Source organism: Pelodiscus sinensis, unplaced genomic scaffold (genome assembly GCF_049634645.1).
Source record: "Pelodiscus sinensis isolate JC-2024 unplaced genomic scaffold, ASM4963464v1 ctg46, whole genome shotgun sequence".
NCBI classification, from domain to species: domain Eukaryota; kingdom Metazoa; phylum Chordata; order Testudines; family Trionychidae; genus Pelodiscus; species Pelodiscus sinensis.
In genome coordinates this window covers 194,231-681,817 of record NW_027466036.1, presented here as the reverse complement: position 1 = coordinate 681,817, position 487,587 = coordinate 194,231, and the positions used below count along the sequence as shown (strand labels likewise).

At 53.2% G+C, this 487,587-nt stretch overlaps 5 protein-coding genes, 2 long non-coding RNA genes and 80 other non-coding genes across 93 annotated transcripts; 36 read left to right on the top strand and 51 right to left on the bottom strand.

The window, feature by feature from the left end:
• Window positions 1-4,912: 4,912 nt before the first annotated feature.
• TRNAM-CAU (transfer RNA methionine (anticodon CAU)) lies at window positions 4,913-4,986 on the bottom strand. Its single transcript has one exon. It is a non-coding gene; the product is annotated as a tRNA-Met (tRNA).
• Window positions 4,987-10,883: 5,897 nt separating this feature from the next.
• TRNAQ-UUG (transfer RNA glutamine (anticodon UUG)) lies at window positions 10,884-10,955 on the top strand. Its single transcript has one exon. It is a non-coding gene; the product is annotated as a tRNA-Gln (tRNA).
• A 1,508-nt stretch (window positions 10,956-12,463) lies between these two features.
• Window positions 12,464-12,537, bottom strand: TRNAT-AGU (transfer RNA threonine (anticodon AGU)). Its single transcript has one exon. It is a non-coding gene; the product is annotated as a tRNA-Thr (tRNA).
• An 11,989-nt stretch (window positions 12,538-24,526) lies between these two features.
• On the top strand, window positions 24,527-24,598 carry TRNAE-CUC (transfer RNA glutamic acid (anticodon CUC)). The gene has a single exon. It is a non-coding gene; the product is annotated as a tRNA-Glu (tRNA).
• Window positions 24,599-25,863: 1,265 nt separating this feature from the next.
• On the bottom strand, window positions 25,864-25,937 carry TRNAI-AAU (transfer RNA isoleucine (anticodon AAU)). The gene has a single exon. It is a non-coding gene; the product is annotated as a tRNA-Ile (tRNA).
• Window positions 25,938-29,033: 3,096 nt separating this feature from the next.
• TRNAS-AGA (transfer RNA serine (anticodon AGA)) lies at window positions 29,034-29,115 on the top strand. Its single transcript has one exon. It is a non-coding gene; the product is annotated as a tRNA-Ser (tRNA).
• Window positions 29,116-30,577: 1,462 nt separating this feature from the next.
• Window positions 30,578-30,650, bottom strand: TRNAR-CCG (transfer RNA arginine (anticodon CCG)). The gene has a single exon. It is a non-coding gene; the product is annotated as a tRNA-Arg (tRNA).
• A 1,616-nt stretch (window positions 30,651-32,266) lies between these two features.
• LOC142826109 (small nucleolar RNA U3) lies at window positions 32,267-32,482 on the top strand. The gene has a single exon (XR_012900377.1). It is a non-coding gene; the product is annotated as a small nucleolar RNA U3 (small nucleolar RNA).
• A 1,337-nt stretch (window positions 32,483-33,819) lies between these two features.
• TRNAE-CUC (transfer RNA glutamic acid (anticodon CUC)) lies at window positions 33,820-33,891 on the bottom strand. The gene has a single exon. It is a non-coding gene; the product is annotated as a tRNA-Glu (tRNA).
• Window positions 33,892-36,021: 2,130 nt separating this feature from the next.
• On the bottom strand, window positions 36,022-36,094 carry TRNAV-AAC (transfer RNA valine (anticodon AAC)). Its single transcript has one exon. It is a non-coding gene; the product is annotated as a tRNA-Val (tRNA).
• A 433-nt stretch (window positions 36,095-36,527) lies between these two features.
• On the bottom strand, window positions 36,528-36,600 carry TRNAK-CUU (transfer RNA lysine (anticodon CUU)). Its single transcript has one exon. It is a non-coding gene; the product is annotated as a tRNA-Lys (tRNA).
• An 844-nt stretch (window positions 36,601-37,444) lies between these two features.
• Window positions 37,445-37,516, bottom strand: TRNAQ-CUG (transfer RNA glutamine (anticodon CUG)). The gene has a single exon. It is a non-coding gene; the product is annotated as a tRNA-Gln (tRNA).
• Window positions 37,517-40,604: 3,088 nt separating this feature from the next.
• On the bottom strand, window positions 40,605-40,676 carry TRNAQ-UUG (transfer RNA glutamine (anticodon UUG)). Its single transcript has one exon. It is a non-coding gene; the product is annotated as a tRNA-Gln (tRNA).
• A 4,223-nt stretch (window positions 40,677-44,899) lies between these two features.
• Window positions 44,900-44,971, bottom strand: TRNAC-GCA (transfer RNA cysteine (anticodon GCA)). The gene has a single exon. It is a non-coding gene; the product is annotated as a tRNA-Cys (tRNA).
• Window positions 44,972-47,215: 2,244 nt separating this feature from the next.
• On the bottom strand, window positions 47,216-47,288 carry TRNAA-CGC (transfer RNA alanine (anticodon CGC)). Its single transcript has one exon. It is a non-coding gene; the product is annotated as a tRNA-Ala (tRNA).
• Window positions 47,289-48,590: 1,302 nt separating this feature from the next.
• On the top strand, window positions 48,591-48,673 carry TRNAS-GCU (transfer RNA serine (anticodon GCU)). Its single transcript has one exon. It is a non-coding gene; the product is annotated as a tRNA-Ser (tRNA).
• Window positions 48,674-49,904: 1,231 nt separating this feature from the next.
• On the top strand, window positions 49,905-49,976 carry TRNAE-UUC (transfer RNA glutamic acid (anticodon UUC)). The gene has a single exon. It is a non-coding gene; the product is annotated as a tRNA-Glu (tRNA).
• Window positions 49,977-50,985: 1,009 nt separating this feature from the next.
• Window positions 50,986-51,059, bottom strand: TRNAI-AAU (transfer RNA isoleucine (anticodon AAU)). The gene has a single exon. It is a non-coding gene; the product is annotated as a tRNA-Ile (tRNA).
• A 3,582-nt stretch (window positions 51,060-54,641) lies between these two features.
• TRNAR-CCG (transfer RNA arginine (anticodon CCG)) lies at window positions 54,642-54,714 on the bottom strand. Its single transcript has one exon. It is a non-coding gene; the product is annotated as a tRNA-Arg (tRNA).
• A 2,120-nt stretch (window positions 54,715-56,834) lies between these two features.
• Window positions 56,835-56,908, bottom strand: TRNAT-AGU (transfer RNA threonine (anticodon AGU)). The gene has a single exon. It is a non-coding gene; the product is annotated as a tRNA-Thr (tRNA).
• Window positions 56,909-60,699: 3,791 nt separating this feature from the next.
• On the top strand, window positions 60,700-60,804 carry TRNAR-UCU (transfer RNA arginine (anticodon UCU)). The gene is made up of 2 exons: window positions 60,700-60,736; window positions 60,769-60,804. It is a non-coding gene; the product is annotated as a tRNA-Arg (tRNA).
• Window positions 60,805-61,569: 765 nt separating this feature from the next.
• TRNAT-CGU (transfer RNA threonine (anticodon CGU)) lies at window positions 61,570-61,643 on the bottom strand. The gene has a single exon. It is a non-coding gene; the product is annotated as a tRNA-Thr (tRNA).
• Window positions 61,644-64,075: 2,432 nt separating this feature from the next.
• TRNAL-UAA (transfer RNA leucine (anticodon UAA)) lies at window positions 64,076-64,158 on the top strand. Its single transcript has one exon. It is a non-coding gene; the product is annotated as a tRNA-Leu (tRNA).
• Window positions 64,159-65,472: 1,314 nt separating this feature from the next.
• Window positions 65,473-65,545, bottom strand: TRNAR-CCG (transfer RNA arginine (anticodon CCG)). The gene has a single exon. It is a non-coding gene; the product is annotated as a tRNA-Arg (tRNA).
• A 762-nt stretch (window positions 65,546-66,307) lies between these two features.
• LOC142826108 (small nucleolar RNA U3) lies at window positions 66,308-66,523 on the top strand. Its single transcript, XR_012900376.1, has one exon. It is a non-coding gene; the product is annotated as a small nucleolar RNA U3 (small nucleolar RNA).
• A 1,330-nt stretch (window positions 66,524-67,853) lies between these two features.
• On the bottom strand, window positions 67,854-67,925 carry TRNAE-CUC (transfer RNA glutamic acid (anticodon CUC)). Its single transcript has one exon. It is a non-coding gene; the product is annotated as a tRNA-Glu (tRNA).
• A 2,180-nt stretch (window positions 67,926-70,105) lies between these two features.
• On the bottom strand, window positions 70,106-70,179 carry TRNAI-AAU (transfer RNA isoleucine (anticodon AAU)). Its single transcript has one exon. It is a non-coding gene; the product is annotated as a tRNA-Ile (tRNA).
• A 2,799-nt stretch (window positions 70,180-72,978) lies between these two features.
• Window positions 72,979-73,051, top strand: TRNAF-GAA (transfer RNA phenylalanine (anticodon GAA)). The gene has a single exon. It is a non-coding gene; the product is annotated as a tRNA-Phe (tRNA).
• A 1,003-nt stretch (window positions 73,052-74,054) lies between these two features.
• On the bottom strand, window positions 74,055-74,136 carry TRNAS-AGA (transfer RNA serine (anticodon AGA)). The gene has a single exon. It is a non-coding gene; the product is annotated as a tRNA-Ser (tRNA).
• A 2,248-nt stretch (window positions 74,137-76,384) lies between these two features.
• On the top strand, window positions 76,385-76,456 carry TRNAG-UCC (transfer RNA glycine (anticodon UCC)). Its single transcript has one exon. It is a non-coding gene; the product is annotated as a tRNA-Gly (tRNA).
• A 3,799-nt stretch (window positions 76,457-80,255) lies between these two features.
• TRNAR-UCU (transfer RNA arginine (anticodon UCU)) lies at window positions 80,256-80,360 on the top strand. The gene is made up of 2 exons: window positions 80,256-80,292; window positions 80,325-80,360. It is a non-coding gene; the product is annotated as a tRNA-Arg (tRNA).
• Window positions 80,361-81,402: 1,042 nt separating this feature from the next.
• Window positions 81,403-81,475, bottom strand: TRNAK-CUU (transfer RNA lysine (anticodon CUU)). The gene has a single exon. It is a non-coding gene; the product is annotated as a tRNA-Lys (tRNA).
• Window positions 81,476-82,346: 871 nt separating this feature from the next.
• On the top strand, window positions 82,347-82,420 carry TRNAI-AAU (transfer RNA isoleucine (anticodon AAU)). The gene has a single exon. It is a non-coding gene; the product is annotated as a tRNA-Ile (tRNA).
• Window positions 82,421-83,982: 1,562 nt separating this feature from the next.
• TRNAC-GCA (transfer RNA cysteine (anticodon GCA)) lies at window positions 83,983-84,054 on the bottom strand. The gene has a single exon. It is a non-coding gene; the product is annotated as a tRNA-Cys (tRNA).
• A 2,152-nt stretch (window positions 84,055-86,206) lies between these two features.
• Window positions 86,207-86,279, top strand: TRNAK-CUU (transfer RNA lysine (anticodon CUU)). The gene has a single exon. It is a non-coding gene; the product is annotated as a tRNA-Lys (tRNA).
• A 4,559-nt stretch (window positions 86,280-90,838) lies between these two features.
• TRNAS-GCU (transfer RNA serine (anticodon GCU)) lies at window positions 90,839-90,920 on the top strand. Its single transcript has one exon. It is a non-coding gene; the product is annotated as a tRNA-Ser (tRNA).
• Window positions 90,921-95,293: 4,373 nt separating this feature from the next.
• On the bottom strand, window positions 95,294-95,387 carry TRNAI-UAU (transfer RNA isoleucine (anticodon UAU)). Its single transcript has 2 exons — window positions 95,350-95,387; window positions 95,294-95,329 (listed from the first exon to the last, which is right to left on the bottom strand). It is a non-coding gene; the product is annotated as a tRNA-Ile (tRNA).
• Window positions 95,388-95,709: 322 nt separating this feature from the next.
• Window positions 95,710-95,782, bottom strand: TRNAL-GAG (transfer RNA leucine (anticodon GAG)). The gene has a single exon. It is a non-coding gene; the product is annotated as a tRNA-Leu (tRNA).
• Window positions 95,783-96,366: 584 nt separating this feature from the next.
• On the bottom strand, window positions 96,367-96,438 carry TRNAE-UUC (transfer RNA glutamic acid (anticodon UUC)). Its single transcript has one exon. It is a non-coding gene; the product is annotated as a tRNA-Glu (tRNA).
• Window positions 96,439-97,467: 1,029 nt separating this feature from the next.
• On the bottom strand, window positions 97,468-97,541 carry TRNAT-AGU (transfer RNA threonine (anticodon AGU)). Its single transcript has one exon. It is a non-coding gene; the product is annotated as a tRNA-Thr (tRNA).
• A 1,749-nt stretch (window positions 97,542-99,290) lies between these two features.
• Window positions 99,291-99,384, bottom strand: TRNAI-UAU (transfer RNA isoleucine (anticodon UAU)). Its single transcript has 2 exons — window positions 99,347-99,384; window positions 99,291-99,326 (listed from the first exon to the last, which is right to left on the bottom strand). It is a non-coding gene; the product is annotated as a tRNA-Ile (tRNA).
• A 7,512-nt stretch (window positions 99,385-106,896) lies between these two features.
• TRNAY-GUA (transfer RNA tyrosine (anticodon GUA)) lies at window positions 106,897-106,986 on the bottom strand. Its single transcript is given in 2 exon segments — window positions 106,897-106,932; window positions 106,950-106,986. It is a non-coding gene; the product is annotated as a tRNA-Tyr (tRNA).
• A 3,761-nt stretch (window positions 106,987-110,747) lies between these two features.
• On the bottom strand, window positions 110,748-110,829 carry TRNAS-GCU (transfer RNA serine (anticodon GCU)). Its single transcript has one exon. It is a non-coding gene; the product is annotated as a tRNA-Ser (tRNA).
• A 2,989-nt stretch (window positions 110,830-113,818) lies between these two features.
• Window positions 113,819-113,891, bottom strand: TRNAV-AAC (transfer RNA valine (anticodon AAC)). Its single transcript has one exon. It is a non-coding gene; the product is annotated as a tRNA-Val (tRNA).
• Window positions 113,892-114,324: 433 nt separating this feature from the next.
• TRNAK-CUU (transfer RNA lysine (anticodon CUU)) lies at window positions 114,325-114,397 on the bottom strand. Its single transcript has one exon. It is a non-coding gene; the product is annotated as a tRNA-Lys (tRNA).
• An 807-nt stretch (window positions 114,398-115,204) lies between these two features.
• TRNAM-CAU (transfer RNA methionine (anticodon CAU)) lies at window positions 115,205-115,278 on the top strand. The gene has a single exon. It is a non-coding gene; the product is annotated as a tRNA-Met (tRNA).
• Window positions 115,279-116,307: 1,029 nt separating this feature from the next.
• Window positions 116,308-116,379, top strand: TRNAE-UUC (transfer RNA glutamic acid (anticodon UUC)). Its single transcript has one exon. It is a non-coding gene; the product is annotated as a tRNA-Glu (tRNA).
• Window positions 116,380-116,978: 599 nt separating this feature from the next.
• TRNAF-GAA (transfer RNA phenylalanine (anticodon GAA)) lies at window positions 116,979-117,051 on the top strand. The gene has a single exon. It is a non-coding gene; the product is annotated as a tRNA-Phe (tRNA).
• A 1,046-nt stretch (window positions 117,052-118,097) lies between these two features.
• TRNAL-CAA (transfer RNA leucine (anticodon CAA)) lies at window positions 118,098-118,179 on the bottom strand. Its single transcript has one exon. It is a non-coding gene; the product is annotated as a tRNA-Leu (tRNA).
• A 3,846-nt stretch (window positions 118,180-122,025) lies between these two features.
• On the top strand, window positions 122,026-122,107 carry TRNAS-AGA (transfer RNA serine (anticodon AGA)). Its single transcript has one exon. It is a non-coding gene; the product is annotated as a tRNA-Ser (tRNA).
• A 1,685-nt stretch (window positions 122,108-123,792) lies between these two features.
• On the top strand, window positions 123,793-123,865 carry TRNAK-CUU (transfer RNA lysine (anticodon CUU)). The gene has a single exon. It is a non-coding gene; the product is annotated as a tRNA-Lys (tRNA).
• Window positions 123,866-127,495: 3,630 nt separating this feature from the next.
• On the top strand, window positions 127,496-127,577 carry TRNAS-GCU (transfer RNA serine (anticodon GCU)). Its single transcript has one exon. It is a non-coding gene; the product is annotated as a tRNA-Ser (tRNA).
• Window positions 127,578-131,983: 4,406 nt separating this feature from the next.
• On the bottom strand, window positions 131,984-132,057 carry TRNAI-AAU (transfer RNA isoleucine (anticodon AAU)). Its single transcript has one exon. It is a non-coding gene; the product is annotated as a tRNA-Ile (tRNA).
• Window positions 132,058-135,128: 3,071 nt separating this feature from the next.
• On the top strand, window positions 135,129-135,210 carry TRNAS-UGA (transfer RNA serine (anticodon UGA)). The gene has a single exon. It is a non-coding gene; the product is annotated as a tRNA-Ser (tRNA).
• Window positions 135,211-142,219: 7,009 nt separating this feature from the next.
• Window positions 142,220-142,291, bottom strand: TRNAE-UUC (transfer RNA glutamic acid (anticodon UUC)). The gene has a single exon. It is a non-coding gene; the product is annotated as a tRNA-Glu (tRNA).
• Window positions 142,292-145,956: 3,665 nt separating this feature from the next.
• On the top strand, window positions 145,957-146,029 carry TRNAK-CUU (transfer RNA lysine (anticodon CUU)). The gene has a single exon. It is a non-coding gene; the product is annotated as a tRNA-Lys (tRNA).
• A 7,670-nt stretch (window positions 146,030-153,699) lies between these two features.
• Window positions 153,700-153,773, top strand: TRNAI-AAU (transfer RNA isoleucine (anticodon AAU)). Its single transcript has one exon. It is a non-coding gene; the product is annotated as a tRNA-Ile (tRNA).
• An 11,156-nt stretch (window positions 153,774-164,929) lies between these two features.
• TRNAT-AGU (transfer RNA threonine (anticodon AGU)) lies at window positions 164,930-165,003 on the top strand. Its single transcript has one exon. It is a non-coding gene; the product is annotated as a tRNA-Thr (tRNA).
• A 2,181-nt stretch (window positions 165,004-167,184) lies between these two features.
• Window positions 167,185-167,274, bottom strand: TRNAY-GUA (transfer RNA tyrosine (anticodon GUA)). Its single transcript is given in 2 exon segments — window positions 167,185-167,220; window positions 167,238-167,274. It is a non-coding gene; the product is annotated as a tRNA-Tyr (tRNA).
• Window positions 167,275-170,655: 3,381 nt separating this feature from the next.
• Window positions 170,656-170,739, bottom strand: TRNAS-GCU (transfer RNA serine (anticodon GCU)). Its single transcript has one exon. It is a non-coding gene; the product is annotated as a tRNA-Ser (tRNA).
• A 3,223-nt stretch (window positions 170,740-173,962) lies between these two features.
• TRNAK-CUU (transfer RNA lysine (anticodon CUU)) lies at window positions 173,963-174,035 on the bottom strand. Its single transcript has one exon. It is a non-coding gene; the product is annotated as a tRNA-Lys (tRNA).
• Window positions 174,036-179,755: 5,720 nt separating this feature from the next.
• LOC142826105 (E3 ubiquitin-protein ligase TRIM15-like) lies at window positions 179,756-187,853 on the bottom strand. The gene is made up of 6 exons (XM_075918545.1): window positions 187,418-187,853; window positions 183,918-184,148; window positions 183,585-183,607; window positions 182,453-182,867; window positions 181,186-181,233; window positions 179,756-180,514 (listed from the first exon to the last, which is right to left on the bottom strand). Exons 1-4 carry the CDS (start codon window positions 187,487-187,489, stop codon window positions 182,714-182,716), a joined length of 480 nt encoding a protein of 159 aa, XP_075774660.1. The 5' UTR covers window positions 187,490-187,853; the 3' UTR covers window positions 179,756-180,514; window positions 181,186-181,233; window positions 182,453-182,713.
• Window positions 187,854-189,102: 1,249 nt separating this feature from the next.
• Window positions 189,103-209,039, top strand: LOC142826103 (zinc finger protein RFP-like). Of its 6 annotated transcripts, none has more exons than XM_075918540.1 (10): window positions 189,103-189,238; window positions 189,626-190,085; window positions 191,448-191,543; window positions 192,133-192,363; window positions 192,568-192,590; window positions 193,284-193,399; window positions 193,974-194,033; window positions 195,942-196,142; window positions 198,236-198,349; window positions 199,192-203,469. In XM_075918540.1, the coding sequence occupies exons 2-10, from the start codon at window positions 189,714-189,716 to the stop codon at window positions 199,698-199,700; spliced, it is 1,722 nt and encodes a 573-aa protein (XP_075774655.1). In that variant the 5' UTR covers window positions 189,103-189,238; window positions 189,626-189,713; the 3' UTR covers window positions 199,701-203,469. The 6 variants fall into 6 exon arrangements, with proteins under 6 accessions (XP_075774655.1, XP_075774652.1, XP_075774651.1 ...); XM_075918537.1 differs by having other exon boundaries at window positions 198,633-203,461; XM_075918536.1 differs by having other exon boundaries at window positions 198,630-203,460.
• On the top strand, window positions 204,684-204,755 carry TRNAC-GCA (transfer RNA cysteine (anticodon GCA)). The gene has a single exon. It is a non-coding gene; the product is annotated as a tRNA-Cys (tRNA).
• On the top strand, window positions 205,215-205,286 carry TRNAE-UUC (transfer RNA glutamic acid (anticodon UUC)). Its single transcript has one exon. It is a non-coding gene; the product is annotated as a tRNA-Glu (tRNA).
• Window positions 209,040-210,493: 1,454 nt separating the features above from the next.
• TRNAV-AAC (transfer RNA valine (anticodon AAC)) lies at window positions 210,494-210,566 on the bottom strand. Its single transcript has one exon. It is a non-coding gene; the product is annotated as a tRNA-Val (tRNA).
• Window positions 210,567-216,298: 5,732 nt separating this feature from the next.
• TRNAR-UCU (transfer RNA arginine (anticodon UCU)) lies at window positions 216,299-216,403 on the top strand. Its single transcript has 2 exons — window positions 216,299-216,335; window positions 216,368-216,403. It is a non-coding gene; the product is annotated as a tRNA-Arg (tRNA).
• A 766-nt stretch (window positions 216,404-217,169) lies between these two features.
• TRNAT-CGU (transfer RNA threonine (anticodon CGU)) lies at window positions 217,170-217,243 on the bottom strand. The gene has a single exon. It is a non-coding gene; the product is annotated as a tRNA-Thr (tRNA).
• A 3,109-nt stretch (window positions 217,244-220,352) lies between these two features.
• On the top strand, window positions 220,353-220,435 carry TRNAL-UAA (transfer RNA leucine (anticodon UAA)). The gene has a single exon. It is a non-coding gene; the product is annotated as a tRNA-Leu (tRNA).
• Window positions 220,436-221,452: 1,017 nt separating this feature from the next.
• On the bottom strand, window positions 221,453-221,525 carry TRNAQ-CUG (transfer RNA glutamine (anticodon CUG)). Its single transcript has one exon. It is a non-coding gene; the product is annotated as a tRNA-Gln (tRNA).
• Window positions 221,526-222,833: 1,308 nt separating this feature from the next.
• Window positions 222,834-223,049, top strand: LOC142826110 (small nucleolar RNA U3). Its single transcript, XR_012900378.1, has one exon. It is a non-coding gene; the product is annotated as a small nucleolar RNA U3 (small nucleolar RNA).
• Window positions 223,050-223,970: 921 nt separating this feature from the next.
• Window positions 223,971-224,042, bottom strand: TRNAE-CUC (transfer RNA glutamic acid (anticodon CUC)). Its single transcript has one exon. It is a non-coding gene; the product is annotated as a tRNA-Glu (tRNA).
• Window positions 224,043-225,501: 1,459 nt separating this feature from the next.
• Window positions 225,502-225,574, bottom strand: TRNAV-AAC (transfer RNA valine (anticodon AAC)). The gene has a single exon. It is a non-coding gene; the product is annotated as a tRNA-Val (tRNA).
• Window positions 225,575-226,015: 441 nt separating this feature from the next.
• TRNAK-CUU (transfer RNA lysine (anticodon CUU)) lies at window positions 226,016-226,088 on the bottom strand. Its single transcript has one exon. It is a non-coding gene; the product is annotated as a tRNA-Lys (tRNA).
• A 5,998-nt stretch (window positions 226,089-232,086) lies between these two features.
• Window positions 232,087-244,919, bottom strand: LOC102457051 (uncharacterized). Its single transcript, XM_075918535.1, has 9 exons — window positions 244,456-244,919; window positions 241,004-241,099; window positions 240,205-240,417; window positions 239,874-239,896; window positions 239,101-239,216; window positions 238,491-238,550; window positions 236,761-236,961; window positions 234,059-234,172; window positions 232,087-233,761 (listed from the first exon to the last, which is right to left on the bottom strand). Exons 1-9 carry the CDS (start codon window positions 244,825-244,827, stop codon window positions 232,644-232,646), a joined length of 2,313 nt encoding a protein of 770 aa, XP_075774650.1. The 5' UTR covers window positions 244,828-244,919; the 3' UTR covers window positions 232,087-232,643.
• A 17,413-nt stretch (window positions 244,920-262,332) lies between these two features.
• On the top strand, window positions 262,333-277,265 carry LOC142826104 (uncharacterized). 2 transcript variants are annotated; one of them, XM_075918542.1, is made up of 9 exons: window positions 262,338-263,216; window positions 265,455-265,550; window positions 266,129-266,359; window positions 266,667-266,689; window positions 267,389-267,504; window positions 269,088-269,147; window positions 270,885-271,085; window positions 274,219-274,332; window positions 274,639-277,263. In XM_075918542.1, exons 1-9 carry the CDS (start codon window positions 263,178-263,180, stop codon window positions 275,979-275,981), a joined length of 2,223 nt encoding a protein of 740 aa, XP_075774657.1. In that variant the 5' UTR covers window positions 262,338-263,177; the 3' UTR covers window positions 275,982-277,263. The 2 variants fall into 2 exon arrangements, with proteins under 2 accessions (XP_075774658.1, XP_075774657.1); XM_075918543.1 differs by lacking the exon at window positions 266,129-266,359 and having other exon boundaries at window positions 262,333-263,216; window positions 274,639-277,265.
• A 2,590-nt stretch (window positions 277,266-279,855) lies between these two features.
• TRNAR-UCU (transfer RNA arginine (anticodon UCU)) lies at window positions 279,856-279,960 on the bottom strand. The gene is made up of 2 exons: window positions 279,924-279,960; window positions 279,856-279,891 (listed from the first exon to the last, which is right to left on the bottom strand). It is a non-coding gene; the product is annotated as a tRNA-Arg (tRNA).
• Window positions 279,961-282,342: 2,382 nt separating this feature from the next.
• On the top strand, window positions 282,343-282,415 carry TRNAA-CGC (transfer RNA alanine (anticodon CGC)). Its single transcript has one exon. It is a non-coding gene; the product is annotated as a tRNA-Ala (tRNA).
• Window positions 282,416-287,306: 4,891 nt separating this feature from the next.
• TRNAV-AAC (transfer RNA valine (anticodon AAC)) lies at window positions 287,307-287,379 on the top strand. The gene has a single exon. It is a non-coding gene; the product is annotated as a tRNA-Val (tRNA).
• Window positions 287,380-288,955: 1,576 nt separating this feature from the next.
• On the bottom strand, window positions 288,956-289,064 carry TRNAL-CAA (transfer RNA leucine (anticodon CAA)). Its single transcript has 2 exons — window positions 289,027-289,064; window positions 288,956-289,001 (listed from the first exon to the last, which is right to left on the bottom strand). It is a non-coding gene; the product is annotated as a tRNA-Leu (tRNA).
• A 7,534-nt stretch (window positions 289,065-296,598) lies between these two features.
• On the bottom strand, window positions 296,599-296,680 carry TRNAS-AGA (transfer RNA serine (anticodon AGA)). Its single transcript has one exon. It is a non-coding gene; the product is annotated as a tRNA-Ser (tRNA).
• Window positions 296,681-299,512: 2,832 nt separating this feature from the next.
• Window positions 299,513-299,586, top strand: TRNAI-AAU (transfer RNA isoleucine (anticodon AAU)). Its single transcript has one exon. It is a non-coding gene; the product is annotated as a tRNA-Ile (tRNA).
• A 900-nt stretch (window positions 299,587-300,486) lies between these two features.
• TRNAE-CUC (transfer RNA glutamic acid (anticodon CUC)) lies at window positions 300,487-300,558 on the bottom strand. Its single transcript has one exon. It is a non-coding gene; the product is annotated as a tRNA-Glu (tRNA).
• Window positions 300,559-304,266: 3,708 nt separating this feature from the next.
• TRNAK-CUU (transfer RNA lysine (anticodon CUU)) lies at window positions 304,267-304,339 on the top strand. The gene has a single exon. It is a non-coding gene; the product is annotated as a tRNA-Lys (tRNA).
• Window positions 304,340-324,220: 19,881 nt separating this feature from the next.
• LOC142826102 (uncharacterized) lies at window positions 324,221-328,423 on the bottom strand. The gene is made up of 4 exons (XR_012900373.1): window positions 328,288-328,423; window positions 325,981-326,120; window positions 325,536-325,648; window positions 324,221-325,024 (listed from the first exon to the last, which is right to left on the bottom strand). It is a non-coding gene; the product is annotated as an uncharacterized LOC142826102 (long non-coding RNA).
• Window positions 328,424-362,493: 34,070 nt separating this feature from the next.
• Window positions 362,494-367,299, bottom strand: LOC102451700 (maestro heat-like repeat family member 5). The gene is made up of 4 exons (XM_075918534.1): window positions 367,213-367,299; window positions 364,018-364,205; window positions 363,149-363,286; window positions 362,494-362,993 (listed from the first exon to the last, which is right to left on the bottom strand). Exons 2-4 carry the CDS (start codon window positions 364,200-364,202, stop codon window positions 362,768-362,770), a joined length of 549 nt encoding a protein of 182 aa, XP_075774649.1. The 5' UTR covers window positions 364,203-364,205; window positions 367,213-367,299; the 3' UTR covers window positions 362,494-362,767.
• A 73,989-nt stretch (window positions 367,300-441,288) lies between these two features.
• On the bottom strand, window positions 441,289-447,935 carry LOC142826106 (uncharacterized). The gene is made up of 4 exons (XR_012900374.1): window positions 447,811-447,935; window positions 447,552-447,602; window positions 443,696-443,761; window positions 441,289-441,600 (listed from the first exon to the last, which is right to left on the bottom strand). It is a non-coding gene; the product is annotated as an uncharacterized LOC142826106 (long non-coding RNA).
• Window positions 447,936-487,587: the final 39,652 nt, after the last annotated feature.

Sequence of the window (487,587 nt, the reverse complement as noted above, 5' to 3'; positions counted from 1 at the left end):
CAAGTATCATATCTGGGGTACCTAATATCCAAAGGGTACAAGCGTTTAACTGTTGACCGCACTGAGGCTATTAATGCATGCCCACGACCAACTACGGTCAGGGAAGTTAGGAAAGTGTTGGGGCTATTCAATTTCTGCCGAACTCAAATCCCCAATTATTCAAGGATTGTCCAGCCTCTTAATAATCTCCTGAAGGGTGCTGGTGGACCACATGAGGCAATTGAATGGACACTTGACTGTGAACAGGCATTTACCACATTGAAACAAAGGCTAAGTACTGCCCCAGGGTTGGGACTTCCTAATCCATTAATGCCTTTTACATTGTACACGCATGTCAGTGAGGGACATATGGCAGCAGTGTTAACGCAAAAACATGAGGATAAACAGCGCCCAGTAGCATACTACTCTTCTAAACTAGATGCTGTCGCTCAAGCAATGCCACCATGCCTTCAGGCAGTGGAAGGAGCTTCTATGGCCCTAAATCAGGCCACACCACTTATTGGTTCACAGGATGTAAATATTGTTGTACCTCACGCTGTCCTTGCTATTTTATCAGGGAAGAAATCCTCAGCAGTCCATGTGGCAAGATGGACTCGATGGGAAATGAGCTTGCTAATGCCTTCGGTACATCTGCAAAGAGCGTCATCGTTAAACCCTGCTACCCTCATGCCTACCCCAGATGAGGGACACCCACATCATTGTTGCCTTGAGGAAGAGCCCATGGACGTTCCATTGGTAAAAGAAACTGAAATACCTGGTGCCCCTTGCCTATATGTGGATGGCAAGCGACACACAGGATGGGCCGTTTGTACTCAAGATGGACAGCTGGTGGCACATGGCAGTTTGCCTGGGGCATCTGCACAAGTAGCAGAACTGCAGGCATTAGCTGCAGCATGTGAAGCTGTGAAAGGTCATGCTGTAAACATATATACTGATTCTAGATATGCGTTTGGGGTTGTACATGATTATGTTAACTTGTGGGTAAATCGGGGATTCCTGACGAGTACAGGATCCCCAATACAAAATGGGGGAATAGTGGAGAAACTTCATGAAGCCATGCAGAAACCTACTGAATTAGCAGTGATAAAAGTGAGGGCCCACACAAAAGGGACAGACCCTCATAGTAAGGGGAACCGAAGGGCAGACGAACTAGCTAAACGAGCAGCAGTGGAAGGTAAAGAGATGCAATTGATTGCTGCAACACAGCCTCTCATAAAAACCCCAAACTTTTTTGAATTACAGGACATCCAACACTCTGCACCAAGGGCAGAAAAGTGGTTATGGATGGATAATGGGGGAAAACTGTGTGATGATAACACTTGGAGAGGCCCAGGAAACACATTAGTGTTACCAAATGTGCTGATGGGAACTATGATACAAATATATCACATGTTGGGACATGATGGAGCACGGAGGGTGATCCACCGGATGTCAGACACCTGGTGGCATCCTAAGCTTAATGCAAATGTGCATGATTATGTGAGGAGGTGTGTAACACGTGCTCAATGTAATTCTGCTCCCACAGTAAAAATGAAAATGCAACATCAGCCAAGACCAACACAGCCCTTCACACAGTTACAAGTAGATTTCATTGGACCCCTGCCAAGGTGCAGAGGGAAAGAATATGTTCTCATGATCGTGGATCACTTTACTAAGTGGGTAGAAGCTTTCCCAGTGGCCAAGGCCACTGCGTCTGATGTAGCTAAAATATTGATGACTGAAATAATTCCCCAATGGGGATTTCCATGCTTCATTGATAGTGACCATTGATACAAGGGTGACACTTTACAGGGAAGGTGATGAAAACAGTATGCATGTCACTGGGGATCAAACAGAAATTCCACTGTCCCTACCATCCCCAGAGTTCGGGATTAGTAGAAAGAGCTAACCGAACCATTAAAAACAAACTAACCAAACAGATGTTTTCTGCTACAGGGAAAGACTGGGTCACCAATTTACCAGTGGTTCTCATGTCTATGAGATCCAGTCCTACTAATCCACATTCCTTATCTCCTTTTGAAATGCTGACAGGGCGGGCGATGAGGATGCCAGGAAATCTGTGCATTGGAGCGGGGGAATTGTATGTCATGGGTGACCAGCTTGCTGAATATTGCAAATTGTTATCTCAGTGTGTCTCAAAGGACCCCCGAACTGAACCAGACCCAAAGGCTAGCGAAGAAGACACATGTGAGGTGCAGCCCGGTGATCAGGTACTGGTGAAAGCCTATAGAAAACGAACCTTTGAACCAGCCTGGACTGGACCTCACATGGTTCTCCTGGTAACTCCTTCAGTGGCCCAGGTCACTGGAATTCCAGTTTGGGTGCACCTGTCACGAGTACAAGTATACAAGGGTGACACTCAACATAGGACACAATAATCTCTGTTTACCCTATGGACGCCTTGAGGGCCATTCTCAGTATTGTTAAGTGTTTTATTGATGTAGTCACCTGGGGAGGAGCCACTGGATCAGTTGTAAATGCCATTACTCAAGCTATCAAATCTCATAATAGGGACTGGGTTGAAAATTTGTTAGTAGCAGGGATGACAGTTTATTTTGGTGAGAATAGGGCTCATGTCTAATTAATTAGATATCATCTTAACTCAGCAACATAGTTGGTTAGGTCCTCACTGTTGTACTCAGCCATCTATTAAAAACTACTAAAATGTCTGAGCAAGCATTGGTCTGGAATGGTGTTATCATACTGGCATGGTGTTAACATGAAAGTTGTAGCCCTGATAGGAGACTTGCTCATGTCACAGGTGCCCTGTTGGGTGAGAGCCGCAGTTCTCAAAGACTGAATGTCTTCACCTTGGATGATGGCAGGGGAGTGGTCTCTATTGATAATGGGCATTTTGGAATGATTATTCCATCTTTGGAGAGGTGTTAATTCCTGTGGGTTGGTCTCCTGGATTGGAGGCTCAGCCCTTCCACCCACTCCCATTCTCATGTCATAGACACCTGTGTAGCTGAGTATGTAATAATAGCTGGAGATAACTATATAGCTTTCCCATGGGACCAGTGTTCCATCCTGTGAGGATGGGTTTTGTATATAAGAAAATGGAGTCAGGACAAGCCCTATCTCAAATGTTGGGACCTGACTTAATGGTGCATGTAATGTTTAATTTAATGGATGATATAACAGTGAAGAAAGACTCCACTACCTGGTGTGGATTTGGGTATTTAGCTTTGGAAAGTAAGCCTGGCTTGAACATCTCGTACTTCCTATTGTGGAAGATATTATGAAAGAAGTGGTAAGGCAATTACAGTGATTCCGTGGATAGAAGAGTTTGCTATTGTGGGAACAGAGATTCCCTGGGGATGGATTTCAGTTGTGTTTTCGCAACGGATATGGGGACTTACTTTTAGTGTACATACCATTATGTATTAAAGGTTGAATGTATTGTTTAATTCTGTTACCAAAACTGCAATTAATTAAGTGTTGATAAGGTCAATTATAGCTCCTAATAAATACAAGGAAGTGGTGTTAGTGGGGTCTAAGAATTGTTCTTAGCCCCAAAACCAAATGGGGGAGCTGAAGGGTATGCATGGAGAGGCATGCTGTGGCTCACCACCCTAGCAACAGCCTGGGGGAGGCTAAGGGGAGGGGGGTGAGCTCGGCATGTGGACTGGAGAGGTGCGGGCATGTGACAAACAAAGCCATATATGGAAAGGTTGAATCTGATTGGTTTAGAAGTTTGTGTTATGTAACCTGTAACCATGTGCTATAAAACAGCAAGGGGAGGGGCTCCTTGCTCGAGGGGCTCTGGCTGATTTTAGTACCAGGGGCTCTCCCTTTGTGCACATTGAATAAAGTATTGAATTGAATTGAATTGAATCGAATTGAATTGAATTGAATTGAAGACCCTTGATTCTGCCCAGCACCTGAGTCTCTGGGAACCGCAAAATCCCAACAACTGCAATAACAATGGGAGCGTCTACACAGCAATTCCATTATTCCGACGTCTGTAACGCTCCATCCAGACCAGTGGTCTGAGGAGCCAGGAGGTTTCCAGGCTGCAGACGGACAAGCCCACAGGCAAAGACAAAGCAAAGTGCCAGCCACTTCCTCGGAGCGGGAGACTCCAACCTAAACCCTGAGACCAAGGGGTTTACAAGCCAGATACTCAAAGTTTGCTCCATTTCTCCCTCCCACAACCCTGCAGAACCTCAAAGGCAACTCCACAGTCCCAGCATGAGGTAAGGAGAGTGCCATGGCTTAGCTGGCTAAAGCCCTTGCTTAGTAAACAGGAGATCCTGTCTTCAACTCCCAGTGGTGCCTTGTTGCAGCCTTTGCTCACATTTTCCCAGGTCGTTCTGGGACACAGAAGAGGCCTCCCCTGGCCACCTATGGAACTGCTGGTTCAGGAAAAGGCTGATTGGGGAGGGGCCTTGGGAAAGAGGAAACCACAAGCCTGGAGCAGGTGCCATTGGTGGTCAGGACAGGCCTCTTCTGTGTCCCAGAAGGAGCATAAGTAAATGGGAGCAAAGGCTGCAACAAGGCACCAGCAGTTACTGACCCCAGGAGCTGCCTTTTATTAGGCAAGTGCTTTAACCAGCTAAGCCACTGTGCCCTCCTCAGACCCACCTCTAAACTGTTCTACTGCGCTTCTCACCTGCGGGGCTTGCAGCTTCCTTCTGCCCAACTCTCAGGCTCTCTAGGCCCTGACCCCCTGAGGGAATCACAAGGGTGTGTGGTGTTTGCTCTCCTGTCCCAGCAATTGCAGCAAGAGGCCTGCCTTGCCAGTGCCAGTCACAGCAGCCTCTCTACCCGCTCCAGGCTTGTTGTTTCCTTCTTCCCAATGCTCCTCCCCAATCAGCCTTTTCCTGAACCAGCAGTTCCATGGGTGGCCAGGGGAGGCCTCTTCTGTGTCCCAGAAGGACATAAGTAAATGTGAGCAAAGGTTAAAACAAGGCACCACTGGGACTTGAACCCAGGCTCTCCTGTTTATGAGGCAGGTGCTTTAGCCAGCTAAGCCATGGTGCCCTCCTCTGAAAAGCTTTTTAAAATGGCTCCTTATGTTTCCACGCAACACTTTTGACTCCCAAAGTGCAGCCGTTCCCCACTTCCCTCCAGCCATCGAGCCCAGGCTGTGTCATGCCCCCTGGTCCCAGAAAGCTACAGCTCAGTGGGCAGGGGCCTTTGGCTTCCTTGCCCATGGGATGCTGTTGCAGGAAGGGCTGCTCAGCAGGGACGGGGTTCACCTGTGGAGGAAGGGAAGAGTATTTGGGTGCAGACTGGCTAACCTAGTGAGGAGGCTTTAAACTAGGTTTGATGGGGGCAGGTGCCCAAAGCCCACAGGTGAGTGAATAACATGGACACCTGGGGGATGGGCCAGAAATGGGAGCGAGCAGGGGCTGTAACTGCAGAGATAAAGGAGGGACGCGGGACCACTGGGAAGCAAAATCTAATCTGTGTCTTAGATGCTGGTACAGACACACAGGACTATGGGTAATAAGCAGGAAGAAGTTGGTATCACAGGGATTTGGTGGGATAATACACTTTATTGGAATATTGGCACAGAAGGGTTCAGCTTGCTCGGGAAGGACTGGCAGGAAAAAGGGAGGAGGAGTTTCCTTCGATATGAAACATGTGAACACTTGGCCTGAGGCGGAGATGGACACAGGAGCAGACTTTTCAGGAGTCTCTGGGTTATGTTAAAGAGGTAAAACCCCAGGGTGATGTCTCTAGGCCTCTATTACAGTCACCTCCCCAGGCAGAAGAGGTGCGTGAGGCTTTTTAAACAATTAACAAAATCATCCAAAGCGCAGCTGGTTTCACACACACTCAGCCTCACCCACAGCTGGGAGGCAGTTTGCAGGGAGCTGAAAAGAAACTGCCTGGTAGAACCAACGCTCAGGATACTTCTGTGTCCAGATGTGCAAACAGCTGGCAGCCAAGTGCTAGTCTGTTCCTGCCCTCCCCAGGCAGGTGAATCCCCTCCTCTGGGTGTTACAGGCAGGACTTTGCCTGTCTGGCTTTTAGCCAGGGAACTTTTCTATGCCCGGCAAACGTGACACCCACTGCACTGCAGAAACCGGTCCCCTGCCTTTTGCAAAGAGGCCGCTAGAAGCACTTAGCCCCCTTGTTGTCTCTGCCTGTAAAACAAAGGAAAAAGACAACTTCTTTTACTGGAGAATGTGGGCATCACGTGCAAAGCGAGCGCTTTACCACTTGAGCTAATTCCCCTGTCTGTGACCAGGTTCCCTGTCCCACCCACCTTGTTCCAGAGCCCACAACATCCCTTCTGCTAAACCCTCATATAAAACTCAGCAAATCTCCAGAGAAGTTGCGGTTCCCTTTACAAGACTCTGCACAGCTCAGTTCCAATCAGCCGGTCTTCCCTAGAGCCCAGAACATCGACTGCAGCAGCATCGCTCTTACGCCCAGTGTAGACACGGCCTGAGAGTGTCACAAACCAGCCCCGGACACATTCCTGGCTAGGACCAGTCACAGTCTGGGCTCAGTGAGGGTCCGTCCTACCTGAGACGTGTGTGACACAAAAGCCTCCTGTTCCCTGCCCAGTTCCCAACACTGGCTGCAGACCCAGCAATATTTGGTGCCTTGGCTGCTGTCCCTGCTGGCAGGGAGCTGTCCTGCACTCGCAGTTCATCCGCCTCCCGGAGAGACGGCAGCTCTGCGAGTGGGAGAAGCGCTGGGTGTATGTGGGGGGGATGTTCAAGGGGGGCATTTCCCTGCATGTGTAAAAACCATCACTGCCGGCTCAGGCTGGGCCAGTGTTTGGAGCATCCCACCAGGGAAAAACTGAAACTGCATCAGGAGATAAGGGGTCAGGGTCCCTCCTGGCAGGAGCTATAGGGCTTGGGGTTCCTCCACTCCTCTCGAACAGGAAATATAGGACCAGGGGTCCCTCCACTTCTCCCCAGCAGGAGCTATGGGGCCAGGGGACCCTTCATCCCCTAACAGGAATTGGCAGGTGCCATGGGGGCTCACACACACACAGGTGCCCTCAATATTGGTGCCCAGGACAAAACTTGCTCCGCTCCTGGAACAGGAACAGTGACTAGCAGTGAGGCCCCTCCCTGGCAGCACCGTGTCAGATGGTTTCTTCTTGGCCTGGTGCCTCCTGAATGCCGGGAGCAGCTGCCTGGCCTGAGGGGCTGCAGTTCCCTGGAGAGAGGGGCTGGGACCTGTGGCTGCAGGAAAACCCTTGTGCTGTGTCTGTGGCTGAGCGGCACAAAGGAAGATACAAGATCCCTGGGGGGGTCTTTGCCGGATGAACGTGCCTGAGGAAAGACGCTGGAAGCGCAACAGACACACAAAAGGGGACGAGGGACAGTTTGAGTCACACACATGGCAGGTGGCGCAGCTCAGCCAGGGACCTTATCCACTCACAGAGCTTCCCAGCTTCTCTATGCCCCAAACCCCACCAGGCAAACTGCCCCATGGGCCTCGCCCGCACCATGCTCAGGGCCTGGGGATTTTCTGTCCCTTTGCCAGACCAAATAACTAGCCCCACCCCCCGGAGTCTCTTCCTCTCATGGGCCTTCTCATCCTCAGGCTCCGCTTTGTCTCCAGCCACCTCCCTCTGTCTGTCACTCCTCCGCCTTCTAGATGTAAGGGGACTGTTACCCCTTACTAAAACTCTGTGGGAGTTTTTTGGTTTACCAGCTTCAGAAGGGGAAGGGTTCATGAGACTGACAGACCCCAGAGACAATGGAAAGCAGTCAACACTCCAGCTCAGCCTGACTGACAGGTTGTAAGTGGGGATTGTTCTGGCTCTGTCTCTGAACAAACAAGCTGTGTGCAGAAGAGGTCCTGCAAAGACAGAGAGCTGAAAGAGGAGTACAAGAAGAAGTCCTGCAGCGACAGAACCAGACACAGACTGGCCAAGCAGTGCAGACCCTGTGTTGAGCAGCAGACTGGCAGGGCTCAGAAAGCCAAAAGGAACAGAGAAGCAACACAAGGAGCTGGAACTGGCCAAGCAGCACAGCCTGCAGCTGGATGTGGTGAGCTACTGGGACCTGCAAAGTGTGGGGAAAGGCTCTGGACTGGGAGAGGGGTCTGGCCACTTAGAGACTGAGGCTGTGTGGTCACTGCCAGTGCAAGCGTGTCCAGCCTGCAGCCCCTTGCAGCACATCCAGGGCTTCTAAGGAAGAGACTGTGAACTGTCCTTACACTCTGCAGACTGCTGTGTTGATGTCCCTGTGCTACAGAGCAGGGCTGTGTGTTCCCATTTAACCATTCTCATTGTTTCTTATTCTATTCTCTTTAATCAGTTGATGTTTAATAAATTGTATTTGCTTTGAACCTTATGAAGTGATCACTGGGCCAAGAAGGCCTGCAGTGTAAAGAGAGCACCTCGGAGTGGGGACACCCTAACTCCAGCCCCTAGTGACTACAAGGTCGGGGATTAAGCCCCAGGAAACCTGGGCCCAGCCTTGTTGGGGTTTCAAGGGCTCCGCTACTCAGGAGAGTGGAGGGGGAGCCCTCAGGATCAGGGAGCCGTGGGGTAAAGGAAGTGGGAGCGGGGACTCAGATCCTTTCGCTGGTTCATTTCACCGGGGTGTATAGAAGCCAGGAAAGTTCCCCACAAGAGCGGGACCATTCCCCCGCTTACATAGAGCAAAAAGTGCCCCTTCTCTCTGACTTTGAATAACTGGGCTTTTAGCACCCAGATCTACCCTAACACCAGTGCTCACTAGGGAGGGGTCTGGACAGTTTCTGTAGAGAAAGAGACAGCCACTGTGGAGCATCCTTGCCAACTCTCTAAGAGCACACTATTTTTTGTCAGTTAGAGCCAACTGTCACCCCACACAGAACTTGAACCTATAATCCCTGGTTTAGCAGGCCAGTGCTTTGCCCATTAGGTTACTAGTGCACCAAGAAAACACTGCCAGAGACAGAAATTCACCTTTCTAAATGTCCCTTCTTCAACTTTTGCTCCTGATTAAGCCCCTCTGAAAATCAGCTTTCCATGGTTATCGGTAGCTGGATCCGAGTCATGGGCCTTGACATCTCGTCTTCCTCCTGAAACCAGGGAAGTGTCTCCCACTGCTGCAGCCTCATCAGGGAATGGGCTGGGCTGGGGAATGGCTGGTTGTTACTGAAGGGGAAGGATAAAATGCAGCCACATTTCTGAGGGTTGCAGGAGGCCCGCCTGGTGATTCCCTGGGGGAGCTCTGCAATGTGACCCTGACTCCCAAGGCAGCAAGTACAGAATCCCCCTTGATGAGCACAAGAGGTTCCAACTGGCCTGGTCTGAATCAGGCTGGACAGCCCCACTGCTGCAGTGTCATAGCCAGACATTAGAGTTACAGGCACATCTCTTGCACCTAGAGAGCTCCCGTCACTCCCATAATGGGACAGGCACAGGGGCAGGTCCAGCCTGTCCTATAAGAGCCTCACTGGAAATCAAAGAACAGCTGAAAGTGACTGTGGTGGGATTTGAACCCACAGCTTTCTAATGATTGGTCTGGCCCATATCAAGCACCACTACTTAGATGACCAGCATACTTGCCATTGGGCCACACAGACCTGATGAGCAGATAAAGCCTCATCTTCGCTCTCGACTTTGCAGCAGGGCAATTGCTGGGGTAGAAGAAAGGGAAAAGCTGAGCCAGAGGAACACACGCTCCCCATCCCACACTCAGACCCCTCCATACCCAGTCCCCTGCCCAGAGTCTCAGCTGTGCCTTAAACCTGGTTTCAGAGAGAAGAGGCCAATGCAAAGAGCCCCCTGGCAGAGAGGGAGTCAGCACGTCGGTGGGCTTTACAGTTAATTGCTGCTGCTCTTCAGTCTGGCTGCAGAAGAAGGCTTTAGTTTAGACCTACTGAATAGCTACAGGCCTTCCAATAGGGTTACAGAAAAACCACATTGTTACAGATGACCTTTCCAGGCCAAAGATAGAAGGAAACCCTCAGGGGTGTTTCTAGACCAAGGTTCATTCAAGTGGTTTGTTTTTTTGTGGACCTGACCCTTCCACACCCCTAGAGACTCTGGAACAAAGAACCCAACTTTCTTCCTTTTGCTGTGACATGGATGGATCTAGCTCAGGTTTCACTCAGGGGGTCTGTCTGCGTGTGAAGTACCTGTGACAGCCCCTGTGCTCCTCTGCCCCTCATCAGCAATGCCATCTACTTGGGGGAGCTCTTGCCCTGAGACTTGCAGAAAGGACAACCTGGACAAAGAAGTAGCACTCAGGCACCCTTTGATAGCTCAGCTGGCAGAGCGGAGGACTGTAGTGTGTGTGTGTGTGTGCGCGTGTGTGTGTGTGTGTGTGTGGCAAGTGATCCTTAGGTCGCTGATTCAACTCTGGCTCAAAGGAGCTGTTCTCTTCCCTCCAGCCTGGCCTTAGCAGAAGGCAACCAAGGTGGTTACCTTGGGTCCATGTCTTCAGAACCCTGCACTGCAATTGACAAAATAATGGTGGGGAGGAGCTGCCAATCACGTTTCTTGGGCTGTGCAGGTTCTGTCCACACACAAAAGTTCTTTTGGAACAATGGCCGTTATTCCACAACAACAATGCAAGAGTCTACACAGCAATTCCGTCATTTTGAAATAATTCTGAAGTATCAGACGGCTTATTCCGACTTCTGCAAACCTCATTCTACGCCTATTCCAAATTAGCTATTTCAAAATAAGGCCTGTGTAGATGCGCCACTGCTGCTAGTTTGAACTAGCCCCTTCTTGTGGACATACTAACTTATTCTTCTGAGACAGGTCGTCTACACTGGGGAGCCTGCCTCAGACTATTCTGAGGTTTCCCTGCAGTGTAGACGTGCTAGTTCGAAATAAACTATTTTGGAATCACTATGTGCAGTCGTAGCCAGAGGGATGAAGCAGCAGGAGGAAAGCCAGGAGTGCAGAGGCCAGCCAGAAAACTGAGTGTCCCCAATGCCCATGAAGAGGTCAGTGGCTAGGTCCCATGGTGTAAGGGGCAGCACTCAGGACTTTGAATCCTGCAATCTGAGTTCAAGTCTCAGTGGGACCTGCTGGTTTGAGCTTGTTATTGTGAGGCTTTTTCACATTGCACAGCTCTGTCTATACTGCAGGCTTTTTGTGCAAGAATGGCCATTCTTGTGCAAAAACTAGCAGAGTGTTTACCCTACATGTGCATTCTTGCGCGAGAAAATGTACAGTAAACCATTGGAAAAGAGGGCTTCTTGCACAAGAAGGCAGTGTGCACAGGCAAGAGGGATTTCTTGTACCTAAAACAGCCATTAGAGCTTTCTTGCACAAGAGAGTGTCCACAGATGCTTTTTATCAGGAGATAAACCATTTCATAGAGCTGAAAGGAACTTCAAGAGGTCATCTAGTCCAGTCCCCACGCTCATGGCAGGGCTAAGAGCCATCCCCTGACAGGTTTGTCTCAGATGTCTCTAAATGGCCCTTTCAAGGATTAAACTCATAACCCCAGGTTTAACAGGCCAAGGCTCAAACCACTGAACTATTTCACCTTCTTGGACCAAACTGTGTGGCAGCGTGGATGTGCTCTTGAGCAAGAACTCGTGCCAAGAACAGTGCTCCCTGTGCACTGGCCTTTTATCTGGGTGCTGGCAGGGGGGTGAGAGGTACCAATGGGTAACAGGTTCAAAGGCGCAGACAGAGAAGCCAGCAACTGCATCTCTGCAAGTGACCTCACTTTACACATCTCAGCTTTTCAGAAACACTCTCCTCCTGTCTGCACTGAACACCAGTTTTAGCTACTGAGGGGTCCTGTCTGGGGGGAAATGGCAGTTCCAGGGGACACTTGTCCAGTGTTCAAACATCTCACAGATAACATGGCAAGAAGGAAGCCAAAGAGACTTGCACCTACTAGGAAACATCACAACTACCACCTTCAATGGGACTTGAACCCATGATCCTTTCATTAGGACACCAATGCATTGTCCATTAGGCCACAGCAGTGGCACTAAAATGACAGAAATTCCCTCTTCCAAATACACATTCCTCGACTTTTAGATGGCAGATTCGAGCTGTTGGAAGGATCCAGAAACACAGGAAGGGCTGAAAATCAGCTCTCAGGAGGCACCTCCAGGTGCCCCCAGAGTGTGGGTCACCCCACACTAGCCATGGGTGAAACTCAACACCTTGACATCTCGTCTCCCACCCAAAGCCAGGGGCTTGTCTCCCACAGCCGCAGCCTCAGCAGGGAGCCGCACTGGTGCTCACGCTGCTCCTGGGGAAAGGAACGGGTCCCACAGGGGCTGGGGCTGGCAGGGAATGGGCAGTTGTCACTGAAGGGGAAGTATAAAATGCAGCCACATTGCTGAGGGCAGGGAGAGCGGCTGGTGCTGCGCTGGTGGCACCGTGGGATGGCCCTGGGGGAGCTCTGCAATGTGACCCTGGCTCCCAAAGCAGCAAGTGCAGAATCCCCCTCGATGAGCACGAGAGACTCTGACCGGTCTGGTCTGAATCCGACTGAAGGGCTCAAGTGCCCCAGTGCTGGAGTGTCAGAGGCCAGAAAGACATAGGAAAAAGTAAACAAAGTTCACCACAAGGCACCACTGGGAGTTGAACCCAGGACCTCCTGTTTACTAGACAGGTGCTCTAGCCAGCTAAGCCATGGTGCCCTCCTCAGGGAGCCTGGTGAAACTGTTCAACTCTATGGTCCCAGACAACACCTTTGCCTCCCAAAGTGCAGCCATTCCCCATTTCCCTCCAGCTCTGGCGGTGTCTGGCTCCCTAGGCACGGAAGGCTACAGCTCAGCGGGCAGAGGCTCTAACATGCACATCTCCCCCAGCTGCTTGGACTGGGGAGTTGGCCTTGAGATTTAGCATCGCTGAGGGGAGGGAGAAGTGCAGCAAACATTGATTGTCTGGATTGTAAACCCCTGGCTCTCAGGGTTTGGGTTGGAGACCCAGGTGTGGGCCTGGCCTCCTGCAGGTTGGTCCTTTCCTGAGGGCACAGAATTAAGAGAGAATTCCTTTGCCCTGCACAAACTGAGTTGGCCAAAGTGTAAGTAACAAAATTTTTGTTCACATACAAGTACAGGAGATCGGTCTCTCACAGTAGTGGTGGCCAAGTGGTTAAGGAGTTTGATTAGAAACCCCTAGCAACCTCACTCAGAGGCTCCCAACAAGTCTGTCTCCTGTGTCCCTCTCCATCTCAGTCCCAGTGTGGGCATCATTTCATATCTGAGGAAACTCCTTTTTCCCTGCCAATCCTTACCGAGCAAGCTGAACCCTTCTGTGCCAATATTCCAGTCGTGTATTATCCCACCAAGTCCCTGTGATACCAACTTCTTCCTGCTTATGATGATGGGGTGATACCCCATCATTCCTGTGTGTCTAAACCAGCATCTAAGCCACAGATTAGAGTTTTCTTCCCAGTGGTTCTGTGTTGCTCCTTTATCTCTGCAGTTACAGCCTGTGATCTCTCCCATTTCTGGCCCATCCCCCAGGTGTCCATGTTATTCACTCACCTGTGGGCTTTGGGCACCTGCCCCCATCAAACCTAGTTTAAAGCCTCCTCACTAGGTTAGCCAGTCTGCACCCAAATACTCTTCCCTTCTTCGACAGGTGAACCCCATCCCTGCTGAGCAGCCCTTCCTGCAATGGCATCCCATGGGCAAGGGTGCCAAAGCTCCCTGCCCACTGAGCTGTAGCTTTCTGTGCCCAGGGAGCCAGGGCGGGAAGGCTGGAGGGAAATGGCTGCATGTTGGGAGTCAAAGGTGTTCTCTGGAACCTTAAAGTAGAACAATTTTACACCTGTATGTGAGGGGGGCACCGTGGCTTAGCTGGCTCCGGGGTCTCAAGCAGAACACTGGGGGGGGGGCACATGTCTCCTTGAGGCAGGTTCCTCATTCCCACGTCCCAGACACGTACTGTGGCACAAAGAGGAAGGGTCCCTGCAGAAAGTGGCTACATCTTCACTGGCATGATTTTCCGAAAATGCTTTTAACGGAAAACTTTTCCATTAAAAGCATTTTCGGAAAAGCATGTCTAGATTGGCAGGATGCTTTTCCGCAAAACCACTTTTTGTGGAAAAGCGTCCATGGCCAATCTAGACGCGGTTTTCTGCAAAAAAGCCCCGATCGCCATTTTCGCGATCGGGGCTTTTTTGTGGAAAACAGAACTGTGCTGTCTACACTGGCCCTTTTGCGCAAAAGTCTTTCGGAAAAAGACTTTCGCCTGAACGGGAGCAGCATAGTATTTCCGGAAAAGCACTGACGATCTTACATGAGATCGTCAGTGCTTTTCCGGAAATTCAAACGGCCAGTGTAGACAGCTGGCAAGTTTTTCCGCAAAATCACATGATGGAGTAATCCAGTTGTGCACAATGCACCGCTTACTTTCGCACCTCCTCGGCGGAGTGGGGGGTCCGGGCCCGCCCTCACTCCGGACCCCGCCTTCCCGTCCGGGACCGCTCCTCCCGCGGCTCCTCTGCCCGTGGCCCGCCTCTCCTCCTCCTTGCTTCCCCCCTTGCCACTCTCGTCCCAGCCTCTTTCTGCTCCCCCGCACTTCCGGGTTCCCCCCTCCCCCTCCGTTGTCGCGCCCGCGATGTCACCCGCCGCGCTCTCGGGCGCGCCGTGATGACGCGTCACGGCCTCCCCGTCCCCGTTCCTCCCGTCCTCTGGCGCTGCAGCGTCTGTGCCTCTTTCTCCGGCGGCCCCAGCTACCGCTAGCGAGTGGCGGGGCAGTTCTGCCCCGTCACACACCTCCCCCCTTCCTACGGTCTGTCCGCCCCCCGGTTGCTCGTCACCCGGCAGCCGCGAGAGACAGTCTGCGTTCACATTATCTTTACCAGGTCTGTGTTTAATGTCAAAACGGAAAGGTTGCAAGCTCAGGTACCACCGCATTATCCGTGCGTTGTTATCCTTCATGGACTGCATCCATCTCAATGGCGCGTGGTCCGTTATCAGCGTGAAGGTATTGCCTGTAAGAAAGTAGTGTAAGGAGTCTATGGCCCATTTAATGGCCAACGCTTCCTTCTCTATCACGGCATAGTTTCTTTCCCTAGGGAACAGTTTCCGGCTTAGGTAGGCCACGGGGTACTCTGCGCCCTCCTCCTCCTGCGCGAGGACTGCCCCTAGCCCCACTTCGGAGGCGTCAGTCTGCAAGAGAAACGGCTTTTCGAAATCAGGGGGCCGTAGCACTGGATCTGACACCAGGCACTGGCGGAGTGTCTCAAACGCCCACACCCCTTGGGGCGTCCACACCATCCTCTGGGGTTTCTCTTTCTTTGTCAGGTCTGTTAAGGGGGCTGCCAGGGAGGCGAAGTGCTTTATAAACCGCCTATAGTACCCCGCGAGGCCCAGGAACTGGCGTACTTGTCGCTTGGTGTGGGGTCGGGGGTAATCCCTAATGGCCTGTACCTTGTCTAATAGCGGTTTTAGCCGACCCCTCCCCACCGTATACCCAAGGTAGGATACCTCCCTTTTTCCAAACTGGCACTTCTTGGGGTTGGCTGTGAGTCCGGCCCGCTGGAGCGCCCGCAGGACGGCTCCCAGCTGCTGTAAGTGCTCCTCCCATGTCCTGCTGAAGACGACGATGTCGTCTATGTATGCCGTGGCGTAATCCCGATGGTCTTCTAAGATCTCGTCCATCAGCCTCTGGAATGTGGCTGCAGCGCCGTGCAACCCGAACGGCATAGTGACGAATTGGAATAGTCCAAACGGGGTGGCGAACGCTGTCTTCTCTCTGGCTGTCGGCGCCAGGGGTATCTGCCAGTACCCCTTTGTAAGGTCGATCGTTGATAGGTACTCCGCCCGCCCCAGGTGCTCCAGCATCTCGTCCACCCTGGGCATCGGGTACGCATCGAACTTTGATATCGCGTTCAGCTTACGGAAATCAATGCAGAACCGTATGGCCCCGTCCTTCTTCGGGACCAATACGATGGGGCTTCGCCACTTGCTCCGTGATTTTTCTACCACTCCCCACCGTAACATGTCCTGCAGCTCCTTCTGGACCGTGTCCCACAGTTTTCAGGGGATGGGGCGTACCGGGTCCCTTATCCGTCTCCCCGGTTTCGTCGTAATCTCGTGGTGTGCCATGGTCGTCCTCCCTGGTCGGCTCGTCAAGCTGGCTGCCGCCTGTTGTAGCACCGCCCGGAGTTGTGCCTGTTGGACATGGTTTAGTTCCTTCCCCACGGGGCTAGCCGCCCACGTGACCTCTTCCTCGCCCCAGGGTCCGAACTCGATCTCCGTGCTAAGAGCTTCCACTGGGGGCTCCTCCCGGGGTACCCATCGTTTTAACAAATTGACATGGTACACTTGGCTCTGACGGTGCCTGCCCCCTACCTGGACTTCGTAGTCCACCTCCCCGATCCTCTTGGTCACCCGGTAGGGCCCCTGCCACTTGGCTAGTAGTTTGGATTCCCCTGCCGGCAACAGTACCAACACCGGGTCGCCCGGGCTGAAGGTCCTTAGCCGTGTCCCTGCGTTGTAGTGGCGGGCCTGGGTTTCTTGGGCCCTTTTTAGGTTTTCTTGCGCCCACCTGCCTATAGTCCGCATGCAGTCCCGTAACTTAATTACGTACTGGACCGCCCCCAGTGCAGTGGACGCCTGCTCTTCCCATCCCTCCCGCACCAGGTCTAGTATACCCCGTGGGCGTCGGCCATACAACAGTTCGAACGGAGAGAACCCGACTGAGGATTGCGGTACCTCACGTATTGCGAAAAGCAGGGGTGGCAGCAGTTTGTCCCAGTCTCGTGGGTCGTCCTGGACCAGCCTCCGCAACATTGCTTTCAGGGTTTTGTTGAACCATTCCACCAACCCATCCGTCTGGGGGTGGTAGGCTGCGGTGCGAATCTTCTTTATCTGCAGCCATCCGCACAACTCCTTCATTAGGCGCGATACCAGGTTCGTTCCTTGGTCAGTCAGGATCTCTTTCGGGAGCCCGACGCGGGCGAACATTTTCACCAGCTCGTCGGCTATCGTGGCCGCGTTGGTCTTGCGTAGAGGGATAGCTTCCGGGTAGTGGGTGGCGTAATCGACCACCACCAATATATACTGGTGTCCCCTCCGAGTCCGCTCCAAGGGCCCCACAAGGTCCAGGCCTATCCTCTCGAAGGGTTCTGATACTAGCGGCATGGGCATTAGGGCTGCTCGGGGAACCCGGGCCTCCACCGTCCGTTGGCACTGGGGACATGATCTACAAAAATTCTTGATGTCCTGGTATACCCCTGGCCAATAAAACCGTTGGAGCACCCGTTGCTGGGTCTTCTCGGTTCCCAAGTGCCCGGGCCAGGGGTTGTCGTGGGCCATCTCCATCACCCACCACCGGTACGCTTTCGGGACGATTAACTGGGCCTCCCTGCCTGCTGTCTCCGGGACCCGATACAGCCGGTCCCCTCGGATCTCGAAGTGGGGGCCCTGTTCGCCTCGCTGCTGGGTCCCCTCGCTCTCTCCCCGGGGTTCTAGCGCGTTCTCCCAGGCGTGCCGTAGTGACGGGTCCTCCCGCTAATGGGCTAGGAAGTCGCCGGTGTCGACCTCTAGGTTCGCCCACGCCTCCTCCCCGTCTAACCCCTGCGGGGTCGTCATCCCCTCCTCCTCTTGCTGGGTGGCCCACGCCTCTTGGGTGCCCCTCCGATCGGTAGGGCCCTGTTCGCTTAGCAGCCGCCGCAACCCAGGCCAATCCCTGCCCAGCAACACGGGGTAGGGTAGTCGGGGCGTCACCGCTACCCGCAGTTCCCTGCCCTGACTCCCGTCGTGTAACGTCACCCGGGGCGTCGGGTGCACGCACTTGATCCAAACCGGTGCCCCCATGTACCCCGCTCTCCCTAACGCGTTTCTCCGCACGAGAGTCTGTCCGCGCCCCGAGTCTAGCACGGCCTCCACTACCTCCCCGTTCAGGCGTACCTGCCTTATCATACGGGCTCGGCTTACCTCTTGCCGCGGGCCTTTCCGGGGTCTGGGCTGGCCGTAGGTGCAGTCCATCAAGGGGCAATCCCGGCGGATGTGGCCTTCCTGGCCGCATTGGTAGCACGTCGGTTTTGGCTGGGCCCTTGGCGCCTCCTCCACCTTCTTCCCTGTGTCGGCCCGGGGCTCTCCTTTTCCGTGGTCCTCGGTTCCGCGCCATACCGGGGCCAAACGTCGCTCTGGTCCTCGGGCTGGGGGGCTTCCAGCCCTCGGTCCCGCGCTGTCTCGCCCTTCCTTCCCTCTGGGGCTAGGGCCTCCTCGACCCACCGGGCTGGTCCCCATTCCTACCTTGCCGTGTCCTTCCGGCGTCTCGGCAGCCAAGAAGTGCTCCATGAGTGTCACTGCTTCTTCCAGGGTTCTGGGCAGGTGTCGACGTACCCATTGTTGGCCCTCCGCGGGGAGCACTTGCAAGTATTGCTCGAGCACCACCAAATCGGCCACCTGAGCTGCGGTCTTGGTGGACGGTTCCAGCCACCGCAATCCAGCCTCCCGGATCCGCTGGGCGACTGCCCGCGGCCGCTCCCCTGCCGCATATTTGGCCGCCCGGAACCTCTGCCTGTATGTTTCGGAAGAAATGCCCAGCTGGTCGAGGATCGCCTCCTTGACCTTGTAGTAACATAACGAATCCCGGTCGGACAGACTCCGATAGGCGAGCTGGGCTGGGCCGGACAGGTAGGGGGCGAGTATGGTAGCCCAGTGTTCTTGGGGCCAGTGGGCCGCCGTGGCCACCCGCTTGAAGGCCCAGCCTGATGGGGAGTCGCGCTGGGCCCGCCGCCTCCTCCTCTCCTTCACTGGTGGGTCCGATCAGCCCCGTCCCATCCTTCAGCTCCCTCACCAGCTGCTTCTGTTGCTCCCTAAACTCGGAGGTTAGCTGTCGCAATGCTTCCGTCTGTTGTCTCTGGAGCTGGCGCTGGCTATCCACCAGCCATTCTACGATTTTGTCAGCATCCATAGTGCAGTCGCCTGTTTAAGATGGCAGTAAAATAGAGTGGACACACACCCACCACCCTTGCACCCTAAGTCACAGGGGCATAGCTGCCCACATTCTCCACCACGTGTCGCGGGGCGCAGCACAGTCCGCCGCCCCCGGTCTATTAGTAATCCAGTTGTGCACAATGCACCGCTTACTTTCGCACCTCCTCGGCGGAGTGGGGGGTCCGGGCCCGCCCTCACTCCGGACCCCGACCCAGGGCCCTAACACCGAGAGCGTACCTCTCGGTGGTAGCAGGGGGGCTAGCACCCCAAACGCACCTGCTCCCGGGATACACGACCCGCCCTGGGTCCTACTCCACTCCGCCGGCTGCTGCTCCGCTTACCCGGTCGCTCCATCCTCCGCCTTCCCGTCCGGGACCGCTCCTCCTGCGGCTCCTCTGCCCGTGGCCCGCCTCTCCTCCTCCTTGCTTCCCCCCTTGTCACTCTCGCCCCGGCCCCTTTCTGCTCCCCCGCACTTCCGGGTTCCCCCCTCCCCCTCCGTTGTCGCGCCCGTGACGTCACCCGCCGCGCTCTCGGGCGCGCCGTGATGACGCGTCACGGCCTCCCCGTCCCCGTTCCTCCCGTCCTCCGGCGCTGCGGCGTCTGTGCCTCTTTCTCCGGCGGCCCCAGCTACCACTAGCGAGTGGCGGGGCGGTTCTGCCCCGTCACAAGGCCTTTTTGGAGCCTTCTCCTTTCCCACAACTAACTGACCTAGAGGTCAGACATCCCTGTGGAGAAGGGAAGAGCTTCCAAGAAGACTGGCTATAACGTGGAAGGGGAGTTAGCTCAAGTGGTAGAGTGCTTGCTTTGCATGCGAGAGGTAGAGGGATCGATGCCCACATTCTCCCGTGATGGGTGCAAGTCTCATTCTGCTTTTTACTGGCAGAGCCACCCAGGGGGCTAAGAGGGTCCAGACCCTCCCCTCCCTCCCCAAATTCCTACTTGCTCTCTCCCAAAACCAGCCACGCTGGGGCAGAGAGCTGCTGGATGCCAGCCCTCCTGGGCCAGGCAGTGGCAGGAGCACTGGAGGCAGGTTGCAGATGGGGCAGAATTAGCTCCACTGGAAAAGTGCTGCCTTTGCCCACGAGAGGTAGCAGGATTCACTCCCATCTTCTCCCACCTGCTTGCGGGGCCGGCCCCTTTCCTGCTGCCCCTGGCTGGGAGCCAGGACTCAGGACCCTTTCCCAAAATATACGAATTCCACCCCCCGCCTGCAATCCTCTGTTCTGCTCACACAGGAGCCACAATGATACTCACAGCACATGCCACAACTTAAGTGTGGTTGTATTATGCTTTAAAAAGGCACCCAGGATCTTTTTCAGGGGGATAAGGCAACATGCCACATTTATTGACCATACATAGATTAATCAATATTTATCATATGACACATCACACTCACGCACTCACACACACACACAAGCACACTCCGACTTGTTGTTACCAAAAGTTTCTCCCCCTTACTACACTGGCCAAGTGAGTTAGATGGGGCGGGGGGGGTGAGAGGGGTGGAACCGGGCTTCTGCCCAACCGGATCAATGCTCCCATATTGACAAGACGAAAACCCAGGGTCCCTCTGCAAGACTCCTCATAAGAACATAAGAACGGTCGTACTGGGTCAGACCAAAGGTCCTTCTAGCCCAGTATCCTGTCTGCCGACAGTGGCCAGCACTGGTGCCCCAGAGATGGTGGACCAAAGACAACGATCAAGCAATTTGTCTCCTGCCATCCCTCTCCAGCCTCTGACAAACAGAGGCCAGGGACACCATATCTATCCCCCGGCTAATAGCCTGTTATGGACCTAACCTCCATGAAATTATCTAGCTTCTCTTTAAACTCTATTATAGTCCTAGCCTTCACAGCCTCCTCTGGCAAGGAGTTCCACAGGTTTACTACACGCTGTGTAAAGAAGAACTTTCTTTTATTAGTTTTAAACCTGCTACCCATTAATTTCATTTGGTGTCCTCTAGTTCTTCTATTTAGGGAACTAATAAATAACTTTTCTTTAGCGGCCCTCTCCACACCACTCATGATTTTATAGACCTCTATCATATCCCCCTCACTCTCCTCTTTTCTAAATTGAAAAGTCCCAGTCGCTTTAACCTCTCCTCATATGGGACCCATTCCAAACCCCTCATCATTTTAGTTGCCCTTTTCTGAACCCTTTCCAAGGCCAAAATATCTTTTTTGAGGTGAGGAGACCACATCTGTACACAGTATTCAAGATGTGGGCGTACCATAGTTTTATACAGGGGCAGTAAGATATTCTGGGTCTTATTTTCTATCCCTTTCCTAATAATTCCCAGCATCCTATTTGCCTTTTTGACCGCCGCTGCACACTGTGTGGAAGTTTTCAGAGAACTGTCCACGATAACTCCAAGATCTCTTTCCTGATTTGTTGTAGCCAAATGAGCCCCCATCATACTGTACGTATAGTTGGGGTTATTTTTCCCGACGTGCATTACTTTACACTTATCCACTTGAAATTTCATTTGCCATTTTGTTGCCCAATCACTCAGTTTGGTGAGATCTTCTTGGAGTCCCTCACAGTCTGCTTCTGTCTTGACTATCCTAAACAGTTTTGTATCATCTGCAAACTTTACTACCTCACTGCTTACCCCTTTCTCCAGATCATTTATGAATAAGTTGAAAAGGATTGGTCCCAGGACTGACCCTTAGGGGACACCACTAGTTACCCCTCTCCAATCTGAAAATTTACCATTTATTCCTACCCTTTGTTTCCTGTCTTTTAACCAGTTCTCAGTCCATGAAAGGACCTTCCCTCTTATCCCTTCTATTTATCCCTCTCATGCAGCCAATTAGTCATTACCTCGCCTTTCCTAATGCTGCTTCAGAGAGAGTTCTTCCAAAGGCAGCACTTGCTGCTTGACTCCCAAGGAGTCTGTATGTCCAGTCTTCTTAATGAGCTCACTGCACAGGTATTGTCTTGGGTCTGGCTTCCAGACCTTCTCCACCCTGGCAACTGCTGCTGGAGGTGCCCCCCTTTCATTCTCCATTCACTCCTCATTCATTTCAACAGGGCAATAAAGGAAAGGAGAGAGCTCAAAAGACATTTTTTTCTTAAAAAGGAAAGTTTCTCTTAATACAAAGTTGTAGGAGAAATGTTACAGAGATTCTATAAGAACACGTAGAGATATATCTAAAAGGAGACGATCTTAATACAAAGTTACATGAGAGTGATAATATTACTGGGAATTATCCACAGTTGTCTGTATATGCAAATATATATGCAAATATCTTCTTTCACACTGATGGGCATGAATACAAAGATTAAGGCAAGACTACACAACACACAGACCCTATGTAAGTCAGTTCTGATAATGTTAATAAAATGCAATATTTTCTCCATTTCCAACCATATGACAGCAGTTTTAATGAGCAAGGGCAATCCAGGAATTTAACTATTAAAACACATCTCAGCAGAAATTGGCTTCACAATGTTAACAAATCAAACAAAACTGCCCATACGATATTTACTGAAATACAAGTAAACAACGTGGAGTTAAAGGGGGGAGAGGTGGCCTGGCTAGAAAAGAAACCCAGGAATCCTGCTTCCCAGAATCGCTTCCTTTCCCCGTCCGCCCCACCAAACACCAGCTCCCACAATCCTCACAGGGCAGAGACTGGAAGCCCCAAATCTGACCAATACACCCACGGCCCACCCACAAGGAAGGAAAGACGTCAGAAGTTTGAACACCCAGTTCCTGGCTCTAACCCTTCCCTGGAGCCAGGCACCCCCCCAGGCCCCTGCTCTAGCCTTTCCCTTCCACAGAAGGAGGGGAATAAATCTAGCAGGGTGGAGGGTAAAGTCCTGAATCTCACTGGAGCCGTGGGTGTGTCCCTCCAGGCGCTGGGGCCTGTGCGCAGAGCGGCTGTGAACAGTCCCAGCGCAGGGCTCCAAACGTTCCATTGAAGGCACCTGAACTCTTTAGACTCTTTACTCCTTAGAAACCTCATGTTTTGAGGAGTAAGGGTTATTTTGAGGGAAGGATTTTCCCTCGGAATATCCCCGTTTTTTTCTCTCGCAATAGCGCTATTTCGCAATAGCACCGGTCTGCGATTATGCAAATGAAACACGGGATATTTAAATCCCCACTTCATTTGCAACTTTGGATGTCTACATTTGCATTCCTCTCTCGAAGGCCTAATCAAGGCAGACAGACCCTCAGTAACAGAATATTTATCTACATTGAAGTACAGGAGAAGGTGCACTTACGGCTGTTTCTGTGGTGTCGTGGCTTTCACGTTTGCTTCATGGGCAGAAAGTCACTGACTCAAAGCCAGGCAGAAACAAAAAATCTTCTCCTATTGTGGCTCCCTTTGGTACCCACGAGGCAGTTCCAGGGCCTGCCCCCAGTGCAGGGTGGTATGTGTGTGCTGATTGTCAGGAGCACAGAGGAGACAGCTGGGCAGGTTAGGCTGAGATGGGAGGAGGCGCCGCTGGGGTTGAGGCTCCTCAGTGGTACTTGGCAGAGATGAGGGCATTGCAGCCACATAACCCAAGGCCAATGACAGCACCTCCAGCCTCTGGGACATCTGTAGCCTCTGTTGCAAGGGGACACAAAACCAGGTAAGGTTCCCCCCTGATGCTCAAATCCCCCAGCAGCCCCAGCTTGCTCCAACACCGTCCGTTCTCCCCACCCGCTCTCCTGGCCACACATGGCACTTCTTGGTGCGTCTCAAGCCAGGCCCTGCAAGGAGCCACCGGGGCAGGAACCGGCCCTTGGAGCTCGGCTTGCACCGGAACCGGCAGTTTCCCACCATGTCTCCCTTGAGAAGAGGCGACTTGTTCCCCTTCCTCTCACCACACGTCTCCCTTGTCTCCGTTCCCTTCAAAGGTCTCCTCCGCCTCAGGACCTGCCTCCTCAGGGCGCTGCCCCTCTGCCACTGGGCTGGGAGTGGGAGACTCCACAGTCTCTGCACTTGGGCTGAGAAGTCTCACGGGGACTCGTCTGTTGATGGGTTAGTCAGCCCGATGGCCAGCCGGGTCCATTCCGTAGCGCTGCCCGAGAGGGAGCTTTCCCAATCTCCATTGGTATTTCCTGGGGCTTTGTGTAGGGGGATTGGGTTTGGCATCTTCTCTTCTGGAAATGCCTCTTCCTTGGTAAGCAGCTCCCAGGAGTTCATGGAACTTCTTCTTCTCAGCTTGGGACAAGAACAAGCAAGGGGCAACGGGACAGGGGTTTATGTGATGATGACAGGGGTGAAGAAAGCAAATAAGAAATTATTTTTTCGCCTACTTAAGAACCAGGGTGACAGAATGAAACTGGTAAATAACCAAGTTAAAAAAGAAGCATTTTTGCACCCAGTGGAATTCCTTGCCAGAGGGTGTTGCGAAGGTGAAATCTACAAGAAGGTCCAAAAAAGAACTGGATAATTTAATGCAGGAAAGGTCAATCAATGGCACTTAACCAGGATGGACAGGGCAGGTGTCCCTAGCTGATGTATATCTGAAGCTGGGAATGGGCGACGGGAGGGATCACTTAATAACTGTCTGTCCTGAGGATTCCCTCGGGACAATGAAATTGGCTGCTGTTGTGAGACAGGATCCTGGGCTAGTTGGACAACTGGCATGGCCCAGTCTGGCTGCTTTGCTGTTCTATTTGGCTGTTCTTGTCCCCTCTGGGCAAGGGAGAATGGACCCCCCCTCATCCTGAAGTGGACAGAAAATGGCCTGCGAAAGGCTAGTGTAGGTGACTTGTTTCATGTGTCCCTGATGGTCTAGTGGTTTGGATCCAGCACTCTCACTGCTGTGGCCTGGGTTCGATTCCCAGTCAGGGAAACCAGCTGCAACTTTCCCAAAACATGTCCCTAGTCAATCTTCTTGCCTCATAGAATAATAGGACTGGAAGGGACCTCAAGAGGTCATCGAGTCCAGCCCCCTGCCCTCAAGGCAGGACCAAGCTCCACCTACACCATCCCTGACAGATGTCTATCTAACCTGTTCTTAAATATCTCCAGAGAGGGAGATTCCACCACCTCCCTTGGCAATTTATTCCAATATTTGACCACCCTGACAGTTAGGAATTTTTTCCTAATGTCCAATCTAAACCTCCCCTGCTGCACTTTAAGCCCATTACTCCTTGTCCTGTCCTCAGAAACCAAGAGGAACAAATTTTCTCCTTCCTCCTTGTGACACCCTTTTAGATATTTGAAAACCGCTATCATGTCCCCCCTTAATCTTCTTTTTTCCAAACTAAACAAGCCCAGTTCATGAAGCCTGGCTTCATGTTACAGCAGCTGAGACCTAGCATGGGGCTAACCCTAACCCCTCCTGCTTGCCTGGGCACTGCCTAGACTCAGGCCTCCCCAGTGCCAGCCTAAGGGCTCTGGAGAGGACAGGGCAGCTCCAGGGGCAGAGTCCTTTTTTCTGCAGTAGTTCAAACCCAGCCCCTTGGTTCCAACTAACTAACATTACTCCTCATTTTTTGCCCTCTGTGCCTCCCTCCCAACCTCAACATACCCCAACCCATCCCCTTCCCTCTTCCCCTCCCCTTGCTGGTAACACAAACAGGACTTTTTGGTTTTTATGTGGGGAATGTAGAACTGGGGAGGGGCTGGGAAAGAGCCTGGGAGGGGGAGGAGGCTGGGAGGAAGGGCTAAGGCTGGCACCTTCCTCTGATGGTCCCACTGCCTCATGTCAGGGGCCTCAGCAGCGCTGGGGGGTGGCTCCAGGGGGAGAAGCTGGTTCAGAGGAACTTGAGCTGCTGGGCCACTGAAGCAGGCCCCCAGCAGCAGCCTCTGTGCAGGGCACACAGGCTCCAGGCCTCCTAGTCATATTGTCTCCCCGTGTGGCTTGGGCTCCAGAGCCTGCCCCCTAGCTGCTGCCTTGAGCAGCAGCAGGAATTTAGGCATCAGGTCCCCTGCTTTTGGGGACAGGAAGCCATGCCCAGGACCTTTTAGCCACTGGAGCTGTACAGGCTGGAGCCTCCCCCTACAAGATCTCTGCCCTGCTTCCTGCAAAGCTCTCAGCCTTTTGCTTGTGTCTGTTTCCCTGTCCATAGCAGGCAACTAAAGGAAGGGAAGTTACTGAACGGAACATCCCTTTGGCCAGCATAGGGCTTGAACCCATCACCTTGGCGTTATTAGCACCATGCTCTAACCAGCTGAGCTAGCCAGCCTATGAAAGTGCAGCTCACCAGTGCCCTTTCAAGAAAGGCGCCTCAGGCAGCTGCAGGGACGTCTCTGAAGCTGCCAATGGCTCTTCTCTGACAAGGCCACTAGTGACTCTCTGTGATGTGGGCTGGCTAGTCCAGCTGGTTTGAGGGTTGGTCAAGGTGGCTGGCGGCCGGCAGACCCAGGGCAAAGAGAAGCCGGACTCTCTTGCTGCCAGCACCTTGCCTCCCAGCTTCTTCCCTGTCAGCAGCAGCAGAGTCCTGAGCGCTGCCCTTGACACCATGGGACCAACCTTCATCTCACTCAACTGGGCCAAGCTGGTGCCCAGTTCATGCCCACTGGGACCTGCTTTACTTGTTTTCCTTCCACCCAGAGCCCCCTTCTTCTCCTGGGCTGCGAGGAGCATCACTGGGATACTCTCTCATATCCCAGCACAGGGCCATCTCTCCAGTGACAGGAGACGGGGCTGGTTTCAAGATTTCTTTTAGCGCAGCAGCAAGCAAGAGGAGATGCAGGAAAATCAACCCCATTTGCAAGCTTTGTGTGACAGGAGGGGTGTGAGCCGGGGAACCTGCCCCCCCAGAAGGGCATTTGGGTGCACCCAGGGGCAGCAAGAATTCAGTCCCTCAGGCGAGTGCATTGGTGACAATGTGTGGGCCCTTCCATAAGCATTTTCTGCTCCCACTGGGGAAGGCAGCTGGGCAGGACCAGCCTGCAGCCCACGTCCCTTTCAGCCCCAGGTGCAGGAGGTAACAGAGAGGGGAGGAAAGTCCATGGCCAGAGCCTCCTCCCAGCAGTCTGGCCCTGCACAGAGTCTGTGCGTGATGGAGCCTGTCCCAGCAGGGCGATGGCCTGTTCTCTGCAAAGTGCTCAGCTGGTTCATTTTTTTGCAGGCCCATTGTATGTGTCCCTGGTGGCTTCATTTACAGTTTTCAGTCTTTACATTTGCATCCCTTTTTGGAAAGAGGGTGCAAGTGTAAACATACCCTACATAGCGAGAGTTGGCTTCCTTCAGTTGAGCCTGGCTGTGTCCCTACTTCAGGAACCCAAAGGGAGCAAAGAGCAGAAGTACTGGAAACTGGTGGGGTACCCTCTGAATTTGATTTCGTGAGTCTTAGTTGGACTTGCTAAATCAAACTCCGGAAGATTGAAAGATAGTGGCCATTCCTCCCCCACTGGGTGTGATTCTTGTTCTTCTGCACAGCATAGCCCAGGTAGACCAAGGACTTTCAGATCACACCCTTGCTGAACTGATGGGAATAGAAACCAGACACAGCAGATTTGAACTTGTTTCAGTTGAGATGGGTTTGCCTGTTTTATGCGCATTGACACAGAAACACATTAGGGCTACGTCTACACTGGCAGCCTTTTCCAGAAATGCTTAAAATGGAACAGTTTTCCGTTATAAGGATTTCCGGAAAAAGCGCGTCTACATAGGCAGGATGCTTTTCCAGAAAAGCACTTTTTCCGGAACAGCGTCCGTGGCCAATGTAGACGCGCTTTTCCGGAAAAAAGCCCCGATCGTCATTTTTGCGATCGGGGCTTTTTTGCGGAAAAGACTACTGGGCTGTCTACACTGGCCCTTTCCCGGAACAGTTTTTCTGGAAAACGACTTTTGCCCGTACAGGAGCAGCATAGTTTTTCTGGAAAAACACTGACAGTTTTACAGTAGATCGTCATTGCTTTTCTGGAAAAGCAAGCGGCCAATGTAGACAGCTGGCAAGTTATTCTGGAAAAGCGGCTGCTTTTCCAGAATAAGTGACCCAGCGTAGACACAGCCCAGGGGTTTGTAGTAATGTCTGAACATCAGAAATGCAGAGTGAGATGCAACTGGAGATGCAAAGGTTTCAAAGAAGTTGATCAACCTTTCAGGGGGCACTTGGAGTGGAAACAGGGACCCTTTCGCCTATAGTCAAACACTTTACCACTGAGCTACACCCCCATTACACTTGCTTCTTTGCATCCAGTGTTAGGAAATTAGCCGCTGGCAGCAGTGTCTGCAGGAGCAGGTGGTGCCTTGCACACATGGCAGGGGGAGGACGGCCCTCTATGGGGTCAGACATGTGTGGTGTCCCCCCACCTACAATCAGCATGACACGTCACAATAGCGCATCATTCCCTGTGCTCCCGCCTGCCCTGTGTGTGTTGGAACCTCACAACACTCACCTGATGTTCCCTCCCCGGTGCCCGAGGACATTTGGGAGGCCTCCTCCATCTGGGGGACCGGTTCCAGGGTGAGGGTCACGACGTTCCTGGAATCCTCCTTCTCCTCATCCTGGAGCTGCTGGTCATCTGGGTTGTCATCCTGAAGCTGCGGCCGCTGCTGCCCAGGTGTCTCCATCCCAGACTCCACAACTGTCCCTGGAGACAGGGTTCCCCAACCCCCAGGACTTAGTCCAGTTCCTCATAGTATGCACAGTGCTGCGATGCTTCCCCAGTGCGGGAACTGCGCTCACGGGTCCTCACATACCCCTGCCGCAATTCCTTGACCTTGGCTCTGACTTGGTCTGGGGTGGGGGGAGGTGGCCTTTCTTTGCAAGGCCGTCAACCATTCAGCCATAGATATCTGCATTCCTCCGCCTGGACTGCAGGGCCTGCAGAGACTCCTCCTTGGACCACAGCTTTATCTCTGGCCCCTACCATGAGAGGGCCCAGCACTTGCTGCCACTTGCTTGCTCCTGCGATGTGTCCCTGGAAGGGCCAGAGGGGTCTCTGGGGGCTTGTGCCTGTGACATGGCTCTCCAAGAGGCTGGAAGCGCTCGATCTTAGCCAACTGGATAGTGAAATTATACTAAAATAATTGGTTAAGGTAGAACTAAGCTGTACTTGAATTTCTCTTTATAAACTGGGATCCAAGAAGGAGACCAGCAAGAAGAAGGAAAAGGGGAGAAGAGAAGAGGAAGGAAAGGGGAAAGGAAGACCAAGAAGGAGGAGAGAAGACCTTGAAGCAGAACTCACCTCCAAGGCAGCCTAAGAGCAGAACGGCCAGGACTCCTCTGCACAGCTGTTGCAATGGTTTGCTGTGTGAACTCTGTGGCAGGTGACATTAGGGCTGTGCACTGGGATTATTTACCAGTTTCCCTGGATCCACTTTTCCCAGAGCTGTGATGGCCGAGTGGTTAAGGTGTTGGACTAGAAATCCAATAGGGTTTCCCTGTGCAGGTTCAAATCCTGCTCACAGCGTGGTCTGTGTTTTGCCCACACCTCTTCCTTGGGCAGCAAGGGCCTCTGAGAGTTACCAGCAGTGGGGCTGTTACTGTTGGCATCAGGACTGGGTTAAGGGTTGAGCTAGTGGGGCAGCTGCCATCAGGCACTGGCTCCTGGCAGACTACAGCAGTTCCCTGGGGCTGCATTAACCTCCACAGCACCTGTCAGCAGTGCCCTTCCCCATGCAGCTGTGGGGCTCTGCATGGCCTGCCCCAGGGGACCCAGGGTTGCACGCCAGCGGTGGTGGCAGGGCCAGGCTGTGCAGCACAAGAGCATCCTGCTACCACAAGCTCCACGCATGGAGCAGGAGGGGCTGTATATGCACTGTGCACCCAGGGTGGAGCCGCACATGCACCGTGAGCCCGGGGGCAGTGCCACATGCCCAGGGTACTAGAATGGCTCAGACTGGCTGTGGTCAGCATCTAACTAATTGCACCATTAGGCCATGTCTTCACTCAGGTGGAGATTTCTGCTGCAATCCATCTCCCAGAGTTTGATTTAGCAAGTCTAGATAAGACTCTCTAAATCAAACCCAGAGGGCACCTGCACCAATACACACTGCGCCTGCTCTTTGCTGCCATCCTCCTTCCACTGTTAGGACACCAGCAAACAGTAAAACCTACTCCATATATGTATTGGGATTTGGGATATGGTGGAAAGAAGAGACACATTGGCCTCACCACAATGGCCTCACCACAAGGCACCCCCGGGAGTTGAAACCAGGATCTTCTATTTACAAGGCAGGTGCTTTAGCCAGGTGCTTTAGCCAACTAAGCCATGGTGCCCTCCTTGAAAGCAGCCCTCAAACTGTTCTACTTTATGGTTCCAGAGAACATGTTCCCATTCCAAAGTGCAGCCGCTCACCGTTCCCCTCCAGCTCTTGCCATGACTCAAGGCCTGTGCAGCCCCAAGACACTTGATTGGCAGTTGGTACCCAAAACCATTTTGTCAATTGTAGCACCAGGCCCCAAAGGGACAGACCCAAGGCAGCCCCCTGGTCCTTTGAGCTGGAGTTGAATCAGCAACCTAAGGACACTTGCCGAGCACCTGCTACAGGCCTCTGCTCCGCCAGCAGAGCTATGGAAGGTGCCTGGGGCAGGCTGCTTTGCCTATGTTGGAAGAGCAGGGAGAACAGCCCCTTCCTAGCCCAGCCTCCTCCCCCCAGTGCCAGCCCCTTGCTCAAGGACTTTGGAAAGGGGCCTCGCCAAAGTAGCTCCCCCCTTGCTCCCACTGAGCCTCTGCCAGAACTGCCCCTCCTCAGGCTCTGCCTTGTCACCCAACAGACCCTGCTCTGTTCCAGCCCCCTCTCTCCATCTGAGTCACTTCTGGAGCCAGTGGGACTAGACAGTTGCTGTCCTATGGGATGTGCCACTTCTTGGGGAACCATCTCCCAGTTCCCATGGGCTTCCCAATCAACCCTCTGAAGGTCACAGTTCCATACTCCAGGTGGGACTTGAACCCACAACCCCTGGCTCCGGAGGCCAGTGCCTTGTCCATTAGGCCGCTGAGGCCAAACAAGAAATGAAGAGAAGGGACAAAAATTCTCTGTCCCAAAGGCGCACCCCTCACATTGGCTGGGCAGACACGTCCCTCCTCTCTATCCCAGCAGACTCATCTGCAGCCCCTGGCAGGGAGGCAGCTGGGCAGGTCGCTGCAGGGCTGAGCCCGGGCTGGCAGCAGTGCAGGCTGGTCGGCCACAGCCCTGGGGGAGCAGCTATGGGCTCGGCTGTGGGGTGACGGGCCCGTGTGCTCTGCTGCTCACTGACGAGCTGGCTGCCCAAGTGCCCACACAGACGCTTCTTCAATCCCCACCCCCCTCAGCCACCCACCCCCAGCCTCTTCCGGCACAGCCTGCCCCACCCCCCCACAGGGCTTCCACAGGGGCCTCTGTCCCAGGGAGAATGGGGAGCCCCTGCCCCCGGCATCCTCCCCCCTGCTGCTGCTCCCCCCAGAGCAGAGGATTCACCCGACACAAGTAAGTGCCTCTGTCCCCCCTGACCCCGGCTGCTGGGTTCCCTCCTGTTTAGCTGCCTGGCCCCAGGTAAGGTCACATGATACTGCTCATATCACCCCCTTAGCACAGAGCCCTGGGCAGCCGCCCTGCTCGCTCAGGTCTCAGGCTGGCAGAGCCTGCAGGGATACTGGGTTTGAATGACAAGGTGCTGGAGCAGCTATTAAAAGGCTTCTTCCTTGGCAGGGGCATTGTGCTTGTGGATTGGCTGTTTTTTGGATGCCTGGTGCTTGCACATGCAGCTGGGCTTTAGCAAAGCAGAACGATGCGAGTCGTGAGTAACCCAGCACCTCTGGAAATGGGAGTGGAGTAAAAAGTACAATATTGTCTAAAAAAAATAAAATAATTTGAATAAAAATCAAAGTGTGACAAAAATAAATTACTTGAGTAAAGTACAAATACCCCAAAAAAGTCTTGAGTAGTGTAATCAAGTATTTCTACTTTATTACTTTCCACCTCTGCCCAGCAGGCAGGGGTTCTTGGCCTCTTTCTGGTCTGCGGACTGGCAGTTTATTACTACTGACTTAGAGGAGCCCCAGGAACTGCAGTTTCAGGAAGAATCAGCAGGGCTGTGTCTACTCTGGCACCCTTTTCCGGAAAAGGGATGCAGATGAGCCAAGTCAGAATTGCAAATGCAGCGGGAATTTAAAATTTCCAGATTTTAAGAGGAATAAGGTATCTTCTGGAAAAGGCTTTATTTTCCGAAAGATCCCGTCTAGACTGGCGCTTTTTTCCGGCAAAGCCCCGAGCCAGAAAAAAGCAGCAGCCATGTTCATGCAAATGCAGCGGGGAAAATTTAAATCCCCGCTGCATTTGCAATTCTGACTTGGCTCATCTGCATCCCTTTTCCGGAAAAGGGTGCCAGTGTAGACGTAGCCCAGGAGATTTTGATTGGCTGCCAGGTGCTCCACATGCTAATCAGGAGGCGTGTTTCTGTAATCAGGGACATGGAGCATATTCTAATATGCAGATTTCTAAACCTGGTGGAGTGTGTTTGAATGGGATTTGCTGAGATTATTTCTGTTCTTTAGTTTTCTAAGTGTTGTGTAAAAACATTCCTCATGAGGAGAAAGTGAATGCACACAAGTGTGGGTGTGTAGGGAAGTGGGTGCTAATAAGACTGTACTTTCAGGGATCATTTCTATAGTTGGTAACTAGAGAAATGCAGCTGAAAGTGTTTGGTTTTGCTATCCATGAAGATGAGTGACAGTGTTCTCTTCTGAGCATGAAGCAAGGAGATGGTGTTGCTTTAATGTAATTGCTGTTTGTTGTTGATGATTGTTCTTTCTTTCCTGTTGGGAAGCTGGAGGAAGAGAGCACAGGCTGAGTGGTTAGCTACTGTCAAAAAGTTCAAAATTAGTTTTGCAGTAGAGAGGAAGGGGGATTTCACTTTATTGTTTTGTCTTGGTTTTTGTTTAATTCCTGGATTTACTTGTAGGCTACATCTACACTGGTATGCCTTTGTGCAAATACTTTTAACGCAAGAATTTTTGCATTAAACCATTTGTACAGGAGAGCACTAACACTGGCATGTGCTTTTGCGCAAAAGCATTTGTGCCAATGTAGATGCTTACTTGTTTAAGAAAGCTCCGATGGTTCGATGGCCAGTTTAGCCATTGGGCTTTGCTGTGCAAGAAATTAACGTTGCTGTCTACACTGGCCCTCTTGCGCAAGAATACTTTCACGAGAGGGCTTATCCGTGAGTGGACGCATCAGAGTATTTGTGCAAGAACCACTGATATTGTACATTACAAACTCAGTGTTTTTGTGCAAATACTCGCGGCCAGTGTAGACGGGCGGCAAGATTTTGCGCAAAATCTTGCCAATGTAGACATAGCCGAACTGCTCTGGTCCTGATCCTGATCCTGATGTTTTCATGCTTTTCTCTCACCTGCTGCTGGGTCTTTTTCCATGTGCTTCTCACACTGGACTTAGCCAGCCCCTTGGATCTGCCTTATGCCTTGTCTCCCATCTGTTCCCTAGTGGCCCTGTGGGAGGCAGAGACTAGCCGCAGCCCAGTGTTAATTATCCCTTGGGTTAGTGTCTTTCTCCCATAACGTGTAGCTAAGATATTTGTTAGTAACTGGCAGGCGCCGCGGGGGCTCACCCCCGAACAGAGACACACGACCTCAATATTGGTGCACAAGACAAAACTCACCTGCTCCTGGAACAGGAACACTGACTAGCGGTGAGGCCCCTCCCTGGCAGCACCGAGCAGTGAGAGCTGCGTGAAGGGGGAGGCAGGACCAGGGGGAGAAGGCTCCAGGACTGTGTCAGAGGGAGGCTCTGCCCTGGCCAGTGGGGAATCGTTGCCTCTCCGAGGGGCCCAGGCCTGGTGGGTCATTTCCCCAGGTTACTGAGTGGGGGCTGGAGCCAGTTCCGTGTTGTCTCCTTCAAAAACCAAACTGAACCAATGGATCTTGTGCCCACCTGCCTGTGCGCTGGGCTAGTGCTGTGTGTGCCACAGAGCTTCCTGCAGGGCTGTCCACATGGGAGAGGGGAGGGGCAGGTTGAGTCACCCAGCTCTGCCTCTTCTGAAAACGGGCAAGTGCTGTCTTAGCAGTGAGGGAGAGGGGGGAAGGAGCCTGATGTAACCTCTTGGGTCACAGCTGCTGTCACATAGGTGAGAAAAGAAACTAGGCAGCTGTCACGTGAAACTGCAGGCTGGTTTCCCTGACTGGGAATTGAACCCAGGCCACAGCAGTGAGAGTGCTGGATCCTAACCACTAGACCATCAGGGACACATGAAACTTGCCTTTTTGCTCACCTACACTAGCCTTTCGCAGGCCATTTTCTGTGCACTTCAGGATGGGCGGGGGGGTCCATTCTCCCTTGCCCAGAGGGGACAAGAACAGAAACCAAACAGAACATCAAAGCAGCCAGACTGAGTCATGTGAGTTGTCCAGCTAGCCCAGGATCCTGTCTCATGACAGCAGCCAATTTCATTGTCCCGAGGGAATCCTCAGAACAGACAATTGTCCATTTCCAGCTTCTGGAATACACCAGCTAGGGACACCTGCCCTGTCCATCCTGGTTAAATGCCATTGATTGACCTTTCCTGCATTCAATTATCCAGTTCTGTTTTGGACCTTCTTGTAGATTTCACCTTCACAACATCCTCTGGCAAGGAGTTCCACTGGGCGCAAAAATGTTTCCTTTTAGTTTATTTTTAACTTGGTTTCTGGGCTCCCTGAGGCCCTTTCACACACAAGGGCTTTCTCTGCAGCGTACTGGGGGGAGAAACCCCTGAGCCAGTGACACAGACTGACCTGGCGCAGGCCAACAAGGGGGGTTTCAGTGAAGGGAGTCTCCTTGAGAGTTGCCCTTGAGGCCTTTTCGGAGCCTTCTCCTTTCCCACGACTAACTGACCTAGATGCCAGACGTCACTGTGAAGAAGGGAAGAGGCTCCAAAAAGGCTTCTATAAATGCAGCAGGGGAATTAGCTCAAGTGGTAGAGCGCTTGCTTAGCATGTGAGAGGTAGTGGGATCGATGCCCATGTTCTCCAACTGCATCTCACCTCTTATCCCTTATTTTCACTGTCAGGGGCTCAGTGGCCCCCTCCCTCTTCCTACCTGCTCTCCCAAAAGAGACAGACCCGACTCCCCTTTCTTTGCCACCAGCAATTGCCATGCTGCAAAGCAGAGAGTGGAGATATCAGGCTCTCTGGTGCAATGGAAAGCATGTTGGACTTTTAAGCTGCAACAAAATACAGGACAATGTAGCATTTTAAAGACTAACAAGATGGTTTATTAGATGATGAGCTTTCGTGAGCCAGACCCACTTCCTCAGATCAAATAGTGGAAGAAAATTGTCACAACCATATATATCAACGGATACAATTAAAAAAACCGAACACATATGAAAAGGACAAATCAAATTTCAGAACAGAACGGGGATGCGGGGGGGAAGGTAAATGTCTGTGAGCTAATGATATTAGAGGTGATAATTGGGGAAGCTATCTTTGTAATGGGTAAGATAACTAGAGTCTTTGTTAGGACCCCACCGTAAAGTGTCGAATTTTAGCATGAATAACAGTTCAGAGGATTCCCTTGAAAGTGCAGTTTTAAAAGGCTTTTGAAGCAGGATGCAGGTAATTAAGTCATTGAGATAATGTCCTTTCTGAGTTAAAATGGCAAGAAACTGGTTTTTTTCAGTATTTTGTTTCAGCTACCCTAGACTAACATGGCTACTTTTCTATCACTATTTTAAGCTGCAGTGATTCATGTGAGCCCAGCTAGACATTCAAAGTTTGTGGGTTCAAGTCCCACGAGTGTCACTTTTGCTGCTTTCTCATTTCCAGGGCGCAGCTTTTACAGAACAGGCAATTCTTAGGGTGAGACTGAGGTGGGCTTGAGTCCAGACAGTTCCCAGCAGACCCCAGTGAGGATGGAGGGAAGGGCTGGTTCTTGCGGTTCGGGCTGGGAGTTGTTCTGAAAGGCTTCAGGTGCCATTAGATCGTTTTATCCCTCCCTGTCTCTTACCAGTGCTGAGCAACACTCAGGCTATGTCTGCCCTACACTGCTCTTCTGGGAAAAGCTACGCACATTTCAAAACCCAATTTGTGCAGCTTTTTCTTCTGCTTTTTTTTTTAGAAGAGGCTTTTCGGACATTTGGCCTGTTACACTGGGCAAGTCACACAAGGGAGGCAGCAGGCAGAGCCGGCCCAATGCACCAGCCTCCCAGGGCAGGGGAGGCCAAGGCACAAGCAGCTGCCTGGCCTGATTCATCTGGCTTCCCCAGGTTGGCACCCAGGGGCATTATCAGCTGACGTTACCCCCCCCCCCCCCCGGTCACATGAGCCTTGGGCTCATCAACAGGCTGGTCAGCAGCAGCTGCAGTTACCTGGGCACCGCAATAAGAGAAGACCCTATGTTTCTGCCTGGCTTTGAACTAGGGACCGGTTGCTTGTTAGGCAAACGTGATAACCACTACACCACAGAAACACATTTCCAGGGGTGGAACTTGTCTGACTGTTCTGTTCCTGGCTCTTTCTAACACCCTGCTCTGCAGGGGAGGGGGATGCTCCTTGTGAACACTCCACCTCTTGTTCTCAGGGAAGCGCCTCATTTCCTCACCAGCCCCTTGAGATTTGTAGCTCAAAGCTGGAGCTGCTGTGGAAGGAGGTGAAGCTACAGAAGCTGACGGGGGACAATCAGCGGGCGGAGGGTTATTTTTTCTCCCCCCTGGGCTGATGTGGCTAGAACTGAGGAGAAGAAAATCCTCTTCCCTTCTCCTCAGAAGATGGAAATTGCCGTTGGTTCTCTCTTTGGTTCTACTAAAGCTGGACCCCAGGACTAGACTTTTTCTTTCTAAAAGCCTGGTGAAAACTGAGAGCCAATTGCTCACAGGCTGAGAATGTGATCTAAGGAAGGGGACCACCCAGTATGGGGCTTGAACCCATGACTCTGAGATTAAGAGTCTCATGCTTTACCAACTGAGCTAGCCAGGCTGGGTGGGGAAAGTTTCCTAATATCCCATCTCAGGGTAACAGGAGCCAAGTGTTCTCCACTGCCTGACTCAAGGCTCTTTCTTGCCCCTAATGTGGGGTTCTGCTTCTGTGGAGAGGGTTTGAACTCGAACCCCACTCCCAACTCATCCACTTCTTTCCCCACAAGGAACGGACCCATTTCCATCTCTCCAGGGACAGGAGAAGGGCTCTGGCCTGTTCTCCGCAAAATGCTCAGCCTGTTTCATTTTCTGCAGGAACGAGTGGGATCCATGCGCCCTGTTCCCCAGTGAGAGGTATGTGTCCTCTTCCCCCTTTCCACAGACACAGCAGGCCAGGGGGCTATGAGCCTCCAGAGGCCCCTTCCTACTTGGCCTCCCACAAAGCTGGGGTGAAAAGCTACTAGACCCCAGCCCTCCGGGGCCAAGCCATGGCAGAGGTAGCAGGATTCACTCCCATCTTCTCCTGCCGTTCCCTGGTACTGAGGGGCCGTCCCCTTTCCTGCTGCCCCAACTCTTATTCCCACAATGCACTTTGTGCAGGGGCCATTGGTCTTTCTGCCAAGGTGCGTGGCTGGCAGCCAGGACTCAGGACCCTTCCCCCAATCCCCCCTCTGACCCGCTCACACTGTCTGGCTGCCTCCAGCACAGGCTGAGCTCAGGGGTCAGGTGGGTGACCTGCCCTGCAGCTGTGATGGCATCAGGCCCTTCCCGCCGGTCTGCTCCTTCTGGAGATGGAGCTCCAGTGGCCTCAGACACCCAGCAAGAGGAACAAAAATCTCTTTGTTGAATCTCAGGGAATAGAAGCCAAAGCACCTGAACTTTGTAACAACCCCCTGAGTCTTAGTAGGTCCCACTGAGATTTGAACTCAGATTGCAGGATTCAGAGTCCTGAGTGCTGCCCCTTACACCATGGGACCTGTGGTGTGACAGTGCAGTGGGCACCTCTGACTCTCAGCTCTCAGGCTGGCCTCTGCTCTCCTGGCTTCTCTCCAGCTGCTTCATCTCCCAGGACTCCCTGTAAGAAATGTGTCACTTTCACCCCTGGGAGCAGCTCAGCCAGGCAAAGGGGCTGCCTGGGGCAGGACATTAGCCCTGGAGGGTAGGGGTGGGTGTGGCAGTGACATCACAAGGGCCTTTTGCAGCCCCTCAGCTTATTGGCTAAAGGAGTTTGGGAGGTGATGACCTCACAGAGAGTCCATGACAGTGGCCAGGTGGGACAGGCTGCAGGGCAGGGGCCATCTCAGAGACACCCCCCCCCCATGGCTTTGCTGCAGGGAGTCTCCTTGAGAGTTGCCCTTGAGGCCTTTTCGGAGCCTTCTCCTTTCCCACGACTAACTGACCTAGATGACAGACGTCGCTGTGGAGAAGGGAAGAGCCTCCAAGAAGGGCTGTGTAATGGTAGCAGGAGATTAGCTCAAGTGGTAGAGCACTTGCTTAGCAAGGGAGAGGCAGTGGGATTGATACCCACATTCTCCAACTGCAGCTCAGCTCTTACCCCTAATTGTCACTGTCAGGGGCTCAGTGGCCCCCTACCTGCTCTCCCAAAAGAGACAGACCTGGCTCCCCTCTCTTTGCCACCAGCAATTGCCATGCTGCAAAGCAGAGAGTGGAGATATCAGGCTCTGTGGTGCACTGGAAAGCATGTTGGACTTTTAAACTACAACAAAATACAGGACTATGTAGTGTTACACTTTGGTTCTGTGATGTGATGTGAGCCTCAAGGGTTAAAGCCGACTACCCAGTGAAAACTACTGGATGATGGTGAAACAAATGATCTTTATTAAGTGGTCAAAACCAATAATTACCAAATAGGTGTTTAAACTAGCAATTGCTCAGTACTTTTACTGCATAGAAAAGCTTGGGCACAATTATACCCAACTGATTACAATTCTTTGATTACAATTCACTCATATCAAATCACTATCCCTAATTTGCCTAAGACAACGCAGCATACAAATAAAAAATACAAAAAACAAAGCCAAAGTAATGATAATAAAAGAACCGTCCTAAGCCAGACCCTCTATGGTTATTTTAGGACAGCTGGTGGAGTTAGTCATAAATCTACTTTTACAACTTAACAACTCCGGGGCTTCTATTTCTAACACTTATACTTAACCTAAATACCACACTACTATACAACACAAAATTATACAATTTACACAGTGTGGTTAACAGAACTTAGATACACTTTACAGAATTACACAGTGAAATTAACACAATTTAACTATTAATTAAACCAATAACCAATACATTTAAGCAATACTTACTAATCTGGAAACAATAACAACACAGAGACACGCTAGAACTCGGAGCATGCTCAGGACTCGTGCACCCCTATATTTGATTCAAAGGGTGGAGAGGCAGACTCAGGGTGATCAAACCTTTAGCCGGGCAAAAAAAAGACACGTGCCCTCAATACACGGAACCTCCGTCGAACAAAGGGGTAGAGGGTCTTTTATACAAAACTTCAGTGTCTGTGCCATGCTAGGGTCTGCATTTGGCAGGGCCTGATAGGCTAGTGATGAGGTAGTATGACAATACTGCCCTATAGGAATTTTCGTGATGTATGCGTGATCCCCTCGTGGACAGGACCAGATGGGGCATAGTTAGTGTAAGACAATTGTGTTTTATTACCCTATGTTTGCTTTTTCCCTAGCCCCTAAGACTGGTCAAGCTATGGTCAAATGAGGCTTATCTCTAAATTCAGCTAGGCGTTATCTAGTTATGCTCACCTCCCTATTTTCTTGGTGCCTTTGAGTTCCAGGATGCCTATAAGGTTAAATTCCATTCACTAAAACTGCATTGTGCTTCCCATGCTCCCCTGAGTATCTGGGTTTTGTGTGGCAGGATGGGCTATAGGCGAAGGCCGTGGACAGAAAAAGCCTGCTTTACAACATGTAGCACTTTAAAGACTAACAAGATGGTTTATTAGATGATGAGCTTTCGTGGGCCAGACCCACTTCCTCAGATCTAATAGTGGAAGAAAATTTCACAACCATATATACCAAACGATACACTTAAAAAAACCAAACACATATGAAAAGGACAAATCAAATTTCAGAACAGAACGGGGATGCGGGGGGGAAGGTAAATGTCTGTGAGCTAATGATATTAGAGGTGATAATTGGGGAAGCTATCTTTGTAATGGGTAAGATAACTAGAGTCTTTGTTAGGACCCCACCGTAAAGTGTCGAATTTTAGCATGAATAACAGTTCAGAAGATTCCCTTTAAAGTGCAGTTTTAAAAGGCTTTTGAAGCAGGATGCAGGTAATTAAGTCATTGAGATAATGTCCTTACTGAGTTAAAATGGCAAGAAACTGGGTTTTTTTGTATTTTGTTTCAGCTACCCTAGACTAACATGGCTACTTTTCTATCACTATTTTAAGCTGCAGTGATTCATGTGAGCCCAGCTAGACATTCAAAGTTTGTGGGTTCAAGTCCCTCGAGTGTCACTTTAGCTGCTTTCTCATTTCCAGGGCGCAGCTTTTACAGAACAGGCAATCCTTAGGGTGAGACTGAGGTGGGCTTGAGTCCAGACACTTCCCAGCAGACCCCAGTGAGGATGGAGGGAAGGGCTGGTTCTTGCGCTTGGGGCTGGGAGTTGTTCTGAAAGGCTGCAGGTGCCATTAGATCGTTTTATCCCTCCCTGTCTCCTACCAGTGCTGAGCAACACTCAGGCTCTGTCTGCCCTACTGAGGGGCTGGCCCCTTTCCTGCTGCCCATCTGCCCTGGAGCCAGGACCCTTCCCCAAATATAGAACCCCCCCACACACAAACCCTCTGTTCAGCTCACACTGTCTGGCTGCCTCCAGCATGGGCTGAGCAGATGACCTGACCAAAAGCTGGGAGAGCATCAGGCACCTGAGCAGAAGTCTCATCAGTCTGGGGACCAAGCTCCATTTTGCCTCAGACACCCAGCCCAGGAGTAAAACTGCCCCTGGGGAATCTCAGCACAAAAAATGTAAAACCCATGGAGCACAAGGAGCTCACAGCAACCAGCCCAGCAGGTCCCACTGAGACTTGAACTCAGATTGCAGGATTCAAAGTCCTGAGTGCTGCCCCTTACACCATGGGACCTACATATACAGGTTCTCCTGGGAACCTGGGACATTCAGGTCTCAGGCTGGCCTCTGCTCTCCTGGCTTCCCACCAAGGCTATGTCTACACTCGCGGCTTCTTGCGCGAGTAATATGCAAATGAGGCTAAGCATGGAATATCTCCAAGCCTCATTTGCATACCTAATGAGACACCATTTTTTTCAGAAGATGCTTTTGGGCAAGAAGGAGTTACATCTATTACTTTTCAGGAAGAACAGCATTGCGTAAGAGGGTTTTTCTTGTGCAAGAAGGGGCAGTGTAGACACTCCTTCTTGCGCAAGAGCCTCTTCTGAAAAAATGGTGGCTCATTAGGTATGCAAATGAGGGTCAGCTAGATTCCATGCTTAGCCTCATTTGCATATTACTCGCACAAGAAGCCGCGAGTGTAGACATAGCCCAACAGTTTCATCTCTCAGGACTCTCTGGCTACATCTCCACGGCACATTTATTTTGGAATAAGCTATTCTTGAACAGTGATTTAAAAATAGCACGTCTACACTGCGGGGAAACTTCAGAATGAGTCCGAGTCAGGCTCCGCTAATGTAGACGAGTTATCTCGATTTAGAGCCCTGGTAGAAATAACTTAGAATGGGCCTAGGGAGGGGCCATTTTGAAATAGCGGAAGTGGAGCATCTCCACACGCATTATTCTGAAATAGCTAATTGGGAACAGGTGTTATTCTTTGTAGAATGAGGTTTACAGAAGTTGGAATAAACCATCTTTTACTTCAGATTATTTCACATTAACGGAATTGCTGCACAGACTTTGGCATTGTTATTCTAAATGGCCATATTCCAAAATAACTTTTCTGTGTGGACAGAACCTGTGTCCTGCCCCAGCTCTGCTGCGTTCAGGACAAATTCCTCATTAGGGTCCATCTCAGTCTGGGGTCAGTGAGAGTCCATCCCACCTGAGATGTGTGTTACACAAAAGCCTCGTGTTCCCTGTGCAGAAGCTATTTTATGTTTAGCTAGAAGCCATCTTGTATATCAGAAACCATTTCAGCTTTTCTCTCAAGCACGTAGACCAGAGTGAACTTTCTGTCACCCCGTGATTAGAGGCCTACAGGATGGGCTATTGGTATGTGTTAATTGGGCTGGCTGGGACAGGAGATGCACTCCCTCATACCTGTCTGCCATCTTGTTGATAAGGCTTTGTTTTTTTCCAAATTTAATTGAGGATTTCTGTAATTGGATGCCCTGATGTCAGACTGTTTGGTTAAGGGTATAAAGATACTAGGATTGATTGTATTAGCAGCCTTACTGGGCCCGGCTCTACTGTGACCACGTTTGGCTCATGCTGTGCTTTATTAATTAATAAAGCTGTTTGTTAGCTGCCTAAACACAGAGGAGCGTGTTTTTGCTTCGACACCTGCCTAGTGCACAATACAGGGTGCAGGTATGTGTTTTGTGTGGGGGTGTAGCTCAGTGGCAGAGTGTTCAACTGCAGATCAAGTGGTTCTTGATTCAAATTCAAGTGCCCCCTTAGGAAATCTTCCTTGAATAGAAACATGTACCTCTCCAGTTCTATTGCCTCCTGGATTTCTGTTGTATGTGGACTCTTTAAATGAATACAAACCATTAATGTTTTCTGGCACCAATACACATAAACCAGGCAAACCCATCCCTCAGCTGGAACCAGCTCAAACCCACTGTGTGTCTGGTTTGTGTTTCCAGCAATTCAGCAAGGGTGTGATGTAGATGCCCATTGGCACGTCCTTGGTCTCTATGGGCTGGGCTGTGCAGAAGAACAAGAACCACACCCAGCTGGGGAGGACGGGCTGCGGTCAACCTTCTGGAGTTCGATTTAGTGAGTCCAACTAAGACCAGAGAGCACCTGACTAGGGGCCAGAAATCTGCTCTTGCTGCCGTTGGCTTCCTGCTGTGGGGACATGGCCAAGCTCAACTGAAGGAAGCTGCCTCCAGCTACATAAGGGGGGATGGTGGGAAGAGCAGATACATTGGGCAGGCACCACTGGGGGCTGCTTCCCTCACCTCCCCCGTACCTGGCAGGTGCCTGGGCCAGCTTAGTCATGGGGCCACTCTCTGGGACAGCGAACATGGACACAAGGCAGGATTCTCTCATTCTAGGACCATTTGTTGGTTTTTAAGCTTTCACAGCTACAGACTAGCAGGGCCCCACCGAAGGGAACGACTATGTGGCCCTCAGACCTTTTGTTTGCTGTTGCCGAAGCATTGCTGAGCTCACAGCTGTGATGGCCGAGTGGCGTTGGACTTGCAATCCAATAGGGTTTCCCTGCAAAGGTTCAAATCTTCCTCACAGCGAGGTCTGTGTTTTGGCCACACCTCCAACCAAAGCAAAAAACCCCTGAGACACTCCCCACACTCCCCATCCCCTGTCAATCCCCTTCTACTTCTTTCAGTGCCACATCCACACTGAAGAGGACACTCTTTCTACGAGGCAGAAGGGACGTGTCCAGAGAACAGGGTTTTCCAAAATTTGGTGCCATGTAGCAGCAGATGGCAGGAGCCAAAGAGGCTTGACAGCCTATTCCATCCCAGCGCGCCGCCCTCCCAGCCTGCTGCTGCTGCTGCTCCAGGAGGGGGTGTCAAGCCATGTGCATCGGGGCATTGTGATGTCACATGTGATACAACACACAAAGCCCTGCCCCCCACCCCAGGAGCTATTGGCAGATGGGCACAGACCCTCTGTCCTTACCTTCTGCAACCAGCTGTTTCCAAGAGGGTGAGTCTGGGCAGAAGGTGATTCCAGGATTCTGTTCCTGCCCTTGTGGACAGAGACACCTGGACAGAGAAGCAGCCCCAAAAGGCCCTTCCATAGCTCAGCTTATAGAGCAGAGGACTGGAGCAGCTGCCCCTAGGTGGCTGGTTTGACTCCACCTCTAAGGAGAGTTCTTTTCCCCTCCCCTGGATGAGGCAGAGCAGGCAAGGCCCTTTTAGGGGGGACAGACAGGTTCTCTACAGAGGACCCAACCAACAGCTCAGCCACAGAAACAAAGGTCTCCTGCCAGAGCCAGGAAATGAACCAGACACCTTTAAATCTTCAGTTTAACACTGTCCCCACCAAGCTAGTTCAGCAGCTGTCAGGGAAGCTTTTCCCCACAGCAGCACACCAGAGAGCAGCTGTTGCCAGTGGCCCTGTAGGGCAAGATGAGCTTGACCAAGCCTCAGACCAGTTGGACTAGCCAGCCCACATCACAGAGAGTCACTAGTGGCCCCATCAGAGAAAAGCCCTTGGCAGCTGCAGAGACGTCCCTGTAGCTGTCTGTAGTGTTTTTTCCAACAGCTCTCTTGTGGCGCTGCTGGCTTGGGTGTTTAATGCTTGATACTAGTAATGCCAAGGTTGTAGGTTCAAGCACCATGCTGGTGCCAAGGCTGTTTGGTTCGGTGCCCTGCCTTTGCGTAGCTACCTGCTATGAACAAGGCAAAAGAAACAAGCCCTGAGAGGGGAAACAGCAAAAAGGAAGCATGGAGCAGAGTGTCAGCCCCTCTTCCTCTTCCTGTAGTGCTGCCCATGCAGGAGAGAGAAGGGGCAGTTTGAGTCACCCAGCTCTTCCCAATGTGAAAATGGCAAGTGTTGCCTTGGGAGTGGGGAGAAGGAGCTTGAAGTAACCTCTTGCGTCACATCTGCTGTAACATGTGACAATGAGACAAAGAGGTGAGAAAAATGACTAGACAGTGGCCAAGTGAAACATCAGGCTGGTTTCCCTGAGTGGGAATCAAACCAAGACCAGACCAGCAAGAGTTTTGTATCCTAGCCACTAGACCACCAGAGACACCTGACACATGCCTCTTTGCTCACCTACACTAGCCTTTCGCAGGATGAGGGTGATGAGGGGCCATTCTCCCTTGCCCAAAGGGGACAAGAACAGAAACCAAACAGAACATCAAAGCAGCCAGACTGGGCCATGCCAGTTGCCCAACTAGCTCAGGATCCTGTCTCACAACAGCAGCCAATTTCATTGTCCCGAGGGAATCCTCAGGACAGACACTTGTTAAGTGATCCCTGCAGTCACCCATTCCCAGCTCCTGTAATACACTAACTAGGGACACCTGCCCTGTCCATCCTGGTGAAATGCCATTCATTGTGGCCACCAGGGCTTCCAAAGTTGAGTAGCTCTGCATTATGGGTTCTTATTAATGTCAAGAACCTCAAGCAATGTAAAGCCAGATTGTGATGGAACTGGAAAGGAAAATATTTCCACTAGAAGGAAATTTTTCAAGGGGGAACTTGGATTTGAACCAAGGACCATTTGATCTGCAGTCAAACACTCTACCACTAAGCTACACCCCCAGAGAAACTGGCATCTGTAGCCAATGTTGGGAACTGGACAAGGAACAAGAGACAAGAGGCTTTTGTGTAACTCACATCCCAGGTGCCACCCTTGGGCTTGGTCTCCACACTGAGCAGGTGGGTGGCAGGGGTCTGATGCTGTCACAGCTGCAAGGCAAGTCACCCACCTGGCCCCTGAGCTCCATGTGGGCAGCAGCCAGACAGTGTGAGTGGAAAAGAGGGTTGTGGGGGGCGGGGATTTGTATATCTTAGGAAGGGTCCTGAGTCCTGGCTCCCAGCCACGCACCTTGGCAGAAAGACCAATGGCCCCTGCACAAAGTGCATTGTGGGAATAAGAGTTAGGGCACAGGAAAGGGGCCAACCCCTGAGCACCAGCGAGCCGGTGGGAGAAGATGGGAGTGAATCCTGCTACCTCTCATGCGCAAAGGCAGCACTTTTCCAATGCAGCTAATTCTGCCCCATCTGCAACCTGTCTCCAGTGCTCCTGCCACTGTCAGGCCCAGGAGGGCTGGTGTCCAGCAGCTCTCTGGCCCAACGTGGCTGGCTTTTGGGGAGAGCAAGTAGGAAGTGGGGACCGGGGTGGGGGGGGGATACTGGAGCCACTTAGCCCCCGGGCTGGCAAAAACAAAAATTGGAAATTTCTCCCCTCATTAGAGAATGTGGGTATCGATCCCACTACCTCTCACAAGCAATCTCTCCACCACTTGAGCTAATTCCCCTGCTACCACTTGAAATAATTCTGCTGCTGCCTGTACAATGGTCTTCTTGGAATCTCTTCCCTTCTCCACAGAGACGTCGGCCTTCTAAGTCAGTTAATCGTGGGAAAGGAGAAGGCTCCGAAAAGGCCTCAAGGGCAACTCTCAAGGAGACTCCCTGCAGCAAAGCCATGGGGGGGGGGGGGGGGCTCTGAGATGGCCCCTGCCCTGCAGCCTGTCCCACCTGGCCACTGTCATGGACTCTCTGTGAGGTCATCACCTCCCAACCTCCATTAGCCAATAAGCTGAGGGGCTGCAAAAGGCCCTTGTGATGTCACTGCCACACCCACCCCTGCCCCAGGCAGCCCCTTTGCATGGCTGAGCTGCTCCCAGGGGTGAAAGTGACACATTTCTTACAGGGCCTGTTCTATTGGGCACCACCCCTTGGGCGGGGGGAGGCTCAAGGCAGGAAGTTGGGGGAGGGGTTGTGATAGGTTGTGATAGGACAGTACCTGTGAGAAATTAAAGTGTGGAGTGTGGGAGGCTCATGGCAGGGATTTGGGGAGTGTGTGAGAGTGGGGGGGGGGGGCTCAGGGCAGGGGTGAGGATGTGGGAGGGTAGAGAAGTCAGGGCACAGGACCTGGGATATGGGGGAGGCTTGGGGCTGGGACTGTGTGTGTCGAGGGGATCCCTCTGCTCTGTGCTCCCTGAGGCCCTTTAACACACATGGACTGACCTGGGCGCAGGCCAATGAGGGGGGTTTCAGTGAAGCTACATGTAAATGGATCCCTCTAGCAATCCCTGCCAGCCACACGCACAGGGGGAGGGACTTTAGCCAAGGAAGCAGAAGCAGCCACTCTGAGGGAGGTTTAGAAGCAAAGATGGGCTGCTGCCAGGATGGATGAGGGGATGTCACAGGGCACGAGCATGGCCAGGGGAGCAGAGAGGGCCCTGCTGCACCGAGAGACATGGCAAAGCCTGGGATTGAACCAGGGACCTTTAAATGTTTCATCTAAGGCTCCGCACACTGAGCTGCGAACAAACCCGTCTGGCTCATTATTAACTGTCCAGGGTGTTTGGCAGCCGTGTCACAGCCTGAGTGTTGCTCAGCACTAGTAGGAGACAGGGAGGGACAAAATGGTCCTTTCAGAACAACCCCCACCCCAGCCCAAGGACCAGCCCTTCCCTCCACCCTTAATGGGGTCTGCTGGGAATTGCCTGGATGCCAGCCCACCCCAGTGTCAGCCTAAGGATTGACTGGTCTGTAAAAGCTGCATCCTGGAAATGAGGAAGCAGCTAAAGTGACTCTGGTGGGACTTGAACCCACAATCTTTGAATGTCTTGCTGGACTCACATTAACCACTACAGCTTAGAAGTCCAACATGCTTTCCATTGCACCCCAGAGCCTGATGGGCTGGTGAGTTGGATATCTCCACTCTCTGCTTTGCAGCATGGCAAGTGCTGGGGGAGGGGAGGGGGGTCTGTCTCTTTTGGGAGAGAACGTAGGAAGAGGGAGGGGGCCACTGAAATTAAAGGAGAGAGCTGTAATTGGAGAATGTGGGCATCGATCCCACTGCCTCTCGCATGCGAAGCGAGCGCTCTACCACTTGAGCTAATTCCCCTGCCTGCAAAAGGCTTTACTGCCTCACCCACCTTGTTCCAGAGCCCACAACATCCCTGCGAGTGCTACTTGTGAGACTGACACCCGTGGGCCGGCTAGCTCGGAGGTTTAGGACGTGGTGCTCATATCACACAGACGCGTCTTAAGAGCAAGCCCCTTATTTCAAGCTATAACAGGCTCGCTATTCCGACATCCCTGCATGGGGATTTATTTCGAAGTGCTGTGTAGCCAGCCCCAAATTACAAAATAAGCTATTTCAAAATAGGCGCATTGATAATTTTGAGCTATGGGATGCACCCCTAGTGAGTTAGAGCTGAACTCTGCCCCCAGCTTCACCCACCCACGTACTGATTCCCTCACTGCCATGGGGCTGTTTGCATTGGCCTCTTCTCTCTGTAGCCAGGCTTCAGCCAGGACTGTGACCCGGCTCCCTGCACCTGGGCCCTGCATTTCTCATCCCTTCAGAGACACTTGCCAGTGGAGGAATAAATCACAGTCACGTGAGTGTAGATTATGAAACTTTGTAGCTGTTGTTGCCTTGGAAACTCCCCACAGACCTTCCCCTGGGGTCCCGGGCAGCCACTCACATTGCACAGCTCACTTCGAGGTGAGGGTGATGTGTAGACGTGCCCATCTTGTTGAGGGCCAGCCTGCTTGGGGGAGGATCTGGCCACTTCCTTTCCTTGTGTCTCTCAGACTGTGTCTACACTGCAGCGCTACGTCTACACTGCAGACTTTTTGTGCTAGAGCAACTGCTCTTGTGTAAAAACTTGCAGAGCATCTACACTGAAGGCACATTTTGGCGCAAGTAAATGTATAGTGCAGCATCAGACAACAGGGCTTCTTGCACAGAAGTTATTGCTCTCCCCATGAGGAATAAGCCCTCTTGTGCAAGAACTCATCCACAAGGAGGCAGTGTGGACCAGCAACAGGGGTTTCTTGCTCAAGAAAGCCGAATATCTCAAATGCCCATCAGAGTTTTCCTGCACAGGAGAGCATCCACACTGCCATGGCTGCTTTTAGAGAAAAGCACTTCTCTTGTGCAACAGCACATGGCAGTGTGGACACACTGTTGGGCAAGACCTTTTGCACAAAAGAGTTCTTGAGCAAGAAGTTTGCAGGGTAGATGTAGCCAGGGGGTGTTTGGGTTTGTTACCAGCACTGAGCTTTGTACAACAGCCCAGGGAACATTGTGAAAAGCCAAAATCTTCCTGCCCTGGGTGTCCTTGGCCAGCCAGCAAGTGGTAGAAAGGTTCCCTGAAGTGCTGACTTCAGGTGATTTGAAGCAAATCCTACCAGCTCAGATGAGGTGGCCGAATGGTTAAGGCGATGGACTGCTAATCCATTGTGCTCTGCACACGTTGGGTTCGAATTCCATCCTCATTGGGTGTCGGCAGCCTTTCCTCTTGCTTCTCTCAGAGGTTCAGTGCCAGCCCCTCCTGTATCCCTGCCTGCCCCAGCCCCTCCCACTGCAGCCTGGGAAAGGGGAAATCTCCACAGAGACACTCCCAGCTGGGACCCTCAATCCCTTCTGCCCTCAAGGGGAAACCTCCCAAAGGAGATTCCAGGCAGCCAGGCCAGGGGGGTCTCTGAGATGCCCCAGCCCTGCAGCCTGTCCCACCTGGCTGTTGTCATGGTCCCTCTGTGAGGTCACTGCCTCCCAGCCAATGAGCTGAGGTTCTGCAAAAGTTCCTTGTGATGTCACTGCTGCCTCCCAGGGCTCATGTCCTGCCCCTGGCCAGCCCCTTGGCATGTGTGAGCTGCTCCCCCTCTGCCCCCGTCACTCAGGGCTGGTTCTGGGGCTCACACAGGGAACATCAGAGGCTGCTCAGGGGGCCACATTGCTAGGCCAGGGGCCCTCCTGTGGGGCTGTGAGTGTTGCTGTCCCTGCTGTACAGACAGGGCCATAGAGTCTCAGGAGGCTGCAGAGGTGGGAGACACTTCCCTGGTTTCGGGAGGGAGACGAGATTTCAAGTCCCATGATTTGGAGCCAGCTACCGATACCCATGGAAAGCTGATTTTCAGAGGGGTGTGATCAGCCCTTCCTGTGTATCTGGCTTCTTCAAAGGGGCTATGTAAGGAGCTAAAAGTTGAAGAAGGGACAGTTAGAAGGTGAATTTCTGTCTCTGGCACTGTCCCACCTGACAAAGAATTTACATTCCTCTGCTTTCTGAGACAGTTGGCAAGGATGCTCCACAGTGGCTGTCTCTCTTTCACTCTCTCTGCAGAAGCTGTTCAGACCTCTCACTAGCCAATGCTGGTGTTAGGTGCAGATCTGAGTGCTAAAATCCCAGGTGTGCAAAGTCAGAATGAAGGGGATGCATTTTGCTCTAGAAGTGACAGCAGGAGGGAGGTGGCTGGAGCAGAGCAGGGTCTGTCTGGAGACAAAGCGGAGCCTGAGGATGAGAAGGCCCATGAGAGGCAGAGACTCCAGAGCAGGGGGGCTAGTTATTTGGTCTGGCAAACTGGCATGGCCCAGTCTGGCTGCTTTGATGTTCTGTTTGGCTGTTCTTGTCCCCTCTGGGCAAGGGAGAATGGACCACCCCTCATCCTGAAGTGGACATTAAATGGCCTGCGAAAGGCTAGTGTAGGTGAGCAAGGAAGCATGCTTTATGTGTCCCTGATGGTCTAGTGGTTAGGATCCAGCACTTTCACTGCTGTAGCCTGGGTTCAATTCCCAGTCAGGGAAGCACCTGGTAACTCTCACCAAACAACTCCATAGTCAACTTTCATGGCCTTAGTCAACTTTCTTGCCACATGTTACAGCAGCTGTGACCCAAGAGGTTAACTCAGGCTCCTTTCCCACCTCTCCCTCACTGCTAAAAAAAAAGGGGTCTAATGGTGCCAGCAGCCTATCAGAACATCCCCCAGCCCTTCCCTTCCCTCCCTTCCCTCCCCCTTTGCTGGGCACTGCCTGGGCTCAGGCCTCCCCAGTGCCAACCTAAGGGCTCTGGAGAGGACAAGGCAGCTCCAGGGGCAGAGTCCAGAGTCCTTTTTTCTGCAGTAGTTTAAACCCAGCCCCTTGGCTCCAACTAACTTTACTCCTCATTTTTTGCCCTCTGTGTCTCCCCTCCAACACACCACCTTTCCCACTACCCTGCCCACCCGCCAACACAATCAGGACTTTTCCCTTTTCCCTGTTGAAAGAACAAACTCTCTGGTTTTTATGTGGGGAATGTAGAACTGGGCAGGGGCTGGGGAAAGACCCTGGGAGGGGGAGGAGGCTGGGAGGAAGGGCTAAGGCTGGCACCTTCCTCTGATGGTCCCACTGCCTCATGTCAGGGGCCTCAGCAGCGCTGGGGGGGTGGCTCCAGGAGGAGAAGCTGGTTTAGGGGAACTTGAGCTGCTGGGCCACTGAAGCAGGCCCCCAGCAGCAGCCTCTGTGCAGGGCTCACACGCTCCAGGCCTCCAGGTCATATTGAGTCTCCCCGTGTGGCTTGGGCTCCAGAGCCTGCCCCCCAGCTGGTGCCTTGAGGTAGCCACTGCAGCAGCAGGAATTTGGGCATCAGGTCCCCTGCTTTTGGGGACAGGAAGCCAGGCCCAGGCCCTTTTAGCCACTGGGGCTGTGCAGGCTGGAGCCTCCCCCTACCAGATCTCTGCCCTGCTTCCTGCAAAGCTCTCAGCCTTTTGCTTGTTTCTGCTTCCTTGTCCCTAGCAGGCAGCCAAAGGAAGGGAAGTCACCAAACCAAACACCCCTGTGGCCAGCATGGGGCTTGAACCCATCACCGTGGCGTTATTAGCACCACACTCTAACCAGCTGAGCTAGCTGGCCTACAAAAAAGCAGCTCACCAGGGGCCCTTTCAAGAAAGGCTCCTCAGGCAGCAGCAGGGACGTCTCTGAAGCTGCCAATGGCTCTTCTCTGACAGGGCCACTAGCGACTTACTGTGACGTGGGCTGGCTAGTCCAGCTGATTTGAGGGTTGGTCAAGGTGGCTGGCGGCCGGCAGACCCAGGGCAAAGAGGCAGCCGGAATCTCTTGCTGCCAGCACCTTGCCTTCCAGCTTCTTCTCTGCCAGCAGCAGCAGAGTCCTGAGCGCTGCCCTTGACACGATGGGACCAATCTCCCCTCACTCAACTGGGCCAAGCTGGTGCCCAGCTCATGCCCTCTGGGACCTGCTTTACTTGGGACCTTCCACCCAGAGCCCCCTTCTTCTCCTGGGCTGCGAGGAGCATCACTGGGACACTCTCTCATATCCCAGCACAGGGCCATCTCTCCAGTGACAGGAGACGGGGCTGGTTTCAGGGTTTCTTTTAGTGCAGCAGCAAGCAAGGGGAGATGGAGGAAAATCAACCCCGTTGGCAAGCTTGTGAAAGGAGGGGTGTGAGCTGGGGAGCCCGCCCCTCCCCCCAGAAGTGGCATTTGGGTGAACCCAGGAGCAGCAAGAATTCAGGCCCCCAGGTGAATGCATTGGGACAATGTGTGGGCCCTTCCATAAGCATTTTCTGCTCCCACTGGGAAAGGCAGCTGGGCAGGACCAGCCTGCAGCCCACGTCCCTTTCAGTCCCAGATGCTGGAGGTAACACAGAGGGGAGGAAAGTCCATGGCCAGAGCCTTCTCCCAGCAGTCTGGCCCTGCACAGAGTCTGTGCATGATGGAGCCTCTCCCAGCAGGGCTATGGCCTGTTCTCTGCAAAGTTCTCAGCTGGTTCATTTTTTTGCAGGCCCATTGTATGTGTCCCTGGTGGCTTCATTTACAGTTTTCAGTCTTTACATTTGCATCCCTTCTTGGAAAGAGGGTGCAAGTGTAAACATACCCTACATAGCGAGAGTTGGCTTCCTTCAGTTGAGCCTGGCTGTGTCCCTACTGCAGAAACCCAAAGGGAGCAAAGAGCAGAATTACTGGAAGCTGGTGGGGTACCCTCTGAATTTGATTTCGTGAGTCTTAGTTGGACTTGCTAAATCAAACTCCAGAAGATTGATTGTGGCCATTCCTCCCCCACTGGGTGTGATTCTTGTTCTTCTGCACAGCACAGCCCAGGTAGACCAAGGACCTTCAGATCACACCCTTGCTGAACTGATGGGAATAGAAACCAGACACACAGCAGATTTGAACTTGTTTCAGTTGAGATGGGTTTGCCTGGTTTATGTGCATTGACACAGGAACACATTAAGGCTACGTCTACACTGGCAGCCTTTTCTGGAAATGCTTATAATGGAACAGTTTTCCATTATAAGTATTTCCGGAAAAAGCGCATCTACATTGGCAGGATGCTTTTCCGGAAAAGCACTTTTTCCGGAAAAGCGTCCGTGGCCAATTTAGACGCACTTTTCCGCAAAGAAGCCCCGATCGTGATTTTCGCGATCGGGGCTTTTTTGTGGAAAAGACTACTGTGCTGTCTACACTGGCCCTTTTCCGGAACAGTTTTTCCGGAAAAGGACTTTTGCCTGAATGGGAGCAGCATAGTTTTTCTGGAAAAACACTGACAATTTTACAGTAGATCGTCAGTGCTTTTCCAGAAATTCAAGGGGCCAGTGTAGACAGCTGGCAAGTTATTCCAGAAAAGTTGCTGCTTTTCTGGAATAAATGGCCCAGTGTAGACACAGCCTAGGGGTTTGCAGTAATTTAGGAATCTCTGCACAGCAGAAATTCAGAATGTGATACAATTGGAGATGCAAAGGTTTCAATGAAGTTAACCAACCTTTCAGCAGGCACTTGGAGTTGAACGAGGAACCACTTTGCCTGCAGTCAAACACTCTACCACTGAGCTACACCCCCATTACACTTGCTTGCTTGCCTCCAGTGTTAGGAAATTAGCTGTTAGCAGCACATTCTGCAGGAGCAGGTGGTGCCTTGCACACATGGTGGGGGGAGGACGGCCCTCTATGGGGTCACACATGTGTGGTGTCCCCCCACCTACAATCAGCATGACACGTCACAATAGCGCATCACCCCCTGTGCTCCCGCCTGCCCTGTGTGTGTTGCAACCTCACAGCACTCACCTGATGTTCCCTCCCGGGTGCCCGAAGACATTTGGGAGGCCTCCTGCATCTGGGGGACCAGTTCCAGGGGGAGGGTCACAACGTTCCTGGAATCCTCCTTCTCTTTATCCTGGAGCTGCTGGTCAGCAGGTTTGTTGTCCTGAAGCTGCGGCCGCTGCTGCCCAGGTGTCTCCATCCCAGACTCCACAACTGTCCCTGCCACCACAAGCTCCACACATGGAGCGGGAGGGGCTGTATATGCACTGTGCACCCAGGGTGGAGCCGCACATGCACTGTGAGCCCGGGGGCAGTGCCACATGCCCGGAGCACTAGAATGGCTCAGGGCGGCCGTTGTCAGCATCTAACTAATTGCACCATTAGGCCATGTCTTCACTCAGGTGGAGATTTCTGCTGCAATCCATCTCCCAGAGTTTGATTTAGCAAGTCTAGATACGACTCTCTAAATCAAACCAAGAGGGCACCTGCACCAATACACACTGCTCCTGCTCTTTGCTGCCATCCTACTCCCACTGTGAGGACACCAGCAAACTCAACAAAAGGTAAAACCAATTCCAGACATGTGTTGGGATATGGTGGAAAGAAGAGACACATTGGCCTCACCACAAGGCAACACTGGGAGTTGAACCCAGAATCTTCTCTTTACAAGGCAGGTGCTTTAGCCAACTAAGCCATGGTGCCCTCCCTAAAGGCAGTCCTCAAACTGTTCTACTTTATGGTTCCAGACACCCCCTTCCCATTCCAAAGTGCAGCCGCTCACCGTTCCCCTCCAGCTCTTGCCATGACTCAAGGCCTGCGCAGCCCAAGGCATTTGATTGGCAGCTGGAACCCAAAACCATTTTGTCAATTGTAGCATCGGGCTCTGAGGGCACAGACCCAAGGCAGCCGCTTGGTCCTAAGGCCGGGCCTGCAGCCAGGGGGAGGAAAAGAATTTCTCCTTTGAGCTGGAATTGAACCAGCAGCCAAAGGACACTTGCCAAGCACCCGCTTCAGGCTTCTGCTCTGCCAGCTGAGCTATGGAAGGTGCCTGGGGCAGGCTGCTTTGCCCAGGTTGGAAGAGCAGGGAGAATGGCGCCTTCCTAGACCAGCCTCTTCTCTGTCCCATCACTGAGGGAACTTTCCCCCAATGCCAGCCCCTTGCTCAAGGGCTTTGTAAAAGGGCCAGGCCAAAGTAGCTTCCCCCTTGCTCCTACTGAGCCTCTGCCAGAGCTGCCCCTCCTCAGGCTCTGCCCTGTCACCAGACAGACCCTGCTCTGCTGCAGCCCCCTCCCTCTGTCAGAGTCACTCCTGGAGCTGGTGGGACTAGACAGCAGCTGTTCTATGGGATGTGGCACTTCTTGGGAAAACCATCTCTCAGTTCCCATGGGGAAAAAACAAGCCAGGGCTTCCAATCAACCCTCAGAAGGTCACAGTTCTAAACCCCAGGTGGGACTGAAACCCACAACCCCTGGCTCCGGAGGCCAGTGCCTTGTCCATTAGGCCACTGGGGCCACGCAAAAAGCAAGGAGATGGGACAGAAATTCTCTGTCCCAAAGGCTCACCCCTCACATTGGCTGGGCAGACACGTCCCTCCTCTCTATCCCAGCAGACATGTCTGCAGCCCCTGGCAGGGAGGCGGCTGGGCAGGTCGCTGGCAGAGCTGAGCCCGGGCTGGCAGTAGTGCAGGCTGGTCGGCCACAGCCCTGGGAGAGCAGCTGGGGGGCTCGGCTGGGGGGCGACGGGCCCGTGTGCTCTGCTGCTCACTGACGAGCTGGCTGCCCAAGTGCCCACACAGACGCCTCTTCAATCCCCATCCCCCTCAGCCGCCCACCCCCAGCCTCTTCCAGTACAGCCTGCCCCACCTCCCCCCACAGGGCTTCCACAGGGGCCTCTGTCCCAGGGAGAATGGGGAGCCCCTGCCCCCGGCATCCTCCCCCCTGCTGCTGCTCCCCCCAGAGCAGAGGATTCACCCGACACAAGTAAGTGCCTCTGTCCCCCCTAACACCAGCTGCTGGGTCCCCTCCTGTTTAGCTGCCTGGCCCCAGGTAAGGTCATATGAGACTGCTCATATCACCCCTGGGCAGCCGCCCTGCTCGCTCCGGACTCAGGCTGGCAGAGCCTGCAGGGATACTGGGTTTGAATGACAAGGTGCTGGAGCAGTTTATTAAAAGGCTTCTTCCTTGGCAGGGGCATTGTGCTTGTGGATTGGCTGTTTCTTGGATGACTGGTGCTTGCACATGCAGCTGGGCTTTAGCAAAGCAGAACGATGCGAGTCGTGAGTAACCCAGCGCCTCTGGATATGGGAGTGGAGTAAAAAGTACAATATTGTCTAAAAAACCCAACTTGATTAAACGTCAAAATGTGACAAAAATAAATGACTTGAGTAAAGTACAAACACCCAAAAAAGGTCTTGAGCAGTGTGATCAAGTATTTCTACTTAGTTATTTTTCACCTCTGGCCGGCAGGCAGGGGTTCCTGGCCCCTTGCTGGTCTGTGGACTGGCAGTTTGTTACCACTGACTTAGAGGAGCCCCAGGAACTGCAGTTTCAGGAAGAAACAGCAGGACATGGCCGCCAGGCCTGGGTGCGGGCAGACTGGCAGTTGCTGCAGCAAGTCAGGGGCAGGAGGCCCCACTGATGGCGGGAGGCAGCCCCACCAGCAGACACAAGGCTGGGCCAGCATATGCGGGGAGCTGTTCGACTGTGTTTCCCTGCTGACATGGAGCTGGGTTGCCAGATGTTCAGTTTTGAACCAGACAGTCCAGGATTTGAGCTTTCTGTTCAGGAAACAAACTGAGAAAATAGAAATAGAAATGACCGGTAGTTTCTAAATAATAATAACAATAATGTCGATTGTGGTGTCATGTCAAGTGTGTCCGGTATTTTTGTAGAAACCATTTGGCAGCCCTACAGGGAGCCCAGGTGACAGGACACCTCCTAGTACTCAGTGCTGCTAGCAACACCCTCACACAGCTCTCCCCACCATGGGACAGGCAGGAGGGGGACAGAAGGAGGAAAAAAGGCAAAGGGCCTTGTCTGACCTCACACAGCCAGCCTGGGGCACCCCTGGGAACAGGACCCCTATGCCCTGACTCTGAGTTTCACACCCTGACAGATCAGAATAAAGTATCTCAAAGGAACTACAGCCCAGCCTAGGGATGGCTCAGAAGCACAAAAACAGAGAGACTCAGGAGCTTTGAAATAATTCTGAAGTATCAGACGGCTTATTCCGACTTCTGCAAACCTCATTCTACAAAGAATAACACCTGTTCCAAATTAGCTATTTCAAAATAAGGCCTGTGTAGATGCGCTACTGCTGCTAGTTTGAACTAGCCCCTCCTTGTGGACATACTAACTTATTCCTCTGAGACAGGTTTTCTACACTGGGGAGCCTGCCTCAGACTATTCTGAGGTTTCCCTGCAGTATAGACGTGCTAGTTCGAAATAAACATCCCTGGGGGAGCGCTGCAATGTGACCCTGGCTCCCAAAGCAGCAAGTGCAGAATCCCCCTCGATGAGCACGAGAGACTCTGACCGGTCTGGTCTGAATCCGACTGAAGGGCTCAAGTGCCCCAGTGCTGGAGTGTCAGAGGCCAGAAAGACATAGGAAAAAGTAAACAAAGTTCACCACAAGGCACCACTGGGAGTTGAACCCAGGATCTCCTGTTTACTAGACAGGTGCTCTAGCCAGCTAAGCCATGGTGCCCTCCTCAGGGAACCTGCTGAAACTGTTCTACTCCATGGTCCCAGACAACACCTTTGCCTCCCAAAGTGCAGCCATTCCCCATTTCCCTCCCGCCCTGGTGGTATCTGGCTCCCTGGGCACAGAAAGTTACAGCTCAGCGGGCAGAGGCTCTAACATGCACATCTCCCCCAGCCGCTGGGACTGTAGAGTTGGCCTTGAGCTTTAGCATCGCTGAGGGGAGGGAGAAATGCAGCAAACATTGATTGTCTGGATTGTAAACCCCTGGCTCCCAGGGTTTGGGTTGGAGACCCAGGTGTGGGCCTGGCCTCCTGCAGGTTGGTCCTTTCCTGAGGGCACAGAATTAAGAGAGAATTCCTTTGACCTGCACAAACTGAGTTGGCCAAAGTGTAAGTAACAAATTTTTTGTTCACATACAAGTAGAGGAGATCGGTCTCTCACAGTAGTGGTGGCCAAGTGGTTAAGGAGTTTGATTAGAAACCCCTTGCAACCTCACTCAGAGGCTCCTGACAAGCCTGTCTCCTGTGTCCCTCTCCACTTCAGTCCCAGTGTGGGCATCATTTCATAGCTGAGGAAACGCCAATATTCCAGTCATGTGTTATGATACAAAAATCAAAATTAAAAAAAAAAAAAAAAGCTTTACTCACCTACTGCCCACTCCAGCCAGTTGGGCCCCCTCAGCCAACTGCCCCAGCCAGAACCCTTCCCCCTGTGTCTGTGCCCCTCATGCCAGGGCCCCTCCTCATCCTGTGTTCAAATCCCTCACCAGTACACTCTGCAGTCCCCTCTCACAGCCCCTCTGTGCACCTCCGGCCTGCACCCAGCTCTCAGCCCCACCCCTCACCCCCACCCGCCAAAAGCCTGCCAGGGAGAGCATCAGGAAGCACCAACAGCCAGAGAGAAGGAGGCAAGGCCATTGCACAGCCAGAGCAGAGCCCCCAGACGGTGCACCGATACCCAAAGCCTGAACAACAAGAAGCACAGGATGGTGCATCACAACCGCACCTCCTCCCCCAGTTCAGCTGTGCCCAACTCCCACAAGCTGAGCTGCAGCCCCTCAGCCTTGCCATGCCCCCTCCCCCACAGCATGCGTGTGCCCCTTGGACAGACCCGCTCCCCACACACTGATGCCCTGCAAGTGCTAGATGGGTGGTGATGCCGTCCCCACACAAAACCCAACTCCCCCAACTCTCCTGCCCCACCAACCCACCCTGCTGCCGGGAGCCAGGCACAGCCACTCACCCAGCAGCTGCCACCCCACAACAAGGCTACCCCAGTACTGAGCCTGGTCCCACAGCTATGTGGTGGTGGAGCAGGAGTGAGAGCAAAGGCCCCAGTAACCATAAGGCCCAAAAGTCAAACCAGCACAGGTGCAGCATGGGGCTGTCCCAGCTGTTTGGAGCAGCAACTTCATGTGCAGCCTGGGAGGGGGGGAGACATGCTCCCCACAGCACTTTTACCTTTGAAGAGTAGTAACAGCCAATGAAGCTAAATGTAACATCCCTGCCCTACTCAACACACAAACCAGTGGAAAATTCTTCAGATCATAATGACAGTGACCCCGATGCCAGGTAATAATAACGCTGCCCGAGAACTTAGTTGTTCGGTTTAAGGCCAGAGACTTTGCATCTTTTGAGAGGTGATGCTGCCAATCTGGCAACAAAGCCTTAACGTTTGGAATCCCAGTGCCCGCTGCCATGCATTGTGGTCTGACTCGCTAGTGACCTATTCCCCCCTCTGTCCCTGCACCTGTGAAAACTCAGATTTGTAATAAGGGCACAGAAATGCTCATTTTCTTGCCATTGTGAAAGTTAACTGGAGTTACTGAAAAAATGTTTCAATCCAGCAGCGCTGCTACCCATACTTACATACATCAGTGAATCTTGCCCAGCCTGGCCACAGATAATGCCTCCTGACCTGGGTGGAGTGAGGAGGGAAGAACACACCCACAAAGGCACCCCACAGGCACATGGGCCCAACATCCGACAGGTTGGAATATTCCCGGGGGCTGCTCCCAGCTCCACGTGAAGCCCAGGCCAGGCCAGGCCAGGCCCGGAGAGGTTTGTGCTGCTGCTGCAGCCTAACCCCATGGCGTCATGCAGCTGCTGTTTGGCTGGGCTGGGGCTGCCCGGGTTGGGGTTGGGGTTTCTGGTGGATGCTGCCCTGGCTGGGGGGCAGGGCTGGAAGAGTGTGGGTTAGTTGCTGTCTGGGAGCATGGAGGAGACAGCCTAGGGAAAGGGGCTGGAGTTTAGGGGCCCAGTCTCCCCCATCTCAAGGGGGCCTGAGGCATCCTAGCCGAGCTCTGTGACCAGATTACATCTGTGCCGTGCTGTATCCTGGAGAGGCAATAAACTTCCTCTATTCCACCGGCTGGTGCAGTCTGTTTGTGCCATTTCGGGGTGCAGGAGACGTGGGACCCCCAACGCACCATCACACGCATGCGCGGGTTTGACTTTGGGCCTTATGGTCCGGGGACCTCGCTCTCACTCCCGCCCCCCCCCCCCCATAGCTGTGGGGCCAGGCTCGGTACCAGAGCAGCCTGGGGGGGTTTGTGTGGGGACGCCAGAGGGCTTATTCCTGGTGGGGAGAGGAATAACTCTTGTGCAAGAAGCCCTGTTTTCTGGTGCTGTACTATACATTTACATGTGCAAGAACGTGCCTGCACTGTAGACACTCTGCAAGGTTTTGTGCAAGAACATCTGCTCTTGCGCAAAAAGCCAGCAGTGTAGACACAGCCCTGGAATGCAGACATAGTCTGAGAGAGACAAGGAAAGGAAGTGGCCAGAACATCCCTCCGGCAGGCTGGTCCTCAACAGGGTGGGAACGTCTATACGTCACCCTCACCTCCAAGTAAGCTGTGCAATGTGAGCGGCTGCCCGGGACCCCAGGGGAAGGTCTGTGGGGAGTTTCCAAGGCAACAACAACTACAAAGTTTCATAATCTACACTCATGTGACTGTGATTTATTTCTCCACTAACAAGTGTCTCTGAAGGGATGAGAAATGCAGGGCCCAGGTGCAGGGAGCCGGGTCACATTCTCCTGCCTGAGTCTCAGCCCAGGCTGAAGCCTGGCGACAGAGAGAAGAGGCCAATGCAAACAGCCCCATGGCAGCGAGGGAGTCAGTATGTGGGTGCGTGGAGCAGGGATCTGGGGGCAGAGCTGGGCTCTAACTCACTAGGGGTGTGTCCCATAGCTCAGAATAAGCGATACAATTGTGTAGCTTATTTCGAGTCAATTTTGAAATAGTTTATTTTGTAATTCGGTGCTGACTGCGCAGCACTTAGTTCCAAATAAATCGCTATTCCGAAATGCCCCTCACTCCTCCTGCCATGAGGTTTTCAGGGATGTCGGAATAGCGAGCCCGTTATCGTTTGAAACAAGGGGCTTGCTCTTGAGACGCGTATGTGTGATATGAGCACCACGACCTAAACCTCCGAGCTAGCCGGCCCACGGGTGTCAGTCCCACAAGTGGCCCTTTCAGAAAGGAGCCTCAAGCCGCCACAGAGACCTTGTGGGGTCTAGAACATGGTGGGTGGGGCAGGTGAGGTGCTCATATGCAGGGAGTTAACTGAAATGGGAAACCCCTTGCTTTGTGTGCAAAAAGTAGTGGGATTGATGCCCATGTTCTTCAACTGCAGCTTTGTCCTGCTTCCTAGTTTTTACTGCTGGGGGCTCAGTGACCCTCTTCCTACGTGCTCTCCCAAAAGAGACAGACCTGGCTCCCCTTCCTTTTCCCGCAGCAATTGCCAAGCTGCAAAGCAGAGAGTGGAGATATCAACACCAGCAGTCCATCAGGCTCTGTGGTGCAATAGAAAGCACATTGGACTTCTAAGCTGTATTGGTTAATGTGAGCCCAGCTAGACATTCAAAGGTCGTGGGTTCAAGTCCCACCAGAGTCACTTTAGCTGCTTCCTCATTTCCAGGATGCAGCTTTTACAGACTAGTCAATCCTTAGGCTGACACTGGGGTGGGCTGGCATCCAGGCAATTCCCAGCAGACCCCAGTAAGGGTGGAGGGAAGGGTTGGTACTTGGGGGTTGTTCTGAGAGGCTGCAGGTGCCAATAGACTCTCCATGTCTCCTACCAGTGCTGTGCAACACGCAGGCTCAGAGCTTTGCTGGAAAAAAGCACCAATCTAGACGCGGCTCTTTCAGAAAATAAAACCTTTTCCAAAAGATCCCTTAATCCTTATTTTAAGGGTTTATTTTCTGAAAGATCCGGCAAAGCTCCGAGCCAGAAAAAAGCGGAAGCCATTTTTATGCAAATGAAGTGGGGGGGGATTTAAATCCCCGCATCATTAGCAATTGCGATGTGTCTAATTTGCATCCCTTTTACGGAAAAGGGATGCAGTCTAGACACAGCCTTAGTGTAGATGTAGCCTCTGTGAGTTACCAGCAGTGCGGCTGTTAGTGTCGGCATCTAACTAATTGCACCATTAGGCCATGTCTTCACTCAGGTGGAGATTGCTGCTGCAATCCATCTTCCAGAGCTTGATTTAGCAAGTCTAGCTAAGCCTCACTAAATCAAACCCCTAGGGCACCTCCTGCTCTTTGCTACTGTCCTACTCCCACTGTGAGGGCACCACCAAGCTCAGCTGAAGGTAAAACCAACTCCAGATACATGTTGAAAAATGGTGGGAAGAAAAGACCCATTGACTTGCCAACAAGGCACCACTGGGAGTTGAACCCAGGATCCCCTGCTTACGAGGCAAGTGCTTTAACCAACTAAGCCATGGTGCCCGCCTTGAAAGCACCTGTAAAATTGCACTCAAGGCCTGCGCAGCCCAAGACATTTGATTGGCAGCTGGTACCCAAAACCTGTTTGTCAATTGTAGCACCAGGCTCCAAAGGGACAGACCCAAGGCAGCCGCCTGGTCCTAAGGCCGGGCCTGCAGCCAGGGGGAGGGAGAAGAATCTCTCCTTTCAGCTGGAGTTGAATCAGCAACCTAAGGACACTTGCCAAGCACCCGCTACAGGCCTCTGCTCTGCCAGCTGAGCTATGGAAGGTGCCTGGGGCAGGCTGCTTTGCCCAGGTGGCCCTTGGATGAGTGTCAGGGCGAGAGCCCCCCCCGAAGGGGCCGGCCTCCCAGGGGCGGGGCAGAGGAACCCAGCAGCACAGGGGTGTCACAGGCGCTTCACCCGCAGAAGGACCCTTGAGTGATCCAGACAGAAACGCCGCGTCTCGCTCCCTGCAGCTCCCCTTGCTGCCCTGGCAGGCGCTGCCCCTTCTCCCACCGGCCTGGGCCTGGCCTCCCTCCCCCGCCCGGCACCACAGAAACCCCCTTGGCGTGAGCCTGGGCAAGCCAGAGGCCTCAGGCCTGTCCCCTCTGAGGGGCTTGTGCCTCGGCCTCCTCTGCCCTTGGTGCCGGCTCTCCCGGCTGCCCCTGAGCGCTGCGGCCAAAGGAGGCAGCAAGGCAGGAGAGGGGGGAGGAGCAAGTCCCGCTGAGGCCGACAGCTCGGGCTCAAGCCTCCAGCCCCAGCACAAAACCTTCAGCAGGGCCCATGTGGCTCCCTCCTGCCCCCGCACACGCTCACAGGGGGAAACGTGCCCCATGTTCCATCCCCGCGCCAGGCCTGGGCGACGGGCTCAGCCCTCGAGCAGCCCACAGGGCCTGTGAGGGACGGACTGAGAGCAGGGCCCCACCGACACCCCCCGTCCTGCCCCGCTGGTCTGCATGCGGTGCTGGCACGGGACAGGCAGGAACGGCAGCCGGGACAGAGCAGCTTGGACTGACGGGCGAGTCTCACTTGCTGACCAGACTCCCAGGCCCTGGCTATGGGGCCAGCCCCCCTGTGGGTCAGAGCCCCCCGGCCACAATGCTACTCCACGGGGCCTGGTTCCGGGGCCACCTAATCCCAGGGGCTGGGGGCTGGAGGCCTTTGCCCTGGAGTCTCAGAGCTCCCCAGTGTCGGCTGCCGCTGGCCTGAATGGTGCTGGATGCTCCTGCTCCCCTCCCAGCAGGCTGGCCCTGCGCAGGCTCTGTGCTCGCTGGAGCCTCCTCCTGCAGGTCCCCGGCCTGCTCCCTGCAAAGCCTCAGCCTGGCTCCTTTCCTGCCCTCTGCTTGCGGGCCTTTGGGGGCTGGCTCCGAGCAGATCCCCTGAGCCCCAGCATTGGGTGCAGCACTGCTGGGCCCCCAGAGCCCGGGCTGCAGCCAGGAGGGGGAATCTCCTGCAGGGCCGGTGGGATGTAGAAAGCTGCTCCCTGGGAACCTTTCCCACGGCAGAGCCCCCAGCCTGGCCAGTCCCTGCCCGGCCCAGCCCCCGCCCCAGGGTGGGCAGCGCTCGGGGGGGCAGGTAAGAGAGACCCCCCCTCCCCTTCCCAGAGAGCAGCCCCCCTCCGAGCTGCAGAGGGAGGATCTGGCCCAGGGCTGCTCTCAGCAGAGGGGGCTGTGATCCCAGCTGGGGCCAGGGAAGCTGCTACCAGCTCGTGCGGGGCAGGGGGAGCCACCCCAGAGAGGGTGGGGAGGGGGATCAAGAGGGGTGGGGCAGATAAGAGAGGTGAAGGGAATCAGGGACGTGTGAGATGGGGCAGGGGCAGGAAGGGGAGGCAGGAGGTGCTGAAGGGAGGTTGGGGGGATCATGCCAGTCAGGGGGTGGCTGGGAGTAGGGGTGCAATGGATGGAAACTTGGGGGTCACAGGAAGGGAAAGGGGGCAGGGGAGGTTGGGAGGAGACAGGGGGAGCAAGAGCAGCCTGGCTGGGGAAGGGGAGACACAGGGCAGGGCTTGCACAGAAGGAGATGGGGAAAGATACAACGGCAACTCCCCCACCCCCATGGACAGAGGTGATGGGTGGGAGCATTGGGGGGCACCAGATCCTCTGCCCTGACAACATTTCTGAAGTTTATAACCAGGGTGTCCCAAATGCCCCCTGCCTCTGTGGGTGCCTCTCCCTGCGCCCCTCCCTCTGCAGGCTCCAGTCCCCCTGGGGGAGGAGCTGCCCCCTCCAGCAGCCCGAGGGGAATTGTTTTTGTGATTTTTTGAAGAGTAGATACCTGCAAACACTGATCTGTAGGGACTGGCAACAGTTTATTTCCATATTTGCAGATTTGTTATTTGCATAATGATATGCAGATATGTAAATGTGATGTTACCGGTCTGGGAAAAGTTTGTGAATGGGTTTGGCTGTCAAAAGGCCTTTCACCCTCTTGGCCCCACCCATCCCCACAGCATCACCAGGATGGCCGAGTGGTTAAGGCGTTGGACTTAAGATCCAATAGATGTTTGTCTGCGTGGGTTCAAACCCCACTCCTGGTAGCTTCCTGTTTTGGAGAGACATCGATCTGAATGGTGCTTTGTTCTGCTACAAGGGTAAGCGACAGGACTTTGTCTCTGAAGGTCTCTTCCAGGTCTAGTCCTCTGTGATTAGAGTCTCAGTTCTGATTGGCTGAGCCGGGGCCAGTCACAGGGAGGAGACTCAGGACTTTGTTGTTCTCCTTAAGTCCCAGCAAATGAGCCAGAACGTATCGTCTGCTCGGGGAATTGTTCTGCTTCTTGCCAGTGGTTGTCTCTGAGCAGCTCCTGAGTCTCTCTGTGTCCCGGTGCTTCTACCCCACTGGCTGAGCCATCCCTAGGCTGGGCTGTGGGGCTGTATCTCACTGGAGGTCACGTTATTCTGATCAGTCAGGGTGTGAAACTCCAGACTGAGGGGGAGTTTCAGCATCTGGGTCCTGTGCCCAGCACTGCCCCAGACTGGCTGTGTGAGGTCAGACAAGGCCCTTTGCCTCTCAGCCTCTGTCCCTCCCTCTGTCAGTTGGGGGGAACAATCCCCTCCTGCCTGCCCCATGGTGGGGGGAGCTGTGAGGAGTGGTGTGAGGGTGTTGCTAGCAGCAGTGAGTACTGGGAGGTGTCCTGTCCCTCTGGACTCCATGTGGGGTTGCCAGATGGTTTCTACAAAAATACCGGACACACTTGACTTGATATGACATCACAATTGACATTATTGAGAAATTAATGGACATTTCTATTGTCTCAGTTTGTTTCCTGATCAGAAAGTTCAAATACTGGACTGTCTGGTTCGAAACTGGACACCTGGTAACCCAGCTCCACGTCAGCAGGGAAACGCAGTCGAACACCTCCCCCCATATGCTGGCCCAGCCTTCTGCCTGCTGGTGGGGCTGCCTCCCCCCACATCAGTGGGGCCTCCTGCCCGTGTTGGTGCAGCAACTGCCAGTCTGCCCGCACCCAGGCCTGGCGGGCATGTCGTCTGGGGGCAAGAGCAGGGAGAACGGCGCCTTCCTAGCCCAGCCTCCTCCCCATCCCATCACTGAGGGAACTTTCCCCCAATGCCAGCCCCATGCTCAAGGGCTTTGTAAAAGGGCCAGGCCAAAGTAGCTCCCCCCTTGCTCCTACTGAGCCTCTGCCAGAGCTGCCCCTCCTCAGGCTCTGCCCTGTCACCAGACAGACCCTGCTCTGCTCCAGCCCCCTCCCTCTGTCTGAGTCACTCCTGGAGCTGGTGGGACTAGACACCTGCTGTCCTATGGGATGTGGCACTTCTTGGGGAACCACCTCTCAGTTCCCATGCGGAAAAGCAAAGCAACGCTTCCCAACCAACCCCAGGTCACTGTTCTATACCCCAGGTGGTATTTGAACCCACAACCCCTGGCTCCGGAGGCCAGTGCCTTGTCCATTAGGCCACTGGGGCCAGACAAGAAACAATGAGATGGGACAGAAATTCTCTGTCCCAAAGGCTCACCCATCACATTGGCTGGGCAGACACGTCCCTCCTCTTTACCCCGGCAGACACGTCTGCAGCCCCTGGCAGGGAGGCGGCTGGGCAGGTCCCTGGCAGAGCTGAGCCCGGGCTGGCAGCAGTGCAGGCTGGTCGGCCACAGCCCTGGGAGAGCAGCTGGGGGGCTCGGCTGGGGGGCGACGGGCCCGTGTGCTCTGCTGCTCACTGACGAACTGGCTGCCCAACTGCCCTCACAGACGCCTCTTCAATCCCCACCCCCCTCAGCCGCCCACCCCCAGCCTCTTCCAGCACAGCCTGCCCCACCTCCCCCCACAGGGCTTCCACAGGGGCCTCTGTCCCAGGGGGAATGGGGACAGTTATTTTCCACCTCAGCCCAGCAGGCAGGGGTTCCTGGCCCCTTGCTGGTCTGTGGACTGGCAGTTTGTTACCACTGACTTAGAGGAGCCCCAGGAACTGCAGTTTCAGGAAGAAACAGCAGGAGATTTTGATTGGCTGCCAGGTGCTCCACATGCTAATCAGGAGGCGTGTTTCTGTAAACAGGGACATGCAGCATATTCTAATATGCAGATTTCTAAACCTGGTGGAGTGTGTTTGAATGGGACAAGCACTTTGCTGAGATTATTTCTGTTTCACACAAGTGTTGTGTGAAAACATTCCTCATGAGGAGAAAGTGAATGCACATGAGTGTGGGTGTGTAGGAAAGTGGGTGCTAATAAGACTGTACTTTCAGGGATCATTTCTATAGTTGGTAACTCGAGAAATGCAGCTGATAGTGGTTTGTCTTGCTAACCATGAGGATGAGTGACAGTGTTCTCTTCTGAGCATGAAGCAAGCAGACAGTGTTGCTTTAATGTCATTGCTGTTTGTTGTTGATGATTGTTTTTTCTTTCCAGTTGGGAAGCTGGAAGAAGAGAGCACAAGCTGAGTGGTTGGCTACTGTAAAACAGTTCAAAATTAGTTTTGCAGTAGAGAGGAATGGGGATTTCACTTTATTGTTTTGTCTTGGCTTTTGTTTAATTCCTGTATTTACTTGTCAACTACATCTACACTGGTATGATATAGTACTAATACTTTTAATGCAAGAATTTTTGCGTTAAAGCATTTGTACAGGAGAGCATCTACACTAGCATGTGCTTTTGCGCAAGAGATGTGCTTTTGCGTAAAAGCATTCGTGCCAGTGTAGATGCTCTCTTGTTTAAGAAAGATTCGATGGTTTGATGGCCATTTTAGCCATTGGGCTTTGTTGCGCAAGAAATTAACGTTGCTGTCTACACTGGCCCTCTTGCGCAAGAATACTTGACAAGAGGTCTTATCCGTGAGTGGGCGCGTCAGAGTATTTGCGCAAGAACCACTGATATTGTACGTTACAAACTCAGTGTTCTTGCACAAATACTCACAGCCAGAGTAGACGGGCGGCAAGATTTTGCGCAAAATTTTGCCAATGTAGACATAGCCGAACTGCTCTGGTCCTGATCCTGATGTTTTCATGCTGTTCTCTCACCTGCTGCTGGGTCTTTTTCATGTGCTTCTCACACTGGATTTAGCCAGCCCCTTGGATCTGCCTCATGCCTTGTCTCCCATCTGTTCCCTAGTGGCCCAGTGGGAGGCAGAGACTAGCCGCAGCCCAGTGTTAATTATCCCTTGGGTTAGTGTCTTTCTCCCATAACGTGTAGCTAAGATATTTGTTAGTAACTGGCAGGCGCCGCGGGGGCTCACCCCCGAACAGAGACACACGACCTCAATATTGGTGCACAAGACAAAACTCACCTGCTCCTGGAACAGGAACACTGACTAGCGGTGAGGCCCCTCCCTGGCAGCACCGAGCAGTGAGAGCTGAGTTGTGGGGGGAGAGGTAAAAACAGGGGGAGAAGGCTCCATGACTGTGAGAGGGAGGCTCTGCCCTGGCCAGTGGGGAATCGTTGCCTCTCCGAGGGGCCCAGGCCTGGTGGGTCATTTCCCCAGGTTACTGAGTGGGGGCTGGAGCCAGTTCTGGGTTGTCTCCTTCAACAACTAAAGCTGAACCGCTGGGCTAGTGCTGTGTGTGCCACAGAGCTTCCTCCAGTGCTGCCCACATGGGAGAGGGGAGGGGCAGGTTGAGTCACCCAGTTCTGCTCCTTCTGAAAATGGCAAGTGCTGTCTTAGCAGTGCCAGGGAGGTGGGAAGGAGTCTGAGGTAACCTCTTGGGTCACAGCTGCTGTCACATGTGACACTGAGGTGAGAAAAGTGACTAGGCAGCTGTCCTGTGACACTGCAGGCTGGTTTCCCTAACTGGGAATCGAACCCAGGCCACAGCAGTGAGAGTGCTGGATCCTAACCACTAAACCACCAGGGACACAGGAAACATAACTCTTTGCTCACCTACACTAGCCTTTCACAGGCCATTTTCTGTCCACTTCAGGATGGGGTGGCAGGTCCATTCTCCCTTGCCCAGAGGGGACAAGAACAGAAACCAAACAGAACATCAAAGCAGCCAGACTGGGCCATGCCAGTTGCCCAACTAGCCCAGGATCCTGTCTCACAACAGCAGCCAATTTCATTGTCCCGAGGGAATCCTCCGGACAGACAATTGTCAAGTGACCCCTCCTGTTGCCCATTCCCAGCTTCTGGTATACACCAGCTAGGGACACCTGCCCTGTCCATCCTGGTTAAATGCCATTGATTGACCTTTCCTGAATTAAATTGTCCAGTTCTGATTTGGACCTTCTTGTTGATTTCACCTTCACATCCTCTGGCAAGGAGTTCCACTGGGCGCAAAAATGCTTCCTTTTGGTTTATTTTTAACTTGGTTTCTGGGCTCCCTGAGGCCCTTTCACACACAAGGGCTTTCTCTGCAGCGCGCTGGGGGGAGAAACCCCTGAGCCAGTGACACAGACTGACCTGGCGCAGGCCAACAAGGGGGGTTTCAGTGAAGCTACATGTAAATGGATCCATCTAGTAACCCCTGCCAGCCACACGCACAAGGGAGGGGACTTTAGCCAAGAAAGCAAGGACTCTGAGGGAGGGGTGGAAGTGAAGGGGGTTAATCAGATGGACGGGAGTTTCCAGTGCTGGGCTGTGGCGAAGATGGATGAGGGGATGTCACAGGGCACTAGCACGGCAAGGGGAGCAGAGAGGGCCCTGCTGCACCGAGAGACATGGCAAAGCCTGAGATTGAACCAGGGACCTTTAAATGTTTCACCTTAGGCTCCCCACACTGAGCTCCCCATAAACTCCTCTAGCTGGTTATTAACTGTCCGGGATGTCTGGCAGCCGTGTCACTAACATGATGCCGTCGTGCCCGGCCCAGGAAGGCGCGACTGGTGTTTCCTGCCACCTGCAGTTTGACTGGCTCCTTCCCCCCATTCCTGCCTTAGCTCCCGGGCTGACCTGGCAGCTGAAGTGGTCGGGGGCCCAGCAGCCTGGGCAGGGAGTCGGGTGGCCAGACCCTGGTGGCAAGAGTCTTGGTGCTACTTGTTTCCCTGCCCCCTCTGGTGCCCTCACTCCCCACCCGCAGCCCCTGCTGCCTGCCTGGGTCCCTGTGCTGTGTCAGACGCTCAATGAACCCTCCTGTTTCACACGGGCTGGGAGTGGCTCTGGGCGAGGGCACAGGGCTGTGTCATTCCCTGTGGGAGCGGGAGGCCCCCGGAGCCCAGAGCGAGTGGACTCCCCAAGGGGCGCACGGTGAGAGACAGGGGGCTGGCGGCTCAGGGAGGGGCGGTCCCAGGAGGCAGAGGGCACCTGTGACTCTCGGCTGGCAGCTGACACTCTGCTCCTTGCTTCCCTCCCGCTGCTTCACCTCCCAGGGCTTCTTTCTCCTTCCCTGTCCATAGCAGGCAGCTACACAAAGGCCAGTCACCAAACCAGACACCCCTGTGGCCAGCATGGGGCTTGCACCCACGACCTGGGCGTTATTAGCATCAAGCTCTAAACAGCTGAGCCAGCAGCCCACGAGGGGCCCTTTGGGAAAGACCCCACAGGCAGTGCAGGGACGTCTCTGCCGCTGCCCAGAGCTCGTCTCTGATGGGGCCACGGGCGACTCACTGAGATGTGGGCTGGCTAGTGCAGACATCAGAGGAGCAGGAGCCTGGGTGGGTTCAGGGGGGCCTTGAGCAGGAGCAGGTTTTGGGGGAGGGGCTGCTGGGCTACTGAAGCAGGTGACCAGGTGGTTGGCAGCAGTGCTGTGGGCTGGGCACAGGGTCCCATCACCGGGACAGATGGAGCCTCCCTCTGCGGCTTGGGCTGGAGGAGCCATGGGCCAGCCACTGCAGCAGCAGGAATTTGGGATCAGGTCACCCCACTGGGGACAATGGAGAGAAGAGAAGAGTTTTCCCTGCCATTAGGGGAAATCTGGCCAGACCCTTTTAGCCACTGGGTCTGTGCAGACTGGATCCTCCTCCTACCAGTCCTCTGGCCTCAGTCCTGCAAAGCTCTCAGCCTTTTGCCTGTTTCTGCTTCCCTGTCCATAGCAGGCAGCTAAAGTGTGTGTGTGGGGGTGAAGAGGAGGGAGAGTAGTCACCACAGCAAACAATCATGTGGCCAACATGGGGCTTGAACCCATGACCTTGGCGTTATTAGCACCACACTCTAACCAACTGAGCTAGCCAGCCTTCAGGATCTGAGCTCACAAATGGCCCTTTCAGAAAGGCGCCTCGTCTCTGACAGGGCCACTAGCAACTCACTGTGATGTGGGCTCACTACTCCAGATGCTTTGAGGTTTGGTCAAGGTGGCTGGTGGCCGGCATGGCGCACTGAGACCCAGGGCAAAGAAGCAGCTGGAATCTCCTGCTGCCAGCACCTTGCCTCCCAGCTTCTTCCCTGTCGGCAGCAGCCGCAGCCCCTTTCAGCCACTGGGAAGAGAGGCAGGAATGGGGCCAAGTAGCGAGTCAGGCTGAGGGGAGCAGGCAAAGCTCATCTTGTCTTGCAGGGCCATTGGCAACAGCTTCTCTCTTGTGCGCTGCTGCTGAGGAGAAAAATGCTCTGAGAGGGACCAGAAAGACCAATGTAAAAGATTGTTTGGGGGGGGGGGGCACCTGCTAGCGCCAGGGGGCAAGAGTCAGAGGCTGGCAGCTCCTGGGGACCACAAAAGAGACCACAAGGGTAAGCAGCAAGCTCCAGGCAGGTTAAGTTTTAAGGCCCAGCCCATCTCAGCCAGGCAGACCATAGCATCAGACTGAGCTCCAGGGGGCATCAGACACCCAGCAGGAGGCACAGAACTCTCTCTCTGGGGAGCCTGCAGATAAGGAGCCCAAAGCTCATAAAGTTGGAGGGTTTTGCAGCAACCAGCCCAACCCCAGCAAGTCCCACAGAAATTTGAACTCGGATCACATGATTCAGAGCTCTGAGTGCTGCTTCTTACACCATGGCTACATCTAGACTGGCATGTATTGCTTTTAATGGAAGCCCTGGAGGGCAGGGGTGGGTGTGGCATTGACATCACAAGGGCCTTTTGCTGCCCCTCAGCTTATTGGCTAAAGGAGGTTGGGAGGTGGTGACCTCACAGAGAGTCCATGACAGTGGCCAGGTGGGACAGGCTGCAGGGCAGGGGCCATCTCAGAGCCCCCCCCCCCCCCCCCCCCATGGCTTTGCTGCAGGGAGTCTCCTTGAGAGTTGTCCTTGAGTCCTTTTCGGAGCCTTCTCCTTTCCCACGACTAACTGACCTAGATGACAGACGTCCCTGTGGAGAAGGGAAGAGCCTCCAAGAAGGCCTTTGTGAATGCAGCAGGGGAATTAGCTCAAGTGGTAGAGTGCTTGCTTTGCATGTGAGAGGCAGTGGGATCAACACCCACATTCTCCAGTGATTGATATTTGCTTTTTCCTTGTTTTACAGGCAGAGACAACAAGGGGGCTAAGTGCTTCTAGGGGCCTCTTTGCAAAAGGCAGGGGGCTGGTTTCTGCAGTGCAGTGGGTGTCACGTTTGCCCGGCATAGAAAAGTTCCCTGGCTAAAAGCCAGACAGGCAAAGTCCTGCCTGTAACACCCAGAGGAGGGGATTCACTTGCCTGGGGAGGGCAGGAACAAACCAGCACTTGGCTGCCAGCTGTTTGCACATCTGGACACAGAAGTATCCTGAGCCTTGGTTCTACCAGCCAGTTTCTTTTCAATTCACTGCAAACTGCGTCCCAGCTGTAGGTGACGCTGAATTCCCCTGCCTGGGGAGGGTGGGAAGAGACCAGCACTTGGGAGCTTGGCTGCCAGCTGCTTAGCACATCTGGACACAGAAGAATCCCAAGACTTGGTTCTGCCAGGCTCCAGTTTCCCCTCTTCTGTTTCTTTTCAGCTCCCTGCAAACTGCCTCCCAGCTGTGGGTGAGGCTGAGCGTTTGTGAAACCAGCTGCACTTTTCCCATTCCCCTCCAGCTCTTGCCTTGACTCAAGGCCTGCGCAGCCCAAGACATTTGATTCAAAACAGAACTGGATAATTGAATGCAGGAAAGGTCAATCAATGGCATTTAACCAGGATGGACAGGGCAGGTGTCCCTAGCTGGTGTATTCTAGAAGCTGGGAATGGGCAACAGGAGGGATCACTTAACAAGTGTCTGTCCGGAGGATTCCCACTGGGCAATGGAATTGGCTGCTGTCGTGAGACAGGACCCTGGGCTAGTTGGGCAACTGGCATGGCCCAGTCTGGCTGTTCTGATGTTCTGTTTGGTTTCTGTTCTTGTCCCCTCTGGCCAATGGAAAATAGACCCATGTCCTGAAGGGGACAGAAAGTGGCCTGTGAAAGGCTAGTGTAGGTGAGCAAAAACACATGCTTCATGTGTCCCTGATGGCCTAGTGGTTAGGATTCAGCCCTTTCACTGCTGAGGCCTGGGTTCGATTCCTGGTCAGGGAAGCCAGCCTCATCTGTATTAATGAAATCTGCCTGGTCTTTTCCATCACAGGGAGGGCCAGTGGCTGAGGGAAGGGAGGGGCTGGGGTGCCAGAGGCAGGCTCTGACTGGGAGACACTCCCAGCAGCCAAGCACATTTCTCAGGCAGCCCCTTCCCTGCGCAGGGGGTACAGGTCACACGCCTGGGTGAATAAGAGCTTGTGGGGACTGGCCAGGGCTTCAAGCAGGCAGCTCCCATTGGCCACAAACCAGCTGGGAGCAGGGACCAGGCATGAAGCCTTTTCCTCTGCAGCTGAGAGACACAAAGGGCCCAGCAGCCCCTTCTCTCAGCTGTGCGTGGGGGCAGGGCGAGCAGGGAATCTGCCTGAGGCTTCTTGCTGCCATGTTGGGTGGCTTCATGGGCTGGATCCAGCCCGCTGGCCTGTATTGCCCAGGCCTGGCGTAGAGGGACCCTTGGCTCCGGGCTGTGGGGGAGGGGCGCTGTGGAAAGGCCAGTCTGGCCTTCCTGGGCAGGGCATGACAACATGCGGCAAAACATCCTGGACAGAGAATTACAGGCCACACAGGACTCTTCGCACAGCCAAAGTAGCTCAGTGGGGAGAGTGTTAGACTGAAGATCTAAAGGTCCCTGTTTCAATTCCTGGCTTTGGCATGCTCCAATAGGGGCTAATTACTTCAAGTTGATGGTTTTGCTTAGAGCTGTGATCACAACCTGCACTGCAGGAGAAAAGGGGAGATGAGCTGCATCCTGGGGCTCTATCCTGCCACAGGGCAGGTACAAGGGCTACAGTTGGGGGCAATCAGGTGACACCACAAAAAACACTCCCTGTTGGTGGTGCTGGAACATGGCACCACATGAGCATGTTGTTAACACCCATGTCTCCCCCCCTCAGGGCCACTAGAGATGTCCAGCAGCTCTGTCCTTGCACCCTGGAGCTGTCTGTCTGGGCCATGCACTCACACACACTGGCCCCTCCCTTTCTAGGGCAGGGCTCCTGTTGTTCCTTGCTTTACTCAACCTGGGAGTTGGGCTTATCCCAAGCAGCAGGGGCTGTGTTTACCTGGGGAGCCACAAATAGGAGCAGAACCCCCTGTTCCCACTTTCTGCTTGGCTTTGAACCAGGAGCCTTTTGCACATTAAGCAAACACGATAACCACCACCCCACAGAAACATGCTTGTTAGTTTTTTTCTGTACATAAACTTGGACAAATATTCTGTTACTAATTCTTTGCCCAAGGCAGAGCAAGAGCAGGGAACAAGACACCCCCCCCCCCAATACTTCTCTAGACCCCAATACTTCTCTAGACCCTTTGCTCCCAACATGGGGGGGGGGAGCTGTGCACCTCAGGATGAGTGACAGACATCATATCCCCAGCATTTCTGCCCTTCATGGATGGACCTTTGGGGGCAGGCCCAGACGCTCCATCCTCTCACTCAACTCCTATCACACACTGGAGCAGGGCAGCCCCCAAGGGTAGGGCTGAGCCATGGGCAGATGCTGAGCGTTTCCCTAGAGCCCAGAGACCCATAACGAGGCACCATGCACCGTGTCTCTCTCGGAAGGCGCAGAAAGGGATTGACTGGGGACAGGGAGAGTGGCTCAGGGGTTGTGCAGCTTGTTGCCTGGTTAGGGGTGTGGCCAAAACACAGGCCACGCTGTGAGCAGGATTTGAACCTGCGCAGGGAAACCCTATTGGAATTCTAGCCCAACGCCTTAACCACTCGGCCACCACAGCTGTGAAGTCAGCAGTGTCCCAGGATCAGGGAAAGTGGTAAATAATCCCAGTGCCCAGGCCTGACCTCACCCACCCCACAGAATTCACACAGCAAACCTGGCTTCCAGCGCACAGGGCAAGCTTGGGGGCTCATTGCTGGGCCCTGGGGTGAAGCATTAAACCAGCCCCCTCCTGTAGGGCCTGTGAGTGTTGCTGTCTCTGCTGTACAGACAGGGCCATGGGGACAGGGAGAGGTTCACTGAATGGGCCGAGGTCACCCAGCTAGTTAGAGTCAAAATCTGCCCCCAGCTCCCTGCCCCAACCACCGATGTGCTGACTCCCTCGCTGCCAGGGGCTGTTTGCATTGGCCTCTTTTGTTTTCTTTTCTGCTGTGAGACATTGGGACAGTTGGCCAGAGCGTCCCGCAGTTGCTATCTCCCTCTGTGCAGGTGCTGTCCAGAGCCCCGACTAGCAAACGCTGACACTGCTGTTAGGTCCAGACCAGAGGAGAGTGTTTAAGGGTTATTTCGGAAGAAGGGTTTTCTCCCCAAATAACTGCATCTAAACGTTGTTTTTTATTTCATAATAAAGTATTTTGAAACAGCACCCGGACACGATGCAAATAGAGCGCAGGATATTTAAATCCCGGTTTCATTTACAATTTTGAACGTCTCCATTTGCATCCCTCTCCTGAAGGAGACTGCAAGTGTCAACATGTCCTGGGTGTTGGAACCTCCCAGTACCTACCTGATGTTCCCTCCCCGCTGCCTGAAGACGTTTGGGAGTCCTCCCGTCTCCTGGCGCCGCAGGTCATCAGCGTTGTCATCCTGAAGCTGCAGCCACTGCTGCCCAGGTATCTCCATCCCAGACTCCACAACTATCCCTGGAGACAGGGGCTCCCCACACCCCGGGATTCGGTCCAGTTCCTCACAGTATGCACAGTGCTGCGGTGCTTCCCCAGAGCGGGACCTGCCCTCACGGACCCTCACATACCCCTCCCGCAATTCGTTTACCTTGGGTCTGACTTGGGCTAGGATGCAGGAGGGGGGAGGTGGCCTCTCTCTGCAAGGCCATCAGCCATTGGGCCATATGTTAGATAATTTCATGGAGGTTAGGTCCATAAAAGGCTAGTAGCCAGGGGATAAAATGGTGCCCCTGGCCTCTGTTTGTCAGAGGCTGGAGACGGATGGCAGGAGACAAATCGCTTGATCGTTGTCTTCAGTCCACCCCCTCCGGGGCACCTGGCACTGGCCACTGTCGGCAGACAGGACACTGGGCTAGATGGACCTTTGGTCTGACCCACTATGGCCGTTCTGATGTTCATATGTTCACAAATGTCCACATTCCTCCACCTGGACTGCCGGGCCTGCAGAGACTCCCCCTCGGATCACAGCTCCAAGAGGGTCTTTATCTCTGGCCCAGACACTGACAGTGCCCAGTGTTTCTGCCCCTTGCTTGGTCCTGTGACCAGGGCCAGATTAAGGCCTGGGCTAGCCGGGCAGCCGCCCTTTATAGCTGCCATCAGGCGCCGCATGCCTGGCTCTTGGATTGCGGGCTGCAGTAGCTCCCAGCAGCCACCCTGCAGCGGCTGCCCGGGGGCAGGGGACATGCTAACCCCTGCAGCGCTGGCCAGCAGCGCCCTCCCCCCATGGCTGCGGAGCCCTGCATGGCCAAGCTCAGCCTGCCTCAGGTGCCCTAAGGCTGCCCACCAGCAGTGGTAGCTGGGCTGGGCCAGGCACGTGCATCCTGCCACCGCCAGCTACATGCATGCGCCCTCCTCCAACCCGGGGCGCAATTGAACTGTCAGCCCGGGGCACCGGAATGGCTCGGTCCGGCCCTGCCTGTGATGTGTCCCTGAAGGGGTCTCTGGGGGCTTGTGCCTGTGACATGGCTCTCCGGAAGGCAGAAGTGCTCGATCTTAGGCAAATGACGCAGAAACAACACTTTACAGCCACAAACACGAGAACAGCTCTTGGTCCGCATCCCCGGGCCACACAGAGTATCCAGAAGTCACTTCCCCACCTCTCCCTTGGCTGCTCTAGTGGTTAGCCCAAAGTCCGATAAACTCTACTCTCCCACCCAGCTCCTCACACCACGGAGAGCGCAGGGCAGCCACTACCCCAGAGTCACCACTTCTGGTCTCTGCCAAATGGCCAAGAAGTTCTGCTTTACCCCAACCACACAGGCACCCTCTCGCCTCTGGCCTGTGGCTAGCCTCATGGCAGACGTGGGCTTCCCTCACTAATTTTCCCAGGAGCTTTACAGGTAGGCATTGGTGGTATAGCGGTGAGCATAGCTGCCTTCCAAGCAGTTGACTTGAGTTCGATTCCCAGCCAATGCAATGTAAAGAGGGAGCATCAAAACTCCTTGCTGGGTTTTTACTTGAAGCCTGAAAAAACAGGCACAAATGGGTCCTGCAGCTGTGGGCTTCCTCTCACAGCTCTTTATCCTCTCCAAGAGCATGCACAGTAATGCGGTTCCTCCCTCACATACCTCTGCTGTGATTCCTTGACCTTGGCTCTAGGATGCTCAGGGAGGTGGCCTTTCTTTGCTAGACAATTGGCCATTCTGCCATAAATGTCCACATTCCTCCGCATGGACTGCAGAGACTCCTCCTCGGACCACAGCTCCAAGACAGTCTGTATCTGTGGCCCAGACCATGACAGTGCCTGGCGTTTGCTGCCCCTTGCTTGATTTGATCCCCAGCCAATGCAAGGTGGGAAGGGAACAGGCGACCTCCTGGGGGAGATCTTATTTAACCCTGAACCACAGGCACAAGTGGGTCCCACAGCCAAGGGCTCCCTTTCACCGCTTTTCGTGGGGAGCAGCTCAAACAAAACTAATTCAGCTGTTGTAGGGTCTGCATGGGGCTTGTACCCGTGACCTGGGCATTATTAGCATCAAGCTCTAAACAGCTGAGCCAGCAGGCCCATGAGTGGCCCCACAATAGAGGGAAGAGAAGAGTTTTCCCTGCTATTGGGGGAAGCTGGCCAGGTCAAAGGCCTTTCAGGCACTCAGTCTGGAGCCTCCTCCTACCAATTTTCTGGACTGTTTCCTGAAGAGCTCTCAGCCTTTTGCCTGTTTCTGCTTCCCTGTCCATAGCAGGCAGCTAAAGTAGAGGGGCAGGGGTAGAACAGTCACAACAGCAAATGTATCTGCAGCCAGCACAAGGATTGAACCCATGACCTTGCCATTACTAGCACCATGCACTAACCAACTGAGCTAGTCAGCCAAGCAAAACGCAGCTTCCAAATAGCCCTTTTAGAAAGGCGTGTCCGGCAGCTGAAGGGCTGTGTCTGCAGCTGCCAATGGCTCTTCTCTGACAGGGCCACTAGCGACTCACTGTGACGTGGGCTGGCTAGTCCAGCTGGTTTGAGGTTTGGTCGAGGTGGCTGCTGGCTGGCATGGCGCACTGAGACCCAGGGCAAAGAGGCAGCTGGACTCTCTTGCTGCCAGCACCTTGCCTCCCAGCTTCTTCCCTGTCAGCAGCAGCCGCAGCACCTTTCAGTCACTGGGTCAGCCCGGGAAGGGAGGCAGGAATGGGGCCAAGTAGGGAGTCAGGCTGAGAGGGGCAGGCAAAGCTCATCTTGCCTTCAAGGGCCAGTGACAACAGCTTCTCTCTTGTGCGCTGCTGAGGAGAAAAACACTCTGAGCAGGACCATAAAGACCAATTTAAAAGAGAATTTAGACGGGGGCACCAAGGGGACAAGAGTCAGAGCCTGGCAGCTTCTGGGACACAGGAGAGGCCTCCCCTGGCCACCCATGGAGCTGCTGGTTCAGGAAAAGGTTGATTGGGGAGGAGTGTTGGGAAGAAGGAAACCACAAGCCTGGAGCGGGTGCAGAGGCTGTTGTGACTGGCACTGGCAAGGCAGGGCTCTGACTGCAATTGCTGGGACAGGAGAGCCAGCACCACATGCCCTTGTGATTCCCTGGGGGTGTCTGTGCTCAGAGAGCCTGGGGGTGCAACCTCTACAGCTCCTGCAGCCATGGAGAGTGAGGGTCTGTGGGCATCAGGTGCTTCTCCCTTGTTGTTTCCTTCTTCCCAACACTCCTCCCCAATCAGCCTTTTCCTGAACCCGCAGTTCCATGGGTGGCCAGAGGAGGCCTCTTCTGTGCCCCAGAAGGACATAGGAAAATGCAAGCACTGGCTGCAATAAGACACCACCAGGCATAAAACCCAGGATCTTCTGTTTACAAAACAAGCACTTTAGCCAGCTGAGCCATGGTGCCCTTTTCAGGTTCCTGGGTGAAACTGCTTTATGGTCCCAGACAACACCTTTGACTCCCAAAGTGCAGCAATTTCCTTCCAGCCCTGGCAGTGTCTGCGGCTGAGTTGCACAAAGGAAGATACAAGATCCCTGGGGGGGGGGGGGGTCTTTGCCAGATGAACGTGCCTGTGGAAAGATGCTGGAAGCGCAACAGACACACAAAAGGGGACGAGGGACAGTTTGAGTCACACACACGGCAGGTGGCTCAGCTCAGCCATGGACCTTATCCACTCACAGAGCTTCACAGCTTCTCCACCCCCCAAACCCCACCAGGCAAACTGCCCCATGGGCCTCGCCCGCACCATGCTCAGGGCCTGGGGATTTTCTGTCAGTTTGCCAGACCAAATAACTAGCCCCCCACTGCTCTGGAGTCTCTGCCTCTCATGGGCCTTCTCATCCTCAGGCTCCTCTTTGTCTCCAGACAGACCCTGATACAGCCACCTCCATCTGGCTGTCACTCCTGGGCCTTCTAGAGCAAAATGTGCCCCTTCATTCGGACACCTGGGCTTTTAGCAACCAGATCTGCACCTAACACCAGCACTTGCTAGTGAGGGGTCTGAACAGTTTCTGTAGAGAAGGAGACAGCAACTGCCGATCATCCTTGCCAACTACTTCAGAGAGCAGAGAAACTCTTTGTCAGTAAAAGGAAACTGTCACCCCAGCTGGGACTTGAACCCACAATCCCTGACTCAGGAAGCCAGTGCCTTGCCCATTAGGCCCATGCAGCACACAGAAAAAGTTGCCAGGGAAAGAAATTCACCCTCCTAAATGGCCCTTCTTCAACTTTTAGCTCCTGATTAAGCCCCTTGAAGAAGCCAGATACACAGGAAGGGCTGATCACACCCCTCTGAAAATCAGCTTTCCATGGGTATCTGTAGCTGGCTCCAAGTCATGGGCCTTGACGTCTCGTCTCCCTCCCGAAACCAGGGAAGTGACTCCCACGGCTACAGCCTCCTGAGGCTCTATGGCCGTGTCTGTACAGCAGGACAGCAACACTCACAGGCCCCAATATGTCCCCCTGAGCAGCCTCTGATGTTCCCTGCTTGAGCCCCAGAACCAGCCCTGAGTGACGGGGGCAGAGGGGGAGCAGCTCACACATGCCAAGGGGCTGGCCAGGGGTAGGACATGAGCCTGCAAGGCAGCAGTGACATCACAAGGGCCTTGTGCAGCACCTCAGCTCATTGGCTGGGAGGCAGTGACCTCACAGAGCAACCTTGGCAACAGCCAGGTGGGACAGGCTGCAGGGCTGGGGCATCTCAGAGACCCCCATGGCCTGGCTGCCTGGAATCTCCTTTGTGAGGTTTCCCCTGAGCCTCACTCCTGGCTGAAGCCTGGCTACAGAGAGAGGAGGCCAATGCAAACAGCCCCATGGCAAAGCGGAGTCAGTACGTGGGTGGGTTGAGCTAGAGGCAGAGTTCAACTCTAACTCACTAGGGGTGCGTCCCATAGTTCAAAATAATCAATGCGCCTATTTTGAAATAGCTTATTTTGTAATTTGGGGCTGGCTACACAGCACTTCGAAATAAATCACAAGTGGCCCTTTCCGAAAGAAGCCTTGGGCATCTGCAGGGACCGTGTGGGCTCTGGAACAATGTGTGTGGGGCAGGAGAGCTTTCTTTTTGTCCCAGCAGGGGAATTATCTCAAGTGATAGAGTGCTTGCTTAGCATGTGAGAGGCAGTGGGATTGATGCCCACATTCTCCAACCACGGCTCAGTTCTTATCCCTTACTTTAAGGGTCAGGGGCTCAGTGGCCCCCTCTCTCTTCCTACCTGTTCTCCCAAAAGAGACAGACCTGGCTCCCCCTTTCTTCCCCCCAGCAATTGCCATGCTGCAAAGCAGAGAGTGGAGATTTCAAACTCAGCCAGCCAGCAGGCTCTGTGGTGCAATGGAAAGCATGTTGGACTTCTAAGCTGTAGTGGTTAATGTGAGCTCAGCAAGACATTCAAAGGTTGTGGGTTCAAGTCCCACCAGAGTCACTTCAGCTGCTTTCTCATTTCCAGGGCACCTTTTGCAGACCCCAGTGAGGGTGGAGGGAAGGGCTGATTCTTGGGGCTGGGCTGAGGGTGGTTCTGAAAGGCAGCAGGTGCCGTTAGACCATTTTGTCCCTCCCTGTCTCCTACTAGTGCTGAGCAACACTCAGGCTATGTCTACACTGCACTGCTCTTCTGGAAAAAGCTACGCACATTTCAAACCCCAATTTGTGCAGCTTTTTCTTCTGCTTTTTTTGGAAGAAGCTTTTCTGACATTTGGCCTGTGGACACTGGGCAAGTCACACAAGGGAGGCAGCAGGCAGAGCCAGCGCAATACACCAGCCTCCCAGGGCACGGGAGGCCAAGCCACAAGCCTCCAGTAGCTGCCTGGCCTGATTCATCTCCCTTCCCCAGGCTGGCAGCAAGGGGCATTCTCAGCTGATGTCACTCCCCTGTCACGTGGGTGTTGGGCTCAGGAACAGGCTAGTAAGAAGCAGCTGCACTTACCTGGGCACCCAGGGGAGCAGCAATAAGAGCAGAGCCTGTTTTTGAACCAGGGACCTTTTGCATGTTAGGCAACAGCGAAAATCACTACACCACAGAAACACACTTTGGCTTTGGTGGAACTTGTCTGACTGTTCTGTTACTCAGTCCTTCCAACACCCTGCTCTGCGGGGGAGGGGAATGCACCTTGTGAACACTCCACCTCTTGTTCTCAGGGACGCCACTAACCCAAGCTGCCAGCTCCTCATTTCCTCACCAGCCCCTTGAGATTTGTAGCTCAAAGCTGGAGCTGCTGTTGAAGGAGGTGAAGCTACAGAAGCTGACGGGGGAAAATCAGCGGGCGGAGGGTTATTTTTTCTCCTCCCTGGGCTGATGTGGAGAAGAAAATCCTCTTCCCTTCTCCTCAGAAGATGGAACTTGCAGCTTGTTTTCTCTCTGGTTCTACTAAAGCTGGACCCCAGGACTAGACTTTTTCTTTCTAAAACCTGGTGAAAGCTGAGAGTGAATTGCTTGTAGGCTGAGAATGTGAGTTAAAGAAGGGCATTGCCCAGCATGGGGCTTGAACCCATAACCTTGAAATTAAGAGTTGCATGCGCTACCAACTGAGCTATCCAGGCTATGTACAGCAGCTTTCCTAATATGCCATTGTAGAGTAGCAGGAACCGAGAGTTCTCAAGTGCCTGACTCAAGGCTCTTTCTTGCCCCTAATGGGGGGTTCTGGTCTGTGGGGAGGTTTGAGCACAAATCCCCCTCCTGACACACCCACTTCTTTCCCCACAAGGAACGGCCCCATTTCCATCTCTCCAGTGACAGGAGAAGGGGACGGTTTCAGGATTTCTTTTACCGCTGCAGCATGGGGAGATGGAGGGAATTCAAACTCCTTTGCAAGCTTTGTTCTTCTGGCACCAAGTGTGACGGGAGGGGTGACATGCCATGCTGACCGCCAGCCACCGTGACCAAACCTCTGAGAAGGAAAATGTATTTTGTTAAAAGGAACAATGTGAAGTGTGTATGCAACTGACTGAACGTGACCTTGCGTTGTGTGTGAGACATAGTGAACCTACTAAAACCAGCCTGATCTAGCTTTTCTGCTGCAAGGATGAGACTAACACCCATGTAACTAAGTTTATCTCTGCATATTGAGATAAAAGTAGCTTTAAGCATTAAGCCAATCGTAACGCTGTCACTAGCTTATGTGATGTCTATTCTATTTTGTGTGCAACCATGAATGTATATAAGGTTACCACGGACATTTGATTTTGGAAGTCTTTCTTTTGAAACTTCCCACAGCTCTTAATAAAAGTGTTTCTCTCCTTCCAACCCTGAGTCTGGATTTCCGTGACACCTCAAACCAGCTGGACTAGCCAGCCCACATCACAGTGAGTCGCTAGTGGCGCTGTCAGAGAAGAGCCATTGGCAGCTCCAGTCACCCTGGCAAATGCTGGAGGTGCCTTTCTGAAAGGGCCATTTGTGAGCTTAGCCTTGATAGGCTGGCTAGCTCAGTTGGTTAGCGCGTGGTGCTAATAATGCCAAGGTCATGGGTTCAAGCCCTATGCTGGCCACTGAGATATTTGCTGTGGTGATAGTTCTCACCCACCCTTTAGCTCCCTGCTATGGACAGGGAAGCAGAGACACACAAGAGGCTGAGACCTTTGCAGGAAGCAGAGCAGAGAGCTCATAGGAGGAGGCTCCAGCCTGCACAGCCCCAGTGGCTAAAAGGGCCTTGGCCTGGCCTGCTTTCCCTAATGGCAGGGAAAACCCTTCTCTTCCCTCCATTGCCCCAGTGGGGTGACGTGATTCCCAAATTCCTGCTGCTGCAGTGGCTGGCCCAAGGCTCCCTGCAGGGGACAGGTTCCTCCAGCCCAAGCCACAGAGGGAGGCTCCATATGTCCAGGAGGCCTGGAGCATGTGCTCGGCCTACGGCGCTGCTGCCAACCACCTGGTCACCTGCGTCAGCAGCCCTGTGTGGCCATGTTCTTGTGCAAGAAGCCGCCAGTGCAGACAGAGCCTTCGTGTGCAGAGCCGTTCCGCTGCTTATTGTCACAGGGGTTCCTTGTGCATGAAGGAGCAGTGTGATAGTCCACGCTTAGCCTCATTGGCATATTGCTTGCTCAAGAACCCGTCAGTGTAAACATGGCCCCTGTGCTTTCTGTCTAAGCTTCAAAAATGTTGTGCAAAGCAGGAAGATTCTAGAGCCTTCCTCTGCAAGTGAGTCTGAATCCTGCACCACGACCTCAGTGGGACCCGCTGGCGAAATACTGGTAATGCCAGTGTTTGGCTTCCTTAGCGATGTCTGCACCGCACATTGCTGTGCAATAAGATACGCAAATGAGGTGTGGGGATGAATATTGCCACACTTCATTTGCATACCTAATGAGCCATCATTTTTGCAGCAGAGACTTTTGTGCAAGAAGAAGCTGTCTATACTGCTCCTTCTTGCACAAAAAACCCTCTTGTGCAGAGCCGTTCCGCCGCTTATTGTCAGGAACCCTCGTGCCACTTGGCAGGAAAATCCAGTTCTAACCAGTCTCTGAGCAGCCAGTGCCTCAGGGGATCCAACATGGATCCCTAGGTTACAGGTCACAGGCACCATTTAGTGGCCCCAGTTACTGACCTAAACACCATCATAACACGACGGCTACGTCTACACTGCAGCCTTCTTGTGTAAGAACTGTTTTGCGTAAGCATTCTTGTGCAAAAGGTCTTCCACAAGAACACGTCCACACCGCCAAGTGCTTTGCACAAGAGATGTGCTTTTGTGCAAGAGCGTCCATGGCAGTGTGGTTGCTCTCTTGTGCAAGAAAACTCTGATGGGCATTTTAGCCATATGGGTATATTGCACAAGAAATTCATGTTGCCTGTCTACACTGCCCTCTGGTGGAAGAGCTCTTGTGCAAGAGGGCTTATTCCTCATGTGGAGAGGAATAACTCTTCTGGAAGAAGCACTGTTTTCCAACGCTGTAGTGCAAATTTACTTACGCAAGAACACTTGTGCTGTGCTCTGCATGATTTTGTGCAAGAACATTGAGCAAAAACCCTGCCATGTAGATGTAGCCTACAGGTTTGTATTCATTCAAAGAGTTCACATATGAAGGAAATGTCTCTATTAAATAAACACTCTTGCAGGGGGCACTTGGATTTGAACCAAGGACCATGTGATCTGCAGTCAAACACTCTGCCACTGAGCTACACCCCCATATGAAAAAAAGTGTCTGCAGCCAGTATTGAGAAGTGGGTGGGGAACAGGAGGCTTTTGTAGAACACACATCTCAGGTGGGACGGACCCTCACTGACCCCAGATTGTGACTGGTCCTAACATGGAGTTTGTCCAGAAAGCATCAGAACTGGGGCAGGACAGAGGTTCTGTCCACACGGAAAAGTTCTTTTGGAACAATGGCCGTTATTCCAAAATAACAATGCAAGAGTCTACACAGCAATTCCGTTAGTTTGAAGTAACTCTGAAATAACGGACGGCTAATTCCAACTTCTGTAGACCTCACTGTACGCAGAAAAATGCCTATTCTGAAACAGCTATTTCAAAATGAGGTGCGTGTACATGCTCCATTTCTGCTATTTTGAAATATCCCCTCCCCAGGGCCATTCTAAGTTATTCCCCCTGGGGCTCTAAATCAAGGTAGCACGTCTACATTAGGGAAGCCTCCTTGGACTCATTTTGAGGTTTCCCTGCAGTGTAGACGTGGTATTTTCAAATAAACTGTTCCAGAAGAGCTTATTCCAAAATAAACGTGCCATGTAGACGTAGCCAGAGAGTCCTGAGAGATGAAGCAGCCGGAGGGAAGCCAGGAGAGCAGAGGCCAGACTGAGAACTGAGTGTCCCAGGTGTCTACCCCAGGCCTTCTGTCTAGGTCCCAGGTGTAAGGGGCAGCACTAATGACTCTGAATCCTCCAATCTGAGTTTAAATCTCAGTGGGACTGGCTGGGGTGGTTGCTGGGAGGTCCTTGTGCTCCAGGCTTTTCAGCTTCCTTGCCCTGAGGTTCACTAAGGTGGTTTTGCTTGTCTGAGGCCCATTAGAGCTTTGTGAGCAGACTTGTGCTCAGGTGCCTGATGCCATCACAGCGTCCGGGCAGGTCGCCCATCTGACCCCTGAGCTCAGCCCATGCTGGAGGCAGCCAGAGAGCGTGAGCAGAACGGGGGGCGGGGGAGTTGTATACTTTGGGAAGGGTCCTGGCTCCAGCCACATGCCTTGACCATGACCATCGGTCCCTGCACAAAGTGCATTGTGGGAATGAGAGTTGGGGCAGCAGGAAAGGGGCCAACCCCTGAGCAACAGCGAGCAGGTGGGAGAAGATGGGAGTGAATCCTGCTACCTCTCACGTGCAAAGGGAGCACTAACCCACGTGCAACTCATCTCTAGTGCTCTGGCCTCCAGCAGCTTTGTGCCCCACTAGGGTGGGTTATTTCAGAGACCAGGGAGGAAGAGGGAGGGGTCTCTGGATGTGCGGAGTCCCCCGGCTCTGCCTGTGAAAAGAAAGAACAAGGGCACAGGCAGAAACTTCAATTCCACTTTGTGCGTCTTGACTTTTTCAATCTAAGGACTTTGAAGAAAGACTTCAAATATCTGCTCCAGTGGCGCAATGGGTCAGTGCACAGTACTTATAAGGCAGTACTTGTAGGAAACATGCTGAGGTTGTGAGTTCAAACCTCACCTGCAGCATTCCTTTTGAGTCCCTGCTGGGTTGTACCCTTGCAGTGGTTCCCAAACTATTCAGCATCACTCCCCCCCTTTTTGATTTTTGAAAAACCCTCATGTCCCCCCCCCCCCCAAATAGAAGCAAAACTTGTTTTAGCAAAAAAGAAAAAAAATTGATGGGGGGAGGGCTGGGTCACCTCTTCCCCCTCCCCTGGAATTTCTTCACACCCCCTCTCCCTCCCGCCCCGGGCTGGCCCCAGAGCTCAGGCCCTGGGAGTCTGATCAGCAAGTGAGACTCGCCCGTCAGTTCAAGCTGCTTTCGTCCCGGCCACGTAGGAAGGGGCCACTGCAGGTGCACATCCCCCTGGCCTGCTGTGTCTGTGGAAAGGGGGAAGAGGACACATACCTCTCACTGGCGACAGGGCGCATGGATCCCACTCGTTCCTGCAGAAAATGAAACAGGCTGAGCATTTTGCAGAGAACAGGCCAGAGCCCTTCCCCTGTCCCTGGAGAGATGGAAATGGGGCCGTTCCTTGTGGGGAAAGAAGTGGGTGTGTTGGGAGTGGGGTTAGAGTTCAAACCTCCTCACAGAGCAGAACCCCACATTGGGGGCAAGAAAGAGTCTTAAGTCAGGCAGTGGAGAACACTTGGCTCCTGTTATGCTGTGATGGGATATTAGGACACTTTTTGCACACAGCCTGGCTAACTCAGTTGGAAGAGCATGAGACTCTTAATCTCAGGATCATGGGTTCAAGCCCCATGCTGGGCGATGCCCTTCTCTAACTCACATTCTCAGTCTGCAAGCAATTGGCTCAGCTTTCATTAGGGCTTTGGAAAGAAAAAGTCTAGTCCTGGGGTCCAGATTTAGTAGAACCAAATGCAATTTCCATCTTCTGAGGCGAAGGGAAGAGGATTTTCTTCTCCTCAGTTCTAGCCACATCAGCCCAGGGAGGAGAAAAAATAACCCTCTGCCTGCTGATTGTACCCTGTCAGCTTCTGTAGCTTCACCTCTTTCCACAGCAGCTCCAGCTTTGAGCTACAAATCTCAAGGGGCTGGTGAGGAAATGAGGAGCTGGCATCTGGGGTTAGTGGCTTCCCTGAGAACAAGAGGTGGAGTGTTCACAAGGTGCATTCCCCTCCCCTGCAGAGCAGGGTGTTGGAAAGAGCCAGGAACAGAACAGTCAGACAAGTGCCATTCTCTGAAGAACAGTTGTGTGTTTTTGTGGTGTAGTGCCTTATCACATTTGCCTGACGTGTGAAAGGTTCCTGGTTCAAAACCAGGCACAAACACAGGGTCTTCTCTTATTGCTGCTCTCCTGGGTGCCCGGGTAAGTGCAGCTCCTCCTGCCTGGGATAAGCCCAACTCACATGCGACGGGGGGGAGCAACGGGGGGGAGGGGGGGTGACATCAGCTGAGAATGCCCCTTGGTGGCAGCCTGGGGAAGCCAGAAGGGTCAGGCCAGGCACCTGATGGACACTTCTGTCTCAGTCTCCCCTGCCCTCGGATGCTGGCGTATGGGGCCGGCTCCTCCTGCTGCTTCCCTTGTGTGACTTGCCCAAGGAGGAAGTGAGGCAGGAATGGGGCAGAGGAGGGAGGCCAAGCTGAGGGGGGCAGGACAAAAGCTCAATGTCTCAGTGGGACTCAGTAGGGTGAGCAGAGCCCCCCCCCCCCCCCTTGTTCTGCCAAAGCCTGTGTGTTGGGGCTGGCTGTGGGGAGGCAGAGCCCTGTGCCTGTCTCAGGGCATCCCAGCGAGGCTCCTTGCAGCCCAGGAGAAGAAGGGGGCTCTGGGTGGAAGGAAAACAAGCAAAGCTGGTCCCAGTAGGCTTGAGCCTAAGGGCTCCAGTTTGGCCCAGCTGAGTCACAGGTGTCTTGTGTAGGTCCCATGGTCTAAGAGGCAGCACTAAGGACTCTGAGTCAACCCTCTATCTATGCTGCACCTACACTTGAAATAAGATGTTACATCAGGGCTCAGTCTACACTACAGAGACAACGGTTTAGTCCAGAGAACACATCTGCCGAATTTTTTTCGGAAGAGCAGACGCGTTTTTGGTGCCTCTGTTAACCTTATTTTATGAAGAAGAAGAAATGTTACAAAAAAAAAGTTTTTTTCCCCACATTTGGCCCAGTGTAAACAGGCCAAATGTTGGAAAAGCTTCTTCCAGAAAAAGCTATGCAAACTAGGGTTCACGATTTGCCTAGCTTTTTCAGAAGAACAGTGTAGTGTAGACATAGCTTGAGTGATGCACAGCACTGGTAGGAGACATGGAGGGATAAAGGGTCTGTGGGAACCTGCAGCCTTTCAGAGCAGCCCTTGCCTCCCCCCTCGCTGGGGTCTCCTGGGAACTGTCTGGACTAAAGCCCATCCTGGTGTCAGCCTAAGGATTGCCTGTTCTGTAAAAGCTGCTCTGGAAATGAGGAAGCAGCTAAAGTGACTCTGGTAGGATTTGAACCCACAACCTTTGAATGGCCCACCTAGATCACAGTGAGCACCACAGCTTAGAAGTCCAACATGCTTTCCCTTGGGCCACAGAGCCTTGTGAATTGAGACCTTTGCTGTCTCTTGTAACCCTTCTGCCGGGTAGGCCTGGCAGTAACCAGGGCTGGGATCAATATCTTGGGGCCATCACACATAGAACCAGCTTGAGCCCCCACCCAGTAATCTGGGAAATTCATGCACCCCTGGGCGCCTCTGAGAGGCAATGCTTCCCCACTCGCAAGCACCGAGTCTGAGGTAGGAAAGAAACATTTAATGAAACAGAAAGGCTGTGTCTACACTGGGCCACTTATTCCAGAAAATCAGCCGCTTTTCCGGAATAAGCTGCGAGCTGTCTACACTGGCCCTTGAATTTCCAGAAAAGCAATTACGTTGAACTGTACAAAATCAGCCACTATTCCAGAAAAACTATTCTGCTCCCGCTCGGGCATAAGTCCTTATTCTGGAACACTGTTCCGGAAAAGGGCGAGTGTAGACAGCCCAGTAGTCTTTTCCGGAAAAAAGCCCCGATCGCGGAAATGACGATCGGGGCTCTTTTCCGGAAAAGCACGTCTACATTGGCCACGGACGCTTTTCCGGAAAAAGGGCTTTTCCGGAAAAGCATCCTGCCAATGTAGACGCTCTTTTTCCGGAAATACTTATAATGAAAACTATTGGCTACGTCTACACTGGCCCCTTTTCCGGAAGGGGCATGTAAATTTCAGCAGTCGTCATAGGGAAATCCGCGGGGGATTTAAATATCCCCCGCGGCATTTAAATAAAAATGTCCGCCGCTTTTTTCCGGCTTTTTTAGCGTCTAGACTGGCCCCGATCCTCCGGAAAAAGTGCCCTTTTCCAGAGGCTCTTATTCTTACTTCAAAGTAAGAATAAGAGCCTCCGGAAAAAGGCGCTTTTTCCGGAGGATCGGGGCCAGTCTAGACGCTCTTTTCCGGCTTTTTTAAAAGCCGGAAAAAAGCGGCGGACATTTTTATTTAAATGCCGCGGGGGATATTTAAATCCCCCGCGGATTTCCCTACGACGACTGCTGAAATTTACATGCCCCTTCCGGAAAAGGGGCCAGTGTAGACGTAGCCATTCTGTTTTAAGCATTTCCGGAAATTCATGAAAGTGTAGACTCAGCCAAAGAGAAGTCATACGGCATTAACATGAACCAAGCCCCCACCCCAGCCAAGAATCGCCCGAAGTCCAAAAAGTCTGACACCCCAAAGGTCTCTGTCCTTGGTCCGTGCCACCGAGAGTCCCAAAGTTCACCCACAGGGTTTCACTTCCCAACCTGGGTATAAATGGGGGTGGGAGGGGATAGATAGGGGGCACCTTATACGAAACTCCACCACACTCCACCAGCTGTCTCGTTCCACGCCTCTGGACGCTCCGCTGGGCACCAGCCACCGCTCCATGCCATGCAGCTGATGGCCACTCCTCATCTGCCGCCGCTCCTTGCTATGCCTCTGGTCGCTGCTCCTCACCTGCTGCCGCTCCACGCCATGCCGCTGGTGGCCGCTCTTTGCCTGCCGCCGCTCCACGCCACACCACTGGTTGCCACTACTTCACTGGTGCAACAGGTCTGGCACTCAGCCAAACCAGTGATTTCAACTCTTTAACCACCAGCTGGACTAGCAAACGAATCCAGCTTTCACTGGACTAGCAACAGAAACGACTCTTCAGGGAGTCTGGTTTAAGTCTATCTTTAAAACAAAGGGAAAAAGGCACAGATTGGGCCAGTCTTATAGCTCACAGCTGGCAGGTGTAAAACAAGCTGACTCAAATCTTTTAACCATTTCCCCCAGCTCTAGCCACTCAATTCTGGAAGGGGGGAGGCTTGTTCTTCCGAGACCTCTTACCATGATGGTGGTGTCTCTCCTGCAAGCACTGGTGGCATGTTTTACAGTTCCCACATTTAGGGGTAACATGATTAGTTACCCCCCACAACAGTCCCAAATTATTTACAATTCTCCACATTCCATTCCAACACTGACCCTCCATCAGCCCTGGCTGAATGGGATTTACATAGCCACACCTTGGATTCTCTCCTGAGCAGTATTTACATGTCAACAGTTAATTACCTTGCAGAGCTAAACAACTGTAGTGGGCACACCCACCCCTCCTTTCAGCTGGCTGACAGCAAGCAGCAGTTCAGCCCCTGCTTACACTCTGATATCTGCTTTGCAGCATGGCAGTTGCTGGGGGAAAAGAAAGGGGAGCCAGGTCTGTCTCTTTTGGGAGAGCAGGTAGGAAGAGGGAGGGGCCACTGAGCCCCTGACAGTGAAAACAATTGGGCTGTGTCTACGCTGGCAGGTTCTTGCACCAGAAATATGCAAATGAGGCTAAGCGTAGCGGCATTGCACAAGAGGGTTTTTCTTGCACAAGAAGGGGCTGTGTAGATGCTTCTTCTGGTGCAAGAGCCTCTTCCACAACAATGGTGGCTCATTAGAAATGCAAATGAGGCTCGCCCACTCCCCTGGCCACTTGCCACTGCTCCTACCGGCCTCCAGCCACTCCCTCTAGCCGCCCCATCCATGCTGCTGTGGGTGCCAGTGTCTCACCACACTGTGAAATCAGACCAGAGACGGACACTGTTTGGACATGCTCTTGCACAAGACATTTTGCACAAGAACTCTTGCACAAAACAGTTCTTGTGTAAGAAGCCTGCAGGGTAGATGTAGCCAAGGGGTGTTTGGGTTTGTTACCAGCACTGAGCTTTGTACAACAGCCCAGGGAACATTGTGAAAAGCCAAAACCTTCCAGCCCTGGATGTCCTTGGCCAGCCAGCGAGTGGCACAAAGGTTCCTGGCAGTGCTGGCTTTGGGTAGTTTGAAACAAACCTTGCAGCTCAGATGAGGTGGCTGTGTGGTTAAGGCGATGGACTGCTAATCCATTGTGCTCTGCAGGCATGGGTTCAAATCCCATCCTCATCGGGTGTTTGCAGCCCTTCCTCTTGCTTCTCCCAGATCTCTCTTCAGTTCAATTCCAGCCCCTCCCATTGCAGCCTGGGGAAAGGGGAAACCTCCACAGAGACACTCCCAGCTGGGACCCTCAATCCCTTCTGCCCTCAAGGGGAAACCTCCCAAAGGAGATTCCAGGCAGCCAGGCCATGGGGGTCTCTGAGATGCCCCAGCCCTGCAGCCTGTCCCACCTGGCTGTTGCCATGGCCCCTCTGTGAGGTCACTGCCTCCCGGCCAATGAGCTGAGGTGCTGCACAAGGCCCTTGTGATGTCACTGCTACCTCCCAGGGCTCATGTCCTGTCCCTGGGCAGCCCCTTGGCATGTGTGAGCTGCTCCCCCTCTGCCCCCCTCACTCAGGGCTGGTTCTGGGGCTCACAGGGAACATCAGAGGCTGATCAGGGTGCCACATGCCCCCAAGGTCACCTTTGAAATGTCAGGGCAAGCCAGGATCTATCCCGTCCCTTCCGCAAGACCCCACCTTCTCCACCCCTTTGCTGAGCCCCTGCCCTCCCCAAACCTTTCCATGGACTCTTGGTTACTAATGGACACTCGCCACTAATGACATAATCACACCCCAGCCATTTCGCTAGGGCTGCAGCTGGGGAGAAAAGTTTAATTTAAATCATTAAATGATTAAGCGTTTGAACTGTCTCATGTTAGTTGATCAAACTTTATTTTAAATAAAGGAAAACATTACGGCCAGCACAAAAGGTTTTGGTGCCGCACCCCTAGAGACTCTGGAACAAAGAAGACACATGAGAAGAACCCAACTTTCTTCCTTTTGCTGAGACATGGATGGATCTAGCTCAGGTTTCACTCAGGGCGTCTGTCTGCATGTGAAGTACCTGTGACAGCCCCTGTGCTCCTCTGCCCCTCATCAGCGATGCCATATACTTGGGGAAGCAGTTGCCCTGAGACTTTTAGAAGGGACAACCTGGACAAATTAATGCTGCTCAGGCTCCTTCGATAGTTCAGCTGGCAGAGCGGAGGACTGTAGTGTGTGCTTGGCAAATGATCCTTAGGTTGCTGGTTTAACTCTGGCTCGAAGGAGCCATTCTTTTCCCTCCAGCCTGGCCTTAGCAGAAAGCAAGCAAGGTGTTTACCTTGGGTCCATGTCTTCAGAACCCTGCACTTCAATTGACAAAAGGATTGTGGGGAGGAGCTGCCAATCACATTTCTTGGGCTGCGCAGGTTCTGTCCACACACAAAAGTTCTTTTGGAACAATGGCCGTTATTCCACAGTAACACTGGAAGAGTCTACACCGGAACCAGCAGTTTCCCACCATGTCTCGCTTGAGAAGAGGCGACTTGTTCCCCTTCCTCTCACCTCACGTCTCCCTTGTCTCTGTTCCCTTCAAAGGTCTCTGCTGCTCAGGACCCACCTCCTCAGGGCGCTGCCCCTCTGCCACTGGGCTGGGAGTGGGGGACTCCACAGTCTCTGCACTTGGGCTGAGAAGTCTCACGGGGACTCGTCTGTTGATGGGTTAGTCAGCCCGATGGCCAGCCGGGTCCATTCCGTAGCGCTGCCCGAGAGGGAACTTTCCCAAGCTCCATTGGTATTTCCTGGGGCTTTGTGTAGGGGATTGGGCTTGGCCATCTTCTATTTTGGAAATGCCTCTTCCTTGGAAAGCAGCTCCCAGGAGTTCATGGAACTTCTTCTCAGCGTGGGAAGGGACAAGCAAGGGGCGATGGGACAGGGGTTTATGTGATGATGACAGGGGTGCAGAAAACAAATAAGAAATTATTTTTTCGCCTACTTAAGAACCAGGGTGACAGAATGAAACTGGTAAGTAACTGAGTTAAAAAGGAAGCATTTTTGCGCCCAGTGGAACTCCTTGCCAGAGGATGTTGCAAAGGGAAAATCTACAAGGTGTAAGATCCACGCCCCCAAACCTCACCAGGCAAACTGCCCCATGGGCTTTGCCCGCACCATGCTCAGGGCCTGGGGATTTTCTGTCACTTTGCCAGACCAAATAACTAGCCCCCCGTGCTCTGGAGTCTCTGCCTGTCATGGGTCTTCTCATCTTCAGGCTCCGCTTTGTCTCCAGACAGACCCTGCTCTGCTACAGCCACCTCCCTCTGTCTGTCACTCCTGGGCCTTCTGGAGGAAAATGTGCCCCTTCACTCTTACTTTGGATACCTGGGCTTTTAGCACCCAGATCTGCACCTAACACCAGCATTGGCAAATGAGGGGTCTGAACAGCTTCTGTGGAGTAAGAGAGAGACCCACTTGGGAGCATCCTTGCCAACTGTCTCAGAAAGCAGAAGAAGGTAAGCTGGCCATGGCGCTCAGCCAGGGTGCACCACGCTCCACGTGGGCTGGCACAGAGGAGAAGCTGCCTGGCCTGCTGGCTGTGGCGTTCAGCGAACTGCGCTCCAGCTGTTTGGGCGGCTTCCCTTCTGCGCCTGCCCACGTGGAGCGTGGTGCACCCTGGCTGAGCGCCATGGCCAGCTGGCCGGGCAGCCGCTTTTCTTCACTCCAGCCCGGCTGCCCTGCGGTCAGTCCGGAGGGAGCGCCACCTTGTTTCCTCTCCTCTGCCCCAAACTTGTCCCCCGCCCTCCTGGCCCCCTGTTCCCTCTCCCTTGCCCCCCCGACACCGCTCCAGAAACCTTCCCCCCCTGCAGAAACCAGTTCCTTCTGGCACCCTGTCTCCTACTACAGAAACCTGTCCCCCTGCTCCCCTCTGCAGAAACCTGGCCCCCCCCCCTAGCACCCTGTCCCCTGCTGCAGAAACCTGTCCTGGCACCCTGCCCCCTCTCCCCTGCCCTCACTGGCACCCTGTTCCCTGCTCCAGAACCCACTAGCACCCCTCCCCAGTACTGTGTCCCCTGCTCCCAAATGACTTTTCTATGGGTCAGTGACACCTGACTCAAGGCAGGTTCCCTGCCATTCTCATAAATAAAGACAATACAGAAACCTTTTGTGTTTAACATAGTATTCTATTTAAAAATGAAGCCTGGCCAACAAACCCACAATTGGGGCCAAGTTCCCATCTGGCCACAACCACTCCTGCACTCCCCCTTCCCCAGACCCTAGATCTGAGCCTATCAAACACTGGAACCCCCTGCCCTCAGCCCCTCCCATACCCCAACCCAAATTCCTGCACCCTCACATCCGCAAGCCTGTGGCTTGCTTAGAATCCCAACACCGCCCAGCCTGGAGCCCCCTCCCCGAGCCAGTGTCCCCTTCTCCACCTCCTCCTCCATCCAGATTTCCTCCCAGAGCTTGCACCTCTCACCCCTTCCCACACCCAAATCCCTCATTCCCACCCCAGAGACTATACAGCCTGTCTCAACACAGGGGAGGGGAGGGGAAGGAGAAGATAGCCAAAAAGGGCACCATGGCTTAGCTTGCTAAAGTGCCTGCCTTGTAAGCAGGAGATCCTGGGTTCAAATCCCAGTGTAACCTTGTTGCCTTTGCTCATGTTTTCCTGTGTGCTTCTGAGACAGAGAAGAGGCCTCCCATGGAGCTGCTGGTTCAGGAAAAGGCTGATTGGGGAGGAGTGTTGGGAAGAAGGAAACCACAAGCCTGGAGCAGGTGCAGAGGCTGCTGTGACTGGCACTGGCAAGGCAGGGCTCTGACTGCAATTGCTGGGACAGGAAAGCCAGCACCACACGCCCTTGTCATTCCCTTGGGGTATCACTGCCCAGAGAACCTGTGAGGGATGCAAATGTAGACACTCAACATTGGAAATGAAGCTGGGATTTAAATATCCTGCACTTCATTTGCATATTCACAGACCGGTGCTATTTGAAAATACTTTATTTTGCAATACAAAACGCTGTTGAGATTCGCTTATTGCGGGAGAAAACCCTTCGTCAGCACTAACCCTTAAACCTCATTTCATAAGGAGTAAGGGTGATTTCGAAAGAAGGGTTTTCTTTCCAAAGAACTGTGTCTAGACAGCGCCTGGTAGTTCAAAATAGAATATTTCGAAATAGCGGCCAGACATGATTATGCAAATCCCCACTTCATTTGCAATGTCACTCAGCTGAATTTGCATTGCTCTCTGGAAAGAGGAATGACGTGTAGACAAACCCTCACATGGGGAGATGCAGAGATCAGAATTTCCCGCCTCCCTCAGCTTGTCTGGCTCCTTTGCCCCATTTCCTGCTCCCTGAGCTGACCCAATGGCCGAAAGGGACAGCATCTGCTGCTGGGTAAGGAGTGGGGGGGAGAAGACCTGCAACAAGACCCTGGAAGCAAGAAGGACCTTCCCGGCCACCCACCATTCAGTCTGACAAGTCTGAAGGGGGAATTTGACTGACAGTCTCCTCTGGGCTAGAATCCCAGCTCCCACAGTGATCACTGGAAAGGGGCAGCCCAGTAGGGACTGAAAACCACTGCTCCAGGTGAGGTTTGAACTCACACCCTCAGCATGTCTCCTATGCACACTGCTTTATAAATACTGCGCACTGACCCATTGCGCCACTGGAGCAGACATTTCAGAGTTTTCTCCAAAGTCCTTACATTGAGAAAGTGAAGAAGCACAAAGTAGAATTGAGCCAGAGGGGCAAGAAGATCAATTCTCAAGGATTTACACAAACCACCAATTCCCCAGCACATCCCCATCAGCCCACAGCCCTGTTCCATATCTAGGGCCAGCACTGGGTGGGCAGTAGTCAACGAGGCAGCGAGTAACAGGAAGAAGTCAGGGGCGGGGCTAATGAGATGATCTTGATTTGTCAATACCAAGCTGTGATCAAAAACAGCAAGGTAAGGATTGAACACCAGGGAAGTTGCTGCCACATGCCAGCACCTGCCAAAGCCTGGGAGTGAACCAGGGACCTTTAGATCCTCAGTCTAATGCTCTCCCCACTGAGCTACTTTGGCTGCTTGATACAGATCTCACTAGCCTGTAATTCTCTATCTGGGATGTTTGGCAGCCGGGCCGCATGTCGTCATGCCCTGCCCAGGAAGGCCAGACTGGCCTTTCCACAGCGCCCCTCCCCCACAGCCAGAGCCAAGGGTCCCTCTACGCCAGGCCTGGGCAATACAGGCCAGCGGGCTGGATCCAGCCCATGAAGCCACCCAACATGGCAGCAAGAAGCCTCAGGCAGATTCCCTGCTCGCCCTGCCCCCACGCACAGCTGAGAGAAGGGGCTGCTGGGCCCTTTGTGTCTCTCAGCTGCAGAGGAAAAGGCTTCATGCCTGGTCCCTGCTCCCAGCTGGTTTGTGGCCAATGGGAGCTGCCTGCTTGAAGCCCTGGCCAGTCCCCACAAGCTCTTATTCACCCAGGCGTGTGACCTGTACCCCCTGCGCAGGGAAGGGGCTGCCTGAGAAATGTGCTTGGCTGCTGGGAGTGTCTCCCAGTCAGAGCCTGCCTCTGGCACCCCAGCCCCTCCCTTCCCTCAGCCACTGGCCCTCCCTGTGATGGAAAAGACCAGGCAGATTTCATTAACACAGATGAGGCTGGTTTCCCTGACTGGGAATTGAACGCAGGCCGCAGCAGTGAAAGTGCTGAAACCTAACCACTAGACCATCAGGGAGATGCCTTTGGGCCCCTCAAAGGGAGGTTCCTCTGTCTCCTCCCCTGGCTGGACCTTGGCGAGTCGAACGTCCCCCAAGTGTCCCCCAGAATAGTTGTGAGCACAAGGCAGAGACGATCCTGCCAGGGTGGGGGCCAGAGGCTGAGCAGCTCCCAAGTGTCATTCAGCAGCAGCACACGGCTGCCATCCCCCAGCCCATCGCGGGGCTTGTGCATCTCCCCCCTCCCACCGCCCTGCTGGTAACACAAACAGGACTTTTCCCTGTGGAAAGAACAAACTCTCTGGTTTCTCTGTGGGGAATGTAGAACTGGGGAGGGGCTGAGGGAAGAGCCTGGGAGGGGGAGGAGGTGGGTGAAAAGGGGAGGGGGGCTCGGGGCTGGGACTGGCGCCTGCCTCGGATGATCCCACTGCCTCAGGCGCAGGGACCTTGGCAGCCGTGGGGTGTGTCAGGGAGAGAAGCTGGAGGAGCAGGAGCAAGTTTGGGTTCAGGGGGCGGCTGCTGGGCCTCTGAAGCAGGCGACGAGCAGTTGGCAGCAGCTCTCTGTGCCGGGCACGTGCTCCCGGCCTCCTGGAGATATTGAGCCTCCCTCTGTGGCTGGGCTGGGGAGCCAGGCCCCTGCAGGCAGTCTGGGGGCAGCGGGAATTTGGGCATCAGGTCACCCCATTAGGGTGAACAAACATTTTGTTACTAACTCTTTGGACAGCTCCGCTTGCTGCGGGGGAAGGAATTCTCTCTTCTTAACTCTGTGCCCTCAGGAAGGGACCAAACCAAGGGAGGCCGGGCCCCACCTGGGGACTCCAACCTCAATCCTGAGACCAAGGGGTTTACAAGCCAAATAATCAAAGTTTGCTGCACTTCTCCTTCCCACAACCCTGCAGAACCTCAAAGGCCACAGACCCAGCCACTGGGGGAGCTGTGCACTCCTCTCCCATCAGCCTTTTCCTGAACCAGCAGCTCCATGGGTGGCCAGGGGAGGCCTCTTCTGTGTCCCAGAAGAAGCTAGGAAAACGTGAGCAAAGGCTGAAACAAGACACCACTGGGAGTTGAACCCAGGATCTCCTGTTTACTAGACAGGTGCTTTAGCCAGCTAAGCCATGGCGCCCTCTGGAGACTACTTGGTAAAACTGTTCTATTTTATGGTCCCAGACAACACCTTTGCCTCCCAAAGTGCAGCCATTCCCCATTTCCCTCCCGCCCTGGCAATGGCTGGCTCTCTGGGCACAGAAGGCTACAGCTCAGTGGGCAGAGGCTCTAACGTGCACATCTCCCCCAGCCGCTGGGACTGTAGAGTTGGCCTTGAGGTTTGGTACAGTTGGGAGAGGGAGAAACGCAGCAAACATTGATCATCTGGGTTGGAGTTGTGGAAACCATTTCATATTTAGCTAGAAGCCATCTTGTATAACAGAAACCATTTCAGCTCCTTGCTTCTGCACATAGACCAGAGTGAACTTTCTGTCACCCGGTGTGAGAGGCCTACAGGATGGGCTACTGGAATGTGCTAATTGAGCTGGTTGAGAGAGACGCTTCACTCCCTCGCACTCTATCTTGCTGAGAACGGTTTCGCTTTTCTAAGTTTCATTGATGATTTCTGTAATTGGATGCCCTGACACCAGACTGTTTGGTTAAGGGTATTAAGATACTAGGGTTGATTGTATTAGCAGCCTTGCTGGGCCCGGCTCTGCTGGGAACACGTTTGGCACTTTGTGCCTTATTGAGCAATAAAGCTGTTTATTAGCCGCCAAACCAGAGAGGAGCTTTTGCTTCAACAGAGACCCCGGGGAGGCCGGCTTCCCTTGGTTTGGTCCCGTCCTGAGGGCACAGAATTAACAAGAGAGAATTCCTTAACCCCACAGCAATCAGAGTCGGCCAAAGGGTTAGTAACGGAATAGTTTCCCAAGTTTAAGCTCAGGCAAAAAAAACAAAAACAAAAAAAAACCCTCTGTGGTGTTGTGGTCATTGTGTTTTTTTAACATGCAGCAAGTCCTTAGTTCAAAGGCAGGTAGAGACACAGGCTCTGGAGGTGCCTTTTCTGATGGGCCAGGCATGTTCTACTCTGAGCCAGGGGGCTTGGGTAGCTTGTGTCTGTAGTTAGAGTCGTGCAGAGGAGTTCTGGTTGCAGGGGAGTTCTTCTTCCACTTCTCTTTCCCCTTTTCCTTCTTCTTGCTGGTCTCCTTCTTGGACCCCAGTTTATATAGTGAAAATTGAGTCCTGTGAGTTCAAAGCTCACCTGGAGCAGTGGTTGTTAGTCCCTGCTGTGTTGCACCCTTGCATTGGTTCCCAGAGTCTTTGGGATCATGCCCCCTCCTTTTTGACTTTTAAAAAACCCTCACGCCCTCCCTCCAAAATAGCACAAAAAAAAAAGAACGTGATGGGGGGAAGGGCTGAGTCACCTAATGCCCCCCCTGGAATTTCTTCAGGCCCCCCAGTTTGGGACCCCATGCCTTGCAGTGAACGCTGGGGGAGCTGGGATTCCACCCCAGAGGATGGGATCAGTGAAAATTCCCACTTCACAGATTATGGCTTCCTCACAGTGAATGCTGGGTGGCCAGGATCTGAGGCCAAGGGGCACAGAGAGGGTTGGACCCTTGACCTGCTTTCTGCCAGGGTCTTGTTGCCCATCTTCCCCATCTCCATCAGCAGCCGCAGCCCCTTTCAGCCACTGGGTCAGCCCAGGAAAAGAAGCGGGAAATGGGACAAAGTAGCTTGTCTCTGTTCATGAGCTTCTCCAGTGGCTGAAAGGGACGGTGGCTGCTGATGGGAGCGGGGGGAAGAAAATGGGCAACAGAGACCCTCCTCTGAGCTCCCCCAGCGTTCACTGGAAGGGGCCAGACCAGCGGGGACTAAAAGCCACTGCTCCAGGTGAGGTTTGAACTCACAACCTCAGCATGTCTCCCACAAGCACTGCCTTATAAGTACTGTGCACTGACCCATTGCGCCACTGGAGCAGCTCTCAAAAATGTTTCTTTAAAGTCTTTATATTGAAAAAGTCAAGAAGCACAAAGTGGAATTGAACAAGTGGGGCCAGAAGCTCAGTTCTGAAGTATTAGGCTATGTCTAGACTGCAGGCTTCTTTCGAAATTGAAAGCCACCCGGAACTGCTTCTGCCAGGGCATGGGGGCAGCATTTCCTTCCGGGTGCTGCCTGCCTGCCCTTTGCAGAGACGCGTGGTGAGAGGGACACTCCTGAACACCCGTTGCTCTGCTCCTGCAGCTGCCTTTGCTGTCCCTCGAGGAAGTAAGCAAGGCATTGCAGTGCTGCTTTGGAGTGCTCAGCTTCCTGGGACACCCCAGCAGCTTTTTTCTTTTGAGGTTTTTCGCTTTGAGACCCTTTTTTTTGGCATGGAGCCAGAGCTGCCCCTGGGCAGGCGATGGCCCCACACCACCATACTGCAGCTGTTGCTGCATCTGCATGACACTGTCATGAGGCTACTTCCCGAGCTGGACCCAGACCAGAGGTACGAGGGGCTCCTCCGTCAAGCAGCCGCACTGCCCTTGCCTCCAAACTTTTTCGTGGACAGGCGTGTTTGGAGGTTTGACACCAGCTCTGACTGGTGGGACTGGCTCGTGATGGAGATCTGGGATGACCAAGACTGGCTACGCAACTTCAGGATGCGAAAGACCACTTTCCAGGAGCTGTGTACCTGGCTCGCCCCTGCTCTGCAACGGCAAGACACCCACCTGCGGCCCGCCATCCCCCTGGAAAAGAGGATCGCCATTGCCCTCTGGAAGCTGGCAACCCCCGACAGCTACCGCTCCGTGGGACACCAATTTGGCGTGGGCAGGTCTACTGTAGGATCCATCCTGATGGAGGTAAGTCATTGTCTGGGGACAGTCACAGTTTGGGGTGGGGGGAAGGGAGACTGTCAGGAAGGGCCAAGTGGAGTGGGAGTGGGAGGGAGCTCCTCCACTCACCCTGAATTGTTGGGGGGGGGTTCTGAGGAGGGGATTCCCGGGGTGTTTGAGAGGGAAGGTGGGCGGTGGGTTCTCCTCCTAAGAGATAAGGCACCCCTTCTAACATTTTGTTGTCTGTCTCGTTCTGCAGGTGGTGAGGGCCATCAATTCGGAGCTGCTCAACAGGCTCATCTGTCTACCAGATCTGGACAGCGTCATGGCCGGCTTTGCTGCCCTCGGCTTCCCGAATTGCGGAGGAGCGCTCGATGGGACACACATTGCAATCCGTGCACCGCCCCATCGAGCAGCCCAATTCATCAACAGGAAGGGCTACTTTTCTATGGTGCTCCAGGCCCTGGTCGACCATCGTGGCCAGTTTTCGGACATTTGTGTTGGGTGGTCAGGGCGGGCACACGATGCCCGGATCTTCAGAAACTCGGACCTCTACCGGAGGCTTCAGGCAGGAACATTTTTCCCCCATCGCGAGTTTGCAGTTGGGGATGTGCACATGCCGGTGTGCATAGTGGCTGATGCCGCCTATCCCCTGATGCTGTGGCTGATGAAACCCTACACCGGCCACCTGGATGCGAGCAAGGAGCAGTTTAATGCTCACCTTAACCGGGCTCGCAACCAGGTGGAATGTGCGTTTGGATATTTAAAAGACAGATTCCGGTGCTTGCTCACACGCCTCGACATGGGGGAGAGCAACATCCCTGCGGTGGTGGCCGCGTGTTGCGTCCTCCATAACCTCATGGAGAGGAAAGGGGAGGCCTTCCTACCAGAGTGGGGTAGAGGTGCTGATGGCCAGGAGAGGCCCTTTGCCCAGCCCCGGACAGCTGCCATCCGCCAGGCTCACCGGTCTGCTGTTGGCATCCGGGAGGCCCTCCGGGAGCAATTCTCCAGTGGAGGCCACTGACTCTACTGAGGGGCTTCTGCCTGGGGACTGGGCCCTGGCCCAATAGAAGCTTCCCTCCACAACCCGTCTTCTGACCCTGTTTGGACACATCAGTAACACCAGGGTGTGTTGCAAAATAAAATGTTCTGTTTAATTTTTGTACATATTCTCAAACAATAGTATAAATGTAGCAAACATAACAATTTTTTTTTTCATTTTTGTTGTTGAAAACACTATTTACAATAAAGAAACATTTTGTTGAACCCTTTGTTTGTGCTTTAACTGGGGTGATGGGGGTTCTTGAAACCTGGAGGGGGGAAGGGGACTGGAAACCTGGAGGGGGGAAGGGGATCAGGTTGCACGGGGCTTGCCAGATTTCCCTCTCCTGCCTGGGCCTCGTGTTTGGGGTGCTCCACGGCTACGGGATCGGGTGGTGCACCTGTCGGTTGGCTGGCTGGGGTGCTCTTGGGACGTGGAAGCCTGGGGGAGAGGAGGACCAGGGGGAGAGAGGGGCTGGGGAACTGTGGGGGCTGGGGGAGAAGGAGGTTCAAGGGGGGAAAGGGATGCTGTTGTGGAAGGGGGGTTTGGTGGGGTGGGGTCATGGGGTGCTGGAGGAGCAGGACCAGGCACAGGAGCAGGCAAGCCGCAGACCTCCCTGAGAGTGGCACACAGGGACGTGCGCTGCAGGACCAGCTCGTCCATGAGCCAGTCACGTCAGCGATCCTCTGCCTCCGCCCTCTCTCGCATGATGGAGTTGAGCTCCTGCACGGCCTCCACGTGCTGCCTGAGGATGTCCGCATAGACACGCCTGTGTCTGTGGCTCCCATGTCCCCGAGATGGAGATGGAGGTGGGGCTGGGGTGCTGCGGCCCTCTTCCACGGCTGGTCCGGCTGTGGAGGAAAAGAAGAAGACACAATCAGTCCTAAAAACTGGACTCTGTAGCACTTAAAATACTAACAGGATGGTTTATTAGGGGATGAGCTTTCCTGGGCCAGACCCACTTCCTCAGATCAGAGTAACACGGCTACATTTCTATCCCAATCAGTCATGTGTGCAACAGCTGTCCAAAAGGGCATGCCTTCTCCCTTGAGACAGGGGAATCAGACATTCTGAAGGTTACACTGTGTGTGTGTGACCTGGGCATCAGCCTGAGCATGACAGGTTTCCCTTGTGCATCACCCACTGTGCACCCACCTACCTCCCCCCCCCCCCCCGGGTGTGACACAACCTCACTGCACTCACCTGCTGCTTCCTCTCCTGCGCCAGATGACGCCTGGGAGGCCTCTGGGGTCTGGGTGACTGGCTCCAGGGTGAGGGTCGCCGTCTCCTCACTGTCCTCCTCCTCTGGGACCATGTCCCCGTCTCCAGACTGCTCTGGGTCCTGCTCTGGAGCGTCCACCATGGGGTCTGCCAATCCAGACTGTACGAACCGCCGTGGTGTGCGTGCTTCTCCACTGCCACCCAGGATCTGGTTCAGCTCGGGGTAGTAGGGGCAGTAGTGGGGGGCTGCCCCAGAACGGGAGCTCTCCTCCCTGGCCTTGACGTAGCCCTGCCGCAGCTCTTTTACTTTGGAGCGCACCTGGTCCTGGGTGCGGGGGTAGTGGCCCTTCTGGGCCAGGGCTTCAGCCATGCGGCCATAAATATCAGCGTTTCGCCGCCGGCTTTTGAGGGCCTGTAAGGCCTCCTCCTCTCCCCAGAGCTCCAGCAGGCTCTTGATCTCTGGGCCAGACCAGGATGGTGCCCGGCGCTTGGAGCCCTTGGCTGGGTCCTCAGAAGGCTCTCTGGAAGGGCCAGGACGGTCTTGGGGCTGGGACATGCTGCAGCAAAGTTGCCGTGTGCTCTGGCTCCTTGTCTGCAACAAGTGTCTGTGAGGGTGCGCCTGTCCCTTTAAGGAATGGCTGCAGCCAGGAACCACAGACGTGCAACCCATGGCCCAGATTGTCCAACAGGGCTTCTTCCTGGAGGCCAATACTTTCGAAAAAAAGGGCTCCCCCCGTCCACACTCACTTACTTTCGACGGATCTCCCGCGAAAAAGGCGTTCTTCCTCGTAGAATTAGGTGTACCGCCGTCGAAAGAAAAGCCGCATTCTTTCGATTTACTTTCGAAAGAACACGGCTTGAGTCTGGACGCAGGGGAAGTTCTTTCGAAAAAAGGCTACTTTTTTCGAAAGAACCCCTGAGTCTGGACACAGCCTTAGAGAGGCAAAGGGAGAGTCAGAGAAGCGGCTGCTGGATGCTCTGCGTGGCCCAGGGATCCGGACAAAGAGCTGTGCTCATGTTTTCTGCCATAAAGCTTTGCTTCTGGGCAGTTTGGCTACGATTGAGGGCTTCCTGCCTCCAGGAGAGGATGGGAAGCAGTGTAAGGCAGCCTGCAGATGAAGCACTCACTCAGGCCCATTTTGGGACGGTTAAAGGGAAACCTCCCTGAGGAGCTCAGCTGCTTCCTCCTCAGAGTGCACTGGTTGGCAACTGAACGCAGGTCAACTGCTTGGAAGGGAGCAATGCTCACCACTATACCACCCATGCCTGCACCTTTGTGCTCTAGGTGAGAGGGGCCTGCGTGGTTTGGGGTAAAGCATAACTTCTTGGCCATTTGGACAAGATCAGGAGTGGTGATGGGGGGTAGTGGCTGCCTTGCACTCTCCATGACATGAAGAGCTGGGAGGGAGAGAAGTCCCAGAGGTTTCTGGGTGGGAGAGTGCAGCTTCTCGACTCTTGGGCTAAGTGCAAGAGCAGCGAAGGGAGAGGCAGGGAAGTGGCTACGGGCGCTCTGAGTGACCTGGGGATCCAGCCCAAGAGCAGTTCTTGTGTTTTTTGCCGTAAAGCGTTGCTCCTTGGCCATTTGCTTAAGATCGAGCACTTCCTGCCTCTCGGCGAGCCATGTCACAGGCACAAGCCCCCAGAGTCTACACAGCAATTCCGTTATTTTGAAATAATTCTGAAGTAACAGACGGCTTATTCCGACTTCTGCAAACCTCATTCTACGAAGAATAAAGCCTGTTCCAAATTAGCTATTTCAAAATAAGGCGTCTGTAGATGCTTCACTGCTGCTATTTTAAAATAGCCCCTCTCTAGGGCTATTGCAAGTTATTCCTCCTGCAGCTCTTACTTGAGATAACTCTTCTATATTAGAGGAGCCTTCCTCGGACTATTCTGAGGTTTCCCTGCAGTGCAGACGTGCTATTTCGAAAGACGCGATCTTGGAATAACTATTCCAGAATAGCCTATTCCGAAGTAAATGTGCCATGTAGAAGTAGCCAGAGAGATGAAGCAGCTGGATGGAAGCCAGGAGAGCAGAGGCCAGTCTGAGACCTGAGTGCCCAGGTACCCAACACAGGTTCCCTGTCTAGGTCCCATGGTGTGAGGGGCAGTGCTCAGGACTCTGAATCCTGCAATCTGAGATGAATTCTCAGTAGGACTTGCTGGGGCAGGCTGGATTGGTGTGAGGTCCTTGCACTCCATGATTATGTCTACACTTGTGGCTTCTTGTGTGAGTAATATGCAAATGAGGCTAAGCGTGGACTATTGCCAAGCCTTATTTGCATAGCTAATGAGCCATCATATTTGTGGAAGCGTCTCTTGTCTCAGAAGGAGCTGTCTACACTGCCCCTTTTTGCGCATCAAAAACCCTCTTGCGCAATGCTGTTCTTCCTGAAAATAATGGGTGTAACGGCATTGCACAAGAAGGGGCCGTGTAGACAGCTCCTTCTGGCGCAAGAGCCTCTTCTGCAAATATGGCGGCTCATTAGCTATGCAAATGAGGCTCAGAGATATTCCACGCTTAGCCTCATTTGCATATTACTCACACAAGAAGCCGCGAGTGTAGACATAGCCCAGGGGTTTTGGCTTCCTTGTCCTGAGGTTCACCAAGGGCAGTTTTGCTTGTCTGAGGCCCAATGGAGCTTGGGCTCCAGACTGATCAGACATGTGGTCAGGTGCCTGAATCCATCACAGCTGCAGGGCAGCTCAGCCCGTGCTGTAGGCAGCCAGACTGTGAGCAGCACAGAGGGTCAGGAGAGGGGATTTGTATATTTGGAGAAGGGTCCTGGCTCCCAGCCATGCACCTTGGCACAAAGACCAACGGCCCCTGCACAAAGTGCATTGTGGGAATGAGAGTTGGGGCAGCAGGAAAGGGGCCGGCCCCTCAGCACCAGCGAGCAGGTGGGAGGGAATCCTCCCCCATCTCGTGTGCGAAGGGAGCACTAACCCACTTGCAACTCATCTCTAGTGCTCTTGCCTCCCCCAGGCCTAGCGGCTTTGTGCTAGAGCCATTTGTGTGTGAGAGGGATGAAAAGGAACCCCCAGACATCGAACCCAGCCCTGGAAGAAGTTGGTATCACAGGGTATGTCTACACTACCCCGCTAGTTCGAACTAGCGGGGTAATGTATGCATACCGCACTTGCAAATGAAGCCCGGGATTTGAATTTCCTGGGCTTCATTAGCATAAAGCCGGCGCCGCCATTTTTAAAAGCCGGCTAGTGCGAACCCCGTGCCACGTGGCTACACGCGGCACGGGCTAGATAGTTCAAACTACGCAGTTATTCTGAACTATCTGTACGCCTCGAAGGAAACATTTAGAAACATCGGAGGCAAGTCTGTCAGGGATGGCTCTTGACCCTTCCATGAGCATGGGGAGTGGACTAGATGACCTCTCAATGTTCCCTCCAGCTCTATGAGATGGTTTATCTCCTTATAAAAAGCATCTGTGGACACTCTCTTGTGCAAGAAAGCTCTAATGGCTGTTTTAGGCACAAGAAATCCCTCTTGCCTGTGCACACTGCCTTCTTGTGCAAGAAGCCCTCTTTTCCAATGGTTTACTGTACATTTTCTTGCGCAAAAATGCACATGCAGCGTAAACACTCTGCTAGTTTTTGCATAAGAACAGCCGTTCTTATGCAAAAAGCCTGCAGCATAGACATAGCTGTGCAGTGTGAAAAAACCTCACAATAACAAGCTCAAACCAGCAGGTCCCACTGAGATTTGAATTCAGATTGCAGGATTCAAAGTCCTGAGTACTGCCCCTTACACCATGGGACCTACCCAGTGACCTGTACATGGGCATTGGGGACACAGTTTTCTGGCTGGCCTCTGCACTCCTGGCTTTCCTCCTGCTGCTTCATCCCTCTGGCTATGACTACATGGCACATTTCTTTTGGAATAAGCTGGTCTCGAATAGTGATTCCAAAATAGTTTATTTCGAACTAGCACGTCTACTCTGCAGGGAAACCTCAGAATAGTCTGAGGCAGGCTCCCCAGTGTAGACGAGCTGTCTCAGAAGAATAACTCAGAATGTCCCCAGGAAGGGGCTAGTTCAAACTAGCAGCAGTGGCCCATCTACACAGGCCTTATTTTGAAATAGCTAATTTGGAACAGGTGTTATTCTTCGTAGAATGAGGTTTGCAGAAGTCGGAATAAGCCATCTGTTACTTCAGAATTATTTCAAACTAACGGAATTGCTGTGTAGACTCTTGCATTGTTGTTGTGGAATAACGGCCATTGTTCCAAAAGAACTTTTGTGTGTGGACAGAACCTGCGCAGCCCAAGAAATGTGATTGGCAGCTCATCCCCACCATTATTTTGTCAATTGCAGTGCAGGGTTCTGAAGACATGGACCCAAGGTAACCACCTTGGTTGCCTTCTGCTAAGGCCAGGCTGGAGGGAAAAGAATCACTCCTTCGAGCCGGAGTTGAACCAGCAACCTAAGGATCACTTGCCAAGCACACACTACAGTCCTCCGCTCTGCCAGCTGAGCTATCGAAGGGTGCTTGATAAATGCTGGTTTGTCCAGGTTATTCCTACTGCAAGTCTCAGGGCAACTGCTCCCCCAAGTAGATGTCATTGCTGATGAGGGGCAGAGGAGCACAGGGGCTGTCACAGGTACTTCACATGCAGACAGACCCCCTGAGTGAAACCTGAGCTACATCCATCCATGTCACAGCAAAAGGAAGAAAGTTGGGTTCTTCTCATGTGTCTTCTTTGTTCTAGAGTCTCTAGGGGTGCGGAAGGGTCAGGTCCACAAAAAAACAAATCAATTGAATGAACCTTGGTCTAGAAGCACCCCTGAGGGTTTCCTTCTATCTTTGGCCTGGAAAGGTCATCTGTAACAATGTGGTTTCTCTGTAACCCTATTGGAAGGCCTGTAGCTATTCAGCAGGTCTAAACTAAAGCCTTCTTCTGCAGCCAGACTCAAGAGCAGCAGCAATTAGCTGTAAAGCCTGGAGTCACATACTCATATTCCAGCTAAATGACACTGAAATAGTGTCACACTAGGCTGTGAGAAGGGGATCCTGTCCTAATGGCACCCACTGGTACCAGATAAGAAACAGACCTCAAGATGGGTAGAGAAAACTTACTTAACTCTCACTTAGGACACCTGAGGTTTTAAGCAAACACCCCTCCCCCCCCCTTACCATCTGCACCTAACATCAGCCTCAGAATTTGCTAAGAAGGGGTCTGGAGAGCAGGAGATGATGACTGTGAAGCCTCTTTTTCTCACTCACAAACAGAACAGAAGCTGAGCCCTTACTGAAAGAGTCAGGAAACTCTCACCCCAGGTGGGACTCAAACCCACAATCTCTGGCTTAGAAGGCCAATGCCTGGTCCATTAGCCCACTGGGGAACACAGGGAAGGCTGCCAGAGACAGAAATTCACCCTTCTAAGGGTATGTCTAGACGCCAGGGTTTTGTCGACAGAAGTTTTGTCGACAGATACTGTCAACAAAGCTTCTGTCGACAAAGAACGTCTAGACTACATTCAGTTCTGTCGACAAAGCAAGCTGCTTTGTCAACAAAACCCTGTAGTCTAGACACAACCCTACAGGCAATAACACCTTCTGTCGACAGAATTCTGTCGACAAAAGGTGTTATGCCTCATAAAATAAGGTTTACCAGCGTCGACAAAACTGCTGAGTTCTGTCGACGTTATGTCGACAGAACTCAGCGGTAGTGTAGACGCAGGTATAGTTTTGTCGACAAAAGTCCACTTTTGTCGAAAAAACCCTGTAGTCTAGACACACCCTAAATGTCACTTCTTCAACTTTTAGGTGCCTGATTGAGCCCTTTGCAGAAGCCAGATGCACCGGAAGGGCTGATCGCATCCCCACTGAAAATGAGCTCTCGGTAGGTATCTGCAGCTGGCTCCCAGTCATGGGTGAAAATCGACACCTTCACATTTTGTCTCCCTTCAGAAGCCAGGGGCTTGTCTCCCACAGCCGCAGCCTCCGCAGGGAGCCGCACTGGCACTCACTGCTCCTGGGGAAGGGAGCAGGTCCCACGGTGGCTGGGGCTTGCAGGGAATGGCCAGTTGTTACTGAAGGGGGAGGATAAAACGCAGCCACATTGTGGAGGGTGCAGGAGAGCGGCTGGGGCTGCCGTGGGACAGCCCTGGGGGAGCTCTGCAATGTGACCCTGGCTCCCAAGGCAGCAAGTGCAGAATCTCCCCCTGGCGAGCGAGCGAGCGAGAGAGGCTCCGACCGGCCTGGTTTGAATCTGGCTGAAGGGCTGGACGCCCCCACTGCTGGAGTGTCAGAGCCCCTGTCAACCTGCCCTGTGTTTGTCCCCTCCCCCACCAGGAAGGAAGGGCAGGGCCCACACACCCACCAGGAGTCTCAGGCACATCTCTTGCACCCAGAGCACTGACATGGCACCCAGAGCACTGAGATGACCATGGAGCAGGTCTCGGTGGCCAGTGTGTGGTACCCAGGGCTCTCTCCTGTGAGCTGTGACCCCCCCCCCCATGGGAGTTTCACACAGAGGTCTTGGGACCACAAGCTTCCTGTCACTCCCATCATGCAACAGGGGCAGGTCCAGCCTGTTCTGTGAAAGCTGCTCTGGAAATCAGAGAGCAGCTAAAGGGACTCTGGTGGGATTTGAACCCACAACCTTTGTATGACTAGTCTGGCTCACCCTGATTTCTACAGCTTAAAAATCCAACACCCTTGCTATTGCACTGTAGCTCACAGCACCCCTCCTTGCTTTTCTCTGCTTTGCAGCAGGGCAATTGCTGGGGTAGAAAAAAAGGAAAGCTGAGCCAGAGGAACACACGCTCCCCCTCCCACACTCAGACCCCCCCCATACCCAGCCCCCTGCCCAGAGTCTCAGCTGTGGCTTAAACCTCGTTCCAGAGAAAAGAGGCCAATGCAAACAGCCCCCTGGCAGCGAGGGAGTCAGCACGTCGGTGGGTGGGGCAGGGATCTGGGGGCAGATCTTGGCTCTAACTCACTGAGTGACCTTGGCCTGTTCAGTGAATCTCTACCTGGCTCTATGGCCCTGTCTGTACAGCAAGGACAGCAACACTCACAGCCCCACAGAAGGATGCTAGTTTGATACTTCACCCCAGGGCCCAGCAATGAGCCCCCCCACCTTCCCCTGTACTCTGGGAGGCAGGTTTGCTGTGTGAATTCTGTGGGGCAGGTGCCATCAGGCCCAGGCACTGGGATTATTTACCAGTTTCCCTGGCCCTCTGACACTGCTAAGATCAGGGCTGAGTGGTTCAGGTTTTCGATTAGAAAGCCAATAGATTAAGCAGGTTCACAAAATCCACTAGTTCTGTAGCCCCAGAAGAGTAAATGTGAACCACAGTCCTGCCTGTCCCTTCCCCTCACGCCATGGGGGCTGGAACGCCAGAGGAGTGAGGTGTCTTAGTTGGGGGCCACATCACAGAGGGCTGGGGGCCTTTGGAGGAGTTTCTTTGTGTCTCACTTTTGTGGTCCCTGATTTTTCTGCGGGTCAGTGGCTCCCGACCCAGAAAAGGTTCCCCGCCCCTGCCATAAATAAAGCAACATTGAAACCTTGTGTGCTGGCTGTAATGTTTTCCTTTCTTTAAAATGAAGTTTGATCAGCTAACATGAGACAGTTCAAACGCTTAATCTATTTAATTATTTAAATTAAACTGTTCTCCCCAGCTGCAGCCCTAGCAAAATGGCTGGGGTGTGATTGTGTCATTAGTGGCGAGTGTCCATTAGTAACCAAGAGTCCATGGAAAGGTTTGGGGAGGGCAGGGGCTCAGCAAAGGGGTGGGGTCTTGCGGAAGGGACGGGATAGATCCTGGCTTGCCCTGACATTTCAAAGGTGACCCTGGGGCCATGTGGCCCCCTGAGCAGCCTCTGATGTTCCCTGTGTGAGCCCCAGAACCAGCCCTGAGTGACGGGGGCAGAGGGGGAGCAGCTCACACATGCCAAGGGGCTGCCCAGGGACAGGACATGAGCCCTGGGAGGCAGTAGTGACATCACAAGGGCCTTGTGCAGCACCTCAGCTCATTGGCCAGGAGGCAGTGACCTCACAGAGGGACCATGGCAACAGCCAGGTGGGACAGGCTGCAGGGCTGGGGCATCTCAGAGACCCCCCTGGCCTGGCTGTCTGGAATCTCCTTTGGGAGGTTTCCCCTTGAGGGCAGAAGGGATTGAGGGTCCCAGCTGGGAGTGTGTCTGTGGAGATTTCCCCTTTCCCCAGGCTGCAGTGGGAGAGGATGGCACTGAACTGGAGAGAGATCTGGGAGAAGCAAGAGGAAGGGCTGAAAACATCCGACGAGGATGGGATTTGAACCCATGCGTGCAGAGCACAATGGATTAGCAGTCCATCGCCTTAACCACACAGCCACCTCATCTGAGCTGTAAGGGTTTGTTACCAATTACCCAAAGCCAGCACTGCCAGGAACCTTTGTGCCACTCGCTGGCTGGCCAGGGACACCCAGGGTGGGAAAGTTTTGGCTTTTCACAATGTTCCCTGGGCTGTTGTACAAAGCTCAGTGCTCGTAACAAACCCAAACAACCCTTGACTACATCTACGCTGCAGGCTTCTTACACAAGAACTGTTTTGTGCAAGCGTTCCTGCGCAAAATGTCTTGTGCAAGAGCACGTCCACACTGCCATGTGCTTTTGCACAAGAATGTCCGTGGCAGTGTGCACGCTCTCTTGTGCTGGAAAGCTCTGATGGCCATTTTAGCCATAGGGATTTCTTGCACAAAAAACCCTGTTGCCCATTCATACTACCTTTTTGTGCAAGAGCTCTTGCACAAGAAGGTTTATTCCTCATGGGGAGAGGAATAACTCTTGCCCAAGAAGCCCTCTTTTCCTACGTTTCGCTGTAAATTTACTTGCACAAGAACGCGCGCGCAGTGTAGATGCTCCTCAAGTTTATGTGCAAGAACGGCCATTCTTGGGCAAGAAGCCTGCAGTGTCGACGTAGCCCCTGGGTGCCCAGAGAGGGGCTGTCTAGTCACAGTCTGGCTCGGCGCGCTCTGCAATAGGAAGATGTCCACGGAGCAGGCAGATGGCAGCGGCACACGGCTCTGGTGGGCCCAGCATCCAGAGGAGCGTTTCCGATATGAGTGTTTACTGACAGTGTCCGTCTCTGGTCTGATTTCACAGTGTGGTGAGACACTGGCACCCACAGCAGCATGGATGGGGCGGCTGGAGGGAGTGGCTGGCGGGCGGCCGGTAGGAGCAGTGGCAAGTGGCCAGGGCAGTGGGTGAGCCTCATTTGCATTTCTAATGAGCCACCATTGTTGTGGAAGAGGCTCTTGTGCCAGAAGGTGCAGGGGACAATCAGCGGGCGGAGGGTTATTTTTTCTCCTCCCTGGACTGATGTGGCTAGAACTGAGGAGAAGAAAATCCTCTTCCCTTCTCCTCAGAAGATGGAAATTGCAGTTTGCAGGATTCAGAGCCCTGAGTGCTGCCCCTTACACCATAGGACCTGTGGTGTGAAAGTGCAGTGGGCACCTCTGACTCTCAGCTCTCAGGCTGGCCTCTGCTCTCCTGGCTTCTCTCCAGCTGCTTCATCTCCCAGGACTCCCTGTAAGAAATGTGTCACTTTCACCCCTGGGAGCAGCTCAGCCATGCAAAGGGGCTGCCTGGGGCAGGGGTGGGTGTGGCAGTGACATCACAAGGGCCTTTTGCAGCCCCTCAGCTTATTGGCTAAAGGAGGTTGGGAGGTGGTGACCTCACAGAGAGTCCATGACAATGGCCAGGTGGGACAGGCTGCAGGGCAGGGGCCATCTCAGAGCCCCCCCCCCCCCCCATGGCTTTGCTGCAGGGAGTCTCCTTCAGAGTTGCCCTTGAGGCCTTTTCGGAGCCTTTTCCTTTCCCACGACTAACTGACCTAGATGACAGACGTCGCTGTGGAGAAGGGAAGAGCCTCCAAGAAGGCCTCTGTAAATGCAGCAGGGGAATTAGCTCAAGTGGTAGAGCGCTTGCTTAGCATGTGAGAGGCAGTGGGATCGATGCCCACATTCTCCAACTACAGCTCCGCTCTTATCCCTTATTTTCACTGTCAGGAGCTCAGTGGCTTCCTACCTGCTCTCCCAAAAGAGACAGACCTGGCTCCCCTTTCTTTGCCACCAGCAATTGCCATGCTGCAAAGCAGAGAGTGGAGATATCAGGCTCTCTGGTGCAATGGAAAGCATGTTGGACTTTTAAGCTGCAACAAAATACAGGACTATGTAGCACTTTAAAGACTAACAGGATGGTTTATTAGATGATGAGCTTTCGTGGGCCGGACCCACTTCCTCAGATCAAATAGTGGAAGAAAATTGTCACAACCATATATAGCAAAGGATACGATTAAAAAAACCGAACACATATGAAAAGGACAAATCAAATTTCAGAACAGAACGGGGATGCGGGGGGGAAGGTAAATGTCTGTGAGCTAATGATATTAGCGGTGATAATTGGGGAAGCTATCTTTGTAATGGGTAAGATAACTAGAGTCTTTGTTAGGACCCCGTCGTAAAGTGTCGAATTTTAGCATGAATAACAGTTCAGAGGATTCCCTTTAAAGTGCAGTTTTAAAAGGCTTTTGAAGCAGGATGCAGGTAATTAAGTCATTGAGATAATGTCCTTTCTGGTTGAAATGGCAAGAAACTGGTTTTTTTCTGTATTTTGTTTCACCTATCCTAGACTAACATGGCTACTTTTCTATCACTATTTTAAGCTGCAGTGATTCGTGTGAGCCCACCTAGACTTTCAAAGTTTGTGGGTTCAAGTCCCACGAGTGTCACTTTAGCTGCTTTCTCATTTCCAGGGCGCAGCTTTTACAGAACAGGCAATCCTTAGGGTGAAACTGGGGTGGGCTTGAGTCCAGACAGTTCCCAGCAGACCCCAGTGAGGATGGAGGGAAAGGCTGGTTCTCCCGGTTGGGGCTGGGAGTTGTTCTGAAAGGCTTCAGGTGCCATTAGATCATTTTATCCCTCCCTGTCTCCTACCAGTGCTGAGCAACACTCAGGCTATGTCTGCCCTACACTGCTCTTCTGGGAAAAGCTACGCAAATTTCAAAACCCAGTTTGTGCAGCTTTTTCTTCTGCTTTTTTTTTTTTTTTTTTTTTGGTAGAGGCTTTTCGGACATTTGGCCTGTTACACTGGGCAAGTCACACAAGGGAGGCAGCAGGCAGAGCCGGCCCAATGCACCAGCCTCCCAGGGCGGGGAGGCCAAGGCACAAGCAGCTGCCTGGCCTAATTTATCTGGCTTCCCCAGGTTGGCAACCAGGGGCATTATCAGCTGACGTTACCCCCCACCCTGTCACATGAGCGTTGGGCTCATCAACAGGATGGTCAGCAGCAGCTGCAGTTACCTGGGCACCGCAATAAGAGAAGACCCTGTGTTTCTGCCTGGCTTTGAACCAGGAACCTTTTGCATGTTAGGCAAACATGAGAACCACTACACCACAGAAACACATTTCAAGAGATGGAACTTGTCTGACTGTTCTGTTTCTAGCTCTTTCTAACACCCTGCTCTGCAGGGGAGGGGGATGCTCCTTGTGAACACTCCACCTCTTGTTCTCAGGGAAGCGCCTCATTTCCTCACCAGCCCCATGAGATTTGTAGCTCAAAGCTGGAGCTGCAGTGGAAGGAGGTGAAGCTACAGAAGCTGACGGGGAACAATCAGCGGGCGGAGGGTTATTTTTTCTCCCCCCTGGGCTGATGTGGCTAGAACTGAGGAGAAGAAAATCCTCTTCCCTTCTCCTCAGAAGATGGAAATTGCAGTTGGTTCTCTCTTTGGTTCTACTAAAGCTGGACCCCAGGACTAGACTTTTTCTTTCTAAAACCCTGGTGAAAAGTGAGAGCCAATTGCTCACAGATTGAGAATGTGAGTTACAGAAGGGCACCGCCCAGCATGGGGCTTGAACCCATGACCCTGAGATTAAGAGTCTCATGCTTTACCAACTGAGCTAGCCAGGCTGCCTGCAAAAAAGGTCCTAATATCCCATCTCAGTGTAACAGGAGCCAAGTGTTCTCCACTGCCTGACTCAAGGCTCTTTCTTGCCCCTAATGTGGGGTTCTGGTCTGTGGAGAGGTTTGAACTCGAACCCCACTCCCGACACACCCACTTCTTTCCCCACAAGGAACGGACCCATTTCCATCTCTCCAGGGACTGGTCCGTTCTCTGCAAAATGTTCAACCTGTTTCATTTTCTGCAGGAACGAGTGGAATCCATGCGCCCTGTTCCCCAGTGAGAGGTATGTGTCCTCTTCCCCCCTTTCCACAGACACAGCAGGCCAGGGGGCTATGAGCCTCCAGAGGCCCCTTCCTACTTGGCCTCCCACAAAGCTGGGGTGAAAAGCTGCTAGACCCCAGCCCTCCTGGGCCAAGCCATGGCAGAGGTAGCAGGATTCACTCCCATCTTCTCCTGCCTGTGCCCTGGTATCCCTCAGGTGTCCATGTTGTTCACTTACCTCTGGGCTTTGGGCACCTGCCCCATCAAACCTAGTTTAAAGCCTCCTCACTAGGTTAGCCAGTCTGCACCCAAATACTCTTTCCTTCCTCGACAGGTGAACCCCAGCGCTGCTGAGCAGCCCTTCATGCAACATCATCCTATGGGCAAGGAAGCCAAAGCCCCCTGCCCACTGAGCTGTAGCTTTCTGTGCCCAGGGGGCCAGACACCGCCTGGGCTTGATGGCTGGAGGGAAGTGGGGAACGGCTGCACTTTGGGAGTCAAAAGTGTTGTCTGGAAACGTAAAGAGCCATTTTAAAGACACTTCAGAGGAGGGCACCATGGCTTAGCTGGCTAAAGCACCTGCCTCATAAACAGGAGATCCTGGGTTCAAGTCCCAGTGGTGCCTTGTTGTAACCTTTGCTCACATTTACTTATGCCCTTCTGGGACACAGGAGAGACCTCTCCTGGCCACCCATAGAACTGCTAGTTCAGGAAAAGGCTGATTGGGGAGGGGTATTGGGAAGAAGGAAACCACAAGCCTGGAGCCCCAGCAGAGGCTGCTGGCACTGGCAAGGCAGGGCTCTGACTGCAATTGCTGGGACAAGAGAGCCCGCACCACACGCCCTTGTGATTCCCTCAGGGGGTCAGGTCAGGGCCTAGAGAGCCTGAGGGAGCAACCACTGCAGCTCCTGCAGCCATAGAGAGTCATGGTATGTGGGCATCAGGTGCTTGTCACTTGTTGTTTCCTTCTTCCAAACACCCCTCCCCAATCAGCCTTTTCCTGAACCAGCAGTTCCATGGGTGGCCAGGGGAGGTCTCTTCTGTGTCCCAGAAGGGCATAAGTAAATGTGAGCAAAGGTTACAACAAGGCACCACTGGGACTTGAACCCAAGATCCACTGTTCATAAGAGAGGTGCTTCAGCCAGCTAAGCCATGGTGCCCTCCATGACAAGGGCTTTGAAACTGTTCTACTTTATGGTCCCAGACACCCCCTTCCCATTCCAAAGTGCAGCCGTTCCCCATTCCCCTCCAGCTCTTGCCATGACTCAAGGCCTGCGCAGCCCAAGACATTTCATCCAAAACAGAACTGGATAATTTAATGCAGGGAAGGTCAATCAATGGCATTTAACCAGGATGGACAGGGCAGGTGTCCCTAGCTGGTGTATTCTAGAAGCTGGGAATGGGTGACAGGAGGGATCACTTAACAAGTGTCTGTTCTGAGGATTCCCACTGGGCAATGAAATTGGCTGCTGTCGTGAGACAGGATCCTGGGCTAGTTGGGCAACTGGCATGGCCCAGTCTGGCTGTTCTGATGTTCTGTTTGGTTTCTGTTCTTGTCCCCTCTGGCCAATGGAAAATAGACCCATGTCCTGAAGGGGACAGAAAGTGGCCTGTGAAAGGCTAGTGTAGGTAAGGAGAGACCCATGTTCGTGTGTCCCTGATGGTCTAGTGGCTAGGATTCAGCACTTTCACTGCTGAGGCCTGGGTTCAATTCCCAGTCAAGGAAACCAGCCTCATCTGTATTAATGAAACCTGCCAAGTCTTTGCCCTTTTCCATCACAAGGAGGGCCAGGGGGTTGGGTTGGGTTGGGTTGGGGGAAGGGAGGGGCTGGGGTGCCAGAGGCAGGCTCTGACTGGGAGACACTCCCAGCAGCCAAGCACATTTCTCAGGCAGCCCCTTCCCTGCACAGGGGGTACAGGTCACACGCCTGGGTGAATAAGAGCTTGTGGGGACTGGCCAGGGCTTCAAGCAGGCAGCTCCCATTGGCCACAAACAAGCTGGGAGCAGGGACCAGGCATGAAGCCTTTTCCTCTACAGCTGAGAGACACAAAGGGCCCAGCAGCCCCTTCTCTCAGCTGTGCGTGGGGGCAGGGCGAGCAGGGAATCTGCCTGAGGCTTCTTGCTGCCATGTTGGGTGGCTTCATGGGCTGGATCCAGCCCGCTGGCCTGTATTGCCCAGGCCTGGCGTAGAGGGAACCTTGGCTCTGGGCTGTGGGGGAGGGGCGCTGTGGAAAGGCCAGTCTGGCCTTCCTGGGCAGGGCATGACAACATGCGGCAAAACATCCTGGACAGAGAATTACAGGCCAGACAGGCCTCTTACCACAGCCAAAGTAGCTCAGTGGGGAGAGTGTTAGACTGAAGATCTAAAGGTCCCTGTTTCAATTCCTGGCTTTGGCATGCTCCAATAGGGGCTAATTACTTCAGGTTGATGGTTTTGCTTAGAGCTGTGATCACAACCTGCACTGCAGGAGAAAAAGGGAGATGAGCTGCATCCTGGGGCTCTTCCTGCTTTCTCTTGGCCCTGGGTCTCTATCCTGCCACAGGGCAGGTACAAGGGCTACAGTTGGGGGCAATCAGGTGACACCACAAAGAACACTCCCTGTTGGTGGTGCTGGAACATGGCACCACATGAGCATGTTGTTAACACCCATGTCTCCCCCGCTCAGGACCACTAGAGATGTCCAGCAGCTCTGTCCTTGCACCCTGGGGCTGTCTGTCTGGGCCATGCACTCACACACACTGGCCCCTCCCTTTCTAGGACATGGCTCCTGTTGTTCCTTCCTTTACTCAGCCTGGGAGTTGGGCTTATCCCCAAGCAACAGGGGCTGTGTTTACCTGGGGAGCCACAAATAGGAGCAGAACCCCCTGTTCCCACTTTCTGCTTGGCTTTGAACCAGGAGCCTTTTGCACATTAAGCAAACACAATAACCACCACCCCACAGAAACATGCTTGTCAGTTTTTTTCTGTACATAAACTTGGACAAATATTCTGTTACTAATTCTTTGCCCAAGGCAGAGCAAGAGCAGGGAACAAGACCCCCCCCCCCCCCCCCCAATACTTCTCTAGACCCTTTGCTCCCAACACGGGAGGAGTGGGGGGCTGTGTGCCTCGGGAGGAGTGACCCACATCATATCCCCAGCATTTCTGCCCTTCATGGATGGACCTTTGGGGGCAGGCCCAGACGCTCCATCCTCTCACTCAACTCCTATCACACACTGGAGCAGGGCAGCCCCCAGGGGTAGGGCTGAGCCATGGGGTGCTGGGCAAGGGGCAGAGGCTGCAGGAGCTGAGCGTTTCCCTAGAGGCCAGGGACCCATAAAGAGGCACCAGGCCCCTGTCTCTCTCGGAAAGGCGCAGAAAGGGATTGACTGGGGACAGGGAGAGTGGCTCAGGGGTTGTGCAGCTTGTTGCCGGGTGGGGGCTGTGGCCAAAACTCAGACGTCACTGTGAGCAGGATTTGAACCTGCGCTGGGAAACCCTATTGGATTTTGAGTCCAACATTTTAACCACTCGGCCACCACAACTGCAAGCACAGCAGTACCTTCGGGCCAGGGAAACTGGTAAATAATCCCAGTGCCCAGGCCTGACCTCACAGAATCCACACAGCAAACCTGGCTCCCCGAGCACAGGGGGAGTCTGGGGGCTCCTTGCTGGGCCCTGGGGTGAAGCATCAAACCAGCCCCCTCCTGTGCAGCTGTGAGTGTTGCTGTCCCTGCTGTACAGACAGGGCCATGGAGGCAGGGAGAGATTCACTGAATGGGCCAAGGTCACCCAGCTAGTTAGAGCCCAGCTCTGCCCCCAGCTCCCTGCCCCAACCACCGATGTGCTGACTCCCTCGCTGCCAGGGGGCTGTTTGCATTGGCCTCTTTTGTTTTCTTTTCTGCTGTGAGACATTGGGACAGTTGGCCAGAGCGTCCCGCAGTTGCCATCTCCCTCTGTGCAGGTGCTGTCCAGAGCCCCGAGTAGCAAACGCTGACACTGCTGTTAGGTCCAGACCAGAGGGGAGTGTTTAAGGGTTATTTCGGAAGAAGGGTTTTCTCCCCAAATAACTGCATCTAAATGGTGTTTTTTATTTCAAAATAAAGTATTTTGAAACAGCACCCGGACACGATTATGCAAATGTAGCGCCGGATATTTAAATCCCGGTTCCATTTACAATTTCAAATGTCTCCATTTGCATCCTTCTCTTGAAAGAGGGTGCAAGTGTCGACATGTCCTGGGTGTTGCAACCTCCCAGCACTCACCTGATGTTCCCTCCCCGCTGTCTGAAGATGTTTGGGAGTCCTCCTGCGTCTGGGGACTGGCTCCAGGGTGAAGGTCACAAAGCTTGTGGAATTCTCCTCCTCGTCCTGGCGCTGCAGGTCATCAGTGTTGTCATCCTGGAGCTGCAGCTGCTGCTTCCCAGGTGTCTCCATCCCAGACTCCACAACTATCCCTGGAGACAGGAGCTCCCCAAATTAAGGGATTCGGTCCAGTTCCTCACAGTATGCACAGTGCTGCGGTGCTTCCCCAGAGCGGGACCTGCCCTCACGGGCCCTCACATACCCCTCCCGCAATTCGTTGACCTTGGGTCTGACTTGATCTAGGATGCAGGAGGGGGGAGGTGGCCTCTCTCTGCAAGGCCATCAGCCATTGGGCCATATGTTAGATAATTTCATGGAGGTTAGGTCCATAAAAGCTATTAGCCAGGGGATAAAATGGTGCCCCTGGCCTCTGTTTGTCAGAGGCTGGAGACGGATGGCAGGAGACAAATGGCTTGATCATTGTATTCGGTCCACCCCCTCCGGGGCACCTAGTGCTGGCCACTGTCGGCAGACAGGACACTGGGCTAGACGGACATTTGGTCTGACTCAGTACGGCCATTTTTATGTTCACAAATGTCCACATTCCTCCACCTGGACTGCCGGGCCTGCAGAGACTCCCCCTCGGATCACAGCTCCAAGAGGGTCTTTATCTCTGGCCCAGACACTGACAGTGCCCAGTGTTTCTGCCCCTTGCTTGGTCCTGTGATTTGTCCCTGAAGAGGTCTCTGGGGGCTTGTGCCTGAGACATGGCTCTCCGAAAGGCAGACGTGCTCGATCTTAGGCAAAGGACCCAGAAACAACACTTTACAGCAACAAACACGAGAACAGCTCTTGATCCGCATCCCTGGGCCACACAGAGTATCCAGAAGTCACTTCCCCACCTCTCCCTTGTCTGCTCTAGAGCTTAGCCCAAAGTCTGATAAACTCTACTCTCCCACCCAACAACCTCTGGGACTCCTCTCCCACCCAGCTCCTCACACCACGGAGAGCGCAGGGCAGCCACTCCCCCAGCATCACCACTTCTGGTCTTTGCCTAATGGCCCCTTTCAGGCCCTGGGTCAGCCCAGCAATTCCATGGGTGGCCAGGGGAGGCCTCTTCTGTGTCCCAGAAGGACCTGGGAAAATGTGAGCAAAGGAAGCAACAAGGCACCACTGGGAGTTGAACCCAGGCTCTTCTGTTTAGAAGGAGCAAGCTAAGCCATGGTGCCCCCCTCAACCTGTTGGGTAAAACTGCTCTGTGGTCCCAGACAACACCTTTGACTCCCAAAGTGCAGCAATTTCCTTCCAGCCCTGGCTGTGTCTGCGGCTGAGCTGCACAAAGGAAGATACAAGATCCCCTGGGGGGGGGGGGGGGGGTTGCCGGATGAACATGCCTGAGGAAAGAAGCTGGAAGCGCAACAGACACACAAAAGGGGACGAGGGACAGTTTGAGTCACACACATGGCAGGTGGCTCAGCTCAGCCAGGGACCTTATCCACTCACAGAGCTTCACAGCTTCTCCACCCCCCAAACCCCACCAGGCAAACTGCCCCATGGGCCTCGCCCGCACCATGCTCAGGGCCTGGGGATTTTCTGTCAGTTTGCCAGACCAAATAACTAACCACCCCACTGCTCTGGAGTCTCTGCCTCTCATGGGCCTTCTCATGCCTCAGGCTCCTCTTTGTCTCCAGGCAGACCCTGCTCTGCCACAGGCTGTCACTCCTGGGCCTTCTAGAGTAAAATGTGCCTCTTCATTCTGACTTTGAATGCCTGGGGTTTTAGCAACCAGATCTGCACCTAACACCAGCTAGTGAGGAGTCTGGACAGCTTCTGCAGCAAGGGAGACAGTAACTGCAGGGCATCCTTGACAACTATTTCAGAGAGCAAAGGAATGCAAACTATTTGTCAGTGAACAACAAGGAAACTGTCACCCCAGGTGGGACTTGAATCCACAATCCCTGTCTTAGGAGGATAGTGCCTTGTCTATTAGACCACTGGGGCACACAGAAAAGCCTGCCAGGGAAAGAAATTCACCCTTCTAAATGTCCCTTCTTCAACTTTTAGCTCCTAATGAATCCCCTTTGAAGAAGCCAGATACACAGGAAGGGCTGATCTCACCCCTCTGAAAATCAGCTTTCCATGGGTATAGGCAGCTGGCTCCAAGTCATGGGTCTTGACATCTCGTCTCCCTCCTGAATCCAGGGAAGTGTCTCCCACCACTGCAGCCTCCTGATGCTCTATGGCCCTGTCTGTACAGCAGGGACAGCAACACTCACAGCCCCACAGGAGGGCCCCTGGCAGCCTCTGATGTTCCCTGTGTGAGCCCCAGAACCAGCCCTGAGTGACGGGGGCAGAGGGGGAGCATCTCACACATGCCACGGGGCTGGCCAGGGGCAGGACATGAGCCTGCCAAGCAGCAGTGACATCACAAGGAACTTTTACAGCGCCTCAGCTTATTGGCTGGGAGGCAGTGACCTCACAGAGCAACCATGGCAACAGCCAGGTGGGAAAGGCTCATTGGTTGGAGGCAGTGACCTCACAGAGCAACCTTGGCAACAGCCAGGTGGGAAAGGCTCATTGGTTGGAGGCAGTGACCTCACAGAGCAACCATGGCAACAGCCAGGTGGGAAAGGCTCATTGGTTGGAGGCAGTGACCTCACAGAGCAACCTTGGCAACAGCCAGGTGGGAAAGGCTCATTGGTTGGAGGCAGTGACCTCACAGAGCAACCATGGCAACAGCCAGGTGGGAAAGGCTCATTGGTTGGAGGCAGTGACCTCACAGAGCAACCTTGGCAACAGCCAGGTGGGAAAGGCTCATTGGTTGGAGGCAGTGACCTCACAGAGCAACCTTGGCAACAGCCAGGTGGGACAGGGGCAATCTCAGAGACCCCCATGGCCTGGCTGCCTGGAATCGCCTTTGTGAAGTTTCCCCTTGAGCTCACCTCTAAGGCAGCCTCAGACCAGAGCACCCAGGACCCCTCTGCATGACTGCTGAAATGGTTTGCTGTGTGAATTCTGTGGGTCAGGTGACGTCAGGCCTGGGCACTGAGATTATTTACCAGTTTCCCTGGCCTGCTGTTACTTAGAGCTGTGGTGGCCGAGTGGTTAAGGTATTGGACTAGAAGTCTAATAGGGTTTCCCTGTGCAGGTTCAAATCCTGCTCACAGCAAGGCCTGTGGTTTGGCCACAAGCCTTTCTAGAGCAACATGGTACCCAAACCCTGAGAAGAACGTGGCCTGTCCCATCAGAAAGGACACCTGGGTCTTGTCTACAGTGGCCCCTTTTCCGAAAGGGGCATGCTAATTTTACAGGTTGTAATAGGGAAATCCGCGGGGGATTTAAATATCCCCCGCGGCATTTAAATAAAAATGTCCGCCGCTTTTTTCCGGCTTTTAGAAAAGCCGGAAAAGAGCGTCTACACTGGCCCCGATCCTCCGGAAAAAAGCCCTACTTTGAAGTAGGAATAAGAGATCCTCCAGAAAAGGGCTTTTTTTTATCAGAGTCAGAGGTGCCCACTGCACTTTCCCACCATAGGTTGCATGGTGTAAGGGGCAGTACTCAGGACTCTGAATCCTGCAAGCTGAGTTCAAGTCTCAGTGGGACCTGCTAAGACTGAGCTAGTTGTTACAAGGTTCAGGTGCTTTGGCTTCCATGCCCTGAGATTCAACACAGAGAGTTTTGTTCCTCTTGCTGGGTGTCTGAGGCCCCCTGGAGCTCCATCTCCAGACTGAGCAGGGGGTTGGGAAAGGTCTGATGCCATCACAGCTGCAGGGCAGGTCACCCACTGCTGGAGGCAGCCAGACAGTGTGAGCAGGTCAGACGGGGGATTTGGGGAAGGGTTCTTGGTCCCAGCCATGCACCTTGGCACAAAGAGCAATGACCCCTGCACAAAGTGCATTGTGGGAATAAGAGTTGGGGCAGCAGGAAAGGGGCCGGCCCCTCAGCACCAGGGCACGGGCAGGAGAAGACGGGAGTGAATCCTGCTACCTCTGCCATGGCTTGGCCCAGGAGGGCTGGGGTCTAGCAGCTTTTCACCCCGGCTTTGTGGGAGGCCAAGTAGGAAGGGGCCTCTGGAGGCTCAAGGCCCCCTGGCCTGCTGTGTCTGTGGAAAGGGGGAAGAGGACACATACCTCTCACTGGGGAACAGGGCGCATGGATCCCACTCGTTCCTGCAGAAAATGAAACAGGCTGAGCATTTTGCGGAGAACAGGCCAGAGCCCTTCTCCTGTCCCTGGAGAGATGGAAATGGGTCCGTTCCTTGTGGGGAAAGAAGTGGGTGTGTTGGGAGTGGGGTTCGAGTTCAAACCTCTCCACAGACCAGAACCCCACATTAGAGGCAAGAAAGAGCCTTGAGTCAGGCAGTGGAGAACACTTGGCTCCTGTTATGCTGTGATGGGATATTAGGAAACCTTTTGCACACAGTGGCTATGTTTAGACTGGCATGGTTTTCTGGAAATGCTTTTAACAGAAAACTTTTCCATTAAAAGCATTTTCGGAAAAGAGCGTCTAGATTGGCAGGATGCTTTTCTGCAAAAGCACGTTTTGCGTAAAAGCGTCCGTGGCCAATCTAGACGTGGTTTTCTGCAAAAAAGCACCGATTGCCATTTTTGCGATTGGGGCTTTTTTGCGGAAAACAAATCTCTGCTGTCTACACTGGCCCTTTTGCGCAAGTTTTTCGGAAAAAGACTTTTGCCCAAACAGGAGCAGCATAGTATTTCTGCAAAAACACTGACAATCTTACATGAGATCGTCAGTGCTTTTGCAGAAATTCAAGCGGCCAGTGTAGACAGCTGGCAAGTTTTTCCGGAAAAGCGGCTGCTTTTCTGGAAAAAGTGTACAGTTTAGCTACAGCCAGCCTGGCTAGCTCAGTTGGTAGAGCATGAGACTCTTAATCTCGGGGTCATGGGTTCAAGCCCTATGCTGGGCGGTGCTCTTGCTTAACTGACATTCTCAGTCTGCAAGGAATTGGCACTCAGTTTTCACCAGGGTTTTAGAAAGAAAAAGTCTAGTCCTGGGGTCCAGCTTTAGTAGAACCAGAGAGAGAACCAACTGCAATTTCCATCTTCTGAGGAGAAGGGAAGAGGATTTTCTTCTCCTCAGTTCTAGCCACATCAGCCCAGCGAGGAGAAAAAATAACCCTCCGCCCGCTGATTGTCCCCCATCAGCTTCTGTAGCTTCACCTCCTTCCACAGCAGCTCCAGCTTTGAGCTACAAATCTCAAGGGGCTGGTGAGGAAATGAGGAGCTGGCAGCTCGGGTTAGCGGCTTCCCTGAGAACAAGAGGTGGAGTGTTCACAAGGTGCATTCCCCTCCTACGCAGAGCAGGGTCTTAGAAAGAGCCAGGAACAGAACAGTCAGACAAGTTCCACTAAAACAGAAGACAGTGTTAAGTGTTTTTTTGTGGTGTAGTGGTTATCACATGTGCCTGACATGCAAACGGTCCCTGGTTCAAAGCCAGCTGGAAACAGAGTGTCTTCTCTTATTGCTGCTCCCCTGGGTAAGTGCAGCTCCTGCTGCCTGGGATGAGCCCAACTCCCATGCGACAGAGGGGTGTCATCAGCTGAGAATGCCCCTTGGTGGCAGCCTGGGGAAGCCAGAAGGGTCAGGCCAGGCACCGGATGGACACTTGTGTCTCAGCCTCCCCTGCCCTCGGAAGCTGGCGTATGGGGCCGGCTCCTCCTGCTGCTTCCCTTGTGTGACTTGCCCAAGGAGGAAGTGAGGCAGGAATGGGGCAGAGGAGGGAGGCCAAGCTGAGGGGGGCAGGACAAAAGCTCAGTGTCTCAGTGGGACTCAGTAGAGTGAGCAGAGACCCCCCCCCCCCTTGTTCTGCCAAAGCCTGTGTGTTGGGGCTGGCTGTGGGGAGGCAGAGCCCTGTCTCTGTCTCAGGGCACCTCCGGGAGGCTCCTTGCAGCCCAGGAGAAGAAGGGGGCTCTGGGTGGAAGGAAAACAAGCAAAGCTGGTCCCAGTGGGCCTGGGCCAGGGCTCCAGTTTGGCCCAGCTGAGTCACAGGTGTCTTGTGTAGGTCCCATGGTCTAAGGCGCCCGCCAGGTGCTCGGGGCTGGCCTGGCCCCGGGCACATGGCGCACGGGCGCTTGCGGGGGGAGCGCGCTTGGCGGGGGGAGCGCCAGGCGCGCGGCACTCGGCGGGATGCAGCGGGGGGGAACGCCGGCTCCGGGCGCGCGGCACTCGGCGGGAGGGGGGGGAGCGGGGAGCGCCGGCCCCGGGCGCGCGGCCCTTGGAAGGGGCCCTGCCCCCGGGCGCGCAGCTATGGGGGGGCCCCGCCCCCGGGCACGTGGATGGGGGGGTGCCCCCGGTCTCCGCCCCCTGGCGCCCGGCGGGCAAATGGCCACGCCCCCTGGCGCCCGACAACCTAAAAAGGTTGGGGACCACTGGTATAAGGCTGTGTCTAGACTACATGCCTCTGTCGGCAGTGGCATGTAGATTAGGGTTGTAGGCAAAGGCAAATGAAGCCGCGATTTAAATGATCATTTACATTTACATGGCTGCTGCGCTGAGCATGGCTGAGCTGCTGGAATGAGGTTTACCGGGGCTGCTGACAAAGGGCTTTGATGTCGACAGGGGGAACGTCCAGACTAGCGGCGAGCCGACAAACAGCTGTTTGTTGGCTCAGTGCGGCAGCCATGTAAATGTAAATGAAGCCGCGATCATTTAAATCGCGGCTTCATTTACCTTTGTTGAACAAACAAATCTACATGCCTCTACCCTAAGAGGCAGCACTAAGGACTCTGAGTCAACCCTCTATCTACGCTGCATCTAAAGTTGAAATAAGATTTTACATCAGGGCTCTGTCTACACTACAAAGACAACGCTTTAGTCCAGAGAACACATCTGCTGAATTTTTTTCAGAAGAGCAGACATGCCTTTTTGGTGCCTCTGTGAACCTGATTTTATGAAGAAGAAGGGATGTTACAAAAAAAGGTTTTTTCCCCCCACATTTGGCCCAGTGTAAACAGGCCAAATGTTGGAAAAGCCTCTTCCAGAAAAATCTATGCAAACTAGGGTTCACAATTTACCTAGCTTTTTCGGAAGAACAGTGTAGTGTAGACATAGCTTGAGTGATGCACAGCACTGGTAGGAGACATGGAAGGACAAAATGGTAGGTGGGAACCTGCAGGCTTTCAGAGCAGCCCTTGCCTCCACCCTCGCTGAGGTCTCCTGGGAACTGTCTGGACACATCCTGGTGTCAGCCTAAGGATTGCCTGTTCTGTAAAAGCGGTTCTGGAAATGAGAAAGCAGCTAAAGTGACTCTGGCAGAATTTGAACCCACAACCTTTGAATGACTGACCTAAATCACAGAGAGCGCCAAAGCTTAGAAATCCAACACGCTTTCCATTGTGCCACAGAGCCTTGTGGATTGTTGGTTTTGCTGTCTCTGATATCTGCTTTGCAGCATGGCAATTGCCGGGGGAAAAGAAAGGGGAGCCAGGTCTGTCTCTTTTGGGAGAGCAAGTAGGAAGAGGGAGGGGCCACTGAGCCCCCGACAGTGAAAACAATTGGGCTATGTCTACATTGGCAGGCTCTTGCACCAGAAATATGCAAATGAGGCTAAGTGTAGCGGCATTGCACAAGAGGGTTTTTCTTGCACAAGAAGGGGCTGTGTAGTTGCTCCTTCTGGTGCAAGAGCCTCTTCCACAACAATGGTGGATCATTCGATATGCAAATGAGGCTCGCCCACTCCCCTGGCCACTTGCCACTGCTCCTACCAGCCGCCCGCCAGCCACTCCCTCCAGCCACCCCATCCATGCTGCTGTGGGTGTCAGTGTCTCACCACACTGTGAAATCAGACCAGAGACGGACACTGTCAGTAAACACTCATATCGGAAACGCTCCTCTGGATGCTGGGCCCACCAGAGCCGTGTGCCGCTGCCATCTGCCTGCTCCGTGGACGTCTTCCCATTGCAGAGCGCGCGCCGAGCCAGACTGTGACTAGACAGCCCTCTCTGGGCACCCAGGGGCTACGTCTACACTGCAGGCTTCTTGCCCAAGAATGGCCGTTCTTGTGCAAAAACTTGAGGAGCATCTACACTGCGCGTGCGTTCTTGAGCAACTAAATTTACGGCAAAACGTAGGAAAAGAGGGCTTCTTGGGCAAGAGTTATTCCTCTCCCCATGAGGAATAAACCCTCTTGTGCAAGAGCTCTTGCACAAGAAGGTAGTATGAATGGGCAACAGGGTTTTTTTGTGCAAGAAATCCCTATGGCTAAAATGGCCATCAGAGCTTTCTTGCACAAGAGAGCGTGCACACTCCCACGGACATTCTTGTGCAAAAACACGTGGCAGTGTCGATGTGCTCTTGCACAAGACATTTTGCACAAGAACTCTTGCACAAAACAATTCTTGTGTAAGAAGCCTGCAGGGTAGATGTAGCCAAGGGGTGTTTGGGTTTGCTACCAGCATTAAGCTTTGTACAACAGCCCAGGGAACATTGTGAAAAGGCAAAACCTTCCAGCCCTGGGTGTCCCTGGCCGGCCAGCAAGTGGCACAAAGGTTCCTGGCAGTGATGGCTTTGGGTAATTGGTAACAAATTCTAGTACTTCTGATGAGGTGGCCGAGTGGTTAAGGCGATGGACTGCTAATCCATTGTGCTCTACACGCATGGGTTCAAATCCCATCCTCATCATGTGTTTTCAGCCCTTCCTCTTGCTTCTCCCAGATCTCTCTTCAGTTCAGTGCCAGCCCCTCCTGTACCCCTGCCTGCCCCAGCCCCTCCCACTGCAGCCTGGGGAAAGGGGAAATCTCCACAGAGACACTCCCAGCTGGGACCCTCAATCCCTTCTGCCCTCAAGGAGAAACCTCCCAAAGGAGATTCCAGGCAGCCAGGCCATGGGGGTCTCTGAAATTGCCCCTGTCCCACCTGGCTGTTGCCAAGGTTGCTCTGTGAGGTCACTGCCTCCCGGCCAATGAGCTGAGGTGCTGCAAAAGTTCCTTGTGATGTCACTGCTGCCTTGCAGGCTCATGTCCTGCCCCTGGCCAGCCCCTTGGCATGTGTGAGCTGCTCCCCCTGCCCCCCTCACTCAGGGCTGGTTCTGGGGCTCAAGCAGGGAACATCAGAGGCTGCTCAGGGGGCCACATGGCCCCAGGGTCACCTTTGAAATGTCAGGGCAAGCCAGGATCTATCCCGTCCCTTCCCCAAGACCCCACCCCTTTGCTGAGCCCCTGCCCTCCCCAAACCTTTCCATGGACTCTTGGTTACTAATGGACACTCGCCACTAATGACATAATCACACCCCAGCCATTTCGCTAGGGCTGCAGCTTTCTTACACAAGAGAGTGTCCACAATTCTCTTTATAAGGAGATACACCATCTCATAGAGCTGGAAGGAGCCTTGAGAGGTCAGGTAGTTCTGTCCTTGCGCTTATGGAAGCTCCAAGAATCATCCTTGACAGATATGCCCCAGATACCTAAATGGTTATCTCAAGGATTGAACTCATAACCCTGGCCTTAGCAAAGTCACATTCAAACAACTGAGCTAACCTGCCTTGCTTTCAGAGCTAAAGCACACAGCCGTGTGGATATGCTCTTGCACAAGAATTCTTGCCCAAAACCGTTCTTGGTCAAGAAGCCTGCAGTGTAGATGGAGCCTAAAGTTTCAAAATAGTTCAAACAATTGTTCAATGGGCCCCAGGCCTGGAATTGTGCTGCAGCTGCCTCCCTTGCTATGGTCTCTGGCTCCATGTGCACTGGCCTTCTGTCTGGGTGCTGGCAGGGGGGTGAGATGTGGCAGGTACCGATGGGTAACAGGTGCCAAGGCGCATACAGAGATGCCAGCGCCTGCATCTCTGCAAGTGACCTCACTGTGCACACCTCAGCTTTTAGGAAACACTCTCCTCCTGTCTGCGCCTAACACCAGTGTCACTGTCTGCTCCTGAGGGGTCCTGTCTGGGGGAAATGGCAGTTCCAGGGGACACTTGCCCAGTGTTGAAACATCTCACAGGTAACATGGCAAAGAGGAAGCCAAAGAGACTCTACACCTACCAGGAAACATCACAACTGTCAACCCAGGTGGGACTTGAATCCACAATCCCTGGTTTAAGAAGCCATTGTTTTGTCCATTAAGCTGCTGGGGCACACTAAAGATAACAGAGACAGAAATTCCCTCTTCCAAATGCACATTCCTCAACTTTTAGATGACAGATTCAAGCCGTTGGAAGGAGCCAGAAACACAGGGGGGGCTGATCACACCCCTCTGAAAACCAGCTCTCAGGAGGCACCTCCAGCTGCCCCCAAAGTGTGGGTCACCCCACACTAGCCATGGGTGAAACTCAACACCTTGACATCTCATCTCCCTCACAAAGCCAGGGGCTTGTTCCCACAGCCACAGCCTCAGCAGGGAGCCGCACTAGCGCTCACTGCTCCTGGGGAAGGGAGCGGGTCCCACAGGGTCTGGGGCTGGTGGGGAATGGGCAGTTGTCACTGAAGGGGAAGGATAAAACGCATCCACGTTGCCGAGGGCAGGGAGAGCGGCTGGGGCTGGGCTGGCGGCACCGTGGGACGTCCCTGGGGGAGCTCTGCAATGTGACCCTGGCTCCCAAGGCAGCAAGTGCAGAATCCCCCTTGGCGAGCGCAGGAGGCTCCGACCGGCCTGGTTTAAATCCGTCTGACGGGCTAGACAAACCCCAATGCTGGAGTGTCAGAGCCCCTGTCAACCAGCCTGTGTTTGTCCCCTCCCACACCAGGCAGGGAAGGGCCCACGCTCCTAGCAGGGAATTACAGGCACGCCTCTCGCACTCAGAGCACTGGGATGACCATGGAGAAGGACTCACTGGCCCATGTGTGGTACCCAGGCACTTACAATGGGAGTCAGAGCCCTGCCTGGCCAGTGCCAGTCACCTCCTCCAGGTTTCTGGTTTCCTTCTCCCTAAGGAACCTCCCCAATCAGCCTTTTCCTGAACCAGCAGTTCCATGGGTGGCCAGGGGAGGCCTCTTCTATGTCCCAGAAGGGCCTAGGAAAATGTGAGCAAAGGCCACCGCAAGGCACCACTGGGAGTTGAACCCAGGATCTCCTGTTCACGAGACAGGTGCTTTAGCCAGGGTCCTGCATTTTGCTTCAACTACCCCCAGACTAACACGGCTACATTTCTATCACTATTCTGCAGGGCAGTACCTAAAACTGTTCTGTTCTATGGTCCCAGCCAACACCTTTGCCTCCCAAAGTGCAGCCATTCCCCATTTCCCTCCAGCCCTGGCAGTGTCTGGCTCTCTGGGCACAGAAGGCTACAGCTCAGTGGGCAGAGGCTCTAACATGCACATCTCCCCCAGCCGCTGGGACTGTAGAGTTGGCCTTGAGATTTAGTGTTGCTGGGAGAAGGGATAAGTGCAGCAAACACTGATCATCTGGACTGTAAGCCCTTGGGTCTCACAGTTTGGGTTGGAGACCCCAGGTGGGGGCCTGGCCTCCTTGGGTCTGTCCCTTCCTGAGGGCACAGAATTAAGGGAGAATTCCTTTGCCCTGTACCAATCCGAATTGGCCAATGAGCAAGTCACAAATTTTTTGTTCACATATAAGTACAGGAGAATGGTCTCTTACAGTAATGATGGCCAAGTGGTTAAGGAGTTGGCTTAAAAATCCAAAAGTTTCTCCCTGTGCAGGGTTGAATCTTGCTCACACTGAGGCCTGTGTTTTGGTCATACCCCTAACAAGGGCAACAAGCTTGACTGCCAGCTGTTTGCACATCTGGACCCAGAAATATCCTGAGCCTTGGTTTTGTTAGCCAGTTTCTTTTCAGCTCACTGCAAACTGCCTCCCAGCTGTAGGTGAGGCTGAGTGTGCATGAAACCAGCGGTGCCTGACCAATGTGTCTGCTTTTCCTACCATCCCTCCAACTGTACCTGGAGTTGGCTTCCTTCAGTTGAACTTTGCCTTGTCCCCACAGCAGGAAGCCAAAGGGAGCAAAGAGCAGAAGTGCAGGATGCTGGTGGGGTGCCCTCTGGGTTTGATTTAATGAGTCTTAGTTTGACTGGCTGAATCAAGTTCCAGAAGATTGATCACAGCAATTGCTCTCCAGCTGGACGTGGTTCTTGTTCTTCTGTACAGAACAGCCAATGGGCATTCAGATCTCAGCCTTGCTCAGTTGATGGGAATAGAAACCAGACACGCAGCAGGTTTGAACTGGTTTCAGTTGAGGGACCCATCTGCCTGGTTTATGTGCATTGACACAAGAACACACGAGGGGTTTGCTGACATTTTAAGAATCCCTGTACAATAGAAATCCATGATTGACCCCCCTGGAGGTGCAAATGTTTCACTTAGGATAATCAACTTTTTCAGGAGGCACTTGAGATTGAATCAAGGACCTCTACAATCGGCACTCAAACACTACCACTGAGTTACACCCGGCAGGGGTTGTACTTTTCAGCCCAGTGTTGGGGACTTAGCACCTGGCAGCACTGCCTGCATGAGCAGACTGTCATCCTGAAGCGGGAAGACCAGGAACTGGCTCCAAGGCAGGGTTACGACACAGCTAGAATTCTCCTCCTCGTCCTGGCGCTGCAGGTCATCAGCGTTGTCATCCTGAAGCTGCAGCTGCTGCTGCCCAGGTGTCTCCCTCACAAACTCCACAACGATCCTTGGACAAAGCCCTGGTCCCACTGCCTCATGTCAGGGGTCTCAGCAGCGCTCGGGGGTGGCTCCAGGGGGAGAAGCTGGTTCAGAGGGTTCAGGGGAACTTGAGCTGCTGGGCCACTGAAGCAGGCCCCCAGCAGCAGCCTCTGTGCAGGGCACACAGGCTCCAGGCCTCCTAGTCATACTGAGTCTCCCCGTGTGGCTTGGGCTCCAGAGCCTGCCCCACAGCTGGTGCCTTGAGGTAGCCACTGCAGCAGCAGGAATTTGGGCATCAGTTGCCCTGCTTTTGGGGACAGGAAGCCAGGCCCAGGCCCTTTTAGCCACTGGGGCTGTGCAGGCTGGAGCCTTCCCCTACCAGATCTCTGCCCTGCTTCCTGCAAAGCTCTCAGCCTTTTGCTTGTTTCTGCTTCCCTGTCCATAGCAGGCAACTAAAGGAAGGGAAGTCACCAAATGAAACACCCCTGTGGCCAGCCTGGGGCTTGAACCCATCACCTTGGCGTTATTAGCACCACACTCTAACCAGCTGAGCTAGCCGGCCTACAAAAATGCAGCTCACCAATGGCCCTTTCAAGAAAGGCGCCTCAGGCAGCAGCAGGGACGTCTCTGAAGCTGCCAATGGCTCTTCTCTGACAGGGCCACTAGCGACTCACTGTGACGTGGGCTGGCTAGTCCAGCTGGTTTGAGGGTTGGTCAAGGTGGCTGGCGGCCGGCAGACCCAGGACAAAGAGAAGCTGGAATCTCTTGCTGCCAGCACCTTGCCTCCCAGCTTCTTCCCTGTCAGCAGCAGCAGAGTCCTGAGCGCTGCCCTTGACACCATGGGACCAACCTCCCCTCACTCAACTGGGCCAAGCTGGTGCCCAGCTCATGCCCTCTGGGACCTGCTTTACTTGGGTTCCTTCCACCCAGAGCCCCCTTCTTCTCCTGGGCTGCGACGAGCATCACTGGGACACTCTCTCATATCCCAGCACAGGGCCATCTCTCCAGTGACAGGAGACGGGGCTGGTTTCAGGGTTTCTTTTAGCGCAGCAGCAAGCAAGGGGAGATGGAGGAAAATCAACCCCGTTTGCAAGCTTTGTGTGACAGGAGGGGTGTGAGCTGGGGAACCTGCCCCCCCCAGAAGTGGCATTTGGGTGCATCCAGGGGCAGCAAGATTTCAGGCCCTCAGGCGAGTGCATTGGGACAATGTGTGAGCCCTTCCATGAGCATTTTCTGCTCCCACTGGGGAAGGCAGCTGGGCAGGACCAGCCTGCAGCCCACGTCCCTTTCAGCCCCAGGTGCAGGAGGTAACAGAGCGGGGAGGAAAGTCCATGGCCAGAGCCTTCTCCCAGCAGTCTGGCCCTGCACAGAGTCTGTGCATGATGGAGCCTGTCCCAGCAGGGCGATGGCCTGTTCTCTGCAAAGTGCTCAGCTGGTTCATTTTTTTGCAGGCCCATTGTATGTGTCCCTGGTGGCTTCATTTACAGTTTTCAGTCTTTACATTTGCATCCCGTTTTGGAAAAGAGGGTGCAAGTGTAAACATACCCTACATAGCGAGAGTTGGCCTCCGTCAGTTGAGCCTGGCTGTGTCCCTACTTCAGGAACCCAAAGGGAGCAAAGAGCAGAAGTACTGGAAGCTGGTGGGGTACCCTCTGAATTTGATTTCGTGAGTCTTAGTTGGACTTGCTAAATCAAACTCTGGAAGATTGAAAGATAGTGGCCATTCCTCCCCCACTGGGTGTGATTCTTGTTCTTCTGCACAGCACAGCCCAGGTAGACCAAGGACTTTCAGATCACACCCTTGCTGAATTGATGGGAATAGAAACCAGACACAGCAGATTTGAACTTGTTTCAGTTGAGATGGGTTTGCCTGGTTTATGCGCATTGACACAGAAACACATTAAGGCTACGTCTACACTGGCAGCCTTTTCCAGAAATGCTTAAAATGGAACAGTTTTCCGTTATAAGGATTTCCGGAAAAAGCGTGTCTACATTGGCAGGATGCTTTTCCAGAAAAGCACTTTTTCCGGAACAGCGTCTGTGGCCAATGTAGACGCGCTTTTCCGGAAAAAAGCCCCGATCGTCATTTTTGCGATGGGCGCTTTTTTGCGGAAAAGACTACTGGGCTGTCTACACTGGCCCTTTTCCGGAACAGTTTTTCCGGGAAAGGACTTTTGCCTGAACGGGAGCAGCATAGTTTTTCTGGAAAAACACTGACAATTTTACAGTAGATCATCAGTGCTTTTCCAGAAATTCAAGGGGCCAGTGTAGACAGCTGGCAAGTTATTCCAGAAAAGTAGCTGCTTTTCTGGAATAAATGGCCCAGTGTAGACACAGCCTAGGGGTTTGCAGTAATTTAGGAATCTCTGCACAGCAGAAATTCAGAATGTGATGCAACTGGAGATGCAAAGGTTTCAATGAAGTTGACCAACCTTTCAGCAGGCACTTGGAGTTGAACGAGGAACCACTTTGCCTGCACTCAAACACTCTACCACTGAGCTACACCCCCATTACACTTGCTTGCTTGCCTCCAGTGTTAGCAAATTAGCTGTTGGCAGCACATTCTGCAGGAGCAGGTGGTGCCTTGCACACATGGCGGGGGGAGGACGGCCCTCTATGGGGTCACACATGTGTGGTATCCCCCAACCTACAATCAGCATGACACGTCACAATAGCGCATCACCCCCTGTGCTCCCGCCTGCCCTGTGTGTGTTGCAACCTCACAGCACTCACCTGGTGCCCGAGGACATTTGGGAGGCCTCCTGCATCTGGGGGACCAGTTCCAGGGGGAGGGTCACAACGTTCCTGGAATCCTCCTTCTCTTTATCCTGGAGCTGCTGGTCAGCAGGTTTGTTGTCCTGAAGCTGCGGCCGCTGCTGCCCAGGTGTCTCCATCCCAGACTCCACAACTGTCCCTGGAGACTGGGATCCCCAACCCCCAGGACTTGGTCCAGTTCCTCACAGTATGCACAGTGCTAAGGTGCTTCCCCAGTGCAGGAGCTGCGCTACGGGTCCTCACATACCCCTGCCGCAATTCCTTGACTTTGGCTCTGACTTGGTCTGTGGTGGGTGGAGGTGGCCTTTCTTTGTTCATAAATATCTGCATTCCTCCAACTGGACTGCAGGGCCTGCAGAGACTCCTCCTTGGACCACAGCTTTATCTCTGGCCCAGACCATGAGAGTGCCCAGCACTTCCTGCCACTTGCTTGCTCCTGCAATGTATCCCTGGAAGGGCCAGAGGGGTGTCTGGGGGCTTGTGCCTGTGACATGGCTCTCCAAGAGGCTGGAAGTGCTCGATCTTAGCCGACTGGATAGTGAAATTATACTAAAATAATTGGTTAAAGTAGAACTAAGCGGTACTTGAATTTCTCTTTATAAACTGGGGTCCAAGAAGGAGACCAGCAAGAAGAAGAAAAGGAGAGAAGAGAAGAGGAAGGAAAAGGCAAAGGAAGACCAAGAAGGAGGAGGGAAGACCTTGAAGCAGAACTTACCTCCAAGGCAGCCTAACAGCAGAACTGCCAGGACTCCTCTGCACAGCTGTTGCAATCGTTTCCTGTGTGAACTCTGTGGCAGGTGAAATTAGGGCTGTGCACTGGCATTATTTACCTGTTTCCCTGGCTTTACTGTGCCCAGAGCTGTGATGGCCGAGTGGTTAAGGCGTTGGACTTGAAATCCAATAGGGTTTCCCTGCGCAGGTTCAAATCCTGCTCACAGCGAGTTGTGTGTTTTGTCCACACCTCTTCCTCAGGCAGCAAGGGCCTCTGTGAGTTACCAGCAGTGGGGCTGTGACTGTTGGCATTGGGACTGGATTAAGGGATGAGCTGGTGAGCTAGTGGGGCAGCTGCCAGCAGGCACTGCGTTCCTTGCTCTTGGCAGACTACAGCAGCTGCCCTGGGACTGGAGCTGCATTAACCTCCACAGCACCTGTCAGCAGTGCCCTTCCCCATGCAGCTGTGGGGCTCTGCATGGCCTGCCCCAGGGGACCCTGGGTTGTACGCCAGTGGTGGTGGCAGGGCCAGGCTGGGCAGCACAAGAGCATCCTGCCACCACAAGCTCCACGCATGGAGTGGGAGGAGCTGTATATGCACTGTGCACCCAGGGTGGAGCCGCACATGCACCGTGAGCCCGGGGGCAGTGCCACATGCCTGGGGCACTAGAATGGCTCAGCATCTAACTAATTGCACCATTAGGCCATGTCTTCACTCAGGTGGAGATTTCTGCTGCAATCCATCTCCCAGAGTTTGATTTAGCAAGTCTAGATAAGACTCTCTACATCAAACCCAGAGGGCACCTGCACCAATACACACTGCTCCTGCTCTTTGCTGCCATCCTACTCCCACTGTGAGGACACCAGCAAACTCAACAAAAGGTAAAACCAATTCCAGACATGTGTTGGGATATGGTGGAAAGAAGAGACACATTGGCCTCACCACAAGGCACCACTGGGAGTTGAACCCAGAATCTTCTCTTTACAAGGCAGGTGCTTTAGCCAACTAAGCCATGGTGCCCTCCCTAAAGGCGGTTCTCAAACTGTTCTACTTTATGGTTCCAGACACCCCCTTCCCATTCCAAAGTGCAGCCGCTCACCGTTCCCCTCCAGCTCTTGCCATGACTCAAGGCCTGCGCAGCCCAAGGCATTTGATTGGCAGCTGGAACCCAAAACCATTTTGTCAATTGTAGCATCGGGCTCTGAGGGCACAGACCCAAGGCAGCCGCCAGGTCCTAAGGCCGGGCCTGCAGTAGCCAGGGGGAGGAAAAGAATTTCTCCTTTGAGCTGAAATTGAACCAGCAGCCTAAGGACACTTGCTGAGCACGCGCTTCAGGCCTCTGCTCTGCCAGCCGAGCTATGGAAGGTGCCTGGGGCAGGCTGCTTTGCCCAGGTTGGAAGAGCAGGGAGAATGGCGCCTTCCTAGACCAGCCTCTTCTCTGTCCCATCACTGAGGGAACTTCCCCGCAATGCCAGCCCCATGCTCAAGGGCTTTATAAAAGGGCCAGGCCAAAGTAGCTTCCCCCTTACTCCTACTGAGCCTCTGCCAGAGCTGCCCCTCCTCAGGCTCTGCCCTGTCACCAGACAGACCCTGCTCTGCTGCAGCCCCCTCCCTCTGTCAGAGTCACTCCTGGAGCTGGTGGGACTAGACAGCTGCTGTTCTATGGGATGTGACACTTCTTGGGGAACCACCTCTCAGTTCCCATGGGGAAAAGCAAGCCAGGGCTTCTAATCAACCCTCAGAAGGCCACAATTTTAAACATGAGGCGGGACTTGAACCCACAACCCCTGACACCAGAAGCTAGTGTCTTGTCCATCAGGCCAGGCGGGCCAGACAAGAGCCAGGACGGTGGGACAGATATTCTCTGTCCCAAAGGCGCACCCCTCACATTGGCTGGGCAGACACGTCCCTCCTCTCTACCCCAGCAGACATGTCTGCAGCCCCTGGCAGGGAGGCGGCTGGGCAGGTCGCTGGCAGAGCTGAGCCCGGGCTGGCAGCAGTGCAGGCTGGTCGGCCACAGCCCTGGGAGAGCAGCTGGGGGGCTCGGCTGGGGGGCGACGGGCCCGTGTGCTCTGCTGCTCACTGACGAGCTGGCTGCCCAAGTGCCCACACAGACGCTTCTTCAATCCCCACCCCCCTCAGCCGCCCACCCCCAGCCTCTTCCAGTACAGCCTGCCCCACCCCCCCACAGGGCTTCCACAGGGGCCTCTGTCCCAGGGAGAATGGGGAGCCCCTGCCCCCGGCACCCACCCACCCTGCTGCTGCTCCCCCCAGAGCAGAGGATTCACCCGGCACAAGTAAGTGCCTCTGTCCCCCCTAACCCCGGCTGCTGGGTTCCCTCCTGTTTAGCTGCCTGGCCCCAGGTAAGGTCACATGAGACTGCTCAAATCACCCCCTCAGCACAGAGCCCTTGGCAGCCGCCCTGCTCACTCAGGTCTCAGGCTGGCAGAGCCTGCAGGGATACTGGGTTTGAATGACAAGGTGTTGGAGCAGTTATTAAAAGGCTTCTTCCTTGGCAGGGGCATTGTGCTTGTGGACTGGCTATTTCTTGGATGACTGGTGCTTGCACATGCAGCTGGGCTTTAGCAAATCAGAACGATGCGAGTCGTGAGTAACCCAGCGCCTCTGGATATGGGAGTGGAGTAAAAAGTACAATATTGTCTAAAAAAACCCAACTTGATTAAACGTCAAAATGTGACAAAAATAAATTACTTGAGTAAAGTACAAACACCCAAAAAAGGTCTTGAGCAGTGTGATCAAGTATTTCTACTTAGTTATTTTTCACCTCTGCCCGGCAGGCAGGGGTTCTTGGCCCCTTGCTGGTCCGCGGACTGGCAGTTTGTTACCACTGACTAAGGGTACGTCTAGACTACCGCATTTTGTCAACGGAATTTTTGTCGACAGATACTGTCGACAAAACTTCCGTCGACAAAGAGCGTCCAGACATATTGAGTTCTGTCGACAAAGCAAGCTGCTTTGTCGACAGAACTCCGTAGTCTGGATGCAACATTACAGGCAATAACACCTTCTGTCAACAGAACTCGGACAGAGGAGTTGGTGCCCCCAAGTGCCAACACCAGTCACCTCTGCCCTTCTCCTGCTTTTGTAGCTTTCTGCAGGCGTTGCTGTGACCAGAATTTGAACCTGCACAGGAAAACACTATTGGATCTTAAGGCCTCAACCACTCAGCCATCACAGCTCTAAGTAACTGTATGCCAGGGAAACTCATAAATAATCTCAGTGCCCAGGCCTGACATCACCTGACCCACAGAATTCACTCAGCAAAACATTTCACCGGTCATGCAGAGGAGTCCTGGCTGTTCTGGTCTGAGGTTGGCTTAGGGTACGTCTAGACTACCGGGTTTTGTTGACGGAAGTTTTGTCGACAGATACTGTCGACAAAACTTCTGTCGACATAGAGCGTCTAGACACATTCAGTTCTGTCAACAAAGCAAGCTGCTTTGTCGACAAAAACCTGTAGTCTAGACACAACCCTACAGGCAATAACACCTTCTGTCAACAGAACTCTGTCGACAGAAGGTGTTATGCCTCGTAAAATGAGGTTTACCAGCGTCGACAAAACTGCTGAGTTCTGTCGACGTTATGTCGACAGAACTCAGCGGTAGTGTAGACGCAGGTATAGTTTTGTCGACAAAAGTCCACTTTTGTCAACAAAACTCAGTAGTCTAGACACACCCTTAGAGGGGAGTTCTGCTTCCAGATCTCCCTCCTCCTTCTTGGTCTTCTTCCTTCCTTTCCCTTTCCCTCCTTCTTCCTCTCCTCGTTTCCCCTTTTCCTTCTTCTCCCTGGTGTCCTTGGACCCCAGTTTATATAGGGAAAATTGAGTCCTACTCAACCAATTATTTTAATATGATTTTACTAACCAAAGCTAACATACTATTATGATTTACCTAACCAATCATACTCCACCACCTTTGTTGATTTTCCCCCAGCAAAATTAATGATACAGCAGACAGAAACAGTTGCAATCCAGACAGCGACCACACAGACAAACAATAGGAAAGTGAAGAGAATAATCATAGAGTTCAAGGGAAAACCTCACAAAGGAGATTCCAGGCAGCCAGGCCATGGGGGTCTCTGAAATTGCCCCTGTCCCACCTGGCTGTTGCCAAGGTTGCTCTGTGAGGTCACTGCCTCCCAGCCAATGAGCTGAGGTTCTGTAAAAGTTCCTTGTGATGTCACTGCTGCCTTGCAGGCTCATGTCCTACCCCTGGCCAGCCCCTTGGCATGTGTGAGCTGTTCCCCCTCACTCAGGGCTGGTTCTGGGGCTCACACAGGGAACATCAGAGGCTGCTCAGGGGGCCACATTGCTAGGCCAGGGGCCCTCCTGTGGGGCTGTGAGTGTTGCTGTCTCTGCTGTACAGACAGGGCCATAAAGCCTCAGGAGGCTGCAGTGGTGGGAGACACTTCCCTGGATTCGGGAGGGAGACGAGACATCAAGGCCCATGACACAGAGCCAGCTACAGATACCCATGGAAAGCTGATATTCAGAGGGGTGTGATCAACCCTTCCTGTGTATCTGGCTTCTTCAAAGGGGCTTAATCAGGAGCTAAAAGTTGAAGAAGGGACATTTAGAAGGGTGAATTTCTTTCCCTGGCAGTCTTTTCTGTGTGCTCCAGTGGCCTAATGGACAAGGCACTGGCCTCCTAAGCCAGGGATTGTGGGTTCAAGTCCCATCTGGGTTGACAGTTTCTCTCACTGGCAAAGAGTTTATATTCCTTTGCTCTCTGAAACAATTAACCCAGATGCTCCACAGTTGCTCTCTCCCTCTCTGCAGAAGTTGTTCAGACCCTGCACTAGCAAATGCTGGTGTAAGATGCAGATCTTAGTGCTAAAAGCCCAGGTATTCAAAGTCAGAATGAAGAGGCACATTTTGCTCTAGAAGGCCCAGGAGTGACAGCCTGTGGCAGAGCAGGGTCTGTCTGGAGACAAAGTGGACCTGAGGATGAGAAGGCCCATTAGACGCAGAGACTCCAGAGCAGTGGGGTAGTTAGTTATTTGGTCTGGCAAAAGGACAGAAAAACCCCAGGCCCTGAGCATGGTGTGGGCGAAGCCCATGGGGCAGTTTGCCTGGTCGGGTTCGGGGTGTGGAGAAGCTGTGAAGCTCTGTGAGTGGATAAGGTCCCTGGCTGAGCTGCGCCACCAGCCTTGTGTGCAACTCAAACTGTCCCACGTCCCCTTTTGTGTGTCTGTTGCGCTTCCAGCTTCTTTCCTCAGGCATGTTCATCCGGCAAAGACCCCAGCAGGGATCTTGTATCTTCCTTTGTGCAGCTCAGCCGCAGACACTGCCAGGGCTGGAAGGAAATTGTTGCTCTTTGGGAGTCAAAGGTGTTGTCTGGGACCACAGAGCAGTTTCACCCAACAGCTTGAGGGGGGCACCATGGCTTAGCTTGCTTCTTCTAAACAGAAGAGCCTGGGTTCAACTCCCAGTGGTGCCTTGTTGCTTCCTTTGCTCACATTTTCCCAGGTCCTTCTGGGACACAGAAGAGGCCTCCCCTGGACACCCATGGAACTGCTGGGCTGACCCAGTGCCTGAAAGGGGCTGTGGCTGCTGCTGACAGGGAAGAAGCTGGGAGGTGAGATGCTGATAGCAAGAGATTCCAGCTGCCTCTTTGACCTGGGTCTCAGTGCACCATGCCAGCCAGCAGCCACCTTGACCAAATGTCAAACCAGCTGGACTAGCCAGCCCACATCACAGTGAGTTGCTAGTGGCCCTGTCAGAGAAGAGCCATTGGCAGCTGCAGAGACAGCCCTTCAGCTGCCGGACACGCCTTTCTAAAAGGGCTATTTGTAAGCTGCATTTGGGTTGGCTGACTAGTAAAGTTGGTTAGTGTATGAAGCTAGTAATGTTAAGGTCATGGGTTCAAGCCCTGTGCTGGCCACAGATATGTTTGCTGTGGTGACTGTTCTACCCCTGTCTCCCTCCTTTAGTTGCCTGCTATGGACAGGGAAAGAGAAATAGGCAAAAGACTGTGAGCTTTTCAGGAAATAGGCCAGAAAACTGGTAAGAGGAGGCTCCAGCCTGCACAGACCCAGGGGCTAAAAGGGCCTTGGCCTGGCTGGCTTCCCCCAACAGCAGGGAAAACTCTTCTCTTCCCTCTATTGTGGGGCTACTCATGGGCCTGCTGGCTCAGCTGTTTAGAGCTTGATGCTAATAATGCCCAGGTCACGGGTACAAGCCCCATGCAGACCCCACAACAGCCAAATTAGTTTTGTTTGAGCTGCTCCCCACGAAAAGCGGTGAGAGGGAGCCCTTGGCTGTGGGACCCACTTGTGCCTGTTGCTCAGGGTTAAATAAGTTCTTCCCCAGGAGGTCGCCTGTTCCCTTCCCACCTTGCATTGGCTGGGAATCAAATCAAGCAAAGGGCAGCAAACGCCAGGCACCATCATAATCTGGGCCACAGATAATGACCCTCTTGGAGCTGTGATCCCAGGAGGAGTCTCTGCAGGCCCTGCAGTCCATGCGGAGGAATGCCGACATTTTTGGCCAAATGGCCAATGGTCTAGCAAAGAAAGGCCACCTCCCTCCTACCCCCGCATCCTACCAAGTCAGAGCCAAGGTCAAGGAATTGCGGCAGGGGTATGTGAGGGAGGAACCGCATTACTGTGCATGCTCTCGGAGAGGATGAAGAGCGGTGAGAGGCAGCCCGCAGCTGTGTGGCCTGTAATTCTCTGTCCAGGATGTTTTGCCGCATGTCGTCATGCCCTGCCCAGGAAGGCGAGACTGGCCTTTCCACAGCGCCCCTCCCCCACAGCCAGAGCCAAGGGTCCCTCTACGCCAGGCCTGGGCAATACAGGCCAGCGGGCTGGATCCAGCCCATGAAGCCACCCAACATGGCAGCAAGAAGCCTCAGGCAGATTCCCTGCTCGCCCTGCCCCCACGCACAGCTGAGAGAAGGGGCTGCTGGGCCCTTTGTGTCTCTCAGCTGTAGAGGAAAAGGCTTCACGCCTGGTCCCTGCTCCCAGCTTGTGTGTGGCCAATGGGAGCTGCCTGCTTGAAGCCCTGGCCAGTCCCCACAAGCTCTTATTCACCCAGGCGTGTGACCTGTACCCCCTGTGCAGGGAAGGGGCTGCCTGAGAAATGTGCTTGGCTGCTGGGAGTGTCTCCCAGTCAGAGCCTGCCTCTGGCACCCCAGCCCCTCCCTTCCCTCAGCCCACTGGCCCTCCCTGTGATGGAAAAGACCAGGCAGATTTCATTAATACAGATGAGGCTGGCTTTCCTGACCAGGAATCGAACCCAGGCCTCAGCAGTGAAAGTGCTGAATCCTAACCACTAGACCACCAGGGACACAGGGAGAAGCCTTTTTCCTCACCTACACTAGCCTTTCACAGGCCACTTTCTGTCCCCTTCAGGACATGGGTCCATTTTCCATTGGCCAGAGGGGACAAGAACAGAAACCAAACAGAACATCAGAACAGCCAGACTGGGCCATGCCAGTTGCCCAACTAGCCCAGGATCCTGTCTCATGATAGCAGCCAATTTCATTGCCCAGTGGGAATCCTCAGGACAGACACTTGTTAAGTGATCCCTCCTGTCACCCATTCCCAGCTTCTAGAATACACCAGCTAGGGACACCTGCCCTGTCCATCCTGGTTAAATGCCATTGATTGACCTTTCCTGCATTAAATTATCCAGTTCTGTTTTGGATCAAATGTCTTGGGCTGCGCAGGCCTTGAGTCATGGCAAGAGCTGGAGGGGAATGGGGAAAGTGCAGCTGGTTTCACACACACTCAGCCTCACCCACAGCTGGGAGGCAGTTTGTAGGGAGCTGAAAAGAAACAGAAGAGGGGAAACTGGAGCCTGGCAGAACCAAGTCTTGGGATTCTTCTGTGTCCAGATGTGCTAAGCAGCTGGCAGCCAAGCTCCCAAGTGCTGGTCTCTTCCCACCCTCCCCAGGCAGGGGAATTCAGCGTCACCTACAGCTGGGACGCAGTTTGCAGTGAATTGAAAAGAAACTGGCTGGTAGAACCAAGGCTCAGGATACTTCTGTGTCCAGATGTGCAAACAGCTGGCAGCCAAGTGCTGGTTTGTTCCTGCCCTCCCCAGGCAAGTGAATCCCCTCCTCTGGGTGTTACAGGCAGGACTTTGCCTGTCTGGCTTTTAGCCAGGGAACTTTTCTATGCCGGGCAAACGTGACACCCACTGCACTGCAGAAACCAGTCCCCTGCCTTTTGCAAAGAGGCCCCTAGAAGCACTTAGCCCCCTTGTTGTCTCTGCCTGTAAAACAAGGAAAAAGCAAATATCAATCACTGGAGAATGTGGGTGTCGATCCCATTGTCTCTCATACACAAAGCAAGCACTCTACCAGTTGAGTTAATTCCCCAACCTACAACAGAAAAGGGATGCAATCTAGACACAGCCATTGTGTAGACACGGCCTTGGGGTGTCACTAAACTAGCCCCAAGACACATTCCTTGCTTGGACCAGTCACAGTCCTACCTGAGACGTGTGTGACTCAAAAGCCTCCTGTTCCCTGCCCAGTTCCCAACACTGGCTGCAGACCCAGCAATATTTGGTGCCTTGGCTGCTGTCCCTGCTGGCAGGGAGCTGTCCCGCACCTGCAGTTCATCCGCCTCCCGGAGAGGCAGCAGCTCTGTGAGGGGGAGAAGCCGGGGCATTTTCCTGCATGTGTAAAAACCATCACTGCCGCCCTGGGCTGGGCCAGTGCACTGGCATCCCTCATGTCTGGAGCATCCACCAGGGAAAAACTGAAACTGTATCCTGCCAGGCGGGACTCTGACCCACTATAGGGCTTGGGGTCCCTCCAACCCTCCCCAGTAGGAAATACCAGACCAGGGGTCCCTCCACCCCTCCCCAGGAGGAGCTATGGGGCCAGGGGACCCTCCACCCCTCAGCAGGAGTCAATGGGTGCCAGGGGGGCTCACACACAAACAGGTGCACACATCCTCAATATTGGTGCCCAGGGTAAAACTCACTCTGCTCCTGGAACAGTGAGGAAGACAGCAACTGTGCAGCATCCTTGCTAACTGTTTCAGAGAGCAGAGGAGAGTAAACTCTTTGTCAGTGAGAGAAACTGTCACCACAGATGGGACTTGAACCCACAATCCCTGGCTTAGGAGGCCAGTGCCTTGTCTATTAGACCACTGGGGCACACAGAAAACTCTGCCAGGGAAAGAAATTCACCCTTCTAAATGTCCCTTCTTCAACTTTTAGCTCCTAATGAAGCCCCTTTGAAGAAGCCAGATACACAGGAAGGGCTGATCAGACCCCTCTGAAAATCAGCTTTCCATGGGTATCGGCAGCTGGCTCCAAGTCATGGGTCTTGACATCTCGTCTCCCTCCCGAAACCAGGGAAGTGTCTCCCACTGCTGCAGCCTCCTGAGGCTCAATGGCCGTGTCTGTACAGCAGGGACAGCAACACTCACAAGGCAAGGCAGCAGTGACATCACAAGGGCCTTGTGCAGCAACTTAGCTCATTGGCTGGGAGGCAGTGACCTCACAGAGCAACCTCAGAGACCCCCATGGCCTGGCTGCCTGGAATCTCCTTTGTGAGGTTTCCCCTTGAGCTCATCTCTAAGCCAGATCCCTGGTCAATTTACCCTCTGGATCTTACCCACAAACCACGCTGAGCCAATCCTTTAGCATCTAACATGTAAAGGTTTATTACTACAATAATACAATATAGGACACAGGACACATGCTTCTTTGCTCACCTGCACTAGCCTTTCGCAGGATGAGGGGTCCCTTCTCCCTTGCCCAGAGGGGACAAGAACAGAAACCAAACAGAACATCAAAGCAGCCAGACTGGGCCATGCCAGTTGCCCAACTAGCCCAGGATCCTGTCTCACAACAGCAGCCAATTTCATTGTCCCGAGGGAATCCTCAGGACAGACAGTTATTAAATGATCCCTCCCGTCGCCCATTCCCAGCTTCTGGAATACACCAGCTAGGGACACCTACCCTGTCCATCCTGGTTAAATGCCATTGATTATGGCTGCCAGGGATCCCAATGTTGAGTAGCTCTGCATTAAGGGATCTTATTAATGTCAAGAACCTCAAGCAATGTAAAGCCAGAGTGTGATGGAACTGGAAAGGAAAATGTTTACACTCGAAGGAATTTTTTCCAAGGGGGCACTTGGAGTTGAGACAAGGACCAGTTGATCTGCAGTCAAAGACTCTATCACTGAGCTACACCCCCATGGAAGTTAGCATCAGCAGCCAATGTTGGGAACTGGGCAGGGAACAAGAGACTTTTGTGTAACACACAACCCAGGTGCTACCCTTGGGCTTGGTCTGCACACTGAGCAGACGGGTGGGAGGGGTCTGATGCTGTCACATATGCAGGGCAAGTCACTCACCTGGCCCCTGGGGGGGACGGGGGATTTGTATATTTTAGGAAGAGTCCTGAGTCCTGGCTCCCAGCCACGCACCTTGGCAGAAAGACCAATGGCCCCTGCACAAAGTGCATTGTGGGAATAAGAGTTGGGGCAGCAGGAAAGGGGCCGGCCCCTCAGTACCAGGGCACAGGCAGGAGAAGATGGGAGTGAATCCTGCTACCTCTGCCATGGCTTGGCCCAGGAGGGCTGGGGTCTAGCAGCTTTTCACCCCAGCTTTGTGGGAGGCCAAGTAGGAAGGGGCCTCTGGAGGCTCATAGCCTCCTGGCCTGCTGTGTCTGTGGAAAGGGGGGAGAGGACACATACCTCTCACTGGGGAACAGGGCGCATGGATCCCACTCGTTCCTGCAGAAAATGAAACAGGCTGAGCATTTTGCGGAGAACAGGCCAGAGCCCTTCTCCTGTCCCTAGAGAGATGGAAATGGGTCCGTTCCTTGTGGGGAAAGAAGTGGGTGTGTCGGGAGTGGGGTTTGAGTTCAAGCCTCTCCACAGAGCAGAACCCCACATTAGGGGCAAGAAAGAGCCTTGAGTCAGGCAGTGGAGAACACTTGGCTCCTGTTACCCTGAGATGAGATATTAGGAAACTTTGCATACACAGCCTGGCTCGCTCAGTTGGTAGAGCGTGAGACTCTTAATCTCAGGGTCATGGGTTCAAGCCCCATGCTGGGCGGTGCTCTTCTTTAACTCACATTCTCAGCCTGTGAGCAATTGGCTCTCAGTTTTCACCAGAAAACTTTTAGAAAGAAAAAGTCTAGTCCTGGGGTCCAGCTTCAGTAGAACCAGAGAGAGAGCCAACTGCAATTTCCATCTTCTGAGGAGAAGGGAAGAGGATTTTCTTCTCCTCCGTTCTATCCACATCAGCCCAGAGAGGAGAAAAAATAACCCTCTGCCTGCTGATTGTCCCCTGCACCTTCTGGCGCAAGAGCTTCTTCCACAACCATCGTGGCTCATTAGATATGCAAATAAGGCTCACCCACTCCCTTGGACACTTGCCACTGCTCCTACCGGCCGCCCGCCAGCCACTCCCTCCAGCCGCCCCATCCATGCTGCTGTGGGTGCCAGTGTCTCACCACACTGTGAAATCAGACCAGAGACGGACACTGTCAGTAAACACTCATATCGGAAACGCTCCTCTGGATGCTGGGCCCACCAGAGCCGTGTGCCGCTGCCATCTGCCTGCTCCGTGGACATCTTCCTATTGCAGAGCGCGCGCCGAGCCAGACTGTGACTAGACAGCCCGTCTCTGGGCACCCAGGGGCTACGTCTACACTGCAGGCTTCTTGCTCAAGAATGGCTGTTCTTGTGCAAAAACTTGAGGAGCATCTACACTGCGCGCGTGTTCTTGAGCAACTAAATTTATGGCAAAACGTAGGAAAAGAGGGCTTCTTGGGCAAGAGTTATTCCTCTCCCCATGAGGAATAAACCCTCTTGTGCAAGAGATCTTGCACAAGAAGGTAGTATGCAATGAGCAAAAGGGTTTTTTTGTGCAAGAAATCCCTATGGCTAAACTGGCCATCAGAGATTTCTTGCACAAGAGAGTGTGTACACTGCCATGGACATTCTTGCGCAAAATCACATGTCAGTGTGGACGTGCTCTTGCACAAGACAATTTGCACAAGAACTCTTGCCTAAAACAGTTCTTGTGTAAGAAGCCTGCAGGGTAGATGTAGCCAGGGGGTGTTTGGGTTTGTTACGAGCACTGAGCTTTGTACAACAGCCCAGGGAACATTGTGAAAAGCCAAAACCTTCCCGCCCTGGGTGTCCCCGGCCAGCCAGCGAGTGGCACAAGGTTCCTGGCAGTGCTGGCTTTGGGTAATTGGTAACAAATCCCAGCAGCTCAGATGAGGTGGCCTGCCCTCCCCAAACCTTTCCATGGACTCTTGGTTACTAATGGACACTCGCCACTAATGACATAATTACACCCCAGCCATTTTGCTAGGGCTGCAGCTGGGGAGAAAAGCTTAATTTAAATCATTAAATGATTAAGTGTTTGAACTGTCTCATGTTAGTTGATCAAACTTCATTTTAAATAAAGGAAAACATTACGGCCAGCACAAAAGGTTTCGGTGCCACATCCCTGGAGACTCTGGAACAAAGAAGACACATGAGAAGAACCCAACTTTCTTCCTTTTGCTGAGACATGGATGGATCTAGCTCAGGTTTCACTCAGGGGGTCTGTCTGCATGTGAAGTACCTGTGACAGCCCCTCTGCTCCGCTGCCCCTCATCAGCAATGTCATCTACTTGGGGGAGCAGTTGCCCTGAGACTTGCAGAAGGGACAACCTGGACGAATTAACATTGCTCAGGCACCCTTAAATAGCTCAGCTGGCAGAGTGGAGGACTGTAGTGTGTGTTTGGCAAGTGGTTCTTAGGTTGCTGGTTCAACTCTAGCTTGAAGGAACCATTCTTTTCCCTCCCACTTGGCCTTAGCACAAAGCAATGACGCTGGTTTCCTTGGGTCCATGTCTTCAGAGCCCTGCACTTCAATTGACAAAACGATTGTGGGGAGGAGCTGCCAATCATATTTCTTGGGCTGTGCAGGTTCTGTCCACACACAAAAGTTCTTTTGGAACAATGGCCGTTATTCCACAACAACAATACGAGAGTCTACACAGCAATTCCATTATTTTGAAATAATTCTGAAGTAACAGACGGCTTATTCCGACTTCTGCAAACCTCATTCTACGAAGATTAACACCTGTTCCAAATTAGCTATTTCAAAATAAGTTCTGTATAGATGCGCCACTGCTGCTAGTTTGAACTAGCCCTTCCCCGGGGCCATTCTGAGTTATTCTTCCCGGGGCTCTAAATTGAGACAGCTCGTCTACACTGGGGAGCCTGCCTTGGACTAGTCTGAGGTTTCCCTGCAGTGTAGATGTGCTAGTTCGAAATAAGCTATTTTGGAATCACTATTCAAGACCAGCTTATTCCAAAATAAATGTGCTGTGTAGTCATAACCAGAGAGATGAAGCAGCAGGAGGGAAGCCAGAAGTGCAGAGGCCAGCTGGAAAACTGAGTATCCCATGTACCCACAAACACCCACTGTACCGTGTTGGTTGCATGGTGTAAGGAGCAGTGCTCACAACTTTGAATTCTGTAATCTGAGTTCAAATCTCAGTGGGACCTGCTGTGGTGGGCTTGTTGTTGTGAGGCTTCACAAACTACATGTCTATGGTCTCTGCTGTGTGCTTTTTGCACAAGAATGGCTATTCTTGTGCAAAAACTAGCAGAGTGTTTACCCTGCCTGTGCATTCTTGCACAAGAAAATGTGCAGTAAACCATTGGAAAAGATGGCTCCTTGCGCAAGAGTTATTCCTCTCCCCATAACGAATAAGCCCTCTTGCACAAGAAGGCAGTGTGCACAGGCAAGAGGGATTTCTTGTGCCTGAAACCTCTATGGCTAAAATGGCTGTTACAGCTTTCTTGCACAAGAGAGTGTCCATGGATGCTCTTTATAAGGAAATACACCATCTCATAGAGCTAAAAGGAACCTTGAGAGGTCAGCTAGTCCAGTCCCTGCACTCACGGCAGGGCCAAGAACCACCCGAGACAGATTTGCCTCAGAGGCCCTTTCAACGCTCAAGCCACTGAGCTATCCCTCCCTCATGGAACAAATTACCTGGCAGTGTGGCTGTTCTCTTGAGCAAGAACTCGTGCCAAAAACAGTGCTCCATGTCCACTGGCCTTCCATCTGGGTGCTGGAAGGGGTGTGAGAAGTAGCGGGTACCGATGGGTAACAGGGGCCAAGGCGCATACAGAGAAGCCAGCGCCTGCATCTCTGCAAGTGACCTCACTTTGCACACCTCAGCTTTTCAGAAACACTCTCCTCCTGTCTGTGCCTAACACCAGTGTTAGTGTTAGCTACTGAGGGGTCCTGTCTGGGGAGAAATGGCAGTTCCAGGGAACACTTGTCCAGTGTTCAAACATCTCACAGATAACATGGTAAAAAGGAAGCCAGAGAGATTTGCACCCACTAGGAAACAGCACAACTACCACCTCAGATGGGACATGATTCTACAACACTTGGATTAGAAAGCCAACACTTTGTCTATTATGCCACTGGGGCACGGTAATGACCATGAAGACAGAAATTCCCTCTTCCAAATGCACATTCCTCAACTTTTAGATGACAGATTCAAGCCGTTGGAAGGAGCCAGAAACACAGGAAGGGCTGATCATACCCCTCTAAAATCAGCTCTCAGAAGGCACCTCCAGCTGCCCCCAGAGTGTGGGAAGCTCAACACCTTGACATCTCGTCTCCCTCCCAAAGCCAGGGGCTTGTTCCCACAGCCACAGCCTCAGCAGGGAGCCGCACTGGCGCTCACTGCTCGTGGGGAAGGGAGCAGGTCCCACAGGGGCTGGGGCTGGGGCTGGGGCTGGGCAGGGAATGGCTGGTTGTTACTGAAAGGGAAGGGTAAAACACAGCACATTGCCAAGGGCACAGGAGGCCGGCCTGGTGATGCCCTGGGATGGCCTTGGGAGAGCTCTGCAATGTGACCCTGGCTCCCAAGGCAGCAAGTGCAGAATCCCCCTCGATGAGTGTGAGAGGCTCCGACCGGCCTGGTCTGAATCCGGCTGAAGGGCTCAAGTGCCCCAGTGCTGGAGTGTCAGAGCCCCTGTCAACCGGCCCGGTGTTTTTCCTCTTTCCCACCAGGCAGGGCAGGGCCCACGCTTCCACTAGGAGTCCCAGGAGGGAGTTACAGGCCCGTCGCTTGCACCCAGAGCACTGGGACGACCATGGAGCAGGAATCACTGGCCAGTGTGTGGTACCCAGGGGCTCACAGTGGGAGTCAGAGCCCTGCCCAGCCAGTGCCAGTCACGTCTGCACCAGCTCCAGGATTGTGATTTCCTTCTTCCCAATGCTCCTCCCCAATCAGCCTTTTCCTGAACCAGCAGTTCTGGAGAGAGGGAAGGGGAGCAGCAGAGGACAAAAAGACATAAGAAAATGTGAACAAAGTCCACAGGAAGGGACCACTGGGAGTTGAACCCGGGATCTTCTGTTTACTAGACAGGTGCTTTAGCCAGCTAAGCCATGGTGCCCACCTCAGAGTGTTTGATGAAACTGTTCTACTCTATGGTCCCAGACAACACCTTTGACTCCCAAAGTGCAGCCAATCCCCATTTCCTTCCGGTCCTGGCGGTGTCTGGCTCCCTGGGCACAGAAAGCTACAGCTCAGCGGGCAGAGGCTCTGACATGCACATCTCCCCCAGCCGCTGGGACTGTAGAGTTGGCCTTGAGATTTAGCATTGCTGGGGGGAGGGAGAAGTGCAGCAAACATTGATGATCTGGATTATTAACCCCTTGGTCTCAGGCTTTGGGTTGGATTCCCCAGGTGGGGGCCCGGCCTCCTTTGGGTTGGTACCTTCCTAAGGGCACAGAATTAAGAGAGAATTCCTTTGCCCTGCAGCAATCTGAGTTGGCCAAAGAGCAAGTAACAAATTTTTTGTTCACATACAAGTAGAGGAGATCAGTGTCCCACTGTAGTGGTGGCCAAGTGGTTAAGGAGTTTTATTTGAAACCCCTTGTAACCTCACATGGAGGCTCCCGACAAGTCTGTCTCCTGTGTTCAGTGTGTGCACGATTTCATATCTGAGGAAACTCCTTTTCCCTGCCAATCCTTCCCGAGCAAGCTGAACCCTTCTGTGCCAATATTCCAGTCGTGTATTATCCCACCAAGTCCCTGTGATACCAACTTCTTCCTGCTCATTACCCATAGTCCTGTGTGTCTGTACCAGCGTCTAAGACACAGATTAGATTTTGCTTCCCAGTGGTCCCTTGTCCCTCATTTATCTCTGCGGTTACAGCCCCTGCTCTCTCCCATTTCTGATTCATCTCCCAGGTATCCATGTTGTTCACTTACCTGTGGGCTTTGGGCACCTGCCCCCATCAAACCTAGTTTAAAGCCTCCTCACTAGGTTAGCCAGTCTGCACCCAAATACTCTTCCCTTCTTCGACAGGTGAACCCCAACCCTGCTGAACAGCCCTTCCTGCAACAGCATCCCATGGGCAAGGATGCCAAAGCTCCCTGCCCACTGAGCCGCAGCTTTCTGTGCCCAGGGAGCCAGACACCGCCAGGGCGGGAAGGCTGGAGGGAAATGGCTTCATGTTGGGAGTCAAAGGTGTTCTCTGGAACCTTAAAGTAGAACAATTTTACACCAGTATGTGAGGGGGGCACCATTACTTAGCTGGCTAAAGCACTTGTCTCATAAACAGGAGATCCTGGGTTCAGTGCCTTGTTGTAGCCTGTGATGGACCGGGCTGGTCTGGGCACAGCTGAGGGCATCCACTCAGGGCAAATTGCTCAAATTCAGGGCTCCTTACAGCCCCCAGACTGGTGACTTTCCCAAACAGGCCACAAACCAGTCTCACAGAGCGCTTCAGCTGCTTGCCTGAAGCCTCACAAGCAAAACCCCTCCGACATCCCAGCAATATCTGTGCCCCAGATGGCCCCAGGCCTCATACACCGGTGGGGGGTCCTAGCACCCAATCCCACCTACCCCGAACAAGTTCTGTCCGGTTCCAAGAAACCAGCCACAGATCCCTGGTCAATTTACCCTCTGGACCTTACCCACAAATCACGCTGAGCCAATCCTTTAGCATCTAACATCTATAGGTTTATTACTACAATAAAGGAAAGCATGGGTATGTCTACACTACCCTCCTAGTTCGAACTAGGAGGGTAATGTATGCATACCGCACTTGCTAATGAAGCCCGGGATTTGAATTTCCCGGGCTTCATTAGCATAAGCGGGGAGCCGCCATTTTTAAATCCCCGCTGCTTCGAACCCCGTGTAGCGCGGCTACACGGGGCTCGAACTAGGTAGTTCGGACTAGGGTGCCTATTCCGAACTACCGGTACTCCTCGTGAAACGAGGTGTACCGGTAGTTCGGAATAGGCACCCTAGTCCGAACTACCTAGTTCGAGCCCCGTGTAGCCACGCTACACGGGGTTCGAAGCAGCGGGGATTTAAAAATGGCGGCTCCCCGCTTATGCTAATGAAGCCCGGGAAATTCAAATCCCGGGCTTCATTAGCAAGTGCGGTATGCATACATTACCCTCCTAGTTCGAACTAGGAGGGTAGTGTAGACATACCCCATCAGAGTAAGGTTGTTAAAGGATAGAATCTCCCGGTTCTCGATGCAGGCTCTAACAGAGATGTTACAGCTGCTGGCTTAAGTCCTTGTTGCGCATCCTAGGATCAGGATGGGTCCACGGTTCTTTCCGGCTCTTTGATCCCTGCACTGCTGCCTCTGGGATAAAGTGCTGAGCTGAGTACCAAGATGGAGTCAGCCACATGGCCTCTTTATACACCCTTCCTGGTCTCTTCTTGGCTGCAGCAGGTCACCTGGCCAGCGGCCTATCCCTGTGTTCCTTGCTGGCAGCCCTTAGGCTCAGCCCTCATTCTTTAGGTGTGTCCTTGGCCCATTGAGTGCCATTGTCCCACAGGGCCTCACTAATCAGCATGTCCATAGGCCGGGCTCTGCCCAATGCTCAACCACATTCAGAGAGACTTCCAGTCTCCACACAGATTACAGATTCCTAACTACACACACAGACATTATACAATCACATGACTAGCGTACATACAATTAGCAGACAGTGAGCTTCTATTCAACACCCTAGATGGCCCCCTTTTATACCATTTTTGGGGCCAACACCCCCACCTATGAGTGCAGCAGTGATCTGGCTGCTTCCCTCAAATTCGGTAACGTGACACTTTTTGAAGAGGCAGGCTCCACAGCTCACACCCCTCCTGCCACACAAAGTTTTCAAACGGGGTTGATTTTCTTCCATCTCCCGTTGCTTGTTGCTGGGCTAAAAGAAATCCTGAAACCAGCCCCGTCTCCTGTCACTGGACAGATGGCCCTGTGCTGGGATATGAGAAAGGATCCCAGGGAAGCTCTTCGGAGCCCAGGAGAAGAAGGGGGCTCTGGGTGGAAGGAAACCAGGTAAAGCTGGTCCCAGTGGGCATGAGCTGGGCACCAGTTTGGCCCAGTTGAGTGAGGGATGGTTGGTTCAGGTTCCATGGTGTCAAGGGCAGCACTCAGGACTCAGAACCCTGCAATCTGAGGCCCCATTCCCGCCTCCCTTCCCGGGCTGACCCAGGGGCCGAAAGGGGCTGTGGCTGCTGCTGACAGGGAAGAAGCTGGGAGGCAAGGTGCTGGGAGCAAGAAATTCCGGCTGCCTCTTTGCCCTGTGTCTCCATGTGCCATGCCGGCTGCTAGCCACCTTGACCAACCCTCAAACCAGCCAGACTAGCCAAGCACATCACAGTTATGTCCCTGCAGGTGTCTGAGGCACCTTTCTTGAAAGGGCACTGGTGAGCTGCACTTTAGTAGGCCGGCTAGCTCAGTTGGCTAGAGCATGGTGCTAATAACGCCAAGGTGATGGGTTCAAGCCCCATGCTGGCCACAGGGTTGTTTGGTTTGGTGACTTCCCTTCCTTTAGCTGCCTGCTATGGACAGGGAAACAGAAATAAGCAAAATGTGAGCTTTGCAGGAAGCAGGGCAGAGATCTGGTAGGGGGAGGCTCCAGCCTGCACAGCCCCAGTGGCTAAAAGGGCCTTGGCCTGGCTTCCTATCCCCGAAAGTAGGGGAACTGATGCCCAACCACAACATCACTCCTGTAGTTTGCTCCTTTAAACTGATGCTGCAGTGGCTACCTCAAGGCAGCAGCTAGGGGGCAGGCTCTGGAGCCCAAGCCACACGGGGAGACTCAATATGACCGGGAGGCCTGGAGCGTGTGAGCCCTGCACAGAGGCTGCTGCTGGTGGCCTGCTTCAGTGGCCCAGCAACTCAAGTTCTCCTGAACCAGCTTCTCCCCCTGGAGCCACCCCCCAGCGCTGCTGAGGCCCCTGACATGAGGCAGTGGGACCATCAGAGGAAGGTGCCAGCCTTAGCCCTTCCTCCCAGCCTCCTCCCCCTCCCAGGCTCTTTCCCCAGCCCCTGCCCAGTTCTACATTCCCCACATAAAAACCAGAGAGTTTGTTCTTTCAACAGGGAAAAGTCCTGATTGTGTTACCAGCAGGGGAGGGGGAGAGGAAAGTGGGAAAGGGGTGTGTTGGGGTGTGTTTGGAGGGGGGGGGGGGGAAGCACAGAGGGCAAAAAATGAGGAGTAACGTTAGTTGGAACCAAGGGGCTGGGTTTGAACTACTGCAGAAAAAAGGACTCTGCCCCTGGAGCTGCCCTGTCCTCTCCGGAGCGCTTAGGCTGGCACAGGGGATGCCTGAGTCCAGACAGTGCCCAGCGAGGGTGGAGGGAAGGGCTGGTACTTGGGGTGGGGCCGGGGCCGTTCTGAAAGGCTGCAGGCGCTGTTAGACCCTTTTGTCCTTCCCTGTCTCACCCCAGCGCTGAGCAACACTCAGTGTCGGTCTGAGCATCCGTCCTGCTCTGGGACGTGTCTCTGTGGCAGGAACCTGCCCAGGCGGCTCTCGCAGTGAGGCCCCTCCCTGGCAGCACCGAGCAGTGAGAGCTGAGTGAAGGGGGAGGCAGGACCATGGGGAGAAGGCTCCATGACTATGTCAGAGGGAGGCTCTGCCCTGGCCAGTGAGGAATCGTTGCCTCTCCGAGGGGCCCAGGCCTGGTGGGTCATTTCCCCAGATTACTGAGTGGGGGCTGGAGCCAGTTCTGGGTTGTCTCCTTCAACAGCAAAACTGAACACTGCACTGGGCTAGTGCTGTGTGTGCCATGGAGTTTCCTGCAGGGCTGCCCATGCAGGAGAGGGGAGGGGCAGTTAGTCACCCAGCTCTGCCCCTTCTGAAAATGGCAAGTGCTGTCTTAGCAGTGAGGGAGAGGTGGGAAAGAGGACCTGAGTTAACCTTTTGGGTCACAGCTGCTGTAACATGCGGCAAGAAAAATGGCAAGGGAACTGTTATGTGAAAGTTGAGGACAGTTTCCCTGACTGGGAATTGAACCAAAGTCACAGCAGTGAGAATGCTGGCTCCTAACCGCTAGAGCATCAGGGACACAAGGAGCAAGTGTCTTTGCTCACCTACACTAGCCTTTCACAGGACATCAAAGCAACCAGACTGGGCCTTTCCAGTTGTCCAACTAGCCCAGGATACTGTCTCAGGACAGCAGCCAATTTCATTGTCCCGAGGGAATCCTCAGGACAGACAGTTATTAAGTGCTCCCTCCATTCCCAGCTTCTGGAATACACCAGCTAGGGACACCAGCCCTGTCCATCCTGGTTAAATGCCATTGATTGACATTTACATTACATCATCCAGGTCTTTTTTGGACTTTCTTGTAGATTTCATCTTCACAACACCCTCTGGCAAGGAGTTCCACTGGGAGCAAAAATGCTCCCTTTTTAACTTGGTTACTTACCAGTTTCATTCTGTCACCCTGGTTCTTAAGTAGGTGAAAAAATAATTCCTTATTTGCTTTCTGCACCCCTGTCATCATCACATAAACCCCTGTCCCGTCGCCTTTTGCTTGTCCTTGTCCCAAGCTGAGAAGAAGAAGTTCCATGAACTCCTGGGAGCTGCTTACCAAGGAAGAGGCATTTCCAGAAGAGAAGATGCCAAACCCAATCCCCCTACACAAAGCCCCAGGAAATACCAATGGAGATTGGGAAAGCTCCCTCTCCGGCAGCGCTACGGAATGGACCCAGCTGGCCATCGGGCTGACTAACCCATCAACAGACGAGTCCCCGTGAGACTTCTCAGCCCAAGTGCAGAGACCGTGGAGTCTCCCACTCCCAGCCCAGTGGCAGAGGGGCAGCGCCCTGAGGAGGCAGGTCCCGAGGTGGAGGAAACCTTTGAAGGGAACGGAGACAAGGGAGGCGTGAGGTAGAAGAAGGGGAACAAGTCGCCTCTTGTCAAGCGAGACGTGGTGGGAAACTGCCGGTTCCGGTGCAAGCCGAGCTCCAAGGGCCGGTTCCTGCCCCGGTGGCTCCTTGCAGGGCCCGGCTTGAGAAGCACCAAGAAGTGCCATGTGTGGCCAGGAGAGAGGGTGGGGAGAACGGAAGGTGTTGGAGCAAGCTGGGGCTGCCGGGTCTTGGGGGATTTGAGCATCGGGGGGGGGCTTACCTGGTTTTGTGTCCCCTTGCAGCAAAGGCCACAGATGTCCCAGAGGCTGGAGGTGCTGCCATTGGTCTTGGCCTATGTGGCTGCAATGCCCTCATCTCTGCCAAGTACCACTGAGGAGCCTCAACCCCAGCGGCGCCTCCTCCCATCTCAGCCTAACCTGCCTAGAGCTATGTCTACGCTCGCGGCTTCTTGCACAAATAATATGCAAATGAGGCTAAGCGTGGAATATCGCCGAGCCTCATTTGCATACCTAATGAGCCACCATTTTTTTCAGAAGAGGCTCTTGTGCCAGAAGGAGCATCTACACTGCCCCTTCTTGCACAGGAAAAACCTCTTGCGCAATGCCGTTCTTCCTGAAAAGTAATAGGTGTAAGAGCATTGTGCTGGAGGGGTTTTCTTGCGCAAGGAGGGGCAGTGTAGACAGCTCCTTGCGCAAGAGCCTCTTCCACAAAAATGGTGGCTCATTAGGTATGCAAATGAGGTGCTGCGATATTCCATGCTTTGCCTCATTTGAATTACTCACGCAAGAAGCCGTGAGTGTAGACATAGCCTAGCTGTCTCCCCCGTGCTCCTGCCGATCAGCACACACATGCCACCCTGCACTGGGGGCAGGCCCTGGAACGGCCTTGTGGGTACCAAAGGGAGCGGCAATAGGAGAAGATTTTTTGTTTCTGCCTGGCTTTGAGTCAGTGACTTTCTGCCCATGAAGCAAACGTGAAAGCCACGACACCACAGAAACAGCCGTAAGTGCACCTTCTCCTGTACTTCAGTGTAGATAAATATTCTGTTACTAAGGGTCTGTCTGCACTTGATTAGGCCTTCGAGAGAGGAATGCAAATGTAGACATCCAAAGTTGCAAATGAAGTGGGGATGTAAATATCCCATGTTTCATTTGCATAATCGCAGACCGGTGCTATTGCGAAATAGCGCGATTGCGAGAGAAAAAATGGGGATATTCCGAGGGAAAATCCTTCCCTCAAAATAACCCTTACTCCTCAAAACGAGGTTTCTAAGGAATAAAGAGTTTAAAGACTGTCTGAAGAGTGCGGGTGCCTTCAATGGAACGTTTGGAGCCCTGCGCTGGGACTGTTCACAGCCGCTCTGCACACAGGCCCCAGCGCCTGGAGGGACACACCCGCGGCTCCAGGGAGATTCAGGGCTTTACCCACCGCCCTGCTAGATTTATTCCCCTCGCTCTGCGGGAGGGAAAGGCTACAGCAGGGGTCTGGGGGGGTGCCTGGCTCCAGGGGAGGATTAGAGCCAGGAACCAGGTGTTCAAACTTCTGACGTCTTTCCTTCCCTGTGGGTGGGCCATGGGTGTATTGGTCAGATTTGGGGCTTCCAGTCTCTGCCCAGTGAGGACTGTGGGAGCTGGTGTTTGGTGTTTGGTGGGGCGGGCAGGGAAAGGAAGTTATCTGAAAACTTCCACGCAGTGTGCAGCGGTGGTCAAAAAGGCAAATAGGATGCTAGGAATTATTAGGAAAGGGATAGAAAATAAGACCCAGAATATCTTACTGCCCCTGTATAAAACTATGGTACGCCCACATCTTGAATACTGTGTACAGATGTGGTCTCCTCACCTCAAAAAAGATATTTTGGCCTTGGAAAGGGTTCAGAAAAGGGCAACTAAAATGATTAGGGGTTTGGAACGGGTCCCATATGAGGAGAGGTTAAAGCGACTGGGACTTTTCAGTTTAGAAAAGAGGAGACTGAGGGGGGATATGATAGAGGTCTATAAAATCATGAGTGGTGTGGAGAGGGCAGACAAAGAAAAGTTATTTGTTAGTTCCCTAAATAGAAGAACTAGAGGACACCAAATGAAATGAATGGGTAGCAGGTTTAAAACTAATAAAAGAAAGTTCTTCTTCACACAGCATGTAGTCAACCTGTGGAACTCCTTGCCAGAGGAGGCTGTGAAGGCTAGGACTATAACAGAGTTTAAAGAGAAGCTAGATAATTTCATGGAGGTTAGGTCCATAACAGGCTATTAGCCAGGGGATAGAAATGGTGTCCCTGGCCTCTGTTTGTCAGAGGCTGGAGAAGGATGGCAGGAGACAAATTGCTTGATCGTTGTCTTCTGTCCACCCTCTCTGGGGCACCGGTGCTGGCCACTGTCGGCAGACAGGATACTGGGCTAGAAGGACCTTTGGTCTGACCCAGTACAGCTGTTCTTATGTTCTTATGAGGAGTCTTGCAGAGGGACCCTGGGTTTTCGTCTTGTCAATATGGGAGCATTGATCCGGTTGGGCAGAAGCCCGGTTCCACCCCTCTCACCCCCCCTCCCCCCATCTAACTCACTTGGCCAGTGCAGTAAGGGGGAGAAGCTTTTGGTAACAACAAGACGGAGTGTGCTTGTGTGTGTGTGTGAGTGCGTGAGTGTGATGTGTCATATGATAAATATTGATTAATCTATGTATGGTCAATAAATGTGGCATGTTGCCTTATCCCCCTGAAAAAGATCCTGGGTGCCTTTTTAAAGCATAATACAACCACACTTAAGTTGTGGCATGTGCTGTGAGTATCATTGTGGCTCCTGTGTGAGCAGAACAGAGGATTGCAGGCGGGGGGTGGAATTCGTATATTTTGGGAAAGGGTCCTGAGTCCTGGCTCCCAGCCAGGGGCAGCAGGAAAGGGGCCGGCCCCGCAAGCAGGTGGGAGAAGATGGGAGTGAATCCTGCTTCCCCTCATGCGCAGGGGCAGCACTTTTCCAGTGGAGCTAATTCTGCCCCATCTGCAACCTGTCTCCAGTGCTCCTGCCACTGCCTGGCCCAGGAGGGCTGGCGTCCAGCAGCTCTCTGCCCCAGTGTGGCTGGTTTGGGGAGAGCAAGTAGGAATTTGGGGAGGGAGGGGAGGGTCTGGACCCTCTTAGCCCCCAGGTGGCTCTGCCAGTAAAAAGCAGAATGAGACTTGCACCCATCACGGGAGAATGTGGGCATCGATCCCGCTATCTCTCACATGCAAAGCAAGCACTCTACCACTTGAGCTAATTCCCCTCCCACGCTAGAGCCAGTCTTCTTGGAGGCTCTTCCCTTCTCCACAGGGACATCTGACCTCTAGGTCAGTCAGTCGTGGGAAAGGAAAAGGCTCCAAAAAGGCCTCAAGGGCAACTCTCAAGGAGACTCCCTGCAGCAAAGCCATGGGGGGGGGGGGGGGGGGGGCTCTGAGATGGCCCCTGCCCTGCAGCCTGTCCCACCTGGCCATTGTCATGGACTCTCTGTGAGGTCATCACCTCCCAACCTCCTTTAGCCAATAAGCTGAGGGGCTGCAAAAGGCCCTTGTGATGTCACTGCCACACCCACCCCTGCCCTCCAAGGCTAATGTCCTGCCCCAGGCAGCCCCTTTGCCTGGCTGAGCTGCTCCCAGGGGTGAAAGTGACACATTTCTTACAGGGCCTGTTCTATTGGGCACCACCCCTTGGGCGGGGGGAGGCTCAAGGCAGAAACAAGGGGGGTTTCAGTAAAGCTACATGTGAATGGATCCATCTAGCAACCCCTGCCAGCCACACACACAGGGGGAGGGACTCTAGTCAAGGAAGCAGCAAATCTCAGGAAGGGCTGGAAGTGAAGGGGGTTAATCAGATGGATGTCCATCATGGCAGGAACAGAATCCAGGACTCACCAATCAGGCCGGTCCCCAGTAACCCCAGACAGACGTGCACATCCGCACGCTGGCAGCAGCTGTTGTGGGACTCTGCAAATCCACCACTAGACCTGAGTCCCCACATGCCAGGCAGCCCAAGGGAGGGCTCTGGGGTCTCAAGCAGAACAGAGTCTGAGGCAGGGGTGGAGGGTCTCAGCAAACCGGGCTCTCAGAGCACAAAGGGAGTTGGGGGGCTCGTTGCTGGGCCGTGGGGTGAAGCATCAAACCAGCCCCCTGCTGTGGGGCCTGTGAGTGTTGCTGAATCTGGGCCCTTGTGTCTGGACAATGGCAAACAAAAGGTCTGGGGGCCGCACAGAGACCCTGCTGGGCTGAGCAGGAAGTGGCTGGGATTGCGCTGTGTCTTTGCCTGTGGGCTTGTCTGCTGCAGCCTGGAAACCTCCTGGCTCCTCAGACCACTGGTCAGAATAACGGAATAATCCTCAAAAGTCAGAATAACAGAATTCCTGTGTAGATGGTCCCATTGTTATTGCAGTGTAATGGCCGTTATTCCCAAGGAACACTGCTGGGTAGCTGCCGCCTCAGAGAAATGCTGAGCAAGCGCTTCTACAATGTCATGGGAGAGAGGGAAATGAGGTCACTTCTCTAGATACAAAATGGTGGATCTGTCAGGAGTGGGATTTGAACCCACATCTCCATTCAGAGACCAGAACACTCAACTAAGGGAAGGACAGAACCTTGACTCTGGCACCTTAGACCACTCAGCCATCCTGACTCCCATGCAAGCCACTTCAACTGCAGTTTTTTTACATGTGTGAGTTGCTCAGGGAGGCCAAAGGAGCCCATTAATTTCCACACCTAACAGCCGCTCTACAGCACAGCTGGGTTTATCCACACTCAGCCTCACCTACCGTTGTGGGGTGTTGTGCAGGGAGCTGACAAGAAGCGGAAGAGGGGAAACCGCTGGCCGGCAGAAGTCAGGCTTGGGATTCTCCTGTGCCAGGGAGTCTGAGTCTGTGTCACTGCCCTTGGGGATCCTGAGTTGTGCGGCTCCTGGGTTTGTTGGCTCCAGACCAGGGGTGTCTCTTCTGCAGGGCTGTGCTTGTTCCTGGGGCTAACGCTTATCCCTGTGACACACTGGCTGTGTCTAGATTGACAAGTTTTTCTGCAAAATCAGATGATTTTGCGGAAAAACTTGCCAGCTGTCTACACTGGCCGTTTGAATTTCCAGAAAAGCACTGACGATCTCATGTAAGATCGTCAGTGCTTTTCCGGAAATACTATGCTGCTCCTGTTCAGGCAAAAGTCTTTTTCCGAAAGACTTTTGCGCAAAAGGGCCAGTGTAGACAGCACAGTTCTGTTTTCCACAAAAAAGCCCCGATTGCGAAAATGGCGATCGGGGCTTTTTTGCAGAAAACCGCGTCTAGATTGGCCATGGACGCTTTTCCACAAAAAGTGGTTTTGCGGAAAAGCATCCTGCCAATCTAGACATGCTTTTCCGAAAATGCTTTTAACGGAAAAGTTTTCCGTTAAAAGCATTTTCGGAAAATCATGCCAGTGAAGATGTAGCCACTTTCTGCAGGGACCCTTCCTCTTTGTGCCACAGTACGTGTCTGGGACGTGGGAGTGAGGAACCTGCCTCAAGGAGACATGTGCCCCCCCCCCCCCCCCCCCAGTGTTCTGCTTGAGACCCCGGAGCCAGCTAAGCCACGGTGCCCCCCTCACATACAGGTGTAAAATTGTTCTACTTTAAGGTTCCAGACAACACCTTTGACTCCCAACATGCAGCCATTTCCCTCCAGCCTTCCTGCCCTGGCGGTGTCTGGCTCCCTGGGCACAGAAAGCTACAGCTCAGTGGGCAGGGAGCTTTGGCATCCTTGCCCATGGGATGCCGTTGCAGGAAGGGCTGTTCAGCAGGGCTGGGGTTCACCTGTCGAAGAAGGGAAGAGTATTTGGGTGCAGACTGGCTAACCTAGTGAAGAGGCTTTAAACTAGGTTTGATGGGGGCAGGTGACCAAAGCCCCCAGGTGAGTGAATCACATGGACACCTGGGAGATGGGCCAGAAATGGGAGAGATCACAGGCTGTAACTGCAGAGATAAAGGAGCAACACAGAACCACTTGGAAGAAAACTCTAATTGTGTCTTAGATGCTGGTATAAACACACAGGAATGATGGGTAATAAGCAGGAATAAGTTGGTATCACAAGGTCTTGGTGGGATAACACACGACTGGAATATTGGCACAGAAGGGTACAGCTTGCTCGGGAAGGATTGGCAGGGAAAAAGAGAGGAGGCGTTTCCTCAGATATGAAATGATGCCCACACTGGGACTGAGGTGGAGAAGGACACAGGAGACAGACTTGTCAGGAGCCTCTGAGTGAGGTTACAAGGGGTTTCTAATCAAACTCCTTAACCAATTGGCCACCACTACTGTGAGAGACTGATCTCCTGTACTTGTATGTGAACAAAACATTTGTTACTTATTCTTCAGCCAACTCAGTTTGTGCAGGGTAAAGGAATTCTCTCTTAATTATTGGAAGTATTTCAAAGGGACGTTGTTAAGGGCCCAAAAGCAAACAATTCCGCTGTGTAGGAAAGATAGAAAATATGGCAAAAGACCAGCTTGGCTTAACAAGGAGATCTTGCATGATCTCAAAATAAAAAAGGAGTTGTATAAAAAATGGAAACTAGGACAACTAACAAAGGATGAATATAGGCAAGCAACACGAGAATGCAGGGGCAAGATTAGAAAGGCAAAGGCACAAAATGAGATCAAACTAGCTACAGGCATAAAGGGAAACAAGAAGACCTTTTATAAATACATTAAAAGCAAGAGGAAGACCAAGGACAGGGTAGGCCCACTGCTTAGTGAGGAGGGAGAAGCAGTAACAGGAAACTTGGAAATGGCGGAGATGCTCAATGACTTCTTTGTTTCGGTCTTCACCGAGAAGTCTGGAGGTGTGCCTAACGTAGTGAATACAAGCAGAGAGAGGGTAAGTTTAGACGATAGGATACACAAAGAACAAGTTAAAATCACTTAGGAAAGTTAGATGTCAGCAAGTCACCAGGTCCTGATGAAATGCATCCCAGGATACTCAAGGAGCTGATAGAGGAGGTATCTGAGACTTTAGCTATGATCTTTGAAAAATCATGGCAGACAGGGGAGATTCCAGAAGACTGGAAAAGGGCAAATATTGTGCCCATCTATAAAAAGGGGAATAAGAACAACCCAGGAAACTATAGACCAGTCAGTTTAACATCTGTCCCAGGGAAGATAATGGAGCAGGTAATTAAGGAAATCATATGCAAACACTTGGAAGGTAATAAAGTGATAGGGAATAGCCAGCATGGGTTTGTTAAGAACAAGTCATGCCAAACTAATCTGATAGCTTTCTTTGATAAGATAACGAGCCTTGTGGATAAGGGAGAAGCGGTGGATGTCATATACCTAGACTTTAGTAAGGCATTTGATACGGTCTCGCATGATATTCTTATTGATAAACTAGGCAAATATAACTTAGATAGGGCCACGATAAGGTGGGTGCATAATTGGCTGGATAACCGTAGTGAGAGAGTTGTTGTTAACGGTTCTAAATCCTGCTGGAAAGGAATAACAAGTGGATTTCCTCAAGGGTCTGTTTTGGGACCCGTACTGTTCAATATCTTCATCAATGATGTAGATATTGGGATAGAGAGTACGCTTATTAAGTTTGCAGATGATACCAAACTGGGTGGAGTTGCGACTTCTTTGGAGGATAGGGACATAATTCAAAATGACCTTAGCAAGTTAGAGAAATGGTCAGAGGTAAACAGGATGAGGTTTAATAAAGAGAAATGCAAAGTGCTCCACTTAGGAAGGAACAATCAGTTCCATACATACAAGATGGGAAGCGACTGTCTAGGAAGGAGCATGGCGGAAAGGGATCTAGGGGTCAGAGTGGACCACAAGTTGAATATGAGTCAACAGTGTGATGCTGTTGCAAAAAAAGCAAATATGATTCTAGGTTGTATCAACAGGTGTGTTGTAAGCAAAACTCGTGAAGTCATTCTGCCGCTCTACTCTGCACTAGTTAGGCCTCAGCTGGAGTACTGTGTCCAGTTCTGGGCGCCACATTTCAAGAAAGAGGTGGAGAAATTGGAAAGGGTACAGAGAAGAGCGACAAGAATGATTAAAGGTCTAGAGAACATGACCTATGAAGCCAGGCTTCATGAACTGGGCTTGTTTAGTTTGGAAAAAAGAAGATTAAGGGGGGACATGATAGCGGTTTTCAAATATCTAAAAGGGTGTCACAAGGAGGAAGGAGAAAATTTGTTCCTCTTGGTTTCTGAGGACAGGACAAGGAGTAATGGGCTGAAAGTGCAGCAGGGGAGGTTTAGATTGGACATTAGGAAAAAATTCCTAACTGTCAGGGTGGTCAAATATTGGAATAAATTGCCAAGGGAGGTGGTGGAATCTCCCTCTCTGGAGATATTTAAGAACAGGTTAGATAGACATCTGTCAGGGATGGTGTAGACGGAGCTTGGTCCTGCCTTGAGGGCGGGGGGCTGGACTTGATGACCTCTTGAGGTCCCTTCCAGTCCTATTATTCTATGATTAATTCTGTGCCCTCAGGAAAGGACCAACCTGCAGGAGGCCGGGCCCCCACCTGGGTCTCCAACCCAAACCCTGAGAGCCAGGGGTTTACAATCCAGACAATCAATGTTTGCTGCACTTCTCCCTCCCCTCAGCGATGCTAAAGCTCAAGGCCAACTCCCCAGTCCAAGCAGCTGGGGGAGATGTGCATGTTAGAGCCTCTGCCCGCTGAGCTGTAGCCTTCTGTGCCCAGGGAGCCAGATACCACCAGGGCTGGAGGTAAATGGGGAATGGCTGCACTTTGGGAGGCAAAGGTGTTGTCTGGGACCATAGAGTTGAACAGTTTCACCAGGCTCCTTGAGGAGGGCACCATGGCTTAGCTGGCTAGAGCACCTGTCTAGTAAACAGGAGATCCTGGGTTCAACTCCCAGTGGTGCCTTGTGGTGAACTTTGTTTACTTTTTTCTATGTCTTTCTGGCCTCTGACACTCCAGCACTGGGGCACATGAGCCCTTCAGTCGGATTCAGACCAGACCGGTCAGAGTCTCTCGTGCTCATCGAGGGGGATTCTGCACTTGCTGCTTTGGGAGCCAGGGTCACATTGCAGAGCTCCCCCAGGGCTGTCCCACGGTGCCACCAGCGCAGCACCAGCCGCTCTCCCTGCCCTCAGCAATGTGGCTGCATTTTATACTTCCCCTTCAGTGACAACTGCCCATTCCCTGCCAGCCCCAGCCCCTGTGGGACCCGTTCCTTTCCCCAGGAGCAGCGTGAGCACCAGTGCGGCTCCCTGCTGAGGCTGCGGCTGTGGGAGACAAGCCCCTGGCTTTGGGTGGGAGACGAGATGTCAAGGTGTTGAGTTTCACCCATGGCTAGTGTGGGATGACCCACACTCTGGGGGCAGCTGGAGGTGCCTCCTGAGAGCTGATTTTCAGCCCTTCCTGTGTTTCTGGCTCCTTCCAACAGCTCGAATCTGCCATCTAAAAGTCGAGGAATGTGTATTTGGAAGAGGGAATTTCTGTCGTTTTAGTGCCACTACTGTGGCCTAATGGACAATGCATTGGTGTCCTAATGACAGGATTGTGGGTTCAAGTCCCATTGAAGGTGGTAGTTGTGATGTTTCCTAGTAGGTGCACATCTCTTTGGCTTCCTTCTTGCCATGTTATCTGTGAGATGTTTGAACACTAGACAAGTGTCCCCTGGAACTGCCATTTCCCCCCAGACAGGACCCCTCAGTAGCTAACACTGGTGTTAGGCACAGACAGTAGGAGACTTTGTTTGAAAAGCTGAGGTGTGTAAAGTGAGGTCACTTGCAGAGATGCAGTCGCTGGCTTCTCTGTCTGCGCCTTTGAACCTGTTACCCATCAATACCTGCCACCTCTCACCCCCCTGCCAGCACCCAGATAAAAGGCCAGTGCACAGGGAGCACTGTTCTTGGCACGAGTTCTTGCTCAAGAGCACATCCACGCTGCCACGCAGTTTGGTCCAAGAAGGTGAAATAGTTCAGTGGTTTGAGCCTTGGCCTGTTAAACCCGGGGTTATGAGTTTAATCCTTGAAAGGACCATTTAGAGACATCTGAGACAAACCTGTCAGGGGATGGCTCTTAGCCCTGCTATGAGCATGGGGACTGGACTAGATGACCTCTTGAAGTTCCTTTCAGCTCTATGAAATGGTTTATCTCCTGATAAAAAGCATCTGTGGACACTCTCTTGTGCAAGAAAGCTCTAATGGCTGTTTTAGGTACAAGAAATCCCTCTTGCCTGTGCACACTGCCTTCTTGTGCAAGAAGCCCTCTTTTCCAATGGTTTACTGTACATTTTCTTGCGCAAGAATGCACATGCAGGGTAAACACTCCGCTAGTTTTTGCACAAGAATGGCCATTCTTGCACAAAAAGCCTGCAGTATAGACAGAGCTGTGCAGTGTGAAAAAGCCTCACAATAACAAGCTCAAACCAGCAGGTCCCACTGAGACTTGAACTCAGATTGCAGGATTCAAAGTCCTGAGTGCTGCCCCTTACACCATGGGCCCTACACACTGACTTCTTCATGGGCATTGGGGACACTCAGTTTTCTGGCTGGCCTCTGCACTCCTGGCTTTCCTCCTGCTGCTTCATCCCTCTGGCTACGACTACACATAGTGATTCCAAAATAGTTTATTTCGAACTAGCACGTCTACACTGCAGGGAAACCGCAGAATAGTCTGAGGCAGGCTCCCCAGTGTAGACGACCTGTCTCAGAAGAATAAGTTAGTATGTCCACAAGAAGGGGCTAGTTCAAACTAGAAGCAGTGGCCCATCTACACAGGCCTTATTTTGAAATAGCTAATTTGGAATAGGCGTAGAATGAGGTTTGCAGAAGTCGGAATAAGCCGTCTGATACTTCAGAATTATTTCAAAATGACGGAATTGCTGTGTAGACTCCCGCATTGTTGTTGTGGAATAATGGCCATTGTTCCAAAAGAACTTTTGTGTGTGGACAGAACCTGCACAGCCCAAGAAATGTGATTGGCAGCTCCTCCCCACCATTATTTAGTCAATTGCAGTGCAGGGTTCTGAAGACATGGACCCAAGGTAACCACCTTGGTTGTCTTCTGCTAAGGCCAGGCTGGAGGGAAAAGAATGGCTCCTTTGAGCTGGAGTTGAACCAGCGACCTAAGGATCACTTGCCAAACACACACTACAGTCCTCCACTCTGCCAGCTGAGCTATCAAAGGGTGCCTGAGTACTTCTTCTTTGGCCAGGTTGTCCTTTCTGCAAGTCTCAGGGCAAGAGGTTCCCCCAAGTATATGGCATTGCTGATGAGGGGCAGAGGTGCACAGGGACTGTCACAGGTACTTCACGCGCAGACAGACCCCCTGAGTGAAACCTGAGCTAGATCCATCCATGTCACAGCAAAAGGAAGAAAGTTGGGTTCTTCTCATGTGTCTTCTTTGTTCCAGAGTCTCCAGGAGTGCGGAAGGGTCAGGTCTACAAAAAAACAAACCAATTGAATGAACCTTAGTCTAGAAGCACCCCTGAGGGTTTCCTTCTATCTTTGGCCTTGAAAGGTCATCTGAAACAATGTGGTTTTTCTGTAACCCTATGGAAAGGCCTGTAGCTATTCAGTAGGTCTAAGCTAAAGCCTTCTTCTGCAGCCAGACTCAAGAGCAGCAGCAATTAGCTGTAAAGCCTGGGGTCACATGCTCACATTCCAGCTAAATGACACTGAAATAGTGTCAGACTAGGCTGTGAGAAGGGGATCCTGTCCTAATGGCACCCACTGGTACCAGATAAGAAACAGACCTCAAGATGGGTAGAGAAAACTTAGTTAAACACCGTTTTGTCCGGCAAGAAACTGCTTATCAGTAGTTGTGTTTGTGCAATGGGCATTCTATGATTCTTGTCCTCCCTTTTCTATTGTTTGTCTGTGTGGTCGCTGTCTGGTTTGGATCTGTTTCTGTCTGCTGTATAATTAATTTTGCTAGATTTAAATCAACTAAGGTGGTGGAGTATGATTGGTTCGGTAAATCACAATAGTGTCTTATGACTGGTTAGCAAAATTATACTAAAATAATTGGTTAAGATATGGCTAAGCAGGACTCAATTTTCACTATATAAACTGGGGTCCAAGAAGGAGACCAGCAAGAAGGCAAGAAGAATTCACCTGTGAAAGAGCCTTCGACCAGAGTTTTCAGGATACCTCTGCACAAGCCTGAGTAGGGCAACAAGGTACCCAAGCCCTGAGACCCCCAGCTCAGAGTAGAACATGCCTGGCCCATCAGAGAGGACACCTCAAGAGCCTGTGTTTCTATAGGGCTTTGAACTATGGAGCTGCTGTATGTTAAACAAACACAGTGATCGCTACACCACAGAGGCTTTCCTTTCTTCAATTTAAACTTGGGAAAATATTCTGTTACTAACTCTTTAGCCAACTCAGATTGCTGCGGGGGAAGGAATTCTCTCTTGTTAATTCTGTGCCCTCAGGAAGGGATCAAACCCCCTCCCCCATCCCAGGGACTCCAACCCAAACCCTGAGACCCAAACCCTGCCCTGGGGGAGCTCTGCAATGTGACCCTGGCTCCCAAGGCAGCAAGAGCAGAATCCCCCTTGGTGAGCGCAAGAGGCTCCGACCAGCCTGGTCTGAATCCAGCTGAAAGGCTGGACGGCCCCGCTGCTGGAGTGTCACAGCCCCTGTCAACCAGCCTGTGTTTGTCCCGTCTCTTTCAAGGAAGGGCAGGGCAGGGCCCACACACCCACCAGGAGTCTCAGGCACGTCTCTCGCACCCAGCTGACCATGGAGCAGGTCTCCGTGGCCCATGTGTGGTACTCAGGGGCTCTCTCCTGTGAGACCCCCGAGGGGAGTCTCACACAGAGGTTTTGGGATCACAAGCTTCCTGACACTCTTTTGCTGTTCTGTAAAAGCTGCTCTGGAAATCAGAGAGCAGCTAAAGTGACTCTAGTGGGATTTGAACCCACAACCTCAGAATGACTAGTCTAGCTCACACTAATGGCTACAGCTTAGAAGTCCAAGACCCTGACTGTTGCACCACAGCTCATAGCAATCCTGGTCTCTTCACTCTGCTTTGCAGCAGGGCAATTGCTGGGCTAGACTAAAGGGAAAAGCTGAACCAGAGGAACACACGCTCCCCCTCCCACACTCAGACCCCCCCATACCCAGCCCCCTGCCCAGAGCCTCAGCTGTGCCTTAAACCTGGTTCCAGAGAGAAGCGGCCAATGCAAACAGCCCCATGGCAGTGAGGGAGTCAACACGTCAGTGGGTGGGGCAGGGAGCTGGGGGCAGATCTTGGCTCTAACTCGCTGGGCGACCTTGGCCTGTTCAGTGAATCTCTCCCTGTCTCCATGGCCCTGTCTGTACAGCAGGGACAGCAACACTTACAGCCCCACAGGAGGGGGCTGGTTTAATGTTTCACCCCACGGCCCAGCAATGAGCCCCCAAGCTCCCCCTGTGCTCTGGGAGCCAGGTTTGCTGTGTGAATTCTGTGGGGCAGGTGCCGTCAGGCCTGGGCACTGGGGTTAGTTACCAATTTCCCCAGCCCTCTGACACTGCTAAGATCAGGGCTGAGGCAGCTGAGTGGTTCAGGTTTTCGATTAGAAACCAATAGACTAAGCAGGTCCACAAAATCCACTAGTTCTGCTGCCCCAGAAAAGTAAATGTGAACCTCAGTCCTCCCTGTCCCTTCCCCTCACGCCATGGGGCTGGAACGCCAGAGGAGTGAGGTGTCTTAGTTGAGGGCCACATCAGAGAGGGCTGGGGGCCTTTGGAAGAGGCTTTTTGTTTCTCACTTTTGTGGCCCCCAATTTTCTGCGGGTCACTGGTCCCCCGACCCAGAAAAGGTTCCCCACCCCTGCCATAAATAAAGTGACACTGAAACCTTGTGTGCTGGCCGCAATGTTTTCCTTTATTTACAATGAAGTTTGATCAACTAACATGAGACAGTTCAAATGCTTAATCTGTTTATTTAAATGAAACTTTTCTCCCCAGCTGCAGCCCTAGCGAAATGGCAGGGGTGTGATTATGTCATTAGTGGCGAGTGTCCATTAGTAACCAAGAGTCCATGGGGCGGGCAGGGGCTCAGCAAAGGGGTGGAGAAGGTGGGGTCTTGCGGAAGGGACGGGATAGATCCTGGCTTGCCCTGACATTTCAAAGGTGACCTTGGGGGCATGTGGCCCCCTGAGCAGCCTCTGATGTTCCCTGTGAGCCCCAGAACCAGCCCTGAGTGACGGGGGCAGAGGGGGAGCAGCTCACACATGCCAAGGGGCTGGCCAGGGGCAGGACATGAGCCTGCAAGGCAGCAGTGACATCACAAGGGCCTTGTCCAGCACCTCAGCTCATTGGTTGGGAGGCAGTGACCTCACAGAGGGACCATGGCAACAGCCAGGTGGGACAGGCTGCAGGGCTGGGGCATCTCAGAGACCCCCATGGCCTGGCTGCCTGGAATCTCCTTTGGGAGGTTTCCCCTTGAGGGCAGAAGGGATTGAGGGTCCCAGCTGGGAGTGTCTCTGTGGAGGTTTCCCCTTTCCCCAGGCTGCAATGGGAGGGGCTGGAATTGAACTGAAGAGAGATCTGGGAGAAGCAAGAGGAAGGGCTGCAAACATCCAATGAGGATGGGATTTGAACCCATGCCTGCAGAGCACAATGGATTAGCAGTCCATCGCCTTAACCACTCGGCCACCTCATGTGAGCTGTAACGGTTTGTTACCAATTACCCAAAGCCAGCACTGCCAGGAACCTTTGTGCCACTCGCTGGCTGGCCAGGGACACCCAGGGCTGGAAGGTTTTGGCTTTTCACAATGTTCTCTGGGCTGTTGTACAAAGCTCAGTGCTCGTAACAAACCCAAACACCCCTTGGCTACATCTACCCTGCAGGCTTCTTACCCAAGAACTGTTTTGTGCAAGAGCATGTCCACACTGCCATGTGCTTTTGCGCAAGAATGTCCGTGGCAGTGTGCACGCTCTCTTGTGCAAGAAAGCTCTGATGGCCATTTTAGCCATAGGGATTTCTTGCACAAAAAACCCTGTTGCCCATTCGTACTACCTTCTTCTGCAAGAGCTCTTGCACAAGAGGGTTTATTCCTCATGGGGAGAGGAATAACTCTTGCCCAAGAAGCCCTCTTTTCCTACATTTTGCCATAAATTTACTTGTGCAAGAACGCGCATGCAGTGTAGATGCTCCTTAAGTTTTTGCGCAAGAACGGCCATTCTTGGGCAAGAAGCCTGCAGTGTCGACGTAGCCCCTGGGTGCCCAGAGAGGGGCTGTCTAGTCACAGTCTGGCTCGGCGCGTGCTCTGCAATGGGAAGATGTCCACGGAGCAGGCAGATGGCAGCGGCACACGGCTCTGGTGGGCCCAGCATCCAGAGGAGCGTTTCCGATATGAGTGTTTACTGACAGTGTCCGTCTCTGGTCTGATTTCACAGTGTGGTGAGACACTGGCACCCACAGCAGCATGGATGGGGCGGCTGGAGGGAGTGGCTGGTGGGCGGCTGGTAGGAGCAGTGGCAAGTGGCCAAGGGAGTGAGTGAGCCTCATTTGCATATCTAATCAGCTGCCATTGTTGTGGAAGAGGCTCTTGTGCCAGAAGGAGCAACTACACAGCCCCTTCTTGTGCAAGAAAAACCCTCTTGTGCAATGCCGCTACGCTTAGCCTCATTTGCATATTTCTGGCACAAAACCCGCCAGTGTAGACACAGCCCAATTGTTTTCACTGTCAGGGGCTCAGTGGTCCCCCCCTCTTCCTACCTGCTCTCCCAAAAGAAACAGACCTGGCTCCCCTTTCTTTTCCCCCAGCAATTGGCATGCTGCAAAGCAGATATCAGAGACAGCAAAGCTAACAGTCTGGGAGGCTCTGCCTCACAACGGAAAATGTGTTGGATTTATAAGCTGTGGTTCTCTGGGTGAACCAGGGCAGTGATTTAAAGGTTGTGGGTTCAAATCCCATCAGAGTTACTTTAGCTGCTTCTTCATTTCCAGGGCAGCTTTTACAGAACGGGCAATCCTTAGGCTGACACTAGGATGGGCTTTAGTCCAGCAGACCCCAGCGAGGGTGGAGGCAAGGGCTGCTCTGAAAGGCTGCAAATGCCCATGGACCCTTTTGTCCCTCCATGTCTCCTACCAGTGCTGTGCATCACTCAAGCTATGTCTACACTACACTGTTCTTCTGAAAAAGCTAGGTAAATTGTGAACCCCAGTTTGCATAGCTTTTTCTGCTTCTTTTTTTGGAAGATGCTTTTCTGACATTTGGCCTGTCTACACTGGGCCAAATGTGGGGAAAAAAACCCTTTTTTGGAACATCCCTTCTTCATAAAATGAAGTTCACAGAGATGCCAGAAAATCATGTCTGCTCTTCTGAAAAATTTTGTGGAAGAGCAGATGTGTTCTCTGGACTAAACAGGGCAAACAGAGCCCTGATGTAGCATCTTATTTCAAGTTTAGGGTTCAGCATAGACAGAGGGTTGACATATGGTAAACATTTTGAGCTACAGAAGTTGTCTTTTTCATCTTATTTTGAAAAACGCTTCGGTGTTTACACAGCACCACATTTCGAAATAACCTGCTATTCCAAAATGTCCCTTCCTCCTCATGGAATGAGGTTTACAGGGATGTTGGAATAGCGAGCCCATTGTATTTCAAAATAATAGGGCACTGTTAACACACGGGATAGATATTACAGATGCCTTAGTACCCCGAAGTAGCGCTGCATTGTCAAGGTCGCCTTACAGGACCACAGCAGGGGGCACGTTTGATGCTGAATTTTCAGCCTTCTCTTCTTGGAAGTCTTTGCTGCTGTCTACAGCCACGCGTAGGCCTGACTCTGCATTGCCAGGGCCCCAGCCCCTCCCAGACTGCCAGACAAGAGACAGAGCTGCCAGGGGGCAGGTGTTTTCAGACTCGCAGCAGGGGGCACAAATCCCTCTCTAGGGAGCCTGCAGGAAAGGGAGCCAAAGAAAGTGGATTTTGAGGACTCTGCCTCCCCACAGCCATCCCCACCCCCACAGGCTTTGGCAGAACAAGGGGGAGAGGCTCTGCTCACCCTACTGAGTCCCAATGAGATGTTCAGCTTTTGTCCTGCCCCCCTCAGCTTGGCCTCCCTCCTCTGCCCCATTCCTGCCTCAACTTCCTCCTTGGGCAAGTCACACAAGGGAAGCAGCAGGAGGAGCCGGCCCCATATGCCAGCTTCCAAATGCAGGGGAGACTGAGACACAAGTGTCCATCAGGTGCCTGGCCTGACCCATCTGGCTTCCCCAGGCTGCCACCAAGGGGCATTCTCAGCTGATGTCACCCCCCCCCCCCACCATTGCATGGGAGTTGGGCTTATCCCAGGCACAGTCTGAGTAGCAGGAGCTGCATGTATCCAGGGCGCAGCAATAAGAGAAGACCATGTGTTTCTGCCTGGCTTTGAACCAGGGACCTTTTGCATGTGAGGCAAATGTGATAACCACTACACCACAGAAACACACACAAGGCTGGGACTTGGAGGACAGTTCTGTTCCTGGCTCTTTCTATCACCCTGCTCTGCAGGGGAGGGGAATGCGCCTTGTGAACACTCCACCTCTTGTTCTCAGGGAAGCCACTAACCCGAGCTGCCAGCTCCTCATTTCCTCACCAGCCCCTTGAGATTTGGAGCTCAAAGCTGGAGCTGCTGTGGAAGGAGGTGAAGCTACAGAAGCTGACAGGGACAATCAGCGGGCAGAGGGTTATTTTTTCTCCTCCCTGGGCTGATGTGGCTAGAACTGAGGAGAAGAAAATCCTCTTCCCTTCTCCTCAGAAGATGGAAATTGCAGTTGGTTCTCTCTCTGGTTCTACTAAAGCTGGACCCCAGGACTAGACTTTTGCTTTCTAAAACCCTGGTGAAAGCTGAGAGCAAATTGCTTATAGGCTGAGAAAGTGAGTTAAGGAAGGGCACTGCCCAGCACAGGGCTTGAACCCATGACCCTGAGATTAAGAGTCTTATGCTCTACCAACTGAGCTAGCCAGGTTGCATGGAAAAAGTTTCCTAATATCCCATCACAGCATAACAGGAGCCAAGTGTTCTCCACTGCCTGACTCAAGGCTCTTTCTTGCCCCTAATGTGGGGTTCTGCTCTGTGAGGAGGTTTGAACTCTAACCCCACTCCCGACACACCCACTTCTTTCCCCACAAGGAACGGCCCCATTTCCATCTCTCCAGGGACAGGAGAAGGGCTCTGGCCTGTTCTCTGCAAAATGCTCAGCCTGTTTCATTTTCTGCAGGAACGAGTGGGATCCATGCGCCCTGTTCCCCAGTGAGAGGTATGTGTCCTCTTCCCCCTTTCCACAGACACAGCAGGCCAGGGGGCTATGAGCCTCCAGAGGCCCCTTCCTACTTGGCCTCCCACAAAGCCGGGGTGAAAAGCTGCTAGACCCCAGCCCTCCTGGGCCAAGCCATGGCAGAGGTAGCAGGATTCACTCCCATCTTCTCCTGCCCGTTCCCTGGTACTGAGGGGCCGGCCCCTTTCCTGCTGCCCCAACTCTTATTCCCCACAATGCACTTTGTGCAGGGGCCATTGGTCTTTGTGCCAAGGTGCGTGACTGGGAGTGAAGGCTCCGGGCCCTTCCCCAAATACACAAATCCCCCCCTCTAACCTGCTCACACTGTCTGGCTGCCTCTAGCACCAGCTGAGCTTAGGAGCCAGGTGGGCTACTGAGCCCCCGACAGTGAAAATAAGGGATAAGAACTGAGCTGCAGTTGGAGAATCCATTGTGCTCTGCATGCTTGGGTTCAAATCCCCTCCTTGTTGGCTGTTTGCAGCCCTCTCTCTTGCTTCTCCTAGAAGTTCAGTGCCAGCCCCTCCTGTAACCCTTTTCCGTTAAAAGCATTTGCAGAAAATCATGCCAGGCTAGACGTAGCCGAGATGTCTGCCTCAGTGACGGCCCTTTCACAGCCCTATCCAGGCCCTGCAATAGCACAGCTGGCAAAGCAGAGGACTGTAGCAAGTGCCCATTAGGGGGCTGGTTCAACTCCAGCTCAAAGGAGAGACTTCTTTTCCCTTCCCCTAGCAGAGAAGGAGAAGAGAGGAAGGGCTTGCTGGCTCCTAGCCTGCACTGAGCTGCAGCCTGGGCATGCCACGTCCACCCGATCCTGCCATAGCTGAGACCTGCCACGGCCTGGTCACCTCTTCCTAGCACAGAAGCCCACGCTCAGCCCTACCAGGCTGGAGCCCAGGCTGGAGCCCAGGCAGGAATGCTCTTCCTAGACCTGTTGTGTCTTCCCCTGCCTCAACTCAGCTCAGAACTGGACCTGCTGTGGCTGGGGCGCCCTTCTCTGGCTGGAACCCAGTCTGGGACTGGACCTGCTGTGTGGGGTAGAGAGGCCTGTCCTGTGGCCATAGCAGAAGAGGAACCCCTGGGCACTGACCAGCCCTTGTTGCTGTGGCTGTCAGCAGGGAGGAGAGTCCAAAGGGGACACTAGGCCAGCGTGCCCCAGAGCAGGGCACCTGCCAGACAGTGTCCGGCTGGGGGGGGGAAGGGCTCTGGATGTTGCTGCTCACCATGCACGGGAAAGGTTCCTGTGCTACTCCTGGGGATGGGTGGCCCTTGCTCCCATTCTGGCTCCCCCAAAAAACCAAACCCTCCCCCACCCCGTGGGCCTCACCCCAGAGGTTGGCTTGTAGCAAAGTTACTGCAGAGGTAGGAAGCAGAAGTGGGAGGCTGCAGGTGCCTTTATGTGCTTTTGCCATGAGGCTGGTACTTCCTGTCCCCAAACAGAAGCTTCACCACACAGGCCCCTGCCTGGCTCGCTGGCTCAGCAGGCGTCGGCCCTGGTCTGTCACTGGGGTTATGGCACAGCCCATGTCCCTGGCTGGAGCACCAGGCGGGGGAGGCTGTGCTCATGCCGATCCGCCTGGGAGTGGGACCCAGCTGCACAGCACAAGTATGAAATTCAGAGAGACCCAGAGCTCCCAGGGCAAAGGGGAGACAAACAGACCGACAGGAGACTTGCAAAGCAGCGTGTTTGCAGATACCCCCCCCCCCCGGCATTTCTGCTTTAAGTCCTGGCAAGCGTATAACATCGGTGTTAACAATTTCCTCGCATGTCTCCCCTAATTCACACAGCACCACACAAGTGACCTGGGGTAAGTGGCTGGGCCTTGGGACTGGGCACAACCTGAATGTTGGGGTGATCTGTGGTGTGAGGAAGCATCAGTCACAGAGGCCGGCTTGCCCCGGCGACAGGCCAGACCAGAGTCCCCGCGGGGCCTGTCTGTGACTCCTTGTTGAGGGCCATAGACCCTCCCACCCAGCACTTGCAGGGTCCCTGCTCAGCCCAGCAGGCCAGGGGAGCGGGGGTGGGGCTGAGAGGAACAGGCTCCCAGGCTGCTTCAGGTTCACCGCGGAGATGAGTGTGGGGAGGGAGGGACAATCCCAGCTGCCACCCCACACCAGGCCCCCGATAATTCTTTGGCTTGTGTTGCACAGGGAAAAAGTTGGAGCAGGGGAAGAAAGGGTGCGATGGGGCAGAGAAGGGGTGGCACATGGGGGAGGGGGAGGGGGAGCAGAGGCAGGGTGGGACTTGTGCCAGTGGGGTCACCCCAGGTCCCATGTCCCCCTAGGGATGCCCCTGCTCACCGTGTCCTTCCTGTCATCCAGCCCCTACCTGCGAGACACCTCCCCCCACCACTTGCTGTGTCCGTCCTCTCCTCCAGCACCCTGCCCACGGGACCCCCCACCCTTCACTTGTCATGTCCCTCCTGTCTGCACATCCCCAACCCTGAGAGACTCCCCCCTTGCCCACATCTCTCCTCAGATCTCCTTGACCCCCTCCCCTTCTGTGTCCCTGCACTCACGGGGGCAGGGCAGGAGGGGTGCAGCGGTGGGGCTAACCAGGGAAGAGCAGGGCCTGGAGCAGATCTGGGGCAGGGCCTGGGGTGGAGCAGGGGTGGGAAGTGGGTGGCAGAGATGGGCCAGGGAACAGCCTCCCCCGGGGAAGCTTCTCCCCCCTCCCACGTCCAGGCTGTTAGTGCTTGAGGGGCTCATGCTGGATAGCTGGGGCATGAGGTCTCAATACAGAGCCGACCCCAGCCTGGGGACGGGCCCTGCTGTGTGGCTGGGAGCAGCTGGAAGGGAGCCCTGAGCCTGGCTCTGCCACATCCCAGCCGGGGGCTCTAACCAGGGGGTGGGAGTCAGGCTGCAGGTGAAATCACCAAACTCCCCTCCCCCCCGCCACACTGCATGTGGGGCGAGGCAGGTGCCTGCCTCATTCTGGCAAGAAATGCCTCAGGCACCTGAGCCACCCGACCCCGGCACTGGGTTCCCGCGGGTGGATTGCTAAGCAGGGACTGGCGCCCCCTGCAGGCCAGACTCAGGCACCAGCCTGTGAGAGGGGTGGGGCTTAGCGCACCCCTCCCCTCCTGTCAGCATCTCCCCTGGCTGGCTTAGATGACTCCCCGGGCCCTGCCTGCTGAGCTGGCTTTTGTGTGTGTGACGCCCGCACGTTGCTTAGGGAGTTTAAGCCCCTAACTCAGCTGTGCAGGTCACAGTCTCTTCCTGGGATTTTCTAGTGGCTTAAAAATTAGGCCCCATGACACTCAGCATTGTAACTCCTGGGACCCTTCCTGGATTGCACCTTCTGCACCAGCCACCTCCCCGCAGAGCCCTGTGGAGGAGCTGCTGGTTGACAAGGTGTGGGCAGGACAGAGAGGAGTCCAGGCTGGGCAGGGACACAGCGCAGAAAACCCCAAACTCTCCTCCTAGGGGTGGGATATTCCCTGTGGGCACTCTGGGGACACACCCCCCTCAGGCAGCAAATCCCTGGCCTCTGCCTCCAGGTGCTGCAGCTGGGACAGTGAAGTGGCACAAACAAGAAATGCTTGTCTAGTTTATTTACAGTAAGTCACCGACGCTGGACAGCAAAAGGGCCTGAGAAGGAGGGTTCAAAACCCAGCCTGGAAGGAGATTTTCACCATGTCTCCAGGGGTATGTCTACACTACCCCGCTAGTTCAAACTAGCGGGGTAATGTATGCATACCGAACTTGCTAATGAAGCCCGGGATTTGAATTTCCCGGGCTTCATTAGCATAAGCGGGGAGCCGCCATTTTTAAATCCCCGCTGCTTCGAACCCTGTGCAGCGCGGCTACACGGGGCTCGAACTAGGTAGTTCGGACTAGGGTGCCTATTCCGAACTACTGGTACACCTCATTTCACGAGGAGTAACAGTAGTTCGGAATAGGAACCTAGTCCGAACTACCTAGTTCGAGCCCCATGTAGCCCCGCTGCACGGGGTTCGAAGCAGCGGGGATTTAAAAATGGCGGCTCCCCGCTTATGCTAATGAAGCCCGGGAAATTCAAATCCCAGGCTTCATTAGCAAGTGCGGTATGCCTACATTACCCCGCTAGTTCGAACTAGGAGGGTAGTGTAGACATACCCCCTGACTCTCCCTTTAGTCTTGTTTTATTTTCATTTGAATTTTCTTTCTATTCTCCTCTGGTTAAACAAACCCTTCTCCTGCCTCCCCCAGGCCTCAGGATTAAAAAATAAAATAATAATAAAAACCCCTCATGCGACTGGCCCAGTGATTTTGAAGGGGATGGTCACCAATCAGTAGAGCTTGGAGGCTCTGACAGGGGATCCTGACTGGTCTGGCTGGGAGCCTATCAAGTGCTGGCACGTCAACTCCCCTCCCCTCACTGCCCTGCTGCTCCTGCCCAGAGCCTTAGAGCTGCCCCCGGGAGCCTCCTGCTTTTGTGCAGGGTGAGGGAGACAGAGGCAGGGGGCGCTGATGTCACTCTGTCCCTCTCCTCCTGTACAGAGTGAGGAGGGTGAGACCTCAGCAAAGAGGTACGGAGGGGCGGGGCGGGGTGGGGGTATACTTGGGTTTGAAGTAGCTCCTGGACTGACTTTAATTAAAATACTGATCTTCTGTTTCCAATGGCTGGAGTTGGCTGTGTGAAGGGGTTTGGTCTGTCTACATCCCTTACCCTCCTCCACATTCTGGCTGCATCTAGACTGGCATGATTTTCCAGAAATGCTTTTAACGGAAAAGTTTTCCGTTAAAAGCATTTTCGGAATAGAGCGTCTAGATTGGCAGGACGCTTTTTTGCAAAAGCACTTTTTGGGGAAAAGCATCCGTGCCAATCTAGACGCGGTTTTCCGCAAAAAAGCCCCGATTGCCATTTTTGCGATTGGGGCTTTTTTGCGGAAAACAAATCTGAGCTGTTTACACTGGCCCTTTTGCGCAAAAGCTTTGCGGAAAAGGGACTTTTGCCCGAACAGGAGCAGCATAGTATTTCCGCAAGAAGCACTGATTTCTTACAGTAGGAAGTCAGTGCTTTTGCGGAAATTCAAGCGGCCAGTGTAGACAGCTGGCAAGTTTTTCCGCAAAAGCGTCTGATTTTCCAGAAAAACTGGCCAGTCTAGACAAAGCCCCTGTGTGTGACTGTCAGTGTCACCGGCTCCCCAAGAGTCACAGGGGAAGAAGGTGACTGTGCTCCTGCAGCAGGGGCTCGGGCTGGCAGATGGGTACAAACCACTCCCTGCGTCTGTGGAGCTTCCAGCTTCTTCCCAACCCCTCAGTGATTAATTCAGTGTCCTCCTCCCCTCCTGCCAGCCTGTCCCCTGCCCGACTCTTAGATCTGCCCCCTGCCCAGCCCCCACCTCTGCCTGTCCCCAGCCCGGCTGTTAGTTCTGTTCCCTATCGAACCTCCACCTCCACCTGTCCCCAGTCCGGCTGTTAGTTCTGACCCCTGCCCAGCCCCCACCTCTGCCTGTCCCCAGCCCGGCTGTTAGTTCTGCCCCCTGCCCAGCCCCCACCTCTGCCTCATCTGCATTCTCAGGGGGTTTTCTCCGTACCCTTCCAATCTCTGGGGCTGGAGGGAGGGAGGGGCAGGAGCTTTCAGGGATCCTAGAAATGAGGAGCCAGGAGGTAGGTAGGGGGGAGTCCTCCAGGGTCACAGAAACTGGGGTGTGTGAGTCTAGAGAAGCTGATTTCAGGGGCACAGGCTGAGTGGGGATGCTGACCACACCCCCAGCCAGGGTCGGATTCTCTCCCCAGGGAGGGAGCCTGGCGGGAAAGTGAAGATCGGGGCCTCAGAACCAGCATCGATAAATCTCACCTGCCCCCGGTCAAAGTCCAGACAAACACGGATCCTTCTGGGGGGGCTCCGGGGCAGCGGGGTCACAGGGCAGGTGCGAGCCCGGAACTGACTCTCCCCCCACCACTCCACAGCCCAGATCCCCCCTCAGGGCTCAGGCTGACCTGTCCCTTCCTGCTCACAGACTCTCTGGCCACCCCCACAGCCCAGTGTCGCCCATCCCCCACCTCCACCTCCCAGCAATGTCTCCCCGAGGTGAACCCCTCACGGCCCAGCACACAGGGCCGAGTGTTGAATCTCTCTGGGGTGTCGGGCAGAGGCTGCCGAGCACGTTCCCATCTCACACGTTTCCCATCCCCAGACAGGACGAGATGGGGATGAGCCGTGTCTGGATCCAGAGTCACCATCGCTGGGGAGAGAGAATCAGGGCGTGAGGGGCAGAGCTCAGCCCTGGGGGCAGCAGGAGGGCTCAGTGGGGTGGGGGCAGAGGAGGCAGGTTCCAGCTTTAACCCCCAGAGGGAAACTCCCTCCCCTGCTGCAGCCTCCACCCCCCGCGCAGGGCACAGAGGGGAGGGGGCAGCACGGGGGAAGAGCTGCCTCACCCCAGAGAGCAGGGCCTGGGCATTAGTCACCCCCAGGGCAGTGGAGGGTCCAGGGCTCCTCAGGGCAGCCGGGCTCAATGGGGGGAGCCCAGCTCTGGCTTCTGGCCTGGCCGGGGGCAGGGCCTGTGGGGAAGGGGATCTGGGGTGGGGTCACTGGGAGGGGCCAGCACAGGGCAGAGGCTGGTGCCCAAGGAGGGGCTGTGCTGATCAGCTGCCCCGACACAAAGCGCAGCCCCTGCCTGCAAAGCCCCCTGCCTGCAAACTGTGCCCATAGTGAGAAGTGTGGGGGGGTCCGACCATCCCATTTCTTAAAGGGGGCAGGACACGGCCCCTCGTCCTTCTGATCCAGTGCCCCTGGGGCTCCTCACCACTCAGTGGGCAGGTTTGGGGCTCTGCCTGTCGTGGTCACTGGGGGTTTGGTTGGTGACTTGAGCTACAAGCTCAGGAAGGTGTTTTCAGTCTCCACTTGAAACCTCACCCTGTCTGTAAGGACGTCTTGCTCTGTCCAGTGCAGAGGGCAGCGTGTCTGGTGGGGGAAGGGAGAAGAGAGGTGAGACTTCAGGAGTCCATATTGCCCACGACATCCCAATCCTAACACAGAGACCTGGGTTTTTGTTACAGCAGAGACACTCTTGGATGCATCTACACTGTAGAGAAGATTGAGGCTGCTACTGTCGATCTCCTCAGGTTCAAATTAGCGATCAACTGAAGACTGTGAATCAAACTGAGAGGGGCTTCTGTAGGTGCTGGTAGACCTGCTTTTACAAGGGGTAAGGAAAGTCGGAGGGAGAGTGCTCGTCTCTCCACTTCCTGCTGTGTGGACAGCGCCAAAAGACCTGGGGATTACAGTGGATGGGAAGCTGGATATGAGGCCACAGGGTGGCCAAGAAGGCTAATGGCATATTAGGTTGCATTAGGAGGTGCATTCCTAGCAGATCTAGAGAAGTGATTATTCCCCTTTATTTGGCTCTGGTGAGGCCACATCTGGAGTATTGTGTCCAATTTTGGGCCCCCTACTATAGAATGCAAATGTAAACATACACTGAGGGATTTGGGCTTGTTTAGCATGCAGAAGAGAATAGTGAGGGGGGATTTGATAGCTGTCTTCAACTTCCTGAAGGGGGGGGCGGTTCCAAAGAGGCTGGAGAGAGACTGTTCTTAATAGTGACAGATGACAGAACAAGAAGTTGTAGTGGGGGAGGTCTAGGTTGGAGATTAGGAAAAACGATTTCCCTAAGAGGGTGGGGAGGCGCTGGGGTGGGTTCCCTAGGGAGGGGGTGGAATCTCCATCCCTAGAGATTTTTAAGTCTTGGCTTGACAAAGATTTAGTTGGGGTTGGTCCTGCTTTGAGCAGGCAGCTGGACTCGATGACTCCTGATGTCTCTTCCAGCTCTGTGATTCTATGGTTCTAAGAGCCAAATTAAGCTACTTCGACGTCAGCTAGGCAATTAATGGAGTTAAAAAGGTTGAAAGCCTCCTCCTTTCTCTCTCACTCAGGCCTCTCCCAGCAATAGAACCCACATCCCTGCAGCCTCACAGCCAGCCCAGGGCAATCTGTGAAGAGATTCGCTTTCTCCTCAACATCCCTCCCACCCTGCAGACTCCACTGGGTTTGGCTCATTCACTTCCTGACATTTGTCACAGCCTAGGCCCAGATCCTGCCAAGACTTTGGCCTCAAAGTAACTTCACCCACTTGGGTCCCTTTGACACGAGCGGTTCAGAGTTTGTGAACTCCTGGCTCTACCTGTGAGCCGTGGGGTCTGTGTACTCAGCGTCTCTGCAGAGAGCAGCACGGAGCTGGGCGTGTGTCTGTCTGTGTGTCGGCCATTTTGTGCTCCAACAGTAGCTGTAATTACAAAGTAGCTTTTGGAACAAATAAGTTTCAATTAATCAACCTGAGTGTCTGGGACGGCAAGTGGGTGCCATTCTCACCTCACAATCAACAGAAGTTTAATCTAATGAGGAACTAAATAACCACCTTTCTCTTTCCATGGCCTCAGACGCTTCACTCACTCTCCCCTCCCCGTCCCTTCTGTGAACTGCCTGTGAACTGCCTCAGTGTCTCCGACAGCGCAGTCGTTTGCCGGGAGAAACCCCTGACTCGCTCGTCCAACTCAGGAGAAATATCCTCTGGCGGCTGGAACGGCCCCGTCTCACACCTGGGGAGAGACAACATCACATGGGACACTGCACCGAGTGACTCAGTTCTCCAGCTCTGGCCAGTGAGTCGCTGCTCTGCTGGGCCTGGAGTTCGAATCCTCCAGTTCTCCCAGCCCGAGAGCAGGGACAGCGCAGCCCTTGGCCCTGCAACATCCCCTCAAAGGTCCCATGAACAGTCTGCAACTCTGGCCTGGGGAGACCAGCTGGGGGACAGAATGGGAACTGAGTCTCCACGGCCAACTCACCCCTTGGCCCCCAGGCGCTGAGGGGCAGGAGGTTCCCAGGGGAAGGGCTGTAGGAATCTGCCCACTAGGGACTCGACTGAGACACCAGCTCCCCCCTCCCCAGCCCATTCCCACAGGTCTCCAAACAGCCCTCGGGTGGGACAGACTCTGGGTCCCTGCTGCCCTGGGCTGAATGTGCCCAGTGCCCAGCAGTGACAGGCCCATGTCCCACCCCACAGCCCTGAGGCAGCCAGTCCCCAGGGAGGTGACAGCTCCAGGAGACACTTGAGCTCAGACTGTGCCCTGAATGGGGAATTCCAGAGTCTGCTGGGCCAGGGGAGAGCCGCAGGCTGACGCTGATCAGAGATTTGTGCCCAGCCTGTGACCTTCCCCTCACATCTGGCTGCAGGGCCCTGGGGAGATGTGGTGCCAACATCAGCTCCAAGCCCTTTCCCTGCACTGTGCAGTGTGAGGGGAGCGAGAGACACCTACCTGCTCAGGGTGCTTCTCACGTCCTGGAGGGGAGAGAGAGAAAAGAATCTCAGTCCCATTGCACACACACAAGGGACTCAGTGAAAGAATTTTGCAAACATGGGAACAAGGGGCCCTGCCCTGGCCCCAGGAACATGGATCCCCTGAGCGAATGGGGCTTTGTCATCTCTAGTAGCTCTGTGCCTGTGACTCTGCAAAGCACAACAGGCACTCACATGGCAGCAATGCACCCGCCGAGTTACACCCAGATCTGACGGCTGGACCCCAGCGCTTGTGATTCAGGAGCCTCCCTTCCCTGTGTGGGGAGCTGGGATGTTTGTCCCTCAGTCTCACCTGCACGAATTCACTCGCTGGCTTCTGACACGTCCCCTCCAGCTCACCGATCCGCTCTCTGAGATGGGAAATCTGTGCGGAGAGTTTCCTGACAGTGTCAGTCTGGAGCCTCCCAGTTTCCTCATCCAACTGCTCCAGCTGGGCCAGCAGGAGTCGCTCTTGTTCCTCCAGGAACTGCTGCAGCTTCTGAAACTCGGCCACAACCTTCTGCCTCTCGGCTTGTGTCTGTTTCTGTATGAAAATGGGGAAAGGGCTGGTCAGGGGCATGGATGGAGCCCGGGGCCCTTTTGTGGGGATCTGAGTGTGCAGCAAAGAGAACTTCTTGGAAAACCCTCAGATTTCTGACATTTGACTCTGCTCTGTGGGTCAGTTTCCCCTTTGGCCCCTGTTTCCCTCTGAAAGGGAGGCCCCCATGTCTGTCATGGGCAGCATCTTTTGTTATCCATGGGCTCTGGGAATTCACATCCAGAGCAGTAGGGGGCAGGACTTAACACCCAGATTCTCTTTAAACTTCTTCATCAATGTGTGGAATATTTTTTCTATGTGCACTGAGGCAAGTGTAAATATGCACCACCAGCTGAGACACCTAGCTGTTGACATTCTGCCAATTAGCTGGGGAGCATCTGAAACTCTACTGGGCTGCCGCCCAAGCACTCAGTGTACTGGGAAGACTGCTTGGCCCCACACTGACACAGATACCCAGGGAGAGGACAGAAGCAAACCCATTAGCAGGAAATGAGCAGACCCAGCAGACAGCCCTTCCCCGGGACATTCAGGTAACTGGAGGAGGATTTATGGGAAAGCCACAAAGGCTGGATATGAACTCATCCCCTGACATGGAAGCTCAGGGCCTGTCCAGATATGAATCTAATCCAGCTACCCAAGATCATGGCAAAACTAAGGATGTTAACTAGCGATTAATTGACTAGTCAAGTAGTCGATGGACTTTCCATTAACTAGTCGACATGCACTTCCCTATTCCTCCTTGTACATTTCAAAGGAGGAATGCAGAATTCCGCGTGCAGCCCAGAGCCAGCGGGAAGTCCTGCTGACTCCGGGCTGCGTATGGGTACCAGCTTTGAAATGCACAAGAATCCCCAGTGGGAGTCAGAGGCCCCCGCTGACCCTGGGCTCCATGCTGCCCTGCCGCTTTGAAATGTCATGCGGAGCCGGGATCAGCTGGGAAGTCCTCAGCTGACCCCAGGCTCCACATACACAGCACCACACACTGCCCCTTTGAAATGCCAAGCTGGGATCAGCTGTGCAGTGCTGCCCCTTTGAACACCACCATGGTGTTTCAAAGCAGCAGTGCTGCACAGCTGATCCCAGGCTCAGCTGTGTGGCACTGCCGCTTTCAAGTACCCCTTCTTCCCCCCTTTGCTGCCTTTGTCTGATGGGGGGGTGGAAATCAACTAGTTGACTGACTATCGGATCAGCATTTGCTGTTTTTACAAAAGCGCGCGGAGCGTCCTAACGTCAAGAGCATTTTTGCGCAAGAAAATGTGCAGCAGATCGGCAGAACAGAGGGCTTTTTGTGGCATAGGTATTCCTCTTTCTACGAGGAATAACTCCTTTTTGTGCAAGAGTTCTTGTGCAAAAAGGTGTGTGTGGATGGGCAACAGGGTTTTTTGTGCAAAAAGTGCTACTGGAAAAAAGCACAGGCTATTCTGTGAATAGCAATCAGAGCTTTCTTGCGAGAGTGTCCGTGCAGTCTGGATGCTCTCTTGTGCAGGGTGGACGCGTTCTTGCACAAGACGTTTTTGCGGAAGATCCCTTCTGCAAAAATTTTCTTGCGCATGAAGCCTGCAGTGCAGACATAGCCTAAGTGATGCCAATCCCAGGAGTCACCAGGGTTTAAACAGGGGCTGGGAGCTCAGCCCTGAGGCCTGGGGACTGCGCTGGTAGGACAGAGCTGGGCTAAGCACCAGGGCAAGCCCATTCGTTACAGGGAGGCTCAGAGGAGCAAGAGCATCGGTGAAGTGGAGGGAGTGGGGGAGGCTCCACACTCCCTGGAGGGGCAGGGCCTCAGGCGGAAGGGGCAGGGATGGGGGCAGTCAGCCCTCAGCACCACATGGAGCGCGCTGAACCATGTCCCCCTCCCTGCCCCCCCACCCCCCTCCCGCCCCCGGCAGCCCTCACAGCCACCCAGTGCACTGCAGCAGTGATTTAATCAGCAGACCCCAGGGAAGTTGCCCTTTGTCTCCCCCCCCCCCCCCACTGTCTGAGGGCCTGGGGGCCATTTGTCTGCACAGTCCCAGTTCTGTGGGGCTCTGTCCCTGCCTGGTGGGGACTCAGCCCTGGCCGTGGATTTGTCTGGTGAGAAAGGGACAGGAGGAGACTGAGGCTGCAGCAGGACACCTGTGAGGGTGGGGGCAGGAGGGGGTGGCTCCTCCACACAGAATGACGTAGGCGGGGATGGTCTGACCGAGGCAGGAACAGGCCCACAGAGGCCGACCAAGCGTTGAGGGAGGGCCCAGCAGGCAGGCATGGGCATGTCCTGTGCTCTGGGGATGGGTCAGTGACTCCCTAATTAAACAGGCTGATTTCTGTTCAGGACGGTTGGGGTTTGCCCCAGTCCCTGGTACAGCTCCCGGCAGCAGTGCATTCTGGGAGATTCCCACAGGCTGCCTGGTGGGACTAATGGAACCTCGCTGGCTGGTTCGTGCCCAGGTACCCACTGGCACAGGTCAGACCGGCACCGGGCAGCTCCAGCCTGGGGGTAGTTTTGCTCCATCTCAGTCTGATCCCAGTGGTACCTGGCACAGCCTGCGCTGCCTGGAGTCCTGCTGTGGGTGCACTCAAGGCACTCGGGGTCCCACATTGCATCCAGTTCAGTGACCTCCTCTAGTGCTGGCCGCAGCATCTGAGTTTAACCCATCCTGGAGCAGCCCAAGAGCTCAGCATCTCAGTGGGAAACCTTCTGTCCCTGCTGGGCCTCGAGCAAGGTGCCTTTCCCATCTAACTGACACATTTCATGATGTGGTTGAGGTGGCAGCATGGCCTAGTGGTTAGGACCATGGACTTCATCTGGAGAAACTGGGATTCTGTGCTGAGCTCAGCCACTGACCTACTGGGTGATTAACTCCCTTGCGTTGTGCCTCAGTTCCCCTCTTTACCTTTTGTCTATCTCTAGACTATAAACTGCTCAGGGCATGGACTGTCCCTGGCTGTGTTTTGCATAAAGCCCGGATCTCGCATGGGGTCTGTGAGGGCGACTGTGATGCAAATACAAGTAATTAAAACAATCTCTAGTCATCAAATCTGTAACACCAGCCACTTGTAACCCCCCCTTCTCCAGTCTGAAGGCAGCACATTCCCAGAGGCCAGCCTGACATTGATTGGGTCCACCTCCCATTTGATTTCTTTGGTTATAGCCTGTCCCAGGCCAGGCAGGCTTTAGCTGGCTGTTGAGTCGCACGGGGCAAGGGAAGAGTCAGGGAAAGTAGCCAGTGACTAAAACCCAGAATGATTCCCTAACAGACAGGGCAGCAGCTCCCTACCTTGTACTCCTGGGCAGCCTCCGCTATGGACAGCACCGTGTGCGTGCAGTGCATCTGGGACCTGTCACACATCACACAGATGGGGGCTTGATCCTCCTCACAGAACAGTTTCAGCACCTCCTGATGCTCCTCGCACAGCCCGTCCCCTCCTGCTTTCTTCACTGGCCGGAGGGGGCCCTGCTGCACAGGATCCCTGCACTGCAGCCAGGAGGCAGCTGGGCCGGGTCCCTCCCAGCACTGGCTGATGCAGGCCTGGCAGAAATTGAGCCCATACTCCAGAGTGACAGGGGCTGTGAAATCCTCCAGGCAGACAGAACAAGATGCTTCCTCCTGCAGGCTTAGTACAGGCTCACTGTGGCCAGGGCTCCTTCTGGTCTGGGGAACAGGATCAGTTTCAATTTCCTGAGCGCAGGCTCTACCTGCCTCCAGCAGCAACCGGCTGTTCCCCTCCCTGGAGCTGACTCAGGCTGTTTCCTGGAAGGGGAAGAGCCAGCAGGAGACATCCCAGCCCTGGAGGCTTTGGTGAGAAACGTCCCACACTCTGGTTGTGGCCCTGGCACCCGCCCTTGTGCTGGTGTGGAGGAGCCCTGGGGCATCACATGGACCCCAGAATCCACCAGGCTGGGCTGATCAGCTCCCAGACCTGTGTGTGTAAGCAGTGAGGATGAGGCTTGTGAAGAATTCATTGTGTTTGACTTGTGATGTTGACAGATAAAGTAACAGTTGATTATTTGTGTGTATCCAGTTGCAGTTTTACCATGTTCAATTTTCACAGCAGTGGGAAATGCTAGGGGGAGGGGCAGGCAATACTGGGCTCAGACAGTTGCTATTCAGTGACAGACACTGAGATTCAAAGAGGAAAATCTTTATTATGAAACCACAAATTGTCAATGTGACTCTCAAAACAGACCAAGTCAAAGTCCTTCAAGGATAAGAAGTTCTCAAGCAGCCCGGCTCTTCCTGGGCCTGTGTGGAGCTTTCAGTTCCTATGAAGGGGAAGATTCCCCCTCGGTTTGCGAGCGGACAGTGAAATCGAGGTTCGCTGGCATCTGCTCCCTCCAGCCCAGTGACTCCCAGTTCTCAGGCCCAACGCTTATCCCCGCTGGAATCCATGTTCCGGGCCCGATCCTGACGGGCGCTCAGGCTGCTCGGCTCGTTCCAAAGGAGCCGCAGTGTCAAGGCGCTGCCGATGTTACTGACTTTACGGGCCCGCACAGGAGCGGCCAGGCCGGGTCAGACAAAGGCCCCCCCAGCCCCGTGCCCAGGCGGGTGCCCCAGGGGGCGGGAACAGAGCAGGGACCCCCAGTGACCCGCCCCCAGCGTCCTGCAAACAGAGCCGGGGGGGGGGGGAGCTGCCTGCCCAGGGCGAGGACCCGGCCCCCCCGCAGGTGACACGTTCCGGGGCCCGAGCCCGGCCGAGTCCGCGCGCTCCCGCCCCAGGGGCCCGAAAGGCGGGTCCGTGTCTCTCATTGGTTGGTGGAGCCCCGGCCCCGCCCCCTTCCGAGTCCCGGCCCCGCCCTCGGCGACTCTGGGCGGCCCCGTCACTCCCGGCCCGAGAGGCGGGTCCGTGTCTCTCATTGGTTGGTGGAGCCCCGGGCCCCGCGGCGCTGAAGGCGTGGCCGGGCAGCTCGAGGTCTGAGCTAACCCCCGGGCGCTAGATTCCGAGCGGAGTCACTAGCCCGCTGCGCATGCGCGGTCTGACCGCGCCCGCCCCATTCTACACCCCGCAGCCGGATTTTACTGCGTCCCCGCCCGTCACTCCCCGCCCTGCTTAGGCCCCGCCCCCTGCGCGGCGGCCGCAGTAACGTCACGCGACGCGAGGTTGGAGCCGTTGTGAGGGGCCGTTGGCGCGGGGGAGCTGAGGGGGGGGGGAGTCGGCGCCCCCATCCCTGCGGTCCCTCCGTCGGGCTCCCTGATTCTCCCGCCCGGCTCGGGGTGTCTGGGGGCGCGGGCCGGGGGCGCACAGAGGGGCTGCGAGGGGGCTGCAGAGTGTGCGGGGGGGGGGGGGATATTAACACGGGGAGGGGCCCTGGTCTGAGGGGCGCAGAGACCGGGGGGGGGGGGGTCTGGCTGGGGCAGGTGACTGAGGGGCCCGGGGGGGGGGGGTCTGGCTGGGGCAGGTGACTGAGAGGCCCGGGGGGGGGGTTCTGGGGGGGGGGGTGAGCGAAGATTTCAGTTTTTAATTGTGATTTTTTTTTGTATCCTCAGTTCTGATGCCTCATGGCCCCCGGACCTGCCCCCCCACTGCCGAGCTCAGGACAGTGACACGGCCCCGGTCCCCAGCCCAGCGGCAGCCATGGCTGCAGAGAGCCCCGTGGAAAGTGTCCGGGAGGAAGCGCCGCGTCCCGTCTGCCTGGAGGATTTCACAGCCCCTGTCGCTCTGCAGTGTGGGCACAATTCCTGCCAGGCCCCCCTCAGCCCTCAGGGCAGAGACACTGAGCAGCAGGGACCCCTCCGGCCCAACCGGCAGCTGGCAAACGTGGTGGAACTAGCCAAGCCGCTGAGTTTCCAAGCAGCAGAGAGAGCAAGATGGGACGGGGTGTGCGGGGAGCACCAGGAGGCTCTGAAGTGGTTCTGTGAAGAGAATCAAACTCCCATCTGTGTGGTGTGTGACAGATCCCAGGCTCACACGGTGGTGCTCATACAGGAAGATGCCCAGGAGTACAAGGTACAGAGTTACTGTCCAGTGTGTTTTAATTACAGCGTTATTTCACTAACAGTTACTGGGCACAGTTGTGACACAGCTCAGTAAAGCCTACAAGACATGCTGTAAAAAGTAAATGCTCTGGCTTTGTGGCAACTTACGTCAGGATACCCCATGTGGGAAAGGTTTCTCTGGGGCTGTGAATCCTGAAACCCAGCCCTCACTGGGTGTTTGCACAAGGGAAGGTGTTAACAATCAGAAAGGTTTAGATCCCAGGAGGTACAGGGCACTCTATCAGTGAGCTGCCTTGGGACTGGAGAAGAAGAGGTTACAAGCTGTTATTGATCGGTGGAACAATCTGTCATTTGCCTTATAGACCTGCAATGGCAGCTGAGACCTGCACAACATCCAGCAAGGGAAAGTCCCTTCTCTGAGCAGGTCACAGTCCAGTTAGACAAACTGTGGGAAGTGAAGGTGGGGCAGCACCTAGGCGCTCATAGTCGCCAGGCAAGTCAGGGATAGAGTTTAGCCCCCGTACCCTGTTAGACTTACACTACTCCCTGCCCCTCAGCATCACTGAACAGTGATGAAGTGTGGCCGTTTAGGAGGGAAAGATGCCTTGATAAAGCCCTAGATCTAGCAGGGAGTGAAGGTTTCTAATAGGGATTCCGAACTTCTGAGGTGCTCCATGAGGGGTTAAACTCCAATGCAGCTGCCTGCACTAGATGAGGTTGCTGAGCTGGATGCTGTATGGGACCCCGAGCGCCTTCACGCCACCCATAGCAGGACTTCAGGAAGTGCAGGTCCATGCCAGACACAACTAGGAGTCAACTGGATTGTAGCAAGAGTTCAAACTGGTTAACTGAAGAGCTAATGCTTATCAGTGCTAGTTACTGGTTAAACTCCCCACTGCCCCAGCAGTGCCTGCTTCCCTGTGGCAGCTAACGTCAGTCTGCAGCTGCTGGGAGTTCCCATTAGCCAGCAGTCCTTGTGGCCACCCCCGGCAGACCTCGCGAGAGATCCCCGGCCCAGGAGAGCCCATTTCTGCTACCAGCCTTTCCTGTCAGCAGGTTAAAAAACTCCTTTTACTGATAAAATTATAATCAGTTACATAATTAGTATTGTTAAGCATTTTTACCTCCCTATTCCAAACCTGCATCATTCTTTATAAAGGTGCCACCACTGATCCTTCCCTTACCCTCGTAGGTGTCCTGCTGCATCCTCAGTCTCTTCTTGTGTCTTTTTCTATGGACACAACCAAGTCCAGGGCTGAGTCCCTGCTGGACAGGGGCAGAGCTCCACAAAACTGGGACTCTCTTAAAGGCAGACAAATGGGCTCCCGACATCTGATGGGGTTTGCCCTTGTGCTTATATCTGTTTCTTCAGGAAAAATTGGAGGCCCATTTGAAGACTCTGAGGGAAGAGAGAGAAAAGGTGCTGGGAAGGAAAGCAACAGCCGAAGGGAAACGCCAAGAGTATCTGGTAGGTGCCTGTGCTTTGAACTAGCAGGGACTGGCCGTGGGAGGGCTGTTAGCAGGCAGACTCCTGTTTGGCCCTGGTGACGTTGGGCTTCTTTGTGCTTCTCCTGGATCATGAATTGCTGGCTGAGATCCATGTGTAGACAGGCCCTGAGCTTCTATGTCAGTGCATGAGTTAATGTCCAGTCTTTGTGGTTTTCCCAGACATCCTCCCCAAGTGAGCTGAATGTCCCCCTGAAGGGCTGTCTGATCACTTGGTGTATTAACATGTTTCCTTCTTTTTCCTTCCTGGTTATCTCTGTCAGGCTGGTGCTGAGTCCTGCCTCATGCTGCTCAGGGTCTGAATTTCCAGAGCCCATGAATAATAAAAGTTACTGCCCATGGCAGACATGGGAACATCCCTTTCAGAGGGACACAGGGCCCAAAGGAGATGCTGGGAGAGCCACCTCTGCCTACTAACCACAAAGTACAGTCAAATGTCACACATTTTAGGGTTTTCCAAGAAATTCTCCCTGCTGCGCACTCAGCTCTCCATGAAAGGGCCCTGGGCTCCATTCATGCCCTTGACCAGCCCTTTCCCTGCTTTCATACAGAAATGGACGCAAGCCGAGAGGCAGATGATTGTGGCTGAGTTTCAGCAGCTGTGGCAGTTCCTAGAGGAACAAGAGCGACTCCTGCTGGCCCAGCTGGAGAAGCTGGATGAGAAGATTGGGAGGCTCCAGACTGACACTGTCAGGAAACTCTCTGTGCAGATTTCCCGTCTCAGTGAGGGGATCAGTGAGCTGGAGGGGACGTGTCAGAAGCCAGCGAGTGAATTCGTGCAGGTGAGACTGAGGAAGAAACATCCCAGCTCCCCACACAGGGACGGGAGGCTCCTAAATCACAAGTGCTGAGGTCCAGCTGTCAGATCTGGGTGTAACTCCAGGGCAGGGACTCTCTTCCCATGTTTGCAAAATCCCTTCCCTGAGGTCCTCTGTGTGTGTCCAATGGGGCTGAGAGTCTTTTCTGTGTCTTTTTTTTTTTTCTAGGACGTCAGAAGAACCCTGAGTAGGTACGTGGCTCTCACTCCCCTCACGCTGCCCAGCTCAGGGAAAGAGCTTGGAGCTGATGTTAGTACCACATCTCCACAGGGCTCTAAGAGGCAGATGTTAGATACGAATATCTCTGACTCATTGAAATCTGAGAGTCTCACCATCGCACAGCAGACTCTGGGATTCCCTATTCAGGGATCAGTCTGACCTCAAGTGTTTCCTGGAGCTGTCACCTCCCTGGGGACTGGCTACCTCAGTACTGTGAGGTGGAACGTGGGCCTGTTGCTGCTGGGCACTGGGCACAGTCAGCCCAGGGCAGCAAGGACCAAGAGCCTGTCCCAACTGAGGGCTGTTTGGAGACCTGTGTGGAAGGAGCTGGGGAGGGAGGAGCTGGTGTCTCATTCTAGTCCCTAGTGGACAGATTCCTTCACCTGGGAACCTCTTGTCTTTCAGTGTCTGGAGGCCAAGGAGTGAGTTGGCCATGAAGACTCAATTCCCCTTTTGTCCCCCAGCCAGTCTCCTCAGGCCAGAACTGAAGAACTGCAGTGGGGCCTTTCAGGGGAAGGTTTCATGGCCATGGGATATGTTGTCCCTGCTCTTAGGCTGGGAGAATTGGAGGAATTCTAACTCCAGGCCTGTTAGAGCTGAGACTTACTAGCCAGAACTTATCAGCAGTAAATGAAATACAATCACATTGAATTGTTTCTGTCCAGGTGTGAGATGGGGCAGTTCCAGCTGCCAGAGGAGATTTCCCCTGAACTGGAAGAACAAGTCAGAGGTTTCTCCCAGAAAACGATTGCTCTGTCGGAGACTCTGAGGGAGTTCAAAGGTAACTAGAAGGGATGGATGAAAGGAAAGTGGTTCAAGTATCTGAGACCATTGAATCTGGCCTCTGAAGCCAACCTTCCCCTGCCTCAATTCCCACGTGGAGAATGATGTCCCCGTCACTCTGCTATCCTTAGAGACACTGAGCGAACAGACCCAACTGATTGCAGATAAATCCAGGGATCTGCAAACTCTGAACCTCCCATTCAGAGACCAAAATGGCCAAAGTTCCTGTGATGGCCACGTGTTCCGCCACCACGGCTCCAGGTTATGATAAGAAGCAGTAAGTGAATGAGAAACCAAGTGGGAGGGGGTGAGGAGAGAAGAGTAAATCTCATTTACAGCTTCTCTCTCCTGGGACGGGTGTGAGGCTGCAGGGATGTTGGCTCCATAGCTGGGAGGTGCCCGAGTGAGAAAGGAAATGAAAGTTTAGACTTTCATATTAAATTCCTGAAACAATTCAATGTGATTGTCTCTGTCTGGTCTCTGATACAATTGAAATGCAGAGTTCAGCATGGGGACATGGTTATAAACAGGAGAGCCTGGAATCTCACCTCTCTTATACCTTCCCCCACCAGACACTCTGCCCTCTGCACTGGAGAGAGCAAGAGGAAAATCCCTGGGAGCTCTCAGACAAGGTGAGTTTGCTGGTGGAGAGTCTTTAAATGATGACAAAATTCCAGTGGAAACATCTTCATGGGGTTTTCATTAAAGTTACCAACAATGGCAACCATAGTGGACTCAGACCTAAATCACATACACTGATCAGTGAGGAGCCCCAGGGGCACTGTATGGGGGCCTGTGGATAATTGGAAAAACACTGGTCTATGGGTTTGTGATGCTAAAGGGGTGAAGCTAAAGCACACATAGGATGGCACCTTCAGGCTCAGATTTCACTGCTCAGTTTCAACATGGGGTTGGTTTCAAACAATAAATAGGGTGAAAGGCTGAGAGCTGCCAGGCTTCCACTATATCAGGTAGTTCAAGGCAAGAAACTGCTGGATTCCCAAGGGCTGTTACGTCTAGTGGAGGCATGGGCAAAATAAGAGTCCCTGGGTCTGATCTACCCGACCAAGCCATTTGATCTAGCCCACAGATGCCACTCTCCATCTGCAAGCCACTCAGAAAAAAACTGTGAGCCTAGAGGGGAGGAGGAAAGGGTTCAGACATTGCTTCCACCCCCAGAGCAATCTTATTTGCTGGTTTCTGGCCAGAAACAAAGCACTACGCCCCTTCCCCTCTGGGTCAAGTATTTACACACCCACATGGCCCTGCAGTCTGTGAGAGGGTCAAGCAGGCTCCCTGCCTGCCTGAGGTGCTTGGCCTCTGCCCAGGAGTCACTCAGATAAGGCTCCTGTCCAGAGCTTGCCTCTGACACCCCAACCATCTCTCTTCCCCTCCTAATCTCTGCTCCCCACTTCTGCCCCACACTCTGCATACCCAAACTCTGTCCTCCTGCTGCAGCTATAAATGCAAGAGCTCTCTGTGGTCAGAAACCCACAGCCTCTTATTTGTCCACTCAACCACTTACTTTAAATATCTAACTTTAATTTAGATAATGAATAGTTGGCTAATCCAGTGTCCTGGATCACAGCCTGCCTCCTTCACCCAAACTCCCTCTTAGACCCCTCTGTCTTCCATCCCAAACCCTTGCCCCAAACTTCCTCTTCATCCCAGCATCCGTCCCAGACCCTGCATTTCCTGCATTAATGTCATGGAAGAGTGCAGCTCTCAGCCACTTTGCATTTGGCCCCCCATCAAAATGTATTACCCACGCTCTCGAGTGGATAAGGCTCAGTGAGAGCCAATAAGGGACAGCTGAAGCCAGACTATTTCAGGCTAGAAAAGAGGCACGAATGTTTGATAGGGAAGAAGATTTGCTGCTGAAACAAATGAGCAAAGAACTGGTGGATTCTCCATCTCTTGATGTCTTCAAATCACGGGGACTTTCTAGAAAATACACTTTGGGGAAATGGAGCCTTGTGCCTGGGGAAATGGACTGAGTGTAATGGCTTGTGCCACTCGGGGGGTCCGACTTCATGATTAAGGATATCTTCTGATCCCATGAATCTTAAGATCTCATCCTGCAAACACTCAGCGCACGTGTTTAATAAGTATCTGAATGGTGGTGGTAATTTCACTGACTCTGTTGTGAAAAGGCTTTATATCATCTTTGTCAGATGAGAGAGCAAAGTTTGTGCTGCAAATCCATGAATGAAGACTAAGGGTTTTAAATACAACAGCCTGCATTTAGCCTATGTCCATGTTCAGGCAGATGAATATGTGGCTTATCAGAAACGCTGGGTGCTGAGAACTAAATCCCATTGTTGCAGATGCAGTAATGTAATTCAAGTCAGGTACAGAGAGAAATGAATGTGGATTTGGGATCTAACTCCTGTTCATGGAATATCTAGACTAAAGCTTTTGCCCACAATGGCAGAATCTAGCACATGTGTCACCAGGGACAGAGTCTGGGTGGAATGGAGGTGTGGAAAGGATTAAAGCCCCTTCTGAAATGTCTCCAATTCCCCTTCTCCCCCTGCCAGGCTGCAGAACACCCATGTCTGACTCCAGTTCAGCCCCTGGCCTGCAGAGCCAGGGACAGGAAATGGCTGTGGCGGAGCCGGTGAGCTTCGAGGAGGTGGCTGTGTACTTCTCTGAGGAGGAATGGGCTCTGCTGGACCCGGGCCAAAGAGCCCTCTACAGGGATGTGATGCAGGAGAATTACGAGGCTGTGAGCTGGCTGGGTAAGGATTCCTGTCCCCTTGTGTAACAGAACCTGGGTGGGCTCTGGAGCAGCTGGGTTGGGTTTGGTTCAGGGTCCCTCATTGCCCGAACCCTCAGTATCAGCAGTATCTGCCCCAGTAATCCTGGCTCCTGTGTGAGAGGAGGTCCAGCAACATAATAGTGGTGCTGCTCTTCCCACAGCCAAGGTCTCATTGTGGTTCTCACCATCATGCCCATGTTGTGCCTTGGCCGGAGGTGTCAGTGGAAGGGCCCAGGCAGGAACGGCAGGTACCTGCAGCTGCTCTTAGGGTGCGTCTAAACTACAGGGTAGGGGGTGAGTTATTATGCAAGGGGCTCTGAACCTGTCCAACCAGTTACCTCCCAGGGAGTGGAACAAAGGAAGGAGGGCGAAGTCAGCCCTGGCGGCGGGGCAGGGCTGGAGGAGAGTCAAGTAGTTTCTGTTGGGGATGATGGAGGCAGCCTAGGGAAGGGGCTGGAATTTAGGGGCCCAATCTCCCCCATCTCTAGGGGGGCTGAGGCATCCTAGGCCTGCCCTGTAACCCGATTACATCTATGCTGTACTGTATCCTGGAGACGGCAATAAACTTCCTCTATTCTACTGGCTGGTGGAGTCTGTTTGTGCCACTAAGGGGGGGCAGCAGTCGGAGAAGCCCCGATGGGTCGTAACAGCTGCAGTTGTTTAAATCGCGGCTTCAATTCCCTTGGCCGATCAGCCTCATCTACATGGCTCCATCGATGGAGCCATGTAGTTTACACACACCCTTAGGCTACGTCTAGACTGGCATGATTTTCCAGAAATGCTTTTAACGGAAAAGATTTCTGTTAAAAGCATTTTCGGAAAAGTGTCTAGATTGGCACGGATGCTTTTCGGCAAAACCACTTTGTGCGGAAAAGCGTCCATGGCCAATCTAGACGTACTTTTGCACAAAAAAGCCCCGATTGCCATTTTCGCGATCGGGGCTTTTTTGCGCAAAACAAAACTCAGCTGTCTACCTTGACCCTTTTGTGCAAAAGGGACTTTTGCCCGAACGGGAGCAGCATAGTATTTCCGCAAAAAGCACTGATTTCTTACAGTAGGAAGTCAGTGCTTTTGCAGAAATTCAAGCGGCCAGTGTAGACAGCTGGCTAGTTTTTCTGGAAAAGTGGCTGATTTTCCGGAAAAACTGGCCAATCTAGACACAGCCTCTGTGTCTGCAGGACCCCTTGTGCTGAGCCCCTGGAAGGAAGGCGCCAACTCAGAGTCCTTCCCTGCCTCTGGTAGATTCTGTGCAAGCCAGAGGGGCACCAAATGACAGGCCCAACTGGCCACAAAAGGAGGGTTGGTGCTGCTGGCAGAGTCAAACCAAGGCTGCAGAAGGAGCTGAACAGCAGGAGCATCTAGGAGCAGCAGAGAAGCAGCCCAGCCTGTCTCTACCTTGGCTGGCCACAGGAACAGGCCGGCACTGCCCTGGCTGTCTGCAGGGCTGACAGCTGTTGTGGGCACCCAGGCACAGTCAGTCAGGATCAGGAATATGGAGCATAGGCAGGGCCTGAAGTGGCCAACCAAGGATTCATTCTCCTGATCAGACAATTCCCCAGCCTCCTTCTTGCTCAAGTAGAGCATCTGAGCCCAAGAGCAGGACAAGTCCAGCCCCAAGCTAAGAGCTCTGTGGGCAGAGCCCACAGGGCTCTAGAGCTCTGCTGGATCCTTTCCCTCCCAGCCCTAGTGACCTCATGTGGCAGCTCAAATCTGAGTCCTGGCTAGAGGTGTCTGTCATTCCTGAAAGCCCTAGAGCTCTCCCCTTATGAGCAGTGTGTTCCTCTCCTGCCCAAGTATGCAATAGGCCCTAAAGGAGACTGAGTGGTATCCTGGAGAGTGCAGCAGAGCGCCCAGTTCCCCATGGGAGTCTGCTGGGTTATTCCCAATATGGTGGTAGGGTAGGGGGAGGATGGAATTAGTATGTCCTGGGATCTTGTACCAGCCAGAGACCAGTCTCTGGAAGGTGGGGAAGGAGCCTGTCTGGGTAAGAGACTCAGATCCTGCCTTTGGAAGCAGGAATGGCACAGACCTTAATGAACAAGATCAGCACTTGGTTAATTGCTCCCGAAATAGGATTTCCAGTCTCCAAAGCTCATGTGCTCTCCTGGGTGGAGCAAAGGGAAGAGCTGCAGATCCCGGATCTCCAAGGCTGTGAGGAAGGGGAAATCATCAGTGACACCCACACAGGTGAGATCAGCTAAACTGACTCAAACCAATTTCTGTGTTCTCATGATGTTGATTGTGTGTTTTCATCAAATCTGACTGGCCCTTCAGCCTGTCTCAACTCCAGTCTGAGAGAGCTGGGTGGGGAAAGAGTTATGGGGGAGCAGGATGAACTCAGCTCATGATTATTGAATCTTTCCAGCCATTCTTTGGGTTTGTCCCCCATTTTCTGTTCACCATTCAGAATTTTTCTTTCAGCTCAGCACAGAGAATGACTCCTGTGTGGTTTCTCTCTCCCTCCCAGCAGGTGATGGGATGCTGAATGAGAACAGTGAGAGGAGTCCTCAGGAGAAAGGACCTGAGCAAATGGCTCCATGTGGGGTATTAGTGGAAAGATCTGAAGGGCATGTTTCTCAGAGTCCTGAGCAAGGAGAGACTTGTGAGAGTCAGCGTAGTCTACAAAGGCAGCAGGGAAACCATCCAGGAGCAGGACAGGATAAATCCAGTCAGAGGATCAGAAGGTTGAAAACAAACACAGAAACTGTTCAAAAGAAAATCCCCCATCAACATTCACCTTGTGCTTGCAGTAACAGTGCAACTCCTATTAAACATGAAAGAGCCCAAACAGGAGAGAAACCCTTCAGCTGCTCTGACTGTGGGAAAAGCTTCAGTCACAGGTCAGGCCTTTCTAGACATAGGAGAGCCCACACAGGAGAGAAACCCTTCAGCTGCTCTGACTGTGGGAAAAGATTCAATGACCTCTCACAGCTTGTTATCCATAGGAGAGCCCACACGGGGGAGAGACCCTTCAGCTGCTCTGACTGTGGGAAAAGCTTCAGTCAGACCTCAACCCTTGTTATTCACAGGAGAGCCCACACAGGAGAGAAACCCTTCAGCTGCTCTGACTGTGGGAAAAGCTTCAGTGGGAGGTCACACCTTGTTATCCATAGGAGATCCCACACGGGAGAGAAACCCTTCAGTTGCTCTGACTGTGGGAAAAGATTCAGTGACCGGTCACAGCTTGTTATCCATAGGAGAGTTCACACGGGAGAGAAACCCTTCAGCTGCTCTGACTGTGGGAAAAGCTTCAGTCAGACCTCAACCCTTGTTATCCACAGGAGAGCCCACACAGGAGAGAAACCCTTCAGCTGCTCTGACTGTGGGAAAAGCTTCAGTCGGAGGTCAAACCTTGTTATCCATAGGAGAGCCCACACAGGAGAGAAACCCTTCAGCTGCTCTGACTGTGGGAAAAGCTTCAGTCGGCGGTCACACCTTGTTAGACATAGGAAAACCCATACTGAAGAAGCTATCTTCGTATCTTACGGGGATTGTTCCTTTGAGGCATAAAACAAAATTGTCCATCTTCTTGATTTAGCAAACAAGCTATGATGATTCATATTGCTACATGAAATGAAATCGTTGTTACACTTTATGATGGAAATTAAATATTCTGTTATTTAATGATCTCAGTTCGGAGTCCTGTTTGGGTACATCTACATTTGCTCCCTAGTTTGGACTAGAGATGCAAATGTAGGTGACCAAAATTGCTAATGAAGCAGAGATTTAAATATCCCCTGCTTCATTAGCAAGATCTTGCCTGGCTCGCTAGTCCAAATCACAGCTGATTTGAACCAGTAAGTGCGTGCCTGGACACGGTAGTTCAAACCAAAGCCCTTGGTTCGAACTAATGTTACTTCTTATTTTTTGAGTCCAAGGTGTTGTCCTGGACCATAAACCAGAACAGCTCTGTCCAGGGAAGGCACCATGGCTTAGCTGGTTAAAGCACCTGCCTTGTGAACAAGAGATCTAGGATGCAACTCTCAGTGGTACCTTGTTGTAGTCTTTGTTCATGTTTTCCTAAGTCCTTCTGAAACACAGAAGAGACCTCCCCTGGCCACCCATAGAACTGCTGGTTCAGGAAAAGGCTGATTGGGGAGGAATGTTGAGAAGAAGGAAACCACAAGCCTGGAGTGGTTGCAGAGGCCACTGTGACTGGCAAGGCTGTGGGAGAGTTTGAACTCCCTGGATTTCATACTGGAGCTCTGCTTAAAGCTGCAGGATATGACTCCAGAGGCTGCTCTTAAATGCCACAGAGTTTGAGCTGCTTGTAGCTCTGCCTTTGGCACAGGGAGTTTGTACTAGAAAGAGGCAGGCTGGGTGACTAAGAACAAGAGGCTGGGCATTCCCCTCATTGAAGGGTTGTCAGATCATCGTGAGAACATTGCCCGGTATGCCACTTAAAAGATGGGGCGGCAGGGAAGAGTAGGAATGAGACTGGCAGGGGGCTAAAGCAGCAGGGTTGGAGTGACCAGGCCAGCTGTGCAGGGGGCAGGAATGTCTCTGCTTTGTTCTCACAACTATTCTGGAGGACACTTGGGGGACGTTCGACTCGCCAAGGTCCAGCCAGGGGAGCGGACAGCGGAATCTCTCTTTAAAGGACGCGAAGGCTCCTCCACACTAATACAGACCCTGCTGAGCCTGCGTGAGAAACAATCCTTGCTTTAGGGCTATCCTGTGTAGGGCTTCATCAGCCCAGGGAGCAAAGGGCAGGCGGCATCCCCAACGATGCACAGGGGCAGGTCCACGTCTCCGTCCCTGAGAGTGCGGTTGGGGGAAAAGTGCTGGGAGGCACCTTCTGGTAGAACCTGGAGCTGCAAAATACGTTGGCATCACGTGTCTTCTCTGAGAATGGACCCATGTCCTGAAAGGGACAGAAAGGGGCCTAAGAAGAGCTAGTATAGCTGAGCAAGCCATGCAGGTGCTTGTCTTCCTGATGGTCTAGGGGCTAGGATACAGCTAGAATACAGCCCTTTCACTGCTGTGCCCTGGGTTTGATTCCCAGTCAGGGAAACCAGCCTTGTCATGAAATCTGTCTGGTCTTTGCCCTTTTCTATCACAGGGAGTGCCAGTGGGTTGAGGGAAGGGAGGTGGAGGTGCTGGGGTGCCAGAGGCAGGCTGTAGCTGGGAGACCTGCCAAGCACAATTCTCAGGCAGCTCCTTCCCTGCGTGGGCAGCACAGGTTGTATGGCTGGGTGAATAAGAGCTTGTTGGGATGTGCTTTGGCTTCCTTATCTGCAGGCTCCCCAGAGAGAATTTTGTATCTATGCTGTGGTCTGTCTGGCTCAGCGGGTGGGTGAGATGGGCTGGGCCCTGGAACTTACAACCTGGCTGGAGCTTGCTGCTTCCCCGATACCCTCCTGTGTGGTCCCAGCAGCTGTCAGGCTCTGACTCTTGCCACCCTGGCACTAACAGGTGCCTCCATCTAAATTCTCTTTTAAATTGGTCTCTATGGGCCCTCTCAGGGCATTTTTCTCCTCAGCAGCGCACAAGAGAGAAGCTGTCATCAGTGGCCCTGCAGGGCAAGATGAGCTTTGCCTGACCCCCTCAGCCTGACTCCCTACTTGGCCCCATTCCCGCCTCCATTCCTGGGCTGACCCTGTGGCCGAAGGGACTGCGGCTGCTGCTGACAGGGAAGAAGCTGGGAGGCAAGGTGCTGGCAGCAAGAGATTCCAGCTGCCTCTTTGCCCTGGGTCTCAGTGCGCCATGCCGGCCACCAGCCACGTTGACCAAACTTCAAACCATCTGGACTAGCCAGCCCACGTCACAGGGTGTGTCTAGACTACAGAGTTTTGTCTACAAAAGTGGACTTTTGTCAACAAAACTATACCTGCGTCTACACTACCGCTGAGTTCTGTCTACATAACGTTGACAGAACTCAGCAGTTTTGTCGACGCTGGTAAACCTCATTTTACGAGGCATAACGCCTTCTGTCGACAGAGTTTCTGTCGACAGAAGGTGTTATTGCATGCAAACTGTCCTTTGCGTCTACACTACCATGTCGACAAAACAGCTTGCTTTGTCGACAGAACTCAATGTAGTCTAGATACTCTTTGTCGACAGAAGTTTTGTCGACAGTATCTGTCGACAAAACTTCTGTCGACAGAAGCCTGTAGTCTAGACGTAGCCACAGTGAGTTGCTAGTGGTCTAATCAGAGAAGAGCCATTGGCAGCTGCAGAGACAGCCCTGCAGCTGCCGGAGGCACCTTTCTGAAAGGGCCATTTGTGAGTTAGTCTGATAGGTCAGCTAGATCAGTTGGTTAGAGTGTGGTGCTAATAATGCCAAGGTCATGGGTTCAAGCCCTATGCTGGCTACAGAGATGTTTGCTGTAGAGACCGCCCCTCCCTGAGACACCAGCTGACTGTGTCATGTGCCCCTTTGGAAGTCTGCTTGCTCAGGGCTCCAGGCGCCTCCCACTCGTGTAAGGAATGACACAGTCCTGTTCTCTAGTCCAGAGTGAGTGACTCTCAGCCCATGTGAAACAGGAGGGCTCATTGAGCATCTGACACAGCACAGGGACCCAGGCAGGCAGCAGGGGCTGCGGGTGGGGAGTGAGGGCACCAGAGGGGGCAGGGAAACAAGTAACACCAAGACTGTTGCCACCAGGGTCTGGCCACCCGACTCCCTGCCCAGGCTGTTGGACCCCTGAACTACTTCAGCTGTCATCAGCCAGGGAGCTAAGGCAGGAATGGGGGGAGGAGCAAGTCAAACTGCAAGTGGCAGGAAACACCCGTCTTGCCTTCCTGGGCCGTGCAGGGCAGTGCATGATGGCGTCATGTGCAGTGCATGATGGTGTCATGTTTGTGACACGGCTGCCAAACAGCCTGGACAGTTACTAACCGACCAGACGGGTTTGTTGGCAGCTCAGTGTGCGGAGCCTTAGATGAAACATTTAAAGGTCCCTGGTTCAATCCCAGGCTTTGCCATGTCTCTCAGTGCAGCAGGGCCTCTCTGCTCCCCTGGCCATGCTCGTGCCCTGTCATATCCCCTCATCCATCCTGGCAGCAGCCCATCTTTGCTTCTAAACCTCCCTCAGATTGGCTGCTTCTGCTTCCTTGGCTAAAGTCCCTCCCCCTGTGCGTGTGGCTGGCAGGGATTGCTAGAGGGATCCATTTACATGTAGCTTCACTGAAACCCCCCTCATTGGCCTGCGCCCAGGTCAGTCCATGTGTGTTAAAGGGCCTCAGGGAGCACAGAGCAGAGGGATCCCCTCGACACACACAGTCCCAGCCCCAAGCCTCCCCCATATCCCAGGTCCTGTGCCCTGACTTCTCTACCATCCCACATCCTCACCCCTGCCCTGAGCCCCCCCCCCCCACACACTCCCCAAATCCCTGCCTTGAGCCTCCCACACTCCACATTTTAATTTCTTACAGGTACTGTCCTATCACAACCCCTCCCCCAACTTCCTGCCTTGAGCCTCCCTCCGCCCAAGGGGTGGTGCCCAATAGAACAGTCCCTGTGAGAAATGTGTCACTTTCACCCCTGGGAGCAGCTCAGCCATGCAAAGGGGCTGCCTGGGGCAGGACATTAGCCCTGGAGGGCAGGGGTGGGTGTGGCAGTGACATCACAAGGGCCTTTTGCAGCCCCTCAGCTTATTGGCTAAAGGAGGTTGGGAGGTGATGACCTCACAGAGAGTCCATGACAGTGGCCAGGTGGGACAGGCTGCAGGGCAGGGGCCATCTCAGAGACCCCCCCCCATGGCTTTGCTGCAGGGAGTCTCCTTGAGAGTTGTCCTTGAGGCCTTTTTGGAGCCTTCTCTTTTCTCACGATTAACTGACTTAGAGGTCAGACATCCCTGTGGAGAAGGGAAGAGTCTCGAAGAAGGCCCTGCTAGTATAGCAGGGGAGGTAGCTCAAAGTGCTTTCTTTGCATGCAAGAGATACTGGGATTGATGTCCACATTCTCCAATAAGGGGGAAAATCCCAATTTTTCTTTTTATCATCAGAGCCAGCCAGGGGGCTAAGTGGCTCTAGTAGGCACCCCCCCCCCCCACACACACACTTTCTACTTGCTCTCCCCAAAAGCCAGCCACGCTGGGGCAGAAAGCTGCTGAACACCAGCCCTCCTGGGCCAGGCAGTGGCAGGAGCACTGGAGACAGGTTGCAGGTGGGGCAGAATTAGCTCCACTGGAAAAGTGCTGCCTTTGCCCACGAGAGGTAGCAGGATTCACTTCCATCTTCTCCCACCTGGTGCTGAGGGGCCCACCCCTTTCCTGCTGCCTCAACTTTTATTCCCGCAATGCTCCTTACACCATGGCACCTACAGCTGACACCAAGGGTGGCACCTGGGTCTCTCAGCTCTCAGGCTGGCCTCTGTTCTCCTGGCTTCTCTCCATCCCCTTCATTGCTCAGGACTCTCTGTCCTGCCCCAGCTCTGCTGCTTTCAGGGCAAATCCCTTGTTAGGACCAGTCACAATCTGGGGTCCATGAGGGTCCCTCCCACCTGAGATGTGTGTTACATGAAAGCCTCTTGTTCTCTGCCTTGTTCCCAACACTGGTTGCAGATGCCAACTTTCATGGGGGTGTAGTTCAGTGGTGGAGTGTTTGACTGCAGATTAAGTGGTCCTTGGTTCAAATCCAAGTACCCCCTTGGAGAAGTTTGTTTCTATTGGCAATATTTTCCTTTCCAGTTCCATCACACTCTGGCTTTACATTGCTTGACATTCTTGACATTAATAAGAATCCTTAATGCAGAGCTACTCAACTTTGGATGCTCCAGGGGCCACAATGAATGGCATTTCACCAGGATGGACAGGGCAGGTGTCCCTAGCAGGTGTATTCCAGAAGCTGGGAATGGGCGACAGGAGGGATCACTTAACAATTGTCTGTTCTGAGGATTCCCTTGGGAGAATGAACTTGGCTGCTGTCCTGAGACAGGATCCTGGGCTAGCTGGACAACTGGCATAGCCCAGTCTGGTTGCTTTGATGTTCTGTTTGGCTGTTCTTGTCCCCTCTGGGCAAGGGAGAATGGACCCTCCGCATCCTGAAGTGGACAGAAAATGGCCTGCGAAAGGCTAGTGTATGTGAGCAAAGAGGCTTGTTTTATGTGTCCCTGGTGGTCTAGTGGTTAGGATCCAGCACTTTCACTGCTGTGGCCTGGGTTTGATTCCCAGTCAGGGAAGCCAGCCTGAACTTTCACATAACAACTGCCTAGTCACTTTTCTCACCTCCTTACCACATGTTACAGCAGCTGTAACCCCAAGAGGTTACTTCAGGCCCCTTTCCCACCTCTCCCTTACTGCTAGGACAAGACAACACTTGCCATCTTCAGAAGGGGCAGAGCTGGTGACTCAAAGTGCCCCTCCCCTCTCCTGCATGGGGCAGCACTACAGGAAGCTCTGACACATACACAGCACTAGCCCAGTGGGGCTGGGCAGGGAAAGTGCTGGGGGCTGGTGGTGGATGGAGTGGTGGTTCACATGGCAGCAGGACAAGCAGTTAGGCTGGGTTTGTGGATGTTCTTTACTGCTGCCCTGTCTCTGTTCTCTGCCTTGCCCCTTTCCTGGTCCTGCCCAGCTGCCTCCTGTATGGGCTGAGCTCAGTGGCTGGCTGGCTTGGTCACCTGCTCCACTGACACCTCTGCTCTGCCTCTCAGTGCATCCCAGGCAGCTGAGCGATTGTGCCCTTGAGTGGCATTCTCAGCCAGCCAATCAGCTTTGTGAGGAGAATCGAGGAGAATCATGGAGGCAGGGCAATGAGCTCTCTTGTTAGGCCAGCAAGGAAGCAGCCAGCAAGGAAGCAGCCAAAGCCCCACCCCCCCAGGGAGCCAGCTGGAGAGAGCCCCTGCCTCTCCCCTGTGTAGCCAGCACTTTCCCAGTGGGGCAACTCTGCCCCCCCAGGCCTGTCTCCACCACTTCTGTCACTGCCAGGCAATGGAAGGTTGAGTCCCAGCAGCTTCCTGCCCCAGCATGGCTGGTTTTGGGGGAGACAAAGTAGGAAGCAGGAGGAAGCTACTGGAGACATTTAGCCCCATTTAGCCCCAGGCTTTGTAAAACAGGGATTTTTTTCCCATTAGTGGAGAATGTGGGTATGGATCCCACTACCTCTCATGTACTAAGCAAACACTCTAGCACTTGAACTAATTCCCCTGCTGTAATAACATAGCTCCTCTTGGAGGCTCTTATCTTCTCCATGGGGACGTCTGTCTTCTAGTTCAGCTAGTGGAGGGAAAGGAGAAGGCTCCAACGAGGCTCCTCCTCACACTCGTGCTTGTGACTCGTATTCTCTCTCTGGCCTCAAGGGCAGATCTCCAGAAGGAGACTCCCTGCAGCAAAGCCATGGGGGGCTCTGAGACTCCCTGCAGCAAAGTCTCTGAAGTTTCCTCTGCCCTGCAGCTTGTCCCACCGGGCCATTGTCATGGACTCTCTGTGAGGTCACCACCTCCCAACCTCCTTTAGCCAATAAGCTGAGGGGCTGAAAAAGGCCCTTGTGATGTCACTGCCACACCCACCCCTGCCCTCCAGGGCTAATGTCCTGCCCCAGGCAGCCCCTTTGCATGGCTGAGCTGCTCCCAGGGGTGAAAGTGACACATTTCTTACAGGGCCTGTTCTATTGGGCACCACCCCTTGGGCGGGGGGAGGCTCAAGGCAGGAAGTTGGGAGAGGGGTTGTGATAGGACAGTACCTGTGAGAAATTAAAGTGAGGAGTGGAGTGTGGGAGGCTCAAGGTAGGGATTTGGGGAGCGTGTCAGTTGGGGGGTGGGGCTCAGGACAGGGATGAGGATGTGGGAGGATATGGGAGTCAGGGCATGGGATTAAGGATGTGGGGGGGGCTTGAGGCTGGGACTGTGTGTGTGTGTTGAGGGGATCAATGGGACTAGATTCCCAGCTCCCTCTGCTCTGGGCTCCCTGAGGCCCTTTAACACATAAGGGCTTTCTCTGCAGTGCACTGAGGGGAGGAACCCCTGAGCCAGTGATGCCGCTTTGCCGAGGTTGGCAGGGACAGGAAGCAGGCCGGGTGCCCAGTAATCCCAGACAGATGTGCACATTTGCATATGAGCAGCAGCTATTGTGGAGCTCTAGAAATCTCCCCCTAGATCTAATTCCCCACGTGCCAGGCACCAGTCAAAGCCAGGGCTCCGGGGTCTCAAGCAGAACACTGCGGGGGGCGGATACGTGTCTCTTTGAGGCAGGTTCCTCACTCCCACATCCCAGACACGTACTGTGGCACAAAGACCAATGGTCCCTGCATAAATTGTCCCAGGGATAAGCGTTAGCCTGAGAACAAGCATCGCCCTGCAGAGGAGACACTCCTGGTATGGAGCCAACAAGCCCAGGAGCCACCCAGCTCAGGATCCCCAAGGGCACTGACACAGACTCCCTTGCACAGGAGAATCCCAAGTCTCTGTTCTGCCGGCCAGCGGTTTCCCTCTTCTGTTTCTTGTCAGCTCCCTGCAAAACACCTCACAACAGTAGATGAGGGTGAGTGGGGATAAACCCAGCTGTGCTGTAGAGCGGCTGTTAGGTGGGGAAAGAGAGGGGTTCCCTTCAGCCTCCCTGAGCAACTCACACATGTAAGAAAACTGCCATTAGAGGTGTATGCATGGGTGGCAGAGTTGTCTAAGGTGCCAGACTCAAGGATGTGTTTTTACCTTAGTTGGGTTTTCTGGTCTCCCAATGGAGGCGTGGGTTCGAATCCCCCTCCTGACATATCCTCTATTTTATATCTAGAGAGGTGACCTCATTTCCTCATCTCCCCTGACATTGTAGGAGCCCTTGCTCAGCATTTCTCTTAGGCTGCATCTACACAGCAGCGTTCCTTGGGAATAAAAGCCATTATTCCGAAATAACAATGGGAGCGTCTACACAGCAATTCCATTATTCCGACTTCTGTAATGCTCCATCCAGACCAGTGGTCTGAGGAGCCAGGAGGTTTCCAGGATGCAGACAGACAAGCCCACAGGCAAAGACAAAGCAAAGTCCCAGCCACTTCCTGCTTAGCTCAGCAGGGTCTCTGTGTGGCCCCCAGACCTTTTGTTTGCTGTTGCCAAGTCGCAGGGGCCCAGTTTCTACAACACTCACAGGCCCCACAGGAGGAGGCTGGTTTGATGCTTTACCCCATGGCCTAGCAATGAGCCCCCAAACTTGCCCTGTGCTCGGGGAGTGTAGCCAGACAGGAACCCCCTTGTAACATCCATTTTTGCTTGCCTGGAGCATACAGGGCACACAGAGCAGAAGGCCCAGGCTGCTGTGACCGTGAATGGCTGTAAACAGAGATACGCCAATTCTGACCAAGAGGCTGCCAAGGAGTGCCCTTGACTCAAACCCATATTGATACGAACACACATCCATCCGCGGGGGGAGGAATCTCTCGCCCAGTAAAAAAATGTCTAGTATTCACAATTTAGTTATCTCTCTTGCAAGTGTAAATTAACTTGAAACTTGCTTGTAAGAGCTGGCGCCACAAAACGGACCAGTAGAATTCAGCATCTTAGATAAGAAAGAGGATACGGGCCCCCAGGGGTATAAAGATGGGTTCAGCCGCGCATTTTCTCTGAGTGTCAATCTACCATCTATCTGCTGGTCGGGTTTGGTGTTTGATCTCCCGAGGTTCCAAGGGGACGCCCACCTCGTATTCGTCTTTCCTAGGAATTAAGAGACCGGCCCTGGCCTGACACGCTGGAGTCGAGAGGCACAGAAAGCGGTAAAAATTGTACCTGGATGTGGTCCTTTGCTTAAGTATATATATACATAGACTTAGAGCTCTTTAAAGATTAAGCTGTCACTTGGTACCATTATTTCTATTTTCTATCTTTATTTTCTTTGTAACCATTTTTAAAATCTGTATTTGTTAGCATTTAAGAAATAGAGCAATAGCCATTGTAACCATATGCTTTTATAAGTCTTTAATAAACCTGTAACTGTTTAAGTTTTAACCTGACTCCTTCAGTTGCTGTAACAGAACCAAGCACAATTTAAAAGAACTTCAGCCGGTCATAAAGGGACAGACATAGGGAGAGCTTGGGCGTTTGGATCTGTGTCACTCCCAGGTGACAAGATCCATTTGGGCACCTTTCCAGCCTTTCCCAAGCTGCCCGCTGCGAAGGAACTTTGTGTTCTAGCAGTTAAAATCTAAGGTGTAATAAACTCTTCCTATATAACGGAGCATCTGTTGGCCTGCTGGCCACCCTCTGCGATGGGACCCCGGTCCTATCAGTAAAGACAAGGACGTTAAAACTTTTCTCGGAAGCATACACACACACACACTGCCCTGACCGTCGGCTGACAGGGAGTCAGGTTTGCCGTGTGAATTGTGTGGGGGCAGGTAACATCAGGCCTGAGTTTTCCTGGGCCCCTGCTGTTTTCACAGCACAAATATTTTTCCCATCACCCCTTAGTCGTCCCTTTCCCAAGCTGGGAAGAAGTTCCATGAACTTGTGGGAGCTGCTGTTCCAAAGAAGAGGCATTTCCCGTGGAAAAGATGGCCAAGCCCAATCCCCCACATAGAGCCCCAGAAAATACCAATGGACACTGGGCACTTGTAAAGCTCCCTCTCGGGCAGCGCTACGGAATGGATCCAGCTGGCCATCGGGCTGACTAACCCATCAACAGACGAGTCCCCGTGACACTTCTCAGCCCAAGTGCAGAGAGACTGTGGAGTCTCCCGCTCCCAGCCCAGTGGCAGAGGGGCAGTGCCCTGAGGAGGCGGGTCCCGAGGCAGCGGAGACCTTTGAAGGGAGCGGAGACGTAGAGCGGAGACATAAGGTCAGATGGAAGAAGAACAAGTCACCTCTTTTCAGGTGAGATGTGGTGGGAAACTCCCAGATTGAGTGCAAGCTGAGCTCCAAGGGCTAGTTCCTGCCTGGTGGCTCCTGGTGGCTCCTTGCAGGGCCTGGCTTGAGAAGCGCCAAGTAGTTCCGTGTAGGGCCAGGAGAAAGGGAGCATAAGGGATATGGATATGGATGAAGGAGCAGGAGCAGGGTGGGGAAGCAGGAACAAGGAACAAGGGAGGGTGTCAAAGGAAGCTGGGGGTGCTGGGTGAGCTGGGGGGGAAGAAAGCAAGGGGAACAGGGTGGCTGGGCATTATGTGGCTTTGTGTCCACTTGCACCAAAGGCCACAGCCACACTGCCCTGAAGGTGCACAGCATTGGCACTTGGCACTTCCAGGGTGGGCCCTGCACTGTGTGGCTGCAGTGACTTGGTCCCAGGCAAGGCACAGCTGAGAAGTTTCAGCCTCAGCCCTGCATCCTCCTATCTCAGCCTAACCTGCTGAGCTGTCTCCCACATGCTCCTGAAAGCCAGCACAGAGGCCACCCCTCCCTACACCAGGAGGCAGGCCTTGGAACTGCCTTGTGGGTACCCAGGGGAAGTGCAATAAGAGCAGACCCTGTGTTTCTACCTGGCTTTGAACCAGGGACCTTTTGTGTGTTAGGCAAATGTGATAACCCCTACACCACAGAAACACACTCAATAGTGTTTTCTGCTACTGCACTTAAACTTGGGCAAATATTCGGTTGCTAACCCTTTGGCCAACAGAGATTGCTGCAGGGCAAATGAATTCTCAGATGTCAATTTTGTGCCCTCAGGAAGGGACCAAACTGAAGGAGGCCGGGCCCCCGCCTGGGGACTCCAACCTAACCCCTGAGGCCAAGGGCTTTACAAGCCAGAGAGTCAAAGTTTGCTGCATTTTGCCCTCCCCCAGCCCTGCAGAACCTCAAAGGCAACTCCACAGTCCCAGCGGCTGGGGGAGATGTGCATGTTAAAGCCTCTGCCCACTGAGCTGTAGCTTTCTGTGCCCAGGGAGCCAGACACCGCCAGGGTGGGAAGGCAGGAGGGAAATGGGGAATGGACGAACTTTGCGAGACAATGGTGTTGTCTGGGACCATACAGTAGAACAGTTTAGAGGTGGGTCTGAGTAGGGCACCGTGGCTTAGCTGGTTAAAGCACTTGCCTAATAAACAACAGCACCTGGGTTCAGTTACCATTGGTGCCTTGTTGCAGCTTTTGCTCACATTTACTTAAGCCCTTCTGGGACACAGAAGAGGTCTCCTCTGGCCACCCATGGAACTGCTGGTTCAGGAAAAGGCTGAGTGGGGAGATGTGTTGGGAAGAAGGAAACCACAAGTCCCAAGAGGTTTATCCCCCACAGGTGAGAAGCTCCTGATGCCCACAGACCCTGACTCTCCATGGCTGCAGGAGCTGCAGAGGTTGCACCCTCAGGCTCTCTAGGCCCTGACTCCTTCACACATTCACAAGTGTGTGTGGTGCTGACTCTCCTGTCCCAGTAATTGCACTGAGAGCCCTGTTATTGCCAGTCACAGCAGCCCCTGCACTGGCTCCAGGCTTGTTGTTTCCTTCTTCCCAACATCCCTCCCCAGTCAGCCTTTCCTGAACCAGAAGTTCCATGGGTGGCCAGGGGAGGCCTCTTCTGTGTCCCAGAAGGACCTAGGAAAATGTGAGCAAAGGTTACAACAAGGCACCACGGGGAGTTGAACCCAGGGTCTCCTGTTTATGAGGCAGGTGCTTTAGCCAGCTAAGCCATGGTGCCCTCCTCCAAAGCCTCTTTAAAATGGCTCTTTATGTTTCCAGACAACACTTTTGACTCCCAAAGTGCAGCCATTCCCCATTTCCCTCCAGCCATGGAGTCCAGGCGGTTTCTGGCCTCCTGGGCACAGAAAGCTACAGTTCCGTGGGCAGGAGGCTTTGGCCTCCTTGCCCATGGGATGCTGTTGCAGAAAGGGCTGCTCAGCAGGGTTGGGGTTCACCTGTCAAGGAAGGGAAGAGTATCTGGGTGCAGACTGGCTAACCTAGTGAGGAGGCTTTAAACTAGATTTGATGGGGGCCGGTTGACCAAATCCCACAGGTAAGTGAATCACATGGACACCTGGGAGATGGGCCAGAAATGGGAGGGAGCAGGGGCTGTAACCGCAGAGATAAATGAGGGACGAGGGACCACTGGGAAGCAAAATCTAATCTGTGTCTTAGATGCTCGTATAGACACATGGAAATGATGGGTAATGAGCAGGAAGAAGTTGGTATCACAGGGACGTGGTGGGATAATACACTTTATTGGAATATTGGCACAGAAGGATAGAGCTTGCTCAGGAAGGACTGGCAGGGAAAAAGGGAGGAGGAGTTTCCATCGATATGAAACATGCGAAAACTTGGCCTGAGGCGGAGATGGACACAGGAGACAGACTTCTCAGGAGTCTTTGAGTGAGGTTAAAGGGGACATGCCTGACGCCTTTTTAAACAATTAACAAAATCATCCAAAGCGCAGCTGGTTTCACACACACTCAGCCTCACCCACAGCTGGGAGGCAGTTTGCAGGGATCTGAAAAGAAACAGAAGAGGGGAAACTGGAGCCTGGCAGAACCAAGTCTTGGGATTCTTCTGTGTCCAGATGTGCTAAGCAGCTGGCAGCCAAGCTCCCAAGTGCTGGTCTGTTCCCACCCTCCCCAGGCAGGTGAATCCCTTCCAATGGGTGTTACAGGCTGGACTTCGCCTGCCTGATTTTAGCCAGGGAACTGCTCCCTGTGAGGCAAACATGACACCCCCTGCCCTGCGGAAATCAGCCCATTTCCTTATGGGAAGAGGGAAGGAGCCCCTGGAAGCACTTAGCCCCTGGCTGGCTCTGCCTGTGGAAAAGAGGAAGTAGCAAACATCTATCCATGGAGAATGTGGGTATCGATCCCACTGCCTCTCACATGCAAAGCAAGCGCTCTACCACTTGAGCTAATTCCCCTGCATGGGAAGAGTTTTCCTGCCCCACCCATCTTGTTCCAGAGCCCAAAACATCCCTTCTGCTAAACCCACATATAAAACTTGGCAAATATCCAGAGAAATTGTAGTTCCCTTTACAAGACTCTGCACAGCTCAGTTCCAATCAGCCGGTCTTCCCTAGAGCCCGGAACATTGACCGCGGCAGCGTCGCTCTTACGCCCAGTGTAGACACGGCCATGGGGTGTCAAAAACCAGCCCCAGGCACATTCCTGGCTAGGACCAGTCACAGTCTGGGCTCAGTGAGGGTCCGTCCTGCCTGAGACGTGTGTGACACAAAAGCCTCCTTTTCCCTGCCCAGTTCCCAGCACTGGCTGCAGACCCAGCGATATTTGGTGCCTTGGCTGCTGTCCCTGCTGGCAGGGAGCTGTCCTGCACTCGCAGTTCATCCGCCTCCCGGAGAGGCAGCAGCTCTGTGAGGGGGAGAAGCCAGGGCATTTCCCTGCATGCGTAAAAACCATCACTGCCGGCCCGGGCTGGGCCAGTGCGCTGGCATCCCTCATGTCTGGAGCATCCCGCCAGGGAAAAACTGAAACCACATCTGGAGATAAGGGGTCAGGGTCCCCCCTGGTAGGAGCTATAGGGAATGGGGTACCTCTACTTCTCCCCAGCAGGAAATACTGGACATGGGGTCCCTCCACCCCTCCGCAGGAGGAGCTATGGCACCAGGGGACCCTCCACCCCCCAGTAGGAGCCAATGGGGGCTCACACACAAACAGGGGCACACTCCCTCAATATCGGTGTCCAGGGTAAAACTTGCTCTGCTCCTGGACCAGGAAGAGTGACTAGCGGTGAGGCCCCTCCCTGGCAGCACCATGTCAGACGGTTTCTTCTCAGCCTGGTGCCTCCTGAATGCCGGGAGCAGCTGCCTGGTCCGAGGGGCTGCAGTTCCCTGGAGAGAGGGGCTGGCTACATCTACCCTGCAGACTTCTTGCTCAAGAACTGTTTTGTGCAAAAGGTCTTGCACAACAGTGTGTCCACACTCCCATGTGCTTTTGCACAAGAGAAGTGCTTTTCTGCAAGAGCGCCCATGGCAGTGTGGACGTTCTCCTGCGCAGGAAAGCTCTGATGGCCATTTTAGCCATAGGGCTTTCTTGAGCAAGAAACCCCTGTTGGCTCTCCTCACTGCCTCCTTGTGGATGAGTTCTTGCACAAGAGGGCTTATTTCTCGTGGGGAGAGGAATAACTCTTGTGCAAGAAGCCCTGTTTTCTGATGCTGTACTATACATTTATATGTGCAAGAACGTGCCTGCACTGTAGACGCTCTGCAAGTTTTTGGGCAAGAACATCTGCTCTTGCGCAAAAAGCCAGCAGTGTAGACACAGCTCTGGAATGTAGACACAGTCTGAGACAGACAGCCTGAAAGAGACAAGGAAAGGAAGTGGCCAGAACCTCCCCCCAGCAGGCTGGTCCTCAACAGGGTGGATGCGTCTACACATCACCCTCACCTCCAAGTAAGCTGTGTAGTGTGAGTGGGCTGCCCGGGACCTCCAGGGGAAGGTCTGTGGGGAATTTCCAAGGCAACAACAACATTTCATAATCTACACTCATGTGACTGTGATTTATTCCTCCACTAACAAGTGTGTCTGAAGGGATGAGAAATGCAGGGCCCAGGTGCAGGGAGCTGGGTCACATTCTCCTGCCTGAGTCTCAGTCCTGGCTGAAGCCTGGCTACAGAGAGAAGAAGCCAATGCAAACAGCCCCATGGCAGCGAGGGACTCAGTACGTGGGTGCGTGGAGCAGGGAGCTGGGGGCAGAGCTGGGCTCTAACTCACTAGGGGTGTGTCCCATAGCTCAAAATAAGTGATGCAATTGGGTAGCTTATTTTGAGTCAATTTTGAAACAGCTTATTTTGTAATTCGGTCCTGACTACACAGCACTTATTTCCAAATAAATCACTATTCCAAAATGCCCCTCACACCTCCTGCCATGAGGTTTGCAGGGACGTTGGAATAGCGAGCCCGTTATCGTTTGAAACAAGGGGCTTGCTCTTGAGACGCGTCTGTGTGATACGAGCACCACGACCTAAACCTCCAAGCTAGCTGGCCCACGGGTGTCAGTCCCTGTGACGGACCGGGCCGTGTCTGGGCACAGCTGAGGGCGTCCGCTCAGGGCGAACTGCTCGAATCCGGGGCTACTTACAGCCCCCGACTGGTGACCTCTCCACACAGGCCACAAACCAGTCCCACAGAGCGCTTCAGCAGCCTGCCTGAAGCCTCACGAGCAAAACCCCTCCGATACCCCAGCAATATCCGTGCCCCAGATGGCCCCGGGCCTCATACACAGGTGGGGGCTCCTAACACCCAATCCCACCTACCCCGAACAAGTTCTGTCCGGTTCCAAGAAACCAGCCACAGATCCCTGGTCAATTTACCCTCTGGACCTTACCCACAAATCACGCTGGGCCAATCCTTTAGCATCTAACTTCTAAAGGTTTATTATTACAAGAAAGAAAAGCCTGAGAGTAAGGTTATTAAAGTACAGTACGTTACATGCACCGAATCTCCCAGTTCTCGATGCAGGCTCTAGCAGAGGTGTTGCAGCTGCTGGTTTAAAAGTTCTTATTGCACATCCTATCATCAGGATGGGTTCACAGGTCTTCCAGGCTCTTCAATCCCTGCAGTGCTGCCTCTGGGATGAAGTGCTGAGCTGAGAACAAAATGGCATCGACCACATGGCCTCTTTATACCCCTTTCCTGGCCTCTTCTGGTCTCAGCCGGTCACCTGGTCCTCAGCCTCTCTCTGCTGGCCGCTCTTAGGTCTCCGCCCTCATGCTTTAGGTGTGTCTTTGGGCCATCAAGGGCCATTGTCCCACAGGGCTTCGCTACTCAGCCTGTCCATAGCAATGCTCAACCACATTCACAGAAATATTCAGCTTCCACACAGATTACAGATTCCTACCTACACACATAGACATTATATACTCACATAAACAGTGTACACAGTATCAGAAAACAACAAGCTCCCATTCAATACCCCACATGGCTCCCTTTCATACCAATTTCTGGGGCCATCACCCCCACCTAGGGGTGCAGCAGCGATCTGGCTGCTTCCCTCCAATTCAGTAATGTGACAGTCCCACAAGTGGCCCTTTCAGAAAGGAGCCTCAGGCCGCCACAGAGACCTTGTGGGGTCTAGAACAAGGTGGGTGGGGCAGGTGAGGTGCTCATATGCAGGGAGTTAACTGAAATGGGAAACCCCTTGCTTTGTGTACAAATAGTAGTGGGATTGATGCTCATGTTCTCCAACTGCAGCTTTGTCCTGCTTCCTAGTTTTCAGTGTTGGAGGCTCAGTGGCCCCTCCCTCTTCCTACCTGCTCTCCCAAAAGAGACAGACCTGGCTCCCCTTTCTTTTCCCCCAGCAATTGCCATGCTGCAAAGCAGAGAGTGGAGATATCAATGCTAACAGTCTATCTGGCTCTGTGGTGCAATGGAAAGCATGTTGGGCTTCTAAGCTGCATTGGTTAATGTGAGCCCAGTTAGACATTCAAAGGTTGTGGGTTCAAATCCCACCAGAGTTGCTTTAGGTGCTTCCTCATTTCCAGGATGCAGCTTTTACAGACTAGTCAATCCTTAGGCTGACACTGGGGTGGGCTGGCATCCAGGCAATTCCCAGCAGACCCCAGTAAGGGTGGAGGGAAGGGTTGGTACTTGGGGGTTGTTCTGAGAGGCTGCAGGTGCCAATAGACCCTCCATGTCTCCTACCAGTGCTGTGCAACACGCAGGCTCAGAGCTTTGCTGGAAAAAAGCACCAGTCTAGATGCGGCTCTTTCAGAAAATAAAACCTTTTCCAAAAGATCCCTTAATCCTTATTTTAAGGGTTTATTTTCTGAAAGATCCGGCAAAGCTCCGAGCCAGAAAAAAGCAGAAGCCATTTTTATGCAAATGAAGTGTGGGGGGGATTTAAATCCCCGCATCATTAGCAATTGCGATGTGTCTAATTTGCATCCCTTTTCCGGAAAAGGGATGCAGTCTAGACACAGCCTTAGTGTAGATGTAGCCTCTGTGAGTTACCTGCAGTGAGGCTGTTAGTGTCGGCATCTAACTAATTGCACCATTAGGCCATGTCTTCACTCAGATGGAGATTGCTGCTGCAATCCATCTTCCAGAGCTTGATTTAGCAAGTCTAGCTAAGCCTCTCTAAATCAAACCCCTAGGGCACCTCCTGCTCTTTGCTATTATCCTACTCACACTGTGAGGGCACCACCAAGCTCAGCTGAAGGTAAAACCAACTCCAGATACATGTTGAAAAATGGTGGGAAGAAAAGACCCATTGACTTGCCAACAAGGCACCACTGGGAGTTGAACCCAGGATCCCCTGCTTACGAGGCAAGTGCTTTAACCAACTAAGCCATGGTGCCCTCCTTGAAAGCACCTGTAAAATTGCACTCAAGGTCTGTGCAGCCCAAGACATTTGATTGGCAGCTGGTACCCAAAACCTGTTTGTCAATTGTAGCACCAGGCTCCAAAGGGACAGACCCAAGGCAGCCGCCTGGTCCTAAGGCCGGGCCTGCAGCCAGGGGGAGGGAGAAGAATCTCTCCTTTCAGCTGGAGTTGAATCAGCAACCTAAGGACACTTGCCAAGCACCCGCTACAGGCCTCTGCTCTGCCAGCTGAGCTATGGAAGGTGCCTGGGGCAGGCTGCTTTGCCCAGGTGGCCCTTGGATGAGTGTCAGGGCGAGAGCCCCCCCCATGGGGCCGGCCTCCCAGGGGCGGGGCAGAGGAACCCAGCAGCACAGGGGTGTCACAGGCGCTTCACCCGCAGAAGGACCCTTGAGTGATCCAGGCAGAAACGCCGCGTCTCGCTCCCTGCAGCTCCCCTTGCTGCCCTGGCATGCGCTGCCCCTTCTCCCACCGGCCTGGGCCTGGCCTCCCTCCCCCGCCCGGCACCACAGAAACCCCCTTGGCGTGAGCCTGGGCAAGCCAGAGGCCTCAGGCCTGTCCCCTCTGAGGGGCTTGTGCCTCGGCCTCCTCTGCCCTTGGTGCCGGCTCTCCCGGCTGCCCCTGAGCGCTGCGGCCAAAGGAGGCAGCAAGGCAGGAGAGGGGGGAGGAGCAAGTCCCGCTGAGGCCGACAGCTCGGGCTCAAGCCTCCAGCCCCAGCACAAAACCTCCAGCCGGGCCCATGTGGCTCCCTCCTGCCCCCGCACACGCTCACAGGGGGAAACGTGCCCCATGTTCCATCCCCGCGCCAGGCCTGGGCGACGGGCTCAGCCCTCGAGCAGCCCACAGGGCCTGTGAGGGACGGACTGAGAGCAGGGCCCCACCGACACCCCCCGTCCTGCCCCGCTGGTCTGCATGCGGTGCTGGCACGGAACAGGCAGGAACGGCAGCCGGGACAGAGCAGCTTGGACTGACGGGCGAGTCTCACTTGCTGACCAGACTCCCAGGCCCTGGCTATGGGGCCAGCCCCCCTGTGGGTCAGAGCCCCCCGGCCACAATGCTACTCCACGGGGCCTGGTTCCGGGGCCACCTAATCCCAGGGGCTGGGGGCTGGAGGCCTTTGCCCTGGAGTCTCAGAGCTCCCCGGTGTCGGCTGCCGCTGGCCTGAATGGTGCTGGATGCTCCTGCTCCCCTCCCAGCAGGCTGGCCCTGCGCAGGCTCTGTGCTCGCTGGAGCCTCCTCCTGCAGGTCCCCGGCCTGCTCCCTGCAAAGCCTCAGCCTGGCTCCTTTCCTGCCCTCTGCTTGCAGGACCTTTGGGGGCAGGCTCCGAGCAGATCCCCTGAGCCCCAGCATTGGGTGCAGCACTGCTGGGCCCCCAGAGCCCGGGCTGCAGCCAGGAGGGGGAATCTCCTGCAGGGCCGGTGGGATGTAGAAAGCTGCTCCCTGGGAACCTTTCCCACGGCAGAGCCCCCAGCCTGGCCAGTCCCTGCCCGGCCCAGCCCCCGCCCCAGGGTGGGCAGCGCTCGGTGGGGGGGCAGGTAAAAGAGACCCCCCCTCCCCTTCCCAGAGAGCAGACCCCCCAGGGCTGCAGTGGGAGGATCTGGCCCAGAGCTGCTCTCAGCAGAGGGGGCTGTGATCCCAGCTGGGGCCAGGGAAGCTGCTACCAGCTCGTGCGGGGCGGGGGGAACCATCCCAGAGAGGGTGGGGAGGGGGATCAAGTGGGGTGGGGCAGATAAGAGAGGTGAAGGGGAACAGGGATGTGTGAGGTGGGGCAGGATGGGGAGGCAGGAGGTGCTGAAGGGAGGTTGGGGGGATCATGCCAGTCAGGGGATGGCTGGGAGCAGGGGTGCAATGGAGGGAAACTTGGGGGGGTCACAGGAAGGGAAAGGGGGCAGGGGAGGTTGGGAGGAGACAGGGGGAGCAAGAGCAGCCTGGCTGTGGGAGGGGGAGACACAGGGCAGGGCTTGCACAGAAGGAAGGGGGGAGATACCATGGCAGCTCCCCCACCCCCATCGGGCAGGAGGGGGGGGCAGAGGTGCCTGGTGGTGGCACTTGGGGGCACCAACTCCTCTGCCCCTGACAAAGTTTCTGAAGTTTATAACCAGGGTGTCCCAAATGCCCCCTGCCTCTGTGGGTGCCTCTCCCTGCGCCCCTCCCTCTGCAGGCTCCAGTCCCCCCGGGGGAGGAGCTGCCCCCTCCAGCAGCCTGAGGGGAATTTCTTCTGTGAATTTTTTTAAGTGTAGATATCTGCAAACACTGATCTGTAGGGACTGGCAACAGTTTATTTCCATATTTGCAGATTTGTTATTTGCATAATGGAAATGCAGATATGTAAATGTGATGTTACCAGTCTGGCAAAAGTTTGTGAATGGGTTTGGCTCTCCATGGTATAAAAAAAAAGGTTACTAATCACTGGCCTGATCCATGGGGGCTGGCCAAATGCAAGGCAGGGAAAACACTAGGGCTCTGTCTACAGAAGAGCCTCCGGAAAAGGGCACTTTTTCCGGAGGATCGGGGCCAGTCTAGACGCTCTTTTTTAAAAGCCGGAAAAAAGCGGCGGACATTTTTATTTAAATGCCGCGGGGGATATTTAAATCCCCCGCGGATTTCCCTACGACGACTAGTGAAATTTACATGCCCCTTCCGGAAAAGGGGCCAGTGTAGACGTAGCCGAGGGGTTTTCTTGCACAAGAAGGGGCAGTGTAGACAGCTCCTTCTGGCACAAGAGCATCTTCTGCAAAAATGGTGGCTCGTTAAGTATGTAAATGAAGCTCCATGATATTCCACACTTAGGCTTATTTGCATATTTCTCGTGCAAGAAGCTGGGAGTGTAGACATAGCCCGGTGAATGTGGGGGGCGGGGTATTTTCCCCACCAGGCCTTTGTCCCTCCGAATCCCTGGGGACGTTGGGTTTTGTCTTGTTTGGTTTCCCTTTTCCCTGCTTTCCTCCTCACTGGGGGGGAAGGGGTGGCTCTCTCACCCTATCGGTGGGAAGCCCTGGCACAGGGATGGGCCGGGAAGATGCTCTGAGAGCGAGTACCTGGACTATTTGGAGAGAGAACTTGCACACGTCTAGCATTTCGTCGGTCACCAGGGTGGCTGAGTGGTTAAGGTGTTGGATTTAAAATCCAATAGATGTTTGTCTGTGTGGGTTCAAACCCCACTCCGGGTAGTTTCCTGTTTTGGACAGACATCCATCTGGATGGTGATTTGCCCTGCTATGAGGGCAGAGGACTGGACTTTGTTTCTGAAGGTCCCTTTGGCTATGTTTGGCGGCATCTTGCCATGTGCTTTTGTGCAAGAGGATCCATGGCAGTGTGGATGCTCTCCTGTGCAAAAAAGCTCCGATGGCCATTTTAGCTATAGGGCAAGAAACCCTTGTCCCACATCCACACTGCCCTCTTGCGCAGGAGGACTTACACCTGTTAGAAAAGAGCGGTGAGGAGTGCTGTGAGGGTGTTGCTAGCAGCAGTGAGTACTGGGAGGTGTCCTGTCACCTGGGCTCCATGTAGGGCTGCCAGATGGTTTCTACAAAAATACGGGACACACTTGACATGACATCACAATCGACATTATTGTTATTTAGAAAATACCGGACATTTCTATTTCCATTTTCTCAGTTTGTTTCCTGAACAGAAAGTTCAAATGCTGGACTGTCTAGTTAAGAACTGGACACCTGGCAACCCAGCTCCATGTCAGCAGGGAAATGTAGTCGAACAGCTCCCCGCATATGCTGGCCCAGCCTTGTACCTGCTGGTGGGCTGCCTCCCCCCATCAGTGGGGCCTCCTGCCCCTGTGTTGGTGCAGCAACTGCCAGTCTGCCTGCATCCAGGCCTGGCAGCCATATCATCTGGGGGCAAGAGCAGGGAGAATGGCGCCTTCCTTGCCCAGCACAGCCCCCTCATTCCATCGCTGAGGGAACTTTCCCCCAATGCCAGCCCCATGCTCAAGGGCTTTGGAAAAGGGCCAGGCCAAAGTAGCTCCCCCCTTGCACCTACTGAGCCTCTGCCCTGTCACCAGACAGACCCTGCTCTGCTCCAGCCCGCTCGCTCTGTCTGAGTCACTCCTGGAGCTGGTGGGACTAGACACCTGCTGTCCTATGGGATGTGGCATTTCTTGGGAAACCATTTCTCATGGGGAAAAAAGCAAGCCAATGCTTCCAATCTATCCTCAGAAGGTCACAGTTTTATACCACAGGTGGGACTTGAACCCACAACCCCTGGCTTCAGAAGCCAGTGCCTTGTCCATTAGGACACTGGGGCCAGACAAGAAATAGGGAGATAGGACAGAAATTCTCTGTCCCAAAGGCGCACTCCTCACATTGGCTGGGCAGACACGTCCCTCCTCTCTACCCCAGCAGACATGTCTGCAGCCCCTGGGAGGGAGGCAGCTGGGCAGGTCGCTGCAGGGCTGAGCCCGGGCTGGCAGCAGTGCAGGCTGGTCGGGTACAGCCCTGGGAGAGCAGCTGTGGGCTCGGCTGTGGGGTGACGGGCCCGTGTGCTCTGCTGCTCACTGACGAGCTGGCTGCCCAAGTGCCCACACAGACGCTTCTTCAATCCCCACCCCCCTCAGCCACCCACCCCCAGCATCTTCCAGTACAGCCTGCCCCACCCCCCCACAGGGCTTCCACAGGGGCCTCTGTCCCAGGGGGAATGGGGAGCCCCTACCCCCGGCACCCACCCACCCTGCTGCTGTTCCCACAAGGGCAGAGGATTCACCCGACACAAGTAAGTGCCTCTGTCCCCCCTGACCCCGGCTGCTGGGTTCCCTCCTGTTTAGCTGCCTGGCCCCAGGTAAGGTCACATGAGACTGCTCATATCACCCCCTCAGCACGGAGCCCTGGGCAGCCGCCCTGCTCGCTCAGGTCTCAGGCTGGCAGGGCCTGCAGGGATACTGGGTTTGAATGACAAGGTGTTGGAGCAGCTATTAAAAGGCTTCTTCCTTGGCAGGGGCATTGTGCTTGTGGACTGGCTATTTCTTGGATGACTGGTGCTTGCACATGCAGCTGGGCTTTAGCAAAGCAGAACGATGCGAGTCGTGAGTAACCCAGTGCCTCTGGAAATGGGAGTGGAGTAAAAAGTACAATATTGTCTAAAAAATAAAATAACTTGAATAAAAATCAAAGTGCGACAAAAATAAATAACTTGAGTAAAGTACAAATACCCAAAAAAGGTCTTGAGCAGTGTGATCAAGTATTTCTACTTAGTTATTTTCCACCTCAGCCCGGCAGGCAGGGGTTCTTGGCCCCTTGCTGGTCTGCAGACTGACAGTTTGTTACCACTGACTTAGAGGAGCCCCAGGAACTGCAGTTTCAGGAAGAAACAGCAGGAGATTTTGATTGGCTGCCAGGTGCTCCACATGCTAATCAGGAGGCGTGTTTCTGTAAACAGGGACACGGAGCATATTCTAATATGCAGATTTTTAAACCTGGTGGAGTGTGTTTGAATGGGACAAGCACTTTGCTGAGATTATTTCTGTTCTTTAGTTTTCTAAGTGTTGTGTGAAAACATCCCTCATGAGGAGAAAGTGAATGCACATGAGGGTGAGTGTGTAGCAAGGAGGCTGCTGTTAAGATTGTACTTTCAGAGATCATTTCTATAGTTGGTAGTTAGAGAAATGCTGTTGAAAGTGGTTGGTCTTGCTAGCCATGAGAAGGAGTGATAGTGTTTTCTTCTGAGCATGAAGCAAGTGGATAGTGTTGCTTTGATGTAATTGTTGTCTGCTGTTGATGGTTGTTCCTTCTTTCTTGTTGGGAAGCTGAAGGAAGAGAGCACAAGCTGAATGGTTGGCTACTGTCAAAAAGTTCAAAATTAGTTTTGAAGTAGAGAGGAGGAGGGATTTCACTTCATAATCCTGTCCTGGCTTTTCTTGAGTTCCTGGTTTTACATGTGCTACTCTGGTCCTGATCCTGATGTCTGTTCTCTCACCTGCCTTTGGGTCTTTTTCCATGTGCTTCTCACACTGGACTTAGCCAGCCTCTTGGATCTGCTTCATGCCTTGTTCTTCATCTGTTCCCTAGTGGCCCTGTGGGAGGCAGAGACTAGCCGCAGCCCAGTGTTAATTATCCCTTGGGTTAGTGTCTTTCTCCCATAACTTGTAGCTAAGATATTTGTTAGTAACTGGCAGACGCTGTGGGGGCTCACCCCCGAACAGGCGCCCACAGACTCAATATTGGTGCACAAGATGAAACTCACCTGCTCCAGGAACAGGAACACTGATCAGCAGTGAGGCCCCTCCCTGGCAGCACCGAGCAGTGAGAGCTGCGTGAAGGGGGAGGCAGGACCAGGGGGAGAAGGCTCCATGACTGTGTCAGAGGGAGGCTCTGCCCTGGCCAGTGGGGAATCGTTGCCTCTCCGAGGGGCCCAGGCCTGGTGGGTCATTTCCCCAGGTTACTGAGTGGGGGCTGGAGCCAGTTCCGTGTTGTCTCCTTCAACAACCAAACTGAACCAATGGATCTTGTGCCCACCTGACACTGCGCTGGGCTAGTGCTGTGTGTGCCACGGAGCTTCCTGCAGGGCTGCCCACATGGGAGAGGGGAGGGGCAGTTTGAGTCACCAGCTCTGCCCCTTCTGAAAATGGCAAGTGCTGTCTTAGCAGTGAGGGAGAGGAGGGAAGGATCCTGAAGTAACCTCTTGGGTCACAGCTGCTGTAACATGCGATAGTGAGAAAAATGGCTAGGCAGTTGTCATGTGAAGATTAAGGCTACATTCCCTGACTGGGAATCGAACCCAGGCCACAGCAGTGAGAGTGCTGGATCCTAACCACTAGACCATCAGGGACACATGAAACATACCTCTTTGCTCACCTACACTAGCTTTTTGCCAGCCATTTTCTGTCCACATCAGGATGGGAGGGACCATTGTCCCTTGTCCAGAGGGACGAGAACAGCCAAACAGAACATCGAAGCAGCCAGACGGGGCCATGCCAGTTGCCCAACTAGCTCAGGATCCTGTCTCACAACAGCAGCCAATTTCAATCCTCAGGACAGACAGTTATTAAGTGATCCTTCCCATCTCCCATTCCCAGCTTCTAGAATACACCAGCTAGGGACACCTGCCCTGTCCATCCCAGTTAAATGCCACTGATTGACTTTTCCTGCATTAAATTATCCAGTTTTGTTTTGGGCCTTCTTGCAGATTTCACTTTTGCAACATCCTCTGGCAAGGAGTTCCACTGGGTGCAAAATGCTTCCTTTTGGTCTATTTTTAACTTGATTACTTACCAGTTTCATTCTGTCACCCTGGTTCTTTAGTAGGAGAAAAAATAATTTCTGCACCCCTGTCATCATCACATAAACCCCTGTCCCGTCGCCCCTTGCTTGCCCCATTCCCAAGAAGAAGAAGAAGTTCCATGAGCTCCTGGGAGCTGCTTACCAAAGAAGAGGCATTTCCAGCGGAGAAGATGGCCAAGCCCAATCCCCTACACAGAGCCCTAGGAAATACCAGTGGAGATTGGGAAAGCTCCCTCTCGGGCACAAAGGCAGCACTTTTCCAATGGAGCTAATTCTGCCCCACCTGCCCCCTGCCTCCAGTGTTCTGGCACTGCCTGGCCCAGGAGGGCTAGTGTCCAGCAGCTCTCTGCCCCAGTGTGGCTGGTTTTTGGGGAGAGCAACTAGGAAGTGGGGGAGGAGGTTAGGGTTCAGATTGCAGGATTCAGAGTCCTGAGCGCTGCCCTTGACACCATGGGACCTGAGCCAACCACCCCTCACTCAACTGGGCCAAACTGGTGCCCCAGGTCATTCCCACGGGGACCTGCTTTACTTGTTTTCCTTCCGACTTCTTCTCCTGGGCTGCAAGGAGCATCCCTGGGATTCCCTGGGACAGGCACAGGACTCTGCCTCCCCACAGTCGGCCCCACCCCAAAGGCTTTGGCAGAATGGAGGGGAGGGGCTCTGCTCACCCCACTGAATCCCACAGAGGTGCTGAGCTCGTGCCCTGCCCCCCTCAGCTTGGCTTCCCTCCTCTGCCCCATTCCTGCCTCATTTCCTCCTTGGGCCAGTCACACAAGGGAGACAGCGGGAAGAGCGAACCCCATACGCCAGCCTCCAAGGGCAGGGGAGGCCAAGCCACAAGCCTCCAGCCTGACCCATCTGGCTTCCCCAGGCTGGCACCAAGGGGCATTCTCAGCTGATGTCACTCCCCTATCACATGGGATTTGGGCTCATCTCAGGCACAGGCCTGGCAGCAGGAGCTGCACTTACCTGGCCACTCAGGGGAGCAGCAATAAGAGAAGACCCTGTGTTTCTGCCTGGTTTTGAACCAGGGACCTTGTGCATGTTAAACAAATGTGATGACCACTACACCACAGAAACATAACTCAATAGGGGTGGAACTTGGCTGCCTGTTCTGTTCCTGGCTCTTTCCTACACCCTGCTCTGCAGGGGAGGGGAATGCACCTTGTGAACACTCCACCTCTTGTTCTCAGGGAAGCCACTAACCCAAGCTGCCAGCTCCTCATTTCCTCACCAGCCCCTTGAGATTTGTAGCTCAAAGCTGGAGCTGCTGTGGCAGGAGGTGAAGCTACAGAAGCTGACAGGGACAATCAGCAGGCAGAGGGTTATTTTTCTCCTCCCTGGGTTGATGTGGCTAGAACCGGGGAGAAGAAAATCCTCTTCCCTTCTCCTCAGAAGATGGAAACTGCAGTTGGTTCTCCTAAAGCTGAACCCCAGGACTAGACTTTTTCTTTCTAAAACCCTGATGAAAGCTGCAAGTGAATTGTTTGCAAACTGAGAATGTGACTTGAAGAAGGGAATCACCCAGCATGGGGCTTGAACCCATGACCCTGAGATTAAGAGTCTCATGCTCTACCAACTGAGCTAGCCAGGCTGGGTGCCAAAAAGCCTTCTCACACCCCATTACAGGGTATCAGGAGCCAAGTGTTCGCCACTGCCTGACAAGTCTTTTTTTTTGCCTCCAGTGACCAAGAGTCTTGGTGCCAGCCTGGGGAAGAGAGATGAGTGAGGCCAGGAACCTATCGGAGAACCTTGTGGAATATTTGTCCAAGTTTAAGTCCATCAGAAAATGGATTTATAGGTGTTTCTGTGGCATAGTGGTTCTCACATTTGCCTAACACACAAAGGCTAGGTTTACACTGGAGGGCTCTTGCTCAAGAATGGCTGTTCTTGTGCAAGAATCCTCAGAGCATCCATACCGCCCACCTACTCTTGCGCAAGGAGATTTACAGTACGGCGTCAGAAGACAGGGCTTCTTGTGCAACAGCTACGCTCTTTTCTGACAAGTGTAAGCCCTTCCAGTTCCTGTGCTTTGACTTCCTTTTCCACAGGCTCCCCAGAGAGAATTTTGTGCCTCCTGATGGTTGTCTGACGCACCTGGAGCTCAGTCTCTGGTTCGGAGGAGCCCTGGAACTTACAACTGGCTGGAGCTTGCTGCTTCCCCTGATGTTCTCATGTGTGGTTCCAGCAGCTGCAAGACTCCAACTATTGCCCCCATGGCGCTAACAGGTGCCCACCTCTAAGCGCTCATCTAAATTGGTTTTTATGGTCCCTCTCAGTGCATTTTTCTCCTCAGCAGCACACAAGAGAGAAGCTGTTGCCTGCGGCCCTGCAAAGCAAGATGAGCTTTTCCTGCCTTCCTCAGACTGACTCGCTACTTGGCCCTATTCCTGCCTCCCTTCCTGGCCTGACCATGTGGTTGAAAGGGGCTGCGGCTGCTGCTGACAGGGAAGAAGCCAGGAGGCAAGGTGCTGGCAGCAAGAGATTCCGGCTGCCTCTTTGCCCTGGGTCTCAACGTGCCATGCTGGCCGCCAGCCACCTTGACCAAACCTCAAAGCATCTGGACTAGCCAGCCCACATCACAGTGAGTCACTAGTGTCTCTGCCAGGGAAGAGCCCTTAGCAGCTGCAGAGACATCCCTGCAGCTGCCTGCGATGCCCCCCTGAAAGGGCAACTTACGAGGTAGGTTTCTGTAGGCTGGTGAGTGCAGTTGGTTAGAGAGTGGTGCTAATAACACCAAGGTTGTGGTTTCTAACCACAGGGCTGTTTGGTTTGGTGACATGCCCTTGTTTAGCTGCTTGCTATGGACAGGGAAGCAGAAACAAGAGAAGGCTGAGAGCTTTGCAGGTAGGCCAGAGAACTGGTGGGGGGATGCTCCAGCCTGCACCGACCCAGTGGCTAAAAGGGCCTTGGCCTGGCCTGCTTTCTCCAATAGCAGGGAAACTCTTCTCTTCCCTCCATTGTTCCCAATGGGGTGACGATGTCCAAATTCCTGCTGCCACAGTGGCTATCCCAAGGCACCCTGCAGGGAGGAGGCACCCAAGCCAGAGAAAGGTTCAATATTTCCAGGTGGCCTGGACAATGTGCTTGGGACATAGTGCTGCTGCCAACTGCTTGGTTGTCTGCTTCAGTGGCCTGGCAGCTGGCCCTCCCCAACCCAAACTCACTCCTGCTACAGTTTCCGCTGATCCTGTAGCTGCTCCTGCTCCTCTGGCTTCTTCCCCTGGAGCCATTCCATGGCTGCTGAGGCACACGCCCATGAAGCAGTGGGGCCACCAGAGGCAGGCGCCAGTTCCAGCCCCATCTTTGAGCCCCACCTCTCCCTTCCTCACCTCTTCACCAGCCTCCTCCTCCCTCCCAGGTTCTTTACCCAGCCCCTCCCCACTTCTACATTCCCCACATGAAAACCACAGTTCATTCTTTCAGCAGGGAAAAGTCAAGTTTGTTTTACTGGCAGGGGGAGAGGAAAGTGGGAAGGGAGAGCAGGGGAAAGGTGGTTGGGTAGGGGGAAGAGGCACAGAGGGCAATGTAGAGGCCCTTGTGGGGATGCCCAGGGGAGACTCTCACAGGTGCCCTTGTCTGAGACTCTCCTCCAGAGCCTCTTGGAGGTACAAGCCCCCAATGGGCTCCCAGTGGCATCACGGGCACTGAGTTCTTCGGTGGCCCTAGCCAGGTAGGGCAGCTGCTGTATAGAAGAAAGTGGCCCAGGGAGGGAATACTTGAATGGTTTTGGCTTGTTCATACCAACCCGGTCAGTGGACTGTTTCGCTGCCCTTAGGGCTCTGATTTGGGACCCAGTGGAGGAAGAGGGCCTGGGTCCCGCTACCTCCAACCCAGGGGCCGACCCCTTTGCTGGCCCACGCTAAGAGTTCCCTGTCATTGGTCTTGAGCTGAGAAGGCTGTGCACTGGTGAACTAGACACTTACCTGTGGACTTGAGCCGAGAAGGCTGTGCACTTGCCAAGTAAAGACATTTCTTGCAGGACCTTAGCCTGGAAGGCTGTGTTTCTGTTGATTCAAACCCCTCACTGAGGAGCCCCAGCCTGGAGAAGGCGAGGCTTGTGTTAATCAGGGACTCTACTCATAGACCTTAGCTGAGGTGGAGATGCTTCTGTTAATTAAGGGGCTGGGTTTCAGTAATAAAAGGGCCTCTGCTGGACAATTAGAAACAGGATATTAGGATTTGTTTTTCAGGGATTCCAGGACACAGCTTGGGCTCAGCCCGACTGCGTGACAGGGTACCCACAGGGAGGGAATGTGAGACACACAATCTCTGTATTGGTACAAAAAAGTTAGCTCATGTGGCCAGAGTGAGGCTCAGGGGATTTGGATTGTGGGAAGGGACTTAGGGTTGGGGCAAAGAGTTGGAGAAGGTGTGAGGTCTGGCTCTGAGGATAGAAGTTTGCAGTGTGGAGAGCAGGGTTCCCTCTAAGGCTGAGGCCCACCCACCTCCAAAGCAGAGCCACGCAGTGCCTACTCAACTGCTCCAGGGTGGGCTGTGTGGCAGACAGTGCTTATTCTAGCGGTCCTGGACAGTGGCAGGGCCAGAGCCAGAGCCACAATGGGGGCCTGCTCCAGCCGTAGCTGTGTTGTGGGTACTACATGCGTTGACAGACTTGGCCAGAGTCTGAGCAGCAGCGGCATCACAGGCAGTGGGGGGCTCACTCCAGCAGCTACTCCAGCAGCCAAGGCCAAAGCCAAGGACCCAGAGTGGTGAGGGACTGGCTGCTCTAGAGATCGGGGCCATGTGGTAGAGGTCTGGTTCCAATTCCACTTAATTAAAGATCTCCACCTTGGGATCTCAAAAGGTAAATCTGCAGGTTATCTGAGGGATAAAATAGATGGCAGATGACTAGAGAAATGTTCTGCGCCCTGTTCATATTTAACAGCCTAAATCATGTCAAGAACAATTCTCTCTGAGCCTCAATATTCTTGTCATTTGTGAAGGCATCAATCACATCAATAGTGTTGATTGTGCCAATGATTATTTTTGTGCCTGTGGAAGTTATTTCTCTCTCACACACACGTGCACTGTGTAGAGGCAACTAAAACTTTAATGCTGTTGATTATCTTCTATTGATGCTTAAATCAATATGCAACTGATGACATATTAAAGGGACTTTTCTATGATTGACAGGTGTCTAAACCATGCAGATACTATACAAAATATAATCTATAATTAGATTATGTCCTATATACAGTGAAGTAATGTGGTCTGAAGAAAAAGAGCTGGATAGTTTTCTGGTGATATCCCTAAATTCATCTTCTGAATGTCATTAACTTGCAGCTGCTGAATGAGTTTTAGAATCAAGGAGCAGGGATGGTGCATTCATTTTTTATCCTTTACAAATTACTACACTATGGCTACGTGTAGACCGGCATGCTTTTCCGGAAATGCTTCTAATGGAAAAGTTTTCCATTAAAAGCATTTTCGGAACAGAGCGTCTAGATTGGCATGAACGCTTTTCTGCAAAAGCACTTTTTGTGGAAAAGTTTCCGTGGTCAATCTAGATGCGCTTTTCCGCAAAAAAGCCCCGATTGCCATTTTTGCGATAGCTATTTGTTTTCCGCAAAAAAGTCCCTGTCTACACTGGCCCTTTTGTGCAAAAGGGACTTTTGCCCAAACAGGAACAGCATAGTATTTCCGCAAAAAGCACTGATTTCTTACAGTAGGAAGTCAGTGCTTTTGCGGAAATTCAAGCGGCCAGTGTAGACAGCTGGCAAGTTTTTCCAGAAAAGCGGCTGATTTTCCGGAAAAACTGGCCAGTCTAGACACAGCCTATGACTAGATTAGACTGGGAGGAAAGTGCAGGGGTTGGGATGAAGGGGACACTGCAGAAGTTAGGGGCACAATGCAGGGCTGGTGGCAAAGGGTGCACAGGGTGGGGGTGCAGGAGATGGGGAGCTCATGGATGCAGGAACAGTAGAGCAAGGCTGGGTGGGAATGAGACTGGGTGCCAAGCTGGTACATTTTCAGGGTGCATGTGTGCAGGGTCTCACACCTTGTTAATTATCCTTTGGTTTAGTATATTTCTTCCATAATTTAAATTGCATGTGTGTGTGTGTAAAACTCTCAATAACTCGTGAGTGCCACATAGGCACACATCTGAACAAGCACACGGGATGTCACTCTTTGTGCACAAGAAAAAACTCACTCTACTCATGGATGGAAAATCTTAGGACTACTGGTTGAAAGCTCTAGCTGGGGCTGTGATCTTAAAGATGGAGGGGACTGACATGTAGGCCACTGAAAGGCTACATCAAGGAGAAAAGACTCCCACGAGCTCTCGCTGCCCCAGCACACATGTTACCGTGAAGGGGGAGGAGGGAGACCCACCTCTCCCTGCCATGGTAACTCTGGGCCTGGGGCCATGGGATAGCCAACTGTCCTCTGGCCACAGAAGGACTGGGCTGGGGTTGAGACCAGTGGATAGAGGTATCTCTCCCCACCAAAGCCCTATAAGCTCATATGGCATTTAATAGGCTGAGGCACAGCCACCTGGACACATAGCTTACAAGGAACTCAGGTTCTAGGTTTTTTCCCACTGTAGGTTCTCCAATGGCTAACAAGAGTTGAGCTCTGACTGAAGCTTTCCCCACAGTCAAAGCAGCTGAATAGTTCTCTCTCGTCTGTAGATTGTCTTATGTTTAACACACACGTGAACAAGGGGGAAATCGAGTACATACAGTGTACTTAGATTTCAAAAAAAGCCTTTAACAAAAGGTCCATCACAAAAGGCTCTTGTGTAAATTAAGTTATCATGGGATAACCAGGAAGATCCTTCCATGGATTGAGAAATGGTTAAAAGACAGGAAACAAAGGGTAGGAATAAATGGTAAATTTTCAGAATGGAGAGGTGTAACCAGTGGTGTTCCCCCAGAGTCAGTCCTAGAACCAATCCCATTCAACTTAATAAATGATTTAGAGAAATGGGTGAGCAGTGAGGTAGCCAAGTTTGCGGACGTTACTAAACTGTTCAAGATAGTCAAAACCAAAGCAGGCTATGAAGAACTTCAAAAAAAGATCTCACCAAACTGAGTGACTGGACAATAAAATGGCAAATGAAATGTAATGTGGATAAGTGTAAAATTATGCATATTGGAAAAAATAAACCTAAGTATACATACAATATGATGGGGGCTAATTTAGCTACAACTAATCAGGAAAGAGATCTTGGAGTTATCGTGGATAGTTCTCTGAAAATGCCCACAGTGGGCAGCGGCAGTCAAAAAACCAAATAGGATGTTAGGAATGATTAAAAATGGGACAGAAAATAAGATGAAGAATATCTTACTGCCCGTATATAAATCTACAGCATGCTCCTATCCTGAATACTGGGTAGAGATGTGGTCTCCTCACCTCAAAAAAGATATTTTGGCATTAAAATAGTTCAGAAAAGAGCAACTAAAATGATTAGAGGTTTGGAATGGGTCCCATATGAGGAGAGGCTAAAGAGACTGAGACTTTTCAGTTCAGAAAGAAGGGACTGAGGGGGATATGACAGAGGTATATAAAATCATGAGTGGTGGGGAGGGTGAATAAAGAAAAACTATTTACTTGTTCCCAGAATATAAGAACTAGAGGACACCAAATGAAATTAATGGGTAGCAGGTTTAAAACTAATAATAGAAAGTTCTTCACACAGTACACAGTCAACTTGTGGTACTCCTTGCCAGAGAAGGCTGTGAAGGCTAGGACTGTAACAGGGGTTAAAAAAGAGCTACATAAAATCATGGAGATTAGGTCCATAAAAGGGTATTAGCGAGGGGGTAAGGTATGGTGCCCCTCGCCTCTGTTTGTCAAAGGCTGGAGAAGGATGGCAGGAGACAAAATTGCTTGATCATCATCTTCAGTCCACTGCCTCTGGGGCACCTGGTACTGGCCACTGTTGGAAGACAGGATACTACGCTAGATGGACCTTTGGTCTGACCCAGTATGGCCATTCTTATGTTAAAGTCTGACCTGTGTTTGAAGCCTTGTCTGCAATCAAAGCTGTTATGAGGCGACTCTCTTGTATGTTTTTATGAGGCGACTCTCTAGTATGTTTTATCTCATAGTTAGTAAGGCAGGAGCACCGACAATGCAGTCAGAGCAGGTAAAGGGTAGCTCTCACGTGTGGGTTCTCCTATGTCTAATAAGGTGTGAACGTCTACTGAAGCTTTTCCCCACAGTCAGAGCAATTGAAAGGTTTTTCCCCTGTGTGGGTCCTCCGATGGGTAACAAGCACTGAACTTGTACTGAAACTTTTCTCGCAGTCAGAGCAAGGGAAAGGTTTCTCTCCTGTGTGGGTTGTTCTATGTCTAACAAGCTGTGACTTCTGACGGAAGCATCTCCCGCAGTCGAAGCAATTGAAAGGTTTCTCTCCTGTGTGAGTTCTATGGAGAACAAGATTTGACCTCTTCCTGAAGCTTTTCCCACAGTCAGAGCAATTGAAAGGTTTCTCTCCTGTGTGGGTTCTCCTATGTCTAACAAGGTGTGACTTCTCATTGAAGCTTTTCCCGCAGTCAAAGCAATTGAAAGGTTTCTCCCCTGTGTGGCTCCTCCTATGTCTTACAAGGTGTTCGCTTCTACTGAAGCTTTTCCCACACTCAGAGCAATTGAAAGGTTTGTCTCCTGAGTGGGTCTTCCTATGGTTAACAAGGTGTGAATTCTGTCGGAAGCTTTTCCCACAGTCAGAGCAGTTGAAGGGTTTCTCCCCTGTATGGGCTCTCCTATGTGTAACAAGGTGTGAGCTCCTCAGAAAGCTTTTCCCACAGTCAGAGCAATTGAAAGGTTTGTCTCCTGTGTGGGTCCTCCTATGTCTTACAAGGTGATCGCTTCTACTGAAGCTTTTCCCACAGTCAGAGCAGTTATGGCGTGTCTCTCTTATATGTAGTATCTGATGGTTCGTAAAGTGCAAGTGCTGACTGAAGCTTTTCCCAGAGTCAGAGCACTTGAAGGGCTTCTCTCCTGTATGGGCTCTTTGATGTTCAATAGGAGTTTCACAGTCACTACAAGTGCAGGGTGACTGTTGATAGGGGATTTTCTGTTGAATGGTTTCTGTGTTTCTTTTCTCCCCTCGGCTCCTGTGACTGGATTTATCTTGTCCCCCTCCTGGATGATTTCCATGCTGCCTTTCTGGGCTATGCTGACTCTCACAAGTCTCTCCCTGCTCACGTATCTGGGAAACATGCCCTTCAGGTCTTCCCAGTAACATCCCACATGGAGACACTTGCTCCAATCCCTCCTGCTGCACAAGATCATAGTTCTCAGTCAGCATCCCATCACCTGTTGGGATAGAGAAATAATCCAGACAGGAGTTATTGTCTATGATGAGCTGAAAGAAAACTCTAAAAGAGGAATAGAAAAGGGGGGGACACGCTCAAATAATGATTGAATTATCATGAGATGAGTTCACCCTCCTTCTTCACAACTCTTCCACAGAAGAGAAAACCCAGCCTTTCCTCATCCACCATGCTCTGGCTCAAGTTGAAGACAGGCTAAAGAATCAGACAGACTTCATGAAAACACACACCTAACACCTGCTATAAGTTGGTTTCTGAGGCAATTTAACTGATTGCTCACCTGTGTGGATGCCACTGATGATCTCCCCTTCCTCACAGCTCTGGTGATCTGGGACCTGCATCTCCTCCTCTCGCTCCACCCAGGAGATCACATGAACTTCAGAGAGTGGAAATCCTGTTTGGAGAGCAATTAATCGAGTGCTGATCTTGTTCATTAAGGTCTCTGCCATTACTGGTTCCAGAGTCAGGATCTGAGTCACCCATCCAGAGAGGCTCCTTTCCAAGAGCCCAGAACACACACACACACACACACACACCTGCAGTAAAGGCGCATCCCCTCCCCCCACCTTGAGAATGGCCCAGCTCTTTCCCCAGGGGAGCAGAGCACTCTGCTGCACTCTCTAGGGTACAACTCAGTCCCCCTCAAAGCCCATTCCATCCCCCTCATCCCCAGTATCTCAGGGCAGGACAGGAACACACTGCTCACAAGGGGAGCTCTAGGGAGGGCTGGCATGTCTGACACCAAGGCTCCCAGACAGGGCTCAGACTATAGCGGCCACATGCCAGGTCATTAGGACTTGGGAGAAGAAGGACTAGCTCTAGCTCCCCAAGGCTCTGTCCACAAAGCTCCTGGCTGGTGGGCTGGGCTCCCCCTGCTCTTTGGCTCAGAAGTTCTACTTGGCCCAGAAAGAGGCAGAGGAAGTTGTCTGAGCAGCTAAGTGAATCCTTGGCAGGCTGCTTCAGGCCCTGCCTATGCTCCCGACTACCTGTGTCTGGGTGGGCCTTGCTAGCTACCTACAACAGTTGCCTTTCCCGCAGCTGCCCAGGGTGGCGCTGGGCTTCTCCAGCGACCAGCCAGGGTGGAGCTGGGCCGTGCTGCTTCTCTGATGCTTGTGGCTGTTACTCAGCTCCCCGTCTGTAGCCTCGGTTCTATTCTGCCAGCAGCAGCCTTTGTGTGGTTTCCCAGTCTGCCTCTTCTAGTGAGCCTGGCCTTTGATTTGGGGCCGCTCCAAGGAGGCACAGAATCTACCACATTTGCACCTTGTGAGCGCCTTCCCCTCAGCTTTGCCTCCACCCCTTCTCGGACCTGCATTTAGTGTTCGGAAGAGCCACAATAGAGATCATTGTGCTACCACTGTCACACAATCGCAAGAAAGCTTGTGCGAAGTGTGCTGTGTGACGAGTCAATGGGAAAATTCTGATCTGATGACTAGGATTATCTTGTTTATGTCCATTATTTTGGAACTAAAACAAGCCAGGCTTTGGCAGAATGGTGGAGCACTGCTATCAACTAACCAAGAAATCACATTCCTGAGCAGGAGGAAGGCAATCAACTCAACACTCTCTGCAGGAACTGCAAACACACAGTCCTAACAGATAGCTCACTGACCCTTGTGCACAAGAGCGGGATGAGGGGATAATGGATATGCATGTTTTGTTCAAACAAAGAGGCAGAAGGCCAAGTGGGGTAGCAACACATGGAACGCAACATGCATTTTATTTTGGTCAATATGAGAGGAGAAGCCACAGGAGGGGCATGTTGATACTGGCTGAGGGGCAGTGTTCTAGCTGCTGACTGAGCTGGTACCATTATTGGGTAGGGACAAGTCTCACTATACTTGTGCCTGAGGTGCTGGGACACTAGCACCCTGCTCCTTTCACAATAAACCTGGCCGAGTGCCTTAGCCTCCGAATGGAGCCTGGGTCTTTCTTAGCGGCAACCCTGTGGTGTGCTGCATGGATAAGCTTCACGTTCTGCCAGTGCCGCTGGCATCAAGGCTCCAGAAGCCCTGAACAGCCATATCAACGCTCTATGGTGCTAGTAGCAACTCCTATGGCACTGCAGTCACTGCAGGAAACAAAATTATCAATCACAGCAGCACCTGGGAACTCTGGTTTAAATCAGGACCACAGTGCTCATATGGAGCTAAGCATCACCCCTCTTTAGTGTAAGTATCCTGCCCAGCCCTGAGAAACAGGGACACTCTATAAAAGCTAGTAAAGAGAGCTGACCGCACACAGAGAGTCTAAGGGACTTGATCAAGGTCACACAGGAGGACTTTGACAGGCAGAAAACTGAACACAGGTCTCCTGAGCATGAACCCAGACATTCACACAGGAAGAAAAAGTTCCTACCTGATGATATAAAAATACAAGACAGGTGACATGATTTATCTCCGCTGCACAGAGAGACAAGTGAGCCCCAGAGAGAATGAAGCTGAACTTTTGAAAGGAGACCCAGCCTGTGCCTGAAATGTATCGAGAGCTCTGCTCACGTTTCTCTACTACAGAGCTACCTCGGACAAAATACTCACAGAGCGTGAACTGCCTCATCCACCCTCCCTCAGCGCCAGCATCCAGCCCCTCTCACTGACAAGTACCAGCATGTCACAGAGATTAGCTACAGGCAGGGAAGGACTCTGGCAACCGCACTTTCCTTCCAGTGCCTGCGCACACTGCCACAAGGGGACCCTGCAGCCACTAACAGCAGACAGACGCAGACCCAGACCTCTGGTACCTGCTGTTCCTGCCTGAGCCCTTCCACTCACACCTCTGGTCAAAGCACAAGATGGGCAAGATAGGGGGGAAGTGGAATGAGACCTGAACCTGCTTTCCCTGGGAGGGAGAACGGAGGGGACAGTCTTTCACACAAGAGCCAGGATTACTGGGGCAGATACTCCTGACATTGGAGGCAGAGGCAATGAATAACCCTGAACCAAACCCCACCCAGCTGCTGTTACCCAAAGGGACAGGAATCCTTACTCAGCCAGTTCACAGCCTCATAATTCTCCTGCATCACATCCCTGTAGAGGGCTCTCTGGCCTGGGTCCAGAAGAGCCCATTCCTCCTCAGAGAAACACACAGCCACCTCCTCGAAGCTCACAGGCTCCGCCATGGCCATCTCCTGTCCCTGGCTCTGCAGGCCGGGGGCTGAGCTGGAGACAAACATGGGTGTTCTGCAGCCTGGCAGGGGGAGAAGAGGGAGACATTTCAAAAGGGGCTTTAATCCTTTCCATATCCCCATTCTGCCCAGACTCTGCCATTGTGGGCAAAAGTTTTAGTCTAGATATGCCATAAACAGCACACAGGAGTTAGATCCCAAATCCATATTTATTTCTGTCTGTACCTGGCGTGGTTACAACATTACTGCCTCTGCAACAATGGGATTTAGTTCTCAGCACCCAGTGTTTCTTATAACAAGCCACATATTCATCTGCTTGAATATGGACATAGGGTTTCAAATACAACAGTCTACATTTAGCCTTAGTCTTCATTCATGGATTTGCAGCACAAACTTTGCTCTCTCATCTGACAGAGACGTTATAAACCCTTTCCACAACACAGAGTCAGTGAAGGTAACACCACCATTCAGATGCTTATTATTAAACACGTGTGCTGAGTGTTTCCAGGGTGAGATCTTAAAATTCATGAATTAATGGGATCAGAAGATATCCTCAGTCATGCAGTCTGACCCCCTCAGTGGCACAAGCCATTACACGTAGTCCAGTTACCCAGGCACAAAGCTCTGTTTTCCCACAGTGTATTTTCTAGAAAGTCCCCCAGTAACTTGAAGACATCAAGAGATGGAGAATCCACCAGTTCTTTGTTCATTTGTGGACAAATAAGGGACTGTGGGTTTCTGACCAGTGAGAGCTCTTGCATATATAGCTGCAGGAGGAGGACAGAGTTTGGGTATGCAGAGTGCGGGACAGGAGTGGGGAGCAGAGATTAGGAGGGGAAGGGAGAGGTTGGGGTGGCAGAGGCAAGCTCTGGACAGGAGACTTATCTGAGTGACTCCTGGCCAGAGGCCAAGCACCTCAGGAAGGCAGGGAGCCTGCCCAACCCTCTCACAGGCTGCAGGGCCATGTGGGTGTGTGAATAATTATGACCCAGAGGGAAGGGGGCACGGTGCTTTGTTTCTGTCCAGAAACTGGCCAATGAGATTGTCCTAGGGGTGGAAGCAGCACCTGAAGCCTTCCCTCCTCCCCTCCAGGCTCACAGTAGCTTTCTGAGTGACTTGAGATGGGGAGTGGCATCTGTGGGCTGGATCCAATGGTTTGGTAGGGTGGATCCGACCCATGGGCTGTATTTTACCCAGGCCTGCACTAGACTTAACAGCCCTTGGGGATCCAGCAGTTTCTTGCCTTGAACGAACTGATATAGTGGAAGCAAGGCAGCTCACAGACTATTTATTGCTGGAAATCAACCCCATATTGAAACTGACTGAGCAGTGTAATCTGAGCTTGAAGGTGCTGTCCATTGTGTGCTTTAACTTCACCCATTTAGCATCATACCTCATAGATCACTGTTTCTCAAAGTGTTTGCAGGTCTCCATGCAGCGCCCCTGGGGCTTCTCACAGATCAGTGGGTGAGGTATAGGGCTGTGTGCACCATGGTCGCTGGGTTTGGTTGGTAACTTCAATGACAATCCCATGAAGATGTTTTCACTGGAATTTTCTCATCATTTAAAGAATCTCCACCTGCAAACTCACCTTGTCTGAAAGCTCCCAAGGATTTTCCTCTTGCTCTCTCCAGTGCAGAGGGTAGAGTGTCTGGTGGGGGAAGGGATAAGAGAGGTGAGATTCCAGGCTCTCCTATTTATAACAATGTCCCACTCTGAACTCTGCATTTCAATTGTATCAGAGACCAGACAGACACACACTCAGGAATTGAGTATGAAAGTCTGAAACTTTCATTCTCTCTCTCACTCGGGCACCTCCCAGCAATGGAACCAACATCCCCGCAACCTGTCCCAGAAGAGAAGCTGTAAGTGAGATTTACTCTTCCCTCCTCACACTCTCCCACTTGGTTTCTCATTCACTTACTGCTTCTTATCATAACCTGGAGCCGTGGTAGCGGAACACGTGGCCATCACAGTAACTTTAGCCATTTTGATCTCTGAATGGGAGGTTCAGAGTTTGCAAACCCCTGGCTATCTGCAAGCAGTTGGGTCTGTTCGCTCAGTGTCTCTAAGGAGAGCAGTGTGATGGGACTGTCATTCTCCATGTGGGAATTGAGGCAGGGGAAGGTTGGCTTCATAGGCCAGATTCAGTGGTCTCAGATACTTGAACTACTTTCCCCTCCGCCATCCCTTCTAGGTACCTTTGAACTCCCTCAGAGTCTCCGACAGAGCAATCGTTTTCTGGGAGAAACCTCTGACTTGTTCTTCTAGTTCAAGAGAAATCTCTTCCGGAACCTGGAACTGCCTCGTCTCACACCTGGACAGAAACAATTCAATGTGATTGTATTTCATTTACTGCTGATAAGTTCTGGCTAGTGAGTCTCAGCTCTAACAGGCCTGGAGTCATAATTCCTCCAATTTTCCCAGCAACACAGTCCATGGCCATGCAACCTTCTCCTGAAAGGTCCCATTACTGTTCTTCACTTCTGTCCTGGGGAGACTAGCTGGGGGACAAAAGGGGAATTGAGTCTTCATGACCAACTCACTCCTTGGCCTCTAGGCATTGAGGGACAGGAGGTTCCCAGGTGAAAGGCTGAAGGAATCTGTCTAGTAGGGACTAGACTGAGACACCAGCTCCTTCCACACAGGTCTCCGAACAGCCCTCAGGTGGGACAGACTCTTGGTCCTTGCTGCCCTGGGCTGAATGTGCCCAGTGCACAGCAGTGACAGGCCCATGTTCCACCCCACAGTACACAGGGAGGTGACAGCTCCAGGAAACACTTGAAGTCAGACTGTACCCTGAATGGGGAATTCCAGAGTCTGCTGTGTGAGGGTGAGACCCGCAGAATTAAATGAGTCAGAGATATTCATCTCTAACATCTGCCTCTTAGCACCCTGTGGAGATGTGGTGCTAACATCAGCTCCAAGCTCTTTCCCTGAGCTGTGCAGTGTGAGGGGAGTGAGAGCCACGTACCTACTCAGGGTGCTCCTGACGTCCTAGAAAAAAGACAGAGAAAAGACTCTCAGCCCCATTGGACACACACAGGGGACCTCAGGGACAGGATTTTGCAAACATGGGAAGAGAGTCCCTGCTCTGACCCCAGGAACATGGATCCCCTGAGCAAATGGGGCTTTACGATCTCTAGTAGCTCTGTGCCTGTAACTTTACAAAGCATGGCAGTTACTCACATGGCAGCAATGCACATGGAGTTATACCAAGATCTAATGGCTGGACCTCAGCACTTGTGATTCAGGAGCCTCCCTTCCCTGTGTGGGGAGCTGGGACGTTTCTCCCTCAGTCTCACCTGCAGGAATTCACTCGCTGGCTTCTGACACTTCCCCTTGCTGAGATGGGAAATCTGGGCAGAGAGTTTCCCGACCGTGTCAGTCTGGAGCCTCTCAATCGCCTCGTCCAGCTTCTCTAGCTGGGCCAGCAGGAGTCGCTCTTGTTCCTCCAGGAACTGCCGCAGCTGCTGAAACTCGGCCACAATCATCTGCCTCTCGGCTTGGGTCCATTTCTGTATGGAAACAGGGAAAGGGTTGGTCAAGGGCATGAATGGAGCCCAGGGCCCTTTCAGGGAGAGCTGAGTGCGAAGCAGGGAGAATTTCTTGGAAAACCCTAAAATGTGTGACATTTGACTGTACTTTGTGGTTAGTAGGCAGAGGTGGCTCTCCCAGCATCTCCTTTGGGCCCTGTGTCCCTCTGAAAGGGATGTTCCCATGTCTGTCATGGGCAGCATCTTTTGATATTCATGGGCTCTGGAAATTCAGACCCTGAGCAGCACGAGGCAAGACTCAGCACTAGCCTGACAGAGATACCCAGGAAGGAAAAAGGAGAAACATGTTAATACACCAAGTGAGCAGACAACCCTTTAGGGGGACACTCAGCTCCCTTGAGGAGGATTTCTGGGAAAGCTACAAAGGCTGGACATTAACTCATGCGCTGACATGGATGCTCAGGGCCTGTCTACACATGGATCTCACCCTGCAATCCACAATCCAGGAGAAACACAAACAAGCCCAATGTCACCAAGGCCACACGAGTCTGCCTCCTAACAGTCCTCCCACTGCCAGTCCCTGCTGTTTCAAACCACAGGCACCTACCAGATACTCCTGGCGTGTCCCTTCTGCTGTTGTTTTCCTTCCTAGCACCTTTTCTCTCTCTTCCCTCAGAGTCTTCAAATGGGCCTCCAATTTTTCCTGAAGAAACAGAGATAAGCACAGGGGCAAACCCCATCAGATGTCGGGAGCCCATTTGTCTGCCTTTAAGAGAGTCCAAGTTTTGTGGAGCTCTGCCCCTCTTCGGCAGGGACTCTGCCCTGGACATGGTTGTGTCCATAGAAAAAGACACAAGAAGAGACTGAGGATGCAGCAGGACACCTACAAGGGTGGGGGAAGGATCAGTGGTGGCACCTTTATAAAGAATGAAGCAGGTGGGGATTAGGGAGGTAAAAATGCTTAACAATACTAATTATGTAACTGATCACAATTTTATCAGAGACAGGAGTTTTTTAACCTGCTGACAGGTAGGGCTGGTAGCGGAAATGGGCTCTCCTGGGCCGGGGATCTCTCGCAAGGTCTGCCGGGGGTGGCCACAAGGACAGCTGGCTGATGGGAACTCCCAGCAGCTGCAGACTGATGTTAGCTGCCAGAGGGAACCAGGCACTGCTGGGGCAGTGGGGAGTTTAACCAGTAACTGGCACCGATAAGCATTAGCTCTTCAGTTAACCAGTTTGAACTCTTGCTACAATCCAGTTGACTCCTAGTTGTGTCTGGCATGGACCTGCACTTCCTGAAGTCCTGCTATGGGTGGAGTGAAGGCGCTCGGGGCCCCGCACAGCATGCAGCCCAGCAACCTCATCTAGTGTCAGTGGCTGCATTGAAGTTTAACCCCTCACGGAGCACCTCAGAAGTTCAGTATCCCTATTAGAAACCTTCACTCCCTGCTGGACCTAGGGCTTTATCAAGGCATCTTTTCCTCCTAAAGGGCCACACTTCATCACTGTTCAGTGATGCTGAGGGGCAGGGAGCAGTGTAGGTCTAACAGGGTACGGGGCTAAACTCTATCCCTGACATGCTTGGCGACTATGAACGACTAGGTGCTGCCCCACCTTCCATTCCCACAGTTTGTCTAACTGGACTGTGACCTGCTCAGAGAAGGGATTTTCCCTTGCTGGATGTTCTGCAGGTCCCTGCTGCCATTGCGGATCTATAAGGCAAATGACAGATTGTTCTTCCAATCATTAACAGCTTGTAACCTCCTCTTCTCCAATCCCAAGGCAGCTCGCTGACAGAGTGGCTTGTACCTCCTGCGATCTAAACCTCTCCGAGAGTATGTCTACACTACAAATTTAATTTGAACTAACAGCTGTTAGTTCGAATTAACTTTCATAGGTGCTAGACAGGCAAACCGCTAGTTCGAACTTAATTCGAACCAGCGGAGCGCTTAATTCGAACTAGGTAAACCTCATTCTACGAGGATTAACGCCTAGTTCGAATTAAGGGCTGTGTAGCCACTTAATTCGAACTAGTGGGAGGCTAGCCCTTCCCAGCTTGCCCTGGTGGCCACTCTGGGCACCACCAGGGAAACTCATCTGCCCCCCTCCCGGCCCCGGAGCCCTTAAAGGGGCACGGTCTGGCTACGGTGCCCATGCCAGGTGCAAGCCTCCCAGCACCCAGCCAGCAGACCCTGCACCTGGCATGGCATGAGCCAGCCACCCACTGCCACCCAGCCCTCCGCCTCTTCCCGGGACCAGGCTGTCGGCTCCCAGGAGTCTGCCCAGGGCCACAAAAGGTGGGCGCCCGCCTGGTCTAGTGCGGAGATTGTGGACTTCATCCAGGTTTGGGGGGAGGAGTCCAACGTCCACGACCTCCGCACTAGGCACAGGAAAGTGGCCATCTAGGGCAGGACAGCTGCCAGCCTGGCCACCTAGGAGCAGGTTTGCATGAAAATCAAGGTGGTCCAGTGAGACCCGACCCTGAGCTTAGAACATAAGAATGGCTGTACTGGGTCAGACCAAAGGTCCATCTAGCTCAGTACCCTGTCTGCCGACAGCGGCCAACACTAGGTACCCTGGAAGGGATGGACCCAAGACAATGACCAAGCCATTTGTCTCATGCCATCCATCTCCAGCCTTCCACAAACAGAGGCCAGGGACACCATTTCTATCCCCTGGCTAATACCACTCCATGGACCTAATCTCCATGACTTTATCTAACTTCTCCTTAAACTCAGTTATAGTTCTAGCCTGCGGCAAGGAGTTCCACAGGTTGACTACTTGCTTTGTGAAGAAGAATGGTCTGTTATTAGTTTGAAGCCTGCTACCCATTCATTTCATTTGGTGTCCTCTAGGCCTTCTATTATAGGAACTAATGCAGAACTTTTCTTTATGCACCCTCTCCACACTACTCATGCTTTTATAGATCTCTATCATATCCCCCCTCAGTCTTCTCTTTTCTAAGCTGAAAAGTCCCAGTCTTTTTAGCCTCTCTTCGCATGGGACCTGTTCCAAACCCCTGATCATTTTAGTTGCCCTTTTCTGAACCCTTTCCAAGGCCAAAATCTCTTTTCTGGGATGAGATCACATCTGTATTCCCCTCCTCCTTGTTTCCCTGGCTTCCCCCTTCCAGCTCCCTCCTCCCCTCTCCCACTCTCTCTCTTCCCCTCTCCCACCTCCTTTTCCCAGTCTCCCCCAGTTTTGTTAAATAAAGAGAGTTTCTATTTTTGACCACACGTGTCCTTTATTTTGTACATCAGGAAGAGGGGCTAGGGACGGGTAAGTGGAAGGATGTGAGGGAGGAATGGGGTATGAGCCCCCGATAGGAGGACTGGGGTGGCTCTGCGGGCTCCTCGGGATGGAAACTCTCCTGTAGCTCCCCGATTGACCCCCCCGGATAGCAGCCTGCGGCAAGTGCAGCTGGGCTGATGGCCGAGTGCTGTGATGTGCCGAGTGTGGGCACTCAGGGCACTCCAAGCCAGGACTGCATTGCTGTCCCTCATCGAGGTAGACAAGCAAGCGGGGAACCCTGAACTGTCTGTCCGGGGTGGGGTTCGGGTCCCTTGAAGCACAGCCCTCGGCTAGCCTGAGGAAGCAGTTCCATACTCTTAAGTCCTAACCTGATGCCCTGCCGGCACTGCTTCCGGCCAGCCTTAACTTTGGTTCAGGGTCCACTCAATGTGGACATACTAGTCTGAATTAGCAAAATGCTAATTCGAACTAGTTTTTAGATGCACTAGTTCGAATTAGCTTAGTTCAAATTAACTAATTCGAATTAAGTTAGTTCGAATTAGTGCTGTAGTGTAGACATACCCTGATTGTTAACACCGTCCCCTGTGCAAACACCCCCACTGTCACCAGTGAGGGCTGGGTTTCAGGATTCAGAGCCTCAGAGAAACATTTCCCACATCAGGTATCTTACGTAAGTTGCCACAAAGCCAGAACATTTACTTTTTACAGCATCTCTTGTAGGCTTTACAGAGCTGTGTCACAACTGTGCCTGGTAACTGTCAGTGACATAACACTGTAATTAAAACACACTGGACAGTAACTCTGTACCTTGTAGTCCTGGGCAGCTTCCTGTTTGGGCACCACCATGTGAGCCTGGGATCTGTCAGACACCACACAGATGGGAGTTTGATCCTCTTCACAGAACAGCTTCAGAGCCTCTTGGTGCTCCCCGCACACCCCGTCCCATCTTGCTCTCTGTGCTGCCTGGAAACTCAGCGGCTTGGCTAGTTCCACCACGTTTGCCAGCTGCCGGTTGGGCCGGAGGGGTCCCTGCTGCTCAGTGTCTCTGCCCTGAGGGCTGAGGGGGGCCTGGCAGGAATTGTGCCCACACTGCAGAGTGACAGGGGCTGTGAAATCCTCCAGGCAGACGGGACGCGGCGCTTCCTCCCGGACACCTTCCACGGGGCTCTCTGCAGCCATGGCTGCCGCTGGGCTGGGGACCGGGGCCGTGTCACTGTCCTGAGCTCGGCAGTGGGGGGGCAGGTCCGGGGGGGGGGGCTGAGGCACCAGCACTGAGGATACAAAAAAAAATCAAAAATAAAAACCAAAAAAGTCCCCCAAAGCTTCGCTCACCCCCCCCCCGGGCCCCTCAGCCCCCTGCCCCAGCCAGCCCCTCCCCACCCTGTGTTTAAATCCCCCCCCGCACACTCTGCAGCCCCCCTCACAGCCCCGCCCCGCCCCCCGCAGACACCCCGAGCATCAGGGAGCCCGGGGGGGGGGGGGCACGCGCGGGTTGAGTGTTTGTGACGCGCCAATTCCCCCCCGCTGGGCTGCGGCCTCCCCCGCAGCGAGTAACGGCGCCAACGGCCCCTCACAACGGCTCCCACCTCAGGGCGCGCGGCGCGTGACGCTGCTGCAACCGCTGCGAGGTGGGCGGGGCCTGAGCACGGTCGGGAACGCGCTGAAAACCAGGCCGCGGGGTTCGGAATGGGGCGGGCCCGGTCAGACCGCGCATGCGCAACGGGTCAGTAATTCCGATCAGAATCCAGCGCCCGGGCTTAGCTCAGACTGAGACATGCCTGGCCACGCCCCCAGGCCCCGGGCAGATGCTGCTTCCGCTGCTGGGCGCCGGGTCGGGGCGATGCGCTGCCCTTTCCCACGGGTCCGATCTCCCACGAGCCCCCTCGCAGCCTGACACCCGGCAGCGCCCCCCTCCCCCGCCGCAGTGCAACCCCTGCCCCTCCCCCTGCCCCTCCACTGTCTCTGCATCCCGGCGCCCCCAGCACGCCCCGTGGCAGCCACTGGCCGCAGCTGGTGCCCAACGGACCCCACCCCCCACTGTGACGTTGCTTGCTCCGCCCCTTGCTCTCGCTCCGATTGACAGGGGTTCCCCGGGCTGTCACGCCCCAGTGACGCACAATTGCCCGCCCCCGTGGCCGCATCATCAGTGACGTACATTGCCCCGCCCCTTGCTCTGACGGGGATTCCTCTGGCCCCGCTGTCAGGCCGGGAGTGACGGGGCCGCCTAGAGTCGCCGAGGGCGGGGCCGGGACTTGAAAGGGGGCGGGGCCGGGGCTCCACCAACCAATGAGAGCGCGGAGCCCAGTGACGCGCCTGCTGCCGCCTCCCCCCTCCGGCGCGAGACACGGACCCGGCTCTCGGGCCCCTGGGGCGGGAGCGCGCGGACTCGGCCGGGCTCGGGCCCCGGAACGTGTCACCTGCGGGGGGCGCCGGGTCCTCGCCCTGGGCAGGCAGCTCCCGCGCCCCCCCCCGGCTCTGTTTGCAGGACGCTGGGAGCGGGTCACTGGGGATCCCTGCTCTGTTCCCGCCCCCTGGGGCACCCGCCTGGGCACGGGGCTGGGGGGGCCTTTGTCTGACCCGGTGTTTTTCCTCCCGTTGCAGTTTCTGTCCTGCATACGTGGAATTCGTTGCTACTGCTCAGGACTTGCTACGTTTTGCTCCTGGTCCATGGGTTGCAAATTCAGAGGGCCTGGGGATTCTGGTCGGAAACACTCACAATTCGCTTCTTGTACCGCATCTTTCCCCACCCCCTACAGTTTGAGGCCGGGCTCCCCTATGCACTAACCTGCCAGTGGAGATGGAGGAGGGTTGGGCTTGGAGCAGAGAGGCAGGGAGGAGGCTCCAGGTGCTGGTGGTAGGCGGAGTAGGAGCATGTGAGCTCAGGGACGACGGGGGAGGGGGGGCAGAATGGGAATAAATTGGTACCTCCATAGCATGGTGCCCAGGGGCAACTGACCCCTCCAGCCTCCTCGTTACACCACTGCCCCCACCCCCTGCAGATCTATCCTCTTATGCATGTGCAAGATCTGTGAGAGCGTCCCCTGAATCTGCAGTTAGTGTCTGTGGCGCCTGCTTCTAGGTGGTGTCTCAATGCTGCCACATTCACCTCCAAAGAGGGGGCTTCCCAAAGCAGGCCCTTGCTGCTGACCCCCAAGGCATCCACAGGACCAGTCTCCTTTCAATGGGCCCACTTCCCAGGGCTTATTGATTTTGGATCTGGCTTCCATCCCCTCTCCAACCTTTGCCAATGCCCAGAGGTGCTCACCTTCTGCCTTATCCATTCCCACCTCATTCACCCCACAGGGACAGTCTCTGCCTCTGTCCTAGGGACTATTCTACCAAGATGTAATACAAAGTTTCCATGTAAGAGGACTCACTACAAAGCTAAAAATTTCAATGAGAAAATGATTAATACAGAGATGTGTCTACATCTGCTGCAGGGAGACACCTCTGCCTGCCTCCAGCCCTCTTCCCCAGAGTCTACAGCCCCATTGCAAAGTGGGGGAGGGGAAGAAAAGAGGCTGAGGCCTATCCAACAGGACTGAAGCAGTCATGATCAAGCCATGCCAGGGAGCCATTCTCCGGTCCATTGCTGGTGCTGTGTTGCTTCAGGCAGCTGAAAAGCAGTCACCTCTAGGGTGGGCTGGACAGCTGTTTAACACCTGCAGTCTCAGGGCAGGCAGGGGGCAGTGCAGGCTGCCTTCCTGCAGGGCCCCCATCAGAATTACTGAGCCCTCCTGGCTTAGGAAAATAATAAATGGGAGGATTGGAAATTAACCGCCCAGTCTCACGTCCCCTAGGCCGGGAATGAGCCATCTACATTAGGCCCCAGCTGGAGTATCATGTCCAGTTCTGGGTGCCACATTTCAGGAAATGTGGAGAAACTGGAGAAAGTCCAGAGAAGATCAGCACAAATGATGAAAGGTCTAGAGAACATGAGATATGAGGCAAGGCTGAAGGAATTGGCCTTGTTTACCTGGGAAAAAAGAAGACCGAAAAGGGACATGAGAGCAGCTTTCAAGTATATATGGGTATGTCTACACTAGCCCCCTAGTTCGAACTAGGGAGGCTCATGTAGGCATTCAAAGTTGCAAATGAAGCCCAGGATTTAAATATCCCGGGCTTCATTTGCATCTTCCCGGGTGCCGCCATTTTTAAATGTCCCTTAGTCCGAACTCCGTGCCCGCGGCTACACGCAGCATGGAGTAGGTAGTTCGAATTAGGATCTCTAATTTGAACTACCGTTACTCCTCGTGGAATGAGGTGTACCGTTAGTTCGAATTAGAGATTCTAATTCGAACTACCTAGTCATTGCCGCGTGTAGCCACGGGCACGGAGTTCAGACTAAGAGACATTTAAAAGTGGCGACGCCTGGGAAGATGCCAATGAAGTCCGAGATATTTAAATCCTGGGCTTCATTTGCAAACTTTGAATGCCTACATTAGCCTCCCTAGTTCGAACTAGGGGACTAGTGTACACATATCCTTAAAGAGTATCATAAGGAGGAGGAAGAAAAGTTGTTCTCCTTGGCCTCTGAGATTAGGATGAGAAGCAATGGGCTTAATTGCAGCAAGGGAGGTTTAGGTTGGACATTAGGAAAAACTTCCTGCCTGTCAGGGTGGTTAAACACTGGAGTAAATTGCCTAGGGAGATTGTGGAATCTCCATTACTGGACATATTTAAACCCACGTTAGACTGACACCTGTCAGGGATGAGCTAGGGCAACTCAACTTTGGAAGCCACAGGGGCCACACTGATACTTACAGAACATGCTGACAGCTTCAACACAAGTGTGGTTGAATATGCAAGCAAATATATACAAAAACTTCTCTCACATGGACAGGCATGAATGCAAAGATTAAGTCAAGACTACACAACATACAGGCTCCATTTAAGTCAGTTCTACTGATATTAATAACATGTAATATTTACCTAATTTCTACCCATGTGACAGCACTTTTCATGAGCAATGACAGTCCAAGAATTTAACTGCTAAAATGCATCTCAAGAGAAGATCATTACACTGACAACTTTTTTGTTTTGGCTCCCACTCGCTGGCCACGTGTTGATCCCCACAGAAACCCAAACTGCACCACAGGGCACAAACAAACTGTCCGTGGACAGAATGCAGCCCACGGGCCATGTGTTGAGCGGTCCTGGGTGCTTGGTCCAGCCGTGAGGGCAGAGGACTGGACTCAATGACCTCTCGAGGTCGCTTCCAGCTGTAATGTTCTTTGATTCTACACTGCCCGCATGGGGTTAGATGGGGGCTGGTGCCCCCTAGAAGGGACGGATCTCCAGAACCCATCTATTCCTCCGTGAACCAGCCTCTGCCCCCTGCCCTGGGACTGAACTGGAACCAGTGCCTCCTAGAGAGGCCCAGTGAGATTTTGGTGCGAGGGCCCTCAAGTGGATCCCTTGCACTTGGGGTCAGGTCAGGCCCTGTTTTCTCCCACACTGTGGGGACCCAAGGGCCAGGCCTTGTGGTGCCTCTAGGCTGGTGTTGCAGTGTGAGGGGAGTGAATTGGCTAGTTCTGAAGCATTCCCCCCATAGGCCTCAGCAAGCCAGGGGCAGGGCTGAGCAGATGGGAGAAGCGGGGGCAGGAGGTGGCTGCCGGATATCCATCTCTGCCCTTCGCTGTCTCCTTTGAGCAGGAGTGGCTTGATTGAAGCACAAGCTAGACAGGGCGTGATTGCTGAAGTCCCCCCGCTCTGCGGTTGTTCCCCACATGAATCAGATTGCAGCGAGCCAGGTTATACTGGTCTGTGTTGCACTCACCTCTTTGCGACCCATGTAGACAGCCCCTGAACCACTGGAAACTGAGCTTCTAGTCCAGCCTGGTGTGTGACCTCAGGCATGCCTCGTGGGATGAGGTTTACCGGGGAGGTCGACAAAGGGCTTTCATGTCGGCAGGGGAGCATCTAGACTGCCCTGATCTGCCGACAAACAGCTGATCATCAGCTGGTTGGCAGAGCGCGGCAGCCATTTAAATTTAAATGAAGCTGAGATTATTTAAATCACGGCTTCATTTCCCTCTGCCGATCAGCCTCATCTACATGGCTCCGTCAATGAAGCCATGTAGTTTAGACACACTTGAGTGTTACCAATGGGCGGAGCAAGGGCTGGCAAGGATAGGTCTTGCCTCAGTCACTTGGGCTTGGTACCATTCCAGTGGGCGGATGGTGCCATCAGTTGCTTGATAGCGTTTTGTGTCTGGATGCAATCAAGTGAGGCAGTCCAGTGACAGGCGGGTGAGTGGCTGGAAGTCAGTGGGCAGGGAACTGGGTGCCAGGCGGCAGGTCACTGGCAAATTCAGCGTATGGGGACGGGTCTCCCCACGCCTCCACTCCCAGCACTTGCGGGCAGAGTTCACAAATGACAAAGCTCTTCTCGCTTCCCCACCAGCCAAGCCATCACTTTACTCTGGGTCTTTAACATGTGCTGTCCCTTGCCTTGGCTGGGCACTGCTGCACATAATGTGGGGTTGGGGGGCACAAGCACCCAGACCCGTCATCCCCCACCCTGCTGTTCTTGCCCCAAGCCCCCCCCCACACTGCCCACCCACTAAAAATGCTCCTGAGCTACCTCTTCCTCTCAAGATCCACCCCCCACTTGTGCTCTCCCCCTGCCATTGCCTGCCCTGATATGCCTCTGACCCCCCACCCCCTGCTCCATGCCCTTGGCCCTGGCCTGCCTGACCAGGGGCTGCCGCTGGAGACTGGAAGGTTTTCTACCAGCTGATGCCACAGCCAGGCACCCCAAGCACCTCCCACAACCAAATCCCCCTCCCTCAGAGACAGGCAAACCCAGAGCCCCCCCGCCCCCACCAACCAAATCCCCTTCCTTCAGAGACAAGCAACCCCAGAGCCCTCCACTAAATCTCCCTCCTTCGGAGCTAAGCAACCCAGCGCCTCCTCCCCAGCCAAATCTCCCTTTGCTATGCCTCTGCTGTAGGATTAAAAACTCCTAATTACAAATCAAAGTACAAAAATCATAGCAAGACACAGAGCTGTAATTCCTAAAACCAATAACAACTACTTAACATTTTGGGGTGATCATTAGCTATTAAAATAAAAAATAAACAGCACATAATACAGATAAAGGACAGTGTGTTCGGAGTAATGGAAATAACATTTGTAAAGGTGCAAAACTATAATTAAAATGGTTTACAAGAAGCGAGCGCAATTCAGGGAATCACATCAGCAGATAAAAACCAGACTGGGAACCGTTATGAGACTTCACGTAGATATACAGTGATAAGAGACTCTTTTAAATTCTCAAAATGTGTGACACAGAGTTTGAGGGAACATAGGTAAGGGTATGTCTACAATACAAAGTTAATTCAAACTAACAGCCGTTAGTTCGAATTAACTTTGATAGGCGCTACACATACAAACCGCTAGTTCGAACTTAATTCCAACTAGCGGAGCGCTTAATTCGAACTAGGTAAACCTCATTCTACAAGGACTAACGCCTAGTTCAAATTAAGTAGTTCAAATTAAGGGCTGTGTAGCTAGTTGGAGGCTAGCCCTTCCCAGCTTGCCCTGGTGGCCACTCTGGGCCAAGCCAGGGAAACTCTTCTGCCCCCCACCCGGCCCCAGAGTCCTTAAAAGACCACGGTCTGGCTACGGTGACCGTGCCAGGTGCAAGCCTGCCAGCACCCAGCCAGCAGACCCTGCACCTGGCATGGCATGAGCCAACCACCCGCTGCCACACAGCCCTCCGCCTCTTCCCGGGACCAGGCTGACGGCTCCCAGGAGCTTGCCCAGGGCTGCAAAAGGCAGGTGCCTGCCTGGTCTAATGTGGAGATTGTGGACTTCATCCTGGTTTGGGTGGGAGGCCTCCAATGTCCACAATCTCCACACTAGGCACAAGAAAGTGGCCATCTAAGGCAGGATAGCTGCCAGCCTGGCCACCAAAGGCCACATGTGAACCCAGGAGCAGGTTTGCATGAAAATTAAGTTGGTCCAGTGAGACCCCCGACCCTGAGCCCTGAGCTTAGAACATAAGAACATAAGAACGGCCGTACTGGATCAGACCAAAGGTCCATCCAGCCCAGTAGCCTGTCTGCTGACAGCGGCCAACATCAGCTACCCCGGAGGGGATGGACCGAAGACAATGACCAAGCCATTTGTCTCGTGCCATCCATCTCCAGCCTTCCACAAACAGAGGCCAGGGACACCATTCCTACCCCCTGGCTAATAGCACTCCATGGACCAAACCTCCATGACTTTATCTAACTTCTCTTTAAACTCAGTTATAGTTCTAGCCTTCACAGCCTCCTGCGGCAAGGAGTTCCACAGGTTGACTATTTGCTTTGTGAAGAAGAACTTTCGCTTATTAGTTTGAAGCCTGCTACTCATTTATTTCATTTAGTGTCCTCTAGTTCTTATATCATGGGAACTAATGCAGAACTTTTCTTTATGCACCCTCTCCACACCACTCATGCTTTTATAGATCTCTATCATATCCCCCCTCAGTCTTCTCTTTTCTAAGCTGAAAAGTCCCAGTCTTTTTAGCCTCTCTTCATATGGGACCTGTTCCAAATCCCTAATCATTTTAGTTGCCCTTTTCGGAACCCTTTCCAAGGCCAAAACATCTTTTTTGAGGTGAGGAGACCACGTCTGTACACTGTACTGAAGATATGGCGTACCATAGTTTTATACTTCCCCTCCTCTTTCCTCCCCTGGCTTCCCCCTTCCAGCTCCCTCCTCCCAGGTTTCCCCCTTCCCTCTCCCACCCTCTCTCTTCCCCTCTCCCACCTCCTTTTCCCAGTCTCCCCAGAGGTTAATCCCCACCCCCAGTTTTGTTAAATAAAGAGAGTTTCTATTTTTGAACACGTATCCTTTATTTTTTACATCAGGAAGGGGGGCTAGGGAGGGGTAAGTGGAAGGAGGAGAGGGAGGAATGGGGCACGAGCCCCTGATGAGGAGGACTGGGGTGCCTCTGCAGGCTCCTTGGGGTGGAAGCTCTCCTGCAGGACCTCCTGGATCCTGACAGCCCCCGGATTGACCCCCCCTGGATGGCAGCCTGCGGCAAGTGCAGCCGGGCTGATGGCCAAGAGCTGTGATGTGCCGAGTGTGGGCATTCAGGGCACTCCAAGCCAGGACTGCTTTGCTGTCCCTCATTGAGGTAGACAAGCAAGCGGGGAACCCTGAGAACTGTCTGTCCGGGGTGGGCTCAGGTCCCTTTAAGCACAGCCCTCGGCTAGCCTGAGACAGCAGCTCCACACTCTAAGTCCTAACCTGATGCCCTGCCGGCACTGCTTCCGGCCAGCCTTAACCTCGGTTCAGGGTCCACTCAATGTGGACATGCTAGTTCGAATTAGCAAAATACTAATTCGAATTAGTTTTTAGATCTAGATGCACTAGTTCGAATTAGCTTAGTTCGAATTAGTGCTGTAGTGTAGACATACCCTAACTTATTCCACTGCACCAAGTCTCCTGTAGCAGTAAAGTAGCACCAGGGACAGAAGGGAGGGGGTTTGGCATCAGTACCGGGTTTACAATGGTGCCAATGGCACCCACACAGCTGGGTCTGGCCCCTCTACTCCTATCAGGGCTGGCTATTGTGGATGGGGTCCAGGTGTGGGAGAGTAGGTCTCTAGAGGGCCTGGGGGGGTGCAGGGCAGTGATGGGGTGGGAAGTGATTGGTAGTAGGGAAGGTTTGTTTGTTTTGGGATACTGGGGAGTGGTTTTTGGGGGGGGGGCACTGGGCAGTGAAGGGATCTGTGGGGTGGCCTCTGGGTGGGTGGGGGTGTGTTGGGCATAGCAGTCTGTGGGAGGGCACTGGGCATAGTGATTTGTGGGGGTCTCTGAGTGGCGTGGCACTGGGTGTAAGGGGTCAGAGGGGTGCTGGGTGGGGGGCAGGGGTAGCATGGTGCAGCATGGGCCCACCCCCAAGGGGAAGAAGCATGATGGCAGCAGCGCAGGGCCAGGAGGGCCACTGTGTGTCTGGCGGATGCCAGTTTGTATACAGTGCCCTTTACTGGGCTGGGTGGAGCAGGGTTGTCCATGCGGTGACATGACCCATTGCCCCTGGCCAGCCCCTCACTCTGAGGCAGCGGTCACCAGCCAGTCGATCATGATCTACTGGTAGATCTTGGAGCTCCTGCCAGGTGATCCTGATGGGTTTGGCCAAGAGGCTATCAAGTGCAGCACTTCAGCTGCCCCTCCCTGCACTGCTGCGCATCTCCTACCCTTTGCCTGGGAGCTGCCCCTCCCCCTGAGAGTCTCCTGCTTTCTGTGCTTTCGCTCCCGTTCTTTCTCCACACTCCACGGAGCAGAGGGGGGCACAACAAGACTAGGGATGGAGTTTGCTGGCTGCTTTAGGGAGTGGTTCAGGGCCAGGGCACCGGTGAGCCTGCCTCAGCCCCACTGCACCACCACCCAGGAGCCACCAGCAGTGCCCAAATGGAGCCCACATCCCAAAATCCTACCCTAGTCATGAGCCCCTCCTGTACCCAAGCCCTTATCCTAGCTCTGAGCACCCCTGCATCCAAACACCCTCCCAAAGCCTGCACCTAGAACCCCCTCCTACATCCACCTGCCTGCCCCAAGAGCAGCTCAGAGCCCTTCTCACACTACAGATCCCTTAATCCAAGACCAAAGCCTGCGCCCCCAACCCTCTGTCCCAGGCGGATGAAAGTGAGTGAGGATGGGCAAGAGAGGGAGGATAGAGGGAGCAGGGGTGGGGCCTTGGAGAAGGGGTAGGAAGGAAGTGGGGCAAGGGTATTTATATATGAGATAGATCTTGGATTGCACTTACATTCAAAAAGTGATCTTGTGCTTAAAAAGGTTGGAGACCCCTGCTCTGAGGACTCTGCCCCATGTCCCCATTGCTCCCATGAGGACCCACAAAAGGTTAACCTGTTTGGGGTGCAGGCTCTGGGATGGAGTTTGGGTGCAGGAGGAGTGTAAGCTAGGGGGAGTTTGGGTGGGGGATGCGGGCTCTGCCCTGGGGCAGGGGATTGCCGTACAGGAGGGGGTGTGGATGTGGGGGCTCTGGGAGGGAGTTTAGCACCTCAGCACAGTACATAAGAGAAAGGAGCTGCAGTGACTTCATATCGACATAGAAACTGAGAGAAGAATCTTAACTACTCCAAACGTGAGAGGCAGAGTTTGAGGCAGGAATTATCTGTACAATATTTCACACTTGTTTACATTCAGTGTCTAAGCATTGACGTCTAGGAATTGGGAGGCCTGTGCCTTTAAGAACTCAAGCCCAGGAGCCCACCCCCTGCTCAGGGGCTGACATGCAGCGTCCAGGGAAGAGAAAGAAAAAACCCTTTGCACCCCCATATTTACAAGGACAGCAGGTGGCTCGTACAGCGGAGTAACTGCTCCCCCTTCTCCCCTTCCCTAAACGGGGGTTTTGTCCATGAAAAGGGTCTGGTAGTGTCAGCCCCCCCCCCCCCGGACTTAACCCCGGGTACCACCCCCACCCCCGATTTTCCCCTTTCGCCCCTCTTCTGACGCTATCTACAGGAGCTTGATCTCTCCAGCCGGTAAATTTCTGCCCCGTGCTCAGACTATGACCCCCCCCCCCGCTGCAATTCGCCCCCAATAATCGTTTTAAACCCCTCCGAAGAGGAGGCAGCAAATCCTACGAAGCAGAGAGGGCAGAGAGGGGGCAGCGGCTACAGCGAGGCTACTGAGTTTGCTCAGTTCGGGTGCGCATGCTCAGTGCACCCAAAGTCGCAAATTTGGAGAAGTTGCCCCGCCCCCGAGCCCCGCCCCGCGGCACGTGGCGCTGCCTCCCCAGGCCGGCGGTGAGGACCCCCCCATTGTTACGGAGCCGAGACGGGGGCGGGGCTAGGACCCCCCATTGTTACGGAGCCGAGACGGGGGCGGGGCTAGGACCCCCCATTGTTACGGAGCCGAGACGGGGGCGGGGCTAGGACCCCCCCCATTGTTACGGAGCCGAGATGGGGGCGGGGCTAGGACCCCCCATTGTTACGGAGCCGAGACGGGGGCGGGGCTAGGACCCCCCCATTGTTACGGAGCCGAGACGGGGGCGGGGCTAGGACCCCCCATTGTTACGGAGCCGAGATGGGGGCGGGGCTAGGACCCCCCATTGTTACGGAGCCGAGACGGGGGCGGGGCTAGAGAGTCGGGGGTCCGATCTCACCGGCAGCCGCCGGACCGGCCCCTCGCGGGGGGGGGGGGGTGTTTGCAGGGGCCGCACCCAGCGGGGGGGCTGGGTCCATTTCACACCCCAGTTCCCCCGGCTCCATCCCTGCAGCCGCGCTCCGGGCCCGGCTGCTCAGTCCCCCCCCACCCCGTCCCATCTCTGCCCCCCCCCAATCCCCCGCGCCCTCCAGTGCCCCAAAGGCCACAGACCCTCCCCCCTCCCTGCCCCCTGGCACCCACAGCCCCGCCCCCTTCACACGCACCCCGCCGGCTCCCCTTCTCCGGGGGGGGGGGGCGCGGGGTCTGCGAGGAGCGAGGGCACCTGCACGTCCCCACCTGTGGCCAGGCTGCTGGAGCGGAGCTGCTCCGCCCGACGCCCCCTGGGTCCTAGCGCCCTGCCATCTAGAGGCTCTTTGCCCCACGCGTGTCCCTGGCTGCGCGGGCTGCTCCCCCCACGGGCCATGCAGCTGCCAGGGCAATGGCTCCAGCTCCCCTGAGTTCTTGTGGAGTCGGATTAACCCGCTCCCAGGCTGTAGGAACTGCACCCCCTCAGTTCCTCGCCCCCCCACCCTCTGCTGCAGCGGTTGCTGCTGGGGGCTGGTATCACATCTCCCCGCCCCCCTCCCTCCCCCGACCTTGGCTGATTCTGCTGGTCACCACACCCTTCAGTCCCTGGTAGTGTGCTGGGAGCAGGGACATTCCCACCCCAGTGGGGCCCCTCTCCCCACTGACTGGCCCAGGGGTACAGGCTGGGGGGGGGGTGCGTCTGTCGGTTTCCCCTCAGGCCTATCTCCAGCCTTTGCTCCAGGATTGGGAGGTGCTGGTGTCTGGGACATTCCCAGCCCCATATGCTGCTGCCCCTCCCCCCCCCCCGTCTGTCACGAGCCCCTAGAGCAGGGGTGCAATAGTGCCATGCATATACAGGATACACCTGTCACAATGAGCAACCTCTACCTTTGCCCATCCCCCTCGGGGGGCACCACAACAGGAGGCCAAGGGCCCCTCCCACTGTTGAAGGTGGGCAGATCTGGCCTGGCTTCTTTTCTCACCAGTTGCCCCCTGCTCCTCCCCATTCTCCCGGGCTTTGCCCCCCACCCTGGCCAGAATCTGGACCTTGCCCAAGGAAGAGAAGCCCTGGGGTGCCAATGCAGCTGGGGCCATCACAGACCCATCCATCTGGGGATCGGAGACTCGAAAGCTGCCGCTGGCTGATGGGCCAGCCCTAGTACCCCTGCCCAGGGCAGATGGAGGGTCCATGGATCCCCCGCTGCCCAGACAGTTCTTACTGTGACATGAATGGGGTAAGAACCACAAGGGCAGTTGTGGGAAGCTTCAGACTCTCCACCTGCCCTGGATGGGGGGGGGGGACATGGGCTGGAGCTGCTCATGGGCCCCCCCACCAGTGTTCCCTGTAAGCTGAGCACTTGGGCAGCCATCCAGGACAGATTCAGGCACCGCCCAGGTGATGAGCAGAACCAGCCCCCCCCCAGCCTCTTTCTATGTGTGGTGCACATCTGCACCTGCCTTGGTGCACAGAATGATATTTATTCCACACATTGATGGAACCAATTCGAGGGAACCCTCCCCCGCAGGACAGCCTGAGTGACAGACACATGCTCCCTCCCCAAGCCCCACAACACTCTGGTTTCTGCTCGTCCCAAAGGAGCGTTTGCCCCAAGTCACTGGCACCTCCCGGCTGAAAGCAAACCCAGCGCCTGCAGCCAGTCCTATGGCACCGTCATGAATGATTTACTGGCCCAGAGAAGGGAAGGAGAGTTACTCACAGTGAACACAGCAGCCGGACACACGCACACGGTGCTCTCCTGCCTGGCCCAAGGGAATAGAGGCTCTGGAGAGCCAGCTCGCTGTGTCCTGTAGCACCAGCCGCAGATTCTTCAATTTGTGCCCCTCCCTCCCTGCCCCACCCCCAGCATCTAAGCCTGGGAGAGAGAAAGTTCTTCCTACCCTGGATCCTCCTTCCCTCCCCCAGAGCTCACACTGATAAGAGGGTTTGGGGCCTGGCTCCTCTTCAAGGGCACAAGGAGGAGGGGAACAGCCAACAATCTTTTGCCCACAGTGGCTTGTCTGGTGTCTCAAGCTTCCTGTGCCAGGCAGGAGATGCCCTTCTCTTCTCCCCCCCCCCCCCCACCCGCCCCGGACACACCAGGGTCCCACACTTGTCTCTGCTCCTTTCCTGGCCTTGGGCTGCTCCCGGTGTCACAATAAACCCTCAACCAGCCCCTGAGCAACACTGAACCATCACCCAGCGCCACAGGCACAGCCAGTCCCAGGGGGTCAGCACCTGCAGTCACCTCCCAGCATTTCCCAGAGTCCAGCCCCTGCTCCCGTCTCTGCCAGTCCAATGCCTGTTTTAATCACACACAGACCCCAGGGAGCCAGCTGGCTGCTGGCCTGGCATGTGCCAGTGCCCAGGAGGTCTGGGGACTGGGCATGAGCTGACACCAGGTTGGGCAGGGTCACCCAGGCCTACATGTCTATGGGGAGCAGTTGTGCAATGCACACTGACCGTCATGGGGAGCCCTGTCACAGTGCTGGATGAGCTCATGAATCCCTGGGGTGTGAGATCCTCATCCACTCCTGTGCCTGCCTGGTGGGGCACTGAGACAGGGTCTCCCTAGCTGAGGGGCAGAAGTTATGAGGGGTGGGAGAGGGGAGCTGTGAGGGGATGGGGGCAGGGTGAGAGGGGGAGGGAAGAGGGAGGCAGGTGTCCAGTTTGGGACCGGAAGCCCCTGGCCCAGCAGGCTCCTGGAGATGCCAGGCAGCGCCACTGGCCCAGGCTGTCGAACTTCCAGTTTGCAGCTCCACAGGCTCCCTGCCAGCCCGTGGGGAAGCCCCTGAGTTGGCATGCCGGGCTCTTAGCACTGGAGCAACGGGCGGAGGGGGGGCATCAGTTGGGCCAGGGCAGAGCAAGAACTGCTCTTGGGCAGCAGAGTGAGCAGGGCTGGCCACTGACCAGGCTCCCTAACCTGAGCCCCTCCCCTTCTGCCCCCCCTCGCACCCAGTTCCTCCAGAGCCTGGCTGGAATGGCTGCCCCAGTGCCAGCCCTGCTGCTTGGCATGGTGCAGTCATGGGTCCAAGGGCAGGGGAGTCCTCAGGTGTGGAGAGCAGCTGGGGGCTGGCTGGGGGGCCTGGAGTGCAGGGAACAGGAGAGAGGGATGGGACAGAAGATGTCTGGCTCGGGGAGGGGGGGGGTGTCACAGCTTCCCCCAGGCTCCCCTCAATTTATTGTTCCCAGTGTGGTATATCAGTTGGGGGACACATTAACGTGGCTTGGAGGTTTTTTTGGGGGGGAGGAGGCATCTCTCAACTGTGTTTTCAACAACAGGTTTTCATGTTGATAAGCTGAATTTCACAAAACTGAAGACATCCCGGACAGAGGAGATAACACCTGTGAATAAATTGTACCAAAACACCAACATTGAGCCTGCCACTTGTAGAACCTAGTTTCATTTATAGATGTGGTACAGGGAGAATCAAATGACACCTAAGAAGAGATGGCCAGGTCCACTTTTGCCAGATGCTAAGCACTATGAAATAAAATTGAACACTCAGCAATTGGAGCAAAAATGGTGGAAGCAGAATGCAAGCCACAGTTCATTCGGCCAAGCCAGAAAAGATGGAACTCTGTGTTCATGGCTGTGCAGAGAATTCAGTACATACTGAATGAACAAGAAGGGTCCATGAGAAATGTGTTCCCAGGACTCCAAATTAGTATGCAAGAAGCAGTTCTTCACTTTATGCTTTTCTTTTTGTTAAAAACACAAACCCTGATCATTCTGTATTTTATTAACATTATGTATTGACTGTACAGCAGGCTGAATCCAGCAGAGCTGGTTTTATTGACAGAATATGCCATGGTTATGGGCCCAGTGGTGAAGGCACTAAATAGTATCCAAGCAGAGACAAGCACACTAATGGAATGGATGCTGCGTAAATTATACCAGCTTCAGGGCATAGCCGAGTTTGTTGTTTTTTAAGTTTATCCTGTACAGACTAATGGTCTGGTAGCACTTTATAGACAACAAAACATATAGATGGTGTCATGAGCTTTCGTGGGCACAACCCACTTCTTCAGATGACTGGAGTTTTGAGTTTAGGATGTGCAGAGCCAAAATAAATAGGTCTTATGATACCATCTATACGTTTTGTTTTCTATACAGGCAGTCCCCGAGTTATGCGGATCCGAGTTATGTGGATCCGGGGTGAGAAAAGCTGCTCCGTGTCTCCCTGGTCTGCTGGGGGGCGGGGAGGGGCCAAGCAGACCAGGGAGACGCGGAGCAAAGCCGCGGAGGATCCAGGCAGCGGGAGTGCCCAGATGCGCCGCGGTCCCACCTGGGAGGAGCGGCGCTACTGGACCAACCCAGCAGCACCCCAGCTGCTCTGCCCCAGGCGTCCCCAAGTCAGCCGCTGCTGAAACTGACCAGCGGCTGACTACAGGAAGCCCGAGGCAGAGTTGCTCTGCCCCAGGGCTTCCTGGAATCAGCCACTGATCAGTTTCAGCAGCAGCTGACTTGGGGACGCCTGGGGTTCTTAAGCTGAATCTGTATGTATGTCGGAACTGGCATCCAGATTCAGCCGCTGTTGAAACTGATCAGTTTCAGCAGCGGCTGAATCTGGACGCCAGTTCCGACTTACATACAGATTCAACTTAAGAACAAACCTACAGTCCCTATCTTGTACGTAACCCGGGGACTGCCTGTAAAATGCTACCAGACCATTTGTTGTTTTTTTACACTTAAATTATACTTGATGGTTTCAAAACTACAAAGAAACATGATGCCCTCTTGAGGCCACTGGTAGATGGACTCCAGTGCAGCATTCAGAAATGTTTTGGTGAAATAATTGAGGACCTGGAGCTAACAGCAGCTGATATCTTGATACCAAATGTTAGGACCACTTGGAACAAGCATGAAACTGGGATTAGAAAATGTAAGAGACTATGTCATTTTAGACAAATGAAACTGCAAATAAACTTGAAGGGTATTTGGCCTCTTCAGGAGAGACTGTGGATCTGCTGCACTCTTTTCCTAGAATTAGGGAGCAGGCACAGGCCTGAGGGCCAACAAACCTGTGTCTCCATCAGCTGCCTGTGAGAGATTCTTCTGTGTGATGGACTCATTTTTTCATAGAAGAGCAAGGATTGGTAATTTGAAAAAAAATGCTCCTATGGCTGAACAAACATTTTGAAATTAAAAAAAATGTTTTTTAAATCATTACAATGGAAAAATGCACACCGTGAATGTGGACAAAATAAATACATTTCTGTAATCTGACTTGCATTTATTTTGTCCCTCTTCATCTTTATAAATGAAGGCAGTGACTATTGTTAAATTCCATCATTGAAAAATGTACAGTATAGGTGTGCATATAATATAGAATTATAAGTGTTTATATAGCATGTGTGTGTGTGTGCACGTGTGCATTAATGGTGACCTGCAAGAACTCGGGTGGTTAAGCAAAGGGTTCCGTAGGACAACTAATTTTTATTTTTGAATACTTAAGTACAATGAAGATATGATACTTTTGTACTTTCACTGAAGTAGTTTTACAGAAGATGACTTTGATTTTTACTTACATTTGTTTCAAAGTAGCAGGACTTTGAGTTGCATTGCACAGAGTAGTGACAGTACAAGGCATTGCATTTGCACAGAATAAAACAATGGAAATGGGTGCAGAGACGGGAGAGCAATTCTGTGAGTCCCGGGAATAAGACAAGAGAAAAGCGATGAGACTCTGTCCTGTCTTTAGCAGCACAAACAGACACTCGAGTGGGCCGGGCGCAGTGCGGGGAGGGGGGGGGGGGGTCTGCAGCCTCCTGAGCCTGCCCCGCGCCTCCCAGGTGAATAAGCGATGACAATAAATGTTGGAGCCAGGGCCACTCTCTGACTCGCGCCTCATCCCCCTGGGGAAGCTGCTTTAACCCCCCTGCCCCCCGCGCTGGGGCTTTGCTCTCGGTGCTGCAGAGTTTACCTGACGCCCCTCCCCCCTCCGGACCTGAGCCTGCCCCGCCCCCGCCCCGCATCTCCCAGCGCGTGCGGGCAGAGGGAGGCTGCAGGAGAAGTGCTGCGCACGCGCAGTGCCCAGACACGCGCGGACACGGGCACAATCTCTCAGGTGAGCATCCTCCCTCCGCGCGCCCCCGGGACCCACCAGACGCGCTGGGCAGAAGCCGGGACTGGGCCACGTGGGCGCAACAAAGGCCCCGTCCCAGCGCAGCCACGTGGGGCCCCGAGCGGACCCTGCAGCCCCAGCAGCGCGTGCGGGCCCGGCTCCGGAGCAGTCTCTGGCCGGGGAGCCCCTGGGGCTGGGTTGTGCCCAGACAGCTCCCGGTCTGAGCTAAGCCCACGCGCTGGACTCTAATGGGCGTCACAGACCTGCTGCGCATGCGCGGTGTGACGGTGCCTCCCCCCATTGTGCTCCCCCGCGGTCGGGTTTTAGGCGCGTCCCCGCCCGTCACTCCCCGGCCCCGCCCAGGCCCCGCCCATCCCGCAGCAGCGTCCGACTGCGCGCGCGGGTAGGGAAAGGGGGCGGACGTCGCCGCGGTTACTGCGCATGCGCCGCGCTCCCTGAGCCGTTACTTGCTGCGGGGCGCCAGAGCGGGGGAGGCCGCATCCCGGCGTGAGGGAGCTGGGGGGCGGGGCTGGGTATCGGGGCGCTGGGGCCAGGGTGGGGGCGGCTCCGGCTGGGCAATGGCCTCGCCTCGGGCCGGCCCAGCGTTTTGTCCCCCCCACCGCTTCCTGATGCTCGCGCTGGCCCGGCGCGGGGGTGCCAGGCGCCTAGAGGGGCTGTGAGGGGGCTGCAGAGTGTGCGGGGGGGGGCCCTGCCATGAGGGGCGCAGAGACGGGGGGGGCTCTGGCTGGGCAGGGGGCTGAGGGCCCGGGAGGGGGGGGGCTGAGCGAAGCTTTGGGGGACTTTTCGGTTTTTAATTTTGATTTTTTTGTATCCTCACGGCTGGTGCCTCCCCCTCCCCCCCCCCCCCCCCCCCCCCGACCTGCCGAGCTCAGGACAGTGACACGGCCCCGGTCCCCAGCCCAGCGGCAGCCATGGCTGCAGAGAGCCCCGTGGAAAGTGTCCGGGAGGAAGCGCCGCGTCCCGTCTGCCTGGAGGATTTCACAGCCCCTGTCGCTCTGCAGTGTGGGCACAATTCCTGCCAGGCCCCCCTCAGCCCTCAGGGCAGAGACACTGAGCAGCAGGGACCCCTCCGGCCCAACCGGCAGCTGGCAAACGTGGTGGAACTAGCCAAGCCGCTGAGTTTCCAGGCAGCATAGAGAGCAAGATGGGACGGGGTGTGCGGGGAGCACCAGGAGGCTCTGAAGCTGTTCTCTGAAGAGGATCAAACTCCCATCTGTGTGGTGTCTGACAGATCCCAGGCTCACATGGTGGTGCCCTTACAGGAAGCTGCCCAGGACTACAAGGTACAGAGTGGCTGTCCAGTGTGATGGGAACTAACATTGGGTTTTAATTACAGGCTAATTTCACTGACTGTTACCAGACACAGATGTGAACCAACCAGTGTAAAGCAGTAGTTTCCAGCCTTTTAAAGTAGCACTTTTTGAATTTAAGTGCAATCCAGGATCTACCTCAAACCCAAATATCCTTGCCCCACCTTCTTTGTGACCCTTTTCCGAAGCCCCGCCTCTGCTCACTGCATCCCTTCTCCCTCCCCCATCCTTTCTCCCTTTCATCAGGCAGGGACAGAGGGTTGGGGTGCAGAAGGGGGTTCAGGCTCTGTAAGGAAGTTTGAGCTCAAGGGGCTTAGGGATAGAGAAGAGGCTTGGGGTGCAGGAGAGGTACATGACTAGAACAGGGATTCAGGATACAGGCTCCAGCTGCACACTGCTTACCACAGGTGGCTCCTCTCTGGTGGTGCAATGGGGCTAAGGAAGGCTCACCCCTGCACCACTCTCAAAAGCAGCCTACAGACTCCCTCTGTTTGTGGAGATAGAATGCAGGGTGGGAGAAGGAAACAGCTCCCAGGCAAAGGGCAGGAGATGTGCAGCAGCAGGGAGAGGGGGCAGTGCACTTGATAGCCTCTTAGCCAAACCAGTCAAGATCACCTGTCAGAGGCTCCAAGATCTACCAGTAGATCCCGATCTACTGGTTGGTGACCACTTCTGTAAAGCCTTCATGTTTCAAAAGATGCAGTAAAAAGTAAATGTTCTGGCTTTGTGGTAACTTATGTCAAGTCTTTACAGATACCTGATGTGGGAAATGTTTCTCGGAGGCTCTAAATCCTGAAACCCAGCCCTCACTGGTGGCAGGAGGGCTGTTTGCACAAGGGAAGGTGTGAATAATCAGAGAGGTTTAGATTACAGGAGCTACAGGCCACTTTGTTAGTGAGCTGCCTTGGGACTGGAGAAGGGGAGGTTACAAGCTGTTACTGATTGGATGAACAGGAATAATAAGCTGTCATTTGCCTTATAGATCCGCAGTGACCCTACACAATACCCAGCACGGGAAAGTCCCTGCTCTGAGCAGGTCACAGTCCAGTTAGACAAACTGTGGGAAGGGAAGATGGGGCAGCAAGTTGCTCATAGTCGCCAAACAGATCAGGGATAGAGTTCGGTCCTGAACCCTGGTCCAATTGATAGACTACACTGCTTCCTGTCCCTCAGCATCACTGAACAGTGATGAAGTGTGGCTGTTAGGAGAGAAAGATGCCTTGATAAAGCCCTGGGCTCAGTAGGGAGAAGAGGTTTCCCACTGGGATGCTGAACTTCAGGGCTGCTCTGTGAGGGGTTAAACTCTGATGCAGCAGCTGGCACTAGATGAGGTTGCTGGGCTGGATGCTGTGTGGGGCCCCGAGCACCTTCACTCCACCCATAGCAGGGTTTCAGGAAGCACAGGTCTATGCCAGGCAGAACTGGGATTCAACTGGATTGAAGCAAGAGTTCAAACTGGTTAACTGATGTGCTAACGTTTATTGGTGCCAATTACCGGTTAAGCTCCCCACTGCCCCTGATGTGCCCACTTGCCTCTGGCAGCTATCGTCAGTCTGCAGCTGCTGGGCGTTCCCATTGCCCAGCAGTTCTTGTGGCCACCCTGGTAGACCTTGCAAGAGATCCCTGGCCCCAGGAGAGCCCATTTAATAATAATGATTGCCTGTCTCCTAGAACTGGAAGGGACCTTGAAAGGTCATTGAGTCCAGTCCCCTGCCTTCTCAGCAGGACCAAGTACCATCCCTGAAAATTTTTTGCCCCAAATACCTAAATGGCCTCCACAAGGATTGAATTCACAACCCTGGGTTTAGCAGGCCAATGTGCAAACCACTGAGCTATCCGTGCCCCCAAGAAATAGAGACAGGAGAGCCTTGTGGAAGAGCCCCAGGGAGGAGCGCAGCCAACCCTGCCTATCAGCAAGTTAAAAAATATTGTCACTGATAAAATCGTAATTGGTTACGTGATTAGAATTATTAACCACCTGCATCATTATTTATGAAGGTGCCACCACTGATCTGTCCCCCATGCTCGTAGGTGTCCTGCTGCATCCGCAGTCTCCTCCTGTGAATTTTACTATGGACAAAGCCATGTCCAGGGCTGAGTCCCTGCTGGACAAGGGCAGAGTTCCTCAAAACTGGGACTCTCTTAAAGGCAGATAAATGGGCTCCCAACATCTAATGTGGTTTGCCCTCGTGCTTATATCTGTTTCTTCAGGAAAAATTGGAGACTCATTTGAGGACTCTGAGGGAGGAGAGAGAAAAGCTGCTGAGAAGGAAAACAGCAGCAGAAGGGAAAAGCCAGGAGTATCTGGTAAGTGCTTGTGGCTATGGAGCAGCAGGGACTGGCAGTGGGAGGGCTGAGTTCGGAGGCAGACTCCTGTGTGGCCTTGGTGAGGTTGGGCTTGTTTGTGTTTCTCCTGGATCATGAATTGCTGGCTGAGATCCATGTGTAGAAAGGCCTTGAGCATCCCTGTCCGTGCATGAGTTAATGTCCATCCTTTGTGGCTTTCCCAGACATCCTCCCCAGGTGAGCTGAATGTGCCCCTGTAGGACTGTCTGCTCACTTGGTGCATTTATATGTTTGCTTCTTTTTCCTCCCTGGGTATCTCTGTCAGGCTGGTGCTGAGTCCTGCCTCCTGGTGCTCTGGATATGAATTCCCAGAGCCCATGAATAACAAAAGATGCTGCCCATCACAGACATGGGAACATCCCTTTCAGAGGGACACGGGGCAAAGGAGATGCAGGGAGAGATGCATCTGCCTAGTAATCACAAAGAGGCAAACTTTAGAGTTTTTCAAGAAATTCGCCCTACTGCGCACTCAGCTCCCCGTGAAAGGGCCGTGGGCTCCATCCATGCCCCTGACCAGCCCTTTCCTTGTTTCCACACAGAAATGGACCCAAGCCAAGAGGCAGATGATTGTGGCTGAGTTTCAGCAGCTGCTGCAGTTTCTGGAGGAACAAAAGCAGCGACTCCTAGCCCAGCTGGAGAAATTAGATGAGGAGATTGGGAGGTTCCAGATTGACACTGTCAGGAACCTCTTTGTGCAGATTTCCCGTATCAGCGAGGGGATCAGGGAGCTGGAGGGGACATGTAAGAAGCCAGCAAGTGAATTCCTGCAGGTGAGACTGAGGGACAAACATCCCAGCTCACACAGCGAAGGGGGACTCCTTAATCACAAGTGCTGGGTCCCAGTTGTCAGATCTCAATGTAACACCTTGTGCATTGCTGCCATGTGAATGACCCTTGTGCTTTGTTAAGTTACAGGCACGGATCTATTAGAGATGGCAAAGCCCCATTCACTCAGGGGATCCATGTTCCTGGGGGCAGGGCAGGGCTGCTCTTCCCAGGTTTGCAAAATCCCTTCTCAGAGGTCCCCTGTGTGTGTCCAATGGGGCTGAGATTCTTTTCTGTGTTTTTTTTTTCTAGGACGTCAGAAGCGCCCTGAGTAGGTACGTGGCTCTCACTCCCCTCACTCTGCACAGAGCAGGGAAAAGGCTTGGAGCAGATGTTAGCACCACATCTCCCCAGAGCTCTACAGCCAGATGTTAGACATGAATATCTCTTGAGGCATTTAATTCTGAGGGTCTCATCCTCGCTCTTGAGACTCTGGAATTCCTCATTCAGGGTACAGTCTGACCAAGTGTTTCTTAGAGCTGTCACCTCCTTGGGGATTGGTTGCTGCAGGACTGCGGGGTGGAACATGAGCCTGTCACTGCTAGGCGCTGAGCACGTTCAGCCCAGGACAGCAGGGATCAAGAGTCTGTCCCACTGGAGGGCTGTTTGGAGACCTGTGTGGAAGGAGCTGGGTTGAGGGGAGCTGGTGTCTCAGTCTAATCCCTAGTGGACAGATTCCTTCAGCTCTTCACATGGGAACCTCCTGTCCCTCAGCATCTAGAGGCCAAGGAGTGAGTTGGCCATGGAGACTCTATTCCCCTTTACTCCCCCAGCCAGTCTCCCCAGGCCAGAAGTGAAGAACAGAAATGGGATCTTTGAGGGGAAGGTTGCATGGCCATGGGATGTGTTGTCCCTGCTCTCAGGCTGGGAGAATTGGAGGAATTATGACTCCAGGCCTCTTAGAGCTGAGACTTACTAGCCAGAACTTATCAGCAGTAAACGACATACAATTACATGGAATTGTTTCTGTCCAGGTGTGAGACGGGGCAGTTCCAGCTGCCGGAAGAGATTTCCCCTGAACTAGAAGAACAAGTCAGAGATTTCTCCCAGAAAACGATTGCTCTGTCGGAGACTCTGAGGGAGTTCAAAGGTACCTGGAAGGGATGGAGGAGGGGAAAGTGGTTCAAGTATCTGAGACTATTGAATCTGGCCTCTGAAGCCAACCTTCCCCTGCTTCAATTCTGACGTGGAGAATGATGGCCCTGTCAGTCTGCTCTCCTTAGAGACACTGAGCAAACAGACCCAACTGCTTGCAGAGAGAGCCAGGGGTTTGCAAACTTTGAACCTCCTGTGACAGACTGGGCTGTGTCTAGGCACAGCTTAGGGCATTCGCTCAGGGCGAATTGCTCAACTTCGGGGCTCCTTACAGTCCCCAGACTGGTGACCTCTCCAAACAGGCCGCAAACCAGTCCCACAGAGCGCTTCAGCTTCCTGCCTGAACCCTCACAAGCAAAACCCCTCCGAAACCCCAGCAATATCCGTGCCCCAGACGGCCCCAGTCCTCATTCACAGGTGGGGGGGTCTTAACACCCCTTCCCACCTATCCCGAACAAGTTCTGTCCAGTTCCAAGAAACCAGCCACAGATCCCTGGTCACTTTACCCTCTGGATCTTACCCACAAATCACACTGAGCCAATCCTTTAGCATCTAACATCTAAAGGTTTATTACTACAATAAAGAAAAGCCTGAGAGTAAGGTTGTTAAAGGATTGTACGTTACATGCATTGAATCTCTCAGTTCTTGATGCAGGCTCTAGCAGAGATGTTGCAGCTACTGGCTTAAGTCCTTGTTGCGCATCCTAGGATTAGGATGGGTCCACAGTTCTTTCCGGCCCTTCAATCTCTGCACTGCTGCCTCTAGGATGAAGGGCTGAGCTGAGTACCAAGATGGAGTCAGCCGCATGGCCTATTTATCCCTCCTTCCTCATCTCTTCTTGGCTACAGCAGGTCACCTGGCCCATGGCCTATCCCTGTGTTCCCTGCTGGTAGCCCCTAGGTATGAGTCATCACTCTTGAGGTGTGTCCTTGGCCTATAGAGGGCTATTATTCCAGAGGTTTGCTTGTTAGTTTTGCCTATAGTTCAACCACATATAGAGAAACATTTGGTATCCCCACAAAGTACATGCTTATAACTTCACATACCAACATTATACAATCACATGAATAGCATGTATGAAATCAGAAGAAAGTAGGCTTCTATTTGACACCTCACATGGCCTCCCTTTGTGCCACTTCGGGGGCCAACATCCCCCCATGGGTGCAGCAGTGATCTCGCTGCTCCCCTCAAAATCCAGTAACGTGACACCTCCCATTCAGAGATCAAAATGGCTAAAGTTATTGTGATAGCAACGTGTCCCACCACCACAGCTCCAAATTATGATAATAGGCAGTAAGTGAATGAGAAACCAAGTGGGAGGGGGTGAGGAGGGAAGAGTAAATCTTATTTACAGCTTCTCTCTCCTGGGACAGGTGTGAGGCTGCAGGGATATTGGCTCCATTGCTGGGAGGTGCCCGAGTGAGAGAGGAAATGAAAGTTTCAGACTCTTTCATACTAAATACCTGAGTGTGAATCTGTCTGGTCTCTAATAGAATTGAAACGCAGAGTTCATCATGAGGACATTGTTATAAGTAGGAGAGCCTGGAATCTCACCTCTCTTATGCCTTCCCCCACTAGACACTCTGCCCTCTGCACTGGAGAGAGCAAGAGGAGAGTCCCTTGGAGCTTTCAGACAAGGTGAGTTTGCTGGTGGAAATTCTTTAAGTGATGTGAGAATTCCTGTGAAAACTTCTTCATGGGATTGTCATTGGTGTTACCAACCAAACCCAGCGAGCACGGTGCACAGAGCCCTAAATCACCCAGTGATCAGTGAGGAGCCCCAGGGGTGCTGCATGGGGATCTGTGGACGTTTGGAGAAACACTGGTCTATAGGTTTGTGATGCTAAAGGGGTGAAGTTAAAGCACAAAATGGACGGCACCTTCAGGCTCAGATTTCACTGCTCAGTCAGTTTCAATATGGGGTTGGTTTCAAACAATAAATAGGCTGAAAGGCTCCTTCGCCCAAACTCCCTCCTAGACCCCTCTATCTGTCCTGTATCCCAAACGGTTACCCCAAGCATCCTCCTCCTCCCAATGCCCATCCCGGATTTTCCATTTCCTGCATTTATGTCATGGAGAAGTGCAACTCTCAGCCACTTTCTATTTGGACCCCCTCCCCCCCCATGAAAATTTGGCCCACCTCTTCGAATTGTCGAAGCAAAAACACGCTTCTCTCTGTTTAGGTGGCTAACAACAGATAGCTTTATTGATCAGTAAAGCAAAGTGAGCCAAACGTGGTCCCAACAAAGTCGGGCCCAGTAAGGCTGCTAATACAATCAATCCTAATATCTTTATACCCTTAACCAAACAGTCTGATGTCAGGTCATCCAATTACAGAAATAATCAGTTAAACTCGGAAAAACAAAGCCTTATCAGCAAGATGGCGGACAGGTACGAGGGAGTACCTCTCCTCTCTGAACCAGCCCAATGAACACATTCCAATAGCACATCTGTCTTGGCCTGGCGCATGGGGTGATAGAAAGTTCACTCTGGCCTACGTGCAAAGACAAAGCTGAAATGGTTTCTGATATACAAGATGGCTTCTAGCTAAACATAAAATTGCTTCTACAGAATGGATACAGCTCAGTGAGAGCGAATAATTGAAAGCTGAAGCCAGACTATTTCAAAATAGAAAAGAGGAACAAATTTTTGATAGGGAAGCGGATTAACTGCTGAAACAAATGAACAAAGAACTGATGGATTCTCCCATCTCTTGATGTCTTCAAATCACTGGGGGACTTTGTAGAAAATACACTGTGGGGAAACAGCTTTGTGCCTGGGTAACCGGACTAAGTGTAATGGCTTGTGCCACTGAGGGGGTCAGACTGCATGACTGAGGATATCTTCTGATCCCATGAATCTTAAGATCTCATCCTGCAAACACTCAGCGCAAGTGTTTAATAATAAGCACACGTATTTAATAATAACGCCACCATTCAGATGCTTAACTTCACTGATTCCCTGTTGTGGAAAGGGTTTATAACGTCTCTGAGATGAGAGCAAAATTTGTGCTGCAACTCTGTGAATGAAGACTAAGGGTTTTAAATACAACAGCCTGCATTTAACTTATGTCCATGTTCAGGCAGGTGAATATGTGGCTTGTTATCAGAAACACTGGGTGCTGAGAACTAAATCCCATTGTTGGAGACACAGTAATCTTGTAACTCAAGCCAGGTACGGAGAGAAATGAATATGGATTTGGGATCTAACTCCCGTACGCTGTTCATGGAATATCTAGACTAAAACTTTTGTCCACAGTGGCAGAATCTAACACTTGTGTCACGTCACTAGGGACAGAGTGTGGGGAGAATGAGGGTGTGGAAAGGATTAAAGCCCCTTCTAAAATGTCTCTAATTCACCTTCTCCCCCTGCCAGGCTGCAGAACACCCATGTCTGTCTCTAGCTCAGCTCCCAGCCTTCAGAGCCAGGGACAGGAGATGGCCATGGCGGAGCCGGTTAGCGTCCAGGAGGTGGCTGTGTATTTCTCTGAGGAGGAATGGGCTCTTCTGGACCCGGGCCAGAGAGCCCTCTACAGGGATGTGATGCAGGAGACTTATGAGGCTGTGAACTGGCTGAGTAAGGATTTTTGTCCCCTTGGGTAACAGAAGCTGGGTGGGCTCTGGAGCATCTGGGTTGGGTTTGGATCAGGATCATTCACTGTCTTTGCCCCCAATGTCATGAGTATCTGCCCCAATAATCCTGGCTCTTCTGTGAAAGACTGTCCCCTCCGTGGCCCCTCCCAGGGAAAGCAGGCTGAGGGACTTAACAGTGGAGCTGCTCTTCCCACAGCTAAGGTCTCACTGCGCTTCCCCCCCTATGTTGCCCATCTTATGCCTTGACTGGAGGTGTGAGTAGAAGGGCTCAGGCAGGAACAGCAGGTACTAGAGGTCTGGCTCTGGATCAGGGTCTGGCTGATCTTAGTGCCTGCAGGTTCCCCTGGTGGCAGTGGGCCGAGCCACTGGAAGGTGGGTGCAGTTCCCAAAGTCCTTTCTGCCTGTAGCTAATCTCTATGACATGCTGTTCTTGCCAGTGAGAGAGGCTGGATGCTGGGGCTGAGGGAGGGTGGATGAGGCAGTTCACGTTCTGTGAGTAGTTTGTCCAAAGTAGCTCTGTAGTAGAGAAACGTGAGCAGAGCTCTCCTTGCATTTCAGGCAAAGGCTGGGCCTCCTTTCAAAAGTTCAGCTTCATTCTCTCTGGGGCTCACTTGCCTCTGTGTGCAGTGGAGATAAATCACATCATCTGTGTTGTGTTTTTAGAGTGAAATATCTTTGGGTAGGGACTTTTTCTTCCTGTGTGAATGTCTGGCTTCATGCTCAGGAGACCTGTGATCAGTTCTCTGCCCGTCACAGTCTTCCTGTGTGACCTTGATCAAGTCCCTCAGACTCTCTGGCTGTGTCTAGACTGGCAAGATTTTGCACAAAAGTGGCCGCTTTTGCGCAAAAACTTGCCAGCTGTCTACACTAGCTCCTTGAATTTGTGCAAGAACACTGACAATCTAATGTATGATTGTCAGCGTTCTTGCACAAATACACTGGTGCTCCCGCTCGGAAAAAAGCCCTCTTGCACAAATGCTTTTGCGCAAGAGGGCCAGTGTAGATAGGTAAAAACTGTTTTGCGCAAAAAAGCCCCGATGGCAAAAATGGCCACCGGAGCTTTCTTGCGCCAAACCGCGTCTAGGTTGGCACTGATGCTTTTGCACAAAAGCATCTGTGCCAATCTAGACGCTCTTTTCCACAAATGCTTTTAACGGAAAAACTTTTCCGTTAAAAGCATTTGTGGAAAATCATGCCAGTCTAGACGCAGCCTCTGTGTGCAGTCACCTCTCTCTGCAATAGCTATTATAGTGTGTCCCTGTTTCTCAGGGCTGGGCAGGATACCAACACTAAAGAGGGATGATGCTTAGCTCCATATGTGCACCCCAATAGCACAGTGAGGTCCTGATTTATACCAGAGTTCCCAGGTGCTGCTGTGATTGATAATTTTGCTTTCCGCAGCGACTGCAGTGCCATTAGAATTGCTGCTAGCGCCACAGAGCGTTGTTATGGCTGTTCAGGGTGGCTCTTTCTGGAGCTCTGATGCCAGCAGCACTGGCAGAGCCTGCGGCTTATCCATGCAGCACAGCTCAGGGTTGCTGCTAAGAAAGATTCAGGCTCCATTTGGAGGCTAAGGCACTCGGCCAAGCTTATTGTGAAAAGGAGCAGGATGCTAGTGTCCCAGCTCCTTAGGCACAGGTATAGTGAGACTTGTCCCAACCCAATAACGGTACCAGTCAGTCAGCAGTAAGAATGCTGTTCTCAGCCAGCATCAACATGCCCCTCCTGTGACTTCTCATACGTTGACACAAACAAGATGCATGTTGTTCCATGTGTTCTACCCCCTTAGCCTCCTGCCTGTTTCTTTGAACAAAACATCTGTATCCATTATCCCCTCATCCCGCTCTTGTGCACAAGGGTCAGTGTCTTTCTGAGCCATCTCTTAGGACCGTGTTTGCAGCTACTGCGGAGATGTGTGTTGATTGGCCTCTTCCTGCTCAGGAATGTGCTTTCCTGGTTAGTTGGTACCAGTGCTGCACCATTCTGCCAAAGCCCAGCCTGTTCTAGTTCAAAAAGAATGGACATACACAGCTGCAATAAACCTTTTGCGAAGTGTGCTGAGTGCCACGTCAATGGGAATGTTCTGATGTGATGACTATGATTATCTTATTTAACAGCAGTAGCACAGTGATCTCCATGGTCATGTCACAGGTGGATCTTCTGAACAGAAAATGAAGTTCCAAGAAGGGGTGGGGCCAAAGCTGAGGGAAACACACACACAAGGTGTAAAGGTGATAGATTCTGTGCAACCCTGGAGGGGCACCAAATCAAAGGCCAGGCTGGCCACAAGAGTCAGACTGGGAAACCTCACAAAGGCTGCTGCTGGCAGAGTAGAATGGAGGCTGCAGAGGGGGAGCTGAGCAACAGCCACAAGCACCAGAGGAGCAGCACGGCCCAGCTCCGCCCTGACTTGCCCCAACAGAAGCCCAGCACCACCCTGGGCAGCCATGGGACTGGCAACTGTTGTGGGCAGCTGGCAGGGCCCACCCAGACACAGGCAGTTGGGATCAGGAGTGTGGCACATAGGCAGGGCATGAAGCAAGCAGCCAAGGATTCACTTAGATGCTCAGGCAACTTCCTCTGCCTCCTCCTGGCCCAAGTAGAACATCTGAGCCAAAGATCAGGGCAAGCCCAGCCCATCAGCCAGGGGTTTTGTGGACAGAGGCTTGGGGAGCTAGACATCTGCTGGGTCCTTCATCTCCAAGTCCTAGTGACCTGCCATGTGGCAGCTACTGTCTGAGCCCTGCCTGGGGATCTTGGTGTCACACCTTCATGCGCTCACTAGAGCTCCCTTTCTGAGCAGTGTGTTCCTGTCCAGCTGTGGGATTCCGGGTGGATGGACCGGGCTGTGAGGGGGTCTGAGTTGTACCCTAGAGAGTGCAGCAGCGCGCTTAGCTGCCCTGGGGAATGAGCTGGTCCATTCCCAAGGTGGGGGAGTGATGCATCTTTACTGCAGGGGAGTGTGTCCTGGGATCTTGTACCAGCCAGAGCCCATTCTTTGCAAGGTGGGGAAAGGAGCCTCTGTGGGTGGGTGACTCGGATCCTGGCTCTGGAAGCAGTAATGGCAAAGACCTTAATGAACAAGATCAGCACTTGTTTCATTGATCTCCAAACAGGATTTCCAGTCTCCGAAACTGATGTGATCTCCTGGGTGGAGCGAGAGGAGGAGCATTGGGTCCCAGATCCCCAGAGCTGTGAGGAAGGGGAGATCATCAGCAACACCCAGACAGGTGAGCAATCAGTTATACTGTCTCAGAAACCAATTTCTGTCTCCTTATAGCAGATGTAACTTGTGTGTTTTCGTGAAATCTGACTGACTGTTCAGCTTGTCTTCAACTCCACTCAGAGTGTGGTGGGCGAGAAAAGGCTGGGTTCTCTTCTCTGTGGAAAGGTTGTGAAGGAGGACGATGAACTCAGCTCCTGATAATTTGACCATTATTTGAGCATGTGTCCCCTTTTCTATTCCTCTTTTAGAGTTTCCTTGCAGTTCATCGTGGAGAAGAACTCCTGTCTGGATCATTTCTCTATTCCAACAGGTGATGGGACACTGACTGAGAACCATGAAAAGAGTCTTCAGCAGGAAGGACTGGAGCAAGTGCCTCCATGTGGACTATTACTGAGACGATTTGAAGGACATGTTTTCCAGATACGTGAGCAAGGAGAAAGCTGTGAGAGTCAGCATAGCCCAAAAAAGCAGCAGGGAAACCATATAGAACAGGAACAGGGTAACTCCAGGAACAGGAGCACAGGGGAGAAAAGAAACACAAAAACCGTCCAACAGGAAATCCCCCATCAGCAGTCACCCTGCACGTGTAGTGACTGTGAAACTGTTCTTGAACATCAAAGGGTCCATACGGGAGAGAAGCCCTTAAAGTGCTCTGACTCTGCGAAAAGCTTCAGTGAGCACTCACACTTCACAAACCATCAGAAAATACATACAAGAGACACACCCCATAACTGCTCTGACTGTGGGAAAAACTTCAGTACAAACTCACACTTGGTTATGCATAGGATGGCTCACACAGGAGAGAAGCCTTTCAATTGCTCTGCGTGTGGGAAAAGCTTCAGTCAGAAGTCAAACCTTGTTACCCATCAGAGGACCCACACAGGAGAGAAACCCTTCAATTGCTCTGACTGTGGGAAAAACTTCAGTAGTAGCTCATACCTTGTTACCCATAGGAGGAGCCACACAGGGGAGAAACCTTTCAATTGCTCTGACTGTGAGAAAAGCGTCAGTCAGATTTCACACCTTGTTAGACATAGGAGGACCCACACAGGGGAAAAACCCTTCTACTGCTCTGACTGCGGAAAAAGCTTCAGTAGCAACGCAGACCTTATTACCCATTGGAGGAGCCACACAGGAGAGAGACCTTTCAATTGCTCTGACTGCGGGAAAAGCTTCAGTCAGAAGTCAAACCTTGTTACCCATCGGAGGACCCACACAGGAGAGAAACCTTTCAATTGTTCTGACTGTGGACAAAGCTTCAGTTTCATCTCAGACCTTGTTAGACATAGGATGACCCACACAGGAGAGAAACCCTTCAGCTGCTCTGACTGTGGGAAAAGCTTCAGCAGAACCTCACACCTTTTTGACCATAGGAGGACCCACACAGGAGAGAAACCTTTCAATTGCTCTGACTGCGGGAAAAACTTCAAAAGAAGCTCAGAGCTTGTTACCCATAGCAGGATCCACACAGGAGAGAAACCTTTCAATTGCTCTGACTGCGGGAAAAGCTTCAGTCACAGCTCAAGCCTTTTATACCATAAGAGGACCCACACGGGAAAGAAACTTTTCAATTGCTCTGACTGCGGGAATAGCTTCAGTCAGTGCTCCTGCGTTACTAGCCATCAGAATACATACAAGAGAGTCGCCTTATAAAAGCTCTGATTGCAGAAAAGGATTCAAACACAGGTCAGACTTTGTTAAAGATTATACAGTCCACATAGGGGAGAAAACCATTCAGTTATTCTGACTGCGGGGAAAGCTTCAGTCAGAGCTCAAATCTTCTTAGCCTTTGGAGGACCCACGGAGGGAAGAAACGTATAACCTGAGTTCCCTTTAAGCTGATTGGCTAGGTGGCTGTGGTCCTAGAAGACCCCTTGGGGAGGGCCTCCTGGGGTACTGACCTGGCCACTGCCACTCACCTTTCTGCTCTCTGGGGCTTCTCACCACCCGGTCCTGCTAGGGCAGCTCCTTAGTCTCCCCTGAGTTGAGATTCCTGCCCCCACCTCCACCCTCTGAGCAGTGGTACAGATGCTGAACCTCTTCAGGTCTGAGGAGAGAGCAGTTTAGGGCCCAGCTTCCTGGGATAGCACTCCCCAAATGGGATCAAACCCCAAAGAATGGGGTAAGCCCCATTTAGCAATGAAAGGGGGATGTGCACACCGATTGCTCCCATAGGCAGTAATTGTTTACACTAGGCTTGATAGGAAGTAAAAGTGGTTTTATTAAGTACAAGCTGTAGGAGTTAAGTGGTGATAAGTGAGAACAGGCAGAGCAAAGCAGATTACAAACTCAAAGGTAACAAAAAATGCTTTGTTAATGCTCCACTGAAACTTCAGTACAAACTTCTACAAACTCCCCCTAAAACCTCTTTCCCAGCTGCCCCTCCAAACCAGAGTTCTCCCCGACCCTGCGGTCTTTGGCTCCTTCCTTCAGATGCAGCCCAGCCAAAAGACCAAGTCCTCCAGGTGGATGTTATTTCCAAATAACGGCTTGCTGTGTAGACATGCATGGTAATTCCGAAATAAGGCTGCTGTGTAGATGCACCCCAAGTGTCACTGACCAGTGGCCTGGGCTCCCCATACTCAGGAATCCCAGTGTGGTTTCTGTGTTCCTAAGTCCGGCTTCTGAGGGCTGCAGGAGAAAGACCTGGTGTGGACAGGGAAATCCCAATGAACCTCCCAGCAGAGCGTGACTGGTCCCATCTCAGAGCCCTGGTTCCGTCTCTGGGTATAGTTCCTGCTGGGCTCTTCTGGACTACTCCAGATCATTTGTTCAGGTGTACTTGTGTTTTTGTTTTAGTACAATGACATGTAGAACTTTTTAACTAACACAGACATGTAATGAGGCAAGAAATAAAGCAGGTTTAGCCACTGCAGAAGAAAAGGAGTAAGTTTATTTATTTCCTAGTTTCTGAGGCTTAAAAGATTTCCTTATGTTTCCCTCTTATAAATGTGAACGTGTTGAATAACCTACCCTGTGTTGTGGGTTTTCTCTCTGTGAAAGCCATCGGGTCATGCACTTTGATCTCTGGTTAGTTAGATGTGCAGACAGCACAACACAAACGAGAACTTAACAGAATAAACGCGGCGAGGAGTCCTGTGGCACCTTATAAGCTAACTGAAGTGTTGGAGCATAAGCTTTTGTGGGCAAAGACCCACTTGGTCAGATGCAAAAGCTTATGCTCCAGCACTTCAGTTAGTCTATAAGGTGCCACAGGACTCCTTGCCGCTTTTGCAGATTCAGACTAACATGGCCACCCCTCTGATAACTTACCAGAATGTTCATTGTATTTTAACCATATGCTAGCCTTTGCCACAAGCTGTGTGCGCAGTTTAAGCAATGACAATGGTCAGTATCTCAGCAGTGGGGCTGGAGCAAAGGAAGATGGGGGGGGGGCATGACACTTGCCCTGACACTGTGACATCCCCCCCTGCCCTCCAGAGATGCCCCTGTCTGCAGGTTTCTATTCTCCCAACCAAAGCCCTCCAGGCCAGGTGCAGCTGAGCTGGACCAGCTACAACCTGGCCACCGGGCTGCTGTCTCAGTGCAGAGATACCCAGAGCGATTCCTTTTGAGTTGGTGTCGCAGGGAGTGTCTCCACTTTCCAGCCCCCATGTGTGATTGCTGCTCTCTGGGGGTGCCTGGGAGAGTTGGGCTGGGGGCAGGGCTGGCCCGAGCCATTCTTGCACCCTGGACAGCGGGCACATCCTGCATGCACGCCTCTGCCCCAGGGCGGCAACCCCTGGTGGGAGAAGATGGGAGTGAATCCTGCTACCTCTCAGGTGCAAAGGGAGCACTAACCCACATGCAACTCATCTCTAGTGCTCTTGCCTCCAGCAGCTTTGTGCCCCACTAGGGTGGGTTATTTCAGAGACCAGAGAGGAAGAGGGAGGGGTCTCTGGATGTGCGGAGCCCCCCGGCTCTGCCTGTGAAAAGAAAGAACAAGGGCACAGGCAGAAACTTCAATTCCACTTTGTGCGTCTTGACTTTTTCAATCTAAGGACTTTGAAGAAGCACTGTAAATATCTGCTCCAGTGGCACAATGGGTCACCGCACAGTACTTATGAGGCAGTACTTGTAGGAGACATGCTGAAGTTGTGAGTTCAAACCTCACCTGCAGCACTCACTTTGAGTCCCTGCTGGGTTGTTCCCTTGCAGTGGTTCCCAAACTTTTCGGCATCACTCCCCCCTGCTTTTTGATTTGTGAAAACCCACATGCCCCCCCTGGAATTTCTTCACACCCTTTCTCCTCCCCCCCCAGGCTGTCCCCAGAGCCCAGGGCCCGGGAGTCTGGTCAGCAAGTGAGACTCGCCCGTCAGTCCAAGCTGCTTTCTTCCCGGTTGCCGTTCCTGCCTGTCCCGTGCCAGTGCCTCACGCGGACCAGTGGGGTAGGAAAGGGGGTGTCAGTGGGGCCCTGCTCTCAGTCCGTCCCTCACAGGCCCTGTGGGCTGCTCGAGGGCTGACCCTGTCGCCCAGGCCTGGCGCGGGGATGGAACATGGGGCACGTTTCCCCCTGTGAGCATGTGCGGGGGCAGGAGGGAGCCACATGGGCCCGGCTGAAGGTTTTGTGCTGGGGCTGGAGGCTTGAGCCCGAGCTGTCGACCTCAGCGGGACTTGCTCCTCCTCCCTCTCCTGCCTTGCTGCACCCTTTGGCCAGCAGCGCTCAGGGGCAGCCGGGAGAGCCGGCACCAAGGGCAGAGGAGGCCGAGGCACAAGCCCCTCAGAGGGGACAGGCCTGAGGCCTCTGGCTTGCCCAGGCTCACGCCAAGGGGGTTTCTGTGGTGCCGGGCGGGGGAGGGAGGCCAGGCCCAGGCCGGTGGGAGAAGGGGCAGCGCATGCCAGGGCAGCAAGGGGAGCTGCAGGGAGCGAGACGCGGCGTTTCTGTCTGGATCACTCAAGGGTCCTTCTGCGGGTGAAGCGCCTGTGACACCCCTGTGCTGCTGGGTTCCTCTGCCCCTCCCCTGGGAGGCCGGCCCCTTCGGGGGGCTCTTGCCCTGACACTCGTCCAAGGGCAAACTGGGCAAAGCAGCCTGCCCCAGGCACCTTCCATAGCTCAGCTGGCAGAGCAGAGGCCTGTAGCGGGTGCTCGGCAAGTATCCTTAGGTTTCTGATTCAACTCCAGCTGAGAGGAGAGATTCTTCTCCCTCCCCCTGGCTGCAGGCCCGGCCTTAGGACCAGGCGGCTGCCTTGGGTCTGTCCCTTTGGGGCCTTATTCCTCTTAAAATAAGGGTTAAGGGATCTTTCAGAAAAGGTTTTATTTTCCAAAAGATCCGCCTCTAGACTGGCGCTTTTTTCCAGCAAAGCTTCGAGCCTGCGTGTTGCACAGCACTGGTAGGAGACATGGCGGATCTATCAGCACCTGCAGCCTCTCAGAACAACCCACGTCCAGACCCCCAAGTCCTAGCCCTTACCTCCACCCTTACTGGGATATGCTGGGAATTGCCTGGATGCCAGCCCACCCCAGTGTCAGCCTAAGGTTTGCCTGGTCTGTAAAAGCAGCATCCTGGAAATGAGGAAGCAGCTAAGGCAACTCTGGTGGGACTTGAACCCACAACCTTTGAATGTCTAGCTGGGTTCACATTAATCAGTGCAACTTAGAAGTCCAATGTGCTTTCCACTGCACCACACAGCCTGCTAGGATTGGTATCACCACTCTCTGCTTTGCAGCATGGCAGTTGCTGGGGGAAAAGAAAGGGGAGCCAGGTCTGTCTCTTTTGGGAGCACAGGTAGGAAGAGGGAGGGGCCACTGAGCCTCCAACAGTGAAAACTAGGAACCAAGACAAAGCTGCAGCTGGAGAACATGGGCATCAATCCCACTACTTTTTGCATATAAAGCAAGGGGTTTCCCATTTGAGCTAACTCCCCTACATATGAGCATCTCCCCTACCCCACCCACCTTGTACTAGACCCTACAAGGGCTCTGTGGTGAACTGAGGCTCCTTTGTGAAAGGGCCACTTGTGAGACTGACACCCGTGGGCCGGCTAGCTTGGAGGTTTAGAACATGGTGCTCATATCACGCAGACGTGTCTTAAGAGCAAGCCCCTTGTTTCAAACCATAACGGGTTCCCTATTCTGATGTCCCTGCAAACCTCCAGGGGTGTTTCAGAACAGCCATTTATTTGCAACTAAGTGCTGTGTAGCCAGCGCCAAATTACAAAATAAGCTATTTCAAAATTGACTTGAAATAAGCTACCCAATTGCATCGCTTATTCTGAGCTACGGGACGCACCCTAGTGAGTTAGAGCCCAGTTCTGCCCCCAGCTCCCTGCTCCACGCACCCACGTACTGACTCCCTCACTACCATGGGGCTGTTTGCATTGGCCTCTTCTCTCTGTAGCCAGGCTTCAGCCAGGACTGAGACTCAGGCAGGAGAATGTGACCCGGCTCCCTGCACCTGGGCCCTGCATTTCTCATCCCTTCAGAGACACTTGCTAGTGGAGGAATCAATCACAGTCACATGAGTGTAGATTATGAAACTTTGTAGTTGTTGTTGCCTTGGAAACTCCCCACAGACCTTCCCCTGGGGTCCCGGGCAGCCGCTCACATTGCACAGCTCACTTCGAGGTGAGGGTGCTGTGTAGACGCACCCAGCCTATTGAGGACCAGTCTGCCGGGGGGAGGTTCTGGCCACTTCCTTTCCTTGTCTGTCTCAGACTGTGTCTACATTCCAGGGCTACATCTACACTGCAGGCTTTTTGTGCAAGAGCAGATGTTCTTGCGCAAAAACTTGCAGAGCGTCTACAGTGCAGGCACGTTCTTGCACATGTATATGTATAGTACAGCACCAGAAAACAGGGCTTCTTGTGCAAGAGTTATTCCTCTCCCCACGAGAAATAAGACCCTTTGCCCAATAACTCATCCACAAAGAGGCAGTGTGGACAGGCAACAGGGGTTTCTTGCTCAAGAAAGCCCTATGGCTAAAATGGCCATCAGAGCTTTCCTGTGCAGGAGAACATCCACACTGCCATGGGCGCTCTTACAGAAAAGCACTTCTCTTGTGCAAAAGCACATGGGAGTGTGGACACACTGTTGTGCAAGACCTTTTGCACAAAACAGTTCTTGAGCAAGAAGTCTGCAGGGTAGATGTAGCCAGCCCCTCTCTCCAGGGAACTGCAGCCCCTCGACCCAGGCAGCTGCTCCCGGCATTCAGGAGGCACCAGGCCAAGAAGAAACCGTCTGACACGGTGCTGCCAGGAAGGGGCCTCACTGCTAGTTACTGTTCCTGTTCCAGGAGCAGAGCAAGTTTTGCCCTGGGCACCGATATTGAGGGAGTGTGCCCCTGTTTGTGTGTGAGCCCCCATGGCACCCATTGGTGCCATAGCTCCTCCTGGGGAGGGGTGGAGGGACCCCTGGTCCAGTATTTCCTGCTATGGAGAAGTAGAGGTAGCCCATTCCCTATAGCTCCTGCCAGGAGGGACCCTGACCCCTTATCTCCTGATGCGGTTTCAGTTTTTCCCTGGCGGATGCTCCAGACATGAGGGATGCCAGCGCACTGGCCCAGGCTGGGCCGGCAGTGATGGTTTTATACACAGCAGGGAAATTCCCTGGCTTCTCCCCCTCACAGAGCTGCTGCCTCTCCGGGAGGCGGATGAACTGCGGGTGCGGGACAGCTCCCTGCCAGCAGGGACAGCAGCCAAGGCACCAAATATCTCTGGGTCTGCAGCCAGTGTTGGGAACTGGGCAGGGAACAGGAGGCTTTTGTGTCACACACGTCTCAGGTAGGACGGACCCTCACTGAGCCCAGACTGTGACTGGTCCTAGCCAGGAATGTGTCCGGGGCTAGTTTGTGACACTCTAAGGCCGTGTCTACACTGGGCGTAAGAGCGACGCTGCCGCGGTCGATGTTCCGGGCTCTAGGGAAGACCGGCTGATTAGAACTGAGCTGTGCAGAGTCTTGCAAAGGAAACCACAACTTCTCTGGATATTTGCTGAGTTTTATATGAGGGTTTATCACAAGGGACGTTGTGGGCTCTGGAACAAGGTGGGTGGGGCAGGAAAAGCTACTTACAGGCAGGGGAATTAGCTCAAGTGGTAGAGCGCTTGCTTCGCATGCGAGAGGCAGTGGGATCGATACCCACATTCTCCAGTGATAGATGTTTGCTGCTTCCTCTTTTCCACAGGCAGAGCCAGCCAGGGGCTAAGTGCTTCCAGGGGCTCCTTCCCTCTTCCATAAGGCAAGGGGCTGGTTTCTGCAGGGCAGGGGGTGTCATGTTTGCCTCACAGGGAGCAGTTCCCTGGCTAAAATCAGGCAGGCAAAGTCCAGCCTGTAACACCTAGCGGAGGGGATTCACCTGCCTGGGGAGGGTGGGAACAGACCAGCACTTGGGAGCTTGGCTGCCAGCTGCTTAGCACATCTGGATACAGAAGAATCCCAAGACTTGGTTCTGCCAGGCTCCAGTTTCCCCTCTTCTGTTTCTTTTCAGCTCCCTGCAAACTGCCTGCCTCCCAGCTGTGGGTGAGGCTGAGTGTGTGTGAAACCAGCTGCGCTTTGGATGATTTTGTTAATTGTTTAAAAAGCCTCAGGCACCTCTTCTGCCTGGGGAGGTGTCTGGAATAGATGCCTAGTGTGACATCCCCTGGGGTTTTACCCCTTTAACCTCACCCAGAGACTCCTGAGAAGTCTATCTGCTGTGTCCAACTCTGCCTCAGGCCAAGTGTTTGCATATTTCATATCGAAGGAAACTCCTCCTCCCTTTTTCCCTGCCAGTCCTTCCCGAGCAAGCTCTACCCTTCTGTGCCAAAATTCCAATAAAGTGTATTATCCCACCAAGTCCCTGTGATACCAACTTCTTCCTGCTCATTACCCATCATTTCCATGTGTCTATACGAGCATCTAAGACACAGATTAGATTTTGCTTCCCAGTGGTCCCTCGTCCCTCATTTATCTCTGCGGTTACAGCCCCTGCTCTCTCCCATTTCTGCCCCATCTCCCAGGTGTCCATGTTGTTCACTTACCTGTGGGCTTTGGTCACCTGCCCCCATCAAACCTAGTTTAAAGCCTCCTCACTAGGTTAGCCAGTCTGCACCCAAATACTCTTCCCTTCTTTGACAGGTGAACCCCAACCCTGCAGAGCAGCCCTTTCTGCAACAGCATCCCATGGGCAAGGAGGCCAAAGCCTCCTGCCCACGGAGCTGTAGCTTTCTGGGACCAGGAGGCCAGAAACCGCCTGGACTCCATGGCTGGAGGGAAATGGGGAATGGCTGCACTTTGGGAGTCAAAAGTGTTGTCTGGAAACATAAAGAGCCATTTTAAAGAGGCTTTGGAGGAGGGCACCATGGCTTAGTTGGCTAAAACACCTGCCTCATAAACAGGAGATCCTGGGTTCAACTCCCCGTGGTTCCTTGGTGTAACCTTTGCTCACATTTTCCTAGGTCCTTCTGGAACACAGAAGAGGCCTCCCCTGGCCACCCATGGAACTTCTGGTTCAGGAAAGGCTGACTGGGGAGGGATGTTGGGAAGAAGGAAACAACAAGCCTGGAGCCAGTGCAGGGGCTGCTGTGACTGGCAATAACAGGGCTCTCAGTGCAATTACTGGGACAGGAGAGTCAGCACCACACACACTTGTGAATGTGTGAAGGAGTCAGGGCCTAGAGAGCCTGAGGGTGCAACCTCTGCAGCTCCTGCAGCCATGGAGAGTCAGGGTCTGTGGGCATCAGGAGCTTCTCACCTGTGGGGGAGAAACCTCTTGGGACTTGTGGTTTCCTTCTTCCCAACACATCTCCCCACTCAGCCTTTTCCTGAACCAGCAGTTCCATGGGTGGCCAGAGGAGACCTCTTCTGTGTCCCAGAAGGGCTTAAGTAAATGTGAGCAAAAGCTGCAACAAGGCACCAATGGTAACTGAACCCAGGTGCTGTTGTTTATTAGGCAAGTGCTTTAACCAGCTAAGCCACGGTGCCCTACTCAGACCCACCTCTAAACTGTTCTACTGTATGGTCCCAGACAACACCATTGTCTCGCAAAGTTCGTCCATTCCCCATTTCCCTCCTGCCTTCCCACCCTGGCGGTGTCTGGCTCCCTGGGCACAGAAAGCTACAGCTCAGTGGGCAGAGGCTTTAACATGCACATCTCCCCCAGCCGCTGGGACTGTGGAGTTGCCTTTGAGGTTCTGCAGGGCTGGGGGAGGGCAAAATGCAGCAAACTTTGACTCTCTGGCTTGTAAAGCCCTTGGCCTCAGGGGTTAGGTTGGAGTCCCCAGGCGGGGGCCCGGCCTCCTTCAGTTTGGTCCCTTCCTGAGGGCACAAAATTGACATCTGAGAATTCATTTGCCCTGCAGCAATCTCTGTTGGCTAAAGGGTTAGCAACCGAATATTTGCCCAAGTTTAAGTGCAGCAGAATCATAGAATCATAGAATAATAGGACTGGAAGGGACCTCAAGAGGTCATCGAGTCCAGCCCCCTGCCCTCAAGGCAGGACCAAGCTCCGTCTACACCATCCCTGACAGATGTCTATCTAACCTGTTCTTAAATATCTCCAGAGAGGGAGATTCCACCACCTCCCTTGGCAATTTATTCCAATATTTGACCACCCTGACAGTTAGGAATTTTTTCCTAATGTCCAATCTAAACCTCCCCTGCTGCACTTTAAGCCCATTACTCCTTGTCCTGTCCTCAGAAACCAAGAGGAACAAATTTTCTCCTTCCTCCTTGTGACACCCTTTTAGATATTTGAAAACCGCTCTCATGTCCCCCCTTAATCTTCTTTTTTCCAAACTAAACAAGCCCAGTTCATGAAGCCTGGCTTCATAGGTCATGTTCTCTAAACCTTTAATCATTCTTGTCTCTCTTCTCTGTACCCTTTCCAATTTCTCCACCTCTTTCTTGAAATGTGGCGCCCAGAACTGGACACAGTACTCCAGCTGAGGCCTAACTAGTGCAGAGTAGAGCGGCAGAATGACTTCACGAGTTTTGCTTACAACACACCTGTTGATACAACCTAGAATCATATTTGCTTTTTTTGCAACAGCATCACACTGCTGACTCATATTCAACTTGTGGTCCACTATGACCCCTAGATCCCTTTCCGCCATGCTCCTTCCTAGACAGTCGCTTCCCATCTTGTATGTATGGAACTGATTGTTCCTTCCTAAGTGGAGCACTTTGCATTTCTCTTTATTAAACCTCATCCTGTTTACCTCTGACCATTTCTCTAACTTGCTACGGTCATTTTGAATTATGTCCCTATCCTCCAAAGAAGTTGCAACCCCACCCAGTTTGGTATCATCTGCAAACTTAATAAGCGTACTCTCTATCCCAATATCTACATCATTGATGAAGATATTGAACAGTACGGGTCCCAAAACAGACCCTTGAGGAACTCCACTTGTTATCCCTTTCCAGCAGGATTTAGAACCGTTAACAACAACTCTCTGACTACAGTTATCCAGCCAGTTATGCACCCACCTTATCGTGGCCCTATCTAAGTTATATTTGCCTAGTTTATCAATAAGAATATCATGCGAGACCGTATCAAATGCCTTACTAAAGTCTAGGTATATGACATCCACCACTTCTCCCTTATCCACAAGGCTCGTTATCTTATCAAAGAAAGCTATCAGATTAGTTTGGCATGACTTGTTCTTCACAAACCCATGCTGGCTATTCCCTATCACTTTATTACCTTCCAAGTGTTTGCATAGGATTTCCTTAATTACCTGCTCCATTATCTTCCCTGGGACAGACGTTAAACTGACCGGTCTGTAGTTTCCTGGGTTGGTCTTATTCCCCTTTTTATATATGGGCACAATATTTGTCCTTTTCCAGTCTTCTGGAATCTCCCCTGTCTGCCATGATTTTTCAAAGATCATAGCTAAAGTCTCAGATACCTCCTCTATCAGCTCCTTGAGTATCCTGGGATGCATTTCATCAGGACCTGGTGACTTGCTGACATCTAACTTTCCTAAGTGATTTTTAACTTGTTCTTTGTGTATCCTATCTTCTAAACTTACCCTCTCTCTGCTTGTATTCACTACGTTAGGCACACCTCCAGACTTCTCGGTGAAGACCGAAACAAAGAAGTCATTGAGCATCTCCGCCATTTCCAAGTTTCCTGTTACTGCTTCTCCCTCCTCACTAAGCAGTGGGCCTACCCTGTCCTTGGTCTTCCTCTTGCTTTTAATGTATTTATAAAAGGTCTTCTTGTTTCCCTTTATGCCTGTAGCTAGTTTAATCTCATTTTGTGCCTTTGCCTTTCTAATCTTGCCCCTGCATTCCCGTGTTGCTTGCTTATATTCATCCTTTGTTAGTTGTCCTAGTTTCCATTTTTTATGAGACTCCTTTTTTATTTTGAGATCATGCAAGATCTCCTTGTTAAGCCAAGCTGGTCTTTTGCCATATTTTCTATCTTTCCTACACAGCGGAATTGTTTGCTTTTGGGCCCTTAACAACGTCCCTTTGAAATACTTCCAACTCTCCTCAGTTGTTTTTCCCTTCAGTCTTGCTTCCCATGGGACCTTACCTACAAGTTCTCTGAGCTTATCAAAATCTGCCTTCCTGAAATCCATTAGCTCAATTGTGCTGGTCTCCCTTCTACCTTTCCTTAAGATCATGAACTCTATTATTTCGTGATCACTGTCCCCTATACTGTCTTCCACTTTCAAGTTCTCAACTAGTTCCTCCCTATTTGTTAAAACCAAATCCAGAACAGCTTCTCCTCTGGTAGCTTTTTCAACCTTCTGAAACAAAAAGTTGTCTCCAATGCAGTCCAGAAACTTATTGGATAGCCTGCGCCCCGCTGTGTTAGTTTCCCAACATATGTCTGGATAGTTGAAGTCCCCCATCACCACCAAATCTTGGGCTTTGGCTAGTTTTGTTAATTGTTTTAAAAAGGCCTCATCCACCTCTTCCACCTGGCTAGGTGGCCTGTAGTAGACTCCTAGCATGATATCACCCTCGTTTTTTATTCCTTTTAGCTTAACCCAGAGACTCTTTACACGGCTATCTCCTACGTTCATCTCCACTTCAGTCCACTATTAAGTGTGTTTCTGTGGTGTAGTGGTTATCACATTTGCCTAACACGCAGAAGGTCCCTGGTTCAAAACCAGGCAGAAATAGAGCATCTTCTATTATGGCACTTCCCCTGGGTGCCCACAAGGCAGTTCTAAGGCCTGCCTCCTGGAGCAGGGATGGGTGGCCTGTGTGCTGGCTTTCAGGAGCATGTGGGAGACAGCTCAGCAGGTTAGGCTGAGATAGGAGGATGCAGGGCTGGGGCTGAGACTTCTCAGCAGTGCTTTACCTGGGACCAGGTCATTGCAGCCACTCAGTCCAGGACCCACCCTGGAAGTGCCACTGCTGTGCACCTTCAGGGCAGTGTGGCTGTGGCCTTTGGTGCAAGTGGACACAAAGCCACATAATGTCCTGCCTCATGCCCAGACCCCAGCCACCCTGTTCCCCTTGCTTTCTTCCCCCCCAGCTCTCCCAGCACCCCCAGCTTCCTTTGACACCCTCCCTTCTTCCTGCTCCCCCACCCTGATCCTTCATCCATGTTCCTTCAGCACCCTTTCTCCTGGCCCACACATGGCTCCTTGGCACTTCTCAAGCCAGGCCCTGCAAGGAGCCACCAGGGCAGGAACCAGCCCTTGGAGCTCGGCTTGCACCAGGTCTGGTAGTTTCCCACCACATCTCACCTGGGAAGAGGTGACTTGTTCTCCTTCCTTCTGATCTTACGTCTCCGTTCCCTTCAAATGTCTCTGCTGCCTCGGGACCTGCCTCCTCAGAGCGCTGCCCCTCTGCCCCTGGGCTGGGAGCGGGAGACTCCACAGTCTCTGCACTTGGGCTGAGAAGTCTCACGGGGACTCGTCTGTTGATGGCGTTAGTCAGCCCGATGGCCAGCCGGATCCATTCCATAGCGCTGCCCGAGAAGGCGCTTCACAAGCGCCCTGTGTCCATTGGTATTTTCTGGGGCTCTGTGTAGGGGATTGGTCTTGGCCATCTTTTCCATGGGAAATGCCTCTTCTTTGGAACAGCAGCTCCCAGGAGTTCAGGGAACTTCTTCTTCTCAGCTTGGGAAAGGGACGACTCAGGGGGGATGGGAAAGATATTTGTGCTGTGAAAACAGCAGGGTCCCCAGGGAAACTGGTAAATAATCCCAGTGCCCAGGCCTGATGTTACTTGCCCCCACACAATTCACACGGCAAACCTGGCTTCCAGAGCACAGGGGGAGTCTGTGGGCATATTGCTGGGCCGTGGGGTGAAGCAGCAAACCAGCCTCCTCCTGTGGGGCCTGTGAGTGTTGCTGAATCTGGGCTCCTGCACCTGGGCAACGGCAAACAAAAGGTCTGGGGGCCACACAGAGACCCCGCTGGGCTGAGCAGGAAGTAGCTGGGACTTTGCTTTGTCTTTGCCTGTGGGCTTGTCTGTCTGCAGCCTGGAAACCTCCTGGATCCTCAGGCCACTGGTCTGGATGGTGCGTTACAGACGTCGGAATAATGGAATCGCTGTGTAGACGCTCCCATTGTTATTGCAGGGTAATGGCCGTTATGCCCAAGGAACGCTGCTGTGTAGATGCAGCCTAAGAGAAATGCTTTCATGAGCATGTGGGAGGAGCAAGGGCTCCTACAATGTCAGGAGAAATGGGGAAATGAGGTCACCTCTCTAGATATAAAAGAGATTATTTAAGAAAAGAGTATGTGTCAGGAGTGGGATTTGAACCCACACCTCCATATGGAGACCAGAACACCCAACTAAGGGAAAGTTAGGTCCTTGAGTCTGGCGCCTTAGACCACTCGGCCATCCTGACACCTATGCAGAGATCTCCAATGGCAGTTTTCTTACATGTGTGAGTTGCTCGGGGAGGCGGCAGGAGCACCTTTCTTTCCCCATCTAACAGCCCTACAGCCCAGCTGGGTTTATCCCCACTCACCCTCATCTAACGTTGTGGGGTGTTTTGCAGGGAGCTGACAAGAAGGAGAAGAGGAGAAAACTCTGGCCGGCAGAACTGAGGTTGGGATTCTCCTGTGCCAGGGAGTCTGTGTCAGTGCCTGTGGATCCTGAGCTGGGTGTCTCCTGGGCTTGTTGGCTCCAGACCAGGGGTGTCTCTTCGGCAGGGCGATGCTTGTTCCCGGGGCTAACGCTTATCTCTGGGACACACTTTGTGCAGAGACCGTTGGTCTTTGTGCCACAGTACGTGTCTGGGATGTGGGACTGTGGAACCTGCCTCAAATGGACACGTATCCCCCCCCCCCGCAGTGTTCTGCTTGAGACCCCGGAGCCCTGGCTTTGACTGGTGCCTGGCATGTGGGGAATTAGATCTGGGGGGAGATTTCTAGAGCCCCACAACAGCTGCTGCTCGCATGAAGATGTGCACATCTGTCTGGGGTTACTGGGCACCCGGCCTGCTTCCTGTCCCTGCCAACCTCGGCAAAGCGGCATCACTGGCTCAGGGGTTCCTCTCCTCAGTGCGCTGCAGAGAAAGCTCTTGTGTGTTAAAGGGCCTCAGGGAGCCCAGAGCAGAGGGAGCTGGGAATCTAGCCCCATTGATCCCCTCAACACACACCCACACAATCCCAGCCCCAAGCACCCCACAGCCCTAATCCTGTGCCCTGATTCCCACATCCTCACCCCTGCCCTGAGCCCCACCTCTCACTGAAACGCTCCCCAAGTACCTACCTTGAGCCTCCCACACTCCACTCCACACTTGAATTTCTTACAGGTACTGTCCTATCACAACCCCTCCCCCAACTTCCTGCCTTGAGCCTCCCCCCGCCCAAGGGGTGGTGCCCAATAGAACAGGCCCTGTAAGAAATGTGTCACTTTCACCCCTGGGAGCAGCTCAGCCATGCAAAGGGGCTGCCTGGGGCAGGACATTAGCCCTGGAGGGCAGGGGTGGGTGTGGCAGTGACATCGCAAGGGCCTTTTGCAGCCCCTCATCTTATTGGCTAAAGGAGGTTGGGAGGTGATGACCTCACAGAGAGTCCATGACAATGGCCCGGTGGGACAGGCTGCAGGGCAGAGGAAACCTCAGAGACTTTGCTGCAGGGAGTCTCAGAGCCCCCCATGGCTTTGCTGCAGGGAGTCTCCTTCTGGAGATCTGCCCTTGAGGCCAGAGAGAGAATGAGGGTCCCAAGCACGAGTGTGAGGAGGAGCCTCCTTGGAGTTTTCTCCTTTCCCTTGACTAACTGACCTAGAAGGCAGACATTCCTGTGGAGAAGGGAAGAGCCTCCAAGAGGGGCTTTGTTGCTCCAGCAGGGGAATTAGCTCAAGTGGTAGAGTGCTCACTTAGTATGCAAGAGGGGGTGGGATCGATGACCATGTTCTCCACTGATGGGGACAATCCCCTTCGCAAGGAACTTTTGCAGCACCTCAGCCTTAAGCCTCCCACATGCCACTCCACACTGTAATTTCTTACAGGTACTGTCCTATCACAACCCCTCCCCCAACTTCCTGCCTTGAGCCTCCCCCCGCCCAAGGGGTGGTGCCCAATAGAACAGGCCCTGTAAGAAATGTGTCACTTTCACCCCTGGGAGCAGCTCAGCCATGCAAAGGGGCTGCCTGGGGCAGGACATTAGCCCTGGAGGGCAGGGGTGGGTGTGGCAGTGACATCACAAGGGCCTTTTGCAGCCCCTCAGCTTATTGGCTAATGGAGGTTGAGAGCCTGTGTGGGGGCAGGGAAGTAGCTGCCTGAGAAATGAGCTGGGCTGCTGGCCGGGAGTGAGCCAGGTAAGTCTCCCAGCCAGAGCCTGCCTCTGGCACCCCAGCCCCTCTCTTCCCTCAACCAACTGGTACCCCATGTAAACCAAACCCTCTGCCCCTGTCCTGAACCCTCACCCCTCCCAGATCCTGCACCCCAATCCTCTGCCCCAGGTTACAACCCAACCTCCTGCAACTGTTCCTGCACCCCAGTCCTCTGCCCCAAGCTCCTGTCTGCACCAACCTGCATCCCAGACCCCCACCTCCTCCATTAATAGCATGGAAAAGTGCAGCCCTGGGAGTGGTTCCCCATCAAAAGTCATTGCCCAGGCCAGCCCTAACCTGTGCAGCAACCCATCCCCCCCCCGCCCCGGCAACTGCTTAATGAGCCCTGCCCTGCCAGGGGCTCAGGACTCTGCCCATGGAGATGCCATGTCTTCTCCAGAGCCCTTAGGCTGGCACCGGGGAGGACTGAGTCCAGACAGTGCCCAGCAGAGTCCAGCAAGGGCAGAGGGAAGAGCTGGGATGTGGTGGAGGGGCCAGGGGCTGTTCTGAAAGGCTGCAGGCGCCGTTAGACCCTTTTGTCCTTCCCTGTCTCACCCCAGCGCTGAGCAACACTCAGTGTCGGTCTGAGCATCCGTCCTGCTCTGGGACGTGTCTCTGTGGCAGGAACCTGCCCAGGCGGCTCTCGCAGTGAGGCCCCTCCCTGGCAGCACCGAGCAGTGAGAGCTGAGTGAAGGGGGAGGCAGGACCAGGGGGAGAAGGCTCCAGGACTGTGTCAGAGGGAGGCTCTGCCCTGGCCAGTGGGGAATCGTTGCCTCTCCAAGGGGCCCAGGCCTGGTGGGTCATTTCCCCAGGTTACTGAGTGGGGGCTGGAGCCAGTTCCATGTTGTCGCCTTCAACAACCAAACTGAACCAATGGATCTTGTGCCGACCTGACACTGCGCTGGGCTAGTGCTGTGTGTGCCACGGAGCTTCCTGCAGGGCTGCCCACATGGGAGAGGGGAGGGGCAGTTTGAGTCACCAGCTCTGCCCCTTCTGAAGGGCTTGTGAAAATGGCAGGTGCTGTCTTGGCAGTGAGGGAGAGGTGGGAAAGGGGCCCTGAGTGAACCTCTTGGGTCACAGCTGCTGTAACAATGAGGTAAGATGAATGAGTAGGCAGATGTCAAGTGAAAAGTGAGGCTGGTTTCTCTGACTCTGAATTGAACCCAGGCCTCAGCAGTGAAAGTGCTGAATCCTAACCACTAGACCATCAGGGACACCTGCACATGGGGTCTTTCCTTACCTGCACTAGCCTTTCACAGGCCACTTTCTGTCCCCTTCAGGACACGGGTCCATTTTCCATTGGCCAGAGGGGACAAGAACAGAAACCAAACAGAACATCAGAACAGCCAGACTGGGCCATGCCAGTTGCCCAACTAGCCCAGGATCCTGTCTCACGACAGCAGCCAATTTCATTGTCCCGAGGGAATCCTCAGGACAGACAATTAAGTGATGCCTCCTGTCGCCCATTCCCAGCTTCTAGAATACACCAGCTAGGGACACCTGCCCTGTCCATCCTGGTTAAATGCCATTGATTGACCTTTCCTGCATTAAATTATCCAGTTCTGTTTTGGACCTTCTTGTAGATTTCACCTTCACAACATCTTCTGGCAAGGAGTTCCACTGGGCGCAAAAATGCTCCCTTTTGATTCACTTTTAATTTGGTTACTTACCAGTTTCATTCTGTCACCCAGGATCTTGAGTAGGAGAATAAACATTCTTATTTGCTTTCTGCACCCCTGTCTTCATTACATAAAACCCTGTCCCATCGCACCTTAGTCGTCCCTTTCCCAAGCTGAGAAGAAGAAGTTCCATGAACTTCTTCCTTCAAAGTAGGAATAAGAGATCCTCCGGAAAAGGGCTTTATTCCGGAGGATCGGGCTAGTCTGGACGCTTTTTTCCGGCTTTTCCCCAAGCCGGAAAAAAAGCGGCGGACATGTTTATTTAAATCCCGCGGGGGATATTTAAATACCCCGCGGATTTCCCTATTCCCACTTTCAAAATTAGCATGCCCCTTCCGAAGAAGGGGCCAGTGTAGACGTAGCCCTAGTGTTTTCCCTGCCTTGCATTTGGCCACCCCCCATGGATCAGGCCAGTGATTGCTAACCTTTTTTTAATACCATGGACAGCCAAACCCATTCACAAACTTTTGCCAGACTGGTAACATATTTACATATCTGCATATACATTATGCAAATAACAAATCTGCAAATATGGAAATAAACCATTACCAGTCCCTAACTGATCAGTGTTTGCAGTTATCTACACTTAAAAATTCACAGAAGAAATTCCCCTCAGGCTCCTGGAGGGGGCAGCTCTTCCCCTGGGGGGACTGGAGCCTGCAGAGGGAGGGGCACAGGGAGAGGCACCCACAGAGGCAGGGGGCATTTGGGACACCCTGGTTATAAACTTCAGAAATGTTGCTGGGGCAGAGAAGTTGGTGCCCTCAAGTGCCACCACCAGTCACCTCTGCCCTTCCCCCTCCTGCCCCATGGGGGTGGGGGAGTTGCCGTTGTATCTCCCCCTCTCCTTCTGTACAAGCCCTGCCCTGTGTCTCCCCTTCCCCAGCCAGGCTGCTCTTGCTCCCCCTGGCCCCTCCCAACCTCCCCTGCCCCCTTTACCTTCCTGTGACCCCCCCTAGTTTCCATCCATTGCACCCTTGCTCCCAGCCACCCACTGACTGGTATGATCCCCCCAACCTCCCTTCAGCACCTCCTGCCTCCCCTTCCCGCCCCACCTCACACATCCCTGTTCCTCTTCACCTCTCTTATCTTCCCCCTCTCCACTTGATCCCCTTCCCCACCCTCTCTGGGATGGCTCCCCCCGCCCCGCACGAGCTGGTAGCAGCTTCCCTGGCCCCAGGCTGGGATCACAGCCCCCTCTGCTGAGAGCAGCCCTGGGCCAGATACCCCCACTGCCACCCTGGGGGGTCTGCTCTTCTCGGAAGGGGAGGGGGGCCTTTCCTACCTGCCCCCACAAATGCTGCCCACCCTGGGGTGGGGGCCAGGCTGGGGGCGGGGCCAGGCTGGGGGCTGGGCCGGGCAGGGACTGGCCAGGCTGGGGGCGCTGCCTTGGGAAAGGTTCCCAGGGAGCAGCTTTCTACATCCCATCGGCCCTGCGGGAGATTCCCCCTCCTGGCTGCAGCCCAGGCTCCAGGGGCCCAGCAGTGCTGCACCCAATGCTGGGGCTCAGGGATCCGCCCGGAGCCATTTCCAGGAGCCCCGCAAGCAGAGGGCAGGAAAGGAGCCAGGCTGAGGCTTTGCAGGGAGCAGGCCGGGGACCTGGCAGGAGGAGGCTTCAGCGAGCACAGAGCCTGCGCAGGGCCAGCCTGCTGGGAGGGGAGCAGGAGCATCCAGCACCATTCAGGCCAGTGGCAGCCGACACCGGGGAGCTCTGAGACTCCAGGGCAAAGGCCTCCAGCCCCCAGCCCCTGGGATTAGGTGGCCCCTGGAACCAGGCCCCGTGGAGTAGCATTGTGGCCGGGGGGCTCTGACCCACAGGGGGGCTGGCCCCAGAGCCCAGGGCCTGGGAGTCTGGTCAGCAAGTGAGACTCGCCCGTCAGTCCAAGCTGCTCTGTCCCGGCTGCCGTTCCTGCCTGTCCCGTTCCAGCGCTGCACGCAGGCCAGTGGGGCAGGACGGGGGGTGTCAGTGGGGCCCTGCTCTCAGTCCGTCCCTCACAGGCCCTGTGGGCTGCTCGAGGGCTGAGCCCGTCGCCCAGGCCTGGCGCGGGGATGGAACATGGGGCACGTTTCCCCCTGTGAGCGTGTGCGGGGGCAGGAGGGAGCCACATGGGCCCGGCTGGAGGTTTTGTGCTGGGGCTGGAGGCTTGAGCCCGAGCTGTCGGCCTCAGCGGGACTTGCTCCTCCCCCCTCTCCTGCCTTGCTGCCTCCTTTGGCCGCAGCGCTCAGGGGCAGCCGGGAGAGCCGGCACCAAGGGCAGAGGAGGCCGAGGCACAAGCCCCTCAGAGGGGACAGGCCTGAGGCCTCTGGCCTCTGCCAAGGGGCTTTCTGTGGTGCAGAGCAGGGGAGGGAGGCCAGGCCCAGGCAGGAGAAGGGGCAGCACGACACTGGGTTTCTGCCTGGTTTCACTCAAGGGTCCTTCTGCAGGTGAAGACCCCATTAGAGCCCCCTGTGTTGCTGGGTTCTCCTGCCCCAACACTCACCCAAGGGCCACCTGGGCAAAGCAGCCTGCCCCAGGCACCTTCCATAGCTCAGCTGGCAGAGCAGAGGCCTGTGGCTGGGGATCAGCAAAGGCCCTTAGGTTGCTTTTTTTTTAAATAAATAATGGAGATTGCCTATCTCCTAGAACTGGAAGGGACCTTGAAAGGTTGTCAAGTCCAGTCCCCTGACTTCTCAGTAGGATCAAGTACCATCCCTGATGAATTTTTGCCCCAAACCGCCTCTACAAGGATTGAACTCACACCCCTGGGTTTAGCAGGCCAATGCTCAAAACACTGAGCTATCCCTCCCCGAACAGCTCTGTAGTCAGCATGGGGCTTGAACCCATGACCTTGGCATTATTAGCACCAGGATCTAACCAACTGAGCTAGCCTGCCTGCTGATTCAACTCCAGCTGAAAGGAGAGATTCTTCTCCCTCCCCTGGCTGCAGGCCTGGCCTTAGGACCAGGCGGCTGCCGTGGGTCTGTCCCTTTGGGGCCTGCGGCTACAATTGACAAAAAGGTTTTGGGTTCCAGCTGCCAATATAACGTGTTAGGCTGCGCAGACCTCAAGACACGGCAGGAGCTAGAGGGGAACGGTGAACGGCTGCACTTTGGAATGGGAACAAGTTCTCTGGAACCATAAAGTAGAACAGTTTGAGGGTTGTTTTGAATGAGGGCACCATGGCTTAGTTGGCTAAAACAGCTCCCTTGTAAGCAGGGGATCCTGGGTTCAACTCCCAGTGGTGCCTTGTGGTGAGGCCAGTGTGTCTCTTCTTTCCACCATATCCCAACACATATCTGGAGTTGGTTTTACTGTTTGCTGGTGTCCTAACAGTGGAAGTAGGATGGCAGCAAAGAGCTGGTGCAGGTGCCCTCTGGGTTTGATTTAGAGAGTCTTATCTAGACTCGCTAAATCAAACTCTGGGAGATGGATTGCAGCAGAACTCTCCACCTGAGTGAAGACATGGCCTAATGGTGCAATTAGTTAGATGCTGACCACAGCCAGTCTGAGCCATTCTAGTGCTCCGCGCATGTGGCACTGCCCCCCGGCTCATGGTGCATGTGCAGCTCCACCCTGGGTGCACAGTGCATATACAGCCCCTCCCCCTCCATGCATGGAGCTTGTGGTAGCAGGATGCTCTTGTGCTGCACAGCCTGGCCCTGCCACCACCACTGGCGTGCAACCCAGGGTCCCCTGGGGCAGGCCATGCAGAGCCCCACAGCTGCATGGGGAAGGGCCCTGCTGACAGGTGCTGTGGAGGTTAATGCAGCCCCAGGGAACTGCTGCAGCCTGCCAGGAGCCAGGCAGGCAGTGCCTGATGGCAGCTGCCCCACTAGCTCAACCCTTAATCCAGTCCTGATGCCAACAGTAACAGCCCCACTGCTGGTAACTCACAGAGGCCCTTGCTGCCCGAGGAAGAGGTGTGGGCAAAACACAGACCATGCTGTGAGCAGGATTTGAACCTGCGCAGGGAAACCCTATTGGATTTCTAGTCCAACACCTTAACCACTCGGCCATCACAGCTCTGGGCAAAGTAGATCCAGGGAAACTGATAAATAATGCCAGTGCACAGCCCTAATGTCACCTGCCACAGAGTTCACACAGCAAACCATTGCAACAGCTGTGCAGAGGAGTCCCGGCCGTTCTGCTCTTAGGCTGCCTTGGAGGTGAGTTCTGCTTCAAGGTCTTCTCTCCTCCTTCTTGGTCTTCCTTTCCCCTTTCCTTCCTCTTCTCTTCTCTTCCAGCCTCTTGGAGAGCCATGTCACAGGCACAAGCCCCCAGAGACCCCTCTGGCCCTTCCAGGGACACATCGCAGGAGCAAGCAAGTGGCAGCAAGTGCTGGGCCCTCTCATGGTAGGGGCCAGAGATAAAGCTGTGGTCCAAGGAGGAGTCTCTGCAGACCCTGCAGTCCAGGCGGAGGAATGCAGATATTTATGGCTGAATGGTTGACGGCCTTGCAAAGAAAGGCCACCTCCCCCCACCCCAGACCAAGGCAGAGCCAAGGTCAAGAAATTGCGGCAGGGGTATGTGAGGACCCGTGAGCGCAGTTCCCGCACTGGGGAAGCACCTTAGCACTGTGCATACTATGAGGAACTGGACCAAGTCCTGGGGTTTGGGGAACCCTGTCTCCAGGGACAGTTGTGGAGTCTGGGATGGAGACACCTGGGCAGCAGCGGCCGCAGCTTCAGGATGACAACCCAGATGACCAGCAGCTCCAAGATGAGGAGAAGGAGGATTCTAGGAATGTCGAGCCCTCACCCTGGAACCGGTCCCCCAGATGGAGGAGGCCTCCCAAATGTCCTCGGGCACCGGGGAGGGAACATCAGGTTACTGTTGTGAGGTTGCAACTCACACAGGGCAGGCGGGAGCACAGGGGATGATGCGCTATTGTGACGTGTCATGCTGATTGTAGGTGGGGGGACACCACACATGTGTGACCCCATAGAGGGCCGTCCTCCCCCTGCCATGTGTGCAAGGCACCACCTGCTCCTGCAGAATGTGCTGCCAATGGATAATTTCCTAACACTGGATGCAAACAAGCAAGTGTAATGGGGGTGTAGCTCAGTGGTAAAGTGTTTGACTATAGGCAAAAGGGTCCCTGTTTCCACTCCAAGTGCCCCCTGAAAGGTTGATCAACTTCTTTGAAACCTTTGCATCTACAGTTGCATCTCACACTGCATTTCTGATGTGCAGAGATTACTACAAACCCCTGGGCAGTGTCTACGCTGGGTCACTTATTCTGGAAAAGCTGCTGCTTTTCCAGAATAACTTGCCTGCTGTCTACATTGGCCGCTTGATTTTCCAGAAAAGCAATGACGATTTACTGTAAAATTGTCAGTGTTTTTCCAGAAAAACTATGCTGCTCCTGTTCGGGCAAAAGTCATTTTCCGGAAAAACTGTTCCGGAAAAGGGCCAGTGTAGACAGCCCAGTAGTCTTTTCCACAAAAAAGCCCCGATCGCGGAAAACGGTTCCATTTTAAGCATTTCTGGAAAAGGCTACCAGTGTAGACGTAGCCCTAATGTGTTTCTGTGTCAATGCACATAAAACAGGCAAACCCATCTCAACTGAAACAAGTTTCAATCTGCTGTGTCTGGTTTCTATTCCCATCAATTCAGCAAGGGTGTGATCTGAAGGTCCTTGGTCTACCTGGGCTGTGCTGTGCAGAAGAACAAGAATCACACCCAGAGGGGGAGGAATGGCCACTATCTTTCAATCTTCCGGAGTTTGATTTAGCAAGTCCAACTAAGACTCACGAAATCAAATTCAGAGGGTACCCCACCAGCGTCCAGTACTTCTGCTCTTTGCTCCCTTTGGGTTCCTGAAGCAGGGACACAGCCAGGCTCAACTGAAGGAAGCCAACTCTCGCTATGTAGGGTATGTTTACACTTGCACCCTCTTTTCCAAAAAGGGATGCAAATGTAAAGACTGAAAACTGTAAATGAAGCCACCAGGGACACATACAATGGGCCTGCAAAAAAATGAACCAGCTGAGCACTTTGCAGAGAACAGGCCATCGCCCTGCTGGGAGAGGCTCCATCATGCACAGACTCTGCGCAGGGCCAGACTGCTGGGAGGAGGCTCTGGCCATGGACTTTCCTCCCCTCTCTGTTACCTCCTGCACCTGGGGCTGAAAGGGACGTGGGCTGCAGGCTGGTCCTGCCCAGCTGCCTTCCCCAGTGAGAGCAGAAAATGCTCATGGAAGGGCTCACACATTGTCCCCAATGCACTCGCCTGAGGGCCTGAATTCTTGCTGCCCCTGGGTGCACCCAAATGCCCTTCTGGGGGGGCAGGTTCCCCAGCTCACACCCCTGTCACACAAAGCTTGCAAACGGGGTTGATTTTCCTCCATCTCCTCTTGCTTGCTGCTGGGCTAAAAGAAATCTTGAAACCAGCCCCGTCTCCTGTCACTGGAGAGATGGCCCTGTGCTGGGATATGAGAGAGTGTCCCAGTGATGCTCCTCGCAGCCCAGGAGAAGAAGGGGGCTCTGGGTGGAAGGAACCCAAGTAAAACAGGTCCCAGTGGGCATGAACTGGGCACCAGCTTGGCCCAGTTGAGTGAGGGGAGGTTGGTCCCATGGTGTCAAGGGCAGCGCTCAGGACTCTGCTGCTGCTGGCAGGGAAGAAGCTGGAAGGCAAGGTGCTGGCAGCAAGAGATTCCGGCTGCCTCTTTGCCCTGGGTCTGCCGGCCGCCAGCCACCTTGACCAACCCTCAAACCAGCTGGACTAGCCAGCCCACGTCACAGTGAGTCGCTAGTGGCCCTGTCAGAGAAGAGCCATTGGCAGCTTCAGAGACATCCCTGCAGCTGCCTGAGGCGCCTCTCTTGAAAGAGCCACTGGTGAGCTGCACTTTCATAGGCTGGCTAGCTCAGCTGGTTAGAGCATGGTGCTAATAATGCCAAGGTCATGGGTTCAAACCCCATGCTGGCCACAGGGGTGTTTGGTTCGGTGACTTCCCTTCCTTTAGTTGCCTGCTATGGACAGGGAAACAGAAACAAGCAAAAGTCTGAGAGCTTTGCAGGGAGAAGGGCAAAGAGCTGGTAGGGGGAGGCTCCAGTGGCTAAAAGGGCCTTGGCCTGGCTTCCTGTCCCCAACACAGGGGAACTGATGCCCAAATTCCTGCTGCTGCAGTGGCTACCTCAAGGCAGCAGCTGTGGGGCAGGCTCTGGAGCCCAAGCCACATGGGGAGACTCAATATGACCGGGAGGCCTGGAGCCTGTGTGCCCTGCAGAGAGGCTGCTGCTGGGGGCCTGCTTCAGTGGCCCAGCAGCTCATGTTCCCCTGAACCAGCTTCTCCCCCTGGAGCCACCCCCCAGCGCTGCTGAGGCCCCTGACATGAGGCAGTGGGACCACCAGAGGAAGGTGCCAGCCTTAGCCCTTCCTCCCAGCCTCCTCCCCCTCCCAGGGTCTTTCCCAGCCCCTCCCCAGTTCTACATTCCCCACATTAAAAACCAGAGAGTTTGTTCTTTCAACAGGGAAAAGTCCTGATTGTGTTACCAGCAGGGGGAGGGGGAGGGGGAGGGGGAGAGGGAAGGGGATGGGTTGGGGTATGTTGGGGTTGGGAGGGAGGCACAGAGGGCAAAAAATGAGGAGTAATGTTAGTTAGTTGGAACCAAGGGGCTGGGTTTGAACTACTGCAGAAAAAAGGACTCTGCCCCTGGAGCTGCCCTGTCCTCTCCAGAGCCCTTAGGCTGGCACTGGGGAGCCCTGAGTCCAGGCAGTGCCCAGCCAAGGGGGAGGGGTTAGGGTTAGCCCCATGCTAGGACTCAGCTGCTGTAACATGTGGCAAGAAGATTGACTAGGGACATGTTTTGGGAAAGTTGCAGCTGGCTTCCCTGACTGGGAATTGAACCCAGGCCACAGCAGTGAGAGTGCTGGATCCAAACCACTAGACCATCAGGGACACATGAAACAAGTCACCTACACTAGCCTTTCGCAGGCCATTTTCTGTCCACTTCAGGATGGGGAGGGTCCATTCTCCCTTGCCCAGAGGGGACAAGAACAGCCAAATAGAACAGCAAAGCAGCCAGACTGGGCCATGCCAGTTGTCCAACTAGCCCAGGATCCTGTCTCACAACAGCAGCCAATTTCATTGTCCGGAGGGAATCCTCAGGACAGACAGTTATTAAGTGCTCCCTCCATTCCCAGCTTCAGGTATACAGCAGCTAGGGACACCTGCCCTGTCCATTCTGGTGAAATGCCATTGATTGACCTTCCCTGCATTAAATTGTCCAGTTCTTTTTTGGACCTTCTTGTAGATTTCACCTTCGCAACATCTTCTGGCAAGGAGTTCCACTGGGTGCAAAAATGGTTCCTTTTTAACTCGGTTACTTACCAGTTTCATTCTGTCACCCTGGTTCTTAAGTAGGCGAAAAAATAATTTCTTATTTGCTTTCTGCACCCCTGTCATCATCACATAAACCCCTGTCCCGTCGCCTCTTGCTTGTCCTTGTCCCAAGCTGAGAAGAAGAAGTTCCATGAACTCCTGGGAGCTGCTTTTCCAAGAAGAGGCATTTCCAGCAGAGAAGATGCCAAGCCCAATCCCCTACACAAAGCCCCAGGAAATACCAATGGAGATTGGGAAAGCTCCCTCTCGGGCAGCGCTACGGAATGGATCCGGCTGGCCATCGGGCTGACTAACCCATCAACAGACGAGTCCCCGTGAGACTTCTCAGCCCAAGTGCAGAGACTGTGGAGTCTCCCACTCCCAGCCCAGTGGCAGAGGGGCAGCGCCCTGAGGAGGCGGGTCCCGAGGCAGCAGAGACCTTTAAAGGGAGCGGAGACGTAAGGTCAGAAGGAAGGAGAACAAGTCACCTCTTCCCAGGTGAGATGTGCTGGGAAAATACCAGATCTGTTGCAAGCCGAGCTCCAAGGGCTGGTTCTTGCCCTGGTGGCTCCTTGCAGGGCCTGGCTTGAGAAGCGCCAAGGAGCCGTGTGTGGCCAGGAGAAAGGGGGCAGAAGGAACGTGGCTGAAGGAGCAGGGTGGGGGAGTAGGAACAAGGGAGGGTGTCAAAGGAAGCGGGGGGTGCTGGGTGGTAAGAAAGCCAGGAGAACGAGGTGGCTGGGGCCTGGGCATGAGGCAGGACATTATGTAGTTTTGTGTCCCCGTGCGGCAAAAGCACCAGCCACACTGCGCCAAAGGTGAACAGCCACAGTAGTGGCACTTGCAGGGTTGGTCCTGGACTGAGTGGCTGCAATGACCTGGTCCAAGGCAAGGCATCTCTGAGAAGTCTCAGCCCCAGCCCTGCCTCCTCCCATCTCAGCCTAACCTGTTTCACTGTCTCCCACATGCTCCTGAAAGCCAGCACACAGGCTGCCCAGCCCTGCACCAGGGGCAGACCCTGGAACCAGGGGCACCCACAATAAGAGAAGACCCTGCGTTTCTACCTGGCTTTGAACCAGGGACCTTTTGCGGGTTAGGCAAATGTGAGAACCACTACACCACACAAACACACGTAAAAGGGGTTTCTGCTGCTGCACTTAAACTTGGGCAAATATTCGGTTGCTAACCCTTTGGCCAACAGAGATTGCTGCAGGGCAAAGGAATTCCCTGTTGTCAGTTTTGTGCCCTCAGGAAGGGACCAAACTGAAGGAGGCCCGGCCCCAGCCTGGGGACTCCAACCTAACCCCTGAGAGGCTGCTGTGCCTGGCACTGACAAGGCAGGGCTCTGACTGCAATTGCTGGGACAGGGGAGCCAGCGCCACAGACCCTTGTGATTCCCTGGGGGTGTCAGGGCCCAGAGACCCTGCAAGTGCCACCTCTGCAGCTCCTGCAACTGTGGAGAGTGACTCTCGTCCCCCCTCCCTTGGGATGGGCAATGGCAACAGGTGGCGGAGCTGGGAGAGAAGTCCCAGAGAGCAGCCCCATGACTAAGCTGGCCAAGCAGCTGCTGGGTGTGGGGGAGGTGAGGGAGGCAGCCCCCAGTGGTGCCTGGCCAATGTGTCTGCTCTCCCTGCCACCCTCCCTACGTAGCTGGAGTTGGCCATGTCCCCACAGCAGGAAGCCGAAGGGGGCAAAGAGCAGAAGTGCTGGAAGCTGGTTGGGGCGGCCTCTGGGTTTGATTTAGTGAGTCTTAGTTGGACTTGATAAATCAAACGCTGTAAGATCGATTGTGGCCATTCATCCCCAGCTGGACGTGGTCCTTGTTCTTCTGCAGGACACAGCCAAAGGACACTGACCCCAGAGTGTGACTGGTCCTAACAAGGAATTTTCCCTGAAAGCAGCAGAGCTGGGGCAGGACAGGGAGTCCTGGGAGATGAAGCAGCTGGAGGGAGCCAGGAGGGCAGAGACCAGCCTGAGAGCTGAGAGTCAGAGGTGCCCACTTCCCTTTCACCCTACAGGTCCCATGGTGTAAGGGGCAGCACTCAGGACTCTGAATCCTGCAATCTGAGTTCAAGTCTCAATGGGACCTGCTGGGGCTCAGCTGGTTGGTACAAGGTGCAGGTGCTTCAACTTCCATTCACTGAGGTTTGACAAAGAGAGTTTTGTTCCTCTTGCTGGGTGTCTGAGGCCACTGGAGCTCCATCTCCAGACTGAGCAGGCCGGCGGGAAGGGCCTGATGCCATCACAGCTGCAGGGCAGGTCACCCACCTGGCCCCTGAGCTCAGCCTGTGCTGGAGGCAGCCAGACAGTGTGAGTGGGTCAGAGGGGGGATTGGGGGAAGGGTCCTGAGTCCTGGCTGCCAGCCACGCACCTTGGCAGAAAGACCAATGGCCCCTGCACAAAATGCATTGTGGGAATAAGAGTTGGGGCAGCAGGAAAGTGGCCGGCCCCTCAGCACCAGGGCACGGGCAGGAGAAGATGGGAGTGAATCCTGCTACCTCTGCCATGGCTTGGCCCAGGAGAGCTGGGTCTAGCAATTTTTCACCCCGGCTTTGTGGGAGGCCAAGTAGGAAGGGGCCTCTGGAGGCTCATAGCCCCCTGGCCTGCTGTGTCTGTGGAAAGGGGGAAGAGGACACATACCTCTCACTGGGGAACAGGGCGCATGGATCCCACTCGTTCCTGCAGAAAATGAAACAGGCTGAGCATTTTGCAGAGAACAGGCCAGAATCCTGCTGGGAGAGGCTCCATCATGCACAGACTCTGCGCAGGGCCAGACTGCTGGGAGGAGGCTCTGGCCATGGACTTTCCTCCCCGCTCTGTTACCTCCTACACCTGGGGCTGAAAGGGACGTGGGCTGCAGGCTGGTCCCGCCCAGCTGCCTTCCCCAATGGGAGAAAAAATGCTCATGGAAGGGCTCACACATTGTCCCCAATGCACTCGCCTGAGGGCTTGAATTCTTGCTGCCCCTGGGTGCACCCAAATGCCCCTGCTGGGCTCCCAAGCTCACACCCCTCCTGTCTCACTTCGTGCCATGAGAACAAAGCTTCCAAAGGGGTTTGAATTTCCTCAATCTCCCCTTGCTGCTTCGCTAAAAGAAATCCTGAAACCGGCCCCTCCTCCTGTCCCTGGAGAGATGGAAGTGGGTGTGTCGGGAGTGGGGTTTGAGCTCAAACCTCCCCACAGACCAGAACCCTCCATTAGGGGCAAGAAAGAGCCTTGAGTCAGGCACTTGAGAACACTTGGCTTCTTCTATGCTGTGATGGGGTGTGCAAAGGGCTGGTGCACACAGCCTGGCTGGCTCAGTTGGTAGAGTATGAGACTCTTAATCTCATGGTCATTGGTTCAAGCCACATGCTGGGCTATGTCCTTTGTTAACTCACATTCTCAATCTGCAAACCATTCACTCTGAGCTTTCACCAGGGTTTTAGAAAGAAAAAGTCTAGTCCTGGGGTCCAGCTTCAGTAGAACGGGAGAGAGAACCGACTGCAATTTCCATCTTCTGAGGAGAAGGGAAGAGGATTTTCTTCTCCTCAGTGTAGTAAGTTGAGGTCAGTAACATGGAGTCAGCAGGCCTAAATAGAGGCCTATAACATGAAAACAGCAACAGGCCTGCAATCTAGTGAGCAAGACTTTGGTTCAGTAACAGGAGCCAAGAAAGAAGCCCTATTGATAAATTGTGTGATTGTGTAAGTTAGGTCGAGCATGGAAGGACACAGGGAGGCACTGGGTACAGACTGTGAGCCAAAGGGGAGTATTGGAACATCTTAAGAAGAAATGTCTTGGTACAAAAACTCCCTAAAAACTAATGCACATACCGACCTAGGTTCAGGACCGGGTCGAAATTGACAGCATGAAGGATAGTAAGTAAGCCCCCTTCCATAAGGTGAGGGGTGGTAACTAGGCAACAGAGGGTGGTAACCTGGTGCGTAAAGAAATGATGTAAGTTGTTTGTACCTGTCTATAAAAGGACACCGCAGAGGGTGCTCTCCGGCCAACCTTGGGGGGGGCGCACTAGGCGCCTGAACGGCAGGTGTCATTGCCTAAACTTACAGAGTGCACAGTAGCTTAACTTTGACTAACTGCTGTTAATATTTGTTATATGGCAATAGGCCTGCCCGGTGTTGGTACCTTGTCAACGCGGGCCATAGTGCCCAGTGGTGTAACATTGTACTGATCTCTGTTACCAACTGGTAGAGCTTCGCATTTGACAATAAACCTGCTCGATTGATTTCAAACCTTGCCTGCATCTGTCGTTTCCGGGGCCTCTCAGAGATCTCTTGTGTTGACCCAAGTGCACGGGGTCTAACACTCTAGATAAAGGGAGTACCCATTGTTACGCACGCAGCCGAAAGTTTAACAACGGAGTAGAGGTCCTGTCAGGAGCGCGCCAGGACAACCCTGACCAGACGACGCTGACACTGACAGTCCAGACCACCGAAGGTACCGAGGTACGAAAACACCGAGGTACGACAGAACCCACAAGTGGGGCGGACACTGGAAACCAACCCCGGGGCACCCCAAGTTCTGTGTCCCCCAAAGAGCTTGTGAGAGGCGAGAGAAAAGCAAGCGGCCGCCTCTGGTACCAACTCCTCTGGCAGACCCCCCCGTCCTCCCCCCCAAAAGCCCTTCCCGGACACAAAGTCCAGCCAACACCAGCCCCACTGAGCTGCTCCCCCTCCCCCTGCTTTTATAGCTGCCTTCCGCTGGAGCATGCCCAATAGGGATCTCAGGCGGGGACCCTCGCTCAGGGAGCCAGGTTGAACCCCTGCAGCCCCAGAACGGGGTGGGGTACTCATCACACTGCCCACGTTCCGCTCCCATGGAGCCCTGCCTGCAGGAAGCAGGACGTCCGCCCGTCTCTGGTCCACGCCCACCCACCCACCGGGGTGCTTAGAACAGACGCACTCATTGCAGCAGTGAGCATGTCATTGGGGGCAGGACAGCCAGGCCCTTAGCCTAACTGTGCCCCCTCCCTGTGCCCAGCCAGCTGGGGGCGTGGGGGTCTCCAAGCAGGCAGCAAAATCAGTCACAAGCCCCGAACTCCAGCCTGACCCCCGCTAGGGTCCTGCCACCACCTGGTGGCCAAAGACACTCACTGCACCTGCCCTCTAACTCCCCTCCTATTCCTGCCCCTGACCCCTCTGGACACTCGCCCGCCCTCCCTCCCCTCCACCCCAGAGCCTGCTGTGACTCAGGCCTCCATCGGCTGCCAGCTGCTCCCCACAACCTGCACGCGGAGATGCAGCCACCTCTGGGGAAGAGGTGGGGCTGTTGGTACAGGGGCCCCTCGCCCAGCACTGAGAGGCAGCCGTCCCATGGGCGCAGGTGTGGGGCTTTTTAGCCAGCGTCGCTCACCTGGGACAGAGATGCAGCCACCGCTGGGGCAGGGCGGGGCGGTTGGTGCAGGGACTTCCTGGCCTGGTGCCAAATGCAGCTGTAGCTGGGGTGCAGCGCAGCAGCCACCTCCTAGACACATGGCACAGCAGTTTGGGACGGGACGTGCAGGGGGTCCCGGCCCCACTGGTAACAGGACCCAGGGGGTCAGGACCCAGCTGGGCAGGAGGGGCCCACGTGTGAGCGTTGTCTGTTCTGCATCAGCAGCTGGGGCCTTTGCTGCTGCACACGGGGCCCTGGCTTGTGCCAAACCAGACGGAGCCGCAGCAGCCTCCATCGGCAAGAGGAACTGGAGTCCTGGAGGTCCAGGGACCAGGCATGGGTGGGGGCGCATGGAGGATGCTGTTCAGCCCTTTTCTCCCCAGGGTGCAGGACCTGCCAGTGTCTCCCAGAGGGGCCTGGCAAGGTCAGTCCTGGGACCAGCCCTTCCCCACGCTCTGCCTGGGCACGGGGTGTTGCCAATGCGATGGCTGCCCTGGGACGTGAGGCACAGAAGGTGGCTTCCAGGCTTGAATTTTCGGTGATAGTTTCCAGGCACGGTGTGTCTCAGTTTCCCCACCATGCTGCACTGTTCGTGGTGGGGGTGGGAATTTGCTGTAATAGTTTCCAGGAAGATGGTGTCTGCCTCAGTTTCCCCACCATGCTACACTGTTCGTGGTGGGGGTAGGGTGGGAATGTGCACACTGGTTGTTCCCCCCTAGGTAACAATTGCTTACACCGGGTTTGATAGAAAACAAAAATTATTGTATTAAGTGGAAGCAGTAGGATTTAAGCTGTAATAAGTGAGCAAAGTAAATTACAAAGGGCAGAGCAAAGTAAGTTACAAATCAAAAGAAACAAAAATGCTTGGCTATTTCTACACTGACGCCTCAGCACAAACTCACCCTAAAACCTCTTTTCCAGATGCCACTCTAAACCAGGGCTCTCTTCCACACCATGGAGCCTGGCTTCTTCCTTCAGGTACAGCCCAGCCTAAAGACCCTTTGCTTTCCTACTCTTTTTGTTAAGGAGTTGAGGCCGCTCTCTTCCAACCACTGCTCAGACTTAAGGGCAAAAGATTGTTTTACAGTGGCTCATCAAGAAGTTTCAGGTAACCCCCTCGATGTCTCCCATTCACACATTTGAAACTCACAAAGTATTCCCCACTCCACCTGTCTAATTTTATACATTCAAATGATACTGTGACGTAGTGGGGGTACCTGGCTGGTTTCTATGCTGCTGGCTCTGGGGTAACCCCCACTGGCTGCCGTGGGTACCACGACCCAGCAAAACAGGATGAGTCACTATGCAAACCAGTGGCCAGACACCCCCCATGGAGAGGAACAAAGGAAGGTGGAATGCTGCCCTGGCTGGGGGGCAGGGCTGGAAGGGAGTTAGTTAGTTGCTGGCTGTCTGGGAGCATGGAGGAGACAGCCTAGGGAAAGGGGCTGGAGTTTAGGGGCCCAGTCTCCCCCATCTCAAGGGGGCCTGAGGCATCCTAGCCCAGCTCTGTGACCAGATTACATCTGTGCTGTGCTGTATCCTGGAGAGGCAATAAAATTCCTCTATTCCACCGGCTGGTGCAGTCTGTTTGTGCCATTTTGGGGTGCAGGAGACGGGGGACCCCCAACGCGCCGTCACAGATACATACAACAGAGTAAGATAAACAGAACCAGTGGATCATGACATGAAGATGGACAGGTTAGATGAAATCATTTGCTCAAACCACCTTTGAGTTATGTATATTCATGTCCATAAGCCCTGTCCCATCACAGTCTGTGTTTGTGTGGGTGAGAGAGATAGTTCACTCCCCTTTGGTTTAACCCAAGAGTGGCAATCAATAACAGCTCAATCCCCTTGCTTAGTCTACACTGCAGGGTTTTTGCACAAGAAGCCTTTTGTGGAAGAGTTCTCATGCAAACACTTCTTGTGCAAACGCGCATCCAGATGTCAAAGTGCATTGCAAATGTAATGTGCTTTTGCACAAGGGAGTGTCCACACTGCATGGACACTTTTGCACAAGAAAGCTCTGACTGCCATTCACAAAATGGGCATTAGAGAACTTCTGCTTTGTGCAAAAACCCCTGCAGAGCATTTACACCTGCCTTTTTGTGCAAGAGCTGTCGTGCAAAAAAGGAGTTATTCCTTGTGGGGAGAGGAATAACTCTACCAGCAAAAGTCCTCTGTTCTGTCAATTTTCTTCTGCAATTTTTGTGCAAAAACCGGTGGAGCATCCACACCTCAAGTGCTCATTTCACGAGGCGTAACGGTAGTTCGAGCTAGGAAGCCTAGTTCGAACTACCTAGTTCATGCCTCGTGTAGCCGCGCTGCACGGGGTTCGAACCAGCAGGGTTTTAAAAATGGCGGCTCCCCGCTTATGCAAATGAAGCCCGGGAAATTCAAATCCCGGGCTTCATTTGCAAGTGTGGTATGCCTACATTACCCCGCTAGTTCGAACTAGGAGGGTAGTGTAGACATACCCTGACAGACTGGAGCCCGTGTGGGTGTGTCTCAGGGCTTGGCATTGGACATGGAGCATGTGATGGGTCCTGGATGGACGCTGGAGGCACGTAGGAAAGTAACAAGGACGTGGGGTTTGCCCATAAAAATTGATGCTCAGATAAATCCATTAGTCTGAGGTGCCACTGGACCCCTCATTGTTTTTATAGACACAGACTGACACGGCTCCCACTCCCCTAATACCTGTGTTATTAATCTGGGTCTTGTAGACAAAGCCATTCATGGTGAGTAAGGACCTTGCCGGCCCAGTGCTCAGAGCACTAATCTGGAAATGGCTTTGTGTTTTCCCTGGAAGCCCTAGCTGTGGCACAGAGACATGGGACCCTGTCAGCTGGTGCTGGAACACACTTGAAATCTGATTTCACCCTGGGGATGGGGAGGGTTCCACAAAGGGTCCTTGGAAAATGCTATTTCAGGAGGGGGAAGCCATGAATGCTCATCTGCAGCCAGGCGGGATTTCTGTGTAACAGGAGGTGGCGGGAGACTCCAGCAGCAGCCACGGAAGCCCTCGGGCGGGATGCTGCCCAGAGACTGCACGACAGGAGAGATGCACCAGAGCTGGGATTGTTCCTTGAGAGCTCAGCGTGCTGCAGTCGGAGTCGGAGTCCCTGCTCCACGGCCAACAGGGCCCGGGGCTTGGACCCAGGGTAGCGGGAGGGCCCAGGTCTAGATAACCCCACTACCCGTAGCAAGAGAGTTCTCTGGAAGTTTGCACTCACCTCTGAGCTAGGCCCTATTGCTCCTGATAGAAGGGACTGACCTATGGACTGGACCTCTTGGCCATATGTCTCAGGAGGGAGAGGAGACTCACTTCTCAACGAGGCCTCTGGGCCTGGGAGCCTCTAACCGAGGGGACCCCTCTGGGTGCCAGGCCGCGGAGTCACATAGGTGTTAGCAGACACCCCTCGAGACGTGGCTGACCAGCCAGGTTAACACTGAGTGTGGGGAAAGGGCACAGCCTTGGAGTAAAGGCAGCACAACGCCCCTGGAAGGGCTCATCTCGAGGGGTAGCCACCCCCCGGCTGTGCCCCCGACACGGGGGCTCAGGCAACTGGGAGTCAGTGTGAGCGTCTGTGCTGCCCAGCTCCCATCCGCGACCCTTGAACTCACGTGAGTGGGAGGAATTGGACCGGCTGCCCCGCGCTCCGCAGAGGGAAACGTGGGCTCCCCGTGCTGAGCGGCTCCAGACAATTCTTTCCCCGCCGTGTGGCTGGGGGCTCCGGCCAGAACACGCCTGCGCCGACTGATCCCGTGTCTGGGGGTGGGAAGGGACTGTCAAGGGGGAGATGTGCAGAGCCCGTGGGGGCAGGGTGGACAAGGCTGCCTCCCTCTGCAGTGTGGGGCAGGGTCCCAGGCTGGGATCAAGTCGTGTCAATGGGGGATTTTCCATCCCTCCCCATCGCTGAGCCGTGACGTGAGGGCGTCAGTAACACAGCCAGGGAGACTGGGGCTGGACCGGAGGGGTGGGTGAGGTTCTAGGGTCTGCAAGGTGCAAGGGGTCAGACCAGGTGCTCATGATGGTCCCTTCGGCCCTTCAAGTCTGAGCCCAGGAGACCGGCCTTTCAGCTGCTGATGGACTCCTGAGCCCAGCTCTGACCCACAGCCCCTGCTCTGACTGCTAGGCATGACTGCTCCAGCCAGAAGTCTGGGAGGGCTTTCCCTGGGGAGGGGCTGTTGTCGTGGCAACGGAAACACCCCTGCTGTGCCTGTGGGCTGCATCCCAGTGAGGGGGCTCTCCTGGCACCGCTCTGTCCCCACAGGCCCTGGGGTGTAGCCGCCCCCTCGGCTGTCATGGGAAAAGTGTTTCAAGTCCTCCGGTTTGCAGGGAATGGCTGAGACGGACCCAAGCGTGCGCTTAGGGCCCAGAAAGCAAAGCTCATAAAAACATAATTTGTGTATTTCTCTGTAATGTATTTATTTTAAACCAATCTCACAATTTTTTATTTGGCTCCTGCTGATGCTACCCCTGAGCTGGGTGGAGATTTTGGCATCGAGGGAGCATCTCTTGGAGGTCTCGAGTCGCTTTTCTTCTTCCAGGCTACACAGGAAGAGGCAGCTGGGACTCTCAAGTCATCAGGAGGCTGGATACATCTGGGCTGGCCCCAGTGGCCGGGAGACACAGAGTTCTGGGCCTGGCTGAGCAACAGGTTCCCTGCCGCGGGTGCTGCCGTGTGAGCCCTGCCCTGGCCCTGGGCGATCCTGGCCAGGCCCTCCCTTTGCTCCTCCACTCTCCATCCAGGCAGATCTCTGAGTCGGGGAAACCTCCCCTGAGAACCTGCCGCCTCCTCCGTGGAAGTGGTGGGAAAGGGGCTGCCGGGAACTCCTGGCCGTGGGGGCCCTCGGGGTCGTAGAGGAATCCCCTAGTGCAGCGTATCTCCCCCTGGGGGTCCCTGCCCAGAAGGGGGCGGCAAGGCGAGGGCAGGAGGGTCGCTCACGGGGGCACCGGACGTTTGGGCTTTCCCAGCCGTGGCCTCGTGTTCAGTCCCCAGGTCCCCATCCCGGCGGAGTTTGGAAATAAGAAGAAATGTCCCTGATCTCTCCTGGCCTCCCCAGCTGGGCGGCTGGAGGGGCAGCTGCTCTCTGCCCCCAACCTGGCCAGCAGCGGCGCAGACGGACGGGTGGCAACGGCATCGCTGCCTCCACTTCTCCTGCGCTGCTGCTGCTGCTGGCACTGACCCCACTGGGATCCCGCTCGCTCTGGCCACCCAGCTTGGAAGGGAGCGATGCCCCCAGCAGGGGGAAGAGGGAAGGATGCAATGGCAGCCACTCCCCCTTCCTTCTGCGCTGCTGCTGGGAGCGGAGCTGCCCTCTGAGCTGGGCACCTCCCCTGTGGCCCCTGCTCTGTGGTCCCCAGCGGAGAAGGCAGCCCTGCCAGCAGCAGTGCGGAAGGAACGGTGGCAACAACATGCCAGGCCACCCTGCCTCTGCGCTGCTGCTGGGGCGGCGTTGACTTCTGAGCTGGGGGACCCGTCAGTGACCACCCCTCACTCGCTGCTCAGTGGGGCCCCCTCCGAACTGGGCCCCACAACAGCAGCCGCTGCTCTGCTGCCGCCCAGGTCCAAAGGCAGCGCCACCGCCTGCAGCGGCACAGAAGGAAGGGCTGAGATACCAGACCAGGCCTCCCTTCCTCCTGCGCTGCTGCTGGCGCTGACTTTGCAGCTGGGAGTCCTGCCAGCATGGGCCACTCGCAGGCCACTCAGGGTGTGTCTAGACTACAGGGTGCTGTCGACAAAAGTGGACTTTTGTCGACACAATTATACCTGCGTCTACACTGCTGCTGAGTTCTGTTGACTCCGCTGTTTTGTCGACAGCTGTAAACCTCATTCTACGAGGAATGACGCCTTTTGTCGAGAGAGTTCTGTCGCCAGAAGGCGCTATTGCATCTCCACTGCCCTTTGCGTCTACACTGGCATGTTGACAAAGCGGCTTGCTCTGTCTACAGAACTGGACGTAGTCTAGATGCTCTTTGTTGACAGAAGCTTTGTCCACAGTATCTGTCGACAAAACTTCTGTGGACAAAAGCCTGTCGTCTAGACGTAGCGTCAGTGTGGCAGGCAGGGCTGCCCCCAGCAGTGGCACGGAAGGGAGGGTGGCTCTGCTGGGTCAGGCGGCCTTGTGCACATGGTGCCTGCGCTCTCTAGCTGCCCAGCTGAGAAGGGAGAGGCACGGCCAGCAGCGGCACAGCAGGGAGGGTGGCGATACCAGACCAGCTCCCCTCCCTCCTGCGTTGCTGCTGGCGGTGGGGTTGCCATCCAGGTTGGGCACCTGACCCCTTATAACTTCCTCAGCCTCCCCATTAGTAGGCAGAGCCTCTGCCCGCAGCAGTGCAGAGGGAAGGGAGGCACCGCCACACCAGGCCGTCCTCCCTTCTGCGCTGCTGGTGGTGCTGGCGCTGCCTGCTCATGGGAAAAGGTGTGAAAAGGGGGTTCTCCAAAGGAGCAGCGCCACATGGACCTCGGGGATGCCAGGGGTCTGAGTCCCCCACTGACTCCAGGCTCCATGCAGGTGCTTCCACTCAGAAATGCACAAGAGCCTCCAGGATCCTGAGCCTTTCAAAGCGGAAGGACCCTCGTAAAGCCGAGTCAGTGGGACTTCCTGCTGGCCCCGGGCTGCACACGGAGTTCCCGTTTTGAAGTGCACAGGAGGCCCTGCTGGGGCCCTTGTCCAGTTCAAAGTGCAGAAAGTGCCCATCGACTAGTCGAGTAGCCAATGGAAATTCCATCGACTCCTCAACTTGTCCGTGAATCGTTATTTAACATCCTTACCCAGCAGCAGCGGCGCGGAAGGCAGGGAGGCAAAGCTGCAGCAGCCCACCTGCCTTCTGCACTGTTACCGGAGACAGCACGGACTGTCCAGCTGCCCGGCGGGAGTGGCGGCGCTGTTGCCAGCGATGGCAGAGAAGGACGAGGGGAGCACAGTCCAGGGCCCCCCTCCCTGTTTGCTAGGGATGTCAGACAGGGAGTCACTGAACAATCATGTCACTGCATCAAACTGTAGCAATTCCACGATTATTCGATAGTCCCTGGTGCCTGAGTCAGCAATGAGGGGCTGCACCGGCATCCCACACAGCAGACAGAGGCTGCACCGGCATCCCACACAGCAGACAGAGGCTGCACCGGCATCCCACACAGCAGACGGAGGCTGCACCGGCATCCCACACAGCAGACAGAGGCTGCACCGGCATCCCACACAGCAGACAGAGGCTGCACCAGCATCCCACACAGCAGACGGAGGCTGCACCGGCATCCCACACAGCAGAAAGAGGCTGCACCGGCATCCCACACAGCAGACGGAGGCTGCACCGGCATCCCACACAGCAGACGGAGGCTGCACCAGCATCCCACACAGCAGACAGAGGCTGCACTGGCATCCCACACAGCAGACAGAGGCTGCACCGGCATCCCACACAGCAGACAGAGGCTGCACCGGCATCCCACACAGCAGACAGAGGCTGCACCGGCATCCCACACAGCAGACGGAGGCTGCACCGGCATCCCACACAGCAGACGGAGGCTGCACCGGCATCCCACACAGCAGACGGAGGCTGCACCGGCATCCCACACAGCAGAAAGAGGCTGCACCGGCATCCCACACAGCAGACGGAGGCTGCACCGGCATCCCACACAGCAGACGGAGGCTGCACCGGCATCCCACACAGCAGACGGAGGCTGCACCGGCATCCCACACAGCAGACGGAGGCTGCACCGGCATCCCACACAGCAGACAGAGGCTGCACCGGCATCCCACACAGCAGACAGAGGCTGCACCGGCATCCCACACAGCAGACGGAGGCTGCACCGGCATCCCACACAGCAGACGGAGGCTGCACCGGCATCCCACACAGCAGACAGAGGCTGCACCAGCATCCCACACAGCAGACAGAGGCTGCACCAGCATCCCACACAGCAGACGGAGGCTGCACCGGCATCCCACACAGCAGACAGAGGCTGTACCGGCATCCCACACAGCAGACGGAGGCTGCACCGGCATCCCACACAGCAGACAGAGGCTGCACCGGCATCCCACACAGCAGACAGAGGCTGCACCAGCATCCCACACAGCAGACAGAGGCTGCACCAGCATCCCACACAGCAGACGGAGGCTGCACCGGCATCCCACACAGCAGACAGAGGCTGCACCGGCATCCCACACAGCAGACGGAGGCTGCACCGGCATCCCACACAGCAGACAGAGGCTGCACCGGCATCCCACACAGCAGACAGAGGCTGCACCGGCATCCCACACAGCAGACAGAGGCTGCACCGGCATCCCACACAGCAGACGGAGGCTGCACCAGCATCCCACACAGCAGCCTCTGTGCGACGAGAGCTTGTGCCAGCCCCGGACAGAGGCTGCTCTGCAGCAGCCTCCTCTGGAGTGAGAGAGGGAGGAGCAGGCAGCTCCGCAGAACTGGTGCTCACGGAGAACTAGATTTTAAGTCAGCTCCCCTCGAGCAACCCCCCGCCCCCCTCTCCTCTATGTGAGACAGCGAGGGAGGAAAGGGGGCTCCATGGAGCTGGCCTGTGTGGAGAGCCGGCTTAGAAGATAGTTCCCTGAACATCTCATCTCATGTCTGCCCTGCCCCCACGCTGATAGGGAGGCAGCAGTGGAGGGGGATGGGTGAGACGTGGTTCCACAGGAGCTGATACACATGGGGAGCTGTCTTAAAAGCTGCTTCCCGTGTGCACCAGCTCCTGCCTGACTCCCTCACCCTCCGTGTTGCTGCATCTCTATGAGAGGCAGCAGCCCATGGTGCGGGCCAGGCAGCTCCATGGGATCTGGTGCTCATGGGGAGGCAGCTTAATAGCTGGATCCCCGCAGACACCAGCTCCCACCTTCCCCCCCCCTGCTGCTTCTGTTCCTGAGGCAGCCGGGGGAGGGGTGTGTGGAGGCGACAGGATTAACCAATAAGCCCAGACGTATCGGTTAATCGTGTAGCCAGCTACACACGTTGACACCCCTAGTTTGTGCTGCTGCTGGTATCGGCGCTGCCCTCTGAGGTAGCCCCTGGCCAGTGGCACCCGCTCTCTGGTCACCCGGTGTGGGAGGCAGGGCTGACACCCGCCGCGGTGCTGAAGGAAGTGCTGCAATCCCGCCCCTCCTGCACTTCCTGCTGCACCGCTCTTGGGGCAGCACTGACGGCCGAGCGGGTGACCAGAGAGTCGTGGCTGCTCCTGGGGCGCCCAGCTCGGAGGACAGGGCCCCCGCCAGCAGTGGTGCAGAAGTAGGAGTGACACAACACGGAGCCACCCTGCTTCTGTGCTGCTGCTGGCAGGACGCCGTCGTCTAAGCTGGGCCCCTGGCCAGCAGCCACTGCTCTCCAGCCACCCGGGTCAGAAGGCAGCCCCACACCCTGCAGCAGTGCAGAAGGGGAGGAGGCAAGACCTTATCATGCCCCCTTCCCTCTGCGCTGCAGCTGGTGCTGGCGCTGAATTCTGAGCTGGGTGACCTGCCAGAGGCCGCTGCTCTGCAGCCACCCAGATGGAAAGGCAGCCCCCCCGCCAGCAGCAGTGCAGAAGGAAGGGTGGCAACACCGGACCTGGCCTCCCTTCCTCCTGTGCTGCTGCTGTCAATGGGGCTGCCCCCAAACCGGATGGCCAGACAGTAGCCGCTGCTCTCCAGCCACTCAGCTGGGAAAGCCGGGAGAAATCCGACAGTTTTTAATATTTCCAAACATCTGCCCAGAGGAAGATTTGGGGCCTGAAGACGACGTCATGGCTGGGAAAACCCAGGCGGCCAGTGACCCTGCTCGCGAGCCCCCTCCCCTGACCCTGGGACCCCCTTTTGGGTGGGGAGCCCCAGCTGGAGAAAGGCTGCACTAGGGGATTCCCCAATGACCCTGGAGACCAACAGGGCCAGGAGTTTCTGGCAGACCCTTTCCCACAACTTCCAGGGAATACGCCGGAACTAGGGCCCCATCGCGTCCCCCTGCAACCTCGCCCATTTCACAGCCAGACCGTGTCCACGCTGCTCCCTGGCACACTCCCGGGGGCTTCCCTGGGAAATTTCCCGGCTCTCTGACCGGCCGGGTCCTGGCCCAAACTAGGATTGTGTGCAATGGGGGTGGGGCGCCCCAAGAGTGCCAATTTCACTTCCCAGCAGTCTGTGGGGCAGAGCTAGAGCCGTTCCACCCTCACTTCTCCCTGCCCCTCAGGGTGGCTCTGATCTGCCCCCTCCGCGAGTGCCCGTGTCGGGGCAGGACAACTCCTGTACCATCCCAGCCAGGTCAGGGAGCAGCTGGTGCCCCAGGCCACTCGCCACGTGGGGAACTCAGACTCCCCTCGCCATCCCCCATCCCCTCCTCTCCCCCCGTTGCACGTCTCCTGGCTGTGAAATGGGTGGGGCCCTAGTCAGGTTCCCAGGGACCTTTACCCCCCACAGAGCAGGGGTGGGGAACCTTTGCTGGGTCGGGGCTACTGACCCACAGAGAAATCTATGGGGGGCTGCCCACAAGTGAGAAACAGCCCCCCTCCTCTCCCCAGCGTGGGCCCCCAATGCAGGGGGGAGCCCCGACCTTCAGGGGCCGGATCCCCGCAAGCCGGGGCTGCATCCGGCCCCCGCACCTAAGGTTTCCCCCCCCCGCCGTAGGGATCTGCACTGGGTGGGAAGGGCCTGGCCAGGCCTCCGACACCCAGGGCAGGGCTGCGAGGTGCCGTGGTTTCTGTGGCTTCTCTGCCCGGCGTCCTGGCTGAAAGGCACCGGTAACCCGAGCTCGGGTCTGGGGGAAGCGGCGCGACGGGGAGGCCCCTTCATCTGTTCCAGCTTCAGCAGGTCCCCGAGGTTCAGCAGGTCCCCGAGGTGAGCCCCCGTCTGGCCTCTCTGCCCTGGCCGGCCGGTTTCCTCCTTCGCTGCCCTGGTCCCGTGTGTGACCTCGCCTGGTCCTGTCTGCTGGGCGGGTTGTTCAGTCTTCAGTCTACGCCGTGACACCCGTCCCTGGGGCTGGAATCTTCTCTGTGGGGTCGCTGGATCCAGACTGTGCCTGATTCTGAGGTGACGGCAACTTCTCCTGCCTCAAAGCCTGTGGGCTCCAAACTCCCCTCTGGCAGAGCTTCCCGTAGGGCAGGGCGGCCTAGTGGCTGGAGTCTGTAACTGGCCCCTTTTCTCAGGGCAGTTTAGCCCAATGGCCAGAGTCAGCACTTTGCACCTTTTCCAAGGGCAGTGTGGCCCAATGGCCAGAGTCAGCACTTTGCCCCTTTTCCAAGGGCAGTGTGGCCCAATGGCCAGTGTCAGTACCTTGCCCCTTTTCTAAGGGCAGTGTGGCCCAATGGCCAGAGTCAGCACTTTGCCCCTTTTCCAAGGGCAGTGTGGCCCAATGGCCAGAGTCAGCACTTTGCCCCTTTTCTAAGGGCAGTGTGGCCCAATGGCCAGAGTCAGCACTTTGCCCCTTTTCTAAGGGCAGTGTGGCCCAATGGCCAGAGTCAGCACTTTGCCCCTTTTCTTAGGGCAGTGTGGCCCAATGGCCAGAGTCAGCACTTTGCCCCTTTTCTAAGGGCAGTGTGGCCCAATGGCCAGAGTCAGCACTTTGCCCCTTTTCCAAGGGCAGTGTGGCCCAATGGCCAGTGTCAGCACTTTGCCCCTTTTCCAAGGGCAGTGTGGCCCAATGGCCAGAGTCAGCACTTTGCCCCTTTTCTAAGGGCAGTGTGGCCCAATGGCCAGAGTCAGCACTTTGCCCCTTTTCCAAGGGCAGTGTGGCCCAATGGCCAGAGTCAGCACTTTGCCCCTTTTCTAAGGGCAGTGTGGCCCAATGGCCAGAGTCAGTACTTTGCCCCTTTTCTAAGGGCAGTGTGGCCCAATGGCCAGAGTCAGCACTTTGCCCCTTTTCTAAGGGCAGTGTGGCCCAATGGCCAGAGTCAGCACTTTGCACCTTTTCCAAGGGCAGTGTGGCCCAATGGCCAGTGTCAGTACCTTACCCCTTTTCTAAGGGCAGTGTGGCCCAATGGCCAGTGTCGGTACCTTGCCCCTTTAGTCAGGGCTGTGCAGCCCAATGGCTACAGTCCATAAGCTGGCCCTGACTCACTGGGCTGTGCAGGCCTCTGTCCAGGGACAGGAGTGGGGGAGAGGAGGTTCTATCCCCCGCGGGGGGGAGGGGCAGCTCCTCCTTCTTTCCTGGCTCCCGGCCCAGGGCCAGATCATGTCCGTGGCTCCAGTCCCGGCGTGAGCAGGAAAAGCTCCGACTGATGCTCCGGCTCCTGCTGGCAGCTCCTTCCCTGCAGGCAACACCGGCCCTGGAGCCAAGCTGGGGGTGGGGGAGCTGGTGCATCCCCGTGGCCGGGCTCCTCCTGTCCCAAGACAGCAAGGGCCTGTCATATGCGGGGCCCGGGACCCAGGGGGCAGTGGGGGCTTGGCCCTGGGCGGCGCCTCTCTAGGGCCCCCAGGGCCAGACCCCTCTGGCCTATCACTGCAGGAGCTGCTACCGCCTCCCCCCCTCCCCCATGCCAGCTGTTTCCCCACAGCATCCGGCTGCCCCAGGGCTCCCATTCAGGGTCCCAGGTGTCCGGTGTTCGACCAGACAGTCCAGTTTTTGGGCCCCCTGCCCGGTGAGAACAGTCAGAACTCACCGGACATGAGCAAGGTCAGTGTTTTCTGGTTTTCCGGCTGGACACCCGACGGAAGCCTGGCGGGGTAGGGGGAGTGCCTGGGAGAGGGGCACGGGACAGGCAGCGCCCCGGGATCTGTGTGCACCTGGGCCAGCCCCGCTCCCCACTGGCCGTTCCCCCCTTGGCCAGACCCCCTCCCCCCAACTCCATCCCATTTAGCCCCAATGGTCCCTTCCCTGCCCTCCCCGCTCCCAGTTCTCCCCTCGTCAGCCCTGCTCCTCCCAATCTCCTCCCAGCCAGCCCTGCTTCCCACTGGCTGGTCTTCCCCGCCCCCGATCTCCCCGCGCCAGCTCCATTCCCCCAGCCCCATCCCAGCCTCACTCCCCTCCCAGCCAGTCCCCCCTTCCCGTTCTGAGATCACGTGTGTCTGGGAGGTTTTTCAAACCCATCTGGTAACCCTACCAGGGGACAAGGAGGGCCCAGGGCCAGAAAGGAACCTGGCTGGAGCCCAGGCCGGATCATGGGTCCTTATCGTCCCCGGGTCTCCCCTGAGCCAGGAGAAGATGAGCTGGGCCCAAGTCTGGGTCAGGCCCGGCTCTGACTCTGTCCTCCCCAGGGGTCACTCTCAGCCCACAGCCCTGCCGCTGCCGCCCTGCAGCCTGTGGGAGCCGCCTGCTCACCCCCGGGCCAGAGAGGCTCAGAGGTCACTCACCTCCCATGCCGGGTGCGGGGGGGCAATTACAACCGGGCTCTGCTGCTCCCTGGGGCCTTGGCTCCCTTGGGACACTCTGGGCGCGATGCAGGAGCTGACACGCTGGGAGGAGAGGGGGGGGCAGGTCAATAGACCCGAGCCCAGGCTGTGCCAACGAGCCCCCATCCCCATCCCCGGGGCTGGGCCCTGGTGCTCAGGGGAGCGAGTCGGATCCATGGGGCCTGGCTCTTGGGAAGGGCCTTGTCTCTCCAGACTAGGGCAATGTGGATGGATCCCATAGTGGGGGAGGGGGGAGTTGTGAGGGGGAGGGGATGGGATTTGAGGTTCTTGTTCCCAGAACCAGCCAGGCCCTGAGATCAACTTCCACTCCCAGCCCTGACCCTGGAGGGAGAAGGGCCCAACACAGCCCTGCCCAAGGGTCCCCAGTGTCCCCTTCCCCGCCCCCACCCCCCCAGTGCTAAAGGAAAACAGCCTCCCCCTGCTCGCCCATGCTCACCTCCCCGCTGTCTGCGCGCCCGTGTGGGGCTCTGCCCGCAGGTCCCCCCGCAGGGCCGGCCCGAGGCCAGACCCCGCCGTGCGGAGCCTGCAAAGGAAGAGGAGACGGGGTCACCGCTGGGAAACCTCCTCCCTCGCCATGGCCCCCTGCTCAGCCAAACAGCAGTGAGACTGGGAGAGGGGGCGGGCGAGAGGTCTCAGGGGACGTCCCAAGGGCTGGCCCAGGTCACCCCCGAGGGGTCGGTCTCAGAGCGATTCCAGCCCCGCCTCTTTGGGGGGCTCCCACACAGCCAGAAAGGGCTGGGGAGGGGGGTGTCTCTGAGGCTGCCCTGCCTTGCAGCTGATGTCAGGGAATCTCCATGAGCTCAGCCCCCCCCAGCTCCTTCCCCCCCAGGCCTTTGTGGCATCACCGTCCCCTCCCCCCACACGGCTGGTGTCCTGCCCCCAGCCAGCCCCTTGGGGCATTTGGACAATCAGAGCCCAGAGCTGTACAACCAGCCACAGCCCAACCACTGCTCATGGGCCCTGCCCTTAGAGACTCAGGAACTGCCCAGAGATAGATACGGTAGAGAAACAGCTTGACCACCACCCCTCCCCTTCCCCGCCAGCCCTGCTGGTCTGGGACTGATCCGTCTGGTCTGGGAATCACAGAATCACAGAACAGTAGAACAGGAAGAAACCTCGGGAAGCCATCGAGTCCAGTTCCCTGCCCTCACGGCAGGACCCAGCACCGTCTAGATCATCCCTGACAGGTGTCTGTGCAACCTGCTCTGAAATATCCCCAGTGATGGAGATTCCACAGCCTGCAAGGGCAATTTGTTCCAGTGTTTCACCCCCCTGACAGGAAGTTTTTCTGACCGGCAGAAACATTTTCCTAATGTCCAACCTAAACCTCCCTTGCTGCAGTTTCAGCCCATTGCTCCTTGTCCTGTCCTCAGAGGCCAAGGGGAACAGTTTGTCTCCCTCCTCCTTGGGACACCCTTTTGGGTACGTGAAAACCGCTCTCATGTCCCCTCTCAGTCTTCTCCTTTCCAGACTAAACAAGCCCAGTTCTTTCACTCTCATGTTTTCTAAACTGTTCCACATTTTTGTTGCTCTTCTCCAGGCCTTCCCCAATTTCTCCAATTCATTCCTGAAACATGGTGCCCAGAGCTGGAGACACGACTCCAAGTGAGGCCTAATCCGCGCAGAGCAGAGCGGAATTCTGACTTCTCCTGTCTTGCTCACCACACTCCTGGTAGTGCCTCCCAGAATCACGGTTGCTTTTTTTTGCAAGTGTCACACTTTTGACTCCTATTTAGCTTGTGGTCCACTCTGAGCCCTAGATCCCTTTCTGCAGGACTCCTTCCTAGAGAGTCACTTCCTGTTCTGTGTGTGTGACGTGGATTGTCCCTTCCGAAGTGGAGCACTTTGCATTTGTCTTTATTAAGCTTCATCCTATTTACCTCAGACCATTTTTCCAGTTTGTCCAGATCACTTTGAATTCTGACCCTTCCTCCAAAGCACTTGCCACCCCTCCCAGCTTCGTATCATCTGCAAACTTAATAAGCGCCCTCTCCATGCCAATATCTAAATCACTGATGGAGATTGAAGAGAGCCGTCCCAGAACAGACCCCTGCAGAGCCCCACGTGTTAGGCCCTTCCAGCATGGCTGGGAACTATTAATAACGACTCACCGAGAACAGTTTTAAAGAGAATAAAAGGCCGCGAGTCTCCCCTGTCAGTAACCACCCACTCGACCAATCCGCAGCAAGACTTGGAGCTCCAAGGCAGCAGGGGGAGGGGAGAGGGCTCAACAGATGTCCGAAAGGACAGGCCAGGTCACCTCTGGCTCCCAGCGCTCTGCCAGCTCAGCTCTGAGTGAGGCCTCCGACCGCCCCAACACCCACCCACCGTGCTTGGTGGGGCAGGGAAAGGGGGAAAAAGCCCGAAGAAGGCGAGACAGAGGGAGGGGAGGGGGCAAAGGGGAACCAAACTGAGCAGGCTCCAAACCTCTCTGAGGCTCCCACTGTCTCTCCGGGTCCGGCACTGCCGGCCGCAGGGAAGTAGAAAAGGCCGATGAGGCTCCTCCTGCCCCCGCCCCTCGGTCCCAATTCTCCATCTGGCCCCCGCAGAGACCCTGGGAAGGGGCCGCGCTGCTGCCAAACCGCGGGAATCTCTGAGCTTGCCCCGGCCTTGCGCCTCTGTCCTGAGTGGCTGTTGTCAGAGTCTCTCTGTGAGGTCATCCCTGTCCCCGATGGGCTGTGGTCCTGCCACAGGCCTTTGCTCCACCACCCCCTCCCCTGCAAGGCTGATGACCTGGCCCTGGCCGGCCCCTCTGGGTGTTTGAGGGGTTCCCCTGGAGCCCCACTGAATGGCAGCTGGGTCTGGGGCCGAGCCGGCTGGCCACTAATGCCCCAGGGGCTGCTCCCTCGGCCCCACCCAGCTTGTCGGTCCTTAGCAGAGTGTAAGGCCAGACAAGCCCATTCGTGGGTCAGTAGAGGTTGCCCCTCCCTCAGCACCTCAGACATTAGGCCACTGTAACTGGGGGAGGGGGGAATTGTTAACAGGACTGGTGTAAGCACTAGCATGGACACTATAAAGGACCCTTCTCTTCCTAGACTTTAATGTTGGTCCTGAGCTGGAATCAGCTCCTGCTAGAAACTCTTTCACACAGGTGGGACCGACTCCCTGGTAGTTTTTTCCTTCCCCCACATTAACGACAGTTGATACATTGGCAAAGCGCCTCTAGCTTGTCTCATCTGCAGCGCTCAACCTACTTTCCAAAGGAAAGAAGGTTCATTATCCCCATTCGGCAGATGGGGAAACTGAGTCACAGAAAGGGACAGTGTCTTGCCCAAAGTCACCCCACTGGAAAGTGGTAGACCCAGGTCTGTTGAATCCCAATCCAGGGCTGGACATGTACCCCTCGATCAGGAAGTACCATATTAGTGTCCCTCTGAGCATGGGTTCTTCAGCATCTAGAGGCTGGTGACTTATAATAAAGGGCCCTGGAGGAACAGGAAAACATTCAGAGCCAGGGACCAGGGATGACAAAGCCCAGGCAATGGGTCCATAGGAGGAGCAACTAAGAGCATCAGGCTGTCCAGCTTAGGAACGAGGCAGCTACCAAGGGATCTGAGGGGCGTCTAGCAAAGAACGAAAGGTGCAGAAACACGTGGCTAGAGAAGTGGGATTGACCTGTTCCCACAATACAAACCAACAGCACAGAGGGAGCAGGGGTGTCAGCGGATGAAGCTAGTTATGCTTATAAGAAGCACACGGGATCTTTTTCAGGTGAGAAGGCAACACACTGTGTTAATTGAGAATATACTAGAGAAGCAGTGAGCATCTGCTTTATAAAGCCAGACACATACACTGTGGCCATGTCTACACTACGAGTTTTCTCTGCAAAAAATATACTAATAAGGGACTCATTTGCATGAGCCACAATCTCATTTGCATATTTTCCTGCAGATCTTGGTGTTCCTCATAAAAAAAAATGATTGATGTTTCTCGGTCTTAAAAAGTTTCAGAAACACTGATTTAGACCTACGGCGCAAATGTGTTCTTCAAAAGAGCGGGTCCACATGGCCAAAGTGCATCAAAACAACCATCTGATTTTTCAACAGAGAGCATCCACACTGATTGGATACTCTCGCATTGTGATTACTGTGGACGGGGTGGCCACCAGGGCACCTATGCTTTTTCCTGGAGACCTCTTCTTTCAAAAAAACTCCCTCTTCCTTGTCCGCACACGTCTTTTTCTGAAAAAGGCGTCTTCCTTCTAGAATGAGGTTTACTACTGTCAGAAAAAACCCTCTGTTCTACCTGTCACAAGAACGCAATTGCAGTGTGGACGTAAGTGTTGTTTTTGCATAAAAACCCTGCCATGTAGATGCACCCTGTGGCTGCTGGAGTGCGGTGGGGGATAGGTTGGGTTGTTACTTTTCCTTCTGGCTCTGGTTTCACAAAGTTTAAACCTAAAAATGTTCCCTCCAGCTCTGAGCTGGATGTGTTGAAAGGGTGGGGCTGGGCCCTTGGACTGCAGAGTCCCAAAGCTGGCCTGCCCATGAAAACACCCTGCCCCTCATGGCTTCTTGCTGACTGAGGGGCTGCTGCAGGAGATCTTGAAATGCTGCAGCCAGGTCAGTTTGATTATCCCCATTTCACAGATGGGGAAATTGAGGCACTGAGAGGGAAAGTGTCTTAGTCACCCAGCAGGTGTTTAGCATCCTATCCAGCAGCCTAGTGACAGGAGTTAACGATCGGTTAGGGCAGGATGGGCAGAGGGGTGTCAGGTCACAGGCTTGATGGCAGCAATGGAGGGGCCGGGGAACAGAGCTGAGAGTGGGACCTGACAGAGGTGCCAGGAAATGAAAAGGGGTGAAATAGAGGGGAAAACCCAGATCCCCAGCTGGTGCCAATGGAGCCGAAGCTCCCCTGGAGTCACTGGCCAGATGCCCAGCTGGGACACTCTGGATCTGGGCTGATTTACGTGAGCTGGGGATCTGGGGCAGACTCTTCTCTCCCCAGTACTAGGGGAGAGGACTAGAGATAACCGTCCCCAAGGCTCAGCACAGCGTGACACCCCTCAGCCTAGCCCTGTTGGAACAACAAAACCGGAACTTGGACTCGCTTCTACAGACTGAGGGAGGGCTGGGAGCCAGGACTCCTGGGTTCCATTTTCCATTTTGTCACCAATTCTCGGTGTGATCTTGGGCAGGTGAGTGTCTGTGACTCGGTTTCCCCAGGTGTGACACGGGGATAATGGAGCCGTGCTCTGAGGTCTCCTCCATACCCTGCTCAGAGGGGGACGGCGTCTCGCTGGCAAATCCACTGATGTGCAGAGCTGCAGCCTTGTGAATGAATCTGATTCCCCTTCATCATCCCACAGCTGTTCCCCTCAGCTGGGCCTGACACCGGGAGCCTGCGACACACAGGAAAGGCCCCTGTCAGCACCTGTGGGCCCATCACACTCACTCGGCAGCGGCTCTTCCCTGTGCTAACAGGATCCGCAGCTGCCCTGTTCTTCCGTCCAGCTCTGCCCTGGGGCTGCCCCTCCCCACCACTGCCAGGGCCAGCCCAGGGGCTCTAACGGCCTCTCCCTGGCCCAAGCCCAGCTCCAGCTCCCTCCTCCCTGCTGCGCTAGGCCCTGCCCATCTCTCTCCTTCCCCACGGCTCCTCCTTGCCGGGCTGTGCCGACGCTGCCCCTCCTGGTCCCCTCCTGCCTCTGGCTGGTCCATGTCTGCCCCTCTCCTGCCCCCCCTCTCTGGGGATCCCCAAGGCTCCGGCCTCACCCCTTTGCTCTGCTCCCTCCACAGACTGTCAATGGACAACCTCAGCGTCACCTCACCCTGAGCATCCCTGCTCCTCCTCTGCCCTTCCCGTCCCTGTCCCCTTCTGCCCACACAGGGAAAGTGACTCAAGGAATCACTCACCGGGTCTGATCCAGCCGGGATCCATCCAGCCAGGTCCAGGCCTTCTCCGGGGAGGGGTGGGACAGTCCCACCCAGAGCTGAGAGGGGCCTTGCGTCAGGTCCTGGAGGGCCTCCTGCAGGGAGTGTGACAGGCACCTGGTGACCTGAATGTTCTCTCGTGTCCAAGTCGTCATCAAGTCCAGCACCAGAATTATGGGGCTGTGAGCCTGGCAATCCCCATGTAGACCCTCCCTCCATCCGTCCCCCTATATCAGGGCTACTCAACTTTGGAAGCCCTGGGGGCCACAGTGATGCTCCGAGCACATGCTGAGGGCCACAACTTAAGCGTGGTTCATAGACATGCAAATCCCTTTTTTCACACCGACAGGCATGAACACAAAGACTACACAACACGCAGGCCCCAGTTAAGTCAGTTCTGCTGATATGAACAAAATGCAACAATTACCCAATTTCCACCCCTATGGCAGCACTTTCACTGAGCAATGACAGTCCAGGAATTTAACTCCGAAAATGCGCAGCTGCAGAACAGCATGACATCGATTACTTCTTTGTTCTGGCTTCCTCCTGTGGGCCACACGTTGAGCTCTGCGTAAACACAAACTACACTGCGGGCCACAAACAAACAGGCTGCGGGCCACATGTGGCCTACAGGACGTGTAGCCCTGACCTGCATCTCTCTTCCCCCTCCCTCTCTCCTGGGCCACCCCTACCAATACACAAGCTACACAGCCATGTGGGGCACCACGAAACCTGTGGCACCAAATTGCCCCTGATTTCATGGTGCTCTAGGCAGCCACATGGCACGTAAATGGTAGCCCCAGCTCCAGCTGACCTCTTACAAGCTGCACCCAGCAGGGCCGTTACTGGGGGATGCTGAGCTCCCCAGCATCTTGGCCCCATTTCTCCACCCTTCCTGCCCCCATTCCAGGCCACGTTTTGAAATGGCCTGGGGGCTTAGTAGCACCAGAACAGCAGCAGGAGTCAAGCCTGCCCCCTTAGTAACCAGCAGCGAAGCGACCCCTCCCCAGACCACATGGCTCCACCAGTTCCCAACTGCTTCTTGGTACCAGCGACCAGGGGGTGTGTGTGTGAGGGGGTGACTCCGCCCTTTCCCCAAGTCATGCTTCTAGGAGCCTGGCGAGCAGAGCAGACTGGGGCCCCTGCTATCTGCCTCCCCTTCAGCCCTGGGACTGCGCCCGGCGCCCCCTGCAAAGACACGGGCACCATTAGTGCTCTGAGGCTCATTCCCAGCTACCCCCTTCCTGTGACGGGCAGGGATGGGGATAAATGGGTTTGAATTAGAGATGTTCCATAGTGGTTAACTGAACAGTCAAGTAACTGCATGAATTCGTATCCCTTACTCGATTATTCTATAGTCAGCCGCCAGTGCGCTCCAGCCCCACTCCCGAGGAGCCCCTTGCCCACCCACCCTGCTGCCTCTGTATCAGAGGCAGCAGCAGAGGTGCCAGGCGGGAGCAGGTCTGCAAGGGGAACCCGTTTAAAAACCAGCTCTCCTCTTGGGACAGCAGCAGCCCCTGTCCAGGGGTTGGGGGCATGGCAGGAATCTGAGCTCCTGGACCTGGTGCAAGCTGCCTGCACACCCAGCTCCTAATACTCTTTAAAAGCAGAGCTGCAATGGGGGTAGGTCCTGGACCCTGCATGAGCCAGAACTGAGCCGGGCTGCTGGGCATCCTGCTAAACGATGCACTGGCAGAGGGAAGGGGGAAATGCGTGTCGTGTAGAGCATTCACCTATAAGCTTTTGCCTGTCGGTTGATCGACTGCACTCTTCCATCTCCAGTTTGTACTTTCCCCTTGAATCCCCTTTGTGCTCCCTGCAATCGGGGGCTGGGCCCTGCCTGGCTCCAGGGGGATGGTCAAAGGAGCCTTGGGGCTGCTCTGCCTAACCCATTGCTCCCATCTGGGCCCTGGAGAGCAGAGAATTCCCATGGTGCACTGTGCTCTAGCCACACACCCTGCTCTGCCCCTACTGTGGGACTTGGGAAGAGGCTGTTGCGCAGGGTTCCTGTAAGCTGAGCCTTTGGGTGAGCACCCAGGAGACATTCAAATGCTGCCCAGCCGATTAGCAGAGCGCGCACAGACAGCAGCATGTGTGTCTATTGGTGGTGCACATCCACACATGCCTCAGTGCACAGGGCATTCTGCACACGGCTGGAAAACGTTAGAGGGAACATTGGCGAGGGACCCTTCCAGCAGCTCCACGCCAGCAGGACTGGTCTATCTGGGACCAGGTAAGTACCCACATTAAGACCCCTTTTCACAGCCAGAGTGGCCTAGAAGGTCTTGGAGTAACTGTGGGATAAACTCAGACTAGCAGGGAAGGCTGGAACCAAGGGGTGATGTGAAATGGGGGGGACATGGGCCCAGATGCCAGGGAATGGTGTGTGTGTGTGTGTGTGTGTGTGTGGAACCATGAGACAGTGTCTCTAATAATGAGTTTTGACCCCACCTCCCACCGAAAAAACCCTGGATCACTTTGTATTACAGCTATTTCAATCTTCCCATGTAATACCAGAAAACGGACACTAGGTGTCACTGCCCCACAGCCAGGCCCTGCTGAGGCAGGTACATTCCCAGCCTGGCTCTGAGTGGGGATGGGCACTAGATCAGTGCAGCCAGCAGGGGGCGGCGTGTCCCTGCCCTGCAGGAGCCCCATGGCCTGGCCCCGCAGCTGGGTTCCCTCTGGCAGTGCCTGGGGGTGGGCGGCTCAGACACACATGAGCTGGGGTTACCTGCTGGGCCGGGCTGGGCCGTGGGGCACAGCTGGGATCGGACACGCTCCAGGCAGGCGCTGCAGGCTGCTGTGCTGGGGTCCCCACTCCCAGGGGCTGCCGGGGTCTGTCCCTTCTCTGACGCCAGGTGGGATACTGCAAAGCAGCGTTGGGGAGAATGGTGACTGGTCAGTGTTACAGGAGGGTGTTAGACAGGAGAACTGACAGAGCCCTGTGGAGACAGAACTAAGTCTGTTCAGCCTCATCACTTCTGACTCCCCTGGGCTACTGGGTCTGAAAAAGTGGCTGGGACTGAAAAATCAGCTTGAGAGATACCTAAATCCCTTGGGCCTTTCTGCAAACCCAGCCTGTGTTTGCAGCTCTCTCAGTTACTCACCGCTCTCCTCCACAGTGTCAGAGCACCTCAGAGTCTGACCGGATTTAGCCTCCCCACCCCAGGTGAGACACAGCACAGAGCTGTTATCACCACTGTACCACTGGAGAAACTGAGGCACAGAGGGAGGACCAGTCTGGATCCCAGGCTGGGGACAGACCATGTGATCTGGCCCTCTGGGGCTGCAGGTTCAATACAGTGCAGCTCTCCTCACCTGTGTCGGGTCTCAGAGGAAAGGCCAGGAGACATGGGCGGGGGTGTGAGATCGCACAGGAAGCTGAGGGGCTGGGCTGCAGCCCTGAGGGTGTCAGGCTGGTGGTCAGAGTGCCTGGGTCTCTCTGCTGCTACAGTCATTGCTTTGCTCACAGACTTCCTCCCAGGCTGGGATGGGTGCCCCTCCCCTTCGAGTGCTCCCACCTGTGAGGGGCACAGCCTGCCTGCTTAGGACTTTATCTGGCATCTGTCACTTCCCCTCTCTGCCTCTTGCCCACATTCCCTGTGATGCAGGGGAGGGGAGGATCATGGGATAATTCAAGGATTTTAGGCACCTAAAACTGCAGCAATGCCTGAGGGAGGTTTTCAAAAGCACCTCGGCCCAGCTCCTCAACAGTATCCAGGTGCCTAACTCCCTTGGGTGCTGGGCAGCGCAATATATTTGGGAACCTAGGCCTTAAGGGCCCAATTCCCATTTATTTCAATAGGCTTAAAACAACCCAGTAGGGCAGGGGTTCTCAAACTTGTGATACTACGACCTCCCTGTAAGTTGCTCTCAACCCCCCTTTCAGTTGCTGAAACCACCCTCTAAGTTGCTCGCAAGCCCCCCGGGGTGGGGGAGGGGGTTGGGACCCACAGTTTGAGAAACTCTGCACTAGGGGCATGTTTACACAGCAGCGTCATTTCTACACTTCAGACCCTTATTTCAATACTAGCCAATAGCGTGTCATAAGATGGGATTTTCGGGTCTCTCCTCTTCATCCCTCTCTCTCTCTCCTCCTCCTGCTGCCTCCTCCCACTCTCAGCTCTCCTCCGCCTCCTGCCTCTCTCTCTGTCTCTGTCTTTCTCTTCTCCTCCTCCTCCTCCCTCTCACGTGGGGGACCATGGAGCCCAAATGGCCGTTTGGGCTCCGCACTCCCCATGCGGGAGCAAGTGGCGCAAGCGGCCGTTTGGGCACCGTGCTCCCTGAGCTGCATGGGGTGTGCGGAGCCCAAACGGTCGCTTGCGCCACTTGCTCCCGCTCAGCGGCCCGGCTGAGCGGTGCAGAAGTCAGCTGAGCCCCATGGCAGGAGGTGAAGGGGGGCACGAACGGGGGCGGGGCAGTGATGCACACAGCCAGGCCCCGCCCCCTGGCCGTGTACGCCACCTCCCCCCTTCCTCTCCTGTCTTGGCGCTTGGCTGACTTCTGTGCTGCTCAGCCGGGCCGCCGTGGGGGAATAAGTGCAAGTGGCTGTTTGGGCCCAGCGCTCCCCATGCAGCACTCCCCATGCAGCACTCCTGGGGAACAGCCAGGGAGGCAACTCGCCACCCAGAGGCAACAGTCAGCATTTCAGCGTTACACAGTCACAGACATGGGGCTACTATATATATGACTAGCCAATTAGCCCGGCATAAGACGGGATTTTCAGGTCTCTCCTTCATGTCGGTCTTCTCTTCTGAGCCTCCGGTCTCTCGCTCTGTCTCTCTCTCTCTCTCTCTCCTCATCCTACTGCCTCCCCCACCCCCAGCTCTCCTCCGCCTTCTGCCTCTCTCTGTCTCTCTCTTTCTCTTCTCCCCCTCCTGCCTCTCACTCTCTCTCCGCTCTCCTCTGTCTCTGTAGGGGATGCATGAGTGTGGCGGACAGCACCCTGGGATCTGCATGCGCCTGGGTGAGTCCGGCTCCCCGCAAACCAATTCCCTCTCCCACCAGCCAGTTCCTCCTCCTGATTTCCCATGGCCAGCCTCACTGCCCCTGACTCCCACCCCCCAGCCCCCACCAGCTTTGCTTCCCACCAGCCACCCAAGCTCCATTCTCCCCTGGCCAGCTACTGCTGCCTCTGCCCCTCCCCCCAATATCTGCTTCCCCCCCAGCCAGCCCGCTCCTCTCCCAGCCAGTCCCTCCCCCCTCCCGCCCCCGATCAAGGGTGTCTGGGGTGACGTACACAGCCAGGGGGTGGGGCCGTGTACATCACCGCCCCGCCCTCCTTCCCCTCCCGCTGTGGCGCTCGGCTGCCTTCTGTACCGCTCATCTGGGCCGCCGCGCTTCCACTGCTTGCTCCCCCACCGCAGCCCAGCTGAGCGGCACAGAACTCAGCCGAGCACCATGGTGGGAGGCAAGAACACCCCCCAGAGGCAAGTCTGTAACACTACAGCTACTCTAACCAGTCTGGAACACCCCCCAGAGGTGAGTCTGTAACGCTACAGCTACTATAACCAGTCGGGAACACCCCCCAGAGGTGAGTCTGTAACGCTACAGCTACTATAACCAGTCTGGAACACCCCCAGAGGCGAGTCTGTAAAGCTACAGCTACTATAACCAGTCTGGAACACCCCCCAGAGGTGAGTCTGTAACGCTACAGCTACTATAACCAGTCTGGAACACCCCCCAGAGGCGAGTCTGTAATGCTACAGCTACTATAACCAGTCTGGAACACCCCCCAGAGGTGAGTCTGTAACGCTACAGCTACTATAACCAGTCTGGAAACCCCCCAGAGGCAAGTCTGTAACGCTACAGCTACTATAACCAGTCTGGAACACCCCCCAGAGGTGAGTCTGTAACGCTACAGCTACTATAACCAGTCCGGAACACCCCCCAGAGGTGAGTCTGTAACGCTACAGCTACTATAACCAGTCTGGAACACCCCCCAGAGGTGAGTCTGTAACGCTACAGCTACTATAACCAGTCTGGAACACCCCCCAGAGGTGAGTCTGTAACGCTACAGCTACTATAACCAGTCTGGAACACCCCCCAGGGGTGAGTCTGTAACGCTACAGCTACTATAACCAGTCCGGAACACCCCCCAGAGGTGAGTCTGTAACGCTACAGCTACTATAACCAGTCTGGAACACCCCCCAGAGGTGAGTCTGTAACGCTACAGCTACTATAACCAGTCCGGAACACCCCCCAGAGGTGAGTCTGTAACGCTACAGCTACTATAACCAGTCTGGAACACCCCCCAGAGGCGAGTCTGTAACGCTACAGCTACTATAACCAGTCTGGAACACCCCCCAGAGGTGAGTCTGTAACGCTACAGCTACTATAACCAGTCTGGAACACCCCCCAGAGGCGAGTCTGTAATGCTACAGCTACTATAACCAGTCTGGAACACCCCCCAAAGGCGAGTCTGTAACGCTACAGCTACTATAACCAGTCTGGAACACCCCCCAGAGGTGAGTCTGTAACGCTACAGCTACTATAACCAGTGTGGAACACCCCCCAGAGGTGAGTCTGTAACGCTACAGCTACTATAACCAGTCTGGAACACCCCCCAGAGGTGAGTCTGTAACGCTACAGCTACTATAACCAGTCTGGAACACCCCCCAGAGGCAAGTCTGTAACGCTACAGCTACTATAACCAGTCTGGAACACCCCCCAGAGGCGAGTCTGTAATGCTACAGCTACTATAACCAGTCTGGAACACCCCCCAGAGGCGAGTCTGTAATGCTACAGCTAATATAGCCAGTCTGGAACACCCCCCAGAGGCAAGTCTGTAACGCTACAGCTACTATAACCAGTCCGGAACACCCCCCAGAGGCAAGTCTGTAACGCTACAGCTACTATAACCAGTCTGGAACACCCCCCAGAGGCGAGTCTGTAATGCTACAGCTAATATAACCAGTCTGGAACACCCCCCAGAGGCAAGTCTGTAACGCTACAGCTACTATAACCAGTCTGGAACACCCCCCAGAGGCAAGTCTGTAATGCTACAGCTACTATAACCAGTCTGGAACACCCCCCAGAGGCAAGTCTGTAACGCTACAGCTACTATAACCAGTCTGGAACACCCCCCAGAGGCAAGTCTGTAACACTACAGCTACTATAACCAGTCCGGAACACCCCCCAGAGGCAAGTCTGTAACGCTACAGCTACTATAACCAGTCCGGAACACCCCCCAGAGGCAAGTCTGTAACGCTACAGCTACTATAACCAGTCCGGAACACCCCCCAGAGGTGAGTCTGTAACACTACAGCTACTATAACCAGTCTGGAACACCCCCCAGAGGTGAGTCTGTAACTCTACAGCTACTATAACCAGTCTGGAACACCCCCCAGAGGCGAGTCTGTAATGCTACAGCTAATATAACCAGTCTGGAACACCCCCCAGAGGCGAGTCTGTAACGCTACAGCTACTATAACCAGTCTGGAACACCCCCCAGAGGCGAGTCTGTAATGCTACAGCTAATATAACCAGTCTGGAACACCCCCCAGAGGCAAGTCTGTAATGCTACAGCTACTATAACCAGTCTGGAACACCCCCCAGAGGTGAGTCTGTAACGCTACAGCTACTATAACCAGTCTGGAACACCCCCCAGAGGCGAGTCTGTAATGCTACAGCTAATATAACCAGTCTGGAACACCCCCCAGAGGTGAGTCTGTAACGCTACAGCTACTATAACCAGTCTGTAACACCCCCCAGAGTCGAGTCTGTAACGTTATAGCTACTATAACCAGTCTGGAACACCCCCCAGAGGTGAGTCTGTAATGCTACAGCTACTATAACCAGTCTGGAACACCCCCCAGAGGTGAGTCTGTAACGCTACAGCTACTATAACCAGTCCGGAACACCCCCCAGAGGCAAGTCTGTAACGCTACAGCTACTATAACCAGTCCGGAACACCCCCCAGAGGCGAGTCTGTAACGCTACAGCTACTATAACCAGTCTGGAACACCCCCCAGAGGTGAGTCTGTAATGCTACAGCTACTATAACCAGTCTGGAACACCCCCCAGAGGCGAGTCTGTAATGCTACAGCTACTATAACCAGTCTGGAACACCCCCCAGAGGTGAGTCTGTAACGCTACAGCTACTATAACCAGTCTGGAACACCCCCCAGAGGTGAATCTGTAACGCTACAGCTACTATAACCAGTCTGGAACACCCCCCAGAGGCGAGTCTGTAACGCTACAGCTACTATAACCAGTCTGGAACACCCCCCAGAGGTGAGTCTGTAACGCTACAGCTACTATAACCAGTCTGGAACACCCCCCAGAGGCAAGGCTGTAATGCTACAGCTACTATAACCAGTCTGGAACACCCCCCAGAGGCAAGTCTGTAATGCTACAGCTACTATAACCAGTCTTGAACACCCCCCAGAGGCAAGGCTGTAATGCTACAGCTACTATAACCAGTCTGGAACACCCCCCAGAGGCAAGTCTGTAATGCTACAGCTACTATAACCAGTCTTGAACACCCCCCAGAGGCAAGTCTGTAACGCTACATCTACTATAACCAGTCTGGAACACCCCCCAGAGGCAAGTCTGTAACGCTACAGCTACTATAACCAGTCTGGAACACCCCCCAGAGGCGAGTCTGTAATGCTACAGCTACTATAACCAGTCTGGAACACCCTCCAGAGGTGAGTCTGTAATGCTACAGCTACTATAACCAGTCTGGAACACCCCCCAGAGGTGAGTCTGTAACGCTACAGCTACTATAACCAGTCTGGAACACCCCCCAGAGGCAAGTCTGTAACGCTACAGCTACTATAACCAGTCTGGAACACCCCCCAGAGGCGAGTCTGTAACGCTACAGCTACTATAACCAGTCTGGAACACCCCCCAGAGGCAAGTCTGTAACGCTACAGCTACTATAACCAGTCTGGAACACCCCCCAGAGGCGAGTCTGTAATGCTACAGCTACTATAACCAGTCTGGAACACCCCCCAGAGGCGAGTCTGTAATGCTACAGCTAATATAGCCAGTCTGGAGCACCCCCCAGAGGCAAGTCTGTAACGCTACAGCTACTATAACCAGTCCGGAACACCCCCCAGAGGCAAGTCTGTAACGCTACAGCTACTATAACCAGTCTGGAACACCCCCCAGAGGCGAGTCTGTAATGCTACAGCTACTATAACCAGTCTGGAACACCCCCCAGAGGCAAGTCTGTAACGCTACAGCTACTATAACCAGTCTGGAACACCCCCCAGAGGCAAGTCTGTAATGCTACAGCTACTATAACCAGTCTGGAACACCCCCCAGAGGCAAGTCTGTAATGCTACAGCTACTATAACCAGTCTGGAACACCCCCGAGAGGTGAGTCTGTAACGCTACAGCTACTATAACCAGTCTGGAACACCCCCCAGAGGTGAGTCTGTAACGCTACAGCTACTATAACCAGTCTGGAACACCCCCCAGAGGCGAGTTTGTAACGTTACAGCTACTATAACCAGTCTGGAACACCCCCCAGAGGCGAGTTTGTAACGCTACAGCGTTATAGACTCTCAGACACTGGGCTACTATATATATGATAATGCTGAAATAACATGCAGCCAGAGGACTGCTTACAACTCCGACTCCTGTGACCGTCATTTCACGAGGTATAAGAGTAGGTCTACACTGTACAGCTATTTTGGGACACTGGAGGTATCCTGAAATAGCTACCACACATCATAACAAGCTGCCCATTATTTCAAAATATTTTTCAGACAACAGGCGTGCTATTTCGGCATCCCAGTCACACTCATTCCATGAGGGTTAAGAGATGTCTCAAAATATCGTGTTATTTTGAAATCTGGTGCTGTGTCGATGCACCAAATTTCGAAACAGCCTATTTTGAAATTCAATCAAAATCAGATATGGAATTTGCATAGTGCAGTCTAGACAGGTATCTTTCGGAAAATAAATCCTTTTCCCGAAGATCCCTTATTCCTGATTTTAAGTAGGAATAAGGGATCTTCCGGAAAAGGGTTTATTTTCCGAAAATACCTGTCTAGACTGGCGCTTTTCTCCGGCAAAGCCCCGAGCTGGAAAAAAGCGGCAGCCATGTTCATGCAAATGCCGGGGGGAGGGGGGGGGGAATTTAAATCCCCGGGGCATTTGCAATTCCGACTGGTCTCATTAGCATCCCTTTTCTGGAAAAGGGTGCCAATGTAGACACAGCCATAGAGAGACAAGCCCTGCCCCAAAAAAGTTACAAACAGTACAGAGAAAGGAGGCATGAACTCCATTTTACATTTGGGAAACTAAGGCTCAGTGTAATTCTGTGACTTGCTCCCAGGTACAGAGGGTATGTCTACACTACCACCCTAGTTCGAACTAGGGTGGTTAATGTAGGCAACCGAAGTTGCAAATGAAGCCCGGGATTGGAATTTCCCGGGCTTCATTTGCATCTTGCCAGGCGCCGCTATTTTTAAATGCCGGCTAGTTCGGACTCCGTGCCCGCGGCTACATGCGGCACGGACTAGGTAGTTCGGATTAGGCTTCCTATATAGCATCTACATAGCAATTCCGTTATCAAAATACATTTGACATAACAGACAGCTTATTCTGATGTCTGTAAACTTCATTCCATAAAGAATAACGTTGATTCCAAAATAGCTATTTCGGAATAGCGGTAGTGTGGATGCTCCACTGCTGCTAATTCAAAATAACTCCTCCCCAGGGCCATTCAAAGTAATTATTCCCCAGTGCCTCCTGGGGGGGTCTAAATCGAGACAGTGCATCCACATTAGAGAAGCCTGCCTTGGACTAATTTTGAGGCTTCCCTGTAGTGTAGACACGCTATTTTGAAATAAGATATTTTGGAATATCTCCTCCGGAATAGCTTATTCCAAAATAAGAATGCAGTGAAGACGTAGCCTCAAGGACAAAACTCTCTTTCACAGAGTCTCTCACTAGGTCTCCCTTGGTGCACCTCCCTCTCTCTCTCACTGCTGTGTGTCTTTGATAGAAAACAAATCAACTGGTAATTCCAATATTTCAACATTTGGTTTTGCCCCAAATTGGGCAAACATTGAAATGTTCGTTGCTCTGATCAAAACTTTGTCAGCGCCCTGAACCCCTGCCCTGAATCCCCTCTCTGAACCAGCAGTTTGCCCTCCTGTATCCTGAACCCCCTCCTGTACCCTGTGAAAGTAGAAAGAATTATACTGTAAGAAAAAGATGAATTGTGCTGTAATAACTGAATAAGTTGAAGGAATTCTGTTTGTCTTTTTAAGAGAAAGAAGAAAAGTATGTTAATGTTGATTGTAGGTATGCAGATCAAGGTGCTAGCCAATTTGGGCCTGAGTTTAACAGGAAAAGGAACATTAAGTGTTAGACAGGAAACAATTCCAGATAATCAGGGAGATATAGCCAGGAGATTGCTGTGTGCTTAATATTGAAATGAAGATACTTAATCACACTAATAATGTGAAGTTTTGCCACACCCTTTGATCTTGTTAACTTGGCCTTTTGACTGTATAAAATCTAGGGGTTTGAACCTTGTATGGTACTCACATTTCCTCCATGCATTCTAGCAAAGCTTTGCAGAATAAACAGAGCAGTCTGCCAAATCTGTGAGTCCTGTCTGACTTTGACAATTTGGAGGTCCCACTGAGATGGCAACCGTCTTCGCTGAAGCTGTGTGATCCCTGACCGTCTTGCAGGACTACCGTGGCAGCCGGCACCTGGGCATTTGACCCGAGCGGTCCTCCGCCAGAACGGAAAGGTGCACAGCCACAGCGAAGTCTACGCCATCGAACCTGTTGGTTCCTGCTCTGTTCTGGTAGGGATCCCGGGATCTAACATCAGGACTCTGGTCAGGTAATTATTTTGTCCGGACTGAGGACTGTCTTGTCTCTGTGTCTATCCGTCTTCCCTGTGGTGTGAGTGAGTCTGGGAGCCATCCCTGTCCAGGGACTGGCCGACCAAGGGGCTCCTGTCCCCACGGTCTGTGTGACTGGAATCTGCACAATCGCAGCCGCACCACGCCTTGGATGAAATCCTTGGAGTGAACGCAAGGGCGATTGAGGCAGTAGCCTGTGGGCTTCTTTTGTGTGTTGCACCGGGCACCGCTCTGACGAACCCGAATTTCCTCCTGGTGTGATTGGTGTGTGAAGTCCTCATGTATGGGTAACCAGACGTCTAAGCAAGGGCAGTTCCCTAAAGGGACCCCGGCTCATTTTATGTATTTTAGGAAGGGTCCAGACTCCTGTAAATTCCTGGAAAAATGGTCTAGGTTAACCCTAGGGGATCCCAAATCACAGTGGCCACTGTTAGGATCCTGGGACAAAGACCGAGTAGACGTCTTAAGAGACAAACTTGGCCTCCCCAAAACTAAATTGGCTAAAGGAGAGGTAGATTGCTTCATGCAGTGGTGGGAAGAGGCAAATCGTAGATGGACCGAATCGAAGCTCGCCTCCCTTAAAAATTCTAATGATAAATTAAAGGCCCTATTGGATGCAGCCTCTCCCACCACCAGCCCGAGCGCTCCCCTTTACCCAGTTCTGCGTGATGATCCGGATCGAACCCGACCCCCTCCATACTCCCGCCCCACTGAGGGAACAGAGGAAGAAAAGCCTTCGGTAATTTCCGATGATGAGGATGAAGAAAATACCCTTATTGGCCTCGCAGCCCTGCAGAGTGTTCAAGGTCTTCCAACCCCAAAAAGAACCCCTCCACGTTTGAATTGCAAAGATTCCCCTGATTCCTCTTTCGATACTCCCAATTTAATGATCTCACCATCACCCTCTCGCCCTCTTCCCTCTGCTTCCTGGACAAAAACCCCTGATGGAAGGTGGGAAAGGGACTCTGACAAACCTGTTCTGGCACCCTTGCGGGTCCTTAAGACGGAAGGGGGTGGCTCCACTTGGAGTCATAAACCCTGGACTCGTACAGAACTTCTGTCAGTAATTAAAGGTTTTCCTAAGCCACAGGAAAATCCTATTAAATTTGCTGAGGAATTTTTGCTGGTCTGTGAAACCTATGAACCCTCTGAGACAGACCTCCTCCAACTGTGTAAACTGTTAGTCTCTACCAGCCAGTATGAAAAGTGGCTGACTGCAGCAAATTGGCCAGCTGAGGCACGCCATTCAACCATGAAAAATACTGGCCCAGACACCGCGTATAAAGACCAGTGTAGGAATATTTGGAGACGCCTACACGAAGCCATTCCCCGAGTGTGGTCATACGCTGTTGCAAACAAAGGCAAGGGGAGAGTCCGGGAGATTATCGGACCCGGCTAACAGACATTTTCTTACAACATTCAGGAATACAACAGCCCGATGAAAATGGACAGGGGGCCCTGGCGCATGCGTTTGTTGATGGTCTCCTACCAGCTACTAGTAGTATGTTAAAGAAAATAAGTGTTGGATGGGAGACCGAAACCATGGACAAATTGCAAGCAGTAGCAGAGCATTGTCACCGCACTCTAAAAGGGAAAGAGGAACAGTCCTCACAAAAGTTAATGGCTCTGCAAATACAGCATTATTCAGGGCAGGGCAGACAGTACCGGGGACGGGGGGGGCACCAAGGACGGGGGCGTGGTCGCGGGGGAGGCCGTGGAACTGGATTTTCAGGTTTTGGAGGTGTCTGTAATTACTGTAAGCAGCCCGGACACTGGAAGAACGAGTGTCCGCGCCGACCTAATAACCTTGCAGGCAATCAGCTAGGCTCCCTGCCGGCTGATCCCCAGCCTTACTTTGCGCCGCAACAATGACGGGATGCCGGGGAACCTCAGGAAATTTTAGCTCCCTTACTACCTCTCTCCCCCACTGGTGAATGTGTCCTGACTGTCAATGATCTCTCTCTCCCTTTCCTCGTTGATACAGGAGCTTCACTCTCTGCAGTCCGTACTACCGACCTGCCTGCAGTTCCCCGCTCTGGAAAAACCGTGTCCGCTGTGGGCATTACGGGAATCTCAACCCCTTATCCCCTTTCAAAACCCCTACCGGTTCAAGTTGGTCCCCTCTCCGCAGATCATGCATTCCTTCTCTCTGACTCCACTCCGGTAAACCTTTTGGGTCGGGATCTGTTATGTAAACTTGGCTGTACCATCTACTGCTCCCCGGATGGTGTCTACCTTCAAATTCCCCAGTCCTCCCTGTGTGATTCTGCAGCCTCCCTGCTGTCTGAAACTTCCCTTTCCACTCCGATCCCCTGTTATCCATTGGTTCCGTCCCTTGAACATCTAATTTCGCAGGTTCCTTCCTCTCTATGGCCATCACACCCATCTGAGGTGGGCCATTTAAATACTGAACCTGTTCGCATTACCATTGATGACTCCAAACCCCTGCCTCGCCTGTCCCAGTACCCTCTAAATCCTGAAGCAGAGGCTGGCATTGCTCCAGTCATGACCGCACTGCAGGAACAAGGCATTATTGTCCCCTGTTCCAGCCCCTGTAACACCCCTATCCTCCCAGTTCGAAAAGCTGATGGTAAATCATGGCGGTTTGTTCAGGATCTTCGAGCCATTAACCGCATTGTCATACCCACCTTTCCTGTAGTCCCTAACCCAGCTACGATTCTGGCTTCTATCCCGCCAGATGCAACTCATTTTACTGTTGTGGATTTGTGCTCTGCTTTCTTTTCTGTCCCGGTTCACCCTAAGTCCCAGTATCTTTTTGCCTTTTCTTACAAGGGGCAGCAGTACACATGGACCACACTTCCCCAGGGGTATACAGAAAGCCCGTCTTACTTTTCCCAAGCATTAGCCAGAGACCTCGCCGACCTGGTTTTCCCAGCAGGGTCCACACTGGTCCAATATGTAGATGACCTACTCCTCTGTTCCCCTTCATTATCTGCCTCAGAAACTGACTCTTTACTGCTTCTCACTTCCCTAGCAAACAAAGGCCACAAGGCTTCTCGCTCTAAGCTACAGCTCTGCCAAGTCTCTGTCACATACCTTGGCTTTCTTCTCTCCCAGGGTTCCCGTACGCTTTCTCCCACCCGCATCCAAGCCATCCTTAGCTTTCCCCGACCTCGCTCCCCACGCCAAGTCAGAAAATTTTTGGGCATGGCGGGTTTTTGTAGACAATGGGTTGCCCAATATTCTTCTCTCGCTAAACCGCTCCAAGAACTCACTCGGTTCTCTGTACCTGACCCTATGCCATGGCCCCCAGAGGCCGAATCTGCTTTTATTTCTCTCAAACAGAGTTTGGCTTCTGCCCCCGCCTTAGGGTTACCTGACTATTGTAAGCCCTTTACCCTTTTCTGCCACGAGCAATCTGGGTGTGCACTTGGGGTTCTTACTCAGGAGCATGGTGGCAAAAATCGTCCAGTAGCTTATTTCTCTGCCACCTTGGATCCTGTTGCCCAAGGTCTACCCCCCTGTCTGCGTGCTGTGGCTGCCGCAGCACGCCTGATTGAAATGTCTGAGTCCCTTGTCCTCCGCTCTCCTGTTTCTCTCATGGTCCCTCACTCTGTAGAAACTCTCCTGCTACAATGTAATACAGCTCACCTTTCCTCTGCCCGCCTCACTAGGTACGAACTTTTACTGCTTTCGGCTTCGCATATCACCATAAAGCGCTGTTCTCAGCTGAACCCTGCCACTCTCCTTCCTCTGTCTAATGACGGTGAACCCCACGACTGCCTTGCAACTGTCTCTGCTGTCACCGTCCCGCGCCCCGACCTTTCTGATGTCCCTGTCTCTAACTCCGACCTTGTGTTATTCACTGACGGTTCCTGCTTTAGAGATAGCCAAGGTCGTCTCCTTGCAGGATACGCTGTGGTATCACTCTCTGAAACCCTAGAAGCTGCGCCTTTACCTTCTGTGACCTCAGCACAAGTTGCGGAACTAGTTGCCCTAACCCGCGCTTGCTTTCTGGCTGAGGGACGCTCCGCCACCATTTATACTGATTCTCGATATGCTTTTGGGGTTGTACATGACTTTGGCACCCTCTGGCAAGCTCGGGGTTTCCTTACCTCTGCTGGTACCCCTATCAAGAATGGCCCCTACATTTCTGCTCTCCTGTATGCAGTTTTACTCCCATCTGCCTTAGCTATTGTTAAGTGCCCGGGCCACTCCACAGCAGATACTGATGTTGCTAAGGGTAATGCATTTGCTGATGCAGCTGCTAAACATGCTGCTGCCATAGAACCTTCCCCAGATGCATTTCTTGGCTCCCTTTCTGTACCATCCCTTTCTGAACTTACCCTGCTCCAAGACTCAGCCCCAGAAACAGAAAAAGACTCCTGGGTCACCCAGGGTTGCTCTCTACACCCTGATTCCCTTTGGCGCTCGCCTAGTGGTGCCTTTGTGGCCCCCTTCTCGCTCTACCCAGCTTTGGCCGCCCTGCTACACGGCGTTTCGCATGTCGGAAAGGAGGGGATGATCTCTGCTGTAACTAAGGCAGGATGGTGGGCCCCCCATTTCAGCTCTTTTGCAGCTCGCCACTGTGCCGCCTGTACCACTTGCCAAAGCTACAATGTTGGCAAACCTGTAAAGGTAGCTCAAGGGTTCCGAGGCCTGCCCCAGGCACCGTTCTTGCATTGGCAGCTTGATTTTGTACAAATGCCTAAGTGTCAACGCTATGAATTCATTCTGGTTATGGTATGCTTATTTTCGGGCTGGATTGAAGCCTTTCCTTGTCGCAAAGCTGATTCACTGTCTGTTGCCAAATGTTTGTTAAATCATATTATGCCTGCCAAAGGAATTCCTGCCACTTTGTCCAGTGACCGGGGTACACATTTTACTGGACAACTTGTTCAGCACCTGGATCGTGTATTACATGTCACGCACTTGCTGCACTGTCCCTACCACCCACAGAGCGCAGGTGCAGTTGAAAGACGAAATGGCATGCTAAAAAATAAGCTTGCAAAAATTTGTGACTCTACAGGGTTAAGCTGGCCAGCAGCCTTACCATTGGCCCTTATGGAAATTCGATCCACCCCATCCCAGAGACATAAATTAAGTCCTTTTGAAATTGTTATGGGGCGCCCTATGCGAACAATGGCTACCATTACTCCAGTCTCAGACTTGAACTTGACTCACAGTATACTCCTTCAGTACTGCAAGGGACTAATGCAAGCTGTAAGTCACTTCCATTCACAGGTTCGAGCCGCCTGGCCAACCGAACCCACCTCTGACGCCTGCCACACCCTCGAGACAGGTGATTGGGTCTACATACGACACCACCAACGAAAACACGCCTTGGAACCCCGGTGGAAGGGTCCACATCAGGTGCTGCTCACTACCCAGACGGCTGTTAAGCTATCCGGCATAGCAGCATGGATACATGCTTCTCAGTGTAAGAAGGCACCACCCCCAGCAGACCAGCCATCGCCTCAGGACCACGCAGAGTCAATTTTGACTCCAGAAGAAGACGTAGAGGAACAGCCTGCAATACCTTACAACCTACGTTCACGTAAGGATTGCCTGAAGCAGACGACAACCAAAAGCAAGGCCCAAGAAGAAGCAGCAGTGAGCCTAGCGCCTGCTGCCTGGCGGACATAAAACCGTGACTGCGGTTCCCTCAGCTGAGGTTGTCAGAACCAAAAAGGGTCTTGCCTCCAGCATGTGCCTCTGGTGGGGCCTGTTCCTCGGCTACTGGTGTCTTAAGGTCTGGGGAATCCACAATGACAATGACAATTCTTTTATCCACCAGCAAGTATGGATCGCTCAGACCCTTAATATCTCTAATTGCTGGGTCTGCAGCCACATCCCAGCCCACTCACAAGCTGGTGTTCCTGTCTTGGCAATCCCACTTAATTCCCCAGGCCTCACCGGAGGACCTCATCCGTTTAACAAGACATGGAACAGTAATGACACTTGGGAAGCAGTAGGAATAAATGTATCTAAATGGATAAGCGTGGTGGAGGGAAAAGGTCACTGGTGTTGGGTGTGTAATGGGACGGGGCTGAATCTGGGGAGGAGCAGTTGTCTTCAGCATATTGTAACCAATGGTGTATGGGATTATTCAAACAAGATTGAAAAATGGAGGACCGGGTATGGGGATATGAATTTTTTCTCAACCTGGGATCAAACAGGGAAATCACTCTCCTGCTCCCGCTACAGCCACCCTAGTGAGAACAGCACAATCTTTCAATGCCATGCAAATAACACCACTCCCCGTAAGGAGAATCACCGTGTGCCCTTCGGGGGATATTACTCCTCCTTTGTAGACACCTATATGGCAAAGGGGTGCAACCGACCCTTCCCGGCTTTGATAGGGCATCATTGGGTCTGTGGAACAAAGGCCTATACCACATTACCAGTTAACTGGTCAGGTATCTGTTATCCCGCCCAACTCTTCCCACAATTCCGAGTGTTAGAGTCCTTCCCATGAGAACGCCTCCGTAATTTTAGGCGAAAAAGAAGGGACTTGTCGGATGCCCAATGGTATGTGAATCACATAAGTCCTTTAACTTGGGAAGAGGCTATTGGTGGTTCCTTTATCCCACTTGGGGGAGGAATACATCATGCAAAAAGGCTTCTGAGGTTACAAGCAGTAGTTGAAATCATGGCAAATGAAACTGGAGAAAGTTTAAGGGCCCTGGCCAAAGAAACGGGAGCGATCAGACAAGTGGTCCTCCAAAACCGTCAGGCATTGGATATAGTGCTGGCAGCAAAAGGAGGCACCTGTGCTCTCATTGGCAAAGAATGTTGTGTATATATACCAGACAACACCAATGATGTAATAGATCGCGCTAACTACTTAGAGAAGATTGCATATCTTCCTCACGAAGAGCCAAGTTCCCTGTGGAAATGGCTGAGTAACTTGTTCAATTTCTCTGGCATAGGAAACTGGTTGTTTCAGGGAGCCCTGACTATCCTATTTGGGATCTTAATGATTTTTGTATGTTTTCAGTTAATCTCCTGTTGTATCCAAAACTGTGCAAAACATATCACACAGCTAGCTACCCCTCACCAGAGTGCTAATCTGATGATTTTAAATATCACTGATGAACAGAGAGACAAAGAACGGTTAATGCAAGGAACCCAGTAATTGTTGGTCATAGGCGAAGCTTGACCAAAAGGAGGGATTGTGAAAGTAGAAAGAATTATACTGTAAGAAAAAGATGAATTGTGCTGTAATAACTGAATAAGTTGAAGGAATTCTGTTTGTCTTTTTAAGAGAAAGAAGAAAAGTATGTTAATGTTGATTGTAGGTATGCAGATCAAGGTGCTAGCCAATTTGGGCCTGAGTTTAACAGGAAAAGGAACATTAAGTGTTAGACAGGAAACAATTCCAGATAATCAGGGAGATATAGCCAGGAGATTGCTGTGTGCTTAATATTGAAATGAAGATACTTAATCACACTAATAATGTGAAGTTTTGCCACACCCTTTGATCTTGTTAACTTGGCCTTTTGACTGTATAAAATCTAGGGGTTTGAACCTTGTATGGTACTCACATTTCCTCCATGCATTCTAGCAAAGCTTTGCAGAATAAACAGAGCAGTCTGCCAAATCTGTGAGTCCTGTCTGACTTTGACAACCCCAAGCACCTGTCCTAGCCCTGAACTGCCTCCAGGAGCCAGCACCCTGCATCCCCTCCTGCATCCCCCCCCGTCCCAGCCAAGTGAAAGGGAGGAAGGGAGGTTGGAATCCCACTTCCTTTTAGCCAGCTCTAGTGTGTGACAGGATCTAATTATCCCTCCATCCCCATGTGCACCCACCTACCTGGGTATCTGATTGTCTCTGTGCGACAGCCAAGTGCTTTGCAGTATGAGGGCAGATGCTTCCGCTGTAGCAGGGTCACCGTCCTGTCCCACCCCCTCTGTCCTAGACGGCTCGACTGTCGCTCTGCTTGGGGACGATGCAGCACAAGGACAGGGGCATGGGGTTGGACCCCTGCCCCCAGCGGGGTAGCTCGTCTGCAGCTGAGAACCAAGGTACTGGCTGCAAGGTCCTCCCCTGCCAACCTTGGGCTCTGTGTCCCAGCTGGGGCAGGGACTGTCTCTCGCTGCGTCTGTGCAGCGCCCGGCATCACAGGGCCCTGATCCCAGCTGGTGTGTGCGGCCACCACTGTTATGAGAACGGACTTTGCTCGTGCCCTGCACTCTGACAGGGATGGATTTCCAAGGGGTGTGAATCAGGATAAATTCTCTCACATCAGTGCAGCACTTCAGGTAACTCCCAGCAGCTGGATCTGGTCCCAGGGTTGGCAGTCGGGCTGCAGCTGACTGACACGGCCTGCGATTGGGCGAGGAGCCTTTAAGTGCAGAAAACCAGTCTCTGTGCCACTGACCTGCTGCTTGTGAGCTCTGTGGGGTGGGTTGGCACCAGCTGTGGATCTGCCTCCAGTACTAGTGGTGACATAGCTCTGATCCCGCTGCGGCAGCTGCTGACCCTGTGCTCTGAACCCCTCTGTTCCAGCTCCCCCGCCTGCTCCCCTCAGGTACCGACACTGCCTAGTGGCGCTGGGCACCGGGTGCGTCTCTCTGGCCTTGGCTGTGATCGTGCAGAGCCGTGTGGGTAAGTGCCTGGGAACAGACCCATGCCCCGGTCTCTGGGCCTAGAGATGCTCTGTCCCACGCCTGCTGCCTTGAGTGCTGCCTCGGAGACACAGCATCTGGCTTGTTTTCTTTTAAATCACAATTTCTCCCCCTGTTCTCCTTGCAAATTCTTTTCTTTTTGAAACTGATTGGCCAGGAAGCAGAAATGGGGAAAAAAAGAAGTGGGATGGGAAGGGAAGAAACAAACAAACCCACGAGGGAAATCGTACTCCCGGAAACTGGACTGTCTCCCCCAAAGTAAAACAAAGAGGGATCCTGCCCCGCCCCAAAAGGCATTTAAAACCAGGAAGAAAAAGTGAAAATGAAAAGCACAAAGAACCCCCCACGCCCCCCGGGATGGACGTCAGAGCCAGGCTGGACAAGGGCTGTCCAGGACCATCCACCTGCTCTGGGCAGAGGCTGGAGCACCCAAGAGCAGTCCCTAGCCTGTGTCCCCAGCCCAGGGCAGGCCAGTCAGGGCAGTTGGAGGGACTGGGCCCCAGGGAGGATGAGAAGGAGCAGGGGGCGTGGCCTCATGGTGAAGGGGCGGGGCTAAGGCCCAGCTAACAAACACCCGTGGGTGCCACAGGGAGACGAGGACACAAACTCTGCATTTCAGGACTGTGCACCCTGGCTCCTCCCCTGCCTCATGGGGATTGTGGGCGAGGGACCCAGACCACAAGTGACAGGGCCCGACACTTCCCTTTCAGACAGGCTGTGCCCCTCACCCTGGCATCAGGGCAGTGGAAGGGGAGTTGCCTGAGGCTGGCTGGGAGCCCTGTCCTGGCTGAGCAGAGCCCTTTAGCAGGAGAGAGCCCCTGATGCTGGATGCTCTGACACCCCCACCCCAACCTGAACACCCACAGGGCTGCAGCCTCCAGCTTCCTGTGCAAACTCCCAGCCCAGCCTGACCCCCAGTCGCTATGGCGATGGTCACCAACCCGTCAATCGTGACCAACTGGTCAAATTGCGAGGGTGCGTTCATGAGCTGTTTGGGAGGCCCCCCTCTGATTTCCCCCACCCCAAGGAGTCCCACTGCCCACCTCCAGTGACAATGGAGATAGTGGCGGCATCCCGTGAGGTGGATGGGAGTCCAGCCACGCGCCACTTCTGGGGGTTCTGGAAGTGCAGTGGCTGCTCCTCTCCCCCAGGTCTGTGGTGTGCTGAGAACTGGAGTGGCATGGTGTGGTGTGGGGGGGGGGGGTCTCCAGAGGAGGCGTGTACCAGGGCTTTCCCTCCTCGGGGGAGAGGGGGGAGTCATGCACAGAGGAGGCACACGCTGGGGCTTTCCCTTGGCTCCCAGGAATTGCATCCCCAGGCTGGGCAGGGGCAGCCCCAGGGACTCGCATGCACCTTTCCCACCCCTTCCCCTTCCCAGCCGGAAGCTGCAGCACAAGCTCCCTGCTCTGCGGTGGGAAGGGGCCACAGAAAATTGGCTCGTGTGCTGCTGGTGTCCCGCAAGCTGCAGGTTTCCAACCCCCAAAACCCTGCTGAGTGCTGGCCGCTCCGGGGGAATATGGGACAAAGTCAGAACACTGGGAACAGCTTTTAAATATGGGACTGTCCCCTTCCAGGAACATGGCGCTGCCTCCCCCCCGCCCCCCACACACACACACATGAACACCTTGCTTAGGGGGTTGTCAAGGGTGTCAGCTCCCCTGACTGGGGTTCAAAACCTTGAATCCTTCACAGCCGGATACTTGACTGTATGTTTTCATCACAAGGGGGGGACTTTTTTACACTTTGCTCCCAATATCCCATAAGGGCCTGTGTCCTAGTCTCCTGGGAAACAACCCTTGTGTTTTGGGAGAAGTTGTTTATGAACGTCACAGTGAATAGAAATTCATTCATTCATTCATTCAAATGCAGCTTCCATTTTTTCAAGGGAGAGAATATTTGCAACACGCACACACTATCCCGTGAGAACGGAGAAACTCACATAAACCCACCTTCACCAAGGCCACAGAGAAATCTAACAATAAACAATCCTAAGTCTCAACTACGTCTCCCAGCCAGGGAAAAACAACAGACACCTACCAGGTACTGCTGGCTTCTCTGCTCACTGGTCTCCTTTAACCCCAGCAGCTTCGCTCTCCTTTCCCTCAGAGTCGCCACATGGGCCTGGAGTTTTTTCCTGTACAACAGAAATGAGTTAGTGGGTTTATTTTGGAGCGGTGACTGTGTTTGTAGGGGGCGTTTTCCCACCCAAGCTGCAAGACAATTCTCGGTCTCCCTAGACAGACTCGGTGGGGGAGGTGATATCTTCCACCTGTTGGTGAGAGAGCCGAGCTTTGGGGCTTTCACAGGGCTCAGCTCTGGGGAACAGACTCTTTCCTGCGCCTGAACACGTGGTGGCCACGAGACTCCCTCCCTGTCTCCATGCCACTCTGGGCCCCTTTGCACACATAGGCCCTTGCCTAGCTATGGGAGCTTCAACCACCGTGTTTTCAAAGCAGAGTTAGTAGAGCGAGCCCCAAACTGTTCCCTACCATGCCTACCACCAAATCAAGTCCAGCAGCTCCCTTAAGACCTCTGTGCTGTATCTGCTGCATGGAGCCTGCTTAAAGGATGCCTTTTGCCTTGTAACTAACACACGCCTGTTGTGTCGGACAAATGTTCTTTTATGCTCAGAGATTAGCTTCTGCATTCTGCAATGTGTCTTCTCTAGCGTCTGCCCTTCCCTTGTTTTCTTGGAGAGGATGCAACAGTGAGCTTGAGGCCCACTCCCCTGGCTCATCCAACTGTTCAACTAGAACAGATCTGAAGGCGAAAACATAACGGAATGACATTCCATGAGCAAATGCAACCTGCCCGCATGGGCAGGGTGCGGTTAAATGGGCAGAGGAGAACGATGCTGCAGAAGATGCGTGGAGCATGAGGAGAGGATAACGTGCATGGAATGTGAAACCAAGACCCAGGAGCAGATCTTGAGGCAGCAAACAGAGCGGCTGACATGCCTGTACAGGCATGGGAGGGGCCGGATTTCTCAGCAACAGTATGGTTATTGCTTGTGGTGCATGGCAGATCGGGGACAGGGCTGTGTAAAATATACAGGTCAGCACATTTAATATGCTCCTACCCTGACATAAAATTTTAGGGAGCTCACGGGAGGCTGCTACAACAATGGGAATGCTGCTTATACTGAGGTCTAACCCAGTCAATAGACGGCAAAACCTTCCCTTTAAACGTCCAAAAGCTCTTTCTACCACCATTCTGCATTTGCTCGGCCTATAGCTGAGCTGCTTCCTACTGATGTCCAGGCTGCCTGCGTACTGCTTCAGGGGCCACAGCAAGAAGGGGAGGCTGGGCTTCTAAGAATCACAATTGGCATTTCAATGCCTCCGATGCAAGATTTCCAGGTGGGAAGAAAATTCCACCTTGTACCTTTCTGACTAAACCAAAGTTCCTATAGATGCGCATGTCATGCTCCTTTCCTGACCATCCCATATTGATGCCAGTGAAACGGCCTTTGTGATCCACCAAAGCCCATGACACCAGCAAGAACTACCACTTCCCAGTTATGAGCTCTTTGGGATAGTGGCCAGGTATCAAGATAGGAATGTATGTTTCATCTGCCACCCCACCACCATTAGGGAACTGCATTGCAGCAAAGCCATCCACTATGGCCTGCATGTTTCCCAGAGTTACTGTCCTTCGTTGCTACTTGGATCACTGGCTGCTTGGATCACAGCAGCCTCCCACCGTCTTATTCCCCCGCTCTGAATTAATTTCCAGCTGACCGGTAGCCGCCTGGCCTTGCTAACTTCCACATGGCTATTACCACTCGCTTCTCAACTATCAAAGCCAGTCTCATTCTGGCACTGCTGCACCTCAGGGAAGGAAACCTCCATGAAAGTCGCCTTATGCATGCACAAGTTTTGCAGCCACTGGTCGTTGTCCCATAGCTGCAGTCCTGCCAGTCTCTGCTTGTCGCCTGGGTCCAGAACTGGCATTTCTCTCTGTCAGAAGAATCGATTGCCGCTAGCATCTCCACTCAGGTGTTTCACTCACCTCTGTGTTCATGGCCTCCGCACGTTCTTCTTGCTCTAGCGGCTCCTGGCTAGGCCCTGGACATAAGTTGTGAATTGTTTGCAGTGATGACCATCGCTCTTTACTGCTGAACGGGATCCATGTTTACCTTGTGATGGTGTCTACCCAGATAACCTGGGGGAAAGAGTGTGAAAAGGTTGTTTGCCGTAAGAACATAAGAATGGCTGTACTGGGTCAGACCAAAGGTCCATCTAGCCCAGTATCCTGTCTGCCGATAGTGACCAGCACCAGGTGCCCCAAAGAGGCTGGACCGAAGGCAATGATCAAGCAATTTGTCTCTTGCCATCCCTCTCTAGGGATGGCCGTCGACGGAGGCATGTAGATTAGACAGATCGGCATAGGGAAATGAAGCCGCGATTAAAATAATCGCGGCTTCATTTAAATTTAAATGGCTGCCCCGCTCTGCTGATCAGCTGTTTGTCGGCAGATCGGGGCAGTCTGGATGTGCCGCGGTCGACAAGGAAGCCTTTGTCGATCGGCGCAGGTATGCCTCATGAAACCAGGTTTACCTGCGCTGATCGACAAAGGCTTCCTTGTCGACCGCGGCGCGTCCAGACTGCCCCGATCTGCAGTTTGTCGGCTCAGCGCGGCAGCCATTTAAATTTAAATGAAGCCGTGATTATTTTAATCGAGGCTTCATTTCCCTTTTTCGAATAAACTAATCTACATGCCTCCGTCGACAGAGGCATGAAGTTTAAACGTACCCTAATAGATTAGTAATACAGGATTTCCCTTTACAGAACCCATGTTGACTTTTGTCCAACAAATTATGTTCTTCTACATGCCTCACAAATTTATTCTTTATTATTGTTTCGACTAATTTGCCCGGTACTGAAGTTAGACTTACCGGTCTCTTGCTATGTTTTTTAATTTGGGGTATACATTTAAGTTGGGCCTCTATTATAGTGTCTTTAAAAAGTTTCCATGCAGCTTGCAGGGATTTGGCTCTAGTCATTGTGCCTTTTAATTTCTGTTTAACTAACCTCCTCATTTTTGTGTAATTCCCCTTTTTGAAATTAAGTGCCAGGGTGTTGGACTGCTGGGGTGTTCTTCCCACCACAGGCATGGTAAATGTTATTAAATTATGGTCATTATTCCCAGTCGGTCCTGTAACAGTTATCTCCTGGACCTGATCCTGCACTCTACTCAGATCTAAATCGAGTATTGCCTCTCCCCTGGTGGGTTCCTGCACCAGCTGCTCCAAGAAGCAGTCATTTAAGCCATTGAGAAATTTTCTCTCTGCTTCTCTTCCTAAGGTAACATGTATCCAGTCAACATGGGGATAATTAAAATCCCCCATTATTATAGAGTTCTCTATTTTGGTAGCCTCGCTAATCTCCCTCAGCATTTCAATGTCAATATCGCTGTCCTGGTCAGGTGGTCGGTAATATATCCCTACTGCTAATTTCTTATTATTGGAGCATGGAATTACTATCCATAGCGATTCTATGGAACATGTTGATTCATTTAATATTTTTATTTCGTTTGATTCTACATTATCTTTCACATACAGTGCCACTCCGCCACCCACCCGGCCTGCTCTGTCCTTTCGATATATTTTATATCTTGGTATGATTGTGTCCCACAGATTTTCCTCATTCCACCAGGTTTCAGTGATGCCTATTATGTCAATCTCCTCCTTTAATACGAGGTACTCTAGTTCACCCATCTTATTAGTCAGACTCCTAGCATTTGTGTAGAAGCACTTTAAAAATTTGCCACTGCTTATTTGTCTGCCCTTCCCTGATGCATTGGATTCCTTTGTATGCGGTTGTTTGTCTGCTCTGGCCTATGGTTTGTCGTCTCCCCTCCTCTCTTTCTGACTATAGCTTAAAGAATCTCTATCGATGGATTCTCCTCTAAGAGAAGTCTCCATCCGATTTACGTGCATCTCCGCACCAATCGGCTTTCCCCCATCTCTTAGTTTAAAAAGTGCTCTACGGCCTTTTTAAGGTTTAGTGCCAGCAGTCTGGTTCCACCCTGGTTTAGGTGGAGCCCATCCTTCCTGTATAGGCTCCCCCTCTCCCAAAAGTGTCCCCAGTTCCTAATAAATCCAAACCCCTCTTTCCTACACCATCGTCTCATCCACGCATTGAGACTCTGAAGCTCTGCCTGCCTACCTGGCCCTGCGCGTGGAACTGGAAGCACTTCCGAGAATCCCACCATAGAGGTCCTGGATTTCAGTCTCTTTCCTAGCAGCCTAAATTTGGCATCCAGGACATCTCTCCTACCCTTTCCTATGTCATTGGTACCTACATGTACCACAACCACCGGCTCCTCCCCAGCACTACACATAAGTCTATGTAGATGCCTCGAGAGATCTGCAACCTTCGCACCAGGCAGGCAAGTGACCATACGGGTCTCCCGGTCATCACAAACCCAACTATCTATGGGTATGTCTACACTACAAAGTTAGTTCGAACTAACGTTAGTTCGAACTAACTTTCATAGGCGCTACACTAGCGCTCCATTAGTTCGAATTTAATTCGAACTAACGGAGCACTTAGTTCGAACTAGGTAATCCTCATTCCACGAGGATTAAGCCTAGTTCGAACTTACTAGTTCGAATTAAGGGCTGTGTAGACCCTTAATTCAAACTAGTGGGAGGCTAGCCCTCCCCAGGTTTCCCTAGTGGCCACTCTGGCCAACGCCAGGGAAACTCTATTGCCCCCATCCTGGCCCCGGACCCCTTAAAGGGGCACGGGCTGGCTACGGTGCCCGTGCCAGGTGCAAGCCTGCCAGCACCCAGCCAGCAGACCCTGCACCTGGCACGGATCGAGCCACCCACCCGATGCCCCCCAGCCTTCCCCCTCTTCCTGGGACCAGGCTGGCAGCTCCCGGGAGCTTGCCCGGGACCGCAAGAGGCGGGCACCCGCCTGGGCTAGTGCGGACATCGTGGACCTCGTCCACGATCTCCGCACGAGGCACAGGAAAGTGGCCGGCTTGGGCAGGAGAGCTGCCAGCCTGGCCACCCAGGAGCAGGTGTGCATGAAAATCAAGGTGGTCCACTGAGACCCCCGACCCTGAGCCCTGAGCTTACAATGGCCGTCCTGGGTCAGACCAAAGGTCCATCTAGCCCAGTAGCCTGTCTGCCGACAGTTGCCAACACTAGGTATCCCGGAGGGGATGGACCGAAGACAATGACCAAGCCATTTGTCTCGTGCCATCCATCTCCAGCCTTCCAAAAACTTTGGGCAGGGACACCACTCCTACCCCCTGGCTAATACCACCACTCCATGGACCCAACCTCCATCACTGTATCTCACTTCTCTTTAAACTCTGTTCTAGTTCTAGCCTTCACAGCCTCCTGCAGCAGGGAGTTCCACAGGTTGACTCTTTGCTTTGTGAAGAACAGCTTTCTGTTACTAGTTTGAAGCCTGCTACCCATTCCTTTCCTTTGGTGTCCTCTAGTCCTTCTATTATGGGAACTAATGGAGAACTTTTCTTTATGCACCCTCTCTACACCACTCATGCTTTTATAGACCTCTATCATATCCCCCCTCAGTCTCCTCTTTTCTAAGCTGAGAAGTCCCAGTCTCTTTAGCCTCTCTTCATATGGGACCTGTTCCAAACCCCTCATCATTTTGGTTGCCCTCCCCTCTCCCACCCTCTCTCTTTCCCTCTCCCACCTCCTTTTCCCAGTCTCCCCCAGTTTTGTTCAATAAAGAGAGATTCTATTTTTGACCACACGTTTTCTTTATTTTGTACATCAGGAAGGGGGGCTAGGGAAGGGTAAGTGGAAGGAGGTGAGGGAGGAATGGGGTACGAGCCCCCGATGGGGAGGACTGGGCTGGCTCTACGGGCTTCTGGGGGTGGAAGCTCTCCTGCAGCCCCCCAATTGCTCCCCTCCCCAGATGGCAGCCTGCGGCAAGTGCAGCCGGGCTGATGGCCGAGTGGTGTGATGTGCCCAGTGTGGGCACTCAGGGCACTCCAAGCCAGGACTGCTTTGCAAGCGGGGCACCCCTGAGAACTGTCTGTCTGGGGTGGGGGTCGGGTCCCTTTAAGCACAGCCCTTGGCTAGCCTGTGACAGCAGCTCCATGCTCTAAGTCCTCATCTGATGCCCTGCCGGCAGTGCTTCCAGCCAGCCTTAACCGCGGTTCAGGGTCCACTTAATGTGGACATGCTAGTTCGAATTAGCAAAACGCGAATTCGAACTAGTTTTTTAGTCTGGATGCATTAGTTCGAATTAGCTTAGTTCGAATTAGCGCTGTAGTGTAGACGTACCCCCATTGGCTGCCCAGGGCCCTGGCTTTGCGAGAGTCTCGGAACGTCTTCCCAGGTGTCTCTGGGCTGGACTCTGCTACGGAAGCTGATGTCCTTTGTGAATACCCACCCCACGGCCCAGCCCCGGCTCCAAAGAGCTGCTCCCGTGTGTTGTACGTACCGTGGCAGGATGAAGAGTCCTTCTGTGTCGGTGCCGCTCCCTAATCAAAACGCACCCCACACGAGGTTCGCAAGCTTCTGCAGCCATTTAAAATGTTCATTCAGGACGATCGCTGTGGTCCTGTCTGATCTTAAAGGCACTTCCTGGAAAGCTGAAAGAAAGAGGAAATGGCTTGGAAAACTCACAGAGCTGCTGTCACAGGTGGCTGGGAAATCTTTGCTTCCGAATGGCCTTTGCCACGGGAACACGACAGCAACCGTAACTCTGGCATTTAGGTGCAGAGCAACAAAGGGGTTTTGGCTCCTAACTTCTACCGAATCCTTTGTGCAATTGTGCCACCTTCAGTGCTCCAGAGGTGGCAGGGAAAGGTGTTTCCTGGGGGCCCGCACGGGATGGCCTAGGAGCCAAGAACCCAACTCTGGGTGAAGGTCCCTGGCCTACAACCTCTCTAGTGGAGGGGAGCAGGTGGTGGAACTTTTTGTGACAGAGGGTAAGAATCCTTCTCCTCCTCCTACTGACTAGTCATCTTCAGTTCTGGGCGGCCTCCCTTGAGAGCCTTTGTGTTCTTATCCCCATTTTACAGGTGGGGAAGGTGAGGCACAGAGTTGCTCCTGGTGGCTCAAATCTCCTGACTCCCATTCTTACATTGACCAGCAAGACCATTCTTCCCCCTTAAGCACTGTCCCCAGACAGAGACAGACACTGGGGCAGCTGTGTTCAGGCCTCATACTGCCCACAGATGCCCGAACGCCCAGAGCTGTTTCCTTACCTTCACACAGGCGGAAGATGCCATCTGCACTCACTGTCTCCGCCAACAGGTAGACGAAATGGTGGATGGTCTCTCCTAAACAGACAAGGAATACCCCGGAGCTCAGGACTTTTCAACATCATCCCTGAAAATTGCTAAAGATTCAGCCATTCCCACAAGACAGCCCTTGGGAAATTCAATACCCGGCCCTTCGATGTGGCACGAAGCACATGGGAGAAAGCATCCGACCCCAGAAGTCACTGAAAGGCCGATTGCAAAGGAGACTGAAATTACATCTTGCTGGTTTCCTGGAGATGTGGCCAAAAAGTTGTGGGCAGGAGAAGTTGGAAGGGACCAAATGGCAAAGTGGCTCCCTCCAGCTTGCAGTAAATGTGAATTCTGGCACACGCAGATCCCCACTGTCGGATTCTGGTGCTTGTCAGGCAGGGTGCGTTGATTTAAATCAAGTTTCCCACTGGTATTACTTTTCAAATTTCTTCAAACACTAGTGCAAATCTCCTCAGTGACACATCGTAATTTATAGCTGGGAGTAGCATTTTACACCAGCTAAGAGAGCACCCTGTGTGTCATTCTGGTAGATAACCTGACTTCTGTTAATTTAGGAAATAGCACATGATCACCAGTGTTAAGCTGCAGACCTTGAAGCAGCATGTTAGGGATGGGAAGGACTAAATCATACACAAAACCACAATAGGGCTGATATTTTATTCAACTAACTCTTCCATGTTATATCCATGTTTCACATTTGCAGTTGCAGGAGGCTCCTGAGTTGCTGGCTGATGCTTGTCCTGAAACCCCTTTCGGTTCACGTGTCCCCAGAATGCTAAATGTGCGGCGTCCTTACGACTTCTGCAGGGAGCTCTCCTCTTCCCCCCTCCCACTGGCATTGTGATGCAGCTCTTAAGCCAAGTGACCCAAAAAGCTAAGTTGTGCTTGGGAGACACTTAATTTGGCTGTAAGCCCACTGAAAGACGTATAGCGGGGGGACCTTTGGGAAAGCTGAGTTCTGCCTGGCCCAGGCTCACCACCACACAAGCAGAGAACAAAACATATCGGATCCGGGCTATGTCTGTCTGTGCCCATGTGTCTCAGCGGGATGACAGACAATGAAAGCCCAGAACTGACAAGGAGGAAGAGATGCTGGTTAGGCTGGAGAGACTAGAGCCATTAATGCGATTGGATGAGACTGTCGGGATGGGCAGCGCATGTTTGTGATAACATCGTAACCTATTGAACTGATTGTTCAATGAAACTAGTGAAAATTCCCCCTGGTCCCAGAGAACGGAGTGGGAAGTGGAAAAAGAGCTTTGAAGGAAGCACGGGAAAAGCTCACGTGGGTTTGCTCTGCTTACCGATGAACAGGGCTGCAGAATGTCGGATGGACGGCTGGGAGCTTTCCAGATACTTTAAAGCCTGGAACAGGAGCCTGGGGATGTTCCTCTCGTTATTCTCCATCTAGGAACAGAGCAGGGAGAAATGCTCAGTGCAGACAACGTGATCTGCCCACAGCGGGCAGGCCAGGGCTGCTGAAGCTCAGAGGGAGGGCAGGGCAAGAGCCAGTAGGAGCCCAGACGATGGAGCTGCCCCTCTCGGAAGGGCCGGATGCAGAGGGTGCCCAGCAGTCCCAGTGTCCTAACCCCACAGGGCCTGCAGGGCAGCAGGGGAGTGGAGGGCAGGAGCAGGGTGCACAGCCGCTGTGCCCACCCCACAAGCAAAAGGGGCAGGACCCCACGGGAGCCCTTCTAGGAGGGGCTGCCTCTGATGTCCCTGCGTGACGAGCGGGGTGGAGAACCCCCTGGGTGCTCGGGGGGTGGGGCTAGAAAGGTCTCCCTGAGCTCCCCACTCACTGCTCTGCGGGCCCAAAGAACACACCTACCAGGCACTTCCCGACGCACGGCAAGAGCTGCGAGGAGCCGTCCCAGGCCAGGCTGCAGAAGAGACTCTTCCGATTGGCCCAGCCGAGGAACACGGCGCAGCGGAAGAGGGTCACTTTGCAGCTCTGCAGCACAAGGGGAGAGCGAGGGGCCTCGCTGAGGGTACGTCTACACTACAGCGCTAGTTCGAACTAACGCATCTAGAACTAAAAACTAGTTCGAACTAGCGTTTTGCTAATTTGAACTAGCGCGTCCACACTGATTGGACACAGGGGGGCATTTAAGGGCGGCTGAAACCGGTTCTGGCAGGGCATCAGGTCAGTAGTTGCTTTGTGTGGCTGCTGTCTGAGGCTATCTGAGGCTCGTGCTTAAAGGGACCCCCCTGGACAGCCGGTTCTCAGCTTTTCCTGCTTCCTTGACAACCTCGCCGAGGGACAGCAAAGCGTCGGTCTCTGCGCCCGTCTGTGTCGGTGCTTCCCTTCGGGGGGGCCGCCGCAGGTGGCAACATGGAGCCACGGCTCGCCCTGCACCTTCTGGTGCACGTTCTGGACTTGCTGCTGCAAGCCTGCCAGCAATGGCTCGAGGCTGCCTGGCACCACCTGGGGAACGTCAGCCCCCTGCCTCTCCACCTGGCCGCCCTGGGGGCCATGGAGGAGCCGCGGCGGCGCCCCGGCACCGGCGTGCCCCGCCGCATCTGGCGTCTGGACACCAGCAGCGACTGGTGGGACCGCATCGTCCTGGAGCGCTGGGATGACCGACAGTGGACCCAGAACTTTAGGATGAGGAGGGACACCTTCCTGGAGCTCTGTGAGTGGCTCGCCCCTGCCCTGCAAAGAAGGGACACTCGCATGAGGCCCGCCATCCCCCTCCAGAAGCGGGTGGCCATCGCCCTATGGAAGCTCTCCACGCCGGACAGCTACCGATCCGTCGGGAACCAGTTCAGCGTGGGGAGATCCACTGTCGGAGCAGTGTTCATGCAGGTATGGCGCTCGTCGGCCACCGAGCTGGGGAGGAGGGGGGCTGCGAGGAGGGGATGGGCCGCCCCAGGGACAAAGGGGGGGGCGGGAGGAGGCGAAAGCGCCCCGAACCGGAGGGGTCGGGCTGTCCCGGCCGTACTACACGCCGCCAGGGGGGTTGCTTCCGGGAGTGGGGCGCGGGGCACTGCCAGGGCACGCACGCTCCCAGCCACCCGGGCGCCCCACTGATTGGCGCTTTGCTGTGTCTCTCTCCGCAGGTGGTCAAGGCCATCAACCGGGTGCTGCTCCGCAGGGTGGTCCGCCTCGCCGACCCGGACGCCGTCATCCGGGGATTCGGCACCCTCGGCTTCCCCAACTGCGGGGGGGCCATCGACGGGACGCACATCCCCATCCGTGCCCCGGAACACCAGGCGTCCCGTTACGTGAACCGCAAGGGGTACTTCTCCGTCATCCTGCAGGCCGTGTGTGACCACCGGGGACAGTTCACGGACATAAATGTGGGCTGGTCCGGCAAAGCACACGACGCACGGGTGTACTGGAACTCCTCCGTGTGCCAGCGGCTGCAGGACGGGACCTTCTTCCCCGACCGCCACATCAGGGTCGGGGACATGGACATGCCCGTGTGCCTGATGGGGGATGCCGCCTACCCACTGCAGCCGTGGCTCATGAAGCCCTACACGGGGCACCTCAATCCCTCCCGCCAGGCCTTCAATAACAGGCTGACCAGGGCCCGCATCATGGTGGAGGGGGCCTTCGGGCGACTGAAAGCCCGCTTTCGATGCCTCCTCACCCGTCTGGACCTGGCCGAGCACAACATCCCTCCCGTGGTGGCGGCATGTTGTGTGCTCCACAATTTGTGTGAGCGGAAGGGGGAGGCTTTCCTGCCAGCCTGGATGGCTGAGGCTGAACGCATGGCTGGACACTACGGTCAGCCCCGCACCGCCGCCGTCCGGGAAGCCCAGCGGGGGGCCATCCGGATCCGGGAAGCCCTGCGGGAGAGCTTCCAGGTGGAGGAGGAGGAGGACTGACCTCTCCCTGCATGCCCCACTGGGGCCTTCTTCCACCCTACGCCCCCCCCCTTCCCCTTTCCCCTCCCTACCTACTGTCAAATAAAGACACCTGTTTTTCAAACAAAAACGTCTGTTTATTTCACAGAACTGGGGTGGGGGAGGGAGGAATGAAGGTGGGAGAAGGGAGGGGGAAACCTGGGACGAGGGAGCTGGAAGGGGAGGGGAGGGAAGGGAGGAAGGGAAAGGAAAGCTCAGGGGTGGGAGTCCGGCTGCCTCTCCCGTCTCGCCACACTGCGGGTCCGGGGGCGTCGGTGGGGAATGGTTGTGGAGGGGGGGGCAGAGGGGACAGGGGGTGTGGAGGAAGCAGGAGCGGAAGCAGGGGGAGCAGGGGGAGCAAGAGGGGGAGCAAGAGAGGGAGCAGGGGGAGGAGGAAATGGAAAGCGGTCCAGCAGGCTCTGGAGGTGGCCTCGCAGGGCACGGCCCTGCTCCTCCAGGGCCTCCAGACTCCTCCGGCGCAGCCTGAGGTCCTCCTGGACCCAGTGGTCCTGGAGACGGAGCTGTCGGTCCAGGAACCGGAGATGCCGCCTCTGGTAGTCCTCCTGGTTCCTGGCTGTCCTGCTTGCCCGGGCGCGGGCGGCTGCTGCAGGCGGTGTGGTGCGCCCTGCAGGCCCCGGTGCTGCAGCTGTGGTGCAAGAAGATCAGCGGTCAATGACCCCAGGGGCCCAGGTGTGTGAAACCCAGCTCCCCTCTTCAAGGCCAGGGCCCCTGCAGGATCCCCAGCTGCTGCTCCGTGGTGGGCAAGGCCCAGGCGCACGGTCCCGGGGCTCCCTCTCGCCCCAGCCCCCCATACACATAAGGGGAACACGAGGGTACTCACAGGTGGACGCCTCCCCGGCCTCTGACGATGCAGGCGAGCGGCTCTGTGGGGTGCCTCGGGGGTCCCGGGTCCTGGGAAGGCTGGCGGCAGGCTCCTGGCTCTCAGAGCCCTCTTCCTCCTCCTCCGTCTCCAGGAGCGGTCCCTCTGCCCCGGGGTCAATCACGTCCCGGGGGGCAGGGACGGCATGAGGCCCCAGGATGCGGTCCAGGGCATGGAAGTGGGGGCAGGCCTCCGGGTCGGCCCCTGGCAGGCAGGCCCGGGAGTAGGACTGCCGCAAGTCCTTTATTTTGCAGCGCACCTGCTCCCGGCTGCGCTGGTGGCCCCTGGCGGCCAGGCTGGCAGCCATGCGTCCGTAGACGGCCGTGTTCCGGTGGCTAGTGCGGAGATCGTGGACATTGGAGGCTTCCCCCAAACCTCGATGAGGTCCACGATCTCCGCACTTGACCAGGCGGGCGCCTGCCTTTTGCGCCCCCGGGCAGGCTCCCGGGAGCCGCCAGGCTGGTCCTGGGGAGCAGTGGAGGGCTGGGAGCCCTCGGATGGCTGGCTCATGGTGTGGCAGGTGCAGGCTGTGCAGGCACGGGTGCTTGCAGCCTTGCAACTGGCACAAAGTGAGTAGCCAGCCCGTGGCCCTTTAAGGGCTCCGGGGCCGGGAGGGGGGCAATAGAGTTTCCATGGTGTTGGCCAGAGTGGCCACCAGGGAAACCTGGGAAGCCTTAGCCTCCCACTAGTTCGAACTAAAGGGCTACACAGCCCTTAATTCGAACTAGCTAGTTCGAACTAGGCGTTAGTCCTCGTAAAATGAGGTTTACCTAGTTCGAACTAAGCGCTCCGTTAGTTCGAATTAAGTTCCAACTAACAGAGCGCTAGTGTAGCGCCTAGGAAAGTTAGTTCGAACTAACTTTCTAGTGTAGACATACCCTGAGAGAGGGAGCGTCTGGGGCACGTCCCCTCCTCCCTGCTCCTTGGGCTCCTGCTCTCGCTGCCAGGGGAGGTTCCTGCCCCTTGTTCCCAAAGGGAGGCTGCTCAGGGGAGGGGCTGAGAACTGGCTGGCGAGAGCCGGACGGGATCTCCACAGCTCAGCCCTTCTGCGCAGAGACGGCAACGGCAGCGCCAGGCCGCTCTGGGACCCCAAGGGGTCTGAGCCCAGGGGCCCTCCCCTGTGGCCCCTGCACGTCCCCAGTGGCCCTGGCTGGGCAGGGGCTCTGGAGACGGGTGGGGCCCAGGGGACTCTGGCGCTTTGCTCTCTGGAAATACCGAGCGCGGCACTTACCAGGATCACGCTCTGCTCCTCGTCTGCCAGGTGGAGCAGCAGCGGGAGCAGGCAGCTGGTGAGTTCCTGCTGCACGGCCGCTTTGTCTGGGTCCTTCACCCCGCTCAGCATGGTGCCCAGCAGGGAAATGGTGGCTGAGCGGACACTGCCCCTCTCCTGGCAAGGACACGCGGGGGCGGGGAAGCCGGTGAGAGCCGGGCCGTGTCCCTGGCCACAGAGGCTGCTCTGGGCTCCCCTCCCGAGGCCCTGGGACCTGGCGCTCACGCCTGCCCCCTTGGGGAGCAGCAGCAGGCGGGGGAGGATCTGGGGACAGGAGGTTCGGGGGGGAGGCTGCAGCAGGGCTGGGAGCTTGGCGCTCAGGTTGGCCCAGAAGGGCTCTGCCAGGGAGGAGGCTGCGTCGGAGACGCCCCACCCTTGGCAGGGGCCCCCTTGGGTGCTGCGTGGCCGGCCTGAGGGGGGAAGGGGCTGGGCAGGGACATAGCAGGGCGGCAGGGAGAGGAGGGAGGGGGAATGTGCTTCTCCGGGGTTCCCAGCCTTACGTGGTCAATGAGCGGGCGCAGGCTGGCTGCCATGTCCTGGGAGATGGAGCCAAGCCCCTCCCCGGCGAGCAGGTTGGTGGCGTCTGCCGCCTCCGTCATGGCCTCCAGGACAGTCCTTGCGTCCGTGGCGCAGAACATGGCGATGGTCCCGGGCAGCTGGGCCCGTATCAACTGCCCCTGTGGGAATGCAGAAGGCAGCTCCCCACTGTCCTGGGACGCAGCCTGGGGCAGGGGCTGGACCCTCCCTCCCCATCGGCCAGACCCCAGGGACGGCCCAGCCCCCAGCAGGGGAGAAAGTCCTTCTCCTGCCGCTCCGCCAGGTGCTTTGCACCCCTGGCCCTTGAGCAGAGCCTGCCCTGTCGCCTGCCGAGAGCCGCTCCAGGCCCCGCCCACCGAGCTCTGACCCCGCCCCCCGACTCCTCTGCCGTTGCCAAGTCTGGGCTTTGTTGCCCGACTCCCAACCCCCCACTGCCCTGAGCGACGACCTGAGTCTCCTTCCCCTCCCCACTGCCTCCACTGACCATGCTCTGCCAACGCGCGGGAGCAGGGACACCCCCTCGCGCCTGGTTTGCTCAGTATCGCACCCCAGGAACTGGGCGCTGGGAGCACCACAGGCTTCCTCAGTCCCCTGGTGTCAGATCGGGGCTCCCTGGGGCACTGCTGAGAGGCAAGTCAAAGGCAAACTCCTCAGAGACAGGGCGACTTCCAGCCCACGACTGGGGCCCTCCCTCTGAGGCACCAAACCAGCCACACAGAGCACTGCTGTTCCCCACACTGGCTAGCCAGCAGTCACCCCAGCAAGCCCTGAGACGCGCCCTCACCTTCCCCGGCCAGAAGAGAACACTGGCCAGGCCTCGCAGACAGAGCCTCCGTATCGCAGGGTTGTTGTCTCGGCTCCATTCCATCAGGTGTTCCTGGAGGTCTGATTTGGTGACAGTGCTGAGGATGGAAGGACTCTGGAGAAACTGGAAAGAGAAAATCAGCGTCAGGCTAAGGAGCAGAAATCTGCCTTTGCTCTGTGCCTGCTCCATCATCTTTGCCAACTGGCCACTTTCTGCTGCACAAAATCTCTGGAGTGAAGGAGCCAGTGGCTGGTGTTTGAAATGGTCCATGCCAGGCCGCTCCGGACTCTCACCTCGGTGCAGAAAGTCAGGGCGATTTCTCTCAGCGCCTCCTCCTCCTCCCGACTCTGCACGATGGCGATGGCCTCTCTGAGAACCACAGGGACCTGTGGGTTCCGGTGCTCGACCATGGTTCTGGAAGAGCAAAGGGAAAGTCCCCGGGATTACCAAAGGGAGACAGTCCCTCCCCCATTGCGGGGCTGAGAGGGCCGGCTGGGGCAGAGGAGGATCTCCCGCCCAACTCCCATTGCCCAGACAGGCCGCAGGAAGAGGAAACTTGAGACTCCTACCTTGCGATCAAGCCCACCCCTCGGGAGAAGTGATGGCGGGAGGCGATCATTTCCCAGCCCTGCTGTAACTGGATACTGGCAAATTCCTTCCAGTATCTGGGCATGGAAAAGAGGGTCTTCACGGCCTCCAGGGACGTGCTAAACTCAAAAAGAAAAAAAAATCCTGGTGTCAGAAATCTACTGCAGCCCAACCCGCTCAAGGCCTGGGGCACAAGGCATGGTCAGCAGTAGCCGGTTTCCCCCGGGATGGACCCAGCACCCTGTCGGGGCTCACTGAGGTTTTGGCAGGTGGTGACACTGCAGCTTCTGCAGATGCTCGGTGCCCTCGCTCCCAATGGTCCAACACCCGACTCTTCGCTGGGGCCGGCACCAGGTCACTGGGCACATGGGCCAGATCCTTAGTTGGTGCGAGGGAGCAAAACTCTGCCCGTTTGCAGCAGCTGAGGTGCCTTCGGGCTCCCCGGCTCCCCCCAGGGGAGTCCACACGGAATCAGCTTCATGGTCCCTCTTGCTCCTGCCTGCCTGTGACACGGCCCCCCTGCCGGGCCGGGCCCCAGTGCTGCCGGCCTTGCTCTCTCTGCATGTGCTCTGGCGACCCTGCCCTGGGCTGGGGCCTTGTGGGGCCGAGGCCCTAACACTTCGGCAGGTGGCGCATGGGGAGGTACCGACGTGGTCCCTGCCTGTGCTAGGAAGGAGCCGGCCTGTGGGCGGGGTCAGAGGAGCAAGCGTGACTCACAAGCACACGGGTGCCCAGCACCGCTCCCCCCAGACAGACCTGCCCAGAACTGCGCCTGGGCTCCGCAGGGGCCGTGTGTGACCTGCGGGTGCAGCAGATCAAATCTGTTCCTCCCCTTCCTTTCTGCCGTTACCTCAAGGGGCTGAGGCGGCTGGATCCCTCAGGGCTGGATTTCTGGCTGGCCGTCCAGGTCCCTGGCAGGCGCAGGTCCAGCACATGCTGCACCTGCCTGACGCAGAGGAGGAGCAAGTGGGGAAACATTTGCAAGATGGCTTCTCGGTATCCCCACAGGAAAAAGATCTCATAGAGCGTGTCCATAGCCTGGAGTCAGAACGAGACAGAAAAGTCACTGAGCTGTCCCCACCTCCCATCCGCTCCCATGGCATTTTGCTGTCATGCTGGTGCCGTTTCTCACATCCTTGTGGCTTCTGAGGAAGGAGGGTTAGTTCCTCGGGGGGAGGGGAGATGTGATGGCCCCTGACCCGTCTTCCATTGCTAGAATGGGCGCAGAAGGGAACCTCTTGGAAAGATCAGAAGAGTCCAGCTGACATTATTCCCCATTATCTCTCTCCATGGCCTAGCCCTCGCCCTTCCCCTTCCCAGGCCTGACCGGAGGGGGCGACACCATCATGAGGAGACCCAAACTTCTAGGCGCATGTACAGGGCATCCCACGATTCCTCTGCTGCCTGAGTAACTCCAGTGCCACAAGCAGCAGGGAGCCGGGGCGATGCCGGGAGGTCGATGCAGTTTCAGTCCAGACCCCACGTTGCTCCCGGCGACTGACTTTCCAGCAGCTCATGGTTTGCAGGTCCTCGTTTTCATTCCCCCATCGTGCAGGGCTGCTTGTGTGTTCTGGGCCTGTAGTAAAAACTAAGTGTGCTTCTTCCCCTCCATTGCTTAAGCTCGATACAGAGGATGAGACAACCTGACTGCAGAGGAGTCATCCATAACTATCAATGAGTACCCCTACTCATGAGAAGATGGGATAATTGGCAGATTGACGAGCCTTAGAGTGGAGCAAGCCCCCCGAAAGGACGACTGACAACAGGATGAACCTTCGAGAGATGTTCTGGGAACACTCACATCAAAAGATAACATTCCGGTCACAAGCGGACAGAGCGAGATCCATGGATTTTAACAAGAAGGAGGAATATATAAAGCAGGGCGCTTTGCTATGGAACTTTGCGTTCGTCTGCCACACTATCTGGAGAGGAGTATCGGATCGATCGACCGACAAGGCCCTGCTCCCCCCTGTGTTCAATCTACCTGGCCACTAGATGGACACAGACTCTGGACTGGTAACTATATCATCTGGCAGAGCTGTGTATGCATGATGTTTTGTGTGTAGGTGTGTGTTTGAAAAGCATAAGCAACTGTTGTATTCTCAATCAATGCGGCGTACTGCCTTTGCCCCATAAAAGATCTCGTGTGCTTCGTTTAAGCATAACAGCGTAGCCCACTAGCAGGAGGGTAGACTAATGGCTTGTGCTGCTCTTCTAGAAGGGTGCCACCAGATCTAAGTTCCTTGCTGATCTCAAACCAGGACCCCTGGGGCCAGCACTGAGATTGACCATCTCCCTGGCTTGTGTCTGCCCCTTGCTGCCAGGCCTTGGAGGGTTGGGTCACTCCTTTGCTCTTGGAGAACATCCCCCCAAGATCCCAAACTACTTCACCAGGGTCAATGGGAACTTCTGCCGGGTCGGGTTCAAATCCTCCTGCCCCAGTTAGAGGGACCCTGACCGTGCTGCTTCTTTGACTCTCTCAGATGCCCCGGCTTGGGGTCTGACTTCCCTGGCTCCTCTGAGGCCACGTAGTCCTCAAGCAGGGAGACAGTTTCAGCGAGGGCACCGGGCGGTGTCGCTGCGCCCATTCCTGCCTGCCCCCGGCAGGATCCGTGTCACGGGCGCGATCACAGAAGACTCCTTGGGGGCGTTTCCCAGAGCGCTGGCAAAGCCGCTGACACTCGCTTCTTGGCACTCAAGAGCTTCTCGCTACACTGTCCTGCTGGGCCAGGTCTCCTGGTCTCCCCCAGCCGAGGCACAGAGCAGAGACCCTCCCCCGCCCCCAGAGCTATACAGACATTGAGTCTATTGTGGTCTGAGGTCACAACTGTTTACACAACGCTTGACAGTGAACAAAAGTGATTTTATTAAGCACAAGCTGTGGGATTTATGTGTTTGCAAGTGAGAAAGGGCAGAGCAAAGTGAATTACAAATGTCAAATAAGAAGAAACGCATCCGTAGTTTTAACACACACTCGAGCCTCTTACAAACACACCATCCAACTGTTCTTATTGGGTTAAACCTCCCAGCAAGGTCAGGTCTTTTCCCTGGGGTCTCTGGCTCTCTCTCTGGGGAGTGCTATGCCTGGCACAGACACAGGGGCAGCTCACTTCTCTGGGGTTCATAAAAATCACTGTGGATGGGAACGTGGAACACTCTCCCCACCTTCTATGGAAAATTACCCGCTCAGACGTTACCCTTTGCACTTTGGGTATGGAAATGAAATGAAGTAAGAAAAGATCATGAGTAAATAAAGGGGGAAAGGGAATCTAGTCGTCAGGTGGGTATTTTTCTTTACTTTTGGCTGGTTTGAATTGCTCTGTGTGAATCTTTTTTTTTAAGTTTTCTTGCAGGTCCCCACGTTCTGTGCTCAGAGTGGAGATCAGCCCTGGCACGTGGTGTCCCGACCCTGCACTGGGGCTGCAGAGGTGAAGCCTGGCTGCCTAGCAGAGAAGGTCGCACCCCCACAGGCGTGCTGGGTGCGCTCCAGCTGGGGGTAGCTAGAAAGGCCGGTGGAGCAGCTCAGACAGGGCTGAGGCCTACGGGGGCAGAGGTGCCGCTGGGGCTCCCGAGGAGAAGCGCATGTGCACCCGGACGCCGTCACCAGTCAGCAGGGAACCGCAGCAGAAGCCCCGGTTTGGAGGAAAGAGACGGCGCTCAGGATGGGAGAGAAGCTGGCAGGAAGCAGCCCAGGGCGGGTAGTTGAACCCCGGGTGCTTGGCGTCTTTCGGCTGGATTCCCCACCCAGCTAGTGGTGCCCCACTCCAACGCTGACAGGGTGCACTGGGACCCGGTGGAGAGGGTGGCCTGGGTCCCCCTGGCCCTCCACACCAATCCCACCAGGAGTTCTAACACACCTCTGGCTGCTAGGCCTGTGTGAAGGGAGCTGCCCTGTTGATTTGGAGCACACAGGGAGTTAAGCCCTGTGTGCAGGGAGCTGCAGGGTTGATTTGGAGCATTGGGACACACACGGGGTTGAGCTCCAAGTGAGGGGCCTCCGTGTTCGCTGGCGAGTTCGCTACGTGACAGCGCCAGTCTCACTTACGGCCAGAGACACGCTGCGGCTCCTCTCCTCCCGGTGGCTCTTCCGGAGCTTGTCCAGCAGCTGGTGCAGCACGTGGCGGGAGAGCTGTGCTTCTTCCCCCAAGGCCTTCCACAGCTCCCTGGCACCTCTGCAAGGTCAGAAACCGAAATCAGAGCGTCCCTGCTTGCCCCCCCTTGTGTCCCCAGGGAGAGGCTGGGAAGGCCGGCGGGAAAGGGGGCCTTAGAGGAGACGCCCGGGGGCGGGGAGGCTGAGGCGGGTGAGTCCCTTCCGCGAGCTCTTCATTTATTCCCTTCCCCAGAGGCCTCATTGCTCCTGCAGCCTGTGCCGCTGCTTCCAGTAACTGCCCTGGGGCTGCGCACAGCGTGACACCACCCAGCCCAGCCTGCACCAAAGGCTGCTCGGTGACATTTACGCTGGAGTCACGGCCCAGGGATGCTCCCCATAGCCTGGTCCTGCCCCTCTGGTGGAGCTGGCGGGAAGGGGGTGACCCACAGAAATCAGGAGCCTGCTGGAACTCTCCAGGGACCTGTCACGTCTGCACTCTGGGCAGGGAAGGGGGAGGGGCTGGTTTCCAAGGGGCTGGGCCTGGGCATCTCCCCTCAGGAGGCAGGGACAGCCCCGTGCCCAGCAGGGAGCTTGCTCCATCGCTGTGGCCTGCCAGGCCTTTCCCGCGCTCTGCCCTGGAGGAGGAGGGAGGGGCAATCAGGGGCTGAGGTGATAACAGCCTCTCCCTACCTCTCCCATGGCGGCGCGTGGGTCACACAGGCTGGAACCACGTCCCGGGGGTGGGCGCGAGCCAGCAGGGCGATGGTTCCCAGCGCGGCTCTTCTGGCTCTGGGGTCCTCGACGTCGTCCAGCCAGGTGAAAATCTCTCCCACGACATCTCCCACCTGGAGGCAGCCAGAAAGCTGAGGGGGGGGGGATTGCCCAAGAGCGGCCTCCTGCCAGGTCACCCCTCCTGGCAGACGGCGCTCGGAGAAGGGCAGGAACGTCACCAAGTCACTGAGCCGCTCTTGGTCCCAGGTCCCCGTGTCACGCGGGTAAAATTCCTGCCTCCCCAGAGGGCGATGGAGCACAATTGATCAGGGCAGTGACTGATGCTCACACTGGAGCTATAACACGGGGATGGGAGGTGTATAACTGGTAAGAAAGGAAACATTATTAATCAAAATAATTAAGCAAAGGGTCCGGGGGGGGGGGGGTTGGGGTTAGGATTCACCCCTCCGCTGCTCCAGCCCCATGGAGAGTGGAGGGAGACAAGAGAGGACCAGAGTTCAAGGATTCCTATGGGCCAGATTACCTCTTTTCCATACCCGTGATAGTAGATTTGTATGACCTGCCCTAGCTTTTGGGGTGAGTCCAAGATGAGGGGTTCGGTGTGCGGGAGGTGGCTGCCAGGGCATGGGATAAGGATAGTGGCGCAGGAGGGAGTAAGGGTGGGAGTGTGGGTGGGGGGTAGGGTGCTGGAGTGGCCTGGGACTTTGGGTGCTGGAGGCGGTGAGGTCTGAACAGGAGGGAAGGTGCAGGAGCCGGCTGGGGTAGGGTATCTGGAAGGGAGGGAGGTGCCGGATTAGGTTGGGGATGCCAGACCCCCAGAGAGCTGTGCCCTGCCATTGTCTGTTCTTCCCACTTCAGGGAGGAACCTGCCCCCCTGTACCAGAGCGTCTGGCACTCGATGGATTCCAGCCTCTGAGGAGCCCATCGCTGTCCCATGAGACGGCCCTAATGCTCAAGGCTTGTACAGTGACTGGGGTCAGTGTCCCTCACATGCTCCCCTCTCACCGGGTGGGTTGTATCCTCACCTGTGAGATCCAGCTGGTCTTTGTCTGGGCTCTCCGGTGGCTTCTCCTCCTCTTGCTCCTCCTGCTTCTCCGCTGAGTTCTTCTTCCTCTTCTTCAGGGAGAAGCGTGTCCACCGCCTGGGAGAGGAAGCTCTTCTCTCCTCCTCAGCCTCTGCCAGGGAGCTGCCACACTGGCTGCAGGCACAGAGTCTTCTTATGCCTGACAGGATCTTCCAGGAGCCTCTGGTTCTCTTGGGCTCCTTTGGCAAGGCCTGCTCCTGCTGGCTGAGGCCGGCGCATGCCTCGGCTGCTGCAGGTCGGACCACCACCCGGAGCACTCGGCTGTGTCTGTGCTCCCTTGAGGTGAGTCTTTCAAAGAAGGAACACAGCCTGGAAGAAAAAGAAGGAGCCAATGGGTTTTTCTGCCCTGGAAAGGCAAGACATTAATCTGCCAGGATTCAGATACAAGAGCGCTCTATTGAAACCATCCGCTTCTCTAAGAGCCAGAACTGGTCCATAGAACCCAGTCAAAGGTGAAGACACATGGGGCTGTGGGTGACCCAGGAATTCTTGTGGGGAATTTCTAGGGCCTGTGTGGTGCAGGAGCTCAGACTCGGGGAGCAGGGCTGTGCCTTCTGGCCTTACAGCCTGGGACTCTAGGGGCTGATGACCCTCAAGTTATAGAAGTGGCTGAAGTTCATCCTCCATTTGCTCTTAACAGCTTTGGGCCTGCAGTCGCCGTCCTACTGGTGGAAGGGAAGCTGTTGCTAGTTGTGGGTTCAGTGGGGGTAGGAGACTGAGCCTGGCATCTCTCTGCTGTCCCCAGTGCTGGTTGTGGGGCCCGGGTGGCATGGTGGCTTCTGAGCTGCTCCCAGGGAGGGGCTATGTGGGTTAACTAAATTAACATTATTCCTACTCTAAACTGTACAGGATTTGGATTTGTTATTTTGGGAAGTCGACAAAGAGGCAGAAGAAACTGGCCTATCTAACTGGAATTATTTAGGATTCTAGCTGTGATTCACTGGGTAGTGCCTTTCTGGGCTTCAGCAGATGGAATCCAGATAGTTACTATCTTTTAGAAGCTACCACAGCAAATAGTAATTGTTCAGTGAAATCAGATGTATTATAGATTGTTCTTAAGCAGTTCTGAATCTCACTGGGCCTCAGAAACTGATCCCTTTGGAGTCAGTTTTGCTTTGTACAGACTTGCAACATGCTTTTGTGAAATCCTCCTGAGTGTTTTATACTTGATTTGCCTTTGGTGGCAAAACTCAATGAGCTATTTCCTTCTCTTCAGTCTGGTGTTTTCCATCCTGTGCTACTAACCCTTCCACTATCGCTCCAGAGAACTGTTATGTTGTTTTGAATAAGGCAGAGAAGGAATCACCCCTGAGGCACCCATCTGTTGCCCTGACATGTCATCTGGAGAGGTATGCCGCCTGCCAGGGGCCCATATCCCAGATATTACGGAGGCATTGCTGAGGAATATCCAACCTCCTGACTACTACCCCCTGCTTCTCATCCATGTGGGCCCTAATGATACTGCAAGGTGTGACCTTGAGAGGAGCTAGGGTGATTACGGGGCCGTGGGAGCACAGGGGAAGGAGTTTGGCGCACAGGTGGTGTTCTTCTTAGTCCTTCTGTCAATTTTCGGGGCCCAGGCAGAGACAGGTACATCCTGGAGGTGAGTGCCTGGCAGTAAAGATGGTGCCACCAAGAGGGCTTTGGCCTCCTTGACCACGGGACGCTGCTCCGAGAAGGACTGCTAAGCAGAGATGGGGTTCACCTTTCGAGGAAGGGGAAGAGAGTATTTGGTCACAGAGTGGCTAACCTAGGGTACGTCTACACTACAACGTTAATTCGAACTAACTTAGTTCGAATTAGTTAATTCGAAGTAAGCTAATTCGAACTAACGTGTCTAGAACTAAAAACTAGTTCGAATTAGCGTTTTGCTAATTTGAACTAGCAAGTCCACATTGAGTGGACCCTGAACAGGGCTTAAGGATGGCCGGAAGCAGTGCCGGCAGGGCATCAGAGGAGGACTTAGAGCGTGGAGCTGCTGTCTCAGGCTAGCCGAGGGCTGTGCTTAAAGGGTCCCGACCCCCACCCCGGACAGACAGTTCTAAGGGGTGCCTCGCTTGCAAAGCAGTCCTGGCTTGGAGTGCCCGGAGTGCCCACACTGGGCACATCACACCACTCGGCCATCAGCCCGGCTGCACTTGCTGCAGGCTGCCATCTGGGGAGAGGGGGCAATTGGGGGGCTGCAGGAGAGCTTCCACCCCCAGAAGCCCGCAGAGCCAGCCCAGTCCTCCCCATCGGGGGCTCGTACCCCATTCCTCCCTCACCTCCTTCCACTTACCCTTCCCTAGCCCCCCTTCTTATTGATGTACAAAATAAAGATAACGTTTCTTCCAACATTGACTCTGTCTTTATTGAACAAAACTGGGGGAGACTGGGAAAAGGAGGTGGGAGAGGGGAAGAGAAAGGCTGGGAGAGGGGAGGGCAACTAACATGATCAGGGGTTGGGAACAGGTCCCAGATGAAGACAGGCTACAGAGACTGGGACTGTTCAGCTTAGAAAAGAGGAGATGGAGCGGGGACAGGATAGAAGGCTGGAGAGGGATGGCACGAGACAAATGGCTTGGTCACTGTCTTCGGTCCATCCCCTCCAGGGTCCCTAGGGTTGGCCGCTGTCGGCAGACAGGCTACTGGGCTAGATGGACCTTTGGTCTGACCCAGGACGGCCATTGTAAGCTCAGGGCTCAGGGTCGGGGGTCTCAGTGGACCCCCTTGATTTTCATGCACACCTGCTCCTGGGTGGCCAGGCTGGCAGCTCTCTTGCCCTAGCCAGCCACTTTCCTGTGCCTAGTGCGGAGATCGTGGACGAGGTCCACGATGTCCGCACTAGCCCAGGTAGGTGCCCGCCTCTTGCGGTCCAGGGCAAGCTCCCGGGAGCCGCCAGCCTGGTCCCGGGAAGAGGGGGTGGGCTGGGGGACATCGGGTGGGTGGCTCTGTACCGTGCCAGGTGCAGGGTCTGCTGGCTGGGTGCTGGCAGGCTTGCACCTGGCACGGGCACCGTAGCCAGCCCATGCCCCTTTAAGGGGCCCGGGGCCGGGAGGGGGGCAATAGAGTTTCCCTGGTGTTGGCCAGAGTGGCCACCAGAGAAACCTGGGGAGGGCTAGCCTCCCACTAGTTCGAATTAAGGGGCTACACAGCCCTTAATTCGAACTAGTAAGTTCGAACTAGGCTTAATCCTCGTAAAATGAGGTTTTCCTAGTTCGAACTAAGCGCTCCGCTAGTTCGAATTAAATTCGAACTAGCGGAGCGCTAGTGTAGCGCCTATGAATGTTAGTTCGAACTAACGTCCGTTAGTTCGAACTAACATTGTAGTGTAGACATACCCCTAGTGAGAAGGGCTTTAAACTAGTTTTGATGGGGACAGGTGGCCAAAGCCCACAGGCAAATGAAAAACATGGAGACCTGGGAGATGGGTTGGAAATGGGAGGGAGCATGGGCTATAACAGCAGAGAGAAAGGAGGGACAAGGCAGAAGTGGGGGGCAAAATCCAATCGGTATCTTAGATGCCGGTGTACAAAGGCAAGGAGGACGGGGAATAGGCAGGAAGCACTTGAAGTGCTAATAAAGAAACACAAGGATGACCCAGTTGGTATCCCAGAGACTTGGTGGGATAATACACACAATTGGAATATTGATACCGAAGGGTACAGCTTGCCCAGGACTGACAGGCAGGGATAAAAGGGAGGAGGTGTTGCCGTATCTATTAAGAATGTACATGGGGCTGAGGTGGAGATAGGCGTAGAAGACAGACTTGTTAAGAGTGTCTGGGTTAGGTAAAAAGAGGTAAAAAGAAGGGTGATGTCATGCTAGGGGTCCACTCCAGCCCACCAACCCAGGCAGAAGAGGGGACTGGACTTCAGAAAAGCAGACTTGGCTCCCTCAGGGAAGTGATGGGCAGGATTCCCTGAGGTGCTAACATGAAGGGGAAAGGAATCCAGGAGAGCTGGCAGGATTTGAAAGAAGCCTTAATGAAGGCACAAGACCAAAGCATCCCGATGCACAGTAAGAAAAGCAAATATGGTGGACAACCAGATGGGCTTAGCAGGGAAATCCTTCGTGATCTTAAACACAAACAGGAAGTTTATAAGAAGTGGAAACTTGGGGAGATGACTTGGGAGGAGTCTAAATATACTTGAGAATGCAAGGGAGTCGTCCTGAAGGAAAAAGCACAATTGGATTTGTAGCTAGCAAGGGATGTGATGGGTAACAAGAAAGGTTTCTACAGGCATGTGTCACGTTCCTGGATTTTGAGGGGAGCAGCCAGATCACTGCTGCACCCATGGGGGTGTGTTTGCCCCAAAAGTGGTAAAAAGGGGGCCATGTGAGGTGTTGAATAGAAGTTTACTGTCTGCTAATCCTATGTACGCTATTCATGTGATTGTACAATGTCTGTGTGTGAAATTATAAGCATGTACAGTAAACTTCTGATAATCTGGTACCTTTAGGACCCAGGGGGTGCCGGATTATCAGATATACCGGACTATTGGAAGGGGGGGCTATGACGGGTCGGATGGGGGGAGATGCCACCCCAGACCCGTTTTAGCCCCCCTCTTCCCATGGTCCGGCTCTGCTCCAGGCATCCCCGATTCAGCCGCTGCTGGTCAGTTTCAGCAGCAGCTGAATTGGGACGCCTGCAGCAGAGCAGCCGGGGTGCTGCCGGGTTGGTCCGGTAGCGCCGCCCCTTGGCGCTGCGAGACCAACCCGGCAGCACCCCAGCTGCTCTGGGGGATGCCTGGGGCAGAGCAGCTGGGGTGCTGCCGGTTGGTCCCGCAGCCCCAAGGGGCAGCGCTATGGGACCTACCGGGCAGCACTCCAACTGCTCTGCCCCCAGCTTCCCCGATTCAGCCGCTGGTCAGTTTCAGCAGCGTCTGAATCAGGGAAGCCGGGGGCAGACCAGTTCCAATGGTCCGGCTGCCCGGAGCACTTCCGGGTTCCTGATGGTGCCGGACCATCAGGAGTGCCGGACCATCAGATGCCGGACCAATGGAGTTTTACTGTACTTTGTATGGATACTGACTATTTCTCTGAATGTGCTTGAGCATTGGGCAGAGCCTGGCCTATGGACATGCTAATTAGCGAGGCTGTGTGGAACAATGGCACTCAATAGGCCAAGGATACACCTCAAGAATGAGGCCTGACACCTTAGGGCTGCCTGCAGGGAACACAGGGATATTGTGCCAGGTGAGCTGCTGCAGCCAAGAAGAGCCCAGGAAGGAGGTATATAAATATGCCATGTGGTCCACTCCATCTTGGTACTCAGCTCAGCACTTCATCCCAGAGGCAGCAGTGCAGGGATTGAAGAGCAAGAAAGAACTGTGGACCCGTCCTGATCCTAGGATGTGCACCAAGGACTTCTAATCTCTGCTAGAGCCTGCATCGAAAACTGGGAGATTCGATGCATGGAACGTATGATACTTTAGCAACCTCACTCTCATGCTTTTCTTTCTGGTAGCAATAAACCTTTAGAAGTTAGATGCTAAAGGATTGGCCCAGCGTGATTTGTGGGTAAGGTGCAGAGGGTAAATTGACCAGGGATCTGTGGCTGGTTTATTGGAACCGGACAGAGCTTGTTCAGGGTAGGTGGGATTGGGTTCTAAGACCCCTCACCTGTGTATGAGGCCCGGGGCCATGTGGGGCACAGATATCGCTGGGGTGTCGGAGGAGTTTTGCTCGTGAGGCTTCAGGCAGGCTGCTGAAGCGCTCTGTGGGATTGGTTTGTGGACTGTTTGGGAAGGTCTCCAGTCTGGGGGCTGTAAGGAGCACCGAATTTGAGCAATTCACCCTGAGCAGATGCCTCCAGCTGTGCCCAGACATGGCCCAGTCCGTCACAGCATGTTAGCAATTAGAAGGTGCTCAGAGATGGCGTGGGGCACTTACTGCATGAGGGAGGTAACCTAATGACAGGTGATGTGGGAAAAGCTGAAGTACTCAATGCTTTCTTTGCCTCTGTCTTCCCAAAGAAAGTCAGCTCATAGATTATTGCACTAGGCAAGACAGTATGGGAAGGAGCTGGGCAGCCCTCCGTGGAAAATGAACAGGTTAAGAAATATTTAGAAAAGCTAAAAATACACATATCTATGGATCTGGATTTAACACATCCGAGGATTCTGAGGGAGTTGGCAAATGTCATTGCAGAACTGGCCATTATTTTTGAAAACTCATAGAGATTTGGAGCGATCCTGGATGACTGGAAAAAAGCAAATGCGGTGTCTATCTTTTAAAAGGGGAAAAGGACAATCCAGTGAACTACAGACCAGTCTGCCTTATCTCAGTCCCCAGAAAAAGCATGGCGGGCATCCTCAAGGAATCCATTTTGAAGTACTTAAAAAAGAGGAAAGTGATCAGGAATAGTCAACATGGATTCCCAAAGGGCAAGTCGTGCGTCACCAATCTGATTAGCTTCTATGATGAGGTAACTGGCTCCGTGGACATGGGGAAGTCAGTGGATGTGATATACCTTGACTTACCAAAACTTTTCATTTGATCTCCCACAATATTCTTGCCAGCAGTTAAGGAAGTATGGATTGAACATATGGACTGTAATGTGGATATAAAGTGAGCTAGATCAGTGGTCCCCAACCTGTGGTGGTGGCCGGGCGCCAGGGGGCGTGGCCATTCGCTCGCCGGGCGCCAGGGAGCGGGGACTGGGGCGGGGCCCCCCCCATAGGCGCGCGCCCCCCCCATAGCTGCACCCGGGGCCAGCGCCCCCCCTCCTCCAAGCACCGGGGACCGGGGCCGGCGCCCCCTCCCCTCCAAGCTCCGTGCGCCCGGGGCCGGCGCCCCCCCTCCTCCAAGAGGCCGGGGCCGGCACCCCCCGCCCCAAGCGCCACACGCCCGGGGCTCGCGGGCACCGTGTTGGGGACCACAGAGCTAGATTGTCGGGCCCAATAGCTAGTGATAAATTGCTTGATGTCTGGATGGCGATCAATTTCAAGAGGAAAGCCCCAAGCATTGGTTCTAGGGCCGGATTTTTTCAACATCTTTATTAATGACTTGGATGTGGGGATGGATTGCAAGTTTGCAGATGACACTAAGCTAGGAGGAGAGGTAGATACACTAGAGGACAGGGATAGGGTCCAGATTGACCTACACAAATTGGAAGATTGGGCCAAAACAAATCTAATGAGGTTCAACAAGGACGACTGTAGAGTCCTTCACTTGGGACGGAAGAATCCAGAGCACTGTTACAGGCTGGGGACCGACTGGCTACGTAGCAGTTTGGCAGAAAAGGACCTGGGCATTACAGTGGATGAGAAGCTGCGTATGAGTTAACAATTTGCTCTTGGAGCCAAGAGGCTAATGGCCTCTTAGGGAGCATTAGGAGGAGCATTGCCAGCAGATCTAGAGAAGCGATTACAGGCAGTCCCCGGGTTACGTACAAGATAGGGACTGTAGGTTTGTTCTTAAGTTGAATCTGTATGTAAGTCGGAACTGGCGTCCAGATTCAGCCGCCAGTTCTGACTTACATACAGATTCAACTAAAGAACCCCAAGCGTCCCCAAGTCAGCTGCTGCTGAAACTGATCAGCAGCTGAATCAGGAAGCCCGAGGCAGAGCAGCTGGGGTGCTGCCGGGTTGGTCCAGTAGTGCCCAGAGCGGCGCTGCGGGATCAACCGGCAGCGCCCCAGCTGCTCTGCCCCAGGGTCCACAAGCCTCAGAAGCGCGGTACCCCGCCGTGGCTGCGGCTTCACTCCCGGTGCCCCTGGTCTGCTGGAGACGGTCCCCAGCAGACCAGGGGCACCGGGAGCAGCTTTTCTCGCCCCGGAGGTCGAGGTGGCGGGACCGCTGAGCTCTGGGCGGTCCCGCCGCCTGCGAGCTCCGGGGCGAGAAAGCCCCATTCGTAAGTGCGGATCCGACGTAAGTCAGATCCGCGTAACTCGGGGACTGCCTGTATTCCTCTTTATTCGACCCTGGTGAGGCCACATCTGGAGTATTGCATCCAGTTCTGTGCCACCCACTACAGAAAGGATGTGGACACATTGGAGAGGATCCAGCCAAGGGCAACCAAAATGATGAGGGGGCTGGAGCACATGGCCTATGAGGAGAGACTGAGGGATTTGGGCTTATTTAGTCTAGAGAAGAGAAGAGTGAGGGGGGATTTGGTAGCAGCCTGCAACTTCCTGTAGAGAGATTCCAAAGTGGATGGAGAGAGGCTGTTCTCGGTAGTGATGGAAGACTGAACAGGAGCAATGGTCTCAAGTTACAGAGCGGCAGGTCTACATTGGCTATTAGGAAAAACTATTTTACTAGGAGAGTTGTGAAGCACTGGAATCCGTTACCTCGGGAGAGGGTGGAATCTCCATCCCTAGAGCTTTGTAAGCCCTGGTTGGACAAAGCCCTGGCTGGGATGATTGAGTTGGGGTTGCTCCTGTATTGGGCAGGGGGCTGGACTCAATAACCTCCTAAAGTCTCTTCCAGCTCTAGGATTCGATGATTCTAGGTGGATGAGGCTGTTTTAAAAGAATTCACAAAAACATCCCAAAGCACAGGATTTGGTGGTGATGGGGGACTTCAACGATCCATACACATGTTGGGAGACTAACACAGCAAGGCACAGATTAGCCAATACATTCCTGGACTGCATTGGAGACAATTTTTTATTTCAGAAGGCTGAGAAAGCTGTTCTAGATTTGATTTCAACAAATAGAGAGGAACTGGTTGAAATTTGAAAGTGGAAGGCAGCTTGGGTGATAGAGATCATGAAATCATAGAGGTCCCGATTCTAAGGTAGAGGAGAGAAAAGCAAAATAGAGACAGTGGATTTCAGGAAGGCAGATTTTAGTAATCTCAGAGAGGTGGTACGTAAGTTTCGCATGGGAAGCAAGATGAAGAGGAAAAAGTGCGGAAGACAACTGGCAGTTTGTCCAAGGGACATTATTAGGGCCCAAAAGCAAACTATTCCACTGAGCAGGAAAGATGGAAAGTACAGGAAGAGTCCACCTTGGCTTCACCAGGAGCTCCTACACGATCCAAAAATTAAAAAGGAGTTGTGTAAAAGGTAGAAACTAGGTCAAATAACAAAGAATGAATACAAGAAAACAACACAGCTAGGCAGGGCCACATGAGAAAGGGGAATGCACAAAACTAACTCAGTCTAGCTAGAGACATAAAGGGTAACAAAAAGAGATTTTACAAATATGTGAGAAGCAAGAGGAAGACAAAGGACAGGGTAGGCCCATTGCTCAGTGAGGAAGGAGAAACAATAACAGGAAACCTGGAAATGACAGAGGTGCTTACTGACACTTTGTTTCAGTTTTCACCAACAAGTTTGATGACCACGAGATGCCTAAGGTAGTGGATGCTAGTGGGAATGGGGGAGGTTTAGAAGTTAAACTAAAAAACAAAAGAAATGAAAAATTAGTAAGAAAAATTAAATGTCTTCAGGTCACCAGGGATGGATGAAACGCATCCTAGAATGCTCAAGGAGTTGATAGAGGAGGTAGCTGAGCCTTTAGCTATCGTCTTTGAAAGGTCATGAAGGTTGGGAGAGATACCAGAAGACTGGAAATGGGCAAATACAGTGTCTATCTATAAAAGGGAAAATAGGAACAACCCAAGAAAGTAGAGACCACTCGGCTTAACTTCTATGCCAGGAAATATAATGGAGCATATAACAGTCATTTGTAAATGAAGGCAAAGAGCATCAACCAACACAGCGGGAAACCCTAAGAAATGCTGCCCCACGCTCAAAGGAGAATGGCTGAATGAAAGAGATGAAGCAGAATCTCAATGATCTAAAGGCAAGATCTGTGTACAGAGGAGAGACATGTTCCTGTACAGTGCTGATGTGGACTTGACCTTCTAAACTTGTGCTAAGGCTACAATATCCAGCTTCTTCTCCCCAGGCCACAAATGGGAATGGAGAGGCCGTTGAACTACAAGAGGAGAATTTTGCAAGCCAAAGCCGTGAATCTGCTGTACATATTCTTAGGAGCAGAAATTCTCATCCCCTGGGATTTGACCTGTGAATTATGCTCTTAGAAACCTCGAATGAGAAACAGAAGAGACTGGAACTGAAGGAAAGAAAACATTTAAAGCCAGAAGAAATAAAAATTCTCATGGATAATTTTCTGCTTCCAATGCAAATGAACAGCTCCACATGGGAACGCACCAGCATGTACAAGCTGGCACAGAAAAAACTCTGCTTTTGAGGTTTTGGAGTCAATTGACATCATTGTCCATTCAGAATCGTGACAGCTATTCACCTGTCTTCCTACCATATGCTTATTACTTGCTTATCATTTGCTTCAAGTTCAGAGGTGTAGCATGGCCAGGGCAGAAGACTGTGTTTGGTGGAATTAGTCAATGATCTGCTTGTAATGCACAAGCTGTTACAGCTGCTGTCTAAGCCTCTGACAGCCTGAATAAGCGGGATGTGATGAAACAGTGATGTTCACTTCAGTCATACTAGGGAAAAACAATGGTGTTGCCACACAACTCAAGCAGGGCATCCCATATTTAACAGCACAACCCTGCGTGGCACATCGAGAAGACCTGGGTTTAGCGGATGCGTGGAACCAAGTGCCAATGCTGAAGAAAGGAGAGATCCTTTTTAAGACCGTTTATAGGGTCTTTTGCAGCTCCTCAGTCCAGAGGACAATTTGAGGAAAGAGCAAATGTCACAGAAAATGAGACTGTATCGTTGAAACCTCTAACTGAAGTACGGTGGCTATCTAGACATTTTGCTGTGTAATTATGAGCCCCTTCTTAAATATTTGGAACAAGAAATCTGAGGAAATAATGACCCATTAACAAAGTGCTGCCTGAATAAGCTCTCTGACACTAATTGCCACGTCACTGCAGCTGTATTAAATGATGTCTCACGCAAATTAGCAGAACTGACCAGACGCTGGCAGAAGTGAAGCTTTAACAACAAGTGAAGCTGTAAAATTAGCAAGGGCTCAGATCCACAGGATGAGAGGGCAGGATCTCGGTAAAACAGTCTCTTGGAGCAACAGTGTGAAAAATCGAACCAAATCAAGCACAACCGATGAACATTCAGCAGTGAACCTGTTCTATGTTTCATCTCCCTGCTGTGTAAGCCTCTGCATAAGAGGTTTCCAGAGAATGGACTAAATGAACGGGCAGCTTTGCCTCACTTTCCACACATCAATTCAGGGATGAATTTGGCACTGAAATCATTAGCAAGCGAGCTAACAAATACGGAACAATTTGGGGCAGTAGTCAAGTGAAATCATCAGCCGAAAGACCACAGAGGAGGAGAAGGAGATCATTGCAAACCAGAACAAGGGTTACAAATAAATCATTGCAGAGACATAATGAAGCAAAGCTCATGACAAATTTGCAGGAAATGGGGACTTTATGGTGACAGAATGTAGGACAATGTGTGATGGCGCGTTGGGGGTCCCCCGTCTCCTGCACCCCGAAATGGCACAAACAGACTGCACCAGCCGGTGGAATAGAGGAAGTTTATTGCCTCTCCAGGATACAGCACCGCACAGATGGAATCTGGTCACAGAGCTGGGCTAGGATGCCTCAGGCCCCCTTGAGATGGGGGAGACTGGGCCCCTAAACTCCAGCCCCTTTCCCTAGGCTGTCTCCTCCATGCTCCCAGACAGCCAGCAACTAACTAACTCCCTTCCAGCCCTGCCCCCCAGCCAGGGCAGCATTCCACCTTCCTTTGTTCCTCTCCATGGGGGGTGTCTGGCCACTGGTTTGCATAGTGACTCATCCTGTTTTGCTGGGTCGTGGTACCCACGGCAGCCAGTGGGGGTTACCCCAGAGCCAGCAGCATAGAAACCAGCCAGGTACCCCCACTACGTCACACAATGCAATGCAGTGTCACAACTAGTGGATACACGGGCAACATTTCAAACTTCCAGTGCTGTCTGTGAGCCTGGCTTTAGTCTTCTCTAGAATATCCAAACTATCTCTGCATAAACTTTTGTCATTTTGGTCTTAAGTGTGCCTCGGTGATCACTTACACACACACCCACACCCCGCACAGTGATCGATATCTGTCACACACACACAGTGATCACATACACACATACTCTACAAGCCACAGTGATCTCACAAGCATACTGACATACACACACATTGCAGGACACCATGATCTCTCTCTCTCACTCACTCACTCACTCACTCACTCACACACACACAGCCCGTGCCTATAGGCATACTAGGCAGCTGCCTAGGGTGCCAAGCTGCATGGAGCGCCAAATTCTAAACTCTGCCCCTTCCATTTCCCATTCCCTTTGCTGTGCCTTACCTGGAGCATGGCTGCCCCTGCGGCCAGGAGGGGGAAAGTCCTGGGAGTGGGAGTGCACGGGTGGGGTGGGGGTGTTTCCCCTGTGCCGTGGAAGGGTGGAGGAGGAGGAGGAACGCGTGGGGGCGGGGGGTTCCCCTGTGCCGCAGAAAGGGTCATCCCCAGGGGAGAAGGGATGCGGGGGGGTTGGTCCCGGGGGAGGAGGAACATGGGGGGTTTCTCTCTGGGGGGGGGGATCTTGGGAGGAGGCGAGTGCAGGGGACTCTGTCCCCCGGCTGGCACCCTGTTCCTTCTCCCCGGCCCCCAGGTCCCAAACTCCATCCCCAGGCCTGCAGCCACCAGCCCCAGCACTCCAACTCCATCCCCAACCCCCCAACCCCAACCTCCAGGCCCCCAGCCACAGAACTCCATCCCCAACCCCCCTCTCCCCAGCACAGAACCAAAACCCTCAGTCAATATCTGCCTTTGGGGTGGGGGGGCGCCTACTGCATTGATCTCCTAGGGCGCCAGTTGGTGGCTGTTAGTCTAGGGCAGCCCCCCCCCCCCCCCACACACACACACTCTGCAGGCCACAGTGGTATCACTCACACACCCAGAACTCACGGTGAGCTCTCTCTCTCTCTCTCTCTCTCACACACACACATAAACACACACACACACGCACATGCCTGCAGGAGCTGGTGGGGGCGGTCGGCACGTGCTCATGAGGGTCCAATTGAAAATCACATGACAGACAGACAAGAACTGTGATTAGTGCTCTTCTACATACAGCAAATAAATGAAGTGATTTTTTTGTGTTAAAACCAAATGATTAAGTTTTTGTTTCACAAGTCACAACAACAGAGACTCTCTAACACTTTTGCCTGTAGAAAGTTTTTTTCATGTGCATCAAGCCAAGAGACATAATCTTTAATTTCAAGCATAAACTGTAACACATTTTTCATTTAATATGTCAGTACAAATGATAACAGATTTTGTTTGCTATGCCAAGAAATAGCAGTTTTGCGTTATGCCTCAGAGGAACAGGACACCTGTAAGATGCCAAATGGCTGCTGAAAACAACGTACAGGCAGTCCCCGGGTTACGTACAAGATAGGGACTGTAGGTTTGTTCTTAAGTTGAATCTGTATGTAAGTCGGAACTGGCGTCCAGATTCAGACACTGCTGAAACTGACCGCCAGTTCTGACTTACATACAGAATCAACTTAAGAACCCCAGGCGTCCCCAAGTCAGCTGTTGCTGAAACTGATCAGCAGCTGATTCCAGGAAGCCCGGGGCAGAGCAACTCTGCCTGGGGCTTCCTGTAGTCAGCGCTGGTCAGTTTCAGCAGAAGCTGACTTGGGGACGCCTGGGGCAGAGCAGCTGGGGTGCTACTGGACCAACCCAGCAGCACTCCATCTGCTCTGCCCCAGACGTCCTGATTCAGCCGCTGCTGAAACTGACCAGCAGCGGCTGAATCAGGACCTGGGGCAGAGCAGCTGGGGTGCTGCCGGGTTGGTCCAGTAGTGCCCACGGGCGCTGCAGGACCAATCGGCAGCGCCCCAGCTGCTCTGCCCCAGAGTCCAAAACAAAAGCCTGGTCTGCTGGGGGGGGGGGAGCACACTAGCTGCGCCCCCCCCCCCCCCCCCAGCAGACCAGGGACACGGGGAGCAGAGCCGCAGCGGCAGCGGGGTGCCACGCCTCTGAGGCTTTGCTCTGGCAAAGCCTCTGAGGCGCGGGACCCGCCGCGGCTGCGGCTTCAGTCAGGGTGCCTGTGGTCTGCTGGGGACCGTCCCCAGCAGACCACAGGCACCCAGACTGAAGCCACAGCCGCGGGGGGTCCCACGCCTCTGAGGCTTTGCCAGAGCAAAGCCTCAGAGGCGCGGGGAACCGCCGCTGCTGCCGTTCCAGTCTGGATGCCTGTGGTCTGCTGGGGACGGTCCCCAGCAGACCACAGGCACCCGGACTGAAGCCGCAGCCACGGGGGGGGGGGGGGTCCCGCGCCTCTGAGGCTTTGCCAGAGCAAAGCCTCAGAGGCGCGGGACCCCCCCGTGGCTGCGGCTTCAGTCCGGGTGCCTGTGGTCTGCTGGGGACCGTCCCCAGCAGACCACAGGCACCGGGTCTCATGCGGCAGCAGCGGGGGTTCCCGCGCTTCTGAGGCTTTGCTCTGGCAAAGCCTCAGAAGCGCGGGAACCTGCCCGCTGCTGCCGCTTGGGTCCCGGTGCCTGTGGTCTGCTGGGGACGGTCCCCAGCAGACCACAGGCACCGGCACCCAAGTGGCAGCAGCAGCGGTTCCCGCGCTTCCGAGGCTTTGCTCTGGCAAAGCCTCAGAAGTGCGGGAACCCGCCCGGTGCCCCTGGTCTGCTGGAGACGGTCTCCAGCAGACCAGGGGCACCGGAGCAGCTTACGAACGGGGCTTTCTCGCCCCGACTTCCGGGGCGAGAAAGCTCCGTTCGTAAGTGCGGATCCGACGTAAGTCGGATCCGCGTAAGTCGGGGACTGCCTGTATTTGATTTCATAGTAAACAAACATTTAAAGTCAGGCACCTTGCCAACGATCCCTTGTTGTAGTATTCTTTCTTCCATAACATTTTAAATATATCTAAGGCAGGGGTGTCCAAACTTTTTTCAAAGAGGGCCAGATTTGATGAAGTGAACATGCGTGAGGGCCGACCATTTTGCCTGACATTCTTTGAACCATTAAAATTAAATGCAAATTAAATATTTTATGCAAAGAGCATACTTTTCATTTCGTCACATGGATGACAAATCTAAACAGGTGTTAAATGACTCTGCCTTTCATATCTGAAGGCCAGATGAAAAAAAAATCCAAGAAGCTGAAATATATGTCAGGAACATTGTAAAGTACATTACATATTATTGGTAATAAAGATTGTCTGTCAACTTTTAAGTTCAAAAAATATGAACAGGAACATAACACCAAGTATACATGTTGTGTCAAATATATTTATAACTGATTTAGACCAACTGACATTAACTGAGATTTTACAATGTATTCATCTCAATACATATGGATTCGTTGGGGGCCATAAAAGATAGATATTGCCAAATTACCTGTGGGGCCGTATTAAACCGGAACACGGGCCACAATTGGCCCGCGGGCCGGACTTTGGACATGCCTGATCTAAGGTATTTGTTAGTAACTGCTGGTGCCACAGTGGCACAAATCCAAACAAGCGCACACGACCTCATTCTTGGTGCACAAGACAAAACTCGTGGATGGAGAATCTTAGAGGGATCACTGGTCCCATCTATTTTCTATGATTCTCAGCTGGGCCTTCTCTCAAACCTCACAGCTTTGAGCTCAGAATGTTGGGACTCTGGCTACAGATAGGGGCCAAGCTGAAAATGAGGAACCCTCTGTTCCCATCAAACCCAGTAAAAGGAATAAAAGATTGTTAAGTAGCGGGGTTGAAGCACTGCAAGGACAGAGTATCAGCTGCAAATGTGTTTAATTCCTGTCAAGTATTTCAAAATCTGGATTTTGTTAGCAGGGGGAAAAGAACCAGTGAGCATTCAATGAAGAGTTTTACACACTATTTAGAAGATCGAATCAGAACTGAGGTCACCAAAAAATTACAAAGAAAACACACCGAGACTCGTGACAAAATGAGGTAGCAGTTTATTTCAACCCGTTACCTGGAATGGAATGTCAGAGGGAATTTACACAGATATTTTATAGGCTGGAGGGGGTACAGGAGAATTCATATGGGGCTTTGAGTTTCTGAGAGAAGCACTCGCATGAGAGCTTGGGACTGGCTATGGAGCTGTAGCACTTTCAATATAATTCAAATAGCACTTTGTTATTCTAATTCTGTACATTCTGAGCTGGATGTTGTCTGAACACATCGATATTGGACAATCATTACTTGACACCAAACATTTCTCTACCCATCCTGAAGGCAGGGGATGCCTTAGGGGCACCTCCAAGAGGAATAAGCTCCATGGAGAAATAAACACAAATTCTACTCAAGTTTTGCTACATTCCCTTTAAGTAAGAAACATGGAAATTCACCCCCACTGGTCGGCAGGGAGGGAAAATCATCCCCATCTGCCTCAGGAGCACGGGAAAGGCTGAAGCAGAAGGAGAGGGGAAGATGCCCCGAGTCAAATCAAAAGGGAGTGTTGGGAACTGACTGTTGCAGCCTCTGCCCCCACCCGTCCTAGGCCGAGGAGGCTCCAATCTCCAAGGTGGGCTCTCGGGGGCAGGGAAAGACTCCGGGAATTACCTTCTGTACAGACTCATCCTCTCTCACGCCCGCGGGGACAGCGGCTTCCTGAGGTTCTTGACAGAGGCTCAGTTCACGTCTCTCAGATCCTTGGGCACCAGCCGTTGCCAACCAGTTGGACTGGAGGCAGAACAAGAATGCTGCAGCCACATTCTTTGTTGTTGTCACACATGACATCACAATACACTCAGGCCTCCACACAGAGACACCCCCCGCCCAGGTAACTCATCCCATCGCACGGCCAGGCAGGGGGCAGCGCTAACACCCACAGCTGGTTCATACTGGAAAGCTACTGGGAAGGGAGGCAGGAGGCAGAACCTTCCCTTGACCTAGCTCTGTCCCTTCTCCTCCATGCGTGCTGGGTACCAGCGGGTGACAACAGAAATTCACAGAGGTGGGGGGGGTGATTTTTGCTAAGCTGGCTGCTGTGGGCTCCGGACTCTCTGCTTTTCGGGGAACATGCTTCACACACTTCAATCGTCACTTTACTTTGCCGTAGACAGGGGGAAATGCAGGTCTTTACTCCAGGTGGAATTAAACCCATGATCTCCAGGTCCGGTGACCCCAGGCAGGAATGAGGCAGGAAGCGAGTCAAGCTGAGGGAAGCAGGCAAAACTCATCTTGCCTCACAGGGCCCCTTGCAACAGCTTCTTCCTTGTGTGCTACGGTGGAGAGACTCCCCCAGTCACCTGAGGTGGTGACCAAAGCACCTGGGAAGCTCCTGCTGAGGTAGCTCAGTTGGGCCCATGTTAGAAGAGCAAAAGGCCCCTGCTTAAGTCCCGGGGCTTGGCTGGGCTCTTTCTCCCCTGACCCTCTAGGGCTGGGCTCTTTACAGCATCACAGCTGTGCCCCTGGCCTGCGGAGAATTCCTGCCCTTCAGCAGCTCTCTGGAAGCACCTTGCCTGCCCTGCTGCTCCCCCTAGGGCCCAGCATGCCCTGCCTTCCTTCCCCTGCCCTGCCTCAGCCAGGGGAGGGGAAAGAAACTCTCCTTCAAGCCGAACCAGCCACGTCAGGATAACTTGCTGTGACCCCACTACCGCTCTCCACGCTGCCGGCTGAGCTATGAAGGGCAGCTGTTGGTGTTGTCTCTGCTGCTTTGCCCTTAATAATGGAGAAGAGAGTTAGGCAGCAGGTGCAGAATCCAATAGCCTGGACTGGGACCCAGAGTGGCGGGGGGCCTGGGGCTTTCAGTATTGTGAGATACCTGCCCCTCCCCGCGAAATAACTAGATTGTGCCACGGCCGAGTCATAAAGAAGACACTGAAAGATCCCTTCTCCCTCGGAGCTTTGCCAGAAAATGGAGAAGAGGGATAAGGGATCTTTCGGAAAAGGCTTTATTTTCCGAAAGATCCGCGTCTAGACTGGCGCTTTTTTCCGGCAAAGCTCCGAGCCGGAAAAAAGCAGCAGCCATTTTTATGCTAATGAAGCGGGGGAGATTTAAATCCCTGTTTCATTTGCAATTGCAATATGTCTAATTTGCATCCCTTTTACGAAAAAGGGATGCAGTCTAGACACAGCCGTTCTGCTTCTTCCTCTTTCGATTCTTCTGCTGCTGCTTCTTTGCTCCTTCCGCTGCTCTGCCTTCTTCTCCTGCTGCTGCTCTTCTTCTGATGCTCATGCTACTTCTGCTGCTGCTTCTTCCACTGTGTCTGCTTCTTCTGCTTCTGCTTCTTGTTCATCTGTTTCTTTTCTTCTGTTGCTGCTGGTTTTTCTTCTTCTGCTGCTGCTGTTTCTTCTGTTGTTTCTTTTGTTGATTCTTCTGCTGCTGCTTTTGCTCCTCCTTCCTTTGTTGCTACTACTTATTCTGCTGCTAGTTTTCTTCTTCTGCCTCGGCTTCTTCTGCTGAGTTTCTTCTACTGCTGTAGCTGCTACCGCCTATTTCTTCTGCTCTTTTCCTGTGCTCCTGTTTCTCCTTCTTCTGCTATTTCTTCTTCTCCTCCTGCCACATTTCTTCTGCTACTTCTCCCAATGTTTCTGCTGCTGCTTCATCAGCTTCTGTTCCTGCACCTTTCCCTGCCCCAACTTCTTTTCAGGCTGCTTCTTCTGTTTCTTATTCCGCTGCAACTTCTACTGCTGCTGCTTTTCTGTTGCTGCCACTGCTTCTTCTTATATTTCTCCTGCTGCTTCATCTGCTTCTGCTCCTCTATCCTTTTTGTTGCTTCTTCTAGTATTGCTACTGCTGCTGCCAAGGGCGGATATAGGGCAGGGCGAACGGGGCGGCCGCCCTGGGCCCCGCGCTTCAAAAAGCCCCACGCATGCGCCGTGGCGCCACCGCGCATGCGCATGGCATTACTGCGCATGCGCTGTGGCAAAGGGGGGGCCCCGCGAAATTATGCTGCCTGGGGCCCCGCAAAACGGTCATCTGCCCCTGGCTGCTGCCACTTTTGCCTCAGTCTGTTGCTGTCTCTTCTGCTGCTGCTGCTGCTGCTGCTGATTCTGTGGCTGTTTCTGTCCTGTTTCTGCTTCCTTTCAATCTGTTACTGATTCTTCTGCTACTGATGCTTTTTCTGTTCCTTCTTCTTCTGCTTTTTCTCCTGCTGCTGCTACTTTTCTTCTTGTGCCACTGCTGCTTCTTTTAATTCTTCTTCTTCTTCTGCTACTACGTCCTGTTTCTTCTACTATTCTTTTTCTACTACTTCTGCCCCTGCTTTTTTCATGCTTCTTCTTCTTTTGTTTGTGCTACTGCAGCTTCTTTTCCTGTTGTTCCTCTCTCTGCTGTACCTTCTGTTGTTGTTACTTCTTCTGCTTCTTCCTCTTTTGATTCTTCTGCTGATGCTACTTCTGCTCCTTCCGCTGCTCCGCCGCCTTCAGCTGCTGCTGTTTCTGCTGCTGCTTCTGTTCTTCTTTTGCTGCTGGTTTTACTGCTCTCGGGCTTGTCTACGCTGAGAGGTTTTTGCAGCAGAGAGTATGCTAATGAGGGACTGATGGTTTTTGCGCAAGGGGGTGTTTGCACAAAAAGAAGCAGGGTAGTCGTTTCTGTTTTGCTCAAAACCTCCTTTTTGCACAAGATCCTTATGCCTCTCCGGATCTGGTGCAAAAGGGCTTTATGGCGAAAAACGGAAGTGGCTACGCTGTTCCTTTTTGCGCAAAAACCCCTTGTGCAAAAAGCATCAGCACGAAATATGCTAATGACATCGCAATTCATGCTAATGAGTCATTAGCATACTCTCTGCTGCAAAAACTTGCAGCCTAGACTCAGCCTCACTCGATAAGGAGCAGCTAGAGCTCATGACTCAGAGATGCTCCCCATAGCCTGGTCCTACCCCTGCAGTGCAGCTGGCTCCTCAGGGGCTGGGCCTGGGCATCTCCTCTCAGGAGGCAGGGACAGCCCCGTGCCCAGCAGGGAGCTGACTCCATCCCTGTGGCCGGCCCGGCCCTTGCCCTGCTCTGCCCTGGCTGGAGGAGAGGAGGGGAAATCAGGGGCTGAGGTTATAAGAGAACATCTCCCTCCCTCCCATTTAACACATCATTGACAGCAACAGCAGAGTGGGAAGGGCTTCCAAAGGATGTCACAGAACTAGTTTCAGAGGGGCAGCCCTGGGAGTCTGTAACTTTAAAAGACAAGGACTTGTCCTGTAGCACCTTAGGGTGTGTCTACACAGCTCCCTGAACTCAAAATAAGAGATGTGCCAAAGATACAAAGATGCTAATTCCCTTGCCCATTACAATGATAGCTCCCCACTCATCAGCCCCTGATTAGCCATTCATTAACAGCTATTCCCTCCCTACCTCTCCCTCACCGCACCTTCTGTACTTAATCTAATTTGTCAGGTTAATAATGTGTTCACTTTTTTTCATTCTATTCCTTTGGTGTATATGGTAATGCCAACTGTCTTCCAGAATATGATCTGAGGAAGTGGGTCTGGGCCCAAGACAGTGAACACAGAGAACCACCAACCTTAGCGAAACATCTCCTTGGGTCTGACGTACTGGCTCAGACTTGCACAAGGACAAGGACCTGAGACTCCTCCCCATCAATGCCTCTGTCCTGCCAATCGGAGAGACTGAGGGAGGGCAGTGGAACGTTCTCACCAAAGAGCCCAAAGCATGGCCACATCATGGGGGCGATCCCAGTCAGAGCACTATTTATGCCCCACCTTTCTGGTTTGACTCCTGGGAGACCAGCTCTTCATGTGGGGTGGGGAGCAGAAGAGGACAAAAGAGACAAGAAAAGAAGAGAAATGCGGGCGGGACGGAGGGAAAGAGAAACCAAACAGGAGAAACCCCCACGGCCCCAGTGGTTCTAAGGGACAAAGCCCCAGGTGGGGAATAAAATTCCGACCCTTTCACCCAGTGTTCCGTGCCTAGAATCCAGCCGGGACCAGGTGGATCAGACTGAGCAGTTCCAGTGTGACGGCGCGTTGGGGGTCCCCCGTCTCCTGCACCCCGAAATGGCACAAACAGACTGCACCAGCCGGTGGAATAGAGGAAGTTTATTGCCTCTCCAGAATACAGCACAGCACAGATGTAATCTGGTCACAGAGCTGGGCTAGGATGCCTCAGGCTCCCTTGAGTTGGGGGGAGACTGGGCCCCTAAACTCCAGCTCCTTTCCCTAGGCTGTCTCCTCCATGCTCCCAGCCAGCCAGCAACTAACTAACTCCCTTCCAGCCCTGCCCCCCAGCCAGGGCAGCATTCCACCTTCCTTTGTTCCTCTCCATGGGGGGGTGTCTGGTCACTGGTTTGCATAGTGACTCATCCTGTTTTGCTGGGTCATGGCCCCCACGGCAGCCAGTGGGGGTTACCCCAGAGCCAGCAGCATAGAAACCAGCCAGGTACCCCCACTACGTCACAGTTCTCCCCCCTCCGAGAGCGAACTGAGCAGGGTCACTCCGCTCGTGACCTAGGGAAGTTCGGGTCCTCTGCGTGGGAACCCGCCCTGGGGACATGGGTGCTCCCCTTGACTTGGGCCTGATGAGGCCCCACATGAGCTGGCTTCCCTCTGTCCACTCGCCACCCCGCTCCAGGGCGACTGGCACGGGCCTGTCCTCGGGGGTCACACCCACCCTTCCGCTGGCCTTGATCTCTGGCCGGGGTCTCTCAGGCCGGGACCATGAGCCCAGCGAGCCTTCTCTGGACAGCCAGGGCGGCTTCCATTCCCGATGCTCCATCCAGGGAGGTCTTCCCCTCCCATAACTCTCTCAGCAAGCCCAGAGGGTCCTCTATCTGGGGTAGAGACCCCCAAGCCGCTTTCCTACTGTCTTGGGCCTTCCTGCCCCTCTGGCAGGAGTCACAGGACCGGCAGTACCGCTGCACGGCTGTAAAGATTCCCGGCCAATAGAAGTGCTGGAGCAGCCTCAGCTGGGTGCTCCGGATCCCCCCGTGGCCCCCAATGGGGACATCGTGGGCCAAATACAGCAGCTTGAGGCGATACTTTCGGGGGACGACCAGCTGCCGCTGGACCCTCCATGCCCTCACCTTCCTGGGGGGAAGCCATTCACGGAACAGGAGCCCACGCTCCCGCAGGAATCTCTCCTGGCCACCTCTCCCCCGGGGTTGAGCTGCACGGAGGCCAGCCTGGTCCCTCAGCCTCTGCAAGGAGGGGTCTGCCTGCACCTCAGCCTGGAATTCAGCTGCTGAGGCAGGGATCGGGACCTGTCCCCCACCTCTGCCTAGGTCCGGAGTCCCAGCCTGGCTGGACCCCGTGTCCACTGGGATGGGACCCTGAGGCTGCTGCCAGGAGTCCTTCCCTGGACCCACGTTGTCAGCCCCCCGCTGGCTCTGGGTGGTGACTAGAGCCCGCTGGGATTCATGGGGCCACTCCTCTAGGTCATTCCCCATCAGCACCTCGGTGGGCAAGTGCGGGTGCACCCCCACTTCCTTGAGGCCTTCCTTCGCCCCCCATTTCAGATGCACCCTGGCTACAGGCACCTTAAACGGGGACCCGTCTATGCCCTTCAGGGTCAGCTGCGCGTGGGGTAGTATCCGCTCTGGGGCCACTATGTCGGATCGGGCCAGAGTCACCTCCGCCCCCGTGTCCCAGAAGCCCGTCACCTTCCTACCATCCACCTCCAGGGGTATGAGGCACTCGCTCCGCAGGGGCCGTCCTGCCCCCACACGGTAGACAGAGAAATCCGCCTCCTGAGAATCAGACCTCCCAGGGGAGGTGCACTGAGCATCCTTCCCCTCTCTCTGAGCTGAGGTTTGCTTGCCAGCCCCTGCCTCTGGGGCAGCCTGCCCTTCCTCCCGCCCCAGCCAGTTAACCCTGGAAAGTCCCCGGTCCTGGGACCTGGTGCACTGAGCCCTCTTGTGGCCTTTTTGCCCACAGCGCTGGCAAGTTAGGCTTTGGGCTGTCTCTGTCCAGGGCCTGGCAGGTTCTCTGGGGTATCGATGACTGGTCCTGGTCCCTGGGGCTCGCCTCGGAGGTGTCTCTCTCCATTGCTCAGCCAAGATCCGGTCTCTGCGCGGTTCCCTCTCTCTCCGGGACTCCGGTTCACACCCGGACCGGCTCTCCGTGAACTCGTCCGCCAGCCTCCCAGCCTCCTGGGGGTTCTCTGGTCTCCGGTCCTTGAGCCACAGCCTCAGTTTGGGTGGGCACGCTTCATAGAACTGCTCCATCATGACCAGCTTGAGCAGCTCCTCTGCAGTCTGGGCTCCGACTCCAGACACCCACTTGCGGCAGTATTGCGCCAGGCGGGAGGCCAGATCCACATAGGTCTCCCGTGGCCCTTTCTGTACCCCCCGGAACTTCTTCCTGTACATCTCGGGGGTCAGCCCGAACTTATGCAGCAGGGCCTCCTTGACTCGGTTGTAATCCCCTGGCTGTAGGTCCTCCAGCTGACTGAGCACTCCGGCCGCCTCCTGGTTCAGTGCGGGGATGAGCTCCTGCAGCCAGTCAGCTGGGGGAACCCGTTGCAGTCCACAGGCCCTCTCAAAGGCACTGAGGAACCCGTCTATGTCGCCCACGTCCTTCAATTGGGCCACCACGAGCCTCTCCAAGCGTCTAGCAGTCCTGGGACCTTGGGGCCCATCCGCACTTGGTGCAGCCGGTGCCCCACCGGTTCTCCGCTCTGCCATGGCCAGCTCATGCTGTCGCTGCCTCTCTCGGTCCTGGCGGTCCCTCTCTCGATCTTGGCGCTCCTTCTCTCGGTCCTCTACTTCCAATTCCTTGATCCGCAGCTGGATCTCCAGCTGCTGCAGCTCCGCTGGGCTGGCCCCTGCCCTAGATGGGCTGCAGCTTGCAGGCCTCCTGGGGGAAGCTGTCTCATATCTCCAGTGGGTTCCAGCGCTCCTCCCCCTCTCTGAGCCTGACACACTCTCAGGGGGGGTCTGGCTGGGGACAAGATCCTGGCCCTGTGGCTGGTCGTTCTCTTCCAGCTGGGCAATCAGCTGGGCCTTGGTTGCTTTCCGCACAGGCAAGCCCCACCAGCTCTGCCTTCAAGAGTCGAGCGTAGGCCATCTGCCTGCTGGGTCCCTCGGTGCAGACTCACCAGTCTAGTGCTGCAGCGCCCCACGATTCCCAGGAACCGCTTCGCTCTGCCTCAAGCATGCCTGGCTCCAGGGCTCTTGCTTCTACGGCGCCTTGTCGCTTGCCGCTGGGAGCTTCATCCACAGGGTGCAGTGGATCCCACTCCTGACACCAGTGTGACGGCGCGTTGGGGGTCCCCTGTCTCCTGCACCCCGAAATGGCACAAACAGACCGCACCAGCCGGTGGAATAGAGGAAGTTTATTGCCTCTCCAGGATACAGCACAGCACAGATGTAATCCGGTCACAGAGCTGGGCTAGGATGCCTCAGGCCCCCTTGAGTTGGGGGGAGACTGGGCCCCTAAACTCCAGCTCCTCTCCCTAGGCTGTCTCCTCCATCCTCACAGCCAGCCAGCCACCAACTCTCTCACTTCCAGCCCTGCCCCCCAGCCAGGGCAGCATTCCACCTTCCTTTGTTCCTCTCCATGGGGGGTGTCTGGTCACTGGTTTGCATAGTGACTCATCCTGTTTTGCTGGGTCATGGCCCCCACAACAGCCAGTGGGGGTTACCCCAGAGCCAGCAGCATAGAAACCAGCCAGGTACCCCCACTACGTCACAGCCTGCATTGACATGTGGAGAATCCACCACTGCCCTGGGGCGCTTTTGTCTATGGGACTCGGACTCACAGCTGAGCATGGAGCCTGATTTCTCCCAGGACTTGGGCTCTTTCCTGGCCAGGCCCTGGAACTGGTTCCACCTTTGTCTGCCAGGGACCGATACTGTCTCTCCAGGGAGGCCCTGCAGTGCAGGCACCTTCCTTTCCCCCCTCGGGAGCAGTCATTGTTCTGCACCCCACAAAGCAGTGGGGGGCTCCTGGCTGCCCCAGCTCCAATCTCTGAGCTTCTTTCTCAACGGGGGCCAGGCCTGGAGGCTCTAGTCCCCCTGGGTATGTATTTCTACACTACCCCGCTAGTTTGAACTAGGGGGGTAATGTATGCATACCGAACTTGCTAATGAAGCCCGGGATTTGAATTTCCCGGGCTTCATTAGCATAAAGCCGGCGCCGCCATTTTTAAAAGCCGGCTAGTGCGAACCCCGTGCCGCGCGGCTACACGCGGCACGGGCTAGATAGTTCGGACTACGTAGCCATTCCGAACTATCTGTACTCCTCGTTCCACGGCACGGGGTTCGCACTAGCCGGCTTTTAAAAATGGCGGCGCCGGCTTTATGCTAATGAAGCCCGGGAAATTCAAATCCCGGGCTTCATTAGCAAGTTCGGTATGCATACATTACCCCCCTAGTTCGAACTAGCGGGGTAGTGTAGACATACCCCCTGAGACTCACTGGTGCTGGCTCACCCCCTGTCCTGCTCGTGGCTCCGTTGTCCTCCTCCCCACAGCCCCCCCCAGCTCTAAATGCTGCTCACATCAGTTCCCCTTCCCTGTGGCCAGGCCCTGCAGGGCTCTGGGGGCTGGTTTGCTGCCCTCAGCCCTGCAGTAGCCTGCTCCCCAGTTTGCAGCCCCTCCCATCATGCGTGGGGTCTCCTGGTACCGGAGGGAGGACGGGGGCAGACCAGGAAGGTTAATTTGATGTTGCAGCGGCAGGAAGAGGAGGGGTGGCGCAGAGGAGCTGTCAGTACATTATCCCAATATGCCATCCCAGTGCAGGCGTCGCACTCAGCTCTACCTGCAGAGGAGTCTCTATCTGCGCTGAGCAGAAAGGGGGTCTAGGACACACACACAAGTAGCCCCAGAACCACGCAGGAGCAGAGTCGTTCTGCGAAAGGGAGAGGTTTATTGGGTCTGCGAGGGCGGCCGTAGGGGGGTGTCGTGTGTGTGCCACTCATCTCCGTCTGGGTAGCGGCACCGGTCGGGCTCAGAACTGGGCACAGGACCCGACCACGGCACCATCGATCTCCAGTGTATCGATCTGCTGGAAGCCGCGGCAGAGCTGAATTGCAGAACGGCTGCCCATTGGCAAAGACCTTGAAATGCTGGTTCCTGCAGCCGATGGAGAGGAACCCACTCCTCCTGGGGGGAGGAGCAGCCAAGAGAGGGACCCACTCAGACCGGTCTGGCAGCGTGACGTAGTGGAACCAGCGCTGCCTAGGTAGGGTTTTACCTCCCCCCAGTCTGCTTCTGAGACCGAGTTTCCCCCTCTGCCCCATGGGCTAACAACAAGGCACTTTACAAACATTCTCTGTGTCATCGGCATTGTATGAAGGGGGAAACTGAGGCATGGAGCGGCATCTGATTTATATAGCTCAAGCCAGTCCCCACCCCTCTCGGTCTGCAGGAAAAGAAGCCAAGTGCTCTTGTTCCCACTACTCCTCCATTCCCCTGCTTCCACCTGATGTCAAATACACAAAGCTCACTACTTCTTCTTTCCTGCACTTAAGCCAAGCAGATCAGGATGGGGAGGAGACATGAGGGAGCCCCCAGGCTCTTGCTCTCTCTCGCACATACACACACATATATTACTTTAGAAAATGCCAGGTGTGAGCTAGAGGAGAATCTCCATTAACTGTTAGCACTATAGGGCATATGATACATACATAAAGCATTTACAGTCCATCCAGCAGAGGGCAACAATACACCCCGCACACATGTAGCTCCCCCTCCTTTTCCAAATGCCCCAAGATTTAAACTACTGGAGACTACCCATTAGCTGTTAGTTGTATAGGAACTATGGGTATGTCTACACTACAAAGTTAATTCGAACTAACAGCCGTTAGTTGGAAGTAACTTTCATAGGTGCTACACATACAAACCGCTAGTTTGGACTTAATTCGAACTAGGTAAACCTCATTCTGCCAGGAGTAACGCCAAATTCGAATTCAGTAGTTGGAATTAAGGGCTGTGTAGCCACTTAATTCGAAGTAGCTGGAGCCCAGCCCTCCCCAGGTTCCCCTGGTGGCTGCTCTGGGCCAAAGCAGGAAAACTCCTCTCCTCTCCCCAGCCCTGGGGCCCTTAAAGGGGTAGACTCTGGCCAGACGGCACTTGCCAGAGCCAGTCCTGCCAGCAGTCTCTGCCCCGAACCAGCGGCTGCAGGATGAGCCAGGCAGCCAGTGCCAGCGAGCCGTCCCCCCGCCCAGTCCCCCAGCACCCAGGGGCCAGCCAGGGGCCGTAGATGGCGCGCACCCTCCTGGTCTAGTGTGGAGGTCATGGACCTCATTGAGGTTTGGGGGCAGGCCCCCAGCGTCCATGATCTCTGTACTAGGAGGAGGAACGTGGCCGTCTACGGGCGCATAGCGGCCGCCATGGCCCGAAAGGGACACAGGCCACCCAGGAGCAGGTGCACCTGAAAGTAAAACAGCTGCGGCAGGCGTACGCCAGGGCCACCAGGGGCGGCGCCGCAGCAGGGGCTGCCACCTGCCCCTACTTCCCTGCCCTCGACCGACTCTTGGAGGGCGGGGCGGTCCGTGCCAGCCCGGGAGGCAGCGAGCCGGGACTGGAGGGCCCTGACCTGGGCACACCGGAGGGGCCACCACAAGGAGTTCCAGCACTGGAGTCGGCAGGGTCATCCAGGGAGACCGTACCGGGGAAGTAGTTCCAATTAAGTAGTTCGGGGGAGGAGGCGGGAGGGAGACCAGGGACCGCGCACGTGGGCCATGCCTCCCACGGATCACACAGACACCTGTGCACGTGCAAGCACATGCCATGCCACGCTCCAGCTGCGTGACACCCAGGGGTCGTGGCCCAATAGGCACATGCATGTCTGAAGAGACCTGACATGCTCCTGACCCTGGGGCGGGACCCAGCAGGATGCTTTCCCTCCACACGTCTCCTCTACATGGAGGCAGGGGACATCTCCCCCCCCCCGCCCGCCCACCGCCCCGGCCACACTATACATGGCACAGGGACATGGGTGCAGTCTTGGGGCAGCTCCCCGTCCCGGGGAGAGCCAGACATCCTGACCATGGCCTCTGTACAAGCACAGCGGCTCTGACGGTGCAGGGCATGGTCACCCTCACCTTGCGGGGCGGGGTGAGGGGGCTGGGCATCATCTACTGTGTCCCCAGGGAGAAGTGACCACTCTCTTTCTCTACAGCTGTACCAGCTGCTCGTGCAGGGCGCACCACCCCACCCGGGACATGCTCCCGTACCCATGGCCTGCTCCGGTCCGCCACCACAGAGCAGGAGTACTGGGACCAGCACCTGGGGTCCTTGCGAGCCCTGCACCACACCGTCAAGGCCTGGATGTGGGAAGACCTGCAGCTCCGCCAGGAGCAGCTGGCTGAGGACCGAGCCAGAAATGCAAATCTGCAGGCCCTGCTGCAGAGCATGGTGCCCTGTGCTGATCCTGCGCCTGCTGCCCCCCAACAACTGTCCCTCCTCCCACTCCTGCCCCCCTCCCACCTCTTCCTCCTCAACCCCCACACCCTCCTCCTCCTCAATGTCCACACCCCCCACCTCAACCTCTGCACCCTCCACCCCATCCCCCCGGGGACGCCGAGGCCCCCTCCCTTGCCGTGCTGGGAGGCGGTTGGCCCGGCCTCACCCCCACCCCGATCCCTGAGTTTCCCCTCCCCCTCTTTCCCCTTGCTTTCCCCTTCCAGCTCCCTCCTCCCAGTTTTCCCCCTCCCCTCTCCCACACTCTCTCCTGCCCTTTCCTGCCTCCTTTCCCCCGTCTCCCCGCAGTTTTATTTCCCCTCCCCAGTTTTGTTAAATAAAGAGAGTTTGTATTTTTGAACACACGTGTCCTTTATTTTTTTTTACATCAGGAAGGGGGGCTAGGGAGGGGTAAGTGGAAGAAGGTGAGGGAGGAATGGGGCATGAGCCCCCGATGGGGAGGACTAGGGTGGCTCTGCAGGCTCCTTGGGTGGAAGCTCTCCTGCAGGGCCTCCTGGATCCTGACAGTCCCCCGATTGAATTCAAATTAGCTTTTAGGTCTAGATACACTAGTTCAAATTAGCTTAGTTCGAATTAACTAATTCGAATTCAGTTAGTTCGAATTCGTGCTGTAGTGTAGACATACCCATTAATGACACACTCTTGCAGTTCTGATGCCATGCAACAGAGGGCAACAGACTGCACCGAAAACGTTGCGTATGAAAAAAAAAGCTTATTGAAGTTTTTCTACAATATTTTACCAACATTTTTAAAGCACAAATCGTTTAATTTCAGTTAAATCTTTGCCCTCAAACACTTCACGTGCAATGATCTTGGGCATTCACACAATAATTTAGCATTGAAAGGCGATCTTTTCCTGTGCTTTGCGGTGACAATTTGGATTTGGGCATCCAAATCCAAACTGGCAGGAAAATGTCTATTTGAAACTAAACCTCACACAAGCCATTTGTGCTTCTAACTGACCGTTCTGTCTCCTTTCATTTGCAAAAAACTCAAAACAAAGGAAAATGTCAAATAGAAGCCCAGGTGGGATGGTACGTCTGGTGCCTCCTGCCACAGCAACCCCCCGCCCAGTGAGTGCAGAGGAGGCAATAACTCACTGGCTGCCGGGTTACGACAGGGGCAGGGAATTCCAGAAGAAACTCGCCCAGCAGAAGGGTTTGGCATTCCCCCTCGGAAAGAGCCACTTTCCTGCCCTGAAAAGACATTTCCAGGCTCAGTCATGCTGGGCGAAGCCCAGGAAAGGGGCATGGAGACAAAGCATCTCATTGGACAAGCCCGCCCCCCCCCTGTTGTGTCATCATATTTCCTTTAGCATCTGTTGCCATGTGTGACGGACCGGACCGGACCGGGCCGTGTCTGGGCACAGCTGAGGGCATCCGCTCAGGGCGAATTGCTCAAATTCGGGGCTCCTTACAGCCCCCAGACTGGTGACCTTTCCAAACAGGCCACAAACCAGTCCCACGGAGCGCTTCAGCAGCCTGCCTGAAGCCTCCCGAGCAAAACCCCTCCGACACCCCAGCAATATCCGTGCCCCAGATGGCCCCGGGCCTCATACACCGGTGAGGTCACTCGTCAGGTCGGGCCGGTGAACTACGAGATCTATCAACCGGATCGGAAGAAGAAAACCCAAATATTTCATGTAAATTTCCTGAAGCACTGGCGAGAACGGGAGGCCCTGATGATTACCCCCTAGCCAGCGGAGCCCACTCTAGGGCCGGAAATACCTGATCTGGGGGAGGAAAGAGAGCCACAGCTGGGAAACACCCTCTCTGCAACCCACGTGAAACAAGCACATTGTCTCATAGGGTATGTCGACACTACCCCGCTAGTTCGAACTAGCGGGGTAATGTAGGCATACCGCACTTGCAAATGAAGCCCGGGATTTGAATTTCCCGGGCTTCATTTGCATAAGCCGGCCGGCGCCATTTTTAAAAGCCCGCTGGTTCGAACCCCGTGCAGCGCGGCTACACGGGGCACCAACTAGGTAGTTCGAACTAGGCTTCCTAGTTCAAACTACCGTTACTCCTCGTGGAATGAGGAGTAACGGTAGTTCGAACTAGGAAGCCTAGTTCGAACTACCTAGTTCGTGCCCCGTGTAGCCGCGCTGCACGGGGTTCGAACCAGCGGGCTTTTAAAAATGGCGGCGCCCCGCTTATGCAAATGAAGCCCGGGAAATTCAAATCCCGGGCTTCATCTGCAAGTGCGGTATGCCTACATTACCCTCCTAGTTCGAACTAGGAGGGTAGTGTAGACATACCCAGAGAGACATTTCGAAAGACCTTCACAACCCAACCCGGCCATACTGGGGTAATAACACATAACATTTGGACCCCTCCAGGCCAAGTGGTACGAGAAGGTACTCGGCCTCTCCCCCGCCAGATGCGGAAGGTAGTCGAGGAGGAAGTCCAGTCGATGCTGCAACTGGGAGTGATAGAGCGCTCCCAGAGCGAGTGGCGTAGCCCAATCGTCTTGGTGCCGAAGCCAGATGGCAGTGTCCGCTTCTGCATCGATTTCAGACGAGTAAATGAAATTTCAAAATTTGACGCCTACCCCATGCCGCGAACAGACGCACTGTTAGAACGCTTGGGGAGAGCCGACTTTATAACCACCCTAGATCTTACAGAGGGATATTGGCAGATCCCCCTGGACTCCGAATCGAGAGAAAAAACTGCCTTTTCAACTCCCCCGGGATTGTTCCATTTTATAAGGATGCCATTCGGACTCCATGGGGCCCCTGCAACATTTCAGCGAATGATGGACCGCTTGCTATCCCCGCATACGGCGTATGCCGCCGCGTACCTAGATGATGTGGTAATTTACAGCCAAGATTGGGAGGAACATCTCGAGCGGGTAGCGGCCGTAATGCGGACATTGCGGGATGCCGGCCTGACCACCAATCCCACGAAATGTAAACTTGGCTGGCAGGAAACCACCTACCTCGGGTACCAGCTGGGGTGGGGCCTAGTCCGGCCTCTAGTAGGGAAGGTGGAGGCGGTCCAAAACTACCCGGCACCCAACTCCAAGAAGAAAGTAAGACGGTTTTTAGGGTTGGCAGGCTACTATCGCCGTTTTGTGCCACACTTTGCAACTCGAGCCGCGCCTCTCACGGCGCTCCTCAAGAAAGACAGTCCTCAAAGGATCAGGTGGTCGCCGGAATGCAAGACAGCTTTTCAGGACCTAAAAGCCGCTGTGTGCAGCGAGCCAGTTCTGTTCAGCCCCGATTTCTCCCGGCCCGTCATTGTCCAGACGGACGCGTCAGACTGCGGACTGGGGGCAGTACTGTCCCAGGAAATTGAGGGAGAAGAACACCCAGTGCTGTATATCAGCCGAAAACTATTTCCTCGAGAGCGCCGCTATGCCGCAATTGAGAAGGAGGCCCTAGCGATAAAGTGGGCCATCAAGGCGCTGCGGTATTACCTCCTTGGAGACTCTTTTATTCTTTTTACAGACCATGCACCCCTACAATGGCTCCATCAGATGCGGGATACCAACAGTCGCATCATGAGATGGTACCTGTCCCTCCAACCGTATGTATTCACAGTGAAACACCGAGCAGGGAGGGACAATGTCGATGCCCTGTCCCGCAGGGAGGAAGAGCAGAATCCCGGTCCCGGAGATTGGGAGCTGGACTTAAGGGGGGAGGAGTGTAGGGGGGTGGAATGGCCACCCACTGAGCCGGAGGCGGAGGAACCCCTCTGGGAGCCATTTTGGGCCCAGCCTAGCCCCGCCCCCTCACCTGACCGGAAGTCAAAGGGCGGGACTAGGACTATAAGAAGGCTGCCTGGGAGCTCAGTCAGGGCCCAGCCCAAAGTTATAGTGAGGAGGCTGCTGTCAGGCAGCCCCATCATTGGGGAGCTTCACAGATCCCATCGAGCCCTTGTGGGGGATGAGCCGGGGGCAGAGCCAGGATTGTGCACTGGGAGCAGGGTGGGCTCAACCCCCCTTGCAGCAGCAATCGCCCCGCGATCTGCAGGGTGGGAGGCGAGTCCCAGTCCCCGCGATGGCCATGGTGCGAATCCTGAGCAGCGCCACTCGCCTTCCACAGGCATCTGTGGGGACTGGAAGAACCATTTCACAGCGGCGCAGAGCAAGGCCTTCGACGGGATCTACCGGGACCGCATGGGAGGCCTCCTGGGGGCGTTCCCCTGGGATGCGCCCTGGGATTGAACAGTGGGAATAAAGCGTCCAGGAGACCACGAGGAGCCAGGGCTGAGTTGCTGGGAGTGGCTGGCTGCCGTGGTTCACACAGCCTATGGGAGGGAATGGCTCCGGCCTGGCAGGATGGACCAGGCTGAGGAGCGTTGCCTGGCTTGGGCATTTCATGCCAGTGCTACCTGCCATGCCCTTGCCCTCCCTCCCACCAGGTTCCATAATCAGCCTGGCCTCTTATTGCCACAGGGAGCACCTCCAGGGTCAGCCTCCAGCCACTGCAGCTCGCTCCCTCGGCCTGTGACACCTCCCTGAACCTTACCGGCACCGCTCTACAGACTGAGGTGCATGTTCTGGGAGTGAGGTGTTGTGTCATCGTCTGCCCTGGAACTCTGGGTGCCTTAAATGCTCTGCTGCTGGGCTCACAGCCTGACACCCATAGCCTCCGACAAGCCCACAGAGCCCTGTGTGCGCCAGCCTGTGGCTTCCTTCTTCCCTCCAGAGCTGAGTTTCCCCCAGGCAGGCTTTTCGCAGGAGTACGAGGTGCAGGCTTCCTGTCTCCTCCTTGCTGGCAGGGCCCATCCCACTTAGCTCTGACTCCTGCACTCCCCACACCGCCAGCCCCCTGCCCTGAAGGACCCGAGCAAGGCCAAGTAAGTCTTCTAGTAAAATATTACAGCTTAAAAAGAGAAGCAATGTTTTGGTAAGAGAGTGAAGGAGAGAGGTACAGATTGGCCTTTCTCACCCTCGTTGTCTGAAGAAACAGTTCAGCATTCAGTAACTAAAGGGTTCACCCTGGAAAGTGGGTGACCAGGAAGTGTTGGCAGGTAGCCAGGAGAACCAATGGGAAGAACGTGTTAGAGTTGGCTTGAAAGGGAATCTGCCTGCTGCTTTTCCTTTGGGCATTCAAACCAAGAACTGGGGGGAAGGGAGATGAATACCCATGCCTAGAAATGGACTAGACTTTGGAAGTACAAACATGTGAGTAGATAGGGAATGTTTATAGTTCGACACAATTTTCTTTGTTTTGGTGTTTAGTTAACCCCCCCTTACGCTGTAACTAAAACTGAATCCCAGGGAAGCAATTCTCTGTGTTTTAATCTATTCTTTTCTCAGCTGCTCTATAACACCTAGCAATGAAGTATCCTTTATCAAGAATATCTTTTTGTTTTGTTAATAAGAACACCCTTTTAAAGACTAGGATCTGATTCTTGTGTCCTGGAAAGTAATAGGAGGTGGGTGAGTGCATGACTAAGACTGAGAGGTCAGCTATCAGAGATTTTTATCAGGGTTTTCTTCAAGCTTGCTAGTGGTAGCAGAGCTTGGGATACCCCTCTGAAGAAGTTCCCAGGAGCCAGCATCCCACACCGGCAGCTCCTCATAGTTGTGCCATCCTCAGCTGTGGCATCTCCTGTCTGGGATCGGATCTCTCTGCTTGGGAAGAGGGAGGACGTGGCTTTGGAGGTCACTGGGGGGCCTGGTGCTGTGCAGAGGCAGCAGTCGGGCCCCACACACACTCCCCACATCAGTAGGAGCCATGGGGAAGCAGAGCACAACAGAGCAAGTGCATTTGTCCAGTGCTGTCTGACTCCGCCCTGGCTCCTGCCACACAGAGAATAGAGGGGGCATGACTGCTGCCTCCATGTGGTGCCAGCCCCCCAGTGATCCCCAAAGCTGCATCCTAGGGTACAAGATGCCACGCAGGGAGAGGGCGGGGTGATGGTGGGAAAGAGCAGGGCATGGGGCAGTAATGGACAGGAAGTCCCAGGCCAGATTGTGCAATTGCTCCAGCTGAGGATGGCCCATGGGCTGGGGACAGTGCTGCTGAACACGATCTGGGGGTTATCCAAGATCACAAATGGGCATATGAGTCAACAAGGGAATACAGCTGCAAAAAAGGGTTTGTCTAAACAGGGCTCTGGCTTGTCAGATCTGGGCGGTGCCTGTCCTCCTCCACCAGTCTCAGCTGACGGACTCTGTTGGGTTCTGGCTGCCACACTGTAGGGAAGATGTGGGCCAGGTGGAGCGAGTCCAGGGGAGAGTCACAAAAATGATAAAAGGTGTAAAATACCTGACCCATGAGAACGCCATAGACAGTCTTGAGAAAAGAAAAGGTAGGGAGGGCCGATAACAGGCCTTCACGTGTGTTACGGGCTCTTCTAAAGGGGCTGATGATCACTTGTCTCTATGTCCACTGAAGTTGGACAATGTGTGAGGGACTTTACCTGCACCGAGGGAGCTTTAGGGGAACTTTCTGTCCCTAAGGGCAGTTAAGCTCTGGAAGAGGCTCCCAAAGGAGGCTGTGGAATCGCTGTCGCTGGAGGCGTTTAAAAAGAGGCTGGGCAGACACCTGTGAGGAATGGTCCAGGGTGACGTGCTCCCCTCACAGCTCAGACTTGAAGATTTCAGGGGGTTTCTTGACGCCCTGCCCCTCCAGGGCTCTGTGCTTTCTGCCTCGCTGCTCTGAACGAACTCCCCGAAAACATCCATTGAGCTGCCTCATCATCCCTTCCCTCCGTAGCACTCCCCGTCTCCATGACGCCTGCAAAGCCAGGAGAACCCTGGGGCTGATGGTGTGATGAGACCACTGCCTCTCCTGGAGACGATGACTCCTTGTGCTGCCCTCCCAGGCAGTCTGGGCGCTGAACTTCTCTTCACTGCTCAGGTGCCCAGCACAGGGCGGTTCTCCTCATGGCGCAGCAAACGGCTTGGCTGGGGCTGTGACAGACCGGACTGTGTCTGGGCACAGCTGAGGGCTTCCGCTCAGGGCGAATTGCTCAACTTCGGGGCTCCTTACAGTCCCCAGACTGGTTACCTCTCCAAACAGGCCACAAACCAGTCTCACAGAGTGCTTCAGCTGCCTGCCTGAAGCCTCACGAGCAAAACCCCTCCGAAACCCCAGCAATATCCGTGCCCCAGATGGCCCCGGGCCTCATACACCGGTGGGGGGGTCTTAGCACCCAATCCCACCTACCCTGAACAAGTACTGTCCGGTTCCAAGAAACCAGCCACAGATCCCTGGTCAATTTACCCTCTGGACCTTACCCACAAATCATGCTGAGCCAATCCTTTAGCATCTAACATCTAAAGGTTTATTATTACAATAAAGAAAAGCATGAGAGTAAGGTTGTTAAAGGATAGTACATTACATGCATCAAATTTCCCGGTTCTCGATGCAGCCTCTAGCAGAGATGTTACAGCTGCTGGCTTACAAGTCCTTCTTGCGCATCCTAGGGTCAGGATGGGCACACAGTCCTTCCTGGCTCTTCGATCCCTGCACTGCTGCCTCTGGGATGAAGTGCTGAGCTGAGTACCAAGATGGAGTCGACCACATGGCCTATTTATCCCTCCTTCCTGGTCTCTTCTTGGCTACAGCAGGTCACCTGGCCCATGGCTTATCCCTGTGTTCCCTGCTGGTAGCCACTAGGTATGAGTCACCACTCTTGAGGTGTGTCCTTGGCCTAAAGAGGGCTATTGTTCCAGAGCTTTACTCGTTAGCATATCCATAGGCTGAGCTGCTTTGCCCATAGTTCAACCACATACAGAGAAACATTTGGTATCCACACAAAATACATGCTTATCACTTCACATACCAACATTATACAATCACATGAATAGCATATATGGAATCAGAAGAAAGTAGGCTTCTACTGGACACCTCACGTGGCCCCCCCTTTGTGCCACTTTTGGGGCCAACACCCCCGCATGGGTGCAGCAGTGATCTGGCTGCTCCCCTCAACATCCAGTAACATGACTGGGGGCAGGGAGGAAAAGTTGCTTTCCTCTCCCCCACATTGTTTCCTAAAAATCCCCCCTCACTTTCTGTGTCTAGCGTCAGGAGTGAAAGCAACTTAAAATTCTGACAGGTACTGTGGTACCACACCTCCCTTTGTGGAGGTCAAGGCAAGAGCTTGAATCACAGAATCATAGAATAATAGGACTGGAAGGGACCTCAAGAGGTCATCGAGTCCAGCCTCCCGCCCTCAAGGCAGGACCAAGCTCAGTCTACACCATCCCTGACAGATGTCTATCTAACCTGTTCTTAAATAACTCCAGAGAGGGAGATTCCACCACCTCCCTTGGCAATTTATTGCAATATTTGACCACCCTGACGGTTAGGAATTTTTTCCTAATGTCCAATCTAAACCTCCCCTGCTGCACTTTAAGCCCATTACTCCTTGTCCTGTCCTCAGAAACCAAGAGGAACAAATTTTCTCCTTCCTCCTTGTGACACCCTTTTAGATATTTGAAAACCGCTCTCATGTCCCCCCTTAATCTTCTTTTTTCCAAACTAAACAAGCCCAGTTCATAAAGCCTGGCTTCATAGGTCATGTTCTCTAAACCTTTAATCATTCTTGTCGCTCTTCTCTGTACCCTTTCCAATTTCTCCACCTCTTTCTTGAAATGTGGCGCCCAGAACTGGACACAGTACTCCAGCTGAGGCCTAACTAGTGCAGAGTAGAGCGGCAGAATGACTTCACGAGTTTTGCTTACAACACACCTGTTGATACAACCTAGAATCATATTTGCTTTTTTTGCAACAGCATCACACTGTTGACTCATATTCAACTTGTGGTCCACTATGACCCCTAGATCTCTTTCCACCATGCTCCTTCCTAGACAGTCGCTTCCCATCTTGTATGTATGGAACTGATTGTTCCTTCCTAAGTGGAGCACTTTGCATTTCTCTTTATTAAACCTCATCCTGTTTACCTCTGACCATTTCCCTAACTTGCTAAGGTCATTTTGAATTATGTCCCTCTCCTCCAAAGAAGTTGCAACCCCACCCAGTTTGGTATCATCTGCAAACTTAATAAGCGTACTCTCTATCCCAATATCTACATCATTGATGAAGATATTGAACAGTACGGGTCCCAAAACAGACCCTTGAGGAACTCCACTTGTTATCCCTTTCCAGCAGGATTTAGAACCGTTAACAACAACTCTCTGACTACGGTTACCCAGCCAATTATGCACCCACCTTATCGTGGCCCTATCTAAGTTATATTTGCCTAGTTTATCAATAAGAATATCATGCGAGACCGTATCAAATGCCTTACTAAAGTCTAGGTATATGACATCCACCGCTTCTCCCTTATCCACAAGGCTCGTTATCCTATCAAAGAAAGCTGTCAGATTAGTTTGGCATGACTTGTTCTTCACAAACCCATGCTGGCTATTCCCTATCACTTTATTACCTTCCAAGTGTTTGCATAGGATTTCCTTAATTACCTGCTCCATTATCTTCCCTGGGACAGACGTTAAACTGACCGGTCTGTAGTTTCCTGGGTTGTTCTTATTCCCCTTTTTATAGATGGGCACAATATTTGCCCTTTTCCAGTCTTCTGGAATCTCCCCTGTCTGCCATGATTTTTCAAAAATCATAGCTAAAGGCTCGGATACCTCCTCTATCAGCTCCTTGAGTATCCTGGGATGCATTTCATCAGGAGCTGGTGACTTGCTGACATCTAACTTTCCTAAGTGATTTTTAACTTGTTCTTTGTGTATCCTATCTTCTGAACTTACCCTCTCTCTGCTTGTATTCACTACGTTAGGCACACCTCCAGACTTCTCGGTGAAGACCGAAACAAAGAAGTCATTGAGCATCTCTGCCATTTCCAAGTTTCCTGTTACTGCTTCTCCCTCCTCACTAAGCAGTGGGCCTACCCTGTCCTTGGTCTTCCTCTTGCTTTTAATGTATTTATAAAAGGTCTTCTTGTTTCCCTTTATGCCTGTAGCTAGTTTGATCTCATTTTGTGCCTTTGCCTTTCTAATCTTGCCCCTGTATTCCCGTGTTGCTTGCCTATATTCATCCTTTGTTAGTTGTCCTAGTTTCCATTTTTGATATGACTCCTTTTTTATTTTGAGATCATGCAAGATCTCCTTGTTAAGCCAAGCTGGTCTTTTGCCATATTTTCTATCTTTCCTACACAGCGGAATTGTTTGCTTTTGGGCCCTTAACAACGTCCCTTTGAAATGCTTCCAACTCTCCTCAGTTGTTTTTCCCTTCAGTCTTGCTTCCCATGGGACCTTACCTACCAGTTCTCTGAGCTTATCAAAATCTGCCTTCCTGAAATCCATTAGCTCAATTGTGCTGGTCTCCCTTCTACCTTTCCTTAAGATCATGAACTCTATTATTTCATGATCACTGTCCCCTATACTGTCTTCCACTTTCAAGTTCTCAACTAGTTCCTCCCTATTTCTTAAAACCAAATCCAGAACAGCTTCTCCTCTGGTAGCTTTTTCAACCTTCTGAAACAGAAAGTTGTCTCCAATGCAGTCCAGAAACTTCTTGGATAGCCTGCGCCCCGCTGTGTTAGTTTCCCAACATATGTCTGGATAGTTGAAGTCCCCCATCACCACCAAATCTTGGGCTTTGGCTAGTTTTGTTAATTGTTTAAAAAAGGCCTCATCCACCTCTTCCACCTGGCTAGGTGGCCTGTAGTAGACTCCTAGCATGATATCACCCTCGTTTTTTACCCCTTTTAGCTTAACCCAGAGACTGTCTACACAGCTATCTCCTACGTTCATCTCCACTTCAGTCCAAGTGTGTACATTTTTAATATACAAGGCAACCCCTCCTCCCTTTTTTCCCTGTCTGTCCTTCCTGAGCAAGCCGTACCCTTCCATACCAACATTCCAATCGTGCGTCCCATCCCACCAGGTTTCTGTAATACCAATGACATCAAAGTTGTATTTATTGGTTAGCAATTCCAGTTCTTCCTGCTTATTACCGATACTTCTCGGATTTGTATATAGGCATCTAAGATACTGATTTGATCTTGCCTCCCTGTTGTGCCCTGACCCTCCTTGCTCCTTCCCATTATAGGCCGTAATCCCCCCCATTTCCAACCCATCTCTCAGTCCCGCACATTCAGCACTTACCTGTGGGCTTTGCTCACCTGTCCCCGTCGAACCTAGTTTAAAGCCCTCCTCACAAGGTTAGCCGGTCTGTGTCCAAACTGAATGACAGGAAATTACCTGTGAGAAATTTGAATGTGTGGAATCCAGGGAGCTCAGGGCTGGGGTGTGTGGGTGTGGGGAGCTCAGGTTAGGGGGATGGAGTGTGAGGATGTGGGGGAGCTCAGGGCAGGGGGGTGGGAAGTCTGTAGATGTGGGGGAGCTCAGAGCAGTGGGATGGGGAATGTGGGAGTATGGGGAGCTCAGGGCGGGGGATGAGGAGTGTGAGGATGTGGGGGAGCTCAGGGCAGGGGGTGGGGAGTGTGGGAGGATGGGGAGCTCAGGGCAGGGGGCTGGGGAGTGTATGGGTGTGGGGAGCTCAGGGCAGGGAGTCCAGGAGTGAGGGGGGGCGCAGTGCAGGGATTGTGGTGCAGGAGTCAGGGGTAGGTGGTGGGGGGTGTTTGGAGGCTCAGGGCAGGGGACTGGGAGTGCAGCCACTACACTACTTGGCCACCAGATCCCTGGAGTACACTGTGCTGTGCAGCCCAGCGTGCTGACAGCACCCAAAGCCCCGCCCCCAGCCCGCCAGGCTTAGTGGGGCACCCCAGAGCGGCTTCCTATCGCCCTTGTCTAGCACAACATGGACAGTTGGTTCCCACTACCGTGATCTCCTAGGAGACTGAGACACCATTCTGCCAGGACGGCCCAAGCTGCTGAGGGAAATTGCCCCCCACCATCCCGTCTGTCCAGGTCCCTCTGCCTCTGGGTTTGTTCTTCAAGGGCCAGATGTGTGGGGCTGGGACTGTCCTTGTTCTGTGTTTGCAGAGTGCCCAGCAGAATGGCTCCTGCTTCACCCCTGGCCTAGAAATAACCAGAACAGGCAGTTTGGGGAGGGAAGAACCAGGGAAGGGAAGGTTTGGGGCCAGGGGCTAAGAGGCGGGGCTGGGAGGCAGGGCTGGGGTGGAGATGCAGATGTAGGGAGTTGGGGTGGAGGCTGGAAGAAATGGAACTCAAGGAGCTGGAAGGGTTGGTGAAGGATGGAGTAAAGGGAGGGGGGCCAGGCTACAGGACATGGAGGTGCCAGCCACAGGAGGGAGGAAGAGACGTTTGTTTGACAGGACCCCAGGGATTTGGGAGCGAGGAACAGTGGGAGGGGAGTGGGAAACATTTGGGGAGAGGAACCTTTGGGAGACCTGGTGGTGAGGAGGGCGGCAGTCAATGGGAGAGGAGACAAAAAGGAGCAGGTGCTGCCTGGGTCCAAGGAGGTGGGGAGAGATGGGGTCTGGGTGTCACGAGTACCAGAGTTAGCTGCACCTCCGTCCTCCTCCCTACCTGGTATCTCTGCCCCCTCCCTCCCGAACTTTCCTTCTGCCTGTCTCTGGGCCTCTCTGTCAGTGCCAGAGGGGATCCCTCCCCCCCCCCCCATGGCTGGATTCTTCCCTTCCCGAGACATGCAGTCACCATCTCAGTGGGGTGGGAGCCCTTTGATGCTTCGCCTGCGTGTTCCCAGCCGAGAAGGGGCGGCTAATCCCGCAGAAGCAGAGCCCTGCACTTTTGAGTACCTGGACCCAGGGTTTTGCTGCTTTATAGCGGGTGGGGTTAAAATAACGGAACGTCTCTTGTCCCACCAATCCCCCAGGACTCACCCCTCTTCTCTGCATTGCGCAGCGTCCGGGGGATACCGCCCCGCGGGGACACTCATGCCCGTGTCCAAGGGGCTGTCCCGTAGCCTATGTCAGTGTGAAAAGCATTAAAGGACCCTGCCCCAGAGGGAGAGCGTCTCTGGGGGCGTTGTCCCGGGATGACTGCAGTGCTTTGTCCACACCAGAGTAGTGAGAGGCAGCCGCAGCCAGGGTTGCCAGATGGTCAATAAAAATACCAGTCATACTTGCCATTGCATCACAACCTAGAGTACATCTTATTTAGAAAATTGAGATATTTTCTCAATTTATCTCCTGGACAGAAAGCTCAAATACTGGACTGTCCGGTTCAAACGGGACACCTGGCAACCCTAGCCGCAGCCCCTGCCCGGAAAAGCTCCCACGCTAAGCACCTGGGGGATTTAGGAGCACCAAGCAGTGGGCACAAAGCACAGTCACACACTTGTGCTCCCAACTCCCTTAGGGCTTTGAAAATGCTCCCCTTAGACGAGTTAGAATCAGTGTCCCCGTTTCACAGACGGGAGCTGAGGCCCACTCAGGGGAGTGGCAGGGCCAAGGGCTCTGCAGCAGACCTGGGACTTGAACCTCAGTCTCCCAGAAGTTCCACAACCAGCCCGCTCTGCTTTGCTAAAGGAGCAGGCGGGACTGTTTGTGCAGGAGGAGGAGCTGGGCTGGCTGGCTGGCTGGGGCAGGCCACAGCAGGGCTCAGCCCTTGGCCTGGCTGAGAGCGAGGAGAGGCCTGCAGGCTGAGGGGCAGTGTGACGGACCGGGCCGTGTCTGGGCACAGCTGAGGGCGTCCGCTCAGGGCGAATTGCTCAAATCCGGGGCTCCTTACAGCCCCCAGACTGGTGACCTCTCCACACAGGCCACAAACCAGTCCCACAGAGCGCTTCAGCTGCCTGCCTGAAGCCTCACGAGCAAAACCCCTCCGGCACCCCAGCAATATCCATGCCCCCGATGGCCCCGGGCCTCATACACCGGTGGGGCTCCTAGCACCCAATCCCACCTACCCCGAACAAGTTCTGTCTGGTCCCAAGAAACCAGCCACAGATCCCTGGTCAATTTACCCTCTGGATCTTACCCACAAATCATGCTGAGCCAATCCTTTAGCATCTAACACCTAAAGGTTTATTATTACAATAAAGAAAAGCATGAGAGTAAGGTTGTTAAAGGAATAGTATGTTACATGCACCGAATCTCCCAGTTCTCGATGCAGCCTCTAGCAGAGATGTTACAGCTGCTGGTTTAAGAGTTCTTGTTCAGATAATAAGCTTCTATTCAGCACCCCACATGGCCCCCTTTTCTACCATTTTCTGGGGCCAACACCCCCACCTATGGGTGCAGCAGTGATCTGGCTGCTCCCCTCAAGATCCAGTAATGTGACAGGCAGTGACTGGAGGAGCTGCCTGGGCATAGACTGTAACCCAGGGGCCCACAGTGCAGCAATCATCAGCAGTGTCTGTGTCTCCCCAGCCCCCATTCAGAGCTGAGTACAGGTACCTCCCCAGCCCCCTCCCCACCCCCGTCTCCTGCTCACAGCAGGTCAATAGGGTTCTCCCATTCTTGGGCCTCTGGTTCCCATGCAGCTGCTCCCAACAGGAGTCCCTTGCAGCCCGGCAGGCTGGGGCAGGCCCCATCTCTCCAGCACCAAGGTGATGACGGATACAGACACCAGGAGGAGCGAGACGAGGGTGCAGCCAATGGCCTAGCGGGCAGGAGATGTGGCCGGCCCTGCAAATGGAAAGGACCTGGTGACAGTCGGGTGCAAAGTGGCAAATGGCTCTGCAGTGCCAGCACTAGGCACAGAGCAGCTGCCGTGTAGAGACCTTGTGTGAGTGCCCAGAGGGCTAGATCTACAGGGGATCATGCTGCAGGGGGCATGTTCCCCCGACAGGAGGCCGAAGTGACAGAGGCTGTTGGGGACTCTCCTCCCTTTGCCCAGGTGGTGTTGGAGGAGCAGGGAAGGACCCAGGTTTGCTCAGGCTGCACCAGGACTTGGTGCAAAGGCCTGACAGGAGCCAGCAACGGACACAGCAGCCCAGACCCTCTCGCCTCTCCCCAGTATGGCTGGCAGCTCACAGGGGCGACCCCGCCCTGGGCACGAGGCCTTGGCACCGGCTGTGGGCTCAGGAGGGGGCGGACATGGGACATAAGCGATGCCGAAGGGAGGGGTGTGGGCATTAGAGGCCACTACCATTGCCCCGCCCCCTTCCCCGCACCTACCCCTGCCCCTGTTCTGAGGCCACGCCCCCACTCATTCCACTCCCCCCTCCCTCTGCTGCTTGGGCTCCCCCACCCTCACTCAGGTTCGCTGGCCTGAGGCTGGGGTTACGGTGCAGGATGGCTGGGGAGTGGGGCGTGGGAGAGGCTGCGGGTTGCAGGCTCTGGGACAGGTTCAGGGCAGCGATGGGAGTTTGGGTGCAGACTCAGAGGCAGTTAACTGTGGGAGGAGGATCCAACAGGAGGCTGGGGTTTGGGGTGGGGGGTGTCTACCCCAGCTGCCTGAGAGATACTAGACTGACTCTGGTTTCCTTGTGTCTCCCCGGCTGGGCTCTCACTCCCACTTCTCCTCTCAGGGTCCCTGCCGGCTCCCCTGCTCTATCTGAATGCGTCCCTGGCGCCTCCACCCCCCCAGCCTCACAAATGTGGCCCCGACTGAGACATCTCACTCCCCTGGCACTCCAGCCCCAGCACAGATTAACTCTCCTGGGTTCCAGGGAGAGTGGCATTTGCGGGTCCCTCTCAATCTGAGGGGGGGCCAAAAATGAGGGATCCCCGAACCTCAGTCCTCCCTGTCCCTTCCCCTCACCTCAGTGAGGCTTGTGGGTTTTGGAAGAAGGGTTTTTGTATTTTGCTTTTCTCGTGTGTGGTCCCCAACTGGTTTTTCTGGGGGTCAGTGGCCCTGGAGACAAAAAAGGTTCCTCATCCCTGCCTTTAAGAAAGAAAACTTTGAAACCCTTTGTGGTAGACAGAAATTAACATTTTACCTTATTTACAATGAAGTTTCCTAAAGTTAAAACACCTAATCTGTGTAAACATTCCAATTAAACCAGTCACCCAAGCTCCAGCACTAGCACAATGGCGCCGCGTGATGATGCAATGGACGGTGCGCACCCAGGCTCCTCCCCTCAGCTCTCTTCTGCACCCAACCGCCCCGTCCCAGACCCCAAACTCCTCGGTAGAAATGTGGCCCTTGACCACTTGCCAAAATGCCCCCCCCCATTAAAAATTATTGACAAAGCCTGATCCAAATGTTTTTTGAAACGTTATTTAATCCGAATTTAAATACATTCTATACAAGTGGGAGGGTTGGGGGAGGGGGACGCAGCTGCTGGCTCCTCAGCTCCTTGTGCTCTCACTGGCTGTCTTCCTGCTGCAAGGGAAGCAGAATCCGTCACATTCATCCCTGGGGACTCAGGGGTACTGGGCCCCCCCAGCATTTCCACCCTCCTCCCCCCTGCGCTGAGACTTGTTCTGCTCTCTGCTCACCCCCCGTCAGGCCCGCAGGGTGAGCTTCTGACCCACCCAGCAGGGACGTGGGGTGGGGGCAGCATGAGGAAAGGGGCGGGGGACTCCCTGAGGGGATGGGAAGGAGACCCTGGCCCTGCCCCACTCTCCTGCATCTGCTCCGGCTGCTCACCATGTATCCCAGGAGCTGATGGGCCTGCCCATGCAGGGCGTGGGCCAGGACCAGCCCGGCCTGGCTGGGGCGCCTCAGGGGGGAGTGGGCAGCGAGCAGAGCCTTGTCTAAAAAGCAGTTCTCCTGCTCTGGCGTGAAGAGCTGCCCAAAGACCTGAAATCAAGAGCACGGGAGGTTTCAGCTGACGGCCCAGAGCCCGGCCCCAACTCCTGGGGCTAAAACAGCTTCCTCCTTCTGCAAACTCCCTTCCAGACCCTGCACCCAGACGCTCTCCTCACCCTGCACCCCAACCCCTGCCTCGGGTCACACCTTCCTCCTGCCCCCAAGACCCTCCCAGACCTCACCCCCCTCCGCACAACAGAGCCACTGGCCAACATCTTGGAGCGACCTCCATCAAAAAGTGTTGCCCCCCCCCCGCCCTGCTTCCCCTCCTACGGGAGATCCGGGGCAAGGTGCGGCGCTGCCCCTAGGAAGCGCCGCCCCTTTGAAACGCCGGGACAGCGTCACAAAGGGGCAGCGCCGCCCTGTCCACGGCTCGAATAGTCGAGGGAAAATGCATCGACCATTCGATCAGCGACTCCCCGCTCCCACCCCGCGTCCTACCCGCACGAGGGCCCCAGCCAGCCCCACCCCCGAGCCCTGCCCTGCCCTGGCAGCGCGTCCTTACCTCTCCCACCCGCACGGTGTTGCTGTGAGCCAGGACCCATCTCTCCTTATAGTAGTGCCTGCACCACAGGTCCTCTGCCTGGTGGATGTTGAGGCCTGCAAGAGACAAACCAGGGTGATTCTGCTGGCAGGTCTGAGCCCTTCCCCTCCCACGGGTCCCTGCAGGCATCCCTGGGCAAATGGAGGGGCACAGGGGGCAGAAGGGGAACACAGAGGGACGCATCCCCCCTTGGGCCAGTCTGGGGGAAAAGGGCTGGGTCCCCTCCCCCCGCCGCCGGCACCCTCAGGGTGTCCCTGGGGCCCAGGTCCCGGCTGGGTTCCTTACCCCTGTGGTGCAGGAGGAGTCGGTACAGGCTGTGCACCCCCTTCCGGGCCAGCCGGCTGACGTCTTCGGATGGGTCCGAAAGAAAAAGGCCCAGCTGGGCCACGTGGTGACCCATCCTCGGCCAGTCGGCGGAGTTCTGAGGGGAGAGAAGAGGGGGGGTCCCTCAGCATCCTGGGGCTGCACGTCCCATGCTAACGGCCGCCGAGGCGGTTCTGAGCTCGGGGACGGACAGAGACACCTCCTGGGGCGGGGCGGGGCGGGGCCGGCCTTGCGAGGAGACAACCCTGAGCAATGGCCCCGACTGAAGGGTCACTCCGGGGGTGGAACAAGGGGATCCACTGACGGCCACTCCCCAGTCTGGGGCCCAGGTGCCCCCCGGAAAGGCCCAGGGTCGCCCCTCCCCGGGGAAAGGAGAACGCGGCCCATTCCCGGCCCATTCCCAGCTCTGCCTCCCGGGGACGCTCCCAGCCCCGCGCCCTGCAGCCCCAGACCCCCCGGCTCCGAGGTCACTTACCTCAAACCCCGGGAGGGTGGTGGCGACTCCCAGCAGGGCCGTGGTGCTGCCAAGGGCCCTGGCTCGCTCCTGGGGCAGGCGGGACTCCAGCCACGGGCTCAGGTGCTGGGGGGGAAAGAGGCAGGTCAGGACCCGTAGGGAGGCGCCGGTTCTGGGCAGAGCCTGGGGCTCCTCTCAGACTGTGCCCCCCCCCCCCAGCCACTGACACAGCTCCTCTCTCGGCCCCCCGAGGAAGCAGGGCCAATGGCCCCGTCCCCCCCACGGGGCTCACCTCCATGATCAGCTGCAGCCTGGCGGTGTCTGGGGACTCGGCGAGGAGGCTTGCCAGTAGGGCCTGGAGGTCGACGGGAAGGGCCCGGATGAACTGCTGCAAGACAAGGGGGAGCCCTGGGTCAGAGGGGGGTTGGGGAATCCAGGCCACCCGCTGGCTCCGGGGTGCAGCCTTGAGCAGGGTCTGAGCCGCCTCGCAGAGCAGGGAGGAGCCCAGGCTGGGCATGGAAGGGACGGGCCCCCAGGGAGAGCAACGGGAAACCTGGAGGGAAGGATCCAAACCTGCAGCTTCTTCTCTCCCTCTGCCCCCACCCCCACTCCTCTCTGGAGCTCCAGCCCAGCCCGGGAGCAGGGCCCGGAGGGACGTACCTGTGTGTGGATGGGCTCCTGCTGCCAGTCCCCAGACACAGTCTGTCCCACGGCCGCCCTCAGCAGGGGGCTCAGGAGCTGGGCCTGTAGGGGAGGCTGCAAGGTGCTGGCAGGAGAGAGGGGCAGAGACTGTTAATTCAGCAGCAGGGCTGTGTCCAGACTCAGGGGGTTTTTCGGGAAAAGTAGCCTTTTTCCGAAAAAACATCACCTGCGTCTAGACTGCAGTCGCGTTCTTTCGAAATTAAATCGAAAGAACGCGGCTTTTCTTTCCACGGCGGTAAACCTCATTTCACGAGGAAGAACGCCTTCTTTGGAAAGTGCTTCTTTCGAACGAAGGCGTTCTTGAATGGAACTAGGGCTTCTTCGAAAGAGAGCATCCAGACTCACTGGGTGCTCTCTTTCGAAAGAGGCTTGCAGTCTAGACATAGCCCAGGAGACAGAGACTTTCCCACTCCCTGGTCAGGGGATCTGCTCTGGGGGGGAGTCGGCGGGGGGGGGGGAGGGGTCGGTACCTGAGGCTGCAGGCGGCGTTGAGGCAGTCGGCCAAGACCAGTGGGGGTGGGGAGTCCTCCATGATCTCCTGTGAGACCCAAGGAGACAAAGGGGCGTGTGAGGCTGGGGCCCCCAAGAGACGCTCACACGGCCAGCGCCCCCACCCAGCAGGATCCAACCCCACTGCCTCCCGCTGGCCTGTAGCCCCCCTGCCCGGCACAGGGCCCCTCCCAGCACCACCAGCTCAATCCTTGTCCCCAGGCCGTCTCCTGCCCCTCACTGCCCTGGTGACCAGCCTCTGAACCTCCTCATCCCTGCTCCCCAGGCGCATCCTCAGCAGCTCGCTCTGCTAACCTTCCAGCTCCCCCCCCCCATGTCACGGGGAGACCCCTCCCTGTTCCGAATCCCCCTCCCTGTCCAGCACCCCAGACCTGCCCCATTTCTGTGTCCCTCCCTCCTCCAGCATCCCCACCCACCCTCCCCATGTCCACCTCCCCCTCCCCCTCCAGCACTCCTGGCCCCACCCATCCCATTTCCAGCACCCCCACCCGCCGCCATGGCCCAGGCAGACCCCTGTCCACCCCACGTATCCCCTCCCCTCCTCCCGGCCGCCGCGACTCGCTCACCACGATCCTGGCCATCATGGTGTCCTTGCAGCAGCGCGGCGCCAGGGTGTCCTCGCCCCTTTGGAGGGCGGCGAGGCAGGCGGGGGGGACGGCCAGGAGGAACCGCTGCAGGGCGGCTGGGCTCTGCACCCCAGAGAGAGTCTGTGAGCCTGGGGCCTGCCTGCCCCCCACGGACAGCTGCAGGGCTCAGGCCTCCCAGGAGTGGAGGTGGGAGCTGCCGGTTGTCCAAGCACCCACACTCCCCCCCCAACTGCTTCCTCAGGCTTGTGGGGGCCCAGCTGGTGCATGACAAGAGACCTCAGCTTGGGGGGCCCAGGTCATGCAGGAGAAGGGGCCCCAGGGGGATCCCCAGGGACAAGCCCCTCCCGGAGGGGGGGACGTGCTGGGAAGGGGCCAGACAATCTCGGGTCCCCCCCGTGTGGAGAAGGTTCCTACCGTGTCCCGGGTGTGGAGCTGCTCTTCAATATCATAGATGGCCCCTTCCTCCACCCGGGAGTCCATCCGCTCCTGGCAGAGCTCCGCCGAGGCGCAGGGGGGCTCTGTGCGGGAGGGAAGGGACCAGGGTGACTCCAGCGGCCAGCAGGGGTCACGCGCCCCCATGTCAGGGACCCAGGGCAGGTTGGGCCCCACACGCCCCTCGCAGGGACCCATCCCCCTTCCACCCTCACATCTGCCAACGCCCTCAGCAGAGCCCCCACCAGGAACAAGAGAGCCAAGCAGCAGCTCCCGCCCCCATCCATTGCCCTGGCTACGGGGCAGACACTGGGGCTGCCCCCCGTGTACTGGGTGAGCCCCTGGGCCCAGCATGTTCACGGCCCCTCACCTGGGTCTGAGCGGCTGCAGGAGGTGGCCCGGCTGCAGCTGGAGGCCCAGGCGCTGCTGCTCACTGAGCTGGACCCACAGCTGCAGGGGCTGGTGCGGAGAGGCTGGGGGCTCCCGGAGACTGGCAGGTCCCCGGGGGCCGGGCAGGGCGATGCCCCCTGGTGGTAATGGGGGCTGGGCTCCTGGGGCAGGTGTTTCTCTCCACAGAGGAGGCCCCAGAGCCACCCTACCCGGCTGCCCCGCTGGGCTGGGTCCCGCCTTCCCAGCCGCCTCTGGAGCCAGGTCCGGAGGGGCCTGGCCGGTGGGCGAGTCGCCCCGAGCTGGTGGGATTCAGCTTCCCCGCCCGCGGGGACGGAGGAGCTGCTTCCCACCGGCCCTGGGGCCATCTTCAGGGCTTTCCGGAACCACAGCCTGAAGTGTTTGGCCATGCTGCAAATGAGGGGAGCAAAGGGGAGCTTGGGGCGCAGCCTGCAGACCGAAATCCAGGGGTTCCAGCTCCCCAGAGCGACTGCCCCCAGCCCCCAAATGGCCCCTTGCTTATCGGCTCGGTCTTGCACAGGCACTTCTGGCCCTTGACCGAGGGCTGGGCCTGCCTGGAACCCAGCCGGCCCCGGGCGGGATCCAAACCCCTGGGGGCTCTTACCTTCTGCAAAACGCTGTCCGGATGTGGAACTCACAGAGGACAAAGCAACTGTGAGCAGGAGACGCACCAGAGCTAAAGCAACCGGGGGTCTCCAAAGTCCCCTGGGCCCGCCCCCCCTTTATCAGCCTGAGATGTGGGCTCCTCTGTGAGGTCACCACCTCCCCACCTGCCCTTTGCCTGATCTGCTGAGGGCTGCCCAAAGCCCCTGTGAGGTCACTGCCCCCCCCCTCACCTCACCCTGCCAGGCAAATGTCCTGCCTCTGGCCACCCCTCTGGGAAGTTGGAGCCATTCCTAGGGGTCCCCCCCACTCCCTGACTGGGCATCCTGCAGCCAGCAGCTCCAGTAGCCCCATAGGCTGCTCCCTGCCCTACGCTGCAGGCTTCTTGCACAAGAACTGTTTCACACCGGAGTTCTTGCGCAAAAGGTCTCGTGCAAGAGCACCTCCACCCTGCCATGTGCTTTTGCACAAGAGTGTCCATGGCACTGTGAACGCTTTCTCGTGCAAGAAAGCTCTGATGACCATTTTAGCCATAAAAGTGTCTTGCTCAAGAAGCCCCTGGTGCCCGTCCACGCTGCCTTCTTGCACAACAGCTCTTGCACAAAAGGGGCTTATTCCTCGTGGGGAGAGGAATAACTCTTGTGCAAGAAGCCCTCTTTTCTGATGCTTTACTGCAAATTTACTTGCACAAGAATTCACGTGCAGTGTAGACGCGCCACAAGTTTTTGCACAAGAACAGTTGTTCTTGAGCAAAATGCCCGCACTGCAGCCGCAATGTGTACGTTAGGCATGTCCACTGGGAGCAGAGGAGAGGGTAGAGGAGCGGGGTCCTGGGATGGGCATGTTAATGTGGGGTTCACCCTTGGCTCACTCTGCACCTTTTGGGTGACCCTGCCTTGTTCTGTGCCTCAGTTTCCCCCCACTGCACCATGGGACCAGGGACTCTGCCCCACCTCGGTGTGCTTGGATGCAGTCAGGCCAGTCTGTGACAATTATAAAATTGTCAGACATATGGATGAACATAATTTGTTGGGGAAAGTCAACATGGTGTCTGTAAAGGGAAATCATGCCTTACTAATAGCCAGAGTTCTTTGAGGGAGTCAACTATCATGTGGTCAAGGGGGATCCAGTGGTCCCTCACCCAAGGTTCTTAAGTAAAGCATGTTGTCATGGGAGAATAGGCTCGGCTTATGGTCTCTCCATAACCCTCCTGCAGCTGGTTCTGCCGCATCCAGCCGCTCAGACCCATACCCTCCCCATTGGACACATGCCTCAGTTTCCCTCCAATGGGCACATGCCCTGGTCTCAGATCTCCCCACAGGCGCATGCCCCTGGCTTTCTGCAATACTCACCGAGGAAAAGGATGGTGAGAGCAGATCCCATAATGGGACAGTGAAGGGTACCACCGATCCCCTAATGCGCAGCTCCACCCCTCCTCAAATAAGGTACTCAGCTGGTGGTTGCAGCTACAGGAAGTCAATAATATTTCATCTCTTCTGGTATCCCTTGCCTCTTATCGGCAGGCGACATCTCGTGCAATCACAGTTAATTAGAGGTCTTTGCAAAACGGAGGAAATGATCAGCCTGGCTCAGTGTCCTGCAGCTCCAGCTTGTCCGTATCCCTGTGGGGAGAAAGGGAAGTCTCCTCTGTCTGTGGGGAGCCAGGAGACCACAGGTTCTGAAATTCAATCATTGACTGACCATTATTTCCATGACGATTCCCCTCCCCCTTTCTTTGTTTCTAGATCCAAGTGGTTGGTGACTCATGTAAATAAAATCAGGAAGTGATCATGCAATTAAAGGAAGCTGTTGTGAGGCCTGTTAGTGAAGGGACAGAGTTAAGGGTGTTTAGGGAACAGTAAGTGGCATTTCCTGGCTTTGGAGGCTTTGATTCTTTAAAGCCTCCTGCTCAGCTTGCAAACCTGCCCACGTGCAACACAGGCCCTGGCACCATGCGAGGAATGGGCATGAAGGGGAACACCTGGGTTCACTGCCCCTTGCACCATAGCTGAGCGGTGTTGGCGGCTTTACGCTGTAACGCTTGGTTCTAAGGGTCTTTAGTCAGCCTGTGAATTAAATCAGCCAGGTTCAAAAGAAAATGGGAGCAAGAGAAATTCCATTCAACCCAATGGGTCACCAACCAGGAGAGACTCAGGGACTTTCCCATGTGCCACATAAACCTTGCCCACTGAGCTGCCAGTGGGTGTGTGGCTAGGCTCCTAGAGAGGGACATAAGCTGTGTTTGTGCAGCTGCTGGCTACCTGGCAGGAGTAAGCTAGTAGTCAGGCACATTTGGCCCTGGTCCCAGCTCTGGGAGGGGAGTGGGGACTAAGGGTTAGAGGAGGAGGTTGGGAACTAGGACTCCCATGTAACAGCTAAGAACCAAGCCCTTTCTGTTTGCAGATCCTGGTTGGGCCTGGGCAGCCCTTAGACCTGCTGTGGGGAGCCAGGCTCATAAGCCTCCCCCAGCAACACACAGACAGCCCCTTCCCTCCCCCTCTCCCCCCCTCCCCCCCCCGCCAGCTGCAGAACGATACGGATGCTGAGAGCATCTCTGGGCAGGCTCAGCTGAAGGGACTTGCCCCAGGCCAGGTGTTCCCCTCCCTTGGAGACCAACATCATTCCCCTTCTCATGGGCCCACAGGTCACATCCACACTTGGCCCGTTGGCCCTGGGGGAACCCGCTTCAGGGAGACAGCCCCTTCTCGTATGGTCCTTGGGGCCACACACTCCTGGGGGGGCACTAGAGCCCTTTATTTCCAACCTTCTACTGTGCTGCTTTCCATGGGAACCTCCCAACCAGCACACACAGAGACAAGGGTCGGCAATTCCTCCTGTGGCCGCTAGGTGGCGCTGCAGCCTTGCACTGCCCCGTTCCCCAGAGAATCTGGATTTGTGCTGATCTGATCTGGCCCCTCTGCATTTGATGGGATAAATGAGGCCCTGTTGCACTCGCGGCTGGCTGAGTCAGGCTATGTCTGCACTCGCGGCTTCTTGCCTGAGAAATATGCAAATGAGGCTAAGCGTGGAATATCGCCTAATGAGCCACCATTTTTGCAGAAGAGGCTCTTGTGCCAGAAGGAGCTGTCTGCACGGCCCCTTTTTGTGCAAGAAAAACCCTCTTGCGCGATGCTGTTACGCCGATTATTTTCAGGAATAACGGCATTGCGCAAGAGTGTAAAGCTGCAAAGTTGCCATCCCCACTCAGCTATGCAGGAAAGAGCAGCAAACCCATCACACCTGCTTTTCTCCCCATCACACCTGTTCTTCTCATGGTGCCAGGGCTCATGTTGCACATGGGCAGGATTGCAGGCTAAGCAGTAGGCTTTGAAAAGTCAAACTCTCCGGAACCAAGAAATGCCACTTACTGTTTCCCAAACACCCTTAACTCTGCCCCCTCATGCACATGCCTTATGACACCTTCCTTTAAATGGTCAGTCAAAGACTGAATTTCAGATCCTGTACACATCTGTGTCAAGGCTGTCCCCAACTCTGGCATGATGAATGCAGAAGTGGGTCCCTCAAAAGCACTCCAAAATCTTGCCTCTGCAGGCTCTGGTACAACCCCTCCCCCTAAAAAAATCCTAATACCCAGATTTTGGGGAATCCGCTGCCATCACCCAAGTAAATCCAAGAAAACCAGGGAAGAGATCACTTGGGAAACCTCCTACCTAAGGTAAAACTCTCCCCGTGCCCCAAGCTCTGTTTTACTTGGAGTTGGGAAAACAGGAGATTCACAGACAAAAATGAACTCTGCCCTTGTAAGTAGGCACTGAGTCCTAAGGACACACCAATCAACCAATCCCAGTTAATTACAAGATACAACAATTCTTTATTATCAAAATAAAACTACAGTAGCAAGCACAGTAAAGTGGTTAGATGGAAAGAGCCACCTAATTGATAAACATACTCAGGGAAACCTCATGGGCTAAAACTTGGTTACAAAGAAAAAAGAAAAACACAATTAACAGCTTAGACATTATTTCCAAATCCCCAAACAAGGAAAATAACAAATCCTGACGGACTAGCTAAACTTTTCCCTACTTACACATTCTAAGAAATCCGTTCTTGGAGAGAGAATCATAGAATCATAGAATACTGGGGCTGGAAGGGACCCCGAGAGGTCATCGAGTCCTGTCCCCTGCCCCCTTGGCAGGACCAAATACTGTCTAGACCATCCCTGATAGACATTTATCTAACCTACTCTTAAATATCTCCAGAGATGGGGATTCCATAACCTCCCTGGGCAATTTATTCCAGTGTTTGACAACCCTGACAGCTAGGAACTTTTTCCTAATGTCCAACCTAAACCTCCCTTGCTGCAGTTTAAGCCCATTGCTTCTTGTTCTATCCCCAGAGGCCAAGATGAACAAGTTTTCTCCCTCCCCCTTATGACACACTTTCAGATACCTGAAAACGACTATCATGTCTCCTCTCAATCTTCTCTTTTCTAAACTAAACAAACCCAATTCTTTCAGCCTTCCTTCATAGGTCCTGTTCTCTAGACCTTTAATGAGTCTTGTTGCTCTTCTCTGGACCCTCTCCAATTTCTTCACATCTTTCTTGAAATGCGGTGCCCAGAACAGGACACAATACTCCAACTGAGGCCTAACCAGCGCAGAGTAGAGCAGAAGAATGACTTCTCATGTCTTGCTCACAACACACCTGTTAATGCATCTCAGAATCATATTTGCTTTTTTTGCAACAGCATCACACTGCTGACTCATATTCAGCTTGTGGTCCACTATAACCCCTAGATCCCTTTCTGCCGTACTCCTTCCTAGACAGTCGCTTCCCGTTCTCCCATTTCCCTCAGTCTTGGAGGAGACTACTCTACCTCTCAAACACAGAAGAGAGAGAGAAAACCCCTGTTTTTCAGTTTGAATTTTCTACCTGCATTGTTATTGACTTACCACCTGATACTTGGCTAGCTACAGGGTTAACCCCTTAGTCACCAGACACTGGTCAGCACTCCTGATTATGACAACCCGGCTCCCAGCCTAGTGTACCCTCCCCAAAGAAGACGACCTCCCTCCTCCCTCCCCACAGAGACATGGACAAGCTGGGGCTGCTGGACATTTGGCCAGGCTGATGATTTCAGGGTTTCCTCGGTTTTGCAGAGACCTCTGGTAACTGTGACCACATGAGATTTTGCCTGCAGATGAGAAACAAGGGGTGGTGGATGCAGGGGAACTCCTTATCTGAGGCTGGGTGGAGCTGGGAAAAGGGGTGTGGCTGGTGCCCCTCACTGGCCCATTATAGCATCTGCTCTCACCATCGTCTTCCTCAGTGAGTATTGCAGATAGACAGGAGGGGACAGGGGGGATCTGAGACCAGGGGGTGGGCCCATGGGGATGGGTCTGAGACCAGGGGGTGGGCCCATGGGGGGGGATCTGAGACCAGGGGGTGGGCTCATTGGGGTGGGTCTGAGACCAGGGGTGGGCTCATTGGGGTGGGTCTGAGACCAGGGGGTGGGCCCATGGGGTGGGTCTGAGACCAGGAGGTGGGCCCATGGGGGTGGGTCTGAGACCAGGGGGTGGGCCCATTGGGGTGGGTCTGAGACCAGGGGTGGGCTCATGGGGGTGGGTCTGAGACCAGGGGGTGGGCCCATGGGGGTGGGTCTGAGACCAGGGGGTGGGCTCATTGGGGTGGGTCTGAGACCAGGGGGTGGGCCCATGGGGATGGGTCTGAGACCAGGGGGTGGGCCCATGGGGGTGGGTCTGAGACCAGGGGGTGGGCCCATGGGGGTGGGTCTGAGACCAGGGGGTGGGCTCATTGGGGTGGGTCTGAGACCAGGGGGTGGGCTCATTGGGGTGGGTCTGAGACCAGGGGCTGGGCCCATGGGGGTGGGTCTGAGACCAGGGGGTGGGCCCATGGGGGTGGGTCTGAGACCAGGGGGTGGGCCCATGGGGATGGGTCTGAGACCAGGGGGTGGGCTCATTGGGGTGGATCTGAGACCAGGGGGTGGGCTCATTGGGGTGGGTCTGAGACCAGGGGGTGGGCTCATTGGGGTGGGTCTGAGACCAGGGGGTGGGCCCATGGGGGTGGGTCTGAGACCAGGGGGTGGGCCCATGGGGATGGGTCTGAGACCAGGGGGTGGGCCCATGGGGGCGGGTCTGAGACCAGGGGGTGGGCCCATGGGGGCGGGTCTGAGACCAGGGGGTGGGCCCATGGGGGCGGGTCTGAGACCAGGGGGTGGGCACATGGGGGCGGGTCTGAGACCAGGGGGTGGGCCCATGGGGGCGGGTCTCAGACCAGGGGGTGGGCCCATGGGGGCGGGTCTGAGACCAGGGGGTGGGCCCATGGGGGCGGGTCTGAGACCAGGGGGTGGGCACATGGGGGCGGGTCTGAGACCAGGGGGTGGGCCCATGGGGGCGGGTCTCAGACCAGGGGGTGGGCCCATGGGGGCGGGTCTGAGACCAGGGGGTGGGCCCATGGGGGCGGGTCTGAGACCAGGGGGTGGGCCCATGGGGGCGGGTCTGAGACCAGGTGGTGGGCCCATGGGGGTGGGTCTCAGACCAGGAGGTGGGCCCATGGGGGTGGGTCTGAGACCAGGGGGTGGGCCCATGGGGGTGGGTCTCAGACCAGGAGGTGGGCCCATGGGGGTGGGTCTCAGACCAGGGGGTGGGCCCATGGGGGTGGGTCTCAGACCAGGAGGTGGGCCCATGGGGGTGGGTCTGAGACCAGGGGGTGGGCCCATGGGGGCGGGTCTGAGACCAGGGGGTGGGCCCATGGGGGTGGGTCTCAGACCAGGGGGTGGGCCCATGGGCGTGGGTCTGAGACCAGGGGGTGGGCCCATGGGGGTGGGTCTGAGACCAGGGGGTGGGCCCATGGGGGCGGGTCTGAGACCAGGGGTTGGGTCTGAGACCAGGGGGTGGATCTGAGACCAGGGGGTGGGCTCATGGGGGTGGGTCTGAGACCAGGGGGTGGGCCCATGGGGATGGGTCTGAGACCAGGGGGTGGGCCCATGGGGGTGGGTCTGAGACCAGGGGGTGGGCTCATGGGGGTGGGTCTGAGACCAGGGGGTGCGCTCATGGGGGTGGGTCTGAGACCAGGGGGTGGGCCCATGGGGATGGGTCTGAGACCAGGGGGTGGGCACATGGGGGCGGGTCTGAGACCAGGGGGTGGGCCCATGGGGGTGGGTCTGAGACCAGGGGGTGGGCCCATGGGGGCGGGTCTGAGACCAGGGGTTGGGTCTGAGACCAGGGGGTGGGTCTGAGACCAGGGGGTGGGCCCATGGGGGTGGGTCTGAGACCAGGGCATGTACCCATGGGACTGAGGGTGGGGCATGTGACTGGGTGGGGCAGTAGCAGATGCGGGCGGGGGAAGGGATTCAGGAGAGACCATAAGCTGAGCCTGTTCTCCTGGGGGGTGTCACTGCATCACTCTCTGGGGACCATCCTCCCTGCCCCATTGATCTAGTGACTTCCTCTATGGGGGCAGAGGACAGGTGCTGACTGCGGCATACAGGATGGGTTTGGGGACAGGGCCCCCCGCTTAGTCTGCAGCGCTGGGGGGTCCAGTTCGGCATAGGTGAGTCCCTCAGCGCGGGGGTTGGGCTCCTGGGGTAGGGAGGGAAGAGAGTCACTATGTGTATGAGTCAAAACCAGCACACAAACACACACAGCCACACACCAGACAGTCCTGATCCCAGACAGCAGGGGGTATTCCTACGCAGTGAGGGGGTGCATGGTGCATTGGTGTGGGGTGAGGCAAGGCACAGAGCTGGGGAGTTTTGGGGGGCACTTACAAAGACATCTTGCAGTTTCCCTTGGCCCACGAGGGCATCTGTGGAACAAAGACACTCAGGGGCAGGGAGGGGGTGAGGAAGCCGGAATCTGTGGCTAGTTAGACAGGGTGTCTATACACCATGGGCTGAGCCAATTCCCTGGAGTGAGGATGGGACACAGGGACTGGGGCTGGTCAGTGTCCCTGGGATCGCAGGACACTGATCCCCTGTCTGTGGCAGGAGAAGCCCCTGTCTGTGGCAGGAGATGGCTGGAGAAGCCCCTGTCTGTGGCAGGTCCCATGGGACTGCAGTAGCTCCCCTGCCCATGGCCCCTGGTTAACTGGTTGCTTACTGGTTAACTGGTTAACCTTTCACATCCCTAATCCAAAGAACCCCTTGAAATGGGTTATACATTAAATGAGCGTTTTACTACCCTCGTCTCTCGTGACCATTTGGGGTGGTTCACATGCGCCCTACGCAGCAGAACTGCCTCATCCATGAACAGGCCCTGGCTATGATTATGCAAAGGGCAAAAGAACAGTCAAAATGGCTGCATTGCAACTCGTGGAGACATTTCTGCAGCATCAAACAGCACGTGGCAGCTTGCAACGTGGTGCCTCACGCGGGTATTGGCCTGAGGATAGCCCCTCCTTCAGAGGAGTCAAGTGGCCAAATCATCCACTCTGCAATAGACACAAAGGGAAATGAAAGTGCAGGCTGGCAAGCTACTGTGTACTGGGGGAAGAGATGAAATGTCTGCCTTCCCACGCTGTGTACTTTCACATGATGTGTGCCTTCACACAGTGTATGCTTGCACACGCTGTGGGCCTTCACAAGATGTGTCCCTTCACACAGTATATGCCTTCACACACTGTCTGCCTTCACACAATGTTTGCCATCACACAACGTGTGCTTTGACACAGTGTATGCTTGCACACGCTGTGGGCCTTCACAAGATGTGTCCCTTCACACAGTATATGCCTTCACACACTGTCTGCTTTCACACAATGTTTGCCATCACACAATGTGTGCTTTGACACAGTGTATGCTTGCACACGCTGTGGGCCTTCCCAAGATGTGTCCCTTCACACAGTATATGCCTTCACACACTGTCTGCCTTCACACAATGTTTGCCATCACACAACGTGTGCTTTGACACAGTGTATGCTTGCACACGCTGTGGGCCTTCCCAAGATGTGTCCCTTCACACAGTATATGCCTTCACACACTGTCTGCTTTCACACAATGTTTGCCATCACACAATGTGTGCTTTGACACAGTGTATGCTTGCACACGCTGTGGGCCTTCACAAGATGTGCCCCTTCACACAGTATATGCCTTCACACACTGTCTGCTTTCACACAATGTTTGCCATCACACAACGTGTGCTTTGACACAGTGTATGCTTGCACACGCTGTGGGCCTTCCCAAGATGTGTCCCTTCACACGCTGTGGGCCTTCCCTGCTTATGTGCCTCATACTCCCTGTTTAGTGACGGACAGGCCTCGCACAGCAGGAGGTGAATGGCACCCATTTCACAGCATCTTCTTCCAAGAAGCCCCACTGATTCCAAGGGGACTGCGTTAGTAGTGAGGGTTGCAGGCCACCCTTAGCAGAAAGGGCTGCAGCGTCTGGCCATCACTCATAACAATAGATGGCAGAGATGAGGAAAACGGCCTTCAGCATCTCCCAGATTGCGGCGCCTCGGGCACCATCTGAGGGACATTGCCCAGGGCTCTACGGCGCCGTGCGGGGCTCTGTCAGTGAATTAAAGGGGCTGGGGCTCTAGCCATGGCTACTGCCGCAAAAGCAATGGTGACTGGAAGCCCTGCCCCTTTAAATTGCCAGACCCCAGGGCCTCTGTTACTGCCAGGTCAGCCGGTCTGATGGCTTTTATCTAGAGCTTCTCCTCCTTAGATCTGCAAGTGTAACCCACACAGCTAATGGGTGTGGTCACTGTCCCATGTCCTGGCACTTGGACCACGTACAGCATGCGATAAGAAGAAGGGAGCTCTACAGCCTGAGCTGAGCTCAAGGGCTGTGTCTATATTGGCATTGCGCAAAAACATGCTGCCTGTCTACACTGCCGGGGAGTTCTTGCGCAAGAACGCTGACGTTCTAATGTGAGAAATCGGGGCTTCTTGCGCAAGAACTATGATGCTCCCGCTCAGGAATAAGCCCTTTTGTGCAACTGTTCTTGCGCAAGAGGCCAGTGGAATCAGGCAACATGAATTTCTTGCGCAAGAAAGCCCAAAGGCTAAAATGGCCATCAGAGGTTTCTTGCTCAGAGAGAACATTTACACTGGCATGGATGCTCTTGTGCAAAAGCACATCTCTTGTGCAAAAGCACATGCCAGTGTAGACACTCTCCAGCCCCCACCGCATTAACAGTTTGATAGAATGTTAAACAGGAAAGATGGAAATTCTGGTCTACTTGAAATCTGTGTTCTTCATGTACCATTTGCTCCAAAAAAGGCATAGCTAGTGGTTGAATGATCTGAATTAGTGGAGGCTTGGGAACAGATTGCTTACTCTTCTGAAGCAGATCTGTCACTCAGGGCTGGAATATGTTCCCAAAAGAAAAAAAAAATCAGATACACAAAAAGGAAAACAAATCCAAAGAGTTTGCAACAGTGGAGCCCTGGGCTAGTGTTCTCAGAGAATCCATGTTAGAGGCCAAAATCTGAGAGAGACACATCATAGAAATTAACATTCACAGCAACTCAAGAGAACTACCTGAAATCCAGAGGGAATATAGGGTTGTTAACAAAAACCCTAGCTCATTTCATAGTCATGGCAACATCAGAGGGGTAGGCCAAAACTGAATGTTTTTTTAAGCACTGTTGTAGGAATTATTCTGTGGCCGTTCTCTGGCCTGTGCCATGCAGAACATCAGACTAGATCACATGTTAGAACCAGAGATAACCTGAATGGAAGTGCCTACATATATTTCAAAATACATCCCACAGATTCTTTTGAGGGAAGTATCAAAATATTTCATGTTGGCCTTTTCATTTGAACTGACATTCATGCGTGAAGTCACAAATACATGAGCTATGTAGTCAACCCAAATATTTCACAAGAAAAAACAACAAAATCCGTTTTGGTCATGAGCTAAACTCATATTTTTCCCCAGATTTTTTGATTTGGCCACTGAATCCAAAAATCACTTCCTCAGTCATCTCTACATCTACCTGGTTGCAGGTGGTATTCTCATCATGCTCTCACAAGCAGCCCTACTGAATGCATTGAGAATATTCATGTGAATAAAACACGTTACGGGGGGAATGGTTTTATTCTCAGTATGTGTATTATTGCAAAAACATTTGACCAGCTTCTGCTCTTATAGCTTCTTCACATGGGGAGTCCTTCCAGAACAGTATTCCTGATTAACTCCACGTGTTTTAATGTTGATGAAGTTTTGTCTAAAAATTAGAAAAAATATGAGAAAACGTGGGAAAAATTCTATTTCAATATTTTGGGAAAGAAAAGTTTTAATTTTTTTCACTTCCAAATACATTTTTGTTTGGAAAGGTCCTTTCTTTTATATTAAAATCTCCCCCCCCCCCCTCCAAAAAAGGTCTAAATCAAAAGGAAACAGTTTAATCTCTCTATATATAAAAAAAATTTCCTATGGGATGACAGAGTGATGTGATGACACTGTATCCCACAGCCCCTCCTCTGCCCTCAGCTGCCCTACCTCCTCCTGCCCTCCCTAGTGCTCTGGCGGGCCGGAGCCATGTAACCTTTCCCCTCCCCATTCCTGGAGCCTCCAGGAGCCATGTATCCTCCCAGAAGGGAACCAGAGGCCTTCCCCTTGTGGGGGTGGGCCAGGATCCACATGCCCTCCCCCTTCACAGGGGAGGGGCCTGGGACCTGTGCACCCTCCTGGGGGAAGGAGGGGCAGAGCCACATTCCCTCCCACATCACGTGGGGTGATCTGGAAGTCATACACCCTCATCCCTCGCAGCCAGAGGGAGAGAGCCAGGTAGCCTTGGCCCAGGCCAACGCCCTGGTGGATGGAGGAAAAGAGCCGGGTCAGCCTTGACATAAGCCTCCAGTGGCCCAGCGGGAGAGCTGGGGCTGCCTACCCACAGTGATGGAGCTTGGTTAGTGTAGCGAGCAGGGTGCAAAGCCCTCTTGTTTAATCAAAATAAAAGTTTTCATTTCACCCCCCACATTCTTTTCTTCATTTTGTCTCATGGAAAATATTCAAAATTGTAGGTCGCGTGTCCTGATTTCTGGGTGAAATTCTTGGATAAGCTCTGAATGTTTTTGGGGGCAGAAAATCCATTTCCCCAGCCAGACGAGAGAATGAACCCCACGGGACAGACATTAGTCGTCTTGCTTAATGCGCTACTGGAAAATGCACGGGTACTGTCATGGGGTGGGTGGGATAAGAACCTACATAGATTAAAACAGCATCTCTAGGATGGGTCCAAACCAGAATGTCAAATGCAAATGCCTCTGCACTTTGGGGAAGCTTTAACTCCAACCTAAGCTGTGTGACCTAGGTGCCTCCTCAAAGGGGTTCGTACTTGCCAGGTGTGCTCACCAGTGCCATAAGGATGCAAGTCATCTGTTTCCCCAGCTGGCGAAAGACCTGCTGTCTGGTCTGTGCAAGGACCTACTGTTGTGCAGGTCACCGCTGTGTCTCCGCTGGGCTGTGAGCCCTGTGGAAAAAGGGCACATACGTTAGTGTGTAAATGAGTCTGTGAAGGCTGCAGAAGAGCTATATGGGCAAAGGCTAAAACGTGGGTGCAATCCCTCAGGAAATTGCCTGCAGTCGGGATTGTCTATAGAACTTCTGGATCTAAAACTGGGAGTTTGTGTAGCCTCAGCTAGTGGAAAGTAGATTTATTAACCAGGAGGGTGGTGTAACCCATGGGCTCTTGCAGCCATCTGCAGAGGGCACGGGGGTATAAAAGTTACGGGGGTCCCATGGGACTGGTGTTTACCTTCTAGTTCACCAAACAGTGTCACATGAAAGTGTGTGTCACACCGGTCCTCATAATCTTCTCTAAATGTATGTGCAGAGAATACGGAAGGAGGTATGTGTCTATTGGAAGTTGTGTTCTTTAGACCTTGTAGCTCAAGACAAGGAGGTGGGAGATGCTTCTTTCCCTTGCTGACCATCGTGTGTCTTACAGTAGTACTCTATTCGCATAGTGAGTCACCTGTGCATGGAGAGAAGGCAGGGGGATAATTATGAGAATGATGTTAAAAGCGGGGGTGGGGTGGCTGCTTTACAGGTGAAGAATGAAGTACTGGACTGAGATATCTAGGAATGCAGAAAGATGCTCTAAGGTCCTTTACCAGGGGACGGGGACAAAGTGCCAGTGGGTGTAGTTTCTATCTTGGTTACAATGCAGTGAGAAGGACTTTGGCTGGTTTTGATGGACATGTAACCCTTTTTTCCAGCATTTCTGTCGGCTGCCATTGAATCTCTCTCCTTTGTTAAATAAGCTCACAGGTGCTTTTCCCGTGAACTAAGTGCTGTGTACAATGCTGAGCTGTGTTCTCAGGTGTAACTATAAGCTGCTGGGTACTGGGCCTTTGGGATCTGGTAATTCTGTAAGTGGTTAAGATGCTGAATGTCACAGGGGCCCCACTCAGAGTACTCAGGTTTGGAGTTTGCCTGGCACTTGCCTCTCTGAGAAACACTGGAGCCCACATGGGTTGCCTGTGGCTGATAGGATCAGCCAGCTGACCCCTAGCAGGCAGAGAGAAGATTCCTCATGGTAATAGCAGGCATTAACGAGATGCCTTAGAACTCTGAGTAACCTGAGCATCGTCACAGGTGGTCTAATGACCTCTAGAGAGAGACAGAGGGCAGTAATGACCAGGTGTGGGTGATACAGGCAAAGAAGTTAGGGGAAATAAGAGCTTTTATAAGTTTATTGGGAGGAAAATGCAATAGATCCTTTAATAAATAGAATAATAGAATCATAGAACACCAGCACATCAAGAGATCATCAGGTCAAGTCCCTTGCCCTCACGGCAGGACCAAGGACTGTCTAGATCATCCCTGACAGGTGTCTGTCTAGCCTGCTCATAAACATGTCCAGTGATGGAGATTCCACAACCCGCCGAGGCAATTTATAAACAAGAGGGACAAAATTAATGTTTAATCAAAATGGCTGAGTCACTAAAGAACTTGTAAAACAACAAGTAGTCCTGAGGCACCTTAGAGACTAACAAAAATATATACACAGTAGCATGAACTTTCGTGGGCAAAACCCACTTCATCAGATGAGCTGTAAAGGAATAACAAAAACCCAGAAATGATAACAGAAAAAGAAAGGAAAGAAAGGTACCTGTCAATTGTAGGACCAGTGCTAACGAGGCTAAACAAATGGGCTGGAAGTGTCATATACTTAGCTTTTGATGTAAAAATGCAGGGTTAAAGGCAGTGGAGACTGGCTTTATAATGCCACATCCAGTTAATGTCAATGTCAAACCCAGGGAAACAGTGTCAAATTTACAAATGAAGATCAGTTCCGCACACTCTCTCTGCATTGTTGTACCCACCTTTCCTGTAATCCCTAACCCAGCAACCAATCTGGCTTCTATCCTGCCAGATGCAACTCATTTTACTGATGTTGATCTGTGTTCTGCTTTCTTTTCTGTCCCGGTTCACCCTACGTCCCAGTATCTTTTTGCCTTTTCTTACAAGGAGCAGCAGTATGCTTCCCAAGGGGTACACAGAAAGCCCGTCTTACTTTTCCCAAGCATTAGCCAAAGACCTTGTTGACCTGGTCTTCCCCTCTGGGTCCACATTGGTCCAATGTGTAAATGATCTACTCCTCTGTTCCCCTTCATTATCTGCCTCAGAAACTGACTCTTTAGTGCTTCTCACTGCCCCCCCCTTCCCCCACCTTAGGGTTACCTGACTACTGTAAGCCTTTACCCTTTTCTGCCACGAGCAATCTGGTTGTGCACTTGGGGTTCTTACTCAGGAGCATGGTGGCAAAAATCGTCCAGTAGCTTATTTCTCTGCCACCTTGGATCCTGTTGCCCAAGGTCTACCCCCCTGTCTGCGTGCTGTGGCTGCCGCGGCACGCCTAGTCGAAATGGCTGAGTCCCTTGTCCTCCGCTCTCCTGTTTCTCTCATGGTCCCTCACTCTATAGATACTCTCCTGCTGCAATGTAATACAGCTCACCTTTCCTCCGCCCGCCTCACTTTTACTGCTTTCGGCTTCGCATATCACCATAAAGTGCTGTTCTCAGTTGAACCCTGCCACTCTCCTTCCTCTGTCTAATGACGGTGAACCCCACGACTGCCTTGCAACTGTCTCTGCTGTCACCGTCCCGCGCCCCGACCTTTCTGATGTCCCTCTCTCTAACTCCGACCTTGTGTTATTCACTGACGGTTCCTGCTTTAGAGATAGCCGAGGTCGTCTCCTCGCAGGATACGCTGTGGTATCACTCTCTGAAACCCTAGAAGCTGCGCCTTTACCTTCTGTCACCTCAGCACAAGTCGCTGAACTAGTTGCCCTAACCCGCGCTTGCTTTCTGGCTGAGGGACGCTCCGCCACCATTTCTACTGATTCTCGATATGCTTTTGGGGTTGTACATGACTTTGGCACCCTCTGGCAAGCTCGGGGTTTCCTTACCTCTGCTGGTACCCCTATCAAGAATGGCCCCTACATTGCTGCTCTCCTGTATGCACTCCCATCTGCATTAGCTATTGTTAAGTGCCCTGGTCACTCCACAGCAGATACTGATGTTGCTAAGGGTAATGCTGCCATAGAACCTTCCCCAGGTGCGTTTCTCGGTTCCCTTTCTGTTTCTGTACCACCGCAGTCCCTTTCGAAAGTCACCCTGCTCCAAGACTCTGCCTCAGAAACAGAAAAAGGCTCCTGGGTCGCCCAGGGTTGCTCTCTACACCCTGATTCCCTTTGGCGCCCCCTTATTGGTGCCTTTGTGGCCCCCTTTTCGCTCTACCCAGCTCTGGCCGCCCTGCTACACGGCGTTTCGCATGTCGGAAAGGAGGGGATGATCTCTGCTGTAACTAAGGCAGAATGGTGGGCCCCCCATTTCAGCTCTTTTGCAGCTCACCACTGTGCCGCCTGTACCACTTGCCAAAGCTACAATGTTGGCAAACCTGTAAAGGTAGCTCAAGGGTTCTGGGGCCTGCCCCAAGCACTGTTCTTGCATTGGCAGCTTGATTTTGTACAAATGCCTGTGTGTCAACTATATGAATTTATTTGGGTTATGGTATGCTTATTTTCGGGTTGGATTGAAGTCTTTCCTTGTAGCAAAGCTGATTCGCTGTCTGTTGCCAAATGTTTGTTAAATCATATTATGCCTGCCAAAGAAACTCCTGCCACTCTGTCCAGTGACCGGGGTACACGTTTTACTGAACAACTTGTTCAGCACCTGGATCGTGTGTTACATGTCACACACCTGCTGCACTGTCCCTACCATCCCAAAGACATAAACTAAGTCCTTTTGAAATTGTTTATGTGAACAATGGCTACCATTACTCCAGTCTCAGACTTGAACTTGACTCACAGTACACTCCTTCAGTACTGCAAGGGACTAATGCAAGCTGTAAGTCACTTCCATTCACAGGTTCGAGCCGCCTGGCCGACGGAACCCACCTCGGATGCCTGCCACACTCTCGAGACAGGTGATTGGGTCTACGTACGACACCACCAACGAAAACACGCCATGGAACCCCGGTGGAAGGGCCTGCATCAGGTGCTGCTCACTGCCCAGACGGCTGTTAAGTTATCCGGCATCGCAGCACGGATACAGGCTTCGCAGTGTAAGAAGGCACCATCCCCAGCGGACCAATCATCACCTCAGGACCATGCAGAGTCAATTTTGACTCCAGAAGAAGACGTAGAGGAACAGCCTGCAATACCTTACAACCTACGTTCGCGTAAGGATTGCCTGAAGCAGATGAGGACCAAAAGCAAGGCCCAAGAAGAAGCAGTAGTGAGCCTAGCGCCTGCTGCCTGGTGGACATAAAACCGTAACTGCGGTTCCCTCAGTGGAGGTTGTCAGAACCAAAAGGGTCTTGCCTCCAACATGTGCCTCTGGTGGGGCCTGTTCCTTGGCCACTGGTGTCTTAAGATCTGGGGAATCCACAATGACAATGACAATTCTTTTATCCACCAGCAAGTATGGATCGCTCAGACCCTTAATATCTCTAATTGCTGGGTCTGCAGCCACATTCCATCCCACTCACAAGCTGGTTCCTGTCTTGGCAATCCCACTTAATTCCCCAGGCCTCACCCGTTTAACAAGACATGGAACAGTAATGACACTTGGGAAGCAGTGGGAATAATTGTGGGAATAAATGTATCTAAACGGATAAGTGTGGAGGAGAAAAAAGGTCACTGGTGTTTGGTGTGTAATGGGACGGGGCTGAATCTGGGGAGGAGCAGTTGTCTCCAGCATATTGTAACATCAGTACAATCTTTAATGCCATGCACATAACACCACTCCCCGTAAGGAGAATCACCGTGTGCCCTTCGGGGGATATTACTCCTCCTTTGTAGACACCTATATGGCAAAGGGGTGCAACCGACCCTTCCCGGCTTTGATAGGGCATCATTGGGTCTGTGGAACAAAGGCCTATACCACATTACCAGTTAACTGGTCAGGTATCTGTTATCCCGCCCAACTCTTCCCACAATTCCGAGTGTTAGAGTCCTTCCCATGAGAACGCCTCCGTAATTTTAGGCGAAAAAGAAGGGACTTGTCGGATGCCCAATGGTATGTGAATCACATAAGCCCTTTAACTTGGGAAGAGGCTATTGGTGGTTCCTTTGACCCACTTGGGGGAGTAATACATCATGCAAAAAGGCTTCTGAGGTTACAAACAGTAGTTAAAATCATGGAAAATGAAACTGGAAAAAGTTTAAGGGCCCTGGCCAAAGAAACAGGAGCGACCAGACAAGTGGTCCTCCAAAACCGTCAGGCATTGGATATAGTGCTGGCAGCAAAAGGAGGGACCTGTGCTCTCATTGGCAAAGAATGTTGTGTATATATACCAGACAACACCAATGATATAATAGATCGCGCTAGCTACTTAAAAAAGATTGCATACCTTTCCAACGAAGAGCCAAGTTCCCTGTGAAAATGGCTAAGTAACTTGTCCAATTTCTCTGGCATAGGAAACTGGTTGATTCAGGAAGCCCTGACTATCCTATTTGGAATCTTAATAATTTTTGTATGTTTTCAGTTAATCTCCTGTTGTATCCAAAACTGTGCAAGACATGTCACAGACATGTCCCCTCACCAGAGTGCTAATCTGATGCTTTTAAATATCACTAATGAACAAAAAGACAAAGAACGGTTAATGCAAGGAACCCAGTAATTGTTGGTCATAGGCGAGGCTTGACCAAAAGGAGGGATTGTGAAAGTAGAAAGAATTATACTGTAGGAGAAAGATGAATTGTACTGTAATAATTGAATAAGTTGAAGGAATTCTGTTTGTCTTTTAAGAGGAAGAAGAAAAGTATGTTAATGTTGATTGTAGGTATGCAGATCAAGGTGCTAGCCAATTTGGGCCTGAGTTTAACAGGAAGAGAAACATTAGGTGTTAGACAGAAAGCAATTCTAGATAATCAGGGAGATATAGCCAGGAGATGGCTGTGTGCTTGATATTGAAATGAAGATACTTAACCACACTAATAATGTGAAGTTTTGCCACACCCTTTGATCTTGTTAACTTGGCCTTTTGACTGTATAAAATCAAGGGGTTTGAACCTTGTATGGTACTCACATTTTCTGAATGCATTTTAGCAAAGCTTTGCTGAAATAAACAGAGCAGTCTGCCAAATCTGTGAGTCCTGTCTGACTTTGACACTTCCCAGGGTGCCCTGGTGGCCACTCCAGCCTCAACCAAGATCACTCCTCTCCTTCCTCCCTCCCCGGAGCCTTTAGGGGTTGACTCTGGCCACAGTGTCTGTGCCAGTTCCAAGCCTGCCAGGCCAGAGCCAGCAGTCACTACCCCTGATCCAGTGGCCCCCAAACATGAGCCAGCAAAGACTGGCAGCCAGCCCTCCACCACTCGCCAGGAGCAGTCTGCCAGCTCCCAGGAACCTGACAGGGGCTGGAGAAGGCGGGCACCTTCCTGGTCCAGGGTGGAGATCATGGACCTTATTCAGGTTTGGGGGGATTGCCCCCAATGTCCATGATCTCTGCACTAGAGAGAGGAATGCGGCCGTCAATGGCAGGATAGCTGCCAGCGTGGCACTAAAGGCCACATGTGAACCCAGGAGCAAGTTTGCATGAAAATCAAGTTGGTCTGGAGAGCCCCCCCAACCCTGAGCCTTGACCTTCCCCTCCCCTTTCTTCCCCTTGCTTCCTCCCCCCAAGTTTTCCCCCTTCCGTCTCCCCCCCTCTCTTCTCCTCTCTCCCGCCTCCTTTCCCCAGTCTCACCAGAGTTTCATTCTCCCCCCTCTCCCCCGGGGTTTTGTTAAATAAAGATAGTTTGTGTTCATGAAAATACGTGTATTTTATTTGACATCAGGAAGGGGGCTTAGGGAGAGGTAAGTGGAAGGACGTGAGGGAGGAATGAGGCACAAGCCCCCAGTGGGGCAGACCAGAGAGGCTCTGAGGGCTCCTCAGGATGGAAGCTCTCCCGCAGGGCCTCCTGGATACTGACAGCCCCCTGATGGACCTCTCAGATGGCAGCCTGCAGAAAGTTCAGACAGGTCCGCAGCAACGCGTCCACGAAAAGCACCAGAGTGCCCAGGGGCAGCTCTGGCTTCACGTTGCAGAGTGCTGTGATGTCCCGAGTGAAGGCAACCAGAGCACACAGAGACAAAATGGTTTCCTGTCCCTCATGGAGGTAGGCAAGCAAGCAGGGAAACCTGAGAACTGGCTGTCCAGGGGGGTGCCTTTAAGCACAGGCCTCAGATAGCCTCAGGCAGCAGCCACACAAAGTAACTCCTGACCTGATGCCCTGCCGGACCTGATTCTGTCCGGCCTTAAACGCGATTCACCGTCCACTCAGTGTGGACGCGCTATTTCGAAATAGCAAAACGCTATTTCAAAATGCATTTTGTGTGTAGACGCGCTATTTCGAAATAAGATATTTTGAAATAATGCTGTAGTGTAGACATACTCTGAAAGAAGAAATCAGGCCCCTGAGTAATTGAAACAGATACTTCAAAGAGTTTAATTGGAAACATGTGCACAGTAAATACAAACACTATATTATTTACAGGGGAGGGTTATTTACAGGTGACTGTTTGTGAGACACAGCATGGCCAGCACCTGAGAAATAAACTTAAAGAGTCATCAGCATTTGTACAATGCCCCTTAATAAATATAATAATATGGGTTGGGATTAAGCTGCTGGATATGGAATGGAAAACAATCTCCAAAACAGGAAACACCACAAGATTAGGGGAACTCCTATTACCTAATATAGTGAATTATCAGAAAGTGTCAATTCAACAGGGGAAAACACTGATCCCCTTCCCATATTCAGCCATCACAGGAAGATTCTCTCCCCATTGAGAACCACAGACAATGATATCCCAGACCCCCTCAGCCTTTTACCCTCCTTTGCTAACTGTTGTCTGGTGACTCCTCATAGGCCCAGAACCCAGGAGGGCAAGAATAAAGTGCTGAGAGAGACTAGAAACCTAACTATTGAGGAAACTTTTTCTATGAGGTGGAGGATCATAGCCTCTAAATTTGGAGGACGAATGATATCTGCTGAGTACCTTCTTTGAAGGGCAGAGTGTTCTGAACTCCCAATATCATCAGAGGGAGTTTGAGGACACTCAGCAACTTATGGGACTGGACAATACAAGCACAGTTAAAGGCCCTGGATATCTAAAGGAAATCACCAAAATCCACAGTTAGATGCTTAAATGCCAATTAAAGCCACCCTTAGTGAATTCCCCCGGCATGTGTAATCCCCTAAGTAGTATAAGGGCCCTACCATCAATCAAACGTTAGCCCTGCCCCCTGATCCCGGAAGTCCCGCCCCCTGACCGCCAGAATTCCCTTCTCCCCTGTCACCAGAAGTCCGGCCACTGGATGGTAGTACATCCGGGTCAAGAGGGACAGCTGACCGGGTGTCATGTGACCCCCGTTAGGCCCGTCCCCTGTCACCGGAAGTCCCGCCCTTGGGGGTAATACATCCGGGGTCAAGAGGGGCAGGTGACCGGAAGTAAGGAGTGTCATGTGACCCCTCTAAGGACTCGCCCCGCCTCCCTCAACCAATCAGGAAGGGTTTTTCCCCTGTAGGACCGCCCCGCGAACCGCTTTGACCAAGCGGGGGGGCAGTTCTGGGATCCGATGACTCACCCAGCAGTGGGTCGTGTGACCCCTCTAAGAACTTGCCCCGCCTCCCTCTACCAATCAGGAGGGGGTTTTTCCCTGTAGGACCACCCCGCGAACTCCTTTGACCAATTGGGGGGCAGTTTTGGGACAGGATGACCCGCCCAGCAGTGGGTTGTGTGACCCCTCTAAGAACTCGCCCCGCCTCCCTATACCAATCAGGAGGGTTTTTTTCCCTGTAGGACTGCCCCACGAATTGCTTTGACCAATCCGGAGAGTGCAGTTCCGGGACCTGTTGACCAGACCGGAGGCGGGTCGTGTGACCCCTCTAAGAGCTTCCCGTGACACCCTTTGCCAATCAGAGCATAGAACTTCCCCGTAAGTTCTAGCACCACACAAAAGAGGCCATCCTGTTCCAAGAGCGCGTGTTTCAGAGAGCATGCAAACGCTGAGCGGAAACATGGCTTCTTTCTCCAACTTTGTTTTGGTGCCGAGAAGAAAGCGCTACATCAGCGACAGTTCCGAGGAGGAAGGAGAAGTTGAAGGGAGCCCTTTGGCCCAGCCGCTGATGGATACACCAATATCTGACGCCGAAACCCAACCGCTCACGATGCAGCCAGACAAGCTAGATGGCCTGGAGGAAGAAGGTGCCCATGGCTCCCAGGAGTCGGACAAGATGCATGGAAAAGAAGCCAAATAGGTAAATGAAAGATCGAAGTTGGGGCATCATGGGGTTAGGAAACCGGGATTTTGAAAACTTTAAAAAAAAAAATGACCAGAGCGTCTTACATTATTTCTTTCTGGCAATCTTTTGACAGCTTGATGATGCCTTTCTAGCTGACCGTCAGACCCGGGACAGCATTGCATCGGATGAGGAAGACGAACCGGGCCCACCTTGTTTTTGCTCAACACTGATACAAAGCATTGAAGAGAACGCCAAGGATGATTCTGGTGTATCCAATAGCAGAGGGGGCAAAGGGCCCCTTTTCGCCTCTCCCTTGTCCTCGGAACTGTTGCTGATGTGGCGCTTTCTTCTCATGTGGTGGAAGGCCCTCGTCACCAAAACAAACTCCAAACTTCTGGTGGGGGTGGTGAAGGAGTCCATGTTTCCGCTCAGCGTTTGCACGCTCTCTGAAACACGCGCTCTTGGAACAAGATGGCCTCTTTTGTGTGGCGCTAGAACTTATGGGGAAATGCTATGCTCTGATTGACAGAGGGTGTCACGGGAAGCTCTTAGAGGGGTCACACGACCAGCTTCCGGTCTGGTCAACGGGTCCCAGAACTGCACCCCCCGAATGGTGAAAGCGATTTGTGGGGCGGTCCTACAGGGAAAAAACCCTCCTGATTGGTAGAGGGAGGCAGGGTGAGTTCTTAGAGGGGTCACACAACCCACTGCTGGGCGGGTCATCCGGTCCCGGAACTGCCCCCCGATTGGTCAAAGCAGTTCACGAGGCGGTCCTACAGGGAAAAAACCCCTCCTGATTGGTGGAGGGAGGTGGGGCGAGTTCTTAGAGGGGTCACATGACCCACTTCTGGGCGGGTCATCTGGTCCCGGAATTGCTCCCCATTGGTCAAAGCGGTTCGCGGGGCGGTCCTACGGGGAAAGCCCTTCCTGATTGGTAGAGGGAGGCGGGGCAAGTCCTTAGAGGGGTCACATGACACCCCTTACTTCCGGTCACCTGCCCCTCTTGACCCCGGATGTATTACCCCCAAGGGCGGGACTTCCGGTGACAGGGGACGGGCCTAACGGGGGTCACATGACATCCTTTTTTACTTCCGGTCACCTGTCCCTCTCGACCCGGATGTACTACCCTCCAGGGGCGGGACTGCCGGTGACAAGGGAGAAGGGACTTCCGGGGAGTCGGGGGGGGGGGGGGGGGGGGGGGGACTTCCGGGGTCAGGGGGCGGGGCTAATGTTTGATTGATGGTAGGGCCCTTATACTACTCCCTTCCCCCATAGAGAGCTAGCAGATATAGCATTCAGTCACTGTAGCTGGCCGCATACCACCCATGTCTCGCTTCCCACCCGAGTATATGAGGTGCAAGCTGGAAACAGAAGCTGGCACAGACAGAGCACATTGTCCTCCAGCAATCCCCAGTGAAGCAATGGATGTGACAAGGTAGCAGGAGCTCTTTGTTCTATTTGTCTGTGCTTCATTCCCCGAGCACTCATCCAGGTCAGATGTCTCTTAGGACCTGAGTTGCCACCAGCTGGACAATGGGACTTGGGTCATTCTGTAGGACCTGGAGAGCTGGAATTACAGAGAATATGACTCACTTTTCATATAGTCACCTATGCCTGCAGTAGCTGGAGATTTAGTACCAGTGAGTACCAAGCTACAGAAGCTCTCTGTACAAACAAAGCTTTAGGTTCCTCCATTGGGATCCTTCCAAGCTCCAAACTGAGATGGAGGAGGGGGGAGAGGGGAGACCCTGACCCTACCAGAAACTCATCCAATTGGAAGGTGCTCCATTGACTCAATAGCTTCTGCTTTTAAGTTATTTTACATCTCCTGACAGAAATAAATCTGATGGTGTGGAGTTTGGGGTAGCAAAAAGTGGCTCCCAGGGAGCCGATGGAGCCCAAAGAGTGGATCACACAGGTTGGGAAGAGGCATTGCCAGGATAGCCAGGAGCTGCACTGACTTATATCACACTGGCTGCAGTTTCCTCCAGGTACGTCTACACCGCAAAGTTAATTCAAAATAACAGCTGTTATTTTGAATTAACTTTAATAGCATCTATACATGCAAACCGCTATTTCGAAATTAATTCGAAATAGCAGAGCGCTTAATTCAAATTTGGTAAACCTCATTCTACGAGGAGTAACACCAAATTTGAAATAGCTATTTCAAATTAAGTGCTGTGTAGACAATTAATTCAAAATAGGGGGCCTCCAGCCCTTCCCAGGGAGCCCTGGTGGCCACTCTGGGCACAACCAGGAAAACTTCCTCTCCTCTCCCCCTGGCCCCAGAGCCATTAAAGGGATAGACCCTGGCCCGTGCCAGATCCAAGCCTACCAGCCAAGAGCCAGCAGTGGCCACCGGGGCCCCTGAGCCAGTAGCCACAAAACGTGAGCCAGCAAGGCACTGGCAGCCAACCCTCCATTGCTCCTCAGGAGCAGTTTGCCAGCACCCAGGAGCCTGACAGGGGCTGGAGAAGGCGGGTGCCTTCCTGGTCCAGGGTGGAGATCATGGACCTTATTCAGGTTTGGGAGGGATGCCCCAGCATCCATGATCTCCGCACTAGACAGAGGAACACGGCCGTCAATGGCAGGATAGCTGCCAGCCTGGCCACCAAAGGCCACATGCGAACCCAGGAGCAGGTTTGCATGACAATCAAGTTGGTGCGGTGAGACCCCCAACCTTGGGCCCTGATCTTCCCTTCCCCCTTCTTCCCTTTGCTTCTCCCTTCCAACTTCCTCCTCCCAGGTTTCACCCTCCCCTCTCCCACCCACTCTATTCCTCTCTCCCACCTCCTTTTCCCAGTCTCCCCAGAGGTTCACCCTGTTGTTCAATAAACCCAGTTTCTATTTTTGAACATACATGTCTTTTATTTGACATCAGGAAGGGAGGCTAGGGAGGAGTAAGTAGATGGACGTGAGGGAGGAATGGGGCACGAGCCCCCGGTGGGGAGGACCGGGGTGGCTCTGAGGGCTCCTCGGGGTGGACACTCTCCTGCAGGGCCTCCTGGATCCTGACAGCCCCCCGATGGACTCCCCGGACGGTAGCCTGCAGCAAGTGCAGCTGTGCTGATGGCAACAACCCTACGAGACCCACCGGTGTGCCCAGGGGCAGCTCTGGCTCCATGTGGCCGAGTGCTGTGGTGTCCCGAGTGCAGGCACTCAGGGCACTCCAAGACAGGACTGCTTTGCTGTCCCTCATCGGGGTAGACAAGCGAGCGGGGAACCCTGAGAACTGTCTGTTCGGGGTGGGGGTAGGGTCCCGTGAAGCACGGAGCTCAGTTAGCCTGAGGCAGCAGCCCCACACACTATGTCCTAACCCGATGCCCTGCCAGCACTGGTTCCGGCCAGCCTGAACTTCGGTTCAGGGTCCACTCAGTGTGGACGCGCTATTTCAAAATAACAAAATGCTATTTTGAAATAGGTTTTGTATATAGATGCATAATTCGAATTAGCTTAATTCAAATTAACTATTTCGAATTAAGTTAACTTGAATTAACGCTGTAGTGTAGACGTACCTCTTTCAGAGCAGACTAAAGCTGAATCTGTCCTTTGATGTGTGGCTGATGCACTTCACACCTGTGGTATCAGTTACTGCTTGCTTGTCAGCTAAATTTCTTTATAACTCACTAATGAATAGGATTTCACCTGTATTTGTTACTTACAGGTCAACAGATGTTCCATGTCCAGCCATTTCATATTTTTGGTGTCCGTATGTTCCAGGATGATGCCTAAATAAGCAGTGTAAAATAAACATCAATAAAAAACCTTCTCTTGTTAAGTGCAAGGTGATAACATTGGCCCTTTGGCTTCTATTGTGGGTCTAAGGTGAGCTGTAGGCAAGAAAATACTAGAAAAGTTTAGCGTCCACACTGAAGAGAATAAGAGAAAAAAATTAAGAATGTTTACATAAAACCTCATTTGCTTTAAACAATCTATGTTCCTCTTGCCGCTGCTGTCAGTTATTGGAGATATACTAGGATAGTGTATTAATCTAGTGGTGTGAACAAAGGGCTGGGGCCAGGAATAAGTGCGTACTAAGCAAGGATCTCACATGGATAAATTAATTAGGCCACAATGCTTGCCTGGCTTGCATGGGTGTGCTAAGGAAAGGATGGCACAGGGCCAAAGGGGAGGAATCTAGTGCTTCCTGGGCAAGGCAATCAGGAACCTGCAACAGCAGGCACTGTGTGGCGGTGGCCTGCCTACCTCCCAGTGATGAAGCACCAGTAAGGAACAGTGAACAACACTGAGCTTAGGTCTATAGTTTGAGTCCACACTAACTCTGACTACTAAAAATAGAGTGCAGGTAAGATGACAGAAGCAGTCGGAGGAGCTAGCCACCTTGAGAACAGACTTTTGGGTTTGGATGGGATCATCCTTGGAATAGTTAACCCCTCCTGCTACTCCTGCCACAGCTACTCTATTTTTAGAACACTGGTTTGATCGGAGAATAAACATACCCTACGTGACAGTGTGCCAGCCTCTGCTACTAAATGACTGCGCCATCTCAAAGCATTCTATTGCAAATTACAAATTCCTCCTAACACCACACTGGAGAAGTAGGAGAACATTAACATCTCCATTTATGCATGAGAAGTCACAGCACGGAGAGATTAATAGTAGCTCGGTGCTGCACACAGGGACTTTTTCTGTCTACCTCAAAGGGAATACCAAAAGGGACACGACACACTTTCTCTCACCAGCTAACTTGGCTGCAACATTGGCATGATTTTGCGCAAAAGCAGCTGCCTGTCTACACTGGCGGGGAATTCTTGCGCAAGAACACTGACATTCTAATGTATAAAATCAGTGCTTCTTGCTCAAAAACTATGATGCTCCCGCTCAGGAAAAAGCCCTCCTGTGCAACTGTTCTTGCGCAAGAGGCCAGTGTAGACAGGCCACATTAATTTCTTGTGCAAGAAAGCCCAATGGCTAAAATGGCCATCGGAGCTTTCTTGCGCAAGAGAGCGTCTACACTGGCACGGATGATTTTGCACAGAAGCGCCTCTTAGCGCAACAGCACATGCCAGTGTAGACGCTCTCTTGCGCAAATATTCTAACGCAAAAACTCTTGCGTTAAAAGTATGGGTATGTCTACACTACAAAGTTAATTCGAACTAACAGCCTTTAGTTCGAATTAACTTTAATAGCAGCTATACATACAAACTGCTAGTTCGAATTTAAATCGAACTAGCGTAGCGCTTAATTCGAACTAGGTAAACCTCATTCTACGAGGAGTAACGCCTCGTTCGAATTAAGTAGTTCAAATTAAGGGCTATGTAGCCACTTAATACGAACTAGTGGGAGGCTAACCTTAATCAGGTTGCCCTGATGGCCACTCTGGGCCAAACCAGGGAAACTTTTCTGCCCCTCTCCCAGCCCCAGAGCCCTTAAAGGGGCACAGGCTGGCTACAGTGCCTGTGCCAGTTGCAAGCCTGCCAGCACCCAGCCAGCAGACCCTGCACCTGGCATGACATGAGCCAGCCACCCGCTGCCACCCAGCCCTCCGCCTCTTCCCAGGACCAGGTTGGCGGCTCCTAGGAGCCTGCCCAGGGCCACAAGAGGCAGGCGCCCACCTGGTCTAGTGCGGAGATCGTGGACATTATCGAGGTTTGGGGGGGAGGCCTCCAGCGTCCACGACCTCCACACTAGGCACAGGAATGCAGCCGTCTAGGGCAGGATATCTTCCAGCCTGGCCACCAAAGGCCACATCCAAACCCAGGAGCAGGTTTGCATGAAAATCAAGTTGTTCCAGTGAGACCCCCGACCCTGAGCCCTGCGCTTAGAACATAAGAACATACGAATGGCCGTACTGGGTCAGATCAAAGGTCCATCTAGTCCAGTAGCCTGTCTGCCGACAGCGGCCAACACCAGGTACCCGGAGGGGATGGACCGAAGACAATGACCAAGCAATTTGTCTCATGCCATCCATCTTCAGCCTTCCACAAACAGAGGCCAGGGACACCATTCCTACCCCCTGGCTAATAGCACTCCACAGACCCAACCTCCATGAATTTATCTAACTTCTCTTTAAACTCTGTTATATTTCTAGGCTTCACAGCCTCCTGTGGCAAGGAGTTCCACAGGTTGACTATAAGAAGAACTTTCTGTGAAGAAGAACTTTCTTTTATTAGTTTTAAACCTGATGTCCATTCATTTCATTTGGTGTCCTCTAGTCCTTATATTATGGGAACTAATGAAGAACTTTTCTTTATGCACCCTCTCCACACCACTCATGATTTTATAGACCTCTATCATATCCCCCCTCAGTCTCCTCTTTTCTAAGCTGAAAAGTCCCAGTCTCTTTAGCCTCTCTTCATATGGAACCTGTTCCAAACCCCTTATCATTGTACTTGCCCTTTTCTGAACCCTTTCCAAGGCCATATCTTTTTTGAGGTGAGAAGACCACATCTGTACACAGTTCTGAAGATATGGCGTACCATAGTTTTATACTTCCCCTCCTCCTTCTTCTCCTGGCTTCCCCCTTCCAGCTCCCTCCTCCCAGGTTTCCACCTCCCCTCTCCCACCCTCTTTCTTCCCCTCTCCCACCTCCTTTTCCCAGTCCCCCAGAGGTTAACTCCCCCCCTCCGCCCCAAGTTTTGTTAAATAAAGAGAGTTTCTATTTTTGAACACGTGTCCTTTATTATTTACATCAGGAAGAGGGGGCTCGGGAAGGGTAAGTGGAAGGAGGTGAGGGAGGAATGGGGCACGAGCCCCCGATGGGGAGGACTGGGGTGGCTCTGCGGGCTCCTCGGGGTGGAAGCTTTCCTGTAGGGCCTCCTGGATCCTGACAGCCCCCTGATTGACCTCCCCCGGATGGCAGCCTGCGGCAAAGTGCAGCCGGGCTGATGGTCGAGTGCTGTAATGTGCCAAGTGTGGGCATTCAGGGCACTCCAAGACAGGACTGCTCTGCTGTCCCCATCGAGTTAGACAAGCAAGCGGGGAATCCTGAGAACTGTCTGTCCGGGGTGGGGGTCGGGTCCTTTTAAGCACAGCCCTCGGCTAGCCTGAGGAAGCAGCTCCTAACCTTAAGTCCTAACCTGATGCCCTGACGGCACTGGTTCTGGCCAGCCTTAACTTCGGTTCAGGGTCCACTCAATGTGGACATGCTATTTCGAATTAGCAAAATGCTAATTCGAATTAGTTTTTAGGTCTAGATGCACTCATTCGAATTAGCTTATTTTGAATTAACTAATTCGAATTAAGTTAATTTGAATTAGTGCTGTAGGTTAGACATAACTTATTTGCACAAAATCTTGCCAATGTAGACGTAGCCTATCTATATCTTTCTCACTCTCTCTTAACCAGCAACTAGAATAGGCAGTTAGGCCAGGCTAGTATAGGCCCCAAAAATAACAAAGAGAAAATTATTAAGAAAGGTGTAATGAAGTTCCTTGTGAGATTTCCTTACAAAGGACACATTCTACTATCTAAAATGAATTCCTATGAACTGAACTGTACAACTCCTCAGAGAAAGGTAAACAACAGATAACAGCCTAATGGTGGAACTGCTCATACCTGAGGCTCTGTATGATCTCCACTGTTATTAGTCCAGATCTTTGCAGAACACTGGAAGACAAAAGGAACCACTTATGGGGCAGACTGTGCGCTTCAAAAGCTTAGCTGCTATGACCATACAACTCTAAAACCTACGCATGGAAGCTCTGTGTTTCTCACCCAGGACACCCCGCACAAAGCTATACCTGAAAGTTCCCTGTCAGTCACTCTATTTGTTGCCGATCCCTGAGGATGAAATGCTGTCTCCTAGATCTCTTACCTCACCAGCAAACACACCCCCTCGTGGTGAGTCTGCGGATTTTCAAGAAGCATCCAAGTTCTCTGCTTCCAGAGTGTTCTTATCAGCTTCTCATTCACAGCCTTGAGAAGCACAGCCTCTAATGCTTCAATAGAAAGCCTGGGGGAAAAGAGGCACAGAACTGTAGTAACCAATAGAAAGGCACAGCCTAAGCAGTCAGGAAACCCCAGTTACTTGTCAGGTCTGTTGTTCATTGACAGTTCATCCATTGACAGTATCCTGGGGACCACTGTTTTTGGAAGGACTTAATTCCCAGGAGGTATTTCAGTCTCATACATCTCATATTACTAGTGTTGCTATGGACAACATTTTGCAGTCACTTTCTCCTATCTGCAAGGCGTATGGGCACTAGCACAGTACAGTAATATGGAAAAAATTCACAATCAGACCCCAAAAGCTGGGACACAGAGAGATTAGTGATCACTAATGGATATTTTGGGGCCCTATCTCCAGCGAGATGTGACAGGGTGCTGAGAGCTTGTACTTGGGGTCAGCACTCTGGTAACTACTAGTACTAATTAGCTTCCCCAGAGAAAGCCTAATTGGATAGAAATGTACCTGATTGACTGGCTAGAGTGGGGCTATAGAATCAATAAACCTATTATCCCATTAATAAGGAATCTGCCTAAAGGGACACACAGAGGAGTGTTTGAGGGAAACAGAGAGCAAAATGCTAGGAGAGCCTTTCAAAGGGAGTTCTCTGAATGGAAACACTTTCCCTCCATCTGGAGGAGGGACTAGAAAGCTGCGATATAATGTAACGGTGCTATGCATGGACAGGCGGATTAAAACACTGCACATAGTCTACACATCGGTATGTACAGACAAGAAAGTCTCAACACGGGCTGTGTTCACGGAACACCTGTGTTTGTGGAAGACCTTCCAACCCTGTCCCAGCTGGGGGGGCTCATCCACGATTTCCTTTTATCTATGCAAACTGAGAACCTGGCTGAGAAGATGTAGAAGTCTGGGTGCTGGAGAGAACACTGCAAAAGGGTTCTAGAGCAGCAAAGAGAGGTGTAGGACATGGGTTCTCAACCTCTCTTTCTGAGGTCCCCTCCAATATGGTCCCTTCCAGTTCTAGGAGATAGGCAATCTCCATTAATTTAATTTAATACTCCACAGCCCGGTTCCAAGCCTCCGTCATGCTAGGCACTGGGGCTTAGGACTTCCAGCTCCAGTCTGTAACCCCACAGGACATTGGGGCTCAGGATTTACTGCAAGGTGCTGGGCCTCAATGCTCCAGCCCATCTGGGCTCAGAGCTTCAGCTTTCTGCCCTGAGCTGCCGCTAGTCTAATGCCAGCCCTGCTTCTTAGCCCTTGAAATAAACCCAGTTGAAAATTGCAGGAGTAGAAGGCCCTGCAGACCTTCCAACAATCCCACCATGCAGAAAACCAGTCCTTGTTTGCCTGCTAGGCTTAGCAGCAAAAGAACCAGCAGGAATTTATATGGGAACAAGCCCAGGGATGGCAACGACTCCTCCGAAGTTTGGAGAGTTTATGACAGGAAATGGAAACCAGCCACAGAAGGTAGCGTTCTGCAAAGTGGGGCCTGAAAATAACCCTGATGTAGTTTTGGCTACCCTTAAAAGAGCAGCAGGTGGACCTGCGAGACACAGAGCAATGTGTGCCCTTCAACTGACACCACACAGCAGTGCGGATGGGAGGAGCTGCTGGTGCAGGACACTGGTTCCCAGGCATGACAGGGCCATGCGCCTCTCTGTTGGTCACAATGGCTCTTGGGAGCAGAGCCCTGTGGATGTGCAGAACCCAATGTCTATCTGCAGATCTCCGTGTCCAGGGGTAGATGTTTGTATTCGCGCAGGGCTCTAACCATTTTTTGCCTGTATTCTAACTCATTATCACTGACATCTCTGTTCTTTGATAATATACCAGTTCTTGTTTTCCCTATAAATACATCTAAGTGTTGTATGTTTTCCAGAGCTGAGTTCTAAAGTATAAGTGTAAGCAGGGGCTGAACTACTGCTTGCAATCAGCCAGCGAAAAGGAGAGACTACACCACATTTTGGGGGTGGGCATGCTCACTCAAATTGTTTAGCCCTGTAAGATAATTAACTGTTGATATGTAAATACAGGCCTGTCTGATAATTAACTGCTTCATGCTGGGATGGGGAAGGAATCTGGGGTGTGGTTATATAAATCCAATTCAGCCAGGGCTGATGGAGGACTGGTTGTCAGAATGGAATGTGATGTATTGTAACTAATTTGGCTGTTGTGGGGTCACAAACCATGCTACCCCTAAATGTAGGAACTGTAAAATATGACACCAGTGCTTGCAGGAGAGACACCATCATTGTAAGGGGTCTCAGATAAACAAGCCTCCCCCTTCCAGAGCTGAGTGAACTGAGTTGGGGACAAAGGGCTTGAGCCAGCCTGCTTCATGCCTGCCAGGTGTCAGCAGTAAGGCTGGTTCAACCTGTCTCTCTCCTCCCCCCCCCCCCCCCCCCCCGCCTTCTAAGGGTAGACCTAAAGCAGACTCCATTAGGAGTCTTTTTGTTATTCCAGTGGAAGCTGGAATCTTTTTGCCAGCCTAGGTGGTAGCTAAAGAGTTGAAATCACCAAGAGCTGAAGTCACTGGTTTGGCCTGGAGCCAGACCCATTGCGGCCAGCAGAGGGGCTGGTGGGAGAGACCAGAGGGTGGCCAGCAGGGCAGCTGGAGAGGAGCAGTGGCAGGCAGCCAGCAGAGCGGCTGGTGGAGCAGCAGACCACAAGAGCAGCACGAAGGTGGCATGGCCTCAGGCTCAATGGGTGGAGTCATCAGGGTGATGTGTCTGGGACTGTACTGACAGAGCTGTAAGTGGGGCGTTTGAAGTGGGGTATGGAGAAAGTTTGGGTAGGTGAATGGGACCCTTACATTGTTGGACGAGTGAGCCTGAGGGGCAAAGGACATTGCTCAATCCATTTGAGCTGGGATGGTTACTCGTGGGTTGGTTATGAACTCTGGCTGTGGTATTTTCCCAAGCTAATGCCATGTGACCTCTCTCTCTCTCTCTTTCATTAAAAGTTTCTTTTCTACACTCAGACTCTGTGCTTGCAAGTGGGGAAGCATTGCCTCTCAGAGGCGTCCAGAGGTGTGTGAATTTCCCAAGCTACTGAGTGGGGGCTCAAGACTGTTGTGTGTGAGATGGATGAAAAGGGAGTGTGTTTGTGTGTGTGGGGGGGGGAGGGGGGTTATTTGTTGTGTGCTGAGCTTGTGTTTCTCTGTTTGGTTTAGTTTGGTGTTTGTTTGTTTGTTTGTTTGTTTGTTTGTTTGTTTGTTTGAAGGAGCTTCTAAAAGGTTTGAAATCTAGAAGCCTATGTTAATTGGCTGAGCCTCAGTCGGGGGAGGGGCTACCAGAGCTATATAAGCCTGTGAGTCCGCGAACAGGGAGCTTGGAGAGGGACTTTGGAGTGGGAGTTTAGAGGGCACTAGTGACTTCTGATCTTCTTTAAACCTAACTTTTATAATAATCTATATTCCAGAGATTTAATAAGCCCAGTTTTTACTTAAATTTATTCATAAAAAAATGGAGACAGAAGCCCAGCAGCAGAGTGGGGGCTATCCTGTTTATTACTTCGAGTGTAACATGTATGATTACCTGTGGACGAGTGGCATGTGTGTGCACCTGTTGCAAGGAGCTCCTGGCCCTCAGAGACCGAGTTCGGGCTTTGGAGGCCTGGGTGGCTGAACTGGAGGAGCTAACAGAGGTAGAGAGCTATGTTGATGAGACTTTCCAGGACACTGTAGTACTGTCCCACTTCCAGTCTGAGAGTCCCAGTGCTCTTAAGGAGGATGAAAGTCTCAGGGGAACAGAGAATTCAATGGGAGCAGAGGGAAACCATCCCGTAGTTGGGACCCTCCTTCCCGAGGATGTTGCGGTATCCTCTCGCACCAACGATACCTCTGAGGGGGAGGGAATGCCAGATGTTAGGAAGAGGCAGGTGTTAGTAGTGGGTGATTCGATCATTAGAAACATAGATAGTTGGGTTTGTGATGACCGGGAGAACTGTATGGTCACTTGACTGCCTGGTGCAAAGGTTGCGGATCTCTCGAGGTATCTAGATAGACTTATGTGTAGTGCTGGGGAGGAGCCGGTGGTCGTGGTACATGTAGGTATCAATGACATAGGGAAGGGTAGGAGAGATGTCCTGGAGGCCAAATTTAGGTTGCTAGGAAAGAGACTGAAATCCAGGACCTCTATGGTGGCATTCTTGGAAATGCTTCCAGTTCCACGCGCAGGACCAGGTAGGCAGGCAAAGCTTCAGAGTCTCAATGCGTGGATGAGACGATGGTGTAAGGAAGAGGGGTTTGGATTTATCAGAAACTGGGGACACTTTTGGGAGAGGGGGAGCCTATACAGGAAGGATGGGCTCCACCTAAACCAGGGTGGAACCAGACTACTGGCACTAAACATTAAAAGGCCGTAGAGCAGTTTTTAAACTAAGAGATGGGGGAACGCTGATTGGTGCGGAGATGCACGTACATCGCAGGGAGACTTCTCTTAGAGGAGAATCCGTTGATAGAGATTCTCTAAGCTGTAGTCAGAAAGAGAGGACAAAGAGACTGAGGCCTGAGGAGGCCTAGATAGTAGTGTTTGTGTTGCCAGAGCTTGGTGGTTTCAGGGAACTGACCTATAGCAAGCACAAACAAGACTTTCTCATATTAAAAGCAGGTGATGGTAAGGTGCCTCATAACCCTGAGAACTCCTGGGGAGTGTCACCCAAATGGACTGGGATTCTCTTTGTTTTGCTCCCTTTCTTCTAATTACCTGCAAGGGTTGCCCTCACATAGTTGTTGTCCTTTTCTGAATAACCTCCTTCGGCTGCTCATCCTGGGCAAAGGCATCTTTTGTCTTAGGGTTTGGCTGATCTGCTGCAGGAGAACAGTAAACAACTCCGGGAACAGCTCCTGCACAGTTTTGCTCAGCTGCAATGCTGACACCACTTCAAAGATGGCACATGTTGCCTGAAAGGAGAGCATGGTAAAAGAAGAGGTCTCTTCCTAACACTATCACACTCTCTCCCCTTCTGATACCTGCTGGACTAAATTCTCACTCCTGTCACTAACTTGATGAATGACCGAGAGCAATTCACTCCATGTGTGCCTTAGCGTCCCATATCTGTAAAAATGTGTACGACCTATCAAAGCATGTTGTGAGTTGTACAAAACATCTGCAAAGCACTGTAAGAAATCTGATTCAAAGACTTTCTAATTGCCAGATAGTATTAAGTGAATCAGCCACATACTCTAAATCTGCCATCTGTTGTTCCACAGAAAGCACAGCTGGAATCCAGGAAACAGGACTTCAGAAAAGAAGTGCCCATATGACAATATTATACCACTCATCTAGCTTTCCATCAGCATGTTTGTCACAAGGCAGAGAAATACATGTCTGTCGTCTAACTTACTGTGAGAGGTTCAGCAGCTGCTAAATGCAGGTCAGTTTCTGTCTATGAGGTCATCCTTCCTTCTCGGCTTGTTGGAGTCTTTATTCTTTCTATTAGGACCTTCAGGACTTGAGGGGCGAGCAAGGGATCTGTCCCCAGAGATCTCCACAGCTCAGTGGTGTCACTGCAATTTAACATAAGTTATATGTGACCCCTGGAGACTTTTGTGGCTCTGACTATATGCATCATATTCAAGTAAAGAACAAATTTTCTCCTTGACTATGATCAGGGCTCACCAACCGCGCTGTCCGGCGAACTGTGCATGCACAGATCGTTCTGCGCATGCACAGGTCGCCCGAACCCGGCTCTTCCAGGTTACAATCTACATGCCATGGGTGAGTAGATTGTATTATTTGTCAAGTCCTGCCTATGATGAGCAAGTTCAGAGTGCTGTCCTCCTTATATGGTCCTCATGTTTTACATATTGAGTTTCTAGTTACAGAACTAAGTTAAGTTACATTTCAGGTTACATTTCTACAGTGCATGACTATTTTGGGATCCTGGAGGTATCCCGAAATAGCTACCCCACATTTACACAAGCAGCCCGTTATTTTGAAATATTTTTCAAAATAATGGGCACACTATTTTGCCATCCCAAGAAACTTTGTTGCATGAGGGATAAGGGATGGCTTGAAATAGCGCATTATTTCGACATTTGGTGCTGTGTAGAAGCGCCACATTTCAAAATAGGCTATGCAAAATATGATACGCAATTTGCGGAGTGCAAATTGTGCATCTTATTTCAAGTTTAGGGTGCTGTATAGACACAACCCTAGTCTTACTGCACCATAACCATTAATGCTAGACTTCAGAAGGAAAGGACACAGAGCTCTAATCACAGTTCCTGTTTTCCTACTTCTCAGTAGATATGGAATCATGAGCATATGATGCCCAAAGATCTGGGGCCTGGGAGACAAGTTGAAGAAAGAAAAATGATCTTCCTACTAACTGGATGTACAACTATGAGAACAAATATTTGTGGCTAGCCCATGACCTCTTCACAAATGGCATTCCCTGGCCTCTATTTGCCAGAATGGGCATGTTCTGTTCACTCCCTATGGGGCACCTGGCATTGGCCACTGTCTGAAGACAGGATCCTGGGCTAGATGGACATTTGGTCTGACCCACTACAGCCGTTCTTATGTTCTTAGATTCCAGCACTGATGACTGATAATTCAGCTAGGGATGTTTGAATGAAATGATAGATATGCTTACCGCCCTGTCTTTAAGTACCAAGAATGACAATTCCATTCCAGCAGCCATACCCTTGCTGATACCAAAAGCCTGGTGCCCTATCCTGGCTAATCAGCCAGGAATTTGGATTTGAAGCTTTCATGCTACCAGAAAACGAACAGTCACTGGCAATTTCCAGGGTGATGTTAGTTCAGGGGTCTGGAGAGGCAAAAATCCACTCCAGTGATGCCAGTAAAGGGAAGTCTTTAGGATGCCAAAGCAACTATTAATTAATGGAAACAGAATGACACTTAATTTCTCCCTGCACCCACCTTGACATGGTCTTGGACCTTTCTGCAGAAAGACCCAAGCTATTAACCTTTAGGAATTATCTCAAACTGTCTGTGGCTTAAATGAAGCCTTACATCTTCCAGTGAAGCCGTGGGATCCATGGTTACCAAAATGAACACTGTAAGGAGCAGTATATACCTGTCCATCGGCAGACGTTTGATGAGGAGGCTGAAGATCACTGCCTCTAGGTGATGGTGAGCTAGAATGGACACTGACTCCACCAGGAACTGCCTCAAGCTACCCTGCTCGATGGTAGGCATATGTAAATATATTATACTCAGGATATCTGGCACCTGGACAGAATAAAACCAGAAAAAATGTCCTTTTTCCATTCTCTCCATTCATTCTGCAGAACCAAAACGTTTATTTAGTCGTTTAGCAATTTGCTGTTCTTGTAGAAAATCCTCCCTTCAAAAAACAAGTATTTAGACATGGCTGCATAGATTTAACCCACAAAAATTATACATATCACTGCCCATACCTGGCTGCAACACCGGGTTAAAACATGCTGAGGCCCTAAGCTATGTCAAGTTAAAGAGGCCTCACTGCATTTCCAAAAAAACATGTATTATTCTAACAGAAATGACAATGAAAATAGAAATAATAAAGTTATCTATCTATCTATCTATCTATCTCTCTATCTATCTATCTATCTATCTATCTATACATAGGCAAAGAGGCAAGTAAAAACTAGCAATTTTGGGGTATTTTTAGAGACCCCTCATTATCTGAGGCCCTAAGATGTAGTTCACTTAGCTTGTCTCTTGGGGCCGGATATTCTCTTTTTGCATTTTACTCGGAGTCTAATTTTTCCAAGCCTTTCATGGCTGGAAACTGTGACAACAAGATAGACAAATAATCAAGCATCTTCCTTTTCACTTGGGGTACGGCTACACTAGCTCGTTAGTTCTAGCTAGGTAGGGTAATGAGGGCAAGCAGAGTTGCAAATGAAGCCCAGGATTTAAATATCCCGGGCTTCATTTGCATGTTCCCGGGTGCTGCCATTTTAAAATCCCCCTTAATCTGAACTCCTTGCCCGCGGCTACACGCGGCACGGAGTAGGTAGTTCTAAGTAAAGATCCTAATTCCATGAGGAGTAACGGTAGTTCGAATTAGGATCTTTAATTTGAACTACCTAGTCCATGCCGCATGTAGCCGCGGGCACGGAGTTCGGACTAAGGGGGATTTAAAAATGGTGGCGCCAGGGAACATGCAAATGAAGCCCGGGATATTTAAATCTCGGGCTTCATTTGCAACTCCGCTTGCCCTCATTACCCTACCTAGCTCGAACTAACGAGCTAGTGCAGATGTACCGTTAGATTATCTCTGTCTTCTGCTGTTGATTCCCCCGTTGCCTGACTCAGGATAGGAACACAGATGGAATTACCTTCCAATCCCAGAGGGAGAAACAGCAAGACTTGTGTTCACTGCAAATGATGGCAAAGACCTGAAAGCCTGCAGGTTAGCCAGAAAAACCTCTCCAGCTTCTATTTTACCTCATCCAGCATGGCACCTCCACACTCCTTCAGGATGATCTTCATCCACAGACTGGCTGCTGTGGCACAGGAGGGGCTAGCAGACAGCATACCATCCGGTATGGCCTCAATAAAATCTGTGGCTTGTTCAGAGGGAAAGTACTTACTAACCACCTGTGGACAGATCAAAAACAGGAAAGATTGCAATGATAGTCGGCTCCAGTACTTTTAAGAAAGGAGGCCTAAGAGCTGTATAGGAAAATAATGTATTCATCAGCAAATTGCTAATTGGGCTCATATCTGGCAAGGCAATTAAAATTTTCTCTGTAATCTTTCTAGCTACCACATCTCTATTCTACACTAATAATATCAGGTTAGATCTTAGGTTGTACAGTTAGCACAACATTGTATGGGATAAACAGGATGTAAATTTCCAGTTTATATTCTATGATGTACATGACATCTTTTCACAAATTATAAAAGTATGCAAAGAGATGCATGCACACAAATATAGGTTCAGGTAAACACACAAGGTGCCAAGACTGGTTTCTCAGCTTGATGTCCCGCTCACATATTTTCCCCCTGGATGGATGGATGGATGGATGGATGGATGGATGGATGGATGTTCGCGCGCACATGCATGGGCATGTTCATGCAACTGTCTGGAATCTGTTTTTTACATGGCATTCATAGCATGTACCTATGAAAAGCATGTTACTGATTACCCACGAATGCCTCACTCCCATAGCTCGCTCCAAGTGTGGAAAGACATCACAAAAGCATAAAACAATCATAGAATCATAGAATACTAGGACTGGAAGGGACCTTGAGAGGTCATCGAGTCCAATCCCCTGCCCTCATGGCAGGACCAAATACTGTCTAGACCATCCCTGATAGACATTTATCTAACCTACTCTTAAATATCTCCAGAGATGGAGATTCCACAACCCCCCTGGGCAATTTATTCCAGTGTTTGACTACCCTGACAATTAGGAACTTTTTCCTAATGTCCAATCTAAATCTCCCTTGCTGCAGTTTAAGCCCATTGCTTCTTGTTCTATCCCCATAGGCCAAGATGAACAATTTTTCTCCCTCCTCCTTATGGCACCCTTTTAGATATCTGAAAACTGCTATCATGTTCCCCCTCGATCTTCTCTTTTCTAAACTAAACAAACCTCATTCCTTCAGCCTTCTCTCATAGGTCATGTTCTCTAGACCTTTAATCATTCTCGTTGCTCTTCTCTGGACCCTCTCCAATTTCTCCACATCTTTCTTTCAGAACTGAACACAATACTCCAATTGAGGCCTAACCAGCGCAGAGTAGAGCGGAAGAATGACTTCTCATGTCTTGCTCACAACACCCCTGTTAGTGCATCCCAGAATCATGTTTGCTTTCTTTTCAACGGCATCACACTGCTGACTCATATTCAACTTGTGGTCCACTATAACCCCTAGATCCCTTTCTGCCGTACTCCTTCCCAGACAGTCGCTTCCCATTCTGTATGTATGAAACTGATTGTTCCTTCCTAAGTGGAGAACTTGGCATTTGTCTTAAACTTCATCCTATTTACCTCAGACCATTTTTCCAATTTGTCCAAGTCATTTTGAATTATGACCCTATCCTGCAGATTAGTCGCGACCCCTCCCAGCTTGGTATCATCTGCAAACTTAATAAGCGTACTTTCTATACCAATATCTAAATCGTTGCTGAAGATATTGAACAAAGCCGGTCCCAAAACAGACCCCTGTGGAACCCCACTTGTTTGCCTTTCCAGCAGGATTGTGAACCATTAATAACTACTCTCTGAGGGTATGTCTACACTACCCCGCTAGTTCGAACTAGCGGGGTAATGTATGCATACCGAACGTGCTAATGAAGCCCGGGATTTGAATTTCCTAGGCTTCATTAGCATAAAGCCGGCTCCGCCTTTTTTAAAAGCCGGCTTGTTCGAACCCTGTGCTGCGCGGCTACACGCGGCACGGGCTAGATAGTTCGAACTACGTGGAATGAGGCGTACAGATAGTTCGGAACAACTACGTAGTTCGAACTATCTAGCCCGTGCCGCGTGTAGCCGCGCGGCACGGGGTTCGAACAAGCCGGCTTTTAAAAATGGCGGAGCCGGCTTTATGCTAATGAAGCCCGGGAAATTCAAATCCCGGGCTTCATTAGCACGTTTGGTATGCATACATTACCCCGCAAGTTCGAACTAGCGGGGTAGTGTAGACATACCCAGAGTATGGTTATCCAGCCAGTTATGCACCCACCTTATAGTAGCCCCATCTAAGTTGTATTTACCTAGTTTATTGATAAGAATATCATGTGAGACTGTATCAAATGCCTTACTAAAGTCTAGGTATAGCACATCCACCACTTTTCCCTTATCCACAAGACTCGTTATCCTATCAAAGAAAACTATCAGATTGGTTTGACATGATTTGTTCTTTACAAATCCAAGCTGGCTGTTCCCTATCACCTTGCCACTTTCCAAGTGTTTACAGACGATTTCCTTAATTACTTGCTCCATTATCTTCCCAGGCACAGAAGTTAAACTAACTGGTCTGTAGTTTCCTGGGTTGTTCTTATTTCCCTTTTTCTAGATGGGCACTATATTTGCCCTTTTCCAGTCCTCTGGACAAGGGAAAATGAATGGTGCACAACCACTAGGACAGTCACCTAGTGTCTGTTACCTTAGCCATTTTACAAGATGTTTGAAACAGAGCCTCAGGGTCTGGAGTTGTTAGTGCCTCACGGAGACATCTCAGCTCCTCTTCTGCTGATCCCAGGTTTGTGCACTGACCTAGGATAGAGAAAAGGAGAAAAAGTATGGCAACATTTAATAAAACTGAACCTCTGATCCATAGATAATCATACAGGAGGATCTATGGAGTATGTTATTACCAGTTGTGTGTGAAATTTTGGCCCCACTAAAGCCAATGACGAAATTCTTGTTGACTTTAATGGAGTCAGAATTTTACCATCAGGCTATGTCTAGACTACATCCCTTTTTCGGAAAAGGGATGTAAATTAGACGTATCGCAATTCCTAATAAAGCGGGGATTTAAATCTCCCCCACTTCATTAGCATAAAAATGGCTGCAGCTTTTTTCGGCACGGAGCTTTGCCGGAGAAAAGCGCCAGTCTAGATGCTGATCTTGCGGAAAATTAAGCCTTTTCCAAAAGATCCCTTATCCCTCCGAAAAAGGGATGTAGTCTAGACGTAGCCCCTATGTCTGAAAGTTAACAGTAATGGCATGTGATTCATTGTGATTCATACAGGATTAAACAGGCACTGTATTCTGTGTGGAGCATCTTTCTCTGTGTATCTGGTTTCAGTAGCCACTCTGCTCTCAGTATTTAAATCTAATCTCATAGTCAAGCACAACTCATGTAGATTAATCTGAGGTTCTGATTTGGAGGAGAATCCCTCCACTGAACTCTCATTGTAAAAGAGATGGGGCTGACCAAAAGCTTAGGTAGGAAACCCAGGCTCTTCGCTCACTTCTAAATCATGAACTGTCTCTTTAAGGGAAAGCTGTCCTGCTCTGTCATCTCCCTCTCCCCACCCCACTCTTCGGGGGGGGGGGGGGCATATGGGCATATGGCAGGGGAGAGAGTGTGTGTGAGACAATGTGTGTGTGTGTGTGTGTGTGTGTGTGTGAGAGAGAGAGAGAGAGAGGGACATGCTGGCTGCCAGAGAAATCTTAGAAACAGTGCACTGCCTCTTTAGATAGGCACTCCATTACTCACCATACTTCAGACTGGAGCAGCACTATTGTATGTGTCCCTCTCCCCAAACTCTGCTCTGCAGAGATGATGACAGGGGCAAAGGAGTCACCCTGACTTCTGCACGCCTCCCTGCTCACCTCCCCTCCACACACCACTAGCAGCAGATAGGATGGAGCAAGGTCGGAGAGGGGCAGCTGAACACATGCTGCTGGCATGCTTGCTAATCAGCTGAGCGCTCCAGACAGAAATTCTGGGGAGAAGGGCAGATCTGGCCTGTGTGCTATATTTTGCCCACCCTCTAATATTTGCAGATTATTTATTATTTGTGCAGTTCTCTTCCAGCAATGTACTTACAAGGCCCCAATCATTCTGTTATATAAGTGTCGCTAACAAGACAGAAAGAATTACAGATGGAAAAAATGGTCATTACAACAATGAAAGAAAGTGAAGGGTTACTTACACCTGCTCATGGTCTCCTCACCTTGTATATTGAGAAGACAGTTGATACAGTCAACCACCAACTGACGCGATGTTGTAACTGAAGCACAGGTATATGGTGCTAATAGCCCAATCAGAGATCCAAAGTGATGAAAAGTTTCCTGAGGCTAATTTAAAAAGAATGAAGAATGAAAGTTCTCCGGCTATACTGGACATTATTTGCCTTCCTTATTGTGAACTCCATTACTGTACCTGGGTACGGCACATTGGAAAACATAATCCTTATTGTACATGCAAATTGATGGGGTCTAAATTAGCTGTAGCACTCAAGAAAAATCTCAGAGTCATTGTGGATAGTCCTCTAAAAACATCTGTTCAACACGCAGCTGCAGTTAAAAATGCTAATGGTATGTTAGGAACCACTAGGAAAAGGGATGAATAATAATATGATAAATAATAAGAAATTAGCAGTAGGGATATATTACCGACCACCTGACCAGGACAGCGATACTGACATTGAAATGCTGAGGGAGATTAGAGAGGCTACCAAAATAAAATATTCCTGCCTCTGGAAATTTCCACTACATGCATCTGACGAAGTGGGTCTTTGCCCACGAAAGCTTATGCTCCTACACTTCAGTTAGTCTATAAGGTGCCACAGGACTCCTCGTCACTTTTACCAAAATAAAGAACTCTATAATAATGGGGGATTTTAATTACCCCCATATTGACTGGATACATGTCACCTCAGGAAGAGAAGCGGAGATAAAATTTCTCAATGGCTTAAATGACTGCTTCTTGGAGCAGCTGGTGCAGGAACCCACACGGGGAGAGGCAATTCTCGATTTAGTCCTGAGTGGAGTGCAGGATCAGGTCCAGGATATAACCGTTACCGGACCGCTTAGGAATAGTGACCATAATATAATAACATTCAACATTCCTGTGGTGGGAAGAACACCTCAGCAGTTCAGCACCCTGGCATTTAATTTCAAAAAGGGGAATTACAAAAAAATGAGGAGGTTAGTTAAACAGAAATTAAAAGGCACAGTGACTAGAACAAAGTCCCTGAAAGCTGCATGGAAACTTTTTAAAGACACCATAACAGGGGCCCAACTTAAATGTATACCCCAAATTAAAAAACATAGCAAGAGACCTAAAAAAGAGTCACCGTGGCTTAACCACCATGTAAAAGAAGCAGTGAGGGACAAAAAGGTATCTTTTCAGAACTGGAAGTCCAATCCTAGTGAGATAAATAGAAAGGAACACTGTCAAATCAAGTGTAAAAATGTAATAAGAAAAGCAAAAAAAGATTTTGAGGAACAGCTAGCCAAAAACTCAAAAAGAAATAACAAAATGTTATTAGAAGCAGGAAGCCTGCTAAAAAACCTGAGGGTCCCCTAGATGATTGAGCTATAAAAGGAGCAATGAAGGACGATAAAGCCATTGCGGAGAAACTAAATGATTTCTTTGCTTCAGTCTTCACGGCTGAGGACGTTGGGGAGATTCCTGAATCTGCACCGTTCTTTGTGGGTGATACATCTGAGGAACTGTCCCGGATTGAAGTGTCATTAGAGGAGGGTTTGGAACAAATAGAAAAACTTAATGTTAAAAAATCTCCGGGACCGGATGCCATTCATCCAAGGGTTCTAAAAGAACTCAAATGGGAAATTGCTGAGCTTTTATCTGTAGTTTGTAACCTATCCTTTAAATCGGCTTCCGTATCTAATGACTGGAAGGTAGCTAATGTGACACCAATATTTAAAAAGGGCTCTAGAGGCGATCCTGGCAATTACAGACCGGTAAGTCTAACTTCAGTACCGGGCAAATTAGTAGAAACAATAGTAAAGAATAAAATTGTGAAGCATGTAGAAGAGCATAATTTATTGGACAAAAGTCAAAATGGTTTCTGTAAAAGGAAATCCTGTCTTACTAATCTGTTAGGGTATGTCTACACTAGAAAGTTAGTTCGAACTAACGGACGTTAGTTCGAACTAACTTTCCTATGCGCTACACTAGCGCTCCGCTAGTTCGAATTTGAATCGAACTAGCGGAGCGCTTAGTTCGAACTAGGTAAACCTCATTTTACGAGGACTAACGCCTAGTTCGAACTAGCTAGTTCGAACTAAGGGCTGTGTAGCCCTTTAGTTCGAACTAGTGGGAGGCTAGCCCTCCCCAGGTTTCCCTGGTGGCCACTCTGGCCAACACCAGGGAAACTCTATGCCCCCCTCCCGGCCCCGGACCCCTTAAAGGGGCACGGGCTGGCTACGGTGCCCGTGCCAGGTGCAAGCCTGCCAGCACCCAGCTAGCAGACCCTGCACCTGGCACGGCACAGAGCCACCCACCCGATGCCCCCCAGCCCACCCCCTCTTGCCGGGACCAGGCTGGCGGCTCCCGGGAGCTTGCCCTGGACCGCAAGAGGCGGGCACCTTCCTGGGCTAGTGCGGACATCGTGGACCTCGTCCACGATCTCCGCACTAGGCACAGGAAAGTGGCCGTCTAGGGCAGGAGAGCTGCCAGCCTGGCCACCCAGGACCAGGTGTGCATGAAAATCAAGGGGGTCCACTGAGACCCCCGACACTGAGCCCTGAGCTTACAATGGCCGTCCTGGGTCAGACCAAAGGTCCATCTAGCCCAGTAGCCTGTCTGCCCACAGCGGCCAACCCTAGGGACCCTGGAGGGGATGGACCGAAGACAATGACCAAGCCATTTGTCTCGTGCCATCCCTCTCCAGCCTTCCACAAACTTTGGGCAGGGACACCACTCCTACCCTCTGGCTAATAGGGCTCCATGGACCCAACCTCCATGACTTGATCTCACTTCCCTTTAAACTCTGTTCTAGTTGTAGCCTTCACAGCCTCCTGCAGCAAGGAGTTCCACAGGTTAACTATTTGCTTTGTCAACAACAACAACTTTCTCTTACTAGTTTCAAGCCTGCTACCCATTCCTTTCCTTTGGTGTCCTCTAGTCCTTCTTTATGGGAACTCAGGAAGAACTTTTCTGAATGCACCCTCTCCACCCAACCCCTGCTTTTACAGACCTCTATCCTGTCCCCCCTCCGTCTCCTCTTTTCTAAGCTGAACAGTCCCAGTCTCTGTAGCCTCTCTTCATCTGGGACCTGTTCCCAACCCCTGATCATGTTAGTTGCCCTCCCCTCTCCCAGCCTTTCTCTTCCCCTCTCCCACCTCCTTTTCCCAGTCTCCCCCAGTTTTTTTCAATAAAGACAGAGTCAATGTTGGAAGAAACGTTATCTTTATTTTGTACATCAAGAAGAAGGGGGGCTAGGGAAGGGCAAGTGGAAGGAGGTGAGGGAGGAATGGGGTACGAGCCCCCGATGGGGAGGACTGGGCTGGCTCTGCGGGCTTCTGGGGGTGGAAGCTCTCCTGCAGCCCCCCAATTACTCCCTCTCCCCAGATGGCAGCCTGCGGCAAGTGCAGCCGGGCTGATGGCCGAGTGGTGTGATGTGCCCAGTGTGGGCACTCAGGGCACTCCAAGCCAGAACTTCTTTGCAAGCGGGGCACCCCTTAGAACTGTGTGTCCGGGGTGGAGGTCGGGACCCTTTAAGCGCAGCCCTCGGCTAGCCTGAGACAGTATCTCCATGCTCTAAGTCCTCCTTTTATGCCCTGCCGGCACTGCTTCCGGCCATCATTAAGCCCTGTTCAGAGTCCACTCAATGTGGACTTACTAGTTCGAACTAGCAAAACGCTAGTTCGAACTAGTTTTTAGTTCTAGATGCGTTAGTTCGAACTAGCTTAGTTCGAATTAACTAATTCGAACTAAGTTAGTTCGAACTAGCGCTGTAGTGTAGACGTACCCTTAGAGTTTTTTGAAGGGGTTAACAAACATGCAGACAAGGGGGATCCAGTAGATATAGTATACTTGGATTTTCAGAAAGCCTTTGACAAGGTCCCTCACCAAAGGCTCTTGTGTAAATTACATGGCCATGGGATAAGAGGGATGGTCCTTCCTTGGATTGCGAACTGGTTAAAAGACAGGAAACAAAGGGTAGGAATAAATGGTAAATTTTCAGATTGGAGAGGGGTAACTAGTGGTGTACCCCAAGGGTCAGTGCTGTAACCAATCCTTTTCAACTTATTCATAAATGCTCTGGAGAAAGGGGTAAGCAGTGAGGTGGTAAAGATTGCAGATGATACAAAACTGTTTAGGATAGTCAAGACAGAAGCAGACTGTGAGAGACTCCAAGAAGATCTCACCCAACTGAGTGATTGGGCAACAAAATGGCAAATGAAATTTAATGTGGATAAATGTAAAGTAATGCACATCGGGAAAAATAACCCCAACTATACGTACAATATGATGGGGGCTAATTTGACTACGACAAATCAGGAAAGGGATCTTGGAGTTATCGTGGACAGTTCTCTGAAAACTTCCACGCAGTGTGCAGCGGCGGTCAAAAAGGCAAATAGGATGCTGGGAATTATTAAGAAAGGGATAGAAAATAAGACCCAGAATATCTTACTACCCCTGTATAAAACTATGGTATGCCCACATCTTGAATACTGTGTACAGATGTGGTCTCCTCACCTCAAAAAAGATATTTTGGCCTTGGAAAGGGTTCAGAAAAGGGCAACTAAAATGATTAGGGGTTTGGAACGGGTCCCATATGAGGAGAGGTTAAAGCAACTGGGACTTTTCAGTTTAGAAAAGAGGAGACTGAGGGGGTGATATGATAGAGGTCTATAAAATCATGAGTGGTGTGGAGAGGGCTGATAAAGAAAAGTTATTTATTAGTTCCCTAAATAGAAGAACTAGAGGACACCAAATGAAATTAATGGGTAGCAGGTTTAAAACTAATAAAAGAAAGTTCTTCTTCACATAGCGTGTAGTCAACCTGTGGAACTCCTTGCTAGAGGAGGCTGTGAAAGCTAGGACTATAATAGAGTTTAAAGAGAAGCTAGATAATTTCATGGAGGCTAGGTCCATGAAAGGCTATTAGCCAAGGGATAAAATGGTGTCCTTGGCCTCTGTTTGTCAGAGGCTGGAGAGGGATGGCAGGAGACAAATCACTTGATCATTGTCTTCGGTACACCCTCTCTGGGGCACCTGGTGCTGGCCACTGTCGGTAGACAGGATACTGGGCTAGATGGACCTTTGGTCTGACCCAGTACGGCCGTTTTTATGTTCTTATGTTCTTATCATGCCACTGTTTCAAATCCATGGTACACCCACACCTTGAATACTGCAAGCAATTGTAGTCCTCCAAGTTAAATAAAATTAGGTTATAATTGGAAAAAGTTCAGAGAAAAGCAACAAAAATGATATGGGATATGGGACAAGTCATACAAGGAGAAGTTAAAAGGACTGGGACCATTCATCTTAGAAAAGAGATGCTTACAGGGGGGTATGATAGAGCCATATAAGATGATCAGAGATGCATGATATGGGTGTCCCTATATCTCTGACTGCCTGGGGCTGGGACTGGACAACAGGGGAGAGATCACTCAACAATTGCCTTGTTCTGTTTGTTCCCTCTGAAGCATATAACACCCACCACTGTCAGAAGACAGGATACATGAACCATTTGTCTGGGGGATCCAGAATGGCCATTCATGTTTTATGTTCTTATCTGATTAACTAGAAATAGAAATTCAACTTTAACCGCCTGAGAGTATAAGAATGCATCTATGACACTGACACAGCCAACCTATGTGTGACCCACAATAACTTAACAAGCGGCACTGCAATTGTATCAAGACAAGTCACTTATATGTTATTTCAAAGGGTGTGTCTAGACTACTGAGTTTTGTCGACAAAAGTGGACTTTTGTCGACACAACTATACCTGCATCTACACTACCGCTGAGATCTGTCGACATAACGTCGACAGAACTCAGCAGTTTTGTCGACGCTGGTAAACCTCATTTTACGAGGCATAACACCTTCTGTCGACAGATTTCTGTCGACAGAAGGTGTTATTGCATGTAGGGTTGTGTCTAGACTACAGGGTTTTGTTGACAAAGCAGCTTGCTTTGTCAACAGAACTGAATGTGTCCAGACCCTCTTTGTCGACAGAAGTTTTGTCGACAGATACTGTCGACAAAACTTCTGTCGACAAAACCCTGTAGTCTAGACGTACCCAAAGAAAAGTCCTAGACTAGCGATCACCAACATCATGCATTTTGGTAATAGATATGAAAGGTAGATGTTATGTATTATTGTCTGTATTTATATCTTGCTAGAAGTTTAACATAACCAAATTAGCTTGTAGATTCCAATTCCTTTTCATGTCTTAATTGCCTTAATGATATGCAACTGTCTTCAGTTAACCTTAAGATCAAAGATATAAGATAGTACAAGAAAATATTTTTTACATTGCCTTCAGCTTAACTATCTGTGTTGTAATGGAAGACCACGATCGGCTAATTACCTTATGTGAATGACTATCACCCATTTACCAGTGTATGCATAGGAAATAGAAAATTAACTTCAAAACAAAGTACGACAGGAGATCTGCATGACCTATTCTTTCTCAGGGAGAGATCCTGCTTCGACAATTTCTGTGAGGAGGCTTGCCAACCGGCTAGAATAACTATAAAAGACAAGTTATGGGACTGATCTTCTCTCTCCAGTCTGCTTAAACTTTGAACAGGGGACGTGTAAGCCATAGGACATAGATCTTCCAAATAATTATTTGGAATAGTCTGGGAAATGCATGGAAAAACTAACAGCCTTTGCATCTAAACTGGCTTTGGATGTTGACCGGTTAGCATGATTCCAGAGAGACTTTTACAAGCCAGCCGTTTATTCCACCATGGTTGTGATCCTGAGCTATGAAAAGTGAAAGTCATTTTAACAAATATCTATCACTTAACCATTTGTAACTCTCTTCTTTTTCCTTTTAACAACAAATCGGATATTCGGTTATTAAGGATTGGCTGATATTTAGGGAAGACCTGTGATTCATATTAACCTAAGGATAAGTGTCTAGTCCTTTGTGATTGGTGATTATATTAGACTTAGTTGTCTAGATGGGAACCAAGGTCTGGAATGCCTAAAGGGTACTATTGTTTGGTATTTTGTTAACCAGAGTAGAAGCTCTTTTCTTACTGGTTTGGTGAATCTAATTATAAAATCACTCGTCTGGGGAACTGCCTGCACTGTTTCTTACAGTCTGGCCTGAGTGCTGTCACAGCACTCTTATGGAAACCTTTCTCTTATGGAAGCAGAGGGATCTTAGTCACTTTCAGGCCCCAGCTGCAGGCCTAGTAGAATTTCTCATGCATTCACGTTGAATGTCAGATTTGATTTAAGTGGGGACGTCAGCTCAAGGAAGAGTAGAACTATACTCACTGTGCTATTAACTATCTCCTGATAGGCAGTTAGCAGCCAGACACTGGCCTGCAAGGCCCTTTCTCTCTCCCACTCCTTCTCTGAACTGAGCCAGGTCTCTAGTAGCTGTTGGCAAAGCAGGAGAATGGACAAAGTTAGTACCAAGAAATCCCTCCCAAACGTTTCTTTTAAATAGGTTTGATTGTCACTAAAATCCCTCTCCAAAGCATTTAACTTCCATATAGCAAAAGATTTATATGTCTCCAAAAAGAGACCCTTGTATATACAAGTCCCAGGGACCAGATTCACCTCTGGTGTACGTAACTCCATCAAAGCCAAAGGAGTTACATGAGAGATGAGTCTGGCTCTGTGTATGTGAGGGCTTCTGTAGACTGTCTGATGGCAGCTGTCTAGCACATTGCATGCAGTTTGGGGTCCGGTGCTGTGTTCTCTTTCCTGGACAGCTTCTCCCATGCTGAGTGGCAAATGACAGAGAGGAGCAGAGAAGTCTCCCCAGCCCAGCTCCTTTTATAACTTTATTTTCATACCAACGTTGCACCTAACTCCCCTCCCCTCCGCTCTTCAAACTATTCTGTTTATGTCTGAAGAGCAGGAAGTCTTTGGTGAATGAGTTTCCATACACAGAGCTTAACTCAATACTAATTCATTCCTTTTACAAGAGGTGATCAGTTCTCACTGGTCCTCTTGAATTTGGTTACTGCACTGATGATTTTCTTTCCTGTCCATGTAGTGTTAACTATACTGGAAAAACTAGATCTCAGTCCACCACTGGCATAAAATGGAACAGCTCCCATGGATTTCAATGGGACACATTCCCACTTACTTCAGGAAAAAATTGATGCTTTCTCCCTAAAATTCACCCGCTGCGGAAAATTCCTCCACAACAGAAGCTTGAGCATCATCCCTGCTATACCACAAGAAACAATTATCACCCTGGTCCTATGGGCTACTCACATGAAACATTTCCTGGAACCAGTCTGGGGTTGGTTCTTCCTCAAGCAGGATCTTCATTAGCTCACCAAGGGCTTCTAAGGAGCACTCATACATCAACTGAAACCAGAAGAGAAGAAGCGAGGCTCAACACTAGATAATTTCTGCAGGAGGTGGAGGTGAAGTTAGCCATGACTTTGCAGGGAGGCCATGTGTGGCTGCTATCACCCAGTGCTTGCTGGGCAGAGATCTCAGTGGAGTCTGCCAGAGGGGAATTGGTGTCATATACCTCTATGTGCAGAGTATCCTCTAGTTTCTTGCCTTCCTCTTTCATCTTCTCCAAGGGAGGAAGGGGAAATACACTTTTAAAACACAGATCAAGGATCTCACGGTTTTCCTCCAGGGTCAGAGATGGTTTGAGTTTGCTGTCAGAAGACAGAAAGAGAAGTCACGTGTTAGATTCAATACCATAGCCAAGTAAAAAATGGGTTAAATGAATAAAGATTATCCCAATCTAGAACCCCAAATGCAAACAGCCCTTCACTTTGCAGCTGTGCACCTCTTTGTACCTCTGTTAATTATTTGCTCATCTAGAAGTAAAGCTAAAACTTCAATTCCCTTTTTAGAGAAATCCACCAGCTTGCTTCCCCCTGCCAGCTAGCCAGACACCTCCATCCCCACCTGAACTCTTCTCCGTAGTATGGCATGCCCCACAACCTCCACTCTTGTGCCTTTCAAGCACAAATCTCCAAACAGACATGACGCATTCAAACCCTCAAAACAAAAACACCATGTGAGCATCAGCCTGCTCCCAACCTGACACTCATGAATTAACAAATGAGAAGACATCACAGTGCCAAGATCCCCAGCTGCTGCTCCTTGGTGGTCAAGGCTTTTGGCAGCAATAATAGCTTGTACTTGAAAAATGTATTTAAGCCAAACCATAACTGCGTGAGGCACAGAGGTATTGGTGTCTCAAATATACTGATTGGATAATTCTGACACAGAGAGCCCAAAGTTTTGACCCTACCCCAGTGAAATAAATGGGAGATTTGTCATTGACACTGATAGGCACAGAATTAGGTGCTAAATGATATGCCTAAATCTGCACAGTGAGTAAACAGCAAATCTGGCAATGGTGGCCAAGAGACCTAATATGCTGTTTTATCCTCTGGATAAATGGTTCTCAACCAAAGGTACGCAGAAGTTTTCGAGGGGGACAGATCAGATCATTTCGATATTTCCCTAGTTTTAGAGCAGGCTACCTAAAAAGCACTAGCAAAGTTACAAACTAAAATTTCATACACACAATGACCTATTTACACTGCTCTATATACTGCACATTGAAAGGCCATATTTATATTTAAATTAATTTATTTTAATTGGTATGGCATATGAAAATGGGAAATTAAGCAATTTTTCAGTAATAGTGTGTTGTGACACTTTTTTGTATTTTTATGCTTGATTTTCTAAGAAAGAAGGTTTAAAATGAGGTGAAACTTGGGGCACACTAGACAAATCAGATTTCTAAAATGGGTATATTAGTGTGGAAAGTTTTAGAACCGCTGCTCTAGAGCACAGGGTCCATAACAGTTGTCCAGAGAGCAGGTTGGTTAGTCACATGTTGCTTGCAACACCTCCTCCTTTACAGCTACTAACCTGGATTTAAAAAACAGCTACAAATACATTCAACACTTTTCCATATAATTAACTGGTATAGTTCCTACACACTGTGCATAGGAGAGGCATTCAAGCCATGAAACATCAGATGCTAAAAATCAGCTGAGAGACCCACGGATCCAGACTGTGCTCCTCTCTGCTTAAATGTAAGCATCACACAGAGCACATCCATTGGGGGACAGTGTTAGCTGACCAATGAGACTCTACCGGGGGCAGGAGATACTGTCTCTAGTTTAGAGGGACAAGAAGTTTGAGAGAACCCCCTGGCTCCTTTACCTTCAGGCAACCAATAAACCCAGAAAAAGTAAGTTTGTTCATTGCTGCCCCAAACTCCTGAAGTGTGTTCAAGATGAGGTCCAAGTGGCTCTCGGCAGAGAATGCAAGGATGGAAATGACTCCCTGTTACTCAAGAAAAATATTGGTTAGTGAATCTGACCAGGTGCCCAATAGACCCCACAAGTCAATTCCTTTCACCCAAAGTAGTGTAAAGTGCCAATTAGGCCTGAGACCCATGGGAGGGGGAGCAAAGGGTGAGTGAAATAGCAACAAAGAGGACATGAAGCAAAATGGCATCTGTACCGGGAAAACTGAGAGCTGAGTTGCCCAGGGGACATTCAGAGGGTACATGATAAGGTAGGGAGAGGGACAGGGTCCTTACCAGTCTATCAGGGGCTTCCATGTAATCTGTTTTCTTCAGAAACTTCTGAATCTGTGATTTAATATGGACCGGGTCCTGACAAACTGCCAAGCAAATTCCTAGTGCCTTATACAGAAAACACTGAAAGGAAGAGGCCAGCATTGAGATATGAAGAATACCACATGCTTGTCAGTATAGAACCAACCCAGCAACACACACTGACACAGGAAAAAACAACCGAGCCAAGACCAAGCACCCCTGCTGCAGACACATCCCATCATCTTCCGCCACCCAGTTAGGGAACAATTCAGTACCAATAGCAGCTCCAAGCAAATGCCAGCAGGGGAAGAGCAGGGAACAAGCAAACACAAATTTTATACACAAAAAAAACCAATGAAGCAGAGAGAAGTCTCATGCAGCCCTCCAACAAGAATTCCAAGAGCAATTAACTAGAAACTAAACCTTAACAGAGAACAAACCTTCTCTTTGGAGGGGCTGGCATAGCTGGCCATCTGCTGGCTCAACTCAGAGCTTAGCTGGCTGCTCCAGGCATTGTCATTTATCTGCTCCAGAGATGTTCTGAGGAACTGTGTGTAAAACAAGAGCTGGTTTATTGAAAGAATTTTTGGTTGGGGCTTGAGAGTTTTTTCCCTTCCTTGTTCTCTGTTGTAACCATTCCAATATTCAGGTGTCATAGGAAGATTATTTCCCTATTGAGAACTATGAGCATTGACAACCCAGACTTCCTCTGCCGGTTGTTCTTTAACCTTTGCCTTATGATTCTGCTCAGTCCCCAAACTCAGATGCACAGCAAATTGGAGAATGAGATCTGACCATTGATTTTATAGCAGACAGAGGATAGGTCTAGTGAACTTTGATCAATGGGCCATCATTAACAAAGAGCCAAGCACCTTCTCTGAAGTGCTACAGACTCTTCGTAACACTTTCTGCGGGTATGCAGGGTTGTGAGGTATCTCACTACCACCTGCCCTTGGCACGAGGAAGCATTCTCTATGCCTGCCAGGTGTCAGCTCCTGACTCTGCCAGACACAGGGAATGCAAGCACACCCTTCTCACCCGGACCCAGCTTTGCTGTCCTGCAGATAAGCAATAGGCATGCTTCAATCATCACACCCTCTACATATTCCCAGAAGGTCCAGCCCCTGTTCCACTGGACACTCCCAGAATTCACAGGTTTACTACTTACCACCTTACTATTTTCACCTCAGCATCACTGATCCATTTAACACACCGCTCTTAGGTGCATATACAGTGAAAATAAGTAGAGTTTCATTCACAAAGAATGGAAATTTGAGAAGCAGCAAGCAGAATTAATGTAAACAAAGATTACGTAAAAGTAAAATCACCACACACTTCCTAAAGGTTAAACTTAGATAACCAAACATTCCTCTGTCTCACAAAGGATAGCTCTCCCAGCTTGAAGCACCCAGACCAAATGTGATCCTCCTAAGTCAAGCAAGTTGGCAGCTTATTCCCTAGATGAAGGATAACTGGTACAGGATACCTCTGGACCTCCCAAAATAGTTTCAAGCATCTCACTAGTAAACAGGTATCCCCTATTGTTTGGTTTTCTTGGATAGAGTCTCCTCTGGAGACTTTGCAATCACTTAATTAGAATTTTCTCAGTCGATTAACATCCATTGTGAATAATTACTCAGTCTACATACAGCCAGACAAAGTTGCTTTTCACCTTCTGGTGACCAGCATCAACTCATAGACCTCAAAAGCATAAATTTTCAGTATACATCCAGAAGTAGTATTCCCTCTAAGGCTACGTCTAGACTGCAAGCCTCTTTCGAAAGAGAACATCTAGACTGCAACCACTTATTTCAAAAAAGCGAGCCGTTTTTTTGAAAGAGAGCACCTAGGCAATCTGGATGCTCTCTTTCGAAAAAGCTCCATTTGCATTCAATAAAGCCTTTTTTCGAAAAAGCCCCATTTGCATTCAATAACACCTCTTTTCAAAAAAAGGCGTTATTCCTTGTAAAATGAGCTTTACCGCGGTCGAAAAAACGGCTGCATTCTTTCAATTTAATTTCAAAAGAATGCAGTGGCAGTCTATATGCAGAGGAAGTTTTTTTAAAAAAAGGCCACTTTTTTCGAAAAAACCCTGTAGTCTAGACACACCCTGAGATTTCCGATCCATGAACGGAATGAGTTTTGTCTTGTGCGCTGCTGTGGCACCTACCAGTTAGTAACATACATATATATACTGTATATATATGCAGTCTTTTTCTTTCTTCAGACTGCCATCATATTCTCTCAAATCATAACTTTTTAAAAAGTGTGCAGAAAAGAAATGTCTGTTCTTTTTAAAGTTTGCAAAACATTATGGTGATACTTAAAATAGTGTGCATTCTAACCTACTTGAAAAAGCACATTTGTACAATTTAAAAAAAACCTCTTAAAACCCCCAAAGCAGTTGACATTTTAAAAATTCAGGTTTTTTCAGAGAGCTGTAGTTGTGAAGACTCTTTAAAATGTGAAGCAAGTGCAACTAAGAGACATGGTGATAGCTGCACGTATTTTCAGAAAATAATAAAAAATAGCTCTGCTACACATGAATTGCCTTATTTGGGTCAATCATGAATTAAGTTGGATGCCCAATGATGATATTTAAATGTATTCATTGGTTATTGTGTGGCTCATACAAAGCATGTAATATAGTGAGGACATCAGTCATAGTCTATTCTGAAAGGCACTTCACTTTGGTCTTAGGAGTGAGTGGCAGCTGGTTACCGTAATTTATGTCTTCAATTTGACCTGTAAAGCCATCAAACCAGAAAGAAGGAACAGAGCCTGAGGGACTCTTGATCCCTACCAAGAGAAGCCAATCCCTCAGGGCCCAACAGAACTGACGAAACTGGGCTTCTGTGCCCAAAGTATCCAGTACAAGCCAATTCAGGAGCCAAGCTTGAGTAGCTCAGCAGAGCCCATACGTTTCAACATGAGGAAATTAAACCCAAGATGCTTGCCAGATCCCACTGCAGTATCCAAACTCCACTGAAGGGATAGCAGAGGACTGAGGTATTTGTGATGTTACTTGTTTGTGATGAAGGTGATCGGTCCTGCCTCAGCTTATTACTGGAAAGTTAGGAGGGCGGCCAAAGCCACCCAAATAGCCGCTGTTGGCAGCCACCACTGGCCACGCGGCTCGAGCCCCGGCCGTCCAAGCAGCTACCCCTGGCCACCTGGCCCCACCAACGGGGCCATGGTGGCCTGTCCACTCCAGCTGGAACGGGAGCAGCGAAAGCCTCACCATGCCCTGGCTCCAGCCGGAGCAAACAGGGGCAGGGCAGCCTGCTTGCCATCATGCGGCCCTGCTAAACTGCCTCTGTCACCACTCACCTTCCGATCCAGCAGGACAGTGAGAGGAGAGTGCTGCTGCGTGGCTCTGCAGGCAAGGTGTGTGGGCTTAAAATTTGTTGTGCGTGGCCATGCAGACACGCAGCTTGTAAGGCCTGTCCAGAAGGCCTTATATATTATCCATCCAGACATTTTGCAATGATTATGATGATCGGTGTGGCCAGCAGAGGCTTTACATGATACTCTTTGATGAACTGAAATGTAGAGATCAGCTCTAGAGGATCCTGGTAATTCTATGCACCCCGCAACCTCTGTCAGTTTCCAAAGTCATACCCTCAACTCCCATTGAAGTCAGCAGGAGATCCAAATTTTGAACAGCAGCCAGGTTATACTGGAAACCTCACAAGAGAGCCTTCATGGAGACATATATAGGTCCCTGCTGACCTACCGTCCATCCAGTTCCTTCATGCCAGCCTACTCTGACAGTGGGGAGGGGTGGGATTTGGAAAGGACATGACCACACATCTCGAACAGCAGTTACAAAAAGGTAGGTAACTGGTTTGTTTCTTTTTCGAGGGCTTGCTCATGTCTATTCCAATAGATGACACCCAAGCAGTTCCCATGGAGGAGGGGGCCAGAATTAATTGAAACATCACATCACCCCTTACCTGTTGGGTGATGGTGTGGTGTGACATGACGGTGCAAATAGAGGAACACGTTGCTGCCCTGCAAATATCCTCAATGGGAATCTGTAGGAGGAACGCTGCCAAAGACGCCTGTGCTCTGGTGGAGTGAGCTGATGGCGCTGGAATTTTGGCAAAGTAATAACAGGAAATATCCACAATGAAATATACTGGGATGAGATGAGAAGTCCCTTCATTCCTTCAGCCATGACAATAAAGAGCTGTGGTGATTTACAAAATGGCTTTGTGCATTCAGTGTAGAAGGCTAGGGTAGGGTCTGTCTGACACATGGTTGGCATGATGTTTTGGGAAGAAAACCAAGAGGAAAATGTCCTGGTTTAGATGGAAGAGGGAGACAACCTTGGGTAGGAACACCAGATGCGGACAGAGCTGCACTTTGTCCTTACAAATGACAGTGTATGGAAACTCATAGGTAAAGGCCCGGAGCTCTGAGACCTAACTAGCTAAGGTTATAGCCACCACAAAGACCACCTTCCAAGAGAGGCAAGCTAGAGGGCAGATTGCTAGGAGCTCAGACAGCAGTCCCATAAGTCTAGAGAGGACCAGGTTAAGGTCCCACTGTGAAATGGGGATGTCTGACCTGGGGATACAGCCTCTCCAAACCCTTAAGGAAACATCCCAGCATAGCATTGCTGAACAGAGATCTTTCCCCAGCCCCAGGATGGAAGGCAAATAACCACTACGTGGACGTTAATGGATGACAGTGTCAGTCCCTGGCACTGGTTAAGGTATAAAAAGTAGTCAAGCACAAGGGAGATGGAGGTTTCTTGTAGGGGGATGTACTTTTGGAGGGACCAAACTGAAAATCACTTCCAGATTGTTAGGTATGTTGCCCAAGGGGAGGGTTGCCTCCTGCCCAACAGAACCTTTCTAATGGAGTCTGAGCACTGTAGCTCGAGCTGGTTTAACCATGGAGTTTCTGCACCATGAAATGGAGGTGCCCCAGGTGAGGGTGCTGTAACTGGTGATGGTCCTCGGTGATGAAATCAGGATATGGAGCAGAAGGATTATCGGTCTGTCTACAAATTGGTTCACCAGGCTGCTGAGCCTATGCTGCTGCAGCTACACTGCTGCTATGAGGATGAGTTCCGCCTTGTCCTGCCAGATCTTGAGGAGAACCTTGTGTACTAGAGGAAAGAGCAGAGACATGTACACCAGGTGACTGGACCACGATATCTTGATTGCATCTGCTACCGATCCACAACTGTGGGTCTGGAAGGAACAGAACTGGATGCACTTATTGTTGCTCCTTGTGGCAACCAGGCCCATTTAGGGATAACACCAACTTTGGAAGACAGAAAGGACAATACAACGTACAACAACTACAGCAAGAGATGCCTTGCAAAACATGAAATCAAATTCTCCAAAGACCATCACTGGCGGTAGGAAGGACCTGGACGGCCGATCAGCTCAGGAGGGATGAACATACATTGCTCACCCTGAAAGCGCCACTCTAGAAGTTTCCAAATCTGATCCAACAGTACTGCTAGTAAAAAAAAAAAAAAATCTACGTCTATACTGGCATGATTTTCCGGAAATGCTTTTAACAGAAAAGTTTTCCGTTAAAAGCATTTTTGGAAAAGAACGTCTAGATTGGCATGGACGCTTTTCCGCAAAATCACTTTTTGTGGAAAAGTGTCTGTGGCAAATCTAGACGTGCTTTTCCGCAAAAAAGCCCCAATCACCATTTTCGCGATTGGGGCTTTTTTGCGGAAAACAAATCTCTGCTATCTGCACTGGCCCTTTTGAGCAAAAGTTTTTCGGAAAAAGACTTTTGCCCGAACGGGAGCAGCATAGTATTTCCGCAAAAGACCTGACAATCTTACATGAGTTCGTCAGTGCTTTTGCGGAAATTCAAGCGGCCAGTGTAAACAGCTGGCAAGTTTTTCCCCAAAAGCAGATGATTTTGCGGAAAAACTTGCCAGTCTAGACACAGCCCTAGTGATTATGTGCATGGAACATGCACACACGTATTGGAATGGACAGGAGCAAGCACTTGAAGAAGAATGGAAAATTCTGGTGAGTAATCCAGAATTTCCCCAGACCGTCTCAGGCTTATCTGTCACTAAGGGTATGTCTACACTACAGCGCTAATTCGCCACACTGCGGGTCCGGGTGTGTCGGTGGGAAATGGTTGTGGAGGGGGGGCAGGAGGGACGGGGGTGTGGAGGAAGCAGGAGCGGAAGCAGGAGCGGGAGCATGAGGGGGAGCAGGGGGAGAAGGGGGAACAGGGGGAGCAGGAGGAGCAGGGGGAGGAGGAAATAGGAAGCGGTCGAGCAGGCTCTGGAGGTGGCCTCGCAGGGCACGGCCCTGCTCCTCCAAGGCCTCCAGACTCCTCCGGTGCAGCCTCAGGTCCTCCTGGACCCAGTGGTCCTGGGTGCGGAGCTGGTTGTCCATGAACTGGAGGTGCCGCCTTTGGTACTCCTCCTCGTTCCTGGCTCTCCTGCTTGCCCGGGCACGGGCAGCTGCTGCAGGCAGTGTGGTGCGCCCTACAGGCCCAGGTGCTGCAGCTGTGGTGCAACAAGACCAGCGGTCAATTACCCCAGGGGCCCAGGTGTGTGAAACCCAGCTCCCCTCTGCAAGGCCAGGGCCCCTGCAGGATCCCCAGCTGCTGCTCCTTGGTGGTCAAGGCCCAGGCGCACGATCCCGGGGCTCCCTCTCGCCCCAGCCCCCCGTACACATAAGGGGAACACGATGGTACTCACATGTGGACGCCTCCCCGGCCTCGGACGACACAGGTGAACGGCTCTGTGGGGTGCCTCGGGGGTCCCGGGTCCCGGGCAGGCTGCCGGCAGGCTCCTGGCTCTCAAAGCTCTCCGCCTCCTCCTCCATCTCCTGGAGCGGGCCCTCTGCCCCGGGGTCTATCATGTCCCGGGGGGCAGGGACGGCATGAGACCCCAGGAGGAGGTCCAGGGCATGAAAGTGGGGGCAGGCCTCCGGATCGGCCCCTGGCTGGCAGGCCCGGGAGTAGGACTGCCGCAGGTCCTTAATTTTGCACCGGACCTGCTCCCGGCTGCGCTGGTGGCCCCTGGCGGCCAGGCTGGCAGCCATGCGGCCGTAGACGGCCGCATTCCTGTGCCTAGTGCGGAGATCGTGGACATTGGAGGCTTCCCCCCAAACCTCGATGAGGTCCACGATCTCTGCACTTGACCAAGTGGGCGCCCGCCTTTTGCGCCCCCGGGCAGGCTCCTGGGAGCCGCCAGGCTGGTCCTGGGGAGCAGTGGAGGGCTGGGTGTCCTCGGGTGGCTGGCTCATGGTGTGGCAGGTGCAGGGTCTGCTGGCACGGGTGCTGGCAGCCTTGCAACTGGCACAAACTGTGTAGCCAGTCCGTGGCCCTTTAAGGGCTCCGGGGTCGGGAGGGGGCAATAGAGTTTCCCTGGTGTTAGCCAGAGTGGCCACCAGGGAAACCCGGGAAGCCTTAGCCTCCCACTAGTTCGAATTAAGGGTTTACACGGCCCTTAATTCGAACTAGCTAGTTCGAACTAGGCTTAATCCTCGTAAAATGAGGTTTACCTAGTTCAAACTAGCGAAGCGCTAGTGTAGCACCTATTAAAGTTAGTTCGAACTAACGTCCGTTAGTTCAAATTAACTTTGTAGTGTAGACATACCCTAAGTTCTTTCATTTCATTTTCAGCACTTGCCACAAAAATGTTCCTTGTCTCGATTTACACGAGACTGTAAAGAGCTCTAACTAGAAAAAGATACATGAGAAAGTCACCAAACCTTGTCTTGTCTTTGCTGCTTTTTAGGTTTTCACATCATAGATTTTCTTTTGAATGTCAAAAAGTAAGAAAGACTCCTTTACAAGTACCCCAGTGATGCACTACCATCATTAGCATGCTGGTTTTCAGGTTAAGTTCTGTGTCATTCCCAGTGGTACTATGAAGCTATTTATAATTATAGCAATCTGAAAAATGGTAAGTCTGTTTCGCAAAACAGGTGGAATTTTTTGTTTGTTTGTTTTCTTGATTTTCAATGCCACAAACAAAAAGTGAAAAACTAAAACCATTTTCAGTTCTTTGTTTTCTCCTTTTCTTACCCCTCATCACCATCCCTTTTTTCCCTATTCCATTTTCTGATTGAAAAGAGGATAAAAAAAGAAATAAACAGGAAAACAACTGAAAAAAAAACCCATCCGTTTAAAAAAACCTAAATATTTTCTGTTTGGGTTGGGGTTGTTTTATTTTTGGTCGAAAGATAATACAAAATAAAAAGTTTCCATGAAAATGTTTTTGAAAAAAAAAAAGTTTTTCATCAAACAAACATTGCAAATAAAATGATTTGTCCCACTCTGCTAATAATGAATAATTTATAATTAATTCTTTCCCAGCTGATACATTTGGGTGCGGGGATGTATGCTAATACATCTGAAAGTCATCCTGTACCTGAAGCAGCATGTGCTCCCACTGTTCGTGGTTCAGAGAATTCTCTGTGTTTCCTATAAAGCAGGAGGCAAAACAACAGTGTAATTTACAACAGCAAGAATAGCTGTCCCCAATATACCCTCTGCAGTCAATCTTCTTAAAACTACCTGAGCTTTCAATGATAAAAGGGACCGATGCCAATGTAACATACCTGGGATTTCAATGATAAAAGGGACCGATGCCAAAGTTCTCTACTGCGCTAAGAAAAAGTATCACGTTATACATTTTTATTCAGAGTCAGTCAACCCACGAGGAGCGAGATGCTGGACACTCATAGGATACTTTGGGGTTGCCACCCCAGCTCCTACTTTGGGAGAGCCCATGGTGGCCACCTCAGTTGTCCTATGGATGGGTCCAAGAGAGACCCAGCAGCCTGCTCTGCCCTGCCCCACCCTGCCACACTGCCCTCTCCCAGCCTGCTGTGTGCATTGTATCTGTGGCAGTAGGAAGCAAAGTGCCCTGGTTCCAAGGCAATGAGCTTCCCATGGCCACAGCGATGCTGGGAGAGGGCTGTGGGGCAAAGCGCAGAAAAGCAGGCTGCCGAGCCATTGTCACTCCTGTTGCTTTGGTGATTGCGAAGGCAGGAGCCCATCCTACTGCCATCCTGCACCAGGACCCCCCAGTAATCCCTCAGCTCAGAAGAGGGGGCTTCAGCAGCAGGGCAGAGCAGGGGCAGGAAGGGATAGGGTAGGGCAAAACGGGCAGAGTTTGGAGAAAAGGTGAAGCAGAGGCAAGGTGGAGCCTGGGGCTGGTGGGCTGCCCTAAGCCTCGCCCCTGGGGAGTGCCCCAAGCCCTACAACCCCTGACAGCCCTGCTCCTAATTACTTTTGACTTTAATGGGAGCTGAGGGCACTTGGCGTCTCATCAAACTATTTAGCACTAGGGACATTAAATATAGTTTAATAAACTAATCGAATAGTTGATGAATTTTCCATCGACTAGTTGATTAGTCAATAAGCGGGGGAGCCGCAGCAGGGTTAGCTCTCAGTCCCGGCAGCTAACCCTGCTGCGGCTCTACCTTTAAAGAGTATTAAGAGCTGACAGGCTCTTAATACATATAAAAGGCTGAAGCGCGAGCCGGGATACCTGACTGCTGGCTCACGCTAGCTCTCCCCTGCTGAGCTTCTGATTTTTTAATGTATTAAGAGATGGCAGGCTCTTAATACATTTAAAAAGCAGAGTCGCAGCTTCTGGGATGGAGCACAAGTCAGGAATAAGCTGATTTCCGGCTCGCATCCAGTACCCGCTACTACCCTGTCTCCTGCGGAGATGGTGCTTGGGGGAAACCAGCTTTTAAGCCGGCTCTCCCCAGCACTGGCTCCTGCTCCCCCCACTTGCTGTCGCTGCTAGAGGCAGCAAGAGGGGGGGAAGCAACTGGTCAAGGAACTAGTCATGTATCCGATAAGCTTTTGCTTATCAGATAGTCAACTAGTTACTTACATTCCTATTTAGAACATCAGAAAACTGGACTTAAATATGCATGCACATTTTTCCTGCATAATACAAGATTCTGACTTGATCCTAAACTTGTGTAGCTTTACTGAAGTCAGTGGAATTATACTGATTTACATCGACTAAGAATCTGGCCCTGTTTCTGAACAGCCAGCTCTAACTTACCCTTCTTTAATGTCTGCAGAACATAGTGCTGTGGACTCTGTACAGAAACAGCAGCCAGGGAAGATACAGCTCTTTTTTTTTAATAGCAAGCCCACTTGAAAATTGTAGGGTCCAATATATATCAGAAACACATTGGGATTGTGCGTCACTTAGGGTATACCTACACTAACCACTGGATCAACAGGCGGCGATTGATCCAGAAAGGGTCAATTTATTGCCTCTAGTATATATGCGATATATTCACCACCAAGTACTCTCCTGTCAACTCCAGAATTCCACCAGAATGAGGACAGTAGGTAGAGTTGACAGGAAAGTATATGGTAAGTAGATCTAAGTGTATCGATTTCAGATACATTATTCACATAACTGAAGTTGTGCAACTTAGCTTGCTGGCTCACAGTTACATAGTACAGAGACTATATTGTCCTAGCTTTGTCACTATAACCATATTGACATAACCCCGTAGTATAGACACAACCAACGCTAAATTTTTTCCCACTGATGTCAATAGTTTCATACGACTGTAAAATTGGTGAAAGACATCAGGCCTACAATACGTAGATTACACATTATATGTAGGGCACCCACTTGGTCAACGTAGCTTTGTTGTGACAGGCATGGATTCTATCGCTAATATATGGATTAAGTTTCCTTACAGAAAGAAAAACTGTGGGATTTTAAATTGAACTAATCTTGACAAGAAACATAGGCTGAGTCTAGACTGGCAAGTTTTTCTGCAAAATCATCTGCTCTTGCGGAAAAACTTGCCAGCTGTCTACACTGGCCGCTTGAATTTCCGCAAGAACACTGATGATCTCATGTAAGATTATCAGTGTTCTTGTGGAAATGCTATGCTGCTCCTGTTCAGGCAAAAGCCCTCTTGCGCAAATGCTTTTGCGCAAGAGGGCCAATGTAGACAATGCGGTATTGTTTTGCGCAAAGAAGCCCCGATCACGAAAATGGCCATCGGGGCTTTCATGCGCAAAACCGCGTCTGGATTGGCACGGATGCTTTTCTACAAAAAGTGCTTTTGCGGAAAAGCATCCGTGCCAATCTAGACGCTCTTTTCCGCAAATGCTTTTAATGGAAAAATGTTTCCATTAAAAGCATTTGCGGAAAATCATGCCAGTCTAGACGTAGCCCTAGGGTTTAATTTTTCAGAAAAATTCAGTTTGCAAAAATCAGACTGTACTTGTGACCACAAAAACAGTGCATAAGAGTTTCACAAACCTCCAGTTTCATGTGTATTGACCTTCCTAAATAACCACCTACCTAAGATCAGGAAGATACCACTGTAAAATGGTCATTCAACTGAAACCTTCCTGGCCTGATTCCATCCTAAGTGGTTGGCCCCCGGGTTGACACTGGAGTTAGCTCACTGGTTCACAATTGTAGAAAAATTTTGTGAGGTGTCTAGAACCCCAGTTTCAATTCCACACTATTCCCACGGACTGCAACATGCATGGCACCACACATGTCAATAGGAATCTGCATTTTCTGCTTTCTCTTCTATCCTCCATGGACCACGTCACTCCCAACTAGCACTTTACCTTCAAGGTGCTGCAGCAGAGCTGGAATCTTTACTCCCCACATCTCACCCACTGCTGCATGGATATTTTGGTGCAAGGCTTTTAGCAGCTGCAAGACAGAATATCCGTGTCCTTCTCTTTCATAAGGAGATGAGGCTACAACCTGTCAATGAGGGAGAAAGCACAGGCTAAGTTCTGCAGCAAGATACCAGCTTGTTCCTGAAGGAGGAAATATTTCAGATTCTCTCACTGTGGAGACTACACACTGTAGAGCTGCTGCTTCTACTGCAGTGACTTCCTAAAGAAGAAAATATTCTAACTAGCATGAGGGTGTAGAACAGTGTGTCTCTGTCTGATCGGGGAGGGTGGAGAGAGACCCAATCATACACATTCTTCAGCCTAAAGCATTTAGCTGGAAAACTGATTTTTATATTTAACTGTTCCACTTCACATTTCTCAGAAAACCTGTTCTCTGTGGTCTACTTACCAGGAGTCGTGCCAGCAATCCCTGAGGTGTAGGGAGTTTCCCTGGGAAAAGAAATAGAAGATCATTAATTATGCCAGACTTTGGAGAATCCCGCTGATGTTGTTCACCTAGCCATTTCCAATGTGCCCACCAGCGTTGCATGCAGCTGATAATATTTGCATTTCCATAGTGTTTTCAGGTGGAGCATCTCAAAAGTGTTTTACAAACATGAGTTAATTCCTCCTCATAGCACCTCTAAGAAACTGGCATTAACTAGTCCTCAATTTCACAAGTGGGAAAGCTGAGAGAGAGCAAGTGATTTCCCCAATGTTATATCAGAATTTTGGTGGTGATCTGGAACCAGAACCCCCAATTTCTAGCTCCCTTCCATTGCCATGTTTTAATCCCAAGACCATCCTGCATTCCTTTTAGTCTCTTGACTGAAGATGAGAGAATTGGAACAGGCTGAATCTGGTCATTTCATAGTGGCTGGTGAGAATAAATGAAAGAGTTTCTGTTATAAACCTTGTCCACTGTAGTCCAGGCAAGCAGCTTCTCCTCCTTCTTGCATCTTTTTCTCAGCCATTTCCTGGAGGCATCTGCAGAGAGGCTTCAAAGTGCCAGTGTACTGAGTTGGCACCACATACGTTAGAAGCCTTGGCCATAACACCTGCACAGAAGAGCAAGATAGTTCAACACTTGGCTATTTTCATTCCCCCACCTCCTACTGGCTGAATCCTTCTGTCATGCACCTTCTCCTTTTAGTCATCACTGACCCTTCCCTATCTCGTTACCTTATCTCGATCTCACTTTCTCCTTCCCTCCGCCATCATCTCACACTACCTGTCCCAGTGATCCCTCTCTTTACATTTTAAGTACACTGCCTTGTTTGGAGAGCATTAGCAATCTGGTTCTCATCCGGAGATGAATCATCTTTCCCTGCATTATAAAGCTACTTAGACAGCACCATAAATTCATCCTGCACTTTTCAGACATACAGAAGGCACAATCACGGCCCCAATAACTGTTTAAATACAGGATCACCAAGTCTACATTTCCAAGGGATTCATGGGGAATCTAAGGAGACGTTGCACTCAGGCAATCGTGGTAATTAACAGAAGACCACTGCATTATGGTTCCTTCCAGTGAAGTTCCTTTTTATCTTGTCTGTACTGTGAATCGCTTCCTCCATGATACAGAGGTCCCATCATCTCTGACATGAACTTGACATGCTGTACCTCCATTATCCTGACTGGCAAGAAGCTTCCTTATGGAGAGGTACAGTAGATATACGGAAGAATGTCTTTATTTCACGAAGCAGTAGCAACATGTCACTTACTTGGGTCATTCCAGTGACTGATATGTCCAGGCCTTGCAGGATGTGAATGCACATAGTTTGGATAGTGCTTTCTTCCTGAACATCCTGGGAGGGAAGTTTTGTCCCCTGCTATGAGATAGATACATAGAATTTACTAGCTAGTGGGAAAACACTGGCTGTAGAAGCGGTGTCTATTTCTTACAAAGCCTTTCTGAATATTGACCTATGAGAGCTTTTCCATTGCATTAGGAGTGCACAAATCATAAAATCATGGATTAAGGATGGAAGGGACCTCAGGAGGTCATATAGTCCAACCCCCTGCTCAAAGCAGGGCCAGCCCCAACTAAATTATTCCAGCCATGGCTTTGCCAAGCCTGGCATTAAAAACCTCGAATGATGGAGATTCTTAAGGGAAGAGAATAACAGAAACACCTAACTGGTGGGTCAGAACCCAGGCTTAGGAAAACCCCAGCACAAGGGGACACAAAGAAGATGGAGAGAGGCTGTTCTCAGTAGTGACAGATGACAGAACAAGAAGCAGTGGTCTCAAGTTGTGTGTGGGGGGTGGATCTTAGGGAAAACGATTTCACGAGGAGGGTGGTGAAGCACTGGAATGGGTTACTGAGGGAGGTGGTGAGATCTCCATCCCTAGAGGTTTTTCAGTCCCAGCTTGACAGAGCCCTGGCTGAGATGATTTAGTTGGAATTGGTTCTGCTTTTAGCAGGGGGTTGGACTCGATGACTTCCTGAATTCTCTTCAAGCCCTATCGTTCTATGATTCTATAAAAGAGTTCCCTGAACAGTATTCACTTTTTGAAAAATTTTCAAAAAAGAACATTTCTTCTTTTTATCTCTGAGGAGAGCCACTCAGACTCTGCCCAGTGGAAATAAATATGCAGAACCTAGAGGGAGCCATTCTGTTTGTTCTGATGCCCCAAGCAGCTTGATCATTCTGTGCATAGTGAATGTGAGTCTATCTATAGGCTAAATTCTGTTCTTCCTTACACCAAACTAAATATTGATCAGCTCTACTGATTTCAGTTTAAATAAGAGCAAATGTGGCCTGATGAGAAAGAGTTGCCTCCTACTTTCTTTGAGATGGGTAGCATGAAAAAGAGGCAGTTGGTGAGTACTGCCATAAGCTCCCACTTCGTAGCTAAAGGGCCAGGCAGAGCTAAGATCCTCAACAACTTACTGTAAAGTTAATGTATATCATGGATCCCATCATGGAACTCTGTGTCTGGAGTCCATGACTCTGCCCATAGCTGGAAATACCCATTGAAAAGATTTTGAACTAGTACACATAGAACAGAGTATGAAGTGTGCAGCAAACTTTTCCAGGTTCTAGACATCTTGATGTAGGCTGCATAACTTCAGTGTTTTGCTAATAGTTTATGTATGCTTCAGCAGCCACAGGATTGGGCACCAGTGTGTTCTTTGGAGAGTCTATTTATAAAAAAGATGTGCTTCCTTATACAAGAGCATTTCACTGAAAGATTGTGTTGTCAGAATTTTCACTGACTTGCCCGAGGTCTAAGGAATGTAGGTCGCACTGTCAGATGTAAATATCCAGAATCAGATTCTGGTCTCTGTTACACTTGTGTAAATCCAAAATAATGCCACTGAAGTCAGGGGCATTACCCTGGCTTTACACGAATATCACTGATCAGATTCTAGCTCTAATCCTTCAGTCCAGCTGCATCCTTGAGCATCCAAAGCTCCCACTGAAGTCAAGGGGAACAATCAGCATGCCAGAATGGCAGAACTGAGTCCTAAGTGTTAAGAACTCTCCTTACCAGATTTCTGGTGGACACATCGAACTCTCTGAAAACGTATGCAACCATATCCCCTGCTGCACAATTCTCCACACTTCCTGAACTGAGCAGCTTCTTGACAAAATGGAGAGCTGCCATCTTCACCTGCAAGGGTAGAGATTATGCACGAGTTATTATTATCCCTTGTGACAGGGCGCCTGCCCTGCACTGGCCCTTTAATACCAGGACTCCGGCCCGGAGCCGGGGCTAGCAGAGAGGAGGCCAGTGGGAGCTAGTTAGGGCTAGAGAGGGCCCAGCTGGCAAAGACCCAGGACTGCACGAATGGCTGGTAGAAGCCAGCTGAACCCATTAGGGCGAGTATGAGGACAGCTGGCTCGTATATATAGAGAAGCCCAGGTTGCTCAAGGGAGGAGAGAGGCCAGTGAGGGGCTGGCTGTGGAGGAAGCAGGAGCTCCCAGGAGGGAGACCTGCTGGGGTTAGCCAGCTAGAGCTGGGAGAAGGCCAGCTAAGGCTACCCTGATGAGGGGCCGGAGGAAAGGCCCGGGCGTGGAGACAGGTTACAGCCTGGCTTAGGTAAGCGGGGCCACGGAGATAAGCCCAAATGCCTATGATGAGCAACCCATACAGACTGTATTCTGCCCTGAGATGGGCTATATGAAGAGAGTCAGGGGGCACTGAGGCGCACTGGGGTGTGAACCCCTGACATCCCTTCTGCATGCAATATGAGACAGGATATGAGAGTCCTTTTGCTTTTGCTTTTATCTCTTTGGAATGGTGGCTGAAGTACAAATGATTAACACATCCGTTATGTAAATTTCTTGCAACACTGGCTACAGAAGTACCATGCAAATGCCAGTTTTCACTTTCAGGTGACACTGTAATTAGGAAAAAGGCAGCATTTTCTCCTATAAATGTAAACAAACTTGTTTGTCTTAGTGTCTGGCTGAAAAAGAAGTAGGTCTGAATGGACTTGTAGACTCTAAAGTTTTACATTGTTTTGTTACAGTTAACAAAAAATATCTACATTTGTAAGTTGCATTTTCACGCTAAAGAGATTGCTCTACATCACTTGTATAAGATGAATTGAAAAATATTATTTCTTTTGTCATTTTTACAATGCAAATGTTTGTTATAAAAATAATATAAAGTGCATAGTACACACTTGTCATTGTGTTGTAATTGAAATCAATATATTTGAAAATGTAAAAAAACACAAAAATATTTTTAATCCCATTAATTTTTAGTTAACTGTGATTAATTGAAACCCTATTAATAATCTCAGCCTAAAAATGTGTCTCATTGCCAGACTCTCCACTGAGTGAAATACTTCCCAGATATTAACAGCAATACCACTATTCCAACCACAATCTTACCTTAGCACTCTGATCACTGAGAGCAGATTTCACTGCCTTCA

What these genes read in the sequence shown, in the direction of transcription:
- LOC142826105 (XM_075918545.1), bottom strand. Translation starts at nt 187,489, where the DNA reads ATGTGTGACAGGTCCCAGATGCACTGCACGCACACGGTGCTGTCCATA. An exon ending in CAGCGAGTGAATTCGTGCAG is followed by an intron (nt 183,608 to 183,917) that starts GTGAGACTGAGG and finishes TCTCCCCTCCAG; the next exon opens with GACGTGAGAAGCACCCTGAG. An exon ending in GTGAGAAGCACCCTGAGCAG is followed by an intron (nt 182,868 to 183,584) that starts GTAGGTGTCTCT and finishes GTCTCTCCCCAG; the next exon opens with GTGTGAGACGGGGCCGTTCC.
- LOC142826103 (XM_075918536.1), top strand. Translation starts at nt 189,714, where the DNA reads ATGGCTGCAGAGAGCCCCGTGGAAAGTGTCCGGGAGGAAGCGCCGCGT. An exon ending in GGAAACGCCAAGAGTATCTG is followed by an intron (nt 191,544 to 192,132) that starts GTAGGTGCCTGT and finishes GCTTTCATACAG; the next exon opens with AAATGGACGCAAGCCGAGAG. An exon ending in CATCAGTGACACCCACACAG is followed by an intron (nt 198,350 to 198,629) that starts GTGAGATCAGCT and finishes TCTCCCTCCCAG; the next exon opens with CAGGTGATGGGATGCTGAAT.
- LOC102457051 (XM_075918535.1), bottom strand. Translation starts at nt 244,827, where the DNA reads ATGGCTGCAGAGAGCCCCGTGGAAGGTGTCCGGGAGGAAGCGCCGCGT. An exon ending in CAGCGAGTGAATTCCTGCAG is followed by an intron (nt 239,897 to 240,204) that starts GTGAGACTGAGG and finishes TCTTTTTTCTAG; the next exon opens with GACGTCAGGAGCACCCTGAG. An exon ending in CTTGGGAGCTTTCAGACAAG is followed by an intron (nt 236,962 to 238,490) that starts GTGAGTTTGCAG and finishes TCCCCCTGCCAG; the next exon opens with GCTGCAGAACACCCATGTTT.
- LOC142826104 (XM_075918542.1), top strand. Translation starts at nt 263,178, where the DNA reads ATGGTGGTGCCCTTACAGGAAGCTGCCCAGGACTACAAG. An exon ending in AAGCTGCCCAGGACTACAAG is followed by an intron (nt 263,217 to 265,454) that starts GTACAGAGTGGC and finishes CTGTTTCTTCAG; the next exon opens with GAAAAATTGGAGACTCATTT. An exon ending in TGAGGCTGTGAACTGGCTGA is followed by an intron (nt 271,086 to 274,218) that starts GTAAGGATTTTT and finishes ATCTCCAAACAG; the next exon opens with GATTTCCAGTCTCCGAAACT.
- LOC102451700 (XM_075918534.1), bottom strand. Translation starts at nt 364,202, where the DNA reads ATGGACACGCTCTATGAGATCTTTTTCCTGTGGGGATACCGAGAAGCC. An exon ending in AGCCGCCTCAGCCCCTTGAG is followed by an intron (nt 363,287 to 364,017) that starts GTAACGGCAGAA and finishes TTTTGAGTTTAG; the next exon opens with CACGTCCCTGGAGGCCGTGA. An exon ending in GGGGTGGGCTTGATCGCAAG is followed by an intron (nt 362,994 to 363,148) that starts GTAGGAGTCTCA and finishes TTGCTCTTCCAG; the next exon opens with AACCATGGTCGAGCACCGGA.